Source organism: Hypanus sabinus, chromosome 15 (genome assembly GCF_030144855.1).
Source record: "Hypanus sabinus isolate sHypSab1 chromosome 15, sHypSab1.hap1, whole genome shotgun sequence".
NCBI classification, from domain to species: Eukaryota; Metazoa; Chordata; class Chondrichthyes; order Myliobatiformes; family Dasyatidae; genus Hypanus; species Hypanus sabinus.
Genome location: NC_082720.1, coordinates 56,781,438 through 57,358,153, shown reverse-complemented (window position 1 = coordinate 57,358,153; position 576,716 = coordinate 56,781,438). Strand labels below are relative to the sequence as shown.

At 40.6% G+C, this 576,716-nt stretch overlaps 6 protein-coding genes and 1 long non-coding RNA gene across 8 annotated transcripts; 1 reads left to right on the top strand and 6 right to left on the bottom strand.

Moving 5' to 3' along the window:
* Positions 1–96,106: 96,106 nt before the first annotated feature.
* LOC132405171 (protocadherin-10-like) lies at positions 96,107–98,680 on the bottom strand. Its single transcript, XM_059989868.1, has one exon. The coding sequence runs from the start codon at positions 98,678–98,680 to the stop codon at positions 96,107–96,109; it is 2,574 nt and encodes an 857-aa protein (XP_059845851.1).
* Positions 98,681–122,289: 23,609 nt separating this feature from the next.
* Positions 122,290–400,906, bottom strand: LOC132405245 (protocadherin gamma-A10-like). Its single transcript, XM_059989929.1, has 6 exons — positions 398,300–400,906; positions 387,780–387,828; positions 381,875–384,333; positions 268,737–268,795; positions 256,908–256,993; positions 122,290–123,697 (listed from the first exon to the last, which is right to left on the bottom strand). Exons 1-6 carry the CDS (start codon positions 400,808–400,810, stop codon positions 123,420–123,422), a joined length of 5,442 nt encoding a protein of 1,813 aa, XP_059845912.1. The 5' UTR covers positions 400,811–400,906; the 3' UTR covers positions 122,290–123,419.
* Positions 288,118–333,694, top strand: LOC132405555 (uncharacterized). Of its 2 annotated transcripts, XR_009515913.1 has the most exons (5): positions 307,854–308,001; positions 309,287–309,372; positions 315,503–315,604; positions 315,856–315,968; positions 332,288–333,694. It is a non-coding gene; the product is annotated as an uncharacterized LOC132405555 (long non-coding RNA). The 2 variants fall into 2 exon arrangements; XR_009515914.1 differs by lacking the exons at positions 307,854–308,001; positions 309,287–309,372 and adding an exon at positions 288,118–288,694.
* On the bottom strand, positions 346,054–348,552 carry LOC132405722 (protocadherin alpha-C2-like). Its single transcript, XM_059990758.1, has one exon. The coding sequence runs from the start codon at positions 348,541–348,543 to the stop codon at positions 346,054–346,056; it is 2,490 nt and encodes an 829-aa protein (XP_059846741.1). The 5' UTR covers positions 348,544–348,552.
* On the bottom strand, positions 367,899–370,376 carry LOC132405721 (protocadherin alpha-C2-like). The gene has a single exon (XM_059990757.1). It carries the CDS (start codon positions 370,374–370,376, stop codon positions 367,899–367,901), a length of 2,478 nt encoding a protein of 825 aa, XP_059846740.1.
* Positions 400,907–430,200: 29,294 nt separating the features above from the next.
* Positions 430,201–432,579, bottom strand: LOC132405244 (protocadherin-10-like; the record flags this gene model as incomplete). The annotated part of the gene is made up of 1 exon (XM_059989928.1): positions 430,201–432,579. A coding segment is annotated over exon 1 (2,379 nt), but the record flags the coding sequence as incomplete, so codon positions are not given.
* A 5,310-nt stretch (positions 432,580–437,889) lies between these two features.
* LOC132405243 (uncharacterized) lies at positions 437,890–575,939 on the bottom strand. The gene is given in 19 exon segments (XM_059989927.1): positions 437,890–437,952; positions 440,192–442,613; positions 448,272–448,437; positions 448,953–449,199; positions 449,248–449,526; positions 491,125–491,805; positions 491,807–493,459; positions 496,122–496,230; positions 497,134–497,176; positions 516,721–519,104; positions 525,833–526,065; positions 533,534–535,969; positions 540,602–540,721; positions 545,284–545,466; positions 546,307–546,437; positions 549,983–550,169; positions 559,761–559,950; positions 561,198–561,342; positions 573,557–575,939. Coding segments are annotated over 19 exon segments (14,055 nt in total).
* Between the last annotated feature and the right edge of the window lie 777 nt (positions 575,940–576,716).

The window sequence follows — 576,716 nt, the reverse complement described above, 5'->3', positions numbered from 1 at the left end:
TGCTACTTCTCAGCTCAGTCTTGCATCCTATCAATGCCCAGCTGTAACCTCTGACAGCCCACCAGACTATCCACAACACTCCAACATTTGTGTCATGAGCAAATTTACTAACCCATCCCTCCACTTCCTCATCCAGTTCATTTATCAAAATCACGAATAGTAGGTGTCCCAGAACAGATTCCTGAGGCACAGCACTTATCACCGACCTCTCATTCAAAATATGACCCGTCAACAAATACCCTTTCCCTTCTGTCGGCAAGCCAGCTCTGGATCTACAAAGAAAATGTCCCCTTGGATCCCATGTCTTCTTACCTTCTCAATAAGCCTTGCATGGGGTACCTTATCAAATGCCTTGCTGAAATCCATATACACTACATCTACTGCTCTACCATCATCAATGTGTTTAGTCACGTTCTCAAAAAATCACTCAGGCTTGTAAGGCACGACTTGCCCTTGACAAAGCCATGCTGACTATCCCTAATCATATCCTGCCTCTCAGGATCTTCTCCATCAACTTACCAACCACTGAAGTAAGACTAACTGGTCTATAATTTCCTGAGCTATTTCTACTCCCTTTCGTGAATAAAGAAACAACATATGCAACCCTCCGATCCTCTGGAACCTCTCCGGTCCCCATTGATGATGCAAAGATCATCGCCAGAGGCTCAGCAATTTCTTCCCTAGCCTCCCACAGTACCCTGGTGTATACCTCGTCCGGTCCCGGTGACTTATCCAACTTGATGGTTTCCTAAAGCTCCAGGACATCCTGTTCCTTAATATCTACATGCTCAACCTTTTCAGTCCGCTGTAAATCATCCCTACAATCACCAAGATCCTTTTCCATAGTGAATACTGAAACAACGTATTCATTAAGTACCACTGCTATCTCCTCCGGATCCTTACACACTTTTCCACTGTCACACATGATTAGTCCTATTCTTTCACGTCTTGTTCTCTTACTCTTCACAAGGATTCAATGAGATCACCTCTCATCCTTCTAAATACCCGCGAGTACAGACCCAGAGCCATCAAACGTTCCTTCTATGATAACCGTTTCATTCCTGGAATCATCCTTGTGAACCTCCTCTGGACCCTTTCCAATGCCAGCACATCTTTTCGAAGATGAGGGGCCCAGAACCTCACAATACTCAAGATGAGAGCTCACCAGTGTCCTTTAAAGCCTCAGCATCACATCTTTTTTCTTGTATTCAAGACCTCTTGAAATGAGTGCTAACATCGTATTTGCCTTCCTTACCACCGACTCAACCTGCAAGTTAACCTTCAGGATGTTCTTCACAAGGACTTCCAAGTCCCTCTGCATCTGAGATTGCTGGATTTTCTCCCTGTTTAGAAAATAGTCCACATATTTATTTCTACTACCAAAGCGCATGATTTTGCATTTTCCAAGATTATATTTCATTTGCCAGTTCCTTGCCCCTTATTGCAGACAATTGTTGGGTGTTGAACTGTGGCAGTACAAACCAGCATGTAGGACTTACTCAGTGATGAGTAGGGCACTGTGGTGTGCGTTACAACAGACTGATTTGGGAATAAAGTTACATAATATCTTCAAAGTGCCATTACAAGTAGATAGAATCGGAAAGAGAGCTTTTGGCATATTGGCCTTCGTAAATCAGAGAACTGAATAAAGCTGATTGGACATTATATCGAAATTATTTAAGACGTTGGTGAGGCCGAATTTGGAATATGGTCTGCAATTCTGGTCACTTAGCTACACGAAAAAAGTCAATAAGCTTGAAGGAATACAGACAAATTTAGAAAGATGTTCTGGAACTTGAGGACCTGAATTATAGGGGACGTTTGAAGAGATTAGGGCTATTTCCTGGAGCCTATGAGAATCAGGGGAGATCTTATTCAGGGAAAAAGCATTATGAAGGATATGGATTAGATAAATAGATGCAAATTATTCTCTCCTGAGGTCGGATGAGTCTAGAAATAGAGGTCAAAGTGTTTAGCTGAATGGTGAAATATTTAAGGGGAACTTGAGGGGGAGCTTCTTCGCTCATAGGATTGTGCTAGTGTGGAGCGAGATGTAACATGAAAGCAAAATTTAGATCAGTACAGTACATGCAAGCGGTGGGTGTGGAGAGCTATGGTGTTAGTGCGCGTTGATGCAACTAGGCAATAAGGAACAGATTTGTAAGGATTAAATGGGCTGAAGAGCCGGTATTTGTGTTCTGGAGCTCTCGGATCCTATAAGTGTAAATTGGTGAAACTGCAGAATTTGGCACAACGCTGGTCAAGTATGGAATATTAACATCACGCATGTAATCCCACAAATTCTTAACCCCTTCACTAATTTACTGAGGCATTTGTATATACCGCTGGCAACACGCCACAATTCTTCAACATCACGCCGTCTAAGAAAGCCAATTGCAAGTTGGATCTCATGAACAGATGTCACTAAAGTTCAATTTCAATTCCGGCATACCTCTTCTAGGAAATATCGTCTCAGTTGTACCCCATGATTATACTGGATTACTTCTAATCCTCCAGTTGTGCAAATACGAATTCGCTAATTTTGCAGCAGTAGTTCAAAGGGACGGGTTGCCAGCAAGGCTTAATATAAATGGGGAAGTATGCTGAACTTCTTGTTAACGTCCTCGACTCATAGATAAACAAAAAAGGATGTGAGAAGTACAAAAATAGCACGAAAGATACATCTATTTAATTCAGCAGTCAAGACTTTCCGGTTTAAGATTATTCAACAGCAGATTATTCTTTCTCAGGTAACATGATCAATAGATTTCATAATAAAACTCAAACGTTAATATTTTTTATCCTTCATTGCAATCTAGATCATTGATATTTTCTCGCTGTTGCCTGAAACATGTTCCCCACGCGGGAGCGTGAGTTTCCTCTGGGTGCTTCAGTTTCCTTCGATAGTCTAAAGACGTACCGGTTGGTAGATTAATTAGTCAGTGTAAATTGCCCCGTGATCAAGCTAGAATTAGATCGTGTTTATTACGTGGGAGGCCTATTAAGGCAGCACTTAATTGAAAACCTTACTGAAAGGCCAGTCTTCGTATCGAAAAGGCGCACCATTCGGGCATTATTTTAGCTTTGTAAGCAAAATAAAAGATGGTGAATATCATGGAACGACAAATTGTAAGAAAATGACTTAAAAAACAAAAGTAGATTTTGCACAAAAAGCCTTCTCGATAATGTTACGTTACTATGTTAAATCATGGCTACCAACTTATGCTATTTTACCGTCCCATAGGTTTTGATCTCCCCAATGATGCAAAGAAAGATATAATAATCCTATATTTATTTACTTATATACATCAGCAGAAAATGGAGGAAGTGCTAAACGTGTCAGTGAGCAAATGTAAAGGAAAAAGTAACAATTAAGCTGTCCGCTCGTAGACCTTTTGTCAAAAAGTTAGGGAAAAAAGGCTTGGTTTACATTGGGGAGAATAGTAACACTAGAGAGCAGAAAAGGAATATCTATGACAAAATGGAGGATAACAAATATAACGACTAAAATACCGATGGGGACAGGAGGGAGAGGATAGAGAATGCTCTATTTTCTATCAGCCTATAAACCTCCCCACCCCCTGCCTCTCCTCACCTTTTACCACCTACTGCTTACTTGCTGTTGCTCTATCCATTCCCTTCACCTATTATACCGGCTATTTGTCCTCTAACTTTCAGTAATCTTGGCGTGACCGGATTCAAAACGTTTGCCATCTATTTCTTTTCGAGGTGCTGCTTCGTCCGCTCAGACCACCCAGCACATTTTGTTTGCACCAGTGAGCTGACAGTGTTCAGGAACACGAACATTTCATTTTTGAACGTATCATCTTTCACAATTCACACCCGGACAAATCGTATCCATTCTCCTCTCCGTTTGCCCCACCTTCATCTTCTATGGACTAGAGCAATTTCAATGTGGCAACATTATCAGACAAATGTTCCTCTCTCCGCCCCTTTCATCATTCTAATTGAAGCATGAATCTCGTGTTTGTTTATTCTATGAATATCCTCAGTACTTAGTGTAATAGTTTGGAATGCCACTGCAGAAGTAATAACAACAACCCTGTTAAGTTTGTTCCTTCCGGCATCAAATGACCTAGATACCGCTTTCAGGTTATGGAAAAGATACAGCTATATTTCTTCAGATCTCATGCATAGTGTTCAATGGTCCTAGTGGAGATTCCCCAATGTTGGAGTCAATAAAAAGCGATTGATATATTTTGTAAACATCTCTATTTGGGTTGTAAATGATCCCACATGACACTTAAATTAACCCTTCCTCTCTCTTCCAGTTTCACTTCTGCCTTTATCCTTTTTACTGTGCTAATAAATCAAAGGGAAAATGAACTCAGGTTTAACCATTTATATTACAACTCAACCCAGAAAGTAAGCCTCGGGTATTATGCAGTTGACACTCTTTGTCTCTGTACAGATGTTGCATGATCTGCTGCTGGATGTATTCATAACACATAGGCAGTTCTAGCATAAGAGAGACTGGATGAACACCAACAGCTGGCTCGTTTTTGGTTGGTAAGTATGTGTTCCTCCGTGATGAAAAGCAACAAGTTTATGTAACTTATTCCTACTTTGGAACTTCACACATCTGTCCCCAAGAATGGCTTTGGAATTCAAACACCGAACAAACTGGCAGAATCCCACCTTCCACCCAAAAAAAAAAACACTTTTGCTAATCTGACCTGGTGCTGTACGTTGAGTGAAACAGCGTGAAGGACAAATCTCATTAACTTCTTTTACAGATGCATTTTCCATGAACATGTCGGCAAAAGTGAATGGTGCAGAGTTCTGTGGAGGCCAAACACTCTCTTTCGTGTTATGAGGTGGCAAAGCTGTGCTAAATGGCACAAATTAACAACTGTTATTCCATCATATTCTTAGACCACCATCTGCAAAGGAAAATTGTACTGCTACGAGATATACATAGTGCCCTGAAGTAGTTGTCACTCTACCAATTCCACCAGACCTGGAAGTCAGCATTGGTTTAGCATATAGTGAAGAAAGGAATAACTGCAATGGTACTGGAGGCACATAAAAAGAAAAAAAGGTGCTCATTTAGTAAAGGTACAAAGCAAGACAACATGAAAATATGAGATATTCCGTGGACAGATGTTATTTGCAGCATAAGAAATTCATTGGGTAATAACTTCCTGTTCCTATCATACATAAACATGTTAACAGCTCGATAAGGTCGACGTTCAACCTTTCCCGTTCCCGGAAAAAAGAAGAATAAAAGCTAATTTAGTCTCTCAATATAATAGAAACTTTGCATCATGGTCGATATCCCGGATAATCTGCTCAGAAATCTCTCCAGTCCGATCACATACATCCTGCCGCATGCCTAACATAACTTGACAAAGTACACTAAACGTAACCTAAGCATTTTTTGATCAAATTGCACTGAAATCTCCGAAGATTATATTCTGTGCCCGGAGTAATTAAAGCAAGAATTCCCTCTCCGTTCTGCAATTCATATTTGCGGATCATTGACGTTTTTCCAGAAAGATCCTTCAAATCTGGAATAAACTCCGTGATACCTTCATTCATGGGGCATGCCGTACCCATATTACTCCTCACAAATTGAGACACCTCTAACTTTCCATTATTAACTTTCATGCTTACTGCTCTGCCTATCTCATCAATAGATGAATGCCTTCATTTACCGTTTAACTATCTTCCAGCTGTCAACAATAGCACCAATTTGGTGTCAATATAACGTAGTGGTAAGTGCGAGGCTATTACAGCTCAAGGTGTTGAATTCAATTCTGGCGTCCTCTGGAAGGAGTTTGTACGACCTCCCCGTGAGTGCGTGAGTTTTTGCTGGATGTTTTGGTTTCCTCCAATAGTCCAAAGACGCACCGGTTAGTAGGTTAATTGGACGTTGGATCATATGGCTGTTGGGCCAGAAGGGTTTGTTCCGCGTTGTATCTCGAAATAACATATAAAGGCCTGGTAATATCTGCAAATCTAAATTGGGGCAAGGAAGACTACAAGAACTATCAAGCAGAATCTAGGGAGGGTTAATAGGGATCAGCTGTTTTGGGCCAAGTTTATACCAGACAAATTTTGGTCATATAAGGATGAACGACACAAATAAAATATATTCCATAAGTATGAAGGACAATAATGGGATGTTTAATGATGTTGGCACAATCTTAGTTGATGACGTGAAAGAGCACAGGTTTGCGATAGATCGGATGGGTGGTATCATAAGAACAACCGTGCACTCAACGTCAGTAAGAGGAAGGAATTGATTGTGGAGAACATGAAGAGAAGGTCTAGGGAAGCCACACCAGTCCTGATTGAAGGATCAGCAGTGGAAAGGGTAAGTAGTTTCCACATCTCTGAAGATCTGCCAGGAAAGAACATACTGATGCAATTGCAACAAAAAAAGCATATCAGCTCTGTGTTTCATTTGGAGTTTGAGAAGATTTGGTATGTCACCAAAGGCTCCAGGAAAGTATTCTAACTAGTAGCATCACCTCCTGGTATGGAGGGGCCATTGTACAGGATCGGAAAAAAAAACTACCGAGTGCTTATAAACTTGACTAGTTCCTTCATGGGTATTATCCTCCCCAGCAGCGGTAACCATCATTAAAGACATCCATCACCCTGTGCATGTGCATGGAAAGTGTTCATGGAAACGGAGGAAATAGCAGAGGTACTTAATGAATACTTTACTTCAGTATTCACGATGGAAAAGTATCTTAGTGATCGTAGTGATGACTTCCAGCGGTCTGAAAAGCTTGATCATGTGTATATTTAGAACGAGGATGAGCTGGAGTTTTTGGAACACATCAAATTGGATAAGTCGCTGGGACCGGATGAGATGTACCCCAAGCTAATGTGGAGGCGAGGGGGGAGATTACTGAGCCTTTGGCGATGATCTTTGCATCATCACTGGAGATGAGAGAGGTTCCGAAGGATTGGACGTCTGCGGAAGTTGTTCCCTTATTCAAGAAAGTGAGTAGGGATAGCCCAGAAAATTATAGACCAGTGAGTCTGACTTCAGTGGCAGGTAAATTGATTGAGAAGATCCTGAGAGACAGGAATTATGAACACTTAGAGAGGTTTAATATGATGAGGAATAGTAAGCATGGCTTTGTCAAGGGCAGGTCGTACCTTACGAGCCTGATTGATTATTTTTTTGAAGATGTGACTAAACACATTAATGAAGGAACAGCGGTAGATGTCGTATATATTGATTTCAGCAAGGAATTTGTTAAGGTACCCCACGTAAGGCTTATTGAGAAAGTAAAGATGCGTGGGATTAAATGGGACTTTGCTTCATGGATCGAGAACTGGTTTGCCAGCAGAAGGCAAAGAGTGGTTGTAGACTGGTCATATTCTGCATGTAGGTCGGTGACCAGTGGTGTGCCTCAGGGATCTGTTCTGGGACCTATGCTGCTCGTGATTTTTATAAATGACCTCGATGAGCACGTGGAGGGATGGGTTAGTAAGTTTGCAGATGTCACAAAGGTTGGGGTTGTTGTGGACAGTGTGGAGGGTTGTCAGAGGTTGCAGTGGGACATTGATAGGATGCAAAACTAGGCTGAGAAGTGGCAGATGGAATTCAACCCAAATAGGTGTGAGGTGGTTCATTTTGGTAGGTCAAATATGATTGCAAAATATAGAATTAATGGTAAGACTCTTGGCAGTGTGGAGGATCAGGGGGATCTTGTGGTCCGAGTCCATAGGACGCTCAAAGCAGCTGCGCAGGTTGACTCTGTGGTTAAGAAGTCATACGGTGTATTGGCCTTCATCAATCGTGGAATTGAATTTAGGAGACGAGAGGTAATGTTGCAGCTCTATAGGACCCTGGTCAGACCCCACTTGGAGTACTGTGCTCGGATCCCGTCGCCTCACTGCAGGAAGGACGTGGAAACCATAGAAAGGTTGCAAAGGAGTTTTACAAGGATGTTGCCTGTATTGGGGAGCACGCCTCATGAAGGCAGGTTGAGTGAACCAGATGATGAGAGGAGTTGGTCGTGTGTATAGTCAGAGGGGTTTTCCCAGGGCTGAGATGGCTAGCTCAAGAGGACTCAGGTTTAAGGTGTTGGGGAGTAGGTACAGAGAATATGTCAGGGGTATGTTTTTTTTATGCAGCGGCTGGTGAGTGCGTGGACTGAGCTGCTGGCAACGTTGGTGGAGTCGAATACGATAGGGTCTTTTAAGAGACTTTTGGATAGGTACATGGAGCTTAGAAAAATAGAGGACTATGGGTAAGCCTAGTAATTTCATTTTTTGTAATTTATTTTTTATTGAAATTCATCAGGAAAACATTTCCATAAGTTGTATTCAGATATTGTACATATATATCATATATTCATATTTGCCAGAAATCTGCACATAATATTTAGCTGAGGTATACACTTGTAGAAAAGAGAGGACAGAAAGAACAAGCAAAAGGAGAAAACTATGTACAAGTAAGGAGTGATCCTTGTTTTATACAACATATTCATTGATTTGTGAGAATAAAATCAGGTCTCTGAGGTGTTATGTAGTTAAACCATTTTTAACAGTATGAATCAAATTGTTACAACTTATGGTTAACAGATGATGTTATCTTCATTTTGTAAATGCCCATTGTAATTTCCATTCCTTCATTTAAGGTTGATCTCTCCTGTGATAACTATTTCCTGGTAAGAGTCTTCTTACCAGCCACCAGCAATATATTCATTAAATATTAATCTCTTTTCAGCCATTCTTGAGGAATATACCAAAAATATATGGTCTTATTTTCTAAGGGTATTTCACATTTAAAAATGTCTAGTAGGGCATTATGTATCCCACTCCAATGGTCTTTGATAATGGGGCAATCCCAGAAAATATGGTGATGGTTTGCTTTTGATTTGCACAATTTCTCCAGCAAACAGGGAGGTTACTATCATAATGGAATTTCTAAGAGGGTGTTATAAAATATTTTATCATGTTTTTCCATCCAAACTCCATCCATTTCTATGAACTGGTACACTTCCATTGAGACCTCCATATTATTGTCCATTCTTCCTCAGATATAATTATCCCTGCTTCCTTCTCCCATTTTTTAATGTATGAAGTCGAAAGTGTTATAAGATTTGACAAACCCTTATACACCCTTCAAATGATTCTTACTACCAATTTCTGAATTATATGATTTTCTAAATAGCTCTATCAAGCATGTACTTGCCTTGGTTACATTTTAACCCTCCTACTAACATCTGCAAATGCCGATAAAAATCTTGTTTCTTCTGTTAAGCGTTTCAAAACTGAACAGTGTTCCCTCTTTCATTATATTGCAAAGAATTGTTATTCCTTTAGTAGTCCAGTCCTTAAAAGTAGCACCCAGTTTATTCGGCGTAACATCTGAGTCATATGCATACCATTTAAGTATTGCAATATCTCCCTCTAATTCATGTTCTATTATAATAGCTTTCCATATTTAAAGAATCCATTTCACCCATGGGTTTTCAATAGTACTTATGTAACATTGTAGGTTGCTATCCGCCGAAATTACCTGTATGTAGATGAAATGAATCCTATGCTCAATGTTTGTCCATTGAGCGTCATTTGATGGGTTGCACCAGCATATCACAGCTCTCAACTGTGCTGCAAAATGGTAATCTCTAAGAGAAGGTACCCACCCCCCCTTTCCTTGGCTAATTGCAAAGACTGGAGACGAACTCCAGGCCTTTTCACTTGCCATATATATTTTGATAACATCTTGTTCCATTCACTGAATTGATTTTGGTTAATCTCTATTGGTAAGATCTGAAAGAGATATAATAGTCTGGGCAATATATTCATTTTAATGGATTCAAACCTTGACCTGAGACTAAAAAAAAAACGAATTAGGTTCCATCATAAACAGCTGACTATATTACTATTACTATTAAACTGTTTGTTTTTCAATTATCATAATAATATGTATTATATGTGCTGAGTGTTATGTGTGACTGCTGGTTCTGAGTATTGCACTTTAGCCCCAAAGGAAAACTGCTTCCTTTGCCTGCATTGACGTATATGGTTGAATGTCAATTAAAAGTAAACTTGGACTTGAACTTGAAGGAGTGAAACAGGGATAATTCTGGGACACGTGAATCAGACATCAGTGACAGGGAAGATACTGGAAGATTCTTGGGGACAGGATATGAGTGCAATAGACAAAGCTTAATCTACTTATGGACATTCGGAATGGTTTTATGCAGGCCGTGCCTACTAACGTGCTTCAGTTCTTGGAGAAAATAAGCAAAGTGATCAATTGGGATAGAGAAGAGGATGCTGTTTTCATGTATTTTAGTGAAGCTCTTGACTAGGTCCCTCATGTTAACTCTCCCAGAAAATTAAGATGTCTGAACTCCATTGCAACTTGGCGGGCTGAATTCAGCATTGGATGCCCATGGAAGAGGTATGGTAGTGGTCGATTGGCCTCATTCGTACTGCATTATTCTGCAGCGAGCAGTTTTCCTTTGGGATGTTTGAACTGCTGACGTGGATGTGTGGGTTAATACAAATGTCTGCCCTTCTCACAAAGGGTTGTGACGTTGTTGATAGTGCAGGAGTTTGCTAATAGACACGACGAGATATAAATCAATTGCAGATATGGGTGTAAAATGACCACTGAAATTCAATCCGAACAAGTATGAGATGCTGAACTTAGGAGATCAAATATAAAGGGACGGTACGCAGTTAATGCTGGAACCTTAACCGTGTGAATGTGCCCAAAGGGTCTGCGGTCCAAATCTATGAAACCATAATATGGTTATTAGGACTTGCTTGTATTTATTCATAAGAAAGTTCATTTAAGAGCTAGAACGTTACTTTGCAGGTTTATAGAACTCTAGCTAAGCTGCATCTGGAGAATTCCATTTAATTCCGGTAGCCTCATCAAAAGGAGTAAGTGGAAGTTCACGAGAGGGCGCAGAAGAGGCTAGCCAGGAGGCTACCTGGATTAGAAGCCATTTGCTATAAGGGAATTTGGACTAAGTTGCTCTGAGCTCTCTGGGCCGGCAGCGAGTGGATTGTTATATTAAATTATCAACTGCATAGATATCGTTTTTGTGTATCTATACATAGGACAAGAACCTAATCCTAGAAGGCGTCGACTAACACAATCCCCTTTGTGAAGGGAAAAACAGTTGTATCTCAGTCTACAGAATAGAACAAAACCCTGTAAAGGGATGGATAGAGAATGAGCCAAGTGACAGGAAAGTGAGTGGCAAGAACACTTCATCAAATACACTTTCTGTGCGCAGGTATTTGAGCGAGGCCATTACGATTCACATAGGGTTATGGCTTGAGCATGGGTGTGCTGGATGTATCTTCCAAATTTTAAAAGTAGCCAAAATCTATATGCGTGTGAACTGTGTCGACATTGATAGTTTCTTTAGCAGTTGTAGGAGGGTCTGTGCAATAGTTAATTATGGAGCACGGCGGTAAACGTAACGCTTTAAAATGCCAGCTGAAAGATTGGGATTCGACTGCCGCCAGTGTCTGTAAGAACTTTGTTCGTTATCGCCGCATCTTGGGAGGTTTCTTCCTGATGCTCCGGTTTTTTTCCTCATTTCATAGACGTGCGGGCTGGGATTAGTAAGTTGTGGCTATGCTATATAAGCAATGGAAGCTTGTCGAAGTTTGTAGTCTTCATCCAACAGTTCTTCGACTCAAACGTCACGCCATGTTTCGATGTATAGAAGTACGTGATCAATGAGCATATTTTTTTCAATTATGGATGATTATTGTCTTTAACCACAAGCAGGGGAGATATTATTCTATTTTCAGAAGGCCAGATTGAGTAGAACCTAAATATTGTATCCTTTTCATGATAGCAAACATTAGAAAAAAAAGGGCATTCTCTGAAAATTCCATGTGAAACGGATATATCTGGTTTTTTTCCCTTATTAGGGAGAGAGGTGTCCGTGGTATGTCGAATTACTGAATGAACGAGTAGTTTTGGGGATACAGCAAGTCAATGTCTTTATTCATGCTTACTGCTCTTTTTGGTGGTGGGGTTGGGGGTCGTTGTCTTGCCAGCGGTGCGTGGGAGGTGGGATCTGGGGAGCTTTGGGGTTCTAACGTTTTAATTGTTATTCATTTTTTGTGGCACTCCTCTGTTTTCGTGGATGTTTGTGAAGAAAAATAATTTCAGGATGTATTGTATGCATTTCTCTGACATTAAATGTACCTTTTGAACCCTATTGAAATATGTGGAGACAGCGAGGTCTTTTTTTATGAAAGGGAATGGAAATAACCTGAAGGTTATTAAAATTATGAAGAATCTGGAAAGACCAAACGATAGTCAAACCAAGAAATGGAAAGCAATGTGTGAAAGAGATGAGCAAGTGAACCAAAAGATACAAAAGTAATAACTTTTCTTCATTTAGTATGATTGGAATTAACCCGGATTCAGGGGCAGAGGCACTAATTAATGGAGGCTGACTCAATCATAGTATTTAAAAGAAAACTGAATAAAGATTCAAAATGAAACAATGCATGATTGCGGATATGGGTTTCTTCGTTGTCTTCAACCCATCACCTCTCCTGTGGATTAGGCCACGGACACCAGCTCGCCCAAGTCTTCTATCGTCAAACAGTCTTTCAGCTTGTCTGCAGATGTAGCACATCATAGAAGATCCCTCCTCGCCCAGGGTCAAGGTCATTGAAACTCCTGTTGGCGCTTCTGTAGCTCTGGGTTTATACGGAGTGAGCTTGCTAGCCCCATGCCCAACCATCCTCCTTTCGCAGCGTAGCTTGGGACTGTTCATGGCAGAGTTTGGATAGGAGATGGGTAAAGGTAAATGAATCACTTGTTACTGAGACCAAACATAAGCTTGCTCAGCTAAATAACCTCCATTTTTGTGGCTATCATCAGTGAATAGATTGTCTTATAATTCTATCCGACTGTGATGGATAAAAACAAAATCTAAATCGAGAACTTTCCTGCGGTTCCACGCGTCAGTTGTTGCTAATGTGTGCTGCTGGACGGCTGACAGCAAAATGGTACAACTACTTCGAGCTCCAGCATTTGAGGATCCCCCAAGTTATATTTTCCTCCCACGCTTACTACGGGAATGTGGTGCTTGCTCAAAACTGGACCCGGAATAGTTCTTGACGCAGGAAATAGGGTTCGTTATTGAAAAACTATTCAATATTATAGTAAACCATAAACAGCTCTCTGTGTTAGCGTGAAACCTCGGTACTGGCGGGGTATTCCTTCGTCTCACAGCCTGAGGGAAGAAGCTGTTACCCAGTTTACCAATCGTTGTTCTGATGCTCGTGGGTCAAGGAGATAGTGGGATGGGTATCAGGGATCCTCACATACAAGTATCCAGACTGCTACTTCGGCTCCTATTGAGATTTCAACATTGCCTTCATATATTCATAGAAATATAGAAACACAAAAAAAACATACAGGACAATACAGGCTCTTCGCCCACAAAATTGTGTCGCACATGCCCCGAACTTAGAAATTACTATGCATACACATAGCCCGCTATTTTTCTAAGCTCCATGTACCTATCCAAAAGTCTCTTAAAAGACACTATCATAATCGATTCCACCACCGTTGCCGGCAGCCCATTCCACATACTCAGCACTTCCTGCGTAACAAACTTACCCCTGACATCTCCTCTGTACCTACTCCCCAACACCTTAAACCTGTGTCCTCTTGTGGCAACCATTTCAGCCCTGGGAAAAAGCCTCTGACTATCCACATGATCAATGCCTCTCATCATCTTATACACCTCTATCAGGTCACCTTTCATCCTTCGTCGTTCAGAGGAGAAAAGGGCATGTTCACTCAACCTGTCTTCATAAGGCATGCTCCCCAATCCAGGCAACATTCTTGTAAATCTCCTTTGCACCCTTTCTATGCTTTCTACATTTTTCTTGTGAGGCGACCGGAACTGAGCACAGTACTCCAAGTGGGATCTGACCAGGGTCCTATATAGCTGCAACATTACCTCGTCTCCTAAGTTCAATTCTACGATTGAGTAAGGCCAACAGACCGTATGCCTTCTTAACCACACAGTCTACCTGCGCACCTGCTTTGAGTGTCCTATGGATTTGGACCGCAGGATCCCTCTGATCCTCCACACTGCCAATAGTTTTACCATTAATACTATATTCTGCCATCATATTTGACCTATCAGGATCTTCTCCATCAATTTACCAACCACTGAAGTAAGAGTCACTGGTCTATAATTTCCTGGAATATCTCTGCTCCCTTTGTTGAATAAAGGAACAACATCCGCAACCCTCCAATTGTCCAGAACCACTCCCGTCCCCATTATTAATACAAAGACCATCGCCAGAGGCTCAGCAATCTCCTCCCTTGTATCCAACAGCAGCCTGGGATACATCTCATCTGGTCCCGGCGACTTATCCAACTTGATGTTTTCCAAAATCTCCAGCACATTGACTTCCTTAATATCTACGTGCTCAAGCTTTTCGGTCTGCTGCAGGTCATCACTACAATCACCAATGTCCCTTTCCATAGTGAATACTGAATTACAGTATTCATTAGGTACCTCTGCTATTTCCTCCGTTTCTATGCACACTTTCCCACTGTCATACTTGATAGGTCCTACCTTGCACGTCTTATCCTCTTGCTGTTCATATACTTGTAGAATGCTTTGGGGTTTCCCTTAATTCTGCCCGCCAAGGCCTTCTCATGGCCGTTTCTGGCTCTGCTAATTTCTTTCTTGAGCTCCTTCCTGCTAGCCTTATAATTTTCTGGATCTCTAACGTTATCTACCTCTCTGAACCTTTTGTAAGCTTTTCTTTTCTTATTGAGTGGATTTATTACAGCCATTGTACATCATGGTTCCCGTACCCTGCCATAACTTCCCTGTCTCATTAGACGTACCTATACAGAACTCCACACAATTAACCCCTGAACGTTTGACACTTTTCTTCCCTACTTTTCCCTGGGAACATCTATTCCCAATTTAAGCTTCCAATTTCCTGCCTGATAACTTCATAATTCCCCTTACTCCAATTAAACGCGTTTCTAAATTGTATGTTCTTGTCTTTCTCTAATGCTATTGTAAAGGACTTAGAATTATGACCACTATCTCCAAAATGCTCTCCAGCTGAGAGATCCGACACCTGACCAGGTTCATTTCCCAGTACCAAATCAAGTACAGCCTCTATTATTGTAGGCTTATCTACATATTGTATTAAGAAATCTGCCTGAACACACCTGACAAACTTCACCCCGTCTAAATCCCTCGCTCTAGTGAGATGCCAATCGATATTTGGGAAATTAAAATCTCCCATCACGCCAACCCTGTAATTATTACACATTTCCAGGATCTGCTTCCCTATCTGCTCTTCGATATCCCTGTTACTATTGGGCGGCCAAAAATATTACCCAGTAAACATTGACCCCTTCTTGTTCCTAACCCCCACCCACAGAGACTCCGTAGAAAATTCCTCCATGACGTCCACCTTTTCTGTAGCCGAGACGCTATCTCTGATCAACAGTGCCACGCCCCCACCTCTTTTGCCTCCCTCCCTGTCATTTCTGAAACATCGAAAACCCAGCACTTGAAGTAACCATTCTCGTTCCTGAGCCATCCAAGTCTCTGTAATGGCCGCCACATCATAGCTCCAAGTACTGATCCACGCTTTAAGCTCATCCGTTTTGTTCGCAATTCTCCTTGCATTAAAATAGAGACATCTCAAACCGTCCAGCTCAGCGCGTCCTTTCGCTATCACCTGTCTATCCTCTCTCTCACACTGTCGCCAAGCCTTCTCTATTTGTGAGCCAACCGCCTCTTCCCCGGTTTAAGCTCTCTCCAGTAGCCTTAGCAAACCTTCCCGCCAGGATATTGGTCCCCTGGGATTCCAGTGCCACCCGTCCTTTTTACACAGGTCACACCTGCCCCAAAAGAGGTCCCAATGATCCAGAAATCTGAATTACTGCCCCCTGCTCCAATCCCTCAGCCACGCATTTGTCCTCCGCCTCATTCTGTTCCCATACTCACTGTCGCGTGGCACAGGCAGTAATCCCGAGATTACTACCTTTGCGGTCCCGATTCTCAACTTCCTTCCTAAATCCCTCTAGTCTTTTTCAAGGACCTCTTCCCTTTTCCCACCTATGTCACTGGTACCAATATGTACCACGACCTCTGGCTGGTCTCCCTCCCACTGCAGCATATCTTGGACGCGATCTGAAACATCCCAGGCTTCGGCACCTGGGAGGCAAACTAACATCCGACATTCTTTCCTGCGCCGTGTCTGACCCCCTAATTATAGAGTCCCGTATCACTACTGCCTCTCTGTTTCTTTCCCTATCCTTCTGAGCCACAGAACCGGACTCTGTGCCAGAGGAACCGCCACTGTTGCTTCCCCAGGTGGTCCCCCCCCCCCCCGCCCAACAGTACTCAAGCAGGAGTACTTATTGTCAAGTGGTATAGCCACAGGGGTACTCTCTAGTAACTGACTCTTCCCCTTCCCTCTCCTGACTTGTCTGTCTCCCGTGGTCCCGGTGTGACCACCTGCCTATAACTCCTTTCTATTATTTCCTCGCTCTCCCTTACCAGACGAAGGCCATCGAACTGCATCTCCAGTCCCATAACGCGGTCCCTATGGAACTGCAGCTCGACACACCATGTGCAGATATGGCATTCTGGGAGGCTGGGAGACTCCGGGACCTCCCACATCTGATATCGAGCACAGAAAACCGGCCTCACACACTGTTTCCTTTTCGAAATTAACACAGGTAAACCTACCTCGTCCTGTTACCGCTTAAGCCCGTTGAGCCAAAGCCTTATCACTCTGATACCTCTCACTCCGCTGCTCGCTCCGAACGCTGCCCGCTGGATATGACTAGATATACAACATATGTATAAGTTATTTGGGGTTGTCATTTTTTTCTTTAATCAATGCCATGTTCTGCCTTCCTCTTCGATTTCTGATTACATTTCAAGAATTTACCATACTGTGTATGCATAGAAAGGGTTTATTTTCTGGTTTATGTGATCCATACGTTCAGAAACTACTTTGCTTGTTTCAATCATTTAGTGTTCTTTATTTGCTTAGGATTAAATTACCTTCCTAAGGGGGGGGGAGAGAGAGAGAGAGAGGAGAGAGAGAGAGAGAGAGAGAGAGAGAGAGAGAGAGAGAGAGAGAGAGAGAGAGAGAGAGAGATAGAGAGAGAGAGAGAGAGAGAGAGCGAGAGAGAGAGAGAGTGAGAGAGAGAGAGAGAGAGAGAGAGAGAGAGAGAGAGAGAGAGAGAGAGAGAGGGGAGGGAGAGAGAGAGAGAGAGAGAGAGAGAGAGAGAGAGAGGGAGAGAGAGAAGCTGAGGAGTAGATTTGCAAGGTGTGGGGAGCGGAAAGAGAAACGTCAGACGATAGGTGAAACTTGGAGAGGAAAGGATGATGAAGAGAGCAAGAAAGTTGATTGGTGAAAGAGACAGAAGGAAAAAAGAAGGAAGGGAGGCGGGGAGGAGCACCAGAGGGAGGCGACGGGCGGGCAAGAAGAGAACACGAGCATGTAAGATCTCCCAATGGCCACCCCATTTTAATTCCGCTTTGCATTCACATTCCAGTGAGTCCATCTATGGCCTTCCCTGCTGTCGTGATGAGACCACACTTAGGTTGGAGGAACAACACCTCATATTCCGTTTGGGTAGTCTCTAACCTGATGACATGAATATCGATTTCTTAAACTTCCGGCAATGCCCTTTTCCCTTCCTTCTTGCCCACCAACACCTTCCTCTGGTGCTCCTTCCCCCCCCCTTTTTCTTTCTTCATTGGCCTGCTGTCTCTTTCAGCAATCGACTTCCCAGCTCTTCACTTTATCCATCAACTGGTGGTTCTCTCTCTCTTCCTCCCATGTAATTGGTCCATAGCTTTACTTCTCTCCAGTACCGCCGAAGGATTTCGGCCAGAAACACCGAGAGTAATTTTTTCCATAGATACTGCCTGGCCTGCTGAGTTTCTGCATCATTTTGTGTGCGTTGCTCGGATTTCCAGCATCTGCAAATTTTCTCTTGCTTACGACGGACGCTGTTTTCTTGATTACAGGAGGCTGTGTGAAAGCGCTGCTCTTAACATGATGAGATTATGAAAGATGCGAAGGATATTGTTAGATCGGATAGCAAGAAAATTTTCCCTTTGAGAATTATGATAAACAGTGGTTCCCTACCTTTTTTATGCCATGTACCAATAGCATTAAACAAGTGGTCCGTGGGCCGTATGCTGGTAAACCCTGATCTAAAAGTAGACGACATAGATTGAAAGTAAGTAACACACGCTTTGAAGGAAATTGGAACGCACTGTATAAGTGAGTGATGCAGGCACAAATTCTTGGGGGACTTATTAATGATCGAGACCAGGGGCTCCCAACCTGCAGTCCACAAAGCCCTTGCGTAATAGTGATAATGATAATGATATTGGTCCAGGGCATAAAACAATTAGGAAACCCTGATACTGACGAACTTTTGAATCGCCAAAGCATAAAAGGCTGTACCGCAAATGCGTCATGGAGTCAAAGCTATACGGCAGGGAATGAGCCCCTTGGAATCAACTCTTCCACACATCAAGTGATCCATCTGAGTTAGTCGCACCTCTGCGTTTAGACCATGTGCCTCTTATATTTCCTATCCATGTGTCTGTAAAAAATATTTTGCCTTTTTAGCACCGCGAATCTTTCCGTTAGGCCATAATTCCATAAGAAATGCCATTCGGTCCATCGAATCTACCTTACCATTCCCTCATGACTGGTTTATTACCCCTTTCACCCATTCTGCTGCCTTCTCCAATAGCCTTTGGCGCCCCCATTAATCAAGGACCTATCAACCTCCGTCTTACATATACCCAGTGACATGGTCTGCACAGCCGTCTGTGGCAATTAACCACTGTCTGGCTAAAGAAATTTTTGCTTAACTCTGTTCTAAACGGACGTGCCCTCTAGTCCTAGACTTCCCCATCTATTGGAAACATGCTTTCCACATCCTCTCTGTTCCGCGGAAAACTTCAGTCACTGAGAGATGCTCGACAGCTGAGACAGGGCTTGAATGCTATCACCTCTTACAAGGTGAAACTAATTGACATTGCTGACAACAAGGCTTTGCTCCTTGATTAACTCAATGGCTTCTATGTTCCCTGTGAACAATTGCAAAGTCCCACCGCGTCCAATGAACCTGAGTTCAGACTCTGCCGACGTGAGAGCATCCTTCAGGGAAATGAACCCATGGAAAGCATTCGGCCCAGATGGAGTTCCTGGCCGAAAGCTGACTGCCTACGCTGAACAACTGACTGGACTGTTCACCGATATCTTTACCCGCTCGCTTCTGAAGTGTAAGGTATACACCGGCTTCAAGCAGGCTTCAATTATGTCGGTACCTAAGAAGAACTTGGTGACCTGCCTCAGTGTCTATCGTTCCACTATGGTAAACTGATTTGAGAGGTTGGTGCTGAAGCATATCATCTCCTCCTGAGAAGCGTCCTAGATCTGCTCCAATATGTCTATCGGAACAAGTCCACAGCAGATACCATTTCATTGGCTCTTCACTCATCCCTGGAACATTTGGGCAGAAAGAATGCATACATTAGGATGTTCTTTATCCACTCCTGCACGGCAGTCTATACTATCACCCACTTAAAACTAATGAACAAGCTTCAAGGCCTTAGCCTAAATTCCTCTATGTTCAGTGGAATACTCGAGTTCCTCTCTTGTAGACCGCAGACAGCTCGGATTGGCAACATCTCGTCCACCAGCACAGGTGCAAAACAAAACTGCGTTTTAGCTCCATGCTCGTATTTATTTTAAACATACGAGTGTGAGGATAGTAACAGCTCCAATATCATATTTAAATTTGATGACGACAGCCCTGTTCTGACCGAATCTAAGGTAGTGACGAATCAGCATATAGAAGAGAGATTGAAAATCGGGATGAGTGGTGCAATAGCAATAATCTCTCACTCAATGTCAAAAAGACCAAGAAGCAGATTATCAACCTCAGCAGGAGTACACCGAAGCAGGATCTTTGGCCGAACCAGTGCATGCCGAAACGATTTAAACGACCTACTCCCATGTACCATCCATGTACCTATCCAAGCTTCTCTCAAACGTTTACCTCGAGCTCCCGTGCACCACTCTCCCATGCACAATGCAACATTCTCACAGCCCTCTGAGTGCAAAAGTTTCCCTTCATGTTCCCCTTAACTTCTCACCTTTCACCCTCATCCTATGACCTCTGGTTGTAGTCCCACCCAACCTCAGTGTAAGATGCCTGCTTGCATTTACCCTAACTATACCCTTCAAAATTTAGATACCTCTATCAAATCTCTTCTCAATCTTCTACGTCTTAAAGAATACAGCCCTAACCTATTCAATCTTTCCTCTTTACTCAGTTCCTGCAGATCCAGCATCATCCTTGTAAATTTTCTCTTAACTATTTCAACCTTGTTTACATCCTTCCTGTAGGTAGGTAGCCAAACAGCACCCCATAATAGGCCTCACCAATGTCTTATAGAACTTCAACATAACATCTCATATCCTGTGTTCAATGCTTTGATACGTGAAGGCTAATGTGTAAAAAAACATTCTTTACGACCCTACTGGTGACACTGCTTTCCACGAATTATGGACCTTTATTCCCAGGTCCCTTTGATCTTACTACACTCCTCAGTGCCCTACCTTTCATTGTGTAGGCCCTACCCTGGTTGGTCCTACGAAAGTACAAAACCTCGCACTTGTCTGCATTGAATACAATCTGCCATTTTTCAGCCTTCCTCTCTGCCCACTAAACTCTTAATCTTGGTGCCATCTATTTATTTGCTGATCCAGTTAACCACATTACCATTCAGATCATTGATATAGGTGACAAGCAACAAAGGACACAGCATTTGTCAAATGCCTTACTAAAGTCCATGTAGACAACAACATCTGCCTTTCCTACATCCACTTTCCTGGAAACTACCTCGACAAACTATAAGATTGGTGAGACATGACTGAACACGCACGAAGCCATGCTGACCATCTCTAATCAGTCCATGTCCATCCAAATATTATATATCCAGTTCTTTAGAATACATTCCAATAACTTTCCCACAACTGATGTCAGACTCACTGGCCTATTATTTCTTGGATTAAGTTTAGAGCTATTTTTAAACAGCGGAACAATATTATCTATCCTCCAATCTTTTGGTACCTCTTCTGTCGCTAATGATGATTCACATATTTCTAATAAGGCCCCGGCAATTTCTGCACTTGCTTCCCTTAGGGTCCGAGGAAACACCTTTTCGGCCCTGGAGTTTTATCCACCTCAGGATAGCAGGATAACAAACACCAACTCCTTTCAATCTGTATAGGGTACATGAATTTGATGAATTTTACCTCATTCCATAGAGTCTGTGACCTTCTCCAGAGTAAAATCACCTCTGACATCTTCTCTGTACCTGCTTCCAAGCACCTTGAAATTGTGCCCTTTCGTGCTAGCAATTTCAGCCCTGGTAAAAAAGACTCTGACTATCCACACGACCAATGCCTCTCATTATATTGTTCGCCACTCATCCTCTGTCGCTCTGAGGGGCAAAGGCCGAGTTCACTCAAACTATACTCATAAGGCATGCTCCCCAATCCAGACAACATCCTTGTAAATCTTCTCTGCGCTCTTTCTATGGTTTCCACGTCCTTCCTATAGTGAGGCGACCAGAATTGAGTACAGTACTCCAAGTGGGGTCTGACCAGGATCTTATATAGCTGCAACATTACCTCTCTGCTCCTAAATTCAATTCCACGATTGTTGAAGACCAATACACCATACGCCTTCTTAACCACAGAGTCAACCTGTGTAGTAGCTTTGAGTGTCCTATGGACTCTGACCCCACGGTCCCTCTGATCCTCCACATTGCCAAGAGTCTTACCATTAATACAATATTCTTCCATCATATTTGACCTACCAAAATGAACCACCTCACACTTATCTGGGTGGAACTCCATCTGTCACTTCTCAGCCCAGTTTTGCATCCTATTAATGTCCCGCTGTAACCTCTGACAGCCCTCCACAACACCCCCAACCTTTGTGTCCTCAGCAAAATCACTAACCCATTCCTACGTTCCTCATCCTGGTCATTTATAAAAATCACAAAGATTAGGGGCCGCAGAACAGATCCCCGAGGCACACCACTGCTAACCGACCTCCATGCAGAATATGGCCTGTCTACAACCACACTTTGCCTTCTGTGGGCAAGCCAGTTCTGGATCCACAAAGCTATGTTCTTTTGGATCCCATGCCTCCTTACTTTCTCAATAAGCCTTGCATGGAGAACCTTATCAAATGTCTTGCTGAAATCCATATACACAACATATACGGTTCTACCTTCATCAATGTGTTTAGTCACATCCTCAAAAGATTCAATAAGGCTCTTAAGGTACGACCTGCCTTTGACAAACTCATGCTGACTATTCCTAATCACATTATGCCTCTCCAAATGTTCATAAATCCTGCTTCTCAGGATCTTCTCCATCGACTTACAAACCACTGAAGTATGACTCACTGGTCTATAATTTTCTAAGCTATCTTTAATGCCTTTCTTGAATAAGGGAAAAACATCCGCAACCCTCCAGTCCACTGGAACTTCACCCGTCCTCATCGATGATGCAAAGTTCATCGCCAGAGGCTCAGCAATCTCTTCCCTCGCAAAGTATTATTAAGTACCTTTGCCGTGCCCTCTGGTTCCATACACATTTTCCACATATATATGATCTCCCCCATCTGTTATTCGGTCCAGGGATAAATTACAATTCTGGTGTTCCAGAGTACAATTTTGTCCCTTGCAATACTTTTGCTCTTAACACAACTGTAGAAGTTCTTGTGATTGTCTTTTACTTTGTCCGTTAGAACCACTTCATGCCTTTTTTAGACCTCGTGATTTCTTTCTTGTGTCCGCTTGCGTTTTTTACACTCCATAGGCACCTCATTTGTTCCTACCTGCTATGCACCCCCTTTTTTTCTCTCTTAATCCTTTTTTTCCCTCTCTTCCTCAGGGCCTCAATATCTCTAGAAAACCAAAGTTTCCTATCCTTGCTAACTTTACCGTTTATTCTGAAAAGCATATAACCATATAACAATCACAGCACGGAAACAGGCCATCTCGGCCCTCCTAGTCCGTGCCGAAATCTTAATCTCACCTAGTCCCACCTACCCGCACTCACCCCTTAACCCTCCGCTCCTTTCATGTCCATATACCTATCCAATTTTACCATAAATGACACAACTGAACTGGCCTCTACTACTTCTACAGGAAGCTCATTCCACACAGCTATCACTGGCTGAGTAAAGAAATACCCCCTCGTGTTTCCCTTAAACTTCTGCCCTCTAACTCTCAAATCATGTCCTCTTGTTTGAATCTCCCCTACTCTCAATGGAAACAGCCTATTCACGTCAAATCTATCTATCCCTCTCAAAATTTTAAATACCTCTATCAAATCTCCCCTCAACCTTCTACGCTCCAATGAATAGAGACCTAACTTGTTGAACCTTTCTCTGTAACTTAAGTGCTGAAACCCAGGTAACATCCTAGTAAATCGTCTCTGCACTCTCTCTAATTTATTGATATCTTTCCTATAATTCGGTGACCAGAACTGCGCACAATATTCCAAATTTGGCCTTACCAATGCCTTGTACAATTTTAACATTACATCCCAACTTCTGTGCTCAGTGCTTTGATTTATAAAGGCCAGCGTTCCAAAAGCCTTCTTCACCACCCTATCTACATGAGACTCCACCTTCAGGGAACTATGCACTGTTATTCCTAGATCTCTCTGTTCCTCTGCATTCCTCAATTCCCTACCATTTACCTTGTATGTTCTATTTGGATTATTCCTGCCAAAATGTAGAACCTCACACTTCTCAGCATTAAACTCCATCTGCCAACGTTCAGCCCATTCTTCTAACCGGCTTAAATCTCCCTGCAAGCTTTGAAAACCCACTTCATTATCCACAATACCTCCTACCTTAGTATCATCGGCATACTTCCTAATCCAATTTACCACCCCATCATCCAGATCATTTATGTATATTACAAACAACATTGGGCCCAAAACAGATCCCTGAGGCACCCCGCTAGTCACCGGCCTCCATCCCGATAAACAATTATCCACCACTACTCTCTGGCATCTCCCATCTAGCCACTGTTGAATCCATTTTATTACTCTAGCATTAATACCTAACGACTGAACCTTCTTAACTAACCTTCCATGTGGAACTTTGTCAAAGGCTTAGGTGAAGTCCATATAGACTACATCCACTGCCTTACCCTCGTCAACATTCCTCGTAACTTCTTCAAAAAATTCAATAAGGTTTGTCAAACATGATCTTCCACGCACAACTCCACGCTGGCTACTCCTAATCAGATCCTGTCTATCCAGATAATTATTAATACTATCTCTAAGAATACCTTTCATTAATTTACCCACCACTGATGTCAAACTGACAGGTCTATAATTGCTAGGCTTACTTCTAGAATCCTTTTTAAACAATGGAACCACATGAGCAATACACCAATCCTCCGGCACAATCCCCGTTTCTAATGACATCTTAAAGATCTCCGTCAGAGCTCCTGCTATTTCTACACAAACTTCCCTCAAGGTCCTGGGGAATATCCTGTCAGGACCCGGAGATTTATCCACTTTTAAATTTTTTAAAAGCGCCAGTACTTCCACCTCTTTAATTGTCATAGGTTCCATAACTTCCTTACTTGTTTCCCACACCTTACACAATTCAATATCCTTCTCCTTAGTGAGGACCGAAGAGAAGAAATTGTTCAAAATCTCTCCCATCTCCCTCGGCTCCACACATAGCTGACCACTCTGATTCTCTAAGGGGCCAATTTTATCCCTCACTATCCTCTTGCTTTTAATATAACTGTAGAAACCTTTCGTATTTACTTTCACCTTATTTGCCAAACCAACCTCGTATCTTCTTTTAGCTTTTCTAATCTCTTTCTTAAGATTCCTTTTACATTCTTTATATTCCTCGAGCAATTCCTTTACTCCATGCTGCCTATATCTATTGTAGACATCCCTCTTTTTCCGAACCAAATTTCTAATATCCCTTGAAAGCCATGGTGCTTTCAAACCTTTAACCTTTCCTTTCCACCTAACAGGAACATAAAGATTCTGTACCCTCATAATTTCACCCTTAAATGACCTCTATTTCTCTATTACATCCTTCCCATAAAACAACTTGACCCAATCCACTCTCTCTAAATCCCTTCGCATCTCCTCAAAGTTAGCCTTTCTCCAATCAAAAATCTCAACTCTAGGTCCTGTCCTGTCCTTCTCCATAGTTATATTGAAGCTAATGCTATTGTGATCACTGGACCCGAATGCTCCCCAACACATACATCTGTCAGCTGACCTATCGCATTCCCTAACAGGAGATCCAACACTGCCCCATCTCTTGTCGGCACTTCTATGTATTGTTGTAAAAAACTATCCTGCACACATTTCACAAACTCTAAACCATCCAGCCCTTTTAGAGAATGAGCTTCCCAGTCTACGTGTGGAAAATTAAAATCTCCCACAATCACCACCTTGTGTTTACTACAAATATCTGCTATCTCCTTACATATTTGCTCTTCCAACTCACGCTCCCCATTAGGTGGCCTATAATACACTCCTATCAGTGTTACTACACCTTTCCCATTCCACAATTCCACCCAAATAGTCTCCCTAGAGGAGCTCTCTAATCTATCCTTCCAAAGAACCGCCATAAGATTTTCTCGGACAAGCAATGCAACATAGACGCTTTGTACTGTTAAGTGTCGCTATTGAAGTGCACCGTTGCCAGAAAATAGCCTGTCCCAATCCACACTTGCCAGGTTATTTCTGAAACCATCAAAATTGACCTTTCGCCAAGTTAGCCCATGGTTCAGACCTTTTTTTTCATATTTACGTTGAACAAAATGACATTGTTGTCACTAGATGCAAATAATTCCCCTACACTAACTTCTGTCACTTGCCCTGTCTCATTCCCTAATGGCATCCAGTAGCACACGCTGTTACATTGAGACTTCTTTGTACTGATAACGGAAACTTTCCTGAATACATTTGACAAACTCTGTCCCATCTAACCATTTTACAGTATGGCAATCTCAGTGAATATGCGGAAGTCAAAATCATGTACGAAAACAGCCTTATGTTTCTTCCAACAGTCCAACATCTCTTCACAAATGTGGTCCTCTAAATCCATAGGACTGTTGGGTTGTCTGTAATATAGCCCCATTAAAGTGTTTACGCCTTGCTTATTTCTCAGTTCCACTCCTCCTCCTTTAATCTCTTCCATTCTGTCGTGTCGAAAACAACAGACCCCGAAATATTGAGCTTTCAGTCATGCCCCTGCTGCAACCAATTCTCATTAATGACTGCAAAGTCATATGACAGATGTTGATCCCTGTTCCTATATTGAAATAAGCGCGGCTCAGAATACTAATCGCAATGTTCGTTTTGATTCCAGACTTTCTCTGAGGTCTCATCATGATCTGCCTCTACATTGTCACAAATAACTCTTCTGGCACTATGGTCGTTACCTCCCTGCAACTCTATTTTAATACCCACCCTGCAGCATTAGCGAACCTTCCCGCTAGGATATTAGCCCCGTGCAGTTCAGGTCTAAATCTTCCGTTCCTCAGTGGTTCCCTCCTTCCCTGAAAGAGAGCCCAATGATTCAAATTTCGTATGACCTCCCTCATACACCAACTCCTTAGCCACGTGTTAAAATGTATAATCTTCCTAGTTATGGTCTCACTCGCACGTGGCACCGGTAGCAATCCTGAGATCATAATCCTGGAGGTCGTGCCCTTTAACTTATCACCTAACGCCCTGAACTCCCTGTGCAGAACCTCGTAACTCGTCCTATTCATGTCATTGCTATCTACATGTGCCACGAGCACTGGCGGTTCTCCGGTCCAAATGAGAATGCTGAGGGATGCCGAGATAACCAGAACACTGGCGCCCGTGAGGCAGCGTATCATCCTGGAATCTCGTCCTCGCCCACAATACTTCTTTTCTGCTCCCCTAACGAACGAATCCCGGATCACCACAGTGCGTCTCTTCGCCACACACACCTCCCCACCCCACCTCCCTCTGAGTCACAGAGCCAGCCTCAATGCCAGAGATCCGACTGCTGTGAGTTTCCTCGGTTGTCATCCCGCACCGTCAGTATCGAAAGTGATTCCGTTACGATTCCATTACGATTATTATTCTACTACGGATTTATTGAGTAAGAAAACGAATCTTGGGGTTGTATATGGTGCCATATATGTACTTTGATTACAAATTTGCTTTTGAACTTTTTCTACATATTTCCTCACGTGATTCAGGATTAATTGGATTTTCACAATCTACCTGCTTATTGAGTTCCACCATGACTATCGTAATATCACCTTTTTAACATGGCATTTCTATCTCCATTTGTAATTCGTAATCCAGATTCTGGCTATTGCTCGGAAGTCTGTCTACAACACCCATCAGGGTCTTCGTAATCTCTTCTTAAACTTCACCCACAAGAATTCTACATCTATGCCATCTCTTTCTAAGGATTTGATTCTAGCTTATACCAACAGAGCCACCCCGCCTCCACTGCGTACCAACGCATTCTATCGATACAATGAGTACCCTTGGATGTTAAGCACCCAAATGTGATGTCCTTTCAGCCGCGACTCAGCGATACCCACAACGTCACAATTAATAATCTCTACTTGTGCAAGCCAAACATTTACCTTATTCCGTATACTGCTTTCATTCAAATCAACACCTCTCTCCCTGTATTCATCACGGTATCGATTTTTCCAACTCCTACCACCCCCCACCCCACCCCCCGCCGTAACACTTTAATCCCACTGACTACAGCTCTACGCTATCAGCTGTCTGGCCTTCTTCAGTCTCACACGTTGAGTACCAACTGTTCCATCCACAGCCATTTCATTCTAGTTGAAATCTCACAGGCAAAACATGTTAAACCCTCCACAAAAGATCTAGCATATCCGTCTCCAAGGATATTAGATCCCCTCGTGTTCAGGTGTGAACCGCGTTTTGTACCTGACATACCTTCCTGAAAAGAGATCCCAATGACCCGCAAATCTGAAACACTGCCTTTAATTCTTCAGCCGCACATTCACCTCTTGAAGCACACTGCATATACCCAACGCCTTCTGTGTGGAAAATATTTCACCCCTTCCTGTGGAAGAAGACTTACTCTCTACCTTATCAGTTATATCTGAATATAACTGTTTAATATACAGTTGAATTCAGAAGTTTACATAAACCTTAGCCAAATACATTTCAACTCAGTTTTTCTCAATTCCTGACATTTAATCCCAGAAAATATTCCCTGTTTTAGGTCAGTTAGGATCACTACTTTATTTTGACAATGGGAAATGTCAGAATAATAGTAGAGAGAATGATTTATTTCAGCTTTTATTTCTTTCATCACATTCCCAGTGGGTTATAAGTTTACATACACTTTGTTAGTATTTAGCAGCATTGCCTTTAAATTGTTTAACTGGGGTCAAACGATTTGCATAGCCTTCCACAAGGTTCTCACAATAAGTTGCTGGAATTTTGTTCCATTCCTCCAGACAGAACTGGTGTAACTGAATCAGGTGTGTAGGCCTCCTTGCTCGCACACGCTTTTTCAGATCTGCCCACAAATTTTCTATCAGATTGAGGTCAGGTCTTTGTGATGCCCACTCCAATACCTTGACTTTGTTGTCCTTAAGCAATTTTGTTACAACTCTGGAGGTATGCTTGGGGTCGTTGTCCATTTGGAAGACCCATTTGAGATCGAGCTTTAACTTCCTGGCTAATGTCTTGTGATTTTGCTTCAATATACCCACATAATTTTCCTTCCTCATTATGCCATCTATTTTGTGAAGTGCACCTGTCCCTCCTGCAGCAAAGCACCCCCACGACGTGATGCTGCCACCCCTATCCTTCACTGTTGGGATGGTGTTCTTCGGCTTGCAAGCCTCACCCTTTTTCCTCCAAACATAACATTATGGCCAAGCAGTTCAAATTTAGTTTCATCAGACCAGAGGACGTTTCTCCAAAAAGTAAGATCTTTGTCCCCATATGCACTTGCAAACTGTAGTCTGACTTTTTATCGTGGTTTTGGAGCAGTGGCTTCTTCCTTGCTGAGCAGCCTTTCAGGTTACGTCGATATAGGAATCGTTTTTCTGTGGATATAGATAAGAGTCTACCTGTTTTCTCCAGCATCTTCACAAGGTCTTTTGCTGTTGTTCTGGGATTGATTTGCACTTTTTGCGCCAAAGTACGTTCATCTCCAGGACACAGAATGCGTCTCCTTCCTGAGCAGTATGACGGCTGTGTGGTCACATGGTGTTTATGTAATAGTACATGGTTCCCATGTACTATTGTTTGTACAGATGAACGTGTTACCTTCAGACGTTTGGAAATTGCTCCCAAGGATGTACCAGACTTGTGTAGGTCCACGATTTTTTTTCTGAGGTCTTGGCTGATTTCTTTTGATTTTGCTTGTAAACTGGAGTTGTGGTATAGTCAATTAAAAGTAAAATAATCTGACTGTAAACAATTGTTGGAAAAATTACTCGTGTCATGCACGAAGTAGATGTCCTCAACGTCTTGCCAAAACTATAGTTTGCTAATATGAAGTCTGTGGAGTGGTTAAACAATGAGTTTTAATGACTTCAACCTAAGCTTCAATTGTACCTCGATAAGATAACCTATCACTGCCTGGTGCACCAGTTAAAAGAACAGGTCGCAGCCACTGCATCATCTCCAACACAATCGATGCAATTCCGATTACATCCTCATTAGTCTTTTGCGCACCCTGACCTGCGTAATTATGTTCCTCCTCCAGGTGGGCCGCCAGAACTGTACACAATATTCCACTTGGCTGACCGACGGCTTGAAGGGTTGTAACCGAATATACCACCTTCTGGACTCAGTGTCTGGCCATTAAAACGTGACAAATGCGTTCTTAACCATTCGGCTAAAAGGCGTCTGGACTCTGGGGAAATGTTCAGGATATCTGTACCCTATGACAAACAAGAGAATATCTGCAGATGCTGGAAATCCGAGCAACACGCACAAAATGCTGGCTGGCCTGCTGAGTTCCTCCAGCATTTAGTGTATGCTACTCTGTACCCCATTCGTCTCTTTGTTGTTGAGCACTTACTAGGGCCGTGTCATTTACTCTGCAAGTCTCGCTCTTCTTCAGCCAACAAAAATGCATCAAATCGTCATGTGGTTAAAAGTGCTGGCTGTAATGACGTGAAAGACGAAGGGTCTATATCTCTGCCAATTTTATGACTGTATTAAAATTATAGTGTGATGTAAAAGTACAACACAGAAAAGTCCCTTCAGTCTAAAAGTTCCATCTAGTCTGTGCCGAACCATTTGAACTAACTTGTCCCATCGACCTGCACTAGAACGATAGCCACACATTCCCCTACTATCCATGTACCTATGCAAACTTATCTTAAAAGTTTAAAACTAGTTCTCGTGCGCCACTTGCACCAGCTGTTCGTTCCACACTCTCACGACTCTCTGGTTGGAGATGTGTCCCATCATGTTCCCCTTAAACATTTTACCCTTCACCGTTAACCCATGATCTCTAGTTGTCGTTGAACCCAACCTTGCTGGAAACAGACTACTTGCATTTACCCTATTTATTCACCTCATATCTTTGTTTACCTCTATCAAATTTTTCCTCATCTTCTACGTTCTGAAGAATAAATTCCTAACTTCTTCAATCTGTCCATCTAACTCAGTTCTTCCAGTCCCTGTAACATCTTGTAAAGTTGTTCTATACTCTTTCAACCTTATTACATTTTCCGGTAGGTACGTGATCAAAACTACCCACAATACTCCAGATTAGACCTCACCATCGCCCTAAATAACTTTAACGTATCCTGTACTCCATACCTTTTTTTTTATTGTTGGCCAATGTGCCAAAAGCTTTCTTTACGACCCCATCTACGTACCTGTGCCATCATCTTCAATGAATTACGGATCCCCGATCCCTTTGTCCTGCTACAATCCTTAGTGTGCTGCCGTGCACTGTGTAAGACCTACTTGGATGGTCTCACCCAAGTTCAACACCTCACATTTGTCTGCATTCAATTCTATCTGCCGTTTTCCGGCATTCCAGATTCCGCAGCAAGCTTTGATAGCCTTTATCGCTGTCTACTACACCCTCGTCTTGGTGTCATCCGCACATTTGCTTTTCCACATTATTATGCAGATCATTGATATCGATGACAAACGATAAAGGACCCAACACTGATCCCTGCAGTACTCCACTAGTCACATTTCTCCATCTACTACCACTATCTAGGTTCTCCCATAAAGCCAAAGCCTACTCCAATTTACGACCTAATCCTGAATGCCAAACGACGGAACCTTCCTGAGCAACCTTCCATGCGGTACCATGTTAAACACCATGCTAAAGTCCATACAGACAGCATCCACTCTCTTGCATTCATTAACTTTCCTGGTAATTTTCTCGAAACACGCTGGGAGATTGGTTTGACCGCGTGACTATGCTGACAATTCCTGTACAGTTCAGATCTATCCCAATGCTCATATATCTAGTCCCTTTGAATACATTCCAATCACTTTTCCACTTCTAATGTCAGGCTCTCTGGGCAATAATTTCCTGGCTTACATTTAGGGTTTCATAAACAGAGGATCATCATTAGATATCCTTCAATCGTCTGATACCTCATCTGCTACTAAGCATGAGGTATAAATATGAGGACTAAGCTATAAATATTGCTATTTTGTATATTTACGCAATAAATCAATAAGTATTTCCACGTTGTATCTTAACATTGTGCGCTCGCATTTATGAGTTCAAAGCAAATCATTATCAATCTATTTATATGTCGTCATATACAGCCTTGAGATTTGTTTTCATACAGGCATTTACAGGGAAAATTAAAAATAGAAAAGTAACTGTACGATAAGTAGACACATATAAACACTCAGAAACTGATAAAAAATCCTTTAAAAAAAGTCAAACAGTACAAATTAAACAATGCTTATAACATCTGTCAGGACAGATTTTGTGCTTACGGACATCTGCAATCACACTCGTTATAACGTTATTGGCTTGCCCCCGACTATAAAATCGTATGCATTTGATCTCAGAATCGACGGCAGTATGACTTTGCATCCGATTGTCGGTGTGCGCTGCACTTTCGCTGCAACTGTAGCGCTTTATACTGCACTGAGTTATTATTTTCCGTTGCGTTGCCTCGATGCACCGTTTCAGTCAAATGATCTGTGGGGATCTGTGGCAGATCGGGAGTCTCGGATGGTATGTTGCCTCCCTGGTGCCAGGGTCCGGGACATCTCAGATCGGGTGCAGGCTATTCTTGAGAACGAGGGCATGAACCCAGATGTAGTGGTCCATGTAGGGACCAACGATGTAGGTAAGGTGAGTGAGGGGGTCCTGCTTAGAGAGTTCAGGGAGTTAGGAGTGAAGCTGAAAGGCAGGACCTCCAGGGTGACAATCTCGGGATTGCTACCTGTGCCACGTGCGAGTGAGGCGAAGAATAGAATGATTATGCACATTAATACGAGGCTGAGAGCATGGTGCAGGAAGGAAGGGTTCAGGTTTTTGGATAATTGGTCTTTGTTCCAGGGACATTGGGATCTGTTTCGAAGGGACGGTCTACATCTGAACCGGAGGCGTACTAACATTCTTGCAGGAGTGTTTGCCAGTGCTGCTCGGGGGGGGGGGGGGGGTTAAACTAGATGTGCAGGGGGCAGGGATCCAGATCCAGAGGGTTGGTCAGAAGGAGCATGGGGTTAAATGTGTAGAAGGTTTGGGTGATCTTGAGAAGGTCATCAAAATTCAGGGTGCAATTAGCCCGATGGAAGTTCAAGGAGCTGGGTTAGGTACAGTAGACAGTGTTTTAAGCAAAAAGAGGAGGAATGGGCTAAGAATTCTATACTTGAATGCGCGTAGTGTCAGAAGTAAGACAGATGAGCTTGAAGCTCAGATGAAAATGTGGAACTATGATATTGTTGGGACAACGGAGACATGGCTGCAAGGGGATCAGGCCTGGGAATTGAGTGTACCAGGGTATACGTGCTATCGTAGAGTAGAAATATGGGAAGAGGGGGTGGGGTGGCCCTGTTGGTGAGGAATGAAATTCAGTCCTTAGCAAGAGGTGATTTGGGAACAGGGGAAGTAGAGTCTGTGTGGATTGAGCTGAGGAACAGTAAGGGTAAAAAGACTCTAATGGGTGTGGTGTACAGGCCCCCAAACAGTAGCCTGGATATTGGGTACAAGTTGATTAGGGAGTTAACATTGGCATCTGCTAAAGGTAATGTAGTCGTTATGGGAGATTTCAACATGCAGGTGAACTGGGAGAATCAGGTAGGTGCTGGACCCCAGGATAGGGAGTTTGTGGAGTGTCTAAGGGATGTATTTTTGGAACAGCTTGTGCTTGAGCCAACCAGGAACGAGGCTATTTAGAACTAGGTGATGTGTAATGAACAGGAATTGATAAGTGATCTTGAAGTAAAGGAGCCATTAGGAAGTAGTGATCATAACATGATAAGTTTTTATTTACAATTTGAGAGGGATAAGGGCAGATCAGAGGTGTCAGTGTTGCAATTAAATAAAGGAGACTACGGAGCCATGAGGGAAGAACTGGCCAAAGTTAAATGGGCGGATGCCCTGGCAGGAAAGACAGTGGATCAGCAGTGGCAGATATTCTTGGGCATAATACAAAAGATGCATAAGCAGTTCAATCCAATGAGAAGGAAGGGTTCAAAGAGGGGGAAGGGGCCACAGTGATTGACAAAGGAAGTCAGAGATTGTATAGAATTAAAGAAAAAGAAGTATGACAGGGCTAAGATGAGTGGGAATACAGATGATTGGGAAAGTTTTAAGGAATAGCAGATCTTAACTAAAAAAGCAATACGGAGAGAAAAAAATCAGGTATGAGCTCAGTCTAGCCAGGAAGATAAAAGGGGATAGCAAAAGCTTTTTTAGCTAAGTGAAGAGAAAGAAGATAGTTAAGAACAATGTTGGCCCCTTGAAGAATGAATTGTGAGAAATTGTTATGGGAAACAGGGAAATGGCAACAGAATTTAATGCATACTTTAGATCAGTCTTCACCAGGGAGGACACAAGCAATCTCCCAGATGTATGGATGGGCCAGGGTCATAAGATATCAGAGGAATTGGGACAGATTGACATTAGGAAAGAAACTATGATGAGTAGACTGGTAGGACTGAAGGCTAATAAATCCCCGGGTCCAGATGGTCTGCATCCGAGGGTTCTAAAAGAGGTGGCTCAGGAAATTGCGGATGCATTGATATTCATTTTCCAATGTTCCTTAGATTCAGGATCAGTTCCTGAAGATTGGAGAGTGGCTAATGTTGTCCCACTTTTCAAGAAGGGAGGGAAGGAGAAAACGGAGAACTATCGCCCTGTTAGCCTAACGTCCGTCGTGGGGAAGATGCTTGAGTCCATTATTAAGGATGAAATAGTGGCACATCTAGATGGCAGAAATAGGATTAGGCCGAGCCAGCATGGATTTACCAAGGGCAAATCATGCTTGACTAATCTGTTGGAGTTTTTTGAGGGTGTAACAAGGATGTTAGACGAGGGCAAGCCAGTAGATGTTGTATACCTAGATTTTCAGAAGGCATTCGATAAGGTGCCACATAGGAGATTGGTGAGTAAAATCAGAGCTCCTGGCATTGGGGGCAGGGTTTCAACATGGATAGAAAACTGGTTGGCAGATAGAAAGCAAAGGGTAGCATTGAATGGGTGTTTCTCGGACTGGCTGGAGGTGACTAGTGGGGTACCACAGGGCTCTGTATTGGGACCACAGCTCTTTACGATTTATGTCAATGATTTAGATGAGGGCATTGAAAACTATATCAGCAAGTTTGCTGACGATACTAAACTGGGTGGCAGTGTGACATGTGAAGAGGACGTTAGGAGAATACAGGGAGACTTGGATAGGCTGGGTGAGTGTGCAGATACTTGGCAGATGTCATTCAATGTGAATAAATGTGAAGTTATCCATTGTGGAAGCAGGAACAAGAGGGCAGAGTATTGTCTGAACGGTGTAGAGTTAGGTAAGGGAGAAATGCAAAGAGACCTAGGAGTCCTAGTTCACCAGTCAATGAAGGTGAATGAGCAAGTGCAACAGGCAGTGAAGAGGGCAAATGGAATGTTGGCCTTTGTTACAAGGGGAATTGAATACAAGAGCAAGGATGTCCTTTTGCATTTGTACAGGGCCCTGGTGAGACCACACCTGGAATATTGTGTACAGTTTTGGTCTCCAGGTTTAAGGGAGGACATTCTGGCAATTGAGGAAATGCAGCGTCGATTCACTAGGTTGATTTCTGGTATGGCAGGGCTGTCTTACGCAGAGAGATTGGAGAGATTGGGCTTGTACACGCTGGAATTGAGGAGATTGAGAGGGGATCCGATTGAAACGTTTAAGATAACTAAAGGATTTGATAGGATTGAGGCAGGAAATATGTTCCAGATGTTGGGAGAGTCCAGTACCAGAGGGCATGGATTGAGAATAAGAGGTCAGTTATTTAAAACAGAGTTGAGGAAGAGCTTCTTCTCCCAGAGAGTTGTGGAGGTGTGGAATGCACTGCCTCGGAAGACGGTGGAGGCCAATTCTCTGGATGCTTTCAAGAAGGAGCTAGATAGATATCTGATGGATAGGGGAATCAAGGGATATGGGGACAAGGCAGGGACTGGGTATTGATAGGGAATGATCAGCCATGATCTCAGAATGGCGGTGCAGACTCGAGGGGCCGAATGGTCTACTTCTGCACCTATTGTCTATTGTCTATTGATAACATGCAAAGTAACACTTTCTCTGTGCCTCAGTGCAAGTGACAATAATAAAGCGTTTACCAACTTCTTTGCAGAGTTCAACTGTGTATTGCAGTGCATGAAAGATTTACTGTGACGCTGACTCGTTCTGGCGATAAGAACTTGGCATGTCGTTCTATAAAAATGGAGATGACCTGCGCCAGCTTTTTGTCACTTTTTAGATTGTTCATAAACTACCGCCAAGGTCATATGGCAATTAAATTCGTACATCTGCTCGCAGTGTCCGCGTGAGCGTTAAGACACTCACGATAAAAGAACGGCCCCCACCCACCCACCACCCACAGTAGGTCGCAAATGCTTTGGTCGGTCAACTGCCGAAGTTTCCTGAAGATTCTAATTTACAATGTCAGTTTTTCTCGCTGTTATTCCACCCTCTGCTGGTGGTTGCGGAGCATACCAATCTCATTTCAGTCGGTTGGTTTAAATTTAATAGTAAAGGAAGTCACTGCACTCGGAACAACATTACTGCTCTGCGCTATTTTGATATTGATATGTCTAATACTGTCAGAATCAGAGTCGGGTTTATTATCACTGACATGTGTCGTGAAATGTGTTGTTTTTCGAACAGTTGTACAGTGCAATACGTGTTTCAATGAGAAATATATAATAAATGATAAGTAAACAAAGCTGTTCATGGCCGTTGAGACATCTGATGGTGGCGAGGAAAAAGCTATTTTTGAAACATCCCGTAACTCCTCCATGATGGTTGCAATAAAAAGGCACATGTCCCGAAAATCGTGAGGGTTCTTAAGAACCCTTCTTGAGACACCGCCTTTTGAAAATGTTCACGATGGTAGGTAGGGAGGCTAGTGCCAATGATGTGGCAAGCTGAGTCAACTTACATTACAAAATAAGTGGAAAGTAAAACATTCCTTTTACAAAATAAGGAGACATAGCTGTGAATTCTACTGTCATTTTGCCAGCCAGCTCTACAAATTGACATCCAATTCAAAGGAGCGGCCATCGACTCAACGGTCTGAGGCAGAATGGTAGGGCTTTGGCTCATTCGGGCTTTGGAGAGGTAAGTGAGTAGTTGGACATAGTTTTTGTTTTGGAGGAATAGAGAGAATGTCTGTAGGGTTAGTACTTTGCTCTGGGTGTCATATGAGGGAATCCTGGAAATTTTCCAGTCTCCCAGATGGCCACATCTGCGCCAGGTGCACCAAGATGCAGCTTCTGAGAGACCATGTTAGGGATCTGTAGGTGTGGCTTGATGACCTAAAGTTTATTATGGAAAGTGAGCAGGAGATTGATCGGAGCTACAGGGAGTTACTCACCCCGAGGCTGCAGGAGTTAGGCAAGTATGTGACTATCAGGGAAGGGGTGGGAAGAGCTCATATCTGGTCATCCCCTCAGTAATCGTTATCTCATTTTGGATGCTGTTCAGGGTGGCGACCTGACAGAGGACGAAAATGGCAATCAGGCCTCTGGTACTGGGCCATGGCTCCGTGGTACAGAAGGGAGAGAAGATGAAGAATATGAAGTCATAGGGAATTGGATAATGAGGGGGCAGACTGAAGGTTCTGTCAGCCTGATAGAGTAACCGGCATGGTCTGTTGTCTCCCAAGTGTAGAGTATTCTGAAAGGAGAGTGTGAACAGAAGTCTTGGTACACGTTGGGACCAATGACACAGGTAAAAAAAAGTGGGAAGGTCTTTAAGAAAGTATTCAAGGAGTTGGGTAAGAAGCTGAAAAGCATAACTTCCAGGGTAGTAATCTTAGGATTGCTGCCTATGCCACGCGCTAAGGAGTGCAAGAATAGCATGATCAGGCATATTAATGAGTGGTTGACAGACCAGTGTAGGGGGCAGGGCTTCGGGTTCCTGGATCATTGAGGCCTCTTCTGGAGGATGGGTTACACCTGAACCCAAAGCAGCCAATATCCTAGCAGGCAGGTTTAATAGAGCTGTTCGGGAGGGTTTAAACTAATTTGGCAGTGGGTTGGGAGCTGGGGTGATAGGGCTGAGGAAGGGGGAAAGAGAAATAAAACATAGCATTGAACAGGCAGGGGAAAAGGCATAATCACAGCCAGTGGGATAAATTACAGGGCAATAAAGACGTGGTGCAGTGAAAACAGAAAGCAACAAATACTGGACTGAAAATGTTATGTTTGAATGCATGCAGCATAAGAAATAAAATGGACAATATTGAAATTCAGCAACAGATTGGCAAGTATAACATTGTGGTCATCTCCGAACCTTAAGGATGTCTGCCATTGGGAGCAGAACATACAAGGATATAAAGTGTATTAGAAATTTAGGTTAGTAGGCAGAGGGTGTGGTGTTGCACGGGTATAATAAATAATATGAATTCATTAGAAAGCGGTGACATAAGATAGAAAGATGCAAAGTCTCTATAGGTTGAGGTAAAAGGACCATCATTGCAGTTATATACAAGTCTCCAAACAGCAGCTGGGATGTGGATTAAAAATTACAGCAGGAGATGGAAAAGGCATGTCAGAATGGTATGTCATGGTAATCGTTGGGGATTATAACATGAAAGTAGATTGGAAAAACCAGGCCAGTACTGGAACTCTAGATAATGAATTTATAGTATGTCTAAGAGATGGCTTTTTAGAACAGCTTGGAGAGCGGCTGTGCTGGATTAGGTCTGTGCAATGATACAGAGGTGATGAGGGCTTAAGGTTAAGGAACCATTGGGGAACAGTGATCACAATATGATCGAGTTCACTTTGAAATTTGAGAAGAAGAAACTAAGTCTTAATGTGTCAGTTTCAGTGGAATAAAGGAAATTACAATGGCATGAGAGAGGAACTGGCCAAGATTGACTGGAAAGAGACAATAGCAGGAAGGGCAGCAGAGCAGCAATGGCTGCGAAATATGAGGGAAGTGCAAGACAGATATATTCCAAATAAGAAGAAATTTTCAAATGGAAGTAGGACACTACTGTGACTGACAAGAGAAGTCAGAGCCAAAGTAAAAAGCAAAAGAGAGGGCATACAAGAAAGCCAAAGCCAGAGGGAAGACAGAGGATTGGGAAACTTACAAAAACTTGCAGAAGGAAACTAAGGAAGTCATTAGGAAGGAAAAGATGAATTATGAAAGGAAGCTGGTGACTAATATCAAACAAGATACTAAAAGCTTTTTTAAGTATATAAAGGATAAAAGAGAGTTGAGGGTAGGTATACAACCAATTGAAAATGATGCTGGAGATATTGTAATGAGAGATGCAGAGATGGTGGAGGAAATGAATGCATATTTTGCATCAGTCTTCACAGTGGAAAAGATCTGCAGTATACTGGACATTCAAAACTGTCCGGGCAGTGAAAATCACGACTGAGAAGATGCTTAGGGAGCTTCATAGTCTGAGGCTGGATAAATCTCCTGGACCTGATGGAATGCACACTTAGGTTCTGACGGAAGTAGCAGGAGAGATTGTGAAGGCATTGGCAATGGCCTTTCAAGAATCAACAGATTTTGGTATTGTACTGGATGATTGGAAAATTGCAAATGTCACTATGCTATTTAAGTAGGGTGGGAGGAAGCAGAAAGGAAATTATTGGTGGCTAAATTTAATGATGATAGAAAGAGGGTTGGAGGAGCAGGTAGTGTTGAGAAAGTAGAGAGCCTGCAGAGACATTTAGATAGTTTAGGAGAATGGACAAATGAGTGACAAATGAAATATAATGTTGGAAAATATATGGTCATGCATTTTGGTGGAAAAAATCAAATGGGCAGTCTTATTTAGATGGGGAGAGAATTCAAAATGCAGAGATGCAAAGGGACTTGGGAGTCCTTGTGCAGGATATAAAATATAACATATAACCATATAACAATTACAACATGGAAACAGGCCATCTCGGCCCTTCTAGTCCATGCTGAATTCTTACTTTCACCTAGACCAACCTATCTGCACTCAGCCTATAACCCTTCATTCCTTTCCTGTCCATATACCTGTTCCATTTTATAAAAATCAAAAAATTGAACCTGCCTCTACCACTTCTACTGGAAGCTCGTTCCACACAGCTACCACTCTCCGAATAAAGAAGTTCCCCCTTGTGTTACGCATAAACTTTTTCCTCTTAACTCTCAACTTATGTCCTTTTGTTTGAATCTCCGCTATTCTCAATGGAAAAGCCTATCCATGTCAACTCTATCTATCTCCCTCATAATTTTAAATACCTCTATCAAGTCCCCCCTCAAACTTCTATGCTCCAAAGAATAAAGACCTAACTTGTTCAACCTTTCTCTGTAACTTAGGTGCTGAAACCCAGGTAACATTCTAGTAAATCTCCTCTGTATTTTCTAATTTGTTGACATCTTTCCTATAATTTGGTGAGCAGAGCTGTACACAATACTCCAAATTTGTCTTTCCCAATGCCTTGTACAATTTTAACATTACATCCCAATTCCTATACTCAATGCTCTGATTTATAAAGGCCAGCTTACCAAAAGCTTTCTTCACCATCCTATCCACATGAGATTCCACCTTCAGGGATCTATGCACCATTATTCCTAGATAACTCTGTTCTACTGCATTCCTCAATGCTCTACCACTTACCATATATGTCCTATTTTGATTAATCCTACCAAAATGTAGCACCTCACTTTTATCAGCATTAAACTCCAGCTGCTATCTTTCAGTCCACTCTACTAACTGGACTAAATCTCTCTGCAAGCTTTGAAAACCTACTTCATTATTCCCAATGCCACCTATCTTAGCATCATCTGCATACTTACTAATCCAATTTACCACCCCAACATCCAGATCATTAATGTATACGACAAACAACATTGGACCCAGTACAGATCCCTGAGGCACACCACTAGTCACCGGCCTCCAACCTGCCAAATAGTTATCCACCACTACTCTCTGGCATCTCCCATCCAGCCACTGTTGAATCCAATTTACTACTTCAATATTAATACCTAACGATTGAACTTTCCTAACTAAGCTTCCTTGCGGCACATTGTCAAAGGCCTTACTGAAGTCCATATAGACAACATCCACTGCTTTACCTTCGTCAACTTTCCCCGTAACCACTTCAAAAATTTCATTAAGATTTGTCAAACATGACGTTCCACGCACAAATCCATGTTCATTGTTCCTAATCAGACCATATCTACCCAGTTAATTATATATACCATCTATAAGAATAACTTTCCATTAATTTATCCACCACTGACGTCAAACTTACAGGCTTATAATTGCTAGGTTTACTCTTAGAACCCTTTTTAAACAATGGAACCACATGAGCAATATACCAGTCCTCCAGCACCATCCCTCTTTCTAATGACATTTGAAATATTTCTGTCAGAGCCCCTGCTATTTCTACACTAACTTCCCTCAAAGTCCTAGTGAATATCCTGTCAGGATCTGGAGACATATCCAGTTTAATATTCTTTAAAAGCTTGAGTATTTCCTCTTCTTTAATCATCATAGTTTCCATAACTACCCTACTTGTTTCAATTCAATATCTTTCTCCTTAGTGAATACCGATGAAAAGAAGTTGTTCAAAATCTCTCCCATCTCTTTTGGCTCCACACATAGCTGTCCACTCTGATTCTCTAAGATGCCAGTTTTGTCCCTCACTATACTTTTGCTATTAATATAACTGCAGAAACCCTTTGGATTTATTTTCCCCTTACTTGCCAAAGCAACCTCATATCTTCTTTTAGCTTTTCTAATTTCTTTCTTAAGATTCTTTTTTGCATTCTGTGTATTCCTTGAGCTCCTCACTTACTACATGCTGCCTATATTTATTGTAGGTCTCTTTCTTTTTCTGAAGCAACTTCCCAATATCCCTTGAAAACCATGGCTCTCTCAAACTTTTAACCTTTCCTTTCAACATAACAGGAACATAAAGATTCTGTACCCTCAAAATTTCATCTTTAAAGACCTCCATTTCTCTATTACATCCTTCCCATAAAACAAATTGTCCGAATTCACTCCTTCTAAATCCTTTCACATTTCCTCAAAGTTAGCCTTTCTCCAATCAAAAATCATGTCCCTGGGTCCAGTCGTATCCTTCTCCATAATCATATTGTACCTAATGGTATTGTCATCACTGGACCTGAAGTGCTCCCCAACACATACCTCCATCATCTGACCTATCTGATTCCCTAACAGGAGATCCAATACTGCCCCTTCTCTCGTTGGTACATCTATGTATTGCTGCAAAAAAACTATCCTGCACACATTTTACAAACTCCAAACCACCCAGCCCTTTTACAGAATGGGCTTTCCAGTCTATGTGTGGAAAATTAAAATCTCCCACAATCACAACCTTTTGTACTTACTACAAATATTTGCTATATCCTCACAAATTTGCTCCTCTAATGCTCGCTCCCCATTAGGCGGTCTATAATACACCCCTATAAGTGTTACTACACCTTTCCCATTCCTCAATTCCAACCAAATCGCCTTCCTAGACGAGCCCTCTAATCCATCCTACCAAAGCACCACTGTAATATTTTCTCGGACAAGCAATGCAACACCTCCCCCTCTTGCCCCTCTGATTCTTTCACACCTGAAGCAACAAAATCCAGGAATATTTAGTCGCCAATCACACCCCTCCTGCAACCATTTTTCACTAATAGCTACAACATCATTTGGAGAAGGAAGTCGGGGGATCAGAACAAGAGTGTGGCATGAACCAATTTGATTTTTTCTTCTCATCGGAGTTAAGAGAGGCAGGACTGCGCAGGTGTGTGACATTGGGCAGAGAAGCGGGGAACATTTACAAAGGGCAGAAATCCTAAATCAGGTTTCTTTTGGAGAAGGAAGTCGGAGGATCAGAACGGGAGTGCGGCGGGAGCCATTTTCATTTTTTCTTCTTCTCATCGGAGTTAAGAGAAGTAGGACTGCGAAGATGTGTGACGTCGGGCCGTAAAGCGGAGAAGATTTAAAAAGGGCACAGCCTTATACAGTGGGCAGCAGAGTGAGCTGGGAGTAGAGTGAAGGCTTAAGGGCTTGTGCTGAATGGGCTTAGGTGGAGACGGGCGAGGCAATGTAGGTTTAGCTTTTTCATTTTTCCTGTTATTTGAGGAAAGGGGGAAGTATGAGTATGAGGGCAGCATGTTGTTCTCTGTGTCGGATGTGGGAGGTCCTGGAGGGTCCTAGCCTCCCGGACGTTCACATCTGTGCCAGGTGCACCGAGCTGCAGCTCCTAAGGGCCGTGTTAGGGAACTGGAGCTGCAGCTCGATGACCTTCGTCTGGTCAGGGAGAGTGAGCAGTTAATAGAGAGGAGTTACAGTGCCGGGGCCAGGGGAGGTATATAGAGAGGTAACGGTTAGGAGGGGGAAGTGTAAAAGTCAGGTACTAGAGAATACCCCAGTTGCTGTACACCATGACAATAAGTACTCCTGTTTGAGTACTGTTGGGGCGACAGCCTACCTGGGGGAAGCAACAGTGGCCGTTTCTGTGGCACAGTCCTATAGCTCAAAAGGGTAGGGAAAGGAATAGGAAGGCAGTAGTAATAGGGGACTCGATAGTTAGGGGATCAGATAGGCGATTCTGTGGACGCTGTCAGTAGACCCAGATGGTTGTTTGCCTCCCTGGTGCCAGGGTCCCTGATGTTTCTGATCGCATCCAAGATATCCTGAAGTGGGAGGGTGAGGAGCCAGAAGTCGTGGTAGATATAGGTACCAATGTCACAGGTAGGAAAAGAGAAGAGGTCCTGAAAGGAGAATATAGGGAATTAGGAAGGCAGTTGAGAAGAAGGACTGCAAAGCTAGTAATCTCGGGATTACTTGCTCTGCCACGCGACAGTGAGTAGGAAAGGAATGAGGTAGAGGAAAATGTGTGGCTGAGTGATTGGAGCAGGGGGCAGGGATTCAAGTTTCTGTATCATTGGAACCTGTTTTGTGACAGGTGTGACCTGTATAAAAAGGATGGGTTGCACTTGAATCCTAGGGGGACCAATATCCTGGCGGGGAGATTTGCTAAGGCTACTGGGGAGACTTTAAACTAGAATGGTTGGGGGGTGGGAATCAATTTGAAGAGATCAGGGGAGAGGAGGTTAGTTCAGAAATAGAGAAAACTAGTAGACAGTGTATGAAGGAGGATAGGCATGTGATAGAGAAGGGGAGCGCTCAGAATGTAGATGTAGAGGAGAAGGAAGAAAAAGATAATAAAGTTGTTTGCATCATGAGGGATAAACAGAGAGTAAGAGGTGGAGAGTTTCTTAAATGCATCTATTTTAATTCTAGGAGCATTGTAAGAAAGGTGGATGAGCTTAGAGCATGGACTGATATCTTAAAGGTTAACGTCCAGGTTGGGTCGATGATGAAGAAGGCATATGCAATGGTGGCATTCATTTCGAGAGGTATAGAATATAAGAGCAGGGATTGTGTGTCATTTTGGGATCCTTATTTTAGAAAGGGTATACTGACATTGGAGAGGGTTCAGAGAAGATTCACGAGAATGATTCCAGGAATAAAAGGGATACCATTTGAGGAATGTTTGGCAGCTCTTGGGCTGTATTCCCTGGAGTTCAGGAGAATGAGGGGGGATCTCATAGAAACATTCCTAATATTAAAAGGCCTGAACAGATTAGATATTGTGAAGTTATTTCCCATGGTAGGGGAGTGCAGGACAAGAGGGCATGATTTCAGGATTGAAGGACGTCCAATTTGAACCATAGAACCATAGATCACTACAGCCCTCCATGTTGTGCCGACCGATATAATCTTTAAAAAATAGTAGTAAACCCACACTACCCCATAACCCTCCAATTTTATTTCATCCGTGTGCCTGTTCAAGAGGCTCTTAAATACCCCTAATGTTTTAGCCTCCACCACCATCCCTGGCAAGTCATTCCAGGCACTGGATTGTCACAGGTAGGAAAAGGGAAGATGTACTGAAAGGAGAATATAGGGAGTTAGGAAGGCAGTAATACTGCCTGTGCCACGTGACAGTGAGAGTAGGAATGGAATGTGGTGGAGGATAATGCGTGGCTGAGGGAAATTCCATTGCCCTGGGAAACAGGTACTGACTATATACCCTATCTATGGCTCTCATAATCTTGTAGACCTCTATCAAGTCCCCTCTCTTTCTTCTATGCTCCAAAGTGAAAAGTCCCAGCTCTGCTAACCTTGCTTCATATGACTTGTTCTCCAATCCCGGCAACATCCTGGTAAATCTCCTCTGCACCTTCTCCATAGCTTCCACATCCTTTCTATAGTGAGGTGACCAGAATTGAACACAATACTCTGAATGCGGTCTCACCAGAGATTTGTAGAGTTGCAACATGACCTCTCTACTCTTGAACTCAATCCCCCTGTTTATGAAGCCTAGCATCCCATGGGCCTTCTTAATTACACTAACAACCTGCACAGCGACCTTGAGGAATGTATGGATGTGAACTCCAAGGTCCCTTTGTTCATCCACACTCTTTAGTAACTGAGCATTAATCCTGTACTCAGTCTTCTGGTTTGTCCTTCCAAAATGCATCACCTCACACTAGTCCGGATTGAACTCCATCTGCCATTTTTCAACCAAACCCTGTGGCCTGCCTGTATCCTCTTGTAACCTTCAACAACCTACAGCTCCATCCACAACTCCTCCAATCTTCGTGTCATCCGCACACTTATTCACCCATTCTTCCGCCTCTACATCCAGATCATTTATAAAAATCACAAATAGCAGGGCTCCAAGGACAGATCCCTGTGGCACTCTACTAGTCACTGACCTCCAGGCAGAATACTTTCTTTCCAAAATTACCCTCTGCTTTCTTCCTTTAAGCCAATTTTTTATCGAAACAAACAAGTTTCCACTTATCCCATGCCTCATGACTTTCTGGATGAGTCTCTCATGAGGGACCTTGTCAAATGCTTTGCTAAAGTCCATGTAAACCACATTCACTGCCCTACCCTCATCAATTTCTTTTGCTACCTCTTCAAAAAAAAAACAATCAGGCTCGCGCGGCACGATCTTCCCTTCACAAAGACATGTTGACTATTCATGAGTAGACTGTACTTCTCCAAATGCTCGTAGATCCTATCCCTAAGAATCGTTTCCAGTAGTTTGCATACCACTGACGTAAGAGTCACTGATCTATAGTTCCCAGGTTTCTCCCTATTACCTTTTTTAAACAATGGAACTACATTTGCCATTCTCCAGTCCTCTGGCACTTCCCCTGCAGCCAAAGAGGATTTAGAACAGAGATGCAGCAAAATTACTTTTAGTCAGAGGGTGGTAAATCTGTGGAATTTGTTGCCATGTGTGGCTGTGGAAGCCAAGTCATTGCGTGCATTTAAGGCAGAGATAGATGGCTCCTTGATTAGCCAGCATGACAGACAGGCACACAGAAGGCGCAGAAGAAATAGACACTGGATGAGCTTTTGAGTGCCCACAGAAGGGTGGGTTTTGCTTACAGTGTGGAAAAGGGGTGACCGGGGGAAGGCTGTCGGTGTGAGTAACCCTTGCCTGGATTGATAGCTTTACCACATGAAGACTGTGATCTTTTTTGTAGTCACAGTCAGTGACTTTAATGGGACTTTGGAGGACAACGAGGGAGAATCTGAGGCATCAGCTTACTTGAAAAACAAATCATATCTCTCTCTCTCTCTCTCTCTCTCTCTCTCTGCTCAATTCTATTCAACTCAATATCACAAACTGAACTGACTTCATTCTTATACCATCATAAGACTGTATCATTTACCACCAAACTTGAGGAAGTTTGGGGTTTGATATTTACACACTTACATATGCCTAAACTCTGCCAGCCTGTTTGATTTATCTAGTTTTATATTACTATATTATGTAGATACTAATAAATAGTGTTTTGTTTGTAGAAAAACTAGACCCCAGGTGTGTTCTATTTCTGATGGGTCTTTTGACCCTTTATGGAGTACTTAAAAAATTGGGGGCTCGTCCGGTATAAATTAAACCTCATGGGTAAAGCAAACTAGTTTGCTGACTTAGCAGACTCTGAAAGTGTCTCAGCCTCTTTCTCAACCTTCCTCTTTAATTTTTCTAACCGGAGGTGAACCTCAGCTTCAGTAGGTTTACTTTCAACAAACATTTCCCACACATCCTATTCAATTGTTCCTTTGGATATATAATGCACCTCTATTAACGCCTGTACTGACGCCTTCCACATACTAGTGGTAACCTTAAGTTTTAACTTATGAGCAATTCCCAACAACATATCCCTATTAGTATCATCTAATGCATCAGGGGATGGTTTCTCCAGAAACCTGTCAATACTAACATCCATTGCTGCTGATCTTCCACTCAAGAAAATCAAAAGGGATTTCCCCAATCAAATCGACCATTAATCACTCAGTTAAGCCCCCCAAAATTTAAAATGGCTCCCAATATTTTGTTGTTATCCTGGACGCAGTCCCAATTTTGTATGTTGCAGCATGTAAATCTCTGGTTTGGCATCAGGAGCATTACATGCAGTTCTGGTTGCTCCACTATATGAAGGATGTTCAGTCTTTGGAGAGGATGGAGAGGAGGTTTACCAGGATGCTGCCTGGGTTATAAGATATGCTATCATGAGCGGCAGGAGAAATTTGGGGTGTTCCCTTTGGAATGGAGGAGGGAGAGGGGAGATCTGATGGAGGTTTATCTGATATAAGTTTACCAGGGCAAAAATATCTAATACCAGATGACATGTATTGAAGGATAGAGAGGATAGGTTCAGAGGAGATGGAAGCGGTATATTTTTGGTACTCAGAGAGTGGTGGATTCCTGAAAGGCACTGCTTGTTATGGTTGTAGAGGCACATACATTTGAGGATTATAAGAGACGTTTGGATAGGTACATGAATATGAGGAAGATGGAGAGCTACAGACATTGAGTAGGTAGGGGGAATTAGCTTTGGGTTTTTTAAAGTTTACTCTTCAGCTGGTTTAGCACAACATTGTGGGCCTCTTCTCGCCAAAGCCTTCCTGAGCCAAAGCCTCATCTGCCTGGAACTTACTCAATGGCCTCTTCCACAAAGACCACTACACTTAAACCTAACACTATTTTATTGGCCCTTACCAAATGTCTACTAAAGTTTCCAAGAGAGCTGAGATGCGCAGAATGTCCTGAATGATCAGGAAGCGATCAACTTCTGCCTTAAGTATATGCAATGTCATGTACCCGTGACCTGGTTAAAGAAACAGCAGAAATGGAAAACACATTGGAGTCTCTCATTGCTAATAACTAATAATGTTTATTAGTAAACTACGTAATACAGTACTATAATTGCAGATACATCAAACAAGTTAGCAATGATATATATATATATATATATATATAAGTGTGGAAATAGGAACAAAACTAGGCTCTTTCAAACCTAGGGGTGAATGGATATCATCTTATGATGTTGCAGAGAGTTCAGTTCAGTTTGAGGTAGTTTGGAGAGAGAGAGAGAGAGAGAGAGAGAGAGAGAGAGAGAGAGAGAGAGAGAGAGAGAGAGAGATGAGAGGTGAGCTGATGCCGTTGATCTTCCCGTTGTCTTCTGAAATCCCCCTCGTCCTTCAAAATCCTGTTGAAGTCACTGATTGTGACCATAACACGTATGACCATTCTTCAGTGATGGAATTATCACCCAGGCAAGGGTGGACACATAAATAAATCCCCAATGGTCGCACCTTTTCACACTGTGTGCCACTGATCGATTTCCCCTAATCAATCCTCCAAAACCCTACCCTCATGTGGGTGCAACAAAGCTTGTTCAGTGTCCGAAACAGTGTGTCTGTCTGTGTCCTCGCGGACCTGGATTTATCTCCATGTGTTGTGCACCAGCTGTCTGTCAACCTGCTCCGCCCTCCTCTCCGCCCTCCTCTCCCTGTAAGAACTTTACAAGCAGGCAAGTGTCCTTGTGGAAAGGTAAACAAGCTTGTAGAGAAACCATAACATCAATCTTTTGAGCAGTCTCTTTCTCTCTCTCTCTCTCTCTCTCTCTCTCTCTCTCTCTCTCTCTCTCTCAATAATAGGGTCTTATTGGACACCTCCCTCTCTCTCTTTGTAACAGCTCAAACACTGTCCAAAATCCAGTCTCATTCTCCCAACATTTTAAAGTGATTTCCCACAGAAACTATGAACTCTAGGAGTACATAACAGCATTGACTTGGCCTTCACCAAAATCTGTAGGAGAGCATTCCACAGATTTACTACTTTCTGGCTGAAACAATTCCACCTAGCCTTTGTTCTAAAGGCTTGCTCATCAATTTTGAGGCTGTGCTCTCTAGTTCTGGATACCCGCATCATAGGAAACATCCTTTCTGCATCCATGCTATCTAGCCACTTCAACATTCAGTAGGTGTCATGGTCAGTGCCCCACATTCTTCTAAATTTCAGGGAGGACAGGCCCAAGGCTGACAAATGCACCACATATGTTAATTGCTTCATTCCCAGAATCAGCCTCAAGAACCTCCTCTGGACTCTCACCAATGAAAACACATCCTTTCCAGTCCCAAATCTGTTGACAATATTCCAAGTGCAGCCTGACTAGTGTCTTATAAACTCTCAGCATTACCTCCTTGCTTTTGCATTCTATTTCCCTTGAATTCAATGCCAACATTGGGATTGTCTTATTTACCACAGGCACAACCTGTAAATTATCCTTCTGGGAGTCTTGCATGAATACTCCTAAGTCCCTCTGCAGCTCTGATGTTTCAAGCTTCTCCCTATTTAGATAATTGTTCCTTTTAACAAAATGCATTATCATACATTTCCCAATACTCTTCCATCTGCCACTTTTTTGTTCATTCTTCCCATTTGTCTGTGACCTGTTGAAATCACACTACCAACCCCTCCACTTATCTTGGTATCATCTGTAAACTTTGCCTCAAAGCCATCAATTTCATTATCTAAGTCATTGACAATCAATGTGAAAAGTAATGGTCCCAATACTGATCCCTGAAGAACACCTGTAGTCACTGGCAGCCAAACAATAAATGCCCCAGTTATTCCAACTCACCTGTCTCCTCCTGTCAGCACTTCTGCTATCCACGCTTGCATCTTTCCTGTAACACCATCGGATTTTATCTTGTTAAGCAGGCTCATGTGTGGCACCTTCTCAAACGCCTGAAAATCTAAGTAAATAACATCCACTTTCCCGCATTTGTCCACCCTGCTTGCTACTTCCTCGAAGAACTCTAACAGATTTGTTAAGCAAGATTTTCCTTTGAAAAAACGCAAGGTGGCTTTGACTTTTATATCATTAGTCTCCAAATGCCACGAAAACTCCTCTTTAATAATAGACCAACAATTTTCCAACCACTGAAGTTGGGCTAAAGGGCCTGTAATTTCCGTTCTGTTTCCCTCCTCCTTTCTTAAAGAGTTAAATTCCATTTGCAATATTCCAATCCTCCAGGACCATAGCAAAATCAAGTCAATCTTGAAAGACCATTACCAATGCATCCATTCAGCAACCTCTCTCAGAACTCTGGGATGTAGTCCATCAGGCCCAGGAGATTTATTCACCTTAAGACCCTTGACCTTGCTAAGCACTTTTTCCTTTGCAATAACACTAGCACTCCATAAGACCACAAGACATGGGAGCAGAATTAGGCCATCGGGTCTGCTCCGCCATTCAATCATGGCTGATCCTATTTTTCCCTCCTTCTCAATCCCAGTTCCTGGCCTTCTCTCTGTAATTTACGATGCCATATCCAATCAAGAAGCCTTAATCTCTGCCTATTTACACCCAACAACCTGACCTCCACAGCTGCACGTGGCAACAAATTCCACAAAGTCACCACCCCTTGGTGCAAGAAATTCCTCCTCTCTTTTGAAAGAATGCCCTTTTATCCTGAGGCTGTGCCTTCTTGTTCCAAACACTCCCATCTTTCCACATCTACTCTGTCTAGGTCTTTCAACATTCAAGAGTTTTCAATGAGATCCCCCCCCCCCCATCCTTCTGAATTCCAGCGAGTACAGACCCAGAGCCATCAAACTTTCCTTGTATGATAACCCTTTCATTCTTGGAATTTTCCTTGTGAACCTCCTCTGGACCCTCTCCAATGTCAGATGAGGGATCTAAAACTGTTCATGATACTCAAGGTGAGGCTTCACCAATGCCTTATGAAGCCTCAGCATTACATCCCTACAATTGTATTCTAGACCTCTTGAAATGAATGCCAACATGGCATTTGCCTTCCTCACCACCAACTCACCCTGCAAGTTAACTTTTAGGGTGTTCTGCACAAGGACTCCCAAGTCTATTTACATCTCATATTTTGGATTTTCTCCTCTTTTAGAGAATAGTTCACACATTTATTTCTACTGACTGCTGCTCCCTGACACTCACTGTCCTCTGGCACACTGCTAGTGTTACAGTGAAGACAGATGCAAAGTACGCATTAAGTTCATCTGCCATTTCTTTGTACCCATTACTACCTTACCAGCATCATTTTCATGGTCCAATATCGGCTCTCACCACCTTTTTCCTTCTTGTACAACTGAAAAATCTTTTGGTATCTGGCTTTATATTATTGGCCAGTCTGCTGTCATTGTCATCTTTTCCCAAAACAAGTCCCAGCTGCTCCTCTTGAGCTTTTAAAATTGCTTTCCTGCTCTTCACGATCCAACGCAGACGCAAGGGAACAGTGGCGCACAGGATGTCCCGAATGTCCCAGCTCTCTTACTTTGAAATCTCTCTTCCGCTACATGCAATCCAATGTCTCGTCAGGATCGGTGGAAGGGAGAATGCGACCATTATGAAAGTTTCCCCCTCCTGGTAACAACAGGCAAATGCACGCACTTATACTTGTTCACTGTCTTCTTGACTGAAAAAGTACTCCTTGAGGTATTGCAGACATGATCTTCACAACACGCCAATTACAGGGAAAATGCCTTTTATAAAGGCATCTCTGGTACCTGGCATTTACAGATTTGACAAAGGTATTTGATACAGTAAATTGCCAAGCTCTCAGCCAAATATTATCAAGACATTACTTCATGATAATTACTTTTCAATAGAGAGGCGACTCCAGGATGATATGTCAGTCACAGTACTCAGCAATAGTGGTGCTGAATCTGAACACTTCTCTTTCAAGACAGGAGTTAAACCAGCTGCATCATTGTGCACACCTTATTTGCCATGTCACCATTCACGTCATTGACTAAGACCACCCTCAGAGAATCCCAAGACTGTATGGAATGGGCAGCACGTTTTTCAATCACAACTGATTCAAGTCATGAACAAAGCTGACATGTGTGCTGATGACAATGCCATTGCAGAACACTCTGAAGAATCCTGAATGCTTTTAACAAGGCGTGTAGGGAACTGGGTTTTACATAGAATAGTACAGCACAGTACACGCCCTTCAGCCCACAATGTAGTGCTGACATTTAAACCCTGCCTCCCATGTAACCCCCATGTTAAATTCCTCCATATACCTGTCTAGTAATCTCTTAAATTTCAATTGTGTATCTGCCTGCACCATTGGCTCGGGCAGTGCATTCCACACACCAACCACTCTCTGAGTAAAAAAACCTTCCTTTAATATCCGCTTTGAACTTCCCACCCCTTACCTTAAAGCCATGTCCTCTTGTATTGTTCAGTGGTGCCTTAGGGAAGAGGCGTTGGTTGTCCACTCTATCATGTCTCCTCTCATCCGCCTTCTCTCCAAAGACTAAAGCCCTAGCTCCATTAATCTCTAATCATAATTCATACACTCTGAACCAGGTAGCACCCTGGTAAATCTCCCCTGTACCCTTTCCAATGCTTCCACATCCTTCCTATAGTGAAGCGACCAGAACTGGACACAGTACTCCAAGTGTGGCTTAACCAGAGTTTTATAGAGCTGCATCATTGCCTCACAATTCTTAAACTCTATCCCTTGACTTATGAAAGCTAACACCCTGTAAGCTTTCTTAACAACTCTATCTACCAGTGAGGGAAATTTCAGGGATCTGTGGACGTGTACCCTCAGATCCCTCTGCTCCTCCACACTTCCAAGTATCCTGCCATGTACTTTGTACTCCACCTTGGAGCTTGTCCTTCCAAAGTGTACCACCTCACACTTCTCCAGGTTGAACTCCATCTGCCATTTCTCAGCCCACTTCAGCATCCTGTTAATGTCTTTCTGCAATCTTCGACAATCCTCTAAACTATCCACAACACCACCAACCTTTGTGTCTTCTGCAAACTTGCCAACCCACCCTTCTACCCACTCACCCAGGTCGTTAATAAAAATCATGAAAAGCAGAGGTCCCAGAAACGATCCTTGCGGGACACCATTAGTCACAACCCTCCAATCTGAATGTACTTCCTCCACCATGACCCTCTGCTTTCTGCAGGCAAGCCAGTTCTGAATCCACCTGGCCAAACATCCCTGGATCTGATACCTCCTGACTTTCTGAATAAGCCTACTGTGTGGAACCTTATCATATGCCTTACTAAAATCAATGTAGATCACATCCACTGCACTACTCTCATCTATATGCCTGGTCACTTTGTCAAAAAATCTGTCAGGCTTGTTAGACACAATCTTCCCTTCACAAAGCCATGCTGACTGTCCCTGATCAGACCATGATTTTCTAAATGCCCATAGATCCTGTTACATACCCCGTGGGTATCCTGTGACTGTCACATGGCTGTGATGTAATTGAGGCTCTGCTGGGCATGATGTAATGGTCTTGTGATGGTGGAGTGATGTAATTTTCCCACCAGTGAGAGGTCATGTGATGGTTTTTTCAACAGGGTATAAAAGGAGCACGCATCCCTGTGACACAGGTCAGTTCGTGGTTCAGTTCATTGGTGACTCCGTTCTGCTGTGTATTTGATTTTATAATGCAGTTTCATTTTAAAAAAGAGTTTTAATTTCTACTAACAACACACACAAAATGCTGGTGGAACACAACAGGCCAGGCACCATCTATAGGAGAAGCACAGTCGACGTTTCGGACTGAGACCCTTTGTCAGGACTAACCGAAAGGAAAGATAGTAAGAGATTTGAAAGTAGTGGGGGGAGGGGGAAATGTGAAATGATAGGAGAAGACCGGAAGGGTGGGATGAAGGTAAGAGCTGGAAAGATGATTGGCGAAAGTGATTCAAAGCTGGAGTGTTTGCTCTTTTAATTTCTACTGTAAGAATTGTTGTGCCGGCAGTTCTGAAAATCACTGCCAGTTAAAGACTAGTGAAGAATTATCAAATTCCTGAAAACCCAAAGGATCAAGAAAAGTTGGTGTTGTCAGTGGTGAAACAGGTTCGACCTTATTTGATCCTCATTCGGAAGGAATTAGTAACCTGCAATCCAAGATAGCTCCTGCATTGTTAAAAGAGCAGAAAGAGCTGGATGCAGCATTTCACCAAGGAAAGGTCAATCCTTTAAGCCGTTTTATTTCCTTCATCCTAAATCCTTCTGGCAAGGCATACTTCAACTAGGATCAGCAGTAACATCACGTTAGAGAATTTATTACTTCAAGGAAAGTTTCTCCTAACTGACTGTGTAAATCATTGGACTTTTGCATCTGCTACTTTAAAGAACTGTGTTCGTATTTCTCATTTAAGGAATGTTCGAGCTGCCGTATAGCAGCTGACTTCCGGTTAAGTTTGTCATTTGTTTACTTTTGGGTTTTCTTTAACAGTGTTTAATAATTGTTTTACTTGTTATAAAAAACCTGTCTCAATTTTATATTCATTGTTGCTGGATTGTAACAATTGGGGGCTTGTGTGAGTTGAGTCCATTTTTGAGTTTAAATGCTTGTTTAATTATCGATCGGTGTTTTGGAAAAGGGGAATACCCGATTCTTTTATTTGATTGGTTTGTGATTGATTTGGCAACAATGAATATTGACAACTTCCTGGCATCGCCAGATCCAGAGTTATTTGTGAAGGCGAAAAAGAGTGATGTATTTGAGATTGCTAGCAGGTTGGAACTTAAAGGTATTTCAAAGGTTACAACAAAGCCTGTAATTCAGAGGAAAATCATGGAACACTATATAGATTCGGGTGTGTTTTATGAAACAATTTTAGATAATTTCCCTGAGAGTAAAGCAGCGATTCAGTTACACTTGGAACAAGTAGCATTAGAAAAGCTTAGAATAGAAGCTGAATTGAAACAGAAAAATTGGAAGCTAACTTGGAACTAAGTCAATTAGAAGCTGAAAATTAAAAGAGGGAATTTGAACTTGTGATGGCAGAATTAAGGTCCAAGAATTAGTCCTCTGGTTCTAGAAGAATGTTTGTTGTTAGTCAGGAAAGTAAATCGGTCCCTCCATTTAATGAAACATGAGTAGAGAAATATTTTCAACATTTTGAAACTGTTGCTCTGATTTGAGAGTGGCCGAAGGAGAAATGGCCAGTGTTGTTACAGAGTGTAATAAAAGGCAAAGCACAACAAGTTTATAAAGCTTTAACTGCTGAGCAAGCACTTAATTATGGTACTGTGAAACTGCACATATTAAATGTGTATGAGCTAGTTCTGGAAGCATATAGAGAAAACTTCAGAAATTGGAAGAAATATCTGTGGAAAAAACTTATGTGGAGTTTGCCTATGATAAAGCTATGTGTTTTGAGAGATGAGTTTCCTCTAAAAGTGTGAATGGGGACTATAATAAATTGAAAGATCTGATTTTAATTGAGGAATTTAAAAGGAGCATTCCTGTTGAAATAAAGACATACTTAAATGAGAGAGACATAGCTATATTGCAGGACTCTGCTAAATTAGTTGATGAATATGCTTTAATCCATAAGAATAAATTTCCTCAGGGCAGAAATTTTAAAAGTAAAAATAACAGAGAATCAAGGTAAAACAGAAATTATATCAGAAGTTAGTGAGAAAGGTAAGGAGGAAGGAAAACCTGTGAAGGAAAGACAGTTTGGTCCCATTTGTAATTATTGTAAGAAACCTGGTCACATAATAGCCAACTGTTTCTGATTGAAAAAGAAGGAGAAGGAAGCAGTCCCAGATGCTTGTGTGCAACATACTGAAATGCCTGTAAATTCCCGGGGTTCGATGAACACAAATTAAGATTTGTTAGAGTCTTACCAAGTTAAGAAGGGATGTGATCATTTTATAACTGAAGGATTTGTATCCTTGAAAGAAGGATCCACTCCGGTGCAGATAATAATCCTTAGGGATATTGGAGCTTCTCAATCACTGATGTTAAAGTTTAATGATGAGTCTGACACTGGTGAGGTAAACTATAAACGTGGTGTTGGGAGTGCATTTATGCTTGCACATTTACATAAAATAAATTTAAGGTCAGGGTTAGTTACAGGACTTGTTAAAGTAGGACTACAACCTAGATTGTCTGTGAAGGATGTTTCTTTATTGTTAGGCAATGACTTGGCATGTGGACAAGTTTTTCCTGAAGTGCATTTGACAATAAAGTCAGAGGAACCACGGATGGATTCTAACACAGATTCCTCCTGTGTTGTAACTCGAGCTATGGCTAAAAAGCTTGATGTACAGAATGAGGTTGTTATCCATGATTGGTCAACTCAGGATTCGAGTTTTGAGGATGTGTCAGAAACTTTCTTACCTTCATTATTTGAACAAGGTTCTTGGAGTAAGTCTGACCATGAAAATTTGTCTCTGTCTCAGAAGGAGATGATTGCAGAACAGAGTAGAGATCCTGAGATTATCAAATTAAAAGTATAAGCTCTTCCTGATAGTGAAATTGATAAGGTGTCAGTGGGATATTATTTTGAGAAAGGAGTATTGATGGAGGAAGTCGAGATTCCTTACAATTCCTGCAAGTGATGTATGGAATATTGTTCACCAGGTAGTTGTTCCTAAAGTTTATCAAAATGAGTTTTTAACTTTAGCCCATCGTGTGCCCTTGGGTGAACATCAAGGGGTAAAGAAAACTGTGGACAAGATTTTAAAAAAATTTTACCGGCCTGGTTTGAGAAAAGATGTGGTGACATTTTGCAGAATGTGTCATACTTGCCAAATTGTGGGTAAAGCTAATCAAGTTACTCCAGTAGTCCCACTGCAACCTATTCCCGCATTTGGTTAACCATTTTCCAAACTTATTATCAATTGTGTAGGCCCATTACCAAAAACAAAAACTGGCTATCAGTATTTGTTGACTATCATGTGCACTGCGTTTAGGTTTCCAGAGGCAGTACCACTTAGGAATATAACAACCTAAACTGTAACAAAGGCTCTTATAATATTTTTTACATATTTTGGGTTGTCTCAGGAAATAAAATCTGATCAAGGCAGTAATTTTATGTCTGGATTGTTTCAACAGATACTTTATAAATTGGGAGGGAGCTAAGCAGATTACTTAATCTGCATACCATCCAGAGTTGCAAGGAGCCTTGGAGAGGTTTCATTCTACCCTGAAGACTATGATTAGGATGTATTGTGTGGAAAATGAAAATGATTGGGATGAGGGTATATACTTACTTCCATTTGCAGTAAGGGAGTCGGTACAAGAATCATTAAGTTTCATCCATTTGAACTTGTATTTGGGCATAGAGTTAGAGGACTTTTGGCCTTATTAAAAGAACAATGGATTAATAAAGTGATACATACTAACTTGCTGGACAATGTTTTAAAATTTAAAGACAGATTAAAGCTTGTAGTTCAGCCAGGGAATTTTTTAAATTGGGTCAGGAGGAAATGAAAACCTGGTACTATAAAGAAGTTAGGATGAGACATTTTAAGCCTGGAGATAAGATACTGGTTCTTTTCCCAGTGCAAATGAATCCTTTACAAGCTAACTTTCTTGGTCCTTATGAAATTATGTCTAAAATTAAAGATGTGGATTACATGATAAAAACTCCAGATCATTATGGCCAACATAACTTTGTCACATAAATATGATGAATCTAAGTTATGAGAAACAGTCTGCTACTATGACTGTTGTGGTCAATAATAATGAGTCTGATCTCTTTAGGAACATAATGGATGATTCATCTGAAACTCATTCTAAACCCAACATTGTTTCTGTCAGATTACCAAACTCAACCATTCTGGAAAATATTCATGAGAAATTAGCACATTTACAGCCAGGGCAGAAGCAGCGGATGAGGCAATTAATTTTTAAATATAGAGATTTATTTCCGGATGTTCCTGGAAGAACCACAGTAGCTTCACATGATGTAGATGTTGGAGATGCCAACCCCATAAAACAACATCCATATAGGATGAACATGGAAAAAATGTGAACTTGCTGAGAATTAAATTAATTATACGTTAGAGAATAATATTATTAGACCTTCTAACTCAAATTGGAGTTCACTTTGTGTTACGGTGCCTAAGTCAGATGGTAGTATTAGTTTTTGTACAGACTACAGGAAGGTGAATGCTGTGACAAAAACAGATGCATATCCAATTCCTAGAGTAGATGGTTGTGTAGATAAAGTTGGAAAAGCAAAGTTCCATACAAATATTGATTTATTGAAAGGTTACTGGTGTGTTCCATTAATGGATAGATGTAGAGAGATTTCTGCATTTGTAACTCCATCTGGGATATATGAATATAATGTTCTTCCATTTGGGATGAGTATGCCCCAAGTACTTTACAACGGATTATTAACTTTGTGATTCAGGGGTTAAAAGATACAGATGTTTATATTGACAATTTAGTTACAGGAAATGATACTTGGGAAGCCCACATTACTGCAGTGGAGAAACTAATTGAAAGACTTTCAAAAGCTAGCTAAACTATTAATTTAGTTAAAAGTGAATTCTGAAATGCCACTGTGACTTGCCTTAGTTATGTTGTAGGTCTGGGCTTGGCTAAGGAAAATGGTTAGCAAAATACATAAAAAACTCCAATTTAGTGACAAAGGTTTAATGTTACAGGAGTACATTATTTTGATAATTCATATTAAAGTCAAAGATAATGTGATTGCTGATTGTCTATCTCAATGTTGAATATACAATGTAATTTTTTTACGGAGTGATTTTTTTAATATTTGTAACACTCCTACTGTATAGTAAGTTGTAAGATTGTGTATGATAATACTATGTATACTGTGTATGTTGTAAATTTTATACATTTGTATTTTTCTTTTGTAAATAGTTAATTCTTAAAATTTTGTTCATGATAGACCAAAATTTTTTCTTTGGAGCGAGGTATCCATGGGTATCCTGTGACTGTCACATGACCATGATGTAATTGAGACTCTGCTGTGCATGATGTAATGGCCTTGTAATGGTGGAGTGATGTAATTTTCCCACCAGTGAGGGGTCATGTGATGGTTTTTTCAACAGGGTATAAAAGGAGCACGCATCCCTGTGATAAAGGTCAGTTCACAGTTTAATTGTCAGTGACTCCGTTCTGCTGCGTATTTGATTTTATGACACTGTTGCATTTTAAAAGTGGAGTTTTAATTTCTTCTGCAAGAATTGTTGTGCCGGCAGTTCTGAAAATCGCTATCAGTTAAAGTCCAGTCAGAGAGTGCAGAATTATCAAAGTTCAGACAACCCTAAAGATCAAGAAAAGTTGGTGTTGTCAGCGGAAAACAGGTACAACCTGATTTGATCCTCATTCAGAAGGAATTAGTGACCTGCAATCCAAGATAGCTCCTGCATTGCTAAAAAAGCAGAAAGAGCTGCATGCAGTGTTTCACCAAGGAAAGGTCAATGCCTTTAACCCATTTTATTTCCTTCATCCTAAATTCTTCGGGCAAGACATACTTCGGCTGGGATCAGCAGTAACGTCACATTAGAGAATTTATTACTTCAAGGAAAGTCTCTCCTAACTGACTGTGTAAATCAAAAGACTTTTGCATCTACTACTTTAAAGAACTGTGTTCGTATTTCTCATTTAAGGACTGTTTGAACTGCCGTATAGCAGCCGACTTCCAGTTAAGTTAGTTGTTTGTTTACTTTGGGTTTTTTTTTAGCAGTGTTTAATAAATGTTTACTTGTTATAAAAACCTGTCTCAATTCTATATTCATTGCTGCTGGATCATAACAATCCTATCTCTAAGAATCTTTTCCAACAGCTTTCCCAACACAGATGTAAGGCTCACTGGTCTATAATTACCCGGACTATCCCTACTAACTTCTTTGAACAAGGGGACAACATTCATCTCCTCCAATCCTCCAGTACCATTACTGTGGACAACGAGGGCATAAAGATCCTAGCCAGAGGCTCAGCAATCTCTTCCCTTGCCTCTCGGAGCAGCCTGGTGAATATTCCATCAGGCCGCAGGGACTTACCCGTCTTAATGTATTTTACTAAATCCAACACCTCTTCTCCCTTAATATCAACATGCTCCAGAACTTCAACATCACTCATATTGTCCTCACAATCATCAAGTTCCTCATCTTCCCACCTTTATCTCTATTCAGTTCTACCTTCACTCCTGTCATCCTTTTGTTCTTCACATAATTGAAGAATGCCTTGGGGTTTTACTTTACCCTACTTTAACTTCCTCAGAGGCTGTACTCGATTTGCTACGGAGAAGTGAACCTGGTCAGGTGTCAGATCTCTCAGTGGAAGAGCATTTTGGAGATAGTGATCATAATTCTATCTCCTTTACAATAGCATTGGAGAGAGATAGGAACAGACAAGTTAGAAAAGTGTTTAGTTGGAGTAAGTGGAATTATGAGGCTATCAGGCAGGAAATTTGGGGCTTAAATTTGAAACCATTGTTCTCAGGGAATAGAGAAGAAATGTGGCAAATCTTCAGGAGATATTTGTGTAGAGTTCTGCATAGATATATTCCAATGAGACAGGGAAGTTATGGTAGGGTACACAAACCGTGGTGTACAAAGGCTGTAATAAATCTAGTCAAGAAGAAAAGAAATTCTTACAAAAGGTTCAGAGAGCTAGGTAATGTTAGAGATCTAGATGATTACAAGGCTACTAGGAAGGAGCTTAAGAAGGAAATTAGGAGAGTCAGAAGGGACCATGAGAAGGCCTTGGTGGGCAGAATTAAGGAAAGCCCCAAGTCATTCCACAAGTGTGTGAAGAGCAAGAGGATAAGACGTGAAAGAATTGGACCTATCAAATGAGACAGTGGTAAAGTGTGTAGGAAACAGGGGAAATAGCAGAGGTACTTAATGAATACTTTACTACAGTATTGAGTATGGAAAAGGATCTTAATGATTGTAGTGATGACTTGCAGCAGAATGAAAAGCTTGAGCATATAGATATTAAGATAGAGGATGTGCTGGAGCTTTTGGAAAGCATCAAGTTGGATAAGTTGCCGGGACCGGATGAAATGTACTCCAGGCTATTGTGGGAGGCAAGGGTGGAGATTGTTGAGCCTCTGGCAATATTCTATGCATCATCAATGGGGATGGGAGAGGTTTCTGAGGATTGGAGGTTTGTGGATGTTGTTCCTTTATTCAAGAAAGGGAGTAAATATAGCCCAGGAAATTATAGACCAGTGAGTCTTACTTCAGTGATGAGTAAGCTGATGGAAAAGATCCTGAGAGGCAGGATTTATGAACATTTGGAGAGGCATAATATGATTAGGAATAGGTCAGCACGACTTTGTAAAGGGTAAGTTGTGCCTTATGAGCCTGATTGAATTTTCTGAGGATGTGACGAAACCATTGATGAATGTTGAGCAGGAGATGTAGTGTATATGGATTTCAGCAAGGCATTTGATAAGGTACCCCATGCAAGGCTTATTGAGAAAGTAAGGAGGCATGGGATCCAAGGGGACATTGCTTTGTGGATCCAGAACTGGCTTGCCCACAAAAGGGATAGGATGGTTGTAGACGGGTCATATTCTGCATGGAGGTCAGTTGCCAGTGGAGTTCCTCAGGTATCTGTTCTGGGACCCTTACTCATCGTGAGTTTTTATAAATGATCTGGATGAGGAAGTGGAGGGATGGGTTAGTAGGTTTGCTGATGACACTAAGGTTGGAAGTGTTGTGAATAGTGTGGGGGCTGTCAGAGGTTACAGCGGGAAATTGATAGGATGCAAAACTGGGCTGAGAAGTGGCAGATGGAGTTCAACCCAGATAAGTGTGAAGTGGTGCATTTTGGTAGGTCAAGTATGATGGCAGAATATAGTATTAATAGTAAGACTCTTGGCAGTGTGGAGGATCAGAGGGATCTTATTGTCCAAGACCATAGGACGTTCAAAGCAGCTGCGCAGGTTGACTCTGTGATTAATAATGTATATTGGCCTTCATCAATTGTGGAATTGAATTTAGGAGCTGAGAGGTAATGTTGCAGCTATATTGGACCCTGGTCAGAACCCACTTGGAGTACTGTGCTCAGTTCTGGTCACCTCACTACAGGAAGGGTGTGGAAGCCATGGAAAGAGTGCAGAGGATATTTACAAGGCTGTTGCCTGAATTGGGGAGCATGACCTATGAGAATAGGTTGAGTGAACTCATAGAAGTGAAGGAGGATGAGAGGTGACCTGAATGAAGAGTATAAAATGATGAGAGGCATTGATCATATGGATAGTCAGAGGCTTTTTCCCAGGGCTGAAATGGTTGCCGCAAGAACTCAGGTTTAAGGTGCTGGGTAATAGGTACAGAGGGGATGTCAGGGGTAAGTTTTTTACTCAGAGAGTGGTAAATGCATGGAATGGGCTGCCGGCAACAGTGCTGGAGGCAGATACAATAGAATATTTTAAGATGTTTTTAGTTAGGTACATGGAGCTTAGCAAAATAGAGGGCTATAGGTAAGCCTAGTAATTTCTAAAGTAGGGATGTGTTCGGCACAACTTTGTGAGCCAAAGGGCCTGTATTGTGCTCTAGGTTTTCTATGTTTCTATGTTTCTATACTCGCAAGGACATCTAATGCCCCTTTCTTCCTCTCCTCAGCCCCTTCTTAAGCTTCTTTCTTGCTACCCTATATTCCTTAAAAGACACATCTGATCCTTACTTCCTAAACCCCATGTCTGCTGCCTTCTTCCACCTGACTAGACTCTTCAGCTCACTTGTCACCCACGGTTCTTTCACCCTACCATTCTTTATCTTCCTCACCAGAACAAATTTATCCCTAACATCCTGCAAGAGATCCCAAAACATCGACCACATGTCCACAGTACATTTCCATACAAAAAACATCATCCCTACAAAAAACAAGTTCTAGCCTTACAGCTTCATAATTTGTCCTACCCGAATTAAAAATTTTCTCATGCTCTCTGATTCTATTCTTTTCCATGATAATGCTGAAGGCCAGGGAGTGGTGGTCACTGTCCACCAGATGCTCACCCACTGAGAGATCTGTGACCTGACCCAGTTTGTTACCTAATAATAGATCTAGTATGGCATTCCCCCTAGTCGGCCTCTCAACATACTGTTACAGGAATCCATCCTGGACACCCTTATCAATCTCTGCCCCATCTAAACCACTGGAACTAATCAACTGCCAATCAATATTAAGGAAGTTAAAGTCACCCATGGTAACAACCCTGTTATTTTTTCACCTTTCCAAAATCTGCCTCCCAATTTTCTCCTCAGCATCTCTGTTGCTACCAGGGGGACCCATAGAATACTCCCAATAGAGTAACTGCTCCCTTCCTGTTCCTGACTTACACCCATTCTGACTCAAAAGAGGATCCTGCTGCATTACCCACCCTTTCTGTAGTTGTAATAGTATCCCTGACCAGTAATGGCACCCCTCCTCCCTTTTCTCCCTCCACCATCCTTTTAAAACACTGAAATCCAGGAATATTGAGAGTTCATTCCTGCCCCGATGCCAGCCAAGTCTCTGTAATGGCCACTACATCATAATTCCATGTACGTATCCAAACTCTCAGTTCATCACCTTTGTTCCTGATGCTTCTTGCATTGAAGTACGCATACTGTCCCCTTCTACCTTGCTCCCTTTACACCATTTATTCTCTTTCTCTTTTCTCAAAGCCTTTTTATATGATAGATCTGGCTTTACTCCATGCACTATACTTGCAGTTCTCGCATGACCTTTATCCTCCTCCAGCTCACTATCTGCTCTAACACACTGGTTCCCCTCCCACTGAAAGTCTAGTTTAAACCCCCCAGAGCAGCACTAGCAAACCTTCCTGCAAGGATGTTAGTCACCCTCCAGTTCAGGTGCAACTGGTCCCACCTTCCCTGGAACAAGGCCCAATTGTCCAGAAACATGAAGCCCTCACTCCTGCACCAACTCCTTAGCCACGTATTTAGACCATAAGACCATAAGACAAAGGAGCAGAAGTAGGCCATTTGTCCAATCGTGTCTGCTCAGCCATTTTATAATGAGCTGATCCATTCTCCCATTTAGTCCCACTCCCCCGTCTTCTCGTCATAACCTTTGATGCCCTGGCTACTCAGATACCTATCAATCTCTGCCTTAAGTACACCCAATGACTTGGCCTCCACTGCCACCCATGGCAACAAATTCCACAGATTCACCACCCTCTGGCTAAAAATTTTTTAGCTGTATTTAGCTGCATGATCTTTCTATTTCTAGCCTCACTAGCATGTGGCATGGGTAGCAATCCTGAGATTACAACCCTGGAGGTCCTGTCCTTCAACATTGCACCTAACTCCCTAAGCTCTCTTTGCAGGGCCTCCTTCTTCCTGTCCATGTCATTGGTCTCTACATAGACCATGACAACTGGCTGCTCACCCTCCGTCCTGAGAATATGGAGAACTCGATCTGAGATATCATGGACCCTGGCACCAGGATGCAACAGACCATCCCAGATTCTCCATCACTCACACAGAACCTCTTATCTGTCTCCCTAACTATTAAATTCCCTATCTCTTTTCCCTCCTTCCCTTCTGAGCTGCGTGTCCAGTCTCGGTGCCAGAGACGTGAACACTGCAACTTGTCCCTGGTAGGTCATCCCCACCAACAGTATCCAAAACAGTATACTTATTATTGAAGGGAATGGCCACAGGGGTGCTTTGCTCTTCCTGTCTATTCCCCTTCCCTCTCCTGACAGTCACCCAGCTATCTGTCTCCTGACTTTTAGGAGTGACTATCTCCCTGAAACTCCTGTCTATTTCTGCCTCTGCCTTATGAATGATCCGAAGTTCATCCAGCTCCAGCTCCAGTTCCCTAACCCGGTTTGTCAGGAGCTGCAGCTGGATGCACCTTTTACAGGTGTAATCATCAGGGACAATTGTGCTCACCCTGACTTCCCACATACTGCAAACAGAGCACTTGACTGCCCTAATTACCTACTGCCTCCATTACCAACTCCTGTTAATTAGATTAATTAAAGGGGCTTACCCGGCCTGACCTCACTGGGAGCAAGCTCATTCTCAGCCCCTGCTCGCCAAAGCATCTTGAGCCAAAGCCTTCCTGCTCTGTCTCCCACTACTCCATTACCTGCTCTGTTAAGCTGCTTGCTCTTTAAACTATCCCACTGTTCTCACACTGCTCTCAACCTTCACATGCTTGCGCAGTTGTGCCCTGTTCAAACTGCCGAACAAATGACCTGGTTTTGTCGAGAGTATATAAAGAAAGACACTGCTCCTTTATCAGCCACTTTCCAAGCAGATATTCATCTATCCCTCTATAAATGTGAACAGTTTTGTCATAAAAATGCAGACTGATTCCCCTTCCTTGGCAGCATTCTCTCCTCAAAATCAGTCATCAACTCACAGATCAACCACTGCCTTCATAAGCTAATGAAGCCTATGCAAGGTTAAGGTTGGGGGAGGGGGGCAGGGGGAGTCTTTGGAAGTTGTGACCTACAGATCCAAACTAAACTTGTGGTCTATTGTGTATTTGTCCTTTCTACATTTTTGCATGGAGGTGAACCATAGATCACCTCCATAGGCCATTAAAGGCCTGGAATAATGCCACCAAAGATCTTTACAAAATATTTTGAGGATCAGATGCATTAACACCGGCGTATTGGAGGCGGCCAACATGAATAGCATCTCCACCAAGATAAAGCAATATCAACTCGAAAGGATAGGTCTTCTTACCCAACAACCTAACTCACGTCTCTTCAAACAGATCCATTACTCCCATCTGAGTAAGTTCTGATGAGCAAAAAAGAAACTGTTTCAAAAATAACTTCAACATCAGCTAGAAGAAGTGCAACATGATATATAGAAACAGTGAAGACATACATTCAATAGATTCACCTGGGGGAAATGAGGAAATTTGTTAAAGAGGGAGCTGTGATACATGAGAACGACTCTGCTGTGCTGCAGAGAACATGCAGCAGCTGCGAAAAGAGAGACAGAACAACCAAAAGATCTAAAGATTAACCACAACCATCAATTTCTCATGCCCTAACTGCACCAGGATATGTGGAGCATTGCTGGCCTCTACAGCCACCTCAGAACCCACCAATAAACAATCCCTTGTGAAAACATCATACCGACTCCAGTGACCGCAATGTTACTATAGAGCAAAACAAACATTTGAGGTTTTGAGCCGATGTTTCAGGCCGAACATCCAAATCTAGCCACTGAAAAATCGCCTAAAAGTGAAAATGTACCAAGAGCACCAGTGACTTCGAATACCAGGGACACTTTGCACACACATATTCAACGACAAAGGGGACATTTTGCCAGGATGGTCACAAGTCTCCAAGGTACTCCAAAACTGAAATGCCAAAAGCTGTGCCTGCATGATTGCTGCATTTGTCAGATAATTTGCGATGTGAACCTTGCATGGTAAAAGTTGAGGTTGAGTTCCAGAGTGTTAGAACATTAGGACATCCAAAGGTTTTGCCAAGAACAGACCATTTGGCCGAAGATATCTTGCCAAATTCCTGTTCACATTGGTATTGAAATAGCTCTCATGTTTAGATTTGGAAGTCTCTAGGGTACTATTCTCAAATACACAACTAGATAGTTTGTTCCATGTGTCCATAACTCGCTGTGTAAGGAAATGCTTCCTGTTGTTAATTTTATATCTCCACTTAACCGGTCTCCACCTATGGCCCCATGTCCTTGATAATGGATTAATATTGAAGTAACAGCTGGTGTAAACTAATACTATTAATGATTTTGAACACTTCTACCACGTCTCTTCACATTATACATCTACTTCGACTTAAAAGATTTCATTGCTTCAATATTTCTTCATAGCTCATACCTTGCAGACCTGGAATGAGGCTAGTTGCCCTTCGCTGGACTCTGTCCAGTACCTTCACATCACTCACAATATGGACACCAAAACTGCACACAGTATTCAAGGTGTGACCTCACAAGTGCATTATAAGCTGAGGGAGAGCATCTCTTGAGTTAAACTCCACTGACAGCATTACATAGTCCAACATTCTATTAGCCTTCGGAATCATTTCTGTTCACTGTCCAAATGTTGATAGTGATGAGTCTACCAGAATACACAAATCCTTCTCACTCAGTGTACTTCTTAACTGCAGAACATCCCCCCATTGTGTATTTATATCTAATATTTATATTTCCCATATGAAATACTTTACATTTTTGTACATTAAATTTAATCTGCCATTTATCTGCCCACCTCTGGATTTTGTTTACATCTAACTGTATTAATTCTGCTTCCTAAATGTAATCAGCTTATCTGTCCCCCTATCTTTGTGTCATTAGCAAACTTTACTAGCTTATTTGCTGTGTGCTTATTCAAATCATTAATGTAATTTTTAAAAAATAGCAACGGCCCCAGAACTGCTCCCCGTGAAAACCCAATTTTAACATCTTCTAAGTGTGAAAAAGATCATCTCACCAAAACTCGTTATTTTGAGCCAAATCTAACCCCAAACGCACACCTTACCCTAAATCCCAAACTCCTGTCATTTTTATTATTAACCTCAAGTTGGGTACCTTGTCAAAAGCCTGCTGAATGTTATCAGAAATATTAGTTGCCTAGTTGTAGAACTCCAGGATATTACTAAAACATGATTTCTCTTTTCTGAACTCATCTGGCTTTCTGCAAATGTGCCTGTCCTTATAAGCTGTTTTTCTGTCTCATTTTTTAAATTATTGTTTCTATTGTCTTGCCTATGATACACGTTAAGCTTACTGGTCTATAGTTACCAGGATCAGCGTGGTCACCTTTCTTATATACTGGAACAACATTAGCCCAAAGCCAGTCCATAAGACCATAAGACCATAATACATAGGAGTAGAAGTAGGCTATTTGGCTATAAGACCATAAGAGCATAAGACATAGGAAAAGAATTAGGCCATCTAGTCCATCGAGTCTGCTATGCCATTCAATCATCCTGATCCTATTTTTCTCCTCCTCAAGCCCAGTTCCCGGCCTTCTTACCATAACCTTTGATGCCACATCCAATCAAGAACCTATCAGTCTCTGCCTTAAATACTCCCAACAAACTGGCCTTCACAGCTTCATATGTCAATGGATTCCACAAGTGTGCCAACCTTTGGCTAAAAAATTTCTCTGCATCCTTTTTGAAAGGGCTTCCCTTTATTCTGAGGCTGTTCCCTCTTGTCCCAGGTTCCCCCACCATGGATACACCCTGTCCACATCTACTCTGTCTAGGCCTTTCAACATTCGAAAAGTTTTAATGAGATCCTCCCTCTTCCTTCCAAATTCCAGCGAGTATAGACCCAGAGCCATCAAACGTTCCTCGTATGATAACCCTTTCATTCTTGGAATCATCAAGCCGCCCATGGATCCACTCAAATGCCAGCACATCTTTTCTAAAATGAGGGGCCCAAAACAGTTTACAATACTCAAGATGAGGTCTCACCTGTGCCTTATAAATCCTCAGCATCACATCCTTGCTCTTCTGGCCCATCGAGTCTGCTCTACTATTCAATCAAGACTGATCTTTTAACTCTTCATCAACTCCACTCCCTTGCCTTCTCTCTATAACCTTTAATGTTGTGTCCAATCAATAACCTATCAAACTCTACCTTAAATATACCCAACGACCTGGCCTCTACAGTTAATGGTAACTAATTCTATACATTCAACACCCTTTGGCTCGAGAAATTTCTCTGCATCTCTGTTTTAAATGAACCCCTAGACTCCCCCACCATGGAAAAAAATGCTTTTCCTCAGCCTTTCAACATTCAAAAGGTTTCAGTGAGTATTCACCCCCCCCCCCCACTACCATCCTTCTAAATTGCAGTGAGTATAGACCCAGAGCTATCAAATGGTCCTTGTCTGATCATGCTTTCATTACTGGAATCATACCTGCAAACCTCCTCTGAAACTTCTCCAATGTCAGCACATGTTTTCTTAAATGTGGAGCCCAAAACTGTTCACAATACTCAAGATGAAGCCTCAACAGGGCCTTATAAAGCCTTAGCATCACATCCCTGTTCTTGTATTCTGGACCTCTTGAAATGAATGCTGACATTACATTTGCCTTCTTCACCACTGACTCAACCTACAGTCTCCAGGGACTTTACCAGTATTCATATGACTTTTGAAAATATATTTTAGGGGGTTGTATTGTATATATGATCACAGGCCTCTTTAAGTACCCCTGGATATATTTTTTTCTGGCCCTGGTGATGTATTAACAGCCTTTTCAGCTGAACATTGACCTCACATTCTAAGTCTCTAAATCACTTTAAATTACCTTATTTTTCTCTACACATACTGACATATTGTTAACATCATGCTAAAGGTGAATACTTTAACAAAATATGAGCTAAGGGTATCCACTTAGTCCTTCTCTGTAGAATCTAACACCACCACCCCCCCCCCCTTCTATTCCAAATACACTTTGCTTCCTCATTGAAATTTCATATACTACTAAAATATTGAAAAAATTTCTGGGAGTCAGTCTTAGCATTTTGAGCAATATCCTTCTCAACCTGCCTTTTGGCAATCTGAATTTCCCTCTTGACTATAGCTCTCATAATTTTATGTGCGCGCCAGTTACCATCGTTACTATTTTTTCTGTATTTCTTATATAGCTGTCTTTTCTTCAATATTTTTATGTATAACTTTATTCGGCCATGTAATTGATCTATTGTTTTATTGCTTAGGCCACCGCCTAAGAATACAATCTTATTAGGAATAGATTACCTTCAAGACCTTTAGGAGATTTTGGTCACTTGGAATGCAACCTCTTCTCCGAGACATAGAAACCGGGCGTTCAACTGTATCATCGCCAAGTAGAGAAAATGGAAAGGCAAAAAGGGTAAGAAAAGTCAATGCCAGTTCAGAAGCTGTAACAAAATTATTTCTGATCAGTGAGCACCCCAAAAGTCAGTAAAATCCTTTTGCTGAACACAGAACTTAGATTTCCAACTATCGGCCCTTCAGCCCACAATGTTGAGCTGACCCTTAAACACTGCCTCCCATATATCCCCCCACCTTAAATTCCTCCATATACCTGTCTAGTAGTCTCTTAAATTTCACTAGAGTATCTGCCTCCACCACAGACACAGGCAGTGTATTCCATGCACCAACCACTCACTGAGTAAAAAAATCTTCCTCTAAAATGTTCCTTGAACTTCCTACCACTTACCTTAAAGCCATGTCCTCTTGTATCGAGCAATGGTGCCCTGGGGAAGAGGTATTCCTCTTCCTATCTACCTATTCCTCTTAATATCTTGTACACCTCTATCATGTCTCCTCTCCAAAGAGTAAAGCCCTAGCTCCCTTAATCACTGATCATAATGCATACTCTCTAAACCAGGCAGCATCCTGGTAAATCTCCTCTGTACCCTTTCCAATGTTTCCACATCCTTCCTATAGTGAGGCAACCAGAACTGGACACAATATTCCAAGTGTGGCCTAACCACAGTTTTAAACAGCTGTATCATTACATCACAACTCTTAAACGCTATCCCTCGACTTATGAAAGCTAGCACACCATAAGCTTTCTTGACTACCCTATCTACCTGTGAGGCAACTTGCAGGGATCTGTGGATATGTACCCCCAGATCCCTCTGCTCCTCCACACTACTAAGTATCCTGCCATTTATTCTGTACTCTGCCTTGGAGATTGTCCTTCCAAAGTGTACCACCTCACAGATCTCCGGGTTGAACTCCATCTGCCACTTCTCAGCTCACTTCTGTATCCTATCAATGTCTCTCTGCAATCTTTGACAATCCTCTACACTATCCACAATACCACGAACCTTTGTGTCATCTGCAAACTTGCGAACCGATCATTCTACCCCCCACATCCAGGTCGATAATAAAAATCATGTAAATTAGGGGTCCCGGAACTGACCCTTGTGGGACACCACTAGTCACAATCCTCCTATCTGAATGTAATCCCTCCACCACGACCCTCTGCTTTCTGCAGGCAAGTCAATGCTGAATCCATCTGGCCAAACTTCCCTGGATCCCATACCTTCTGACTTTCTGAATAAGCCTACCATGTGGAACCTTATCAAATGCCTTACTAAAATCCACGTACATCACATCCACTGCACTACCCTCACCTATATGCCTGGTCACCAACTCAAAAAACTTTATCAGGCTTGTTAGACATGATCTTCCCTTCAGAAAGCCATACTGACTATCCCTGATCTGACCATGATTCTCTAAATGTCCATAGATCCTATCTCTAAGAATCTTTTCCAATAGATTTCCCACCACAGATGTAAGGCTTACTGGTCTATAATTACCTGTACTATCCCTACTACCCTTTTTGAACAAGGGGACAGCATTCACCTCCCTCTGATCCTCCGGTACCATTTCCATGGGCAATGAGGACATAAAGATCCTAGCTAGAGGCTCAGCAATCTCTTCCCTTGTTTTGTAGAGTAGCCTGGGGAATATTCCTCAGGCTCCGGGGACTTATCCATCCTAAAGTATTTTTGCAACTCCAACACCTCCTCTCCCTTAATATTAACATGCTCCAGAACTTCAACCTCACTCATATTGTCCTCTCCGTCATCAAATTCCCTCTCATTGGTGAATACTGAACAGAACTATTCATCGAGGACCTCGCTTACTTCCATAGCTTCCAGGCACATCGTCCCACCTTTATCTCTAATCGGTCCTACCTTCACTCCTGTCATCCTTTTGTTCTTCACGTAATCAAAGAATGCCTTGGGGTTTTCCTTTACCCTACTTGCCAGATTTGATAGAGATGCTCTGCCCTGGTGTCAGAGGTCCAACTGTGTGGGTGAAATGTGGGAAAGTGCTTCTGCCTGTTCTATGTTGGTTGCATGTTTTCTTCTGAACATTGAGGGAAAGTTATGTTGGCAGTTGAATGTGTAGCAACAAGTGCATCCTCAGATTTGTAGAGAGCGAACACAGGTGATGCATTTCACTGTATGTTTGATAACTTTATAGGTAAATTATATAGAGTGGACACCCAGCACCCTTTTCTAGGGTAGCAATGGCTAATAGGAGACGACACACATTTATAGTGATCAGGAGAAAGAATTTGTGGGATATCTGAGGTAAATTCTGTTATGTATTTAATATTTCAGTAACAATTAAGTAATATTATAAACATATTATTTAGAAACATAGAGAGTCACAGAGTCATAGAAAAATACAGCACCAAAACTGGCCGCATCTTATGCATGCCAAATCATTAAAATTGCCTACTCCCAATGATCAGGACTGGGACCATAGCCTTGCATACACCTACCATCCAGTACCTCTGCACACTTCTGTTAAACATTGAAATCAAGCTTGAATGCACCACTTATGTTGCTAGCTGATTCCACGCTCTCACCACACTCTGACTGAAGAGGTTTCCCCTCATGTTCCACTTTAAACCTTTCAGCTTTCTCTCATAACAACAGCCTCTGGTTGTAGTCCCTGCCAACCTCAAAGGAAAAAGGCTGCCGCATTTACTCGATCTATACCCGTCATAATTCTGTATACATCTATTAAATCACCTCTCAATCATTTACGTTCCGTGGAATAAAGTTCTAACTTATTGAACCTTTCCTTATGACAGGTTCTTCAGACTTGGCAACATCATTAGAAATTTTATCTGTACTATCAAACTTATTTACGTCTTACTTGTAGTTAGGTGATCAACACAGCATACGATACTTCAAATTAGGCCTCAACAATGTCCTATACAACTTCAACATAACATCCCGCCTCCTGCACTCAAAATATTGAATTCTGAAAACCAACCTGCCAATTGCTTTCTTTGCAACTGCACCCATCTGTGATGACACTTTCAATGAATTATGTACCTTAGTAACCCCAAGGTTACTTTATCCTACCACACTGCTCAGTGCCCTACCATTCACTGTGTAAGACCTAACCTGGTTGGTCCTACTGAAGTGCAACACCTTGCCCTTGTCTGCATTAAATTTCATCTGCAATTTTTCACAAACGAGAAAATCTGCAGTTGCTGGGTGTATTGCTATTTCGCATCCCAGTTTCTTGCTGTCCCGATCCCACTGAGGTCCTGATAGCCATCCTCACTGTCCACTACACCCCAAATCTTCATGTCGTCTGCAAATTTTCTGATCCAGTTAACCACATTATCATCCAGATTGTTGATATAGATTAAAAATAAAGGTGCATCCCACTGCAGCACACCAATCATCACAGTCTTCCAATCAGAGAGCCAACCATCCACTATCACTCCCTGGGTTCTCCCACAAAGCCAATGTCTAATCCAATTTAATACCTCATCTTGAATGCCAAGTGACCTAACCTTCTTGACCAACCTTCCATGTGGGAATGTCAAATGCCTTACTGAATTACATATAGATAACATGCACTGCCTTATCGTCATCAACTTTCTTGGTAAAACACTATAAGATTGGTCGGACATCAGCTATCACGCACAAAGCCATGCTGACTATACTTGATTAACCCATGTCTGTCTAAATACTTATACATCCGGTCCATCAGAATAACTTCCAACAACTTTCCCATTATGTGTACTTATATCAGGTTCACTGGACTATAATTTCCTGCTTTATATTTAGAGACTTTCTTGAACACCAGAACAACAATGGCTATCCTTCAATCCACGGGAACTCACCTGGCACTAAAGATGATTTAAATATCTATGCTAGCGCCCCTGAAATTTCTGCACTTGCTTACCAGAGTCTGCGTGCAACACCTTGTCAGGCCCTAGAAATTTATCGACGCTAATTTGCCTCAGGACAGCAAAAAACTCCTCTGTAATCTGTATAGAGACCATCTCTTTTGATCTCCCACATCTCATAACATCAAAGGATATACTCCGTATCAAAGGTACAAGCAGGAAAGCATAGGCAATGGTGTGGTTCTGTTGGTAAGAGATGGAATTACATCTTTAGAAAGAGATGATATGGGTCAGAGAATGTTGACTCTTTGTGGGTGGAGTTAAAACATTGTAAGAGTGAAAAAAACATTATGGGAATCATGTATATGCCTCTGAATAATAGCTAAGAGTTGGGTTGAAATTGCAAAGGCAGCTGGAAAATGCATGTAATAAGGAGAATGACACAATTGCAATAGGGGACTTCAATATGCAAGGGGAATGGGAAAATCAGGTTGGTGTCGGATTGCAAGACGGGGAATTTCTTGACTGCCTACGAGATGGCTTTATAGGGCAGCTTGTGCTTCAGTTTAATCTAGAAAAAATAGAAACATAGAAAACCTACAGCACAGTATAGGCTCCTTGGCCCACAAATTTGTGCTGAACGTGTCTGTACCATAGAAATTACTAGGCTTTCCATAGCCCTCTATTTTACTATGATCCATGTACCTATCTAAAAGTCTCTTAAAAGACCCTATCGCATCCACCTCCACCACCATTGCCGGCTGCCCATTCCATGCACTCACCACTCTCTGTGTAAAAAAAATTACCCCTGACATCCCCTCTGTACCTACTCCCTAGCACCTTAAACCTGTGTCCTCTTGTGGCATCCATTTCAGTCCTGGGAAAAACCTCTGACTATCCACACGATCAATGCCTCTCATCATCTTATACACCTCTATCAGGTCACCTCTCATCCTCTGTCACTCCAAGGAGAAAAGGCCAAGTTCAGTTAACCGGTTTTCATAAGGCATGCTCCCAAAACCAGGCAACATCCTTGTAAATCTCCTCTGCACCCTTTCTATGGCTTCCACATCCTTCTTGAAGTGAGGTGACCAGAAATGAGCAGAGAACTCCAAGTGGGTTTTGACCAGGGTCCTACATAGCTGCAACATTACCTCTTGGCTCCTAAATTGAATTCCACGATTGATGAAGGCCAATACACTATATGCCTTCTTAACCACAGAGTCAACCTGCACAGCTGTTTTGAGCGTCCTATGGACTCAGACACCAAGATCCCTCTGATGCTCCACGCTGCCAAGAGTCTTACAATTAATTCTATATTCTGCCATCATATTTGACCTACCAAAATCAACCACTTCACACTTATCTGCTTTGAACTCCATCTGCCACTTCTCAGCCCAGTTTTGCATCCTATCAATGTTTCGCTGCAACCTCTGACAGCCCACCACACTACCCACAACACCCTAACCTTTGTGTCATCAGTAAACAAACTAACACTTCCCACCACTTCCTCACCCAGGTCATTTATTAAGATCACAAAGAGTAAGGATCCCAGAACAGAACCCTGAGGTACACCACAGGTAAGACTTCAATGCAGAGTATGACCCGTCTACAACCACTCTTTGCCTTCTGTGGGCAAGCGAGTTTTGGATCCACAAAGCAATGTCCCCTTGGATCCCATGCTTTCTCAATAAGCCATGCATGGGGTACCTTATCAAATGCCTTGCTGAAATTCAGATACACTACATCTACTGCTCTTTGTTCATCAATGTGTTTAGTCACATCCTCAAAGTATTCAATCAGGCTCGTAAGGCACAACCTGTCCTTGACAAAGCCATGTTGACTATTCCTAATCATACCATGCCACTCTAAATGTTCCTAAATCTTGTCTCTCAGGATCTTCTCCATCAACTTACCAACCACTGAAGTAAGACTCACTGGTCTATAATTTCCTGGGCTATCTCTACTCCCTTTCTTGAATAAGGAAACAGAACCCGCAACCCTCCAGAGCCTCTCCTGTCACCGTTGATGATGCAAAGATCATCGCCAGATGCTCAGCAGCCACCTCCCTCACCGCCCATAATAGCCTAGGGTACAGCTCACCTAGTCTCAGCAATTTATCCAACTTGATAAACACAAAGTACACTGCAGATACTGGGGTCAAAGCAACACGTACAACAAGCTGGAGGAACTCAGCAGGTCGGGCAGCATCCATTGAAATGAGCAGTCTACGTTTCGGGTTGAGCTCCAAAAATTCCAGCAGATCCTCTTTCTTAATATCTACATGCTCAAGCCTTTCAGTCCACTGCAAGTCATCACTACAATCACTAAGAACCTTTTCCATAGAGAATACTGAAATAAAGTATTCATTAAGTACCTTTGCTACTTCCCACTGCCACACTTGATAGGTCCTATTCTTTCACATCTCTTCCTCTTGCTCTTCACATACTTGTAGAATGCCTTGGGGTTTTCCTAATCCTACCCAGCAAGGCCTTCTCATGGCCCCTTCTGGCTCACCTAACTTCATTCTTTAACTCCATGCTGCTAGTCTTATAATTCCCTAGATCTACCATTAGCTAGTTTTTTGAAGCTTTTCTTTTCTTCTTGACTAGATTTTCAACAGCCTTTGTACACCCCACTTCCTATATCCTACCATCCATTCCATCTCATTGGAATGTACCTATGCAGAACGTCATGCAAATATCCCCATAACATTTGCCACATTTCTTCTGTACTTTTCTCTGAGAACATCTGTTTCCAATTTAAGCTTTGGGGAAAGGCTATATTAGATTGTGTGTTGTGTAATAACCCAGATCTTATTAGGGGGCTGAACACAAAGGAACCCTTAGGAGGTGGTGACCATGATATAATTGAATTCATACTGCAATTTGAAAGGGAGAAGCATACCTCACATGTAACTGTATCGTAATGGAATAAATGGAATTACAGAGGCATGAGAGAGGAGCTTTCCCAGGTTGATTGGAGGAGGATATTGGTGGGATTGACAGCAGAGCCGAAACTGCAGAGGTTTCTGGAAATAGTTCACAAAGTATAGGATAGATATGTCCCACAGAGGAAGAAGTTCTCAAATGGCTGATAAAGGAAGTTAAGGATTGCATATAAACCAAGGAATGGGCATACAAGATTGAAATGTGATTGGGAAGTTGGATGATTGGGAAGCTTTTAAAATCCAACAAAACATAACTAAAAAAGCTATAAGAAAGAGAAAAAGATAAATATGAAGGCAGACTAGCCAATAATATAAAGTAGGATACCAATTTTTTCCCAGTTATATAAAGAGTTAAAAGGAGGGGACAGTTGATATTGGACCACTGCAAAATGATGCTGGTAAGGTAGTAATGGGCGATAAAAAAATGGCAGATGAATTTAATGGGTAATTTGAATCTGTCTTCACTGTGGAAGACACTAGCAGTTGCCAGAAGTCCGTAACTTTCAGGGAGCAGGATTGAGTGCCATTGCTATTATAAAGGAAAACGTGTTAGGCAAACTCTAAGGTCTTAAGGTGGATAAGTCACCTGGGCCAGACGGACTACATTGCAAAGTCCTGAGAGAGGTTTCTGAAGAGATAATTTCTGCATTGGTCATGATCTTTCAAGAATCACTTGATTCTGAGATGGTCTCAGAGGACTGGAAGATTGTGAATGTAATTTTATTATTTAAGAAGGAAGGAAGGCAAAAGAAAGGAAATTTGTTTCAAGGGGAATAGAATAGAAAAAGCAAGGAGATAAGGGTGGATGTGGAGAGGATGTTTCCTATGGTAAAGGTATCCAGAGATAGAGGGCACAGACACAAAATAAAAGGGCAGCCCTTTAGAACAACAGTAAGAAGGATTTTCTTTAGCTAGAGAGTAGTAAATCTGTGGAATGCTCTGCCACAGACTGTGGTGGAGGCCAAGTCTGTGCATGTATTTAAGGTGGAAGTTAATTGTTTCCTGATTGGTCATGGCATCAAAGGATGTGGTAAGCAGGTAGGTGTATGAGGTTGAGTGAGATTCAGGATTGGCCATGATAGAATGGTGGAGCAGACTCGATGGGCTGAATAGCCTGATTCCACTCCAGTCTCTTATGGTCTTCTGGCCTTATGGTCTTTTGGCTCCGCACATGGATTGCCATTCTGTTCTTCCAGTGGACGAATTTTGTCCATTGCAATCCTTTTACTCTCAATAAGTCCCTACAACCACTCAAGATTTTTCTTCACCTTGTCTGCTAGGGTAATATTCTACAGACAGACAGACAGACATATTTTATTGATCCCGAGGGAAATTGGGTTTCATTACTGCCGCACCAACCAAGAATAGTGAAGAAATATAGCAATATAAAACCATAAATAATTAAATAATAATAAGCTAATCATGCCAAGTGGAAATAAGTTCAGGACAAGCCTACTGGCTCAGGGTGTCTGATACTCCAAGGGAGGAGTTGTAAAGTTTGATGGCCACAGGCAGGAATGACTTCCTATGTCGCTCAGTGTTACATCTTGGTGGAATGAGTCTCTGGCTGAATGTACTCCTGTGCCTAACCAATACATTATGGAGTGGATGGGAGTCATTGTCCAAAATGGCATGCAATTTGGACAGCATCCTCTTTTCAGACTCCACCGTCAGAGAACTCAGCTCCACCCCAGCAACATCACTGGCCTTACTAATGAGTTTGTTGATTCTGTTGGTGTCTGCTACCCTCAGCTTGCTGCCGCAGCACACAACAGCAAACATGATAGCATTGGACACCACAGACTCGTAGAACATCTTCAGCATCATCCGGCAGATGTTAAAGGACCTCAGTCCCCTCAGGACATAGAGACGGTTCTGATCTTTCTTGTAGACATCCTCAGTGTTCTTTGACCAGTCCAGTTTATTGTCAATTCGTATCCCCAGGTATTTGTAATCCTCCAACATGTCCACACTGACTCTTTGGATGGAAACAGGGGTCATCGGTGCCTTAGCCCTCCTCAGGTCCACCACCAGCTCCTTAGTCTTTTTCACATTAACCTGCAGATGATTCTGCTTGCACCATGTGACAAGGTTTCCCACCGTAGCCCTGTACTCAGCCTCATCTCCCTTGCTGATGCATCGAACTATGGCAGAGTCATCAGAAGACTTCTGAAGATGGCAAGACTCTGTGCAATAGTTGAAGTCTGACGTATAGATGGTGAAGAGAAAGGGAGACAGGACAGTCCCCTGTGGAGTCCCAGTGCTGCTGACCACTCTGTCTGATACACAGTGTTGCAAGCGCACGTACTGTGGTCTGCCAGTCACGTAATCAATAATCCATGACACCAGGGAAGCATCCACCTGCATCATTGTCAGCTTCTCACCCAGCAGAGCAGGGCAGATGGTGTTGAACGCAGTGGAGAAGTCAAAAAACATGACCCTCACAGTGCTCGCTGGCTTGTCCAGGTGGGTGTAGACATGGTTCAGCAGGTAGACGATGGCATTCTCAATTCTTTTTTGGGGCTGATAGGCGAACTGAAGGGGGCTTCTCTTAGACCTCTTGATCTTTTTCTTAAGTGTTCTCTTGCATTTCTGATACACCATAAGCACCCCAATTCTTCCTATCTGCCTATCCCTGTTATGCACCTTAATTTTTCATAGCCAGGGCCTCAATATTTTTTGAAAACCTAGGATTCCTGCAACTGCTATCTTTTCCTTTCATTCTGACGGGTACATAGAAGCTTTCCAATTTTCTCACATTTGAAGGCCTCCCACTTATCAAGTATACTTTTGCCAGGAAACAGCCCATCTGCATCTACCTTTGCCAGGTTCTTTCTGATACCAGCAAAATTGGCTTTTCTCCAATTTAGAATCTCAACCCACAGGACAGGCCCAAGCTTTTGCATAATTACTTTGGAACTAATGGCATTATGATCTCCACATTATGATTTATTTTATTATTACACACATTACACTCCACATTATTATTATTTTATTATTTATGATTTTATATTGCTATATTTCTACACCATTCTTGGTTGGTGTCGCCCAATTGTAATGAAGCCCAATTTCACTCGGGGTCAATAAGGTATGACTGTCTGTCTGTCTAGATGCAAAGTGATCACATACACAAACTTTTGTCAGCTGCCCTGACTCATTCCTTAATTTCAAATCAAGTATCGCAAACTCTCTCATTGGGAATTCTATGCTCTAAACAAGGAAATTTTCCTGAACACATTTGACAACTCCATCCCATATGGTCCTTTTATAGTTTGGGAGTACCAGTCAATATGTGGAAAGTTCAAATTACCTTTACCAACAACATTATGTTTGTTGCAACTGTTTGTGATCTCTCTGCAAATTTGCTATTCTAACTTCCTCAGACTGCTGTGCTGTCTGTAATGTCCCCCCACTAACATTGTCATACCTTTCCTATTTCCCACTTCCACCTGTAACATTTTACTAGAAGAGTTCTCCAGTCTGTCCTGACTGAGCACTGTCATGACATTTTTTCTGACTAGTACATATGTCCTCCTTTAATCCCTCCTGCTCTGTCATGTCTAAAACAACAGAACACCTGAATATTATGCTGCCAGTCCTCCATCACCTGCAATCAAGTCTCGCTTATGGCTACAGTATCAAAATTCCAGGCGTTGATTCATGCCCTATACTTCTTGACTTGAGTTATACACAGCTCCATGATCAACCTTTTTATTGCTGACTTTGTCTGAGGTCTTAACAACATCTATCTGCACAACCTCTCCAGTAACTGTTTTGGCACTCTGGTTCCCATTCCCCTGCAACTCTAGTTTAAACACCACTGTGCAGCATTAGCAAATCTTCCCACAAGGATATGACTCCCCTTCCAGTAGACGTGCAAACCATCTCTTCTCTCCTTCCCAGGAAGAGAGTCCAATGAACCAAAAATCCCAGGCTCTCGCCCTTAAACCAAATCCATGTGTTAAACTGTATAACCTTCCTTTCTCTGGACATGGCACAGTTAGAAATCTTGAGTTCACAACCCTGGATGTCTTGCCTTTTAACTTAGTATTGAACTCCCTGAAGTCCCTTTGCAGAGTTTCTTTACTCTTCCTACCAATATCATTAGTACCTACATGGATCATGACCTCTGGTTGTTCACCCTCCCATTAAAGAATGCCAGGATTCAATCCCATATTTCCTGAACCCTTGCTTCAGGAAAGCAATGTACCATCCAGGAATCTCATTCTCATCCACAGAACCTCCTTTCAGTTCCCGTAACTAACAATTCCTGTCACTGCAGCTTGCCTCTTATACCCACTTCCCTTCTGAGCTGCAGTGTCAGACTCAGTGCCAGAGAGTATTCTTGATTAAACATTTTTTCATTTAAGTAGTTCACTACAGGTTACCTGTAAAGAACATGATTGCCTTCATCATTCTGTAGCCTCTCTACTTGCTCAATACTAACTGCCCCTCCACGTGTCTTTTACCTCAGCAACAAAACCATCAATTTCATCATCCAAATCATTGACATAGGGTATAAAAGGAATCAGTTCCGACACTGACCTCTGTGGAACACCACTAGTTTTCAGCAGCCAAACAGAAAAGGCCCCCTTTATTCCCACTCTTTGCCTCCCTCAAATCAGCCACTGCTTTATCCATGCTAGGATCTTTCCTCTAATACCATGTGCTTGTAACTTGTTAAGCAGACTCATGTGCTCATGTCTTCATACTTCCGCAGTGAAGGGTGATACAAAATAGTTATTCAGTTCATCAGCCATTTCATTCTCCCCATTATTACCTCAGCAGCATCATTTTCTAGCCATTGAATATCCACTTTCGCCTCTCTTTTACATGTTATATTTATGAAGAAACCTTTGGTATCCTGCTTAATATCATTGACAGCATACCTTTGTATTGCAGCTTTACCTTCTTAAGGACTTTTTTAGTTGCCTTCTGCTGGCACTTAAATACTTCCCAATCCTCTAAATGTCCTCTATTTTTGCTCTATTATGTAACCATATAACAATTACAGAAATTACAGAAGCATAGAAACAGGCCATCTCGGCCCTTCTAGTCAATGCCAAACACTAACTCTCACCTAGTCCCACCAACCTGCACTCAGCCCATAACCCTCCATTCCTTTCCTGTCCACATACCTATCCAATTCATTTTTAAATTATAATAATGAACCTGCCTCAATCACTTCTACTGGAAGCTCGCTCCACACAGCTACCACTCTCTGAGTAAAGAAGTTCCCCCTTGTGTTACCCATAAACTTTTGCCCCCTAACTCTCAACTCATGTCCTCATGTTTGAATCTCCCCTACACTCAATGGAAAAAGCCTATCCACGTCAACTCTATCTATCTCCCTCATAACTTTAAATACCTCTATCAAGACCCCCCTCAACCTTCTACGCTCCAAAGAATGAAGACCTAACTTGTTCAACCTTTCTCTGTAACTTAGGTCCTGAAACCCAGGTAACATTCTAGTAAATCTATTCTGTACTCTCTCTATCTTGTTGACATTTTTCCTATAATTTGGTGACCAGAACTGTACACAATATTCCAAATTTGGCCTCACCAATGCCTTGTACAATTTTAACATTACATTCCATTATGTGCCCTCTCTTTGGTTTTGTGTTGGCTTTGATTTCTTTTGTTAGCAATGATTGTGTTATTATGCCATTAGGATACTTCTTCCTCTTTGGGATATATCCTGCTCCTTCCGAATTGCTTCTGGAAATTCCAGCTGTTGCTGCTCTGCCATCATAGCTGCCAGTGTTCTTTCCCAATCAATTATGTTCAACTCTTCTCTAATGCCTCTGTAATTCTCTTTACTCCAGACATCTCTTTACTCTGACATCATTTTCTCCTTCTCAAATTTCAGTGTGAATTCAATCATAATATGGTCACTTGTCCCTTAGTGTTCTTTTATCTTAACCTCAAGAAAATTGGGAACAGTTGTTCTCGGAAATATACAGCAGAAATGTGACAAATGTTCAGGGGATATTTGCTTGACATTCTGCATAGGTATGTTCCAATGAGACAGAAAGGATGGTAGGATATAGGAACCATGGTGTACAAAGGCTGTTGAAAATCTAGTCAAGAAGAAAAGAAAAGCTTATAAAAGGTTCAAAAAACTAGCTAATGATAGAGATCTAGGAAATTATAAGGCTAGCAGCAAGGAGATTAAGAATGAAGTTATGAGAGCCTGAAGGGACCATGAAAATGCCTTGGTGAACAGGATTAACGAAAACCCCAAGGCATTCTACAAGTGTGTAAAGAACAAGAGCATAAGGTGTGAGCGAATGGACCAACAAGTGTGACACTGAAAAAGTGTTTATGGAACCGGAGGAGATAGTGGAGATGCTTAATGAATGCTTTGCCTCAGTATTCACTATGGAAAAGGACCGTGGTGATTTTAGGGTTGACTTACACTGGACTGAAAAATTTGAGTATATAGACATTAAGAAAGAGGATGTGCTGGAGCTTTTGGAAAGCATCAAGTTGGATAAGCCACCAGAACTGGATGAGATCTACCCCAGGTTACTGTGGGACAATAAGATGGAGAGATTGCTGATCCTTTGCATCATCAATGGGGACAGGAGATGTTCCGGAGGATTGGAAGGTTACAGATGTTGTTCCCTTATTCAAGAAAGGGAGTACAGATAGCCCAGGAAATTATAGACCAGTAAGTCTTACTTCAGTAGTTGGTAAGTTGATGGAGAAGATCCTGAGAGTGGGATTTAGGTACATTTTGGAGAGACATAATATGATTAGGAATAGTCAGCATGGCTTTGTCAAAAGCAGGTCATGCCTTATGAGCCTGATTGAATTTTCTGAGGATGTGACGAAACCATTGATGAATGTAGAGCAGGAGATGTAGTGTATATGGATTTCAGCAAGGCATTTAATAAGGTACCCCATGTAAGGCTTATTGAGAAAGTAAGGAGGCATGGGATCCAAGGGGACCTTGCTTTGTGGATCCAGAATTGGCTTGCCCACAGCAGGCAAAGAGTGGTTGTAGATGGGTCATTTTCTGCATGGAGGTCGGTGACCAGTGGTGTGTGTGCCTCTTTATTCAATTCTGGTTCATTGCACAACATCCAATCCAGAATAGCTGATCCTCTAGTGGGCTTAACCATGAGCTGCTCTAAAAAGCCATCTCATAGGCATTCTAGAAATTCCTTCTCTTGGAATCCAGCAGGAATCTGATTTTTCAAAGGTGTCCAGAGCTGTTTCACATTGTCTCATATCTGGTCAACTCCTATAAACACCATGGAGAAGAGGCCCCAGACCTCAATTTGTTTTCACAGCCACAATATATTCACCTGCCAAGCAGGGGGACCCACCTTGTCAGGAAAGATGATATCCTGCAAGCATAAGAAAACCTCCATAGAGTGTAAATCTTTTGGCCTAGATTGAAGTATTTAAAGTTCACTATTCTGTGGATGTCTGTATATAGTAGTGTATTATATTATAGATTTTGTACATGTTTGAGTTGCATTCTGTATTGAGTTGGAATTTACAGCTAAACAAGGGGGAGTGTTGTGTATTTAATACTGTATTTCAGTAATGATTTAGAGGAGGGAATTAAATGCAGCATCTCCAAGTTTGCAGATGAGACGAAGCTGGGCAGTGGTGTTAGCTGTGAGGAGGATGCTAAGAGGATCCAGGATGACTTGGATAGGTTAGGTCAGTAGGCAAATTCATGGCAGATGCAATTTAATGTGGATAAATGTGAGGTTATCCACTTTGGTTGCAAGAACAGGAAAACAGATTATTATCTGAATGGTGGCCGATTAGGAAAAGGGGAGGTGCAAGGAGACCTGGGTGTTATTGCACACCAGTCATTGAAGGTGGGCATGCAGATACAGCAGGTGGTGAAAAAGGCAAATGGTATGTTGGCATTCATAGCAAAAGGATTTGAGTACAGGAGCAGGGATGTTCTACTGCAGTTGTACAAGGCCTTGATGAGACTGCACCTAGAGTATTGTGTGCAGTTTTGGTCCCCTAGTCTGAGGAAAGACATTCTTGCCATAGAGGGAGTACAAAGAAGGTTCACCAGATTGATTCCTGGGATGGCAGGACTTCCATATGAAGAAAGACTGGATCGACTAGGCTTATACTCACTAGAATTTAGAAGATTGAGGGGCAATCTTATTGAAACGTATAAAATTCTAAAGGGATTGGACAGACTAGATGCCGGAAGATTGTTTCTGATGTTGTGGAAGTCCAGAATGAGGGGTCACAGTTTAAGGATAAAGGGAAAGCCTTTTACGACCGAGATGAGGAAAAACTTCTTCACACTGAGAGTGGTGAATCTGTGGAATTCTCTGCCACAGGAGACATTTGCGGCTGGTTCATTGGCTATATTTAAGAGAAAGTTAGATATGGCTCTTGTGGCTAAAGGAATCAGGGGGTATGGAGAGAAAGCAGGTATAGAGTTTTGAGTTGGATGATCAGCCATGATCATACTGAATGGCGGTGCAGGCTCGAAGGGCCGAATGGCCTACTCCCGCACCTATTTGCTATGTTTCTGTCTTTCCTCAAATGATAACCCTTTCATTCCCAGAATAATTCTTGTGAACTACCTCTGAACCCTCTCCAATGTCAGCACATCCTTTCTTAAAATATGGGCCTAAAACTGCTCACAATACTCCATTTGTGGTCTCACTAGTGCCTTGTAATTCCTTAGCATTACATCCTGTATTTGACCCCTCTTGAAAAGTCCCTTTGCTTCTCATATTTTTGAATTCTTTTTCCATTTTAAAAGATAGTCTATGCTTTTATTCCTTCCACGATGATACACTTTCCAACACTGTGTTCCACCTGCCACTCCTTTGCCCAATACCCTACTCTGTTGAAATCCTTCAGCAGCATCCCTGTTTCCTCAGAACTACGTGTCCTTGCACCTATCTTCGTATTGTCTGCAGAACCATCAATTCCGTCATCCAAATTAGTGATATACAAGGTAAACAGAAATGGTCCCAACATCAGCATCTGTGGAATTCCACTACTCACTGGCAGCTAATCAGTAAAGGCTCCCTTTATTCCCAGTCTTTGTCTCCTGCCAATGTCCTATCTATGCTAGTATCTTTCCTGTAATATCACGGGCTCTCACCTTGTTATGCAGCCTCATGCATAGCACTTGGTCAAATCAAAGGCCTTCTGAAAATCCAGGTATACAACATCCTCTTTTCTCTGTCCTGCTTGTAATTTCCTCAAAGAATACTAAAATCTGTCAGGTAAAATTTTCCTTGATGGACACCATGACGACTTTGGGCTATTTTACCATGTGCCTGCAAGTACCCTGAAACCACATCCTTCTCAATTGAATCCAACATCTTCCCAACTACTGAGGACAGGCTAACTGGCCTATAATTCCCTTTCTTCTCTCTTCCTTCTTTAAGAGTGACATTTGCAGTTTTCTAGTATTCCAGAAGCATGCCAGAATCCATTGATTCTTTAAAGATCATTATTAATGTCTTCACAATCTCTTCAGTTACCTCCTTCAAAACACTGGGCTGTACTCCTTCAAAACTAACTTCTGATCTTTCATTTTTCCAAGCAATTGCTCCATAGTTATAGCAACTCACTCACTTCTCCTCTGATGCTCTCAGGCTTCAGGCATACTGCCAGTGTCTTTGACAGTTTCAAGTGATGCAAAATACTTAGTTAGATCGTTCACCATTTCCCTGTCCCACATTACTACCGCTTCAACATCATTTTCCACAAGTCCAATGTCTACTCTTACATCTCTTTTATATTTTATATATCTGAAAATAAAAACTTTTGGTATCCTCGTTGATATTATTGACTGTGCTGTCTTTACGACAGTTCATATTACAGTTCATATCTTACGTTCATATTATGTCTTTTGGTTTCCCAATACTCTGATTTCCCATTAATGTTTGCTCTATTATATGCCCTCTCTTTGGATTTATGTTGGATTTGCCTTTTCTTTTCAGCCATGATGGCATCTTCTTCTTTGGGAAATATCTATCCTGTGCCTTCTGACTTGCTCTCAGAAACTCCAATCATGCTGCTCTGCTGTCATCCCTGCTGGTGTCCCCTTCCATTCAACTATAGCCAACTCTTCTCTCATGCTTCTGTAATTCCTTTGTAACTCCATTGTAATACTGATATATTTACTTCAAATTGTGGTGTGAATTCTATCATATTATGATCATTGCCATCGAAGATTTCCTTTACCTATGCTCCCTAATTAAATCCCATTCATTACGCAACACCAAATCCAGAATAACCTTTTCCCTGGTAGGTTCAATGACAAGCTACTCTATGTAGCCATCCAATAGGCATTCTACAAATTCTGTCTCTTGGGACCCACTACAAACCCTAATTTCCTCAATCTATTTGTATATTGAAGTCCCCCATGACTATCACAATATTGCCTTTTTGACGTGCCTTTTTCATCTCCCGTTGTAATATGTAGCCCACATCTTGCCTACTATTTGGAGGCCTGTATATAACTCCCATCAGGGTCTTTTTACCTTTGCAGTCTCATAACTCTGTCTTCACAGATTCCAGATCTTCTGATCCTATGTCACCTCTTTCTACGTATTTGTTTTCATCTTTATCAACAGAGCCACACCAGCCACTCTGCTTACCTGCATGGCCTTCTGATATATTGTGTTTCCTTACATGTTAAGCTCCCAGCTACAGTAGTATTTTTTTCAACCATGACTCAATAATGCCCAGAACGTCATACCTGCCAATCTTGAACTATGTAACAAGATCATCTACCTTATTCTGTCAACTGTATACATTCATATTTTACACCTTCAGTTCTGTATTTGTCACCATTTTTGATTTTGTAACCTTTTATATTGCAACTTATTCCACTGTCTACAATTTTGCCCCATCATCTGCCTGCCCTCCTGACAATCTCACTACATGCTGCCTCTGCTTGTAAATTAATACCCAGCCCCCTGCCAAGTTAATTCAAACCCTTCCCAAAAGCTCTGGCAAACTTGACCACAAGGATATTGGTCTCCCTCAGGTTCATGTTTAACTGCTTCCTTTTGTACTGGTCACATTTCCCCAGAAATCAGAAACCCTGCCCCCTGCAACAGATCCTCAACTGTGCATTCATTGCCAGATCATCCTATTCTTACCCTCACTGTTGCATGGCACAGGTTGCAATCCAAAGCTTGCTCTCCTGGAAGACCTGCTTTAAGCTTTCTAGGTCTGCTTTTTAGCTCATCCTAGATCCTCTCTTCAGGACCTCCATGCTTTTCCTATCTGTGTCATTGGTGCCAATATGTACCAAGACCTCTGGCTGCTCACCCTCCTCCTTTAGAATGTCGTGGACATGATCCAAGTCTTCCCTGACTCTGGCACCTTGGAGGCAACATTTATCCGGGTGTCTCTATCGTGTCCACAGGATCTTGTGACTGCTCCTTTCACTATGGAACCCTCTATCACTACTGCAGTCGTCTTCTTCTCAGCTTTCCTTCTGAGCCACAGCACCAGGCTCAGTGCTAGAGAAGTTGTCACTGTGCCCCCCCCCCCCCAACTGGTCAGTCATCTCCCTCAACAGTATCCAAGATAGTATACTTATTATTGAGGGGAACATCTATAGGGATACTCTGTATGGCACATTTCCTTTCCCTCTTCTAACAGTCACCTAGTTACCTGCCTTCCTGCAACTTTGGAGTGACTGCACCCATGTCGCCTATTTCTCTCATCTCCTCAGTTTCCCATGTGAGTCAAGTTGAAGCACCAGATTCTCAGCACATTCTCTGACCTATAGTTCGGTGCACCTGATGCAGATGTGGTTATCTGGGAGGCTAGATGCCTCTCAGAATTCACACATCTCACACAGAGGTGTGATTAATATTGATCTTGGAATAACTTAAAAGGTCTGCACACAATCATGAACCAAGGAGCTCTGCTGAACTATGTCTTTTTCAATGCTCTAAAATGTAATTAAGCATAAGGTAAATTCAGAATTATACAGAATATGAAGCAATTTCTGGAGGGGAAAGTGCAGACAAGGGAATATATTCAAATTGTACAGCATTTCTTGAGAGTTTATTGCTACTGCATCCTGAAACCTGTGCTTAATTCTGTGTCAGGAGATGCCTACACAAGACATGCCTCTGCATAATCACCTCTGTGTAGAAAGTGTTGAGCTCCATTTAAATTGTCCCCTCTCACATTTAATCTATGTCTTCTAGTATTAGCCACCCATACTCTGTAAAAAAGACTGGGACCATACATTTTATCTATGCCACTTAAGAGTTTATAAACCTCCATATGGTCACCTCTCAGCCTTTGTTCCCTCAGGTAAACAATCCCAGTCTATTGAGTCTCTCATTTTTACTCAACCCCACCTGTTCCAACAACATCATTGGGAATCACAGTATTTTCCATGCTCTCTTGTTTAATTACATTCTTTCTACACAACGGAAATAGGCACAATATTTTAGGTGAACTCTCACCTGCGTTTTATATCCTTGTACCATTGCATGCCAACTCTTGTATTCAATATGCCTTCTACACCAATTTGTCTGCTTGTATCGCCACTTTCAAGAAACAATACACTGGTATACTCCAAGGTCTCTCAGCTCCATAACACTTCCCTGGACCCTATCATTATTGTGTAAGTACTACCCTGATTTAGCCTCCTAAAATACATCATGTCACATTTACACTTTACCGAGTTAAATTCTATCTTCAGTTCATTAGCTTGGTTTCCTTTTTGATCAAGAAACTTGTAAATTTAGACAAATTTGTTCACTGTGCATGACACTGCCAATACTGATATCATCCACAAACTTTCTAATTAAATAGTACTCTTGAATTTATGATAAACAACAGAAAAAGTAGCAATGATCCTTGCTGTACAGTCCTAGACAAATGCCTCCAATCTGAAAAACAATCCTCCACCAAGCCAATTCTGTATCCATTTGGCTAGGTCACATTGGGCTGCTTATGATCTCACCTTCTGAACCCATTCTCAATCAAGTCCTTGTCAAATTCCAATAATATTTACCAACATGTCCTCATGAATCCTCTTGTCACTTCGTCAATAAATTCATATTCATGAGGTACAATTTTTCACGTACACTGACATGCTGAAAATTTTCTGCCTCTCCAAATGCTGATAAATCCTATCTCTTGCAATCTGCTTCAGTACCAATAGTCAATAGACAATAGACAAGAGTAGGTGCAAGAGTAGGCCATTTGGCCCTTTGAGCCAGCACCACAATTCAATGTGATCATGGCTGATCATCCACAATCAGTACCCCATTCCTGCCTTCTCCCCATATCACTTGACTCCACTATCTTTAATAGCTCTATCTAACTCTTTCTTGAAAGCATCCAGAGAATAGGCTTCCACTGCCTTCTGAGGCAGAGCATTCCATAGATCCACAACTCTCTGAGTGAAAAGTTTTTTCCTGAACTCTGTTCTAAATGGCCTACCCCTTATTCTTAAACTGTGGCCTCTAGTTCTGGACTCCATCAACATCGGGAACATGTTTCCTGCCTCTAGTGTGTCCAATCCCTTAATAATCTTATATGTTTCAATCAGATCCCCTCTCATCCTTCTAAATTCCAGTGTATACAAGACCAGTCGCTCCAATCTTTCAACATATGACAGTCATGCCATCCTGGGAATTAACCTCGTGAACCTACACTGCACTCCGTCAATAACAAGAATGTCCTTCCTCAAATTTGGAGATCAAAACTGAACACAATATTCCAGATGTGGTCTCACCAGGGCCCTATACAACTACAGAAGGACCTCTTTGCCCCTATACTCAAATCCCCTTGTTATGAAGGCTAACATGCTATTAGCTTTCTTCGCTGCCTGCTGCACCTGCATGCTTACTTTCAGTAACTGATGTACAAGAACACCTAGATCTCGCTGTACTTCCCCTTTTCCTAACTTTTTTCTAACTCAGATAGTACTCTGCCTTCCTGTTCTTGCCACCAAAGTGGATAACCTCACATTTATCCACATTAAACTGCATCTACCATGCATCTGCCCACTCACACAACCTGTCCAAGCCACCCTGCATTTTCCTAACATCCTCCTCATGTTTCACACTACCACACAGCTTTGTGTCATCTGCAAATTTGCTACTGTTACTTTTAATCCTTTCATCTAGATCATTAATGTATATTGTAAATAGCTGCGGTCCCAGCACCGAGCCTTGTGGTACCCCACTAGTTAATGCCTGCCATTCTGAAATGGACCCGTTAATCCTTACTCTTTATTTCCTGTCTCCCAACCAATTTTCTATACATGCTAGTGCCCTACTCCCAATACCAAGTGCTCTAATTTTGCCCACTAATCTCCTATGTGGGACCTTATCAAAGGCTTTCTGAAAGTCCAGGTACACTACATCCACTGACTCTCCCTTATCCATTTTCATAGTTACATCGTCAAGAAATCCCAGAAGATTAGTCAAGCATGATTTCCCCTTTGTAAATCCATGCTGACTCAGACTGATCCTGTTACTGCTACCCAAATGTGCTGCTATTTCATCTTTTATAATTGATTCCAGCATCTTCCCCACCACTGATGTCAGGCGACCTGGTCTATAATTCCTTGTTTTCTCTCTCCCTCCTTTCTTAAAAAGTGAGATAACATTAGCTATTCTCCAATCCTCAGGAACTGGTCGTGAATCTGTAGAACATTGGAAAATGATTACCAATGCATCCTCAATTTCTAGAGCCACCTCCTTAAGTACCCTGGGATGCAGACCATCAGGCCCTGGGGATTTATTAGCCTTCAGTCCCATCAATCAACCCAACATCATTTTCTGCCTAATGTGAATTTCCTTTAGTTCCTCCATTACCTAAGGTCCTCTGACCACTATTACATCTGGATTGTCTGTGTCTTCCCTAGTGAAGACAGATCCAAAGTACCTGTTCAACTCGTCTGCCATTTCCTTGTTCCCTATAATAGATTCACCCGTTTCTGCCTTCAAGGGTTCAACTTTGCTCTTAACTAATTTTTTCCTCTTCACATACCTAAAGAAGCTTTTACTATCCTCCTTTATATTCTTGGCTAGCTTACATTTTTACCTCATCTTTTCTTACCTTACTATTAATGATGTTAAACTTAATGGCCTGCAGTTCCTGACTTATCCTTGTAGCCTTCTTAAGTAAAGGCACATCATTAGCCAGACTATAGTTTCTCTCTCTCTTCCAGAATTCTCCTTCCATTTAGATCCCTCCCTCTGAAATCTTATTCATTGACTCATCATCCATACTTTCTGCCACCTTGAATGAGATTCCAGAAGGAGATCCCCACTATCTCTCTTCCTGTCTTTTAACATTCTGAAGAGATTGTTCCCATTTCAAATTGTTAACCTGCCTCTTCCATCTCAAAAAAAAACGTTTCTTTTTTTTCTTTTCATTACACTGCACCCATAACACTACAGGAGATACCAAAACCTTGTTCTCCACCATCTCAGTACCTAAATTGTGCTTTCAGATGAAGCAGTTATTCCCTGGCCCTTCTTCCATTCTAGTGCACTGAACCACATACTTATGATGTGGTGATTTTGTTTCTGAGAAAGTAAGTGTGGACTGAACAACTGTTTTGGTGACCCTGTATTTTTTTCATTTCTCTGATATTTAAATTCCAACACACTAACTCAACTGTCTGCATCTTTCTGCATTATTTGGGTAAGGACCAACATAACTTGAAAAATAGCATGTCATCTTCCATCTTGGCATAAAGCAGCCTTATGGACTAGTTATTAAACTCAACAGTTTTCTGGACCTTTTTCTCTATCTGTTTCAAAATAATAATCTGCAGATCATAGTTTCATATCTTTGAGAACTTTTTTGTTCATATGAATTTATCTTTATAACTTTCCTCAAGATTTTCAGGGTTACTAACAGCAAATGATAATGCAATAGTACAACAGGCAGACAAGGTATAACAGCCTCATGCTTTCATGGTGTAACAGGCAGATCATCTCCCACACCCCTGCAACTTAAAAAAAAAATCCTGTTTCCTCTCTTTCCTGATTCAAGTGATCCCTCTCAATAATATACTGTTTTGCTCCTTCTACAGATGCTATTCAGCCAGCTGAGTAGTAAAAGTCCTTCAGCTTTCAATTTAGATTTTTCATAATAGCTGTTCTTTTCATCTTCAGTAAGTGTGTATGGCTTCCTGTCTAGCTACATGAGAGGCCATGGTCTAGGAATAAGGAAAGTATCTGTTAGTCATTGGCGTGGGTAAAATGACAGCAGAAAAAAAGGGAATGAAAAGGTTTTACTCAATGGTTCTGGCAATGATATCCCCCAAAATGGAAATGGCTTGTCAAGAAAGGAAAGGAAAGAGAAAGAGTCAGACCATGCAATGGTGTAAACAGCTTGGAAAGTCCGCAAAAATATTGCTTTGAAACAATGGTCTAAATTTTATATCTTTGAGATGTTCCTCAGAGTGACTGAGATCAGTTCCCTTTTGCATACCCCAAATTCATTCTTGCCTGGTTGAACTTTAAGAACACATAAATTGCCATCATCCCAAAGTGGCTACCACAGAAACTTCTGCTGAATTGTAAAATCAGAAGCAATGGATACATCTAAATTGCCTCATAGTCAATTCATCAAATCAAAAAAAAAATCAATCAGGAATATACAAATTTGAATGCAATAGACAAATAAATATCTATGTGTAGGGTAATCTCTAAATTAATTACCATGCTGACAAAAGGGGATCCCAGCATGTATATAACAGAAAATTATCGAGTGTGTAGAAAATTTGCTCAGCCAGAACTGCCATGTGGACCCGTTATGGATTCCTGTTGAGTTACCCATTATCACACAAGATGGCCTTTCACCATTATGATTCATACTTTATCACATCAAATATCTGCAAATATTGCAAAAGTTATGAGGCCAGTTAGAGCTGAAGGTTTGTAATCAATTTATTGTTGCATCATTATAAAAGACTGACAACAAAGACTAAGGTACAAAATATATTCTCAATTGAAAGCAAAACAAATCAAACCCAGATAGTTTCTATACTTTTTTTTTACTCAGTTGCTGGTGGGAAGTGGTAGCAACGGTAATAACGTGATACTTACAGTAATGTATTCAATGCTTCTGCATCTAGCTTTAGCCAGAGTCTCTGGCTCCAAATCCTGTTGAAGTTTTGATCTACAGAAAGCCAAAGCAGCAGAATTCCAGTGGTGCAGAGGTAGCATCAGCAACTTACATTACATACATTTTAAAATATGCATCATCAAAGGTGTTAGTGAAAACTGAGATCAATGAATCTTCTTCTTTGTTTAGAATCTTGTCATACTTAGGACAAATAGATGCTTGGAAGAGCTGCACATTAGTCATCTGACCACCAGGACATGACAGCATGACAAAGGTCTAAAGCAAAATAATATTCTATGGTTTCTCTATTGGTCTCATCTAATGTGATAAAATGAATAGGTTGTTCATTATTGCACAGTTTGCAATCGCCATGTGTTCTGCCAAAATTATTCAATCTATAAATTATGCACCTAAACCTACACATTTTTATTTGACCAAAAGTCATGAGTGTGATAGATCATAGTTGACTTGTCCATCCAGGCAGCAATATTTAAGAGACTTTTATACAGTTCAGCTAAAATAAGCCCACTTACCTGGGACCTTATCTATTGGCCAAAATCAGGGGTTCCCAACCTGGGGTCCCTGGGGCCCCTTGCTTAATAGTATTGATCCATGACAAAAAAGGGTTGGGAAACCTTGTCTTAATTAGTCACTTCTTCCAATGCTTTTTTGTTGCTATTCCACTATGCTGATATATTTTTTTCTGAGGCAAGGATAACAGCACTTCTTAAATCCATGATTGCTGCCACTGTCGACTTCAGAAAGTTCTCTATGTTAAACATTACTGAGACATGGAAACATATCTCCATGGCTTAAATCCTGCTATACCCTCCTTAATAATACTGTGTAAGATATTCTTTGTTGGATGGGCAATCTTGTTGTGGGTGATGAGGAGCATATAGTTAAAGACGGCATTGTAAATGACGCATTTGTCTTATAAAAGATTTAAGGAAAATTTTCCTTGTATCTTAACAGCAGCTTGAATTTTTTTCATTGAAATGTACAAATGCTTAGACTTCCAGTGCCTTCCTCTGTGCTCTGTATGTACATCAACACTCTGTGACTTGTTTCATACAGAACTAGTGAATGGTTAAACAGATTTTAGTTAACATGAGTTAACGTGAAACTCATGTTGGATAAACAAAATGAATGTTGTTTTTAATTGAGTGAGGTCATCAAGATTCCAATGGCAATAAAAATTAGATTAGCACTAATTTTCTGAAGGGAACTGAACTTGGGCATTTTGCAAGCCAATACTGAAGAAGTTCGAGAGGAACCATCAACCACTGTAGTGCTTGCACATAGGGGAATACATCCTTACTTGGCTGGATCTCGGAGAAGGAGTGGTGACAATACTGTGTTGCATTATTTTTTATTCTTTCAAAATTAGGTCCATAATTGATTGAGGCTTCTTCAATTTGGCTTCACATTGTTCTTTATGGAGAAGATCAATCTTTGTGACACTACCCCTGCAGCTGATCTCAGAAGTCTTGCATACATGTCTCAGTAGGCATAAAAATGCTGCTATATTCTTTCAATACTACTAAGCAGAAACCAATTAAAATTCGCAAAGAGTTGCTTATGGATAGCTTTATTGTAATACTGATTGAATTTACCCTTCAGCAACTGACAGTGCCCGTGTGGAAGATTTTCCAACCGAATTATAAATGAAGGCTTCAGTAAAGATGTGAAAAACACACATTCAATCAAAGCATGTTTTTTTCCCCTCAACCTTAGGCGTCTGGCTGACCTGTAATTCATTATTACTGTTGTTTTCCAATCAGTCAAAAGTTGTTCTGATAATGAGAAACTGACTGCTACTCTGCAGATCATTTCAATAAGGGCTGTTTGATCCAAAGGATTAGGACAGGATTATGTCTTTGAGGATCTGCGTTTCTGTCAACATCGTGTGTGCAGTTTTACACTTTCTCAGGATAAACTCTCTGCTTTACGATCATATACTAATCAATTTATAAAACATTGATTAAACCAGACTTTTAATCCACCATAGTCCTTTTGACTGTTGATGAAAAGCAATTGTATTGCTCGCTCAAACATCAGAGCGTTGTGTTGCAAACTGTCTGACGCCATTACTAAATTATCTAAAATCCAAACTAGATGGCAAAGTTTTAATCAGTATTTCTAAATTAAGTTGCAAAGAAATGAGTTATGGCATACGGTATCACACATAAATGCACATGCTCCAACATATGAGCACCATGTTACAGAACTTCTGAACGACCAGATAATTTAAGTAGATTTTTTTTGTGCTACGTTTCCTTTCATTCGATGTTTCTATTGCTAGGCACAACTAACAGGAGATAATTTTAACTGCTCTTTTAAATGAGGACACATAAATTTTCAGTTCAACCCAGTAACCCAACTATTATTTAATGAATAATGTACCTGATCGAGTAACAGCTACTGAAGCCAGATTCGTTTGCTCAACTGAGAATTGGGTGATATTATAAAGAGAACGGGTCACACGAATAAATAAATAGATTAAAATAAACGTGGTTAAAATGAAAATGTAACAATAAGTAAAGAGTTCTTAACATTGGTCATGGCTAAGTAATTAGATAAACCAACTTCCCACCTGATTGGCTGGATTTTCATCCCACTGACGATACTTAGTGGCTTTGGCTTTGCAATTTGATTCTGACACGTCGTTGTTTAAAGTTTTTGGCGCATTCCATTCCACTCCAATTGTGTCTGCTTTAGTAACTCCGACTTTGGATTTTGCTGGACTGTATGGTTTGAGGAAAGTAAAATCACTCTTAGCAGATTCCGGAGTCAAACAGACCTTGTAATAATACAACTGTGAGGCGGGCTCACTTCCCCCCACTTCCAAAAAATCAGATGGTACTTTGGAACTCGCTGTAACTTGGAGATTTATATTTGATGTTTTCAATATATCTGGCGAATTAAGATGCTGAAGGCAGCAGCAATTCCAAAAAGCTGTGCTGTGATCACGGACATTATTTATATACTGGTGGCATTTGATGGCAGAAATAATAACTATTGCCACGATGAACAGAAGTGAAAAGGACCCCAGGCTGATTATTAGGTAAAATGTTAAGTTGTAATTTTGTTGTGTCTGTTCGGACAAGTTGCTGATTTCAGGTAGAATTTCTGTAATGATATCTATTATTGAAAATATGACGGTGGCTGTTGCCGAAAGTGGCGCTTGGCCATTATCCTTCACAAGGATGAGAAGCCTTTGCTTAGACGCGTCCTTCTCGCCGAAACGCCGTGTTGTCCTTATTTCTCCTGTATGGACAGCTATGTTGAACAGCGTTGGATCAGTGGCGTGTAGCAGTTGATAGGAGAGCTTAGCATTCTTCCCCGAATCAGCATCAGTGGCAATTATTTTGGTTACCAATTGGCCTGGATCAACAGTTCGCGGGACAGTCTGAAAAGCAGCAGAACCGTTGTTTGGCCGCGGGGACAGAATAACGGGCGCGTTATCATTCTGATCCAAGATAATTATATTGACTTTGACAGTGCTACTGAGCGGTGGAAACCCAGCATCCTGAGCTTGGATTTGGATTTGAAAATCCTTAAGTTGCTCATAGTCGAATGAACGTAGTGCGTAAACTTTTCCATTATCCGAGTTGATTGAAACATAGGTTCTCGAAGGTAATCCTTGAATCATCCGGTCCAGGATGGAATAAGACAGATAAGCGTTTTGATTCGAATCTGGATCAAATGCTGTCACCGAGCAAACTGTGGCGCCGGGTGGATTATTCTCAGTGACATAAATTGTATAGGCTGACTTCGAAAATCTTGGCGCGTTGTCATTCACATCTGAAACCTTCAGTAATATGGACTTGTAGGTAGAAAGGGAAGGATATCCAGAATCAGTGGCAGTAATGGTGATATTGTACTCTGATACCTTTTCGCGGTCGAGTGGCTCAGCTGTCATCAGTGTGTAGTGGTTATTAAAGGACGACTGAATTTTAAATGGAATGTCCGGAGAAATCAAGCAATTGATTTGGCCATTCTTTCCCGAATCTGGATCGGTGACACTGATAAGAGCGATTACTGTGCCGATCGTCGCGTCTTCCATCACTGGGCTGGACAGCGAAGTTAGAATCACTTCGGGAGCATTATCGTTTACATCTATAATATCAACCAGAACTTTGCAGTGCGCAGGTATTGCATATGGACCACCTTTATCCTTAGCTTGTATGTAGAATTCATAATTATTCACTTCTTCGTGATCGATAACACTTTTAACTCTAATTTCACCTGTCTGGGAATCAACATTAAACAGTTCCTGTACTCTAGGGGGAGTATGTCGACTGAAGGAATACACTATCGCACCATTGGAGCCTTCATCCAAGTCGCTGGCATTCAGTTTTAGCACCAATGTTCCCTTTGTTGCATTTTCTTCCAAGGAAACTTTGTAAGTTGTCTGTTGAAAGACAGGTTGATTATCATTGGCATCTAGTACAATAATGGAAAGTAGCGCGCTGCCCGATCGGACTGGAATCCCGCCGTCAACTGCAGTCAGAATGAGTTGATGGATTTGTTGTTGTTCTCGGTCCAGCGCTTTCTCCAGCACTAACTCAGCATATTTGCTGTGATCGCTTCGCGTCTCTATATCCAAGATAAAATGCTCATTTGGACTTAGCCTGTAGGTCCGGATGGAATTTGTACCCACGTCGGGATCGTGAGCGCTCTCGAGAGGGAATCGTGTGCCCGGCAAAGCTGATTCTATAATTTCCAAAGAGAGATCCTTTCTCAAGAAACTTGGGGAGTTATCATTTATATCCATAATTTCCACTTCGATACGATATAGTTCAAGAGGATTTTCAATAACGATTTCCAGATGCAGAAAACAGTTGAAGCTAGGACCACAGAGCTGCTCCCTATCTATCTTTTCATTCACGAATAGGATGCCATTTCCCAAATTTACTTCCAAATATTGCTTTGAAGCGTCGGTAACTATCCGCAGCCTCCTGGCTGATAGCTTACCAACGTCTAATCCCAAATCGTCAGCTACGTTCCCCACAAAAGCTCCGTGTTTTAGTTCTTCGGGAATTGTGTAGCGAATCTGTCCAGAAATTAAATCAGTAACACTGGACACCGTAATAAAGCACAACACTTGCCTTGTTAGTATCCACGATCTCTTTCCAGTCAACATTTCCAAGCTTTCGGATATATATTCCAGTCTTCCGATTAAATATTTAGAAATTAGTGTAAGATTATCACAGGCGTAACTTCTTGGTTTGGTAACTTATATAATTTGCAAATAAATCAACAATTTCAGTTAAAGCAATTCCTCTTTCAGAAATGTTACCTTCTGTTGAAGCGTCGTTCCCATCTTCTTCAAACGTGCACGATCGTTCTGCAATGATACCCGTTACTCTGATGTTGTATCTCAGTTAGCACAGCGGGCTCTGTGTGTCTGTGTATGTGTATGTACGTGGAGGTGGCTCCTTTGTCTGGAGGGTGTGAAGACTCTGCGCTCACATTTCAGTACTCTGTGGCGGACAGCACCAGCGCTCAATCCAGCGGGTAACGCTTGGTGTGTCTTAAAGACACAGTCCATGCAGAATGCGATTGGTATTCAATATAAAGATTTTTAGCTTTCCTCGATGTCTGATAGTCCATGTCGCCAAATGACTTGAAAATGCTTTTCCATTTGGTTTCAAATACTTGAATTCTTACTTTCCATATAAAATGCTAATTGAGATTATATTTTCTCTGATGAAAGCAAATCATTTTGGTAATGAATGATTTCTTTCGGTATAATTAAGTGTATAATGTGCTCTCAAATCAAAATTGACAATCAGATGATACGCACAAAATCGGGTGGAAGCTTGCTCCTAATAATTTACAAATCTTCTGTGTATTCGGCAGCATTCTGGTTCACTTTGAGTTAACTTATTAAACTCATTACAGTGCACTCACGCGAAAACTGGCTCGCCTGTTTCCCATTGAATGTCCAAACTCAATGAGCCTTGACATATTCTTCATTGGACCCTTGGCAAAAATCCCTAAAGGGACTAGAATTAATTCTGCACTGAACACCAGATAATCACTTTAGCGTTTGGTGGTTATATATTTTGGGAGCCTAACGTAGTCACATTTACTGAAATACATCATAAATATCCGCTGTATTCAGGGATAAAGTACAAATATGAGGAGAAAGAATGATGGATGCATGTTAACGAGAGAGAGATTTAGAGTGCCATAGTGATAGATGAACTGGCATGTGGACCAAGTAGTGAGGATGCTCAATATGTAAATGTAGTCATCTTCTTGGTAATGATGGTCATCAAAGCTGAAAATGTCAGCCAGCTCTGCAACACAATATGAATGATATAGATATGCAAAGCAATTAAAGCATTCACCTTCCTCTCAGAAGAAAATGCATAGAATTTTAATTGAAATCATGCACATGATGTGAGCAGATCAGTCCTGTGATGCAAGCAGGGTCCAATTTCTAATGCATCCTAAAAGATCAAAAAGAAATAAACAATGAATCATGGTAAATTATTAGTTGTTACTCTCTCTTTTGACATCCTATCCATAGATATCCTATGTTAATTGATTGCCTTCAGATATCAGTAGAAGACTCAACAGACAAAGAAACAGCTGAAAATGATTACCAAGATGCACAGCATCAATGAAGAAAGAAATAGTCAACTCTTCTATTTGGTTAAACATTTATTAACACAAAATATATCAGACCCTTCTCCTTTTGACTTTCTATTGATGCAAGTCTCGGAAGAGTTAATTTTGGAAATATACTGAAATTGATGGTAATATGATACAATGAATCAGTGCTTATTGATATTCATCATTCACCGAGTCATTTCCTGTTAAGAACGGGTTAAATGGGCCACATCTATAAAACAATATATTATTGAGCAAAGTTTCTTTTTAGTATTGAAGGCTTTAGGCAACAAGTCCTTGGCAACATTTGCGAAATGAGTTCCCATGGAAACAAAATCACCGGGGCCGTTTTTTTTTGTTGTCCTGAGATGTTGTATAAGATATAAAGAAAGTTGATGCTATGGGAGAAATTAACTTGAAGCAGAAAGAATATCAAGGGACCAAGAAGCAAGTCACAATGTTTTGAAGAAAGTCTGCAGATTTAACATTAAACCATCCAGGCAAAGTATTTCTCTACTAATTGAATGGTAGAAGCAGCTGAAGTTGTGCCTCTTGGTGCTACAATTGATCCAGAATGCCACTAGCAAGAACAATAATTCCCTGACACACCAAAGGAATTGGTTACAATAGATGCATAAAATACTAACAGTTGATCCGAATGGAATATGTTGCAATACAGGCTTGAATAAAGAATACTGAAATCCTTTTGAGTTAGAACCTGAGCTGGCTTAAAGAGGAGAACTTAGCCCTAGGGTAAGGATCTGAAATATGCTTGGCTGAGCCAAGGGATTAGAGTGCGGCTGAGAGTTTTCCTCTCAGCTTGTAAAATACATCTTTCTGAAAATGCCTGACAGGATTCATGAATTCATTGTGCAAAAGTTGAACACATTTTCTATTACTACATACCCTTCAAACACATAAAATCGATACAACGTTTTGCTACCTCTATGGCACTCAATGATTTCTCTTCCCTGCATCAAACAGCACAGATTAGCTAAGTTTCTGTTCTGTGACCCTCTTGGTAAACTCAGCTGTACTGTATAGTCAAAGAGTTAGAGAGTGATCCAGTACATTAGCAAGGGGAATATATTATATCATAGCTAATATTTAGCAGTTCATACATTGGGGAGGTATTTCCTCTCTGTGAGGCCAAGATCAATGATAATGCTCACAAATTTGCAGCAGCCATTGGAATTTCTTTCAAAAGATAAGTCATCAGTGAGAAGGCTCAAATTTATTTCCCATCCTTCATCACCTTTGAGCTGGTGAAGGTGACTTGGCTTCTTGTTGATTGACTGTCTAATTGAACCATTTCAGGGTCAGGTTAAGAATTGGAAACATAGCTATAAGAAAGTAATGGTAAACCAATAGTTTCAAAAACACCAGTGTTATTGTTACACTTCCAACAAAATTTTAAGGCTCACTCAGCCTCAATATACTTAAAGTATGATATAAAATACAAAAAAGTACCTACTGAAGCATAACTCCATCAGATGTGAATGTACTCAGAAAGCAATATGGTCTGGATGAGTGGGGGGAGGGTTGTTCAGTCTGTACTGAATCCCACACAACAACCTCCTCATCTAACCAAAATAGATTACAACAAAATATGAAATAAAAGTTCAAAGAGGGTATTGCAAAATATTGGGAGATCTGTTGGATCTACTTTGTTTCTAGCATATTTCTAGCATATTTCTAGCATCCACATTCTTTTTTTTCATCCTGTATGGTGATTGCTTGTTTTGTGAAAGCTTCTCATTATAAAAGTCTCTTTGCAGTTTGACCTGCACTGATGATAATTTGCATCTCAAGTGGCTTATTTTTAAAATATAAAAGAAGAAAAGTGAAAATAAATTGCTACTGAAATTTACAAAAAGGTCCTGAATTTTATCTTGTCAACATAATACTTTGATGATTTACTTACCAATCAAATAAATTAATTTCTTTTACCAAAGATGTGAAATGTTAATCTAATGAAGACAACATTTTAATTATCTTGCAAGTAAACATTAGCCAGTTCAGCAGCGGCACTGCCACAGAAGAGCCATTGAATTACATTTTTCATGCTGCTGATGAGGAAGCAGGCAGGGTATGAGCAATAAGGTGTAAGAAGGAAGCTTCAGTCTCATAAACACAAGAGATTCTGCAGATGCAGATCAGTCTCATGATGTATTTTCTCTGCAGAGGATGTGGAATATGAAAAAGAAAATCCCTAGCGATGTCCCTTCCTGATCAAGATGAATTTGCAGGTGAGTAATTCAAGTAGCAGTCTACAAAAAGACAGATTTACTGTCGGTACATTTAAACAAATGTCAGGTACCATGCAATGCACTTTCCTTTTGTTTGTCACAGTTATGCAAAGTATATTTTGTGACTAGTTTCCTCATTTTAATTAATCACATGAAACAAATTATTCATAAGAACTTCCTATTGAAAGTCTGGGAATTGCAGCAGCTTCTGACATGTATCATTTTTGTTTTTGCATTCCTTCATTGTTTTGTTTAATATCCCTGTTATGAATTTCTATCCCAAAGTTGATAACAAACACTGCTGATGTGAACTTAGACAGTGCAACTTTCAATCTTTGATTAGTTAGGGTATCATGGCCACCTGAAAATTTCCTGAAATGAAAATTGCAAAGCCATACATTTGGAATTTCCACATGCGTTATCCCAATGTTGTGACATAAGTTAAGGTCAGAAACAAACATAACTGTGGGAATATGATGCAATACATCTGCCAAAGCACATAGTGAGGTTTAGACCAGGTAAGGGGGAAAGTTGATTGGTGGGAGGAGGTAGAGAAGCTGCAATGTGATAGGTGGAAAAGTTAAAGGGCTGAAAAATAAGGGACCTTCCCATCACATTGTATCACATATCACTTGTCAACTTGTAATCCTTCCTCTCTCCCACATTATTATTTTGGCTTCTTCTCTCTCCCTTTTCCTATCCTGATGAAGTGCCTCAGCCTGAAAAGATGACTGATTATTTTCCCCAATGGATGCTGCCTTACTAACTGAGTTCCTCCAACATTTTGGTTTTATTAATCTGCAGAATGTGTTGTATTTATAACTAGGAAGTAACAACAACGATTGGAACAGCAGATACTATGGCAGAATCCTTTCCAATTTAGTTGAACAAAAAACCTTGTTGCAATTATCAATACCACCCTTAGAGCATTGTGAAGTACTATATTCTTCATATCACTCAAAAGTCATACTTAATTGAAAATTGGTAGAACATTAATTGCTGAAATAAGGTGCCTAGTGCCCAAGACTTCCAACACTCACTGGAGTTTATACTAACGAAGGATAATCACTTTGTATTCTGAGAAAGTGGTTTAGATGCTAATAGACTATTTGACAAAATGGAATGTCTAGATTTGGGGAGTTTTTCAAGGCATACCGCCAACTAATTGGAAACTGAAATGACCAGATATGTCTTTACTCAGAGCACAGAAGGTACTGAATGGTATGCCACTGAGCTTACATCAGAGCATATTTGATAGATATTTTATCGGAAATGAAAAGGCTGAGGAAAAGTGGATCAATTGTAGGATTAGCTGAACCTTTCTGAATGGTGAAGAAGCTCAGTAAAGCTGCATGAATAATCCTTATATGCCTTGATGAATTTTGCAGACTTTTACCTAGACTTCTGGAACTGTCTGAGAAAAGTTTATTGTCTCAGTAAGCCTGCTATATTATCTGGTGTTTGAGTTATACGACCAGTCAAATGCATTGGCTTTCTTATTTTGCTTCACATAATGATTGCTCTTGCTTTTTGCTTCCATTTTAATATGCCAGAGGAAATGATCGGTCTCTGAAAGCAACATGTAACTCTAAAATAGATAGAAGCTTATTGTGTTTGTTGCTCGGATTACTAGCATATGCAGGCATTCTCTTGTTTATGACTGGATTTAATTTTGTTTGATTTCGATCTTTTTCTTAGCTGAGCACATTTAATGTTTGAGATGACTTGAGAACAGTGAAATTACTGTCTGGTTTTGTTTTGAATACCAAAATAGGCCTACACATGCTGCAACAAAGACTGCAATGAAATTATCCCCTCTCTTTACTAATAGGTTTCATCTCAGTTTGAATGAGTATTATTTTTCAAAATATCAATACTACTCAACTGAGAAACAGGGATTTGAATGAAGGTATCATTGGGGCTAGTTCTATTGCAAAGCTTTGCCACATCCATGGTTTTTGATCAGATAATCATCAACCCATCAGTTACCCTTGGTTGATTTGAAAACTGTAGTTTATGAATGAAAGATTCTTGTTTACTTGCAACAACCATCCAACATTCAGGTATTTTTGATTAATATCATGCTTGCAGCATTCCAAAATTATTCTTCAATGATTTTACTTTTTTCTGACTCAAAAACAGAAGAATTATCTTATGGGATTGCATGATTGATTATTCTGGTCTATTCTGTTCCATTGTACCTTCAAAACCCATCAGCTCTGGTGAAATCGGTACCTAGAAAGTGTTGTTATTGCTTAAAATTGCTTTGTGCATTCACTGGTCCCTCAGAAACTGCATAGGCACCAAAGCCTTTGACACAGCACATGATTTAAAATAATGCTAGTATGTTTCTCTCAAGACTCTTTTTTATTGGTGTATGAGGTCCCACATTTGATTTTACCCAGTGAATGGAAGATTCATGATGGAACATCCAAAGGAAACAGGGAAGAGATTTAACATCTTATTTCATGTTACAAGTTGTTGCATATTACATCAGAAATAAATTAATAGTAATATGTACTTAAAACATGTCAAAATGCAAAACCTGCTCTTGACAAAATCATCCTTTAAGTTTATTTTCTGGTATTTCCTTCTTTGTGAATTTTACCTTTTTTGCTATAACAATGCACCTTTATAAATGTATATTTCCAATTGTAAATCAAGCAAGTCCAATGTTTCAGGGACATTATTTATGGTAAGCATATATAAGTAAATATAGTTTTTGTTCTTAAAATATGTAAAAGTGTGCATACCGAAAGCATTCCTTACAATTATACACATCTATATAAAGCCAAGGTTGACAAGATCTTCATTAATAATGGTGTCAAAGGTTATAAGGAGAAGGTAGAATGACGATGCAGACAGAATGGTCCAAATGGCCTAGTTCTGTTCCTATATCTCATGATCTTATGGTCTTATTGACATAAGTGAAATGGCAAGAAATACATTTTGCATACCAATTTTTTAAGAGAGCCACACTCACCTGTTTCTATTTCTGTAGTGTTCAAAGGATTCCCCCTTGGTAATAATGATCAATTAGGCAAAGAGAAAATCCGTGTTTACTGACAAGTACCTTTATTGTGAACTTACACAAGCAAGTACCTGTGTGCACGCCTACTAAGTTTCCCTGAACCTCCATGAATAAAAAAATGAAAAGGTAATACCTGGGAAAGAAGTCTATGCTGGCCAGGTATTGCTCGTGGTCCTGATCTAATCTCTACATGGCTGATGTGGGGTTATTAACTTCAGCAATCTGTAATGGTTCATCCTCAGAGAGTTGTCACAGCTCAACATTCAAAGCTCCTTACTTTTAAACAATTCTTATCAGTTCAAATATTCCACTTCAATCTTGTTGTCTCAAGGTTATCTGACTGACCTGTGCCACATTCTTATTTCCCCTGGTCCTAGCCAGCATCAATTTATTGCCCTCTTCCACAAGCAACAAATACTGATTTATGGCTTTTTGTTTTGAATGAGTTACAAAACCAGTAACCAGCTTGAATTACTCAAGGCAGATACAGACCTCACCATTCACAAACCTGCATGTTGTATAATATCAAAGAACACCTCAAAAATAACTTCTTACCTGGAAATTATCTCTAATCTAGCATATACCAGGGGTATCTTGTGTTTACGTTTAAACACTTAATTAATAGGTTTCAATAGATAAATTTCATGTCAGAGAAATGTATACAACATACATCCTGAAATTCTTTTTCTTTGCAAACATCCACAAAAACAAAGGAATGCTCTAAAAATGAATAACAGTTGTTAGAACCCCAAAGCCCACCTGGGCTCCCCCTCCCATTCATAAGCAGCAACAAAGCAACAAACCCCCTCCCCCACCAACAAAAAAACATCTACCCCCTCCACCAAGCACTCAAGTAAAACATCAGTAAAAACACAGACTTGCAGTATCCCAAAGACTACTTGTTCACCCTGTAATTCGACATATCACAGGCTGGTTTTCTCGCTAATAAGGAAAAAGGAGGAGTCTCCATTTCACTGAGCACAGAAATTCATTTAGCTGAGCAAAACCAATTCACAAAATAGAGGATACAGAGCAGCCTCACAGAATGGCAGCCTCCAATCCTTTGACCTCATGACAAAAACAAAGACAATTGTTTTATTTACTTCCACTGTCCTTGACTCATTCAAATTCACTGACTTGTATACTGTAGTTCTTTCTGGCCAACAGTAGCTTTTCTTTAATTCAGATCATGAGCAAATAAGTGTGTGTGTGTGTGTGTGTGTGTGTGTGTGTGTGTGTGTGTGTGTGTGTGTGTGTGTGTGTGTGTGTGTGTGTGTGTGTGTGTGTGTGTGTGTGTGTGTGTGTGTGTGTGTGGTGAATTAAACTGACTTTATTTCTTACATCCTTTACATATATGAGGAGCAAAAATCTTTACAATACATCTCTATCTAAATGTGCAATGTGCAATCATAGTAATTTATAATAAATAAAACAGTCAACGTAATATAGACTACACTCAAATCAGCGTAAATTAATCAGTCTGATGGCCTGGTGGAAGGAGCCTGTTGGTCCTGCCTTTTATGCTGTGGTACCATTTCCTGGATGGTAAAAGCTAGAACAGTTTCTGGTTGGGGTGACTCAGGTCCCCAAGGATCCTACGGGCCCTTTTTACACACCTGTTCTTGTAAATGTCCTGAATCATGGGAAGTTCATGACTACAGGTGCACTGGGTTGTCCACACCACTCTCTTTGCTCTGCAGTGTGCGTGTATGTGTGTGTGTGTGTGTGTGTGTGTGTGTGTGTGTGCGTGTGTGTGTGTGTGTGTGTGTGTGTTACTCTAGAGCATGCAAATGATCTATATTTAGGCTATTTGTTAATATTAAGAGCTTGAATTTTTATTGTATATATTTCATTTTATAAACAACTGATCTTGTGCTTCAAATTCTGGCAGTAAGCCAGTTATCACCAATAATTCAACTAGTTTCCCTCCACCAAAGCTCTCCTTTACTTGGCAGAACTTGCTCTTGGGCTGAACAACTTAGATGTTCTAACTTCCTTGAAATCAAAGATATAGCCACAGGCCTATGCAGTGACTCGATATACCTGTCTTTTCATTGCCTATATGAACAGTCCTGTTACAAGGATGCTATGCTAGAATTCCCCAATACTTTCTCTGATCACTGCATTGGTACTAGATACAGAACCCATGTGGAACTTGTCAATTTTATCACCTTCACTACTAACTTCATCATTCCTTTAAATTTACTTGGACAGTTTTCCACACCTCCCTCCCTTTTCTGTATTTCTTTGTGTCCATTTTAGAGAGACAAACTGCATTTACTCTAAATGAATCTCACAGCTATCTAGAATAAACCGCTTCTAACCTGCCTTTTGTAAAGCAGCCAAATCTCTGTCATATTTCATTCCCTCTGCCATATCCGCTCTGAAGATCGGCTTTCCACCGAATGAATGGTTCTCCTTTGTCAGGAACTGGAGCTTTCTTTCCACAGTGGTTGATGGAGCCATCTCTGATATTGCTTCTATTTCTCTGACTTCTGCTTGCACACCTCCCACCAAGCAGAACAGATATTGATTTCCCTGGTGCTCACCTTTCTGATGATTAGGCTCTGCATGCAGCACATTATCCTTTGTCATTTCCATGAGCTGATACTGGATCCACTGGCTGCCAGATTTTACCAACTTACCTTTCTCCATGTTCTACAGTGACCATTCTCTACATTACTCCCTCTTCCACTTATCCCTCTCCTACTTTTCCATGACATGTGACACTTGTTCCTATGCCACCTCTGTCACCACAGTCCAAACATGTTACTGTCTCTTATAGGTGGAGAAAGATTCATGTGCATCTCCTCCGACCTTGTCTACTGCATTTGGCGCTCTTGAAGTGGCCTCATCTACATCAGCAACACCATGTTTAATGTAGCCAACAGGATTATAGAGGATCCATGCTCAGTCCACAGTGGATATCCTGAACTCCTGTCTACATGTCATTTCAGACCCTTCTTCCCATTCCCACACTGACCTATCCATCATCTTCTCGGGTATCAGACCTAAACACAAACTGAAAGATCACACAACTGAATAGCTTGCAATCCAATCAGTATTGTATATTTTGAAGTTCAGTTACATCATCTTCTATATTTCCTCGTCTCTCTCCTCTTGATCCACTTCCTTCACTTTCTAAATCCCTTTCAAATCCCCTATCACACATTTTCATCTCTCTCCCTTCCATCCATCTAAACACATCACTCAGCATATCCTCACTCTCCAATGATTACCATTATTACCCTAGTTACTTATCATATTACAACACATGTGGCCTCTGTATACACCCGTATCCCTGTCCAGCCTCTATCTCCATGTTCACACCCTATTCCCCCACATTACTCCATCTGTCATTTCTTTTATTTTCCCTGTTTGCTACCTTTGATCACCCACCTGTTTGTCTGCCAGATGTTCCCTTCCTTCTTCCCCACATGGTTTTATCTCCCTATTTCATACTAGTCAAATTATAGGATAATGTACAATTTACTGGTTAACTTGCTAACCGGTACATTTTGAATAAGAAAGAGCAGGATATATTTTTAACCAAATAATTATTGGGAGAAAACTGGAACACCTGAAGGAAACCCACAAAATCATGAGAAGAACATACAAACTCCTTACAGACAGCACCAGAATTGAACTCCAAACTCCAATACCTCAAGCTGTAATAGCATCATGCTAACCACCAGGCTACCATGGCATATCAATCCTTTACCTCCCTCCTTAATACTGACTGTCTCCCCTCTCCACTCTCAGTATTGATGTAGGAAACTTAACCTGAAACTTACGCAATTCTGACTTCAGTGCTAGGCAAGCTGGTTGGACAAGATCCTGAGAGGCAGGATTTATGAGCTCTTGGAGAGACATAATCTGATTAGGGATAGTCAGCATTGCTTTGTCAAGGGCAGGTTGTGACTGATGACTCTGATTGCATTCTTTGAGGATGTAACAAAACACATCGATGTACACAGTATGTGTAGTGTATATGGATTTCAGTAAGACATTTGATAAGGTTCTCCATGCAAGGCTCCTTCAGAAAGTAAGGAGGCATAGGACCCAATGAGACCTTGCTTTGTAGATCCAGAATTAGCTTGCCCACAGAAGGCAAAGGGTAATTCTGGATGGTTTGTTTTCTACATGGAGGTTGGTGACCAGTGGTGTTATGCAAGAATCTGTTCTGGGACCCCTCCTCTTTGTGATTTATATAAATGACCTGGATGAAGAAGTAGAAGAGTGGGTTAGTAAGTCAGTTGATGTCACAAAAGTTAGGGTGTTGTGGATAGTCTGGAGGGTTGTCAAAGGTTATAGCGGGACACCGATAGGTTGCAGAACTAGGATGAGAAGTGGTAGGTGGACTTCAACCAGGATAAGTGTGAAGTGATTCATTTTGGTATATCCAATCTGAAGACAGAATATAATATAAATGTTAAAGACTCTTGGCAGTGTGGAGGAGCTGAGAGATCTTGGGGTCCGTGTCGATAGGACACACAAAGCTGCTGTGCAGTTTGATGGTGTTGTTAAGAAGGTGTATGGTGTGTTTGTATTCATCAATCATAGGATTGAGTTCAAGAGCCGTGAGGTAATGTTACAGCTATAAAAGACCTTGGTCAGACCCCAGTTGGAGTACTATGTTCAGTTCTGGTCACCTCACTACAGGAAGGATGTGGATTCTATAGACAGAGTGCAGAGGAGGTATACAAGGATGTTGCCTGGATTGGAGGGCACACCTTGTGCGAATAGGTTGAGTGTACTTAGCTTTTCTCTTTGGAACGATGAAGGACGAGAGGCAACCTGATAGATGTTTATAAGATGATGATGGGCATAGATCATGTGGATAGCCAGAGGCTTTTCCCAGGGCTAAAATGGCTAACATGAGGGGGCATAGTTTTAAGGTGCTTGGAAATAGGTACCAAGGGGATGTCAGGGGTACGTTTTTCAGACAGAGAGTGGTGAGTGTGTAGAATGAACTCCCAGCAGCAGTGGTGGAAGCATATACAATAAGGTCTTTAAAGAGCTGCTTAGATAGGTACATGGAGCTTAGAAAATAGAGGGCTATACGTAAAGGAAATTCTAGAGTAGGTACCTGGTCTGCACAACATTGTGGGACGAAGGGCCTGTAATGTGCTGTAAATGTCTATGTTCTGTGTTAATTCCTTTCCCTCCATGAATGCTGCTTGACTCATTGAAATCCTCCTGCAGTTTGTTTTTGATCCTGACTGCAGCATCTGCAAAACCTTGTGTCTCCATTCTAATTCCAATTCTATTCTTTTAATACACTTAATCACTATAAACAAATATTATATGATTTTCACAAAGGTCTATTCTCATGCTTGTTGTTTTTTCAGGTGTATTTACTAATATAGTTGTAGATCATTCATTTCACCAAGCTTGCAGGTTATTGTACCTGCAAAAAATGCACTTTGTAGTTACATCTTGGCATTTCATTACCAAATTTCCTTTACTGAAATACTGCCATTTTCTAAATGGCGAGAAAATCCAAAAAATCTGAGATGTAAAGGGACTTGGAAGTCATTGTGCAGAACATCCTAAAGGTTAGCTTGCAGATAGAGTCAGTGGTGAGGAATGTAATGCAATGTTAGCAATCATTTCAAGAGGTCTAAAATACAAGAGCAGGGATGTGATTCTGAGGCTTTTTAAGACACTGGTGAGGCCTTAACTTGAATATTGTGAACAGTTCTGAGCTTCTCATCTAAGAAAAGATGTGCTGGGATTGTTGAGGGTTCTGAGGAAATTCACAAGGATGATTCCAGGAATGAAAAGGTTATCATACGAGATACATTTGATAGCTTTGGGTCTGTACCCACTGGAATTTAGAAGGATGAGGGGGATCTCACTGAAACCTTTCAAATTTTGAAGGGCCTAGGTATAGTTGATCTGGAAAGGATGTTTCCCATGGTGGGGAAGTCCAGGACAAGAGAGCATAGTCTCAGGATTGATAGGCATCAATTTAAAACAGAGATGGAGAGACATTTATTTAGCCAGAGGATGATGAATTTGTGGAATTTATTACCACAGGCAGCTGTGAATGCCAGGTCATTGGGTGCATTTAAGACAGAGCTTGATAGGTTCTTGTTTGGATATGGCATCAAAGGTTATGTGGAGAAGGCCTGGGAGTGAGGCCGAGGTGGGAAAAAGGAGAACAACCATTATTGAATGGTGGAGCAGACTCAATAGGCCAGATGGCCTACTTCTACACCTCTGTCTTATGGTCTTATTTCACTAATGAGAAATCAGTGAATTTGATTTATTTCTGCAACAGTGAATAGCAATTCAACCATGAAGTCTTCAAGTTCTTTACCAGATACATTGTCCAGTTTAAATTTCCCTGACAGAGAAGTTTTTCAGCATTATGCAAAAGCTAACCATTGGTGTTCTGCACCACAAAGTCATTTGCATTGCTACTACAAGCACAATAGGAAAATGTTGAAAATGATCACTTCTGAGGTAAAACTATAAATATCTGATGCTCTTTTGCAATTAAACTAGTGTCAATAATTATCCGGTTTAAAAAATTCCCACTCTTTACTATTCAAGCAAATGTCAAGTGAAGCTACTTTACTCAGTTTTGTAGCTTAAACTTCTCAATCAAATTTGTAGATACAGATTTTTGTTTGCTTAAACCAGGGAACAATAAGCATGCTCTCTTCTCAAATATCTTCTGTGTTCATGCAACTTTAAAAACATAAGTCATAGTTTTTTCTGCTCTTTCCTGTGAATTTTGGTTATGATCGGGAAGAAACAGATGCAATACACACATGCAATAAAACAGTACAAATAAATCAAAGTGTTGTGATCTGCAGTCATTTTGAATAGCAAAGCCAAAAGATTTACTTATCAGACAGTAGTAATAACAATCATAATGAGGAGCAGGGCCTTCATTGGTCAGTGTTGATCGTGGTTATTGTGCAGTAGCTGTCTAGATACACAAGCCTGGAGCAAACGATATGGAAAGCAAGCTACTACCCATGTTGCAAACTCCCCCTCTCCACGCATCAGATGAATTTAAAGAAACAGCAGATACCAATACAGTTTGGTACCAGCAGAGTTGCAGGAGTTGCCAGTTAGCTTTCAACTCAATGTAGGACTGCCTTAGGAACTCCAGCTCCAGATTTTCCCTCAGGGTTTACTCCTGAAGCCTTCCGCATAAGTGGGTATAGCAGCAAGGCAGCAGAGGTTTGCAATAAGAGAGTTTCTTCCCCAAGATGAGCTGCCAAACATAGCTGACAAGCCCCATCTGCCTAAAGCTACTGGTTTTAAGGCATCAGTAGCCCTACTTTGCCCCATCTCCTGTCAGTAAAATGGTTCCACTGTGTTTAGTATCTAAGCCACACGCGAAGGCCAGCAACTGGGCTTGGTTGTCAGAGGTTATTTGAAGCACGCCATTGGGAGCATTTAACAGGTAGTGGGAGCTTGACACCATTACCACCCCATCTATAAAAACCTTCAGGAATCATAATATTAATAATAATAATGCACAGTCAACCAATCATTAGAACTTTATGAAGGAAAGCCACTTCACTTGCAAAATTAGTCTGCCATTTATATTGTTTAGAAAGTGTAAATAAGTACACACTTTTAATCTCAAATAAATAAAATATGGTCAAGAAATGTATTGGATCAATGTGTTGAATATTCCATTTGTGCTAATTCATACATTATTGCAACGTCACAAATAAAGGTTTAGTACAATTATATAGTGATGAAATGTAAACATTATTCTACAACATAACCAGACATTTAAATCCTGTGACATTGGAGTATGTGTTTTTGTTCTGACTGGAATCTAAAGGCTGAATATCTTATGCATTGATGAACATGTTTATGCATAAACTATAAACAACTGTGAGCTTTTGAAATCCAGGAATTACACTAAAGCAATTAACCACAAAAAATATCTGAGGTATATATTTCAGGTTTCACTTATTTTCTTGTTACAAAGAAATGAAAATCTCAGGAAGAGGGTCAAGGGATACTTAAAATAGCTGGAAATTAGCTGAAGGATCAGTAGATAATTACTGTATTCCGCATGATTGAACATGCTGCTTGGTTCATTGGAGGAGAATCTATCCTTATTTGCATACTTAAAACGTTAAATGTAGTTAAGCAACACCCACACACGTGAAATTAGACTTGGTTACAGATCATTTTGCTCTTGATTTCATACAGAAAATTGTTTAACTATTTAGTCACAGAAGTGATTTTTCAAAAAATTTACTTAAAATCTGTCTGATTTGTTTCAGATTTTTTACTCCTTTTGATTTTAGGAGGGACAGTATTGTAAAATTGATAAATATATTTGTGTGTTGTTACAGTGAAAATTTATTTTCCTGTCTCATTTGCTTGTCATATTAAGAAAATACCATTATCAATTGATCATTGAAAAGAGTCAACTAACTTCCATCTTATTGCAAAAACTGGTGAATTTGGAAAAAAAGTAATAAATTTGGTCACAGCAACAACACAGCTAATACTTTATTTTTCCATAACAAACTCCAAAATCGCAAATTGTTTAGTTGAACAACCTATTTTAAATAAATAGCTGGACTTTTTTTTTGGAAAGCAGATTTAGAACAGCAAGAATTCATTAAGTGTCCATTCTGAATTTTTATTTTGAAAAAGATTTTGCACATCTTACTGGCGAGAGGCAAATGTTTTGTGACAGCCATCTCTTCAACAGGCATGGATTATTTTGACACTACTGGCTGTTTCATCATTGCTTTGAAGTCTATGACATGGTTCTGAGGAAGTTGGAAGAGTTGTTTTGGACTGGAGGTAAGTATAACCTTTTTAAATGAGACGTTTTAAGTACTTGTTGGTGTTACATGCTGCTAAGGAATTATAACAAAGTAGTAGAAGAATAATACCATTGAAACAACTATTTAGATGCTTGGCAACATGAGTGAATCTGCAGATGCTGGAAATAAATAAAACACAAAATGCTGGCAGAACCCTGATGAAGGTTTTCAGCCCGAAACATCATCACTACCTCCTCCCATAGATGCTGTCTTCCCTGCTGAGTTCTACCAGCATTTTGTGTTTTTATTTAGATGCTTGAACTATTCTGTAAATCAGCTGCCACTTCATCACTGCCTATTGTATTCTGTATGTTCTGCATAAAACGCAAGATTAGACATTGCCTAATTTATCTCAAAACATAGAATAAAGACATGAATAGATTGTAAAATAACAGGATAAAGGTTAAAGATAGGATGAAGTTATGACAGACCTGCTGTAGATTTGACCAATCAAAATTCTTGTGCATTGTTATTGTTAGAATATATGGGTATTAGACATGTACCTAAAACATCATCTTCAATCATCTGTATGCCCTGCTGGATGTTGTTTCTGTTAAGATTGCCCCGCAAAGGGCCACCATGTTCTTCTTCATGCCACTGAACCTATAGATATGTCAATCATTATGTCCAGTCTGTTTTCATAAGCAGCCAATTTCTCCTGAAAGACAAAAGAAGCTGTCCGAGTACAATGTTGTTATGTGCCCAGAGGTGTATTTGCCATGGTAAAATGGCTGCCTGTACCTATTTGTGAGATATGAAAGTGCACATAAAAGTGCATGACTATAGTTATTGCTTATTTTTTTATTCATTATTAATATTTTGTTCTCTTTGTATTTGCAGTTTATTCTCTTTTGCACACTTGGTCAATGCCCAGTTTAGTATGATCTTCCATTGATTCTATTATGGTTATTATTCTTTTATGGATTTATTGAATTCCTGCAAGACAATGAATCTTAGGGCTGTATATGGTGACATATATGTACTCAAACAATAAATTTACTTTGAACTTTGTAAAGTAGGGTAAACTTGCAAAGCCATTGTGGGGCACAAGAATGTTAAGCAGGAACATGATTGATTATGCATTTTTGCAAAGTGCGAAAGAGGTGTAGGACACTGAGCAGAGTTAAAAACAAATGCTCTACTGTAAATGCTCCGTATATTGAACATGACCACGTAAATATGGTCAATATTTTCTGTTTTCCGCCAACATTGATATTAGTTGCCGACTTCAACTTGTGGTGTTTCACAGTATTTCAGTGGGTCCCCGTGTTTAATAGAAGAGGAGAACTTCTCCTTTCTCTATTATCAAAGACAGTGCAACTTCAAAGCTGCTTTTGTCCTTTCTCTGTTACCGCTGCTCAGTACAGCACAAGTGGAAAAAAAGAAACACATCTGCTTGGTAGAAAAATGTCAGGATTTCAGTCAGTACCACGTGCTTCAGATGGAACAAATAGTTCCCAAAATTGCAACTAAGACCTGCCATACCAAAATCCAGTGAAGCTCCAATAATCTGGTACCTGAGAAATGGGTATTGGCTCACATATCCATCCTGAATCTGATCCAGGAGTCCAGAATGCAAGTCTGACTTGTAGTCAGACCTGGGATTGAGGTCAAGAATACCAGCATTCATAAACATGGGTGGATTTGAAAGTAGAACCAAGGTTTGAACTGCTTGTACATGTCTTGCTTTTTCTGAACTCAATGTATAATTGGACAATACACTCAAAATACCTCCTGTACCTAATAAAATGGCCGCTGTGTGTATTGTCATTGTATTCTGAAGCTGTTGCCCATGCTCTTCTGCATACACAATGGTAGTGCATATTTATTTGAGTTACTGTAGGCTTCCTGTTTGAACCAGTCTTGTCATTCTCTGACATTCCCCATTACTAAGGCATTTTCACACACATAAGTGCTGCACCATTCTTGGCAAACTCCTGAGACTATTGAGTGTGAAAATCCCAAGAGATCAGGGATCTCAGAGATCTGGCATCAGTCACCAGTCAAAGTTAGATCATATTAGATCATATTTCTTCCCCATTCTGATGTTTGGTCTAAATATCAATTGAACCTCTTGAACAGTAGATGCATTTACTTGGATTTTCAGAAGGTGCTATACATGAGGCTGCTTAACAAGATAAATCTCAAGGTATTGCAGGGCAGATAATGGGATGGATAGAGGAATGGCTGACAGACAGGAGGCAGTGACTGGGAATAAAGGGAGCCTTTTCTGGTTGTCTGCCAATGACTACTGGTGTTCCTCAGGGTTCAGTGTTGGGACCACTACCCTTCACATTGTTTGTTAATGAATTAGATAATGGAATCGTTGGCTTGGTGACTAAATTTACAGATGAAGTGAAGATAGCTGGAGGGGTAGGTACTGCTGAGGAAGCAATACGATTGCAGAAGGTCTTAAACAAATTGGAAGAATGGACAAAAAATTGGCAGGTGGAATACTATGTTGAGAAAAGTATTTGATTAAAAGTATTTTAATAAAAGAAACAGAAGTGCAGATTTTTATCAAAATGGGAAGAAAATTCAAACATGAGAGGTGCAAATGGACTTAGGAATCCTTGTGTAAGATTCCCAGAATGTTAATTTACATTTTGAATCTGTGGTAAAGAATGAAAATGCAATGTTGGCATTTATTTCAAATAGAATAGAATATAAAAGCAAAAAGATAATGCTGAGGTTCTATACAATACTGGTCAGACTGCACTTAGAGTATTGTCAACAGTTTTTGGACACTTATCTCAGAAAGGATGTTTTGTCATTGGAGGGATTCCAGGGGCCGATTCCAGGAGAGAAGAGGTTAACATATGGGGACCATTCGGACTGTTCTCACTGGAATTTAGACGAATGGGGGGGGGGGGGGGGTGGAATATTATTGAATCCTACTGAATGTTGCAAGGATTAGACATGGTGGCTGTGGAGAGAATGTTTCCGATGGAGGATGTGTTCTTAAATAGAGGACACAGCCTCAACATTGAGGGGTGACCTTTTAGAACAGAGGTAAGTAGAATTTTTGTTAGTCAAAGTGTAGTGAATCTGCAGAATTCTGTGCCACACACAGCTGTGGAGGCCAAGACCATGGGTATTTTTAAGCAAAATTGATGTTTCCCGATTGGTTGGAGTATCAAAGGTTATGGCAAGAAGGCAGGTGTCTATGGTTGAATGGGATAATTCTGCTTCGTTGTCCTATGGTCTATTGTCCATAAGCTTTAATGCATTAAGTTGCTGCTGTATGATTAGTTGATTAGATATATACATTAATGTTCAGGTGTACTGATGTACGTAATAAAGTAACCATTACTACAGAGTATTTTTTTATAAAAGTGAAATAAATGCTTTCAGTGTTAATCGATGGCACCCTATATAAGGAAAATCTGCTATTCCAACATTACTAAAATCCAAGGATGCAGGATTATTGAAGCTTTACTGTACTCTAATCCTGTACTAGACACTGGATTGACCAGTATCATGAGGTGCTTTTGTGAGCTAAATGTGCTTAAATTGGTTTAGGACAAGCACATATGCAATTCTATTCCATGCTTTACAGTACGGTGCAATTTCTCCCAAAGGTTCTCCTCTGCAGATAGTCATATTTTGACAATATTTGTCTCGTCTTTAAGCATTACAATGATTCAACATTTAAAATGTATTCACAAGGAATGTCCATTGAGGATAATTTTCAATCCACTAGTGAAGTTCAAAATGGTGGCAACCAACCAACTTTGAAGCTGTCTTTATTTATTAGATGAGAATATCAAAGTCGGGTCTATTATGATAGCTGTTGTCTTCTTCACTGTCAGTCAACTGAGATTGTTGATATGTAGTTTGTGCGGTTCCCACTTTCTTGGTTGTTCTTAAATTGAAACTGTCTGTGATGTTGTCATTTCTAAACCAGTTAAAATTCCCATAAATGTCAATCAGGGACAATTGTTAAACAAAACTCTGTTGGTCTAGAACTCAGTCTTGTACTATTTTATTGGTGACTCAAGAGCAATTTATTTTAAAACATTTCCAAAAAAATATCAGAGCAGGGAATTTGAAATGAATAGGTATTATCATACACAGAGACTTAATGTTCAGAAATTTACTTCACATTGTCATTACAGTATCAAGTATTCTTCTTTGACATAGCGCACAAAATTAGCCAGCATCCAAACACAAATAAATTTGAATTGTTTCTCTCCTTTTCTGAATGAACAGACTTACACCAAATCACATCAGCTGCCAAAAGTGCTAGTTCAAATTATAATTTCTAGATATGTGATAATGAACTAATGGTAAAATCCACTGTATATGCGCCAAAGATTATACAAATATTATTCAGTGGTGAATATTGTATTAAGTTGAACTTTAGACAAGTTTGCCACATTGAAAGTGAGTATTGAAATTGGATGTTGTCCACAATGAAAAGGAAACATAAACAAAGGAATGATCGATGAAACTTGATGGTTTCACATGAATTTATGACTTGTTACATTATGATCCAAGTAGCATCAGCAATTTTTGAAGGAAAAAATGGTTTTAAAGAAAGACAACATGCCTATTTAGTCTATAACTGACGAAAAATTTAGTTCACTGACTTGAAGTTGGTGTCATTGCGTTATGTCTTATTTTATGAGCATCATTACTATTGATTAGTTGTCAAATGTCAGAAGGCACTCCCAAAGGAACTATACAAAAAGATTTTATCCCCTCCTAAATACACAGCTATGAATTACAACTAGCCCTTTCCTTAAGTTGAGTTGCTTTGAATACAAATAGAAAACCCCTTTTTTTGTGTTTTTGCTTTGAAAGCTGTGGTCTAAGTCACAAAACAGTAATTCCATAATTCCATTCAAAGAAGCAAGGCCATCTGAAGATTTCATCCACATCCTTGTCACTGCTCACTTTGATAATTTTAGTATAACCACCCAGTTTTCACCAATTATAAACTTGAGCTAATTCTAACCTTGGTAATTTCTATCCTAATTGCATTTCCTCATTCATTGATTAAACTTAAACTCACTGAACTTGGCACTGCAATAAATAATTTAAAATTCTTAGTTGTTGGAAAGTCCCTCCACATCCTTACTCCTTCATCCTCTAATGGCCTGAAATCAGCTACATCACCAAATGAGTGACTGAGTCATAGAGAGATATAACACAGAAGCAGGCCACAAAAACAACCAACAAAAGGGTCTCAGCCCAAAGCATCGACTGTATTTTTTCCATAGATGCTGCCTGGCTTGCTGGGCTCCTCCAGCATTTTGTGTGTGTTGCTTGATCTTCCAGCATCTGCTGATTTTCTCCAGTTTATAATTGATATAAATCCAATTTTAATCCCATTTTTGTTCTCCCTGTATTCCCATCAATTCTCCACTCAGCTATGTATACACTGGGAATGTTTATAAAGGTGGAATAACCTAGCAACCTGCACATTTTTCCAATGAGTGAGACAACTGGAGTACACAGAAGAAATCCATGAAGTCACAGGGATGCCAGAAATGAATCCGGGTCTTTATGTTGTTCAGCTGTGCCGATGCACTGTCATTGATTTCCGTTTCTTTCACTTTTGGTAATCTGCACATCTATGCTTTTCCACAATTCTTCATTCAAAGTTTAAAGTGATTTTATTATCAAAGTACATATATGTCACCAGATACAATCCAGAGATTCATTTTCTTGCAGGCATACTCCACTACTCCAGTAACCATAATAGAATTAACAAAGGACCACCCAGTAGGGCAGACAGTGAGTGCACATAAGATAATAAAATGTGTAAATACAGAAAGAAAGAAAAAAATTATAATAGCAACAATATTAATAAATTAATAAATAATCAATAAGTAGCAAAAACATGAGATAAAGAGTCCAAAGTTTGTAGGAACTGTTCAGTGATGGGGCAATAATCATTCCTGAACCTGGTGGTGTGGGTCCTGAGGCTCCTGCAGCTTCTTCTTGATGGCAACAAGAAGCGAGTATTGAATATCATTAATTCAGGGGCTCAACTTTAAACACGGAAGCATCAAGTTCGGGGAAAAACCATTGCACTTGCCTGCCTGCCTTTTCCTTTCACTAATCTTCTGGCCCCTGGCTATCATATGCATTTCAATTTGCTGACAATGATTTACTTTAATTACTCTCCTGTAAATTATCTTGGAATGTTCAATTATGATGAAATATTATTGTGAATCCAAGCTGTTCACTACTTCCTGATAAAGCTCACAGCAAAACTATGAGTGTACAAGGACTGTTTCATTTCTTCTTCTGGAAATTCTGTGTTATGTGCCACCAGTGAGCTTAAAGAAAATATCAAGATCACCGTCATTACTAAGTTCATTGATGCAGACATGTTACATTAGTTATAATTATTTTGCACTGGTAATATGTATCACACAGACCAGTGGTAATTTCAGACTCTGAATGCTTTTAAGAAGCGATTTACCCTGAAATAAATGTATGAGAGAAAACTGCCTTGATAAGAGAAATATATATCAGTTCTCTAGTGAAAAGGTGCTATCGGTCAATTCATAGAGTTGCTTGGGAACTTACATTTTCCCAGTTAAGGACTCGATGTTCTCATTATTAATTATCATTATTTTGTTTTCTGTTTGGATTTGCACAAGCTGTTGCCTTTTGCACATTGATTGTTTGTCATTATGCATAGTTTTCATTGATTCTATTATGTTTCCTTGCATCTAATGTTGATGCGTGCAAAGAAATGAATCTCAGGCTGACAAATGGTGACGTTTACTGTATGTACTTGGACAATAAATTTTACTTTAAATTTTGTACTTTGAACGGACTTGCGCATGGAAACAAGAAGAGATTATGTGATCAAAATTTGTGCAAAAATTACATTATGTAGCTGAGTGCAATTAGACTTGCATGCAATTTTACTTTGAAGATGCGACTACAAAAATTTTGGCACATTTTGTTTTATGCATGTTGTTCACTTATTTTTGGAAGCAATCCAAGTGTTCAGAGGGAACCACCATATTAAACCTGAATACTAGTGGTTATTGAGCTCACCTAAAACTTTCATGTCATGTCTAACCTAAAGCTGTTTAACTGCCATTCTAGAAAATGTGGACCTTTGCATATCATTTCATTTATATCCCAGTTTCAATATTTAGCCTTTGCATTAAAAGCCCCATCCTTTAGATCCTTCCTCTGCCCAAAACACACTGAGTTCTCTTTGATATTTGCATCTATCACTCCCAGTAGATGGTCATTGGCTGGTAAGCTTTCAAGAGCCCAATGATCTGTGGGTCTCACTCTAATAGTCTCTGCTTCTTTACAGTTAGCACTTTAAAATCCACCTTTAATAATTCATCTTGATATTTCCTCCTTTGGCTCAGAGCCAAATAATTTTCAGAGGTTTGAAATCATCAACAAAAATAGGAAACTGGAGATTTGTTAAGAATGAAATATAAATATAAAGTATAGGAAATACTCAGCAGATCAGGTAGTGTATGGGTAAAGTAAAATGCAGCAAGGTGGAAAAGACAAAACGGTTTGCTTGTGGAGAGGGTCAGGGATGGATAGCAGAGAGGGTATATTTCTGATAGGATGAGGTCAGGCTCTATCGATCAAATAGGTTACTTCATCAAAGCATCCCAGTCAGTCTTGACTTCACCTGATCAGAGATATTCCTTTTGTTCTATCAATTATTCTGTCACACTCTGCAGTTTAAAACTAACTTGTGTTTTCCCTTTCCAAGTTCTAATGAAAAGTATTTCATTTGAAACAGTATCTTTGTTACTCTGTCCACAGATGTTGCTTGAACAGCTGACTGTTTTCAGTACTTTAAGCTCTTTTTTAATTCAGTGACTGTCTGGCAATGTTCCCTAGTATTGACGAAACTACCAACTGCAACTGAACTAATGCATTCAATTTACTTTTTCACATAATTGTTAACAGTAGATAAAAGAGAAAATGTTTACTCATCGAGCAATGAATAAAGAGTGATTATCTGTGTGAAGAAAGCTGCACAGTAAGTAATGAAAAGTTTAGACATTAATAACCACATCCATAATAAAGATTGTCCTGGTCACGTTTACTTAAACATGCAAAAAACAGAATACATCTGAAAATAGACTAAGCATAAAAGATTACATTAGATGTCATTGAGAAGGAAAGCCACCTTTGGTACAAATTTAACAAAAATGCATAGTTGCCGCAGGTGATTGGAGAAAATTACGTATCTCTGTTATTACTGATCTCACAAATGCACAACATGATTCAGACAAATATTAAGCAGTAACAATCTGACTTAGTCCAGATGAGCAGCTGAAGCCGGTTTATTGTTTCATCCACATTTTGTTAGATGCACAGTGATGTACTTTGCTCTGCTTACAAATTTAAAGAAAATTATTTCACTAATCTTTCCACATGATGTAAAATCTGTTTAGTTACATTATTTTCTTCAATTTTGAACAGAGAGAAAAATATACCCCATTGTCAGCTGTTTATATACCATAAAAATAATGGTGTGTACATGCTGTTCTTCAATATTAATTCCCAATTTGTTGGGACATGAAGAAACTGCAACTGTTAGTTTGGCATGACATGCATTAATTCAAGAATTGCTACATTCAAATTCCCGTGGAATAAAACTGCTTCTGTTGGCACTGGAAGTAATCACTGCTTAATACAGATTACAGTTTTTGTGCACATTTGTTTTCACCCAGTTCTAGTCAATCTAGATTGCATCTCCAGGTGATCAATGATCAATATCCATTAATGATGTGTATAATTTATCATCTTAATATGGTTAATCTGTTCTGTAGTCAGACCCTAAGTTATGACACGAAGGGCATGTAAACTGAAAATACATTTTCATTATGGGCATTGTCTTAGTTTCACATATTAGCAAAATGCTACTTTTTATAGATCATTTGTAACTTGTTTTTGCGATCGACTTTCCGTGCATTTACAGTTGAACATACAAGTGAATGTTGCCTGACAGAAGAAATAAAGCCAAGCTAAATAAAAGCATTGAACTAAAATTATTATAAAACATCCAAGACAACAAGTTAGCATTTGAGTACACACAACAATATCTCTTCCAAATGTGACTTTAGATTTAATTTACAGAATGCTTGTGTCTACTCTGCTGATCTGACTTGGATACTGAGAGTACTCAGATTAATGTAACAAGAGGCATTACTCGTTTTGAGGCTCCTCGGTGGTACTTTTACTTTCCCGTTTTTCTGAGCGTTTAGTGCGCTTCTTCTTCTTTTTTGTTGAAGAGGCGGAATGTTGCCGGTCCTGCTTGACATCTTTGTCCTGCATTCTGGAGAGCATGACCGGGCTACCGCCCATGTAGATGTTAGACTGATACTCATCAGGTTCCATGGTTTCAACATTCTGTGATGCATACCTGGGAGCCCAACTTGGTATACCGTCTTCAAGATCTGGAGATGTTTTAATGTAATCCATATCTGTTGAATGAACAATGCATGGATATAATTATTATTTAATATCTTTATATCTGGTTTCTAAATGTGGGTAGAATGTATTTATAGATATGCATCTGGAAGATGAGCATATATTTACTATCACCAACCATGGACAAATCTCTATTCAGTATTTTCATTTCTGTTGCCTATTCATCTACCAACCATTATCCTTGACTTTTCCAATATATGCACTGCTGCATTTACTGATAGTTTTGTCCTTTCGATCTCCTGTACTTGATGTTCTCTTTTCTGTCATTTCTCATCCTTTCAAAAATTCCTGTCAATGCCCCATTACAGCTACTATTATCTATGCTTCATGAATTAATATTGTCCATTAGCATGCATATAACATAAATTAACTATGCAAAGCAATGAAACATCCAAGTTATGCTTCACTTCTAATTTCCTACAGTTTAATTGTAAAGATGCAGATGTTCTTGTGTGGTAGATTAATTGTACCTTTATGCCACATTTATGGTCTCTTTAAAAGTTTGGAGATAAGAAAATCTCAACTTAGTTCATGTTTGAACTTAATTTTATTTATCTGAACCAATTATTCCCTGCCATTTTCGATTTTCCATTTGTGCCTAGTCATGCCTTATCTTGACATAATCAAGGCCTTGGCCTACAGCTACATTCATTATTTTCTTCTCAGATTTAAAAATGTGTCATCCATAGAAAACTCACTTCAGGCATTTTTTTCTGCACTAATTTTTCTGTTGCATGCCTATTTTTAATTAGGAAGGAAATGAATTGCATTTGTATGGCATTTTTGATTTCTCCAGAATGCCCTACAGGATCCTTACTATCAAATAATTACCGTAGAATAAATTCATTGCTGTATTTTAGGAAAATACAATATATAATTTGTGCACCATGCCATCCCTCAAACAAGAATGATCAACTAAATTGCTTTGTAGTTTCTGTTCATTTGTTTTATGGGGTGTTGGTATTGCTGACAAGTACAGAAATTATCGAATAAAGGACAAAAGGATAGGGTGATGAATGCATAAAATGTTGACTGAACAGAGCTCTTTCATCGTTTTGGAGTCTTGTGCAATGACCAATCAGTTCCTCATTTTATTGTAAAAACAGAAATTGCTGGAACTGCTCAGCTGGTTAGGCAACATCTCTGGAAAGAGAAAGATACTTTCAGATGCTAGACGATTTCTCAGAACCCAAGGCCTGAAACATTGACGATTTTTCGATTCACAGATGCTACCTGATGTGCTGAGTGTTTCCACCATCTTCAGCTTTTCATTTTCAGAAGTCCAGCAGCCACAATTTTTGCTTACTTTTCAATTTGTTGCCAAAAGAAAAGTGGTAGAGGAAATGAGGAGCATGAATAAGCAGAGGGAAGCAACATACATGAGAGGGAGAGGGACAGAAAAGGGGAGTAGAGAGAGCAACTATCATAGGAAAATGTTGGACAACACAATAAAGACACAGGGACGTAATTTATTGTACAAAAGCCTGAAAACATGCACCAACCTTAAAGACAGCATTCATTATTTTAAGATTAATGAGCAGTCCTCAATTGCATGTTGGCCTTCATAACAAGGGGAGTTGAGAATAGTAGCAAAGAGGTCCTTCTGCTGTTGTACAGGGCCCTGGTGAACCACACCTAGAGTATTGTGTTCAGTTTTGGTCTCCAAATTTGAGGAACAACATTCTTGCTATTGAGGGAGTGCAGTCTAGTTCATGAGGTGAATTCCTGGAATGGCGGGACTGTCACATTTTGAAAGATTGAAGCAACTGGACTTGTATACACTGGAATTTAGAAGGATGAGAGGGGATCTGATTGAAACATATAAGATTATTAAGGGATTGGACACACTAGAGACAGGAAACATGTTCCCAATGTTGGGAGAGTCCAGAACCAGAGGCCACAGTTTGAGAATAAGGGGTAGGCCATTTGGAACAGAGTTGAGGAAAAAATTTTTCACCCAGAGAATTGTGGATCTATGGAATGCTCTGCCTCAGAAGGCAGTGGAAGCCAATTCTCTGAATGTTTTCAAGAAAGAGTTAGATAGAGCTCTTAAAGATAGCAGAGTCAAGGGATATGGGGAGAAGACTGGAACGGGGTACTGATTGTAGATGATCAGCCATGACCATTGAATGGCAGTGCTGGCTCGAAGGGCCGAATGGCCTATTCCTGCACCTATTGTCTATTGCAATAAAATGGACTCTTGACCTCACAATCCTTCTCCTTATGTTCTCGTGACTTATTGTCCTATGGAACTACATTTTCTCTAAAACTGTAACAATGTATTCTGTATTCTGTTTTTGCTTTTCCTTGTACTACATCAATGCAATGCTGTGATGAAATGATTGTAGAGATGGCATATAACACAAAGTCTTTACTGTAACTCAGTGTTGTGCTAATAAACCAATTTACCGATCAGAATCAGAATCAAGTTTATTATCACCGGCATGCGTTGTGAAATGTGCTAACTTAGCAGCAGCAGTTCAATGCAATATATAACATAAAAGAAAAAAAGTTCAAAAAAAAAAGTAAATCCATTACAGTATCCGTATTTTGAATAAATTAAAATTCGTGCAAAAACAGAAATAATATATAATTAAAAAATGAGGTTCAATAGACATTCAAAAACTGAGCAAAATTTACTCTGAACGTAACTATGCCAGCCACTGATGGGCAATTTGAATCTTATCCCTTCCTCCACACCCTCTGACAAAACTTGACTTCATCTGCACAGACAACTGATATTTAGACAGATCCAGCATACTTTGTATCATGGTTTAGTGCAATTTTTGGAGCACCAAAGTAACTGATTTCAGTTTCCAGTACTGGATATGAACTGGTGTAAATAACCCTTATGCTGAATCTGCCTTCCAATATCATGAGTGTCATGTAAATTAGTCATTTTCCCATAACACAAACAGCACGATAAAAAAAAACCTCCAGCACACTTTTACCTCTTTTGTTCTTCCACCAAAGTCAAATCTTTCAATTGAAATATACGATACAAAGCTTGTGAGTTAACCTTGGCAAAGGCACAGACTATATATGAGCAAATTTCTGCAAAAGAGAGCATTTTAACTGGTTGCATCAGTTTTTGGTAAGGAGGGGCTATGGAACAGGATGAGAAAAAATGGCAGATGGTTGTGAACGCAGTAAGATCCATCATGGACACTAGACTCCCCAGCAATAAGGAAATCTTCAAAAAGGTGGCATCCATTATTAAGGACCTCCACTGCCCAGGCCACGCCCTCTTCTCATTATTACCATGATAAAGGAGATACAGAAACCAGAAGATATGCACTCAATGCTTTACGAACAACTGCTTCCCCTTCACCATTAGATTTCTGAATGGTCTACTAACACTACCTCAATATTTTTGTTCTCTTTTTGCACTCTTCCTATATTGTATTAAGTAATACATATAATATCATGTTGTATAATATTGTACTATATTGCAAGGAATATTATTTATCGTAATCTATGTTAAACTTTACTACTGCCAAAAAACAATAAATTTCACATCATATGTTAATGATACTAAACCTGGCCCTGATTCTAAATCTGGCCTCTCCACCAGTTTTCAGCAAACAGAAAAATGGTTGCATGAAATTTCTTTTGCCACAACTGGCAATTTTATGTATTGACACATAGGTCTGTTTCAACATCTCAGTTCTTTACAGAGGCAGCTTAGGGCATTCCAGTTTCTCCATTCTCCCCCAACCCACAGAAGAGGCTGCCATTCAGTTTAATTAAAGCCCATGCTGATCCAAGTACAATTCACTCCTTCTGCTACTCCTGGCTTTGGTGATAGTGCTGTGCTAGCTACCAGTGTTGTCAGGACTTTTAAGCATTTAACAATAGCAGCACACCCACAGAGAAGGAGTATCTGGCATCCTATCTTTACCATCTCTTTTTTATGCTGCTGTTCTAATGAGGGTGAATACAGCTTCCAGTAAGAATATGACATGCTCAGTCCCTGAGAAATGCTGTTTTGTTTGGCTGTATTCATGGGTATTCATGTATGGTTGAACGGCAATTAAACTTGAACTTGAACATGCTGGTGACTCTTAGTGAATAAACAGCCAGTGATAATACCATGAAACCATTTTACATTGGATTATTTCTTCAGGAACAGCAAAGCAGATTGTTTCTCTAAATTACACTCAGCGGCCACTTTATTGGGTGCACCTGTACACCTGCTTGATAATGTCAGTATCTAATTGGCCCATCCTACAGCAGCAGAGATGGTCAAGAGGGTCAGTTGTTGTTCATACCAAACATCAGAATGGGGAAGAAATGTGATCTAAGTGACTTTTATTGTGGAATAATTTTTGATGCCAGATGGGATGGTTTGAGTATCTCAGAAGCTTCTGATTTCCTGGAGTTTTCATGCACAACAGTCCCTAGAGTTTACAGAGAATGGAGCAAAAAACAAAACAAAAAAATCCAGCGAATGGCAGTTCTGTGAGTGAGAATACCTTATTAATGAGAGAGCTCAGACAGAATGGCCAAACTTATTCAAGTTGACAGCAAGGTGACTGCAACAGTGCTGTAACCACAGTGTGCAGAAGAACATCTCTGAGCGCACAACACGTTGAACCTTGAAGTGGATGGGCTGCAGCAGAAGACCATGAACAGTGGCCACATTATAAGATACATGAATGCCTATTTCTAATGAAAAATCTTCATCGTGAACCTTTAAGTCCATTTCTCACTGCATAGATGCTCTCTGACCTGCCGAGTATTTCCAGCATTTCTATTATTATTTCAGATTTCCAGCACTTGCTTCAGTATTGGCATTGTTCGACCATTGTTCTGGATGTCTACTGATGATTAGTTTCCCTCCTCCTTTGTTATTTTAAATTTTATACTGCTGCCTCAGCTAATTCCACACAGAGATTATAACATTCTTATCTGCATGGCAAGGTTTTGTACACTTAATATTAGATTGCTTTTACTAACTATGCCTCTGGGAAAGTTTCATAATTTCCAACTTAGCTATTGCTACTTATGGGACTGGCTACCTCTGCCATGATAGATATTGTTTTTAATTTTTACTTTTTCCCTGTAGTATTTAAAATATGTACAATTGCTTTATATATTCATGTTTTTTTTTAATCTTAAACACCTAATCAACAAATGGATAATTATGGTACTATTGTTTTAACTTGACACATGAAAACAAATTTGATGGAAATCTGTTGGCACTAATCCCAAGATGTTAAAGATTGGCTACAGGCACAATGCACCAGAAAGTCTCAAGCTGGTCAGTTGAGAAATAATTAACTTCAAAACTAATTTCAGTGATGGAGCAATGAATTGTGAATGCTTTAAGTATACCAGGATTAAATCTGATGGTAGAACAGATTTATGCTCTGCAGCCATCTTTATACTGTTAAGAATCAGGCATTGCCTGCATCACAGAAGTATGAACATCACATTGATCAGATTGTGCTGTTTCAGTGGTGCTAAATAATCTTTCATGGAAGAACTGAAGTGGGTGGACATCACAGTATAAAAAAGATTCTGCCTAGCATAGAGTAAAAAGCCAGAAATGTTGGAATCCAATGACCATACATTAATCAGTCATAGATCCTATATCTAACCTGTGACCTGACCCTAATAAAGTGTCCATTGCATACATGTTCTGTCCTCAAAGTATCCATTGAGTACATAGTCTTTTGTGCTGTTGCCCATCCACCTCAATGTTCAATGTGTTGTGCATTCAGAGGTGATCTTCTGCACATGGTTATGGTAACATATGGTTATTTGAGTTACTGCTGCCTTCTTGTCAGCTTGAAGTAGCCTGGTCATTCCCCCTGACCTCTCTCATTAACAAGGCAGTTTCACACTCAGAAATGTTGCTCATTGGATGTTTTTTGTTTCTTGCACTATTCTCTGATAACTCTAGAGACTGCTGTGAGTGAAAATCCCAGGCAATCAAGAGTATCTGAAATACTCAAACCACTCCGTACTGTACCAGGAAACATTCCATGGTCAAAGTCTCTCAGATCACATTTTTTCCCCATTCTGATATCTGGTCGGAATAACAGAACCTCTTTCCCAAGTCTGTTTGCCTCAATGCACTGAGTTGTTGCCACAAAAAACACAGAATGTAAAATCTATAAGACGGAAAAAGAGACTATAGTCCAAAGTCCAAACCCAAAACACAGAAAAAACATGGACAACACAGTCTGCAGTGGCAGGCTCTACCCTATCTGGTCAACCAATCAACCAATCAAAAAGCAAGCAGCTGGCGCTCAACCTCTGCACTCACTATGATGCTTCAATTTCCCTTATCACTTTAATTGGCGAACAATGGGGGCTTTGATCAGTGAAATGGAGCCAAACATCGGCTTGCACCCTGTCCTGCAATCTACCCATTACAAGGTTTATGTATGCTATCTCTGCCTCTTTGAATTCTCTCGTAATCCTGTCTGTTCACATTCTTACGCATTTGTACAACCATTTTCTTCAGGCAGATTGTGAATTTTTCAGAAGTATTGAGTATTTCAGTAACACACTGCTCAATATTGTTGTAGCAATCATTGCTCACAGCCTGGTCTTTACAATTTTTGTCTGCTCTCTGGAAACTTTGTACGGAAGTACAATAGTGTTTTTTTACTAGAGACCTCCATGCTTATTTCCTAATCTATTGTTATTATCACTCATTTGTGAATATACAATTACAAGGTGCAAACATGTCAGAAAAAATAGCAAATGTTAACAAAGAATTTGAATGAACAACATATAACTTTTCTAAACACGTACATGAATATTTACATTATTTAGACATAATAAAACAATTACTTTGCTAATACTTGACAATTCAAACGCAGATCTCACAGTATGTTTCGAAGCTCCCTGCTGGTAAAATGTAACTAGCCAACCAGTCGTATATTGAAGTTGGATTTACAAGTTTCACATTCAATTAAACCGTTGTGGCTGTTCCTTCTCAGAATTAATCGATTAGATACCTTTTAATTCTTTCTGCTCTTCAGCAAGACTACTAGCAAGTAATTGTTTTCCTACTAAATTGGATAGATAGTGCCAGAATTTGTTCTACCTTAACCCAAAACAACAGAGAGACTGGGCAGTGAGCATAAATGTACTCAGTGGCCACTTTATCCGGTGACTCATATACCCAATAAAGTGGCCACAGGATGTATGTTCATGGTCTCCTGCTACTGTAGCCCATCCACTTCAAGGTTCAACATGTTGCATGTACACAGATGCTCTTCTGCACAGTGAGTTACTTGAGTTACTGTTCCCTGAACCGCTTTGGCCAATCTTATCTGACCACTCTTATTCACAAGACATTTTCAGACACAGAACTGCTGCTCACTGGATTTTTTTTGGGGGGGGGGGGGGGTGGGGGTTGCACAATTTTCTCTAAACACCTGCATGAAAATCCCAGGTGATTAGCAGTTTTAGAGATACACAACAATCATCTGGCACCAACAATTATTCCACAGTCAAAATTGCTTAGGTAACATTTCTTCCCCATTCTGATGTTTCATCTGAGCAACAACTGAACCTCTTAACCATGTTTGCTTGCTTTTGTGAATGGAGTTGCAACCACATGATTGGTTAAGTAGATAAATGCATTAATAAGCATGTGTACAGGTGTACGAACAGAATGGCTACTGTGCAAATGAAGCCTTCTAACAAGACAAGGAGGATTGAAGAATATGCCATCCCCAGTAACATTGGAATTGTTATCATGCACATGCTTAAGACAAGTCAAAGTATTTACAAACATTTTCAGATGGAAGTGCCATCACAACATTTCACTGAAAATTTCCCCAATCATATAAACCAACCCTTAACCAATCAATTAGGTCTATGTTCTGTCAAGAAATGCTGACAACAATGTATCCAGCAAAAGCTGTAGGGCCAGACAGCATCCTGCCTGAAGTTCTGAAGACAACTTCCATAACTAATCACTTCTCTTCGTGATTTTTATAAAGGACCTGGATGAAGAAGTGGAGGGACAGGTTAGTAAATTCGCTGATGACACAAAGGTTGTGATGTTGTGGATAGTGTGGGCGGCTGTCAGAGATTACAGCGGGACATCGATAGGATGCAGAACTGGGCTGAGAAGTGCCAGTCGGAGTTCAACCCAGATAAATGTGAGGTGGATCATTTTGGTAGATCAAATAAATGGTAGACTCTTGGTGGTGTGGAGGATCAGAGGGATCTTGGGGTTTGAGTCCATAGGATACTCAAATCTGCTGTGCAGGTTGACTGTGTGGTTAAGAAGGCATTAGGTGTATTGGCCTTCACCAACCATGGGATTGAGTCAAGTGCTGAGAGGTAATGTTACAGCTATATAGGACCCTGGCCAGACCCCACTTGGAGTACTGTGCTCAATTCTGGTCACCTCACTAAAGGAAGGATGTGAAAACTATAGAAAGGGTGCAGAGGAGCCTGAATTGGGAAGCATGCCTTATGAGAATAGGTTGAGTGAACTTGGCATTTGCTCCTTGGAGTGACGGAGGATGAGAAGTAGCCTGATACAGGTGTATAAGATGATGAGAAGCATTGATTGTGTGGACAGTCAGAAGCTTTTTCCCAGGGCTAAAATGGTTATCAAGAGAGGGCATAGTTTTAAGGTGCTTGGAAGTAGGTACAGAAGAGATGTCATAGAACCATAGAACCATGTCAGGCGTTAATTTTTATTGCAGAGAGTGATGAGTGCGTGGAATGGACTGCCAGTGACAGTGGTGGAGGCAGGTACAATAAGGTCTTTTAAGAGGCTCCTGGATAGGTACATGGAGCTTAGAGAAACAGAGGGCAATGGGTAACCCTAGGTAATTTCTAAAGTAAGTACATGTTCGGCACAGCATTGTGAGCCAAAGGGCCTGTATTGTGCTGTAGGCTTTTTATGTTTCTAACTAGTTGAGTCTCTAGCCCTCCAGACTGATACATCATTGATAGATAACTGGCAATGTTGAATATTCCCCAAGATTCACAAAAGAAAATGCAGCTCTATAGTAGCATAGTGTTCAGTGCAACACTATTACGGCTCAGGACGTTCCGGAATTCAATTTCGGAACTTTCCTATAAGGAGTTTCTATACATCCTCCATAAGTCATATGAACACAATTAGTCTATTTGGTCCACCAAGTCTGCTCCGCCATTCAATCATTGCTGATCCTGTCTTTTCTCCTCCTCAACCCCAGTTCGCTGCCTTTTCCTGGTAACCTTTATTGCCATGTCGAATGAAGAACCTATCAATCTTTGCCTTACATACACCCAATGACCTGGCCTCCACTGCTGCAGGTAGCAACAAGTACCACAAATTCACCACTCTTTGGCTAAAGAAATTTCTCCGCATCTCTGTTAAAGTGTGCCCCTAGGTCCTGAAACTGAGCTCTCTTGTCGTACACTCTCTCACCATGGGAAACATCTTCTCCATCTAGGCCTTTTAATATTCAAAAAGGTTTCAATGAGATCCTTCCTCATCCTTCTGAAGTCCAGTGAGTACAGACCCAGAGTCATCAAAAGTTTCTCGTACGGTAAGCCTTTTATTCCTGGAATCACCCTTGTGAACATCCTCTGGATTCTCTCCAATGCCAGCACATCTTTTCTCAGATGAGGGGCCCAAAACTGTTCACAATACTCAAGGTGAGGCCTCACCAGTGCCTTATAAATCCTCAGCATCACATCCTTGCTCTTGTATCCTTGACCTCTTGAAAGGAATTCTAACATGGCATTTGTCTTCCTCACCACTGACTCAACCTGCAAATTAACCTTGAGGGTGTTCTGCACAAGGCCTCCCAAGCCCCTCTGCCTCTCAGATTCCTGGATTTTCTTCCCGTTTAGAAAATAGTCCGCATGTTTATTTCTACTATGAAAGTACATGACCATGCATTTTCCACCATTGTATTTAATTTGCCACTTTCTTGCCCATTCTCCTAATCTGTCTAAGGGTGGAAGGGTGGATTTTCAGTGGGTGCTCCAGATTCCTACACCATCCAAAGACGTACCAGATAGGTTAATTGGTCATTGTGAATTGTCTCATGATTAGGTCAGGGTTAATTGGGGTTGTGGGGTTGCTGGCCCAGCATGGCTTGAGGTTCCAGAAGGGACTATTCCACACTCTATCACTAAGTAAATAAAAATAACTGCTGAGAAGACAAAATGGTGTATTTTATGAAAACTATTGAGCCATGAACTATCTGACAATTACTATTATGCAATCAAATACTGCACCCGGTCCACTTTCAATTCTTTATAATTATGAATTTAACAAAAATTACCAGTCACCAAAAGCTAAAGAATTCTGAAGTATGAGGAGCCTGATACTGCAACATCTTATGGAAGGCAGATGTTGATATGTTCCCATTAGTGGAAGAATTGTGACCAAGGAAGCATTTTTACGAGAGCTGAGCTGTTCATTTAAATCTGATCTGCACAGGGAACTTCTTCTCACAGAAGGTGGTGAACATCTGGAATTCTCTGTGCTGCAGTGTTCTGGGAGAAGACAGGCATAAATATTTGAAAGATCATGGAATTGAGAACACTTTACACAAACAAGATAAAACTTGTGCAGATGCACTGTGAGCATATGGAATTATGGCCAAATTAAGTGGCCAAATGCCCTACTCCTGATCCTGTTTTCCTACTTATGCGTTATATAGGTTCATTGGGCATGACAGCATAGAAACAGGCCTTTTGGCCAATCTGTGCCAACTGTTATTCTGCCTATTTGCATCAACTGTACCTTGAACATACCCTTCCCACTCATGTACTTATCTAAATTTCTTATGCCTTCACCCATTTCAAAACAGGAGGTGGGACAAAATGGTCAATGGCTTTTACATCTGTTTGATCTAAATATTTAGAATGCCTAGAGGGAACTGGAATGATTTTGCACTAAGAAAGTGACATAGCAGCATTTTCCCATTTGAAGTTGCTTCTGAAATTGAACTTAATTGCTTCTTCCTTTCATTTGGAAGATCAACATCCAAACTATCAGATGGCGAAGGTAGGTTTCATCTGAGCTAGCTTGCCATGGACCTAGCAGGAGACCACTAGAGCAGCAAATACCCTTAAATATGCAATTTGATCACAGTTTACAATATTGAAGCAAAGTTAATTATTTCTTAGCGATCACTAATGAATTTGATTTGGTACTTCTATAAGTGTACTACAAATGGGATTAGCAACTAATAATGAAAATGTGCAATTCAAGTGATCCAGCCCTTCCTTTGGCCAAACTCTAAATTAAACCATAATTACTGGTGTTACCAGTATCGCTTATGATGACTACGTGGTTATAAAAACATACCATGATTTTTTATAGTTGTTCTTCATTGTTTAATGAAGAAGAGGTTTTGTTGATAAAATCAATTCTTAATGGCATACTCAATAATATTCTCTCCAATGAAGGCATGCCTTAGTGAATCGATCAATTAGACTAAGCTTATGTTATTTGGAAACGTAGAACTGATATTGGGAACTTGACCTCTAAACAAACTGAGGTGAATAGTATCAGCATCAAGAAATGTAGTGTTGCTAGGCAAACGCGAGGAAATCTGCAGATGCTGGAAATTCAAGCAACACGCACAAAATGCTGGTGGAACGCAGCAGGCCAGGCAGCATCTATAGGGAGAAGCGCTGTCGATGTTTCGGGCCGAGACCCTTCATCAGGACTACGTTTTAGAAGGGTAAACTCAGCAGATGCTTGGAAAGTATTCTGGTTTTCCTCAAGACTTCACGCTTGCCAAAATTGCTTCTGGGTATGTACAGATTTCTATTATGAATGCAAATTATGTACTCTGTGTGGGAAATTTCAGACACTGGACAGCCAAGTAACTTTTGCAGCAGACTGATACTGGAGAACTTCAAGCATAATGATGGATTGTCAGCCATATCATGGACTGAAGAAAAGAAAATCAGTACAGTCCATTTTACAGAATACAATAAAATGAACCCTCTGAGCTGGAAGAAACTCAAGCAGTTATAAATACTCCAGTATGAAATTAAATCTTCATAGATTTAATGAAAAAAAATATAACTGCCTGACTGGAAACTCTAAGGTTGAAACATGGTCATTATTTGCACTGTTCTGAAAAGTGATATTGGAGCTGATCCTCCTCACCGCCTACATTGAAAATGATGTAGATTTTCTTTAAGCCAGAAAGTAAGGAAAATATATCAGTTTTGTGTTATTTGCTTAGAAAGGTAAGCCACCACATATTCCATTCAACTCTCCAGTGGACTGTCCCAAGCCCAGCTCCAAAAGGAGGAGGCTTGGGCATGGGGTTAACAACCTCATCCCATAAAAACCCATGAGGGCATAAGGGGTTTAGGGAGCCAAAGTTCTTGCTGCATCTTTGTAGTCTTTTGGTGCATGGAGAGGGTGATTTGGGAGCAGATTTTCTTGTTGAGTTTCATGCAGGGGGAGGGGAGATTGATGATCATGTTGCTACTTGTTCTTTGTGCGGGCGGGTGGAGTGTGTTTGCTGTTTCTCTTTGATTAACTTTCATGGTTTTCTTTGTTTTTTGGCTAGCTGGAGAAGAGGAATCACAGAGTTGTATACTACATTCATACTTAGGTAATAAACGGACCTTTGAGGGACAGAAATGCCAACAGAAGCTCCAAAGACCTCATCCCTGGGTGAGGAGGGATCTTCACGTAGGAGATGTATGAAGTTATATGGTTAAACCTGCCAGTCTGTGGAAGTCACAGGTCCAATCATCCTGCTACAGGCCGAGGACAGAGCTGCTTTTGGTGACCTATGCCCTAGTTGTAAACATGCCTGAATAGCAAGTAAAGCCTGAGGCATCCAATCAAACCTTCAACAGACAATCCAGTGTTAATATTGTTCTTCACTGAGCTCTATAGGACCAAGCTGACTGAAAAGATGTATCTGAGGATGTTGCTGTAGTAGCACAAGTAGCAACAGATAAAAGGCATCAAGCAAAGCCAACTGATTGGGTCAATTAGGGATGGTAGTGAAAGCTGGATAAAAGTTACTTAACAAGTAAAATTGATGATCATTTGGCAGATCTGTTGTCTGGAAGGCAGAGCTTAGTCATGATGGCGCTAAATGGCTTTGCTTGCATCTTCGGAAAGAGGTCTCTTTCCACCTTTAATATCTCCATTTTTTCCTTTCAGGGTTCTTTTGAAAACCCTGACCTGGAGTTACACGCCAACTTCAGTTCTTTGTGGGAATAGGACCTGCTCTCAGGGTTTCACGACTGGCCGTTATTTGACATGCCAAGGACACGACCTAAGAGCCTAGCTCGCCTTTGGGGACTTGAGATCTCCTGGCTCTGGAGACAGGTGGATCGAAGGTCAGTGTCCCATCAGAAGACCAGTGTGTTGTGGGAGTCAGAGGACCAACATGTCATGGGAGTCAGAAGGTCCATGGCTGTGTGCCCAGAGACCTGAGATCTTTGGGCATACAGCTCAGAAAAAGCAATGTCACAGACTTTTAACATCGTAAACTGATGAGCTGTTTGTTCTGTCTTCCCTCTCGCTGTGAAACAGAGACACCCCTTTTTCCCTTATTAGGGAGAGAGAGAGAGCCCATGGTATGTCGAGTATCAGATGAACTAGTAGTTTTTGGGGTATTACAAGTCTGTGTCTTTGCTGCTGTTTTGCTGCACACTTGAGTGGTGGGTGCTGATGCTTTTTTTTTGCTGGTGGGGGAGGGGGATCGTTACTTACTGTTGCTCATGCGCAGGAAGGGGGAGCTGGGGGGGGGACTGGGGTTCTAACACTTAACTGTCATTCATTCATTGGGGGAGCTCCTCTGTTTTCATGGATGGTTACAAAGAATAAGCATTTCAGGAAGTATATTATACATTTCTCTGACATTAAATGTGCTTTAGAAACCTTTGAAAATGATCAAGGATCAACTTTATTTGCCATATAAATTAAAGGAATTTGCTGTTGTGTGTTGGTGTGACATGCAACAAAATGCAATAAAGTTCAATAATTATAAAGAATTATATAAAAGGTAAGTTAGAGATTAAGTATGGATATGGAATAAAACGTGCCTTACATAAATACTAGCATGTATTTATAGTATAAACAGCACTATGTAAAGTGGTTTAATGTGCTAACAGTTCAGTGCTGCGTCTGGGGTAACAGATGGGCAAAGGAACAGTGTGTGATTTTAAAAAAAAATCATCAGTACATGTAGGAGTGGTTTTATTAGTCATTCTGTTTGGTCTCCTATTTCATATAGTGTTACTCTCTCCAATGCTTTCTGATGTCTGACATTAATATGCTTCCTCATTAATATCATTTGTCAAAGCATTAGATTTACTCAATGTGAATTTACAACATTTCTTATTTTCAGTCTGACTTTCATACTGCTGTGGATGGGCTTCCATTCAAGCAAGGACCACAATGTTCTCTTTTTCAAAAGACTAGCAATACGTCCAAAATACAGAAAAGGCTTCCTTGATTCTGTGTAAATCCTACTACTCTGTCCATCTACTCTTACTGATCCTCACCAGGTACTCTTGGAAACTCAAAATACCTTGTGACATTTCATATACCATCACACATAATAGTGATGAATTCCTACACCAATATTTTGATCTAACTTAGTTTTAATGGGATATTGTTGCCTAACCCTATACCAGGAGAACCAGGATATTTCTTTTATCTATCCCTTACCATGTCACTCCACAATTTCAAGATCCTGAGCATCAACATCTCAAAGTATCTATCCTGGGCGCAAAATGCTGAAGCAATCAACCACATTAGTGATTATATTTCATTTGGAAATTTGAGTAGATTCGGTATGACACAAAAGACTCTTGCAAGTTCTGTGAGATGTACCATGGAGAGCATTTGAACTGGTTGCATCGCCACCTTGTCTGAAGGTTTTGAAATCACGGCATTGAAAGAGGCTGCAGAGAGTTGTAGACTCAATCACCCCATCATAGGTGCAAGCCACCGCACATCAAGGACATCTTCAAAAGGTGGTTTCTCAAGAAGGCAGCATCCATTATTGAGGAACTTCACCATCAGGGACATGTTTTCTTGTTACTACCATCTACACTTATCCCATTTTCCTGTATTAGGCTTATATCCCTCTGTGCCTTTCTTATCGACATACTTGTCCTGCATTTCATTCTCATAATTGTTATAGTAATTCACTCTACAACCTCCTGTGACTACTTATTAGATACCCAATTATGTGGAAACATCTTTCAGATCTCCTTTATAATCCTTCTCTCTCACCTTCAACTTGTGCATCTGGTTCTAAATTCCCTTCTACTTATCTTATCAACACTCAGTGGTCATTTTATAAAAAACCGAGCATAGAATGCAATGTGGTCAGCAGTTTTTGAGATACTCAAACCTCCCTGCATGGCATCAACAATCACTCCACAGTTAAGGTCACTTAGATCACATTTCTTCCCCATTCTTCTGTTTGCTCTGTTCTCTTGACATTGTCTGCATGCTTCATGCATTGGGGTGCTGCCACTTGATTGGCTAATTAAATATTTGCAATAATGCATAGGTGTACAGGTGTACCTAATAACTTGGCCACTGATTGTATTCCCATCTTTATTTTATAACCCTTTCTAGGGTCACTGCTCAACCTCCAACCATCCAGTGAAAAGAAACACAGTCTATCCAAACTCTACTTTTAAATGCAGCCCTGCATTCCTGGCAATGTCTTGGAGAGCCTTTTCTGCAGTCTCTATATTGTTAGAATATCTACCCTGTAGTGTAGTGATCAAAACAGTACATGATACTCTATGTACAGTCTAAATTATGTTTTGTACAGCTGTAACATGGCTTCTGATCTCTTAAACTCATTTCCTCAGGTGATGAATGCACACATACCAAAGGCATTTTTCATCATCCTATCCACCTGTGTTGCAACTTTGAGGGAGCTATGGACTTGCACTCTAAGGTTTCTACGTATGTAAACAATACTGCCACTCACTCTCTATGAACTACCAGAATCTGACGTTCCGACATCTGACATCATCCCATTGCACCTATCAAAACTGAATTTCATTTAATCCATTCCATGCAATTTTCCCGCTTATCTATTTCTTGCTGTGTTTTAATATGATCTTCCTTTTAATCTACAACACCATTTTTTGTTATCTTCAAACTTACCACTTATACCAGTTACAATCTCATCCAGGTTAATTATATATACAACAAAGGTGCAAGCAATAGTCTCTCTGATACACCATTTGTTACAGACTTCTACAGAAACCCACTCATCTACCATTACTCTCTGCACCTATCACCCACCCAGCTCTGTTCAAAATTGACACTGGAGTTTTAGACTTTGTAGTCAAAAACTCAATTCCTAAATCTGTGGATGTAACCAAATTGAACTTTGGTTGGAATGTGTTGAAAGTCAAAATGCAGAAGGATTGAAAAGTATTGTAGCAAGCCAATAAATAGATGGCAGGTTGGGCATATAATGGGCATGTGAAATTCAATACAGGTAAATGATTTGAACCTAACATATTACTTGGATATTGGAATGTATATGTGGTGAAGGAACAATGGGATCTCAGAATATGAGCATTAATAACCAGAAGTTGAACCATAGGTTGACAAGTATAATAAAACACAAACTGAGCAATATAGTTTATTTCTGAAGAATTGAAAAGTCATAAAATTATGTTTCACTTATATTCAATATTTGTTCACACTTAAAAGATAATTCTGGTTGTCATATTCTACAAATAATATAGACGTACTTCAGAGGGTATAGTGATTATATGGATATGAAATTTGGTGGTATTCACATCAGGAAAAGAAATATAATCCATGTAACTTTCCTATTGAGTAAATATTGTGGAGGGGTGATATAATGGAGGTCTTTAAAAACAACCGAAGCATTTAATTATTACAAGTAAGACTCATGGAGGAACCTATTATGAACATTTTCTTCCTTGACATCCTGAGAAATTAACGAAGGCTTTCAGGAATTGTACAGAATGAGTAAGCAGTTTCAAGTTCCTGATTGTCAACGTTTCTGAAGATCTATCCTAGACCCAACAAAGAGTGCGCAAAAGTGGTTATATTTCATCAGGATTTTGAGGAAAATTAGTATGAAACAAAAGGCGCTCATAAATTCCTACAGATGTATCATGTAGAGCACTCTAACTGGTTGCAACCCAACTGGTATGGAGAGGCCACTGCACAGGTTTTGAAAAAGCTGTAGAAAGATGCAAGCCCAGCCATCTCCATCATAGGCCCTACCCACTGCACCATCAAGGGAATCTTCAAAAGGCGAAGCCTCAAAAAGGAGGAATTCATCATTAAGCACCCCATCATTAATGATCATTACCCAGACATGTCATCTACTCATTGCTCCGATCAAGGAAGTGGTTCAGACGCCTGAAGACACACACTCAACATTTTAGGAACAGCTTTTTCCCCTCCACCATAAGATTTCTGAATGGACCATGAACCCACGTTGTTGATATTGAGTGCCTTTGAGTTGTTGTTGACTCATGGCAATCCCATGGATAGTGTAATTGTCCATTGAGTTTCTGTGGCAAGGTACTGAAGTAGATTGCCAGGCCTTTCTTCTGCACAGATACTGCTGCTGCCCAGGTTGGGACTCGGCAGGATTCTTACTCAGGACCTTCCACCTCAAAGCCCATTGGTGATGTCATAACACCACTAGCTGGCCCCATGTACACAACCTCATTTATTTTTTTTCTCTCTCTTTTTGCACTACTTATTTAATTTTCTTTATTTTATATACTCATTGTAACTTATAGGGTTTTTATTATTATGCATTTCAATGTACTGCTGACACAAAATAAATTTCACGATATATGCCAATGATATTAAAACTGATTGATTCTGAAAAGGAGATTTTCGCATGTGTAGATGAATATAAAATAGTCACCAAGAGAGAATTTAGAAGAATCTTCTTGACCAAAGCAATGCCAAGAATGTGATAGCTGTTATGATAGGGAGCCATTGATGTTAACATTGTGCATGTTTTTAAGGAAAGGCTGGACAGCTATTTAATAAAAAGAAAATAGAAAGTTATGCAGTAGATTTAGATGAGGAAAGCTGAGAGGGTGCATGGATGAAGCATAAGTGCTACACACCTTGAAAAGGATGAATGCCAAATACTTGGTATAATACTGTGAGTATTGGCTGTTGGCAAGCTCATAACATTACTTAGGGTGTGGACAGGTGGTGTGATGTTTATGATCAGTGGGAATGCATGATGCCAATTATCAATCTTATACATACTTTAGATGTAACTAACATGCATTAGGCTTCTCTGCTTGCTGCTCCAGCACATTAACCATTACCTAACCACCACTAGAATGTTAAACAATCTAACCTACAGACAAAATTGGAATAATTTACTGCTATTTTAAACACATGAACGTGATTTTAATTAACAACTCTTTACTAGTTACAGTAGTCATAATGATTCATTACATTGTGTTCAGTTATATTCAACAGATGACAACATTTATCTGTTCATGCCCTACACTTAAAGAACCACTTTTAATTTATAGCTTCCTCAAAGGTCTGTCAAGGAGGAAAATTGGAAGAAACTCCCAAAGCTGATAAATTTGGTCTAGAGGCATGTTTTAAAATTTCAACTATTTTTTAAGTATATATAATGTGATAGTTATAAGCTAGTGCAAAGACAGTAGAATCTCAATTTGTACTGAACATTCCATGATTCAGTATGGTTTTTTTTTTGCCGATTTCAGGTGAATTGCATCGATTAAACTACCCCAATCATGTGAAGCTCCAGGCTTGACATTTCAACATGAAAACTCCTCACTTTAATCATGTGGGTATCTACATTATAAAGGCTAGGCAGAAAAAAATGAGCCAGAGGCTGAATGGCTGTATTGAATAATTCTATTTGTAATGCAGTGCTATGACATATGGAGCTATAACATCTGTGCCTCCCAATAGCATTCTCCATGCCTTATTTTGCTGAGGAGCTGAAAGCAGGAACAGAACAGCCATAAGTCTTACAGCAAAATGATTTCTATATTTTATATTCAGTCAGCTTGTCTTTGTGCAGAGCTTGCTGATCTAATAATCATATCCCCAACTTCAACCATCAGGTCTATCCCCTCTCCCTGCTCTTCCGTGTAAATCACTGGAACAGCAAACATAATGTGCACATTTATAAAGAAATTGTTAGATATCTCTGTAATAACTTCACTGGGAACAAAAATCACATAAACCTGAAGAAAGAAAAAAAACAAAACTAATATTCTGCTGTTCAGAGAAATTATGCTAAATATCTTGCTTGGCCACTATTAGAGTCATCAATCTAGGACTGCTTCTTATATGTTATTTCCTTATGAGATTCATCACATAATAGTGATGAATAGTGACTTGGCCCTTGAAGTCACGCCGTCCAGCAATCCCCCGATTTAATCCTTTCCTGTCACAGGATGTATTTACATTAGCCAATCAACCTACCAACCGGTAAGTCTTTGGACTGTGGGAGGAAACTGAAGCACACAGAGGATACTCACATGGTCACGGGGCAAACGCACAAACTTCTTTCAGGCAGCGGTGGGAATTGAACATAGGTCGCTGACATTGTACAGTGTTGTGCTAACCACTACGCTACCATGCCATGGAAAATTATGAGAATGAAAATAATTGAGAATGTGCAAAAACATTCCAAACTAATTACAGGAATAAGAGATTCTACAGCCACGAGGAAATCTGCAGATGCTGGAAATTTAAACAACACACACGAGGGTCCTGACGAAGGGTCTTGGCCCGAAATGTCGACAGTGCTTCTCCTTATAGATGCTGCCTGACCTGCTGTGTTTCACCAGCATTTAGTGTGTGTTGTTTAGAGATTCTACAATGATAGGTTGAGCTACCTGGAATTGTTCACCTTGGACATTGGGTTAAGTGGAACAAAGGAGATTGGGAACGATGGAGACAGCTTTGAACAAAATAGAGAAAGGAGCTCTGTTCCCATTAGCTGTAGGTTCAAATAGCAGTAAAACAGCTGTTTGACAAGGGATACAGAGGATGTGGTGATAATCTGTAATCAGTGAGTTGTAATGTTAATAGGCTGCCTATAAGAGTGATGGAGATCAATGAGTAAAAAAGGAAATTGGATAGGGACTTGCAAGAAATAAGTTTAAGGGCTGCAAGACACAAAGCCTGGAATATGGATATACTGTATTGCTCACCAGAAAGCTAGCATAAACTTGATCTGATGAATATTTTCCGATATGGCAAATGTCTGGTATTTCTATACCAATGATTATTTTTAATATTCACATATTTATGTGGCTATTTTTGCTGTTGATGTTTTGCTTTTTTCTACCACTTCAAGAGATGTTCCCCCTCTTCCTATATCATAACATTACATTTAACCCTGCCTCCATCTTAAAGCTCTCTTACCTCAGGTTTCAGTTGTACATTGTCAGAGTAGGACACTATATTGTGCATGAGAATAAATCATTTTGAGTTTAAAGATAAAACAGCAAGAATCTAAAAAACAAAATGCAGCATTCATTCATTCCCTTTACTGTTTAGAATTATAGTAGTCATGGTGACATATACTTGTTTCTTTTATCACTAATATATCTGTACCATCCATTTGATCACATCTTAAAAAAAACAGGAAATCAAAGTGAAATTCATTACCAAACTACATACTTTGTATGTTACCATATATAATGGTAGCATGGCAGAGCGTCACTATTAAAGCTAGGGGTATAAGAGTTTGGAATTCATTTTGTATACTTTCTGTAAGGAGTTTCTACTTTCTCCCCATGATGCGTCGGGGTTTCCTCTGGGTGCTCCAATTTCCTCCCACAACCAAAAATGTACCAGTTAGTAGGTTCTCAGCCATTGTAAAATGCTTTGGTTAAATAGATGGGTTGCTGGCATGGCTCATTGGGCTGGAAGGACGTATACCACAGTGTATCTCTAAATAAATAAACCTTAAAGTTCATTTTATTGCAGGCATTTATGGCGGAATAAAGAAATTCAAAACAATTTATTAAAAGCATACACAAAGACAGACAAACAAACAAATCACATGCAAAAAAAGACAATTTGTGCAAAAATAAAACAGAGAACATGAATTGTACAGAATTGGGACTGGTGAAATCCAACAGCATACTTAGGCTGATTTTTAGTGCCCACAACATTGCAACAAAGTACATTTTAGCACAACACTTACATCAAAATCCATTTCTGTCCTCATTTAATGCTGATAACTGAAATGGACTGCGTTCACAAATTAGAAAATATTACTAAGAACAAGGCATTTAAATTTCCTATAATGGAGGAGCCAAGGACCAGATGGCACAAGAGTACAAGGATGCCCCTTTGAAACAGAGATGAGGAGGAATTTCGTTCACATGATGTTGGTGAATCTGTGGAATTCATTGCCACAGATAGCAGTAGCGCCAAGTTATTGGGTATATTTAAAGTGGAGGTTGATAGGTTCCTGATTAGTAAGGGTGCAAAAGGTTACGGGGTGAAAGCAGGAGAATCTAGATGAGACTGATAATTGATCAGACATGATGGAATTGTGGAACATACTCAATGGGCCAAATGGCCTAGTTCTGCACCTATTTCTTATGGTTTTACTGTCTTATTCAGCATCTGGACTTCCAAGTGCTGGAAATTCTTGGTGGGTCAGAAAGCATCAATGGACTAACAACAAAGGTCAGCTATTTGGCTCAGCAATTTTTCATCAAAACTGCAAGGTAAGAAATGAAATATAAAGTCATACAATGATACAGATCTTTTGGCTCATGAAGTTCATGTAGACCATCAGGTACCCATTTTTAACACCAAAGTTTTATTCTTCCCACACTCCCATCATTTTGACACAGATTCCATCATTCACCACAATTATCGGAGCGTTTTACAGTGCCCATATAATCTACCAATCGGCATGCCTTGCTGCTGTGAGTGTAACCAAGAACGTCAAAAAAAAACTCACACAGTCCCAAAGGAAACTCAACACTAATAGCAACAGGGACCAAGATTATTCCAGCTCTTTAATTGTTTTTCCTCCTCTTGTAGAGCAGACTCGATGGGCTGATTGGCCCAGTTCTGCTTCCGTTTCTTATGGTCGACCTGTTATAGTCTCTTCATTGCACTCATGCACTTCACTCTGTATATCCACTAATAAATCAGCTGTAATTAACAAGCATCCATAATTTTCTCTCGGTTGGTGGGAGTTTTGGATCATTATCTTTCCAGGCACTTCTTCACATCAGATTTGTGTATTAATGAAATAAAACATTTGTGGTAAACAGAAATTGATGGTGATTAACTTTTCTGAGAGACAGCGAGGCAGTTGAAATGGATGGATGTATGGCAAATGAAATTTAGTACTGAGAGGAAATAAGTGACAAATTTCAGGGGATGAATGAGGAAAGGAAGCACTGAACAAATTATAATGCAAAAAAAAACCTTCAGTTCTAAAAGGTGCATGTGGGAGACATGGGAGTATGCTTGCACATGTCCTTCAGGGTTTCAGCGGGGCAGAGAAAACATTTACAATGTTCAAAGCAGGTCACTTGAGTTTAGAAGGAGAGAATGGATACAAATTTAAATAAGATATAGTAAGCATCCATAAAAAGTCAATCATCCAATTCTAAATGCTACTTTTCAGAAGGATCTGAAGCCCAGAGAAACAACAGAGATAACATTAAAAAGATTGGTACAAAAGTATCAAGGGATTTGAGTTATTTGGATGGAAAAGATAAACTGGTTGATAGATGGTTTTTAACAAACTTTTCAGATGATGAAAGTTTTGTCAAAATGAATATGCAGAAAATCTTCCCACTAGGAATGAATTAGAGAATGTGGAACTAATATGATAAAACTGAAGATGACACTAATCATTGACTGAAATATTAGTAGGTAGAGATTAGAATGTTGCTGTTGAAAAGGAATTAGGTGCGTACTTGAATGAAGACATTTTTGCATTAGAATAGACAAGGAAATTGGGCTGATTTTTTTTTAGATCTGCAGATGCTGGAGCCCTGAAATAAAAACAGAAAATTTCGGGGAAAGCTTAGGAAATCAGGCACCATTTGTACAGAGAATAACAGTTAATGTACCACCTCTAGAACTATTCTGAGAAATGGCCCAAGACCTGAAATGTTAACTGTTTCCTCTTCAACAGATTCTTCGTAATGCGCTGAGTTTTTCAACATGTTTTATATTTCAAGAAATTCATAGTTCTTTCAAAATACAGCACTAAATCAATGGGGCAAATGACCGGCATTGGGTGAACAAGATTCAATTATTTTACCCTTTCATTATTCAGGCATTTTAAATGTAGACATCCTTCGTGACAATGTGGGTATATCACAAGAATGTGGCAGATGGAACCCACTTTACCACAAGCAAAAAAAAATAAAAATCATAAGGAACTGAATAATAACAGAACACCTAGTGAGTGACCTCAAGCACTTCTACACAATCACAAAATGCTCCGTGCAGGTGTAACAAATAATTGTTACAAGAGGATTTGAATACATCAATTAGTAAGTCTTTTCCCAGGCTTCATTGAGAATGTAACTGGAATGCTTTATACTGGGTTACTCTCCCTACCAAAGAAATGATGTACCAAAGAGCATGGAGTGAATATTCACAAGACTGGTTGCAGGGATGAAAGGTTTTCTAAATGAAGAGAAATTGTCTTGGTTGAGATGGTATTCTTTAAAGTTTTGGAAAAAAGATAAAATATCTCATCAAAACTTACAAAACCCTTAAAGGCTAGAAACACAGAGATTCTTTATTCTGATTGAAAAGTCAGTGATCAGGGAGCACAATTTGAAAATTAAACATAAGTTATGGAGGACTGAAATGAGGAGAGCTATCTTCACTTAGCTGGTGGTGAACTTTTTGAGGAGTGTATAGAGGAATCTGAAGACAGTGTGGGAAGTGGGTATAGGTTTGCATCGGAGGGTTAGCCTGAGGGGTCAATCAAAATAGAGGTTGATAAGATTCCTAAATGCAAAGGAAATCAAGGGACATGGATATAGCACCAGAAATGGCACAGAGGTGGAAGATCAGCCTAATCTAGATGCAGAGCAGCTTGAATAACAAGATTCCTTATTGTTCTCTTATTTCTTATATAGTCATCATCTGATATTCTGATTCTAATTCCAGAGATGGCCAATGTTTATCCCATTGCACTGCTGTTCGAGTTCCATATTGATAGTTATTCTGTTTTCTCCCACAACTCTGGGCTGAAGTCCTTTCCACTCTCTCAAATTATGAAATGCTAATATTTCAAAAAGATGAACCACTCTGCAAAAATTGCCATATTGCTGACAGTAACTTCATTTCAAAACTATTTAATTACATGTAAACTGCTTGGTTTGTCCTGTGGTCATAAAGTGCACTATTCAAATACAATTCTCCAATATTAATAGTAATATTAGTCACTGGACACAGATGATGTATATCGCTTTCATTACCTGCAAACTTAAGAGGTTGAAATTTTTTCTGAAACCATTTAATCATTTGAACACAGAACTCATATAAAGAGCTGAAGATTAATTCAGTGTCTCAAATTAGTTGCTGACTCACAACTTTAAACAGTGCTGATTGTCAATGGATAGATTTCAGAGTACCTGAAGTCAGACTATCTTCAAAGCTACATCAAGCTAAAGTGATTCGGCAATATAAATGGAACATTAGCCTGATGCAGTGTACTGGTAAATTAAATACAGTGCAAATGCAGCGATATGCAGTCTTGGCACATTTTAGAAAAGTCACTATGCTAATCAAAAGTGACAGTTTATGAAAGAAAAAATATGGAAATACAAAGGATCACTGAGCAGGGCCAATGGTGAGATTAAAATGACTCAAACAATTAAGTATACAATATATTGCAATCTGAAATTTATACCTCACAAGAAATAGAAAAAGGATGATCATCCATGATATGAGGTGTATGAGAAGTTAGAAAATTGCAATATATTGCTAAATGACTCCATAGAAAGAAATAAAATAAATGACTTCAAAATCAAGCAATTTAATAGCTGCATAATTTTTCAACATATTCAATTAAAATCTGTTGAAGAGATGCCAATTCACCATATTTTTGAGTGGTGATATTGCCATTTGCCTCACAAATTCACCATTTCCATGAAAAGGCTGGTGATGAATTTCAGTGCTTTATCATTCTAACAATCTACAGTATAACATAAAAGCCTCTATGTCTTTATTTGCTTTTGACAATGTTCATTGTGTCCAATTGTCAATAACTTTATGTGTAATTTAACTTCTTGTTTTTTTTTACAACTACCCATACCTTTGCTAGGATTAAGGAAAAAAAGCTAGACAGATTTCTCTGAAATCCAAACATCTCAGTGGTATTATTTTTACTTTTTGTGCATCTATGTCAGTTCTTGAAGATAACTGTTTAAAAAGTAATGATATCCCACTGACTATACATCAGTAGATTTAACTGGTGTTACAGCAATGTATGAAAAAGCTGTTGTCTACCAAAGAATCATTTCTAAGCAGTATCACAAAACAAAATGCAGCTTTTTCTGCTGGACTGTAATTTTGTTTATTCAAATTAACTCACAAGCTGACAAGCTAACATCAAATTATTTATGTTCAAATGCCACTGTATGCTCAGGTGAGGAAAGATGCACAATTAAATGCAGTATTTAAAACATTGGGATGGAAAATGCACCATTACCTTCATAAAAATAGCATCTTGCTGTCAGCTAACTTTGAATAAAAGGCTTAAGGGCTGTAAAACTACTTCCTCAACTCCACTCCTACAGCGTACCTAGTTATCTATCCAATCCTTTGTCCTTTCCATCCCTGCCATTTATCTTTCCTGGCTCTAATGCAGAATCTGTGTTAACTGGTATGACAATACAAAACCTTTAAAGGCCAGTCAGCCTAATATCTGTGTTGGACATATTATTAAAAAAACATTCTAAATATGAATTTTAATTTCATTTTTAATCAAATGCAACCATCATGCATTTGTTCAAGAGAAGGTCATTCCTAAGTAATTTGATTGAATTATTTGAGGAGGTATCGAAGTATGTCATAGAGGTTTGTTAAATCAGCTAATATAATAAGGATTTTAGGACTGCCTTTATAAAGGTCCACTAAGCAGACTGATCAGAAAAGCAAAAGGCAAAGGAAACAATGAAAAAAATCCCAACATGGATTCAAAATTGACGGAATCAAAGTGTAAGTAACTGTCAGCAGGATTTTGAGTGGGACTCTAATGTTGTTAGGAGACTGCAATGTTGTCATGCAGAGTTTTATACCAAAATATTGACAATTCCCAGCAAAGATGCTGCTTGATTCACTGAGTTCTTCCAGCTTGTCATTTCTGTTTCGTAAGGTTTATTTCTTTTTGCATCTGTATTAATGGTTTGGATTTAAACAGAGTGCAGTAATCATTATAAAGTGGTTTATAGATAGTGCCAAAATTATCAGTGTACCTGATATTGGGGAAGAAATGGTGTTCTGGAGGAGAATACTGACAGACTGGACAAATAATTACAAATGGAATTCAATCCAGTGATAAATAAGATACAGGCAAATAAAGTAATACACAATCAGTGTTAGGTTATTGAGAAATGTACAGAAACAAAAGCTTATTGAACTTTATTTCATAAATACTTACAGATAGCCAGAAAGTGAAACCAATGAGGCACAGGGTATTCCTGCCCTTTTGTTCCTGAGAGGCCATTTCAGAACCATGGTAAAACTAATTAAGAATACATTTTGAGTATTCTATTCATTCTGCTTACTATTTTTCCAGAAGAATTTGACAGCTTGAGGAAGGACATATGGGAAACTCACTTAAGTCATATGAATAGGAAGATTTGCTAGGCTAGGATGACATTCTTTGGAAAGAAGTTGCGTCAAGATTTAATCAAGATGTTAAAAATTTATAAGGGGTGAACTGGAATAGTACAGCGGTGAATAAGTGAAAGACAGAGATTTATAGTAATTAGTGGAAGGATCAGAAAAACAAACAAGGAAAATGACAAGAGTATTCAACTCATTGCCAAAAAGGGTGGGAGCTGAAAAACACATTGCATTTGAGAGGAACCTAAAAATACATGTGAAACAATGCAAGGTATTGTTGTATCCTATAGAGTTTGGACAGAAAATAGTTAAGAAGGAGAATTCCAAATAGCCCTTTTATGAGATGGTCACAACAGGATTACTAGCCTTCCTACGTGCCAATAATTTACAAATTATTTTTGACACGGGCTCAAATTAAGTCTTCAGAACCACAACTCATTTCTTCAGACAGGGTAAGACAAGGGAACACACACCAGTCCTCATAGAGGGATCAGAAGTAGAAACTGAGCAATTTCAAGTTCCTGATTGTCAACATATCTGAGGATTTATGCTGGGCATCAATTATATTGATGCAAATATAAAGAATAGATGACAGCAGCTGTATATCATTAGGAGTTTGAAGAGATATGGTATGTCACTAAAGACACTAGCCAATTTCCACATATGTACCATGGAGAGTATTCTTACTGGCTGCATCACCATCTGCTGTCAGGGTGGGCACTGCACAGAATCAAAATAAGTTGCAGAAGATTGTGAACTCAGTCCTTCCATCATGGGCAATATCTTCCCCAGCATCTAAGACATCTTCAAGAAGTGATCTCTCAAACAGCCAGCATCCATCCTTAAGGACCCCCATTATTGAAAACATGCTCTCTATTCATTGCTATCATTGGGGAGGAGAAAATTCATTGCTATCATTGGGGAGGAGATACAGGAGCCTGATGGAAAAGACTGAATGATTCAGGACAACTTCTTCCCCTCTGCCATCAAATTTCTGAATGGACATTGACCCATGAACACAACCTCACTACTTTTTTTGCACTACTTATTGAATTTAACTTTTTACAGTAATTCAGATTTTATTATGTATTGTAATGTACTGTTGCTGCATAATAACAAATTTCATAACATATGCTGTTCATATTACATGTGATTCTCATTCTGATTCTTAACTCTACCAGTTCTATGGCTTTTATTATGTTCCTTCTAAATTTCACTTTCCAACTCTTGGACTACTCTGACCATCATTATAAACCTCTGCTCTACACAGTAAGACTGGATGACCCAATTTCCCTCAGTCTGTCTGTCTGACTGTGGTTTGTTGCAAGGGATTAAGTGAGGATTGGACACTTCCTGTTATTATATCAGATGGCATTGTATCATTGTTCTCCTGAATAATTACAGTCATTTTCAACTGATTTTGAATCTGCTTTTAGGTACCAATAATTATTATACAAAAGATCTGCCTGCAATATTTGAATTCATGCATTCAGATCTTTCTCATATCTTACAAAGCATTTCTCCTTCAATGTAAGAAACAAAATTATCTAGCTACTTATTGTTTTCCTATTTTCAGAATTTTGCTGTATGCCAATTAGTTGTCACGTTTGTTTGTGGTGAACTATGTGCCTGACTGGACACGCCCCCTTCTGACTGTTCCTGTGGCTCCTCCCACAGGCCCCTGTATAAAGGCGATCGAGGTCTGATCCTCTGCCTCATTCTCCAGGATGTAATATGATGGTCACTCACTGCTGGTTCCTTCTTCAGTCAATAAAATTGATGTACCATCAATAACTCACTCTTATTGTGTTAATGAGTAAGGCGACTTACTGGCCGTGTTGCGAGTCCGCAGCGTTGCACTGTGTCCGGGTGAATGAAACTCTTAGTGCTGCCCGTGTCAAACAGGCATCTGGTCCTGTGCCCCTCCACCCGGATGTCCATCATGGACCTTGCAAGCTGATGTGGGGCGCTTTGGTCGAGGGTCACAGTGGCCAGAGTTGAATTGCCGTCGGGGTAACCGGTCAGCATCGGAGGGTTGTGGGCGGGGACACTGTCTCCATCCGCGACCTGGCGCCCGCAGGTGCAGCAGACCACTACCCTGAACACTCTTCGTTAACTATGAACCCTGTACCCGAGGTGACCCCGCACTCACCAGGCCCTACATGGACTCCTCATGACACTTATATACCAGGTGCCTCGCACATGCATGAGCTGGAACCAGCACAACCTCCGTCTCCTGTGCAATCACCAATGTTGCCGGCATCGGTGCAATCACAGCCGGTGCTACGTAGATCGCAGCGACAGATTCGACAACCTGATAGACTTGACCTGTAAGAAACTTTGCCACATGGGGACTCTTTCAAACAAAGGGGGGGTGAATGTGGTGAACTATGTGCCTGTCTGGACACGCCCCCTTCTGACTGCTCCTGTGGCTCCTCCCACAGGCTCCTGTATAAAGGCGATCAAGGTCTGATCCTCTGCCTCATTCTCCAGGATGTAATATGATGGTCACTCACTGCTGGTTCCTTCTTCAGTCAATAAAAGCCAATATCTCGCCTTATGTCTCAGAGTGAGTTATTGATGGTGCATCATTGTTTAATGTTAGTAACTGTATTTCAAAAGCAAAGCAGCTTATGTTACCCCAAGGAAATGGTAAATTGGTGCAGAAATGCAAATCCTTGCTATTTAGAGCAGAGCACAAAACAAAAGAACACAGGAAACATTCGAAGTAAGTTGTCATAAGGACACAAGCTGCTCTGGCTTTCAAAATGTTCACAACTGAATTTCTTGGCTTGACAAATTTCCTGCCCAATTTCAATACCCCTTGATTGGATTAATACTTAAATGTCTCCCAATATCAGCCTTGAGCACACATCCATTGCTCCCTCCCCTGTAGAATTCTGAAGATTCATAATCCTCTGAGTAAAGAAATCTCTCTCTATTTCAGTGCACCATCATGGAGCAACGGGGATACTCAAAACCAGTTTAAGAACCAGTTTGTGCATCATGCCAAATCAAGAGAAAAATTCCAAAACCTTTCAACAATTTACTAAAAAGAAAAAAAACAAAATTGTAATTGCAATGCTAACTTTCCATAGGACAATACTGTATATCGATTTATCAATTCACCCAATTTATTGATGTAGAAAATTGGAGGATCCACTATTGATGCTGCCCTCACACATCTCTTCAGTTTCCCGGACATCTCCGATCACCACATTTCCTGTAGCCTTAGCAATGATAGACTTCCTCTTGTCTTTACCTATAACTCAATGAGCCTCTGCATCATTCTTCATTCTTCACAAACTGCATCATCTCCAAAGGGATCCTACCACCTAACATATCTTTTCCTCCCCCACCCACTCTCTACTTTCCATCGTGATTGCTCCTTTACATCTCACACCCACTTGCTTCACCCATCGACCTCCAGCTGTCCTTCTTTCCACCCACCCCCAACTTTTTTATTCTGGCATCTTCTCTTCCTCTTCACAGTGGAAGACATCTGCAGTATAGTGGACAGTCAAGAGTGTCAGGCAGCTGATGTATGTGCAGTGAAAATGATGACTGAGAAAATGCTCAGGAAGCTTAATGGTCTGAGGGTGGATAAATCTTCTGGACCTGATGGAATGCACTCTCACGTTCTGAAGGAAATAGCTGGAGAGATTGTGGAGGCATTAACAACAATCGATAGATTCTGGCATTGTACCGGATGACTGGAAAACTGAAAGTGTTAATTTGCTATTTAAGAAGGGTGGGAGGCAGCAAAAAGGAAACTATAGACCTGTTAGCCTAACATTGGTGGTTGGGAAATGATGGTTAGGAATGAGATTACATTGTACCTGGAGGCACATGACAAGATAGGCCTAAGCCAGCATGGTTTCGTGAAAGGAAAATCCAGCCTGACAAACCTACTGTACTTTTTGAGGAAATTACAAGCAGGGTAGACAAAGGAGATGCAGTAGGTATGGTGTACTTGGATTTTCAGAAGAGTTTTGACAAGGTGCCGAACATGAGGCTGCTTAGCAAGATAAGAACCCATGCAGTGACATGGAAGTTACTAGCATGGGTAGAGCATTGGCTGGTCAGCAGAAAATTGAGAGTGGGAATAAAGGGATTCTATTCTGGCTGGTTACCAGTTACCATGGAGATCCACAGGGGTCAGTGTTGGGACCGTTGCTTTTTACGATGTATGTCACTGATTTGTACGATAGTATTAATGGATTTGTGGTTAAACTTAACGATGAATCAAAGATAGGTGGAGGAGTGGGTAGTCTTGAGATAACAGAGCAACTCAAACAGTTCAGGAGAATAGGCAAAGAGGTGGCAAATGAAATACAATGTTGGAAAGTGTATGGTCATGCACTTTGGTGGAAGAAATAAACAAGCAAACTATAATTTAGATGGGAAGAGAATTCAAAATGCAGAGGTGCAAAAGGACTTGAGAGTCCTTGTGTAGGATACTCTAAAGGTTAACCTCCAGGTTGAGTCGGTTGTGAAGAAGGCGAATGCAATGTTGGCATTCATTTCTAGAGAGATAGAATATAAGAGCAGGGCTGTGATGTTGAGGTTCTATAAGGCACTTGTGAGACCACACTTGGAGTATTGTGTGCAGTTTTGTGCTCCTTATTTTAGAAAGGACATACTGACATTGGAGAGGGTTCAGGGAGGATTCACAAGAATGTTTCCAGGAATGAAAGTGTTACCATATGAGGAACGCCTGGCAACGTTCTTGGGCTGTATTCCCTGGCATTCAGGAGAATGAGGGGGAATCTCATAGAATCGTTCTGAATGTTAAAAGGCCTGAACAGATTAGATACGGCAAAGTTATTTCCCATGGTAGGATAGTCTAAGACGAGGGCTCAACTTCCAGGTTGAAGGACATCCATATGGAACAGAGATGCTGAGATATTATTTTAGTCAGAGGGTGGCAAATCTGTGGAATTTGTTGCCACGAGCAGCTGTGGAGGCCAAATCATGGGGTATATTTAAGGCAGAGATCGATAGGTTCTTGATTGGCCAGGGCATTAAAGGGTATGATGGGGGGGGAAGGCAGGGGAGTGAGGATGACTGGAAGAATTCGATCAGCTCATGACTGAATGGCGGAGCAGCCTCGATGGGCCGAATGGCCTACTTCTGCTCCTATATCTTTTCGTTTTCCTGTCTCATCCTTAGAAAGGGTCTCTGCCCAAAACATTGACCGTTTGTTCATTTCTGTAGATGCTGCCTGGCCTGCTGTTCCTCCAGCAATGCATGTTGTACTAAATTGGAGAATTACCTGTGTTCAATTAATTTATGAGAACAAATACTTCTTCTCTCTGTAAGGCCCAACTGTTTGGTAGATTTTCAACAGACCAAGCCAGATTGAAGACAGAAAAGGCAAATTAGGGAACTGATAATAGAGAAGCACAAATCTGGGCAGGGTACAAGACCATCTCAAAGGCACTGAGCTTACCTCGAAGCTCAGTGTACTCCATCATGAAAATGTGGAACCAGAGCCACACTGCTTCAGTCAGGCGGCGCTGGAAAAGAATGATACTTGTAAGAGAGGCAACTGTGATGCCAACAATCACTCTGTGTGAGCTGCAGAGATCAGTGGCTCCAAATGGAGATGAAATTCATGGCTCCACAATCTATAAGGCCTTGCATAAAAAGATTATTTATGGAAGATTGACAAGGAAGAAGCCCCCACATAAAAAAAGCATATTTTCGTGTATAAAGACTTTCCAAAGCATGAATCAGAAGATGCTGTAAAGACGTGGTTGAAGGTCTTATGGTCGGATGAGAGTGAAGTCAAACTTCTTGGCCTCAACACTAAACAATACACGTGGCATAAATCTCACACTGCGCATCAACAAGGTAACACAATCCCTACTGTAAAGAATGGTGGAGGCAGTTAATCAGGATAGCGAATAAGATGAATGCTGCTAAATAAAGAGAGATCATGGATAAAAGTCCTGCTAGCCTCTGCTAGAAAGGTTTAACTTGGGCAGAAATTTGTCTTTCAGCAGGACAGCAACCCAAGGCATACTGCAGAGCAACCATAGAATGGCTTCAACGAAGAAAATTTATATGCTTGAGTGACTCAGAGTTCCAACCATAACACTATTAAACATTGATGGCAAGACCTCAAGATAGCTGTCCACCACCACTCCCCAATTAACCTAGCACAGCTTGAGCAATTTTGCAAGGAGGAATGGACAAACCTTGCTCCAACACATTGCGCAAAGCTAATAGAGACTTATCGAAGAGGCCGATTAGTTGTAGTAGCTGTGAGAGGTGGTTTAACTAAACACTGAGCAAAGGGGAGTGAATAATTTTGAACTGGTGGCATTTCAGTTTTTGAATTTTTAGTTTTACATACTTTACAATTTTCCCTGTTTTTAGGCTCTACTGCAAAATAAAAGGAGCATCAGTTAAGTTGATCAATATTTCTGGTTGCAATATCATTTATGTGAACATTCTTGGGGCTGAACACTTTTACAAGGCATGGTATATTACTTTATGTCTCCTCCTGGGAAGCTTTCTTCATCTCAGTAATCAATAAAAAAAATCTATGTCTCAGTAACTCCAAAGCAAATATATTCTTTCTTATGAAATTTTCCTCCAGATCGTGACAATGCTACATTAATTCTACATTTGCTGGGCAAGTTTACACAAACTGGTGACAACAACTGTGTTTAATTAGAAAGACAAAATAAACTAAATAAGCTTAAACTCCCAAAATGTTCCCCAATTTAAGTGAGAATTTTAATTCTGGTTGTCAGTAATGAAAAATATTCCAATTAGATTAATTTTGTGTGATAGTCTCTGTTCTGTTTAATACATAAACCAATACCAGTCACTCCCCTCTAAAACTGATCAAGGTATTTGCAGAGTATTTCTTGATTTGTTTATCGTTTTTCTCAAGATATGCCTGCATTTAAGTTGCATACATAGTTGTACTGCAAAGTTATGTCATTTTTTGATGTGATTAATGGTATGCCTGCTCAGAGGCGGTTAAAATTCAACTCCCTGTATAAACCAACAAGATGAGGTGGTTATTGACCTTCCTGGATGGTACTAGTGATCTGTTGATCCAGTTCTGATGAAGTGTTTTTGACCTGAAAGTTAACTTTCTTTCTCCTCCAACGGATGTGGACTGACCTGCTGAGTATTTGCAGTACTCTCTATTTCTGTTATAGTGTTCTATTAGAATCTGGCTGAAGAACTATAATGGGGAAGGAATGCAAGGACATCTACATTTTTAAATGGTGAGTGCTTGGGTAGTATCATTGTGAAAAAGGACATTAGTACTATACATACAAGTCACTGAAAGCCAATCTGCACATATAACCAATATGGAACAAACAGGTTATGAGGATTTCTACACAGGTGTAAGGCTTACTTTAATATTTGTTGTGCATTTCACTTGGTTCCAGGCTTGGTTGGTTTGCCATGTGATGAGAGATTGAGCAAACTACCGCTTATACTCCAGAGACTAGAAGAATGATAGGACAAGTTTGTAAAGGTACATGGATATGGACTATGGTCCCGGTGCAGGTTAATGGGAGCAGGCAATTCAAATAGTTCAGCATGGACTAGATGGACCAAAGGGCCTGTTTCTGTTCTGTACTGTACTGTACTGTTCTATGACTCTCTGAAATTGAACGTTAAAAAAATTCTTGTATAATTAGACAGGATTGTTGTGGCAAGGATGCCTTCCTTGCTGAGAACACAAGATCTAAGTGTCAAAGGATTTAAAGGTTCAAAGTTTCATTTTATTGTCAAAGAATGCATGTACAATACAACTCTGATATTTGCCTTCTCTAGGTAGCCATGAAATAGAGAAAAGCAGCAATTATTAAAATAATCTACGTCAACTCCCCCACCCCACACAAAAAGGAAAAAAGTAACAAAAGTGACACTGCAACCCCCCCCCCCCCCCACCACCCTCACAAAATATTCAGGGACAATATCATTAAACACCCAACCTACTTCCTTACAAAAAAGGAACAGCAACAGCAACCCCCGCTCAAATCGCTCATGCAAAATCTAACAGATCGCCCACAGAGAAAAACAAACAAGAACATCAGACCCCAAATCTCCAACTGTCCCTCATGCAAAAACTAACATAGTCCCAGAATAAACGATAAGCCATTCAGGATTGAAAGGATGAGAAATCTCTTCACTCAGATGGTGGTAATTGTTGGTGTTCTCTATCCTAAAGGGCTCTGGGGTTTCAGTTTTTGATAACTAAGATCAATCAATATCTGAATATTAAGGGAAACCAAGAATAAGAGGATAGTACAGAAAAATGGTGTTGAAATAGATCATTTATGAGTTACTATAGATGAATGATGGAGCTTGCAGTTCTGGTCTGCTCATGATATTTCATATATCTTTATGCTAAGCTATCCTTTCAATAGTTGAACAATAATTAAATCAGGAATTTAACTTCACTTGTTATAATGTAATCATAAATTATCAATTATTACACTTCCATTAGTGTTAGCAGTGGCTTCAGAAACAACCCATGCATCATCACATGAATATTACTCATCACTGCCAGAGGCAAATGTACAGAAAATGTTTTTCATTTTAATTAATATTTATGCTGCCTGTTTAAAACTGGCAGAAAGTATTCTGTACCAACAGGGATGCAGATCACCTAACACAGCATGCATGGACATGAACGCTAATTAACTTAGTGCAAGAAAATGTAGGATTAACTTGGGCAAGTAAAGCAACAGCCTTGGTAAATTTCTAAACATAATACAGTTATTGAGTCTTGCTCCCAGATTAGTGAATCATCAAAAGGCACTTGGCTCTTTTGCTCTGATTGCAAGACACTTCTTTTATTTATTCATTTACAGGACCTGTACACCAGTGGCAAGGCCAGCAATTTTTGGCCTAAATAGTGCCAAAAATGGCAATTGAAAGTCAAGCATTTCAGTGTGTCTGGCATCACAAATAGTCCTGATTTTGTAAGGACATTTTTGTCTGAATTATATGAGTAATTAAGATAGACTTTTACATTCCTCTACCTTCAAGTTCTCTAATAATAATATTACACTTTTACCTTAAATCAGCGTAACTTTTAATTCTAAATTTCAAGGGGACATTTAAACTAATCTCCCAATTAATGGGTTGGGCCGCCAGACACTGGCCTCTGGATAGAAGCACAAAATTTTGGTCACAGAGGTAGGAAAAAAGTTTAACATGTGAGGGATGTTTGATGGCTTTGGGTCTGTGCTCACTGGATTTGAGGGGATATCTCATTGAAACCTATGAAATATTGAAAGGTCTACATAGAGAGGGTGTGCAGGGGATGTTTCCAATAGTGGGGGACCAAAGGCCACAACCTCAGAATAGGCAGATTTCCCATTAGAACATAGATGAGGAGGAATTTCTTTAGCCAGAAGTTGGTGAATTCATTAAGGCAGACAGCTGTGGAGGCAAAGCCATTTAGTATATTTAAAATGGAGGTTAATAGGTTCTTAATTAGTAAGGGCATCAAAAGTTATGGGAAAAAGGTCAATGGCAGACTCAAAAGGCCTAATGGCCTAATCTGCTTCTTTGTCTTATGGAATAAATGATTATCTTATTGCTCTGAGTGAGAATTCCTAACTGTACACTGCAAGGCAACTGAATGCAGGGCTATACATGGTGGAACAATTAATACTGAGCACGTGCCAGGTTCACGGTCTGGAGAATTTGAGGGGTTATAAAAGCTGGACAGAGATGAAACAATAAAAAATGGCTCTTTTTAAAATAGCTGTGATTTTGGACTGGTAGCCAAATTAGGTCAGCAAGCATAGAGGTCATGGTCAAATGAGATTGCAAATTAAAGTCATAGAGCAAATACAGGCCCATCAGCCCAAAAAAATCCATCCTACCTATGGTAACCACCCTTTAGTACTAAACTATAAGTAGATAAGTCATCAGATACATGGAGAGTGTTTAAAAATCAATTGCGCAGAGCACAGGAAAAGCATGTTCCTATTGGAAGGGAGAAGTAGGATGGAAAGATAAATGGACCTTCGATGTCCAGAAAGGTGATGAATTTAGTCAAAGAAAAGGGAAAGTATGTAAAGCTTTGGAAGTTAGGATCAAACAGAACACATGAAGATTATAAAGAAGCCAGAAAAGCAGGTAATTTTGGAAACTGGGGATGGAGGGGCATGAAAAGTCCTAGACAAGTAGGGTTAAGGTGAATCCCAAGGCATTATATATATACATCAAGAGTAAGAGGATAACTAGGGAGAGGGTGGGATCATTGAAGGATAAAGAGGGAAACATTTGCTTGGATATGGAGAATGTGAGTGAGGTAATTAATGAGTACTTTGCTACAGTATTTACTAAGGACAAGGACATGGAGGACTGGGAGGTCTGTGCTGAATGCTTAATTATGTTAGAGGTGAAGGAAGAGGAAGTGTAGGGTCTCCTAGTGGGTATTAAGGTGCAGAAGTCCCCAGGGCCTGATGGGATTTACCCCAGGTTATAAGAGGAGGCAAGAGACAAGAGATAAGATTTCTGGGGCCTTGATCAGTATCTTCAAGCTGTCTTCAGCCATAATTGGGGTCTTGGAGGATTGCCATGTGGCTAATGTTGCACCACTATTTAAGTAGAGAACAAGGGAAAATCATTGGAACTATAGACCAGTGAGTCTCACATCAGTTGAAGGGAATTTGCTGGAGAAAATTCTCAGGGATAGGATTTATAAGCATTTGGAAACCCTTAGCTGAATTACAGAGAGCCAGCATGGCTTTGTGCAGGGTAAGTTATGTCTTATCAACTTAATCGAATTTTTTGACAAGGTGATGAGAGAAATTGATGTGGATGCATGGGGTATCTGGTAAATCGGCTGTTTGGGTTCAGAAGTGCCTTGCACATAGAAGTCAGAGGATAGTGGTCGAACGGACCTTCTCAAGCTGGATATCTGTAATTAGTGGTGTTCTGCAGGGATCTGTACTAGGATCTCTATGGTTTGTGATGTATATAAATGACCTGGATGAAACGTAGATGGGTGGGATAGAAAGTTTTCAGATGATACCAAGATTGGTGGAGTTGTGGATAGTGTAGAAGACTGGCAAAGAATATAGCTGCACCTTGATAGGGCAAATGCAAGGAGACAGTACATTGTTAAAGGCAAGATCCTTAACAGTGTTGCTGAGCAGAGAAATATTGGGGTCCAAGTCCATACCCCCTTGGAAGTGGCGACACAGGTTGATTGGGTGGTTAAGAAGCCTTATGGAATGCTTGCTTGTATTATTCAAGGCACTGAGTTCAAAAATCTAGAGGGTATGTTACAGCTTTATAAAACTCTGGTTAGGCCACATATGGAGTATTGCACAGAGTTCTGGTCATCCCACTATAGGAAGGATGTCGAGGTTTTGATGAGGCTACAGAAGTGGTTTACCAGGATGGTGACTGGTTTGGAGAGTATCTGCTGTCATGAGAGGTTGACAAACTTGGCTGTTTTCTTTGGAGTGATGGAGGCTGAGGGAAGATCTGATAAGAGGTTTATAAGATTATGAGAGGCACAGACAGAGTACATAGGGAATACTTTTATTTCCCATGGTAGAAATATCTAATACCAGAGGGCATTCATTAAAGATGACAGCGGGTATGTACACACTGGATGTAGGGGTAAGTTTTTTACTTAGAGAGTGGTGGATGCCTGGAATGTGCTGCCTGGTGTGGTGGTAGGGGTAAATACATTAGAGGCTTTTAAGAAATGTTCAGATAGGCACAGGAATATGGGTAAGATGGAGGGATATGGACATTGTGTAGGTATGAGGGATTAGTTTTTGTTTTTTTAAATTTTTTTTTGCTGGTTCAGCACAACATTGTCAGCTGAAAGGCCTGTTCCCATTATATACTGTTCTATGTTCTATGAAAATCACAATGGGCAGGATGAAGGGGGAATAGGCAAATAATTTGTGCAGTGCAAGAACAAGTAGACAGATTAGAAGCTATGAAATCTTTTGGAATAGTCTAGCGGCTAGAAATGGATAGATGAGAACTTCAGCTAAAGAAGAAAGAACAACAGTCAGACATAAGATTTATTTGCAAAAATATATTATTCAGTGGTAGCTATACTTCAGAGAATAAAAGAAAATCTCCTGCTGCCAGACTTTCACTAAAGTAACTTGCCAACAGCTAGTTCCACATCAAACAAATTCTGCTGCCAGATTCACATTCAAAAGGAATGTTTCAGCTCAGATTCACATAATAAAAGTCACTAAACATCTAAACTCAACTTTTTTTTTATATAATTCTACTTTTCTGATTCTGTGTTCAACCCAGAAGAAAATAATCTTTTTGACCATTAATTCCTTCCAGATTAAATGCTGGGAAAATATAGCTACTGAAGAATAAGAATGAAAATTAGAAATATTTGTTTTATTTGTCACATGTACAATACATCAAAACATACGGTGAAATATGTTGTTTGTGTCGGGGATGCATTGGGGATAGTCCGCAAAGATCGCCATGCTTCCAGATCAACATAGCATGTCCACAACTTACTAACCCTAACCTCACTTCATTGGAGTGTCAGAGGAAATCAGAGCACCCATGGAAGAAACCGATGCATTTACAGGGAATGCATACAAACTCCTTTCAGAAAGCAGCAGGAATTGAAACCTCTTCTTACAGCTGGTGTACTGGAAAAGGTTGTGCTAACCATTATGCCATCCCCAGAGATATTGAGTTGAGACCACTGATGCTGCTTATATAATTAGCCTGAAATACCAAGATAGCTTTGACCATAAGACATAAACTTGCTTAGTGGTAGATTTTCAAATGATAGTACTGAATAAGAAGTATTCTCATTTAAATGTATAAAATACAGAAAGCATTGAAGGAATGGATACTGAGTGGTTTACAGTATTTCCTTGTCTGAAGCCCCTGGATTTAACAGTTTAATCTCAGGATGAAGAGAAGGGATAAGTTTATTTACTTCAACTGTAAACATTCTCTGAATTATGGTTGTGGATGCACAAGGCTGAAATCAGAAGATGGTTGGATTACAGAAGATTCAAGAAGTGTGATGCTCACTTGGGAAAATAGAACTGAGGTAGAAGATTCCCAAGAAGTTTGCTGAACAGTGGAACAGACTTAAGGGCAATTTTATATACTTTTGTTCCTGATGTTTATGCTCTCACAACATGCAAGAAAACTGTTTGCTCCACCATGATTGCTCTATAAGACCTATCCAATAAATCCGATAACGAAGTCAAATTACCAATGCCTTTTGAAAGCTATTGATGATTTTAATTCCATTACTCTTACAGACGGTACATTCTGGAACCTAATAATTACAATGATTAACACCATCTGTTGTACTGCCCTTTATTAATTCCATTTTTCCCTTTGATGGAGTAGATCACTCCAAAATGAACTTCCATTTCAACCAATTTCTCTCTTATGCTCTATTAAATCCTCTGTAAGCTCAACCTCTCTAAAGTCTTGTTTTATGTTATTAAAAATATCAATGGCTATTTCAAATCTCCCTTGCAAATTGGGATTGGCATTCACAATTTTCTTTCGCACAGAGTCCCAAAGCATGTTTCTATCTTTTCAATCAATGCACATCTTTCTCACAACTTGTGATTGAGGATCGTTCCAGGACTTGAGGGCCTAAGCTACAGGGTGAGGTTGGTCAGGCTCAGAAATGATTCCAAACACACACACACACACACACATTCCCCCCCCCCCCCCCACCCCCAGCTCCAATTCTGGGACAGGCTGCTTCTGGGCACCCAGCCTCTGGACCGCCTTGTGGAGGTGTATAAAATTCTGAGGAATGCAACTTAGAGTGGCTGCATGGTCTTTTAATATGGGAATGTGTGTCAAATACTAGAAGATATGGGTTTAGGATGAGAGTGGAACGGTTTAAAATAGGCTTAAGGGTCAACTTCATGCAGAGGTTAATATTACTGGAATGATCTGCCAGAGGAAGTGGTTGAGGAAGGTCAAATACAAGTACATTTTCCCCCTTCGTTTTCAGTTCTGAGGAAATTTCTTGGCCCGAAACTTCAACTGTGAACCCCTGCTCAATGGCATCTTAATTGGTATGGACTATTTTGGCAAAAGGGTCTGTTTCTGTGCTGTATTTCTCCATGACTCTAAGGCTGTGTGCTTGAGTGGTCCTGTGTTTCTGAAACTTGGTCTATTAACTGCTGGCATCTGAAGATATGTAAAATTACCACCAATGTTGTCTGTGACAAGTTCTCCATATTCACCAGAAATCTTCTGGAAAACCAACATAGGATTTTTTTCCTAGTTGATATTCTCAATATTGAGGCCTTATCCAGAATCCAGGGTACACCAAACAGCAGTCTCCCAAAATATTCATTGAGTCATACTGCACCAAAACTGGTGCTTCAGCCTAACTTGTCCAGAAAACCTGACTGAGTTAGTCTCACCTGCCAGACTTTGTCCCATATCCTTCTCAGCACTTCCTATCCATATAGCCATCTGAATTTCTTTTAAAGATTGTAATTCTACCTGTGTTTACTATTTCCTCTGATAACATGTTCCATCCTCCATTTGAGAAATTTGAACAACACAAGCAACAACAAAAATAGGAAGCAAAGAAACAGCAATAACATACCAATTCCTTTCCTCCCTCCCACCAAAGTTTGACAATTCACCTTACCTAGACCATCATGATATTAAATTCATCTATTATGTCACACCTCAGCTACCTATACTTGAACCAGAAAAAAGCCAGTCTGTCCTGTCATGACATTTCTGTTGTGCAAAGAGATTATCAGTCAGGTAGAGAAAAGGGATTCAAGGATATATTGAAAGCTTTCTTGTAGAGCAACATCCCCACTGACTCCAGAGATTATCTGTGCGAAGATCACTTGGAGCAGACATGGAAGCATTCAGGTAGGTATTGAGAACTTAAGTCTTTTTAGTAATAGGAACACACAGAAACCCTCCATAAGCTGCATCAGAAAGCAGTACTAAGTACTTATGTATCTCCATCTCCATTGCTGGAGGAGTTTGCAGTCCCCACACTGACAACATTACCCACCTCAGAAACCACAACACCAAAGTAGATACCCGTCTATTTTTGAATCTTAAAGACTGCCTAAGAGATCACCCGACAGCCCTAACCTCAACCTATCAGAGATTTTCCTTTTGTCTTGCCTCTCCCTTCCCTTGTCCTCTTTGCAACTGAAAGTAACTTGGTTTCTCCCTTCACTATTTAAGTTGGGAGAGTTTACTAGCTGTGGTGAAAGGTCTTGGAATGGAGATGCTAATTCTTAGAATGGTAGAGCACAATAGAACAGAACCAGGCTCTTCAGACCACCTAGTCCATGCTGAACTGTTATTCTGCCTAGTCCTGTTGACCCACACCTGGACCATAGCCCTCCATACTCCTCCCTCTCAGCTACTTAGCCAAACCTCTCCTAAATGATGTAATTGTGCCCCTACTCATCACTTCTGATGATAGCTCATTCCACACTTGCATCATCCTCTGAACAAGGAAGTTCACTATTAGTCTCCCCTTAAGTATTTCACGTTTTACCCTTAACCACTGACCTCTAGCTTTAGTTTCATTCAACCTCAATGGAAAAAGTCTGCTTGCATTTACCCTGTTGATACCCGTCATAATTTTGCATATTTCTATCAAATCTCCCACATTATTTTTTTCTCTTTCCAAAGATGTTGGCTAACCTGCTCAGCATTACAATGTTTCCAGAATTTCCTGTTTTTTTAAAAATTTCACATTTCTATTATCAGAAGGCTTATTTTTATTATTTTTCAAGGGACTGATTGAATTGTTTTGCAAAGTGAGAAGAAATAATTTTCTTTGTGATAATGATTCTGTGATAATTTAAAAATGTCCAAAGTGAATGCTTAATCCTAGCATGATAATCGAAAAGAGACTTGAAATTCTAGGTGGCTTACTCCTGCTCATATTTTCGTACATTCCTGTGAAGTGTCCAGCAGTGATTGCCAGACAATACAAAAATTGGATGAATAATTTGCTTCTATCAGCTGCTGCTAGAGCTCGAAACCTAGGCAGTTTTTACAGGATAATCATAATAATATCTGCTCTCTCAGTTGGGTCTTCGCTTTATTGAGATGCAATCTCAGCCATAATATTGTATGAAACTACTGTATGTCAAGAACAACTGAGTTCTTGTCAATATTTATACATCAACCAAGATAGTTAACTCTAGTTATAATTGTTCTTTGCATTGTTGTTTTGAGGTAACTTGCTGTGCAGAAACTGGCTGTTTACCAGAACACTTTATAAATGATTGTGATAATCATCTTGTGAGATGTGTTCCATTAATACAATTCTTTGCATTCTTATTAATTATATTGTCTTAGGGAGCCATTCACTTAATTTGCTTAATGGCAATTAAATGTCAAGTCTATTGTGGTTAATAATGCTAAAAATGTCTTTGCTTTGTCATGACAGAAGCAATGAGAACAAAAATAAATACCAGTATAAATTCTGCTTTTTTTTTGAGCTGTGGGAAGGAATTTCCTACAAATCTTGCAGAATAATTCATGGCTACTGACAAAATTATATGGATGCATGTTTTCATTATTGGGAAATAGTTTCAATATAGGAAGAACAGAGTTTTTAAAAAATTAAAAACAGAAAAATATTGGAAAAACTCAACCAGCCAGTCAGCACCTCTAGAGAGAAAACAGAGTAAATGTTTCAGGTTAATGGCATTTCACTGTATGTTTAAAAGGTGTGCAAAATTGATAGAGGGCTCCTTGGTGGTTTGCTGAATGATAACAGCCCATAATTGGACTGTATGGAGAATGGGATTGCCTTTCTTTAGCTAATGGGAAATGATTTTCAATTTTAATTGGAAATATAAACTTGCATAGTTTTCTATTGCATGAACAGATCTGTTTGATTAGGCTGAAAATGTACACTGTAACAGTATCAATAATCAGTATCCCTTCCTATTCTGTTGCAAGTTATTGAGATGGAACAATAGGACTGAGGATGGACTCAGGGATCACATTTGAAGTCATGACATCACTGTTGATATGCACCCCCTGTTTCAACTGTAAACAAATGTCAACCAGGATTAATCCTGCATTGACCTCTGCTGGAAAAATAGTGAACACACTGATGATGTGTGGATGGAATATACATCACAAGTGTAGAAACACAATTAACATTTCAGATCAATCACCATTCCTCAAGACCAACCTGCAGCTGCCTGATGCTGGAAATCCATTGCATTATTTTAAAACTTCGAGCATCATTTTGCAGTCATGTGTGTAACATTGAATAACTCTGTGTTGGAGTGTTAAACATCAAGTTTATGATGCCCATCAGAGCTTAGGTTGAGTGCCACTGCTGAGAGATTAGAAGGCCTAAGGCAACATAGTCTGCTGAACGGGGCATGCAGATTACTTCCTCTACAATGGCAGTATACAAAAAGAAAAATTGGTGTGTGGTTATGGAAGGAGAGCACTGGCCAGGGTCATTTCATCAACCTTCTGATACCCAATTATCTTTCTTATTGGACTTTCTTCTTATTCAGAAGGGACTATAAAATGATCAGTCACTGCCAGAGCCAGTATCACAATAAATGGAGCAAAGTTTGGTAGACAGATTGGAGAATGGGTTATGAGAAAGGTGGAATCAGTTATCAGGGTTTGTGGCTGGGAGGGGGAGTGCTGAGCGGGATCTATAAAAGGGGATCGTAAATCCCATGGGCCATCAATGGTAGCTAGTTGGCCATTGAATGGCTGGAAGAAACTAAACCTGAGACTTCAAGGAAGGTGGTGGGAGTGGCGGGCGGCAGTGCACATGCTCCTTTCTTTGTTATTGATGCTGACATTCAGAGGGTGGTAATCACTGAGAGTGAACACCACCAATATCCTGTCCTGGTCCAACCACGAAGGCATCATGGTCAAGAAAGCTCACTTCCTCAGGAGGCGAAATAAATTTGTCATGTCCCCATTGACATTCCCCATTATTGCGATGTAACACAGAAAGCTTCCTATCCAAATCACAGCTAGGTAAGCTACCTGCTCTGCCATGACTCAAGAAAAGGCAGTTATGGAGAGAGTTCATCAGCACATCATGGAAGCCAAGTCTTCCTTGCACTCTGAATATGCTTCTCACTCCCTCATTAAAGCAACCGACATAATCGAAGACCCCACCCCATCCACCCTCTCCTCTCCCATCAGGTGGGAGAGGCAAGTCTGAAAATAGATACAACAGGCTTAAGGACAGCTTTGACCATGCTATTATATGCCACTGTATGTTTCCCTGGAATGACAACATGGACTCTTGACCTCACGATGTACTTTATCCTGAGCTTGTGAACCTGCACCATACTTTATCTGTAGCCTTTGTACTTTGTCCTGCATTCTGTTATTGTTTTACCTTGTAAAACCACAATGCACTGTTGTAATCTGTATGAACAGTATGCAAGATAAGTTTTTCATTGTACCTCAGTACATGTGAGAATTATAAACCAATTCCAACTCCAGAGCTGGGTGATATTACCAGTGGTGTGGGAAGCGTTAAAAACCTGGAAAAGCACAGCTAATGCTTTTGCATCTTCTGAAAATTTATTTTCTTTTCAACTATCTGTAAACTAAGAGGAAAATTGTGGAGCATTATCAATAAATATCCATACTTTCATTGCCTTTCATCTTTCATTGAAATTGAGTCATACTATGCATAAAAATGTGATGCTTCGCAGTATAATTCTCCAACTGAAAAGCAAAAAATAGGATGCTGAAAATATTCTGGCAGCATTTGCAAAGAGAGAGGAAATTAATATTTCAAGACCATGACCTTTAATCAGAATGCCTATCGATGTTTATAATTTTAAAATAAATGTGTATTTTTTTCTAATAGTGCAGAATGTCTGGAGAGAACTGCCATTCACTCTTAAGAAACAGAAGGATGGAACGGTAAGTGCAATCAAAAGAAGAAGAAAACAAATTTTTTTTTCTCAAAAATAAAATTTGCAATTCAGATTTCTGATGATCATTATTATCTCTCAAATAAGTAATAAATCAGACTGCTTTGGGAGAAAATTGTAATTATATGTATGCACTTTTCTCTCGGAAGGGTGAGCATGCATTTTAACAAAGGCTTGTTAAGAAGCTTAACAATTAATTGTGTTGATCATGGGCTTTTCTTATACTGTTCTACACACTTGCCGGTTAACAGATTGTTGTCTCTACTGAGCACGTATAAAGTGTCAGGTGTATAATACATCAGATGGATAGTTAGTTATCAAAATTTTGGTAAGGCTTTGCACACAAATTATATCCCTGGTAATAATTTTGGGTTAATGTTCCAGTTTAAGGTTAGTTTCATTAATAATCTTGGTTGACACTCCTTTGTAAATTGAATCAGGGTTAAGTTGTGCTAATCACCTACAACCCCACAGATGTTTAGATGATCTAATTAAGCATTCAGCTCTGGGAATAGTTGTCATGACAATGACATGGACCTTCCAGAGAGGCTAAGCTACTAGGGTTTCAGGGAAGTTCTGGCTTTGTTCAATGCAGTTAAGATAATGAAGAGGATTTCTGTCAGGAGAAAACACCTTATTTATTAAAAAAGTAGAATATCTGGATGTACTCAAATTTAAATTGTCCAAGTCATAAAGCTTGTCATCTCTCATGTTCAGCCGTGGAATATTGTAACCATGTGGATATTATTGAGGCACAGTTGTTAGGATATACCATATTCCTCAACTTATAAATGATCATCCTTTGTTGGGAGCAGAAAACATTGGAGCAGAACTAGGCCATTTGGCCCATCAAGTCTGCTCCACCATTGCATCATGCCTGATGAAAAGTCTCGGCCTAAAACAAAAAAGCCCTACCTGCTGAGTTCTCCCTGTATTTTGTATGTGTTACTCGGCATTTCCAGCATTTGCAGAATCTTTTGTGTTTATGGCTGATTTGTGATCCCTCTCAACACCATTCTTCTCCCTTCTCACTGTAACTTTTAACACTGTTACTAATCAAGAACATATCAACCTTGGCTTCAAATATATTCACTGACTTGACCTCCACAACTATGTGCAGCAATGAATTCCACAGATTTATCACCCTGTGGCTTGCAAGTATTACATGGTTCATGTAATAATATGTCTGCATCAGCTGCCATCTCATTGGCTCTTCACTGAATCCTGAACATCATGGATATCAAATATGCATACATCAGGATGCTGTTTATTGACGACAGCTTGGTATTCAATAATATCATCCCCTCAAAACTAATCAATAAGTTTTAAGACCTTGGCCTCAATACCTCATTGTGCAATTGGATTCTTAATCTCCTCATTTGCAGACCTCACTCAGTTCCGATTGGCACCAGCATCTGCTCCAAAATCTCATTCAGCACAGGCGCACCACAAGGCTGTGCACTTAGTTCTCTGCTCTCCATGCTTTATGCTTATGTGTGGCTAAGCACAACTCAAATGCCATATTCAAGTTTGCTGATGACACCAAAGTCTAATCAAATCAAAGGTGGTGACAAATCAACATGTGACAGGGAGACTGAAAATCTTGCTGAGTGGTGCCACAAGAACATCTTACTCAATGTCAGTAATTTCCAAAGAAGCTGAATATTGACTGCAGGAGGAGGAAACCAGAGGTCCATGAACCAGTTGTCATCAGGGGATCAGAAATTGAGAGTGTCAGCAACTGAAAATTTCCCACTTCCAGAAGCAGCACCTCTACTTCCTTAGAAGTTTGCAGAGATTTGGCATGACATCTAAAACTTTGACAAACTGCTATAGATGTGTCATGGAGAGTATATTGACTGGCTGCATTACAGTCGGATATGGAAACACTAATGTCCTTTAACTGAAAATCCTACAAAACGTAGTGAATACGGCCCAGTACCTGATGGGTAAAGCCCTCCCCACCATTGAGCTCATCTACACAGAGTACTGTTGCAGGAATTCACCATTCCTCATCTGTGTTATGCTCTCTTCTTACAGCTGCTATCAAGAAAAAAAAAGTACTGGAGCCTCAGGACTCACACCACCAGGTTTACGAATAGTTATCCTTCAGCCTTCAAGTTCCTGAACCAGAGGGATAACTTCACTCAACTTTAATGAAATGTTCCCAAACCTTTGGACTTGCCTTCAAGGACTCTTCACCTCTTGTTCTTGATATTTATTGCTTATTTATTATTATTATTGTTGTTGTTGTTGTTATGATTTCTTTCTTTTTGTATTTGCACATCTTCTTGTGTTTTATAGTCTGGTTGTACACCTAGTCGATTTAGTCTTTCATTGATTCTATTATGATATTGAAGTTATTTAGTATGCCCACAAGTACAAATATGTACTTTGATAGTAAATTTCTTTGGACTTTGTAAAACAAAAGGTGGTCTAAAAATCTGAAATTAAAACCAAAAATTTGAAACAAGAAGCATTTCCGGGATTTTCTAATTTTGCTATGCAGAATGATTATGGTCAAATTTACTTAGCTTATAATTTCCCACTTTCCTTTTTGTTAGAGAGCACACAAAATGCTCAAGAAACTCAATTGTTCAGGCAACACTTAAGAAGGAGAATAAACAGTCCACAATTTGAGCCAAGACGAGAGTCCAGATTAAGGGACCACATTAAAACGCTCTTGACACCATAACACATCTACTGGATTAGCAGAAGTGACTCAGCATGCTCGTGCAGTCAACTTGTTTAGATAAAACTGCCATAAAATACGTTTTGAGTAGTGACACAAAATGTACAATGGAAAAGAAAGTCTGGCTGAAGGGAAAATGGGAAACATCACCTGTTTTGTGAATGCAACCTGAGACTTACTTCACCCATTCTTATACAGAATCTGACATGGGAACTGATGTACAGAAACACAGCACTGCATTGCTCAGTGACAGCATGCCTACTCTGCATCTCCATTCTACTGTCATATGGTCTCTTATATCCTCACTAACAAAGATCTATCAGTCACGCATCTAAAACTCTGCTGGGGTCTATACTGCACTCAACGCTTTGTGTAATGTATTTATCATAGAACAGTACAGACCATAAGACCATGGAACCATAAGATATAGAGCAGAATTAGGCCATTTAACCCATCAAGTCTGTTCCGACAGTTCATCATGGCTGATCCATTTTTCCTCTCAGCACCAGTCTCCTGCATTCTCCCCGTATCCCTTCATGCCCTGACCAATCAAGAATCTATCAACTTCTATCTTAAATATATATAAAGACTTGGCCTTCACAGCTGCCTGAGGCAAAGAATTCCACAGATTCACCTTCCTCATCTCCATTATAAAAAGATGCCCCTCCATCCCTCTATTCTCAGGCTGTGTCCTCTGGTCTTAGACTCTTCCATCATAGGAAACATCCTTTCCACATCCACTCTTTCAAGCCCTTTCACCATTTGACTGGTTTCATTGAGGTCCCCCACATTTTACTGAATTCCAGCAAATACAAGCCGAGAGCCATCAAATGCTCTTCATATAACAAGCCATTCGGTCCTGGAATCATTTTTCTGAAACTCATTTGAGTCATCTCCAGTTTCAGCAAAACCTTTCTAAGATAATAAACACAAAACTGCTCATAATACTCCGAAAGAGGCCTCATCAGTGCTTTATTAAGTCTCAACATTACATCCTTGCTTTTATGTACACTAGTCCTCTTGAAATGAATGCTAACATTACATTTGCCTTCCTCAACATAAACTCAACCTCCAAATTAACCTTTAGGGAGTCCTGCACAAGAACTCCCAGGTCCCTCTGTGCCTCATTTTTTTTGTACTTTCTCTCCATTTAGAAAATAGTCAACTCTTTCATTTCTTTACCAAAGTGCATGACCACAAACTTCTGAACACTGTATTTCATTTGCCATTTCTTCACCCATTCTCCTAATGTGCCTGTCCTCTCTAGCCTCTCTACTTCCTCAAAACTACCTGCCCCTCCATCTTCCTTCATATCGTCTGCAAACTTTGCAAGAAAGCCATCAATTCCATCATCCAAATCATTGACATAACGGACAAAGAATAAGTCGCAACACAGGTCCATTTGGAACACCACTAGTCATCAACAACCAAACAGAAAAGGCTTCCCTTTACTCCCACTCTTTGCCTCCTGTTAATCGGTCACTGCTTTATCCATGCTAGAATCTTTCCTTTAATATCTTGGGCTTGTAGCTTGTGAAGCAGCCTCATGTGTGGCACCTCGACAAAGGCCTTCTGAAAATCCAAGTACATCACATTAACCAATTCTTCTTCATCTATCCTGCTTGGTGTTTTGCCTCAACTACGTTGAGACCTCATCCTTAATAATTCATTCCAACACCTTACCTATCAATGAGGTCATACTAACTGGCCTATAGTTTCCTTTCTTCTGCCTCTCTCCCTTCTTGAAGAGTGGAGTGACATTTAAAATTTTCCAGTCTTTTGGAACCATTCCAGAATCTAGTGATTCTTGAAAGATCATTACTAATGCCTCCACAATCTCTTCAGCCTCCTCTTTCAGAACCCTGGGGTGTACACCATCTGGTCCAGGTGACTTATCTACCTTCAGGCCTTTCAGTTTCAAAAGAACCTTCTCTTTAATAATGGTAACTTCATACACTTCATGACTCCTGACATCTGGAATTTCCACCATGCTGTTTATGTCTTCCACAGTGAAGACAGATGCAAAATACTTATTCAGTTTCTCCACCATTTCCTTGTCCCCCGTTACTACCTCTCCAGCATCATTTTCCAGCAGTTCGATATCTAATCTTGCCTCTCTTTTACACTTTATGAATCTGCAGAATCTTTTGTTATCCTCTTTAATCTAACTAGTTAGCTTAATTTCATATTCAATCTTTTCCTTCTTTATTACTTTTTAAGTTGTCTTCTTTTGGATTTGAAAAGCTTCCAGTCCTCAAACTTTTCCTCTATTCTATGCCCTTTCTTTGGCTTTTATGTTGTCTTTGACTTCTCTTGTTAGCCACGGTTGTTTCACCTTGCCTTCAGAATATTTCTTCCTCTTTGGGATGTATATATCCTGTGCCTTCCAAATTGCTTCCAGGAATTCCAACCATGGCTAGTCTGCCGTTATCCCTGCCAGTGTTCTTTTCCAATCAATTTTGCCCAGCTCCTTTCACATGCCTCTGTAATTCCCTTAATCCACTGCAATACTGATACATTTGATTTGAGCTTCCCCTTCTCAAATTTTAGGGTGAATTCAATCATATTATGATCATTTGCCCCTCAGGAATAGTTTACCTTAAGCTCTCTAATCAACTCTGGTTCACTGCACAACACACAATCCAAAATACACATCCCCTCTTGGGCTCAACTACAAGCTGTTCTAAGAAGCCACTTCGTAGGCACTTAGAAATATCCTATCCTGGAATCCAGCACCAACCTGATTGTCCCAATCTATCTGCATTTTGAAATTCTCCATGACTATTGTAACATTACCCTTTAGGCATGTATTTTCAATTTCCCATTTTAATTTGTAGAATACATCCTTACTACTGTTTTGGGATCTATATACAACTCCCATCAGGGTCTTTTTACCCTTGCAGTTCTTTGGCTATATCCACAATGATTCAACAACTTCCAGCCCTATGTCATCTCTTTCTAATGACTTTATTTTATTTTTTTTACCATCAGAGCAATGCCACGTCCTCTGCCTTCCTGCCTGTTCTTTCAATACAATGTGTGTCCTTTGACATTAAACTCCCAGCTATAATCTTCTTTCAACCATGAGTCACTGATGTCTACAACATCATAGTTGCCAATCTGCATCTGTGCTACACATTCATCTACTTTCAGAATTAGGTTTTATATCACTGGCATATGTCATGAAATCTGTTAACTTAGTGCCATCAGCTCAATGGAATACATGCATTAGGCCCACAATATTGTGTCAAACCAATTTCTTTATATTTTTCCCAAAAGACCTGGCTCTGATATTAAAATTGGCCCTTTGTTTTAAACTCAAGTATGAAAATGATCTATCTGCCCAACAAATACATTTAAAAATTTTCAAAACTCAATTAAATTCCTACACTTTTTTTTGGGAGTCATTCTTTAAAACATAACCACTGGAGTGAAGAATGTGAACTTTCCATCATTTAATATCTCTAAAATTGAATTCATAACAAACAGATTTTCATCTGTTATGACAGAGAATTCATGTCTTGATTATTTTAATTTCTTGTTGAAGATGAAGTTCCTGCAAAGTACAGTGTAATCATAGTACAGGGTTATATCCCGAATGATTAAAATAACTCCTTTGCTTCCATAGTTGCTGTTTATTCTGCTGAGTTCCAGTAGCAGATTGTTTGTTGCTTTTATGCAATTATACTCTTTACTTATAATAAGACTGAGCGGAAATTATATCAGAACAGAGGAAATTAAAATGAAATTCATATCATAGTGTGAGTGAGCCAAGTCTGTTGTCTTTGGAGTGAAGCAGGATGACAGGTGACTTGATGGATAGGAATAAGATGATAAGAGTCATAGCTCAAGGAGATAGCCAGACACTTTTTTGCCTGGGCAGAAATGGCTAATATGAGGAGACATAAATTTAAGCTGTTTGGCAGAAAGTATGGAGGGGATCTTAGCAGTACTCATTTTTACAGAGTGGTAGGTGTATGGAACGTGCTGCCAGGAGTGATATTGGAGGCAGATATATTAAGCACATTTAAAGGACTCTTAGATAGGTGCATGGATGAAAGGAAAATGGAGGGCTATGTGGGACAGAGGTTTAGATGGATCGTGGAGTAGGTGAAAGGGTCAGCATAACACTGTGGGCTGAAGGGCCAGTACAATGTTGTAGTGTTCTATGTTCTATAAGCTCTTCATAATCAGAGGACCTCAGCACAGAAACAGACCCTTCAGCCCATCTAGTCAATGCTTAATTATTCAGAGAGTGGTAGCTGTGTGGAACGAGCTTCCAGTAGAAGCGGTAGAGGCAGGTTCAATTTTGTCATTTAAAAAAAAATCGGACAGGTATATGGACAGGAAAGGAATGGAGGGTTATGGGATGAGTGCAGGTCGGTGGGACTAGGTGAGAGTAAGCGTACGGCACGGACTAGAAGGGCCGAGATGGCCTGTTTCCATGCTGTAATTGTTATATAGTTATTAATCTGCCTTTTCCCATTGACCTGCACCTAGACCATACCTGTCCCATTGATGTACTTATCCAAACTTCTCTTAAAAATTGAAACTGAACCCAGATCCACCACTGGAAGCTTATTCCAGAGTTTCAACACACTCTGAGCAAAGAGGTTGTCCCTCATGCTCCCCTTAACCATATTCACCTTTCACTCTTAATCCATGACTTCAAAAATTATGTATTGATCGGGTAAATGCAAGCAGGGTTTTTCTCTGCCTCTTTCCTTACTTGATAAATTCAGTGGACACTATTAGTTTAATCAAGCTTTTGACCAACTGTTTTATATCTCCTTATGTAGCTTACTGTCAAATTTTGACTGATACTTCTACCCTGCTAAAGTCTGTTGGGAAATTTCATGATGTTAACCTTGTTATATAAATGCTGTACTGAAAATATAATTATAGCATTTAAAATGACAGATTAATTAATTTAGCAGTTGTAGTTCTTAACATCTGGCTCAATAACTTCTGCTTAATGGCACATTAAATCTTTTTGGATTGTTTCTATTTAATGCTCTGCTTTTATATTCTTTCTAAGGTATTTTCCTCTTAATATTTTCCCCCAACTTCTTTATCAAAAGAAACCTATTATGTTCAATCTATATCATTTATCACATGCTAATTAATCTAAATCCTACAACAAAAGCTAAGAAAATCGTTCCCAAATTCTGAGAAGTCTGCAATGTCATATTTCACTGCAATTGAATGGATTGCTTTCCCAACAAAGCAATTAAGGCTATACAACTGTCAAAAGCTTGTTTTTCTAATCTTTTCAAAGCACTTTGTTCCTTTAAGTAAAAGGTAAGAACTTCCCACCGGTCTTTCATTGGTGCCAAATACTTGAAATGGTAGATGTCTTCAAATACCTAACATGCAAGGGATAGACAAAAAACCCTCCCCATCATTGAGCACATTTACAAGGAAGAAAGCAGCTACCATCATCAAGGACCCCATGATCCAGGACATGCACTCTTCTCATTACTACCACCAGCAGGAAGTACAGAAGTCTTAAGTTCCACACTACCCCATTCAAGAACAACTATTACTCTACAATCACCAGGCTCCTAAACCAGTGTGGGTAACTTTCACTGGCAATAAATATGAACAGGTTCCACAGCCAACAGTCTCACTTTCTCACTTCCAGTATTCTCAGTATTTTTCTTATTTTGATTTACACAGTTTGTACTCGTTTGCACATTGCTTGTTTGTCAATCTTTGTTTATGTTTTGCTTTTCATAATTTCTATTGACTGTCTTTATTTTCCTGAAAATGCCAGCAAGAAGATGATTCTTAAGTAGTATATGATGGCATATATGTAATTTTTTTTATATATAAGTCTCCAGGAGTGATGGGCAGTGACGTCACCTGACAGCTGTGGCGCCCTCTAATGGCCGGCTAATGCCATATGTAATTTGATAATAAATTTAACTTTGAAATAAATCTGTTTCTTTTGGACAGCAAATATAGTGCGACAACTTTCCACATGGAAAATTGCTAGGATTCAATGACTTGGCAGGCATTCTTTTTAAATACTCTTTTCTGACAAAAAACATGTGAGGAACAGCAAATGTATCACAGTATCATGATCCCACTGGACTTCCAAAACCCCCTGATATTTGAAACACACAGACACTGGAATCTGGAGCAAAACACACTCTGCTGGACAAACTCAGTGGGTCGAGCAGAATCTGTGGATGGAAAGGAATTAAGGATAGTTCAGACTGAAACCCTGCATCAGAATTGAGAGTGGAGAGATCAATATAAGGAGAAGAGATGTAGTGAGAAAAAAGTCAAAGATGATTGGTAAACCGAGGAAGGGTCTGAGATGACAGGCAGGGTTGTGCCAGATAACAGAGGTGAGCAGAGCGACAGTGGTTGGTTAACGATAGATGGAGGTAGACAGAGAAAGAGAAAGATCTTTCTGGTATTACTATTGATTTGCAAAGGTGAGAAATTGACAGAATACAGTTATTTTCTTAAAGCCAGGACTCCATAATGCCATAGTGATCTAGTTGTAGTGTTAGTCCAAAGTGTAAATCTGTGTTGTGACTCTTTCCTGACTTGTTAAGACCGGCCAGAAAATGGAATGCAAGCAAATGGCATCCCCAATTTCATGTGACACTTACCCCTGCGATCCCCCACACCCCACTCTCATTTCAATCTACCTCTGCTCCTCCATTTTGTTTTCTGTCCTATACCACTCCCTCCCATCTCCACCCTATCTAAACACCCATACAGTTCACAGACTATATTGGCTCCAATGCCTGCTGAATGAATATCAGGGTTGCATATGCTGACACACAGTATATAGACAGCAATGTACAAAAATCTTCAGCACATACATATACCGTACCCAAGATGCCTAAGAATTTTGCACCGTATTTTAGTAATTTTATGTATTGCACTGTACTGATGCCACACTAAAAAAAACAAATTTCATGACACAGTACTGTGCAAAAGTCTTAGGCACCCAATCTCTATATATGTGCCTAGCATAATAAAGTTACTTTGAGCTGCCCATAAGTGTTCCAGTTCATGGGAGGTGTTGCTCAACTTGCTGAGTTCCTCCAGCAGTTTTTTACTAGATTCCATCATCTGCAATCCCATTTGTCTCCAGATATGGCACATTATTGTTTTCTTGTGGTTAAGGCACAGCCAAGTGCCAACAGTCATTACAAAAACATCTTTGCATTTCCTTGCCAGGCATTCCTTTCCATTTCCCATTTCTGATTTCAGACTACCTTCAGATAACTTTATCTTGGACGTGGCTTTGATTCTGATGAAAGATATTTTAATTGCACTCTGTTTCTGTAACTCTGGTGTGAGTCTGTAACTCACTCTTTCCATAGGATTTGCCTGACGTGCTAAGAATTTCCATCATTTTCCACCCTTATAATTCTGTTAATAGATCTAATTCAAAGTTCAAAGTTCAAGGTAAAATTATTATCAAATATCTCCATATACTACCCTGAGATTCATTTTCTTGTGTGTATTCACAGTGGACCAATTAATCAATGATAAACTACAAACAAGGACTGACAAATAACCAATGTGTAAAAGAAGACAAGCTGGAAAAACAAACAAACAAATAAATAAATAGTAAATGAATAATAATGAAAACATGGGGAGTACTTGGAAGTTAATCGGTATGTTATGGAACCGGTTCAGTATTGCTGTGTCTGAAATTATCCACTCTGGTTCAACCACTCAGTTATCCCAATGGTTGAAGGGGAGTAACTGGTCCTGAACCCAGTGGTGTGGGATCTCAGGTTCCTGTAACTCTTTCCCGATAGCAGCAGTGTGAAGAGAGCCTGGGTATTGGGTGTCCTTGATTAATTTGTTGCTGCTTTCTGTGGTAGCATGCCTTGTAAATGTGCAAAATGTAACCTTGTGTTGGTGGTGGGAAGGCCTTAACACAATATTTGTTAACACAACAATGGTTGGATGTAGACATTTTTAGTTGAAGGCTATGTCAAAAAAAAATTTCCAACAGTTGTAATGTGCAGCCTATTTGAGAGATGTGCATATTATTTCCACAACCACCTAATAGAATTTAAACTAGTTACATTGTACAAATATCTCTATATTTTGTCTCTTCTAATTTCTCATGTCCATTTTATGATTTGTCTTGATGCTTTCAGTTGCCTAGACATTGAAACTATACCTCCAAACTCATCTGCTTTGAAATCCTTCCCACTAGCAGGAAGCACTTGAAATATAACATATGATCAAGAATTATATCACCTGTCCTATTGTGAGTTCACATGACTCACTAACAATTGCAGTTGTTAACACTTCTTTGATGTGCCTTGGAATGTATTAATTCCTTAAAGATGCTGTATAAATGCATGTCATTGTTGCTGTAATTGCATCCACAATTTCCAGTGCTTATCAGAAGATTGGCTGCACACAAGCTTCAATTTTCAATTTGCGTGATAGGGAACCCTTGCAAGAGATTGATCTAAATGTGCTTTGTGCAATTCACATGCAAATTCTGCGATTTCATGTTGCAAGAAATAGCATTAAAGAATGGTGAAATATTTTCAATGAAGAAGTCAATTAACATATACCGGATGAACTTTCTTATTAAAGAATTGCTGATGCAATAAAACAGCAATGATTGCTAACATTAAACCAAGAATTGTAAATCAAATATAACTTATATTTTTATTAAAGTTGTTCAAGATCAAGAAGCAAACTTACATCAAATATAAAACTAACAAAACTAGATGTACTGAAACACAATTAGGCCATAGATCATTACAGGCTCAAAGGCCCACAATGTTGTGCAAACCTTTTAACCGATTCAGTTGAAATCTTCAGTCCCACAGAGCACATTTCTTTTCTCTAAATGCCTTTTTAATTACCTCTCAAATTTGTAAAATATCGACCTTCAGGTACTAACTGAAATTGTGAAACTGTGGTGTTATATTTGAACAGTGATGTAGCCTGAGATATGATAAGGAGATTAAGTCTGCTAGGAATGAACTATCTAAGTACTGTCCTTGAATGAAGTAACGTAAGGCCAGAATGCTGATTAAGAGAGAGGGGGGAAGAAAAAAACAAAGCAAGGGTTGATGAAATATCCAGAGCCATTTTACTGAAGCAAGCAACACTTGTGACAGAATTCTGGACAATTAGTAAAATGGAACCATTCAAAGAGTGGCTCAGTCTGCAAGACAGTAAACAAAGTCAATAAGGAATAATTCACTCTACAAAAGAAGACACGGGGCTCATGAGAGATGAAGCATAAAGTGTCTTTCTGTGAATCAAGAATAGGTTAGATCAAGAAATTGCTGTTTAGAAATGAAGTTCAAAGGAAATAAAAGCATATAAAGTGTGGGATTAGAGTGAAAGAGGGCATACGTGACTAGAGCAAAGAGAATGTGCAATAACATAACAACATAATTCGAGGAGCAGAGACATCTATCATTATGAGCTTATTCACGTTTTATGAAGCAGACCCAAGTATCACATTTATATCACAATGAAAGCAACTTAAGGAATAAATCTGGTGTGACAATATCCAATAAGCCATTGTGCACAGTTAATTGTTGTAGTTATCAACAAACCTTTTGAATTAGTTTAATGAAATTAATTCATTGAAGGAAAATCAGATGTAAAATGACATATCCTGCATTGTCCCACAAGTATCTGAAATAAGTCTGGATTTTCCTTGCAGATACTATGGTAAAAGAAAATGAGCAGCATATCAAGATAAAACCTTAAGACATAGGAGCACAATTAGGCCATTCGGCCAATCAAGTCTGCTCCAGCATTCCATCAAGGCTGATTTGTTTTGCCTCTCAATCTTATTCTCCTGCCTTCTAACCATCACTTTTCACATCCTGACTAATCAGGAACCTATCAACCTCTGTATTCAGTGACTTGACCTCCACAACCGTCTTTGGCAATGAATGCCACAGGATCACTGCCCTCCGGCTAAAGTAATTCCTCCTCATCTCTATTCTAAATGGAAGTCCCTCTATTCTGAGTCCTCTGATTCTAAACTCACCAACTATAGGAAATATCTTCTCAACATTCACTCTATCTAGGCCTTTCAATATTCAATAGGTATTAATTAGATACTCCTCATTCTTCTAAACTCTAGCAAGTACAGGCCCATGTATGAGGTCCATCAACTGGACCTCATAAGTTGACCCTTTCATCCCTGGAATTATTATCATAAATCATCTCTGGACCCTCTCTAATGCTAGCACACCTTTTCCTAGATAAAACACTCAAAACTGCTCACAATAATCCAAGTCTGACCAATACTTTACAGAGCTTCGGTATTATATCATTGCTTTTATTTTCTAGACCTCACAAAATGAATACTAAGATTGTATTTGCCTTCCATGCTACTGATTCAACCTGCAAGCTAACATTAAGGGAATCCTGCACAAGGGCTTTCAAGTCTCTTTGCACCTCTAATTTTTGAATTTTCTCCCCATTTAGAAAATAGTCTATGCCTTCTTTCCTTCTAGTAATGTGCATGATAATACATTTCCCTACACTATATTCCATCTGTCACTTCTTTACCCATTCTCCTGATCTGTCTGATTTCTTCTGTGGGCCTTGCTTCCTCAGCATTACCTGTTTCTCCACCTATCTTTGAATTGTCAGCAATCTTGGCCACAAAGCAATCCATTTCAGCATCAACATCATTGATATATAACATGAAAAAAGTGGTCCCAACCCGATCCCTGAGGAACATCACTATCACTAGCAGCCAATCAGAAAAGGCTCCGTTTATCCCCACTCTTTGCCCCCTGCCAGTTAGCCAGACTTCCATCTATGCTAGTATCTTTCCTGTAGTACCATGGACTCTTACTTTATTCAGCAGCCTAACCTGCGGCATATTATCAAAGGTCTTCTGAAAATCCATGTAAGCAACAACCCCTGACTTGCCTTTGTTTATCCTGCCTATTATTTGCACAAAAAATTCCAACAGGAAACATGCCAAACATGGTCTACTTTATCATGTGCCTCAAAGTATGCCAAAACCTTATTTTTAATCATGGACATCTTCCCAACTACTGAAGTGAAGGTAACTAGCCTATGGTGTCCTTTCTTCTGTCTCCTTCTCTTCTGTCAAGTCCCTTTCAGCTTCCCACATACCTCTTACTGAGTAATAGCAGTACATTCACTTGTCTCATGCCTCTGTAATTCCTTCTGTCTTTACATTTGACTTTATCTTCTCCCCCTCAAACTGCATGGTGAATTATATCATCTTATGTCAGGATGGGCTGTGGACATATTCCTCTACAGTAATGTTTCTCTCTTCATCCTTTAATAAGAGAACTTCACCCTTGCCTATAATACTATATATGGAGGTGACCTTATATTGTCTTACGTTTTAGTCTTGCCCATACAATCTGTTGTGTTGTGGTAAAGACAGATGACTAAACCCTCAGGCTAGAGCCAAGCTAAAGTAAAATGCCAAGTAGTATCTGGACATTGCTGAAACTTGAAATGAATGACAAAATCCTTAAGATATGAAGGTTGGTAGCTCCATTGGCTACTGTAAATTGCCTCTTGTGTATGTGTATGAGCGGCAGAATCTTGGTGAGTTGATAGGAATGTAGAGATTATACGTAACTGTGAAAATTCATTGACAAATGGGATATTTTTGCCATGAACTGGCATTACCGATGGTCCAAAATCTCAGTGTTGCAAAGTAATATAAGCAATGGCAAGATACAGTACATCAAAGATAATGTTGGAAATAAGTATGCTGAAGGAGGAAATGTATTGGCTTGGAGAAAAGTTAAAGGAAACATAGAGCAGTTAAAAACTCATCCTTCTCTGGCTAGAAAACTGTAATGAGTAGGGTGTCACAGAGATTGGTGTTGGGGTCTCAGATTGTTATGTAGTAGACTTGAATGAAGGTAACAAAAATTATGGTCTCTAAGTTTTCCGATTACTTAAATTGTAACAAATATAGGAAGACTAAAAAGGGATACAGATAAGCTACGTGAGAAGGGAAAGAGCTGCCAAATGAGTAGTTCTGAATGAAAATCGCCCATTTTGTATATTTTTAAACTTGTTTCTCAGATTTCCTTATGACATGGCAACACATTTGGTGCATTGAATCCATATTAGATCTCAGAGCAGTTCCATCAATCGCAACAGCTCACTTATATATTTCTTAATAAACTATTTTCCTGCACATGCCCATCAACTCCTGCTGATTCTCCGGTGCTCCACATACATAAGTCAGAAGATTATGCTTCAGTGATATAGATCTTTCGTAAGTGTCAGAAACTGTAGAGTTGATGTAGAGCTCATCACATCACAGGAACCAACCTTCCCACCAGGAACACACACAAAATGGTGGAGGAACTGAGTAGGCCAGGCTGCATCTATGGAAAAGATTACAGTCAATGTTTCAGACCAAGACCCTTCAGCAGGACTCAACCTAAAATGTCAACTCTATTCTTTTCCATTGATAATACCTGTCCTGCTGAGATCCTCCAGCATTCTGTGTGTATTGCTTAGATTTTCAGCATCTGCAGATTTTTTCTTGTTTGTGATTGGATCCCCACAATGGACTCTACATTTCTCACTGCCTCAGTAAAGCTGCCAACATAATCAAAGACCTCAAATATCTTGAAACCCACCTTTCTGCCTCCTCATCTAAGTCATTTATAAAAAATCACAAAGTGTAGGTGTTCTAGAACAGATCCCTGTGTAACACATGTGTTGGTGTGTGGCCAAGTGGTGAAGGCTTTGGGCTGGCGATTTGAAGCTCATTAGTTCGAGCCTCAGCTGAGGAAGCGTGTGTGTCCTTGAGCACGGCACTTAACCACACAGTGCTCTTGTACGTTTTTAGCCCAGTGGTGGTAGTTGGTTCAGTATGGGCAAGACAAGATACAGCTTGTTACAGATCTCTAGGTAGAGTATCTTTTATCTACAACACATTCTACCTTTTATAGGCAAGCCAATTCTGAATCTATGCAGCCAAGTTTCAATGGTTCCCGTGCCTAATGACTTTCTAAATCAGCATACCATGGGGAGACTAACATCCATATATACCAAATCACAGGTGAACTCATAGAAAGCATCACAAAGCCATGCTGATTAACCCTATTCAGACGATACTCCTTCAAATGCTCATAAGTTCTGAGATGTTTCATAAATATTGAGGAATACATTAAGTAGCTAGAGGAACTCAGTGGGTCAGGAAGCATCTGTGGAGGGAAATGCATATTCGATATTTGGAGTTGGGATCATTCATTTGGACAAGAAGTGCTGGTGTTGACTGCAATCATCCTTTAACGAACTTCATCAAAAAGGAGAATGTTTTTCAAGCTGTTTCAAAAGAGCAGGCTAAATGGAAATAGAGATGAAAGAATGTTTAGGCCACGGAGGCAAAAGAATTTTGGTTCATTATGAGAGTTGCATTTCCAGTAGATGTGATGCACAGAGAGAGGAATTTTTTCAATTATCCATGGTAAATACCACGACAAATTGTTCAACCAGTTTTCCCTTTGAGAATGGAAGTTTCCAGTGTGCTTTACTTATCTTCTGACTTTTGAGCTATTCACAAATAAATTAAGCTTAGAAATATACAGTATATTCTTACTAAATTGTAGAAACACCACAATATTTTATACATCCAGTAAACTCTGTTTAAGCTGCAATTATATTGACGTGTGTGTGTGTGTGTGTGTGTGTGTGTGTGTGTGTGTGTGTGTGTGTGTGTGTGTGTGTGTGTGCGCGCGCGCGCGTGTGTGAAGGAAGTGGGAATCCTAATGTAACTAATAGTACCCATAGTGCCTTACCTACAAAAATACAATCTGCTGAAATGCTCACACATGCTGTATAATAAACTTCATTTATGTGAAATTTCAGATTACTTCAAAGCTAGTGATACATGAAAGGGTTGTGGTCTTCTTCAAAGCCGACACTGCAGTTATTAAAAATTGCTGTTGCCTTCTGGGAATGGTAGCCTGTCTTCAATGGCTTTGCTTTACTCCATGGGGGCAAACAATTGTAATTTGCTTTCTGAATCTCTCTGCTTGTATCCAACCAAGCAGCAATAGTTTTCAGAGAGTGTTATTTTCTGCAACAAAATTAGATCACAAAGTGTTTCTAATCTGACTGGCAAAGAAATAATTGCTGCAAGTCAGATATTTATTAAATGACATTTAATCTTCAAAACCCTTCACGAAATTTCTGGGACATTACTCCTGGAGGCACCTTTGTTTTATTTTATTTATTTTATTTAGAGATACTGCATGGAACAGGTCCTTTCAGCCCAATGAGATGTGCGACCCAGCTACCCACCTATTTAACCATAGCGTCATCATTGGAAATTTACAATGACCAATTAACTTACTAATTGGCACGCCTTTGGACTTTGGGAGGAAAATGAAGCACAGAGGAAACTCATGTTGTTCACAAGGGGAATTACTGTATCATCTCTTTACGGATGTCACCGGAATTGAACCCCAAACTGTAATAGTATCATGCTAACTGGTACACTGCCATAAAGGCTTATGATATTTACAACACATTAGGAAATTAGGAAAAGAAATAATCTTTTTCTGTATAGAATAAATATCCATGTGTAATGCTGGAATCAATGTAGTTCACTCTTAAGCACCTTGCTAAATGGATGTACCAAAAATAAACTGAGGGACAACACTCTTCACACAAAAGGAAATCACAACATTGTGGGAAAAAAACTGCTTTTAAAAATCATCTGGGTGGTTTTCATTTTTAATTGCTGCGTTAAAACATTTTTGATAGTAAATGCCTGCAGAAATTATAGCTGCCATGTCTTTGCTGCTGGAAGTCATGGGAACATAATCTCAGACTTCTCAAACTCTCTCAATGTCAGCCACCATACAAGGCAGTCACAAAGGTGGGGCAATTCAGCGGAGGTCAAGTCAAGTATTTCTGATCTTCATAAAGGCAAAACATACTGTGAAATCCAGCAAGGATATACAAAATACATGGAGCCTTAAAAGTGGAGGCAGACAGATATAGGCAACATTGGGGATTACTTAGTTCACGTATCTTTGCACATTTGTTTCCCGTTTCACTGGGAAGAATGGAGAATGTTCATAGGTTGCATGTCACCTCTTCCAATTAGTAAGACAAAAATGAAAATTGCTCATGTTCTAATATCATTGTATGCACAAATAACATGCAAAAATATTCAACTTACGCTAAACTGAATCACAGCTCAAAGCGCGTGGTCCAATAGCAAGAGTTCCTCAGGACATTACTGTTCCTCTCTGTGCTGGACAAATATCATGTGTGATTTTTTGCAGAAGAAATATTGGAGCAAGTGGATTCTCGATGAAGGGCCTCAGCCCAAAATGTCACTGTTTATACCACTCCACAGATGCTGCCTATCCTAATAATTTTGCAGTAGGCTGGGAAGCAGAGCCCCAGGTCAGTGAGGGAAGGCTCAGATGAGAAAGTAGATGTCAGGGAAAGCATTGAAAGGCAAAAGAAAAATAACAGGTATGATGGGTCAGATAGTTTGCAGTGTGCATATTTTACTGATAGAAGTATTATGGGTAACATTCCTAAGATTGTCATAACCAGGGGTAACAGTGGGGATAGACTCCCACTAACTATAAAGTACTCCAAATGGAGTGCATCTCTCGTAGCCTCTGACAACCAAGTCCAACTCTTGGTCTTCACTTGTGGCTTAGCTACTCGGCTCGTCAGAACTGTTTCTATGGACAAGAGAAGGGGCAAAGGCGGACTACTGGCACCTCAAACTGAACTGCTTAGGGTAGGTGGGGCTCGTCAGCCTTGGACGGCAGCCGCCTTGGAGAAGGAGTACTCTGAATTTAAACTTCTGCTACCTTGCAGCCATATCCACCCATGGGAAAGGCTTCGGGAGTAAACCCAGAGGAAGAAATCTGGAGTTGGGGTCCCTAAGGCAGTTTAATGTTGTTTACAACTTTACTCTGGCAACCTCTGTGACGACACTGATGCTAAGCTGCTAAGATGCCAAGGGCGCTTGCCCTTCCCTTGGACTACATCAGTGAAGTGCAGAGGGGGTACACACTGCATGGGCAACAGCTGGTTCTTCAAATCTTCCCACCCAGACTTGCACCCTGGAGAAGATACAGTCCACCAGAGGTGCAAACCACGATATCCTGGGATCGACAGCTGCCTGCTACTATAATGGGTAAGGGTGATGAATTTCGAGCATGGATCAGTACATGGAACTACAATGTTGTAGCCGTTATTGAAACTTGCTTGACAGAGGAGCAGGAATGTTTAATTGATACACCCGGTGTTCAAAGTTTCAGAAAAGATTGAAGAGAAGATAAAGGAACTGGGAGGAGTTGCAATTCTAAACAGGGACACTATCACAGCTATGCTCAGGGGAGACATGGAGAGGTCAGACACTGAGTCCATTTGGGTAGAACTCAGGAATAGGAAGGGTGTATTCTCATTGATGGGATTGTACTAGAGACTCTCCAATACCCACTGGGTCATTGAGGAACTGATACTGTATGTAATCATGGGAGATTTCAACTTCCCTCATATAAACACAGACCTTCTGAGTGTAAGGGGATTAGATAGGGGAGAATTTATTGACTGTATCCAGGATAGTTTCTTAAATCAGTATGTGGATGGTTCCATGGGGAGAGGCTGTACTGCACCTCGTGTTAAGTAATGAGTCTGGGCAGATAACTGACCTTTCAGTGGGTGAATAGTTAGCGAACAGTGATCACAATTCCTTAACTTTCATGATAGCTAAATATAAGAATAGATATGGCCCTTTTGGGAGAGTTTTACATTGGGGTAGGGCAACTAATGAGGGCATTAGGCAGGAACTATGAAGAGTTAACTGGTAACACCTTTTCTCTGGCAAATCCACATCAGACATGTGGAAGGTGTTTGAACATCAGTTGCACAGAGAACAGGAAATGTCTGCTCCTGTTGGAAGAAAGGATAGCAGTGGAAAGATAAGAGAACTTTGGATGTCCAGGGGGTGATGAACTTAATCAAGAAGAAAAAGGAGAAGTATGTAAATCTTCAGAAGTTGGGATCAAATGAACCACATGAGAAGTGTAAAGAAGCCACAAGGAACTAAAGACTGGAATTAGGAAAGTCAGGAGTGAGACATGAAAAGCCCTTCATAAACAGGATTAAGATGAATCCCAAAGCATTCCATACATACATCAAAAACAAGGGGATAAGTAGGGAGAATAAGAACACTCAAAGATAAAGGGGGGAACATTTCCTTGGATGTGGAGAATATGAATGAGTAAATAATGAGTACTTCATTTCAGTTTTTACAACACAAAGGCACGGAGGACCAGGAGATCAATGTTGAGTGCATAAATATGTTGGAGCATTTAGAGTTCAAGGAAGTGTTGGGTCTCCAAATGAGTATTAAAACAGATAAATCCCCAGGGCCAATGGGATTTACTCCAGGTTATTGCAGGAGGCAAGAGGTGAGATTGCTAGAACCTTGACCTGTACCTTTGTGTCTTCTCTAGCCACAGGTGAGGCCGCGGAGGAATGACGAGAATGACGAACCCACATAATTACCCATAATCCATATTACCTTTTCTCTGCATATTCATGTGCCCATCCAAAAGCCTTTTACATCTACTCACATCCCTAACCCTGGCAACCACTCCAGAATTAAAACTCATTGTGTAAAACAAAACTTCTCCATCTCATCTTAAACTTCTGTTCTCTGTGCTTGACATTCCTATTCAGGGAAAAAACATTCTGAATGCCTCTCCTATCAGTGAGTTTTATCATACCTCCTCTCAGCCTTCTATGCTCTGTAGAATTCAACCCAAGTTGTTCTATCTTTGTTTATAGCTCATGCGCAAGCCCAGGCAGCATCTTAATAAACCTCTTGTGTAGTAGGAGTAAGTATTCAGATGCTGGAAATTCAATGCAACACACACAAAATGCTAGAGGAGCTCAAAGGACACTCAAAGCTGCTACGTAGGTTAACTCTGTGGTTAAGAAGGCATATGATGCATTAGCATTCGTCAATCGTGGGATTGAGTTTAAGGGCTGAGGGGTAATGTTGCAGCTATATAGGACCTTGGTCAGACCTACTTGGAGTACTATGTTCAATTCTGGTTGCCTCACTACAGGAAGGACGTGGAAACCATAAAAAGGGTGCCGAAGAGACTTACAAGGATGTTGCCTGGATTGGGGAGCATAAGAATTAGATTAAGTGAACTCGGCCCTTTCTCCTTGGAGTGACGGAAGATGAGAGATGACCTGATAGAGCTGTACAAGATAATGAGAGGCATTGATCATGTGGCTAGTCAGAGGCTTTTTCCCAGGGCTGAAATGGCTAGCATGAGAGGGCATAGTTTTAAGGTGCTTGGATGTAGGTACAGAGGAGATGTCAGGAGTAAGTTTTATATGCACAGTGATAAGTGCGTGGAATGGGCTGCCAGTGGTGGTTGTGGAGGAGGAAACAATAGGGTCTTTTAAGAGACTCCGGATGGATACATGGAGCTTATAAAAATAGAGGGCCATGGGTAAAGCCCAGGTAGTTCTAAGATAAGGACATGTTCGGCACAGCTTTGTGGGCTGAAGGGCCTGTGTTGTGCTGTAGGTTTTCTCTGTTTCTTTTTCTATGTCAGGCAACATCCATGGAAATGAATAATCAGTTGAAATTTCAGGTTGAGACCTTTCTTTAGGTCTGGAAAGGAGAAGATGCCAGAATAAAAAGGTGGGGAAAGGGAAGGAGAATACCTAAGTGTTCAGAGATGAAGCCATGTGGGTGGGAAAGGGAAAGGGCTGGACAGGAAGGGATCTGATAAGAGAGGAGAGTGGACCATGGGAGAAAGGGAAGGGGGAAGGGCCCCAGGGAAAAGTGATAGGCAGGTGAGAGGAGGTAAGAGGCCAGAGTGGGGAACGGAAGAGGGAAGGGGAAGGGAATTTTTTATTTACTAGAAGGAGAAATAGATATTCATGCCATCAGGTTGGAAGTTACCCAGATGGAATACAAGATTTTGTTCCTCCACCCTGAGTGTGTGAGTGTGGCATCATCTTAGCACAAGAGGGAGCCAAGGACTGACATGATGGAATGGGAATGGGGACAGGAATTAAAAGGTTTGGTCACCAAGAACGTTTTCTGTGCCCTTTCAAAAGCTTCCCCATCCTCATTTCTTTAAAAGATTATTGGCCTGCTCTACGTCTCATAGTTTTGTTTTCAGCCATGAAAATCCAGTTGTCAGATTGGCAAGATGGGTAATATTACAATGTGGAAAGGAACAGGACTGAACTCACCAGATATAAGAATGGCAAACAATGTTGTATCACCTGCCTTATTTAACCTTTTCAGTGTTTTGTTTTCTTTTAATACTGCTGGGCCAGAAAAGTGAAACTTTAGAAAGTGCAAATCAATAACTTTTCGATTAATGAGATGGCTGTTACAACTAAATTTGTTTTCATTGGAAGCGTGTTCAGTTAATTGTCATCAGATTGGTGGACAAATGGTGAGCACAGAAAGTACTGTTCTGGTGCCTGCTCATTTCCTCGTTTATTCAACCACAATCTAAGCCAATGACATCCTTCACAATCAATCCTTATAATTTTTATTTTCTACTATATTTTAAATAAATGTACTTGTTGATCCTAAGCTGAACAAACAGATTGAATTGTAATCGTTCTCTTACAGCCATGTTTATAAGATTTTGAAGTTGATGCTGGACTTACTGTGCTAGTCTCACAGTGAATTCTCCATGTTTTTGAACTACAACAGGTGAGGTATCTAGGCTTTGGAAAAAATTCATCAGATTTATCCTCGGGAATGAAACACTTTTGTAGTTGACATGATGACATTATTCATTATAAAACAGATACTCATAAAGTGAGTACTTACTAACTACCTGAAGACCATACACAGTCTAAATGGGGACAAATTGTTACCAGTGTCACAATTATTTGTGAAATATTAAAAATACAAGGGAATTAAACCAGAGACTTTGTGTGCAATTCATGAAAGTGTTGTAGAAACAAATGCTCTGATGAAAAGAAATTAGATGAAATCTTGATTTCAAAAGGAACAAATTGCAGCATTTTGAGTAGATTAGTACTGGGATCAATTGAGAACTGCAATATGCTCTTGTTTTGGGATGCAAATTTCTACATTTTTCATTTTAAAAACTACTCTGTTCATTTTCCAAACTAAATTGAAAGACAAAAAAAGTCCAGAATTGGCAAGCAATATCAAAATAACAGAATATGTCCCAATCCACGAGTATGAAGCGTTTCTTTACAGTCACAGCAGGTGTCTGGCTAAGCACACAGTAGGCCTTCATAAAATATGCAAAATTGTACGTGTACAATTTATAAACAAGCCCAATTTGTATCACTAAAATGAAAGTCTCACACAAAATCCTGAGTCTCATCTTCAGTTAACCCACCACGTGTTGGAAAATATGCCTTAACATATTCATTCTGTGCCAGTATAAAAATACAACCAGAAAGAAATATGAATAATTTTGCAAGGAAATTTTCTGTGCTTGAGAAAAACTGTTTTAAACTGCTTAGATAGATCACTTTGTTCAAGTTTCCCTGCATGTAAAGTCAAATGCAATTATAAGCCAGAAGGAAGTAGCAATTATCTTCCAGAAGTACAAAGAATCACTATTTCCAAAAGTAGAGTAGCTATTGTTTAAATCTGATTATCCCTTTATTGGAGAGAGAGAAATAAATTCTGCAAGAACTGGCTACATCTTTTCATTGCCCTCATTCACAAGTTTAAATTATTTGCAGTAGTTTTTTTTGGCATTTATTGGGTTTCCTGGAAAATGCTGATATGCATAAGGCAGGAACAATGGGCTGTTTGTATTTCTACTGATCTGAATGAATCTAGAATCTGTACGCACAGACAACATTTTCTTTACAGAATATTCCTCTTCCTTTAGAGGTCCCAGTGATATTTGGCCAGATGCTTTTGCTGGATACCTACTGAATGAAGCACCAGAGATGTGGAGGGGAGGAAGTACCGTGTATTATTGATTGCAAATATGAAATTATATGATGCTATTTACCTAATGCTATATGTGTACTTTGCAGTTAGAAGCATTTTGTGTGTTGTTTTGTGTAAATTCATTATTTTGGCTAATGGTTTCCAATTCTGGATTTAGATTTGTTCCCTTTCTTACAATAGAACCACTGTTAGAATTACTGCTTTAGAGTTTTAGAGACCTACATTTTACACTGATTGCTGGTTCTATCTCTGTGGGGTCTTCATGTTATTTTTTAAATCATTCAGTTTCCTCTGGCTGTTCTAGTTTCCTCCTATATCCCAAAGGCATGTGAGTTGGTCAGTAATTTGTTTACTGTAAATGTCCTTAGTGCACATCTAAGTGTCGCATGGTATGGCAGTTAATACAATGCTTTAAGGTTGGGGTTCATTTCCTGCCACTGTCTATAAAGAACTTATACATTCTCCCTGTGACGGAGTGGAATTTCTCTGGGTACTCTGGCTTCCTCCCACAATGATGTACGGTTATGGTTAGTGAGTTCTGGACATGCTATAATTGTGGTGATACTTGTGGGCTGTCCCCCAGCACATCCTCTCTAATCCGATTTGATGTAAACAATGCACTTCCCTGTATGTTTTGCTGTACATTTGATAAATAAAGGCTAATATTTATCTTTATCTTAATAAGTGTCAGAATCCGTGGATAGTTGAGGAGATTGTGAAGAGAATAAAATGAGACTAGCGTAAATGGATATTTAAAGGGTTGTGAGATCTACTGGAAGAGGTCTAGAGGGAATTTATGCATATATTGATAGAAGACATTTTCAAATAATTCATTCAAATGGTGGTCTACACAATTACTATAAAGCTGTTCAGAGTATTATTATTATTATTATTACTACTACTACTCTGTCAGCTCAAATAACATTCCCTCAGCCAGCTTAATATTTTTATTTCTCACAAGGTCAATCAAAATTCTCTAGTCTATATCCTAATTTTCCTCTTTCTCCACTACTAATTTACTCAAGCTTCATCAGCATCTTGGCTCAAGAAATTCTCTGTGGATGGACGCTCTTCATTTAGTAATTTTTAATGTCCCACAACTACTGTGAATCTCTGAGGCTCATTAATTATAGACAACTACATATTCCAAACTGATGGCAGGAACATCAATTTCTCTAGCATCTGATAACCACTCTGCTCTACCTTTCCTTATTATTCCCTTATGTCCACCCAGCCTCCATCACCCTTTCTCTCCCCACACCTGCTCATCACCCACATGTGTCTCTCACTGATTCTCCTCCCCTCCTCCTTCCTTTTATTCCATAATCCACTGTCTTTTCCTTTCAGGTTCCATCTTCTTCAGCCCTTTGACATGTCCACCTCCCAGCTTCTCACAACATTCCCACTTTCCTCACCCCCTCACCTGCCTACTGCCATGCTCACCTGGCTCCACCTGTCATCTGCCAGTTCTCACTGCACCACTTCTCACCACCTTATTATACTGCTCATCTCTCCTCTTTCCTTCCACTCCTGATTAATGGTCTTGAACCAAAGTATCAAATGTCCATTGATGCTGCCTGACCTGCTGAGCTCCTCCAGCTTTTACTGACCTGCCCCAATTTCCTGATTTAGGGTTTTTCCGGAAATGTCAGCAATACTTCCCTCATCCCCTCCCCCCAACCATAGACGCTGTGACACATTGAGTTCTTCCACTCAAATTCCTTTTTGCTCCAGATTCCAGCATCTGTCATCTCTGTGTTTACAAATTGTTATGACTAATAATTGTGTTTGCAATTTGCTTGCCTGGATGGAAAGAGTTAAGGGGCAATCCCCAGTACAAAGGTGTAAAGTGGAGGTGTAGGACAAGAGCTGGCAAGTAATTGGTGGACTAGATGAGAAGGGCTTGATTGGCGGATCCTGTGCAATCCCCTTTCAAAAACTGTCTCTGTGCCCCATTCTTTCATTAAATCATCCATAAAGTAAACCTCTGAAAAACTGTTCGTAACCTATTCTACTCTGATGTTGTCTGGTACAATAGTGTCAATGTCCTTTGTCTGATTGCGCATTTAGTTTACTAACTCACAAAACCATATAAATGGAAATTGGTGTTGCTGTTGAAACTCAGACCACCACATGAACGCACCATGCTCATGGATTAACACAGAAACAAAACTGCATTGAGTTTGAAAAGGTAACGAGGAGCAAATGGAATGATAGTCTTACTGGGCGAGTCCCATAATCTATTTTGCATTTAAAAATGGGAACCCCTGTTCTTAACATGGTACGATTTAGCATTCTTATCATCACTGTTTTGAGTTTCCCTAAAATACAAGTTTCTGTGTTTTAAGATTAAGAATGTTATTTCTGGTGAACATTTTATTTAGATAGGCAGTGCAGAGTAGGCCCTTCTGGCTCTTTAAGCCACAATGCCCAGCTACACCCCCCCCCCCCCGACAAACCCAATCACTGAACTAATTTATCTGAAAGGTATTTGGACTGTGGGAGAAAATTGGAGGACCTGGAGAAAACCCACACATTCCACGGGTGGACGTATAGAGACTCCATAGAGAGGATGCCGGGAATGTACTCAAAACTCCAATGCCCCAACAGTAATAGCATTGCACTAACCACTACTCCACCATGGTGTTTCATTCCCTGAGGAATCAGAGCATCAGAGAACTTAATAAGCATGCATGCAATTTAAATTAAATGATTTGAATGAAAACTAAATTGACTGTTAACAAACTGATCTCAATCGTGGTGGAACAGGGAAACATTTTCCTGATTGTTATAATTAGACTTGCAAGGATTTTCCCTGCCAAGTATTTGGAGAAAAACCATAGGTGGCACAAAAAAATGCTTCCTTCAGTTGGCAGGACAACATATTCATCTATAGTACTAATACTATATTCAGTAAATATATTCAGTTTTCCTGGTTTCCTTGCATCTGCGGCTCGAGTTCCTCCACAATAATTAAATGTCATCATCCTCATATAGGTGCTGAGAAATCAGAAATAAAGACATAGTTTATATGGTCTCAGTATAAGGCCATATGACCTAAGAGCCATTCAGCCCATTGAGTCTACTGCACCATTCCACCATGGCTGATTTATATCTCTCTCATGTTTCTGATGTTTTTATGAAGTTCCACAAGGCCACCTCTCATCCACCTCTACTCCAAGAAAAAAAGGCCCCTGCCCATCCAGGATAGGCTGGGATTTCTTTCTCTGGAGTGAAGTGAACTCATAGAAGTTTATAAAATCATGAAGGACATAGCTAAACATTTTCAAAGATATAGTAGTGTAGAATTAGAAAGAACAAGTATAATGTGGGAGGGGGATATATAAACAGACAGACATATTTGATTGATCCCAAGGGAAATTGGGTTTCATTACAGTCGCACTAACCAAGAATAGTGTAGAGGTATAGCGGTACAAAAACATAAATAATTTAATAATAATAATAAGTAAATAATGACTAGTGGAAATAAGTCCAGGACCAGCTTGTAGGCTCAGGGTGTCTGACCCTCCGAGGGAGGAGTTGTAAAGTTTGGTGGCCACAGGCAGGAATGACTTCCCATGACGCTGTATTCTATCTCGGTGAAATGAGTCTCTGCCTGAATGTACTCCTGTGCCTAACCGGTACATTATTGAGTGGATGGGAGTTATTGTCCAAGATGGCTTGCAAGAAGGCATAAAGAGGATTTGAAGAACACTTTTCACACAGAGAATAGTTGACAGAGAAAGTGGTAGTACCTGGTATAATTATAATGTGTAAAAGACAATCACACAAGTTTATAGATTGGAAAGGTTTGTCATAGGGCTTAGGAACAGAATTAGGCCACTTGGCCCATTGAGTCTGCTCTGACATCCAATCATGGCTGATTTATTTTCCCTCTCAATGGCGATATCAGCTAAATGTAGGCAAATGGACAAGCCGAAAAACTAGTGTGTCTTCAGGGTGCTGGATTTTCGTGGCTCTGCTTGATGTGTCGTGGGAGTACAGTCGGCCCTCCTTATCCACGGGGGATTTGTTCTGGGACCCCTTGCAGATACCAAAATTCATGAATGCTCAAGTCACTGATTCAACCTGTCTCAATGCGTTGGATCTTAGGACCCAGTGGAACCCCAGACCTTATTTAACCTGTCTCAGTGCGGTGAACATTAGGACCCTGTGGCAAGAGATCTGAATTCGCAGTATTTCTGTTCATGAAAATAATCGCAATCATGATTGAAAATAAAGTGGAAATAATAGAGCGATCAGAAAGAGTTGAAATGCCATCAGTCATTGGAAAAGCGTTAGGCTACGTCAGTCAATGATCAGAACAATTTTAAAGGATAAAGTGAGAAAGACTCTGCCCCGATGAAAGCTACGATTATTACTAAGCAACGCAGTGGTTTAATTATTGGGTTTTGGGGTTTTGGGTTTTTGATCCTCCACATCAACCCGGCACGGTGGAGAGCGCACTTGGGAGTGATCTGTCCCGAGTCCTGAGAACTTCCGTTCCCGAGCCCGGCGCTAAAACATACATTCTTAAGTGTTTTATATGTATAGAAAGGTAAAATATATACTATATACTAAGACAAACGTTTGACTAACTGACACTAAATAATACTGGATGTACCTGTTCTGACTTACTAAGAGAACTTCTGATCTTTTTCAATCTTGATCCACGATAACTCACGCACGTCCTCCCATATACTTTAAATCATTTCTAGATTACTTATAATATCTAATATAATGTAAATGCTATGTAAAATGGTTGTTATGCTGCATTGTTTAGGGAATAATGACAAGAAAGAAAGGTCTGTACATATTTGAACAACAAGTGCTGGAAGAGCACTTCCGGGTTTTCATGATTTGTGGTTGGTTGAACTCGCATATGCAGAATCCGCGGATAAGGAGGGCCGACAGGGAAGATCAAAAGCAGCAAGCTGGCTGCTAGCTGTGTCGGCACAGGGCTCGGAAAAAGCGATGCAACAGACTTTTATTAGCATAAATCAATGAGTTATTTTATTATGTCTCCAGTTTTGCTGTGAAATGGAGACACCTCTTTTTCCCTTATTAGGGAGAGAGGGTGCCTGCGGTATGTCGAGTTACTGGTTGAATGAGTAGTCATTGGGGTACTGCGTCTGTGTCTTTATTGAAGCTTTGCTGCATGCTTGAGGGTGCAGTTGCTTTTTTACTGGTGGGGAGGGGGGCCGTTGCTCTGCTGCCGCTTGTGCGTGGGAGGGGGGACTGTGGGGGCTTTGGGGTTCTAACACCTAACTGTCATTCATTCTTTGGGGCACTCCTCTGTTTTCATGGATGTTTGCGAAGAAAAAGAATTTCAGGATGTAGATTGTGTGCATTTCTCTGACATTAAGTGTACCTTTGAAACCCATTGAAGCTCAGGAAGGCACCAGGGTTGGTATGGACAAGTTGGCTGAAGGGCCTGTTTCCAGGGTGGATAGGTCTTAGATTCTAGCACTTGGATGTCCATGAGTTTTAGATCATCCTAATTCTGTTGCACATATTGTGGGTTTAGTTACTAACCAACATAAGCAAACAAAAGATTTTCATTTACTTGACAGAACCTATGGTCTTGCCAGACTCCAAAGCAGGGCAATGGTTTTGACGTGTCAAAACTAGGACAAGTTTAAGTCACACTGAACAACATTTCACCACTTTCCTCTCCATACTCCTTTAGAATTCCAAACAGACTCTTCATCTTGCAACACTTTGACCCACACTGTTGTCTCCACCAAATGTCTACCTTCACATATTGTAGGCCACTGTTAGTCTCAATAGACCATGGATTTGCGCTTTGGAAAGTTTCCAGGGCGCAAGCCTGGGCAAAGTTTTTTTTAAATGGAAGACCGGCAGTTGCCCAAGCTGCAAGTCTACCCTCTCCACACCACTGATGTTGTCCAATGGAAGGGCATTAGCTTCTCATAATACTTTTTCATGCAACCTCAAGAGAAGTAAATGAAAATCTGTTTATCTCTTGGCTTTCCACCATACAGGGACTCAGGCAGTCTTTCCATCTGAAAAAATGACTTCTTGCATTCTAACTACATTTGGTGCTCAATAATGTGGTCTACTCTGCACTGGTGATACCAAATGCAGACAGGGCAATCACTTTGTGAAGCACTTACATTCAGTCTACCAAGTCAACCCTGAGCATCTTGTGAATTTGTAGGAATACTCCATTGGACTTCCACTTTATCCTAGATGTCTTTGGCCTCCTGCAGTATTAGAAAAGGGCCAAGAGTAAATGTTATGAATACTTTACCTTTCTCTGGGTACATGGCAGCTTCTCGGCCTGAGTATTGAATTTGACATAATCAAGTAGTTTGGTTTCTCTGCACCATAACTAACCAGTTCGCCACATGTCATCTGGCAGGCAGTATTGTATATGCCTCATGCTTCTCTGCGTTATTCGGTATCCCTAAAACTTTAGCACTCTCCATAGTCCATCAATACTTTGCACATTCCTCAGTTACATGCTTCCAGTATTGATTACTGTGCCTTGGCCATAAGTTCTGAAATTTCCTCTACGAACCAACCTGCTCTCCGACTTCTCTAACAACTTTTAAAACTATTCCTAAAAATCTAACTTTGACTGAAATATTGGCAATCCGCCCTCATATTGTCTACCTGGCTGAGAGCCCAAGTACTGAAAATCTCTTTGAAGTGTGTTATTAACTTACAGATATAGGATAAAATTAGTTGAAAAGTCACTATTTTTAGAGAGTAGGTGGAGTCAAAAACTACAGCATAGATATAAGGTGAGAGGAAGAAACTTGAAGGAGTCCTGAGGAGAAACTTCTACAAACAGGGGGTGATGGTTAGAAGAAATGGTAGAAATAATTATGACATTTAATAGACATTCAGATAAGTAAATGGATAAGAAAGCATGTTTAGGTACATAGGCTAAAAGAGAAAATGAGTTTGCACTGGCAGACAAGGTGAAAGAGAATCCCAGGAGGCTCTATAGCTATGAACATTAAGAGCAAAAGAAGAGCAAGAGACAAATTTCTTGGCAATGAGGAAAAACAGAAGTGAGGTGATGAAGCATATCCAGATTATAGAAGAAAAGGTTCTTTCTGTCATGAGGTGAATTAGGGTGGATAAATCCACAGGCCTAATGAGGTTTCCCCTTGGACCTTGAGGGAGTCTAGTGCAGAAATTGCAGGGGCCTGGCAGGTGTATTTCAAATGTCCTGAATCATGGACGAGATGCCAGAGGACTAGAGGGTCACTACCTTTGTTCTGTTGTTTAAGAAAGGCTCCAAGGATAAACCAGGAAATTATAAGCCAGTGAGTCTGATATCAGTTATGAGTAAATCATTGTGAAGTCTTCCAAGGGACAGGATATATCCGTATTTAGATTGACAGGGCCTGATATGGGGAGATAATACAGCTTCATTCTTTGCAGATCATATCTAACCACTCTTATGGAGTTTTTCAGGGAGGCTACCAAGAAGTTTGATGAAGGTAAGGACTCAGGCTGATTTGACTTAAAGAGGAGATTGAATGGGTACATGGATGAAAGAGATAAGGGGGACTATGGTTCATGTGCAGCTGGATGGGATCAGTTGAATTGAATTGCATTTAACTGAATTTGAATTGAATTGAATTTATATTTTACATTCTTCACATACATGAAGAGTAAAAATCTTTACATTACTTTTACATTTGAATGTGCAATTTATAGTAATTTGCAATAAACAGTATGTTCAATAGGACAGTCAATATAACATAGAAATACAATTATATAAGCATGAGTTAATTAGTCTGATGACCTGGTGGGAGAAGCTGTCCCGAGTGCCTGTCGGTCCTGGCTTTTATGCTGCAGTACCATTTCCCAGATGGTAGCAATTTGTAGTTGGGGTGTCTCAGGTCCCCAATGATCCTTCAGGCCCTTTTTACACACCTGTCTTTGTAAATGTCCTGAATAGTGGGAAATTCATATCTACAAATGTGCTGGGCTGTCTGCACCACTCTCTGCAGAGTCCTGCGATTGAGGGAAGTACAGTGATGAAACCAGTCAGGATGCTCTCAATTGTGCCCCCATAGAAAGTTCTTTGGATTTGGTGACCCATAACAAACTTCTTCATCTGTCTGAGGTGAAAGAGGCGCTGTTGTGCTTTTTTCACAACACAGCCAGTATACAGACCATGTGAGATCCTCGATGATGTGTATACTGAGCAACTTAAAGGTAGGACCAGGCTAGCATAGACTAGATGGGCTGAAGGCTCCATTTTTGTGCTGTAGTGTTCTAGGACTCTATGCAGAAACTGCAAGAAATTGGCCTCTTCTTGGAGTCCAGTAGGAGCATGTAATCAGAATGCAGTCATCACAAAATCTCAGAAAGCTCATGAGTTTAGCATGCCTGAATGAGTGTAGGCCCTGAACCTGCTCCTGAGGAAAAACTGGCATGCAGGTGTGGTGAACTACATATACCTGTCTGGACATGCCCCCCCCCCCCCCCGCTGACTGCTCCTGTGGCTCCTCCCACATACCCCTGTATAAAGGGGATTGGAGGCACTGCTCCTTCCTCAGTCTCCAGGTGTGGTGGTCACTTGCTGCTTGTGCGTTCCTCCAGCCAATAAAAGCCTACCTTAACTCACGTCTCTGTGAGTTATTGATGCTGCATCAGCAGGTATGTAAATCACTCCAAGGCAAGGGTTAAACATAATGTCCCAGCAAGGTTAGATTGCAGATAGAGTGCAGACAGCCCAGGCAAGAGAGATATTTGAAGAGCAAAGCTTCATTTTGCACAGCAGGAAACTGGAGCCATTTAGCTTACTGAAGCATCATAATGATATAAAAGAAGAATTCAAGGAACACACAGCAATGAAGGGTTAATTAATTACTTTACTAATTTCAAAATATCATCAGTTGTTAGCATGTGATTTCTATTGACTTCAGCAATGGCGATTGAGCTTGCAAGCAAGGAATTTGAACACACAGTCTACCAAATAGTCAATACCTATAACTGCTAGTCAAATCCATATAACATTTCTTTGTACAACCTCAAAACAATGCAGTGACAAGTAAATATTGTGTAATTGAAGAACGAGTGTGAATTTTCAGTCCAGTTAATTGGACACAACGCTGGACTTCTGACATTTCCCAGGAAAATCTGGGCCATTAAGTCAGATGAGTAACACAACGGCAGTGTGCAAATTGACTGCCACATTCCAAGAGCACCTCATTGGCGAGAAAGCATGTGGACATATCCTGAAAAGGAGTAAAGTGCAGGATTTTTGTATACTTTTTAAATAAAAATTCTATAGTTTATATGAACATCTCATTGACTACTTAGGATATCAGCTTGCATCACCTTGAAGTAACAAATGTTATTAGAATTGTTTAAAATTCACAGTACATTTTTATTCTGTAAAAATCCATTGAAAATATATTCTCACAACACTTTTACAACATACCCGACTTTCTTCTCTCCTATCCTGAACAGATGGGTATAATTCAGAAATGATAAATAGATGGTAATGTATCATCCAGCTGTTAAACATGAAGAAATGAAAGGAATAATGGAGATGATGTGTAACATGCATGCTTGCCAACACCAAACCCAAATATCCTTAATGGCTCTAAGTCAGAGGTTGATGCTAGATTTATTACCATAGGTCTATTGAATTTGCAGTGGTTACTTGAAAACAAACCAAAGTCACCCAGAGACTGAACACAGGGTTTAATACTGTAAGACACGCTAGCTAAAATAACAAATTTCCAAAGTTCAAAAGAGTACAGTCAATCCTTTATTGAGGATCAATCTTATAATGATAAAAATATAATGAAACTAAAAGTAATGATATAGTGATACTAAGCCTTATAATAATGACAAAATAAGCAAAATTAGTTATCTTAAGCATTCCAATTAGCAGTCAACAAAAAAAAAAAATCATTACGGCTGCCTCGCTGGCTCTAACCTATACTAAAATGACCCAAGACAGAGCATGAATGTGTACCTATACTCTTTGCTTCTACCACTCTCCAACCCATGTGACAAATTACCCATAATAAACACCCAACCTAAAATAAAATACAGACAGATAGAAAATAGATACATGGCTCCTACAGAATTGTTCATGGTAGCAAACTATATTGCTCCGCATATCAGACATTGGCTGTCTGCAGCAAATCGTTCCTCCACAACGAAGAACAAGCTTAAGAAAAATCTGCATACTGGGATCCAAAGCAAAGCCTTTTCTTCCCAGTTTGGACTGTGCAGTACTTTTATGATTTTGAAACAATGTGAGAAGTAGAAGTACCTTTTTTGCCTGCATTAATTAATGTTATAAGACAACCAGCCATGTAACCTGACAATTAATAACATTTGTCATATCTTTAAAAAAATATCTTCTAAATGCATAGCTAACAGTACTAAACAGAAATGCTTCATCAGAAGCTATCACCTTATGGATTTCATATCCAAGAAGCCCACATAAAAACATCATGCTCTGCTTACATCTGTTATTAATGCAATATATTTCCTGCATAAAACAATGAGACATGCCTGCAGCTCAATTCCAGCCACATTTCTCATGAGCTTTTGCCCTGTGTCACCAAATACACGGTTATGCACAAAAATGGCTATTTTTACTTCCTCTGTGTTTTGTTTAGTAACAATTCTGTTCTCAATGAACACATTCTAAAAGCAAGTATTCCTAGAACATGTGTGACACTTAATGTGATATTTACTTGTTCAGATTTCTCCTTTATTTAGTTAGAAACAAATCCAATCCTTTTCAAAGATTCCTTAACTGCACTGAAAGGAAGCTGTACTTCAGAGTAATAGCTCATTGAATGATACAATTAACCAAATGCACCATAGATAAGAATAATTTGGAGAGAGCTCAAATTCTGCAGTTTTATTAATGGAGCTCAGGCAGTAACATGCAAATGGCTACTGTACACTCAGATTAACCTCTCAATCAAGGAATGATGTTGATGATTATAGGTTATGTTCAACCCAGATTGTTCTTTGCTTTCACTTGCTGGGAAAATTGGCTTGTACAAATGCATGTTTAGCAATACGATATAGAACTTGTGAGGCTATATAGGTACTCTTGGCCACAGTCTTCCATCTTCTTGTGTTCATTAGCATAAGAGGTACCTTGTTTATGTGACTTTAAGGTAGTTCTGAACTTACATCTGCTTCAAATGAACTAGGATTTTTTCTGGCACTGAAAGTTAATGGTCAGCTTGAACAAAGCACTTACTGTATCCCATGCCTCCAGAACAAATTGAATGGAACAATGTTTTTGATGCAGTCTAATTCTGTTCCATTAACTGGTACATCGTATTTTAACAAGATAGTAATCTAAAGCTGTCTGTCCCGTATAGTAAGTGAGGAGGAATAGAAATGGTTAGTACGGTTCTATTTGTAGGCAATCAAATTTTCCCCTTTGAAACTGGATAAAACTTTCCTACTGCAAAGCTTGACTTATTTCATGTTGTTATTTTTAACTCGGTGCAAATGGTCTGGCCAAAAGTGAATAAAGAGCAACATGGAGGTGACAGTGGACAAATAAAATCACTACACTAATCTATTAAAGATGAAGCAGTAGCATTTATAATATACAGTAATGTGGTAATATACAAGATGCCATTCTTTCAGATGAGCCAAATGAGCTGAAACACGTTGCAGACACAGGTCTTGGAGTAATGCCTAAAAAGACTCTGGGCCAATTTCACAGCCAAGTGAAGCCAGGAAAAATTAGGCTCCATCAGTGCAGATGCATAATGTTACATACAATGCACTCATCAATATCCCAATCCCTTTTCAATTTTAATCCACTCATATCTGGTAAGATAGTCTTCACTTGATAACCATTAAAGGTTAACAGCAACCTCTTAAACATGTGGAAAATGTACAAAGTGCTGGAGAAACTAAGCAGGTCAGGCAGCATCTATGAAGAAGAAAAAAATAATCAACTGTTCAGACTGAGACCATTCGTCAGGACCCCTCATCAGGCTCTGAGCCCAAAACATCAACCGATTATTCTGCTTTATAGGCACTGCCTGTCCTACTGATGTTTCTCCATCATTTTGTGTGTGCTCCTCAAGATTTCCAGCAGCTGCAGGATCTCTTGAGTTTATCACTTAAGCATATGGTACTTAAGGAAGGAATTTTTTTTTATATTCTTTTGCACTTTCTCCACTCCTTTTGCAAAATAGGTGAACCTTAAAGCACCTCGGCACAGTACAGATCCACATTGAGTGAATATTTAAAACTGAATCACTCTTATCTCCATCTAATACATTGTTTTATCTGTTTTTTATGTTATTATGACATCATAATTTACCCTGCCCTGAAACCCAGAAAAAAGGAAAATTGTACAAAACCAAGACATATTCCCAGCATAGATCTGCACCTAGCCTCTCTGTGCAAAGCAGAACCTCAGTGGAATTTCCATGTTTGACAAGCAGATGAAGCATTTAATAAAGACTTGCATGAGGACTCCTGCTCTCCAGAAAGTGCAGATCTGATTGACACTTGGATAAATGAATTTTGTAGGCAGCAGGAATAAGATTTATAGGTGGTGAAATATGTTTTGTGTAGTAGTGCAAAACAGGCGAATCATCAGTCTCTTTTTTATTTACAGTGTAAAATGAACTGCCACTTCTCGATTGACTACTTTCCAGTATCACCGAAGCTAATTTCAAACTCATAATTTCAGTGAGGTGCTAAGGTTTTGTTGCTGCAGTACTCTGAAATAAATGCAATAGCTACTTTATTATATACACCTGCTTGATAATGCAAATATCTAATAAGCCAATCATGAGGCAGCAACTCAATACCTAACAGCATACGGATATGGCAAGCACCTAACTATAGCTCAGCATTTAACACCATCATTCCCACAATCCTGATTGATGTTACAAAACCTGTACCTCTGTACCTCCCTCTGCAATTTGATCCTCGACTTCCTACCCAGAAGACCAGACTGTGCAGACTGCTGATAAAATCTCTTCCTCGCTGATGATCAACACTGGTGCATTTCAGGGGTGTTTGCTTAGCCCACTGCTCTTTGTATGCACATGACTGTGTGGCTAAGCATAGCTCAAATACCATCTATAAATTTACTGATGATACATCCATTGTTGGTAGAATCTCAGATGGAGATGAGAGGGTGTACAGAAGCAAGATAAGCCAACTAGTGGAGTGGTATTGCAGCAACAACCTTGCACTCAACATCAGCAAGATGAAAGAGCTAATTGTGGTCTTCAGGAAGGATAAGATGAAGGGACACATACCAATCCTCATAGAGGGATCAGAAGTGGAGAGAGAAAGCAGTTTCAAGTTCCTGGGTGACAAGTTAGGACCTAGCCTGCTCCCAACATATCAATGCAGCTATAAAGAAGGCGAGACAGTGACTATACTTCATTAAGAGATTGATGAGATTATGAGATTTGTTATGTCAAGAAATACATACCAAAAACTTCTATAGATGTACCATGGAGAGCATTCTGATAGGCTGCATTACTATCTAGTATGGGGGGGGGGGGGGGAGGGGAAGCCTACTTCATAGGACTGAAAGAAGCTGCAGAGGGTGGTAAATTTAATTGGCTCCATCTTGGATACTAGCCTATAAAGCACCCAGGTCATCTTCAAGGACTGGTGTCTCAGAAAGTCAGCGTCCATTACTAAGGATGCCCAGCACACAGGACATACCCTTTTCTCTTTGCTACCATCAGGTAGGAGGTACAGAAGCCTGAAGGCACACTCTCAGTGATTCAGGAACAGCTTTTTCCCCTCTGCCATCCAATTTCTAAATGAACATTTTACCTGTGAACACTACCTCACTTTTTCAATATATATTATTTCTGTTTTGGATGGTTTTTAATCAATTCAATATACATATACTGTTTATTTATTTAAATCCTATACTATGGCATTGAACTGCTGTTGATAAGTTAACAAATTTCACGATATATACCGATGATACTATACCTGTTTCCGACTGTGATCCTGCTCATGTGGTTCAGTTGTTATTCAGACCAAACAGCAGAAAGGAAAAAAAAAGATCTTTGACTCAGAGGAGAATGGCCATACTAGTTCAACCTGACATGAAGTTAACTCTAGCTCCAAATAATGACACGTGACAGAAGTGGTGTGCAGAGGGGCATCTCTGAATGCCTAATATGTTAAACCTTGAAGTGGATGGGCTACAACAGCAGAAGACCATGAATGTACAGAAATACAATTATTGGCCACAGAATTAGCTCCCTCCTGAGTGTAATTTGAAAAACTAATACAAATGTTTCCCTGCCTGGACAGAGACAATATCATCTTGTAGAAAGTGTACTTTCTCCTCCTGACATTCACCTTACCCAGGTTTTGCCCAGGCTGGAGATTATTAGCAAGGAGAGGATGGACAAATATGAACTACTTTTCTTCTGGAGCATCAGAACAGAAGGGTAACTAGATAGAGGCATATAAATTTAAGAAACGCATAAATATAACCAGGTGAGTCTTCTTCACACAATTGAAAAGCCAAATACTAGAAGGCATACTTCTGAAGTGAGAACAGAAAAGTTTAAATGAAAATAGCCAGTTGATTCTCACAGAGACTGGCAAGTGCCTCAGACGTTCTGCTGGGATACAGTGGAATCAATCATTATAGCAACTTAGACAGACGCAAGAGCAGACACAATGGTGAGTCAGAGGGCTTGTACCTGTTTTTCACTGGTTATGTTCTAAATAATTATTTCTACATGAATGTTGCTAAAAAAAAAACCCAATGTAATTCTAAAATTCAATTCGCATAAATGAAATTTACAAATAGTTTTAAAAGTTGCATCTGCTTTCAGATGTTCATGCAAGCCATCTTCTCCCCTTCTCTTATAAATGAATTGCTGTCCTTGCATCGGATTTAACCCAGCACAAGTACAATGGGCTGGTTTACCAGGGTGAGAGTTGGAAAGTCTATAGAAGATCATGCTCCTCCATTGGATGGCTTGAGAAGTGTTCTGGAACAACTTAGAATGCATGGTCAGGAGGTGGGAAAGCAGACATGAACAGCATTCAAGAGGCATTTAGGCAGACACAGGTAGATTATTAACAAATACAAAAAAATCTACAGATGCTGGAAATCCAAAGCAACACAGACAAAATGCTGGAAGAATGCAGAGTTCTTCCAGGATTTTGCGTATGCTGCGCAGGTAGATTATTTGTCATAATTGAATCCGCATCAGAGACCATTTGACACAATTAACTAACCCTTTGTAAGAGCAAACTAGATATTCCTGTTCTGGCTCTTTCATCATGTCAGTAATTATACTCTCTCTAGTCTCCATGTATTCCCTTTTGAAAGCCACCATTGAATCAGCTTCCACTGTTCTGTCAAGCACTTAGTACCAGATGACGACTGCTCAGTTTGTTGACAAAGATTTCCGCAGATCACTTAAGCTTTTCCCATTTGCCTTTATCTGTGCCCTTGGGTTCTTTACAATATTGCCCATGACAAAACAATACTCTTCATTTTCTTTATTTGTTTTGCTTGATTGATGATTCTAATTGGTTATTGGAACACAGCGTTCTGTCACAGTCACAGAGTCATACAGCGTGGAAATAGTCGCTTCAGTCCAACTCGTCCATACCAACCGCGAATCTGAATCTGGTTTATTGATTGATTTCAAATCTGGAAGTTACAAAAACAAATAACTAACAAAAAATTGCAAGGCAGTGTTAATGGGTTCATGGACCGTTCAAAAATCTGGTGGTGAAGAGGAAGAAGCTGTACCTAAAATATTGAGTCTTCAGGCTCTTGTACCAATGGTGGTAACAAAAAAAATGGTGTGTGTTGGATGGTAAGAGTCTTTAAAGATGGATATCACCTTCTTGAGGCAACATTTCTTGAAGCCATTCTCGATGGCAGGGAAGGTTGTACCTATGATGGAATTGGCTGAATTTACAATGCTCTGCAGCCTCTCATCTGCATAAATTTGGCCAGTAGCCCTCTACACCTCTTAGCCATTTAATTATCATACTTTTGACTTCTGCCCCACCTTCCAGTCATGATAAAGGGTCTGTGCCTGAAATGTAAACTGTTTATTCCACTCCATAGATGCTCCCAGACTTGCTGAGTTCCTCCAGAATTTTATATGTATTGCTCAAGATTTTCAGCATCTGCAGAATCTCTTGTGTTTATCCATATACTTATCAAAATTTTAAATATTGGTAATGTGCTTGCCTCAACCGCTGTCTTTGACATCTCTTTCCAAACATCCACTGCCTCTGATATTCCTTTAAATTCTCTTGTACTCTTGTTTTCAGAACACCAATCCCTGGGAATAAGACTATGTGATTTCACCTTGTTTATCCCTCTCTGGCAGGTTCACCGAGCGTTATTATTCTTTAGATGCCCTTTAACATATAAATCTCATAATAATGTTACAAATCATTCAACTTTAAACATTGGTTTATATGAGAATGACCATGATATTAGTATTTTTGGGCAACTATTGGCAACACTGTTACAATATTGCTCAAGTATTCAAAAGTTCATTCAATTAACAAATACATTTTCTTGTTTTTGAGAGAAAGATTCTGTCTCAATTGTTTTAGCAATAGCAGATGCACAAGTAGATATTTAGCTATTTACAGCAAAAATAGTCTAGGACCAGTGGACACAGCATCAGAATAGAAGAACATCACTTTAGAACACAAATGAGGAAGAGTATTTTTAGCCGGAGGTGGTTAAAGTATTGCATTCATTGCCACCAAATTCATTGGGGATACTTAGGGATACAACTGGAGGTTGATAGGTCTCTGATTAGTAAGGGTGTCAAAGGTTACAGGGAGAAAGGGGCTAAGTGAGATAATAAATCAGCCATGGCAGAACAGAGTGATGGGTCAAATGGCCTAACTCTGCTTCTATGTGCTAGGCTAATATATAAACTCATCCCCAAAAAAAAGTTTTGTTAAGGTTTTGAGAAGGTTTTCACAATCTGTTCACAGAATAATAGAATCAGCAGAATTCCTTCATCAATGTCAGCCATAGTCATATTGCTGCCACTACTCCTTCATGTCTGTGAAAGACCTTATTAGTCACACTCCTGTTTTGTTTTCCATAGCCTAGCTTTATTTTTCCAAATATATTTCTAACTCCCAATTGAAAATTATTATTGAATCTGATTCTACCCATCTTTCTGACAGTCCATTTCAGATAATAACCACAGACAAAACAAAGTCCATCTTGTTTCACTCCCAGGTAATACAGAGCTGGCAGTACAATTTGCCTTTTGTTTTTTTGCTGTAAACAGGTACTGGTTCAAATCTATAGTTTAAATTGACAGCAGAAGTGCAAAATCAGCTCTACAGAATTAATGGTAATAACATGCATGGTATCTCTGGTTGCTCAGAAGCAAGAAAAGATTAGCATTTACACAGTTGACTACATATTCTATGATGCATCACATATCCTTGCTGCATGTAGTCATTCTGAATCTTCAATGTTCATTTTACTTTCTTCCATTCATTTTGGTTCTGACATTTAGTTGGTAACTGTCTGCAGAATGGAAGGAGGTAGAGGCACTATGTGCTAATGACTGCATTGAATACAGCAGATTCAGTTAATTGGGACACATGGAGACCACAGATTTTTGTCCAATTAAGTGGCTACCCCAATTAGTCAAAGTTTCATGGAAATAGTTAAAAATGTATAAAAAAAGATAAGCTACCATTTAACTAAGTAACAAATCATGTATTAAAATGATATGCAGAAAAAAATCAGCACTCTACCAATACTATTACGGTACTCTAAAATCATGTATTAGTTCCTAATAGTTATCAACAGAGGAAATCATCCAGTGTATGCTGCTGTATTCTTTTGAATGAATGGGCAAAATCAGCACAGGCATGTAGTGCAGATAATTTACTGTCTTCATGCAATGCTTTCCATAAGATTTTAAAAAAGGGGGCAGAAACCCACTTTACTGCCTTCTCCCTGTAACTTTCCATGCACTGACTAATTAAGAACCTATCAACCTCCGCTTAAATACACCCAATGATGTGGCCTCCACAGCTGATTGTGGCAACGAATTCCATAGATTCACCACCATCTAGCTCAAGAGATTCCTTCTCACCTCTGTTCTAAATTAGTGCCCCTCTATTTTGAGACTGTGCCCCCTGGTGCTTGACTCCACCACCAAAAGAAACATTCTCTTCATTTCCACTCTAACTAAACTTTTCAACTTCCAATAGGATTCAATAAGACCCTCCCGGCCATTCTTCTAAAATTTCAGCGAGTAAAGACCCAGAGCCATCAAACAGTGCTCATGTGTTCAGAAGTGGGTAGAGTGAGCAATTCTGTACTGGGTATCAATATCTCAGGAGGACCTAACCTGATCATAACATTTTGATGCAGCTACTATGGTGCTAGAAAGTTTGTGAAGTTTTCTCCATTACTGCATAAATATGACCCAAAATGTGATCAGATCTTCACAAGTCCTAAAACTAGATAACAAGAACACAATTAAATAAATATCACAAAAAGAAATCATTATCCTTGTTCATTTATTTATTGAGGAAAATGATCCAATATTACATGTATTTGTTGGAAAAACTATGTGAACCTTTGCTTTCAGACACTGGTGTGGCACTGTTGTATAGTAATAACTTCAACTAAATGCTTCCAAAAACTGTTGATCAGTCATGCACATTGGTTGAAGGAATTGTAGGCTATTCTTCCTTACAAAATTCATTCAACTCTGGGGTGTTGGTGGGCTTTCTTCCGTGAAATGCTTGCTTCAGATCCCTCCACAACATTTCTATAGGATTAACGCCAGGACTTGACTCAGTCATTCCAAAACACAAATGTTCTTCTTTTTAAACATTTGGTTGTTGGTTTACTCTTGTGATTCGGATCACTGTCTTGTTGCATCATTCAACTTCTATTAAGCTTCATGTGATGGACCACTACCCTGACATTCTCCTGTAAAATGTATTTATACAATTTTGAATTCATTTTTCCCTTAATGACTGCAAGCTGTCCAATTCCCTGAGGCAGCAAAGCAGTCCCAAACCATGATGCTCCTTCGACCATGCTTCACATTTGGGGTGAGGTTTATGTGTTGGTATGCAGTATCTTTTTTACTCCAAATATAGCAATGTGCATTTCTGCCAATATGTTCTAATTTTTGTCTCATCTAACTACAGAATTCTTCTTCTAAGGTCCTCTGGAGTTGTTTCCATTGAGACAAGCTGCACATAAGCAGACCTTTCTTGATAAGAGCAGGCTCTGTCAGTTAACTGATTTTCTGTGTCCTTTTATTGGGCAGGGCACCTCCACAACCCACACCTCCATTTTCATCTCATGGTTTGGAACACCTGACTCCAAACAGCTTTTGTAGAAGGCGTTACCCTAGAGGTTCATATACTATTTCCAACAAATACATGTAATATTGGACCATTTTTATCAATAAATAGATGAATAAATACTATGTTTCTGTGTTATTAATTGGGTTCTCTGCATCTAATTTTATGACTTACCTGAAGATTTGATCACATTGTAGGTTATATTTTGCAGAAATAGAGAAAATTCTACAGAATTCATGAACTTTCCAAAACCACTGTATAAAGAAGGCAAGACAGTGGCTATACTTCATTAGGAGTTTGAGGAGATTCAGTTTGTCAGAGGGAATCCCAGCTATTTTCTTGATTCACTTTTGTTCTTTAAGAGTCATCCCAAATAAGTGATTGCTCTGATTAACCAATATCCCAGTTAACCAGAATTCATTGTATTTAGCAAATTTAGAACAGAAATTGTTGATGGTTTGTATTTATCATGGTGGGAGGTTTTAAGATGAATGGATGGAATATATTTAATTTTGGGTCCCATGGAGATATAGGTAGGTAATAGATAAGTAAAGATGAACGGATTAAAATTTTACTTAAATATTTTTGTATTCACTGTATTTACATGTTATTTTCAAACAATAATTTTGTTTTGCAGTTGAACTGCACTTTTCCATTTCCTGAGGAATTGCCAATTTCGCTTTCTGTGTGAGATGTGACCTTTATGTAAATCTATGGGTACTTTCATGCAAGGAGTAGAAAAAAATTGAAATAAAACTGCTCAAATGTATTTAATTTAGGATCTTGCAGGTCCAATACAAAGGAAACGGTTGTCTCATTAATCAAAGCTGCAACTGAACCTGTCCCCCAAGGATAAAATATTAATGCATAACCCATTCCAGGCTCAAATCATAATGATTCATATTCACAATCATCACTCTTCACTGAAGTACAAAGTAAAACTGAATATGCACTTTTTCAAATTTGTGTATAAATCTAAATTAAAGTTAATCTCTTTATGGCTTATGAATATTTTTAGTCCCTATCCGATTAATATTTAACTCTGTTTCATCTAATGCTGATCTTCTTCTGAAATTGAATCCACATCTTTTAGAGTTACTTAACCTTTTAATCATTTGGGAGATCCTTGGGAAAATACTTCTGGCAAACCCAATATCAAAAACAATCAATAAGCAAGTTTTAAAACTAGTTATTGAATATTTTAATAAATGTTTCTAAATCTTTGTTTCAAACGAAATATGCGTTATGAATATATTAAAAGAATCAGAAGGGAGTTGAGAAGTATTTTTCAGATAATAAGTTGTTCTGACCTAGAAGGCACGGCTTGAATGAGAAACACACAAAATGAGGGAGAAACTCAGGAGGTCAAGCAGCATCTATTGAGAACAATAAAGGGCTGATGATTTGGGCCAAGACCCTTCATCTCAACTCGCCGACATTTCAGAGTGAGACCTTTCATCAGGGCTCATCTCGGCCCAAAAGGTTGGCTCTTTATTCCTCTCTATAGATGCTGTCTGAGCTGCTGAATTCCTTCAGCGTTGTGTGTGTTACTCTTGTTGTCCAGAATTTGCAGAATCTCTTGCATTTATGCTTGAACGAGTACTGGAATCAGTTTCCATAGCAACTTTCAAAATGAATCAACAAAGCAAGGACTTGCATTTAAAGAAACAATTCAAAGAGGGTCTTGAATTTATATTGCAACCATCATGATCTTAGGATATCCCAAGTGAAATATATGAAGTATAGTCATGCTTGTCATACATGGCTTCCGCAAACCAAGCACAATACAGGCCCTTTGGCCCACAAAGCTGTGATGAACATGTCCTTACCTTAGAAATTACCTTGTGTTACCCTTTACCCTTTGTTTCTCTAAGCTCCATGTACTATCCAGGAGTCTCTTAAAAGACTATCGTAGCCAGCTCCACCAGTGTCGCTGGCAGCCCATTCCATGCACTCACTACTCTTTGTGTATAAAAAACTTGCCCCTGACATCTCCATTATACCTATTTCTGTGCCCTCTCGTGCTAGCCATTTCAGCCCTGGGGAAAAGCCTCTGACTATCCACATGATCAATACCTCTCATCATCTTATACACCTCTATCAGGTCACCTCCCATTCTCCATCACTTCAAGGAGAAAAGGTTGAGTTCACTCAACCTGTTCTCATAAATGATGCTCCCCAACACAGGCAACATCCTTGTAAAAGGTTCATCTGAGACAATGGTCAGGTCTTGAATCTTGATCTTAACTGAAAAAGGGAACACATCCAATAGTTCATCACTCAACTTAGTACTGACTGATGAAAGGTCCTCATAGAGGGTCTCAGCCCGAAATGTTGGCTCTTTATCCTTCTCCATAAGTGTTGCCTGACCTGCTGAGTTCCTCCAGCATTTTCTGTGTGTTACTCAGTACTGACTAGTTGTGCCAACCTATATTTTTGTCCTCAAATTCTTGAAGTATGATTGAGATCATAATCTCCTAATTACTAGAAACACAAAATTGAAAAACTGTGTAGGGTGGGGATGACTAATTGCATACTTCCTGCAGAGGCTTGGCTAAGTATGATGGTCCAAAATAGATTATCTATGATATATGATTATTATTCTGTTCCAGATGCTGTTAACAGAGAATGAATGATACATACATTATGCACTCATATTTGACAAGCTCCTGAAACAATCTAATCTATCATTTCTGAAAACGCCAGCACTTGTCTCTATCCCGCTCTCAGAACTGGGGCTGCATTCTGTTCACCACTTCCTTCATTGAGAGATGAAGCTACACAATTGCCAAGATTTCCAAAGTTATGCAATGTCTAGGCATTTCATTTCCCTTGCTCTTTCAAAATCCCAAATGGACTGTTCATTCTGGGATTTCCTCCATCCTCCTGTCTGCCCTTAACCTTCCAATCATTTCCACATAACTGCATGTGAAACCTGAATATGTACCTCCTTCTTTCCTACTCTCCAAGGCTCCATATATTCTTTCCATGTAAAGCAGGAATTTATGCATTTTCCCAACATTTTCTGTTTTTATTTCAGCTTTCCAGCATCTGCATTGTTTTTTTTTAATTTTTGTTTCATCCCCGATATTTCCTTTCTATTTCTGGCATCATAATCTATTGAACTTTTGTGATAGAGATTAAAGAACAATACACAATTTCCAACCAGTCATTCTTGAAGCATTTTAGGTTTAAGATTGTGTTTATCAATTTCAGATTAAGAAATTCTACTAATAATAAGCACAAGAAGATCATGGAAATCTGGAGCACCACACAAAGTGCTGCTGCAGGACTGTCCAGTCCAAATGAAGAATCTGCTTTTTTATTCCTTTCCATAAATGCTGCTTGACCTGCTGAGTTACTCATAGTTCGTATGTTTTGTTTCCCAATCAACAGACACAAAATGCGGGAGAAACTCAGCATGCCTGCTGAAGGGTTTCAGCCCAAAACATTGACTGTACTCTTTTCCGAGATGCTGCCTGGCCTGCTGAGTTCTTCCAGTACTTAATTTGCGTTGCTCAGTAATTTCCAGCATCTACAGATTTTCTTTTTTCCCCAATTTTTTACACACTCACACCATTCTCCTTGCTAATCTCAAGTAATTGTTCTTCATTTACACCTTTTCTACTGATGTTTCAATTCTTTGTTTCCTTGCTTGTCCCATTCTCACCACTTAACCTCATTAGACATTTTATCCTATCACAGGCAGCTCCTTTTGTTTTCTTTTCCCTTACCTACTCTCTGCATTTTAAAATCTGTTCATCTCTAATATGATAAAAAGCCACTAACTGGATCGTTAATTAAGTAACCTCATTGTCCACTTCTGTTTCAGCTAAATGTCTTCAATTGATATTCATGATCATTACCATAATACAGTATTTACTAAACAGAGAACAAATGTAGCTTTAACATCACATTTGTTTTGATCATATGTTAATTAATTCTGAAATAGTTATGAAATTTAATGGCAATAATTGTAGCCATCTTGCTCAATGGAAAGCTGCATTGTGCTGATGTGGGAATAGACACAACCGTTTCCTTCTCCAGCAGGGAGGAACTCAATTTGGTCAGGGTGCATCTATGATGTGAAATGAGCAGTCAATATTTTGGCTCGAAGCCCTTCACAGAAGTGGTATGGTAACTCTGCAAGAAACTGCAGCAAATTGTGGACACAGCTCAGCAGATCACTGTAACATGGAATTTATCTATACTTCTTTCTGCCTTGGTAAAGTAGAATATAATCAAAGATCGCACCCACCCACCTCTTCTACCCCCTCAACTCATGAATAAAATACAAAAAACTTAACAGATAGACTAAAGGACAGCTTCCATACTGCTGAGGTAAGATTGCTAAATGGTTCACTTATACGATAAAATAGACTCTTCACTTCACTATCTACCTCTGTATGGATAGTATGCTGTTTTTTTTGCTGTCACCTTGGTACATGTGGCAATAGTAAACCAAATATTAAAGAGGAATTGAAGGTAAACAGTTCTGCACAGAGGCTGGTTGGTATATGGAATGAACTGCCCGAGGAATCTATAGAGGCTGTATGACTACAAAGCTTAAGATATTTTGAAAGCTACATGGATAGAAGACATTTAGGAGGTATATGGGCTAAACACGGGCAAATAGGACTAGCTTGGTTACTACTGACAGATTGGGCCCAAGGGTCTGTTACTGTGCTGTGCAGCACTATAGCTATTATTGAAAAGCCAGATACACAGAAGAACCTCCCTTCCTGAAGTAGCTGTGTTATTTTTAAATAAACCACTATAAGCTGTGGCTGTCCCTGTGATGTTCCAACAGACTCATGTCATCCAACGAATAGCATGATCTTTTGCAGACTTCCCAGCCCTCATACTGGAAAATTTACCTATTATGCCTTTGTCAGGTTAAAACAAGTGCGGGTTTCAAAATTCACATTTAAATGAAATTCAAAAAATGTCTCCCAGGACAGCAGTTACCATTTTTATGTTATATAATTTTTAATAACAATAAACCTATTTTTAGAAGTGTACGTCTCTTAAAAACACAAATACTAAAACAAAACTTTTTTTGGCTATGTTTTTGTTTCATCAACATGACCAGAATGTCTGTTAATGTCAAAATTATTCTTTGGCATTGTCAAACCACATTAGAGCATCATCAGCCGTTTTGGGCCCCGTATATTAAAAAAAGTCCTCATTGCTTTGACAGTTGAACAGTCTAAGATAGGCAGGACTTTCATATCCATCAGACTTCTGTGACAGTCTGCATCCTACCTTGGCCAAGCCAAAGAGCTGGGACAACATTGGAGATAGCATTGTAAAATCTGCCAGGTATAGGTGCAAGTGTACCAGTAGTAAGAAAGTTTGTTAACCCTTTGCAGTTACCTGGTTTTCTGCATTAATTACTCATAAAATTTGGGCTGATCTTCATCTAAGTCAGAATAATAGACAAACACAATCTGCCTAAACTAATAACACACAAGCAATTGTACTTCTTCTCATGAATACAGAGTACACCATTTAATCGATCACAGTCTGGGTTCAAACAAGTATGTGAACCTCTGGAGTAATGCCTCCTACAAAAGCTATTTGGAGTCAGGTGTTCCGATCAATGAGATGAGAGTGGAGGTGTGGGTTGGAGAGGTGCCTAGCCCTATAAAAAAGACACACAAATTCTGGTTACTGGCAGAGCTTGCTCCTCTTAAGAAACTGTTAATGTGCACCATTCCTCAACTGAAACAACTTTCAGAGGACCTCAGAAGAAAAACTGTAGAGATGCATGAAGCTGGAAAAAGGGTACAAAAGCATTTCTAAAGACTTGAATGTTCATCAGTGAGAGAATGGTCTACAAATGGAGGGAATTCAGTACTGTTGCTACTCTCCATAGGAGTCGGCATCCTGCAAAGACCACACCAAGAGCAGAATGTGCAATGCTGAAGGAGGTGAAAAAGAAGACAAGGGCAACAACAAAAGACCTGCGGAAAACTCTAGAACTTGCTAAAGTCTCTGTTCATGTATCCACTACAAGAAAATCACTGAACAAGAAAGGTGTTCATGGATGGACAACACAGAAAAAAAAACACTGCTCTCCAAACAAAATATTGCTGCATGTCTCAAGCTTACAAAAGACCAGCTGGATGTTTTATAGCCTTTCTGGGATAATGGTCTGTGGTTGAAAGAGACAAATGTTGAGATTGTTGGCAGAAATACATACCACTATATTTGGAGGAAACGGGGCTCTGCACACCAACATCAAAGCCTCATCCTAACTGTGAAACATTGTGAAAGGAGCATCATGGTTTGTGGCTGTCTTGCTGCCTCACAGCCTGGAGAGCACACAATCATTGAAGGAACAATGATTTCAAAATTGTATCAAGACATTTTACAAGAGAACGTCAGGATAGCAATCCATCACATAAAGCGCAACAGAAGTTGGATGATGTAACGATGATGCAATGATCCAAAACACAAGAGTCCTGTAAATCAACAACAGAATGGCTTAAAAAAGAAGAAAATTCCGGTTTTGGACCTTAACCCAATTCTGATGTTGTGGCATGACCTGAAAAAGGCTGTTCATGCAAGGTATACCATAAATATTGATGAATTGAAACAGTTTTGCATGAAGGAATGGTCTGAAATTCCTCCTCTCCTTTGTGCAAGTCTGATTGGCAGCTACAAGAAATATTTGGTAGAGTTTATTGCAGCTGAAGAACTTTCTGCCAGTTAATAAATACAAGGATTCACATACTTTTTCCAGCCTGGACTGTGAATAATGAACAATGTGCTCAACAAAGAAGTTAAAAGTACAATTGTTTGTGTGTTATTAGTTCGGACAGATTGTGTTTGTCTATTACTTAGATGAAGATCAGACCACATTTTACGCGTAATTAATGCAGAAAACCAGCTAATTCCAAAGGATTCACAACTTTTTCTTGGAGTTATGTAGTTTTCAAACAGCAGTTTTCTCCCTTGGATAAAGAACTGCATGGAAAATACATTTTAGGCAACCAGCACACCACATACCAATCACACATGTTCAGTAATACTATGTTAATCCCAATGTTAAGGCATCGGTCAGATCGCACCTTGAATACAGTACCGTGAGCAGTTTTGGGCCTCATAAATAAGGAAGGATGTGCCGGTGTTGGAGAGGGTTCAGCAGATGTTTACGAAAATCATCCCAGGAATGAAAGGGTTACTATATGAAAAGTGCTTGAGGGCTTTGGGATTGGACTTAGAGGAATGAGGAGGGATGTCATTACAAATGACTAAATGCAGAAAGGTTTAGATAGAATGGACATGAAGAGGATACTTCCAAGAGTAAGAGAGTCTCGGACTAGAGGGTATAGCTTTAGAATAGAGGATACCATGCTATTTCCTTCCTGTACTTCAAGTCTTCATCATTAAGACAATTAGACATAGGATCAATGCCAACACTTCCCTTCTAAGCTAAGGGGTCCAAAACCTGCTCACAGTGATGGCTACACTAAAAGGCATTTCATAAATTATTTTGTAGTTCTGAGAATCATATTTGTCATTATATACATCCTGAGTAAATACCTGATTAAATGCTACAACTAACATTCAATACAGAATAAATGTAGTCATCAGTACAAGATAATCACCAAGTAATTAAATTAGGATTTCAGCAGAGATGTGAAAAAATTAGAGAATTATTTTGTTTGAATAAATGGCTAGTTTCCACGCAGTCTCTTTTAATTGTTTCACTGATAATGATATAAAACAATTGTAGAAGTATCTGAAAAATACAAATGCTGCTGCAGATTTATATCCATAAGTCAGGGGTTGAAATTGTTCAAGCTATATATTTGAAATTAAAGGCAGACTCGTGCTTCAGTGATGCAGCCAGCATTATTAATTGCTTTTTGCCTGGTGTATGAAGTCTACATCAAGGTCTAATACCCTACTGCATATGTAGAACCTTGCCTGCTGAATGATGAATTTGTTGGAGAGTTCAGTTTTTGGCAGGAAAATTTCAATTTGTTAGGCAATGTGTTTTTTCAAGGATTGTTTTTCAAAAGTTAGAAAAAAATTTACCAAAGCTACAGATTCCATGATAAATGTAGTCCAATATTCTTTACTGGATTCTGAAGACAATGACAACTGAATGACACTATGTATTTATTGTGTGGCATAAATTACACAATGTACTTTCAATGCAGATTTAATGCTAAATGCACAAACTGATCTCATTTAGCATTTCTCTGCATTATAAAAATATACGTGATTCAGCATACATAAATCTGTCTGTTATGTTTGAGCTGCAAGGACTTTAGAATGATAACCAATATTTTCAATCCTGCAGTTAAATATCAGAAGCCTTTAATTCTTTTTCAGTTTAATTGAACTTAGAGATACAGCGTGGTATTAGGCCCAAACATTCCAATGAGCTTGCACTGCCCAATTACACACATGTGACCAATTAACCTACTCAGCCATATGTCTTTGGAAAATGGGAAGAAACCTATACAGTCATGGGATGAATGTACAAATTCCTTGCACACTGCAGCGGGTATTGAACCCTTGTCACTGGTGCTGTAAAGCGATGCACTAACTGCTACGGTACCATGCCACCCTAAGATTATATCATGTTATTTACTTTAGTTATGGGGAGAGATTGGATAGGCTGTTAATTATCCATAGCTTGGAAGAGTACAGAGAAAACTTACAAGGATGCTTTTGGGACTTGAGGACTTAAATTGAGCATAAAGATTGAATAGGTGGAGACTTAATTCCCAGTAGAATGAAGGGAGATCTTATAGAGGTATATAAAAATTATGCATATAAATTAAATACATGCAGGCTTTTTCACAAGGCTGGGTGAGACGAAAAATAGAGGACACAAATTTAAGATGAAAAGTAAAAGTTTAAGGGGAATTCTGAGGGGGAATTTCTTTACACAGAGGGCGGTGGAATGAGCTACCATCAGAAATTAGATGTGGGTTCAATTGTAACATTTTAAGAGTTAAGGATGAGCGTAGTATGGAGGGCCATGTCTGGGTGCTGTTAGATGGATGAAGCATAAGACCAAGTCAGCATGGAATAGATGCTTTAAATGATCTACTCCTCTGCTGTAGCTCTCTATGACTAAATAATACTTACCTTGTGCAATAATGTCTTAAGACCATAAGACATAGGAGAAAAATTATGTTATTCAGCCCATGAGTTTACTCAGCCATTTGATCATGAATGATCCATTTCCCTCTCAACACCATTTCCCTCCCTTCTTCCCTTAACTGCTTTTGAAACCTCTCCAATGTCAGCACATCCTTTCTTAGATAATTGGCCCAAAACTGCTCATAATATTCCAAGTGAGCCATGCAGTGCCTTATAAAGCATGGGTATTACATCCTTGTTTTTATATTCCAGTCTTCTCAAAATGAATGCAAACTTGCCTTCCTCACTACCAACTCAACCTGCAAGTTAATCTTTAAGGAAGACTGCATGAAAACTCCCAAGTCGCATTGCACCTCAGGTTTTTGAACCTTTTCCCCTGTAACTCCTTGGGTCGCCTCAGGCTCGCTCAGCTCGTTCCCGTCTAGGGGGAGCAGCCTTCAGCCCCGCCAAACTGGGTAATCAGCTGGTGTGGATGCTGTGTGATGTCCCCGCCTCGCCCAAAAACAGACAGCACACCATATGCGATTAAATGAGTACAATTTATAAAGGTTACTATAACTAAGTGATTAATAACGATACAGTATATATGAAGAGAAAATTAAAGAAAAGGCGCCAAACTTATCAAAGTCCAAACCACTTCGTGCACAGCCGTTGGAGCTCAATTTCTGAAGTCTTCTGGCCACCATTCGATCCCCTCCGAACTCCTCGACTCGCAGCTCAGGACCCTCCGAACTCCTCGACTCTCCAAACAGCTCAGGACCCTCCGAGTGGTCAACCAAGCACATCTAGCTTCAACCCCCCCCTCCTCGGAGAATCTCCCGGCCTCGGACCCCCCTTTGGGGTCCGATCCTCGCCCAGCTTAGAGCATTGCGTCCTCTCTCTCGACCCCCTCGCGCCGATCTGCCCAAAAGCCCGTCAACAAAAGCTTACAGACTCAGAAGAAAGAAAATTAATCCCCATTTGGTTTACAAAGGAATACCATTCTCGTTATCAGTAAATTAGCATTCCTGCTAGTTAACAAAAAGAAGAAACCCTCTTTACACTCTCCCTCCACCAAATAAAAGTCATGTCCTCATGACTACTAAATAACTCGCCACCTTTCCTGCCAACACACCGTAACCCAAGCACAAACAGGGACATCTCCTCCCCACACAGTAAACCTCACGCCCTGTTTTTCAGGCGCTACTTAGGCCAACTATCTGGGAGTTCCCTAACCCTTCTGAGACCTCCGTACCCCCTCACCTAAACCCTTCAGGCTCGGACACAACTGGGGATACCTTGGGCCCACTACCACCTCCTCTCTCAACCTCTCACTCATGCACACAGCTAACCCTCCCCGCTACACCTGACTCAATGGGAGAAGGGCCAAAGGTCTCTTCCTCAATCGAGGGAAAGTCAGCAAAAGGCAGCATGTACCACACATCCAGCACATCATCCATCGAATCTGTATTCTTCCTCATTCCTGTGATCGGTAGCTGCTGTTTGATCTTCTCCAAACGGAAACACGTGGCCTGCACTGCTCCCGCAGTCTCTTCAGCCTCCTGTTCAGTATTCACTGCACTTCTCTCCAGCTTTTTCTTCCTCATGACTTCTTCCAGATCAACTTTCAGGTTTTGCACTTCATTTGAACTGTCGATGGTCATCTTCAGGTTCCCTTCAAGTTTCCGCTTCTCTCTTCTGAGATTCATCTGTAATTTCTTCACCTCCGCAAACTCCCCTCTCCGGGTTCTCAGTTTGCTATTACCCTCAGTCAGACAACTTTCTTCATTCTCTCCAACTTGTAAGTCTTCCGAATGGTTCCAGATCACTTTCTCCAGTCTCTCCGTCTTCATTTCAAACTTGATTCCGTAGAGACAGTCTCTCACGAGCTGCGACCTTCGCCAGCCCTGGCACGTGTCCCGAAAACACTTTAACTCGGTAGTTCTCAGCTGCTCCTGCAACGACCTCACTTCATATTCTCCTGAGGCAAATCCAAATACCAAGAGATCATCCACATACACCAAAACTCCAAACGCCTCCACATCCCCTATGGTCTTCCACCTGCCCTGCAGGAAGGTTGCAAGGGCTCCAGATATGCCCTGTGGCATCTTTTCAGACCCGAAGACTCCTAGGGAACTTATAACGGCCGTCTTCTCCTTGTTGGCCCCACTCATCGGGATCTGGCAACATCCACTCCTCAGATCCAGCACCTTAAACCACTTCACACCACTCAGACAGGCCATCGCCTCTCTGGCCCTCAGGGCCATATTCTGGTCACTGACAGTGCGCCTCTTCAACGCAATATAATCCATACACACGCTGCCTACGTCTTCCACGGCTGTAGGGGCCAGTCGCCGCAACCTCTCTCTCTCCGAGGTGTCTTCAGCAGTCAACTCCCCTCCCTTGTGGTATTTCGCAGCGTCCACGAAGAGGGTCTCACCATCAGATACTTCCCCCAGGCCGTACCACCACTGGCTCTTGTTTGAATTCGTTATCAGCCCAATGCTGCTACACACGTCCGCACAAGCAGCTCGAAACCCTGGGTGCATCGACAATGCCTCCAAACAGCGCTCACCCGCCTCCTCCGGGCAGGCTCCCAAGCGCACCAGCAGGATTTTGGTTCTCTCTAGAACAGAAACGCTGCCCGTCTCAACAGGGTCCGGACACATCAGCATTAACGATTCATGAACCTCAGTCTCCTCCACATTTGCCTCTAAGAACTCCATTTTCACTGACCAACAACCGTTGTCTGGATAATCACCGACACTGGTACCCCGAATCTCCAGTGTCCTCAATGTTGTCCAGGGTAAATGCTTCCAATAACGGTTATGAAACAAACTGTACAGCAACTTCACCGGCGCCCCGGTGCTGAGGATGGCTTTAACTTGACTTCCATCCATCCGTAACAACACCTGTGCGCATGGCCCCTCTAAGCCTTCAGGAATAGGGTCTGCTCCTTTCGGGAGTTCCTTGGTACATTGCTGGGAACGTGCTCCCCCAGAGACCCCAAGCCGTTCCCCCACTGGGCCTCCTCTAAGTTTCCCGACACCTCTCGAATCAACGGAACAACTGATCCCCTTGACAGATCCCCTTGGCACCACAAGCAATTTATCTGCCCCCCTAGGCAAAAAAGGATACCCTAAAAACTTCCCACCAATCTCCTGCCACGGATATGATAAGCCCCCCAGCTGCGGCATTTGACTTCCAGTCGAACCACACGCATTTTCCCACACTTTCCCAGAACTGGCAGCGGTCACTTCGAGGTAATTGCGCCCGACAGTTCTAACAAAGTCACCAGCCCGCCTACTCAAACTTTCAACCCGTCCCTGTCGCTTTTCCTCAGCCAAGTACTGCCACTCACCCAACAACTGAGGGGTCCGCTCCGCCCACGCTTCCGCCCCTTTAGGGCTGGACATTATTCCAATAACCGGGCGGAGCTCACCACTGCTGAACCATCCCAACCTGTCACTCCTCAATCTCCAAACAGTACGGACAACCCATGGTCCCACCACCATTTCGTCAGCCAACAGAAACCACCCCACCCAACACACACACCGCGATAACCAGCAATCGCACACCCACAAAGGCACACCAGCTCTTCGCCGCAGACACAATTTAAAGAGGGTGATCACACAGCTTCCACAGAAATCAACCCCGGACGAGCACCCCACAATGTAACTCCTTGGGTCGCCTCAGGCTCGCTCAGCTCGTTCCCGTCTAGGGGGAGCAGCCTTCAGCCCCGCCAAACTGGGTAATCAGCTGGTGTGGATGCTGTGTGATGTCCCCGCCTCGCCCAAAAACAGACAGCACACCATATGCGATTAAATGAGTACAATTTATAAAGGTTACTATAACTAAGTGATTAATAACGATACAGTATATATGAAGAGAAAATTAAAGAAAAGGCGCCAAACTTATCAAAGTCCAAACCACTTCGTGCACAGCCGTTGGAGCTCAATTTCTGAAGTCTTCTGGCCACCATTCGATCCCCTCCGAACTCCTCGACTCGCAGCTCAGGACCCTCCGAACTCCTCGACTCTCCAAACAGCTCAGGACCCTCCGAGTGGTCAACCAAGCACATCTAGCTTCAACCCCCCCCCTCCTCGGAGAATCTCCCGGCCTCGGACCCCCCTTTGGGGTCCGATCCTCGCCCAGCTTAGAGCATTGCGTCCTCTCTCTCGACCCCCTCGCGCCGATCTGCCCAAAAGCCCGTCAACAAAAGCTTACAGACTCAGAAGAAAGAAAATTAATCCCCATTTGGTTTACAAAGGAATACCATTCTCGTTATCAGTAAATTAGCATTCCTGCTAGTTAACAAAAAGAAGAAACCCTCTTTACACCCCCATTTAGAAAATAGTGTATTGTTTTGTTCCTTCCACCAATGAGCATAACCATACATATTATTCCATCTGCCACATCTTTGCCCATTCTCCTAATCTGCCTAAGTCCCTTTGTAGCCTCCTCAACACTATCTGCATCACCACTAATCTATGTATCATCTGCAAACTTGGCCACAACGCCATCAATTCTGTTATTCATGTCGTTGACATAAAATGTGTAATGAAATGGTCCCAACACTGACCCCCAACGGAATACCACTAGTTACCAGCAGTCGATGAGAAAAGGCTCCCTTTATTCCCACTCTTTGTCTCCTGCCAATCAGCCAATGCTCTATGCATGCTAGTATCTTTCCTGTAATACCATAGGCTCTTATCTTACTTTGCAACCTCATCTGTGGCACCTTGTCAAAGACATTAAGAAAATCCAACTACACAACATCCACCAATTCTCCTTTGTCCTGCTTGGTATTTCCTCAAAGAATTCCAAAAGATTTGCCAAAACAAGATTTTCCCTTGAGGAAACAGTTCAGGCTTTGGCCTATTTTACCATGTGCCTCCAAATGCCCCAAAAGCTCACCCTTAACAATTGACACCAACATCTTCCCAACCACTGATGTTAGGATAACTGGCCTCTAACTTCCCACTGCCTCTGTCCCTTCTTGAATAGTAGGGTGACATTTGCAATTTTCCAGTTCTCCAGAATCATGTCAGAATCTAGTGATTCGTGAAAGATCATTAATAATGCCACCACAATCACTTCAGCTACCTCTTTCAGAATCCTTGGGTGTAGTACATCTGGTCTAGTTGACTTATTTACCTTCTGACCTTTCAGCTTCCTAACACCATCTTGCTAGTCATAGCAAATACACTCACTTCTGTCCCCTGACTCTTGTGAACATCCATTATACTGCTAGTGTCTCCCACTGTGAACACTGATGGAAAATATTTATTCAATTCATCTGCCATTTCCTTGACCCCACTACTACCTCTCCAGCAATATCTACTCTTGATTCTCATTTACTCTTAATATATCTGAAGAAGTGTTTGACATCCTCTTTGATATTATTGGCTGGCTTATCTTCATATTTTATCTTTTTCCCCCTTATGGCAATTTTAGTTGCATTCTGTTAGTATTTAACTTCCCACTAACTTTTGCTCCTTTATATACCCTCTATTTTGCTTTTGCATATGTTGGCTTTGATTTCCCTTGTCAGCCATGGTTGTGTCATCCTGCCTTTAGAATACTTTTTTTTTCAAATACGCCTCTCCTGTTATTCTGAATTGCTTCTAAATACTCTGGCCATTGCTCCTCTACCGTCATCCCTGCCGGTGTCTCCTTCCAATCAACTCTGGCCAGTTCCTCTGTCATGCTTCTATAATAATGATACATTTGGCTTATGATCACTGTCTCCTAAGGGTTCCTTTACATTAGACTCCCTAATCAAATCTGGTTCATTACACAACATGCAATCCAGAATAGCTGATCCTCTAGTGGATTCAACCACAAGCTTCTCTAAAAAGCTATCTTGTAGACATTCTATAATTTCTTTCCTTTGCGATCCAAAATCAGCACCAACCCAATTTTTCCAATCTACACGCATTTTAAAATCCCCCCATGGCTATCATAACATTCCCCTTTTGACATGCATTTTCTATCTTGCATTGTAATTGGAAGTCCACATCGTGGTTACTGTTCAGAGGCCTATATAACTCCAATCAAGGTCTTTTTTTGCCCTTGCAGTTCCTAAACTTTAGCCGCAATGATTCTACGTTTTCTGATCCTATGTCACCTCTTTGTATGAATTTGATTTAACTTTTTACCAGTAGAGCCACACCACCCCCTCTGCCTACCTACTTCTCCTTTTGATACCATCTGCATCCTTAGATGTTAAGTTCCCAACTATAATTTTCTTTCTGATGCAACTCGATGATTTAGAGGCAACTATATTCAAAGCACTATTTTGACAACTGTGAGAAACAATTTGAATCCTATTTTCTCAATGCATCCCCCCATCCTGAAGGCACAGGTGCTGGGGATGGAGTGAGGAGGTTGAATTGTTGTTGGAGCATGAAATGCCTCCAAGAATATGAAAATTGAATAACATGCCACCAAAATCATGAAAGGTAGCCAAATTGCTTGAAAGCAGCATGCAAAGTATATAATCATCATTGTTCTTATATTGGTGGTAAGCACTCATAAGATTTATACAGCAAACTGCAGTCCTCAGTTAACTTTACATTAAGTTATGGGAAAATATATCCAACATTAAGACCTGTTCCAAGTGTACCAGTGGCTGTTTGGTGCCCTCTCACAGTATGCATTGTTTATCTGTGAGGTTCAGTAGTAAAGGACAACACTATTTGTCAATGAGTTTACTCTGGTACTCACTCAAATATTCTCACTTGAATTGAATGCAAAGCTCAACCAAATTCCTGCTGGTACTGTTTGTGTTTCATGCCATTCATAGACCCATGGAGTTACAGAGTCGTATTGCACAGAAAGAGGCCCTTTGGTCCATTACTTCCATACTGAAGTTTTTCTCCATTTATACTCAGGCCATTTACCTGTGTAAGGATTGAATGCTTCTATGCCTTGTCTAAAGCATCTGTGAAAATGCCTCTTAAGGATGGGAATTTTATCTGATTTTTCCATCAGCAGCAAAATTGTGAAAACCAGACTGAAATAGAAACATAGAATTATATTGAGTCATTTCTATGCTTCCTGAATGTGTTATGTCTGCAGCCCCCTCCTTTGTGAGAATCGCAAGAGCACTAGTTGAGGGGGGGGTCAGTAGACCCAGGAAGTGGGAGAGAGAGAGAGACGTGCCGAATACCGTGTTCCACCGGGATGCAAAATAAGGTGACATTGACTATTGTCTCATGGAGACCACGTGTAAAACCCTCAGGCAAAGTGGGCTGGTTGAGAGAGAGATTGCATCATCCCAACCTGATTGACACCTGTGACCCCGTGAGGAAGTATAAAGGAGGGTCTGGGGGGGGGGGGGGCACACAACCCCTTCAGACGCACCAAGAAGACATGATAGCTATCCCGTCATAGCGGGAAGCCATTTTGAAGGAAGCCACATGCGTTAGATTCTGGGCCTGGAATCTGTGGCTGGAATCACGGAAAACCGCTTTTAGCTAACAACGGGGAAGCCCGCTCCCCTGATTCAACGGATTTGTTTCATAAAGTCCTGGGCAAGTTTTTCTTTTCTCACCAATCTCTCTCTCTCTCCAACAAGTGGAAACCTAGCAACCCCCCCCCCCCCCCGAAAGCCTGAAGCCTGCAGGAATTTGAGTGACTTTTATATTTCCATCGGACACTAATTTATCCCCTAGACAAACGATCGAGCTGTTTCTTATTGATCATCATTATTAGACCCATGCTTTTAGATTAAGTAGTGACTACGTATATTTGAGTGTTTGTATTAATCTTACGTCTGTGCCCCTTCCATAAATAAAGACTTTTAAAAATAGTACCTTCAGACTTCAACGGACCTCTCTATCTTTGCTGGTAAGTGATCCTGTTACGGGATTTTATAACAAATGAATCAAATGACAAACTCCACCTCCTGCATCCAGAGCTTTTATAGAGCACTGGTTTCTATAAGCTATGTGGGTGCATAGCTGTGCAGTAACTGAAATGCTCCAGTGAACCTAGCCTTTGTTATAGCACAGTAGGAATTTTCTTTCGTATACTGTTAATATAATGTGCTACACAGTTTTCAGGCCATGTAAAAATTTCCTGCTCTGAGCACTGGTTCATCTGTGCAGCAGTAAATAAAAAACAGAGGGATTGCTGCTATAGAGAGCAATACACTTTAACCAACCTATCGCCATGAGAGACCTGAATGTCAAGATGGACAGACTACCAGCAGTGTTTATGGTATGTTGGTCTGTGACAGACTAATGTAAATAAATGGGCACCATGGAAGGGTAGCGTTTAGCGCAACACTATTACAGCTCAGGGCTTTGGAGTTCGGAGTTCAATCCCAGTGTGCTTTGTAAGGAGGCTGTGCGTCCTCCGCATGGAATGCACTGAAACACATAAACTCTTCATTCAATAGTAAAGAACCATTATGTGTAGACTATGATGAAGAATTGACAACCCATAAGATCAACAAAAAAAAAAAAACAAAGTTGTAACAATCTAGAAACAGAATTGGAACGCCTGTTGTACTTTATGGAAGAGAAGAGATTATTCCTATTATATAGAACAGCAGAGAAATCAGATGAACCCTTAGAGTCATGTTTCATATCATTGACATATGTCATGAAATCAGTTGTTATGCAGTAGCAGTACATTGGAATACATAATAAAAGAACAGTAAATTACAGTAAGTGTTCGCACGTGGCCAAGTGGTTAAGGCATTGGTCTAGTGATCTGAAGGTCGCTAGTTCAAGCCTCAGCTAAGGCAAGGTGTTGTGTCCTTGAGCAAGGCACCTAAGCACACATTGCTCTGCAATGACACCATTGCCAAGCCGAATCAGCCTTTGCACTTCCCTTGCTCAACATCGGTGGCTTGGAGAGGGGAGACTTGCAGCATGGGCAACTGCTGGTCTCCCATACAATCCTGCCCAGGCCTGCGCATCCATGGTCTCTCTAATGGATGCCTATAAATGCCTATGTTTACAGTAAGTAAATATATTTTAATACAGTTAAATTAAATTAATAGTGTAAAAAGAAAAAAAAATACAGTGAGACCATCTGATGACAGATGGGAAGAAATTATTTAGAGTGTGCCTTTAGGCTCCTGTACCTCCTTCCTGATAGTAGGAATGAACTTGCATATGTTGATAGAAAACTCTCAGTACATCTCTCAACAGTGGCTGTTTGATAGTCAGCTTGAGCATGTGGGGGAGTGATGGTGTTGATGACCCAATTTTTGGGTCAATTTTTGTAAATCTACAACTCTGGTTAATGAATAAATACCATAAGGTGAATTTGGAGGAGAAACATCTGGTAAAGCAAAAGTTGACACTGCATTGAGTGACAGTAAAACAATACAACAGAATGTGGTTGAGGATGGTAAACATTTATGAAATGACAAAGCTGTTAAGTGGTAAAAAACAGGCAATCATAAATTCATACAGATAAATAAGGGTATCTACTGACAACTGCAAGATCAAAAAATTCACAAACAATTATTGAACAATGAATCACATAAAATTGCAGCAAATATATGGGAATTGGAAGATACTGATAACAGCTAAAATGTCTCTACAAAGCAAAAGATCCTTCAAGATATCTCCTCTAAAAAGAAACTAAACAAGATTTGTCAGAGCTATATACATTCAATTCTTCAGTGCAGAATTATGATATGTTCAACTTGTCTCTATTCCAGACAAAATGTCATAGAAAATTACCCCGTATTGTTTGACAGCAAAGCAAATCTCAAGACTTATAAAGTGCAGGAGGTGTTGGACATGAGTGGGCCATGTGGCTGTAGATAGAAGCCAATTCCATTACCAGAATAGCAGTGTTGGACATCTGAAGAGAGTGAAAATCAAATTACCTGAAAAGAACTGGGCAAAGAACCAGCCCTAACAAAGTTGGTTTTCAGCCGGGGAAACCTTTAAAATATTTGCCAGAAACAGAGAGCAGTGGGAGAGATTCATCATTGCTTTAAACTTGAGAGATGTATTGGTTAGCAAGTACACAAAAACATGACTGAAACAAGGATGGTGCCCATTTTAAATATAAAGTGTCAGTTACTTAAGTAAGTGATGTGATGAAAAGTTTTTCTCTCAGACGGTTGTGAGTCTTTCAATCTATCTTCTTCAAAAAACAGGGGATGTAGATTATAAGATTATCGTTGAGCAAGAAATTAATGGCTTCTTAGTAGGCAAGAAGATGAAAGGTTAATATGGATAAACAAGAATGTGGATTTGAGCATACAATCAAATGAGCTATAAACGTATTAAATAGTAGGGTAGGTAGGTCTTGAGTAGCCTATTTCTGCTTCCAACAGTAATAAGGTCGAATGCTTAAATTTATTTATTTCACTGACCTGGACTGTCCACCATAATGTAAAACTGAAGCGTAAACACAAGAGATTCTGCCAATACTAAAAATCATGAGCAAGGCAAACAGAATGTGTCCCAATCAAGGGCCTCAGCCTAAAATGTCAACTGTCAAACCCCCACAGATGCTGTCTGACTTGCTGAGTTCCTTTAGTATTCTGTGTGTGTTGCTAAAAATCACATATGTAAACTCATGGCTCTTTTTGTACTTGGTTGTGTGTTATTAGTATCAGAGGCCAGGCCAGAATTTACTGACCTCCTCTAACTGCTCCGGGACTAACCAGACTACAACACAATTTCAGAAAGCAATTATACGGGTGTGCGTCAAGAGTCATACGAAGAGTTCTGATGACTCTCTGGAGGAGAATTTCAGCTTTCCTTTCCAAAAGGATATTGATGAACTTAAATAGATTTTGGTAATACTTCAGTACTTTCATATTACTACTATCAGCATTTTTTTGTAAATCCTGGAGATTGATTTATTTATTTGAACTTCAGCTCTTTATTTGCTAAATTATGCCTGAAGATTATATAACCCAGGTATAATCCACATTTCTTGACTTTACTCAGTAACAAAAACACCACTATGTTTGTTAATCTGAATGTAGCACAACCTCCTATCACAACTGATCATAAAACAACAATTTTCTATACTTTAAAAGGAGAACAAATGATAAAAAGTTAATACTTGCAGAACCTACATTAAAAATATCCTGCGGATCTGCTCATTGTGTGATACACTTCTTCAGTCATCTTGTTGCAATTTCATCCAATTATATTTGGAGCTAATTAATTCTTTTAATCCACCACAAGGGCCATATGGTAAAAGTTTGAAGTAATCAGAAATTATCCCTTATTAGTGACAAAGTTTCAGAATTGAACTCAAAAATCATTAAATCTCATTATCTGAATAATATTTGTATTTTCTGATAACTCATTAAATTAACTAATCCCTCATGACCAAAAGCAGTTAAAATGAACTTCATCTGGAGGAAGTTGGTGCTGAATTAAATGAGCAGCTAAATAACTCCATGTGTGGGCTTGGAACAAACTGAAAAGGGACAAATGATATTGTAAATATATTAGAATATCAGAATTTGATTAGGGTGACACAATTTGATCTAAAAATAGGGACACAAATTGCTTACTTTAAGTTTAGAATGGTTCCTTCACATTTTATTCAATTTCCTTTACTTCCATAAAGACACATCTTTATTTCATCAGTGAGACATAGGATTTTATTTTTGTTTATTTAGAGATATGGCACAATAACAATTACACCCTTGTACCCAACTAATTTGCAAACCTCCATATGCCTTTAGGATGTGGGAAGAAACCAGTCCACCTGGAGGAAACCCCATGGTCATGGGAAGAACATACAAACTCTTTACAGACTGCACTGGAAATTGAACCTGGGTCACCAGTGCTATAAAGCATTACACAAACTTTAATGCTACTTTGCCACCCTTAAGTGTTTGGCCAAACAGTGAAGTTTTTTGGAATCCATCTGGTCTGTTAACCTTCCATATGGTCGGTAGGGTATTGTGTATTCTAGAAGGAGGAAAGAGAGGCCTCCAGGACCCAAGGCTGAGAAAGGCATTAGGTTATCTTGATAATCAAATTGGTTTGACTTGTATTCAGTACAATCAAAAATTATGCTTCTCTCCAAACTCGGTTGAACATTTTTTATAGTTATTTGAATTTGAAGGCCAGTGAATGATTAATGCTCTTTTATGAAGTTACTCAGCACTACTTTGAACTTTCAAATCCATTACCATATCACTTGGTCATTCCTTTCCAGTTATTATAGTTCTTAGATACCATCCATTGTCTCCCTATCGCCCTAAGTTCTCACTGGCATCACAACTTTGAGAGCTACTTTAAACTGTTCATGGCCGAATAACCATGAATTGCATTCTTAGCCACACTAAGGAACTGAATACTGCCTTATTCCTCAAAAGACAATGTGCATAAACCTTATGTATCAACTACAGCCCCACAGCTATGGTGCTGCAGCATTAAAACCAGGACCAACAGGTTATAACCATTATAACCAGGTTATGGGACAATTTCTTCCACCAGGCCATCTGACTGATTAATTAATGCTGATACAATCATAATTCAATGCTATATTGACTGTCCTGTTGTACATACTATTTATTACAAATTAATATAAATTGCACATTGCACATTCAGATGGAGATGTGACAAAAAAATTTTTACTCCTCGTGTATGTGAAGGATGTAAGAAATAAATCAAATTCAATTCAAACCTAAATTTTCAATCCAAGTATTAAGTACAGAAGAGAATGAAGGAGTTGCTGATGGAAATATATGATGGGCACAGATAGGGTAAATATTGAGAAATTTTTCTCCATTGGAGAATCGTCTAAAAGTTGAAACCATAGGTTTAAGATGATTAATGTTATTGGGAAATAAGGTTTTATCTTTTCACCCAGAGAGTGATTACAATCTGTTTGAGCAAGTGGTGGAAGCAGGTACTTACAAAGTTATCTGTGAGAGCACTTGAATCACCAAGGAATAAAAGGCTATGAACCAATTGTTGGTAAACAGGATTAGAATAGATGAGTTCTTGACCGGTGACATGGACATGAAAGAGTGAAGGCCTGAGTGACAGGCCTGTTTCTACTCTGTGTGATCCTGAAGTTCAAACTTCAAAGCAAATTTATTAGCAAACTATTCAGTATATATGTCACCACATATAACCCCGAGATCAATTTCCTTGTGGGTGTGACAAAGTTGAAATTTGTTCAATACAGTTGCAAATAATTTTTTTAAAAGAGTTTAAATGTTTATTTAATGTGAATATCATTTCATATTGAAAAACAAAAGGAAGATTTATTTAAAACATGCAAATGTATTTAGTTGAAAATTCTGAGTGCAAGGAATTCTTTTATAGTGTTCGGCACTAAATCTGCCATTAACTTGTAAGGGCTTGCATTCAATTTTCAGCATGTGATTGTTTACTCATGTCTGCCAGAATGCCTGGGGAAGTAACCAGTGCATGAACAGTACCACTTTTACCACGTATAACCTTGAGATTAATTTCCTTTTGGGCATACTCAATAAATCCATAATAGAAACAATGAAAGACCACACCGACTGGGTGTTTAACTAGTGTGCAAAAAACAAAAAAACTATGCAAATACAAAAAGAAAGAAATAATAAATAAATAAAAACAAACAAACATGATACGATATGATGTAGTAGTTGAAAGTTAGTCCGTAGGTTGTGTGAACATTTTCATGATGGAGCAAATGAAGTTAAGTGAAGTTATTCCATTTGGTTCAAGATCCTGATGATTGAGGGGTAATAACTGTTCCTGAACATGGTGGTGTGAGTCCTGCTGTTCCCGTATCTTCTTCCTGCTGGCAGGAGCAAGAAAAGACCATGTCCTGGGTCGTGGGTGCCTCTGATGATGGGTGCTGCTTTCCTGCAACAACGTTCTGTGTAGATGTGCTTAACAGTGGGAAGGGTATTACCCATGACGTATCCACAACTTTTTGTAAGATTTTCCTAAAAGGTCTGAGACGGTTGGTTAATAAGCTCTAATATATAGATTGGGTGGTGGGTGAAAATTACAATAAAACTCAACTAATCTGTAATCCTATTGTTTGGAAATTCCAATGGTTTGAATGATCCAGTTCCAATGATCAGCCTCCCTGGATCCCTTGTTCACTCATACATCAGACTGCGTTCCCTTCAACATCACTGGTTCTCTGTTTTCTGTGCTCTTTTTAATCCTTTTTAAAAAAATATTAAGTCATTATGCCAAAAGTAAATGAATTAAAATCATGTTAGTGTATTAACAGTTGTCCAGAAAAATCTACCAGCCAGGCACCACCCAAGTCCCAAAGGTACCTCGTTATTAGAGGGAAAATGGTGGGAAATGCAACTGCTCTATGAGCCAGTATAGACATGACTGACTAAAATAATTTCTTTATCTGTCAATGAAATATGAAAATGTTGAATATTATGAAGAATTGTGAACAAAGTTTTGGAACTGGTGTTGTTATTCTTCCTTGAATTAATTGCAAAAGCAACAGTGACAATATAATAAAAGTTGTATGAAGCACCCAGTTCTCTTATAACACTTGATGTCTAGATTTATAAAGCATGACAGAGTAAAATAATAGTATTTGCATCAGAACACTTCTTTCAGTACTCACATCAATACAGGTGACAGAGACGGCAAAACCCTTGTCTCAGTGCTGCACTTCATGAAATGGTACAAGAAATTCTGAAGACATAGTTGCTATGGTAACTGGTAAGGTTGTGTGAACTATTACCTAAAGGATGCAAATCCCTTAGGTCCTTCTCAATACAATACACCCACTCTTAATAACATTCTGTCAGCAGTGGCATGATTTATTTCCAGCAGTATTTTCTGTAGATTTAACAGAATCAAGAATGTTCTAGTCTTATTCTTAGGCATTTCAAAGTGTGAAATTTCACAGCAAATCCACGTTTAGTGACCTTAAAAAAATCATGCAAGGTTTTTATTACCTTTCTGAGAAATGGAGCCATTCTTCATTTGGCTGCATCATTTTCGGCTAAGTTCCCTCCTTCCTTTGGTTGTGTAATTTTCGGCTTAAGTTCCCCAGGCATTTACAGCCAATCTCATACTTTGTCAAAGTTTATATCAAGAAAACAGCAATGAATTTAGCTACCAGGTACAGTAGAACCAGAGATTTGATAATATGTCCATAAAAGTGCCTTACAATTTTTTTGCTATTATATTTTTCGTGCTTTCTTAAAAATGGAATACATTTTCAATTTTGCTCTCTTCTGCAAATCAGAGAATTTGTCTGTATTCACACAGAGGACCTTCAACCTGAAATATTAGCTCTGTTTCTCTTTTCACAGACTTGCTGAGTGTCACCAATATTTTCTATTTTGATTTAGCAGCACATGCCGGTTGTAATTTGCTACTGAAATTTGTTTCCATTTGAGTACAATTTGCTATCGTTATTGTACTGTATGTAACTGAGAATGGTTTGACCTTGATGTCAGCAAGAATTTCTTCAATTCTTGGAGTATATTCAATTTCAATTTAATTGCAATTCATCCTAATATATATTTACTCAGAAATATTAAGTAATTTATAAAGCATTACAGTGCCTCATGAATGTTTTGGAACTGTCATAAAGATTATTTTTCAATTACAAAAAGAGCAATATAATAAACATACTTTCTTAGTAAAACAAACAAAGTTCTGAAGGAATTCAGAAGGTCAGGTAAGTGTTGACGTTGCAGGCTGATGAAATGTTGCGGCCCAAAATGTTGTATTCCTTTCCATAGATGCTACCTGACCTGCTGAGCTCCTCTAGAATTTTGAGTGGGTTACTAGGGATTTCCAGCATCTGCAAAACCTCTTGTGTTTAAAATACATTTTCTTTATAGTGAGACAGCAAACTCAAATTTTGTAATAGTGATCGCAGTACTGGATAGGTTTATTGAGATTGTCATAGCCGGGGGAGTGGGGTGTTAGTTGAGATAACCTCCCACTGCCTATTAAATGCTTGCAATGGCTTGTGTCTCAAATTGCCTCTGACAACCAAGTCCACTATGTCTTGGCATTCACAGTGGCTTAGTTATTAAGCCCAACAAAACGGTTTTTACTGACAAGAGTAGGGGTAAAGGTGAGTTATATGTGCCTGAAAACAAATCAGTTTGGGCAGATGGGGCTAGCTAGTCATGGTTGGCAGCTCTTCCAGGAGAAGGAAAAATCTGATCTCAAACCTCCATTGCCTTGTGGTCATATCAACTCATGGGGAAGGCTTTGGGAGTAAATTCCAAGGAAAAGTCCAGAGCTGGAGTCCCTAAGGCAGTTCTATTCTGACTGGCAACTTCTGTGATGCTGCTAGTGCAAAGTTGTATTGGTCTCTGCTGTTCAATTGGATTCACTGTCTGCATGGAGATGTTGCACCTGCAACATGAGCAACAGCTGGCTTTCCATATCATACTGCCTTGGCTTGCATATCTCGAGATACAGAATGCAACATCTATGGTTAACCCCGACCAGTGGAGGTCAAGTACTTCACACTTATCTTTCACAGATAGACTTGTGTTTCTAGGTGGGAGAAAGAGTCTCTGGTAGAGCAGAAACTGGAATACCATAGAAGCCATCACTTAGATCCAGCTGTTCCCAACTTTTTTTTATGCCATGTTTCAATGCCATTAAGCAGAGGGTTTGTGGACCGCAGATTGGAAACTCCTGCCTTGATGGTATCTTCACTCACCTTCTGTAGCCAATCAGCACACCGCCATTTGAAACAGAAGCATGTTTAATATTAGTAAATTGGGCTTACAAATACTAAATAAGCTCAAACTCTAAATTGTGGTTACAAACAAACGGCAAACGCAAAGTGCACTGCAGATGCTGCGGTCAAAGCAACACGTACAACACGCTGGAGGAACTCAGCAGGTCGGGCAACATCCATGGAAACGAACAGTCAATATTTCGGGCTGAGACCCTTCGTCAGGACTGAAGAGGGAGGGGACAGGGGCACTACAAAGAAGGTGGGTGGGGGGAAAGGTGGGAAGCAGAAGGCTGGAAGGTTCCAGGTGAAAAACCAGGAAGAGGAAAGATCAAGGGGTGGAGGAGGGGAAACAGGGAGGGGATAGCCAGGAAAGGGGAAGAAGGAATGTAAGGGGAAAGCACTATGGGTAGTAGAAGAAGGCAGAATCATGAGAGAGGTGATAGGCAGCTGGAGGAGGCGGCAGAGTGAAACTGGGATGGGGGAAGGAAGGGGGAGGTAATTACCAGAAGTTGGAGAATTCAATCTTCAAATGAAGATAAATGGCATATCTGCTGTTCAGTCGTTGGCTCTTTGTCTGGTAAACAAACAGCCTATTCTGTCACTTGATCACAAGACAAAAGTGATATGAGCAGTGAGGCCATTCAGCCCATTGAATCTGCTCCACCATTGCATCATGGCTAATTTATTATCTCTTTCAATCCCATTCTCCTGCCTCCTCCCTGTAACCTTTGATACCTGAGTAACCAAGAACTGATCAACTTCTGCTTTAGATACACTCAATGACTTGGCATCCACAGCTGTCAGAGAAATGAATTGCAGATTCTCAATTCTCTGGCAAAATAAACTTGTCCTCATCTCTGTTCTAGATGGATGCTCCTCTATTCTGAGACTGTGCCCACTGGTCCTAGACTCATTCACTACAGGAAGCATCCTGCCCACATCCACTCCATCTGGGCCTTTCAATATTCGATAGATTTCAATGAGATCTCCTTTCATTCTTCTAAACTTCAGTGAACACAGGCCAAAGTTATCAAATGCTCCTCATATGTTAACCCTTTCATTCCCAGAAACATTTTCCCAAACTTTTCTGTATGCTCTCCAATTCCAGCACATTCTTTCTTTTATAAGGGGACCAAAATTGCTCACAATAGTCCAAATGATGCCTTGACAGTGCCTTATGAAGTCTCAGTATTACATCTTTGCTCTTATTTGAGTCCTCTTGAAATGAATGCTAACATTGTATTTGCCTTCTTTATCACTGATTCAACCTAGAAGTTAACCTTTAGGGAATCCTGCACAAGGACTCCCAAGTCCCTCTGCATATCTGATTTTTAAAATTTTCTCACTGTTTAGAAAACAGTCTGTTCCTTTATCCTTTCTTTAGAGTACTCCTTTAGTAGGCAATTATAAATACAGTTCTGTGGTGATATAGTTCTGATTAACTTTTTTCTGTATGATAAGGTTGGCTTGGAGTTGGGTTGTGGGAGGGTGGGGTGGTAGCTAACTTAATATGATTCTACTATGGGTGCTTTTCTTAATTCTTATGAACTATACTTTTGATAAGTTTGTTTTTCACTGTAAAAACCTCTTTTTTAAATTGTTTTGTTGCATTGTAAAAACGCATAAAAAATAAAATTATCTCTGGGATGTCTCCATCCTGCACCTTCTAAATGTCCCCCAGAAATGCCAGCCATTTGGGTTCTGCCGTCACCCCTGCTAGCGTTTCTTGCTATCCACTTTGACCAGCTCCTCTCTCATTCCCCTCGAATTCCCTTTACTCCACTGTAATACTGATACATCCGACTTTATCCTCTCCTTCTCAAAATGCAAGACGAATTCTATCATAATGTGATCACTGTCTCCTAAGGGTTTCTTTACCTTAAGCTCCCTAATCCAATCTGGGTCATTACACAACACCCAGTCCAGAATGCCAACCACAAGCTGCTCTAAAAAGCCGTGTCATAGGCCTTCTACAATTTCCCTTCACTGGGACCCAGCAGAAACCTGATTTTCCCAATCTACCTGCATATTGAAATCTCCCATCATGGTATGAAAATGGCCGCTAAGAATTTGTGAGGAATTTTTGGAGGTAAGAAGAAGCAGGAATTTCTACACAGCAAAATACAAATAGGGCAGCTGTCAGCAGAAGGTCCTTTGCTGATGAGCCCCCTCACTTTGTTTATCAATGTTGACTCTGGCAGCTGACTAGAAACCAGTTTACTCATCTGTCTACCATCATACTCTATCATTGATAAGCTAAGAACATTGCATAATTAGGAGGCCATCATAAACCAGGTGACTACAGATGAATTTCCCCTAATATTCTTCAGTGATACACTCTCCCATGAAAGACCAAGTGGATTCCTATCTTTGGATGTCTGGTATGTGTGCATGAGTGGTTCACAGATAAGAGAAGGAATAGTTTGAGATAATTGAATGAAATGTAATTTAGAGGGATATGGTAGCATAACAGTTAAGCTACTTGACCTTTGGTAGATGTGAAGTATAAATTCACATAACAAAATAAATCTGGCCATTATCAATGTTGACCAGAAAATGCAAGAAATATTGGAAAAAATATAACTGATTCCTCATTTTGCTAAGGGAAAGAAATGTGCTATTTAATGATATTGAGTTAATTACTCCAAAGCCTCTGCAATTGTACTTCATAATTACTATTACCCAAGGCAAAATGAATCAGCACAACTCAATGTTCCAGGTATAGCCGGAGAAGAAACCTATATTATTGGCAAGGAAGTCATGATATAAAAAGGCAGCTAAGTAAAGAGTTAAAGTCAGTAACCTATATTCCATATTTTTAATTCATTTTCTCATTCACTTGTTCCTATAAAGTGATTCATAACTCAAATCAGGATTCTGATTGGGACGGAGCTATGTAGTTCCATCTTATTAAAATCTCACATTAATAGTCAATCTTTTACCTAAGTCCACACTTCGTGCTATTTCATCTCAAAAAAAGTTACAAGTAGTTATTTCTATTCTCTTACCCAAATTTTCTCATTGGCATTACCTCTACACGTGTGAATGGACAGTGTTTGACCAACAAGCACTATCTATTGACACATGATATTGACATGAAACGTGGCTGTTCATTAGGTATATGAATTTGTCTTGCTGTTCAGATATGAATTGTGAACATATTATAACTATTGCAAGTATGAAGAAAAGCACTTTACCTTGCACCAGGCTTGTTGCAGCTTTCTGGACTCAATACTGACTTCTGCAACTTAAGGCAATTTGATTTTCCTGTCTATATCCATCTGAGCCATGGCCAGGTTGTTTAATTTCTTTTCCTGTGGTCGTGGAGATGTCAAGCTTGACCTGCCAGGCTTGTCTTCCAGTTGTTCAATTTGCAAATTATACATTGATTTTTTTTTCTTTGTTTATGTAGAGATACAGCACAGCAATAGGCCCTTTGGCTTAATCAGTCTGTGTCACCCAATTACACCCATGTGACCAATTAACTCACAATTCTGTATGACTGCAATGTGGAAGGAAACTAAAGCACCCAATGAAAGCCATGTGGTGTAATGAAATTGTATAAAATCATTACAGACAGGGTGTGAATTGAACATGTATCACTGGTGCTTTCCTTTTTTCTTTATTCTCAGTCTCTGGAAGCTCCCATTCATTCATCAGAAAGGTAAACTTTGTTTTTCCTGGTTTAACTCTGTTGGAGGCATCCCCCTTGCCACACTTTCTCTAACTTAAAATGCTTCTCTTGTCTCCTTCCCAGTTCTGAGGGTGTTCAACCTGAAATTTTAACTCTTTCACCTCCCAGTGATGTGGCCTGAAATGCAGATTATTTTCAGTATTTTTCTGTCAGAAAACCAGCATTTGCACTTCTTTTCTGATGCTCAAGAACATGCAGCTGCATTGATTTTCTCACGACATGTTATGAAGGAATCTAGAATTATTACAATGTTAACACGGCTCCTGTTTCTCCTGCAGGGACTATTGGTTAATTTGTAATTGGCTTATTATGATCACATGTGCAGTGAAACATTCATTTGCATGCCATCCAGGCAGATCATGCCATACATAAGAACATTGATGTAGTACAAAATCAAAATAATAAGAGAATGCCAAAAAATATTTTCTTTGAATGAACACCCCCATTCCAATATTTATTATTGTGTGCAGAACAGCTATGATCGTCAACAAATGTTTTAGTGAGATTTTGACAGTCAATGTGGTACACAGCCTTCAGCTTCACAAAGCAGGCTTTCATGGATTTGTTAGTCATGCTGGCAAGATGAAACCATTTCTTTTCCAAACTGTAGCAGGCTGTGTTAGAAGATCTGACAGACAGGATGCAGCACTGCAGCCCAAGCACATTGCATGCAGTGAGCAGGCAATGTATGTTCTCTGACAGCCCTTTTTATATATTTCTGCAGCACTCTTGCGTCACTGGCAGACTGGTGATCTCTCTCTTCCATGAGGTTGTCACAAAATTTGAGGACAAATCACCTCTTTCCTTATTTTACTGCACTTATTAGGTGACTCCTACCATTATTACTTATTGCTCTAGGGCAGTTCGGTAAAATCACCTCATAAATTAGAACAGTCCAAGATTTTTTTGTACTTTGATGAGAATTCTAAGCAAGCTAATACAAATCTGATTTCAAGAAAACACATTTGTAGTTTCCTTGGGTCTTCAGGGTAAAACAGGACTTGATATCAAAGATAAACGAGAATAATAAGGGAATTGCAGGCAAAGAATATTTTCAATATATTTTTTTAATTTTACTTTGAAACTGACTTATTGCTATCATTATTAAGACCATAGTAGATAGAAGTTATTTGGTGGCACCTTGAAATGATAAAACTTGTTATGTGACCCAGAGCTTTGCTCAGCCCTGTGAGCAATTTCCTCTGTCTGGCAGTATGCTGGTTCTATCTATAACAGCAAAATTAAATTCTGGTTACTGCTTTTATTTATACAAAGCAACCATAGTTGGTGGTGAATTTGAACCCATGCAGTTCAAGTAATTTTAAACATGGTTTCCAAATTTTCCAACATTCATACTGTCATTGTGTTTACAATACTGAAAAGGCCATTCAACCCACCATGTGCATGCTGATCTTTTGTTCATCTGCCCATATTCAATCTGATTGCATTAGGTCCATATCCTTCTATGTAATGCTTTTTCATGTCTGCTAAATGTCTCTTAAATAAAGTGATTTTACATCAGTCTATCACAGTCTCTAGCTGCAAGTTCCAAATCTCCAGTGCATTCAGTATGGAAAAAGATCCTTAAAATCCCAAACACAAGAGATTTGTCAGATGCTGGAAATTGAGACTAACACACACATGAAATGCGGATCAGGCAGCATCAGTGCTGGCAAGAATTAAAGAATCAACATTCTGGGCTGATAAATCAGGGCTGCAAAGGAAGGGGAAGAAGCCAGAATAAGTAGCTGAGGGCTGGGTGGGGGGAGGTGAGGGAAAGAGTACAAGGTAGTATATGATAGGTGAAGCCAGGTAATGGGGAAGGGTAGGGAGGTGAGGGGAAGGGAATTGAATAAAAAGCTGGAAGGTGGTAAGCAGAAAAGGTAAAGGGCTGAAGAAGAAGGAACCTGAGAAGAGAGTGGACCATGGGAGAAAGGAAAGGAGGAAATCCCCTTCTTAAAATCCCCTTTAACTTTTTTTCCTCTTACCTTCAACCTATGACCCCACCCCTGAGAAAATTATTCTGTCAATGCTTCTTATAATTTGACTCCATCAGGTCACCACTTCGTCTTCAACTCTTCGGGAATGGTTGTCAGACATTATTTCTGATACAGTCTGATTCAGTGCAATGCCCTTTAAAGCCAGCTTATTAAAGCGAGCAATGCATCATAACTTATTAGTATTGAAGTTAATATTGTTAATTGAATTGGCTTCCTCCACCCCTGCAGCTGTGTGCTAAATGTGCAACTGTGATGTTTGCTGTCGACTTTCATGCATGTATATTTTGTACGAATCTTAATTCATGTTGTCTTTCATTTAGTTGCATCATTCTCACCTCGGGATCAGATTGATATTAATTCAATGCTATTTGAGAGATTTGAGCACATAATCTGGACTGACAACTCATAAAACTGAGAGGGAAATTAAGGCAGCCATTTATTGGATCCAGGTTTAAATGCATCCTTCTCTGACAGACATAAATGGTGCCAAGGGACTGTTCATAAAATGATAAAAAAAATTCTCACAATTCTCTTTATTGACAGCACTGGAGGATAAAAACATCTTGTTATTTATCATCTTGCTCACTTCCATCTCGCTGCACATTGACTGAATGCTCCATTTCATAACATTATAAAGATACACAGTGGTCACTTAATTAGTTACCTTTCAAAAGTAGCCATTGATTGTATGGTTGTGTCTTCTGCTACTGTAGCCCATCCACTTCGAACTGTTGTGCATTGAGAGCTGTTTGGTGAGTTTGAATGCTGGCTCAGATAGACTGAAAGGACAGGGATCCAGGATAAGAGCTGATTTTGCTCGTTCTCCTCAACGGTCACTCCTCTCTCTATGGCACTGAGGCTATGAAGACTGCCCTGGCAGCTGTGTTCCTTGCCTGCTAATATAATGAACTGATAAGGGAGGCTTTGGGCCTACTTTGGGTTGCTCCTAGGTTCGGATTTGAGGACCGAATTTTGATTTGTAATGTCGTTCACTTCAATTGTTTCATTTGTATTTTTTTTTCTTTCTCCTACACATCGACAGCTGGTCTTTCATTTTCTTTTCTTTAACTGGGCTCTTTTAGGTTTCTTGCTTTGTGGCTACCTGTGAGTAAGCAAATCTCAAGGTTGTATCATTTATACAGTAAATGTACTTAAATCTTATTCACACCACTGTTGTAATGCGAGGATATACTGTCGCCTTCCTGTCAGCTTGAACCAGTCTGGCAATTCTCCTCTGACTTCTCTCACTAGCAAGGCATTTTTGCCCACAGAACTGCATGCAGCTCCCTGTATAGTTTTTTTTGTACCATTCCCTGTAAACTCTGGAGACTAATGTATGTGAAAACCCCAAGATGTCAGCAGTTTCTGAGGTCCTCAAACCATCCCATCTGGCATCATCAATCATTTCATGGTCAAAGCCACTTAGATCAGATTTCTTCCCAGTTGTGGTCTGAACAACAACTAAATATCTTGACCATGGCTGCATGGTATTATGTACTGAATTGCTCCCACATGATTGGCTGATTAAATATTTGCATTAACGAGATGTACAGGAATGCCTAATAAATTGGCCACTCCGTACATTCTAAAATATTGGGCGACATTTTAATTTGGAGCTATACAAATAATCCGGTAGCAAGCAGGATATCAGAATTTCAGTTGATGATTAGAATTTTCTCAACTCATTAATTACATTATTATTGCAATAGGGGAATCCCAGTCAACTGTTTCATGGGAATTATGACAACATGCAAGTTAATTTCAGAGAACATTTACCTCTAAGAAGGAGGCTGGGGAATTAAGAGAGGACTATGCAGATAATCTGAAGCATGTCAGTCTCAGGAACGTGGAAATGCAAGATATATTAGTCTATATTAGAATGAATAAGTTCCCAAGTCGTGATGAAATCTATACTAGAAAGATTGCTGGGACTTCAAAAAAGAATTTTACATCTGTTTGAAACATTTTAGAGGTAACAGAATATGGGAGGATAACAAATCTCAAAACTTAGTAGAGATGAGCCTGGTTACCACAGGCTGAGGAGTCTCACTCAATCAAAGTCTGAATTTCAATCTCAAAGTAGCATATGGTGACATATCTGTACTGTAATAAATTTACATAATTTGCTTTAAGTATATTCTTGAATCAACAGTCTTTTTATCTGTTGTCTGGATATTATTAGATCATAAACCATAAGACATATTGTATGAGCAAAATTGGGCCATCCGTATATTGAGTCTGAACCATCAAATGCCTCCTGTTAATCAGCTAATCGTCTATTCATGATGATATCTTTCCTGTAATACCACAGGCTCTTCTCTTGACAAGCAGCCTCATGAGCACACCTTTTCAAAGGCCTTCGGAAAATCCACGTTTACAACATCCACTGACTTCCCTTTGTCAATCCTGCCTCTTACTTCCTCAAAGAATTCCAACAAATTTGTCAGGTAAGATTTCCCCTTAAGAAAATCATGTGGACTGTGGCCTATTTTATTGTGTGCCTTCAAGTACCCCAAAACCTCACCCTTAAAAATGGACTCCAACAGCTTCCTAACACTGAAGTCAGGATAAGTGGCCTATCATTTCCTTTCTTCTGCATCCGTCCCTTCTTAAAGAGTGGTGTGACATTTACAAATTTCCAGTCCTCTGCAACCACTCCAGAATCTAGTGATTCTTAAAAGATCAATCTCTTTAGCTACCTCTTTCAGAACCCTGTGATGTAGACCATCTGGACCTGGTTACTAATCTACCAACAGATATTTTAGCTTCCCAAGTGCCTTCTCCTTAGAAAAATCAACTAAACTCACATCTGCCCCCGGCACTCTCAAACTTCTGTCATACTGCTCATGTCTTCCACAATGAAGACTGATGCAAAATATTTATTAAGATTATCCTCCATTACTTTGTCCCTCATTACTACCTTTCCAGCATCATTTCCCAGTGATCCAGTATCTACTCTCATCTCTCTTTTACTCTTTTTATATCTGAAACCGCTGTTGGTATCCACTTTTATATTATTGGCTAGCTTACTCTCATTGCTGAAGATTCTGATGAGCAGGATTTATGTTCATTTGAAAAGGCAGGGACTTCAGAAGGAGGCATTGTTCGATGCATCAGAAAAACATTTCTCACAAATCTAGTCACAAGAGTTTTCCAAGGAAATGAATCCTTCAAATCAACTAGGCTGATTGTGATGCTCCCCAGTGACAATCACATTTGCTTATAGAACATAGAAACATAGAAAAACTACAGCACAATACAGGGCCTTCAGCCCACAAAGCTGTGCCGAACATATCCTTACCTTAGAAATTACCTAGGATTACCCATAGCCATCTATTTTTCTAAGCTCCATGTACCAGTCCAGGAGTCTCTTGAAAGATCCTATCATTATCGCCTCCATCACTAGACGCCAATTCCACACTCTCACCATTCTCTGCGTAAGAAAAAAAAGCTTACCCCTGACATTTCCTCTGTACCTGCTTCCAAGCACCTTAAACCTGTGCACTCTCGTGTTAGCCATTTCAGCCCTGGGAAAAAGCCTCTGACTATCAACACGATCAATGCCTCTCATCATCTTGTACACCTCTAACAGGTCACCTTTTGTCTTCTGTCGCTCCAAGGAGAAAAGGCCGAGTTCACGCAACCTATTCTCATAACATATGCTCCCCAAACCAGGCAACATCCTTGTAAATCTTATCTGCACCCTTTCTATGGTTTCCACATCCTTCCTGTAGTGAGGCGACTAGAACTGAGCACAGTACTCCAAGTGGGGTCTAACCAGGGTCCTATGTAGCTGTAACATTACTTCTCAGCTCTTAAACTCAATCCCACAATTGATGAAGGGGAGTGCACCTTATGCTTCCTTAACCACAGAGTCAACCTGCACAGCAACTTTGAGTGTCTTATGGACTCGGACCCCAAGATCCCTCTGATCTTCCACACTGCCAAGAGTCTTACCATTAATACTATATTCTGCCATCAAATTTGATGAACCACCTCACACCTATCTGGGTTGAACTCCATCTGCCACTTCTCAGCCCAGCTTTGCATTCTGCCAATGTCCCGCTGTAATCTCTGACAGCACTCCACACTATCCACACCCCTAACCATTGTGACATCAACAAATTTACTAACCTATCCTTCCACTTTCTCCTCCAGGTCATTTATAAAAATCAAGAAGCGTAGGGGGTCCCAGAACAGATCCCTTAGGCACAACACTGGTCACTGACCTTGATGCAGAATATGATCCATCTACAACCACTCTTTGCATTCTGTAGGCAAGCCAGTTCTAGATCCACAAAGCAATGTCCCCTTGAATCCCATGCCTCCTTACTTTTGTCAATAAACCTTATATGGGGTACCTTATCAAAAGCTTTGCTGAAATCTATATACACTACATCTAGTGCTCTACCTTCATCAATGTGTTTAGTAACATCCTCAAAAAATTCAGTCAGGCTTGTAAGGCACGACCTGCCTTTCACAAAGCCATGCTGACTCTTCCTAATCATATTATGCCTATCTAAATGTTGCCTCACAGGATCTTCTCCATCAACTTACCAACCACTGAAGTAAGACGCTCTGGCCTATAATTTCCTGGGCTATCTCTACTCCCTTTCTTGAATAAGGGAACAACATCCGTAACCCTCCAATCCTCCGGAACCTCTCCCGTCCCCATTGATGATGCAAAGCTGATTGCCAGAGGCTCAGCAATCTCCTCCCTTGCCTCCCACAGTAGCCTGGGGTACATCTCATCTGGTCCCGGTGACTTATCCAACTTGATACTTTCCAAAAGCTCCAGCAGATCCTCTTCCTTAATATCTACATGCTCAAGTTTTTCAGTCCACTGTAAGGTGCATTATATTAGGTGCATATCACTCTACTCGTAGAACATAGAACACATCAATTTACAGGCCTTTCAGCTCACAATGTTGTGCTGATATATATGTAAACGTACTCTATGGTCAATCCATCCCCATCCTCCTATATAGCCCATAACTCTCCTTTTCCTTATATCCATGTGCCTAACTAAGAGCCTTTTTAATGTCTGTTTTGTATTGGACTCCACCAATATGTTGCAGGCACCCACCACTATCTATGTAAAGAAAAATCTATCTCTGACATCCTCCCTCAACTTTTCTCCACTCACTTTAAATGGATGTCCTCTTATATTGTTTTGCTATTCTTGGAAAAAGGTGCCAGCTGTCCAGTTCACCTACGTCTCTCATAATCTTATACAGCCCTATCAAATCACCTGTCATCCTCTGTTACTCCAAAGAAAAAGCACTCAGTCAAGGAACTTTTCCTCTCTGGATGTTTCCTAATCCAGACAGCATCTTGGTAACTCTGTCTCCTCTGTACCTTCTTTTCTTGTGATCACAAGACCCTGTTAGATATGGTAATGTATAATACTGCAAGACAATTTCACTAGTTCATTGGTGAGATGGATGGCAGGGGAAACACTTGGCCTTGTTGTGCTGGTGAGATGCCCATGTCACGGGGTTTCCTGTTGCAGGAGGTGTGCAAGAGTCTATCCTGGGTTGGGGGTTGGCCCATTCTGTTGGTACTGCTCTCCAGTACTCACTCAGTGGAACACAAGCGTTCATCTGCAACTGCAGTAACATGTGATAAAGAACTGCTGTGTGCTTGTTGGTGTAGAAACATGGCTCCAAGACAACATCCCATGCACCATCAATCCACTGGCAATGCCACTTAAGCACTTGGGCTATATTCTGTTTCTCTGATGTTTTTCTGCAATCATAACTCATGAGCTATGTGTGTAACATGCTGTATGTGACTGTGAGTACTGAGTTTTGCAACTTGGTCCTGGAAGAATGCTATTAAAACATTAAGGCTTCCACATCCTTTCTATAATGAACTGAACACAATTCTCCATGATCACCTGGTAAAAGTCCTGCACAGCTGCAACATGACATCAAGTCTTATACACAATGACTTGCATGCTGTGTGCCTTATTCACAACATACTTCTATAACTATTTTCTGGGAGTTATTAATATGTACTCCAATGCCTTTCTGTACATCATCTCTCCTGAGGGCACAAATTAAAGATGAGTGGACTCAAACCTAAAGGAGATCTGGAGAGAAGGTTTTTCACACAGGAGGAGTTGAATATCTAGAACAAGTTTTGAGAGGAGACAAATATGATGTTTAAAAGACATTTGGATATGAAATGTACAAAGGTAAATGAACTGAACGTGGGTAAATGGGATTATTGCAGATAGATGGCACAGAAAAGGTGGACCTTAAGGATCCAAATCTCTGCTATACAATTCTATGATTGTATGATAAAAGCTGAATAATCTGGAGATGTTAAGAGCCACAAAGAGAAATTAAAATGACAAAAGGATTGGAGTATCTTTTTGAATTTCTGTTGTTCCCTAAAGGCATTATGGGGATTTTCAATGAGTTGGTTTACTGATCTTGTTAATGCCACTTGGGAATTAAAGTGCCAAAAAGTAAAAAGTAATTTTAATCTTATGAGATGAATCAAAAGCTTTTGCAATGTTACTAATGCTAAGTTTTTCTTAGAATTAGTTTCTATAATATACAGAAATTGTGAAATGTTAAAATAACAAGATTAATATGGATTTTTGTGGAATAGGTAAAACTGGATTAACAATAGTTTGGATTTTATTGGGAAATATCAACAGTTCTATATCAAACTGCTTGTATTTCTTGGAAGAATATCTGTGATTTTTGGATTTGCATATAAATGTTTCTATTCCAGGCAACAGGTGAGCTCTACCAGCCATTTTCCACATGCACTCTTCCTCTGAACTCTCCAGGGAGCTCATAACCAATGTGACCGTTTATACTGCTACTATACTTGGGAAACTGCCCTTGGATTCAGTGGTAGGTGAGGTATGTGAGCTGTAAGCAACTGATATCATTCTGGAATGTACAGTTGTAAGGAAGAAGTTGAATAATTTCATTAAAAACTATTTACAATTTTAATAATTACATTGTATGTGTTTTAAGTGTGGCTTTACTTTTAAATCATTCCTAAAATGTTTTAATCCTTTTTATTTACTTTCAACATTAAAAAAAATAGCATTAGAGATTAACACGAGATCTAAAATCCTGCAGTGTTTTACATCCAGCAAGGCAGGGATTGGATCTTGCTTACTGTCAAGGACGTCAGAGATACTTCATAAATAAGGATTGTTTTGCAGTCTAATTATGCCAATCTATTGCAACATTGGAAGTTCTAACACTCGTAGGGTCTTTCCAAGGCCTCTTTTCATCAGCAATATTGCAATGTTGAATTTGACTTCAGTAAAATCAATCTATTGGTGATTGTGAATAAGGAGTACTAAATAAAGGGCCTATCACTGTAAAATATGGGCTCGTATATTTGGATATACATCCTGAGTTTTTACCTCTCAATCTTCTTCAAATCAAATTATAATATATTTTAAAATATTTGTCTATATTAATGTATTGCTACCAGCATTCTTGTATTTGCCATACACACAGAGTTGTTAAATTATTATAATTTTACACCAGCCATTCTGTTCAAAAGTAAGCAGGTTTATACTGAGTTGTAATTAGTCAGAGTAAAAATAAGTGGAGGACCTGGATTTATTTGGCATTTTTCTGAAAGTTGCAAGCCACATTCTAACCAAAGATATTCCTTTGAAGCATTATCTTTGTTGTACAATAGGAAACAATGCGAAAACTGGCAATGAGACAATGCTCAGATTCTGTGTTTTAGTTGTACCTCTATTGTACAGAACATCAAATCTTCTCTTACCCACTAAAATCTTGCCTGATGAATTTTATAACCAGTAGACAGGGTCTTAAAAACAGCACTTCAAACAAAGAATTTCATGGATTATCAACTAAGGATTTGGCTCCCACAATTTTAGAATGGCACTGGAACACAAAACATTCTACACAAAGAGGAAGAGAACTACTAACAGAGCCAAACTGGAATGTCTAATTTTAGATTGTAGCTGCAGCTGTTTTGTAGATACATACAGATATTACCAATGTAGTAGGTTGTAAATGAAGGCTAGTCTCACTGATGAAGAGATATCATGATGAATTATTATCCAGAAAAAATAAAAATATAAATGTTATTAATATTTGCTGTACAATAGCAAAACTGTGTTTTCTGCTTCTGTATGATGTAGTATCCAAAACTGCTACATTGTTAATAGCCTTTACGTTTATCATTTTATGACAGCAGTAAGTAATTTCATACTTGCCTTGCATAAATTGAAAAGTGCAGACTTCAATTCAAAGTCCAAAAGCTCGAAATTCAAAGTGAATTTGTTATCAATCTACATGTATGTCACTATATGCAGCCCTGAGATTCATTTTCTTGCGGACATACCCAGTAAATTCAAGAACCATTATAGAATCAATGGAACACAACAAACTGCAATTACAAAAAGAAGGAAATAATAATAAAAAAATAAATAAACAATAAATATCCAAAACAAGATGGAGAGTCCTTGAAAGTGAGTCCAGAGATTGTGGGAACAGTTCAGTGATGGGAAGAGTGAAGTTATCCCCATCGGTTCAAGAGCCTGATAGTTCAGGAATAATAACTGCTTGTAATCCTATCAGCTCCTCCATTAACACCCTCTCACCCAGTTCCTCTGCCCATGACCTTGTAAAATATACTGAACATTATTGTGAGAGAGCCCGCCCGCTCCTGCCTGCGTGCAGTTGCAGGCTTGCATCACTATGTGTCACTGCAGAGTGACACTTGGTGACGTGAGGACACCTAAATGTCTAGCACACCAGTAAAGGTAGATTCCAGACCTTTGGAGGAGCACTTTAAGCATGCATGCAGGACTGGTGTGAGTTCTGAGGCTCTAGTACTTTCTTCCTGATGGCAGCAGTGAGCAGAGACCATGTCCTGGGTGGTGGGGTCCTTGATGATTGATGCTACTTTCCTGCAACAGTGCTCCATTTAGGTGTGCTGAATGGCGGGAAGGGCTTTACCTACGATGGTCTGGGCTGTAGCCATCCCTTTTTGTAGGATTTTCTTTTCAAGGGCATTGGTGTTTGCATACTAGGCTATGATTCAACTAGTCTCTATATTTTCTACTACACATCAGAATAAGTTTGAATAGGTTTTAGATGTCATGCCAAATTTTTCACAAACTTTGAAGGAAGTAGATTCACTGCTGTGCTTTTTCCTGATTGCACTTATGTGCTGGCCCCAGGACAGGTCTTCTGAAAGGATAACACTGAGGAATTTTAAATTGCTGACCCTCTCCACCTCTAATCCTCTGATAAGTACTGGTTCATGGACCTCCAGCTTCTTCCTCCTGAAGCCAATAATCAGCTCCTTGGTCTTGCTGACACTGAGTGAGAGGTTGTTGTTGTGGCACCACTCAGCCAGATTTTCAACCTCCCTCCTATCTGCTGATTCATCTCCATCTTTGATTCAGCCTCCAACAGTGGTTTCATCAACAAACTTGAATATGTCATTGGAGCTGTGCTTAGCCACACAGTCAATGACATAAGGCACAGAGTTTAACAAAACCTCAGGCGAATCATTAGCAATGTGTATTATTTATATGCTGGGAGTGGTTTTTTTTTAAATACAGGTTTATTAAAACTTGAAGGAATGCATAAATCGTTTCCAACTGACTCATGACGGAGAATATTTATACCCTGTGCTTATTCATAATATTTAGATCATCATTATCCCAGAGACACGCCTGTTTTCCATGTGTGGCCTTGGTATTTACTGTGGTGTACACATAGTCTGAGAGAGTAAACCACACCCACTGCACTGGTAAAAGATCCCATTAAAGAGTGCTTGTGCTTGAAAGATATTGTTCCATTGTGAGTAACTGACTTGACAGACTGAATGGGCCAAATAGCCTTATTCTGCTCCAATACTTTACGGTTTAACAGCACCTCAAATGATGTGCATCTTTACTGACTTTGACAGTGATCTGAACAATGTACAAATTTCTCAGGTGCCTCTCAAGTAAACCAAAATCTCCCTTCCAAGCAGTAAATTCTGAAGTGCGTGACATGGAATTTTCCAGATAAATCCTTAAACTTGCACCCACCACTCCAGTTCCTACTGAATTTCTTCTCCCCATTTCTGACTATGTTGGTTCAGTCAGCACTGGGGCATGAAAGAATTTTATCCTCAGGGATGTTCAGTGAAGAAGATTTGTTTTGTTTCATGCTGCTTTCGTTAGATATACAGAACTCAAACTACACAGGAATCAGGCCTCATTCAGGAAGTACCATATTTATGGTCATATAACAATGCAGCAAGGATATAGGCCCTTCAGCCCAAATTGTCCATGCTGTCAAAATTCTCAGCCAAGTTAGTCTATATTTCCTGTATTTGGTCAAAATCCCTCTAAGCCAGGGGGTCCCAACCTGAGGTCCGTGGCTTTAAAAGAAGTTTGGGAACCCCTGATATAAGCCATATACTCATCCAAGTGCTTCTTAAACAATACTATTGTATCTGCCTCAACCACTTCCGCAAGCAGCTCATTCCATATACTCGCCAGCATCTGGGTGGAAAAGTTGCCCCTCAGGTCGTTTAAAATCTTTCTTCTCTCACCATGAATCTATGGTCCATAGATTGGATTCCCCTACGCTGGGTAAAAACCATTTCTATATACCTAATCCATGTGTCCTTCGTTTGTAAACATGTCTATGGGGTCACTTCTCTGTTCCACATTCCAAGGAATAAAACCTATACTGGCCAGCCTCCCTGTAATTCAGGCTACCTAGTGTTGCCAAATATTTTAAATCTGTCCTGACTCTGCAAATTTAACTACATCTTTTCTATAACAGGGTGAACAAACCAGCATGCCATCCTCAGGTGCAGCCTTATCAATGCACTCTAAAACTACAACATTATGTCACATCTCCTATATTGACTGACCTGAAGGCCAGCATGCTGAATGCCTTACTCACTACTCCGTCTATCTGTGATGTTGCTTTCATGCACTTGTACTCCAAGGTCCATTACAATCTGTAGTGCTCTTCCATTCTTCATATAAGTGTTGTGCAGGCTTAGCTTGCATCACCTCACACTTAACTGACTTGAAATCCATTTACTGCTCCTCAGTCCACTTCCCTATTAGTTCATTTTATTCTCAGTTGTACCTTTAACATTTTTTGTTACATTTTCTAGCACAACATCGACTTCCATTTGTGACAAGTAGTTTCCCAGTAAATTGATCATGAACACATTATACACCTGAGGACAATTTTGCTCTGAGAGAAAACAATGACCATAAACAATGTGTTGTTGATACAGGGATTCAAATAATTGGATGTGTTTAAATGCACACATACGTACATGGAGAATCCACTCAAGGAAGTAAAATCATTCATAGACGTACCTTTAATGTGCATTAATATAAAATTCCATTCAAGAAGAATGAATGCAAGAAAAAAATGATAGTGCACAGGAATGAAAGAACAATGAAAGAGAAATAAAAAAAGCAATGAAAGATGGTAGCTCTATTACATTAAAACGTTCAATCTCTTTTATCAAATAGTGCCATGGGAACTTTTACTTCAATAGGTAGACATTGGTTTCAAGTTTCATCTGAAAGGTGTTAATTCATTCCTTTAAAAAAGTTCATAGATACTTTAACATACAAAAAAGTCAGAGCCAAACAATAACATCATGAACAATTTTTGTACTTAGTAATCAGTGGAGATTTAGTGGATCACAGTGATCCTAGACTATTAAAAATCAATAGATTGAAAAGAGGGCATTTATGTGGGGTTAACCACAGCAATTAGGAATATTAATACACAATCAAACCCATAGTTAACCGTTGATTGGATATGAAGCAAAGGCGTATTATATATTTCCAGACGGCCATATATAAGTGTTTGATTTTTATTTTGTGCTGCAAGTATAAAGCTGGTAACCAGAGAAAAGAATCAGAATTTAAGCCCTTATGAAAGTAATATAACTTGCCTTCTCCATGAAACACTGTACTTAACATAACATGATGAAAATGCATTTTTACATTGTTAGATAAATCTACATTCTTCACTTGCAGGACAGGATTTGGAGTCAGAGCTCTGGTTTGAGAATCTAAATCTCTCATTTAGCCATAGCACCACCACCATACTTAAGTTCTGATACAATTAAACTTTTTAATATAACCCTAACTCATAGAATTACTAAATGCTTGACACCTTGCATGCTCCTTTTGTAATAACAGTTAACACCGAAACAGGTAAAATGAGAAAAGGTTGTAGGAAAATGTAAAATTACTAAAAGAAAAGCATTATAGCACAAGAAAAAGTATTACTGTCGCACTTGTTCTTTCTTATTAATGGCATGTTACTTGATATGTCTTTGCACCATTTACCTCTTTAAATCTTGAATTTGCTCTATTTCCAACATTTATCATTTACAATACTTAAAAACATTCCAATAAAAAATGCTGAGATCCATTTGATGAGTATATTGATGATGAATAAGCTCTTCTTGTGCTTCCAGCTGGGCACAGGTACCTATTTTAGCTGACATTTCGATGACAAACTCTGCCATCATCATCCCTGATGAAGATGGCAGAGTTTGTCACTGAAACCTCAGTTAAACTCGATACCTGTACCCAGCTAGAAGCATGATAAGTGTTTATTCATCATATACAATGGGAAAGCACCAGATCCTTATTTAGTATATCATCAAATTACATATGTTTAATGTATCAATAAAATTAACATGATTTAATGTTACTGTGCATCATTGTCATAGCAAATAATAACAAGGTGTCCTTTATTTGGGTCACTTTAATTTTAACTTTCAAAGTACATCTAATTTATCACTTTGCTAAATCTGTACTTAAATACTGTAAGAGACTAATTTGTAATTTGAGATAAAATTTATTCTCGTTTTAATCTTTCTGCTCCATTGAAGCTTTATACTTTAGTAACACATAAACTGACATAAACTGCCATTATGTTCTAACTAACCTACCCACCCTGATTTTGATTGATGAGTGATGTGCATTTATACACACAAATCTCCCACCCAATTTAACTCCCAACGGTTTGACTCTGACCTGCTCCTGATGTGATTGCTGTGTGCCGTCTGTTGAATTCTCGTTTAATTTCATCATGGGTTAGATTTTCTTCCAAGCACTGGGAACTGAAATGAAAATGTGAATTACAGACTGTAACTTGAAGGACCCTCAAAAGCATAACACCACTTAACACCAACGTCATCATTTAACATTCTAACAGTGTTTCTATAATGTAGTTACGCCCCATGAAATGTTGCCACACTTCAAAGAACAGCTAATGTTGATACATTGATTGTTACAAAAGTCAAAATCAAAACATGGTTTGTACATTTTAAAGTCCATAATGTTCTCCTATATTTTCACTTATCATGTTATATGTAGATGTAACTCATTTGCACCAGTTCTAATTCTGAATGCAAGGAATTAGAATCATTAATGTGCATTGGAAAGGGTACAGAGGAGATTTACCAGGATGCTGCCTGGTTTAGAGAGTATGGATTATGATCAGAGATTAAGGGAGCTAGGGCTTTACTGTTTGGAGAGAAGGAGGATGAGAGGACACATGATAGAGGTGTACAAGATATTAAGAGGAATAGACAGAGTGGACAGCCAGCGCCTCTTCCCCAGGGCACCACTGCTCAGTACAAGAGGACATGGCTTTAAAGTAAGAGGAGGGAAGTTCAATGGCAATATTAGAGGAATATTTTTTACTTAGAGAGTGGTCAGTGCGTGGATTGCACTGCCTGAGTCAGTGGTGGAGGCAGATACACTAGTGAAGTTTAAGAGACTACTAGACAGTTATATGGAGGAATTTAAAGTGGGGGTTTGAGGGTCAGCACAACATTGTGGGCCAAAGGGCCTGTAATGTGCTGTACTATTCTATGTTCTATGTTAATTCAGAAACATTTTACTCTCCGTGACTACTTTATTAGGACTTCCTGTGCCAAATAAAGTGGCCACTGATTGTATGTTTGTGCTCTTACGCTGCAGTAGCCCATTTACTTCAAGGTTTTACATGCTGTGTGTTCAGAGATGCTCTTCTGCACACCTCTGTTGTAATATGTGGTTATTTGAGCTACAGTCACCTTCCTGTCAGCTTGAAACAATCTGGCTATTTTCCATTGACTTCTCTCATTAACAAGGCACATTCACCCAGAGAATTGCAGTTTTTTTGTTTTTTGCACCATTTGCTGTAAATTCCAGATACTCTTGTGCATGAAAATCCCAGGAGATCAGCAGTTTCTGAGATAATTCAAACCACCCTGTCCGGCATCACAACCATTCACAGTCACATGGATCACGTTTCTTCCCAATATGATTTTTTGGTCTGAACCACAACCAAACTTCTTGACCAACTCTATAAGCTGAGTTGCTCCCACATGTTTGGCTGATTCGATACTTGTAAGCAAGCATCCATGTGTACTTAGTAAAGTGGCCAATGAGTGTATCGTAAATATATAAAAAACTATGGGCAAAGAACCTTATTTTACACATAAGGCTCATTATCTGTAAGTACCTTGGACAACTTATTGCATCATCTTACCCAATCTTATAAAGATTATAAGTAAAATCATGCAAACAGCCGACAGGAGAAAAATTGGTGTTGCTATTATGCAAGCGATGAAAGGGAAAATGCTTAATATATTCCCGTGAAATCCTTTTTTAAATTTCCTCATTGTAGTCCCTAATTCTTTGAAAATAAAGGCATAATACTTTCATTCAAATAGTACAGGAGGATTTAAAACACATTAAAGATCCATATCTATTATCTCAAACCTCAACTTCAATATGTGTCTAATTGCCAAACTCCCCAAGATAATTCAAACTAGAGAATTTTAATTGAACATTATATTCCATGCATAAAATTCAGATTACTTTTCATTCTAGGTGAGCCCTTCATTATATTTGAGAGTATATTTAATATATTTTGATCATGTACCCTTCAATCTCTGTTACCTTCTCAAATGCAGTCAAGTATGAGCATTAAATACAAACCTCAGCATTAGCTACACCCGTGGAATGTGTAATTAAACAAAAGTATGGTCAAGATTTTCTGATTAAAATGTGAATAGTGTTTGGTTTGCTGCCTTGTTATAATAGTATGTGCTGTTTACAGCTTTCTCTGCCACAACCAATGGAATGCATGTGAATTTAAGCTGCTGACAAATGACTCACCCATATGACATACTAATTTTTGTTTTTGCTTTGGATAGGATGGCTAAAAGATATTTTTTAAAAGCCATAACTATACTTATCATGCTATCTAACCATAGTCTAATTTTGGAAGTATGCAATGCAATTCATTCAAATGACTGTTTCAACACTAAGGGAATTTAGAAAACATTAAAACATAATGTTTTTTGTGATATTTCAGCTTCTGCTTTAGCAAATAATCAAGTGTCAATCATTCTCAACTTTGTATAAAGACTGAAAAGGTACACAGTCTTCTTCTGGGCATGCACTTCTGTATTGCTGTTATTGCTGAGTATTGCTGTTCTGTCACTGACTGTAAAAGTCTGGGGAAATATTTAAGATACTTAACACTAACTGTTTTCTCATTTGTCATTGTATTGCAAATGTTGGTCCAAGACTTTTAATTGTAGTGTGTAATACTGAACCTTGGGTGACAAGGTGAAAATGCATCTCTACCAAAGGATGTAGAGGGGTGGAGTTTCAAGATGGCGACGTAAGCATCTGCCTTTTAGGCGCTCTTTATTTTTTTAACTATAATCACCCTTTAATTAGATCTTTTCGAAATCATATGAGTTGCTACCTTTGATTGACCCTTTTTTCCTAAAATAATAGTTGATCTAATCTTGTCAAACCTAAAATGGCTACAAGTAAGAAATCGGCTAAGGATCCTGTATCCATCGACACAATTTCTGGTCTTTTGGACATTAAACTGGATGTTAAATTTGCGGGTATGGAAAGTAAATTGGACAATAAACTGGACGCTAAATTTGCGGCTCTGGAAGGCAGACTAGAAGGTAAATTGGACAGTAAACTGTTAAGTTTGGAAAGGAGGATTACTTCGAAAATATCCGATCTTGAAGGAGTTGTTAAATCGCTTGAAACTAAGTTTCAGTCGCAGGCGTTAGAGGTTCAACAGCATGGAAATAAGATCACGACTCTTGAACAATCAATTTGTGAAAAAGCACGTACAATTGAAGTGTTAGAGAAGAAGATAGAGTCGACTGCTAAAACTTTAGATCAGTACAAGTTTAAAATTACTGATCTTGAAAATCGTTCTCGCAGACAGAATTTGCGCATCATCGGAATTCCCGAAAAAGTTGAGTCCGGTGATTTAACTGAATTTTTCTCTAAATTACTGTGGGAAATTTTCGATGGTGAAGGTTTGAAAAATGAACCTGTTATTGACCGCGCTCAAAGAGTTGCGAGGTTTTCGTCTGTGTCTGATAAACCACGAGCGGTGATTGTTCGCCTTCATTATCCTCGTGAGAAAGAGCTTCTAATTCGATTAGCTCGTAAAAAAGGTATGATCTCCTACAGAAATTATTCATTTCGAATAGTTGAGGACTACTCGTATGAAGTAATGAAAGCCAGGATCGCTTTTAAACCAGTGATGGCAGAGATTCATTCGATTGGATTTAAACAAGCTTTAATGTATCCAGCGAAGCTTAGAATGGTGCTGCCCGACAACAGTCTACACTTTTTTAACACTCCTGAAGAAGCGAAGAAATTTGTTGAAGAATATCGATCCTCTAGTGCAACTTGAACTATGAGTTACATTGAAGATTTTTTTTTTTGGAGAGAGGATGTCATTTCATTTTAAGTTTTAACCCTGGAAGTTGGGTTATAACTTTTTATTTTGAACTATGGGTCTGGGTCTTTTTTTTTTACTACTATTATTATTGCTTATAGATGCTGTTTTAATTTTTATAATATCCTTTTTTATACACGTTTGTATTTTGTAATAATGAATTATTTTTTCAAAATGTCGTTTCTTCTTCCCATAAGTCTTTACTTTTTATAAGCGTTTATTTGCTTGCCTGTATTTAGAAATGGAACAAAGGTTTTGAATTCTTTTTCTTTAGTTTTTTTTTATATATGTTGTAGTGTCTATTAAATCTTTTTTTTTAAAAAAAATTCTATTTTGATAACTTTTTTACTATATTTTCTTATTAGATTGCTGAATTTATATTCATATTTTGTAATATGGCTTTCTCAAAATGTCGTTTCTTCTTCCCATAAGTCTTGGCTTGTGAAACGTCATCTTTGTATCTGAATATGGAATTTCTTTTTTAAAAGTGTATCACATTTTTAAACTTTAATGTGCATTTTTTTTATTAATGATTTTTCTGGTTTTACTATTTTAGTTTTTTTTTGATTTGTCTGATATGGGTGTGTATGTGTATGTGTATATATATATATATGTAGGTATATATATATATATATATATATTTTTTTTTTGCAACTCTATATTTTAATTGGGGTGTTATATAGTTTTTTCTTAAAAAATTTTCTTATGGAGCTGCCATCTTGAAATGGGGGTAATATTAGTATTAGTTTATGCGCCTGCCGCTTGGCTTTCTTTCAAAGGGTGGGGGGAGGGGGGAGGGATCGTTTTTCATGCTTTTGCTTTTTATTTTTTTGCTTTTAGTTTATGGGCTGACTTTAAATTGTTAATATTGTTGAGGTGTCAGGATCCCCGGTTGCTCCTGAATCAATTTTCCTTCTTCCTAAATTGTGGGTTATGTGTCTTTTTAACCTTTTATGATACACACAATTAATATTGGTATGATGGATAAATCTATTAACTTTATCTCGTGGAATACTAATGGTTTAAATCATCCGATTAAACGTAAAAAAATATTTAAAGTATTCCATAGATTGAACGCTAATATTATTTTTGCACAGGAGACCCACATTAGGAGGGAGGATAATCAACGTTTTTTTAGGTTCTGGAAAGGTCAACAATTTCACTCAAATTGTACCGCTAAAATTAGGGGTGTGTCTATTTTTATAGACGCCTCAATTTCGTTTACACATTATGAAATTATTTCTGATCCACAGGATAGATTTTTGTTGATAACTGGTTCACTTTTTAATCGGAAAGTTGTTTTAGTTAATATTTATGCTCCAAACTTTGATTGTCCTGAATTTTTTAAACGTTTATTTACTTCTCTTCCTAATTTGAATGAATATATGTTGATTATGGGTGGAGACTTTAATTGTTGTTTGAATCCTTCGATGGATAGATCTAAACCTATTCGAACTCTTCCGAATAGATCAGCTTTACTTATTAATTCTTTTATGGTTGATTCTGGAATTACTGAAATATGGCGGTTTTTGAACCCTAAAGATAAAGAATTTTCATTTTTTTCACATGTATATCATAGTTATTCTAGAATTGATTACTTTCTTATTGATCATCGTTTATTAACAGATGTTATTGATTGTAAATACGATTCTATTGCTATTTCGGATCATGCGCCTTTGAAGTTATCTATCAAGATTTCGGATTCTTCTATCAATACTAGATCTTGGAGACTTAATGCTACTTTACTTCAAGATCCAGAATTTATTACCTTCATAAAACAACAAATTGACTTATTTTTTTCAACAAACTATAATGAAGAGATTGATAAAGGAATACTTTGGGACTCTTTCAAGGCTTTTATTCGTGGACAAATTATTTCATATTCCGCTGGTAAAAGAAAACAAAGATATTCAGATATAGCTTTATTGGTGGATAAAATTAAAGAAATTGATAAGATTTATTCCGTTACTCCTACCAAAGAACTTTATAAGAAGAGAGTTGAGCTTCAAATGGAACATAGTTTATTATTATCTTCTTCAATTGAGAATCAATTAATTAAGACTAGGGCTCAATTTTATATTCATAGTGATCGAACTGGTAAATTGTTAGCTAATCAATTAAAAGCTATTTCGACTAAGCGACAAATTATTAAAATTCGTAAACAAGACGGTAATTTAACTACTGATTATAAAGAAATCAGTAACACTTTTCAAGATTTTTATAAATCTTTATATCAATCAGAATTTGACGGTGACCGGTTTACGATGGATAATTTTTTTAATAATTTGAATATTCCTAAACTGATAGATGAAGATTGTAGCTTGCTTGATGCTCCTATTTCTATGGATGAAATAAGAGAGGCTATCTCATCAATGAATTCAGGGAAAGCTCCTGGTCCTGATGGTTTTATTGTAGAATTTTTTAAAACTTTTTCTTTATTGCTTTCTCCTTGGCTATGTGAAATCTTTAATGATGCGTTTGTTAAGAAGAGACTACCTCAATCGTTTTATGAAGCTACTATCTCTTTAATTCTTAAAAAAGATAAAGATCCTACCTTATGTGCATCTTATCGCCCTATATCATTATTAAATGTAGACTCTAAGATTCTTACAAAAATTTTAGCCATTAGATTAGAAAAGGTATTACCACAGATTATTTCAGAAGATCAAACTGGTTTTATTAGGAATCGATATTCCTTTTTTAATATTAGAAAATTGATTAACATAATTTATACTTCATCACCTACAACCCCAGAATGTGTTATCTCATTAGATGCTGAAAAAGCCTTTGATAGAGTTGAATGGACATATTTATTTAATGCATTGAGAAACTTTAATTTTAGTCCTAATTTTATATCATGGATTAAATTAATATATTATAAACCTGTTGCTTCTGTTCTTACAAATAATTATAGATCCTCTTTTTTTCAATTATCTCGTGGTACGAGACAAGGTTGTCCTTTAAGTCCTTTATTATTTAATATTGCATTAGAACCTTTAGCTATTGCTATTCGTGAGTCTCCTAATATTTTTGGTATTACCCGTAATGAGAAGTTATACAAATTATCGCTTTATGCTGATGATTTGTTGTTATATATTTCTAATCCTAGTAGGTCTATTCCTGCTATTTTATCCTTGTTGGCTCAATTTGGTAGTTTTTCTGGTTATAAGTTAAACTTAGATAAGAGTGAGTTATTCCCTTTAAACGCGCAAACTTTATTGAGTGATAGGATGCCATTTAAAGTTGTTACTGATAACTTTATCTATTTAGGTATAAAAATCACCAAGAAATATAAAGATTTATTTGGACTGAATTTTTTACCTATGCTTCATCAAATTCAGCAACTTACTACTAGATGGTCTCCCTTATTTTTATCATTAGTTGGTCGGATTAATGCTATTAAAATGATGATTTTACCGAAATTTTTATATTTATTCCAAGCTTTACCAATTTTTATTCCTAAATCTTTTTTTGATAATATTGATTCAAAAATTTCCTCATTTGTGTGGCAAAATAAAAATCCTAGGTTAAGCAAAAGGCAATTACAAAAGTCTAAAAAAGATGGTGGTCTAGCTTTACCTAACTTTAGATTTTATTATTGGGCGAATAATATTCGTAACCTAATGTACTGGAAACTAGATTTGGATTCACCTGTGTGCCCACAGTGGGTAAATTTGGAATGTAGTGAGGTTAAGGGATATTCTATATTTTCCGTTCTTGGTTCTTTTCTTCCTATTGATTTAGCCAAATTCAATAAACAGATATCTAACCCTGTTGTTAAACATACACTACGAATTTGGTTTCAATTTCGCAAATTCTTTAATCTGAAAAACTTTGCTCTGGACAGCCCTATTTTATGTAATTTTTTTTTTAAACCTTCATTGACAGATCAAGCTTTTAGTATATGGAAAAGGAAAGGTATAAAATGTTTTCGTGATCTTTTTTTTGAAGGTACTTTGATGTCTTTTGATCAACTATCCAACAAATTTGAATTACCTAAATCTAATTTTTTTAGATACTTACAAATTAGAAATTTCTTACATAAAATTCTTCCATCTTTTCCTAACTCAACTCCATCGGATTTTTCAGATTTGATTTTTACTTTTAATCCTTGTCAGAAGGGATTAGTAGCTTTTATTTATAACATGATTATGAAGATACAGCCAGAAATATCGGATAGAATTAGACAAGAATGGGAAAAAGAACTTCGATGTAATATATCAACAGATAAATGGGAAACAATTTTACAAATGGTTAATTCCTCCTCTATTTGTGCTAAACGTGCTTTAATACAATTTAAAATTGTACATAGAGCTTATATGTCTAAAGATAAACTTGCCCGATTTTATTCGCATATTAATCCTCAATGTGACAGATGTCACTTAGAAGTGGCTTCATTGACTCACATGTTTTGGACATGTCCCACTTTACATAACTATTGGAAGGACATTTTTGATGTCATTTCCTCAGTATGGAATATCGATTTACAACCCCATTTTATTACTGCAATTTTCGGTATACTAAATGAAGATGGCAATCAGCTTTCCCCTTCAATCAGACGAATGATTGCCTTTGTAACATTAATTGCCAGAAGGTCTATATTACAAAACTGGAAAGAAGTAAATCCTCCTACTACATTTCAGTGGTTCTCCCAAACTATTTCTTATCTGAGTTTGGAAAAAATCAGAAGCACTATCTTTGATTCTTCAATTAAATTTGAAGAAACCTGGGGACCATTTATTCGACACTTTCATATGAATTAATTTGGCTTATTTTAGATCCTTTTCTCTACTTATACTTGTTCAGGTATGGAGTTCTGGAGTTCTTTTCTTGACACCTTTATATATTTATAAAGTGCTATTATTGCCCATGTTAGTTTTAGTTTAGTATTTTTTTTCAATATATATTTTTTCTCATATATAATTTCAATTTTTTTTTCTTCTTTTTTCAACGATTATTTTTGTTTTTTTTTCATATATATTTATATAGACTTGATTGATTTATGTACCTTTTGTTGATGGATGTTTTAATAGGATATTATTATCCTATTACTAATGTAATCTCAAGTTTATTGAATCTGTAATCTATTCATTATTTTGTGTTGTTTTTTTTTATATATGAAATTTAATAAAAAGATTGAAAAAGAAAGAAAGAAAGGATGTAGAGGGCGCTGTTCCCTCCACATGTTTGCAGGTCACACCTTAAATAAGGTGCAGCACTTGAATAGCCCTGAACTCAGGGTCATGTGAAACCATGAAACCAGGAGGTGGATGGTCATGTGAGCAGCTGGTATACGTCACAATTCCTGGTTATGCAACCACTGATGCAGGGAGACAATCTCAGAAGAGTATTGATAATAGTTGGGGTCACACATCTTGTAAAGTATGTCCCAGAAGAAGGCAAAGGCAAACCACTTCTCTAGAAAAGTTTTCAAGAATTATCATGATCAAAACCATGACTGCCAGTGTCATAAGACATGGCAGATGACGATGCTGATGATTAATGCTGATCCAATAAACAAAGAAGACTGCTGCAAAATGGGGAAATGACCATGATAAAGTGGGTTGATATTCTACTTTGAGGGATGGAGCATATCTCCACAACATTTCTTGAAACTGATCTATTCCAGCCAATCTATTACTAAAACCCTCAAGCATTAACACAAAGCATTCCTCTATTGGACCTATGGTAGGTCTTACTTCCATCTCTGTAACTATATTATTTATCTCCTATATGCACAGCCCCATGAATGTGCTTGACTACTGATTTTACCTACTTGTATAAATTTACTTTGAACTTTGTTTATAAATCCTTCTATGACATTGATCTCTGAAAATGCTTCCAGCCCATGACCTTTTGAGATACATGTATTCCTCTAATTCTGATTGAAACTTAGAGAATTTTAAGTGAATGATGTAATCCATGCATGGAATTCTGCCGACTTTTTATTCCAGGTGATGTTTTCATTATATTTTTGATCATGTCCTGTTTAAGTTCAGTAATCTTCTCAAATTCAGTCAAGTATAACCATAACAAGCAAAATGGTGGTGGTGGAGGTTGATACAATAATGGGCTGTATGGAAGGGAAGGGTTTGAATGATTATGGAGGGAGCTTATTTTAGGTCAAAAAAGTATTGTGGGCAGAAGGGCCTTGATTTTTTTGTATTGCTCTATGATCCATATTCGATGTTCTGAGTTCAAATCTTTGTTACAGCCATATGGGTGAAATGAGTAATTAAGATCAATTTGCGATTAACAATTTATGTTAATAAAGAGAGTAATATTATCTGGTCTGTAGTCACTGCAACAACAGTGTCCTGTATGTAGATTATCCACATTGGTAAATTTGTAAATTGGATTATTATTGTCACATGTAACAAGATTTTGATTGTATGTTCAAAATCTCCAATACACTCTACCAACAGTGAAAATTAACAATTGTAGCTGAGAGCTTGTTTGGGTACCAGTTGGAATGACTTCTTTCCTATTCTTTCTTTACCTTTGTTTACTCATGCTGCCTCAATATGACAGTGAATCCAATTTAAACTAAATTTATTATTCAGTCTCATTTGATTTATTTATATCCCAATCAAAAATAGTTGTGGAGGTAGGTAATTACATTCTTTGTTGTTTCAGATGGACCTGTTCTGATATTTACATCAATCTCTATTGCTCTTCTAGCCACTTACCCGCCAAAAAGATTTAAAAATCAAAACATTGTCAAATTCCAGTGAATGTTTAGAAATCTTGAGAGATCCATGTCTGCCTCACTTAGTGATATTCTCCCATGTTGGACTGAAATTCATCATAAGCCAATTTACCCATTCCTATGACAGTCACAGATTTCACTGGAATATTTATGATGCTCCTTTGTGACAGCCAAAAAATGTTAATTAAATGTGTGTTATGTTAAAATAACATCTAATAGTCCAGAAAATCTACCACTCCAACATCATCAAAGTTTCATGATGCTAGATCTACAGATTTACCGATTAAAAGCGAGGAACCTGATGCAAAGTGAACCCAGTCTAACTTTTTCAGCACATCAATACTGCATTTAATGGTGAGCATATCCTGACTGGATGCATCATGGTCAGTAGGTAAACACCTATGTACAAGAATGGAAAACCCTACAAAAAATGGGTGGATACAACCCAGTCCATCACAGGAAAAGCCCTCCACACCATTAATCCCTGAAACAAGAAGGCAGCATTCATCATCAAGGACCACTACCATCCACACCATGCTCTCTTCTCTGCTGCCAACAGGAAGGAGGTACAGGAGTTTCAGAAACAGTTATTACACATCAGCCATCAGGCTCCTGAACTAGTGTGGATAACTTTACTTACTTCAACTCTGAACTGATGCCACAAACTGTACAATTCATTATCTCAATATTATTTATTCACCGATTTATTTGCTATTATTTATTGTACTTGCACAATTTGTCATTTGCACATTTGCTGTTCAGTCTTTGTGCTTTTTTCATTGAATGTATTGTATTTCTTTGATCGACTGTGAATGACTGCAAGAGAATGAATCTCAGGGTGATATATGTTAACATAAATGTTTAGATAATCAACTTACTTTGAGTCCACCAATGGACTGGGTAGTGAGATGTTAAATGTTTGCCAAAAGGCTACATCTTGCATTTCTACTTCGCATCTTGCAGATTTATTTATTTAATATGAGACCTACTAGAGGACTGATAACCTAACAGCAGGCAGTTACAAAAACAACTGCCAATTATCTATGTTTTGACTTTAACCAAATACACTCTACAAAATGTAATTGTGATGAAACCACAAATGAACGTAAAACAGTGTGATATTTCAACCTGCATATGAAGCCAATGTTTATAAATGTAACAGGAATGAAAAAGAGCTCCAAACTAGGTGTTCTGCTTCATAGTGCTACAAACCAAAAACGTTTGATAGAAAATTATAATCACAAAGAACACTAATTAGTTTAGCACAGCTTAAATTATAAGTCAGCCATTTGAAGTACAATATATCTTCATTTTTGTTAAAACCAATTGTTTCAGAAATAAATTTAGAGGAATTAAATAGAAATTTAAAATAAAATACCTGATCTTTCCGACTATATGAGGCTCTGAGGAATGCCAGTCTGTATTCAGTTGCCCCACCTGTAAAATATACAGTGTACATGGATATCAACATAGTTGCATTAATATACTTTTCTATAATTACATCAAGAATATAAACAATTAAAAGCACAAAAGTAGTAATTTTCACTGTAGCTCCACAATTATTCTGGTGATGTTAAAACATTGATCCCAGATTTAAGACACTTAAATTTACTTATAAACCCACCGTCTGCATAAGTTTTGCAGATACAGAGCATAGCCATAAATCTGTACATCAGTGGAGTGGTCCCATTATGAATACATCAACCTTCTTTATCCATCTACACTCTTCCCATTCTTTTGCATTAGATCCTTATCCTTCTTTACCTTGCCTATATATCTGCCTATCTGAAATTCTTCAACAGAGTGATTATACCTGTTTCCACCACCACCTCCTCCAACAGTATTTTCCAAGTAACAAACACTCTCCATGTAAAAAAAAGTCCACTTAATTTTTCTTCACTATTCTTTCCTCCTATTTTACCTATTATCTCCTATTTTTGATATTCCTAGCATGGGGAAAAAACCCTGGCTGTCTGTCTCATCTATGCTTCTTATTATTTTATAAACCTCCATTAGGATATACCTCAGCTTCCTTCACCTCAAGGAAAACAAATGCATCCTGTACAATTATTAAAGTCCTCCACCTCAAACAACATCCTGGTGTATCAGAATAGAATAGGCATTTGTTAGTCTCATGAGACTATGGATTTGCACCTTGGAATGTTTTTCCAGGGCGCAGGACTGGGCAGGGTTGTATGGGAGACCGGCAGTTGCCGAAGCTGCAAGCCTTCCCCTCTCCACGCCACTGATGTTGTCCAAGGGAAGGGCACTAGGACCCAAGCAGCTTGGCACCGGTGTTGTCGCAGAGCAATGTGTTGTTAAGCGCCTTGCTCAAGGACACAAACACGCTGCCTCAGCTGAGGCTCGAACCAGTGACCTTCAGGTTATTAGTCTGATGCCTTATCCACTAGGCCTGGTGTATGTATTATCAACATTTTGGCCATTTCTCTTACTGTGTGGTGACCAGAAATGCACATCATACTCTAAGTTTGGTCTACCTAGGGTGGTAACTAATGACCCAAACTTTTTATTCTATGCCCCAACCTAAGGATACCATGTGCCTTCCTCACTCAAAAACTTCTACAGACGTGCTGTGGGGAGATTATGACAGGCTGTATCACTGTCTGGTGCGGGGGTAGTGTGGGAGGTGGGGCTACTGCATAGGATTGAAAGAAGCTACAGAAAGTTGTAAAATTAGTTAGCTCCATCATGGGTACTAACCTCTGGAGTATCCAAGGTATTTTCAAAAAGCGGTGCCTCAAAAAGGCGGCACCCTTTATTAAGGACCCCCATCACCCAGGACGTGCACTCTTCTCATTGTTACAGAAATTAACATGGTCAGGAAGGAGGTAGAGAAGCCCAAAGGCACACACTCAGTGATTCAAGTACAGTTTCTTCCACTCCGCCAACTGATTTTTAAATGGACATTAAACCTATGAACACGACCTCACTTTTTTATTTTTTCTGTTTTTGCACTACTATTTTTCTTTGATTAGTTAATTATACATATATACTTACTGTAATTATTTTTTCAATATTTGTCATGGATTTTATTGCACTGTTGCTGTAAGTTAACAAACTTCACAGCATATCCTGCTGATATTAAACCTGATTTTGTTCACCCTATCTTTTTTTCTGTATCCCCCCTCCGGAGAACTATGGGTTTCAACCCCAATGTTTCTCCATTCAGAACTATCCATTGTTGACCTCCCATTTTACTGTGACCGTCATACCACAATTTGACTTCCCAAACAGTGTAGCATTGCAATTGGAATGTGTTCATTATTTGGACTATATCAGGATAAGTCCATCTGCCTATGCATTGCTTGACTTTCCATCTGATCTATATCCTGCTTCAACCTTAGACAACTTTCATTGGTGTTATCAGCAACTTTCTAATCATTCATCCCGCATTCAGACCCAACTTTGATGTATCACAAACACCAAGGGCCCCAGGACAGTACCTTGCAGTACACCACTGCTCTCAGAAATTATCCACCATTATCCTCTGCTTCCTATCGTTGAGTTAATTTTAGATCCAATTCGCTAAATGGACTTGGATCCCCTAAACACTACTGTGCAGAAGTCTGGGCACATATACTGAATATAGCTAGTTTACATAACACTTTTGCACAGTGTATTTTTATGTATTGCGCTGTACTGCTGCCACACAAAAAAAAATCATGACTTATGTGAATATTGAGAAACCTGTTTCTTATGTGGGCCTTTACGGTAGACTGAGAGTCAGAAGGGGCAGGGAGAGGGGAATCACGGTTGCAAAAAGGGGGAAGGGAGAGGGATGTGACCTTCCCTAGTGTCTCAAGGCTGGATGTGTCTGCATCTGCATCACACACTCACAAGTTCCGGCATTCCTTTTCTGCTACGTGTCCCACATCCTTCCCACAATGCTCCACCGCTGCTATTCCCAACATGCTTGCTGCTGCCAGATTTACCAACTTGCTCTTCGCTCCAAATGGTCAAGTACAGTATTGTGCAAGTCTTCTGCACCCGTGCTACATACGTATGCTTCGGATTTTGTACAGTACTATACCTTAGCGGACAGGACTGATTGCTAAATAGCTGCAGAGAAATTTTGAGGATTGTGCATGGCTTTTAAAAAAAATAATAAATTCAATCATACAAACCACATGTCCAACCATTCATGGATAAATGTGTGTAACAGCTGTGGCTCAATGATATAATGCTCAACTCTCCAAGAATGGAAAAAATTATAAAAGTAGTGGAAGTAGTCCAGTCCATTACAGGAAAAGCCTTCTTCACCATAGAGCACATGTGCAGGAACATTCACTTTAAACATTTACACAACTCAAGTTCTCAATATTATGTAACTATGTTTTTTTAATTTTTCCATCTATCTATCTATCTATCTATCTATCTATCTATCTATCTATCTATCTATCTATCTATCTATTCTGGTTGTTTGATTGTAGTTACACAACTTGCATTGGTTCTCTTTGTGTGTAGCTTTTCATTGTTTTTATTGCATTTTTTTGTGTTCTGTGAATGCATACTAGAAAGTAAATCTCAGGGTGGTACTGTAAACGGTGACGTACACAAACTTTGATAATAAATTTGCTTTGACTGTCATGGTAGCATAGTGGTTAACATGAAGTTGTTACAGCTTGGGTGTTCAAATCCGGCACGATTCTGCAAGAAGACTCTATGTCCTCCGCATGGAAAGCATAGGTTTTTGCCAGGACCTCAGATTTCCTCTTATAGTCTGTTGACCTACCAAGGAGTTTGGTTGGTCATTGTAAATTGTCCCTTAATTATGTTGGGGTTAATCAGGGTTGAGGGATTGTTGGGGTGGCACAGCTTGAAGGGCCTGAAAGGCCAACTCTGCACTGTATCTCTAAATAAAATAAAAGTAAGTAAATAAAACTTGAAAGTTAGTGCCTTTATGTTCCAGTTCAGAAATTTGCACAGAAATGCTGAACTGATGGATAAGCTGCTAATGAAATAAAATGTTAAACCAATTTGTCTTCTCAGCTTGATGTAAAAAATCGCATGGTACCTTTACACAGACTAGAGGACATCTCCTTCATGCTGTGGTCAATAATTATCCCACATCCAACTTTTTATAAAGTACATTGCATATCATTCTTATTTTGAACTTTTTTTTGCAAGTTGATTGCTTACTTCCTGGAATACACTAGCAAGCTCCTTTCAACAGTTCTACCTATAAACCATTTTCAGATGTCAAGAAGGAACTATGTAAATGAAAGACTAATTATAAATGGTAATACTTCCCCTTTATGTTTATTGCAGAAAGATTACTTTCTACTTTCAGAATGCAAATGAAGTTTTACTGCCAGTTAATAGCAAAATGCACTTTCTGATGATAATATTGAAGCTTTAAGGATCCTTCATCAGGCTGCATGCAAACATCTGAAGCCTTAATTTTAAAGTTTAAGAAGTTCCTTTTCTGACATGTATCATTATACTATAGACAGTTTCCAGCTGTTGCAGAATAGGATGACTTGCTTTAGGCTGTCTTTCATCACAGAACAAAACATTTCCTTTTTCCCCAAAACTTAAAATAAGTCTGGTTTGGCTCCAGTTGTGCTGCATTTTTTTCATTATGAAGAAAATTAAACTATATATGTTATAATTTCTATTTTTATACTGAACTGATGGTCAAAGGTGTTGTTATGTATGTCTTGTTATATACAGCTAAAACATTTGACAACAGTAGTATGGTTTTACCTATTAGAAATACATTCATGCTTCATAATCTCAACCATGAACAGATATCCAAATACATGTAAAGTACTGTGCAAAAGTCTTTGGCACATATTTCACTAGGATGCCAAATCTTTTGCATGGTACTGTATTTGTTAACATGCTGCAAAGACAGAGTTTATAGATTTGGCAAAAGCAAAGAGTGTAGGGAATGGCAAGGGTGGTGTGCTGTGGGAGGGGTATGACACAAGTGGCAGTGAGGGAATGCCAGGGGCAGGTGTGGTGAGGGTGCAGACCCACTCAGCCCTAATACAACAGGCACAGTAATTTGATTTCAAACAACTGGTTTGCTCATCATTACAAAATGTCTGCTTCCCATCCCTTCTCCTCTTCCTCCCATTTTCCCAACCATGATTCCCCTCTCCCTGCCCTCTTCCCACTCTTCCACAATAGAGACTCATATCAGAATCAGATTTACCATTACTCACATATATTACAATATTTTTTGTGAGAGCAGTACAGTTGAATACATAACATTACTACAGTATTAAGGAAAAGTCAATGGCACCCTCGTTATACACATGTGTGCATAAGACATTTTGCACAGCACTGTATTTAATACATAGAATATAGAACATTATAGCAAACGACAGGGCCTTCAGCATACAATGTTGTTCCAACCCTTTAAAATACTAAAAATACTAAAAGATTAATCTAACAACCCTCCCCCAAAGGGCCCTCCATTTTTCTATCATCCATGTGTCTTAGTGTCTGTTAAATGTCACTAATATACATTACTCTCCACCATCTGCCATCATTCCTGGCAGTATGTGCCATGATCCACCAAACGCTGTGGAAAAAACTTAACTCCAACTTCCCTCCTATACTTTCATCCAATCACCTTAAAATTATGCCCTTTTTTTAGTGGATTTTAAAATAGAACAGAAGGTTCGAAAATGCAAATGAGTGTAAGAATTTTACAAGATACTGTATGTGAAAAGAAATTGCCTTAGCTTCTCAAAAAAAAATTAGAGCGAATTTCTAATTTGGCCTGAGTTCAGAGCAGTATAAACTTCCATAATGTGTCTATATCCTGGCATTTTGATTAGACACCACATGCACACAAATCTGAGGCAATGCTTTACCAGACATTCAGGAGCTTGGAGCTCTTGACCAGATCATACACCTTTTTACTCTTTGTTTCAGACAACTTAGATTTCATAAGATGATCCTCTAAAAATAAGATTTCTTAACTTCAGAGAAAATGTGGTCATGAATGATGCTGAGATTTCTTGAGACCGTAAGTATATATTTTCACCAAGAAGAAGTTAAGAGTTCTGCTTACATGGAATCCTGGACATATTGCCTTATACAGTCTGTAATATTTGCGTAGTCTTAGGTAGCAGCATCGAGCAGAAATGTGTATCAGCGATCTAGGCACCGAACCTCAGTTAATAATTTCTCTGTTCTAGCACATCTGCCTTGAACAAATACATTATTAATTCAATTTTAAAGCTGAGATATGACTGTGCAATCCAGACAGACACCACAGCATTAGTGTTATTATCATCTGATTAGTAGTCATAAAGGATTAGTTGTTCAGACTCAGAGCTGCACATTCTCCTGCTGTCCTGGCAAAAACTGTGTCATTAACCAACATCAAACAGACTGACATTGATTTTTTTTTTAACTTTTGATGGAACCTTATTTATGTGTAAACTAGCCACTATCTTTAATAACATAACAACGATTGTATTCCTGGAATAATTTTCTGGCTGTAATATCTTTTCAAACACCCTGAGATTGCAATAAGATCCTACTAAACTACAACTTATTTCCTGTTTATTTCCATCAATGTTGGCTGTAACGGTTTTGGAAGAAAATGGGCTTTGGCAGTCATAACGTACTTCATGGTTGGCATAAATTTAGAACAGAAAATAATCTATAATTTAACAGTAATTAAACTGGAGCACAGCCACAATGTTCACTAGTTGCAGTAAATCTGAAAATGTCACATTGCTTCAGTCTGAGGGGGATTGTCTGAAGCTGAAATTAAGCATAATGGCTAGTGCAATGAAAATAATTTTATACCATGAATAGCCCTCAATTACAGACAGCAGCACTTGTTCCTGAAACTCATTTTTTTTTTATCACAGCTGGACTGAACATAGCCTTGAATTAAAAACAATATTTAATCTCACATTGATCAATACATGGTTCATTTTTTCTTGCACCTTATACTTAAACAAAAACTAAATGGATTTTTATTCATGATTTAAAATGCTCAAAGGTTGTATTACTATGTGCAAATTAATTATGTGTAAAACAAAAGCATCTACAAAAAAAGAGGTAAAAAGAGTACCACTGGCTTTTTTGCCAGCGAAAACCATCATGTTGGTACCATTGCCATTTTTTACCCTTAATTCCACACACTGATAAGTGCCTGCCGAAGTCATATTAAAAATGATTTATAACCCCGCTTCAATATTCTTCATCCAGTCATCCTTGCCATAAGACTGAGGAACCATATGCAAAAGAATTAATTCCTTTTTTTCAATGCAATGCAGTATTGCTGCACTCAAACATGAATGCAATGGTGTCTCAGACAACAACTATCTGAGTAAAAGCTTTTCATTTCCCCTCCACTGTTATGTGGTTAACCTTTTGACTAAAACAATTTAAAATCATGTGCAAAGTAATAACTAACAATAAGCTAAGTTGGTTGTCTATAACTTGATACTAATCAAGAAAAATCTTTCATGATGTAACGTATTCATTTTATATTACTAATTAGCATCTACTGCTCTAGGCAAAACTTTTTCAAGCTCTCCTCTTAACAGCATCAACTTTGAATCCTCAAAAAACTTGAAGGGTTGTACCAGAAACTATCCACAATATCCAATGTCAGGCCTTTCTGGGAATTTGTAAAATGGAGACAAAAGACTACAGATGCTGGAATTTGGCGCGACAAACAAGAGGTTGGTGACCGAAGAGAAATGGATAGCTGACAGATGAAGCATCTCAATCTGAAATATCACCTGTCCTTTTCTCTCCTCCCATTGGGTCACACTGACTTCCTCTAGCAGCTTGTTTGTTGTTCGGAAGTTGTAAAATTCCAGGACAATTTTTAAACATGTACACAAGGAATACTGTACATATTTCTTCATAAACATCTTCTCAATTTGCTCTCCCACCTTATAGAACTTGTAAATTTGACCATGATAGTTTGTCTGCTCACTTATATTATTAAAATTACATATTCTGTGTTATTTTACCCACTTCAACTTCCTAAGGACTCTACAATTCATGTGCTCAGTTATTTGTTTATTTATTCCTATTTTAATTAGTTTGCCATCTTTTGCTTTGTTTGTCCATCCTTATTTGTGTGTAGTTTTTCATGGACTCTATTGCATGTCTTTGTACTACTTTGAATGCCTGCAAAATAATGAATTAAGGTGGTATGTATTTTGATAAAAATTTACTTTGTACTTTGCTCCTCCTAAAATACACCTCTTCATGCTAACTTTGCATGGAACTCCATTTACACCATACCTGTACTCATTTAAATTATCCTGAAATCCACAATTATCTTCATTTATCCCAACTGTGTTGGTAGTGATAAGACTAACACCAAACCTGATGCCTGGAGAACACCTTTCTGAATTACAATATTGCTAGATAAAAAACATTATCTACTGCCATTCTCTGCAGCCTCTGAGCAAACATTACATCCTCAATGTCGTTATGTCCTTTACAAGGGGTGATTGATAAGAATGTGGCCTAATGTAGAACAGACAGACAGACATACTTTATTGATCCCAAGGTTTTGTTACAGCCTCACCAACTAAGAATAGTGAAGAAATATAGCAATACAAAACCATAAATAATTAAATAATGAGTTAATCATGCCCAGTGGAAATAAGTCCAGGACCAGCCTATTGGCTCAGAGTGTCTGACACTCCGAAGCAGGAGTCAGGAGTTTGATGGCCACAGGTAGGAATGACTTCCTATGAAGGAGTCAATTTTAGAAAACCTAGCACATTTATTTTTCAACATAGTCTCCTCCTACATGTACACACTTAGTCGCATACGGATCCCTTCTTTGTAAAAGTGGTCCACAGCAGGGGTGATTGATAAGTTTGTGGCCTAAGGTAGGATTTGAGTTATTAACTTCAAACTTTCTGCATTATCACTCAAAGAGTTGAACTGCACATGCATGTAACAAGAGTGCCTTGGACATTCAGGTGGTTCACAGCAGGGGTGATTGATAAATTCATGGCTTAAGGTAGAAGGAGATGAGTTATACAGCTCTCATAACATGCACATACAGTTCAACTCTATGAGTGAAAATGCAGAAAGTTTGAAGTTAATAACTTATCGCCTTCTACCTTAGAGCACAAACTTATCAATCACCCCTGCTGTGGACCACTTCTGGAGGTCCAAGACGCCGATTTCTAGAAAGAAGGGATCTGTATGCTCCACGACTGCTGGACTAAGTGTGTAAATATAGGAAAAATAAATGTGCCAGGTTTTCTAAAATTTACTCCTTTACCTTAGGCCGCAAACTTATCAATCTCATATATGATGAGCCGTTCTAATAATATTCTCTCTGCCAGAGCCCAGGTCTCATATCATGTAAAGTGCTAGTAGCATTATATTATTTACTTTTTAACTTGTATCATAAATGTACCTTATGCTAAATGTCACTATTTATTGATTTATTTGGCTACAGCATGGAATAGGCCCTTCTTGCCCTCTGAGCTGCACCACCCAGCATCCCCAATATCAAGGCAAATCAAGTCACTTTTTATTGTTATTTTGACCATAACTACTGGTACAGTACACAGTAAAAATGAGACAACATTTTTCAGGACCATGGTCTTATAATGCTAGCCTACGCACGGGACAAGTTACAATAACTAATTAATCTACCAGTAGTCATTGGAGTGGGAGGAAACTGGAGCATCCACAGAAAACCGAAGCATTCCACGGGATGGATGTACAAACCCCTTGTAGATGAAGTCGGAATTTAAATCCAAACTGCAATGCCCCATGCACTGACCACTACACTACAATGGCACCTTTGTTCTGGAATGTATTTTGTTAATTTATTTGCAGTAGCATATGTGGTGTATGTGATTTGTGTGTACTGTGTTGTTTCATTTGCTGGTATAATTGAAAGCTGATATACTTGAACTGCCCACTGAGAGTTAGGAATTTTGTATTTCAACAGAAAGCAAATGCAACATCCATGAACATCTGAACTTGGAAAAGCAAATATTTTCTATTCTTCTAGTCTCTTTTCATTGCAACTGTTGACCTGTGTTACAGGAACTGAATGATCCCACGATAAGTTGCAAGTTGTAAGAGCCTGACACATCAGTGCCTGAGACTATACAAGATGTTTGGTATGGCGGCAATGAGATCTGGAGTAATAAATTGAGATAGAATGAAAGAAGCATAAACCACAAACATTTTATTGTGCTTTTGCATAACTAGGTTACCAATGCAGCATACCAGTTTGCATGACACTATTGCAGCTTATGGTAATGGTGTGCAGAGTTCAATTCTGAAGCCAACTTAAGGAGTTTGTACATCCTCCCCGTGAACATATGAGTTTTCCCTGGGTGCTCCAATTTCCTATCACATTCCCACATTCATTGTAAATTGTCCTGTGATTAGGCTAGGATTAAATAGATGGGTTGTTAGCCAGTGCAGCTCTTTAAGCCGGAAGGGCCTGTTCCATGCTGTATCTCTAAATAAATAAGTAGGTGAATCATTCCATTATTCAAATTAATGATATACTAACCATTTACTCATGTTAGCATTATTATCAAGGTCTCACTGTGGTGAACTACATATACCTGTCTGGACACGCCCCCCTCCTGTGGCTCCTCCCACGGACCCCGGTATAAAGGCGATTGGAGACACCGCCCCGGCCTCAGTCTCCAGGATATAGTATGGTGGTCAATTGTTGCTTGTTCTTTCTTCCAGCCAATAAAAGCCTATATCTCGCCTCACATCTCGGAGAGTTATTGATAGTGCATCACCCACAATACAGAGGATCTTAATATTAATTTACGAGTACCTTGTGTGAAAGAGATGGTCTTATTGCTGAGCCATGTATGCACAAGCCCAGCAGAATAATATTGTAGACAAGCCTTCCAAAAATATAGGAAATAGAAGACCCCTGCATCTACTTTTCTTTATTAGCTGTCCATTTATTTGAAGGTAAACAAGACAGCAGCAGTTGAAGATGATATCATAACCACACATATCATTCTGAGTGATCTATTAGGGTGAATTTACATTGATTCCAAGATTACAACAGATTCAGAGACCTGAAGCTATGGTATTGATTGCAGCGCCGCAATAACTTATTTTTACTGCCTGGCTTAAAATTGAATTTGAAGGTTAGAAGAGAGACCTCTGCTCCAACATGGTCATAAGATGAATTCGATATGTTTTGGCAGTGTGATTGTAAGGTCCACATTCTGAATTTATCTCTCAACATATGGGCAGTTTCATATAGTGACTGTGAACACAAAAATCATTAAAAATATCATAGATTTGGTGCCGATCTGGACTGTCAAAGCAAGGTACTTTGACATGATCTTATCATATCTCTACACCTCTATGTAGCACCTCACATCGACTAATCACAAAAAATAATAGCATAGAGGAAAATCATTGGGTTGACACACCCTCCCTCTAGATATCTGCAGCATTCTTATAATATTAATTTTCTAGTCCTCTGCCCATTACTGACCTTCAATAGAATTTAGAAAATGGATATCATAATTTAAATTGTGATGCCAACTGTTTATCTGTCACACAAAAGGGAGTTTTTAATTTTCTAGTAACTTCACTGTAATTATAGTTTTATATTGTCAAAACAGATTGCTTGGAAAAAAGGTAGAAACGTCCTAAACACTTGGTGAATTGGACCAATTAAGATCCCAGTGTGCATTGAACAGTAAAAGAACATTCCCTTTTGCCCATGATACCTGTGCTAAATATGATGCTAAATTAAACTAAATCTCTTCAGTTTTTACATGATCCATTCCCTTCCACTTCCTGTATATTTATGTGCTTGTCTAAGCTGCTTAAACAGCACTATGGAATCTGCTTCCAGCACATTTCAGGCAGATAACACTCTATGGGAAAAATACTTCCCTGCACAGCTTCTCTAAACTTTCTCACACTCACCTTAAATGCATGTCTTCCAGTACATAGTACAGTGCCAGACACTGGCCCATGTTGCGTTGCCATATTTAAACCTACTCAATGACTGATCCTGCCCTTTCCTCTTGCACATCCCAAAATTCAGTTGTATTTCCATACATGCGCCTGCCTAAGAGTCCCTTAAAATGTCCCTACTGCATCAGTGACCTTCCCTGTCATTGCATTCCAGGCTCCTATCACTCTCTGTGTAGAAATCCAACCTTTGACATCTTCCTAATCTTTTACTTCACTCACCCTTAAATGGAAGTCCTCTGGTGTTGGCCACTGATTCCCTGGGAAAAGGATACTGGCTGGCCTCTCTATCTATGTCTCTCATAATCTTATACATCTCTATCAAGTCAGCTCTGATCCTCTTTGCTCCAAAGGAAAAAAAAACCCGAGCTCACTCAACCTTTCCAGAGATTAAATATAATTGACATTTAAACACAGAGAAAAAATTCCAACTGTCTACTTTATCTTTGCTTAACATAATTTTATAAAATTCTATCTGCTTTCCCTTCAGCCTCTGATGCTCCAAAGAAAACTATCCAAGTTTTTCCACTCTCCTGATAGCTCATATCCTCTAAACGAAGCTGATTCATGGTACGTATCTTCTGCACCCTTTCCAAAGCCTCCACATTCATTCATTAAGTGCTATGTCATATGATTAGACAATCATTGTCTTTCCATGACCATGATGGTTCTTGACAAATTTTTCTACAGTAGTAGTTTGCCATTGCCTTCTTTTGGGCAATGTCTTTTCAAGATGGCCATTATCAATACTCTTCAGAGATTGTCTGACTGGCATCTGTGGTCACTTAACCAGGACTTGTGATATGTACCAGCTGCTCATACTGCCATCCACCACCTGCTCCCATGGCTTCACATGAGTCTGATTAGTGGGGGGGGGGGGGGGGGGATTATGTAGGTGCTACACCTTGTCCTAGGGTGACCAGCAGGCTAGTGGAGGGAAGAAGCACCTTACATCTCCTTTGGTAGAGGCGTATCTCCACCTCACCACCCCAAACCCTTCACCTCCTTTCCATAAGGGAGCAAGCAAAATGTAAATACAAATTAGAAAGAAGTTTTTGTGCAAAAAAGTATTTCCACCACTCTTAATGTCATAGTTCTTCGTGCAATGCCAATCCAGCATCAGCCATGGAATAACAAGAATACTCTCCCTTGAAACAGAATTCCTTTGGCATTCCATTTATAGTCCAATACTGTAACTATCTTTCTTAGCTGCTTGTATTGGAAGACCATAAGATATAGGAGGGGAACTAGCACACTTACTCATAGAGTCTGCTCCACCATCTGATCATGGCAGATCAATCTCCCTCTCAACCCTATTCCCCTACTTCTTCTCATAGTAAACTTTTACATTCTGACCAATTAAGAACCTGTCAAATCTGCCTTAATACACCCAACGATCTGGCCTCCAGAGGCCTGCAGCAATGAATTCCACAGATTCACCAAACTCTGGCTAAAGAAATTCCTCCTCATCCCCATTCTAAATGGACGTCCCTATATTCTGAGGAGGTGCCCTTTGGTCCTAGACTCCCCCACTAGAGGAAACATCTTCTTCATATCCACTCTAACAAGGCCTTCCACATTCAAAAGTTTCAATGGGATCCCCCTCATTCTTCTAAGTTATAGCAAGATAAGCCTTTCATTCCAGGAATCATTTTTGTGAACCTACTTTGAACCCTCCCCAAAATCAGCATATCCTTCCTTTGATACGGAGCCCAAAACTGCTCCTAATACTCTAAGTGAAGCCTCATCAATGCCTTATAAAGCATCAACATTACATCCTTGTTTTTATCTCTAGTCCTCTCGAACTGAATGGGAACATTGCATTTTCCTTCCTCACCACCAACATAAAATATAAGTTAACCTTTAGGGAATCCTGCATAAGGACTCCCCAGTCCCTTTGCACCTGATTGTTTTAATTTTATAGTCTTTCAGAAAATAGTCTACAGTTTTATTCCTTCTTTGTTGTTGTTGTTCAGTTGTTGAGTCCGACTCATTGTGATCTCATGGACTCTTGCACACTAAGCCTTCTTATTGGAAACTGCCTCTCTAAGATCCCTCAAGGTCGTACGCATTGTCTGAGTAATATAATCTATCTACTATAGCCTCTGTCATCCTCTTCTTCTTTTACCTTCTGTTTTATCTAACATGAGAGTCTTCTCCAAGGAATCCTGTCTTCTCATGATGTGGCCAAAATATTTGAGTTTTTGTCTCATAATCACACCTTCTGCTGAGCAGACTGGCTGCATTTCTTCAAGTATTGACTTGTTGGATCTTCTTGCTATCCAATGGGCTCTTAACACTTTCCTCCAGCATCCAAGTTTGAAGTCATTGATTCTTTTGTATTCAGCCTGTAGTCCACTCTCACAGCCATACATTGCAACTGGAAATACCAGACGTCTCTATACAGATCTTTGTGGACAATGTTATGTCATTGCTCTTCAGTATTTTAACAAAATTTGCCATTGCTGCCCTCTCCAGAAGTAAGCGCCGTTTAATTTTATTGCTGCAGTTACCATCTATAGAAATCTCTAAACCGAAGAAGACAAAATCTGTCACTGCTTCTACTTCCTTTCCATTTATTATCACAGAGTTAATAGGGCTGGCTGACATAATCTTGGTTTTCTTATTCCTTCTACCAAAGTGCATAACCATACACTTCCTGATACTGTATTCCATCTGCTACTTCTTTGTCCATTCCCCAATCTAAGTCTTTCTGCAGCCTTCCTGCTTCCTCAACACAAACTGCCCTCCAGCTCTCTTCATATCATCTGCAAGCCTACCCACAAAGTCATCCATTCTGTTAACCAAATCATTGAAATGCAGTATAAACAGAAACAGTCCCAACACCACCTTCTGTGGAACACCACCAGTCCCTGGCAGCCAATCAGAAAACACTGCCTTTATTGCCTCTCTTCATTGACAATCAGCCAATGCTCTGTCCATGCTAGTATACCTCCTATAATACCATTGGCTCTTTACTTGCTCAGATTTGTCAGGCTTAATTTTCCCATAAGGAAACCATGTTGACTTTGGCCTAGTTAATCATGTGTCTCCAAGTCCCCTGAAGCCTCATCCTGAACAATCAACTCCAACACCTTCCCAGCCACAGAGGTCCGGCTAACTTGCCTATAATTTCCTTTCTTCCTTTGAGAAAAAAGGACATTTTTTCCCTGAAAGCAGCATTTTCAGTCCTCTAGAATCATGCCAGTATTCAGTGATTCTTGAAAGATCATTACTAATGCCTTCACAATCTCTACACTACCTCTTTCAGAACCCTGATGTGTGGTCCATCTGTTCCAGGTGACTTACCTATATTCCGACCTTTCAACTTCCCAAGCATCTTCTCCCTAGTAAGAGCAAGTGCACTCACTTCTGCCCGCTGAAACCTTCAAATCTCCATCATACTGCTGGTCTTCCACAGTGAAGACTGATGCAAAATGCTTTTTCAGTTTATCTGCTATTTCTTTGTCCCCTGTCACTTCCTCGCCAGCATAATTTTCCCATGGTCTGATGTCTACTCTTTTACTTTTTATATATCTGGGGATAAAACATTTGAGATCCTCTTTGATATTATTGTCTAGCTTACATTCATATTTCATTGCTTCCCTCCTTTTGGCTTTTTGTTGCCTTCTGTTGGTTTTTAAAAGCTTCCAAATCCTCTAACTTCCCACTAATTTTTGCTCTATTAATGTGCCCTTTTGCTTTTACATGGGGTTTGATTTCCCTTGCCTGGCATGGATGTCATCCTGCCATTAGAATACTCTTTTTTCTTTGAGATGTATCTATCCTGCACCTTTTAAATTACTCACAGATTCTCCAGTCATTGCATTTCTGGCATCATCCCTGATAGTACCCTATTCCAATACATTTTGTCAAGCTCGTCTCTAATGCCTCTGTAATTCCCTTTACTCCACTGCAATACAGATGCATTTAACTTTAACTTCCCCCCTCTCAAATTGCAGGGTGAATTCCATCAGATTATGATACTGGCTCCGAATGGTTTCTTTACCTTAAACTCCCTAATCAAATCCAGTTTGTTCCACAACACCCAAACCAGAATAGTAGACCCCCCAGTGAGCTCAAGCACAAGCTGCACTAAAAAGCCATCTCATAGATGTTCTAAAAGTTCTCTCCCTTGTGATCCAAAATCAGCACTAACCTGGTTTCCCTGATCTACCTGCATATTGAAATCCCCTAAAACTATCATAACAATGCCCTTTAGTACTTACATGTATTTTCTATCTCTCATTGTAATTTGTCACTTACATCGTGGTTACTGTTTGGAGGACTGGATATAACTTCCATCAGTGTCATTTTTTTCCTTTAAGTTCTTTAACTCGAACCATAATGATACTTCTGATCCTATGTCACCTCTTTCTGATTTGATTTCATCTCTTACCAACATATCCATACCTTCCCCTTTGCCTACCTGCCTAAACTTTCAATACAATGCGTATCCTTGGAAGTTAATCTCCAAACTATAATCTTTCATCCACACCTCAGTGATGCCCACAATGTCATACATGCCAATGTCTAACTGTGCTGCAAGATTCTGTATACTATGTGCACTCAAGTATGACATATTGTATTCATTACTGTTTTAAATTTTCCCCCCTGTTCAAGCAATGATTCATCCCACTGACTGCAATTTTGCCTTGTCACTTGTTTCCTCCCCGTCAGTTTCAATTCACACTGCCTCTGTGTGTATATCAACTGCTCATACTCAACCCTATAACTCATGCACCTGCCAAATTAGTTTAAACCACCCCTCCCAAAGAGTTCTAGCAAACTTGCTCACATGAATATTGGTCCTCCACGGGTTCACCACAATTGTGTAGGTCATACTTTACCCTGAAGATATGCCAATTATCCAGAAATCCAGAACCCTGTCCCTGCACCAGTTCCTCAGCCACACATTCACCTACCAAATCATCTTATTCTTACTCTTCCTGGAGAGAGGCACTAGCACAGTCCAGTGATTTCTACCATGGAAGTCTTTCTTTTCTGCTTTCTACCTGGCTCTCTAAATGTTCCTTTCAGGTCCTTGACCCTGTCTCTACCTATGTAATTGGTGCCAAAATGTACCAAGACTTCTGGCTGCTCACTCTTCTTTAGAATGCCGTGGACTCAAACCAAAATGCAGTGGCATCTGGGAGGCAACACACATTCAGGTATTTCTATTACATTCACTGTATTTTATATCTTTTCCTCCAACTCTGGAATCCCCTATCACTACTGAGTCAGAGTGCCAGAGTAGACTTGTAGTCTTTGAAAATGCTCCCGAAATAAATCCAGAAATCATTTCATGTAAAGTAGCAAAGGAAAGTATAATATGATATAATGCTTCTGCCACTCACCTCACTTGACAGGTTTTTCCAATCACTGGTTAGCTCTGTCTGCCATTCTGCTGGAAGTGTGTCAGTATTCCGGACATCATTTTGCAATGTTGCTACATTATATGGGGCTAAAAAGAGAAAGTCACCCTTGTTGGATAACTGATCTGGACGAACCTTATAAGAGTATGTTCGAGAGAGTGAGCCATTTCCAACCAACTCCACGAAGTGAGGGCTCCCTTTATAATCAGGTACAGTTTGAAGATATAGGTGGGAGTTTGGGTAACTGTCACCCCTGTCCCATCGGCTTAAGCTGCAGCATGAAGAAGGAGATTCACAACAGGAAGATCTATTTCTATCAGAATGGCACATTGTCACAATGAGGATGATTAGGACCACAAGAAGAATGGAGGAGGTTGACGCCAAGGTTATGATTAAATAAAAAGCTAAATTTGAACCATGCGGGATGTCCTGGGGTTGTGTAGTTTGGTCTCTTAGAGTATCCATAGCATCATCTATAATCAATAAATTGATGGTGACAGTGGTGGAAAGGGAAGGATGGCCGTTATCTTTCACCATAACAACTAATGTATGAATATAATCGTCTTTTTCCGCCACAGGACGGGATGTCCTGATTTCACCGGAACCTGGTGCTACAGTGAATAAGCTGGAATCAGTAGCCTGAAGCAAATGGTAAGACAGCCGAGCATTCTGCCCGGAATCTGCATCTACAGCCATCACTTTGGTCACAAGGTAACCCGGGTCAGCAGAGCGAGGTAACCTTATTTCAGAATTGTTCTTATTCAAGGGAGATATGAGTTGGGGAGCATTATCGTTCTGATCCAGGATGATAACATTCACAGTCACATTGCTATCCAGTGGGGGAAATCCAGCATCCCGGGCTTGGACGTGGAACTGAAAGTTCTTAATTTCCTCGTAGTCAAAAGAGCGTTGGGAATAGATCGCCCCCGTGTCTGGGTTTATTGAAACATAGGTGGAGACTGGCAAATCATGAATTCGACTATTCACGATGGAATACGTCACGTGTGAATTCTTATACTGATCCGGATCCAACGCGGAGACAGAACCTATAGAAGAACCAGGCGGGTTGTTCTCAGCCACATAGACTCTATATGAATCTTCCACAAAATGTGGGGCATTATCATTAACATCAGATATTTGAACCAGGATGGATTTGTTGGTGGAGAGTGAGGGAGTACCCCTATCGCTGCAGACAATATCAACCACGTACTGAGCGGTCACCTCTCGGTCCAGTGTCCGACTGGTGACAAGCGTGTAGGTGTTCTTTTTGGATGTTTTCAGATTAAATGGTACACCTTTCGCAATGTGACACTGAATCTGGCCGTTCTCTGCGGAATCCCGATCTGTTACTCGCATCAGGGCTACGAACGTTGCAATTGGTTCATTCTCCCTTATCGGGCTTGTTACAGACATTAATGTTAATTCCGGTGCATTATCATTCACGTCACTAATCTCCACTGTAACTTTGCAAAGTGAAAAGTGAATACTGTCCTTCGCCTCTACGTTGATCTCGTAAAAGCTGTTCTCCTCAAAATCCAGTTTTCCTTTTATTCTCATTTCTCCCGTTTTCGCGCCCAGACTAAAGAGATCGCGCACTCTAGCCGGGGTACTGCTGCTAAAGGAGTAAGTTATGTCGCCATTGGGACCCTCGTCCAAATCAGTGGCGTTGAGTTTTATAACTAAGGTACCTATTGCAACGTTTTCAGGTAACTTTACTTCATATTTCGCCTGGTCGAATACCGGCCAGTTATCGTCCACGTCAAGGACATTGATGGAGATTTTAGCCGTGCCTGACTTCACGGGGTGTCCGCCGTCAATGGCTGTCAAAAGCAATCGATGGATTGCTTGTTCCTCCCTGTCCAAAGACTTAGTCAGCACTAAGACCGCAGTTACACTGCCGTCACTGCTATTCTTGACCTCTACAGCGAAATGTTCATTGGTGCTCAGACGGTAAGTGCTGATGGAGTTGATGCCCACGTCGGGGTCGTGCGCGCTCGGGAGCAGGAAGCTCGTTCCCGGTGCCACTGACTCCACGATTTCCAAACGAAACTCCTCATTCGAGAAACTGGGGGAATTGTCATTTACATCCAATATCTCGATTTCGGCGCTATGTAACTCCACGGGATTATCAATTATAATCTCATTACTCAGAACGCACTTACTGTTCTGTCCACAGAGTTTCTCTCTGTCTAATTTAACATTCACAAACAGATTACCGTTATCTAAATTTACCTTAAAATACTGCTCATTGGCATCGGACATTATCCGGGGTTTGCGATGAGCTAAATCCTTCACGTCTAATGCTAAATCCTTGGCGACATTCCCAACAAAGGCCCCGCGCTCCAACTCCTCAAGAATTGAGTAACGGATCTGTCCAGAGACATATTCGCAGACACAAAGCAGGGAAATAAAAGACCACGTTAGCATTCTCTGTCCGAATTAGTCCTCTCATTCGGAGTGCGGTGGGGAACGAGACGGGGAGATTGCGGCAACCACCTGTATGCTGAGAAAGATCGAAATTTTTTTGATGAACACTTGATATCCTCTTCTAACAGTTGAGAAAGATTGTGTGGTAAAACATGGCTGTTAGATGTGAATGTAAACACTAAATCTCTGCTTTTCTCTCTTTCCGGTTCTTCGCCGTGCGCGGTATAAGGGGAGGGGTGATGGGTCTGTGGCAGCATATGAGTACCTCATTGGTACACAGCGACACAAAGAGTCTCGGCCAATAATTGCACGATACAATCGTTAAAGCTGGTTGCGTCAACAGTGCAGAAGGAAGTAGTCATTTGGCAAGCAGTTTCATTCAGGGTAAAATGTTTCCTTTAAGAATGTGCACGTATTGTTACAAACTCCCATCGCCCGTCTGCATTACTTTATTGTTTACAATTTTCCAAAAGTCAGAATTCATTTCATCTTTACACTGAAAATCATTTCTACAACTGTTGTTCGTCAGTTCCCGAATAACAATGGCGAAGATACAACTCTCCAAAATGTTATTGTGAGTGGAGCACTCTTCCGACCACTTTTATTTCATTGATTAGTTAAACTAACGATTCTCAAGTTTAACAATACAGTGTTTCTTACCAACTTTTGTCTGTTTATATAATGACTGCTCATTTTCTCCCGAAGAAAATATGACTCGCTTAACGTTACGCAGGTTTCGGTGTGCTTACGTGCCTTGACTGATATTTAATATATCAGTGCATGCTATAGCCTGTGCAGTTTAAAATACGGTTAATTAGTTCTAGTGCAATCGTAACTACCCCAAATGTCCACTGTAATTTTACAAATAATCGGATCCATTTTGCTGCTGATATTTAAAGGTTAACGCGGATTTCTGATGAATGCCAGGAAATCGGAATGCACAGTTAATCCACACTGCCCTTTTAATATTCCGGACACAGTCAACAGCAAGGACAATAAGTTAAAGACCGCCAGCAAAGAGCACGATTTTAATTTTATTTGTGCTATAGTAATGATACTATCCGTATTATATTCAGTCATTGAAGTGTTTCAGCACATGTTTACTGTAGCCATTCTATCAGTGCATGCTTCAGACAATGAATTGACAATGATAATCGATGTAGGATTGCAAGCCTGTGAATAGGACAGCTCATCAGACCAGTTAGTTTTAGTACTCCCCAGTGTAAATGAATTTGCCATATTGAGAACAGTAACACATACCATGTGCCAGCTTAATTTTGATCAAATTAATTAGCAGGAAGGGCAAACACTGCAAAAGGTTATTCTATTGCGTTTGTTTACAGTCTGCTGATTAGATAACACACAACAAACAGCTGTTCAGCTAATTACTGGTAAACTGCAGAACAGTAACAGATCAGTAAGAAACTCAACCACTGCGTTTTGTCAAGGCTGAGATTAAACACAAACAAGCGAAATCAAGAGCACTTTTGAATATCGAGGAAAATGTTTGGATTCCGGGTTCAGTAGGATTATATTGCATGTGATCATGTGACTGTAGGATTAAATTATTAAGATCTTTCAAATCCAGTTTAACTGTTTAGACATGCAAGAAATTTTGCAGATGCTAGAATCCTGAATAGCACACAGAAAATCCTGGAGGAACTCAGCAGACCAGGCAGCATCTATAGAAAGAAATAAACAGTCGCCGTTTTGGGAATGAACCCAAAACATCGACTGAGGTGCTGTCTGACCTGCTGATTTCCTCCAGCATTTTCTGTGTGTTACTCCAGCTGAGCTCTTTCTTTTGTTAACTTGCCTTTTCATAATTCCATATTCACCTTTTACTCACTTATTCTGACAGCTATTTTTCCTCCTATCCCCAGTACCCTCAGTTATTCTCTTCAAGATATTCTATCTCGAATGACGCTACTGTTGTCAGCTTCTCAACCAATGCTTCAGATCTGCTTTGTTGTTTCCTCAAAGGTTCCTCTTTGATCACATGCCTGATCTGTTACATACCCCTGCAAGTTGGTTTTAAGCCATTTTTTTACTTGGTAGAACCACAATAATTTCAGATAAAGACCATCAACTAGCAATGTTGACTCAGTTTCTCTTTCCAAAGACATTGCCTGCTTCCAGCAATATCTACTTTTGGGCCAGACTTCCAGTATCTGCAGTTTATTTATAAGATTTCCCTTGTCCTCAGCTTCCAATCATTCATCCCCTACAGTCCATAAATCTTTATGTAATCATCATAATTACTACCATGGCTTGCAGTTAAATTGGACTCTTTCCATCTTGGCTTGTGATTCATTTCTTAATTATTTCTAGTACACTTGCCTCTCAATAAACACAATGTCAAGCTGAGTTCCTCCAGCATTTTGTATGTGTTACTCCTCTCCATAATATCATCAAGAAAAAAAACCATCTTCTATTTTGGTTGTGGAGCAATGCAGTACCAATACAAATCGTATGACCCAAAAAGTCCATGCCAATTATGGTGCCCATTCAGCTAACTCCTATTTTCTGCATTTGGCCCATTATCACTCTAAGCCTGGGGTCCCAACCTTTTTATGCTAGGGACCCCTACCATTAAGCAAGGTGTACCTGAATACCAGTTGGGATCCCCTGCCCCTTCACGCATTTTTCCAAGCATTTTTTAAATAACAAACCCAGGAGATTATGCAGCTGCTGTAAACCCAGAGTAAACTGATAATGTATCTCGGCTTAGAATGACAACTCTTGTATTCCTCTCCATAGTTGATTCCTAACCTGCTAATTTGCTCCAGCATTTTGTGTGAAATTACAACAAAATTGCCGTATTATCTTAAAAGACAGTCTGCAGTTTGCACAATAATACAAACCATAGAGATTGGGACGTTATGTTGCAGTTGCATAAGTTGATGGTGAGACCTCACTTGGAGTACTGTGTAGTTTTGGGAAAAAGTGACTAAACTGGAATTATTAGACAAAACATTCATGAGGATGTTGCCAGGACTAGGAAGAAGTTACCCAGGTTGGTTCTTGTAGAAGAACGAGGGACAATCTTATAGGAATATTTTAAATTATGCAAGGCATAGATAAGATTTTAATAGAGCTGAAACATTGGCCCACGTTGTCAGAGTTGCCCTGGATTTCCCGCATCTGCAGAATCTCTTGTAATTATGCTTGTTCTTTTAGTTTGCTATCCTGTAATGATTTGGGAATATGAATGCTGCTTAAATTGTCAGACAGAGCTGAGAATGACTTACTTCAGTACTGCGGAAGGTTACTGAAGTAAACGTGGGATCTGCAGATAGGCCTGGTGGTGGCTGGATGTCTAGTTGGTGATAGAGCTCACTGCTTACACAGTTTCATTCTCAAAAACTACCCATATGCTCTTTTCCCATTGTGGGCACTTATAGGGATGTTCCCAATAATCATTGGGGTATTCTTTTATTTACAAATTAAATTATTTTTTTGCAGATTTCTCTATAAGCTTTGCAATAATGACTCAAAATATTTGCATGATTATTTTAATTCTTCTAACTCAACTTTTGACCCCACTGTCCTCAGACCTGTTTTATTTAAACATTTCATTTAAATTGAAGAAACAGTGGCTCATTATTTGTGCAGACATCCATAAGTCTGAAGATTCAGCATGGAGTACAACAATTTCAATATCAATTGCTATTCATGATGCAACAGCCTCAGGGTTGGAATCATGCAAATTATATTGATGAGATGGAGTTGATGACAAAGTGGCTCTTCAAAATTCTGGGAAAATTGAATAATGGTCTAATGGGTGTTTTCTTCTTCTATACTCCTTTGTGTTATTCAAAAAAGTTATGTGAAAATTCTGGTGATTCCTACAATGTATTCTACTATATTGCTCAAATTCTTCTCTTTTGTTTCTTTACATACCATTATCATCTTTTCTCTTTGCTGTATTCTACTATTGTTATTTAAATATAAACACAAGGAAATCTGCAGATGCTGGAAATTCAAACAACACAACACACAAACTGCTGGTAGAACACAGCAGGCTAGGCAGCATCTAACGGGAGAAGCAATGTCCATGTTTCGGGCCGAGACCCTTCGTCAGGACTAACCGAAAGGAAAGATAGTAAGAGATTTGAAAGTAGAGGGCCTCCTGTCCCATGGTCCTTTCCCTTCTCCAGCTCGGTATCACTTTCGCCAATCTCCTTTCCAGCTCTTAGCTTCATCCCACCCCCTCCGGTCTACTCCTATCATTTTGCATTTCCCCCTCCACCCTCTACTTTCAAATCTCTTACTATCTTTCCTTTTGGTTAGTCCAGATGAAGGGTCTCGGCCCGAAACATCGACAGTGCTTCTCCTTATAGATGCTGCCTAGCCTGCTGTGTTCTACCAGCATTTTGTGTGTGTTGTTATTTAAATATATCTGTTTTGCACCCTGTCACTGACATTCTCAATGATACATTCCACCCAACCCACTTTTCATTCCCCTGAATTTGATTGGTTTGCATCATTGACATTGTCTTAATACTGCTGGAATTTCAGCAACCCGAAGTGTTAAATGCTTCATTGTGCAAATATGCCTTGTGAATGCAATGTCATGAGAAATAGTGAATCACATACAAGAGAAAATCTGCAGATGCTGGAAACCCAAAGCAACACACAAAATGCTGGAGGAAGACCACAAGACCCTAAGACATAGGAAAGACATTTCTTTCATTTAGTCCTGACGAAGGGTCTCGGCCCAAAATGTTGACAGTGCTTCTTCCTATAGATGCTGCCTGGCCTGCTGCGTTCCACCAGCATTTTGTGTTTGTTTCTCATACGTTAACTGTTTCATTCCCTGAATCATCTGCTGGACCCTCTCCAATGACAACACATCCTTTCCGAGATACGGGGCTTAAAAAGGTTGACAATACTCCAAGTGCGGCCTGACTGGATTCTTATAAAGGCTCAGCATTATCTCCTTGCTTGTATATTCTACTCACCTTGAAATAAATGCCAACATCGCAATTGCCTTTTTTTACCACAAGCTCAAGCTGTAAATTAACCTTCTGGGGATCTTGCACGAGGACTCCTAGATCCCCTGCAACTCTGATGTTTGAACTTTCTCCCCATTCAGGTAATATTCAGCACTATTGTTCCTGTTACCAAAATGCATTATCATACATTTACCAACACTGTACATCTGTCACTTTTTTACCCATTCTTTCAATTTGTCCTGCTGCAATCGCATTGCTTCCTCGGCACTTCCTACCCCTCCAGTTATCTTCATATCATCCACAAACTTTGCCACAAAGCCATCAATTCCATTATCTAAATCATTTGCAAACAATGTGAAAACCAGCGGTCCCAATACTGATGCTAGAGGAACACTACTAGTCATTGAGAGCCAGCAGGAACTCAGCAGGCTAGGCAACAGCTATGGAAAAGAGTAAACAGTCGATGTTTTGGGTCATGTTTTTTCATCACGGTCTTTGTCCAGCTTAGTATACTGCATTGTAGTTTATTGTTCACTGGGAGAACTAAAAGCAGTAAGGATGATCAAATTACAGAATTTCTCCAGTCAGTTCTCAGATATGGCCTGCCACTTTAGTTCTACATGCTACTCCCAATTCATCCGCTCTTTCTTTCACCTTCTGTACTGTTCCACTGAAGTTCTGTGTAAATTCCAGTAACTACACTATATTATCTTAAACTGAAAATATTTGGCCCTCCATACTCAATACTACACTTAGGTATTATAGATAATCAGCTATTCAAGTCTTGCATATTGGTAGTGAAGTGGTTGAGTTATTAGAGTAATAACTCTGTTTTAGCAACTCAGAAATATAATGAAATCTCATAACGGAAGTTGTGGATTTTAAATACAGTTAAATGTAATGCGAAATTTAAAAAAAACACCTTTGTGATGTTGACCATGAAAGGACCAGATTATGATAGAAATCTTGAGCAACATGAAGTTTGAGACCGTAAGACCATAGGACATAGGAGCAAATTTGGGACATTTAACCTATCGAGTCTGCTCCACCATTCCATGGTGTCTGATTTAATATCCCTCTCAGCCCCATTCTTCAACCTTCAGCCTGTAACCTTTGATGTCCTTATTAATCAATTTACCAACGTCTGCTTTAAATATACCCAATGATTCAGGCTCCTCCACCACCTGTGGCAGTAAAGATCACAGATTCACTACCCTCTGGCTAAATAAATTCCCTTCTTCTCTGTTTCTTGTACACTGAGTCTATGCTGTCTGCTCCTAGACTTCCCCACTATAGGAAACACCCTCTCCATTTCAGCTCCATCAAGGACTTTCAATATTCAACAGGTTTCAATGCAATCCCTCTCATTCTTTCCCAGGATCACTCTTGTAAACCTTATCTGGTCTGACTCCAATATCAGCATATTCATTCTTAGATAAAGGGCCCAGAACAGCTCACTATACTCCAAGTGCAGTCTGATCAATGTTTTATAAAGCCGCAGTGTTAGAAGGGAACTCAACCAATGAGGCAGCATCTAATGCAAGGGAATAAGCATTTGATGTTTCAGATAGAAACTATTCATTAAGACTCTGTTGAGGACCGTTTTTTGTGTGTCACTCAAGAGTTCCACATTTGCAGAATCTCTTGTGTTAATGATAAAGATCTATCTGGCCCCCAAATAATAGTTCATGGTAAAAAATTTGCCATATTCACTTCTTGTGGACTATACCTGATCCTACAGGCACAACAATATAATTGACTGTTAACTGTTCTCTGAACAGTTTAGCAAGCCATTCAATCATCACCAATGAGCTTTCAAGAACCTGCTCAAACATTACAAGGAAACCCACATGTGCTTATCACCTACCACCCTCCTTCTGATGAATATTCAGTACTTCACCAGAACAATGTTTGAAAGAAGCATTGATGAAGGGTGTTAGCCCAAAACATGGAAGGTTTATTCATTTCTATAGATGTGCTTGGCCTGGTGACTTCCTCTAGCATTTTGTATGTGCTGCTCTGCACTTTCAGCTTCTGCAGCATTTCTTGTGTTTATATTGTTGCATGCAATTGACGATAAACTGGACTGGTCACAGAACACTGAGGCTGTCTACAAGAAGGGGCAGAGCCGTCTCTATTTCCTGAGGAGACTGAGGTCCTTTAACATCTGCTGGATGATGCTGAGGATGTTCTATGATTCTGTGGTGGCCAGTGCTATCACGTTTGCTGTTGTGTGCTGGGGCAACAGGCTGAGGGTAGCAGACACCAACAGAATCAACAAACTCATTCGTAAGGCCAGTGATGTTGTGGGTGTGGAACTGGTCTCTCTGACGGTGGTGTCTGAAAAGAGGATGCTGTCCAAGTTGCATGTCATCTTGGACAATGACTCCCATCCACTCCATAATGTACTGATTAGTCACAGGAGTACATTCAGCCAGAGACTCATTCCACAAAGATGCAACACTGAGCGTCATAGGAAGTCATTTCTACCTGTGACCATCAAACTTTACAACTCCTCCCTTGGAGTGTCAGACACCCTGAGCCAATAGGCTGGTCCTGGACTTGTTTCCATTTGGCATGATTAACATTATTATTTAATTATTTATGGTTTTATATTGCTATATTTCTTCACTATTCTTGGTGCGGCTGTAATGAAACCCAATTTCTCTTGGGATCAATAAATTATGTCTGTCTGTCTATGTAAAAAGACAACACAATGCACTTTGGCTAGGAAAATTAAATGACCATCACAAAATGTGAATTGGCTGCATCATTTTTCATCTAGCTTGGGAAGTCATGAAGATTGTACAGTACTGTGCAAATGTGTTAGGCATGTATATTAGTTAGGGTGCCTAAGACTTTTGCATAGTACTGTAGTAATGTCATGTATTGCACTGTACAGCTGCCACATAACATATATGAGTGATGATAAACTTGCTTCTGATGTAAGTGCCTATTGTGGAATGAGAGTGGAAAAAGGGCAGGGCTTGCTGAGGGAGCAGGAAACACCAGGGAGACATTCTGTAATGATCAATAACCAGTTGTTTGGAATCAAATGATCTTGCCTGCTGTCTCAGGGAGGGATATGTCTGTACCCGCACCATGACCACCAACCCTTCCAGTACTTCTTCCTTGCCACCTGTCCCACACCATTTCCACGGGACTCCAGACTGTGCCTAAGACTTTTGCACAGTGCTGTAGCAGCAAGACTTTGTCTGTGGCAGGTAAAGAATTAACTAAGATGTGAAATAAACCTGCTTAAACTTTTCCTTCAAAATCCTCAGAGAGTTCTCACTCCATCATCCTCCCCCACCTATCCACCTTCCCCCTTTCCTTGGTGTTACCTATCACTGGCCAGCTTGTACTCCTCCATCCCCAAACCCTTCTCCACCCCTGCCTTCTTATTGTGGCTTCTGCTCCATTCATTTCCAGTCCTGATGAAGGCATGAAATGTTGACTCGACTGATGCTGCCTGACTTGCTGAGTTCCTCCAGCATTTTGTGTGCATTACTCTGGATCGCCAGCATCTCCAGAATCCCTAGTGATTCCTCATAATCTGTCACATGAGCATCTCTCCCTGTTAATCATCATATTGACGATATCTGAAGACTCATCTTCACATTGAGCAGATACTCCCCTTTATTGAAAAGGGAGTATTATTTCTAAATTTATTTATTATTTATTTCTAATTATTTAATTTAGTGATACAGCATGGAGTAGGCCCTTCAAGCTTTATTTGTCATGTACATCAAAACATACTGTGAAATACATTATTTGCATAATTGTCCAATACATACTGAGATGTGTTTGAAGCATCCAGCAAGTATCACCATGCTTCTAGCACCAAGGTGGAGTTCCCACAGCTTATTAACCACAACTCAAATGTCTTTGGAATGTGGGGGAAAGCCAGAGCACCTGTAGATGCTTAGATCATACAGTTACACAGAACATATACCTTCTTACAGACAGGAATGGGATTTACATCTGGCATAGTAAAATATTTCACTCCCACGCTGTCCTGTGTTATGGCAGTGAGTTAAAAGATAAACTCAAATCTGATCTGTGGGCTCAAAAACAGGCATCCATGACACACTTAGAACCAGCAGCAGCTGCAGAAGTATACCCCACCATAATATATAACTTCATGGCGATCATACACCATCAATAGAGTCTAGTGAGGGATTACTCCCAAGCTGCATAGACAAGTATGGTAGAAGCAGCACTGGGTACATCTAAAACTTTGTTGTGACACGATGGACCTGTGACACACTACAATGTGTAAGTGAAAAATATACTGCAGATGACACAATCTAACGAAAAACAGAAACTGCTGGAAATGCTCAGCAGGTCATACTGCATCTGTAGGAAGAGAAAAAGAAACAATGAGACCTTCCATCAGAAGTACAGTAGAGAACACAATGATTGCAGATGACAGAAGTAAGCAATTGATTGAATCAAAGCTGTGCTGTGGTGTTAGAACTCAGATGTTAATTATTATCACTGATTTATATGAAACAAAATGTATTCCTTTGAGGCAGCAATACTCTAAAATCATAAGATTATTACAAATTACAGAATTAAGAAACAAAAACTGCAAATAAATACACAAATAAAATAATTAATAGTCACATAAGTAAATGAATGAATAGATAGAAAGAATTATGAGATGTTGTTCATGAGTTTATGAAGTATTCAGAAATAAGAAGGTGCAGGGGAAGAAATTATTGGGTTGGGCCTACAGGCTCCTATACTTTCACACCCCCACCCAGTGGTAGTAAAGGAAATGGTCACGTCCTGTGTCTTGTATGGTAAAGGTCCACAGAAATGGATGCCACCTTCTTGAGGAACTGCTTCTTGAAGATGTCCTCTGTGGTGAGAACGGTTTCATTCTGGTCCTTTGATCCACACCACTCCAGCAAACCTACAATCACAATTGCCCCTAATCTAATCACATGACATTTACAATGACCTATTAACCTACCCAGAATGTTTTCGACTGTGGGAGGAAACCAGAGCACCTGGGGGAAAACCGATACTTTCCATAGGGTTTACATTCAGAAACTCTTTACAGGACAGTGCTGGAGATGAACTCCAAACTCCAGAATGCCTGAGCTGTGATAACATCCAGCTGACCACTATGTTACTGTGGCACCCGAATATAGTTGTACCCATAATGCAGCTGGCTGAGTCTACAAAACTCTGTAGCCTTTTGTGATCCTGTGCATTGGAGCCTCCATACCAGGCTATAATACAACCAATCAGAATGGTTTCCACAGTACACTTGTAGAAGTATGTATGTTCTGTCAGTGTCTTTGGTGACATACTGAATTTCCTCAGTCTCCTAATGAAGTAGAGCTACTGGCATGTCTTCTTCATGATTGTATCCATGTGGCCAAACTTAGACCCTCCCAAGGTGTTGACACACAGGACCTTAAAGTTTTACTCTTTCCACCGCTGATCCCTCGATAAGGATTGGTGTATGTTACTGATTTTCATCTAATTCTTCAATGACTTTTCTTCCAATATAAGGTGATAATAGGTAAACTTGGGTAATGATTGAAGTTCAATTTCACTTTTAACTCCTCAGCAAGTAGAGTTAACCTGCCTGTCTGTAGTAAGACAGTCTCAACACTGGTACAGCTGGTAGAGACACTGTCTCAGAGCATCATTAACTCAGGTTCAACCCTGACCTCTTGTGCTGTCTGCTTTGAGTTTGCATGTCTTCATGGTGAGGGTGTGGGTTTACTATGGGAGTTTGGTTTCTTTTTAACACTGGATTGGTAGGTTACATAAACACTGTAATATACTTCTGGTGTGTAGGTAAGTTGTACCATCTCTTTTATTTAGAGTTCCAGCATAGAACAGGCCCCTCCACCCCAATGAGCCATGCTGTTCTGCAACCCACCTATTTAATCCTTGACTAATCACAGGGCGACTTACAATGATCAATTAACCTACTAACTGATAAATCTTTGGACGGTGGGAGGAAATTGGAGCAGCCAGAGTAAACCACATGCTTATGGGAAGGACATACAAATTTCTTACAGAGAATGCAGGAAATGAACTCCAAATTCTGACTACCTGAGTGGTACCATGGTGCCCTTGGGGGAAGGTGCTTGGGGAGAGGGAGGCAGAGATGGAAATGTGAGGAAAATAAAATGGGTTAGGGTCGGCCAATTATGAACAAGAAAAAATCTTCAGATGCTAGGAATCCAAGCAACACTCACAAAATGCTGGAGCAACTCAGTAGGCCCGGCAGCATCTATGGAAAAGAGTACAATTGGTGTTTTGGGCCGAGACCCTTCACTAGCCTACTAAGTACCCAGGACACCTTCAGGGAGTGGTGTCTCAGAAAAGCAGCATCCTTTATTAACGACCTCCAGCACCTAGGGCGTACCCTTTTTTCCTTGTTACCATCAGGTAGGAGGTACAGAAGCCTGAAGGCACACACTCAGCAATTCAGGAACAGCTTCTCCCCCTCTGCTATCCGATTCCTAAATAGACATTGAACTGTTGGACACTACCTAATTTTCTTTAATATCAGTAATTACAGTAATTCTTTTTTTTTGCACATTCTTTAATCTATTCAATATATGTATACATATCAATCTTATTGTATTAGGGAACTATTTAATAATCTCATCTGAACAGGACAGAAGTTGTCCTTGAGCCTAGTGGTATTTTCTAATTGATGGGAGGGGAGACAAAAAAGAATGTCCAGGATAGGTGGCATTTTTGATTATGCTGTTTGCCTTACCAACACAGAGGGATGTGTGTACAGAGACTGTGGAGGGGTGGCTGGCATTCACAATGTGCTGAGCAGTTTCCTCCAGTCTTTGTAGTTTCTTGCAATCATGGGCAGAGTGATTTCCATACCATTCCATACCAAAATGTGATGCATTAAATAGGCTGTTTTCTATGGTGTACATATAAAAATTGGCTAGGATCAAAAAGGACATGCCAAATTTCTTTAGCCACCATAACAAAAAAAGAACACAGAGAAATTTTGTTTGCAGTAGATACCAAGTGACATGGAAGAAAAATGGTTCAATTAGACTATCACTTATTCTATTTCCACAGGTCATGAAGAAGCTTTCTGTCTTCAATTTGATTACAGCAGTTTAATTTCCTCTGAGAATTTTGTACACATCAGAAGTAACCAAATAGTGCACTACAATGATTCATTAATACAGTCACTTGCTTACTGTCACCAGTGACATCATAGTCTACCCAGTTACTTTTACAATGACAATAGTCTGGAATTCCTCCATGCGCCATGCGCAAGGCTCGGGATACCTCCACTTCCGCTATAGCACCTACCCTCATGTATCCGAGCTTTCAGGGCCCGGATTGGCCTCACCAGTCACCCTTGGACCCACAGTCACAAACCCTCCACCTGACAGAAGTCGTGGTCGTCTTCAACTCCGAAGGACGAACAACAATGTAAAAATCTGGAATATGCAGTAAGATATTCAGCTCTTCCTGTACCTGTCCATCGTTCAATTGTACGATGACTAACCTCTACCTCAACATAAATTTTCCAATTTCTGAATTGTACCTTCTGACATGCATTTTAAACAAAAATAATCTGTTCAAGGGATAGAGTTTAAGAGATGCGATGTAATGATGCAGCTATATAAAACTCTAGTTAGGCCACACTTGGAGTACTGTGTCCAGTTCTGGTTGCCTCACTATAGAAAGGATGTGGAAGCATTGGAAAGGGTATAGAGGAGATTTAACAGGATGCTGCCTGGTTTAGAGAGTATGGATTATGATCAGAGATTAAGGGAGCTAGGGCTTTACTCTTTGGAGAGAAGGAGGATGATAGGAGACATGATAGAGGTATACAAGATATTAAGAGGAATAGACAGAGTGGACAGCCAGCGCCTCTTCCCCAGGGCATCACTGCTCAGTACAAGAGGACATGGCTTTACTTAAAGGGGAGGGAAGTTCAAGGGGGATATTAGAGGATGGTTTTTCACTCAGAGAGTGGTTGGTGCATGGAATGCACTGCCTGAGTCAGTGGTGGAGGCAGACACACTAGTGAAGTTTAAGAGAATACTAGACAGGTATATGGAGGAATTTAAGGTGGGGGGGTTATATGTGAAGCAGGGTTTGAGGGTCAGCTCAACAATGTGGGCCGAAGGGCCTGTAATGTGCTGTACTATTCTATGTTCTATTCTATGTTAAACTACAATTTTTAACTGATATTTTATTAGTATTGTTGATGGGAGTTGCCGATATTGAAGTTTTTTTTCTGAAGAAAAGTTTCAGGTTGGAACCCTTCAGTGAATAACATACTTTAGTATCTTCCATTATTTTAATTGATTGTTCTTTAATGTTAAACCCACAGCATTATCAGTTCATATCCTGCACTAAGTGCTAATAGAAAGAAAGCATAGCAATGTCTCTACTTTCTTAGAAGTTTACAATAATTTGGCTTGCTTGTGAAAACTTTGACAAACTTCTACAGATGTACGGTGGAGAGTGTATTGAGAGATTGCATGGAAAAAACTACAAAACATAGTGGATAAAGCTCAATCCATCACTGGTCAAGCCCTCTCCACTACTGAACACGTCGACATGGAGCGCTGATGCAAAAAAGCAGCATCCGTCATATGGGACTCCCAACATCCAGGCCTTGCTCCCTTTTCACTGCTGCCATCAGGAAGGAGGTACAGGAGACTCCAGACCCACACTACCAAGTTTAGGGACAATTATGAACTCTTAACCATCAGGCTCTTGAATTGGGGGCATAACTTCACTCAACTTCGCTCACCCCATCACTGAACTGTTTCCACAAGCTATGGACTGATTTTCAAGGGCTCATCATCTCATGTTCTATTTTTGCTTATTTATTATTATATTTTTATTTTTCCTTAGCTCAAGCTGATAAAACCTGAGGTATAGGCAAAGCCAAGTACACTCATTTCTCAATTGCTAGGAACTTTCAGACTCTCCCAATGGTGTTTAGTATTGTGGCTTTCCAGAGATTTACATAAATATTGCTGTGCAGGCCTTTTTGTTTAATGCTACGTTGTAGTGACTTTGAGATGATACCAGTTGTAGATATTACTATTGGGACAATGTATACCCTGTTCCTGTTTAATTGTCTTTCAGTTTCAGTTCAGCATATTTCTGGTGTTTTTCACTTTTTGATTTCTGTATGTAATGAGTGTTTGGAATGGCTGTATCTATTAAGTAAGTAGTTGTTGCCTATTTATCCTGTAATATTAAATCCAGACTGTTATTATGGATTGTCCTATCCATAATAATGGACCAGTCGTAACATAATTTGCAGGACTTTGAGTCTAAAACTGGATCAAACTTGTAACTGGATCAAACTAAGCTATGGTATCTTTTATGATTTTGTATTTTAAAGCAAGATTTTGGTGAGTGATGTTTGCCACTTGATTGTGCCTGTGTAAGTAATCAGATTGAGTTAAAGCTCTGCAGGGTCCAGTAAACTGTTGGATCATTTCTGGTTTCTCTTGGCATCTTCTGCATTTATTGTCTTGAATTTGTTACTCTTTTATTAAGTATTTTTCATATTTTTGTGTTAACAAATTGGTCCTGTATTGCTACACAGAACCCCTCCGTTTCTTCCTTTTATTATTATTACTATTATAACCATATAACCATTTAACAATTACAGCACAGAAACAGGCCATCTTCACCCTTCTAGTCTGTGCTGAATGCTTACTCTTACCTAGTCGCACTGACCCGCACTCAGCCCATAACCCTCCATTCCTTTCCTGTCCATATACCTATCCAATTTTACTTTAAATGACAATATTGAACCTGCCTCTACCACTTCCACTGGAAGCTTGTTCCACATAGTTACCACTCTCTGAGTAAAGAAATTCCACCTCGTATTACCCTTAAACTTTTGCCCCCTAACTCTCAACTCATGTCCTCTTGTTTGCATCTCCCTTACTCTCAATGGAAAAAGCCTATGCACGTCAACTCTATCTATCCCCCTCATAATTTTAAATACCTCTATCAAGTCCCCCCTCAACCTCCTACGCTCCAAAGAATACAGACCTAACTTGTTCAACCTTTCCCTGTAATTTCGGTGCTGAAACCCAGGTAACATTCTAGTAAATCTTCTCTGTACTCTGTCTATTTTGTTGACATCCTTCCTATAATTCAGTGACCAGAACTGTACACAGTACTCCAAATTCGGCCTTACCAATGCCTTGTACAATTTTAACATTACATCCCAACTCCTATACTCAATGCTCTGATTTATAAAGGCCAGCATACCAAAAGCTTTCTTCACTACCCTATCCACATGAGATTCCACCTTCAGGGAAGTATGCAACATTATTCCTAGATCATTCTGATCTACTGCATTCTTCAATGCCCTACCATTCACCATGTATGTCCTATTTGGATTATAAGCATTATAAGCATTATAAGCACTCACACTTATAAGCATTAAACTCCATCTGCCATCTTTCAGCCCACTCTCCTAACTGGCCTAAATCTCTCTGCAAACTTTGAAAACCTACTTCATTATCCACAACACCACCTACCTTAGTATCATCTGCATACTTAATAATCCAATTTACCAGCCCATCATCCAGATCATTAACGTATATGACAAGCAACATTGGACCCAGTACAGATCCCTGAGGTACACCACTAGTCACCGGCCTCCAACCTGACAAACAATTATCCACCACTGCTCTCTGGCATCTCTCATCCAGCCACTGTTGAATCCATTTTACTACTTCGATATTAATACCTAACAATTGAACCTTCCTAACTAACCTTCCGTGTGGAACCTTGTCAAAGGCCTTAAGGAAATCCATATAGACAACATCCACTGCTTTACCCTCGTCAATTTTCTTCATAACCTCTTCAAAAAACTCAATGATTTCTCAAACATGACCTTCCATGCACAAATCCATGTTGACTGTTCCTAATCAGACCCCGTATATCCAGATAATTATATATACCATTCCTAAGCATACTTTCCATTAGTTTACCCACCACTGATGTCAAACTGACAGGCCTATAATTGCTAGGTTTACTCTTAGAACCCTTTTTAAACAATGGAGCCACATAAACAATATGCCAATCCTCCGGCACCATCCCCGTTTCTAATGACATTTTAAATATTTCTGTCAGAGCTCCTGCTCTAACCTCCCTCAGGGTCCTAAGGGATATCCTGTCAGGATCCGGAGATTTATCCACTTTTATATTCCTTAAAAGTGCCAGTACTTCCTCCTCTTTAATTGTCATAGTTTCCATAACTTCCCTACACATTTCCCTTACCTTACACAATTCAATATCCTTCTCCTTGGTGAATACCGAAGAAAGGAAATCGTTCAAAATATACCCATCTCTTTCGGCTCCACACATAGCTGTCCACTTTGATTCTCTAAAGGACCAATTTTATCCCTCACTATCCTGTTGCTATTAAAATAACTGTAGAAACCCTTTGGATTTATTTTCACCTTACTTGCCAAAGCAACCTCGTATCTTCTTTTAGGTTTTCTAATTTCTTTCTTAAGATTCTTCTTACATTCTTTATATTCCTCAAGCACCTCATTTACTCCATGCTGCCTATATTTATTGTAGATATTATTATAATCTTAAATTTTTGTATTTGCACAGTTTGTTGTCCTTTGCACATAAGGGTCTGTCCGTTTTGTTGGCTCTGGTCTTTCATTGATTCTATTTTGTATGTTTGTATTTACTATGAAAGTCTGCAAAAAGATGAATTTCAGCATTGTGTATGTTGATATACTGTGTATGTACTATGTTGATGAATTTACTGTGAAGCTTTAAAGCTTCTCTCTCTCTTTGAGAGAAAGGCTCTTTTACTATAACTTCATTCTCTCCAACTTGCAAAGAAGTCTTTTCAGTATGGGACCATGAATGAGGGAATTTAGTCATTGTGGAAGACTAGAGAATGAGGGATTCATGATTGCAGGATAAAAAGAGGTAAGCAGAGATTTAAAAAGATGTTCAGATGACCAATACAATGCTAAGGTAATACAGACAGTGAGGCTGCCTCATTACATGAGACCCAGATAAAATCCTGACAAACACAAGGAAATCTGCAGATGCTGGAAATTCAAACAACAATACACAGAAAATGCTGGTAGAACACAGCAGGCTAGGCAGCATCTATAGGGAGAAGCGCTGTCAACGTTTCAAGCCAAGACCCTTCATCAGGACTAACCGAACGGAAAGATAGTAAGAGATTTGAAAGTAGTGGGGGGAGGGGGAAAAGCGAAATGATAGGAGAAGACTGGAGGGGATGGGATGAAGCTAAAAGCTGGAAAGGTGATTGGCGAAAGTGATACAGAGCTGGAGAAGGGAAAGGATCATGGGACGGATCCATGATCCGTGAAGGTGGGGGGGAGCACCAGAGGGAGATGGAAAACAGGCAGACAACTAGATATGTCAGGAATGGGGTAAGAAGGGGAGGAGGGGCATTAATAGAAGTTAGAGAAGTCAATGTTCATGCCATCAGGTTGGAAGCTACCCAGCCGGTATATAAGGTGTTGTTCCTCCAACCTGAGTTTGGATTCATTTTGACAATAGAGGAGGCCATGGATAGACATATCAGAATGGGAATGGGACGTGGAATTAAAATGTGTGGCCACTGGGAGATCCTGCTTTTTCAGGTGTACCGAGCGTAGGTGTTCTGTGAAACAGTCTCCCAGTCTGCGTCGGGTCTCAACAATATATAAAAGGCCACACCTGGAGCATCGGACGCAATATACCACACCAGCCCACTCACAAGTGAAGTGTCGCCTCACCTGGAAGGACTGTCTGGGGCCCTGAATGGTGGTGAGGGAGGAAGTGTAAGGGCAGGTGTAGCACTTGTTCCGTTTACAAGGATAAGTGCCAGGAGGGAGATCGGTGGGAAGGGATGGGGGGGTGGGATGAGTGGACAAGGGAGTCGCATAGGGAGCGATCCCTGCCAAAAGCAGAAAGAGGGGGGGAGGGAAAATGTGTTTGGTGGTGGGATCCCGTTGGAGGTGGCGGAAGTTATGGAGAATTATATGTTGGACCTGGAGGCTGGTGGGGTGGTAGGTAAGGACAAGGGGAACCCTAACCCGAGCGGAGTGGCGGGTGGATGGGGTGAGGGCAGATGTGCGGGAAATGAGAGAGATGCATTTGAGAGCAGAGTTGATGGTGGATGAAGGGAAGCCCCTTTGTTTAAAAAAGGAAGACATCTCCTTCGTCCTGGAAAGAAAAGCCTCATCCTGAGAGCAGATGCGGCAGAGACAGAGGAATTGTGAGAAGGGGATAGCCTTCTTGCAAGAGACAGGGTGGGAAGAGGAATAGTCCAGGTAGCTGTGAGAGTTTGTAGGCTTATAGTAGATATCAGTAGATAGGCCGTCCCCTGAGATGGAGACAGAAAGATCAAGAAAGGGGAGGGAGGTGTCGGAAATGGACCAGGTAAATTTGAGGGCAGGGTGAAAGTTGGAGGCAAAGTTAATGAAGTCGCCGAGGTCAGCATGCGTGCAAGAGGCAGCGCCAATGCAGTCATCAATGTAGCGAAGGAAAAGACGGGGATGGATACTGATATAGCCTTGGAACATGGACTGTTCCACAAAGCCAACAAAAAGGCAGGCATAACTGGGACCCATATGGGTAAAATCCTGACCTCTGGTTTCGTTCTGTAACCACATAGGTTCCCTAAAGGTAATTAATTTTTTTTCATGCAGGAGGTTCTGTAGATGCTGGAATTCTTGAGCCACATGCACAAAATGCTGGAGAAACTCAGCAAATCGGGCAGCAACTATCGTCCCTTTTGAAGAAGGGTCTCGGTCTGAAATGTTGACTGTTTACTCCTCTCCATAGATACTGCTTAAATTGCTGAGTTCTGAATTCAATAATCTTCCTCATTGCAAAGATGTGTTGATGGATAAGTTGGCAGTCTACTGTAAATTATCCCTAGTGTAGGTGCTCATTAAACTGACAGGCAATTGATACAGTATAGGTATACAAGGAAATGAGTGGGAAACTGGCATAATGCGATGAATGGTTTTCCATTTTTGTAACACAATTTAAAAATCAGAAAGGGACTAAAGTTTTGTTGGGACAGATTGAGAGGAAATGGTCTAACTGACATTTCATAATCACAGGATATGGTTTTGAAGTAATTATAATAGATAAGGATTGCTTTATTTTCATGTAACATTAATTGTTTCAGTTTGTCTGAAAGGAAGATGGCAGCAGATTTAAGTGTAATAACAGTATTGATTGAACATGAAAAGCCAAGAAAATTAGTGTTTTGAAGAAAGAGCTGAAGAATGAACAGATTTTGTTCATCAGCAGACTGAGAATCCTGTTTCAATATCAGAATCAGGTTTAAAATAATTGACATATATTGTGAAATCTGTCATTCCTCTGCACAGTACAGTGCAGTGCAATACATAAAAAACTATAAATCACATCTATCTATATATAGACATAGATACATATATTGTTGTGATTTATAGTTTTGTTTCATGGTTTGGTTCACTGCTTGTTCAGAAATTTGATGGTGGACTGGAAGAAGCTGTTCCTAAAATGTGTCACTGTTTTTAGGAGCCATTTTCCACATGGGACAGGAGGGAGTGAAGTGCAGAGGCTATGGTATCACCAGTAGACCGATTTAATTGATAAGTGTGGAAAATCAGTTTTAAGCAGTCCATGCCATAGTATAAGTCAGGTAAGATTGTATCCTCTCTAAAGCCAACATTGTTTTCTAGATAGGTGATGTATAATGCCTGATGTTATATCTTATCAGGCATTCTTGGTTGAACAAAGAAATACAACAGAGTCACCGAAGATCTACACACAAGTGCTGACAAACAACCAATATGAAAAAGAAGCCAAATTATGGAAGTACAAAATCAATCAATCAATAAATAAACAAATAAAATAATGCTGAATTGTAGAATCCTAGAAGGTGAGTCCATAGATTGTAGAAACTGTCCGGTGTTGAGGGGAGTGAAATTACCATATTGGTTCAGGAGTGTGATGGTTGAATGGTAACAACTGTTCCTGAAACAGGTGCACTCAGTAGTATTCTCCAAATGACAGTCTGAACAGATACTTTCTTCTCACTATATATTAGTATTATTAAATACTTAACTTTATCTGTTTAGTTTTGCTAACTGATTGGTTCCTTGATTATACTTCTTGCTTTACATTTAGAAATTGGATTTTTTGATCAAAATATAAGCATTTTATTCACTGAAGTTTATTCTTTACTACATAGATAGGCAGGTAATATTGGAAAGTTTCATAAGCACAAAATAATGGGAATAATGAAGATGAGCGTAGAGAGTAGGTCTTTCAGTGTCACTGAAAATGGGCCCACATGAACAATAGCTATTTTGCTAACAGAAGAAAGGGAGAGATTAGTGAAGGTGCTGTTCCTCATTTTCCAGTACGTCTTCACTATAAAACTGTTGCCGAATAACTGGAATACTGGTAATATAGTTTATTAGGTTGAAACACTAACAGTGACATGGTAGTGTTGCTATTAGCATGATGCTATTATAGCTTGAGGCATTCCAGGGTTGAGGGTAAATTTCCCAGCCATTCTGTAAGGAGTTGTTTTCCCCGAGGAATTCATGGGTTTTCACCAGATGCTCCAGTTTCCTCCCACAGGTTAAAGACATACTAGGTAGGTTAATTGGTCATTGTATATTGTCCCTTGATCAGATTAGGGATAATCGGGGTTGGGGGGGATGCTGAGATGGAGCGGCTCAGAGGGGTGGAAGGGCCTACTCTGCAGTGTATCACTGAATAAATAAATAAAAAGGTAGAAATGAGTCAATCGTCACAAATTGCTGAAAACCTTAGTTTCAACAGTTAGCTTCAGCTTGTGAAAGAATGTTTATATCTCAATATCCCATTTAAGTTTTATATAGTCATAATTAGGAGGGTCAAAGGAGATGACACATTTCCTGTAGCCTATATGGATTTTAAAATATATTTAACGTAGATCCACATGGAAAACTCATTTTTAAAGTTTAATCATCTGATCAAAAGGCTATTGTTGGTGAGTGTGATTGAGTGTCTTGTGGGTATCACAGGACTCCATACTAGGATTGTATTTCATAATGTCAATAACTTGCAATTACGTGTAAGGCAGCAGATTAAGAGGTTTTGAAGTTCAAAGTAAATAGTACTATCAAATTATGTATGTGTCACCAAATGCTACCATGGGATTCATTTTCTTACAGGCATTCACAGTAAAACAAAGAAGTGCAATTGAATCAATAAAAAAACTGTATATAAAGACAGACAAATTGTGCAAATACAAAAAGAAGTAAGTAATAATGAAAATAAACAAATAAGTAAATAAATAAAACTAAGAACATGGGTTGTAGAGTACTTGAATGTGAGTCCATAGGTTGGGTTCAATGATCAGTTCAATGCTGTGGTGAGTGAAAGTGTTCTCTCTGGTTCAGAAGCCTGATGGTTGAAGGGTAATAACTGTCCCTGAACTTGGTGGTGTGAGACCCTAGGTTCCTGTAGCTCCTTTATTGTTAGCAGCGAGAAAGGAGCATGGACTGGATCATGGGGCGTCCTCAATGATCGATGCTGTTTTTTTTTTATGGGAAGCTCTTTGCAGATGTGCTCATTGGTGGTGAGGACTTTTTCTTTAATGCACTGGGCTGTATCTACCACTTTTTTGCAGACTTTTCTAGTTTTCAAATGACAAAAGCATTCACCATTTGTTGTGTAGTCTGGAGAAAAATATCAATGGACTAGTCAGGAGTGCAGAAAATATCATTCAGCCTGGTGAAGTGTGAAATTATATTTAGAAATTAAATTTAGGATGGACAAGCAAAGCAATTCAATACCTTTTAAGATGTTAAGAAATGTGGGGAAACAAGGGTACATTTGATTGCATGTCCTTAGATCCCCGATGGCATGTGAGCATGTACGTAAACTGGTTAAAAAACTAGGATTTTTCATGTATTGGAAGAAGAAAATTAGAAAATATATAGAATTTCTCTCTCACTAATTAGTTACAGTGAAAAGATTACACAAAATTCCATCATTGCAATGCAGGTAGAATGTAGTCTCACTAACAGTAGTACATAAAGCTTCATAGAAACACAGAAAACCTACCACACAATACAGACCTTTCAGCCCATAAAGCTGTGCAGAACATGACTTTACCTTAGAAATTACCTAGGGTTGCCCATAGCCCTCTATATTTGTGAACTGTTTGTACCTGTCCAGGAGTCTCTCCAAAGACCTTACCATATCCGCCTCCACCACTGTCACTGGCAGTCCATTCCATGCACTCACCACTCTCTGCATGAAAAACTTACCCCTGACATCTCCTCTGTACCTACTTCCATGCACCTTAAAACTGTGCCCCCTCGTGTTAGTCAGTTCAGCCCTGAGAAAAAGCCTCTGACTATCCACATGATCAATGCCTCTCATCATCTTATACATCTCTATCAGGTTAGCTCTCATACTCCGTTGCTCCAAGGAAAAATAGCTGAGTTCACTCAATCTATTCTCATAAGACGTGCTCCTCAATCCAGGCAACATCCTTGTAAATCTCCTCTGCATTCTTTCTATGGTTTCCACTTCCTTCCTATAGTGAGACGACCAGAACTGAGCACAGTACTCCAAGTGGGGTCTGATCAGGGTCCTATATAGCTGCAACGTTATCTCTTGGCTCTTAAACTCAATCCCATGGTGGATGAATGGAAATGCACCGCATGCTGTCTTAACCACAGAGTCTACCTGCACAGCAGCTTTGAGTGTCCTATGCACTCGGACCCCAAGCTCTCTCCGATCCTCCACACTGCCAATAGTCTTACCATTAATATTATATTCTACCATCATATTTGTCCTACCAAAATGAACAACCTCGCACTTATCTGGGTTGAACTCCATCTGCCACTTCTCAGCCCAGTTTTGCATCCAATCAATGTCCCACTGTAACATTTGGCAACCCTCCAAACTATCCAGAACAACCCCAACCTTTGTGTTATCAGCAAATTTACTAACCCATTCCTCCACTTGTTCAGTAACATGTTTTCTCAAATTGTTGGATATTTGTTATTATGTAGTTTTTTAATATGGAGGATGGGCTGTAGAATGATTTAGTTGAAATATGTAAAATGATGAATTGGGGGCTACTACCTATTTTACTGAGGTGCAGTTACTCAAAATCAGTGTTAAGAAAATAATTTGTTGAAGAGTTCCAGCTGAGTTGAAAAGAAAACAGGCACTTCAGGAGATCTGAGCTAATTGAGAATGAATTTGTAAAAGCAGATGATGTTCGACCACATCAAAAATTTTTTTGAACATTTAAGAGAGGGTGTAGATGAACAGAATGCAGCAAGTTCTGTCAAAGTAGATCTTAAAAAAGAGTTTTTAAAATTAGCACATAAAATGTTTATTGACATAATTGACCTCTTCAGTGACCGCTTGGATAAAAACCAACAGGATGTAACATGCTTTATTTTGTTGTATAATTTCACATTGCAGTGCTCCTACCTGCAGTGTTGGGATCACAATTTGTTTCTACGAGCGCATAAGCACATTCTACAAAGTGTAAATGTGTAAAATATAATGTGCAAATGTATTCATAAAATTTATGTGCATAATGGACCTTGGAATACAGAGTAAAATTTCAAAACATGTAAGTGAGATCAAACCTGGGATGTGGCAAACAGTGGGGAAAGTTTTCAATTAATTGCAGTAATACATAGATGGGCTCACAGTGCATTTATTTATTTATTTTTGTTTATTTTGTGATACAGTGTAGAATAGGCCCTTCTGATCTTCAAGCAATGTTGCCAAAGCAATCCCAGCAACCCCGCAGCCCCGATTAACTGCAGCCGAAACAGGAGAGAATTTACAATGACAAATTAATCTAGGAAGCTCAGAGACCTCAGCCTTGACGCTGCCTTTTAGCAGCTGGATTCTGGCCTTCCTATCAGATCACTGGCAAGTGGTAAGAGTGGGCTCCCTCACCTCCACCCCTCTGACTCTCAATACAGGAGCCCCTCAGGGCTCTGTATGTAGTCCCCTGGTTTACTCCCTGTGTACTGATGACTGGCTCGCCACCCACAACTCTACTCTGCTAAATAAATTTGCCAATGACACTACACTGATTGCCCTAATCTCAAACAATAACTAAGGGAAGAAGTCATCTTTCTGACACAGTGGTGTCAAGAAAACAATCTATACCTCAATGTAGTGAAAACAAGGGAGCTGGTTGTGGGTTACAGGAGGAATGCAGACAAGCTAACCCCTATAGACATCAATGGATCTGAGGTTGGGAGGGTAAACAGCTTTAAATTCCTTGGCATACACATCACCGAGGACGTCATGTCAACTGTACACACCAGCTGTGTGGTGAAAAAAGCACAATAGTGTCTCCTTCAGTTCAGACATTTGAGGAAGTTTGGTACAGACCCCAAATCCTAAGAAATTTCTATAGCGGCACAATTGAGAACATCCTGACTGGCTGCATCACTGCCAAGTATGGGAACGTAACCTCCCTTAAACGCAGTATTCTGCAGAGAATGGTGCGGACGGCCCAGCACATCTGTAGCTTCCATTGTGAACTTGCATTTGAATTTGTGAACTTCCATTGATTCAGGATATTTACAAAGACAGGTGTAAGATAAAGGCCTGAAGCATCATTGGGGACCCGAGTCACCCAACCACAATGTACTCCACCTGCTACCATCCAGGAAACGGTACCACAGCATAAAAGCCAGGATCAACAAGCTCTGGGACAGCTTCTTCCACCAGGCCATCAGAGCGATTAACTCACGCTGATTTGAGTGTATTTCTATGTTACATTGACTGTTCTATTTATTATAAATTATATGATTGCACATTGCACGTTTAGACCGATAAGTAACATAAAGATTTTTACTCCTCATGTATGTGAAGGATGTAAGAAATAAAGTCAATTCAGTTCAGTTCAATTCAATTTTAGCACCTCTTTGGGAGGAAACTGGAGAGCCCAGGGAAAACTTAAACAATCTACGAGGAGAAAGCACAGAGACTCCTTCTAGAATTAAACTCTGGAACGGCCTGACCTGTAACAGTGTCACACTAATTGCTACATTACTGGGGCGCCCAGTCAAGGAGGAGATGGAATTTAACATGAAGAAGTGGAATGTGATGTCCATAAGTGAAGAGCTATACAGAATTTTTGATGCAGTTCTAAAGAATGTGCAGAAAGAGAGGGACATGAAGTTTCAAGGTGGTGGTGAAGGGAAATGACTAGAGATATTGCAAAGACTCATAGATAGGTATATGGATGAAAGAAAAATCAAGGGTTCTGTTGAATGGAAGCAATATATTGAATCTTCAAATAGTTTAAAAGGTTGGTATAACATCATGGACGGAAGGGCCTTTAATGTGGTGTACTGTTCTAAGTTTTATTCATAGGCTGGCAGGGTTGAGATTTGTCTCTGCCAAAGAAGATGTCAGGCACTCTTTCTCTCCACTAGCCTGCAGGTCACTTTTGGGAAGGTGCAGCACCTGCTCCTGCCCCAAATCATAGGTCACATGAAGCCACGCGAGCAGGTGGTGGATTGTCATTGAGCAGCTGCTGCATATCACAAGTTCTCGTTATGCGGCACTGATGCCAGGCAAACAATTTCTGAAGGGTATTGATAATGGCTGGGGTTTACCTGTCTTGAAAAGACACTCTCCAGAAGAAGGCTATTGCAAACCACTTGTAAAAAAAAATTGCCAAGAGCAATCATGGTCATGGGTAGAGCAACAGAGTTAAGGGCACCTTCCCCATAGGCAATGATCCCTTGCTTGGCAGACGGATTAAAGACAGATGGAAAACCATTATCATCCACATCATACAACACAGCACATAATGATGATAATCTTCAATTCATGTCCATTTTAATCGCTGTTAATGTATCTGCCTCAACTACTTCCTCTTTCAGCTCTTTCACACCCTGAGTGAGAAAAGTTGACCTTCAGGTTCCTATTCTGACTTCTCACCTTAAACCTATACCTTCTGGTTCATGATTTTCTAATGCTGGGAAAAAGACCGTGCACGTTGAACCTATCCCTCTGTGTTTTTGTACACCAGCAGAAGATCAACATGGAGTGGAATCTGCAGGTGATTAAGGTCCTATGCTTGTAGAGGTCTCATGTTTGGGAGGTACTTTTGGAGAATTCTAGGCAAATAACTACTGCAAATATTTTACATGGTACATACTTGAGCAATGTGTGCCATTGCTGTAAAGAGTTGATATTGAGAGGATATTTCCAATAGTGGAGGAGTCTAAAACCAGAGGACACAGCCTCAGAATAGGTCATCTCTTTACAGCAGAGATGAGAAGGTATTCCCTTAGCCAGAGGGTGGTGAATCTGTGAAATTCATTGCACAGATGGCTGTAGAGATGAAAGATTTTGGTACATTTCAAGCAGAATTTGATAGATTCTTGATTACAGTGTCTACAGTTACAGAAAGAAGGCAGGAGAATATGGTTAAGAGAGCTAATGAATCACTGTGATTTATGAAGTTGCAGACCTGCTGGCTGAATGGCCTAATTTGCTGCTATATCTTATGGTCCTATTGTCTTAATGGTTTGCCTGTTTACTGGAATATCACCTGATTGGGTTGCTTTTTCCAGGATAATGTTCAGGTTATCTGAAAGCAGTTTGCTGCTTTTCTGGGCTCATAGATATTATTCCATTATGCTTCAGCTTTGTGCTCGGCAGGTAGTTGGAGTATTCTGGGTTGTCAGGTAGTGAGCCACTTGCTGCAAGATACACAGACTCTTGAATGATGCTTTTCACTGTATGTTTTGATGTTCATGTGACAATCTTTAAAAAAATTCTTTATCTCTTTAGTCACTCTGGAAATTGATGGTGAGAGATACAGTAATAGTAATTACATTGAATGCCAAGGGGACATTATTGATACTATTTTATTGGGGAAGGCCATTTTCTGACAGTTTTGTGGCAAGAATATAATTTGCTATTTGTTAGCCCATGCCTGAACATTGTCTAGGTGTTACAGCATGTAGCCATCTGCTGCTTCACTTGCAGAAGAGTTGCAAATGGAATAAAATATAGTGCATTAATAATTTAATTTCTCTACTTCGAACATGATCTGCAGCTGGAGATGGTTTGCTCTTGCACACTGCCATGAGGAACATCTGCAGAGATGTCCTGAGGCTATTTCCTTTGACAGAGATGATCATAGATCAAATGTCTTGGTCTAGGAATACATTGGAGATAATAATTTTTTACATAATCAGTGGCAGTCATCTGGAGCCTATGCTAGAAATGGGCATAATCAGCATTTGATGGAAATAGCTTACATGACTACAGGGATGGAATGAGGGAAGGAGACGGACTGGCTTACTGTAGCATAGACTTCATGTTCCCAGTGCCTCACTTTGCGCATTAATAATTCTATGATTTTATCTCTCTAGATTAGTGACAGAGCCATGGATGGAGCAATGTGGGAACATTGCAAATCACTGGTTGAATTTATGAAGCAGGCAGAAATCCTCATGCAATTTTAAAGCATTTGGGTAAGTATTTGAATGATCATAACCTGATTTTAATTATATACTGGCTTAATATGTATTTTTTTACTGGAAACTGTTTCAGAATTGTATTCATCTGTGTACAATCAGATCTGCATTTTAGTTTCAATTAATTCTTCTCCATTGTGACATCTAAGCACACTATCTCATTTTCCAGGTCAACAATGGATTTATATCCAGTTTTCTCTGCCTTTCAAAATTACAATATGAATAATATTTGGAACCTTTTTTTACAGCACGGATGGTCCTCACAACCCAATCTTAATACCTGGAACAGTCATAATATAGTGCATTATGGAAACCTGCCTTTTTATCCAATGCATCCATGCTGAACATGCTCTCCACCAAGGTAGTCTCGTGTTCCTGCATTTTGTCCACATCTTGTTAAAGCTTTCCTGTCCATGTATTTATCCAAATAACTTTTAAATGTTGTTATTGTATCTGCCACAACAATTTCCTCTGGCAGCACCTTCCATATGCACAGCAAAGTCTCTGTGAAGAAGATGTCCCTGATGTTCTTCATAAATCATTCAGCTTGACATTAAACCTATACCATCAAGTTTTTAGCTCCCCCTTCCATGGGGAAAGGACTGTCTGCATTCACCCTATCCATATCCCTCATTATTTCATATAGCTCTATAAGGTAGCTCCCCTCTTAATTACCTATATCTCACGGAATAAGGTTCTAACCTGCCCAAAATCTCTCAATAAATCAAGCCCTCAAGTCCTGACAGCATCCTTATCAATCTTCTTTATACTCTTTCCATTCCAATTATATCTTTAAGTCCTGTTTCAATTATCAATTAGTTAATGCTACTCTGGAGCAGCTTAGACTAGTATTGCAGGGGTCTGGGATCTGGGGCACCAGGTCAGTAAGTGAAGGATCGGACAAGAAGGTAAATGTCTGGCTAAGTATTGAAAGGCAAAATTGAAATAACAGGTATGATGGGTCGGATGGTTTAGAATGTGTATTCTAATGGTAGGAGTATTATGGGTAATGGTGATCGATAGAGCATGGATCTGTGCATGGAACTATATTGTGGCCATTAGAGAGACTTGGTTGTGAGAGGGGCAGGAATGGGTGATTAATGTACCAGGTTTTTGAATTTTTAGAAAGGATAGAGAAAGAGGTAAAAAGTTGGGGGCGGGGGGAGAGTTGCACTATTAATCAGGGATAGTATTATGGCAACACTCGGGAGACGTAATGGGTTCAAACACTTAGACTATTGGGTAGAACTCAATAATATGTGTGATCAGACTGATGGGATGATACGACAGGGCCCCTAACAGCCTCCAGGACCTTGAGGAACAGGTATGTAAACAGATTACAGAAATAAAAGGATATTGTCATGGGGGATTTCAACTTTACTGATATAAACTGGAACCGTCCTAGTGCTAGGGATTTAGATGGGGCAGAATTTGTTAAGTGTCTCCAGGCGGGTTTCTTAAATTAATATGTAGATGGTCCAATGAGAGGAGGGGCTATACTAGATCTCATGTTAGGTAGTGAACCTGGCCAGATGACTGACTATTTAGTGGGTGAGCAGTTAATGACCATTAACTTTCAGGATAGCTGTAGATAACGCCACGTATGGTCCTTACAGGAGAGTTTCAAATTGGAGTAGGGCAAATTATAAGGGAAGTAACCATGAAATAAAAAGAGTTATTTGGAAAAAAAAAATTCCAGCAAGCCCACATCAGACATCTGGAGAATGTTTAAAGATCAAATGCACAGAGAACAGGAAAGGTATGCTCTTGTTAGAGGAAATGACAAGGAAAAAGGAAAAGTAGACCAGAAGACCTTAAGACTATAAGATATAGGAACAGAAGTAGGCCTTTTGATCTATTGAATCTGCTCTGCCATTTAATCATAGGCTGATCCACTTCTTCCTGTCATCCCTACTCCCCTACTTTCTTCCCAAACCCTTTGATGCCCTGACTAATCAAGAACATATCTATCTCTGCCTTAAATGCACCCAATGACTTGGTCTCCAGCCGCTTGTAGCAACAAGTTCCACAGATTTACCACGCTCTGACTAAAGCAATTTCTCTGCATCTCTGTTTTATATTCACATCCTTCAATCCTGAAGTCAGGCCCTATTGTCCTAGAATCCCCTATCATGGGAAATAACTTCGCCATATTTAATCTGTTCGGGCCTTTTAACATTCAGAATGTTTCTATGAGATTCCCCCTCTTTCTTCTCAACTCCAAGGAATACAGCTCAAGAGCTGCCAGACATTCCTCATACTGTAACCCTTTCATTCCTGGAATCATTCTCATGAATCTTCTCTGAACCCTCTCCAACGTCAGTACATCCTTTCTAAAATAAGCAGCCCAAAACTGCACACAATACTCCAAGTGTGGTCTCACAGGTGCCTCATAGAGCCTCAACATCACATCCCTGCTCTCATGTTCTATACCTCTAGAAATGAAAGCCGGCATTGCATTTGCATGCTTCGCCACAAACTAAACCTGGAGGTTAACCTTTTGGGTATCCTGCACAAGGACTCCAAAGTCCCTCTGCATTTTGAATTCTCTCCCCATCTAAATTATAGTCTGCCCATTTATTTCTTCCACCAAAGTGCATGACCATACACTTTCCAACATTGTATTTCATTTGCCACTTCTTTGTCCATTCCCCTAAACTATATAAGTCTCTTTGCAGGCTCTCTGTTTCATCAACACTACTGACTACTCCACCTATCTTTATATAATCGGCAAATTTAGCCACAAATCTATTAATCCCATAGTCCAAATCATTGATGTACATTGTAAAAAGCAGCGGTCCCAACATTGACCCCCCTGGAACGCCACTGGTAACTGGCAGCCAGCCAGATAAGAATCCCTTTATTTCCACTCTCTGTTTTCTGCTGATCATCCAATGCTCCAACAATGCTGGTAACTTCCCTGTAATTCCATGGGCTCTTATCTTGCTAAGAAGCCTCGTGCAGCACCTTGTCAAAGGTCTTCTGAAAATCCAAGTAAACCACATCTACTGCATCTCCTTTGTCTACCCTGCTTGTAATTTCCTCAAAAAAATGCAGTAAATTAGGCAGGATTTTCCTTTCAGGAAACCATGCTGGCTTTGGCCTTTCTTGTCATGTGCCTCCAGGTACTTGAAAATCCCATCCCTAACAATTGATTCCAACAACTTCCCAACCACTGATGTCAAGCTAACAGGTCTATAGTTTCCTTTCTGCAGCCTGCCACACTTCCTTAAATAGCAGAGTAGCATTTCCAATTTTCCAGTCATCTGGTACAATGCCAGAATCTATCAATTCTTGAAAGCTCATTGCTAGTGCCTCCGCAATCTCTTCAGCTACTTCTTTCAGAACCCAAGGGTACGTTCCATCAGGTCCAGGAGATTTATCCACCCTCAGAAAATTAAGCTTCCTCAGCACCTTCTCTGTCATAATTTTCCCTGCACGTACTTCACTTCCCTGACACTCTTGAATATCTGGTATACTGCAGATGTCTTCCACTGTGAAGACTGATGCAAAATATGCATTCAGTTCCTCTGCCATCTCTGCGTCTCTCATTACAATATCTCCAGTGTCTTTTTCTATTGGTCCTTTATCTACCCTCAACTCTCTTTTACCCTTTATATAATTAAAACAGCTTTTAGTATCTTCTTTGATATTAGTTGCAAGCTTCCTTTCATAATGCATCTTTTCCTTCCTAATGACCTCCTTAGTTTCCTTCTGCAAGTTTTTAAAAGCTTCCCAATCCTCTGTCTTCCCACTGGCTTTGGCTTCCTTGTATGCCCTCTCTTTTGCTTCTACTTTGGCTCTGACTTATCAGCCACGGTAGTGTCCTTCTTCTATTCAAAAGCTTCAGAAGTTAGGACCAAATGGAGCACATAAGGATTATAAAGAAGCCAGAAAGGAACTAAAGAAGGGAATTTGGAAAGCCAGGAGGGGCAATGAAAAGTCCTTGGCAAGTAGGATTAAAGTGAATCCCAAGGCATTCTATGCATAAATCAAGAGGAAGAAGATAACTAGGGGGAGGGTAGGATCACTCCATTTCCTTGGATGTGGAAAATGTGAATAAGTTAGGTAATGAGTACTTTGCTTCACTATTGCCAAGGAAAAGGACATGGAGAACCTAGAGGTCAGTGCTTAGTGCATAAATGTGCTAGGGCATTCAGAGATGGAAGATAAGGAAGTGTTGGGTATCTTAATGAGTACTAAGGCAGATATTCCCCAGGGCATAATAGGATTTGCAGCAGGTTATTGAGGGAGGCAACAGATGTGATTGCTGGGGCCTTGATCATTATCTTCTTTCCTTCTCTAGGCACAGGCAAGGTATCAGGTGACTGGTGAGTGGCTAATGTTGTACCTCTGTTTAAAAAGAGAACAAAGGAAAGTGCTGGAAACTATAGACCAGTGACTCTGACATCAGTTGTAGGGAAATAGTTGGAGAAAATTCTCAGGGATAAGATACATGAGCATTTAGAAACCCATGGCCTAATTAGGGAGAATCAGCATGACTTTGTGTGGGCATGTTGTGTCTTACTAACTTGATTGAGTTTTTTGACAAGGTGACAAGAGAGATTAAAGTGTTTGACAATGTCCCTCATAGAGACTAATCCAGAAGATTAGGATACATGGGGTCCATGGTGAATTGGCTGTTTGGTTTCAGAACTAGCTTGCACATAGAAGCCAGGGGCAAGTGTTTGAAGGGACTTATTTAATCTGGACTTCTGTAATTAGTGGTGTTCTGCAGGGATTTGTGTTGGTACCTCTGCTGTTTGTGATGCATTTAAATAACTTGGATGAAAATATAGATGGGTAGGTTAGTAAGTTTGCAGATGATACCAAAATTGATGGAGTTGTGGATAGTGACAAAGAAGACAGTGTGATATAGATCAGTTGCACGTATGAGTAGAGAAATGGCTGATTACAATGGCAAGTGCTGCTGAGCAGCCCAATGTTGGGATCCAAGTTCATAGCTCCATGAAAGCGGCTACAGATTGATAGGGTGATTAGAAGGCTTATGGAATTCTTGCTTGCCTTGGTCAATTCAAAAGTTCAGAGGTTATGTTGCAACTTTATAGATCTCTGGATAGGTCACATCTGGAGTATTGCATACAGTTCTGGTTGTTCCACTATAGGAAGGATGTTACAGCTTTAGAGAGGAAGCAGAAGAGGTTCACCAAGATGCTGCCTGGTTTAGAGGGCATGTGTTATCAAGAGAGGCAGGGCAAACTTGGGTTGTGTTTGCTGGAGCGGTGGAGGCTGAATGGAGATCTGATATTGTTTTATAAAATTACGAGAGTTATATGATAGACAGGGAGTAACTTTTTCCCATAAGACAAAGGAGCAGAATTAGGCCATTCAGCCCATCGAGTCTGCTCCACCATTCCATCATGTCTGATCCTGGATCCCACTCAACCCCATACACCTACCATCTCGCCATATCCTTTGATCCCCTGACTGATCAGGAAACAATCAACTCTCACCTTAAATAGACCCATGGACTTGGCCTCTACCGCAGTCTGTGACAAAGCGTTCCACAGATTCACTACTCTCTGGCTGAAAAAAATACTCCTTACCTCTGTTCAAAAAGGGCACCCCTCAGTTTTGAGGCTGTGCCTACTAGTCCTGGATATCCCCTCCATTGGAAATATCCTCTCCACATCTACCCTTTCTAGTCCATTCAACATTCGGTAGGTTTCATAGAAACATAGAAACGTGGAAATATAGAAAAGCTACAGCATAATACAGGCCATTCAGCACACAATGGTGTGCCGAACATGTACTTACTTTAGAAATTACCTAGGGCTACCCATAACCCTCTATTTTTCTAAGCTCCATGTACCTGTCCAAGAGTCTCTTAAAAGACCCTGTTGTATCCACCTCCACCACCGTTGCCAGCAGCCAGTTCCACGCACTCAGTGAGATCACCACACATTCTTCTAAATTTCAGTATGTACAGGTCCAATGCAGACAAATCCTCCTCATAGGTTAGCTCCTTTGATCCTGGAATCATCCTTGTGAACTTGCTCTGGTCCCTCTCCAATGACAACATATCAAGTGACAATATTCCAAGTGTGGCCTGACTAATGTCTTATAAAGAATCAGCATTATCTCCTTGAAATAAATGTCAACATTGCATCTGCCTTCTTTACCACAGGCTCAATCTGTGAATTAACCTTCTGGGAGTCTTGCACGAGGACTCCTAAGTCCCTCTGCATCTCCGATGTTTGAACCTTCTCCCCATTAGATAATAGTCCGTACTATTGTTCATTTTACCAATGTGTTTCCCAACATTGTATTCCATCTACCACTTTTTTTTACCCATTCTTCCAGTTTGTCTAAGTTTTGCGACAATCGCTTTGCATCCTCAGCACGACCTACCCCTCCACCTTCCTTTTCATCTTCCGCAAACTTTGCCACAAAGCCATCAATTCCATTATCCAATTCATTGCAAGCAATTTGAAAAGCAGAGGTCCCAGTTATTACCCCTGTGGAACACCAGTAGTTACTGGCAGCCAACCAGAAAAGGCTCCTTTTATTCCCACTCGCTGCCGTTCCTCAATCCATGCAAGAATATTTCCTGAAGCACTATAGGATGTTATCCTACCAAGCAGCCCCATGTGAGGCACCTTATCAAATGGCTTTTGAAAAAACAAGTAATTGACATTCACTGCCTCTCCTTTGTCCACAATGTTTGTTACTCCATCGACGGATTCTAAGACCATTGTCAGGCAAGACTTGCCATTGCAGAAACCATGCTGACTTTGACTTATTTTATCATTAGTCTCCAGGTACCCCAAAACCTCATCCTTAATAATAGACTGCAACACTTTCCTGACCACTGAGGTTAGGCTAACTGGACTATAATTTCTTTTTATTTTGCCTTCCTCTCTTCTTAAAGAGTGGAGTGACATTTGCAATATTCCAGTCCTTCAGGGTAGAAATATCTAATACCAGAGGGCATGCATTGATGGTCAGAGGGGTATAGATTCAAAGCAAATGTGAAGGGCAAGTTTATTACTCAGAGTGTGGTGTATGCCTTGAACATGTTGCCTAGTCTGGTGGTAGAGCCAAATACATTAGAGACCTTTAAAATAAGTTTAGATATGAGGAAGATGGAATGATATGGACCTTGTGTAGGTAGGAGGGATTAGTTTTTGGGGGGTTTTTGATTTACTTTTTAGCTGGCTCTACGCAACGTTGTGGGCTGAAGGGTCTCTTCTTGTGCTGTACTTTTCTATGTTGTAACCACAACTATCCTTCTAATGATTTTCTCGTTGCATAGAACAACTCTTAAGTTTGCCAGAATAACTGCAGCCATTCAAGATGGTGGATCATTGTTATCTTAAGGATAACTAAGATTGCACATTAAATGTTAGCCTTCAACTGTGCTAACATGCCAAGATAAATTATCCAGATTGAAAACAATGGTTCCAGCTGGAATCACTGTTTTTCAGTCATTGAATTATCAGTATTGCTCATGGTATTGATTTGTCTGGCACTATGTTCTTTACTGGACTTGAAATAAATAACCTGCTGTTTTCTACTAATGTCACATCAAAACCTTGCAAAGGATCAGAGTCTTCATTCATTTGGTACAAAGAGTAAAAAGTGTTGATTTTTTTTAAACCTATTTAATTTGTTTTTAACTACGTAATTTTCTATCTTTCCAAATGCTTCAAGTTCATTTAATACATTTTATGTTTTTGGTAATTTATAAACATTTTAATAATTTTCAGATATCTGCAAATATCTGCGATATATAAAATTGATAATATTACAAGCTTAGAATGACAGAAAGTGGAATTTCATAACCAGAAATTATTTCTGCCTGAGGTCTCTGGACAGTCTGTGTCAGTGTGGGAGCAGGGAGCTAGCACTATATTAACTGAGGACTGCTCACTGTTGAAGGCAAACTAAGTCATCTCACACAATTTCTTCATGCAAAAGGGTGACTAATATCTCTGTTCACATGTAGATCAGGTGAGTGGGCAACGGAGCCTACATAGAGCAAACTTGACACTTGATAAGTAAATTCTGATACAATGACATTAAATGTAGGTAATTCTCATAGAATGTAATCTAAGTAAAATATTCATCATCAGATAAAAAAAATTAAAGGATGTTGATGGTCTAAGTATAGGTTCCATTAAAATAGATTCACATCATAACTTTCAAACAGATATGGACTACTATACAGGTTGACCATCACGAATCCGGCACCACTGGGACCTGCAGAGTGCTGGATTAGTGAAAATGCTGAATTACAGAAGGATCACATTAAGCAATAGCTAACCGCCTCATCATAACTTTAAAATAGCATGCACATCAGTGCAAGTTAGATAATAATGAAACAGAAATATTAAATGAGTAACAAGTGAAATTTTAATAAAGTAATATACTGCACAGGCACAGATAAAACAAAAGGGTACATGTAAACGTACAGGAATTAACATACAGTACAGTTGAGCACTTCCGCTTCTAAAGTAAGCCGTTTAATGTACCTTCAGGCAAAGTTACATGTTTTCAAGTGTGGAGTTGACAGGATCATCAACATCTTCATCTTGAAAAATGAGTGAAGCATCAGGAACTAGTGCTGAAACTGGCATAATGGTTTCTTCAAAAACTGTTGATGTTGGTGGCAGCAAAAGTCGGAGAAAGGAGTTCTTCGATACACCACATTTCACATTACCACCAGGCGGCCAGGGATTTGACACTGGGGTCTTTCCTCTTCATTTGCAGTTAATGAGGGAATCCTTGTTAGTTTATTTTCCTCTGCTTAGTAACATGCTTAAATTCAGCAGGTCGCCATGTCTGATCTGAGGTTGTAGGTAGAAGAGAAAGGAGCGCCGGCCTGGCAACGGCGGAAGGCAGTGCACGACTGCCAGCAGGCGGGGCGAGAAGGTGGACTGTCGCAGCATGCTCCAGCTCCCCCACCGCAGGGAGGGTGAGACGGGCAGATGCCAGGCGGCCTCACCTCACGCAAATGATATTAATAAATGCAGGAAAACAAGCAGGGATCGCCTGTCTGTGCTTATAAGAGTGCGCCAACATGTGTACAGATCTAGCGCAACCAAAATAATGCACAGCAAATTGGTACAGTGGCCAAGGAAATTTGAAATTCCAGTGTGCGAAAAATTTGAAGTCAGTGCTGGATTATCGAAGGAATCGGATTACAGGTAGTCGGATTAGTGAAGGTCGACTGAATGATGAAATCGGAGTGCAAATTCTTTGCTATACAGGATACTTTTCTAGAGCTAAAGCAAAACATATCTTGTGACAAAATTACTTGTAACATTCCCTCTGTAACTAGCTTGCCTGGTGTTCAGCTCAGGAGAGATCATCATTGGCATTAGTTTTTAATTCATATTGCAATTAAAATCTGCAAGCAAAAGGAAAAAAAATAACTCTTACAAATGTAACAGGAAATTGCAATGCCAAAACAGAAAATGCTTGAAACTCTTGGCAAGTCAAGCAATGTCAGTGAGAAGAGAAACAGAACTGACTTTTCAGATCTAGCACCCATCATCTGAACTGAGGATGTGAGAAATCAAGCAGTTTTAAACTGAGATGGAAGGCCCAGAGAGAGAAGAATTCTGTGATATATAAAGACAATAACTCCATTCACTCCTCTTCCCACAACCCTTTCCAATTTATCCATAAGAAAAACAACTGCTGTCCTTTTACCTAAGCCTTTCCCAACATGATTCCAGGATTGAATGGCTTGTCATATGAAAAGCATATAATGGCTCTCAGCCTGTATTCACTGCTGTTCAGAAGAATGAGTGGTGACCTAATTGAGACCTATCAAATGCGAAAAGGCCTCGATTGGGTGGATGTGGAGAGGATGTTTCTTATGATGGAAGAGTTTAAGACAAGAGGGCATAGCCTCAGAATAGAGGGGCGTTCTTTTAGAACAGAGATGAGGAGAAATTTCTTTAGTCAGAGTGTGGAGAATGTGTGGAATCCATTACAACAGGCAGCTGTGGAGGCTGTCTTTAAAAACCCTCACTAATTTTTATAGATGCACCGTAGAAAGCATTCTTCTAGGGTGCATCACAACCTGGTATGTGAGTTGTCCTGTCCAAGACCAGAAGAAGCTGCAGAAGATCGTGAACACAGGACAGCACATCACAAACCAATCTTCCATCCTTGGACTCACTTTACGCTGTTGGAGCAGTGCTGCCAGGATAATCAAGGACATGACCCACCCAGCCAACACACTTTTTGTCCCACTTCCCTCTGGCAGAAGGTTCAGGAGCTTGAAGACTTGTACGGACAGATTTGGGAACAGCTTCTTTCCAACTGCTGAACGGATCCTGACCTGGATCTGGGCCGTACTTTCCAAATATCTGGACCTGTCTCTTGTTTTTTTTTTGCACTACCTTACTTTCTCTTTTCTATTTTCTATTTATGATTTATAATTAAATTTTTTATTATATTTACTATCGATTTGTACTCCAGGGAGCACGAAGCACAGAATCAAATATCACTGTGATGATTGTATGCTCTAGTATCAATTGTTTGGTGATAATAAAGTAATAATAATAATAATAATAATAATAATAATATAACACAAAGGTTGATGTTGTATATTCTTGATTAATCAGGACACAAAGGGGTACGGAGAGAAGGCAGGAGATTGTGGCTGAGGGGGAAAGAGGATCAGTCATGATGAAATGACTCAATGGGCCAAATGGCCTAACTCATCTCCTATATTTTATGGTCTTATATCTGAATACAACATTGTAGATGCAGCCACTACGTAACTTAAATCGATTTCTTGCATTCAGTGCTACCAATATGATCTCCTATTCATTTGAGAAACAAAATGATGGATGACTGAATATCCTACTTTGTAGAACACCTCTGTTCAGTATCTAAAAATGATCCTGAACTGGGTGACAGTTTAGAGAGGAAAGGGGTTAAAGAGCCAGTGCAGAGTACCCCTGAGGCCAACTCCCTTAACAACAAGTATATCACTTTGGATACTGTCAGGGGGATGACCTAACACAGTAAAGTCACAGTGGTCAGATCTCTGGCACTAAGTCAGCCTCTGTGACTCAGGAGGGAAGGAGGGAGAAGAGGGCACACTGTGGTGATAGGGGATGTGTTTGTTAGGGGAATGGACGGGAAAATCTGTGGGTGAGAACTAGATTCCCGGATGGTATGTTGCTTCCCAGGTGCCAGCATCCAGGATATCTTGGATCAGTTGCTCAGCGTTCTTAAATGGGACAGCCAGAAGTCACGGTCCATATAGGTACCAATGACATGGATGAGATGAATGATGAGGTTCTGCAATAGGAAGTTCAGAGAGTTAGGTGATAAGTTAAAGTGCAAGACCTGCACGGTTGTGATCTCAGGATTGCTACCCATGACATGTGCTAGTGAGGCCAGAACTAGGAAGATTATACAGTTTAATACATGGCTAAGCAGTTGGTGAAGGAGGGAGGGAATAAGATTTTTGGAACATTTGGCTCCCTTCTAGGGAAGGTGGGACTTGTACAGAAGGGATGGTTTGTACCTGAACAGGAGGGGAGCTAATATTCTTGCAGGAAGTTTGTTAATGCTGCATGGTGGGGTTTAGAGATACAGGGGGATGGGAACTGGAGTGCCAGAACAGTTACTGGAGAGATTGTGGAGGTAGATGATGGTAAGACCTCAGACAAAGTTAGGAATCAAAAGGTTGAGCATGGTGTGACTAGTATCCTGAACTGCGTATATTTCAATGTAACAAGTATTGTAGGAAAGGTGGAAAATCATGTTGAAGATGAGGTAGCTGGTTTACAAACAGAGGCAATGTGAGGTGAGAAGAAGCTGTTGAAATGGCAAAATTGCAGTGAACAGGATGAGTAGCAATGTAAAGGCAGGCAAAATTGAAAAGGGTGAATACTGCACTGAAGGTGTTATAATGTTTGAATGTGTGCTGTACACAGAATAAGGTAGATGAACTTACAGCACAGTTACAGATTGGCAGGTATGATGTTGTACGCATTACTGAATTATGGCTGAAAGAAAGATTATAGCAGGGAGCTTAATGTCCAAGGATACATATTGTCTCCAAAGGACAGGTGGGTGTTGCTCTGTTGGTTAAAAATATAATCAAATCCCTATAAAGAAGTGACATAGGGTTGAAAGGTGATGAACTATTGTGGATGGAGCAAAGGAACTGCAAAGGTATAAAGACCCTAATGGGATTTGTACATAGACTCCAAACTGTAGTAAGGATGTGCCCTAGAAATTACGACAGAAAGTAGAAAATGCAGGGCAAAAGGACAATGTTGCAATCATTGTAAGGGATTTCAATATACAGGTGGATTGGGGAAATCAGGTTGGAGCTGGATTCCAGGAGGGAGGATTTTTTGAGTGCCTCTGAGATGGTTTTTAAGAGCATTTCATGACTGATCCTCTCAAGGATCAGCTGTTCTGGATAGAGTGTTGTGCAATGAACCGGAATTGATTGGAGGTAGACAGATAGATGATACTTTATTGGTCCCAAAGGAACACTCTAACAGGAAGGGGGTCATCACTTCCCTGGCTAAAGGTTGACTCATGAGAGCCTAATGGCCGAGGGTAAGAATAACCTCATATAGCATTCGTTGGAGCATTGCAGTTGTCTTAGCCTTTTACTAAACATGCTCCTCTGTTTAGCCAAGGAGGCATGCAGAGAATGAGAAACATTGTCCAGATTTGCCAGGATTTTCTGTCATGTCGTTTGTTCTACAAAAGCCTCCATTGTGTCCCGTTTGATTCCTATAACAGGGCCTGCCTTTCTAATCAATTTATTGAGCCTGCTGGCATCACCTGTGTTGATGCCATTGCCCCAGAACACCACATTGTAGAAGATTGCACTGGTTACCATCGTGGCTGATTGGTAGTACTGGTAAAATAACTCTTATGGGAAAGTGATCATAATATGATTGAATTCACCCGAAAGTTTGAGAGGTAGAAGCTAAAGTCCCTTGTAATGGTATGGCAGTAGAGTAAAGGGAATTACTGAGGCATGAGAGAGGATTTGACCAGAATTGATTGGCAAAGAACACTAGTAAGGATGATAGCAGTGCAGCAATGGCTGAAATTCCAAGAAGCAATTCAGAAGGCACAGGATATATACATCACAAAGAGGAAGAAGTATTCAAAAGGAAAGATGGCATAACCATGGCAAACAAGAGAAGTCAAAACCGACATAAAAATCAAAAGGGGCATACAATAGAGCAACAGTTAATGGGAAATGAAAGGATTGGGAAGCCTTTAAAAACCAACAGAAAGCAACTAAAAAGTCATTAAGAAGGTAAAGATGCAATATGGAAGTAAGCTGGCCAATAATATTAGAGAACACCAGAAGTCTCTTTAGATACATAAAAAGTAAAAGAGAGGCCAGAGTAGATTTTAGACAGCTGGAGAATGATGCTGGAGAGGTAGTAATAAGGGATAGTTGCATCAGTCTTCACTGTGGAAGATGTTAGCAGTAAGGTGGAAGTTCCAGGTGTCTGGAGCCACGAAGTGTCTTAAGTTTTCATAACTAGAGAGAAGATGGTTAGGAAACTGAAAGGTCTGAAGTTAGATAAGTCACCTGGAACAGATGGTGTAGATACCAGGGCTCTGAAGAGCTCGTGGAGGTACTAGATTCTGGAATGGTTCCTGAGGACTGGAAAATTAAAATGTCACTCCACTCCTCAAGAAGGGAGAGAGACTGAAGAAAGGGAAATATAGGCCAGTTAGTCTGACTTCAGTGGTTGGGAAGATGCTGGAGCTGATTATTAAGGATCAGATCTCAGGGTAACTGAAGGCACATGATAAAGTAGGTCATAGTCAGCATGGTTTTGTCAATGGAAAATCTTGCCTGACAAATCTGTTGAAATAACAAGCAGGATAAACAAAGTAGAATTGGCTGATGTTGTGTACTTGGACTTTCAAGTAGCCTTTGACAAGTTGCCACATGAGGCTGTTTAACAAGTTAGAAGCCCATGGTATTGTAGGAAATAATCCAGGATCGATAAAGCAGTGGCTGATTGGTAGTAGGCAAAGAGGGGAAATAAAGAGAGCCTTTCCTGGTGAGCTGCTGATGACTAGTGATATTCCACAGGGGTTTGTGTTGGGATCAATTCATTTTACATTATATGTCAATAGTTTGAATGATAGAATTGATGGCTTTGTTGCCAAGTTTGCAGACAATATGAAGATAGTTTTGAGGAAGTAGAGAAGCTATAGGTCAGACAGATTTGGAGAATGGACATAGAAATGGCGGTTGGAATTTAATGTTAGGAATTGTATGTTCATGCACTTTGTTAGAAGAAATGAAATGGTTGATTATTTTCTAAATGGAGAGAAAAATACAAAAAACTGAGATGCAAAGGGACTTGGTAGTCCTTGTGCAGTGTTCCTGAAAGGTTAATGTGCAGGTTGAGTCTGTGGTGAGGAAGGCAAATACAATGTTGACATTCATTTCTAGAGGACTAGAATATAAAAGCAAGGATATAATGTTGAGATTTTATAAAGCACTGTTGAGAATACACTTAGAGAATTGTGAGCAGTTTTGGTCCCCTTATCTTCGAAAGGATGTGCTGAAACTGGAGAGGGTTCAAAGGAGGCTCACAAAAATGATTCCAGGATGAATTGCCTATCATATGAAGAGTGTTTGATAGCTGTAAGCCTGTATTCACTAGAATTCAGAAGAAAGAGGGGTGACTCTATTGCAACCTATCAAGTGGTGACATGCCTTGATAGAGTGGAATTGGAGAGGATGTTTCCTATGGTGGGAGAATTTAAAACCCAAGGACACAGCCACATTATAGAGGGGCATCCTTTTAGAATGGAGTTGTATTTCTTTAGCCAGAGAGTGGTAAATCTGTGGAATTTATTGCCACAGGTATATGTGTAGGCTGTCTTTATGTATATTTAAGGCAAAGTTTGATTGATTCTTGATTGGTCAGAACATGAAAGAATATGGGGAGAACGCAGGAGATTGGGGCTGAAAAAAAATTGGATCAGTAATGTTGAAATGTAGAGCAGACTTAAAGGGCCAAATGGCCCAATTCTGCTCTTATTACTTGAGGTCTTATAGTCTTATATGATTTCTTTACCACCTGATCAGCTTGTGTTATCACATTCAGGTTGCTATTGTTACGCCTGTGCCCAACTCTGAGGGGCCGAAGGGTCCAAAGTAGCCCCCTCCTTTTGAGAATCGCAAGATCGCTATTAATTCAGGTCAGGAGACCCAGGAAATGAGAGAGAGACGTTTGGAATGTCCTGGCCCTTGGCGATACAAAGCCACGGAAAACGGCCATTGTCTCTTGGAGACGGAATTGTGTATTGAGTACTGTACTTCATGGAAGCCCTCAGGGAATGATCAGAGGGAGTTGGTTGAGGAATTGCATCATCCCAACCTGATTGACATCTGAGACCCTGTGACTCAAGATAAAAGAGGGTCTGGGGAACAGCCCTTTTAGAAGCACCAGAAGAAACGCTAGAAATCCTGTAACAGCGTAATAGCGACAGCCGGTAGAAAGCCCACGTGTGTCCTTTTCCATTTGCCTTGGAATTGGAATTGCCTTGGAAGGTTCTACCACGGAAGAACAGCTTTAGCTAAAACAAAGGAGAAATCAGCCCCAACGGCTCTCGAAGGATTGACATCATAAAAGGAATGGGCAAGTTTTAAACTCTCTCTCTTGACTACAACCAAAGGCTGCAGCCTGCATGAACTTGAGTGACTTTTATATTTCCATCGGTCAATACATTATCCCCTAGACAACAACAGAGCTATTTCTTAGTGATTATTATTATACCCGTGCTTTTAGACTTAGTATTGACAACGTATATTATCTGTATGTTTGCATTGATATTATTTCTGTGTATTTTTATCAATAAATACTATCAAAAATAGTATGATCAGACTTCAATGGACCTCTCTATCTTTGCTGGTAAGTGACCCAGTTACGGGGTACGTACCACTATCCCCCTGTACATAAATAATCTTAAAGGACCTACCATGTACTATATATTTTTCTCTTGCAATGACTTCCCAATTTGCAATACCTCAGACATGTATCATATCTTTATCCCAGCCACCCTGCTCATGGACTGTTTGTTCCACTCCCATCAGAAAGTTTATGGTCTACCATCCATGCCAGGACCACCAAACAAAACAGTTACTTTCCCCAAACAGTATGGCTGATCAACCTCACCACTTACTAACCGATTATTCCATACCTCTCCACTACCACTACTTTATCATTTCCTGCCAGAGCCACATTATGTACTGAAACTTCCGCATCTAGTGTCTCCTTATGTACATACTTTCGATGTATATAAGCTATTTTATGCATTTATATTTATGTTGTGTTTTTTTTAGAATCACATTCTTCATCTTAGTTTTTATTTTTTCAGCACTGGATCTGAAATATCAATTATTTTGCTCTCCTTTACACTTGGGTACTGGAAATGACATGAAACAATCTTGAATCCTTATTTTTATAAAGTGTATTAATTCATGTAATATGAATATTGCTGTTGTGCTGGCGTTTATGTTAAAAGAACCAACCATATGTCCGACTGAACTTAACAATGCTCTGGGCAATATTGTGCCTCTTCCAGATAATCAGAATTAACAATAGAAAACCTATGCAACCTACATTGATCTACTTACTGAGAATTGTCTACTGCATCACTTTTTTTTAACCCTACGTTTAGGAGAAAACAGCAGGGGATGGCAAAGAAACAGAGGAAGCCCTCCCAGCCTATCTGCTGAATGCTTAGCCCTGGATAGAAGTGGGAGGCCCGAAGGCATGTCAATTAGAGAAGATGGAAGTCAATCCTTAACACAAGAGATTCTGCAGATACTGGAAATCCAGAGCAGCAGACGTAAAATGCTGAAGGAATTCAGCAGGTCAAGTTGCATTTGTAGAAGGCAGTAAACAGTTATGTCAAATCTAAAGTGAATCTTCGCTTGTGAGTATGTTGAGATCATCTATTGTATCCAATGCTCTCAGTGTGACCTCCCCTACAATGGTGAGACCTGACGTAGTTTGGGAGGAATACATTGTCGAGCATCTGTGCTCCTAATGGCACAAAAGACAAGATCTCCAAGTGGCCACCCATTTCACTTCAAAATTATGAGCACTTTCAGTTTCATAGATCCAAAGGGGATTACCCTTAGGATATCTTGACAACTGGATCAAGTATCTAAGTATCCTGTGTTCACCTTTGCTGACCCATGTGTTACAAAAGAGAGGATCTATTGGAAGAAAATTCCATGTTCAAAGTTGCTCGATGATAAGCTCATGAATATTTAATACAACAGGAGTTTTGTATTATCATTAGTTGTTTACTTGATAATAAATTTCTCAATTTGCTAATTATATTTCAGGAATAGCAGATGTTCTGCAAGTGTATGAAACCGAGTGCCTATTAGATACAAATAGTGGGAAATCCTGTGTTGCAAGACTACACAGATCTTCCAGTACCTATGGTGCTAACTCTGACTTCCTGAGATAGTGGAAAATTTGTGCACAGCAGATGGTTTAGTATTTTTGTCCTGTACATCTCTCTGATCAAGGATCAGCCATGATCAGACGCTGGAGCAGACTCAATAGGACAAATGGCCTAATTCTGCTCCAATATCTGATGTCCATATGGTCTTATTCATCATTTTCAGGTATGTCAAGAGCAGGTTGCTATCCTCTAGCTTCTGGAGTTGTCAATCCTGTTCTGAGTCCTGCAATATGCTGCACGAGCAGCCATCTTTATTGGTTCCTGCTAAATGCAGAAAGCAATTGTATAATTCCTTTTCTGTTGAAAGTGAACAAGGATTTGTGTTGACAAAATTAACTTAATACTTTCATAATATATAAAGTTTTGTAAGCAATTCAACACAGCTCCAGAAAAGGTAATCTTTTGTAGAGATAACTAATACACCTTCTATTAAACAAATTTGTTCTCAGCTTTGTTTGTCAAATTCTTTGTCTGTCCAACGCCATGCCACTAGTGGCAAGCTCCATAGAGTAGGGGGAACCGATACAAACCTAAATTCAGAACCTATTATATTTTACAAACTGCTGTTAAATCATTCTTATGAAATATATAATATTTTAAACAACAATTCACCCCTCTTTGATTCTCAAATACTTCTTATTTTGCTTGTGTTGGGAGCAGAATTCAATGATTTCAACCTGAAAATATATTTTTTCTGTATATTTACTTCTGTTATCTACTTCAAGAAATATCTGAGATTCTAGGATCTAATTTCCCTAGCTACTCTATTCTGCATGATAAGTATTTGAAATTTTACCTATGAATATAAAAGTGTTGAGGATAAAAAATGATTTCATCACCAATATGCCTTCATTTTCCATTCTGAGATTAATGGATATGTTGTAGTGCAAATGGCTATCAGTTTTGTTGCTCACATTTAATACTCTCTGCATGAGGTACTCTCCAAATTCATATTAGTTTATTCTTACTATATTTGTTTCTAGTAGACAATAATTTTCCTGTAACATGTAAGATGGTTCTAAACTAAATCAGTTAATTTTTATGGTTGGTTGAAACATTCTGTCATAAGCAATGCATCTTACATTTATAAGAACTATTGTGTCACCTCGAAAACTCACCAAATCTTGAATATTTGACAAGACATGTTAGATAGTTCTGTTCATTATGTGTGATCTCCCTAAATCTCAACATAACCTTAACACAGTTCTGTGTATTGCATTATTTTTATGTTTATATTTCTTCACTGTATTGGCTAATTATTTCAAGAAGTTAGTGCACTGTTACTATTTGATATGCATGTGAATGGTTGAAATTGTGACCGATTGATTTCTGGACAAGTATGTGGGAGGAAAATGCATTTGGATAGAAAGGGAAAAATCCAAGTAATAATTTTATGGCTGAAACCTAGGCGCATTGGAGATGCAGATAGGTTTCAGAATCCATGTAGACTAAAAGCGAAAGTACAGAATCCATTTACAGTGACATTAATATTAAATGGCTATCCTGGTAACTAGAGGATAGGATAAATGGAATGGAAATTCTGCCACAGTTATACTGTATAAATAATTTATCAGCTCACATTTGTGTTACCACATGTTTATTATGAAACTACACCCTCATAAGCTAAGGGGACTTCTGTTGGAAGAAATGGATTATAGGTTCTCTGCTTATGAGGTAAAATGATTGCACAATACAGTGAAACTTTACAGTGTTTACATAGAACACAAACAGTCAAGTGTTGATTGTTGTGATTTTAGAAAAGAATTATCTGTAAGTATCAGGGGAATTTCATGGTTCTGGGCCTACACTTGCTGGAGTTCAGAAGAAAGGAGGGGGGATCGCATTCAAATCTATCAAATATTGAAAGACATATGTTAGAATGTACATGGGAAAAATGTTTCCTATATCGAGGGGGGTGTAGTCTAAGACCAAAGGGCTCAGCCTTAGAATGCAAGGGTGTCCCTTTAGAACAGAAATGAAGAGGAATTTATTTAACCAGAGCGTTGTGACTGTGGAATTCATTGCTACAGGTGGCTGTAGAGATCAAGTCATAGGGTATATTTAAGGTGGAGGTTGATCTGTTCTTGATTAATAAGGATGTCAAATGTTACATGGAGAAGGCAGGAGAATGGGGTTGAGAAGAATAATAAATCAGGCATGGCTGAATGGCAGACTGGACTCGATGAGATGAATGACCCAATTGTGCATCTACAGTAGGTTGTATGCTATTATTGTATTCATAGAATTACATTGCATGCAGGTGGAACAATTTAAGATAAAGACATCTAATGATAAATGCAGAGCTATGATTTTCAGGGGAGTAGTTAGCAGGAACTCCTTAAGCAAAAGCAATAAATGCCATCTCAGCTAACTCTCATTTAGAGACTGATAGATCATACTAAGCATAGTAACTAAAAGATCTGGAACCAAACTGGTATTTGATAACAAGACAACTATGGTTAATGGTTTTCTTACTTACTGCCAGTTATATCTAACATCTGACAGCCCTCCACACTATCCATAACACCCACAGCTATTTACAACATCCACGAGTATTTACTAACACATCCCTCCACATCCTTATCCAGGTCATTTATAAAAATCATGAAGAGAAGGGGCCCCAGAACAGATCCCTGAGTCACAGTACTGGTCACCAAACTCCATGCAGAAATGCTCCCATCGACAACTACTCTTTGCCTTCTGTGGGTAAGCTAATTCTGGCTGCACAAATCAATGTTCCCTTGGATCCCATGCCTCCTTACTTTCTCAATATGCCTTGCATGCAGTACCTTATCAAATGCCTTGATGAAATCAATATACACTACATCTACTGTTCTACTTTCATCAATGTGTTTAGTCACATCATCAAAAACTTCAAACAGGCTTAAAAGATATGACCTGCCTTTCCCAAAGCCGTGCTGACTATTCCAAATCATATCATGCCTCTTCAAACGTTCATAGATCCTGACTCTCAAGATCATTACCAACCACTGAAGTAAGACTTACTGATGTATAATTTCGGGGGCTATCTCTACTCCCTTTCTTGAATAACCCTCCAATCCTCCAGAACCTCTCCTGTCCGCATTGATGATACAACGATGATCACCAGAGGCTCAGCAATCTCCCCCCTCACCTCCCACAGCAGCCTAGGGTACAACTCGTCCAGTCCCAGAGACTTATCCAGTTTGATGCTTTGCAAAAGTTCCAGCAAATCTTTTTTCTTACTATCTATATGCTCAAGCTTTTCAGTCAGCTGTAAGTCATCCTTACAGTCACCAAGGTCCTTTTCCGTAGGGAATGCTGAAGCAAAATATTCATTAAGTATCTCTGCTCTCTTGTCTGGTTCCATATACACTTTTCAACTGTCACATTTGATCGGTCCTATTCTCTCATGTCTTATCCTCTTGCTTTTCACATCCTTTAGAATGCTTTGGGGGTTTTCCTTAATCCTGCTCATCAAGGCCTTCTCATGGCCCCTTCTGGCTCTCCTAATTTGATTCTTAAGCTCCTTCCTGCTAGCCTTATAATCCTCTAGATCTCTATCATTACCTAGCTTTTGGAACCTTTCGTAAGCTCTTCTTTATGTCTTGACTAAATTTTTAACAGCCTTAGTACACCAGGGTTCTTGTACCCTACCATCCTTTCCCTGTCTCATTGGAACATACCTATGCAGATTGCCACTCAAATATCCCATGAATAGTTGCACATATCTGCCATACATTTCCCTGAGAACATCTGTTCCCAATTTATGCTTCCACGTCCTTGCCTAATAGCCTCATATTTCCCCTTACTACAATTAAACACTTACCTAACTCATCCCTCTCCAATGCTATAGTAAAGGAGATAGAATTTTGATAACTATCTTCAAAATGCTCTCCCACTGACATACCTGACACCTGACCAGGTTAACTTCCTAATACCAGATCAAGTATAGCCTCTTCTCTTGTAAGCTTATCTACATATTCCGTCAGGAAGCCTTCCTGAACACACCTTACAAACTCCACCCCATCTAAACCCCTTGCTGTAGGCAGATGTTAATCAATATTTGGGAAATTAAAATCTCCCACCACAACTACCCTGATATTATTACACCTTTCCAGAATCTGTCTCCCTATCTGCTCCTCAATGTCCCTGTTAATATTGGCTGGTCTATAAAAAACACCGGGTAGAGTTATTGACCCCCTTCCTGTTTCTGACTTCCAGCCACAGAGACTGTGTAGACAATTCCTCCGTGACTTCCTCCTTTTCTGCAGCCATGACGTTATCTCTGATCAGCAGTACCACACACCCACCTCTTTTGCCTCCCTCCCTGTCCTTTCTGAAACATCTATAGCTTGGCACTCTAAGTAACCTTTCTTGCCCCTGAGCCATCCAAGTCTCTGAAATGGCCACAAAATCACAGCTCTAAGTACTGATTCATGCCTTAAGCTCAGTCACTTTATTCATGATGCTGCTTGCATTAAAATAGACACATCTTAAGCAATCAGTCTGAGTTATCCCTTCTCTATTACCTGCTTATCCACCCTCTTGCACTGTCTCCAAGCTTTCTCTATTTGTGAGCCAACCACAACTCTTCAGTTCAGTTCCCACCCCCCAGTAATTCTAGTTTAAACTCTCCCCAATAGCCTTAGCAAATCTCCCTGCCAGGACATTGGTCCCCCTCGGATTCCAGTGCAACCCATCCTTTTTGTACAGGTCGCACCTGCCTCAGAAGAGGTTCCTATGAATTAATCTACTTTGTGTAGTAATGTGTCAATTTTGGCAGTGGCTATTATTGGTGGGTTAATAGTACATTGCTTTCACAACAATGACCAAAAATCACTGACACTTCTATTGTTCGAGAATGTCAAATTAAATATGCTATGTACATGAGCTAGAGGCACACAGCACTGAAGAAGGCCATTTGTCTTTCAATGATGAACTACCTATCTACATTACCTCACCATGATCAGCTACTGCTTTACGTTAATCTTATTTGCCAAAACTTGGTCCACCACCTTCTATGAATCGTCATATTATGACTCACCTAAAATTTTCCTGAATATACGATAGTACCATTTCCATAACCCACTGAGGTAATGTGTACTTGATCTAACCATACTGTGTATTGAGTGAATAAATTCTTCCTCAGAGTGCTTTTAAACTTCCTGCCCCAACTCTAAACCAATGAATTTTGTAAGCAGTCTACATTCAATTTTCAATCTTCAGCTAACATTCTTCTTGCTGAAGATGTGGCTTTCTTCTTTTAATGATGTATTCATGAAATTGACAATGGGACAGTTACAAGGTCTCTGTTGTTGCAAGGATTCGGTCTCAAGCTGTGGTGTTGATTGATTGCAGCTGTCCAGGAGAGATGTTTCAGAGTCAGTACCAGAGGTCGTGTGGCTTGGCATCCATGCTGGCATTGGTGTTGCCCTTCAATGTTTGCTTGGTGGAAGATAAGCCGTATTGTGTTCGAGTGCTAGTTCTGTTAAGTTCATGGACTCGGGCGTATACTACAGTTTTTTGTTCGACTGTACTTTGCTGCTGTCTTATAAGTATTATTAGTGCCATGCACTGTGCATGATTGTTGATATTTTGTTTTGCACTTTGGCTGCATCATAACATTGTTTGGTTTGGCTGTACTCATGGTTTTCATGTATGGTTGAATGACAATTAAACTTGAACTTGAAATTGAACTTAATAGCTGCAAAGTCTTTTTTGTCTGTTATAAGCATAGTATTCTATTTGCCATCAATTCTTCTCCAAGGAGCATCACCTTGTCGTGGTAGAGAGCTTGTGAATTATTGAGATCTCAAGAACAATACAGTCGACAGTTTAGTCATCTAGCATCTGGTAAGGTTATCTATGGCAGTAATGTCAAGGGGAGTTTCTAGACAAAGAATGATCCAACTAAGACCTCACAGATGGAGCTGGCAGAGGATAATGACACATCATAATGGCAGTGAAGGGTCCCCAGTCTTCTTGAATTCCATGCCACTGATCCTTGACTCCAAACTGTCAAGGGCCACTTGTGGCAGCTCGTGTATCAGCCTCCCTATTTGAAACAAAGTCACACACAGGCATTCTTCATTAAGAGGATCAATAGGAAGCTGAATATTTGGATCCCAGATTGGCCTCTGCAGGCAACTGAGGACCCATTAATGGATAATCATTTAAGAGAACATCAACTTCAGATTTCACACTACTATTTGTCATTGAAGCCTCAAAATTGTACAGTTAACACATCCCAACAATTGATTTATTCAAATAATGTTCTTGTACTTTATGATTTTGCCTTAACTTATTGCAAATCAAAAACTGGTCACAAATTATAAAACGTGTATATTCAATTTGCTCATATCTCTATTTCTGAACATGTGGAGATGAACACAACTGATAACTGCACAGCTATTTTGCTCTGCTGGCCTATATCTCTATATTCTTCAGAAGAAAATGAATTTGCATAGCTGATTAATTTAAATGTAAATTGCTTTTGATGGTATTTACCTTCATTTAAACTATAACTGCAGTTTAGTTTGATAAATTTGAGATTTACTTTCCTATTCATAATTAAATACATCTTGCTTAAATATGCTAGTAAGAAATGTTCTTTTGTTTTGTAATTATCCTCTCATTTGAAGTTGTACTGTCTGCTTAGTAATTTTCTTGAAACTAGTTGATCCAGTCTGGCTGATTAAAATTGTATCCCTCCATCCTCTTGATGAATATTTAATTTAGATTTTACTAACATAATTGTTTGTGTGTTCCCATCATCTTCACCTCTAATTATTAGGATGGCTTGATTTGGTGTAACATAATCCCATCCAGATCCATGTTTGCTAAATTGCATTATACTGGAAAATGAGCATTTCGTTTCAGAGGTTAATCCACTGAGTGTGGGATCCACCTAAATTTTATACTGCAACCATACTAACAAAGAAGCAATAAGCAACCAGTATTGGGGGCTGTGTTGTGGAGCTTTTATCCAAACCACAGGATTTAATTTTTAGAGTAGTCAGCATAATTTTCAATTTTTTTAAGAAATTAAAGGTGAGTTGAAGCCTGTAATGGAATGCCTTTCAACAACTGAAAGAATAACTGTAGGGAATAAAGGATCTGAAGTTCCCAACTACTCTAAGAAGAATACTTAGCACTTTGGCACCTACTGTAAGAAGCACAAGGTAAAATCTTGTAATAGTGCTAACATCTACCACCATGAAGAGATTGAGAGGCTGACTATGACACATAGTTACTCCTGCCTTCCAGATAATCTCAACCCACTGCGAGTTGCCTACCCCTAATACAGGTCCAAGGCAGGCACTTTCTCCCTAGCCCTAGACACATCCCAGGAGAATCTGGATAGAATGGTACACATCTATGACTATTGACGTTGAATAAAACTCCATCTTTAAGACTATAATTGCAGGCACATTCAACTCCAAACTCCTAGACATGGGACTGAACACTTCCCTTAACAAGTGGATCTGTGACTGACTGATATACAGACCACACTCTGTAAGATTAGGCAGCAACTCCACTACCACAATCATTCTCAACATCCAGATCCCTTCTTGAAAGTTTAAGCACATGACTGCACAGTGAGATTCTGCTCGAACACAATCTACAAATTTACAGATGATAGCAACATAGTGTGCAACAGCTCAGATAACAATGAATTGGAGTACAGGAAGGAGATAGAGAGCCTAGAGACATAGAGTTATGATAACAATCTTTCCCTCAGTGTCAACAAACAGCTAGTCACTTACTTCCGGAAGGAGGCAATGCATAATCTCCTGTTTATGTCAACAGTTCTGTGTTTGAGCATATTGGGAGCCACAAGTGCCTAGGAGTCACCATCACCTGTAAATACCCTGTTCTGGTTCATACATATTGATGCCCTGAACAAGAAAACTCACCTTTATCTCTATATTCAGTTCAGGCAGAAAAACGCCTGCAAGGAAAGTATTCTACCCATGACCAGGAAAAAAATAAAGCTTGTAACAAGTCAAAGAAAGAAGTCTATAATGTTACCAGAAATCTCTGTAGTCCTGCAGATTGGGAATATTTTAGAACTCAGTGAAGACTCATTAAAGGAGAAACAAAGAACTGATAAAGAAAGGGAAGATAGAATATGAAAACTAACTGTTAAGAAAGAGTAAAATCAAATGGATGTACAGTAAATGATCTTATGGGAATACAAGTGCAAGAAGAACAGTGAGTGAAACTCTGGTTTTAATAGGAGCTGGAGAATCAAAATAGGGAATGAAGAAGTAGCAGCCCAATTAAACAAGAAGACTTTGTCTTGAAGGAAGTGGACATGACTCAAGAAACATGCCTGAAATACTGAAGAACCAAAGGTCGGTGAGAATGTGGAAGGAAAGACTATTAGTGAAAGTAAAGCTAAAATATACTAAGACAGTATTTTCCCTTTCCCCCCACCCAGGATATATCCTTTTCTCATTGCTACCAATGGAGGTATAGGAGCCTAAAGACACCCAAACAGTGTTTAAGGAACAACTTCTTCTTTCCCTCCTGCTATCAGATTTCTGAAAGGACAATGAATGCATGGACACTACCTCAGTATTATTTTCATTTTTTTCACTACTTATTTAACTTAATTATACTGCATGTACAGAGTACAATTTTTAATTCTACTTCAATGTATTGCTGCCACAAAATAACAAATTTCACAACATGCAAGACTGTGCAAAAGTCTAAGGCACATTTATATAGCTGGGGTGCCTAAGACTTCGGCGAAACGTTGAACATGAATGAGTAAGTTATGTCAATAATCTTCAGTTTGGAGACACTTGGCTGAAATCCCTCACCTGTGTGACATTTAAGGCTGCCCTTAACAGAAATGAACAAAGGTACATATAATTTGTTAATAGTTTGAATCAATGTAAGTACAGAGGGATCTTGCAGTATAAGTCCAGAGCTCGCTGAAAGTAGCAATGCAAATGGATAGATTTAAGCGACGGGCATTGTTTGCTTTAATTGGTCATGCTGTTGAATGTAAAACAAAGAAGTCATGTTACAGCTGTATAAAACTTTTGTTAGGCTACATTTCGATTATGGTCTGCATTCTGGTCACCATTTTTCAAGAATGATGTAGGGGTTTTGGAGATGGTTCAGAATAGGTTCACGAGGATGTTGCTGGGATTAGAAAGTATTAGGTATAAGGAGAGTTAGGACAAAATTTTATTGTTCAATCTAGATCATTGGTGGGGGGTGGGGTGGCGAGGTGTGACCTGACAGAAGAATATAAAATTATGAGAGGTATAAATAAGGTAGATAGTCAGAAACCTTTCCTCACGGTACAAGTTTCACATATTAAGAAACATGTATTGAAGGGGAGAGGGAAAAGTTTAAAGTAGATTAGTGGAAAGTACCAGTGAATGGTCTTGGCCTGAAACGTTCACTCTTTATTTCTTTCCACAGACCCTGCCTGAGTTCCTCCAGTATCTTGAGTGTTTTGCTCTGGATTTCTAGTATCTGCAGAATCTCTTGTGTTTGACGCAATTTGTTTTATTTATACAGGAAGCACTAAGCACCTGGAAAGCACTACCAAGGGAAGTGGTGGATGGAATATAGTAACAAAGTTTAAGAGGCATTTAGATGCAGGATCAGGCAGAAAATGGAAGGATATAAACTACATGAAGGCAGATAGGTAATTTGAATTGAAACAGACATGATGGGCTAAAGGTCCATTTCCTGCACTGCTCTCATCGATGTTCTACTGTACGTTAGATGTTATCATCCTTTTAAGATACTTCAATATAAAACAGAGTTCAGAAGAAGATAGCACCAGTGAACAATGTGACCAACGGTGTCTTCCTCCAGTTGGTTCACAAAACTACTTCTTTCATTCCTTTTAAGATTTCTTTTTCTTTCATATATTGTTCTGTTGTTGTTGGAGCCTATGATCTACATGTTGTGGTGTGTTTTTGGGCTGACGAGGGATCTGGTGTTTTAGGCTGATTGAGGGATCAAGGTGTTTGTTCAGGTGTCAGACAAATTCTGTGGCCTGAAGCCAAGATGTCAGGAGATGAAGCATGAACCAATGAGCAACTCAATTTCTCACTGATCTTGCTGATTAAAGTGTGGAGGAAGACTTAAATCATTGAGGTGAGTGCGGAATGTGAATGGCTGTATAAAGATTAGACTTGCAAGCAACATTCCTATTGCATCTCCTTTTACATTTCAGTTTGACTTCTTTTCTCTTAACTCAATTTGCAAGTAGGCTAAAAAATTGTAATGCTAATCACTTAGTTTATTGCATGGTATATTTTATTGTACAAGTGTAGACAGATAGGCATGTCTTTCAGTCTTTCATTTATAAATATATTTATTTTCTGTTTTTTATACAAAAAAACAGGTTTCTCATATTATTCTATATTACATCTGTGTGCTGTATATATCCTGAAGTCCCTGTACATCCACCACACAGTTAGAACCCAGATGTCTATGAGGAAGCTAAAATATTCTGTTTTTCATGGGACTCTGAAGTATGAATAGAAAATGGGAGATATCTTAACATGAAAGGCATTTATGCAGAAGCACACAGTTAGTATTTCATGGCAATGATCTTCCATCAAAATAAAATAAAGTGGGAAAGCATGTAAGAAGATAGAGTTTGAAAGAACAAAGAATGACAGAAAATGAATGAAGATAGATGCTGATCCAATAGTCCTGGTGCCAGATGGCAAAACGAAACAGTGAGCGGTTGTTAACTGCAGAAGACTTATTTGGAAAAGTGTAAATATGGGATGAATGAGGACAAAGGGGAGAGCAGAAACCAGTGTTGGAACTGTTAGATGCAGGGCAATGCATTTCCCAGAAAGCAAAAATAAGAGTTTCAAAATGCTCTGTAGATCTGGTCATATTTATGGAGAAAGGAAGGCTGAGTTAACAATATAGATTAATGTATTTTTGTAGGATTATTTGATTTTGATCTATTTAATGAAGTCCAAGGGTTCGAATATATAATCATTTGTAAATGCGCAATCAATCTACCATTCTGTCTGTAGGAGCAATTCCAGTATCTATTGAATATCGTAAGAAGCAGACCATAGAGGGATTGGAGGAAGACTTAACTCTTCTGCATTTGAGCATACAATGCAATCCTATACAATTTTGGCTGTTTCTCTATATTAATAGGACCCAGCTGCTCTCACATCTTAAACCCTTTTATGTCCAGCATCATGACTATCTGACTAAAGTATAGGGATAAATCTGTTCATCTAAATGGGTAAATAAATTGATTTATTATTGTCACATGCATTGAGGTACAGCATGCAACTTTGTCTTGGTTGGTATCCATTCAGATAATTTTAGTATATCAGTGTACTGGAATATTACAAGGGAAGGCAATAATAAAAAAGTGTTAAAAGAGAAAATGCAGTGCAGGCAGTCAGTAAGTTGCAAGACCATAACTATGTAGATTTTGATATAATAGTCAATTTAATCATATTGCAGCACCATTCCAAAGTCTTATAACAGGAGGAGAGAGGTTGTGCTTGAGCCTGACCGCAAATGTTTCCATGCTTTTGTATCTTCTGCATTCTGGGAGGGCAGAGAAGAAAGAATGTGGGTTCATTGGATATTTTGGCTGTTTTATGTAGACAGCTGGATATGTAGACAGAGTCCATGGGGAAGAGGCTCTTTCTGTGATGTGCTGATCTGTGTCTCCAACTCTCTGCAGCTTCAAGCGCAGTTGCCATACCATGCCAAGGTGCATCTGTTTGCTTTCCCTGGTGTATCAATAAACATCGGTGAGAGTCAATGGAGACAAGCCAATTTTATTTAGCCTCCTGGTGAAGTAGAGGTGCTAGTGTGAGTGTTCCTTCTTTCCCATGGCATCTACGTTGATTGACTAGGAAAGGCTATTAAGGATATTCACTCTTTGAAACTTAAAGCTTTCTCTATATCAAACACAATCAAAAGATTGGGTTGTAATTGACTGGATGTATGATATATATCAGAATCAGAATTGGAATCAGGTTTAATATTACTGGCAAACAGTACTGTGCAAATGTCTTATAGAGAATATATATATATATATATATATATATATAACTAGATGTGCCTTAGAATTTTGCACAGTACTCTAGATGTTGCCAATTAAGCAAAATCAGAAAAAAATAGAATAGCAGCATTCATCACCAAAGCTCTTCACCACCCAAGCCATGCCCTTTTCTCACTGCTGCCATCGAGTAGAAGGTACAAGTGCCACAGGACTCACAACACCAGGCTCAAGAACAGATACTACCCTTCACCCATCAGGCTCTTGAACAAAAGTTGTTAACTACACTCATTTAAGGATTCTTTTATCCTATTATTTCATGATCCTTATTTATTGCAACATTTTATATCCTCATTTGCACAGTTTGTTGGCCATTGATCCTGATTAAAGTGACTGCTCTAAATATTTGTTAAGTATTGCCACAGTAAAAGAATGTCAGAGTTGTATGTGATGATATGCATATATTCTCATAATAACTTTTCCTTTGAACATTGAAATTTGAAAATACTCTGACTGATAATTCACCATGAAGAATTGACAAGTGGATGAGTTACCACCAATTACTGAAAATTAATGGATTACACAACTCTGCCATGGATGGCCCCAAGCCCAGCTGAAAAAGGAAAAGCTTTGGCATGGGGATAGCAACCCCATCCCATAAAAACATAGTTCTATAGAAGCTCCAAAGACCTCATCCCTGGGAGAGAAAGGACCTTCAATATCTGGGGACAACTTGGACGGATTCTGTATTTGGGACTCTGGTGAGCTCCTATAGGCCGTCTATGCCCCTTAATGGGTGATGAGCTTAAGTAGAAGAAAAAGAATACTTACACAGCATTCCAAAGAAGTGCAGGGAAGGAAATACATTTGGAAATATATAATCACTTTTTCAACTTTAATTCCTGGTACTCATTGATTGCTTTGCATTGCACAATATAATGCTTTCCCCACAAGTTCATTAATAAAGAAGGATATAAAAATATAAGGACGTGAAGTCAACATTCTCAGCACTTACCTCACTGGCTAGAATTGTGTTGTTCCTATCTTTTGCCTTCCATTTTGAAAAACAACTATTCACAGCTTCGGGTGGGTACCTTATTCGGTTTGCACTTGAGGGTGGAAGAATCTTGGAATCGTTTTGAACTGACTCCTGACCTGGTCGAAGTGTATAGCAGTAGGTTTGAGCGAGGGAACCCGACCCACGCACTTCAATAACATTTTTTATTAAACTAGAGTCTGGTACTGTTTGGAAATTGAGATTAGAATTTCGGTATATAGTATCTGTGTCATTGTGTTCAACACACCAACACCAATCCTCGTCATCATTTGAACTGCGGCAGACTGTAAAAACAAGTGCAATCAAGGCAAGCATTAGTGTTAATGTAATGGCACCTAATGATATTATTATATAAAGGGCTGCACTAGAGGGGTACTCGGGGATTCTAGGCATAAATGTAACAGCGTGAATAGCGTCCTCAACACTGTCTACTATAGAAAGTGTGATGGTAGTGGTAGTTGATAATGGTGGATGTCCACTGTCTTTCACCATTATAACTATCACTTGTGTTGCGAGATCTCGATCCTCAATTTGGCGGGTCGTCCTCACTTCTCCTGAGTTAGTCCTCATGGCAAAGAGACTTTGATCTGTAGCTCGGACAAGCTCATAAAACAGGCGTCCATTTTGTCCAGAATCCGCGTCAACAGCTATGACCTTGACCACCAAATAATCCCGATCTGCGATTCGCGGAATGGTTACTTCCGAACCATTTCTTGTTAACGGGAAGACGATTACAGGAGCGTTGTCATTTTGGTCCAGAATGACTACGTTCACCGTGTGGTTGGAGTTTAGTGGAGGTAATCCGGCATCCTGCGCTTGAACATGGATCTGAAAATTTTTGAGTTGTTCATAATCAAATGAGCGCTGTGAAAAGATGATCCCATTCTCCGAATTAATGGAGACGTATGAAGTGATAGGCAAGCCTTGAATCTGGCTATCCAGAATAGAATAGGAAATATGCGAATTTGGACCCAAGTCGGGGTCAAAAGCAGAGACTGAGCAGATGGAAGCCCCAAACGCGTTGTTCTCCGTTACGTATGCCGTGTGAAAATTATCTGCAAAACGTGGGGGGTTGTCGTTTACGTCGGTAACTTGTACCTGGATAGTTTTGTTGGTGTATAAAGGAGGCAACCCGGAGTCTCGACAGGAGATCTCAATTTGGTATTCAGATGTGATTTCCCTGTCAAGAGCATGTTTGATAATGACCGTGTAGGAATTTACAAATGTCGATTTGAGTTCAAACGGTAGGTTGGAATGTATCACGCAACTAATTAGCCCATTGTCCCCAGAATCTTGGTCGGTAACACTAATTAGAGCCAACACGGTTCCAACATGTACATCCTCAGGGACAGAATTAGATACTGACATCAAAGTCATTTCAGGAGCATTGTCGTTGACATCACTGACGTCAATGAAGACAGTGCAGTGCACAGGAAGTGCAAATGGACCCTTATCCTTGGCTTCCACTAGAAGTTCATAAGTTTTGGCTTCTTCAAAGTCTATAGTCCCCTTTACTGTAATTTTCCCCGTCTGGGTGTCAATACGAAACAGTTTACGGACCTTGCTTGGTGAAAGGTCACTGAGAGAGTACATTATCTGCGCATTTGTGCTCTCGTCCATATCGGTGGCATTTAATTTGATAACTGTTGTGCCTATTGGTACATTCTCCATTAAACTGATTTTATAGAACGATTGGCCAAACACCGGAGAGTTGTCATTGACATCGAGGACAGTAACGATAACTTGGGCTGTGCCAGTTCGTTCAGGTGTACCTCCATCCACAGCAGTCAGAAGTAAATGATGAATGGGCTGCTGTTCTCTGTCCAGATACTTCTCCAACATTAAGTGCACAAACCTGCTATCATCCCCGCTGTTCTGCACTTCCAATGCAAAATATTCATTCGGGTTGAGATAATAGAATCGAACAGAATTAATGTCCAGGTCTGGATCGTGGGCACTCTGAAGAAGGAATCTAGTTCTTGGCGGCGCTGACTCGAGGACTTCCAAGCGGATCTCGGCATTCGGAAAACTGGGAGAATTGTCATTTACGTCTAAAATCTCTACTTCAATCCGATAGAGTTCCAATGGGTTTTCAACAACAACCTCCAAATTCATAAAACAAGTCGGACTCTGTACGCACGCGAGCTCCCTATCTATCACTTCATTCACAAACAAAACGCCATTCTCTAAATTAACCTCGAAATACCTTTTCTTTACTGCAGACATAATGCGGAGTCTGCGACTAGACAGCTCTCTAAGGTCCAGTCCCAGATCTTGAGCAATGTTCCCAACGAAGGCACCATGCATCAATTCTTCATAAATAGCGTAGCGGATTTGACCATAAACGATATTCCAGATATAAAGCAGGAAAACTACAAACAATGCTTGCATTATCTGTCCGAAATCGTCCCTGCATTCGCAGTGATGTGAAAATAATTTACACTTCAAAAAAAACAGTTACTATCGTCTCGAATATACCAGGCAAAAAGATGACCAATATTCAATTCACACAAAACAATCAGAGGACCAGAAACGACAGTTCCGATGTACAATTACAAACAGTAAGAGTCTTTTTCCTCTCTGTTTCTGCATTATGCGTAGTATTGGGGGAGGGGGTTTGATAACTAGCAGCATTTTAGCGCCTCATTGGTAGACAGCGACACAGAGAGTCTTTGCCAATAATTACACTGACGCTTATTAGAGCTTATGCAAAGTGTGAAAGTTACGCATATGCTTGAGCTTGCAGTGGGCAACAAAAGTAGGTAACTTACTGATTGTTCCAATGGTTCCAACTCAACAGTTGGAACAGGAAAATGTAGTCAAACGTTATTCATTACATATGCATAAATATAAGTACATCTCAAGGAAATGTTAGATGTTAATGAATAAATGAGGTATTATACATTTCTTCCTGTGCTGGAACAGAACATCCCACGTATTCTCACTGAGACCTCAAATAAGCACATTCTTCCAATATGAACACAAGATTGCATTTATAATAACTCCAACGCACAAAAGAGAAATAAAACGCAGCTTCACAAAGGAATTCATCTTCATAATTCAGTTTGTTCATAATAGGCATTTAATCATCATTTGTTAGGTACACGCCGTATTTAAAATGGATATGATCTGGTTTGGATGAGGCGGCATCTTTAGTCGTTAAAGGAGTGGCAGAATTGTGCAGATAATGACGGCCACCTTCTGAACCTGCTCATTTAATGCAAGAGTATTGGTAGATTGGAAGATAATTTTTAGAGGCATTGTAAGTGCTGTTACTTCGATGTATCAGTGTTATTATTATTATTATTATTATTATTAATATTTGAAAAGGTAAATTGCAAGTATCCAAAAACAGAGAAATGAGAACTTTGGCAAGCACAGGCTTGGAGTTTAAACGTCTCTGATGAAGAACGTTTTAAAAAAAGATAATCTCGGAGTGAAGTTGCCAGCGGGAATCGAAAGAAAAGATTCCCAAGACTTCAAAGTGCCCCTTCCCCTTTCTCTTCCCACTACTCAAACCAAGAACGAATAAATGACATGGAAAAATAAATCACTTGTCTCAGTTGAGACACCAACTGAGCCTTTGCTTTTTTGAGGTTTTGAAGTTTAAACCATGAAGTTCAATTTTGCTCGCAGGAAGCATAGTCATGAAAAAGGCACAGTATTCTAAATCTGGAGCCTTCAAACAAACGTAGACTTAAAGATGCCGATTTTAAGACCAGCAGCAAAATATTTCAGACAATAGGCAAGAAAGATCAACATCTCAAATATATTAAACTGTGGGAAAATGCGAACAAGGTCCATGAGGCAATAGGAGGATGTGCGGAGCAAATCCATATTATGTACACCTGTGTGCAAGGTAAAGGTGCATACATAGAAGGAATAACATCAATAATGATATTCCACGCAGTTATAGAAGTACGTTCAGTATTCAACAAGCCTGCTATTCATTAACATCCGAGAGTCCGATTAGGCGTGCGATGGCGTTTTCTTAAAAAAACACACATGAAGTATATATTCCATTTGCGCACCTCATGGAGAATAGGCTGAGGTTGTCAGATTTTAAACACAACTTTTTTTCGCACAATTGTTTAAAAATAACTAATATATATAAGGATTGACTTTTTTTGTTAGCACAGTTGGAGGAAGCTGTTTGTTTTCTTCATTATTGAAGTATGACAGGTCCTCAAGTTTATCATTTTGCTGGTGTTTAGGTAAGGTTTATGTCCAAATCTGAAAACACTTGGTAATAGGCAGTGCTGTATCATAGCCAATGGCGTTTTTCTTTTATTCTTCTTCAGTAAACCTGGAAATGGTAAACGAGCGTACAAACCAAAAATACATTACTTTGGTTAAAGGCTGGTAAATCACCGTTTGGGAAATCAAACTCAAGTCTGTTAAGAGTAGATTATTTCGGCCGGATTCTGCTGCAACTTTATAAACTGATGAAAGAGGAAAACGCAAAAGGTTATAATCGTTCAAGGCATTGAAGTGATGTTTCACAGGAATTTGTGAAACGCACGGCACCTTTTGGGTCGAAAATGTATTTTTTTCTTTTTGATATCATTATAATTATGTCATTTTGGAACTTTTGAACGATACTATTCTGATGCATCGTGCATCCAGATTACTCAGTTCCTTACACAAGGAGTAGAGCCGGGTGTAACGTAGAAGCATAGTCTTTACAGAATGCGAGAAATACAGACAATGGTTGCAATTATTGTCCATATCGTACTGGTTTTGAAAGATGGAGGCTGAACGGACCCTCCACGATGGAGGGCTTGAGGCATATTATGGACAGGGTCTGTAAGAGCAGATTTCATTTCCTATGAATCTATACGAAACACAAGTATGACAATCTAATAGCTTCATAGTAACGGATGCCTTTTACTAACATTTCGAATTGACTTTTGATTTTGACTTGTCAATCCTGCCGTTGCACTGATGAGGATTGAACTAGTGTATTTGGGTATACGGTTGATAGCTTCAGATACTAAACCGTAATGTCCACACTCAACACCAGTGGAGTTTTTACTGGTACTTAATGTTATTATTGCTGGCCTCTAAGTTAACAAAATCCCATCCCACTATACCTTGCATTCCATCATAACTTTGTAATGACTAAGCAGGTGGCAACAAATTGGCTTCGAGACTGCCTGAGTGGAATTTTCACTTTCTTTTTGTGAACACGGAACAATCATCTGGTTTCCCCCTGAATTCCAGCGACTCACTGGTAGGTTAGATTGCACATGAATATTGCCCTGATGAAAAGTATTTGGCCAAAACATCGGCAGTTCATTCCCCTGTACAAACGCATAGATGCTGCCTGACCTACTGAGTTCCTTCAGCATTTTGTGTGTGTCATTTTGAATTTGCAGAGTGTTTTATGCTTGTAAATGTTTAATGTTGAAAGGGAGCGGAAGAAAGGTGTGATGGTTTTGGAACATTTGAAACAACAGGAGAACAAAACAACGGCAATGGTCTTACATCAGATATAGTTTCAATTGGCGGAGTAACCTCCATCAATATTGTTCATAATTTGATACCTAAATACTTACATTAGCATTTGAAGTGTCACCCACTGATTTAGTCCACTAGAAGTCCAAACTGTTATTCACATTTTTACATCCAGACTGTAATTTCGCATAAATGTTTACAAAAACTTACTGCAAACTATTCCAAGAATGCTGGTATAGTCCCTTTAACAACTGTAGCCATACTATTTGTATTTAACACGGTAGTACTCAACACAATCAAACAAGCAAGCAAAAAATAAAAAAAAAATGAAAGATGTGAAGGGAGGAAGAAAGGTGGGAAGAATGGGAGAAAAGGAAGAGGAACTTGTATTTATATAATCATTTGCTGTACCTCATTACTAAAATAGGCAAGTATAATATTGTGTCAGTTGTAGTATTGTTCAATATGTGCAAGGCAGTGTTCCAGGAATACAAATTACATTCTTATCTTCAGATAAAATAAAATCATACCACCAATTAAATGTCTGATCTACATGTGGATTTCAACCAACACAGAGGCAAGTGTGCTGCCATCCAGTCACAGTTTAATTAATCACCCCCTCCCCATCTTCATAAGCAAAGGCCTTCTATCGCTCCTAACTTATTCTGCAATATCAATATAGGTGCAGCCAATCACATATAAAAAAATATCCTGGATGAACATTCTTTTCTAGTAATATCACAAGAACTCTATCTAAAGTAAGATGGCTGAAATAATTAATTGAAAATAAATACAATTCAGTTCAAGCTGTTTGCATGAGGATGTGATATGGATCTCAGACACAGAGCAATCAGCTATCAGTTTGGTTGTTTAGGGTGGCTTTCAGATATGTTTTAAACTCTCAACTTTTTAAAATGCAGTCAAATGAACACAGATGCAAGGACAAACGTTTAACAGCAATATTACACAGAGAAAAACATACACATGAGATTTAATCAAAGAATAATCTTTTAAAAGGAAGGGTTAAAACATGCTTAATCAAGGAAAAAATCACCACAGGGAACACACATTCATAAGAACATAAGAACATAAGAGATAGGAGCAGGAGTAGGCCAATCGGCCCCTCAAGCCTGCTCCGCCATTCAACAAGATCATGGCTGATCCAATCTTAACTCTAGTTTTCACCGAATCCCACAAGGCAACAGTGCCAACCAACAGGGCACCATGCCGCCCATTTTATTTTATTATTCATCCCGCCCAAACCCATGTGATCACCCAGTGGAAAAAAAACTATTTGCCAAATGAGGAGAAAAAATCTGGAAAATTCCTCTCCGACCCATCTAGGCTATCGAAAACTGGTCCAGGAGATCACATGGCTGATCTAAACCTAGCCTCATGTCCACTTACTTGCTCGCTCACCGTATCCCCTAATGCCATTTTTATCCAGGAAAATGTCTATCTCCGTTTTGAATTTATTGAGTGTAGTAGCTTCCACAGCTCTCTGGGGCAGTAAATTCCACAGCTCCACTACCCTCTGAGTGAAGAAATTTCTCCTCATCTCAGTCCTGGAACGGCATCCCCTTATTTTAAGATTATGCCGCCTAGTCCTAGTTTCACCCATCATTGGGAACATTCTCCCCGCATCCACCCGATCAAGCCCCTTCACAATCTTATATGTTTCAATAAGATCGCCTCTCATTCTTCAGAACTCCAATGAGTAGAGTCCCAATCTACTCAACCTCTCATAATACATCAACCCATCCATCCCAGGAATTAACCTAGTGAACCTTCTCTGCACTGCCTCAAGAGCCAGTATGTCCTTTCTTAAATGTGGACACCAGAACTGCACGCAGTACTCCAAGTGTGGTCTCACCAATACCCGGTACAACTGCAGTAAGACCTCCCTGTTCTTATACTCCATCCCCCTAGCAATAAAAGCCAACATTCCATTGGCCTTCTTGACCACCTGCTGCACTTGCATACTAACTTTTTGTGTTTCCTGCACCAGGACCCCCAGATCCCTTTGGACAGAAGCACTTTCCAGATTCTCTCCATTTAGATAATAACTTGCTCTATTATTTTTTCTGACAAAGTGCAAGACCTCACACCTGTCAGTATTATATTTCATCTGCCAAATATCTGCCCAATCACTCAGCCTATCTATGTCCCCCTGCAGGGTTTCAATGTCCTCCGCACTCACTACACTCCCTCCCATCTTTATGTCATCAGCAAACTTTGATACGTTGCACTTAGTCCCTTTCTCCAAATCATTAATATAGATTGTAAAGAGTTGGGGTCCCAACACCGACCCCTGCAGAACACCACTATTCACCAACTGCCAGTCTGAGAATAAACCATTTATCCCAACTCTCTATTTTCTGTTAGAAAGCCAATCTTCCACCCATGCCAGAATATTATCCCCAATCACATGATTTTTTACTGTAAGTAATAATCTTTGGTGTGGCACCTTGTCAAATGCCTTTTGGAAGTCCAAATACACATCATCCACTGGTCCCCCTTTATCTACCCTATATGTTATGTCCTCAAAGAACTCCAACAAATTTGTCAAACATGACTTCCCTTTTGTAAAGCCATGCTGATTTTGTCCTATTAAGCTATGTTTATCCAAATGCCCTGTTACTGTTACCTTAATTATCGATTCCAACATTTTGCCAACCACAGATGTCAGGCTAACTGGCCTATAATTCCCAGCCTTCTGGCTATTGCCCTTTTTAAATAAAAGATTTAAATTTAAAGGATTTAAATTCCAGCTAACCCAACAGATGTGACCTGGATTTGATGATTCTAATTCAATACAAAAGACCATTAAATACGTATGTAAGATAAAAATCCTCATACATGTCCAAATTTCTCAAGTTAGTAGAATACCCGCTTACGTGAAAGCGACTTGGTTCACTTCATATAATCATATAATATTCATTTAATGAAAACTACTGATGACTTTGGTGGAATAAATAGATACATATTTAATTTGATGGACCGAGGGCAGTGTTATCCAGAAAACAAAGCATGCGGGCATGGTACAACCTGACACATTGCTAATTTTTTTTACTGCTGCCAAATCACTACAATAAAATGTGATGTTATAATTGCACACTATATTTGGAGGTTGATCTTGCTGCTAAAATATATAGATATGAACATTCTCTGTGTCATATACTCACATGCATGTTTGCATTAGAGCTAGCAATTTCTGCTCCCTATCAGTAATATTAATGAATATTTTTATATTTATCTTTCAGGAGACTCTGCTTGATCCGTTGTACATTTCCAGACTTATTCTTATGTTTTGAGGTCTCAGCAACAGTTTTGACCATCATTTCACATATGTGAAATTTCACATGATATCCTGTTGCCCACTTCTTCCTCTAAATGTGTTTGATAAACTACTAACCAGAGAACTCTTTAAAAAAAACATTGGAATCATATGGGAACTTTTGCTTTATATCTAACTCCACTGCACTCTTTCTTCAATTTAGGATTACCTTTCTTTTTGTTCTTTTTGTTAACTCTGCTGAAGGGTCTACAAGATAGCTAATATCAAAGTTAAAAGAGCAAAGGAATAAAATAAATAAATGATCAAAGAATCACCCTGAGATTCACTTTCTTGCAACCATTCACAGTAAAACTAAGAAATATATTAAAATCAATGTAAAAGTACACACAAACAAAGACTAGCAAAGAACATCCTGCTATTATCTTGAAGCAAATCGTTAGATACATGACGTCCAGTCTTATGCCTGAATTGCTGACTATTTCTCTTTCTATAGATGCTGCTTATCATGCTGTGATTTTCAAGCTTTATATTAGTTAACGAGTGTACCTGTTATATCATAGGAATAACTGATTCCAGTCCTTTTAGCATATCTGGGAAAGGTCTGGAATGATATTCATTTTTTTAAGTGATCCACTTTCTTTGCATTTAATTGTCGACTGTGTCTTAGATTGCCTATGCACTGAACTGTAGAACACTTTGAACCAAACATACTTGATTAGTCAGCAGTACTTGCTTTATGTTGGCTTATGTTCTAACATGTGGCTGTAAAATAAAATATCCACTAGAATCACTGCTCATTTAGTACCCGTCTGTGCAAACTTAACTTGAATTGACAGTGTGCACTCAGGGAGAATTTTGAGACATAATGAGCTACATGATCAGCCATTTACTTTCGGTCATTTTCTGCTGAAGTACATTCTTTGGAATGCCCCGACAAGCTATAATGAAAGGTAAATATGGGAGTGTAATTTCCCACCTTATCAGAACAGATAAGCCTTTGAAGCAGTTTATAGTTAATAAAATTGGTGCTTGTAAATATGCTCACTCAAAAATACACATTAAGACACGCCATATTATTATAAAGCCACATACATACAAACAACCAAACAAATAAACAAACCATAGAAATGTCCTTCTAATTTTCATGACAAGATCAACATTCATATGGACAAGCATGGCAGTACTACACCAGATCTGAGTACTGTATGCCTACATTTGGAGAGCAGTAAGTCACTCGTTCATTCCACATTTTCCTGCCATTCAATAAGACGGTTGCTTTGATCCCAACATCCACTTTGTACACTCATTTGTCTTGATAAACCTTTGCTCTCATCATCAAGAACGAACCTATGTAAAGTAATGGAATCATCCAGCATGGAAATGGGCCCACAGTCCCAACTATATATGCGGATAAGAATTCCCATCTAAGGTAGGCTGATTTGTCTGCATTTGGTTCATGTCCTTCTAAACGTTTCCTATCCATGTACCTGTCCAAATGCATTTACATTTTCTTTATACACCTGCCACAACTAGTTCCTCTGGCAGTTCATTTGACTTACTGGTTTAAAACGTGCCATTCGGTATTCTATTAAATTTCTTTCCTCTCTGCTTCAGCCTATCAATATCCCTCAGTTCATGATTCTCCAACCCGAGAGAAAAACAGACTGCATTGTCATTCTATCCATGCCCCTCATGCCCCGGTGACTAGTGGTGCTCCTCAAGGGTCAGTCTTGGGACCCCAGTTATTCACAGTGTTTGTGAATGATTTAGATAATGGAATGAGTTGTTCTGTGGCAAAGTTTGCGGATGATATGAAGATAGGTTGAGGGGGCAGTGCAGGTAGTCCTGAAGAAGCAATGCGATTGCAGCAGGACTTAGACAGATTGAAAGAATGGGCAAAAAAGTGGCAGATGGAATACTGTGCTGGAAAATGTATGATAATGCATTTTGGTAAAAAGAACAATAGTCCGGACTATTGAAATTGGGAGAATGTTCAAACATCAAAGGCCCAGAGGGACTTTGAAGTCCTCGTGCAGGACTCCTCGAAGGTTAATTTACTGGTTGAGTCTGTGGTAAAGAAGGCAGATGCAATGTTGGCATTTATTTCAAGAGGAATGGAATATAAAAGCAAGGACATAATGCTGACCCTTTATAAGGCACTAGTCAGGCCACACTTAGAGTATTGTCAACAGTTTTGGGCATGCTATCTCGGAAAGAATAGAAATGTAGAAACATAGAAAATAGGTGCAGGAGTAGGCCATTTGGCCCTTTGAGCCTGATTCAGTATGATTATGGCTGATCATCCAACTCATAACCCTGTACCTGCTTTCTCTCCATACCCCTTGATCCCTTTAGCCACACGGGCCATATCCTAACTTCCTCTTAAATATAGCCAATGAACTGGCCTCAACTGTTTCCTGTTGCAGAGAATTCCACAGATTCACCACTTTCTGTGTGAAGAAAGTTTTCCTCATCTCGGTCCTAAAAGGCTTCCCCTTTATCCTTAAACTGTGACTCCTCGTTCTGGACTCCCCCAATATTGGAAACAATCTTCCTACACCTAGCCTGTCCAATCCCTTTAGAATTTTATATGTTTCAATATGATCCCCCCTCAATCTTCTAAATGCTAGTGAGTATAAGCCTAGTCAATCCAGTCTTTCTTCATATGAAAGTCCTGCCATCCCAGGAATCAATCTGGTGAACCTTCTTTGTACTATAGAGCAAGAATGTCTTTCCTCAGATTAGGGGACCAAAACTGCACACAATACTCTAGGTGCAGTCTCACCAAGGCCTTGTACAATTGAAGTAGAACCTCCCTGCTCCTGTACTCAAATCCTTTTGCTATGAATGCCAACATACCATTTGCCTTTTTCACTGCCTGCTGTATCTGCATGCCCACCTTCAATGACTGGGGTACAATGACACCCAGGTCTCGTTGCACCTCCCCTTTTCCTAATCGGCCACCATTCAGATAATAATCTGTTTTCCTGTTCTTGCAACCAAAGTGGATAACCTCACATTTATCCACATTAAATTGCATCTGCCATGAATTTGCCCACTCACCTAACCTATCCAAGTCAACCTGCGTCCTCCTAGCATCCTCCTCACAGCTAACACCGCCGCCTAGCTTCATGTCATCCACAAACTTGGAGATGCTGCATTTAATTCCCTCGTCTAAATCATTAATATAAATTGTAACCAACTGGGGTCCCAGCACTGAGCCTTGCGGTACCCCACTAGTCACTGCCGGGCATTCTGAAATCTCCCGTTTACTCCCACTCTTTGCTTCCTGTCTGCCAACCAATTCTCTATTCACATCAATACCATACTCCCAATGCCATGTGCTTTAAGTTTGCACACTAATCTCCTGTGTGGGATCTTGTCAAAAGCCTTTTGAAAGTCTAAATATACCACATCCACTGGCTCCCCCCATCCACTCTACTAGTTACATCTTCAAAAAATTCTATAAGATTCGTCAGACATGATTTTCCTTTCACAAGTCCATGCTGACTTTGTCCGATGATTTCACCTCTTTCCAAATGTGCTGTTATAACATCTTTGATAACCGACTCTAGCATTTTCCTCACCATCGATGTCAGGCTCACCGGTCTATAATTCCCTGCTTTTTCTCTCCCTCCTTTTTTAAGAAATGGTGTTACATCAGTCACTCTCCAATCCTCAGGAACTAATCCAGAATCTAAGGTGTTTTGAAAAATTATCACTAATGCATCCACTATTTCTTGGGCTACTTCCTTAAGCACTCTGGGATGCAGCCCATCTGGCCCTGGGAATTTATCAGTCTTTAATCCCTTCAATTTACCTAACACCACTTCCCTACTAACATGTATTTCCCTCAGTTCCTCCATCTCACTAGACCCTCAGTCCCTTACTATTTCCAGAAGATTTTTTATGTTTTCTTTAGTGAAGACAGAACCAAAGTAGTTATTCAATTAGTCAGCCATGTCTTTGTTCCCTATGATCAATTCACCTGTTTCTGACTGTAAGGTACCTACATTTGTCTTGACCAATCTTTTTCTTTTCACAAATCTATAAAAGCTTTTACAGTCAGTTTTTATGTTCCCTGCCAGCTTTCTCTCATAATCTTTTTTCCCTTTCCTAATTAAGCCCTTTGTCCTCCTCTGCTGGTCTCTGAATTTCTCCCAGTCCACAGGTATGCCGTTTTTTTCTGCTAATTTATGTTTCTTCTTTGGACTTGATACTATCCCTAATTTCCCTTGTCAGCCATGGGTGCACTACCTTCCCTGGTTTATTTTTTGCCAAGCTGGAATGAACAATTGTTGTAGTTCATCCATGCGATCTTTAAATGCTTGCCATTGCATATCCACCATCAACCCTTTAAGTATCAATTTGCCAGTCTATCTTAGCTAATTCACGTCTCATACCTTCAAAGTCACCCTTCTTTAAGTTCAGAACCTTTGTTTCTGAATTAACTATATCATTCTCCATCTTAATGAAGAATTCCACCATATTATGGTCACTCTTACCCAAGGGGCCTCGCATGACAGGATTGTTAACTAACGCTTCCTCATTGTTCAATACCCAATCTAGAATGGCCTGCTCTCTAGTTGGTTCCTCGATATGTTGGTTCAGAAAACCATCCGGCATACATTCCAAGAAATCCTCTTCCTCAACACACTTACCAATTTGGTTCACCCAAAGTCACCTATTATAACTACTGTTCCTTTATTGCACATATTTCTAATTTCCTGTTTAATGCCATCCCTAACCCCACTACTACTGTTAGGTGGCCTGTACACAACTCCCACCAGTGTTTTCTGCCTCTTAGTGTTATGCAGCTCTACCCATATCGATTCCACATCCTCCAGGCTAATGTCCTTCCTTTCTATTGTGTTAATCTCCTCTCTAACCAGCTACCCCACCTCCTTTTCTTTCCTGTCTATCCCTCCTGAATATTGAATATCCCTGGATGTTCAGCTCCCATCCTTGGTCACCCTGGAGTCATGTCTCTGTGATCCCAACTATAGCATATTCATTAATAACTATCTGCACATTCAATTCATCCACCTTGTTACGAATGCTCCTCGCATTAACACACAAAGCTTTCAGGCTTGTTTTTACAACACTCTTAGTCCTTATACAATTATGTTGAAAAGTGGCTCTTTTTGTTTTTTGACCTGGATTTGCCTGCCTGTCACTTTTACTTGTTACCTTACTACTTTTTGCTTCTACCCTCATTTTACACCCCTCTGTCTCTCTGCACTTGTTCCCAACACCCTGCCACATTAGTTTAAATCCTCCTGAACAGCAGTAGCAAACGCTCCCCACTGGACATTGGTTCCAGTCCAGCCCAGGTGCAGACCGTCCTGTTTATACTGGTCCCACCTCCCCCAGAACTGGTTCCAATGCCCCAGAAATTTGAATCCCTACCCCTTGCACCATTTTTCAAGCCACGTATTCATCTGAAATATCCTCTTATTTCAACTCTGACTATCACGTGGCACTGGTAGTAATTCAGAGATTATTACCTTTGTGGTCCTACTGGTTAGTTTATCTCCTAACTCCCTAAATTCACCTTGTAGGACCTCATCCCGTTTTTGACCTATATCGTTGGTACCTACGTGCACCATGACCACTGGCTGTTCACCCTCCCATTCCAGAATGTCCTGCAGCCGCTCATAGACATCCTTGACCCTTGCACCAGGGAGGCAACATACCATCCTGGAGTCTCGTTTTTTGGCCGCAGAAATGCCTATCTATTCCCCTTACAATTGAATCCCCTATCACTATAGCTCTCCCACTTCTGCTTCTTCTCTCCTGTGCTGCAGAGCCACCCATGGTGCAATGAACTCTGCTGTTGCTGCCTTCTCCTGATCAGGCATCTCCCCCAATAGTATCCAACACAGTATATCTGTTTAGGAGGGAGATGACCTCAGGGGACTCCTGCACTACCTGCCTACTGCTATGCTGTCTAGTGGCCACCCCTTCCCTTTCTACCTGTGTAGTCTTTACCTGCGGTGTGGCCAACTCACTAAACATGCAATTCACGACTTTCTCAGCATCGCGGATGCTCCACTATGAATCCAATTACAGCTCCAGATGCTCAGTGCAGTCTGCCAGAAGCTGCAGCTGGACACACTTCCTGCACACATGTGTTGTCATTGGAGAGAGTCCAGAGGAGATTCAGGAAGATGGTTCCAGAAATGAAGGGGTTAGCATATAGGGCAGCTTTGGGCCTGTACTCACTGGAATTTAGAGGAATGTGGGGTGACCTCATTGCAACCTACTGAATGTGGAAAGGATTAGATCAGGCGGACATTGAGAGGATGTATCCTATGATGTGGGTATCCAGAACTAGAGGGTGCAGCCTCAAAGTTGAAGGGTGACCTTTTAGAAGCAAGGAGGAATTTTTTTTTAGCCCGAGTGTAGTAAGTCTGTGGAATGTTCTCCGAGAGACTGCAGGGAAGATCAAATCCGTGGGTATATATTGGGTGAAATTTGAACGTTTCCTGATTGGCCAGGAGATCAAAGGATATGGTGAGATGGTGGGTGTATAGGGTTGAGTAGGATCTGGGATCAGCCATGATGGAATGGTGGAGCAGACTTGATGGGTTGAATGACCTAATTACGCTCCTATGTCTTATTGACTTATGGCCTCATTATATGATACACCTCATTAAGCTGACACATTCTCCTATTGTCCAATGTTTAAATTCCCATTCTGCTCTACCTCTCTCTATAATTCCACTCCTCGAAACCCAGGAAGATCCAATTAAATTTCCTCTGACAATTTGCAGACTAATAGTATCTTTCTTACTGCAGACTGACCAGAACTGAAAACAATATTCCGAATGAAACTTTACCAAAGTCTTGAACAAGTATAATGCAGCATCTCCACTTCAATGCATGATACATTGACTGTTGTGGTTCAGGGCCCCAAAAGTAGTCTTCAGCACACTTTCTACCTGTGGTGCAACTTTCAAAGAACTATGTACTTTTGCTCTTAGGTCCCTTTATTCTACAGCACACCAATTAACTTTTACAGTGACCGTCCTGCCACATTTATTTTACCTAAAATAAAACACTTCTCATTTATCCAAATCAATTTCCATTTAACAATCTTCGGCTCAATAACCCAGCTGCTTAAGATACCTCTTAAAACATTGATAACCATCTGCACTGTCTACAACATCAACAATATTGGTGTAATTTGCAAAATTATTAACCACAGTTTGTGCATTTTCATCAAATTGATTGATACAGATGACAAATAGTAATGGCCCAGTACGAACACAAAGCTATAGCTATAGCTATAGCTTTCCTTCTACCATTATTCTCTGCATCTTACCAGCAAGACAATTGTGTATTCAGTTAGCTAGCTCTTTTTGGATTCGGTGGAATCTAAAATTCTTTGTCAGCCTACCAGGTGGAATATTATCAAATTATATATAAAACATAATATAGTCTAATAACCTATATCACTGTGGGTGAGGAAGTGATTAATTGAGGCTCGGAAGGCTGGTGGTGGCATCCGTTAGTCTCACAGGATCATGGATCTGTGCCTGGAAGGTTTCCAGGGTGCAGACCTGGGCAGGGTTGTATGGAAGACTGGCAATTGTCCATGCAGCGAGTCTCTCCTCTCCATGCCATTGATGTTGTCCAAGGTAAGGGCAGGGGCCGATACAACTTGGCACTGGTGTCATTGCAGGAGTTGCCAGAACATGGTTTAGGCCAGGGGTCGGCAACGTTTACCACTAAAAGAGCCAATATGGACCCATTTCCCACAGAAAAGAAAACACTGGGAGCCACAAAATGAAATAACACTGCATACAACGGGTTTTTTTTGCCTTTATGCTATGTATAAACAAACTATAATGTGTTGCATTTTTGAAATTGATGAACTCCTGCAGAGAAAACGAAATTACATTTCTGCATGCAACAAAAACATTTTGAACTCCGAAAAAAAGACGTTGGGTTGAAGGTTACTACATAGGTAGCCTACCTTGGATCGAAGAATTAAAAGAAAGCGCGCACTGGCGGGTGTCAGGCATTGGCAGTGGTGATGTATATTAATAGCGATAAAAAACACGTTGTAGCGGTGTAGCGCTACACGCAGCGCTAAAATAAAGACTGCAGTCAAAGGTAACTTTATTCGAACTAAACAGCCTTGCTTTTAAGCCTCCCTCAACCCAGCCCCCATGGACGCAGATGCTGCAAAAGACGCGTACTCACAAACCCGCGTAGGCTATCTCCCTTAGCCGGAATGCTGGCTAATTGTGAGGAAATGTGTCGCCACACTTAGATCGTACAAGATCACCATAATCTTCAAATTTAGAATTACATTTCAAAAGCTAACAAACTAACATAAAATACATTTTAATTAAATACTGACCAATTATTTCCCAAAGCCACAGGGAGCCGCAGCACAGAGGTGAAAGAGCCACAAATGGCTCGGGAGCCGCAGGTTGCCGACCCCTGGTTTAGGCAATGTCAGACTGCCTTAGGGTCTCCAGCTCCGGATTTGCCCTCAGGGTTTACCCCTGAAGCCTTTCCCATGAATGGGTATGGTCGTAAGGCAGCGGAGGTTTGAAATCAGAGTTTTCCCTCTCTTAGATGGACTGCCTTCCCTGGCTGACAAGCTCCAACTACCCAAAGCACGGGTTTGAAGGAGCCAAGATCCACCTTCACCCCTTCTCCTGTCAGTAGAAACAGTTCTGCTGGGCTTAGAGGCTAACCCACACGAGAAGGCAAAGCTATATCTCACCAATTTTATATTGTGCTTACAGAAATTTAAGAAAGGCTCATTTGGAATCCAAGTGTAGTCGAGTTACAAGTGATGAGGAGATGACCTGGAGTTGGTTACATATTGTGTCAAAGTTAGAATGATTTGCTACATTGATACTGTCCTGAGATTTATAAAAAAGACTTAATATTCTGGTTGAGGAAAGAGTCTTTGATCACTTCTCAGTTAATCCCCATCACTGAATGAGGACAACTTTTCCTTCGTATTTATTTATAAGACAATCACCTTATCCCAGAAATTTATCTAGTTAGTCTCCATTGTATTGACTACAAAAAAACATAAATTTATTTCAGAACAGAGACAAAAACTTCACACAGTGTCATCAAAGGGTCACAGCACAGAAAGCACACTGTTAGGCCTATCTCCTCCATACCCACGAAGATGTTTGTCCTAGCTAGCCCACTTGCCTGCATTTGGGCTATACCCTCCGTCTAACTGTCTTTTTGGCTTTGGACCCATCTCTGCAGCTTTTTCCACAGGTTGTTGCACCAAGCTCTGTGTGAGAAAACTTCTATTCTGATGCCTATTCAATGTTTTGTTTATCATCTCCAATCTCTGTCCTGCAGTTTTGGACTTTGATAGCCCAAGAAGAAAAGACAACCATGATGAGACTATATGTTTCACAGAATCACTCATCATCAGTCAATGACACTCCGAGGAAATAAAGCAAAGGGACTTAGCAGTCCTCATGTAGGAGTCCCTGAAGGTTAATTTACCAGTTGAGTCAGCAGAAAGGAAAGCAAATGCGAGGTCTTCATTTATTTTTAAAGGACTAGAATATAAAAGCAAATATGTAAAGCACTGGTGAGGCCTCACTTGGAGTACTGTGAGAAGTCCTGGGCCCCTTCTCTAAAAAAGTGATGTGCTGACGTCGAAGAGATTTCGAAGGAGTATCAAGAAAATGATCACGGGATTGAACAGCTCAGCATATGAGGTGCGTTTGATCGCTCTCGGTCTGCACTCGCAGGAATTCAGATGAATGAGAGGGGATAGCATTGAAATCTATCGAATGTTGAAAGGCATTGATAGAAGCGATATGAAGAGGATGTTTCCTACAGTTTGGGACTCTATGATCAGAAGATACAGACTCAGAATAGAGGGGCATCCATTTAGAATGGAGACGAGGAGGAATTTCTTTAGGTAGAGAGTGGTGAATCTGTGGGATTCATTGTCACAGGCAGCTATGGAGGCTGTCAACATGTATAATTAAGTCAGAGGGTGATAGATTTTTGATTAGTCAGAGCATAAAGGGATACGTGGAGAAAGCAGGTGACTGGGGCTGAGAGGGAAATGGATCAGACACGATGAAATGGCAGAGCAAACTCCAATGTGCACAATGACCTAATTTTGCTCCTACATCTTTTGGTCTTATGGTCTTATAACTCTTTATAACTACAGGCGATCCTTGTGAATATTTCATGCACTCTTTCCTGCTGAATGACATCTTTCTTATATCTGGGCGACCAGAATTATAGTATTACTGTGGTTTCCCAAACAACTTATATTTTCATGAAACAGATGGCACAACTTCTGTTTTTCAGTGCCCTGATTGACAAAGGTAATGATGCTAAATGCCTTCTTCACCATCCTGATGAGAATGGTCTCTTTTGAGGACCTGTTCTGTGTTCCAAGTGCTCTTCACAACTCCATCATGCACCAATTCCGTCCCGCCCTGCTTAAGCTTATCAAGTTTATCTTGTCTGAATAAAACTCCTTCTGACAAATGTTTGCCCACTTCCTGGGTTTACATGGATCCTATTGTAAATAATAAGACATGTAGATGACAGGCAATGATAAAACATGGATTGTTCCATTTTTGATTTTATGAAGCACATTGACATCAATTAATTGCAATTCAAAGCTGCCAAGCACAAATATGTGGGGTAATTGATAAGTTTGTGGCCTAAGGTAGAAGGAGTCAATTTTAGAAAGCCTAGCACATTTATTTTTCAACATAGTCCCCCCCTACATTTACACACTTAGTCCAGCATATAGATGTTGGACCTCCAGGAAGTGTCCACAGCAGGGCTGATAGATAAGTTTGTGGCCTATGGTAGCAACAGATGAGTTATACAGATCTCCTTACATGCACATGCAGCAGAACTCTTCGAGTGATTATGCAGAAAGTTTGAAGACAATCACTCATCAGTTAATAACTCATCAGGGGTGATTGATACGTTCGTGGCCCAAGGTAGGATAAGATGAGTTATTAACTTCAAACTTCTCGGTAATCACTCAAAGAATTGACCTGCATGTGCATGTAACAAGAGCAGTATAACTCATCTCCTGCTACCCTAGTCCACGGATCTATCACCCCTTACTTTCCTTTACCCAAACCGTGGAAACTTGAGGGTAAAATACAAATATGCAGAATAAAACATAGGAAAACCCTAATAACAGATGAAATATGAGCAAAATAGGTCACTCAGCCCTACAAACCTTTTCTGATATTTGGTATAGTCATGGTTGATCTGTCCCAATCCCCACTTCCTCCTCTGTGCCAGTCAAATCTATTTCCCTTTTATGTACTCAAAAAGCTCCAGAATCCATAGCTTTGAATTTTCTTGGGAAAAAAATCCAGGAATTTCTGGAAAATGTTTGACACCAGGTGCCTAGTGTTATTCCACAAATGATTGTGTTGGGACCTCTTCATTTTACATGACATGTCAATGATTTGGATGATGGAATTGATGGGTTTGTTGCAAGCTCTGAAGATGATATGAAGACAGGTGGAGGGCCAGGCAATTTTGAGGAAGTAGAGAGGCTATACATGGATAGGAATATTAGGAGAATGACCACATATGTGGTAGATAGTAGACAGTGCCTGGAAGTGTATGGTCATGTACTTTGGTAGAGTTGAAGGTTTCACCGTTTTCTAAATGGAGAGAAAGGACAATAACTGAGGCACAGCAGGACTTGTGAGTCCTTGTGCTGGATTCTTGTAGGGTTAATTTTTTGTCTGAGTCTGTGGTGAGGAAGGCAAATGCAAGGATAGTATTCATTTCAAGAGCACTAGAAATATAAAAGCAAGGATGTAATGTTGAGACTTTATAAAGCACTGGTGAGGGTCATTTGTAGTACTGTATTGTGAGTAGTTTTGAGCTTATCTTAGAAAAGATGTGCTGAAACTGGAGGGGTTTCAAAGGAGGTTCACGGAGATAACTGAAGGATTAAATTGCTTGCCATATCAAGAGCGTTTGATGGCTCTGGTTCTGTATTCACTGGAATTCAGAAGTATGAGGAGAGACCTCATTGAAATCTGTCCAATATTGAAAGGCCTTGATAGAGTGGATATGGAGACAATGCTTTATATGGTGGGAGAGTCAAAGACCAGAGGACCTTGCCTCAGAATAGTGGTCCATACTTTTAGAATGGAGATGAGAAGAAACTTCTTTAGCTAGAGCATGGTGAATCTGTGGAAATCTTTGACACGTGCAGCTTTGGAGGCCAAGTATTTATGTACATTTAAGGCATAGGTTCTTGATTGGTCAGGGCATGAAGGGATACGTGGAGAAGCAGAGTCTGCAGCTAAGAAGGAAAATTGGATCAACCATGATGAAATGGCGGAGCAGACTCGATGGGGCAAGTGACCAAATTCTGCTCCTATGTCTTATAGAGATGGTATCTTATATTTGCTATGTTTCACAGATATCCTTTTCTACACCTTACAAAGTCAACTGATCACTCCTCGTTACCCCCCTTTCAAGTCAAAGTTGAATTCCTAGTTCAGTTTATTTTCATTCTACTGTGCACAAATGTGCCGCCAACCTGAACAAAGTTCCTCTGGACAAAAGTGCACCACGCTGTACATGTAACGCACACATAACCCAGAAGATAATATAATCACGAGAAAATTAACAAATAATAAGGTGCATTTACGATGCAGGTTAGAAAGTAGATAGTATAACGCTACTAGTTCTTCATGCGTGATGAGACCTGGGTGGTGGCAGGGAGTTCAGCAGTCTTATGACACGGGGATAAAGCTTTATCTTATTCTAATAGTACTTATCATAATGCTGCGGTACCTCCTGTCTGCAGGTTGGGGGTCAGAGAGATTGTTGGACGGATGGGAGGAATCGCTGGCAATGCAAATAGCCCTGCGTACGCAGTGTTCTTGACAATTATCGTTGATTCGTTTTCCCCCAATAGCGGCGAATGGTGTATCAGAACTGAGAAAAATTTGCAATCTCCCGCAAGTTATTTCACGCATTAGTGGGTATATCGCTGGCTTGAGTCCTTATTAATTTCACTCACCTCTTTGGAAGTTCGAGGGCTTCGTTTCGTCCGCTGATTATAATCTGATAAAAATATCTCGGCGTTCTTTATATCGCTTCTGCGCGCCATAGAACTGGAAGGGGAATGAAAGAAGCAGGCGTTTCTTTCCTGTTCAGTTGCTGGGCGAACTTGATAGCAGTGTGTTCCAGACAGTGATCCATTTGCACTTACTTCCAAAACCCGAGGAGCTGACTTTAATTGAACATCGGTGTCGATTTGAAAACGTGCTTTAGATTTTGGTGCATGGTTCGAAATCTCACGTCCAAGGTAGTGGTCATTCAAGGAATAATTATGACCGCTTTCATCGCTGTTGAGGCATATACTTGTAACAAGGAAAATGATTATTAACAGAAGGATGAACGACGTTGACCCTAACGATATAATGATGTACATGGCCAAATTGGAGGAATGCTCAATGTTTTCAGACAGATTATGAAATTCTGAAGTAATCTCAGCATTGCTATCTACTAATAGCACTGTGATTGTGGCAGTGCTAGATAGGGACGGGTGCCCATTGTCTTTTACCAAGACCACACAGACCTGAGTAGTAGAGTCACGGCTGTCAATGAAGCGTTTCGTTTTGATTTCTCCCGAATTTATAATAAAAAGACTCATATCAGTCGCGTGGATCAAATAGTAAGAGAGTCTTGCATTCTGTCCAGAATCTGCATCCGTTGCAACCACTTTTGTCACAAGGTACCCTGGATACGCAGACCGAGGCACAGTTTCATTTTCTGTCCGAGTAGACTCGATTACTGGAGAATTGTCGTTTTGGTCGAGTATGACAACATTTACCATAACACTACTGCTGAGGGAGGGGACTCCAGCATCTCGAGCTTGTACGTGGATTTGAAAGTTTTTAAACTGTTCGTAATCAAAGGAACGCTGCGAGAAAATTATACCATTTGCTGAATTAATGGATACAATAGATGTGGCCGGCAATCCTTGAGTTTGACTCTCCATAATCGAATAAGAAACATCTGAATTTTGACCGCGATCTGAATCAAAGGCGGTCACGGAGCAGATTGATGCTCCTGGTGTGTTATTTTCCATTACGTATGCTGTGTTTGATGACGTCAGGAAATGTGGAGCATTGTCATTAATGTCAGAAATCTCCAGCGGTATGACTTTATTAACCGAGAGCTGAGGAGAACCAGCATCGAAGCAAGTAACGTTAATTTTGTACTGGGGAACAGTTTCTCTGTCCAACTGACCGGAAGTGACAATCAGATAAGTGTTCTTGAAAGCTGATTTGAGCTCGAACGGGAGATGTTTCGGAATGAGACAATGAGTGTTGCCGTTCGCTCCAGATTCGGGGTCGGTTACGCTAAGCACAGCAATCATTGTTCCAGTTGTGGCGTTTTCAGGTAACGCTTCAAGCACAGACATCAACGCTATCTCCGGTTGGATGTCATTCACATCCTGAATCTCCACAATAACTTTACAATATACAGGTAAAAAAGTAGGGCTTTTGTCTCTAGCTACTATGCTCACCTCGTACACATTGCTTTCCTCATAATCCAGCACCCCTTTAACCCTGATCTCTCCTGTAAGCTGCTCAACGCTAAACAGTTCACGTACTCTCTGAGGAGTGGAGCTGCTGAAAGAATAGATTATATCAGCATTTGTACCTTCGTCCAAATCCGTAGCGTTCAGCTTAATAACTAATGTGTTGATGATTTCATTTTCAATCACTTTCACTCGGTAAACTGGCTTATCAAATACAGGCACGTTGTCGTTGACATCAAGCACGGTGACAATAATTCGGACGGTACCTGATCGCTCAGGAATTCCACCATCCAGGGCAGTGAGAACTAAGTTATGAGTCACCTGCTTTTCTCTGTCCAAGTAATTATTAAGTAAGAGATATACAGTTTTCGTTCCATCGCTGACGTTCTGAACGTCCAACTTGAAGTGGTCATTCGGACTGAGCACATAAGCGCGAATAGAATTTGTACCCACATCGAGATCTTGCGCACTCTGAAGCGGTAGGCGAATACCCGGAGGCGTTGACTCAACAATCTCCAGCCGCACCTCACTTTGCGGAAAAGTGGGAGAATTATCATTGATATCTTGTATTTCAACCTCAGCACGGTACAAATTCAAAGGGTTTTCTATGACAACCTCGACATTTTGAGAACAAGTCAGACTTTGACTGCACAGCTGCTCCCTGTCAATCTTGTCATTAACAAATAAAACGCCATCGTCTGAATTTACTTCGAAATACCGCTTCTTTGTTGCTGTCATGATCCGGAATTTGCGCCGGGACAATTCACTTACTTCCAATCCAACATCCTTCGCGATATTACCGACAAACGCGCCTTTTTCTAATTCTTCTGGAATCGAGTAATGAATCTGGCCAGATACGAATTCCCAGGCATGAAGCAGTACAGCTACAAACCACGTTTGCATTATCTGTGTGAAAATGTCCTTTCATTGATAGTGTTGTCTAAATGCATACAGGAGATAACGCTCGAGCCACCTGTCTCGGTGAAAACTCCGAATGAAAACGATGTAAAAAATATCACAACCTCCTCCAGCAGTATATCTTTCCGCAACGAGGAATAAAGATGGCTGAGAGACGACTGCAATCTGGGTGACTGGTTTCCCCGTCTTCCTTCCTCCCTGTGTATACACTGCTGGAGGAGGTTGATGGATCTCACTTCATTTTTCATCTCCTTATTGGTAGATAGCGACACAAAGAGTCTAATCCAAAAACTACAGATAACACTTCTTAAAGACATAACGCATATCAGTGAAATGCAAACAATGTATAGTGAATCTGGTCTGGTAGCAACGCCTTTGACATAAATCCAAACTTGGGCAACCCCCAAAATACATGATCTAATACGCTAATACGAAATCAGCTGTACTATAACTTCTTTTCCGAAACTTTATATTCTATTCTATGAAGAGAAATCACACATTTTCCGATAACGTGGATGACACTCATTAATCTGGCCGCACAGTTTTAAAGAAGTTTGTTTAATGCTTGTTACAAGGCTAAGAAAGAGGAAAAAGCGGACATCTTACATCAAAACAAAGGAATGTGGAAAATACTCAGCACTGGTAAACATATCAAAGAAAAAAAAACAGAGTTAACGCCTGAGTATTGTTGAACATTGAGTAGAAAACGGAATCTGGATAAAAGGTCATCTACTTGAAACGTTAATCGTGTTTCTGTCTCCACCTGCTGAGAAGTTGCAGCATATCCCCCTTTTATTTGCATGAAATACATAGGCATACTGCGTTAGACTAACGATGATCCTAGTTTTTCTTTCAGTGTTATGTGTGTTGCTTCATGATCCTGCAGGTCGTAGTTTATTAGTTTGAAAGTTACTTCCGACCATGGATTTGTCCTTGTTGAGACAATAGCACCATTATTTAAGTAACCAGCGCGTTAGATGTTCTCATAGGCACACGATTATCTGCAGGAATTCCAAACAACACACAAATGTTGGAGGAACTGAGCAGGCCAGGCAGCATCTTTTAAAAAGAACAAACAATCGACGTTTCGGGACGAGACCCTTCATCAGGACTGGAAAAAAGAGGGATGAGAAGTCAGTGCAAGAAGATGGGAAGAGGGGTGGAAGAGGTACAAGGTGGTAGATGATAGGTGAGACGGGGTGGGGAGGGTATTGACATCGGTTGGGAAGCTGAATGGTGCAAAAGATAAAGGGCTGGAGAAGGAAGAATCTGATCGGAGAGGATAGAAGACCACAGAAGAAAAGGAAGAAGTGAGGAGCACCAGAGGAAGGTGATGCGCGAGTAAAGTTATCGGGTGAGAGAGGGAAATGGGAATGGGGAATAGCGATGGGGAGGAGCAACTACCGGGATTGAGAAATCGATGTTCATGCCGTCAGGTTGGGAATATAAGGTGTTGTTCCTCCAACTTCAGTGACCTCATCTCTGCAGTAAATGAGGCCTTGGACTGAATGTCGGAATGGGATGGGAATAGGAATTGAATCGAATGGCTACCGGGAAATCACGCTTTTTCTGGCGGACTGCAAGTGCTTACCGATATAATAAAGTAGGACACACCGGGAGCACTGGCCCCAACGTAGATGACTCCCATCAGACTCACGGGTGAAGTGTCGCCTCACCTGGACGGACTACTTGGAGCCTGAATGGTAGTGAGCTAGTTGCTGTAGGTACAGATGTGGCACTTGTTCCACTTGCAAGGATAAGTACCAGGAGGTACTACCTTTACCAGATATTCTACTTTTCCGAGATATTACCCGAAGGAGAGCTCGGGAACTATGCGTTAAGTATGAAAAAGGCCTTAAGCAGTCACTCAGCTTTCCCCTTACACTGTGAAACGACAAAGTTGAGACTGAATCTACAAAATATAGCATATTTTTCTTCCTAGATCATTTAGCATATTATTTTCATCAATGTTTCCCGATTCGAGAGTAATGAGATTTAGTACGTTGTAACTCCTCAGTCAAAATTCAAACTAATATTTGCAGTACCCAGCACTTCAAGCATCTGCAATATCTGTTATGTTTATAATATCCATTGTTGTCTCTTGCGCGCAGTTCCATACCACGTAGTAGCAGCAACTGCACTAGCGCCATCCAAGTGCTCAGCTCCATCCTATGTACATACACACTACGATCCTATAATACTGCAACCACGTTACTTGTACGTCCCTGCAGGTACATTTCCCCGTGGTGGAGATCACGGCGCCGGAGTACTCATTTCATAGAAAAAAGAAATTAAGCCCTTCTGTTGCATAATTATGAAATGAGTTTTATAAAATGTTTTATAACTTCAGAAGCTAATAGAAAGAAAAATAACACAGGAGCCTGAATATATTTTATCTATTACGTTTTTCTTTTCCTTATTTTAGTAAGGCGCCCACATCTGACGTGACGCCGTAATGACCTGTCATTCAGGTACTTCTTACCTATAACCCACAATGAATTACTTAAACATACTATAGATACACACAAACACACACACACACACACACACACACACTCTCGTGTGTGTATATATATTCATGCACACATTATACTATATAATGCAACTACTACATAGGCATACAGAGCATGGTAAATTTTATTTTGTCCCAGTTAGTCCTCTTTGGAGAATTTCTTATGCTTGTAAGAAATCCTGACAAGGAGGTCACTCTGGTTGGCTGTTGTCATTGTGGCTGTGAAACAATCTTAGGTTCTGAGGCCTTCTCCTTCTGGTTGTAAAACTTTACTCTGAGATTGCAGGAAGTGGTTCTATCATTTCTGGACACCTTAATTCTCTAACAATTGACTTTGTTCTCCTTATCAGATCGCTACCCTTGTCTCCAGATGACATCAGATGCAATCTAATTGTGTAAGAGACAGACAAACAGACATACATACTTTATTGATCCCGAGGGAAATTGGGTTTCGTCACAGCCGCACCAACCAAGAATAGTGTAGAAATATAGCAATATAAAACCATAAACAATTAAATAACAATAAGTTAATCATGCCAAGTGGAAATAAGTCCAGGACCAGCCTATTGGCTCAGGGTGTTTGACACTCCAAGGGAGGAGTTGTAAATTCTGATGGCCACAGGCAGGAATGACTTCGTATGATGCTTAGTGTTACATCTTGGTGGAATGAGTCTCTGGCTGAATGTACTCCTGTGCCTAACCAGTACATTAAGGAGTGGATGGGAGTCATTGTCCAAGATGGCATGCAACTTGGAGAGTGGTCCAGTTGTTTCCTTAATCTCTTCATGTATCAGCTTTTGATAATCTCCGTTATCCCATCAGGACTGTTTTATCAGGAGTGAAAAAAATGGAACTGCTTATTTGAGGAAAACTCTCCAAAATGAACTTCCTGTTTGGCCTGCATCCTTCTTTTGAGAATGGGTTTGTGGCGATCCAAACGTGAAAGCAAGGGAGAACCCAAGAACAGCAAAGCTGGTGAGTCCTGCTGACATTGCATTCAATGCGCTATTTAGATTCCAGACAAACTTTTCAACCAAGCTCTTTGTAGCTGAGCAGTATTGATTTAATTCCCTTACTGGCTTAATGTTGACCGCAGATCCTGACAGACTCATCCTTCTTGGCTACTGGAACCACTAGATTTGTACATGGACTCCACTCTACCTGTAAATAATTCTTTCAGCCGCCATTCGATCCACCTCAAATTTTGCTTTGTCACCGATGGTCTAAGGAACAAGGCGGGATTTGTAAAATGTGGCATTTTCATTTAACACTGTTTTTTCCAGTGATACGTTTGAGTTTTCCAATGCCATCTATGTGCACTGCTGTGGCATCGCTCAGTGCTTTTCTGAATTCGCTTTCACCTGACTCTGTTGCAGATGACGCAGAATGCAAACGGTGGATGGATCGCAAATCAAGTTGTAGTTGTTACATCCCTAGATGCTGGTCCTCCAGTTTGTAACACATACAAGCCCAATGTGGCTTGTTGGTTGTTGTGTTTTATTGTTACCAATGTCATGCCACTGTAGTTATCCTTTCTCCAGTGTAAGTTGAGGAGCAATGCCTTCTATTTCATTTGGCTAGACTCAGACCTTAACATCGATTTTCTAACTGAAGGTAACAAATCCCTTCTGTTTCACACTCTCGTCTGTTTTCACCCATTCTGGTGGCCTGTTGATCCTTCTCGTTTCTCTCCCCGCTCTTATGAACTCACTCTGGTTCCACAACTCAATCCATTTATTCCAGAATCCACCATCCTTTCCAACGAGATTCGTTCTCTCCAGCACATTACTTCTTTCATCCATCACCTCCCAGCTGCATATATTATTCCTTTTCACCCCTGCTTCAACATGCACTAACCTTCCCCACTTAGGTGCTAAATTAAAGGGCAGGGCCTCCGGTGTTGTGACCTCGGGAGTGCTACCCTTAAGACCATAAGACCAATAGACATAGGAGCACAATTGGGCCATTTAGCGCAACAAGTATGCTCAGCATTCAATCATGGCTAATTGTTTTTTGTTCTCCTCCTCAAACCCACATCTCGGCCTTCTCTCCGTAACTTTTGGTGTCATGTCCAATCAAGAACCTTTCAACCTCTGCCTTAAATAGACCCAACGACCTGGCCTCCACAGCTGCATGTGGCAACAAATTCCATAAATTCATCACCCTTTGGCTAAAGAAATTTCTCTGCATCTCTATTTCAAAAGGGTGCCCTCTATCCTGAGGATGTGCCCTCTTTTCCTAGGCTTTCTCACTATGGGAAACATCCTTTTCTCATCTACTCTGTCTAGGTCTTTCAACGTTCGAAAGATTTCAATGAGATCCTCCCCCCACCCCCCCCCCCCTTCTGAATTCCAGCGGATACAGACCCAGAGCGATCAAACTTTCCTCATATGATAACTGTTTCATCGCTGGAATCATCCTTGCAAACCTCCTCTGGAATCTCTGCAATGTCAGCACATCTTTTCTAAGATGAGGGCCCCAAACTCTTCACAATATTCAGGGCAAGGCCTCACCAGTGCCTTATAAAGCCTCAGCATCACATCCATTCTAAAGCTCCTGAAATGAATGCTGACATGGCATTTGCCTTCCTCACCACTGACTCATCCTTCAAGTTAACCTTTTAGGTGTTCTGCACAAGGATGCCTAAATCTATTTGCATCTCAGATTTTTGGATTTTCTCCCCATTTAGCAAATAGTCCACACATTTATTTCTACTACCAAAGTGTATGACCACTCATTTTCCAACATTGTATTTTATTTGCCACTTTTTTGCCCATTCTCATTCTTTGTCTATGTTCTTCTGCATTCTACCTGTTTCCTCAACACTACCAGTTCCACTGCCAATCATCATATCATTTGTAAACTTGGCAACAAAAACATTTATTCCATAATCTAAATCAGAATCAGAATCAGATTTATTATCACTGGCATGTGACGTGTAATTTGTTAACTTAGCAGCAGCAGTTCAATGCAATACAGCAGAGAGTGAAAAAAATAACAACAAATAAAATAAAACAATAATAAATAAACAAGTAAATCAATTACGTATATTGAATAGATTATTTTAAAATGTGCTAAAACAGAACTATTGTATATTTTAAAAAGTGAGGTAGTGTCCAAAGCTTCATATTCCATTCAGGAATCAGATGGCAGAGGGGAAAAAGCTGTTTCTGAATCACAGAGTGTGTGCTTTTTCATTTATATACAGCATAAAAAAGAAGTGGTTCCAACACTGACCCCTGCAGAACAGCACTAGTCACTGACAACCAACGAGAAAAGGATCCTTTTATTCTGGCTCACTGCCTCCTACCAATCAGTCAATACTCTAACCATGTTAATAACTTTCCTGTAATACCCTGGGCTCTTAACTATGTAAGCAGCCTCATGTATGACCCTTGGTCAAAAACCCTCTGAAAGTCCAAATATACAGCATCAACAGCATCCTTGTTATCTATCATACTTGTAATTTCCTCAAAGAATTTCAACAGGTTTGTCAGGCAGGATTTTCCCTGAAGCATTTCATGCTGACTTTGTACTATCTTTTCATGTGTCATCAAGTACTCCATCATCTCATTCTTAACAATTGACTCTAATCCACCTTATTCTGAATGCTATGTGCATTTAAATAAAACAATCATAGAACCATAGAAACTTACAGCACAAAAGCAGGCCTTTTGGCACTTCTTGGCTGTGCTGAACCATTTTTCTGTCTAGTCCCACTGACCTGCACCTAGACCATAACCCTCCATACCCGTCTCATCCATGTATCTGTCCAAGTTTTTCTTAAATGTAAAAAGTAAGCCTGTATTCACCACTTCAACTGGCAGCTCATTCCACACTCCTACTACTCTCTGTGTGAAGAAGCTCCCTCTAATGTTCCCTTAAACTTTACCCTTTTCACCCTTAACCCATGTATTCTGTTTTTTTTTCTCCTCTAGCCTCAGTGGAAAAAGCCTGCTTGCATTCGCTCTATGTGTACCCATCATAATTTTATACACCTCTATCAAATCTCCCTCATTCTTCTCACTCCAGGGAATAAAGTCTTAACCTATTCAACCTTTCTCTATAACTCAGTTTCTCAAGACCCGGCAACATCCTTGTAAACCTTCTCTTCACTCTTTCAAACTTATTAATATCCTTCCTGTAATTAGGTGACCAAAACTGCACACAATTCTCAAAATTCCACATCACCTATGTCTTATACAACCTCACCATAACATTTCAACTCTTATACTCAATTCTTTGGTTTATAAAGGCCAATGTGCCAAAAGCTCTCTTTATGACCCTATCTACTTGTGACACCACTTTTAGGGAATTATGCATCTACATTCCTAGATCCCTCTGTTCTACTATACTCCTCAATGTCCTACCATTTACCTTGTATGTTCTACCTTGGTTTTTTCTTCACCCTTTTGATTTTTTGCCCTTTTGAAGCCTGTGCCACATGCTAGTGATGCCAGAACTAGGAAGATTATACAGGTTAATATGTGGTTAAGGAGTTGGTGTAGGAGGGAGTTGATGTGATTTTTGGATCATTGGCCAATGTTCCGTGGAAGGTAGGACCTGTATAGAGGTGTGTCTTGCACCTGAATTGGAGAGGTACTGATATCCTAGCCGGAGGGTTGTTAATGCTGCATGGTGGGGTTTAAACCAGAGTTGCAGCGGTACGGGAACCAGTGTGCCAGTTCAGTTAGTGAGGAGGCTGTGGACCAGATGTTTGTAAGGCCTCAGATAAAGTTAGGAATGAAAAGGATGTGCACGGTGCAACTGGTGTCCTAAGCTGCGTATATTTCAATGTGAGTAGTATCGCAAGAAAGTCAGATAATAGTGCTGAAGATGAGGTAGCTGGTTAACAAATGGAGGTCATGTGTAATGAGGAGGGACGGTCAACAAGATGAGTTGCAAAGTAAATGGCGGACAAAGTCGAAACAGTGAATACAGGACTGAATGTCTTGTATTTGAATGCGCTGATTATATGGAATAAGGAAGATGAACTTGCAGCATTGTTTCAGATCGGTAAGGATGATGTTGTAGGCATCACTGAGTAATGGCTGAATGATTATAGCTTGGAGATTAATGTCCAAGAACATAGGTTGCATCAAAAGCACAGGCAGGAAGGTGAAGGGAGGGGCACTGCTCTGTTGATAAAACATGGAATCAATCATTAGAAAGAGGTGACACAGAGTTAGAAGGCGTTGAATCATTGTGGATAGAGCTAAAGGTCTGCAAGGGGAAAAGAGCTGATGAGAGCTGCATCCAGACCCTCTGATAGTATAAGGGTGTGGCCTACAAATTATAACAGGAGATAGAAAATACATGCGAAAAGAGCAATATTACAATATTCATGGGGGGCTTCAATCTGCTGGTAGATAGCGTGGTTAACAATCGACACAAAACCATCATAAAAGCCAAAGAAATGGCATATAATAGAGCAAACATTTCTTGTGAAGAGGATTAGGAAAGCATCAGAAAGCAACATAAAAAGTCATTAAGAAGGTAAAGATGGAACGCGAAAGCAAGCCTGTCAATAATATTAAAGAGGATACCAAACATTTCTTCTGATGCATAAAGTATAAAAGAGAGGTGAGAGTGGATATTGGACCGCTGGAGGTACTTAGAGGCTGATGATTAAAAAGGGCGTAGTTGGCATGCTTTCCTCAAGGGAAAATCTTGTCTGACAAATCTGTTGGAATTCTTTGAAGAAATAGCATGCAGGATAAATAAAGGATAATCCTTTGATGTTCTGTACATGGATTTTCAGAAGGCCTCTGACAAGGCGCCATACATGAGGCTAATTAACAATTTACAAGCCCGAGATATTACAAGAATGATTCTAGCATGTGCCCAATTGGCAGGAGACAAATGCTGGGACCCTTTGCTGACTGACTGCTGATGACTACTAATGTTCAACAGGCGTCTGTGTTGGGACCAATCTTTTTTGCTTTATATGTCAATGATTTGATGATGAAATTCATGGTTTGCTGCAAAGTTTGTGGACGATATGAAGATAACTATAGGAGCAGGTAATTTTGATGAAGCAGAGAGGCGATCGAAGGACTGAGATAGATTTGGAGCATATTCAGAGAAATGACAGATGGAATACAGTGTTAGCAAGTGTATGGTCATGCACTTTTGTCGAAGAAATGAAAAAGTTGACTATTTTCTAAATGAAGAAAAAATACAAAATCTGAGGTGCAAAGCTTCTTCCCAGGGCTGAAATGGTTGCCACAAGAGAACACAGGTGCTGGGGAGTAGGTACAGAGGAGGTATCAGGGGTAAGTTTTTTACTCAGAGAGTGCTGAGTGTGTGCAATGGGCTGCCGGCAACGGTGGTGGAGGCAGATACAATAGGGTCTTTTAAGAGGCTTTTAGATGGATACATGGAGCTTAGTAAAATAGAGGGCTCAAAGTAAGTCCAGTAATTTCTAACGTAGAGACGTGTTTGGCAGAACTTTGTGGGCTGAAGTGCCTGTATTGTGCTGTAGGTTTTCTATGTTTCAAGGGGACTTGGGAGTCATTGTGCAGGATTCCCGTAAGGTTAATTTACAGTTTGAGACTTTGGTGAAGAAGTGAAGTGCAACGTTAGCATTCATTTCGATCAGAATGGAATATAAAAACAAAAATGTAATGTTGAAACTTTATAAAGCATTGGGGAGTACTTAGTTGGAATATTGTGAGTAGTTTTAGAGCCCTTATCTAGTATATGTGAAACAGGAGAGGGTTCAAAGTAGGTTCATGAAAGCGATTCAAGGATTGAATTATTTGTCATATGAAGAGCGTTTGATGGCCCTGGACATGTATTTACTGGAATTCAGAAGAATGAGGGGTGACCACATTTACACATATCAAATGGTGATAGAGTGGACGTGGAGAGGATGTTTCCAATGGTCTAAGAGCAGAGGACACATCTTAGAATAGAAGGGATTCTTTTTAGAATGGAGATGAGGAGGAATTTCTTTAGCCAGAGGGTCCTACATCAGTGGAATTCTTCACCACAGGCAGCTGTGGAGGCTAACATTTTAGGTGTATTTAAGGCAGAGGTTGATAGATTCTTGATTGGTCAGGGCATGTAGGGATATGGGGAAAGCTAGAGATTGTGTCTGTCATAATGAAATGGTGGAGCAGACAAGTCGTGCAAAATAGCCTTATATCTTATAGTCTTATTGTCTTATATCTATCACCTACCATCTTCTGCTGCCCCCACCACCTCCTCCATTTTCTCATTTTGCTTTTTGTCCTCTTCCTTGACAGTCCCGAGGAAGGTTTGTCTGTTTATTTCCCTCTGCGGATGCTGCCTGACTTGCTGAGTTCCTTTGGGATTTTCTATATGCTAGGTACCTCAGTCAGCATGATTCTCAATCAATCAAATCACATGTTAGCGCGTTTAAAAGCAAATGCAGTTTGTCTGCCAATACTGTAAATATCATCTTCCAAAACTTGGTTTCAAAATTCTCATTGGATTCGTAAAATGAAAGCATCTTAAATATTTCCAAAGCTACAAATTGCAACATTATGAAAAGAAATACACTGCAAAGGTTCTAAATTAAATTCTGTGTTTCGCTGTCTGAGATCCAGTTGACAGAACATGGACCAAATTCTGATATATGATAGTGTTTACAAATTATAGGAAGAGTATTTAAAAGGTGCTAATGAAATCCACAATTTTCAGATTAAGAGCACACAGGTAGATTTCACTGGTTCTAGCCCATGGATAAACCGAATATGATAGGTCATTATGGCAATGGACTGACCAATATAAAGTGTTGGGTGTGCAATGAGGGAAAGTATAGCATAGTCTCTACAGGGAAAATATTCACTTCCTAATACGGCCTCTCTGGCTCTCTGGATTCTGATATGGCTCATATGAGTAATGCGGGACCTGTAGAATATGTTGTGGGTGAGATTGATGGTGTCTGATGGGGAATGTGAAATGGTGAAGTGCTTTCCTCCCTTTGGTCCTGGACTTCTATCTTTTTTCAGACGAAGGGTCTCAAAGTACTTAGCTACACTATAAATCATGGCAACACCATTGTGACTTTGTATTGTAAAGAGTGAAGAATATGAAGTGAGTGGATGAATGAGCATCATAATTTGACATAGAGGAAAGTTGAAAAGTATGAACAAGGTTTCAACGTAAGGACAGAAAATGCCGAAATCTTTCAATCGATAGGAGATTTTTCTTCAGGAAGACGCAATGGAAATTAGCTTCCAGTTTCAGTTTTTGTTCCTGTTATAAACCGATTTGGTACCGCCCTATCAAACCAATTCTTTTTTTTCTTTGTATTTACCACTACTCGCCATATTTCCCAGTTTTACCGAAAAAAAACATTTGCTTCTCCTTCTACAGTTGTTAGCTTCCCTGTCAGTATTTTCCCTGTTTCATTTTCTGTCATCTGCACCTTTTAAAAACAAAACCTTTTAAATTTTAATATACCATTTTACAACCAGGGCCAAGTCGGGACGATGCGTAAACATTCAGAAATGAACTGGATAAGTTGAGCACCATCTTAATGTACATACTTCTGCATTCCCGAAGTTTACCTCCACGGAACCAGACGTCGACTGTGTTATTATTTTCGCATAGGAGCTAAAATAAACTGTTCCCTCCAAAGAAGAAATTAGAATGCAGCGTTATTTCTTTCCTAGGCTTCACATAAGATAATTATATTGCTTGAGTTATATTAGACATGAAAATAGTGTCAGCTTCTCAGGTAGAGTGGAAGCGTTTGGAAACATTATCAGTCGGTTAAAACTTGCCACCTTCTGCATTCGGGGGCATTTTTTTAAATGACAGTCAATTTGAAATAAAATATAATTGTATTTAAAGTTAAAAACTTAAAATAACCTCGCTAACATATATAGAGTATTTGAATCAGAACTGAAAGTTAGATTAGCACCTTCTGTTGCTGTTAAGAGGCTTGTTTCATCATTTAAGTAAGGAATAGGATTAAACTGAAATGTGTAATACTCACTTCACCTGTGCATGTCCAGTTGTTCTGCAGGCCTGTGTTTGCCTTTGACGCATAGGGTCCAACATTTCTACCTAGAGATCTACGAGTTGTTGGACTAGCTGGAGAAAAATATATCACTTCCATTTTTCCTGCCTCTGGTGCCGATCGAACTTGGTGACGATACGTATCTGAAAGAGATCCATTTCCCCGAATTTCAACGTTGGCTATTAATTTGGTGTCTGGCAAAAACTGCAAATTGACGTGCGATTTGTGCGCACCGACTTTGGAATCCAGTTCATTTGTACAACAACAATTTGCAGTATAACAACTTGAAGTGTGAGGTGGGTGTTTGTCGACTGGGCAAATAGCAATAATTAAGGCTATGATAATAACAAGAAGTAAAAATGTTACCGCTCCCAGAGAAATTATTATGTAAAATGCCAAGTCAGAACTATCTTGTAAATCGCCAGTAGTGTCACCGGACTCTGACTTAAGTTGCTCGGTTTGTTCAGTTATGGAGATATTAATCGTGCTGGTGGCCGAGAGAGCTGGATGCCCATTGTCCTTTACCAAGATGATCAACTTCTGTGTGGTGGCGTCTCCGTCTTTAAATCGGCGAATGGTTCTTATTTCTCCTGAACTATGTGATATTTTAAAAAGACTTGGGTCAGTAGCGTGCAACAGTTCATAAGAAATCCGTGCATTTTGCCCAGAATCAGCATCTGAAGCGACCACTCGGGTTACTAGAAATCCTGGTTGAGCGGATCGAGGCATAGTTGTCTTGCTGTGATTGGTGAAGCTTGGTGATATCACAGGAGGGTTGTCATTCTGATCAAGAATAATCACATTTACAGTAACATTACCGTAAAGCGAGGGAGATCCTGCATCCCGAGCTTGCACTGGGATTTTAAAACTCTTCAGCTGCTCGTAGTCAAATGACCTCTGCGAATATATGATGCCATTGTCGGAGCTGATAGAAACGTAGGAAGACATCGGCTCTCCCTGCACGCTGCCCTCCAGAATTCTGTAAGAAATCTTAGAATTTTGTTCCGCATCTGGATCGAACGCTGTTACTGAACCAATAGAGTTACCAGGTGAATTATTCTCACTCACGTAGATGGCGTGAGAAGGCTGCAAGAATTTGGGAGCATTATCATTTATATCCGAAATATAAACAATCACTGTTCTATTTGTAGATAGTGGAGGTGTTCCGTCATCTTTACAGGCCACAACCAATGCGTATTCGGGAGCCTTTTCACGGTCAAGCTTATCACTTACAACGAGCTCATATGAATTTGCAAGAGAACGCTTCAAATCGAAAGGGGCAGCTCGTGAGACCTGACAATCAGTAAACCCATTTCTTTTGGAATCTCGATCTGTAACAGTAACCAATGCAATTTGTGTTCCAACAGGCGTGCCCTCACTGACTGTACTTGAAGTTAATTTTAGAATCACTTCCGGTGCATTATCATTAACATCCTCGACATGCACCCGAACAATACAGTACGCAGATAATGACTGTGCCCCCATGTCCTTAGCTTCTACGTGAATTTCATGCATATTCGTTTCTTCAAAATCCAATTTTCCCTTTAATCTGATCTCTCCAGATTTTGGGTTAATACTAAACATTTCAAGTATTCTTTCTTCATTGTAGCTGCCCAGAGAATAAACAATGTCACTATTCGATCCTTCGTCCAAATCCGTTGCATTGACTTTAATCACTAAAGTACCCAAAGGAACATCTTCCATTAAATTAACAGAGTCCAAATGCTTTTGAAAAGTAGGCGCATTATCATTTGTGTCAGAAACAGTGATAATTATTTGACAAGTGCCCGACCTCCCAGGTATCGCACCGTCAATGGCGGTGAGGATTAAACGGTGCATAGACTGCTTTTCACGGTCGAGTGACTGCTTCACCACCAATTCAGGTATTTTCCACTTTCCAAGAGTCTGCACATCTAAAACAAAATGCTCATTTGGTGTGATTTGGTACGTCTGAACCGAATTAGTTCCAATGTCAGGGTCTTGTGCGGCCTTTAAAATGAAACGTGTCCCAGGCATTATCAGCTCTGAAATTTCCAAACGGACCTCTGCGTCACTGAACTTGGGATCATTATCATTTACATCCAGAATTTCGACCTCTGCCCGATAGCGTACCACCGGATTTTCAGTTTCCAGTTCCAAAGGCAATATACAGTTAAGACTCTTACCGCAGATCAGCTCCCTATCTATCCTTTTATTCACAAACAAAACTCCATTCTGGGGGTTTATATTCAAAACTTGTGACGGTACCTGTGAAATGATCCTGAATTTACGGGTTGATAATTCCTCCAGAAATAATCCCAAATCTTTTGCGATTTCACCCACCACTGTGCCGTGTTTCAATTCTTCTGGGATGGAGTAACGAATCTGTCCAGAAACTAGCTTCCATGCACAAAGCAGCAAGATGGACGGTACAGCTTTCTCTCTCAACAGGAACACTGCGAATATCCGTGCCATATCTTCCATGGCGACGTTATTTTCGACTCTCCCGGTTTTGTCTGTGTTCAGATATTAATTATTCCACTTTGGTTAAGTCATTATCATGCTGGACAGAGGATGAAAATGATAAAAAACAAAACCTTCTCAAGAGATAAATATCCGTCAATAAGCTGACTGGTTTCATCCCTCGTTGTTGGAGGATGGGTGGTGGATCTCCAGATAAATTTCTCTCCCTTATTGGTAGACAGCGACACAAAGAGTCCTTACCTATAACTACACTGATTTTAGGATAAAGCCAGTCTCTGGTTTTCCAGGGTCTCAGTTTCTGGCTATTGAAAAAGAATGCGTGCCGTGTACAAAAAAGTTGTGTGATTAATGAAGTCTATTTCATAACTGAGTGAATGAAAGTTAATTTACTTAATCGCAATTGTTTATAAGATAAAAGTCACTTTTGAGCTCGGATTGAAGAATCTTTGATGATCCCTACACATTTTTTAAACGAGAGCAGCTGCAATGTTCCCTTGATATCAACATATTCAATGACAAAAAATAAAAGCATATCCAACAGAGCATGGACTTTATGAGTGTGAAAATGCTCAAATAACACGATACCTTTTTCATATAATAAAACACCAATTCTTTAATTTGATGAAAGGCTACTTTTGGAAATAAAAAGAATTCTAACAGCCACATTAACTTTAATTATATATACTTTTTCAATATTATCATCATTGTGAATTTTCGATCTAATTTTGTTACAATTAAACTTTTGTTGATCATTTAAAATTTCTTCATCCACGGTATGAATCCATCCACTGGCGTACCAATCCGTATTACATTTGAATATAGATGTGGAAGGCCGAAGGGGTGGCTAACCTTGGATGCAGGAATAACTAATATCTCCCAAAGGACAGTAGTTCACTCGCTGTTTCACTTTAGCTTGCAAGAGCTAGGCTCTGGGAACTGTGGACTATGAACCTTATCTTCCAAAGAAATCACTGCATAAATCATATCGAACGAACAACACTATTATTGCAATCAGTTATTACAAAGAATAACGGCTTTCGAATCCATTTATAAATTATAATTGTTGTTTTCAAAGGTAAACTGAATACTTAAGAGGCTTGGAAGACGTGACCTCAATCAGTATTTTGTTGTTCATCAAATGTAGATTGAACACTGAATTTGTCAGAACATTACCTTAACACATGGCTAAGCAGGCAGTTGCAGCTTGCACTGAAGAGGAATTTTAAAACAGTATGTTCAGACTTATGTACGCAACGTGCGAGCAGCAGAGCTAACAGAAGATAACAAATGACACTTTTTTTTTCAGAATAAAGCGTAGGAGTAAATGCTATGTAGCTAAATGGCAACATACACGATAAAAAACGGCTAAAGGAACACAGCAGGTCAGGAAGCTTCAATGGAGAGGAATAAACAGTCGACGTTTCAGGCCGAGACCTTTCATCAAGACAGGAAAGGAAGGAATAAGATACCAAAGTATGAAGTTCAGGGGAGGGGAAGGCAGATGATTTGAGAAGCCAAGTGAAGGGTGGTTTTGTGTGGGAAGGGAAGTGAAGTGAGAAGTTTGGAGCTGATAGGTTGTAAAAGTAAAGGGCTAAGGAAGGAATCCCAAATACGAGAAAATCTGCAGATGCTGGACATCAAAAGCAACGCAGGATCTCTGCAAAAAACTAAACAGTTGATGTTTCGGGCTAGTAACCCATATCCGTGCCGAAGTCCTGAAGTAAGGTCTCGGCCTAAAATGTCGACTGCTTACACTTTTCCACAGGCATACCTGGCCTGCTGAGTTCCTGCAACAGTTTTTTTTGTGTGTTTTGCTTAAGAGGTAATCTGATAGGAGAGGAAGGGGGACACTGGAAAAACGGAAACAGGACGAGCACCCGAGGGAGGCGCAAAACATGTGAAGAAAGGGGAAGGATAGTAGGGAGCTAGGATGGAAAAAGCGAGAAGGGTAAGAGGAGTTATAAAAATCGATGTTATTGCTGTCATGTTGGAAGCTCTTGTGGGTAACGGAAAGGAGGAGCTCGAAGAAGCGGTCCCCCAATCTATGACGGCACTCAGCGATATAGAGGAGGTCGTACCTGGAGCACCAGATACAATTGATGACACCGACAAGACTTGGACGTAAAATGTTCCCTCCATTGTCTTTAGCTAAAGTGCATTACTTTTCCAATATATTGTACAATAGGCATTATTCGAAATAGTATATACAAGCCTATTTCATAAAATCCTTCTCAGAACGCACAGTTAACGAGATATCTCGGCCCAGATTGTGATTTTGGGAAACCATTACACGGACTGAACTTTAAAAGAAAATATGTTTGCCGTTACAATTAAGTATTAGAATATCATAAAAAAGCTGAAAGTGCAATTTAAAGTTCTTTTTCCTTCACTGGGCAACAAACAAACTTCTCAACGCTTTTGTGTTTGATCTAATGGGACCACTTACGACACTGTGACAGTTTTAATGTTACAGCGTTTCGTCAAATTGTGTTCTGGGCAGTTGCGTATTATCTTGTTTTGTGCACGGTAAGATTATAACTCGGGAAAGAAAGGCAACCAGCAAATATGGCAAAGATCACATAATGCTGGATTTTACCGCGCTACGTAAAAGAGGGAGTAGCTAAATTACAAGTTTTCTATTTTGAAGAGTGACTCTGCAGATATCAATCACGGGAAACAAAGCAAAGGATCATAACTAAATTTGTGTATATCCAGAGACCTATAGAAACGGCAGCACATGCAGGTAGGGTAGTGAAGAAGTCACATAATATGTTTATTTTCATTAGATGTGTCATACAGTATTAGAGAATAAAAGTCACTGCGCAACTTGAAAACAAAATCAATAGCAACACGCACAAAACGTTGGAGGAACTCAGCAGGTCAGGTAGCATCTATGGAGACGACGTACAAGCCGTGTTCTTTTGTCAGAACTGGGAAGGAATGGTGAAGGGGAAGCTAGAATAAGGACGTGTGCGATGGCAAGGAATACAAGCTGACAGGTGATAATTGAGACCAGCTGAGGGGAAAGATGTGTAGGCGGGGACAGTGGATGAATTGAGAAGTTGTAGTGTGATAGGTGGAAGAGAAAAAGGGCTGCTGATGAAGGAACCTAATCAGAGAGGAAGGTGGAGCAGAGAAGAAAAGCAAAAAGGAGAACGCCAGAAGGAAAAGATGGGCATATGTGGAGAAGAGAATGTTTAAGTGGGGTGCCGGAATGGAAAGCGAGAAAGAGAGAGAAAGGGGAATGGGGAGAATCTACCGGAGGTCAGAGAAATCGATATTCTTGCCTTCAGATTGGAAGCTACCGAGAAGAAATATGAGCCCATATTAAAATCTGTGGGTCATACCTGCAACATTGTGCGTAGTTCTGGTTGTCATCCTATTGGAAAGAACAAGGTTATATTGGAGAGAATGGAACATTTTCCAGAATGTTGCATGGTGAGAAGTATTTCTGTTATGATGAGACTCTGGATACAATAGTGTTACATTCCTTAGAGGAAAGAGACTGAGAGATGGTCTGATAGCGGTATGTTATTCTTTGAGGTATAGAAGGAAGAATAGGGTGAAATTTCCCGATAACAGAAACGGCTAAATTCAGACAGCGTAGGTCAGAGTTAGGAATGAGGATTACAGGAATTCTGAGGAATTTTATGCTTTCACCCAGAGGGTAAGTGAATCCGGACTCACAGTGCTCGACGAAGAGGCAGAAGCAGTTGTTCACATCATATCGTTAAAACAATATCCAGTCAAGCTCTTTAACACAGCATGGCCACAAAGGCCACTGTCCAGTGTTGGTTAATAGAACAGGTATCGTATTGTCAGAATGGATACTTTGAGCTGAAGGACCCGTTTTTCTGCTGAATGTTACTACAGGGCACATAGATATGAAAGTGCTGTGCTGTAATGGATAGAACGGCAGAATAAAATAGATTCCAAGAGAAAAGAAAAAGTAGGGAAAGATATTTTTTTGTGCAATTTGTGGCATGTCTCAGAGATAGGCTTGGGGAGCAGATAGACGTCAAAATTTTATGTAAAATCTGTGAAGGGTTCGAGTTTACGTTCGCTAAATGGACTGAATGGACAATTGTATGCAGGTTATCAAGTTTCGAGGAAAAAGCAGAAGATATGAAAAGGGATGTGCTCGAAGTGCAGAAGGAGACGGCAAATGTGCGTGATGTGTGAAAATGTGTCGTAATGCATTTTTTAGAGGAAAAAACATCGGTTATATTACAGAAAGAGTTGAAGCTGCTGTGGTGCAATGGGAACTGAGGAAATAGGGGAAAATAACAAATGCAGGTGCAGGTACTAAAGGTAATGACGAATGTTCATGAGACATCGAATGACACTACAGGGTACGTGGAATATATGAGACACTCTATGCAAACGTTATGAAGTTCTGCTGATACAATACGTTGAGAATTGCATACACCACTTCCACTTTCTTCCTATTCCTGTTCTAGATATGTATGCCTAGTAAGAAAGATTGGTTCAAAATTATTGCAATTTCAGTAATTTTCTCCTTCCTCAGTTAGACCATGACACCTCCAAGTGAGTATGTTCTCAAGTGTACACCAGCATTTCATTGTGATTTTTAACCGATTTAACACAATAATTTATGTTTAAATGAATCATTTTACACTTTCATTAAGTCAAGTCAAGTCGCTTTTTATTATCATTTCGACCATAATCTGCTGGTATACAGTATACAGTATACAGTATACTGCAGTATACAGTAAAAACGAAACAACGTTGCTCCAGGACCATGGTGCTACATGAAACAACACAAAACTACAGTAGACTACGTGAGACAACTCAAGGCTACACTAGACTACGTAAAACAACACAAAAACTACACTAGATTACAGACCTACACAGGACTACATAAAGTGCACAAAACAATACAAAGCAAATGATACAATAATAAATGAATAAACAAACAAACAAACAAGGCAGTAAGCACAGTGGAGGACAAACTTCAATATAATAATTAATGAGGTAGATGTCAGTCTAGACTCTGGGTATCGAGGAGTCCGATGGCTTGGGGGAAGTAACTGTTGCACAGTCTGGTCGTGAGAGCCTGAATGCTTCTGTACCTTTTGCCAGAAAGTGCATTCGATAAACATAGAGTCGTGTGTCAAATGATCCAAAGGATTTAATGTGTGCGGATATCCCGGTAAAGTATTACATATGAAATGAAATAGAGGTAAAATGAAATAGAGGTAAAAAATATATAACAAAAATAGTAATATACTGGTGCAGAAAATTAAAAAAAAGAACTACATATATACAGCATTATCAGCGGCCTGACGTGCTATGGGTTTAAGACTTGACAAGATATTTAGGATAGTGGACTATTTTATATTAGTCAATTGTTTTCGTTAATTTCGATGTTTGCACGTAAAAGTCTGATGGTGTTCTTCAGCACGCGAAAGCTGCTGGTAAAAAGTTACAGATGATTTATTACATGGAATATGCCAAGGATTGGCAACAGGTGATTAAGAACCACTTGATGCAGACTGAAGTGTAGAACAGAAGACAAAGTCAATGCAACATTATTTGACAACGCTTAAAATTTGAGAAAGAGTGCAAATCTCAGAAAGAATCCTCATAAGTTCATCAATAAGCACAACTGACCTTAATATCCACATGTGAATGTTCTTGAATTGGTACACCAAATAATTGGGGTATAGATTTGCTATTGCCTGTGGAAAATTACAATTTCTGTTGGCATCGCTACTGCTCCATACAGGCTATTATCTTTAACTTAAACGTAATTCTTAAACTTGTAAGTGCCCAGGAACTTCAAAGAAAGCATTATGATTTCAGATAAACATTGTCAATGACCTTCGAAATCAAATGTTTAAGACTTCTATCGAACCATTCTATAGAGGTTTTTGATATCAGTATTCACAAGGTCCAAATGCTGTGCCACAGTTTGAACTCTCCAGGATTTCAGCTTTTAGAAAATAAAAATAATTGCTTTATCAGAACAGAACACGTTTAATTCTGAACGTGACGTCGACCTTGGTTATCAGAATGCTCCTTCAATGGAAGTACATATCGTTCATTTCTAGTTGTTGCAGAAAAAGTGTGTTGAACCATATTCTCGGACAACCAGACTCCATGCCGTGAAGCTACATCACAATTTGGACGAAGGCGGGCGAGAGTATTAGTCAGTAATATCTAAGCCAGTATATTTGCCTTCAAGGGTGGTGAATGAATCAAGAGTCATGCTTCGTTCCAGACCGATATTATGATCACTGGAAGCCAAATATTCCAATCACACCCGTCTCAGTAGTTCCTCATGGCAATTCCTAAGTCCAACCAACGCCAATAATTTCAAAAATGAGCAATACTTCAGTGTAATCCAGACGCATAAATGCAGTTTCATTTGTATTCAATATATCTTGCAGTTATTGCGTGCAGATGGTGAAACAATAACCTAGATAAAGGCTGGGATAAATTTGATCTGCTTTTTTTCCTGATTGTTATTCAGCTTCTCTTCCACTTCTATTTCCCTGGCCTCGTTTTCTAGCGGTTGTATATCCACTTGCATTTCTTGTATTTTTTTGTATACTGGAAAAAACCTTTTCTATCCACCTTGATATTGTTTGCTACCTTGGTTTCATATTTTATCTTTTTCCAATAATTCTTTTAGTTGTTTTCTGTGGGTTAAAATAAAGCTTCACAATCTTCCATCTTCCCGTTAATTATTGCTTTGTTGTATGGTCTCTAATTTGCTTTTACGTTAGCTTTGACTTCCATTGTCAGCTACGGTTGTACTACATTGCCATTTGAGTATTTCTTTGATTTTGGCATGCATCTATCTTACACCTTCCTCATTTTGTTCCATAAAATCAAACCACTGCTGCTCTGCTGTCAGCCCTGCCAGGGTCTCCTTCCAATTTACTTTGGCCTGTCTCATACCACTAGAATTTCCTTTACTCCAACGAAATAATGCTAAGTCAGACTTTACTTTCTCCCTATCAAATTTCAAGTTGAACTCAATTATAGTGTGATCATTGGCTCCTCAGGATTCCTTTACCTTACGCTCCCTAACTGGCTCCAGTTTATTATATATTACCCAATCCTGTATAGCCAATCCATAGTAGGCTCAGCGACAAGCTGCTCTAAAATGCCATCTAGTAGGTATTCAACAAATTCGCACACTTAAGACCCATTACCTGTCTGATTTTCTTAATCTGTCTGCAAGTTAATGTCTTCCTTGACTTTCATAACATTACCCTTTTGAGATAGCTTTTCTAATTTTCCGTTGTAATCTGTAGTTTGCTTCCAACCTACTGTTTGGGGGTCTCTATATAGCTACCATCAGGATCGTTTTATACTTGCAGTTTCTTAATTCAACCCAAAAAGGATTCAACATCTTCCATTGTTATTGATTAGATGCCATTCTTTATCAGCAGAGTCACGCCACCCCTGCTGCCTACCTTCCTATCCCTTCGATACAATGTGTAACCTTGGACATTCAGCTCCCAAGTGCAAAGATCCTTCAGCCAAGACTTAGTGACGGCCAGAACATTATACCCGACAGTTATGCCAAAGTGCAACAAGGTCATCCACCTTATTTCTTATTCTCTGTTCATTAAGATTTAAAACTTTGAGTATTATTCTATACACCTTTTATATGCTGTTATGAATTCATTTTAAGAGGAGTAGAATCTGAGAGACTGGAGCGGGGTTCAAAGGAGGTTCATAAAAATGATACCAATTTCACAAAAATATTCCAAGCTTGTAATATGAAGGAAGTCTGATGGCTCTGGGAGTGTATTCACTATAATTCAGAAGAATGAGAGGTAATCGCTTTTAAAACCATCGACTGGTGAAAGGACTTGATAGAGCAGATGTGAAGAGGACTTTTCCTATAGTGGGAGAGTCCAAGACCAGAGGACATTACTTCAGAATTGAGGGCTGTCTTTTTAGAATGGAGACGAGGAGAAATTTCTTCAGACAGACGGTGGTGAATCTGTGGAATCGTTTGCTGTAGGGAGCTGTGAATGCCAAATATTTTTTCCATATTTAAGGCAGAGGTTCATAGATTCTTGATTAGTCATGCCATGAAGAAATATGGGAAGAAGGCAGGATGTTGAGGCTGAAAAGAGTTTGGATTAGCCATGATGAAATGGTTGAGCAAGCTCGATGGGGCAACTGGTTTAATTCTGCTCCTATACCTTATGGTCTTATGTTTAAACGATTGGCACAACATCATGTGCCAAAGGTCATATGCTGTTCGATTTTCTATGTTTTATACTCTATTTAGAAGTTTGATTTTTGGGGCTGAGAGGAAAATTGGATTTTTCCCTATAAGGGATTTTTCCCTTTTCCCTATAACCCTTAACTCCTCTGCTATACAAAAATCTATCCAACCATGTCTTAAGTATATTTATCGAGGCAGCCTCCATTGCTTCATTTGGCAGAGAATGCCACAGAATCACCACTATCTGGGAAAAGCAGTTCTTCCTCCTCTCTGTCCAAAATCTACTTCCCGAATCTCGAGGCCATGTTCCCTAGTTCTAGTTCAACCGACCAGTGGAAACAATTTTCCTGCTTCTCTTATCTATCCCTTTCATAACTGCATATGTTTCTATCATATCTCCTCTCATTCTTCAGAATTCTAGCGAATTCTAGCGAGTACAGTCCCAAGAAGTCCATCTCTTCTCATAGTCTGACCCCCTCATCTCTGGAATCACCCTGGTGAACCTCCTCTAATCGGCCTCCAAAGCCAGTATATCCTTCGCCAAGTAATGAGACCAGGACTGCACGCAGTAATCCAGGCGAGGCCTCACTAATACCCTGTACAATTACAGCATTAGTTCCTTGCTCAAATCCAATCCCTCTAGTAATGACAGCCAACATATTATTTGCCTTCCTGATAGCCTGCTGCACCTGCAAACCACCTTTTGTGACTCATACACCAGTAATCTGAAGTCCCTCTGCACAGCAGCAATTTTTGCCATTTAAATAATAATCTGATCTTCCATTTTTTCTTGCAAACTAGATGACCTCGCTGTACTCCATCTGCCAGACCCACAGCCAGACCCGTGCCAACTCACAACCTATTATTGCTCTCTGCAGATTGTGCTTATCTTCTGCACAATTTGATTTTCCACTCAATTTAGTGTCACCTGCAAACTTAGATACACTATACTCAGTCCCATCTTCAAAGTCATTAATGCATATTATGAACAGTTGCGGGCTCAGCACCTGCCTCAAAGAACCCCAGTAAGTTTGTTAAACAGGACCTGGCTTTGCTGAATTCACATCGCGTCTGCCTGATAGATCCTTTTCTTTCCAGATTATTAACTATTTCTTCTTTAACGATAGCTTCAAGCATCTTTCCAACTACAGGCCTTCAGTTACTTTTTTTATGCCTACATCGTTTTTTTTTTTGAACAGTGGCGTGACATATGCCGTCTTCCAGTCCGCCGGAATTACCCAGAGTCCACAGATTTTAGGTAAATTTTCAGCAAAGCTACTAAAGCTTTTGCCATTTTTTCTCAGTATTCTGGGATGCATTCCATCAGGATCTGGGAACTTATCTATATCAGGCCCAGGTTTGCACAGAACTACCTCTTTAGAAATAGCTATTGTATTGAGGTCCGCACCTCCCATCGCACCATAACTTCTATCTTTCGCACGTCAGATAAGCCTGCCACCATGAAGAGCGACGCAAAATAGTAATTCAAAGCTCGGACATTTCCTCATTACCCAATGTCAACTCCCCCTTCTCGTCCTCCAAGGGACCAACATGTTCTGCTTTATATAATTATAAAAACTTTTAGTATCCGTTTTCATATTTTGTGCTAGTTTATTATCATAAAATTTTGTCCTTTTGCATTTGTACAGGGCCCTGGTGAGACCACACCTGGAATATTGTGTACAGTTTTGGTCTCCAGGTTTAAGGAAGGACATTCTGGCAGTTGAGGAAGTGCAGCGTAGATTCACTAGGTTGATTCCTGTGATGGTAGGGCTGTCTTACGCAGAGAGCTTGGAGAGACTGGGCTTGTACACACTGGAAATGAGGAGATTGAGAGGAGATCTGATTGAAACGTTTAAGATAATTAAAGGATTTGATAGGATTAAGGCAGGAAATATGTTCCAGATGTTGGGAGAGTCCAGTACCAGAGGGCATGGATTGAGAATAAGAGGTCAGTTATTTAAAACAGAGTTGAGGAAGAACTTCTTCTCCCAGTGAGTTGTGGAGGTGTGGCATGCACTGCCTCGGAAGACGGTGGAGGCCAATTCTCTGGCTGCTTTCAAGAAGGAGCTAGATAGATATCTGATGGATAGGGGTATCAAGGGATATGGGGACAAGGCAGGGACTGGGTATTGATAGGGAATGATCAGCCATGATCTCAGAATGGCGGTGCAGACTCGAGGGGCCGAATGGTCTACTTCTGCACCTATTGTCTATTATCTATTGTCTAATCTATGGTCCCTTTCTTTATTGCTCGCTCAGTGTTTCATTGTTGCTTTTTAAAGTTTTCCTAATCTTCCAGATTCACAGAACTCCTGGTGACTTTCTACACACGAGAACTTTGCTGCTTACTTTTATTTCCTTAGTTATCCAAGGCTGGCTTTCCCCACCCTTACAGTCATTGCTTTTAACTGGAATATACTTCTGTAGAGTACCGCAAAAAACCTCTTTCCATGTCTTCCACTGTTTATCAACTATCCCACCATATAGCTTCTGTTCATAGTTTACACTAGCCAAATCCTCCCTTGTCCCATTGTAGTTTCCATTGTTTATGCATAATACAGCGGTTTTCGATCGAACTATTGCACGCTCCATTTGTATGGGAAACTCATTCATACTGTGATCAATCTTTACAAGAGAATCGCTAATTACAAGATCACTAATTTTACCTGTCTCATTGCCAAGAACCAGATCTAAGGTAAGATCACCTTCTGTTCAAGAAAGCTATCAAGGATGCATTCCATGACGTCCTCCTGAAGACTGCCTCGATTACTATGATTCACTCAATCTATGTGCGAGTTGAAGTTCCCTGCGATACTGCTGTTCTGTTCTTATACGCCTCGGGTATTTCTCTGTTTATTGCTTGTGCCACTTGCAATGTTATTATACGGTGACCAGTGATTTTTTTTCCCTTAACTATTCCTATTTCCAGATGGATTCAACTTCCTGCTCTTTAGATCAGATATTGTGTCTCACTGTCGCCCTGATCTCATCTTTAATCAACAGCGCTATCCCACCTCCTTTACATTCCTCCCAATCCTTCCGTACTACATGATATCCGTGGATATTTACTTCTCAATCCTCTCCACCCTGCAACCACGTTTCTGTAACAGCTATCAGATATACCCCGTTTTACTGATTTGTGCCACAAGTTCACTGACCTTGTTTTGAATACTCCGGACATTCAGATAAACTGTTTTTATGCTCATTGTGCTTTTAAAGTCTTGGATTCTTTTAATATTTTGTACTTGATTTTTCTTTGCTCCACTCTTACTTTTCTCTTTTTTTTGTTTTTAATTTGCCTTATCCACACTTACCTCTTTTACTTTATACATACTTCTCCAGTCTGTTGAACCCACCACCACCACACTATTTAGCTTAACGACTTATCCGCAGCCCTATTGCGATTCACTAATATCCATGACCCATCACGGTTCAGGCGGAGCCGTCCCGTTGGAACAACTCACACAAAATGCTGCAGGAATTTAGCAGGTCCGGCTGTTATTATAGGAAAAAAGGACAGTCGACATTTCGGGTCGAAACCCTTGTAGATTTTCTCTTTTTTTTGTCATTCCAACCTACCTTTCCTACATCAATCCTTGAGCCACGGATTTACCTCTCTAATCTTCTTGATCCTATGCTAATTTGTACGTGGCTCAGGCGTAAATCCAAAGATGATCACCTTTTTGGTTGTGCTTTTTAAGTTAGCCCCTCGCTGATCAAATTCCCTCAGCAGAATGTCTTCCCTTGTTCTACCTAAGTCGTTAGTACCCACATGGACCACGATAACTGAATCTTACCCCGCCTACTGCAAATTTCTCTGCAGGTCCGGTAAGATGCCCCGAAACTGGGAACTAGGCAGCCAACACAACCGTTGAGGCACTCTACCCTCGCGACAGAGAACCCTGTCTATTCCCCTGACAATATTACATTTCTCTTCTCCCTCCCCCACCCTTGCATGATTCCCTGAACTTTGGTGCCACAGTCAGGTTATTCATCCTTCCCACAGCGCTCCACTCTCATCCACACAGGGAGCCAGAATCTCAGACCTGTAGGACTAGCTCAAGTGCTGAGGGTCCTCCATGATTATCTCTTGAATCCATTAGCCGCCTCACTTGCAGTGACACCCCCTTGCTCCTGACGACAGACCGAATTTGAGGCAGCCATGATATAATAATAAATCAGCCAGGATGGAATATGGAGCAGATTCCATAAGCGAAATTGTCTAATTCCGCTCCTACAGTACTGTGCAAATATCTTAGGCACATTTCGTTATATATAATTAAACACGCTCAAGGTGCATAAGAACTTTGCACAGTACTGTATGAATTTTATGTATTGCACTTCACTGCTGCGCAAAAAATGAGATATGTCAGCGATGATAAACCTGAACTACTCAAGTAGAGATTATCCGAATTTCGCTGATTTATTTTTATCTCGTTTATCCTAGAAAGACTACTTGTCAATAGGTGAATCACTCTCAACGGCATATCCTGTCATTGATATAACTTTAAAACCATGTCATAAAGTTATTTGTTTGGCTGATCCAGCTTTTATGTTTAAAAGTGAACATCAGGTTGTGGCAAAAGTGTTAACTCTTCAACAGTCATCAAATGGCCTTTTTCATTAAAAAGACTGCCTTTTATTAAGCAGTCATGGATGATTAGAATTGTCGTGAGAAACTCCCAAAGTGATGTCTTGTTGTTGGATTATTTGTATACGAACTTCCAAGAACATTTTACTTGAACGAGATATGACTCCTAAAATTAGATTCACTTCATCTTCGTGCTAATTAACTTCAATTTTTCCGGAGGTCTTTGTAAAATGCTAAAATAAATCTGTGTGGTAAATGCTAAAATAAATCAGCATTTGTTGAGCTGGTTTTTCATGTGTAAGTGATATTTGCCACGAATGTGAACAACAGATTATTAACAACTGAGTGTAGGTTGGGTGACAACCTACAGGAGTATTTTTTTTGTCAGCAGCATAGACAGAAATAATTTTCTGCAATGTCGTGCTGATGCCAGCATTTCAGCAGCATTGCAAGATCCCAGATGGTGCTGCAGCTCAGCAATACCATAGGTTTACAGAATAGCTCTTAGATCAGAGATTGAGGATTACAATAGATTTGGTTATGGGATTTTAGAGAATAAATTATTTTGATAGGAATTGGAGAAGTCGGAATAGAGCATTTTGCAAGCAGAAGTAAGACTAAACTGATGTGAATAATACCTCGAGACATGGGAGGACACGTACCGTGCAACTACAAGGCATTCACTGAACGTTGATTAAATCAGTAGATGTTGGAGATCCAAAGCAACCCACACAAAATGCTGGAGGAAGAGAGCAGGCCAGGCAGTATATATGGAAAAGAATAAACAGTCAACATTTCGGGCCGACAGCCTTCTTCAGGGCCGGTCTTGTATAAGGGTCTGGTCCCGAACGCCGACTCTTTTCCATAGATGCTGCCAAGCTTGTTGAGTTCTTCCAGCATTTTGTGTGTGTTGCTTATAAGTTCTATTGCTTGGTTAGATCAGGTGCAAGAAATACGTTTGAGAAATCGAGAAGTAACATTGTCATGAGATCGACTTAAATATAAGTTAACAATATATGAAACAAAAACATAAGGAATTGAATCACAAATAAAAGTTATTTTGTACTTGGAATTGAGGGCAGAATTTTGATATAACATTGTAATTTACTATCAATTCTATTACACTCACCCCATCCGACCGACTGTTCCTGGTTTTTGTATTTTCTGCCGGCACATATTTAGAGCGCATTTCAATAGTTCCATGCAGTTGCGGATCGAATGGTGTGAAAATTATTTCCGCTGGTTCCTTCGCGGAACGAATTTTATATGAGTGTGTTCCTGAAAGAGATCCATTTCCCTGAATCTCAAGGATACTGGGAAGGAAGTGGGAATCTGGCACAATATGCATGTTAGCTGCCGAATTCTTGTATTCCAAATCTCTCCTGCTGCAACACTTAGTAGCACAGGCACGTCTGGAAGCAGGATTGGTGCCCGTGGGGCAAATAGCCACAACAAGGAAAATTATGACAATTAAAAGAATAAAAGATGTTGCTCCCAAAGAAATTATTATATAAAAGGACAACCTCTGCGTGTCTTCCAAATCGTCACTCGCTTCATTGACGTCAACCAGACCCTCCGACTGTTCCTCAACTATTGTCAATGTAAAAGTGGTCGTGGTAGAGAGTGCGGGATAACCGTTATCTTTCACCTGGACAACGAGTCTCTGAGCAGTTGCGTCGCTATCCTTAAATTGCCGGATATTTCTTATTTCCCCTGAACTATATGAAACTACAAAGAGACCCGGATCGCTGGACTGTAGAAGTTCATAAGAAAGTTTTCCATTTTTACCGGAGTCTGCATCAAAGGCAATGATCTTTGTTATCAAATATCCAGGATCTGCAGATCGTGGGACACGCAAACTGGTGTTGCCTTCGGTTGGACTTGATAGTACGACAGGTGGATTGTCATTTTGATCCAAGACTATCACGTTCACTGCAACGTCGCTTGAGAGTGATGGTAAGCCGGAATCCTGAGCTCGAACATGAAACTGAAAACTTCTAAATTGCTCGTAATCAAATGGTCGTATTGAATAGATGCTTCCATTGTTTGAGTTAATGTAGAGATAGGATGATATGGGGACTGATTCAATCTGGCTTTCCAGAATTGTGTAAAACAGCTGTGAATTTCGATCAGTGTCAAGATCCAGAGCTGTCACTGATCCGATGTAACTGCCAGGTTCATTGTTTTCCGCCACATAGGCCGTGTAGGACGGCTGCGTAAAGCGTGGTGTATTATCATTTATATCTGAGATATTTACCACAATTGTCTGGATGGTCGATAACGGCGGGATCCCACGGTCTTTGCAAGTTACAGTTATTTTATGTTGAGGAGCGGTTTCTCTATCCAGTTTTGCATTTGTGACGAGTCTGTAAGAATTACTAAAGGAAGATTCCAGGTTAAAGGGTAAGGTGGGTGAAACAGAACAATCGATATATCCATTTTTATTGGAATCTCGGTCAGTTACGCCAATCAAAGCGATTAAAGTTCCCATCGCAACATCCTCACTGATTGTTTCAGCTCCAGAATTAATTGTTAACTCAGGAGTATTGTCATTGACGTCTGTAATCTCCACCCGCACACTACAATGTGTAGATAATGACTGCATACTCCTGTCTCTAGCTTCTACATGAATCTGATAAACATCAGTTTCTTCAAAATCCAACATTTCTTTTGTACGGATCTCCCCAGTTTCGGGTTCAATCGTAAATATTTCAGTTATTCTTGGCTCATTGTAACTGCTGAAAGAATAAATGACTTCGCCATTTGTACCTTCGTCTAAATCAGTCGCGTTAAGCTTAATCACCAAAGAATTTAGCAGCACATTCTCCATTAGATTAACACTATACATCGATTTTTCAAAAACTGGTACATTATCATTAACATCCATGATATCAATTGTTATACGAGCAGTACCCGACCTTTCTGGTGCACCGCCGTCAATAGCAGTCAGTAACAAATTGTAAGCTGATTGTTTTTCCCGGTCGAGGTTGCCCTGTAGCACTAATTCGGGTAACTTCCACTTCCCAAGACTTTGTACATCTAATGTAAAATGGTCATTTTTAGTGAGCTGGTACGTACGAATAGAATTATTTCTTCCATCCGGATCGTTCGCGCCCTCCAACAGAAAACGTGCTCCGGGTATCGTAGATTCTGATATTTTCAAACGTATTTCATTTTTCTGAAAAATCGGGGAATTATCGTTTACATCCAGTATTTCAACCTCCACTCGGTACTGTTCCACAGGATTTTCAATCACGGCTTCCATGAGCAATGCACAGTTATCACTTTGTCCACATAACTGCTCTCTGTCAATTCTTGCACTCACAAATAAGATTCCATTTATGCTATTTACATCCAAATATTGTTTGGAAGCGGAGGAAACAATTCTAAATTTACGGCTCGGCAGGTCTTTAATACTCAAACCCAGATCTTTTCCGAGTTCTCCGACAAAGGCACCGAGTTCTTGCTCTTCTGGAATGGAGTATCGAATCTGTCCGGAAACCAGACTGCACACACAAAGCAAAAAGATGGATGATATCACCGACTTTCCGTGCAGACAGTGCATGTTTTTTGTGCTATTCCTTCTGTGTGATAGATTGTAAATACCTGAGAAAAGATTTTTGTTTACATCATCCTCCATCAGATCCAAACCAATACCCTTATTGCGGTAAATAAACTGAAATATTACGATCGGTTGAACAGTTGGTTCGCTGCGTTCGCACACACACCGCCATTATTTTGCTTCCTTTCCTGGTTAATAGGGGGATGGGTGGTGGATCACTGGCTGCATTTCACCTCCTTATTGGTAGACAGCGACACAAAGAGTCTCAGCCTATAACTACACTGAGAATATTGTCAAAACTGTACTCCAGTTAGTCTTAAACTAAAAACTTTTTTAGAAACCGTAAAATAATTTGAAATGACATTGCAAAGGAGAACAGTTTATAGATATTTGAACAAAACACGTTATCTAAGCGATGATAAATATATAAAAGAGTTATTCTGTCGCTCATATATATAAAGATAATTATTGCGCAATTAGAATAAAATTTATGTCCTATTTGAGGGAATTTGTTGCAATCTCAGCTGCATTTCTAAACAAGGCAAAATATGTTTTCGTTTACATATCGCTCAAATCCATAATCACCATTATGCAGAATCCATAACCTCTCACTTAGATTTCAGCGTTTTCTTCATCTTTAACTGTGGCGAATTTACACTTTCTTTATGTTTGTGATATACTCAATTATTTTACTGACATTGGCAACATTTTCCTCTGGTTGGGTTTGTAATAATAAGTTTTTGCATCTCTTCCGTTAGACCGTAATCAAAACTCACTTATGTATACCATGAACTAACTGCAACAATGGTTTAAAATGATAGCGAGCTGGTTGCAGGTCCAGGTGAAGAAAAGACGCGCGAATGGGAATAGCAGAACTAATGTTAAAACTTACTGGCTGAAAGCAGAGAAACAAAAATACAAAAGATATAAAGAATGAAAATCTATCACGAATAAATAAAATATTAATAAAGCTAGACCTAAATATGAATTATTTAATTTTGTACTTGAATTTGTAAAATGCAGAATTTTTGATACTACAATACATCCTAGGATGTAGTTCTGTTGCTCCTTAAAAATTTCCCAATCATCTGTCCTCCCACTCACCTTAGCTCTGTCATACTTCCTTTTTTTTATGCTATGCAATCTCTGACTTCCATTGTCAACCACTGTGGCCCCTTTCCCCCCTTTGAATCCTTCCTTCTCTGGGGGATGAACTGATTTTGCACCTTGTGCATTATTCCCAAGAATACCTGCCATTGCTGTTCCACTGTCTTTTCTGCTAGGATATCCGTCCAGTTAACTTTGGCCAGCTCCTCCCTTATGGCACCATAGTCTCCTTTGTTCAACTGCAGCACTGACACCTCCAAGCTGCCCTTATCCTTCTCAAATTGCAGATAAAAACTTATCATATTATGATCACTACCTCCTAATGGCTCCTTTACTTCAAGATCGCTTATCAAATCCTGTTCATTACATAACACTAAATCCAGAATAGCCTTGTCCCTGGTCGGCTCTGGTACAAGCTGTTCCAAGAATGCATCCCGTAGGCACTCTACAATCTCCCTATCCTGTGGTCCAGCACCAAGCTGATTCTCCCAGTTCACCTGCATGTTGAAATCTCCCATAACTACTGCGACATTACGTTTGCCGCATACCAATGTTAACTCCCTATTCAACTTGCATCCAATATCCATGCTACTGTTTGGTGGCCTATAGAGAACACCCATTAGGGTCCTTTGCCCTTACTGTTCCTCAATTCTATCCACACAAACTCCACTTCTCCTGATCCTATGTCCCCCCTTGCAAAGGACTGAATCTCATTCCTCATCAACAGGGCCACCCCATCCTCTCTGCCCACATTTCTGTCCCTATGATAGCACTTATACCCTTTTACATTCATTTCCCAGGTCTGATCCCCCTGCAGCCATGTCTCCATTATCCCAACGACATCATAGTTATCCATTCGCACCTGAGCTTTAAGCTCATCCGCCTTATTCCTGACACATCGTGCATTCAGATATAGAATTTTTAGCCCATTTCTCCTCTCTCTGTTTGAATCTCTGCCTATTGTGCTTAACCCAGCTCCCCAAACACCCATCGGGCTATACGCCCCTAGAATTTTGCTGTCCTTCCAAAAATCTACCTATTCTTTCTGCACATTTAACTCCATGTTCCGTCAGACCATCCCTTCGTACATGTGTCCTCCTTATCACTTGTTTCGCCTCTCCTTTCTCTACTACACACTTAATATTCCGGAACCGTGTAGTCCCTACCTGTCCTTTATTCTTCATGTCGCTATCCTCTCTCTCACTCTGGATCCCCGCCCCCTGCAAATTTTGTTTAAACCCCCCCCCCCCCCAAGAAGCACTAGCAAACTTCCCTGCAAGAATGTTAGTACCACTCCAGTTCAGGTATAAACTGTCCCTTCGGAACAGAAGTTCCACCTTCTGTCCACCTTCCCTGGAACAAAGCCCAATTATCTAAAAACCTGAAGCCCTCCCTCCTGCACCATCCTTTTAGCCACGTATTAATCTGTATAATCTTTCTGTTCCTTGTCTCACTCGCACGTGGCACAGGTAGCAATCCTGAGATTGTTACCCTGGTGGTCCTGGTCTGCAGCTTCGCACCTAACTCCTACACAGGACCCCCTCACTCATCCTACCCACGTCGTTGGTCCACACATGGACCACAACATCTGGATTCTTGCCCTGCCTCTCGAGAATAACCGGCACCCGATCTGAGATGTCTCAGACCCCGGCACCAGGGAAGCAACATACCATCCGAGACTCCCGATCTTCCCCACAAAATCTCCTATCCGCCCCCTTGACTATAGAATACCCTATCACTACCGCTCTCTTCTCTTCCCTCCTCTCTTCCTAGTCGAGGGTCCAACCTCAGTGCCAGAGACAGGACCACTGCAGCTTGTTCCTGGCAGGTCATCCTCACCAACAGTATCCAAAACGGTATACTTATTGTTGATAGGAACGGCCACAGGGGTGCTCTGCTGTCTCTGTTCTACCATGACTACCGGTTTCCAGGTTTCACCCTGCAGGCTGCAATTATTTCCTATTATCTGCCTGTCCTTCCTGATAGTCTGACTGCACGCTATCTTTGCTTTTGTTTCATCCGTCCTATCATGAGTCCCTTCAATCTAGTTCTCACACTTCTACCACATTAGCTTAAACCCTCTCCATCAGTTCTAACGAATCTACCCGCGAAAATATTAGTCCCAGTCGGGTTCAGCTGCAACTCGTTCCTTTTGTACAGGACATCCCTCTCCCAGAAGAGATCCCAATGATGTAAGAACCTGAAGCTTGGCCCCATACATAAGCTTCTCAGCCATACATTAACCTGCCAAGTCTTCCTGCTTCCACCTTCGCTGGCGTGTGGCACAGTCTGCAATTCAGAAATTACTGCCAGGGAGGTCCTGCTTCTCAGCGTTCTACCTTGCTCTCTAAATTCTCCTTTCAGGACCTCATTGCCTTTTCTTCCTATGTAATTTGTACCAATATGTAGCAAGACATCTGTGTGCACTCCGTCCCAACCCAAAATGTTGTGGATGCTATCCGAGACGTCCCGACCCACGCACCTGGGAGGCAATATACCATTTGAGTGTCCCATTCGCCTCCACGGAATACCCTGTCTGTTCACTTGACTATTGAGTCCTCTATCACTACTGCTCCCCTATTCTCCCTCCTTCCCTTCTACAACACGGACTTATGCTCAGTGCCAGTATCCCGCTCTCCGTGGAATTCCTCTGGGAGGTCACCCTCCACAGCAGTCTCCAAAAGGATCTCCTTATTATTGAGGAAAATGACCACAGGTGTGCTCTGTGCTGCTGCCTATTCACATTTCCATTCCTTCTGGCAGTCACACAGGTACTGGCCTCATGCAATTTCGGGGAGGCTACTTTCCTGTAACTCTGGTCAATTATCTTCTCACTCTCCCATACAAGCCGAAGGTCATCCAGCTCTAGCTCCAGATCTCTAAGATGGTCTTCAAGGAGCTGCAGCCTGATACACTTCACGCGGAGTAGTTCCCTGGAAGAATTTGGGTATCTCAGGACTCCAACATCCGGCATGAAGAATAGATAAGAGCAATTTACTACACTAAGTACGGTAAGAGAGACTAAAAAGGGAACCTTAACAGAAAAATCAGCCAATCACTCGCAGCCTTTTTAACTCGGAGCAAGAAGGCTGCCAGTGGACGACTGATTTTTCGGAGTTTTTTACTACTCGGGGTTTAAGGGCGAAACTTTTAAAAAGAAGGCAGCCATATCCAGCGGGCATCCGACGGAGAGGCAGCAGAGTGGTAGGGCTTTGGCTAAACGGGCTTAGGTGGTAATGGGACGAGGCAAGGTAGGTTTAACTGTGTTAATTGCGGAAAGGAGGTAGTATGTGTGTGAGGCTAGTTTTCTATGCTCGGTGTCAGATGTGGGGGCTCCTGGAGTTTCCCAGCCTCCCGGACGGCCATATCTGCGTCAGGTGTGTCGAACCGCAGCTCCTGAGGGGCCGAGTTAGGGAAATGGAGATGCAGCTCGATGACCTTCGCCTGGTCAGGGAGAGCGGGGAGGTGATAGGGAGGACATATAGGCAGATGGTTACTCCAGGGCCACGGGAGACAGACAACTGGGTCACAGTCAGGAAGCTGAAAGGGAAGAGTCAGGTACTAGAGAGTGCCCCTGTGGCTGTACCCCTTGACAAAAGTACTCCTGTTTGAGTACTTTTAGGGGTTGGGGGGAACAACGTACCTGTGGGAAGCAGCAGTGGCCGTGCCCCTGGCCTTGTGTTTGGCCCTGTGGCTCAGAAGGGTGGGGAACGTAAGAGAAAGGCAGTAGTGATAGGGAACTCTATAGTTAAGGGGTCAGATAGGCGATTCTGTGGGCGCAGCAAAGAAACTCGGATGGTAGTTTGTCTCCCAGGTGCCAGGGTCCGGGATGTTTCAGATCGCGTCCAAGATATCCTGCAGTGGGAGGGATAACAGCCAGAGGTTGTGGTACATATTGGTACCAATGACATAGGTAGGAAAAGGGAAGAGGTCCTGAAAAAAAGACTATAGGGAGCTAGGAAAGAAGTTGAGAAACAGGACCGCAAAGTTAGTAATCTCCGGATTACTGGCTGTGCCACTTGACAGTGAGAAAAGGAATAGGATGAGGTGGAGGATAAATGAGTGGCTGAGGGATTGGAGCAGCGGCAGGGTTTTATATTTCTGGATCATTGGAACCTCTTTTGGGGCAGGTGTGACCTGCATAAAAAGGATGGGTTTCACTTGAATCTCGGGGGAACAATATCCTGGCGGGGAGGCTTGCAAAGGCTACTGGGGAGAGGTTAAACTAGAATTGTTGGTGGGGGTGGGGGGGGGGTGGGAACAGAACTGAAGAGAGTGCGGTAGAGGAGATTGGCTGACAAAGAGAGAAAGCTTGTAGACAGTGCAAGAGAAAGGATAGGCAGGTGACAGAGAAGGGACGCGCTCATACTGAAGATTTGAGATGCGTCTATTTTAATGCAAGGAGTGTTGTGAACAAAGCAGATGGGCTTAGAGCGTGGATCAGTACTTGGAGATATTATGTGGTGGCCATTACAGAGACTTGGATGGCTCAGGGACAAGAATGGTTCCTTCAAGTGCTGGGTTTTAGATGTTTCAGAATGGACAGGGAGAGAGGAAAAAGAGGTAGGGGTGTGGCGCTTTTGATCAGAGATAGTGTCACGGCTGCAGAAAAGGAGGACGCCATGGAGGTATTCTCTACAGAGTCTCTGTAGGTGGAGGTTAGGAACAGGAAGGTTTCAATAACTTTACCGGGTGCATTTTTATAGGCCGCCCAATAGTAACTGGGATATTGCAGAGCAGATAGGGAAAAAGATCCCGGAAAGGTGTAATAATAATAGAGTTGTCGTGATGGGAGATTTTAATTTCCCAAACATCGATTGACATCTCCCTGGAGGAAGGGGTTTAGATGGGGTGGAGTTTGCTGGGTGTGTTTAGGAAGGTTGCTTGACACAAAATGTAGCTAAGCCTACAAGAGGAGAAACGGTACTTGATTTGGTATTGGGAAATGAACCTGGTCTGGTGTCTGATCTCTCAGAGGGAGAGCATTTTGGAGATAGTGATCCTAATTCTATCTCCTTTACAATAGCATTGGAGAGAGATGGGAACAGACAAGTTAGAAAAAACATTTAATTGGAGTAAGTAGAATTATACGGCTATCAGGCAGGAAATTGGAGGCTTAAATTGGAAACAGATGTTCTCAGAGAAAAGTACGGAAGAAATGTGGCCAATATTCAGGGGATATTTGTGTAGAGTTCTGTCTAGGTACGTTCTGATGAGAGAGAATTTACGGTAGGGTACAGGAACCATGGTGCACAAAGTCTGTAATAATTCTAGGCAAGAAGAAAAAGATAGCTTTCAAAAGTTTCAGAGAGGTAGGTAATGTTAGAGATCTAAAAGATTATAAGGTTACTAGGAAGGAGCTTAAGAAGGAAATTAGGAGAGCCAGCAGGGATCATGAGAAGACCGTGGCGTGCAGAATTAAGGAAAACACCAAGGCATTCTACAAGTATGTGAAGAGCATGAGGAGAAGACGGGAAAGAATAGGACCTATCAAGTCTGACAGTGGGAAAGTATGTATGGAAACGGATGAAATAGCAGAAGTACTTAATGAATACTATATTCCAATATTCACGACGGAAAACGATCTTAGTAATTGCAGTAATGACTTGTAGCAGACTGAAATGCTTGAACATTAGATATTAAGAAAGAGGATGTGTTGGAGCTTTTGGAGAGCATCAAGTTGTATATGTCGCCGGGACCAGACGAAATATACCCCAGGCTACTGTGGGAGGCGAGCGAGGAGATTGCTGAGCCTCTGTCGATGATCTTTGCATCATCAATGGGCACGGGAGAGGTTCTGGAGGATTGGAGGGTTGTGGATGTTTTTCCTTTATTTAGTGAAGGGAGCAGAGATACCACGGGAAATTATAGACGATTGAGCCTTAACTCAGTGGTTGGTAAGTTAATGGAGAAGGTCCTGAAAGGCAGGATTAATGTAGATTTGGAGAAATATAATATGATTAGTATTCAGCATTGCTTTGTAAAGGGCAGGTTGTGTTTTACGAACCTGATTGATTTTTTTTTGACGATGTAACTAAACACATTGATGAAGGAAGAGCAGTAGATGTGGTATATATGGACTTCTGCAAGGCATTTGATAAGGTATCCCCTGCAAGGCTTATTGAGAAGGTAAAGTGGCATGGGATCCAATGGGACATTGCTTTGTCGATCCACAACTGGCTTGCCCATTGAAGGCAAAGTGTGGTAGTAGACGGATCATATTCTGCATGGTGGTCTGTGACCAGTGGAGAGCCTCAGGGATCTGTTCTGGGACCCCTACTCTTATGAATTTTATAAATGATCTGAATGAGGAAGTGGAGGGATGGGTTAGTAACTGTGCAGATGACACAAAGTTTGGAGGTGTTGTGGATAGTGTGTAGGGCTGTCAGAGGTTACAGCGGGACACTGATAGGATGCAAAACTGGGCTGAGAAGTGGCAGATGGAGTTCAACCCAGAGAAGTGTAAACTGGTTCATTTTGGTAGGTCAAGTATGATGGATGAATATAGTATTAATGATAGGACTCTTGGCAGTGTGGAGGATTAGAGGGATCCTGGGGTTCGAGTCAATTGGACGTTCAAAGCAGCTGCGCAGGTTGACTCTATGGTTGAGAAGGCGTATGGCGTATTGGCCTTCATCAATCGTGCAATCGAATTTAGGAGCCGAGAGGTAATGCTGCAGCTATGTAGGACCCTGGGCAGACCCCACTTGCAGTGCTTTACTCAGTTCTGGTTGACTCACTACAGGAAGAGTACGAAAGCCATCGAATAGGTGCAGAGGATATTTACAAGGATATTGACTGGATTGGGGAGGATGCCGTATGAGAATGGGTTGAGTGAACTCGGCCTTTTCTCCATGGAGCGAAGGAGGATAATAGATTTGTATAAGATGATGAGAAGCATTGATTATGTGGATAGTCAGAGGCTTTTTCCCAAGGTTGACATGGTTGCCACAAGAGGACACAGGTTTAAGGTGCTGGGGAGTATGTTAAGAGGAGAAGTCAGTGGTAAGATTTTTTACTCAGAGTGGTGAGTGCATGGAATGGGGTACCATCAACGGTGGTGGAGGCGGATACGATGGGGTCTTTTAAGAGACTTTTAGATAGGTACATGGAGCTTAGTAAAATAGAGGGCTACAGGTAAGCTTAGTAATTTCTAAGGTAGGGACATGTTCGGCACAACTTTGTGGCCGAAGGGCCTGTATTGTGCTGTGGCTTTTCTACGTTTCTCTGAAACTCAACCAAACCCAACGTTTCTTCCGAAATGTAGCTTCCTTTCAGCTAAAGCCTGACACTTCTCACCACTGGCCTACTCCGTACAATGGCCGCCGCGCTTGTACGTTCTGTATTTTTAATCAAGCTTCGCAGCCCTGCGAGAAACCTCGTCCCCGTGGCTTGCCCCTGTCGCTGATCGGGCCTTCGAAATTAAGTAAGATTATCGTTGGTAAAGCAGTTTTGGAGTATTGCAACACATTCCTCTCATGCCAGTACATTCTTGCTGAATATTCTCAGGTAATGGCTTCTTAATTTTATTTTTATTAATTGTTATTCATTCCTTCAAGGTCAGAAATGAAGACACTGCTTGATATATTCTCAGTTTGGAACTCTTTCAATCATGGAAAGACCCATTTAAACAAGATGGGTCACGTTATGATAATCGTCTTTTTTAACCATCATGTAAAAGTAGTGTTGTCCAACGTCCAGCTGGGAAGAATAGAATCATAGAAACTACAGCACAGAAACAGGCCGTTTGGCCCATTTAATTCGTGCTGAACTATTAACCTGCAGCAGGGACATAGCAATTCATACCCCTCCTTTCTATGCATCTATCCAAATTTCTTTTAAATGTTGAAACCGAGCCCAACTACACCTCTTCTGCTGGCAACTCGTTTCGCACGATCACCACCCTCTAAGTGAAGATCCCCTTTTTCCTTCCCTGAAACAGTTAACCTATTCATCCTAAATTCATGACTTCTTGTTCGACTGTCACACATTCTCTTACTCTCCAGAGAATAGAGCCTAATCATCCTGATTCTTAACACAGATCGTCACTTGCTGGCAAGATCCCTGTAAATTTTCTCTGCACTCTTTCAATCATTGATATTATCGCAATAGGGTCGTGACCAGAGCTGCACACAATACTGCAAATCATTCCTCACGAATTTCTTATACGACATAAACACAATATCCCAACTCCTGTACTCAGTACCTCGATTTCGAAAGCTTCTTTAATTGTGATGTCAACTTCAAGGAAATATGAGTCTGTATTCCGAGATATCTCTGTTCCACTGCACCCCTCAGTGCCCTAATGCTAACCGCCCAAGTCCAATCCTGGTTTGTCTTCCCAAAGTGTAACACCTTACACTTAAATTCAAAGGATCATGTTCAGCTTATTTTTACAGCTCGTTCAGATCCTGCTGAAAGCTTTGATAATCATCCTGGTTGTCTATTTCGCCCACAATCTTGGCATATTCCCTCAAATTTCCTAATCTTGTTCACTAAACTATCATATAGATTCTTGATATGGTTGACGAATTACAACGTAACAATCAGCGATCCCCAAGGCACACCACTTGGCTCAGGCCTCCAGTCAGAGAGGTGACCATCCACTACCACTCCCTGGCTTCTCCCGAGAGCCAGTGTCTAATCTCACTTACTACTTCATCCTGAGTGCCAATCGACTGAACATTCTTGACAAACATCACATGCGGGATCTTGTGAAAGGCCTTGCTAAAGTCCATGTAGACAATATCCACTGCCTTGCCTTCATCAGCCTTCCTGGTATCTTCCTCGAAACGTTTTATAAGATTGGTTAGACACAACCTACCACGACCACGAAATGTTGACTATCCCTAATCACTCCCTTACCATCTAAATATTTATATATCCAAAAACATATACATTCTTTTGTATACTGTATATTGTATACTGTGCAATAACTTACCTTCCACTGATCTCAAGTTACTGATATATAATTTTCCGGCTTATTTTAGTGCCTTTCTAATACTCCAGTCATCGGCACCTCACCCGTTGCTAAGGACATTTTAGCTATCTCTGTTCGGTCCCCTGCAACTTCTGCACTGGACTCCAAAAAGGTCCGAAGGAATACCTTGTTACACCGTGAGGTTTTTGTTCACTCTAATTTGCCACAAGACAGCAAGTGCCTCCTTCCTGTAATCTCTATACCGCCCATGACCTTACTGCTGCTTTGCCTCATTTCTTCTCCCGAGTAAATAAAGATGCAAATAAAAATTCCATTTAAGATCTCCTCCAACTCTTTCGTCTTCATACACAGCTGAAAATTCTGAACGTCCAGAGGACCATTTTTGATCATTGCAGTCCTTTTTGCACTTAATATATCTGTGGATGTCCCTGGACATCTGCATCACCTTGCCTGCTAGAGCAATCTCAAGCCTTGTTTGTTTTGTTCCAGTCATGCAAACATGAGGAGCTGGATGGAAAAGCTACAAAATCAGTAAAATTATGCTTGTTAAAACACGGAAAATTGAAATAAAATCAGCCAGTTCTCTAAATACTCAGTAACCCATTCTGGATAATGGAGAGAGAAACATCCATCGCAAATACTCCTGTGGTGGTCTCTATTAGAGGTTGACTATCGTTTCTCGTTGTGAGTAGGGAGAGAGGGGCAGACAGACAGACAGATAGACAGACAGAGAGATAGACAAGTAGGTAGATAGACAACGAGACATAGATAAATAGACTGATAGATAGATAGATAGACAGACAGACAGACAGACAAATAGATAGTGAAAGGGACAAGCGAATAGACATGTAGATAAATAGAGAACTTAGATGGCAGAAATCTGAAACAGAATGGAGCACTGGAGGTACCGGGCAAGTCAGAAAACATTTGAAAAGATAACAATAGGATTAATATTGCTAAATATTTATCAGGGATATACTTTGATAGGAACACCAAGAAGGGCGGAAAGATTGGGACTGATATTTTTCCTCTTTTAAAGACAGAATTGTTACAATCGCCTCGGCATTGACGGCTGCGCGCTTCGTGCTGGAAGTTTGCATTAAAAACGATTGGTGTCTAGGAGTGTGCGGCGATGCGTTAGCCGAATGGCTCATTTACGTGCTCTGTGACTCTATCATTCAACTTTCATATTCGCTATTGATTCGTCTGGACAATTAGCATTATTATTCTACGTCAAACAATAATTATTTGCAAAACACTGCAATTATTGTTGTGAATACTTCTATCGGGATTAATTACACCTTCTGTCCAAATAATTTTGCAAAGTTAAAGATCATACATTTTTGATTTATCTTATCATTTTAAATCACGTAATGACTCTGAAAATTATTTTCCGCCTGCTGCGCAGGTTGACTCAGTGGTTACGAAGGCGTATCGTGCATCAATCGTGGAATTGAATTAGGAGCCGAGAGGCAATGTTGCAGCTATATAGGACCTTGGTCAGACCCCATTTGGAGTACTGTGCTCAGTTCTGGTCATCTCACTACAGGAAGGATGTGCAAGCCATACAACGAGTGCAGAGGAGATTTACAACGATGTTGCCGGATTGGGGAGCATGCCTTATGAGAAAAAGTTGAGTGAACTCGGCCTTTTCTCCTTGAAGCGAAGGAGGATGAGAGGTGACCTGATAGAGCTGTACGTGATGATGAGAGGCATTGATCATATAGATAGACAGAGGCTTTTTTCCAGGGCTGAAATGGTACATGGAGATTAGTAAAATAGAGGGCTATAGGTAAGCCTAGTAATTTCTCTGGTAGGGACATGTTCGGTACATGTATTGTGCTGTAGGTTTTCTAAATTTTCTAAAATGATCAGGAGAAGGACTTCTGTTATGTTCCGCTGGAAATTACTTCAAACAGAAATAGGATTCTGCGACAGCGAATCAACATAATTAATCGATCACAGCACGTTCTGTTAAGGTATAAATATTCCTCTGTACGTCTTTAACCGAATGTTTGAGCCATCATTTTGGTACTAGATTAGTACCAGATGCAGCTTATAGAAATTGTAAGTTGCAAAGCTTATCTGATAATAATTCAATACCTAAATGATGTATTTTGTCTTGTAATGTTGTACAACAGAAAAGTGGCAACCAGTTTAGTTTCCACAAGTTTATATAGTTCAGCTCGCCTTATAAATTGCAAAACACCATAAGTGACATTATGTTATTAATGCAACACTGTTAATCTTAAGAATTACTCTATAAAGCTGCACAAGTAATGAAAACTGCAGTGAGAAAATGCCAATCAATGTAAGAGTAGGCTGGTATTTCAGACCAAGTAATGTCTCACCTCTTAGAGGAATAACTTCGTAAAATTTTCATGTTCCATTTTATACACACCACTCACCACATTTGAACAGCTATACATCGCCTTTCTATGGTACTGTTGCGTAAATCTGCCGTCCTTTCCAATGGTTCCTGCCATCTGCAGATCGAATGGTGTGAAACAAACTTCAGCTGGTTCAGGTGCCGACCGTATTTTATAGCGATACGTTTCCGAAAGGGACCCATTGCCGCGAACCTCAAGTATATTTGGAATCAGGTGGGAATCACGAGCAGACTGAAGTTTGACATTCGCATTCGGATATTCCGGCTTCCTGGTGCGGCAGCACAGTACGAAAGGGCAGACGTTGATTGAAGCTGCACTACTGCCCATTGGGCACATTAAAACGACAAGCACAATGATAATCACAAGCAGAATTAAAGATGTTGTTCCCAAAATAATTACTATATAGAAACTTAATTGCTGTGTTTTCCTCAGATCCTGACGCGGCTCACCAATGTCCGGCTGATACGTTGCATCTTCATCAATTACTGTCACGGTTAAGGTTGTTGTAGCAGAAAGAGATGGATATCCATTATCCTTCACCTGAACAGTTAGTTTTTGTATAGTGGCGTCACTATCTTTGAACCGCCGAACACTCCTTATTTCTCCTGAATTATGTGAAACCATAAAAAGACCCGGAACGGTGGCCTGTTTCAGATTATAGAAAAGTTGTCCATTCTTCCCAGAATCTGCGTCGGATGCAATAATCTTTGTTATCAAATATCCTGGATGTGCAGATCGGAGGACAGGAAAACTGGCATTGCCTTTTGTTCCCGTTGATATTATAGTAGGCGTATTGTCGTTTTGGTCCAGGACAATTACATGCACAGTAACGTCGCTGGAAAGTGATGGTAGTCCGCCATCCTGAGCTCGAACTCGAAAATGAAAAGTCTTAAGATGCTCATAATCAAATGATATTTTGGAATAGATACTGCCGGTGGTTGAGTGGATATAGAAGTAAGAAGATACCGGCATTGACTGAATCTGTTGCTCCAAAATAGCGTAAGATATTTGTGAATTTCGATCAATATCAAGATCCAATGTTGTCACTCTTCCAACGTAACTTTCACGTTTATTGTTTTCGGTCACGTAGAACGTGTACGAAGGCTGCGTAAATTGTGGCGCATTATCATTTACATCCGTAACATTAACAATGATTGTTCTGTTGGAGAATAATGGAGGGGAACCATGGTCTTTACAAGTCACCGTTATTATATGTTGAGCAACTCTTTCTCTGTCCAGTAACGCACTAGTTACAAGCCTGTAAGAATTTGAAAAGGAAGATTTCAACTCGAAGGGGAGGTTCGGAAAAATGGAACAGTCGATGTCTCCATTTTGATTGGAATCACGGTCTGTGACACTCAGCAACGCTATCAAAGTTCCAGTCGGAATATCTTCGCTGATTGTACCAGAAATAGAACTTATTGTCAAATCCGGAGAGTTGTCATTGACGTCTGCAATCTCCACGCGCACGACACAGTGCGAAGACAGCGGGTGCGCGCTTCTGTCCTTAGCTTCCACATGAATCTGATAAATATTGGATTGCTCAAAGTCCAAAATTCCTTTTGTACGAATCTCCCCTGAGTGTGGATTAATTGTAAATATTTCGGTTAATACTGGCTCATTATTACGGCTGAAAGTATACACAATTTCGCCATTCGTACCCTCATCTAAGTCAGTTGCGTGAAGGTTAATCACTAAAGAATCAGGCAGCATATTTTCCCTCAGATTAACAATATGCAGCGATTTATGAAACACCGGAGCATTATCATTTGCATCCAAGATTACAATAGTTAAATGCGCGGTACCTGACCTTTCTGGAGAACCGCCGTCAAGAGCGGTCAGTAATAGACTGTATTCGGATTGATTTTCTCGGTCAAGAAATGTCTCCAGTACTAATTCGGGTAATTTCCACTTCCCAGTACTCTGTACATCTAAAGTGAAATGTTCATTTGAATTAAGCTGATACGTTCGAATGGAATTATTTCGTCCGTCCATATCATGTGCGCGCTCTAACAGAAAATGTGCTCCAGGCATTGCAGTTTCTAGAATCTCCAAACGAACTTCCGTTTTAGGAAAAGTCGGAGAGTTATCATTGATATCCAGAATCTCAACTTCCACCCGGTATTGTTCGACGGGGTTTTCAACCACCGCTTCCAAAAGTAGTACACAGTTATCACTCTGGCCACAAAGCAGTTCCCTGTCAATTCTTGCATTCACGCATAAATTTCCGTTCGACCGGTTCAGATCCAAATATTGTATTGACGTGACTGATACAATTCTAAATTTACGACTTGCCAGGTCTTCTATGCTCAAACCCAAATCTTTTCCGATTTTCCCGACAAACGCACCACGTTCCAGTTCCTCAGGAATGGAGTAACAAATCTGCCCGCAAACCAGATTCCACACACAAAGCAGAAAGATGGAGGTTATCGCTGACTTTCTCAGCTCGAAAAGAACACTCCTATGTGCCATTTCATTTGAAGGTTAGTTGACTGAAACCTTAAACAAATATTTACGGTTGATCACATTCTGCTCGATATCCAAAGCAATCCAAAGAAATAAGTCGAGGAGTGATCGTCTGAAGAAAAGGTTCGCTTTGTTTCTGCGCACACCGCCATTACTTCCCTTCCTTTCTCCGGTACTGGGGGATGGGTGGTGGATCACTAGCTGCATTTCACCTCCTTATTGGTAGACAGCGACACAAAGAGTCTCAGCCTATAACTGCACTGAGAGTGTTGTTAAAATTGAACTCCAGTTAAAAATTAAAATTAAAATGTTTTTTTTACAAATCGTTCAAATAACTTGAAATGAAACTAACAGAAAATAATGTTTTATTGACATTTTAATGACAGGCACGTTACCTAAGGGATTACATGCATATAAAAATGTCATTCTGTCACTGAGATATATATTAGAAATGCTAAATTTATTACGCAATTAAAAGTGGAATTTAAATTCTATTTGAGATAGAATTTCTTGCAATCTCTGTAATATTTCTAAACAAAGCAAGAATATGTTTTCATTTATATTTCGATAAAATATAGAACTTTTTTTTGTATACGGTCCATAACCACTCGTTTGCATATCAGCGGTGTTCTTCACATTTAATTGTGGTGACATTGCAGTTACTTTATATTTGGAATAGACTCAATGATCTTGCTGTAAATTTCAACATTTAATCTTGCCGAAGGCTACCGCCAGAGTGTAAACAATTCTTATTGATGCATGCCATGAATGAAATAAAAAAATACGCTGATACTTTCACGTTTTTCACGTTTCTGTTATGAAGATGGTTGCTATTATAAAGAGGTTATCAGTGGTTACATTCAGTTACTTTTGCATTGCAATAGGACTTCAGTTGACACAGATGACAAAGATCTTCCTTGCTAAAAAAAATCCAAAATTCCTATCAGTTTTTTCATTTTTCTGAGCACAGTAAAAAGCGTTTTATACGCCCATGCAGAATGTATATCTTTGACATAAATGCATAATTGTACCTGATGTAATTGAGGCACAATATTTATTGAAAACTTACACAAGAACATTTTAAACCCAAGTACCATAGGGATCCATCAGTTAAGTATTATAATTTACCGAGTTAAGAATAATATATATGCTTAGAGAAACAGTTTACACATATAGTCTTTTTGTTTTAAATAAAACACAAATAACAGGAGAAAGTATCTGAGATGCTGTTTGAAGAGGTACAAGTACAAAATAACATTTCAACTTTGATTCGAAATGAAAGGAAGGTTACGTTATTGAGACAGTGAAATTAGAAAGGGGAGCAATAACGAAAACGATAGAATGCAAAACAAAAGATTAAATGGTAGCTGTTGTTGGCAGGTATTTGCGGAGCACAGAGGCAAGAGACGACGTAAGAATGTTAATAGCAGAGATAATACCAATAATTGCTGGTAGAAGGCAGAGATACAAAACAGAATTAAGACAAAACAAAAAAGAAAAATCAGATGTGTATAAATAAAAGAATGGAAAATGCTGCAAAATCAGCAAGTCATGTACTATTTGTGGACATATAAAACTAATATTGTGTTATTTTCAAAATCAAACACTCAATGCTGGAATTAAATATGATTTATTTTCATTCCAGTGATGCTCATCTATTATCTAATGATATCGAATACATTTTAAATTCGAAAGAGTCTTTGAAGTCATTAATGGACGGATAAGGTGCCGTTTACAAAATGCATGCATTTATTCATTCTTATAAATATCAGGAAGTTATTGGCTAGTGGATAAAACTAATCGTTTATCAGAGGTTTTCAGTGTCGGGGATGTTAGATCAAAGCGATTACGCTATCGCATATGCTAGATCGAAGTCTCAAAATGCAGAAGTTAAAACAATAGTACAATAAATATTGGTGAGAACCATGACGCCATCAACAACTGGACGGACAGCACACGCGTAAAAGTGCAAACTAAAGTTTTGCAGTCTCCATCAGCCTATTTGATTGATCTATCTCCATTTGGAGTGAAACTATCCTGCTGGACACTGGGAATGGCTGAATGTATTGCGGGCTACAAGTACAGTTTCGTCAAAATATTCAAGCCACTATGCTTATGTCCGGTGCGTTGGACAATTCAGCCAAACCTTAGCTGCTTAACATTCGAGCAATCATTAAAAAAATCGAGCTGCATCACATGCTGAAACTGCATTTTGCTTGATTCATTTTCCCGATTACGCAGTTTTAAACTTTGAGATAAATACATATGATTGCTTCCACGTTTGACCACAGTGCTGAAAGTTTGTGTTATAGGAGTATATTCGCTGAGGTAGTTTAAATATGTGTCCACTCAGGCTCAGCCAGCTTGTGTTCGCCTTGGGGAAAACAACCTCTGGCCTCGCCAAACTGAGAAATCACGTTTGTGTGGATGCTGTGTAATGTACCGCCCAGTTACAAACCCACAACGTAAAATATCAGACAGTATACCATATCAAATTAAATGATTGAATTTTATGACTCTGAATCTGAATATGGGGTTAGTAATGAAAAAAAGACCTATTTCAAGGAAAAGTCAAAAGTACACGTTGGAGCTCACGAAATCGCCATTCTTCTACCGATCTTCGCCGACCTTCAGACCCTCAGATTCGAGTCCACTCCGCCCGGTGGTCTACCAGCTCTCTCCACACGTGTCTTTCCTCTTCATCTCTCCTCCACCAAAGACCGCGAGAAGTCTCCTTCCGAATTCACAAGACCGAGCAAAAATATCCCGATTGGCTAATGTGCATACCACAGTCCTGTTATCTCCAGCCATAAACCAAACGTTGCTGCGAAAGGGAAACTGTTACCTCAGCAGTGAACATCACAGAGAAGCTATTTCATTAGCCTTAGCAGTGAAACATTATAGAGAAGTCATTACATTAGCAGTGAATCCTTACAGCACGTTACATTTGTTTTTATGACTCTTAATCTGAATATGGGGCTAGTGATGAAAAATAGACCCATTTCAAGGAAAAGTCAAAAGTACACGTTGGAGCTCCCCGCTGAACATCCTCGGTAGAGGTCGTAATGAGCACCAAATCTCTTGGTGTTCACTTGGCGGAGAATCTCACCTGGTCCCTCAACACCAGCTTCATACAAAAGAAAGTCTAGCAGCGTCTCTGCTTTCTGCGAAGGCCGAGGAAAGTCCATCTACCATCCCCATCCTCATCACATTATACAGGGGTTGTATTGAGAGCATCCTGAGCAGCTGCATCACTGCTTGGTTCAGAAATTGCACCATCTCGGATCGCAAGACCCTGCAGCGGATAGTGAGGTCAGCTGAGAAGATCATCGGGGTCTCTCTCCCGCCATCACGGACATTTACTCTACACGCTGCATCCGCAAAGGAAACAGCATTATGAAGGACCCCATGCACCCCTCATACAATCTCTTCTCAGTCCTGCCGTCTGCGAAACGGCTCCGAAGCATTCGGACTCTCACGACTAGACTATGTAACAGTTTCTTCCCCCAAGCTATCATTCTCCCCAATGCCCAGAGCGTGAACTGACATCTTGCCTTATTGTCCTGTTTATTATTTATTGTAATGTCTGCACTGTTTTTTGTGCACTTTACACCGTCCTGTGTTGGTCTGTAGTCTAGTGTAGCTTTCACCGTGTTGTTTTTTACCTAGTTCGGTCTAGTTTTTGTTCTATGTCATGTAACACCATGGTCCTGAACAACACTGTCTCATTTTTACTATGTACTGTACCAGCAGTTATGGTCGAAATGACAATAAGGTGAGTTGACTTGAATTGATTTGACTTGACTTATGTAGAACTGGAAAGCAGTCTATGTATGTGTTGTTTCAGAAAAAAAAAGACTTATTAAATCTAACTAAATCTAGCCCAGTGGTTGCGTTGACAGAATCAGTACTGATTTCAATACAGATTGTAATCGGTTGCAGGAGTTGAGCCAGGATCACTCAGCTTCAGGTTTCATTACTATCGTTGTCGAAACATTGGGAAGAGGGTAGCTTCATAATGCTACCAAAGTGATTTACCTTTACTTTCTAGCTTAGATTAACTAACCGTGAGAAAATGTATATCAGTGAAAATAAATCAAGTCTTACAGAACCAGGGAGACACCATCCATTCAAAATAAGTTATCTGAAGTAAAGCAGTGTAGGAAAGACTGCAGCGCATTCTTCTCATTCCAGTTCATTCTTGCTGCATTTTCACAGTTAATGTCAAGGTAACTTTATCTCTTTGATCAAAATCCTTTCTGACAAGATCAGAAATGAAGATACAGTCTGATATTTTCTTAGTGTAGGACTCTATTCATGGCTCTTACAATAACAGAAAACCTTACATAAACAAGGCGGATCTCATTCAGGCAATCGTCTCTCTTAACAGTAACGTATTTCTAAATACAAGCACCCTCACCATCTACATTTTTGACATGTTTCATAACAGTATAAATATTCTGTCTCGAAGTAAAGCACCAGTCAGGAAGTATAGAAAAGCTACAGTACAATACAGACCCTTAGAGCCACAAAGCTGTACCAAACATGAAATTACCTGGGGCTATACATAGCCCTCTATTTTTTCTGAGCTCCATACACCTGTCTCTTAATAGACTCTATCGTATCCGTCTCCACCACCATCGTTGGCAGCCCATTCCACGCACTTATCAATCTCTGCTTAAAAAACTTACCCTTGACATCTCGTCTGTACCTACTTCCAAGCACCTTAAAACTGTGTCTTCTCGTGCTAGACATTTCAGCTCTGGGAAAAAGCCTCTGAATATCGACACGATCAGTGCCTCTCATCATCTTTTACACCTCTATCAGGTCACCTCACATCCTCTGTCGTTCCAAGGAGAAAAGGCCGAGTACACTCAACCTATTCTCATAAGGAATGCTCCCCAATCCAGGAAACGTCCTTGCAAATCTCCTCTGCACCCTTTCTATGGTTTCCACATTCTTCCTATAGTGAGGACAGTTCTCCAAGGACTGAGCAGAGTTCTTCAAGTGGGGTCTGACCAGAGTCCTACATAGCTGCAACATTACCTCCCGGCTCCCAAACCCAGTCCCACGATTGATGAAGGCCAATGCACCGTATGCTTTCATAACTATAGGGTCAACCTGTGTAGCAGCTTTGAGTGTCCTGTTAACTCGGACCCCACGATCCCTTTGATTTTCCACACTTCCAAGAGTCTTACCATTGATACTATATTCTGACATTATATTTGACCTACCTAAATGAACCACGTCACACTTATTTGGGTTGAACTCCATCTACCACTTTACATCCCAGTTTTGCATCATATCAATGTTCTTCTTTAAACTCTGACAGACCTCCACTCTATCCACAACACCTTTAACCTTTGTGTCATCAGCAAATTTACTAACCCATCCCTCCACTTCTTCATCCAGGTCATTTATAAAGATCACCAAGAGTAGGGGTCCTAGAACACATCCCCAAGGCACAGCACTGGTAACCAACCTCCATGTGGAATATGACCCATCTACAACCACACTTTGCCTTCTGAGGTCAAGCCAGTTCTGGATCTACAAAGCAATGTCCCCTTCGAACCCGTGCCTCCTTACTTTCTCAATATGCCTTGCATGACGTACCTGATAAAATACCTTGCGTAGGGTCCCTTGTCAAATGCCTTGCTGAAACCCATATATACTAGATCTACAGCTCTACCATCATCAATGTGTTTAGTCATATCCTTGTAAAACCTCAATGAGGCCCGTAAGGCACGACCTGTCCTTGTCAAAGCCATGCTGACAATTCCTAATCATATTCTGCCTCTCCAAATGTTCATAAATCCAGCATCTCAGGATCTTCTCCATTAACTTACCAACCACTGAAGTAAGACTGACTGATCTTACTGGGCTAACTCTACTTCCTTTCTTGAATAATGGAACAACATCCACAACCCTCCAATCCTCTGGAACAACTTCTGTCCCCATTGATGATGCAAAGATCATCACCAGCGGCTCAGGAATCTCCGTCCTCGCCTCCCACAGTTGCCTTGAGTGCATCTAGTCCGGTGTCGGTGACTTATCAAACTTGATGCTTTCCAAAAGCTCCTGAACATCCTCTTCCTTATTATCTACATGCTCAAGCTATTTAGTCCGCTGCAAATCTTCCCTACATTCGGCAGGATCATTTTCCGTCGTGAAATCTGAAGCAAAGTACTCATTAAATACCTCTGCTATCTCTTCCATACACACTTTTCCACTGTCACATTTGATTGGTCCTATTCTCTCACGTCTCATTCTCTTTCTCTTCAGATACGTGTAGAATGCCTTGGGGGTTTTCTTAATCCTGTCCATCAAGGCCTTCTAATGGTCCCTTCTGGTTCTCATAATTTCTTTCTTAAACTCCTTTCTGTTAGCCTTATCATCTTCTGGACCTCTAGCTTTTTGAACTTATAACATTTATTCGCTAATCTTTAAGTGCATCAATCCGATCTGCTGCCGGGGACAATTCTGCAATGCCTATACTTAGATGTGAAAATACATCATCAATGATCATGGATGGACACGTTATTTTCGAGTAACACCGTGAAACAGAGCAGGATGCAAGGAGTGATTAGATACCACCTGGGAACACCTAACTAAAGGCCAACAAAGCCAACTAGAACGATTTGCGGCTTTTAGTTGCTGAACATTCCTTATCATATCGGTGATAGCCTCTGCTCTGTTAATTTTAAATTAAAATAGAATGAATGAATACAATTGTTTTTATTAGTATCAAAAAATATAAAAAAATAGATTTTAATTAAAACGTCCGAAAAATAGGAAGGAATCAATAACATGCTGGGCGCAAAGTTTAGGAGCTGGAGGTGAAGGCCATGCCTTAGAGACAGGAAAATCGAAATAAAATTTGTCAATGTTCTAAGTTCAATGTTGTAAACCTTACAACGATTTCGAGGATGAAACCGAGATGGCAAATTGTGATCTGGTCTTCTCTAGTAGAGAGTGAAGTTCATCTGTCTTTTTGAGTCAGGTGAACTGACAGACGCATAGACAGACAGACAGACGGACAGATAGATAGATTGATAGATTGATAGATAGCTACAGGTGAACATGTCTATTTAAGTGGATGAATGTAACTCAGCATAATTATGTTATTTCAGCACCTTATTTTAACTTTTAATTATTTCGCCCTACGATTTTAAACCAAGGTCTGCAGTATTTCTATGCAAAATAGCAGTTTTCATCTACGTATGTTGTGCTCACCATAGAATTTGTAACATTTATCTGGTACTAATACAGTACCGAAATGATGGCCATTGTCCTTTAAGGTTGTGTATCACAAAGGTAGCAACAAGTTCAGCTTGCATAAGTCTATATTGACTATGCAAGTTAATTGCAAACCAGCTTGGGTGACAATTATATCATTAAATACACAAAATCAGTAATTTTCCACGGAATTATAAAGCGCCAGGCGTAATAATTATAAAGCGCCAGTCAGAAAATAGTGATCAACGTAAGAGTTGACCGTATATAAAGGTCACGTTACCTCACACTATTAGGGATTAATGACTTTGTAAAATTCATATGTTCTAAGTTGTTCACAGCACTTACCTCGTTTGACCAGCTCATGTCCGCCTTTACGTTGTATTGAAGTATACATCTGCCGTTCTTTCCAATGATTCCTTCCATCGGCGGTCTAAATGGCGTGGAACAGATTTCATCCGGTTCAGGTGCCGACCGAATTTTATAGCGATTCATTTCTCTAAGGGATCCATTGCCGCGAATCTCAAGTACATTTGGAAGAAGGTGGGAATCCCGATCAAACTGATGATCGACATTTGTATTCGGATATTCCAAATCTCTGGTGCAGCAGCAGGTTTCCAAAGTCCAGAAATTTCTGGAAGCAATGCTTCTGCTCATTGGGCACATTACAACAAAAAGCACAATTATAATCACCAGCAGGATTAAAGAAGTTGCTCCCAAAGTAATTACTATATAGAAACTTAATTGCTGCGTGTTTATTATATCCTGACGATGCTCACTAACGTCCGGCAGATACGTTGTATCTTCATCAATTAGCGTAACAGTTAAGGTTGCCGTAGTCGAAAGGGATGGGTATCCATTGTCTTTCACATGAACGGTCAGCTTTTGTGTAGTGGCATCGCTATCTTTGAACCGCCGAACACTTCTTATTTGTCCTGAATTATGTGAAACCATAAAAAGACCCGGGAAGGTGGCCTGTTTCAGCTGATAGGTAAGTTGTCCATTCTTACCAGAATCTGCGTCGGATGCAACGATCTTTGTTATCAAATATCCTGGATACGCAGACCGGAGAACATGAAAACTGGCATTGCCTTTTGTTCCGGTTGATAGTATAGTAGGTGTATTGTCATTCTGATCCAAGACGATCACTTGCACAGACACATCGTTAGAAAGGGATGGAAATCCGGCATCTTGAGCGCGAACGTGAAACCGAAAAGTCTTAAGCTGCTCATAGTCAAATGATATTTTGGAGTAGATACTGCCGTTGGTTAAGTTGATATAGAGATAAGAAGATACTGGAAATGACAGTGGTTGCACAATAGCGTAAGATATCTGTGAATTTTGATTAATATCAAGATCCAAAGCCGTCACTCTTCCAATGTAGCTGCCAGCTTCATTGTTTTCGGTCACATAGACGGTGTATGAAGGCTGCGTAAATTGTGGAGCATTATCGTTTACATCCGAAACATTGACAATGATTGTTTTATTGGAATACAACGAAGGCGAACCATGGTCTTTACAAGTCACCGTTATAATGTATTCAGGAACTGTTTCTCTGTCCAGTAGCGCACTAGTTACGAGTCTGTAAGAATTTGTAAAGGAAGACTGTAGCTCAAAAGGGAGGTTAGGTGAAATTGAACAGTCGATGTCTCCATTTTGATTGGAATCGCGATCTTTGACACTGAGTAACGCTACCAGATTTCCAATGGAGACATCTTCGCTGACTGTCCCGGAAATAGAATTTATGGTCAATTCAGGTGAGTTGTCATTGATGTCTGTAATTTCCACCCGCACGCTGCAGTGTGCAGACAACGGTTGCGCACTTCTGTCCTTTGCTTCCACGTGAATTTGATAAGCATTGGTTTGCTCAAAGTCTAAAATTCCTACTGTACCAATCTCCCCTGAGTTGGGATTAATGGCAAATATTTCATTTAATCTTGGTTCATTAATACTGCTGAAAGAATAAAGGATCTCACCATTGGTACCCTCGTCTAAGTCAGTCGCGTTAAGCTGAATCACCAAAGAATTCACAGGGACGTTCTCCCTCAGACTAACGCTGTACAGCGATTTCTGGAAAACCGGAATATTATCATTTACATCCAGTATAATAATATTTATATGAGCAGTACCTGACCTTTGTGGAGTTCCGCCATCAAGAGCGGTCAGTAGTAAACTGTACTTCATTTCTTTTTCTCGGTCGAGAATCTTCTGCAGTACTAATTCGGGTAACTTCCACTTTCCTGTACTTTGTATATTTAAAGTGAAAAGGTCATTTCCATAAAGCCGATACATGCGGATAGAATTATTTCTTCCGTCCAGATCATGTGCACGCTCCAAGGGGATATGTGTTCCAGGCATTACTGATTCTGAAATCTCCAACCGAATTTCCCTGTTCGGAAAAATCGGTGAGTTATCATTTATATCCAGAATCTCAACTTCCACCCGGTATTGTTCGACGGGATTTTCAACCACCGCTTCCATGAACAGTACACAGTTATCACTTTGACCACATAGCTGCTCCCTGTCAATTCTTGCATTCACGAATAAAATCCCATTCTCTCGGTTCACATTTAAATATTGCATTGATGAGTCTGGCAAAATTCTGAATCTCCGACTTGCAAGTTCTTGTATACTCAAACCCAAATCCTTGCTGATTTTTCCGACAAAGGCACCAGGTTTTAATTCTTCAGGAATGGAGTAACGAATCTGCCCGCTAACCAGATTCCACAGACAAAGCAGAAAGATGGATGATATCGCTGATTTCCAAAGCACGCGGGGGACACTTGTTTGTGTCATTGCTTTTGCAGCATAGGTATTCTAAAACCACAAAAATGTTCACGGTTGATTACATTCTGTTCGATATCCGAAGCAATCCATACAATGGTGGAAATAAGTCGAGGAATAGTGATCGCCTGTGGAGAAGATTCGCTTTGTTCCTGCGCACACCGCCATTACTCTGCTTCTTTTCTCGGGTATTGGGGGATGGTGGTGGATCACCAGCTGTATTTCACCTCCTTATTGGTAGACAGCGACACAAAGAGTCTCAGCCTATAACTGCACTGAGAATGTTAATAAAACTGAACTCCAGTTAAAATGGTAAAGATACACATTAAATATCCAAATGAATAAGGTAATCTTCAAATGGCATTCCAATGACCTTCGCATATATTTATTCGTAAATAATTTTTTTTTGTCTCTCAGCGGGATATAGTTTGCAAAAAAACTTTCAGCATGGTGGCAGGTTTCAAATCCAAAACGCGTTTTCTTAAACACAGAATACTGAAAGTTATTTACCATATTTTAAAACAAGGCAAGAGTGAGCTCCCATCTAAATTTCGGACAGGAACATCGTCATTATTAAGGAAGTCCAATAATAGCCATATAAATTGCAACTTTATTGTTGAATTATTGTTGAAATTACCCTTACAGTTTTTTAAATTTAAGTCTTAATTCTTTTGCAGAAAATTTAGACACTCTGTTTCCTGTTGAGTTAAGGGAACTGCGAGACTCATAATTCAGTAACAAATTATATCAATCTACTGCCTCCCCTAAGTTACGTTTCACAATTAATTTCTTCGATTTTTACCAAGGGTATTCAAAAAGAAACACGTTAATGTTCTGAATGAAATGTTGCTTATATAAATTTGCCACAAGAACTTACAGGCTATTACAACTAGATTTGCTGGAGTAATTCAGTTCAGTCAGGAAGTTAGCATCACGTATTGCAATCATCTTCTCAGTTACTTTCAATTTTGGTTTTAGTTTGATTATGGTAAAACAATGGAACATATAAAATTGCACAGTGCAGCAGAGGGACAAGCCTTTCGGCCCAAAATATTATTCCAAAGTAAGTGAACGATTCATCGAATGCCCAGCTAAACTCATTCCTTCTGCCTCCATAATTACCATGTTATTCCATATTCTGCGCATTCATATACCTATCTAACAGACAGTTGAATGCCTCTATTATATTTGCTCCCAGCGCCATTCCACGCAGCATATTCCAGGCACCCACTAATCTCAGTGCACATGCTTATTCCACCACTCTCAGTGTACAGAATTATTCCTCACATCTCCTTTGATGCCACCCGCTGTCACTTTACATGCATACATTCTGGATGTCCCCAATTTCGGCTGCAAAAGGAGAAGGGTTGACTACAGCGGATAGTATCCAATCCCGTAATAAATTAGAACAACAGAAAAGCCAAACAGAAGCTCCAATGTCCTCGTCCCTGGGAGAGCAATGACCTTCGAATATAGGTCATACTTGGATCTAAATTGAAAGACTGACCCAGGACAGAGGACTGACGAGCAGCGGCCGGCGTCCTATGCCCCAGTACTGTCGATGGGGCTATGTAAATAGTAAGTCCAGAATTGGACATTTCATTCAGAGGAGAAAGATGGTGCATTTCTCCTCTATCTATGGCTTTCCATTTGTTAAAGCATAATATCATCATTAAAATATTATTATGTCATTAAGTCATTCTCTCATTTTAATTCCTAAAATATGTGCGACTGATCGTACTTTGAAAATCGGTGTATTTATTTTTTTTTGCTGGTGGAATAGCTCTATAGCCAATAAGAGAAGAGCCCCCCAAATAATTGAATCCACCTGATGGAGAGAAATGTGTTGATAGTGACAACATTCCGACTATGGTACTGCAAGTTTGTATTCAGGGTATCGTAATGCCTCTGTTCAAGCTGGTTTTATATGTCAGCAATCATGGCATTTACTGAGAAACAAGGTAAAATATACTTCCAGATATGGTGTGTTTCAAAATATTAGATCTAATTTTTGTAGACGCTGTCTGCTCAATCATTCTGGCCTCCATCCTCAGCAAACAGGCTGAAGTGGAATTTATAGCGCATGCCATTGCTTGATTGGACTGTGTCAGTTGCAATCAGCTCCAGTTTTTGTAGTACTTTAGAGTAAACTTCGCTAAAAGGGATAGATTTCAAAATGGAAATTATAGAATAGAAAGTATAGAAGGCAACAATTAGCCATTGAATATTTATTAGTGAAGCCCGAGGCGCAGCAGCGACACTCGCAGGATTCAATATAGCATGTATCTGAACTGTGGAAAAATGATGAAATGGACGTAGTGTAGAAATTTTATTTCTGTAATCCCAAAAATGGTTTGAATTTTGCGTAAAACAGGATTAGCTGTTAGAAAATCAGATAAGACAAATATGATAAAGTACTGCAATAATCATTTCAATAAACAGCGCCGTCTATTCCACTGAGGAAAGAAATTTGAGTCGAAAAGGACATTTAAGTATCAAGCAATTGAATATGGAGTTTACGACCTGGATGTTGAGAACAATGTGAAATCCATCCTTCATCTAAGTGTGTGAGATCTGCCGAGAGCTGACGTCCTGAAAGCCCCATTAACGACATTACGTGGGGAAACTAGGATTGAGGGAAAATAGATAATTTTTTGGAGTTATGCTAATTTGAGAACAAATGGGACAGAGCAACCGGTACTGAGGCAATCAAACGAGCTCTTTTTAGGAAGCAGAACGGGAGTACACGAATTCTAGATTGTTGCATATGTAGGTTTGCAATTATCATTGCATTACTCCATTGGAAGCTTTAGAGTGAGAGGTTAGACACCCTCGATTCTGACCTCTAATGGGTCTCTTCCTAGTGTTAGACAATGAGCAGGCATAGCATTAAAACGGAGGGGTGGCATCAATAGATAGTTGACTACAATTCTCCACACTGTCTGCTGTGAGAGGCGAGTACTCGCTTGTTAAAGATCCGCATAGATTTATGCGAAGTGATTCACCGATGAAAAGTTAGTTCTATTTGAAATGTCGAAACAAAGAGCCAGTGCATAACTAGATTAATGCAGCTCTACCAATGTTCTATATGTTGATGCTATCCTGGAATGCGTGATCTTCAATTAATACCAACAGCTCAATGTAAAATTTCGTTTTCTTTGGCCTCACGCATATCGAAAAAAGCAATCAAATGCGTTACAATGCATAGGGATTATCATCATATATAGAAGCTTCTCAACTCTGTGAGGTAGGGATTGTTCCGGAAGTTCACAGGAGCTGTAACACCAGCATGATTTCTCTTGACATCATGATTTTCTTTCATGAGTTTCTCCTATTTAGTATGCATTCTGCTTTCAAATTATCTAGAAGTTTATTTGTCTTGCTAAATCAAAATACAAAAATTCCATATAGTACGTTGAAGGTATTTTCAAAACGTATTGCAGAATGGGGATGATTGTCGTTATTAGTGGATAATGCACTATGGAACTTAAACGTTAACTTCGCTTTTGAATCCTCATTATATGCAAAAATACGCAATAAAGGAAGAACACGTTACATTGTATGCTTGCACAGAAAGGCAGGTCACCACTTACGTTTGTAAGATCAAACCCATCTCACTGAATATCATAAATAAATCTGCAGGAAATCTGCTCACTCCTGCCAAACAGCCCCTCCCTTTTTAATCACGTAACGCCACATGATATCACAGTTTATGATGGGCCATTTTAATATGAATATAATGTCAACACTATACTTAAGTCTTCACATTCCAGCTTTTTATTTTATAGTACAAATTGAGAGTTATTTCAAAAACTATTGCACAAATGTGTTGGCAATATGTCCTAAAGAATCATTGCACCTCCTGGTGAAATAACTTGCCAACCTAAATCTATATATTCATAGTTTATCTTTGTTTATTCATTTCCCCGTTAGTTTATAAAATGTCAATTACAATGAGCAGATGGAAGGCTATTGCAGAATGTTCTAAATTGCTTCAGATGGAAAACGAATACCTAAGACAAAAAGTAGAAACGACTAATCTGTGACAAAATGATTTGCGGAAATCGCAACTATTACATAGTTCGCGGTCCATTGCTGCTGTTAAGTGTTAAATAATTAATTTCAGCAATGTCTATACTTTACTGCCAGGCTCCTCTATTACATTCCTCGGTGGTACTAATAGCACGGTGACAATCAGATCTGTTCAGGCTACATCAAAGAGTCGGGATCAGTAACGATACTACCTCTATTGCTGTTTATTTTACTCAGCGGATAATCACAAAGATGTGCAATCATTATATCAGGTAATTATAGTTTCGCTTAATAATTGTAATATTTTACAAATATGAAACTAATAAAATGCTGCGGATGCGCAAAGTAATCGGACCATTAGTAGAAGCTGATCTGCTTCTTTGGCTTCGGGACATGTTTCTCCATATTAATACTGAGGCTATCTCTCTGATTGCAGTACTCACCTGATCTAAGCAGAACTTCCTCTCCAGTGGATGCTCCTGCAGCAGCAATCCGGGTTTATTTCCAGCAATACTTGCCATTTCTGGACTGTTTGGGGTGAAGAAGTCGGATGATTCAGGGGCTGACCGAATTTTATAACGGTATGTGTCGGTAAGGGAGACTTTGCTGTGAACCTCAAGCACACTCGGAAGGACTTGGAAATCCGTTATAACGTGAGGGTTAACATTCGAATGCTGACGTTCCAATTCTCTGGTGCAGCAAAAATCAGCAAAGGACCAAACACCGCCGAGAGCAGCGCTGCTGCCCAGTGGGCAAACTGCAATAACCAAGACGATGATAACCAGTAACAGAATAAAAGATATTGTTCCCAAAGAAATTATTAAATAAAAACTTAATTTTTGAGTTTCTTTTAAATCTTGGCGTGGTTCCTTAAAATCGGGTTGATAGGTTATCCCTTGTTCAATTGCTGTCAAAGTTAAGGTAGTAGAGGCAGATAGAGCGGGGTAACCATTGTCTTTCACCTGGACAATTAATTCTTGAGTGGAGGCGTCGCTATCTTTGAATCTCCGAACACTCTTTATTTCTCCTGAACTTTGTGAAATTATAAAAAGACCTGGATTACTGGTCTGTTTCAGTTGAAAGGAAAGTTGAGCATTCTTACCAGAATCTGCATCGGAAGCAATGATCTTTGTTACCAGATATCCTGGGTCTGCAGATCGGGGCACATGTAAAGTACCATGACGTGTCGCTTTCCAGGACGTTATGGTCGGCGGATTATCGTTCTGATCCAAGACAATCACTTGAACAACAGCGGTGCTGGAAAGTGATGGCAATCCAGCATCCTGCACTCGAACTTGAAATTGAATACTTTTGATTTGCTCATAATCAAATGGCCTTTCCGAGTAAATGCTGCCATTGTTTGAGTTGATATAGAGAAATGAAGATGCCGGCATTGATTGAAGGTCGTTCTCTACAATGCAGTAAGACATCTGAGCATTTCGGCCAATATCTAGATCCAGAGCTGTTACTGAACCAATATAACTGCCAGGTACATTGTTTTCCGTCACATAGGCCGTGTAGGTAGGCTGCGTAAAGCGTGGTGCATTATCATTTATATCTGATATATTTACCACAATTGTCCGGTTGGTAAATAATGGTGGGATTCCCCGGTCTTTGCAAGTCACTATTACTTTGTGCTGAGGTGCAATTTCACGGTCTAGTGCAGTATTTGTAATGAGTTTATAAGAATTACGAAAAGAGAATTTTAGTTCAAAAGGGACAGCAGGTGAAATAGAACAGTCAACATACCCATTGTCGTTGGAATCCTTGTCTGTCACGCTGATCAACGCGATCAAAGTTCCACTCGAAACATCTTCATTGACTGTACTGGAAACCGAAGTTAAAGTCAAATTGGGAGCATTGTCATTGACGTCTGTGATATCCACCTGCACGCTGCAATGTGTCATTAGTGGTGGTACATTTCCATCCTTAGCCTCAACATGAAACTCATATACATTTGCTTCCTCGAAATCCAAACCTTCTTTCAGTTGTATCACTCCGGTTGTTGGATTAATCGCAAATATTTCAGTTACTCTTGGTTCATTATAATTGCTGAAAGAATAAATGATTTCTGCATTTTTCCCCTCGTCCAAATCAGTTGCTTTTAGTTCAATCAGTGAAGTATTCGGTGGCACGTCTTCCTTTACACTAACTGTGTACAATAAATTGTCGAAAACGGGAGGATTGTCATTCGTGTCCAAGATAATAATAGTTACATGTGCGGTACCTGATCTCTCTGGTGATCCGCCGTCCAGAGCAGTAAGTAACAAATTGTGCCTCGATTGCGTTTCTCGGTCAAGAATGTTGTCCACTACTAGTTCGGGAACTTTCCATTTTCCACGATTTCGTATATCTAAAACAAAATGCTTATTTGGCGTTAGATGATATGTGGAGACTGAATTATTTACCGCATCTGCGTCATGCGCACGCTCCAGCAGAAAGCGAACTCCACGAGTGGCGGTTTCGGTAATTTCTAAGTGAATTTCTTTGCTCGGAAAGATTGGAGAATTATCATTTATGTCTAAAATTTCGATCTCCACACGATACAGTTCCACTGGATTTTCAGTTAGAGCCTCCATGAGTAATGTACAACTATCACGCTGTCCACATAGCTGTTCCCTGTCAATTCTTGCATTCACAAATAAAATCCCATTCATAGGATTTACATCCAAATACCGTTTTGTACTGACTGATACGATTGTAAACTTACGTCTTGATAGCTCCTCTATGCTCAGTCCCAGATCTTTTCCAATTTTTCCCACGAAAGCACCGCGTTCCAGTTCTTCAGGAATGGAGTAACGAATCTGCCCGAAAATCATATTCCACAAACAAAGCAGAAAGATGGATGATGTCGCTGAATGTCTAAGCACATTAAGAATGCCTGTCCCTGCCATTTCAATTCCAGGGTGTATTTTCAAACCTCAGATCCTGTTCTATTTGATGAAATTCTGGTGCACTTCCGAAATGCAATAGTCAGTGTAAGAAATAAGCTGAAAATTAAAAATAATTTGCAACGCTGGTTTTCTGCGTTCGTGCACTCTCCGCCATTATTCAGCTTCTTTTCCCGAGCATTGGGGGATGGGCGGTGGATCACCAGCTGCATTTCTCCTCCTTATTGGTAGACAGCGACACAAAGAGTCTCAACCCATAACTGCACTGAGAATATCAACAAAGTGGAACCCAAGTTCCAACATTAAAATTGGAAAATAAAGGTGAAATAAGTCATGCAAATCTGTTAAAACTCTGTACGAGTTATAGAAGTAATTCTTGAATTTGTCTTTCACTCTGATCTGCATTTATCTGACTGACAAGGGATAAGTAAAATTCAAAATGATATTATACTTACTGTAATTTTCAAATACCAATTAAAATGATGTTTTAATTCTTTTGTAGATCAAATAGAAGGTCCCTTAATTTTGTAATTAAAATGTCTCGTTTTACCTCTAGAGTCATTGTTGCACAGTTTTTTGTTGAGTATTTTTACTCTCATTTGCTCTGATCTTCGATTTGTTTATTCTTGTCACTATATTTGCTGCTTTTACGCTTCATCTGAATGGATACTTATAACCATATAACCATATAACAATCACAGCACGGAAACAGGCCATCTTGGCCCTCCTAGTCCGTGCCGAACCCTTAATCTCACCTAGTCCCACCTACCCGCACTCAGCCCATAACCCTCCACTCCTTTCCTGTCCATATACCTATCCAATTTTACCTTAAATTACACAACTGAACTGGCCTCTACTACTTCTACAGGAAGCTCATTCCACACATCTATCACTCTTTGAGTAAAGAAATACCCCCTCGTGTTTCCCTTAAACTTCTGTCCCCTAACTCTCAAATCATGTCCTCTCGTTTGAATCTCCCCTACTCTCAATGGAAACAGCCTGTTCACGTAAACTCTATCTATCCCTCTCAAAATTTTAAATACCTCGATCAAATCCCCCCTCAACCTTCTACGCTCCAATGAATAGAGACCTAACTTGTTCAACCTTTCTCTGTAACTTAATTGCTGAAACCCAGGTAACATCCTAGTAAATCGTCTCTGCACTCTCTCTAATTTATTGATATCTTTCCTATAATTCGGTGACCAGAACTGCACACAATATTCCAAATTTGGCCTTACCAATGCCTTGTAGAACTTTAGCATTACATCCCAACTTCTGTACTCAATGCTTTGATTTATAAAGGCCAGCGTTCCAAAAGCCCTCTTCACCACCCTATCTACATGAGACTCCACTTTCAGGGAACTATGCACAGTTATTCCTAGATCTCTCTGTTCCTCTGCATTCCTCAATGCCCTACCATTTACTCTGTATGTTCTATTTGGATTATTCCTGCCAAAATGTAGAACCTCACACTTCTCAGCATTAAACTCCATCTGCCAACGTTCAGCCCATTCTTCTAACCGGCATAAATCTCCCTGCAAGCTTTGAAAATCCACTTCATTATCCACAACACCTCCTACCTTAGTATCATCGGCATACTTACTAATCCAATTTACCACCCCATCATCCAGATCATTTATGTATATTACAAACAACATTGGGCCCAAAACAGATCCCCGAGGCACCCCGCTAGTCACCGGCCTCCATCCCGATAAACAATTATCCACCACTACTCTCTGGCATCTCCCATCTAGCCACTATTGAATCCATTTTATTACTCCAGCATTAATACGTAACGACTGAACCTTCTTAACTAACCTTCCATGTGGAACTTTGTCAAAGGCTTTGCTGAAGTCCATATAGACTACATCCACTGCCTTACCCTCGTCAACATTCCTCGTAACTTCTTCAAAAAATTCAATAAGGTTTGTCAAACATGACCTTCCACGCACAAATCCATGCTGGCTACTTCTAATCAGATCCCGTCTATCCAGATAATTATAAATACTATCTCTAAGAGTACTTTCCATTAATTTACCCACCACTGATGTCAAACTGACAGGTCTATAATTGCTAGGCTTCCTTCTAGAACCCTTTTTAAACAATGGAACCACATGAGCAATACGCCAATCCTCCGGCACAATCCCCGTTTCTAATGACATATTAAAGATCTCCGTCAGAGCTCCTGCTATTTCTACACAAACTTCCCTCAAGGTCCTGGGGAATATCCTGTCAGGATCCGGAGATTTATCCACTTTTAAATTTCTTAAAAGCGCCAGTACCTCCACCTCTTTAATTGTCATAGGTTCCATAACTTCCTTACTTGTTTCCCACACCTTAGACAATTCAATATCCTTCTCCTTAGTGAATACCGAAGAGAAGAAATCATTCAAAATCTCTTCCATCTCCTTCGGTTCCACACATAGCTGACCACTCTGATTCTCTAAGGGGCCAATTTTATCCCTCACTATCCTCTTGCTTTTAATATAACTGTAGAAACCTTTCGGATTTACTTTCAGCTTATTTGCCAAACCAACCTCGTATCTTCTTTTAGCTTTTCTAAACTCTTTCTTAAGATTCCTTTTACATTCTTTATATTCCTCGAGCAATTCCTTTACTCCATGCTGCCTATACCTATTGTAGACATCCCTCTTTTTCTGAACCAAATTTCTAACATCCCTTGAAAACCATGGTGCTCTCAAACCTTTAACCTTTCCTTTCACTCTAACAGGAACATAAAAATTCTGTACCCTCATAATTTCACCCTTAAATGACCTCCATTTCTCTATTACATCCTTCCCATAAAACAACTTGACCCAATCCACTTTCTCTAAATCCCTTCACATCCCCTCAAAGTTAGCCTTAAAGCAATGATGCAACGTTTACAGTGATTACTAGCTTTGTTGAATTTTGTATCGTACAAGAATATGAAACAAAGAAATTTACGTGATATTCCATCGCAGTATAGAGACATAAGAGATGGCAAATCCTTGAGACGACAATTGATGACGGAATAGCAGATTGTCTTTCACTTTTAAGGTCAGTCAGCTAATCAGTGATGGTTATTAATTGGATCGAAATAACAGAAATATTGTTGTGTTGTCCCTCTTCTATTTTATTCCTAATATAGTTCCCCCTTTGATTCTGTTATGGATTAATTTGGTAACTATCCCTGGGCTATTGCAGCCTTTTCAATATTGCATTAATTTCATTAAGGTGAGATACAAGCATGAGGCAATTGCAAGAAAGTAATTACAGAATCATTTCTAAGTGACAGTATTGGGTATTAACTGTAGGTAGAATAATTTAAAAGAAAATGCCAGGGAAACTCAGTGTTTCAAGCAGCATCCGTGAGAAAAAATAAATTATGGAGGTTCTGGGTTGATATCCTATATCAAGGTTTTAAAAATAGCCCTGTTACAAGTGATAAAGAAACTTACACGGATGTTTGAGGGCAGTGTATATTTAAATTAAGAAGCAGACCTTATATAAATGCTTCAATTCTCCTTCTTAGGATGCATAAAATAGAATTCAAAATGTAAAATTCTTGCGTTATTTACTAACCACTATCACATTGATCTGCACAATATCTTACTTTTCTGCAAAACATATGCACCTCATTGGAAAATTTGTATTTGAAATCTGTTCGATGCCTTACGAATTGATATTGTATCCCACAGATGTAAGATATTTGTCTAAATTCCTGTCTGTGAATTAGACAATACGTTGAAAACAAAATGAAAGCTTATACTTGCATTTCCTTGTTCACATGAACAATAAACATACGGATATAAATACTTCCAGCAACTTCAGTCAATGTTCATTCTGAACAAGGAGGCAGGTATTTCCCTAGTTTGCAAGAATAGTCGAAATCTAGATTTTTAAAGGACATTTAATTCTGTCATTAATTGCAACATATGTTACCATATTTAAGTGCCTCATTGAATGATGCAATGCTGAACACGACAATCATTGACAAAATAAAACTGGACGTAAAGGAAGCAAAAGACACCCTACCTTACGAATAAAAACGGTAGGGGGTTAGTAATAGATAATATTTCTGTAATTAAATTCTGATTAACTGCTGGCAGGATTGATTGCAATGTCGCTCATAGCTATTAGTGAAAGTCAATCTGCTCTCTGCTGTCTATAGTCTACAGCAGTTCTTACTTATGTCATTTGTTATCTGCTCTTTGAGAACTATACATTTCAGAGATGTTAGGAAAGCATCGTTTATTGCTTGCCTGACAACCAAATTCTGTTAAAATTTGCTATATTGATACACCTGTTGCTACAGGTTCCGGTTCAGAGGCACCATAACTTTGTTGGCACTGTAGTATAAATTAAACTAGACACTCGATTTCAAGGTTCAAAATATAAGATTTAAGATTGTTGATAACCATTCCTCAGTCCATGAGTGTCAAGGAGAGCGAAGTGATTTTTACTCCGACTCCAGTGCTGTATAAACCAGGCACGGAGAACAAAATGAAAAGAGCAAAAAAAAAAAAACAAAACGAAAAGAACACAATAAATATAACATTAAAAGCAATCTTATAAAGCTCTATACAAAACTGCTTGGGTATGGATGAAGGTATATACATAAGAGCAGCTTATATATACCCTAATGATACGTATGTAAGGTGTCGTTAGGTGCAGGTGTATTTGCACATAAAGCGAATGTGACTTGAAATGAAGAAGTGACAAAGTGTCTTATGGCCAAACAGCTCTCCTAGGTAGCAGAAGGGCATATAAAATTAGAGCAGGACAGTTATTGTCAGTGTGGGTGTGAGGTCTGGACTATACCCGTAAAATAGCAATTCTTAGGGAAATAAAGTGTACTGATGACCTGTGGAGAGGCGTGGCAGGTGCGTATGCTGTGGTGGTGGGTTGGGTTAACGGTGTGCATAGCGCATAGCGATTCGCCTGGCGACTTGGGAGTAGTAACTGTTTTTGAATCTGAAATTCCTGGCGTGGGTGCCACTTAGTCTTTTCGCCGATGGGAGTGGGAAGAACAGACCACAAGCAGGGTTGGCGTGACTCTTCATGTTATCGTTGCCCTTTTACCTGCACCTTTCTGTATAAATGTCGTTTATGTTGGGTAGGCTGCCGGTGCCGTTGATTCGTTTGACAGTTTTAGCTGCCGGCAGTAGAGCCCCCCCCCCCCCCCCCAGTCCGCTGAAATAATTTTCCGTACGGCATAGCAGTGCTGCATGTTAGGATACTCTCAATTACCCATCTGCAGAAAGTCATATAACTGTGCATTGTCCAACTCTTTTAGGTCTCTTCAGAAATTAAAGAAGTTGATCGCTTTCGTCACTCTCCAGCATATGTTATAATGCAGCTTGAGTGAAGAAATGTTACAAATATGCTGCCGATCTAAAAAGAAAAAAAAAGTATGTCGAGAGAAAAGGCAACATTAATGGCAAGTTTCTTCATCGGTATTGTACGAAGTTGTTGTTGGTGTTGAAGCATACATAGACACGCAAAGTATAAAAAAAAGAAAATGAGATGGGATAAAAGGTATATGTGATGAAATGACATCAAGAATATCATTCTTTCATTTAAAAACAATTCTACGGATGATAAAGGAACAGTGATACATTTCCATGTCAGGAATGAACTCCCCGAAGTTGCGTGCTCAGCCCCTAAATCTACTCTTTACATACTTATGACTGTGTGGGCAGATTCTGCTCGAACTGCATTCTATAGGTCTGCAGATGACATGAGCCTCGTGGGCCGCATCTCAGATAACGATCCATCGGAGTAGAAGAAGGAGATAGACAGCTTGATGATATCGTAGCATTACAAAAATCTTCCCTTCAATCCCAACAAAAAATTGAGCTGTTCATTGACTTTATGGGTGGAGGGGGTGGCGGTTACGATCCTGTTAATATCTACGATGTGAAAGAGTTGAGAGCTTCATATTCCCAGGTGGGAACAGCACCGATACTATATCCTGGAACAACCACCAAGATGTCAATGCCAAGAAAAATAGTAAATACTTCTACTTCCTCAGGAGGCTAAAGAAATTTGGTATGTTCCGGAAGACTCCTTTGCGCTGTAGGACAAGAGCGGGAGCCAACAAGAGCTGTGCCATCAGTAAGTTTCCTTTTATTGAATGATCATTCAGTTTGAATCAACTTAGAGGCTTATTTGACTTGTTGAAACAAAACCAAAGAGTCCCCTATAATGAGTACCGTACTAGCAAGTTAACAATATGCTGCAGAATGTGCATCATTACCGTTGTTCCATGCCAATTATTCATGACCTTTAAACGTTAAGTTTCATTTGAATCATCATTATATGAAAGATAACAACAGTAAAAAAACATGATTCATATGTTTTTTCAGCAAAGTACGTCATCATTTAAGATCATACTTTTGAATATTTAAATAATTCTGTTGGAAAGCTCGCAATGAAAGAGTGCATTATGAAAACATGAAATGTATCAAGAGAACATCTGCAGATCCTGGATATTGAAGCAACACACACAAAATGCTGGAGGAAAGCAGGCAAGGCAATATCTATGGAAAAGAGTTCAGTCGACAAATCCGGCCAAGACCCTTCATCAAGACCTCCTCCAGGGATGCCTACCCTGAAGAAGTTTAAATTTTTCAGTCCCGATGAAGTCTTTTGAACCTATATTAAACCTATCTATGTATTCATAATTTTGTATACATCTCTAGTCTTCCCTCAGTAATCTACTTCCCAAGGAATAAAGTCTTAACCTATTCAATCATTCTTTATAACTCAGATCTTCCAGTTCCATCGACATCAATGTCAATTTAATAGGTTCTTTTTCAACCTTATTTATATCTTTATACAGGTGACTAAAACTTTACACCATACTCCAAGATTTCCAGCATCTGCAGAGTCTCCTCGGTTTGTGACACAATACCCCAAAGCAGGTTTCACCATCTTATGAAATTTCAACATAACACCCCATCCCTGCACCCAATGCTTTGCTTTATGAATGGCAATATACCATATGTTTATTGCACCTCTTGGCGAATACTTTTGCCAAACTATAAGCATCTATTCCTTGCATGTCTCTGATTATTCTTTTACCACGTTGATGTACAAAACTGTCAGTTACCGTGAACGCAGGGAAAACTATTGCAGAAAGTTCTAAGTTGGTTCGAATTTAAAATGAACAAGAATGAAAAGTCCAAACAATTACTCAATGAGGAAATATACTAAAAAAAATCGAAAAAATTGCCTGTTTTACTGCAGCATTTCGGTTGATGCTTTTAAATACTAAATCAGTAACTTCAGCCATATTATACTTCACTGCCATGATCGACTACTGCATTCCACTAAAACCGTGATGAACAAAAACATTTTCTGTCAAGTCTATATTAAACAGGAGGGATCAGTAACGATATCATCTTCTGCTCGTGCATTTGTTTAATCAACGGATCATAACAGCCTGGAAAGACTGTTATTTAGGGATTCGCTTTAGAATTCTTAAATGCGACAAATTTGTAAAATAATACAAAAATGACGGATGTACAAGGCAGTGGCTCAATATGTGGAAGCTCAACTGCCTGCCTGCATCATGGACTTTTTTTTTTGATTTAACATTGATATTTTACGTCATGTTGACATTACTTACCTGATCTGAACAGACCCTCCTCGCCAATGGATATTCCTGCGACATGTAAGCAGTTTCCTTTCCAGCAATTCTTGCCATTTCTGAACTGTGTGGTGCGAAGTACAAGTCGGATGATTCCGGTGCTGATCGAATTTTATAACGGTAGGTTTCTGTAAAGGATCCTTTTCCGTGAACATCGAGCATACTGGGAAATATGTGGGAATCTGGTGTACCGTGAAGATGGACAGTAGAATGTTGACATTCCAATTCTTTGGTGCAGCAAAAATCAGCGAAGCAGCAAAGAACTCCGGAAGCAGCCCTACTGCCCAGTGGGCAAATTACGATAACCAACACGATGATAACCAGAAGCAGAATAAAAGATGTTGTACCCAAAGATATTATTAAATAAAAACTTAATTTCTGAGTTTCTTTTAAATCTTGACGTGGTTCCTTGAAATCGGGCTGATAGGTTATCTCTTGTTCAATTGCGGTCAAAGTTAAGGTAGTCGAGGCAGAAAGAGCGGGGTAACCTTTGTCTTTCACTTGGATAATTAGTTCTTGCTTGGTGGCGTCGCTGTCTTTGAATCTCCGAGCACTCTTTATTTCTCCTGAACTTTGCGAAATTACAAAAAGACCTGGAATACTGGTTTGTTTCAGTTGAAAGGAAAGTTGAGCATTCTTACCAGAATCTGCATCGGAAGCAATGATCCTTGTTACCAGATAACCTGGGTCTGCTGATCGAGGCATATTTAATGTTCCATTGCTCGTCGTTTTCCAGGACATTATGGTCGGCGGATTATCGTTCTGATCCAAGACAATCACTTGAACAACAGCGGTGCTGGAAAGAGATGGCAATCCAGCATCCTGCACTCGAACTTGAAATCGAACACTTTTGCTTTGCTCATAATCAAATGACCTTTCCGAGTAAATACTGCCATTGTTTGAGTTGATATAGAGATATGAAGATGCCGGCACTGATTGAAGGTCATTCTCTACAATGGAGTAAGACAATTGAGCATTTCGGCCAATATCTAGATCCACAGCTGTTACTGATCCAATATAACTGCCAGGTATATTGTTTTCCGTCACATAGGCCGTGTAGGTAGGCTGCGTAAAGCGTGGTGCATTATCATTTATATCTGATATATTTACCACAATTGTTCGGTTGGTAAATAATGGTGGGAACCCCCGGTCTTTGCAAGTCACTATTACTTTGTGCTGAGGTGCATTTTCACGGTCTAGTGCAGTATTAGTAATGAGTCTATAAGAATTAGTGAAGGAGGATTTGAGGTCAAACGGAAGGTTGGGTAATATAGAGCAGTCAGTATATCCATTTTCGTTGGAATCCTTGTCTGTCACGCTGATCAACGCGATTAAAGTTCCACTCGGAACATTTTCACTGACTATACTGGAAACCGAATTTATAGTTAAGTCGGGAGCATTGTCGTTGACATCTCTGATTTCCACTCGCACGTTGCAGTGTGACATTAGTGGCGGTATATACCCATCTTTAGCCTCAACATCAATATCATACACATTCGCTTCCTCGAAATCTAAACTTTCCTTTGTATGTATCGCTCCGGTTTTGGAATTAATCGCAAATTTTTCAGTTATGCTTGGCTCATTGTAACTGCTGAATGAATAACTGATCTCTGCATTCTTATCCACGTCCAAATCAGTTGCGTTTAGCTTAATCAGTAAAGTACCCGATGGCACGTTTTCCTTTATGCTAACAATGTACAAGGACTTGTCGAAAATAGGAGGATTGTCATTGGTGTCCAGGATAAATATAGTTATCTGAGCGGTACCTGATCTTTCGGGGAATCCGCCGTCCAGAGCCGTGAGTAACAAATGGTGCCTCGATTGGGTTTCTCTGTCGAGTATGCTATTCACTACTAATTCTGGTACTTTCCATTTTCCACGATTTTTAACCTCTAAAACGAAATGCTCATTCGGTGTCAGTTGATACGTACGGACCGAGTTATTTACTCCATCTGCATCTTGCGCACGCTCCAACACAAAACGAACTCCACGTGCGGCGGATTCTTTAATTTCTAAGCGGATTTCTTTGTTCGGAAAAATTGGAGAATTATCATTGATATCTAAAATATAGACCTCCACACGGTACTGCTCATTGGGATGTTCTGCCAAAGCTTCCATGAGCAACACACAACTATCACTCTGTCCACATAGCTCTTCCCTGTCAATTCTTGCATTCACAAATAAAATCCCATTCATGCGATTTATATCAAAATACAGTTTTGTGTCATCTGATACAATCCTAAACTTACGTCTTGATATCTCCTCTGTGCTCAATCCCAGATCTTCTCCGATTTTTCCGACGAAAGCACCGCGTTCCGTTTCTTCAGGAATGGAGTAACGAATTTGCCCGGAAACCATATTCCACACACAAAGGAGAAAAATGGATGATGCCGCTGAATGTCTAAGCACACGGAAAATGCTTGTCTCTGTCATTTCAATTCCAGGGTGGATTCTTCAAGCCTCAGAAGTTGTTCTAGTTGATAATTTTCTGGCCCACGTCCGAACTACGATAGCCAGCGTACGAAATAAGATGAAAATTTAAAATGAGTTGCAACGATGGTTTTTCTGCGTTCGGTCACAGTCCGCCATTATTCAGCTTCTTTTCCCGTGCATTGGGGGATGGGTGGTGGATCACCAGCAGCATTTCACCTCCTTATTGGTAGACAGCGACACAAAGAGTCTCAGCCCATAATTGCACTGAGAATATCAATAAAGTGGAACCCTATTTCAAAACATAAAATGTTAAAATGATCACAGAAATTTTTACAAATGTGATTATTAGAAGTTATTATTGAATAGAGTTTCTATTCCAGCCAGCATTTATCTAAGTGACAATGGATAAACAAACATCAAGCTGACATTATTTGCAGCAATATTATAGCAACATTACTCGCTGTAATTTTGAAATTGTAATTAAAATTATGCCTTACAGCTTTTGCAGTGCTAATGAAAAATATTAGAATATTCTATAAATCATAATTAAAATGGCTAGTATTTTTTTGCGTATATGAATACATTTTAAAGGTTTTGTGCTGTTTAATCACAAATTTGCTTTGATCATCGAGTTCCTTATTCATATAGCTGTTTTGTTGCTTTGCATCGTAAAATAATATGAAACTGAAATATTTTCCGTGGTTTCCTTTCGTAGAGACACAGAAGACTGGAAATCTGTGAATCGACAATAGATGATAGACTAGCAGATTGTCTTTAACCGATATCAGATTGGAACAATTCAGATGTCATTAATGGTCCTTAAGTGGATTTGAATTTCAGAAATTTTAATACTTAATGTCGTATATTTTATTGCTAAGATAGATAAAGACTGTGATTCCATTACACCGAGTTTTAATTTGTGTTGCTATTGCAACTTGTTCGGTATTGCATTAAGTTCACTAAGGCATAAGGCAATTGCGAAGCAAATATTATACAATCATTTTTAAGTCACATTATTTGCAAGTAACAAAAGGGGAAATAAGCCAGATCTACAAGGGAATCTCAGCGAGTGGAGCAGCATCTATGGGACAAAGGAAGAATCGACTTTTAGAGTCGAAAGCCTACATTAGGATTGAAGGAATATTCCTTTAAAAAGCCATAAAAACATTCACGCAGGAGTTCGAGGCCCATATTTATCTAAATTAATCACCAGCCCTATAATAAATGCTACAGCTCTCTCTCTTAGATACACAAAATGGAATTCAAAATATAAAATTCTCACTAATTCTCATTAATAAATAGATTTGCATTGCATCACATCATATTGCTTTTGCAAAACACGGGTATCTTAATGAAAACAAACTGTATTAGAAACCCGTTCTACGATTTAATAATGGATTTTAAATCGGCGAGGTGTTAAATATTTCAGTAAACTTTCATTAATGAGTTGAAAATACGCTGAAAGCAATATGATCATGATATTCCATCTAGGTAGCACCTACACTGATGGCACGAAATAATTTCTTTAACCCGGTTATTTCTCCCCCTCCATATTTTCTGTTTTCATTTCCCTCTTAACCCTTCTCTTCTCCTCATCTTCTCATCACCACCCTCTGGTGACCAGCCTCTTTCTGTTTCTTCCATGATCCACTGAACTCTCCTATTAAATTCCTTCTTCTGCAGCCCTTTACCTTTGCCACGTATTACCTCTGACCTTCTCCGTTCTCGCCACCCTTCAGCCATATGGTTTCAGCTACAATTTACCAGCGTGCATTACTTCCACTCTCCGCACCTTCTCATTCTGGTTTCGCCCCCTTCCTTCCCAGCCGTGACGAAGGGCCTCGGCCATAATCATCGACTGTTTATTGTTGTTCAATGATACTGCAGGACCTTCTGAGCTCCTTCAGTGTGCGTTGCTCTGCATAATCTCTTGCTTTTGTGATAATCTTGAAATTGCATGAACCTTACATTCATCAACAAGAAGAATTACCGATGTTAGCGTTTCTAGGAACGTCACTCAGTAGTCGTTCTGTACAAGCGCAGATATTTTCACATTTTGCAAGTATAGTCGCGACCTCGATTTTTGAATGTATGTTTAATTTTGACATTAAATTGAATATATATTAAATTTATCCATAGTTTAGAGCAAAAAAATTGATTTAAATTGATAACATAGTAACACTTTTTTTTAGACAGATAGCAGTGGGTTCACTGCCAGCGAAAGTGGTAGAGCCGGATACAACAGGGTATTCTAAGAAACTCTTAGATAGGTACACTGAGCTTAGAAGAATAGACGGCTATGATCTAGAGCAATTCTAAGCAGCTTCTAGAGTAGGGTGCATGCTCGGTAGAACATTGTGGGCTGAAGGGCATGTAATCTCCTGTAGATTTCTATGATTATATGATTCAATGAGTTTGTCATTTGTCTCTGTCTTCTATGTTGACTTCACTAAATAACGCAGGACTCAACAGCTTAGAATGGTACCTCGATTGCTGAAAACTAAACCCGGACGTAAATAAAACAAACGAGAGCCTATCTCGCAAATAAACCAGAAGAGAGACGAAATAATGATGTGCCTGTCATTCAAATCCGATAAGTGACGGCCAATGATTACCGGATTGTTCCTAACTTCCATCAATGAGCGTCAATTAATTGTTGTCGATATGACAATATATCGCCTTGGTAGTGACGAACGAATCCTGTAAAAACTGAATGTCCATTTACTGCTGCTTTTTTTTTTTGTTCAAAGGCATCGTAATATAGTCATTCTGCACTGCAATTTAACCAGGATACAGAGTTGTCCAATTTTAGTGAAGAAATGTGACAAACTCAAGATACTTTGTTGAAATGATAAAAAGCAGACAAAATCAGTTGAAGTAGAAAAACAGGCAACATTCAATGCGAAGTTGTTGATCAGAATATTACCAAGTTATTGTTACTGGAGTTGAGGGAAGCATAGACATGGAAAATTAAGGAATTATATACTGTCTTGCTATTGGTTTAATTAGTTCTACCTCAAAACGTGTAATGATTTTGATTAGTATGTGCAAGCTTATCGCTTTATCTTGTTACATGAGACAATAATAAACTAATAAACCAGAAGGCTTCACTCTACCTTAGTAAAGCGGTGAACATAATCAAAGACCCCCCTCCCTCAAACATTCTTGATTCTGCCCTCTCCCAACCACAATAGTTTGAACGCTCCTAACAGTAGGCTTATTTCAGCTTCATTCCGCTGTTATAAGACCATCGAACCGTCCACTGGTATGATTAACTCTTGGCCTCACAATTTTTCTAGTAGTAGGCTTAGCCTTATTGTCTGTCTGAACTAGATTTTATCTGTAACTACGGTATTATAGTCTTCGATGTACGGATATGATGAATACATGCAAAACAAAACTTTTCCCTATACCGCTGTTTATGTGACAATAATAAACCAATTAATTACTGACCCACTTACTATTTTCTAGTTAGTGGCGACCCAGCCTTCGTTCCGTTCTCACCACCATTGCAACCACCCGTTGCCACGCAGTGTGATGATGGTGGTGGCTCAGAAATTGTAATGCTATTCAGTATTAAGTGGTTTTATCTTTTCATGTTTCTTATAATCTCTATCTGCCATAATCGTGGAGTCAATGTTATCTTTTGTTTTACATACGCTTTAATGTATTTTTAATGTTTTGCTGTAAAAAGCAGTGAATTATAAGCTTGGGGCACTTCATGTTCGATTATTGCGAACAGATTTGAATCAAGTGCTGAAGTAGGAGGAAAAGTCCTCCACTTACCGGATGAGAGCACATCCAACAATATTCATGAAGCTTGAGACATCTGAGGTAAATTCAAACTGTAAACCGACACCCAAAATGCATCCCTTTAAAGCTCTCCAATTCATCAGCAATTCAACCTGTACCTTACTGAATACCATCAGTAGTCTGTGTAGCAAACGTTTATCGGCTTTCCATCGCCGTTTCCCATTCCTGCCTTTAGGTCAAGGGCACAGAGGTCATGGAAATTCCACGACCAGCGTGATTCCCAGTAATTTCCCAATTATTCTGATAAGCACCTATCACACGGTTCATTTGCCGTTGCTCGGTCAAAATCATTGTCCACAGCAAAAGGACTACCTTGTGTACATGAATTTCATCTGTTGTGTGATATGCTTTATGAAAACTGACAAGGATAATTAGCAACGAAAATAAATGTTTTTTCGGGGAAAATTACGGCAAACAAAACAATATCGATTTGAACTATTCAGCAGAATAAATCAGCTGTTGAATGAAAAACATTGCCAGATCACAGAGGATAACAAGGATGGCGCTAATTCTATTTTTACCATTTCATTTCAATATTAGAATGACTAAAATACAACTTTACATTTTCAGTTGTACTTAATCATAACTGAAATACGTAACTCAATATGATGAAAGGAATATGTTAAATATCGCAGAATAATATTAATTATTACATATTCTTATATCTGAAAACCTAATTCCATTTCACATTAAAATATCAGGATAACAAAATGGAGTAAACTATTTCTTAAGGTCATTGGAACGTGATTTATTTTTCAAATATTCATTATAGTTTTATTGATGTAAACAGATGTTACTGCAATTTACTTCTTTAAATTGCCTCAAATGAAAATCGGATTCATATGTTTGACAAAGATGTTGCCCTTTGCAGCTGTGTATTCACACAATACGTATTTATTTTATGGTGTTTACTCAAGTGCGCTACTTACTTCGCCGATTTTGCCAATGTGGTCAATGTGGCGTTTTTGTAACGTTGGGACAAAGACTTTCTGGTATTCATCTCATTATACTGAATCGATACTGGAATGTAGGTTCCCAAAAATGCACTTACAGATGGTTGTGCTGCCGAGTGAATCCTGCGGTGGTACGTGTCAAGGGAAACAGCTCTTCCGACCACCAGTACATTCCAGTCATTTTTGGGTCGGATGTTAATTGCATACTAACTCGTGGATTTCGGAATTGCGACTTAAAGTGCAATTATAACGATCGGAATTAAGAGTGACAGCAATCCTAAAGAAATAAGAATATTAAATGGTATATAATAACGATACTGTAAAATCTTGCGTGGTTGGTCAACGTCTGAGCGTATTCCTGTGCTTTGTTCACCAAATGATCGAGTAAAAGTCGCCTTAGCTGAAAGCATTGGATGGTCACTGTCTCTCGTACGTATAATTATCTTTTGCATGATGGCGTCCGCGTCCTGAAAATAGTGAGCAGCTCGAACCTCTCCAGAATTATGTGAGATTATCAACAGACTAGTATCTATACTACTCAGAATTTGATAGAAAAACATACATTCTGACCAGAATCTGCATCGAATGCAATAGCCTTGTCGCTAGGTGTCCTGGGCTTGCAGATCGAGGAATATCTGTTATGCTGTGGTTCAATGATTCAAGCTTATTTTTATTATAGGAGGATTGGCATTATGTTCAATAATAATACGACTCACTGTAACATCGCCGGAGTGCATTGGAGCTCTATTATCTTGCGCTTGAATTTCAAACTGAAAGCGCTTAAGATACTCGTAATCAAATGCCCGTTGCAAATAGATAACGCCGGTTGAGAATCAATTGAGACATAGGAAGATAATTACGTCCTTTGAACGCCTTTCTGCAGAATAGTGTAAGAGAGCTGGGAGTTCAGGTTGATATCAGAATCGGTGGCAGCCACTTTACCGATTGAACTGCCGGGCGCATTGTTTTCCTTGACAGGAATGGTGTATGAAGATATTAGGAAGCTTGGTGCGTTGTCGGTAATATCTGCAATATGTATAATGAAAGATTATTTGGTGGTTAGCGGAGGATATTCGCGGTCCTTGCAATTAACCAAGACATTATATTCGGCAATCTGCTCTCGGTGCAATGTATCATTTGTCACCAATCTATATGAATTTTTAAAGGGTGATTTTAGAGCAAATGGAAGAGCTGGCGATAGGGTCTTTTAAGAGACTTTTGGATAGGTGCAGGGAGTTTAGCAAAATAGAGGGCTATGGGTAACCCTAGCAATTTCTAAGTAGAGGCATTTTCGGCACAACGTTGTGGGCCGAAAGGCCTGTATTGTGCAGTATTTTTTCTATGTTTCTATGTGACAATCAACGCGCCCGTTTTCGTGGGAATCCTTGTGTCTCTTACACTGATTAAAGCCTACAATGTTCCAAAGATCGCATTCTCACGCACTATCTTAGGAACAGGATATAAAGCGAAATCTAGAGACTTATCGTTCACATCGCTGAGGCTTACTTGGGCAGTAAATTGTGCAGATAGAGGGGGCAAACCCATATCCTTAGTTTCCACATCAATTTCGTAATTATTTATTTTTTCAAAGCCCGAAATTCCCTTTAATATTTGTTCGCCTGACAGAGGATCAATGGTAAATATTTCTAATACCCTTATTTTATTATAGCCGCTGAGAGAATGAATAATCTCACTATTGGATCCCTTGTCCAACTCTGTTGCATTACGTTTGATCACCAGAGTGCCCGTTGGCACTTTATCCATTAAACAGTCAACATACAAATCCTGCTAGAATACCGGCGCATTATCATTAGAGTCCAAAATAATGATATTTACATTGGTGGTGCCCGTCCTTTGTGGATAGCCACCGTTCAGGGCTGCCAATAACAACCGATACAGTGATTGTTTCTCCCGATCGATTGCTTTCGCTAACGTCAGTTCTGGGATTTTCGCTTCCTGGCGGATCTGTACATCTAACACAAAATCGTCGTTTGGAGTCAGCTGGTAGGTGCGAATGGAATTTTTTTTACCGACGTCAGGGTCGTGTGCATCAGGTAATGTAAGCCGCGTCACGGCAATCGCGAGTTCAGCAATTTCCAAACGTATTTCACTAACCTGAAATTTGGGAGAATTATCCTTTACATCCCCGTGAAGGGCCAGCAATGCGCTTGCACCTTGTCCAGTCGAGGGAGGATGGGTGGTGGCTCTCTAGCTATAGTAAATCTCTTTATTTGTTGACAACGACACGAAGTGTCTCACCCTATAACTACAATGATATCACAATAAATATTCACTTACACGAAAATATTAATCGAATTAGAGGACAGTAAATAAATTTTAGTTCCTTTAAGTTCCTGGATACTTATCAACTTTACATACTGAAAAGTTACAAAAGCTCTCTTTTTCCAATTATGACAAAGGATTTTGGGCAACAGAGTGTAAAATATGCACTGCTCGTCCAACCCGAAATTCCATTAAATGGTTAAGCTGAACATCAGCAGCCGTTTCTAACCATATTAATACTTCTAATATAAGTTTGTATAGAACACATATTTAAAGAGCTCATAGAAGACATATTATTTCTAATTCTCCCTCGCAACACTGAAAAACTTGTCCATGTATTAAGCATCACGAAAAACGTTTTCAATTAGCACATTAATTTTATATACTTATCTAGTTTTGTTAAATGTTGGCTTTTTTTCTTGCCAATAGCGCAATCCGTTGAAGGAATGATAATATCTTTTAAAGTTGTGTCTTAAACCGATAAAACAATAAACAGTCTAGTGTTTAATCGTGCTTGGTCTAGTTCAATTTGACATTTATGCAATGCCAAGTCTCAGGTTTACGAGATAATAACATTAGTACAAATATGTTGAAGGAACAACAATTTGAGATCACAATATAATATGCCACATTAATGTATCTGCAGTACTAACAACCGGTTAGTAAAATCCAAGATAATTGGATAGAAGGAGCAATATAAAACGATGTATTGAACGACGATGGACTGCCCTGATTATCATCTATTATGTACTGTATTCACTTCCATTTAATTGTATTTTTTAAATTGCATTTCCCTTCCATCTGGATATTTTACTGTACCTTCGGCGAGCAAAAAATATTTAAGTTTAATCTTAGTATTCTCTCTTACCTTCTTCCTGATGCCAGCCGCGAGAAGGAAGCATATCCCAGGTGATGGGGGTCCCTGATGTTGGATGCAGCTTTTCTGTGACGACGTTCTCTGCAGATCTGCTCGTGCGACAGATGTTTTTTTGCCGGAAAATCCAGAAGCCATTCCTGTTCTTGTGACAGACAAGTCTCTGGAATAGCCACGATGTAACGGTTCACCTGAACTGATCCTTTGCAAGTTCATCACTCTTGTTCATGATACTACTTGCATTAAAGTAAAAACATTTCTTCATAGGCAAATGACTGTGATCATGCCCTATCCATTGCCCATCCTTCCCTCCTACTGGCTGTATCCATCTTTACACCAACTGCTTTATCCACTAACTTGCCACTCTGTTTCCCATCCCACTGCCAACATACTTAGTTCTCAACCTCCCCAGGAAACACGCCCGCAAGGATATCTGTTTCCCTACCAGAAGCACCCCCTTCCTCGAGTTCAGTACAACGAGGGAGACCAGTGATTGTCCCTTTTGTACATGTCATCCTTTCCCCAGAAAAGTTCCCAGATTTGACACCCTGAACGTCCCATCCCCGTACACACACCCGAGATATTCAGCCATATATTTAACTGCCATATTATCTTAATCTTGCCATTGTGGGATTTTTATAGATATTTTGAATCACTCTGACCGTGCCCTACTTAACTAACAGCTCAGCCCGAGCAAACTTCACCTTACGTATATATAGCTGCAGTAGGTACACTTTTTAATCAAAGAGAAATATGATTGTTTTATTATCTTCGGAAGGAGGTGTATCTGGGCCATTGAAGTGTCACTTTCTTTAACAGCCCATTCTTTGTAACTCCGCCCAGTGAACTTCAATTTTCCAAGATAAGAAGATCGAAAATACGAAAAGAAGCATATAGATTATAAACACATGAGATTCTGGAGATGTGCGGAACTTCCGTCTGTTGCGGCGGAGGGATCCAAGCGCTACTTTAACTTGCTTCCGGTCTCACCGTTGCTGTGGAGGCCACACAAGGAGAATCGGGTGCAGCAGATAACCTCGACAGATTCTCAGCTGAAGTGAAAATTTTGCTTTGGTCCTTGAATGGTGGTCATAATATAGACTATAAAATGGTGGAGGAACTCAACAGCCAAGCAGCATGTAGGGAAAGAAAGTATAGTCAACGTTTCGGACCGAAACCTTTCGGCAGGACCAGAGATAAAAAAAAAACTGAGGAGTAGACTTCAAGGGTTGGAGGAGGCGATAGGTGAATCTTGCAGAGGGAATGGATGAAACAAAGAGTTAGGAAGTTGATTAATGAAGAGACAGAAGTCCATGGAAGAAAGAAGAAAGGTGGGGGTGCAGAGAGTGGGTGCAGCACCAGAAGGAAGCGATGGTCGGGCAAGCAGATAACATGAGAGACGGACAAGGGGAAAATGGTGAAGGCGGTGGGGGGGGGGGCGAAGATGGTGGAGGCATCACTGGAAGTTTGAGAAATCGATTTTCATGCCATCGAGCTGGAGGCTACCCAAATGGAGTTTGAGGTGTTGTTCCTCCAAGCTCAGTGTGGCCTTATCCTGGCAGTGGACAAGGCCATGAATGGACCTATCGGAATGGGAATGGGAAGTGGAATTAGAAGGAGTGGCGACTGGGTGTTCCCGCTTGCTCTGGCGGACGAAGCGTAGATGTTCAGCGCAGGGGTCTCCCAATCTACGTCGAGTCTCACCAATATCCAATATGCCACACCGGGAGCACCAAACACAGTAGATGACCCCAAAAGACACAAGTAAAGTGTCACCTCAGCTGGAAGGACTGTTTGGACCCTGAATGGTATTGAGGGAGGACGTACATGAGACAGGTGAAGCACTTGTTCCGCTTGCAAGGATACGTGTCAGGAAGGAGTTGTCTCTACTGGCTCTATCCACACTGATATTATGATGCAACATCAACGCGCCTTCTAATAATGTGAGCAAAAGCAAAGGTGAAATGCAAGAGATATCAAAAATACTGAAAATTGTCAGAAGGACCGTATACCCAAGTCGTCAACCTTTATATTAATATATACAGTTTATTTTTCAGATCATACTTTCTTTTATAGGCAATTGAACAAAAAAGTAGAAATGCGGAAGAATGTAAACAGAAAGGTCAATGACGAAGCGAGCTTAAAATGTGTATCGCTGGTGAGATGTATACCGTTCTTCATTTCTACTTCTTTCGCACCGCAAACGTGCTTCGTTCATTAATCCATCCTGTTTCTGGCTGTACTTGTGTCAGTCGTGTTGGCTGCCATGTGACAGGGTCAGGGATGTCTCTGATCGTAACCTGAGTAGTTTGGAGAGGGAGCGAGAGTAGCCAGATGTCTTTGTACATATTGGTACCAATGGCACAGGAAGGAAACGGAATAAGGTCCTGAAGAGAAATGCCAATTAAAATGCTAAGAAGCTGGACCTCCAGGGTAGTAATTTTTGGATTATTAATTGTGACATGTGCTACAGAAGGCAGAAACATAGGGATTTGGCATATAAGTATATGGCTGAGAAGATGGTGCAGGGGCAGGGCTTTGCATGGCCTCCTTGCTTCTTTAGAATCTCTTCTGGAGGAAGCATTATCTGTACAACAGGAACAGGTTGCATCTGAACACGACGGGGACCAATATTCTCGCGAGCAGATTTGTTAGAGCAGTTGCGGAGGGTTTAAACTAATTTGGCAGTGGGATGGGAACCGGAGAGAAGGGGCTCAGGAGAGTACTGATGATAAAGGAACAATAATAGCGTGCAGACAGACTGTCAAGAACGACAGGCAGGTGACAGGACAAAATGGACGCAAGCAGGATGAATATCAGTGCATTAAAATGCTGAGTCAAATAAGGTAATACATGCTGTACTGAAAGTGTAATATAGCAATGCACGGATTATAAGACATAACGTCGATCGTCTTTTTGCACGCTTACAGACGGTTGGGTATGATGTTGTGGCCATCACTGAATCGTTACTGAAGGATGGTTGTAGTTATGAGTAGAATGTCCAAGGTTTACATTGTACTCGAGGGATAGGAAGGTAGGCAGATGGCGTGTGTGGCTCTGCTGCGAAAGAATGAGGTCAAATCATTAGAAAGATGTGTTATCCTACGTGAAGAAACAGAATCGTTCTGGATTGAGTTAAGAAAATACGATGGTAAAACGACCGTGCAGGCCTCCAAACAGCAGCTGAAATGTGGATGACAGGTAACAACGGGAAATAGTAAAGGAGTGTCAAAAGGGCAATGTTACAATAGTCATGTGAAATTTTAACATATAGATAGATTGGGAAAATCAGGTTGGTAATGGATCCCAAGAGAGTGAGTTTGTTGAATCCCTGCGAGATGGCTTTTCGAGCGATTTGTCGTTGATCCTACTTGGGTATCAACTATGCTTCTTTAGGTGTTATGTAGTGAACCAGAGACGATTAGGGAGCGTAAGATGAAGGAACTCTTCGGATCACAATATGATTGGATTCAACTTGAAATTTGTCAGGGAGAAAGTAAAGTCTGACCAAGCAGTATTTCAGTGGATTAAAGGAATAATAGTGGCTTAAGAAAGGGTGTGGCTAATATAATTGGAAGGAGATGTTGGCAGGGATGACGACAGAGCAGCAATGACTTGAGTTTCTGGGGAAAGTGAGGTAGGAGCATGTCAGATGTATCCAAAAAACAAAGAAATACTGAAAAGGTAAAATAGTTCAGCCGTGGTTAACAAGGTAAGTCAAACCGAATGTAAAAGCAAAAGTGAAGACATAACAAAACTAACAATTGTGGGAAGATAACAAATTGGGAAACTTTTGCAAACCTACAGAAAGCAACTAAAAACGTCATTACAGAAAAAAGATGAATTATGAAAGTAAACTAGGAAACAACATCAAATTGAACAAAAATATTTTTCAAGTATATGAAAAATAATAGGGAGACGCGAGTGGATATAATAAAGCTAGAAAATGAGGCTGGAGAGATAATAACCGTGGACAAGGGGATGACAGATGAACTAAATAAGTATTTTGCATCAGTATTCACTGTGGACGGCACTAACTATGTGTCAGGTATTGAAGGGTGTGTGGGAAGAGGAGTGGGTACAGGGAGAATGTGCTCAAAAAGCTGAAAGACGGAACCCTACATAAGTCACCTGGACCAGATGAACTCTACGCTAGGGTTCTGAAAGAGTCAGCGGTACAGATTGAGGAGGCAGTACTAATGATCTTTCTAGAATTATTGGGCACTGGCATGGTTTCGGGGGATAGGAAAATTGCAAATGTCACTCCTCTTCGGGAAAGGAGCGAGGCAGCAGAAAGGAAGTTATAAACGAGTTAGCCTGATCTCAGTGGTTGGGAAGATGGTGGAGTTAACTGCTACGGATGAGGTTATGGAGTACTTGGTGACACGGGACAAGTTAGGGCAAAATCAGTATGGTTTCCGACCAGTAAATTGTTGCCTGACGAACTTGTTGGAATTTTTTGAGGGGATTAGAAACAGGGTAGATAAAGGGAATGCAGCGAATATTATATTTTTGAATTTTCACAAGGCCTTTGACAAGGTGCCTCAGATGAGTTTGCTTATCAAGTTAAGAGCCCATGGTAATTCAGGAAAGTTACTTACATGGCTAGAACATTGGCTGATTGCTAGGAGGCAATGAGTGAGAATAAAAGTATCGTTTTCTGGTTGTCTGCCAGTGTCTGGTGTCGTTCAGCAGGGATTGATTTTGGGACCACTCCTTTTTTGCTGTATATAATTGATTTAGATGATAGAATAGATGGCGCTGTTGCTGAGTTTGCAGATTATCCTTAGATTGATGGAGGGACAGGTAGCGTTGCGGAACCAGGATGTCTGCAGGACAGACAGATCAGGAGAATTGGCAAGAGAGCCGTAAATGAAATACAATTTTGGAAAATGCATGGTCTTCTCCGTTGGTAGAAGAAACAAATGTGCAGGCTATTTTTCTTTAATAGGGAGAAAATCCAAAAATTCGAGATGCAAAGGGACTTGCGAGTCCTTTTGCCGAACACTCTAAACGTCAGTTTGCAGATAGAGTCATGAGGAGGAAGGCCAATACAATGTTCGTATTCAATTCAAGAAGTGGAGAATAGAAGGGCAAGAATGTGATGCTGAGGCTTTGTAAGGCACGAGTGAGGCCTCAACTTGAGTATTCAGAACAGTTTTGTTCTCCTTATCTCATAATCGATGTTCTGGCATTGGGGAGAGTACAAATGAGGTTCATAATGATGTTTCCCAGAATGGAAGGTTAATCATACAAATAAGCTTTGATCGCGCTGGAATATAGAAAGATGAGGGAGGATCTCAATGAAACCTTCCGAATTTTGAAGGCTGAGACAGAGTAGACGTGGAAAGGATGTTTCCCATGGTGGGGGATCCAAGGAGAAAACGGCAAAGCCTCAGGACAGTGAGGCGTCCATTTAAAACAGAGATTCAGAAAAACAATCTTTAACCAGAGTGTGGTGAATTTGTGGAATTTGTTACGCAGGGCAGTTGTGGAGGACACGTCGTTGGGTGTATTTAATGTGGAGATTGATAGGTTCTTGATTGGCCATGGCTTCAAAGTTAATGAGAGAAGGCTGGTGAGTGGGGCTGTGCAGGGGGCGAAAACGGGATCAGCCATTATTGGATGCAGGGAAAGAATCTACAGGCCAAATGGCCTAATTGTACTCCGATATCTTATGGCCATAATGATTATGCTCTTATTGCGTTGAAGTGTACTTTCTGTTTTTGCTTAGTCACGCGAATTAGTAACGTTATACTTAGCTACATAGATATGGCTTAAAATAATAAGTATTTCGGAGGTTTTCTTTCTCCCAATGCTGCAAGTAAAATCCTCGAAGAAGACATGGTCATTGTCCTCACGAAGAAACGCTGGAGAAGATTTGGGCAACTGATGTGATGAGAGGGCAACTCCATCATCAAGCCAGCACTTCATAGTACTCCTGAAGGGCGGTGGAAATGCGAGAGACCAAAGCCAATTTGGCACCATACCATAGTTGACGAAATTAGGACCCGGAACCACACCTGGAACACAACAGAGAAGATGGCCAAGGACAGACAGAGATGGAGGACCTTCACTACTGCTCAAAACATCCGCAATGTACCAGGTGATATCTAACAAGACAACCTAATTCAATGACCTCTCTCAATAACTATCGTCCAGTAGCATTTACATCTACAGTGATTAAGTGTTTTCAGAGTATGGTGATGAAACATATCAACATGCTTAAGAAGCGACTTAGATCAGCTCCAGTTTATCTACCAGCACAACAGGTCGAAAGCAAATGCCATCTCAGTGGCTCTTCACTCAACTCTACAACACTTGTACAACAAAAATACATATATCAGGATGCTCTTTATCAACTGCAGCTCAGCATTCAATACCATCAACTCCTCGAAACTAATCAACTAAGTTCTAGGACCTTGGCCTGAATATCTCCTTGTGCAATTGGCTCCTGGATTTCATCACTTGTAGACAACAGTCAGTTTGAAATGGCAACAACATCTCCCTACAACCTCCATCAGCACAGGTTCAGCACAAGGCTGTGCGCTTTGCCACCAGATCCAGTAGCTTTAGACTTATGACAATGCAATTCAGCACAACTCCACAATATTCAAGTTTGATGATAGCAACACTATCATAGGCCGAATCAAAGGTAGTGATGAATCAGCATTTAGGAGGTAGTTTGAAAATCTGGCTGAGTGTTGCCTGAACAACAACCTGTCTTTCAATGTCAGCAACACCATGGAGCTGGTTATTGACTTCAGGAGTAGGATACAAGAGGTCTATGAACCAGTCCTCATCGGAGGATCAGAGACGGAGACGTCAGTAAATTTACATTCCTCGGGACTGTAAATTCGGAGGACCTGCCCTGGGTCCAGAACGTAATTGCAATAACAAAGAAAGCAGAGCAGCACCTTTACTTACTTAGGAGTTTCTGCAGATAGGGCATGACATCTAAAACTTTGCCAAACTTCTATGGGGATGTAGTAGAGAATATATTGTCTGGCTGCATCACAGCCTAGCATATATCCGCCAATACCCTTGAATGGAAAATCCAACAAAAAATATTGAATTCGGCCAAGACCATCACCGGTAAAGCCCTCCACGCTATTGAACATATCTACACGAAACTCTGTCATAGGAAAGCAACATCTAACATCAGGAACCTCGCCGCCCAGGACATGCTCTCTTCCCATTACTGCCATCAGAAAGAAGGCACTGGAGCGTCAGAGCTCACATTCCCTGGTTCAAGATCAGGGATTGCGCCTCTGTCATCAGGCTCTTACATAACATACGAACATAAGAAATAGGAGCAGATGTGGACCATCTAGTCCGTTGAGCCTGCTCTGCCATTCAATACGATCATGCCTGATCTGGCCATGGACTCATCTCCACCTACTTGCCTTTTCCCCATAACCCTTAAATCATCTATTATGAAAAAATCCATCCAACCTTGTCTTAAATATATTTATTGAAGGAGCCTGCACTACTACATTTAGCGAGAGAATTCGACATATTCACCACCTTTGGGAAAAACATATCCTCCTCTTCTCTGTCCTAAATCTATTTCCGGGAATCTTGAGGCTATCTCCGCCAGTGCTCATCTCACAAATCAGTGGAAACAGCTTTCTTGCCTCTATGTTATGAATCCATGTCATAATTTTAGATGTTTCTATAAGGTCTTCTCTCATTCTTCTGAATTCCAGCGAGTATAGTCCCAGGCGACTCAATCTCTCCTCATAATCTAACCCCCTCATTTCTGGAATCAACCTGGTGAACCTACTCTGCACCGCTGCCAAAGCCAGTCTATGTTTCCTCAACTAAGAAGACAAGGACTGTACGCAGTACTCCAGGTGCGGCCTCAGTAGTGCACTTTACATTTGCAGCTTAACCTCCCTATTCTTAAATTTAATTACTCTCGCAGTGGAGGCCAACACTACATTTGCCTTCTGGATAGATTGCTGCATTTGCAAACCAACGTTCTGTGATTCATGCACAAGCACTCCCAAGTCCCTCTGCACAGGAGAATGCTGCATTTTTTTATCATTTTAGTAAGAATATGCTTTTCCATTTATCATTCCAAAGTGAATGACCTATCGTTTCCCGTCATTGTATTTCATCTGCCAGACCCTTGACTACTCACTTAACCTATCTATATCTCTCTGCAGACTCCCCGTATCTTCTGCAAAATTTGCTTTTCCACTCTATCTAGTATCAACAGAAAACTTAAATACACTACACTCTCACCCCTCTTCCAGATCATTTAATGTATATCGTGAACAGCTGTGGGCCATGTACTGACCCCTGCGGCATACTACTCACCACTGATTGCCAACCAGAGAAACACCCATGTATCCCAGCTCTCTGCTTTCTATCTGTTAACTAATCGTCTATCCATGCTAATACATGACCTCCAGCTCTATGTATCCTTATCTTATAGATAAGTCTTTATGTGGCACCTTATCGTACGAAAGGGTTAAGTTCACTGAACTTCACTTGTCCTATCTTTGAAGTGTTCCCCATTAATTCACTTTTCTGGTTACTTAATCTCATGTTCTCTATAATTATTGATTATTTATATAGAGTTTTCATTATTGCTTTCTTTTTGTATTTGCACAGTTTGTTTTCTTTAGCACACTGGTTCAAATGTCAAGTCGTTTACTATTCTATTGTGGATTTAGTGAGTAATCCCGCAGGAAATTGAATCTAAAGCTGTATATGGTGACATATACGTACGTTTACAATAAATTTACCTTGAACTTTGAAAAAAAAAAGATAAGGAGGAGAAGATGCGTGGAAGTGTCAATGCTAATCAGGAATAGTATCACAACTGCAGAAAAGGACGAATGCGTGGAGAGATCGTCATCTGAGTCAATGTGGGCGAAAATCGAAACAGCAACAAGCAATCACTGTACGAGGACTATAATTCTGACCCCGAATATTTCATGTTCAAGTTCAGCTTATTGGCATTCAGCCAAAAGAATCAACGTTGCTTCGGGCCAAGATGCACAACACAGTACAAATACAGAACCTATAAAAAGTTTTTCACCCTCCCTAAGAAGTTCTTATGTTTTATTTTTTTTTTGCAACATTGAATGCCACTGTACTTAATTTGGCTTTTTTTTGACACTGATCAACAGAATGATACCATTGCATGTCACAGTAAAAATAAATATTTACAAAGTGGCCATATATGATTACAAATTGAATGCTCAAAATAATTAATTACATTAGTATTCAGCCCCTCTGGTATGAGACTCCAAATTATCACTGGTGCAGCCAATTGATTCTAAAAGTCGTATAATTAGTTAAATGGAGATATGCGTGTGTAGTAAAGGTATTTGAAGTCATTGTACTGCTTGTGGCTGGTAAGTCAGTATCCTGGTAAAAACCACACCATGAAGACAAAATAACATTTAAAACAACTCTGCGAAAAGGTTATTGAAACGTATGTCAGAATATGGATACCAGGAAATTTCCACGTTACTGAATATTCCTTGAATTACAGTCAAGTGAATCATTAAGAAATGCAAAGAACACAATGTAAATCTCACAAGAGCAGGCCATCCTCGAAAACTGAGTGACCGTGCAAGAAGGGGACTAGTGAGAGGCTATAAAGAGAACTGTGACAAATCTGGAAGAGTTACATGCTTCAGTGGCTGAGAAGGAAGAGACTCCTTACACAATACATGTTGCCACAATGCTGAACCAGTCGTTGTTTATGAGACACGGGCAAAGGGAAAGCCACTGTTGAAAAAAAAACTCACATGAAATCTCGGCTAGAGTTTGCCAGAAGGCATGTGGGTGACTCTGAAGTTAACTGCAAGAAGGGTCTATGGTCTGATGAAACCAACATTGAGCTTTTGGCCATCAGACTACACGCTAGGTTTGGCGTACGTCAAACATCACACATCATAAAAACACACCATCCCTATCCTGAAGCATAGTGGCGTTTGCCTCATGCTGTAGGGATGCTACACTGCAGCAGGCCCTGAAAAGCTTGTGAAGATGAAATGAATGCAGCAAAATACAGAGAAATCCTGGAGGTAATCCTGAACTGCGACTTTGGAGAAGATTTGTTTTCCAGCAATACAATTATCCTAAGCATTAAGCCAAAGCTACACAGGAATGGCTTAAAAACAACAAAGTTAAACTCCTGCAGTGGCCAAAACAGTGTCCAGACCTGAATCCCATTGAGAGCTTGTGGCTGGACTTGAAAAGGGCTTGTAACCTGAGAGAGCTTGAACAGTTTTGCAAAGAAGAATGGGGATGAATTGCAGGGTCCAGACGTGCAAAGGTGAAAGAGACTTATACACATAGCTGTAATTGCTGCCAAAGGTTCATCTACTAGCATCGATAAAATACTGTCTTTTTTTTTGGGCGGGGGGGGGGGGTGAGTAATCATGCAACCAATTATGTTCCTTGATAATAGAAATAATTTTAGACCAATTTGTAGAAATCTGTCCTCACTTTGACACAAAAGAGTCCTTCGGGGCGATCAGTGTCTAAAAAGTCAAATTAATTCCATCATGAATCAGTATTGTAAAAGAATATAATTTAAAATCTTCCAAGAGGGGTTGAATATTTTTTATAGGCACTGTAACACACACATAACACATAAACTAATATTACCACAAATAAAGTAAAAATAATGAAGTGCATTTATGACACAAGTTAAAAGAAAAAGCTATTGGCACATTATGGCAATCGATACATAGAGAAGGCAAATTTTGGAAAGTGTAAATATAATAGTATTATTGTCATGGATGGCATCAACTTCGTCATGATTGATTTGCAGAGTCTTAGTCCAAGAGTTTTAAATGGAACAGAATTTGTCAGGTGTGTTCAGAAACGATCCCTGACACTATATGTGGGCAGACCGACTGGACGAACGACCCTGGTCAGCTGACAGATCTCTCGATGGGTAAGCATGTCGAAGACAGTGATCACAACCTTGACTTTTGCCATTGCCTTTGACAAGGATAGGAGCAGTTAATATGGGAAAGTACCTGGGGAAGGGTTAATTATGATGCTATTACGGTTAATAAGTGTAACTTGAAAATAGATGTTCTCAGCGAAATGTACAACGAAAATGTTTAGGTAGCATAAGGAGCATTTCCATGGGATTCAGAACAGGCCTGCCCCATGAGTCAGGGTAAGACCGTTGGCTGAAGGTCGCATGGTTGACAAGCAATATGCAACATGTAGTTAAGTGGAAAAAAGAAGCTTGCTTACATTTTAAGCAGCAAAATGCAGGCATTTTTATCCATAATTATAAAGTATCGAGAAAGAAGCTTAAGAAGGGGACACGAGGCCTTGGCAAGTGAGATTAAGGAAAAACCCAAAGCGTTCTAGATGATTGAAATTCGTAAAGTATCGGACAGCGAGAGAAAGTGAAGGAGAAATTGTAGGATTTGTGGGCAAAATGTAGTTGTTCACAGAAATTATCCCAGTAATGAAATGGTTAACATATGAGGAGCATTTAATATCTCTGAGCTTTTCTCTTCATCCTCCCCTCCCACATCCATCGAGCTGTCACCTCACATGGCTTCCACTATTACCTTTGAGCAAACAAAAACTCCCAAACATCCCACTATGTTTTAATTCTGGCTACTAACCCCTTACTTTCCATCCATAAACAAAGTTTTCTGACCGGAATATCGAACTTCCTATTATTTTGCAAACATGCCGCTAGACATGCTGAATTCCTCCAACATTCAGTATGTGTTACTCTGGAGTTCCCTCAGCTTCTAAATCGGTTCTGTGCATAGAATGCTGAGATGCCAAGATAGAAGCGACATCTATCGCCCTTTTCCCAGGGAGGAAATAGATAATACATGGTGAAATAATTTTATTTTCTTTGGGAGGTGTCTCGAGGTTGAGCCGGTGGATGTCAGGGAAAATGATAGGTTTGTTGAACGCGTTTCGAAAGGTAATGGTAGAAGCAGGTACTCAAGAGATTCTTAGATAGGCAGAAGGATGAAAATCATGGAGGTCTATGAGGGGAAATGGGTTTGATTGATCCCGGAGTAACTTAAATGTTCGGGACAAAATCATGATCTAATTGGCTTCTGTTGTGCTATACTCTTTTATGTTGTATTAGTTCTCTGTCAATCTTTTTTTTCGGAACAAAATCCCCTTCTAGAGATTTGCTTCGATGCATTGCAGACGCATACCCGAGATGATCCAGATTCGACGTCTGGACAACTTATTACGCTTCCAGACCGAAATGGTTAGCCAAACGAACAAATGACGGAATCGAATAACAACCTTTGAAGTACGGTCGTACGAGCTTAGAAAAAAAAAGACAAAATATGCCAACCTTAAAAAAAAGGACTTCAGAAGGACACAAAAGATACTCTTGCAGCAGGGTGAGCTGCCTCAACGACTATTGCCCAGTGGGATTCAAATAGATAGTGATAGATTGCCCTGAGAGGTTTGTTATGTCTAGAATCAGTTCCCGAACAAGCAAAGGTTCAGAGTTCAAAGGATTAAACATACAGTTATTATTAAAGTATGTAGGTAGCATACAACCTTGAAATTCATTTTCGGTATAGGCAGCCACGAAACAAAGGAAACCAGGGAATCCTGAAACCATACCGACTTTGTTCTATCTTGTCCAGTGTCACCAAGTGCTCCATAACTTCATCCTTAACAATTGACTTCAACCTCTACTCACCCACTGAGGTCAGGCTAGCTGGTCTATAGTTTCCGTTCTGCTGCCCCTTCCTCCGTTCCTAAAATGTGGCATGACATTTGCACATTTCCAGTCCTCTGGCACCATGCTAGAGTCCAACGATTTCAGCAAGATCATTGGGCTGAAGGGGCCACGGCACAGGCTCTGAAGAAGCTGCAAAAACGTTCTAACTCAGTGAGCTCCACGATGGACAATAACGTTGTCAGCACCGAAGACAACTTCAGAAGGCGATACCTCAAAAAGGCAGCATCCATCAATAAGAACCCCTATCAGGTAGGCGTGGCCTCACGCCTCTCATCGCTACTTTAAAGCAGCAGGTGCAGAAGATTAATGATTCATCTTTCAGGAAGAGCTTCTTTCCCTCCGCCATTATATTTCTCAATTCATACTGAACCCATGTACACTACTTGACTATTTTTTCCTTTGTTCTTCAGTTTTGCGCTACCAAGTTAATTCATATATAATATATATATTTGCTATTTCGTTATATAACTTAAAATATGTTGTATTGCAATGTACTACTGCCTCAAAACACGAAATTTCACGAAATTGCACGTCGCGAACAGGGAACCGGTATCCAGGAGAGTCTTTCCAAAGACAAGACAGTCCTAAGAATCAGGGAACGAGGTTTGCTCACACTAGAGTGGACCAACGAACCGGCACAGCATCGCTGTGACGCCCGAGTTTTATCCTATGTTCGGTAAGAGGAACCGGGTGTGTGGTAATTAATAGGACTAGCAATCATTGGGAATCAGCCGACAGGAATTAAGGCACAATCAATGAGATAATGGCAAGATGGGGAATTGTTCATTCGGGACCATGACAGTACCCTTCCCTCATCGGGAGCTCTAGACGAATCTTCAGGCTTGTCTGGATGGTCCCGATAGAAATCTTGGATGTGGGAAGGGTACAGGATGAAGGAGCTCGGAACACAGGAACGCTCCTCCGGGCCGTACCCTTCCCAATCGACCAAGTATTCGAGGCTACTGCTCCGACGGCGCACATCCAGTAGCCATCGGACTGTGATTGCCGGATTGTCGTTGCTGAATCGGGCGGGTGTAGGGGTTTCGGTCGGAGGTCACAAGGGGCTGACGGAAGCGGGTTTTATTTGGGCAACATGAAATGTAGGGTGGATGCGCATAGACTTAGGCAGTTTAAGTCGGACTGCTGTGCGTTTGATGGTACTTTCGGCCTCGAGAGGTCCCAGAAGGCGAGGGGCGAGTTTTTGAGTGGGATGTCTTTGGATGACAGCCACACCTTCTGTCCAGGTCACTACTCAGGTGACGGAGTCCGACGGCGACCAACAATGCTCCGGTTGCGATCGGTTGATCGGAGCAGGGCCGTACGTGCGACTTCACAAACCTTGCGCACCAATCAATATGGGCCTGAACCGAAGGCACCGCAGTCTCCTCTTCTTGAACGTTAAACAGCGGGGGTTGGTACCCAAGGGAACATTCAAAAGGCGATCTTCTGGTGTCAGTACTAATCAGAGAGTTGTGGCGTACTCCACCCACTGGAGGTGGTCACTCCAGGTAGACGGGTTGTAGACTGTAATGCAGCGCAGCGTCGCCTCCAAATCCTGGTTGACCCGTTCCGTTTGTCCGTGCGTCTGAGGATGGAAGCCGGGCGATAGGCTAACGGAGGCACACAGGGCTTTGCAGATGGTCTTCCATACCTGCGAAACGAATTGGGAAACCCGATTGGAGACGATATCCGCAAGAATTCTGTGGAAGCGGAGGACGTGGTGGACTAGAGGTTCTCCGGTCTCTCGTGCCGCAGGGAATTTAGGGAGGGCTACAAAATGCACCATCTTGGAGAAGCGATCTACCACAGTGCGTACGCTGATGTTTCCATGTGAGGGGGTAGACCGGTGACGAAATCTAGGCCGATGTGCGACCAAGGACGACCCAGAATTGATAGCGGACGAAGTAATCCGCGGCACAGACGGAACATGCCACATAGAAGGCCACCAGAAGTGTCTTTTCAGGAGAGACAGTATCCGAACACTCCCGGGGTGGCAGGCGAACCGAGACGTGTGCTCTCACTGGACAACCTGAGACATGATGGAATCGGGCACAAAAAGGCGATTGGCGAGCCCTTTGCCGGGGTCAGGGTCATCACGTTGGGCCTCATTTAAAATAGACTTGATTTCCCAAGTGAGGGCTGCCACCACAGGGTATGGTGGGAGGATGGTCTCCGGGCTGGAAAAGTCCTTGGAAAAGTCTTTGGAATTGTACTGGCGGGACAGCGCGTCAGGCTTCTCGTTCTTGGACCCCAGACGGTAGGTGAGTGTAAACTTGAATCGTCCAAAAAAAAACAATGCCCAACGGGGTTGGCAAGTGTTCAAGCGTTTGGCGTTCTGGATAAGTCCAAGGTTTTTATGATCAGTCGAAACAATAAACAGGTGTTCCGTTCCATCCGGCCAGTGCCTCTATTCTTCTAATGCCAGCTTAACCACTAGTAGTTCACGGGTCCCCACGTCGTAATTTCGTTCAGCGGGGGATAGCCGGTGAGAAAAGCAGGCACAGGGATGAAGCCTCTGGTCTGGACTTGATCGTTGGGACAGAACTGCTCCAATCCCGGTGTCAGAGGCGTCAATCTCTACAATGAATTGACAGGAGCGGTCAGGGGTCAGGTTGGACCAGGATGGGAGCAGTCGTGAAATGCCTCTTCAGGTCAGTGAATGCCGAATCAGCCTCGGAGTCCCAACCAAAAGGAGTTGTAAGCGAGGTAAGTCGGATAAGGGGCGCCGCCACCCGACTATAGTTCCACATAAAACGGCGATTGATGTTAGCAAACCCCAGGAACCGCTGAAGTTGCTTGCGGGCCGTGGGCCTAAGCCACGGATCTTCTCGGTGTTTGCTCTCACTTGCCCGCTCTCGATAATGTTGCCCAGGAATCTGACCGAGGGGACGTGGAATTCACATTTTTTCACGTTCACAAATAATCTGTTCTGTCACAGCCTGCAGGACTTGTCGGACATGCTGAATGTGTGTTTCTGGATTGTGGTGGAGAATATCAAGATGCCATCTCGGTAAACGAACATAAAGCGGTTGATAAAGTCCTTCAGCACATGACTGATTAGGGCTTCAAAAACAGCGGGGGCATTGGTGAGGCCAAATGTCATGACCAAGTATTAGAAATGTCTTAATGGTGTATTAAATATCGTCTTTCACTCGTCTCCCTCTCTTTTCCTGACTAGATGGCAGGCGCTACGAAGATCTAACTTTGAGAGGATGGTGGCTCCATGAAGTGGTTCAAATGCCGAGTTAATGAAGGGCAGAGGGTACTTGTTTCTGACAGCTATGCTGTTTAGGCCTCGGTATTCAATACAGGGACGAGGCGACCAATCCTTTTTCTCTACAAAGAGGAAACCGGCGCTCACTGGCGAAGATGGGGGTTGAATAATGTCCGCCGCGAGAGATTCACTAATGTATTTCTCCTGTCTCTCAGGTCGGGACAACTTACAGAATGGAAGAATACTGTTCGCGAAACGTGCGGGCGTGAGTCTCCATGCTCCTATACCTCTCCCTTGATGGTAGCAAGGAGAAGAGGCATGTCCTGCTTGATGGGGGTCATTAATGATCGATGTTGCCTTAATAAGGCATCACGTTTTGAAGGTGTTTGGATTCTGCGGAGACAAATGCCCATGATGGAGCTGAATGAGTTTTCAACAATCTGCGACTTTTTATGATCTTGTGCAGTGGCCCATCCTTAACAGAAGGCGATCCAACTAGTTAGAATGCTCATCATGGTAAATTCTCTCAATACAGCTACACGTCCTCCTTTGTAACCTGCAGACTGTTCATCACCTAACTACTGTTTTGCATCAGTTCTACAATTCGTGCGTTCGTCTCTACAGTAAATACAGAAGAGAAAAAGTGCAATATCTGCACCTTTTCCGGCCGATGCATAGATTACCACGCTGACCATAAAGTAGATCAACCTTTGTCCCTGGTTATCCCTCAGTTTTGAATATACCTATTGAAGACGTTTCAGTTGTCTTCTCGCCTGTTACAGCAAACTCATTCTTTCTTTTAGCCCTCCGAATACCCCTCTTCCTGGCCTCTTTCATTTTCTATACCTCTCAAGCGTCTCATTTTGCTGCTACCTGCCTAATGCTGTTGTAAAAGTCCTTCATCTGCTTCACCAGGGCCTCAATACACTTCTAAAACAAAAGCTCTTTAAACCTCTCAGCCTACTCTTTTATTCTAACAGGAAGGTATAAACGTTGTGCTCTCAATAGTTCACGTTTGCAAGTCTCCTACTTACCAACCATCCTTGGCCGGAAGACAATCCTGTCCTAATTCACACCTGTTACAATTTGTGATGCGATTGAAATTCGACGCTCTCCAATCTAGAATCTCCATAAATATTTAAAATTGTCGTGATCCCGACCGAACAGCGGCAGGCCTCTAGGTTACGGCGCTCCAATTCTCCGCAACATGGTTAGTTCCCCCTCTTCCTTTAAGACTCAAACTTCAATTATTCCTTCATTGAAAGTTTGCACTTAAAGGCCTCGTGCTGAGCACACAGTGCTCAATTGCAGGAGTTCCATTTCTAGTACTGCTGCTTCTGATTTTGCCTTTCGATTTCTTTTATGTATTCGTGTTTCTTTCACATCTAGACCTGACACTGCGCTTGAGCTCACCAAAAGCCGTAGCTCTCTCGTTTGCAGCACAATTGAATTATCATTAAGCCAAAAGAATGTACGCGAACCGCATTGGCATAGGAGGAAGCAAGTGTAGGCTGATACGACCACATCCTTCAGGAGATCCTTATCTCTTTCCAGAAACTCTCTGACTCCAGTAGGTCGCACCCGAGTTCGACCAGATCATTTGCCAGATCCGGGAGTGTTCAAGTTGGTGAATCCGACAAGTCTAGTGAGAAATCGCTGCACGTCACGGCACCCGAGCAGTGTGACGGTAACCTCGAAGTATGCAAAGCATTCATGGTACTATGATCCTTGGCTTTCGAGGTACAGCCATCCAAGTTCCCTTCAGAACGCAGTAAGGAGAGCGATGTCATCGCTCTCCTTACTGCAAGAACTCTTACCTGGGCCACAACACTACTGAAGAACGGTTCACCCGTTAGTGCAAAACTCTGTTTAGAGACTTCGAGGAGGATGTTCTATAACCCCACCGGAGGACCTGGGTCTGTAATAAAGCTTCGCAATTTGCGCTGGGGGAATTGAGCTAGGACTCCTCCTTGACCACCGCCTATCCCAACCTCCGAGGGACCAATGCAAATTGACCGTCCACGCACTCTCGAGACGAAAGAGAGAAAAGAAAGGAGTTGTGCTGGATTTCATGTGGAGAGTGTGTGCACTTTCGGACTTCACATTCCTACCTGCGGGCAATTCTCGGGACAATCCAGAGTAGGGAGATCTGTTTCGGTTGCTAACCTCAAAGTTCAAATTTCTCCGGAGGGGTGCTCCCTTGGCGTTTTCATGATGAGACCAAAAGTATTCCATAGACACCTTTATTGACTTAGGTGCAGTTGGAGTTGTCTGGATCTTGGACTAGCCAGAAGATTAAAACTCCCATTTTCGCTTCTCAACCAGCGACTCGTTGTCCCGGCCGTGTACAGACTTTTGGTGTCGAGGAGATATCCACAAGACATCCCCGCTCAGAATCAGAATCAGAATCAGTTTGATTATCACCGGCATGTGACGCGAAATTTGTTAACTTAGCAGCAGCTGTTCAATGCAATATATAATCTAGCAGAGAGTGACAAAATAATAAGAAATAAAATAAAACAATAAATAAACAAGTAAAACAGTTACATATATTGATTTTTTTAATATGCAGAAACAGAAATACTGTATATTAAAAAAAGTGAGGTAGTATCCAAAGCTTCAATGTCTATTTACGAATCGGATGGCAGAGGGGAAGAAGCTGTTCCTGAATCACTGAGTGTGTGCCTTCAGGATTCTTTATCTCCTACCGGATGGCAACAATGTGAAAAGGGCATGCCCTAAGTGCTGGAGGTCCATGATAATGGATGCTGCCTTTCAGAGACACAGCTCCCTAGAGATGTTCTGGGTACTCTGTAGGCTAATGCCCAAGATGGAACTGACTAGACTTACAAACCTTCTGCAGCTTCTTTTGGTCCTGTGCAGCAGCCCATGCATGCCAAATAGTGATGCAGTCAGTCAGACTGCTCTCCACGGGCAACTATAGAAGTTTTTGAGTGTATTTGTTAACATGCTAGATCTCTTCAAACTCTTGATATAGTATAGCCACTGTCGTGCTTTCTTAATGACCACATCAATATAGTTGGACCAGGCTACATCCTCAGAGAGCTTGACGCCCAGGGACTTGAAGCTGCTCACTCTCTCCACTTCTGATCCCTCTATGAGGATTGGAATGCGCTCCTTCCTCTTACGCTTCCTGAAGCCCACAATCAGCTATTTCGTCTTACCAACGTTGAGTGTCAGGTTGTCGATGTGGTAGCATTCCACTAGTTGCCATATCTCACACCTGCAAGCCCTGTCGTCACCACCGGAAGTTCCTCCATCTATGGTTGCATCGTCAGCAAATTTGTAGATGGTATTTGAGCTATGCCTAGCCAGTGTGGAAACAATCTAGCTCCATGTCATTCCAGGTCGTCCCCGGCTGTCATCCCACAACCGGACAGTCAACTGTACTATTGGAGCTCGTCTAGGCTGCACAAACACGAAAAATACCACCAAAAGGGGCCCAAGACTCTTTACGAGTTATCCATTGAAATACCCATTGAGTTTACTTCTGCAACGATTTCAGTGATGACTTCCGACACGCCTTCCATGAATTCTTCTGAAAAAAAAAACACTTCCCGGAATATCTCCGACCCGCCTCCCGGATTAGTTAGCAAACACGAGGAAATCTGCAGATGCTGGAAATTCAATCAACACACACAAAGTGCTGGTGGAACACAGCAGGCCAGGCAGCATCTATAAGGAGAAACACTATCGAAGCTTCGGGCCGAGATCCTTCGTCAGGACTAACTGAAAGGAAAGAAGATTTCCTTTCAGTTAGTCTTGACGAAGTGTCTCGGACCAAAACGTCGATAGTGCTTCTCCTTATAGGTGCTGCCTGGCCTGCTGTGTTCCACCAGCATTTTGTGTGTGTTGTCCCGGATTAGTTGTTGAATTTCCACCTATAGCCCAGATTCATCTGATTTGCCTTGAGTACAGTACCTCGAAAATATTCAGATCTCTGGCTGTCTTCAGCAAGAAAAAGACCACCAGTGTACAAACTCTCAAGGACTATGACTGTGCTACGGATCTGCTGTTGTGTATTTGTCCTCCTCGGGGATCGCTTTACTCTATATCAGCCTCAGAGGGAAAAGGCCATGGAGGACTACGTCCCTCTGGAGTTCTGTGCTGTGGATATTTTCAACCACCCTCATTTCACACTGCTTTTCTTCATCGCCAAGAAGGATAGTGGACTAAGGCCCCACATTGTCTATGGGGTGCTAAATAAGATAACTGAGAAAAAACTGGTACCGCTTCCCTCTCATGAACATGGCTATTGAGTTATCCAGGGAGCTACAACATTTACCAAATTGGACCTCTGTACCGTCTAAACCTAATTTTCATTCGTGAGGGCGACGAATGGAAAACAGCATTCAACACAGCTGCAGGGCTCTAGGAATACTGGTCATGCATTTTGGGTTGTCAGACGCTCCAGCGGTTTGTCAATCCTTCACCAATGACATGCCCCAGAAGATGCTATGCCGTTAGCTTTGTCTGGCTAGACCAGGGGTTAACAACTTGCGGTCCACCGACAACTTGCTTAATGTTATTGTTACATGATATAGAAAAGCTTGGGAACTCCTGACGTAGACTACATGCTCATTTTCTTCCGCTCCATTCAAGAATACATCCATTATGTTCTGCAGATTCTACAAAAGCTTCTCGGGAATCAACCAATCGACAAACACCAGAAAAGCAAATTCCATGTATCAACAATTAGCTTTCTTTTCTGTTGTCTACTAACAGGTAAAGCCTGAAGCCGCAAATAGAGCCACAACCTACCTCCGTGAAACAACTCCAGCGGTTTCTAGGTTTTGCCAACATTTACAAGTGGTTCATCTTCAGTTCAGTGGTGGATATTGATGCGTCACTGTTACGTACCCGTGGGTATCTGGTACTTGTCACGTGACAGTGGTGTTGAAGGAATACTGGACTTAAGGTAGTGGTCTTGTGATGGTGGAGTGACGTCATTTCCCCGCCAGTAGAGGTCATGTGACTGTTTTTTTTTACAGGGTATTAAAGGAGGACCCCTCCCTGTGAGGAGGGGCAGTTCGAGGCTGGATTTGCCAGTTTGACTCCATGCCACTGAGTGGTCCAATATTATGACGCAGTTTGGTTGAAAGGTGAAGTTTTATTTAACGCCTAAAGTTTAAAAGGTCATTGCCGATAGTTTCTTTATAATACTGCCAGTTAAAAATCAGTGGAGAGTGAAGAACGGAGTTCGGGAGCTAAAAGATCGAAGAAAGTCGCTTTTGACGGTGAAACAGGTTCGACCTTGTTTGATCCTCATTCTGAAGGAATTCGTTGGCTGTGCTCGTGTTAACCCCTGTGAAGAGCAGGAAGGGTTGGGTACAGTTTTGTAAAGAAAAGGTCAGTGCCTTGAAGCAATTTCATTTTCATCTTCGTAAATTCTCTGGGAAAAGTATAGTTCGACTTGGAACCGCAACAACACGACGTGAAAAAGAATTTAAATCGTCTAAAAAGTCTCTCCTTTAATGGACTGTAAGCATTTTGAACTTTTGCAGTACTACTTTGAAGAACTGTTCTTGCAGCATCGCTCTAAGAACTGTTTTCGCATTATTCCTTTAAGAACTCTTTAAGGTGCGGCACAGCAGCTGATTTCCGGTTACGTTAGTGGTTTGTTTACTTTTGGGGATTTGTTTTTCAGTGCTTAATAAATGTTCTATTTGTTATAAAAAAGAACCCTGCCTCACTTATATATTTATTGTTGCTGAATCCTTAACATCACACATGGGTGTGGTAGGGACCATCGTGTCACAACGATCTGCCGCAGAAAACAACTTGCCCTGAAGCTGGAGGAGTGAGGCACTGGTTAGACAGAACGCCATCTCTCGGCAGTTCGAAGCATATAACAGGAACGCAGATTCCTCAGCTATAATTCCAGCTCGAGAGAGGTAGCGCCCATCTGCTGGTACATAGTGTCGATAGTGCACCGAGTGAAATTGTAACACAGAGCAGATCCACGAAATGGTCCTCCCTGATGTATCATTTTTCGCGAACGTGTTCTTTCGGTGGTGCTCAACCGAGGCAAGATTCGAACATGGTTAGACATCTAAGGGTCGCACGCACCCATGAATTCGTCAGGAGATGTTACTGGTGACTAGGCGTGACTAAAGATGTTCCGGAATATATCTTACCTTGTGATACCTGCACACGAAATAAAGAACCCGGAGCACAACCTCAAGGTCTGCTTCTGGAACCTCCACCACACTCTCCCATTGATGCTCGTCCTTGGTCATACATCTCTCTGGACTTTGGAGCTGGTCTTACGGAATTTCAGGCTAACACAATAATCATTCGCCAAGGTCTACCGCTTTGCCCAACTTCCTAAAGTCCCATGGGTTTTCGACACCGCCGAGCTCATGTTACAGCATGTTTTCAGGATTAATGGTTTTCCGCAGGACATCCTCTCCTGGCAAGCTGCTCAGGCTTCTTTATTTCGTGCTGCTGGATCAGACAGCATTCCTGGCAGAGTGCTCAAAGGGTGTTCAGACCAGCTGGCAGATGTTCTCACTGACATCTTCAACATCTCCCTGAGCAGGGCCGTCGTTCCAACGTGCTTCAAGGCAGCCGCCATCGCTCACGTGCCGAAGAAGTCTTCAGTGTCCTGCCTCAACGACTACTGTCCAGTTACACTCACATCCATCAACATGAAGTGCTTTGAAAGGCACGTCATGAGGCACATGAAGGTCCTGCTACCCCACCTCACTGGACCACCTGCAGTTCGCATATCTTCCCAACCGGTCAACAGACGACGCCACTTCCACCACCCTCCACCTGGCCCACACCCATCTGGACAAAAATGGCACGTACGCTTGAATGTTGTTTATAGACTCTAGTTCAGCATTCAACACAATCATTCCTCAGCACCTGATTGGAAAGCTGAAACAGCTGGGCCTGAACACCCCCCTCTGCAACTGGATCCTAGTCTTCCTGACCGGGAGTCCTCAGTCAGTCCGGATCGGGAGCAGTATTTCCAACACCATTACACTGAGCACGCCCCACCCCCTCGGATCTGTGTGCTCAGTCCACTGCTGTCCACTCTGCTGACCCACGACTGTGAAGCAATACACAGCTCGGATCACATCATCAAGTTCGCCGTTGACACGACCGTAGTGGGTCTCATCGGCAAGAACGATGAGTCAGCATACAGAGAGGAAGTGCAGCCGCTAACGGATTGGTGCAGAGCCGACATCCGGTCTCTGAATGTGAACTAAACAAAAGAGATGTGTTGTTGACTTCAGGAGAGCACGAAGTGACCACTCTCCGCTGAATACCGACGGCTCCACTGATGAGATCATTAAGTCTAATCTCAGTGCTTAAGAAGATCTCGGAGTTGATTGTTGTGGGTGTGGTTGTGGAGGCATGTGATAAAAGAAGCCGTAGTTAGCATGGTTTCCTCAAGAGAAATCTTGCCTAACATGTCTGTTGCAGTTCTTTAAAGAAATAATAGGCACGATAATCAAAGGAAATTTGGTTGATGTTGTGTACTTCGGTTTTTTTGAAGCCGATTGACAAGATGCCATACATGAGAGTGCCTAACAAGTTAGGAGCCCATGGTATTACAGGGAAGATTCCAGCGTGGATAAATCAGTGGTTGATTCAAAGGAGGCGAAGAGTGTGATAAAGGGAACCTTTTTTCGATGGCTGCCGATCACTTACACTCGTTACACCTCACACGGTCCTGATCTTTCAAGAATTTCAGGTTCCATGGCCACCATCATTTTATTTTTACCTTGTGTATCCAACCCATATACACCTCCATCCCCCACCAGGAAGGACACAAAGCTCTCCGATTTTCTTTCTGGACAACAGACCAAACCAGTTCCCCTCCGTCTAGCGGAGCTTTTCCTCACTCAATATAATCTCTCCTTTGGCTCCTCCCACTTTTTCAACAAAAGGGGTAGCCATGGGTACTCGCATGGCTCCCAGCAATCTCTGCCTGTTTGTCATCTACGTGGAACAGTCTATGCTCCAAGCCTACACTGATGACCTTCACGCACTTTTCCTACGCTACATCGACGACTGCATTGGTGATGCTTCCCGTGCACTTTATCTCCAACCTTCTGCCTCTCGATCTCACTGCCTTTATCTCCCGAGATAGCTTATCTACAGATAGCTATTACAAAGGAACGGACTCTCACAGCTACCTAGACGACACCTCGTCTTACCCTTCTACTTGAAAAAACGTTACTCCGTTCTCTCAATTCCTCTGTCTCCACCGCACCTGCTCTCAGGATGTGGCTTTTCATTCTAGAATGAAGTATATGCCCTGGTCTTTCCCCATCCGCCCGCCACCTTAGCAGGGATAGGGGTCTTCTTGTCCTCACCTACCACCCCACTCGACTCCGCGTCCAGCACAAAATTCTCCGAAACTTTCGTCACCTGTAACAGGATCCCACAGCCAAACATTTCTTTCCTCACACGATTTTTTTGTTTGCTTTCTGCCGGGTTCGTTCCCGACAAGACTCCCTTGTCCATTCATCCCTCCGCACTGATCTCCCTTCTGACACTTATCCTTGCAAGTGGAAGAAGTGTAGCATCCGTTCCTACTCTTTCTCACTCACTACCATCATGGCCCTAAGCAGTCATTCCAGGAAAGACAACACTTCACCTGTGAGTTTGTTGGGGTTATATACAATGTTTGGTCCTCCTGGTGTGTCCTCCTGAATATCGGTGAGATCAAAAGTAGATTGGGAGACTGCTTCGCCGTGTAACTACGCTCTGTCCGCCAGTAAAAGCGGGATCTCCCAGTAGCCATCCATTTTAATTCCACTTCCTATTCCCATATGTCCATCCATGGCCTCATCACCTGTTGTGGAGAGGCTACTCTTAGGCTGAAGGAAAACCACCTAATATTCCCTTTAGTTAGCCTCCAACAACGATTTCTCAAACGCTTGGTAATGTGTCGCACCGTCCCTTCACCATTTCCCTTCCTTTTTCGCTCACTTCATTTCCTTGTCCACCCATTGCCCAACTCCTCCCTCTTTTTCTTTCCTCCATGGCCGTCTGCCTCTTTCACCAGCCAACCTCCCAGCTCTTTACTTCACTACCACCTCCCCCCCCAAGATTCACCAAACACCTGCTGTTTCTCTTTCCCCACCCTCCACATTATAAATCTACTCCTCAGCTTATTTTCTACAGTCCTGCCGAAGGGTTTCGAACTGAAACATCGACTGTACTTGTTTTTTCCTTAGATGCCGCTTGACCTGCTGAGTTTCTCCAGCAATTTTTGTGTACTGCTTGGATTTCCAGCATCTGCAGATTTTCTCTTGTTTGCAAAAAGAAGCTAGAATCAGAATCACAATCAGCTTTACTATCACTGAAATGCAATATGTCGTGGAGCAGGAGTGCCTTTTGGTGATTTTTCTTTGCAGCCCCTTCATCTGATTTCGGATTGTCCTGTTGCCTTATGTTATGTGGGAGATGTATATTATATAGATGCATGGATGAATGAACTTAGCCAAGCATGTCTTTAACACCTTCAACTAAACTGCTCAGCAAATCTATTGGATGATGTTTGCTTTCCTCATCAATATGCCTCCAAGATGTCGTTATTTGTTTTTTTTTTAGGCTCATTTAACGTCTTTTCTTGCATACATTGCTGTGGATGATGAACTAGCACTTTGACCAAAGATCAAACAATGTGCTGTACTCCTCTCCGTCATCACAGCTATTTTAATGTGATATTTATTTTGCAAAAAAAAAAAACTGTTCGTACATTTGTTCATATTGAAACCATTTATATCAGGATCTCTACTGCATACTTATTAATGAAGCCTCTTCTTTCCCCGTCTCTGGAAATGCCGCTCGTTAACTCCTCGCTAAGAACCTTTGGATTCCAAGGCGAGAAACCCAACTTTCTTAGGATTGGTACATCTCGGGTGTACAGGACTTTGGTCCCCCCCCCTCATAAATCCCTGAGGTTCTGATGTTTCGCCAACCCAAACCCTGGTTTGTGTGAATACTATGTGATTTCACTCGGGCGATTGCACACCGGATACAATTATAAAGAAGTGTATTTAAGAATGTTACCTTAAGGAAAAAATAATTAAAGGAAAGAAAGGGAAAACATCCAAAAAACACCTTGTGCAACAGGCATGGACGCCACAGCTATCTTCACTCCTGAATTCTTCCAGCTCCACGCAAATAAAGCTCCCCATACCACTGTTAGAAACAGAAACAGAAAGACCTATAGTAAAATACAGCTCATTTGGCCCACAATGATCTGCCGAACATGTACTTACTTTTGAAATTATCTAGTGTTACCCATGGCCCTCTATTTTTCTAAGCACTATATACCTATCCAGGAGTCTCTTAAAAGACCCTATCTTATCTGCCTCCACCACCATTGCTGGCAGCCCATTCCACGCGCTCAATACTGTCTGCTTAAAAAACTGGCCCCCTGACATCTGCTCTGTACCAACCTCCAAGCATCTTAAAACTGTGCCCTCTCTTGTTCGCCTTTTCAGCCCTGGGAAAAAGCCTCTGACTACCTTCACGATCATTTCCTCTAATCATCTTATACATCACTATCAGATCACCAGTTATCCTCCGCCGCCTCAAGAAGAAAAGGCCAAGTTCATTCAACCTTTTTTCATAAGGCATGCTCTCTAATCCTGTCAGGAGGGGTCGGTTGCGGTAGGACTCAAGTGCAGACCAATAAATGTTCTTTTACCAGGATTTTATTAGCGACCACAAGGGCAACAGTCTTTTCACACCAGGAGGCAGGCACGAAGCCGGAATGGTAGGCGGAGGTCTTACCCGGGAAAGGCTGTACGGCGAGGGCAGACGATTACGGGTGCTTCAGGCTAGAATCAGGTTCCAAAAAGGCAGAATCCGTAAACACAGAATTCAACAATTTCCGTTGGCAGTAGTCACTACAGCAGGCTGGAACGACTCAGTTCAGGACTGGGACGAACAGGCAGAGAGTGTGAGTCGAGGCAGGGTTTAAATGGACCGGGTAATGAGCGAGAACAGAAACAGGTAGGTGCTATTGAGGAGATAAGTGGGTAATTGGTGAGAGTCCAATTAGGGAAGGCGTTGGCTCAAAGCCCACATGGCCAGGTGAAAGAAGGTAGAATTTAAGGGCTGACGTGGTCCAGAGCTATCAGCAGAGCCCCTTTGACCCAGTGTTCAGGCCGGATCCTTAACAAATCCAGGGTCTAGCCTTGTAAATCGCCTGTGCACCCTTTCTATGGTTTTTGCATCGTTCTTCTCGTGAGGTAACCAGAACTGAGTGCAGTGCTCCAAGTGGGGTTTGACTAGGCTCCTATAGCTGTGTATTACCTCTTGGCACTTAAACTGAATCCCAGGTTTGATGATGGTCACTGCACCGTATGCCTTGTTAACCACAGGGTCAACCTGCGCTGCAGCTTTGATTGTCCCATGGATTCGGAACCGAAGATCCCTCTGATCCTCCACAATGCCAAGTGTCTTACTATTAATACTATATTCTGCAATAATATTTGACCTGCCAAAATAAACTACCCCACACTTACCTGGGTTGGACTCCGTCTGCCACTTTTCAGCCCAGTTTTGCATCGTATCAATGTTCTGCTGGAACTTCTGATAGCCATCCACACTATCCACAACAGCCTCAGCCTTTGTGCTCTCCAGAACCTTCTCCCTTCCTGATTGGCTAATACCACATTCCTAAATTGAACTGAGATCAAACCCAAATAGGCTGAAAGCAGACTTCTCTTACAGAACTGCTAAAATGAAATGCCTATAGCATAACAATTAACAATGTTTACCAGGGCGTTACATGAACAACATTACCTGTCCTTCTCGATTCTCCTCCGTGAATAAAGTAGACGCAAAGATATGTCCTAAAACACAAATATTTCCTCGGTGCTTCTGTTAGGACACAACATAAGAACGTATGGAATAGGAGCAACAAAAGTTCTCCTGGCCCGTTGAGCCAGCTCCGCCATTCAATTTAATTTGTCTGATATGGCCGTGGACTCATCTCAATCCACCTGCATTCTCCTGTTAACTCCTCTGCAATAGAACCATAGAACATTACAGCACAGTACAGGCTCTTCAGCCCTCCATATTGTGCCGACGCATATAATCCTTAACAAAACGTACTAAACCCACACCTTCCCATAACCCTCCATTTTTCTTTCATCCATGTGCCTGCCCAAGTGGCTCTTAAATACCCCTAATGTTTTAGCCTCCACCATCATCCCTGGCAAGTCATTCCACACACTCACAACCGTCTGTATAAAAAACTTACCCCTGATGTCTCCTCTAAACTTCCCTCCCATAATTTTGTACATATGCCCTCGGGTGTTTGCTATTGGTGCCCTGGGAAGCAGGTACTGCCTATCCACCCTATCTATGCCTCTCATAATCATGTAGACCTCTATCAAGTCCAATCTCATTCTTCTACGCTCCAAAAAGAAAAGTCCCAGTTCTGCTAACCTTGCTTCAAATTAATTGTTCTCCAAACCAGGCAACATCCTGGTAAATCTCCTATGCACCCTCTCCATAGCTTCCACATCCTTCCTATAATGTGGTGACCAGAATTGAACACAATACTTTAAGTGTGGTCTCACCAGTGATTTGTAGAGTTGGAACATGACCTCTCTATTCTTGAACTCAATCCCCCTGTTAATGAAGCCTAGCATCCCATAGGCCTTCTTAACTACGCTATCAACCTGCGCAGCGACCTTGAGGGATGAATAGATTTGAACCCCAAGGACGCTTTGTTCATCCACACTCTTAAGCAACTGACCGATAATCCTGTACTCGGTCTTCTGGTTTGTCCTTCCAAAATGCATCACCTCACACTTATCCGGATTGAACTCCATCTGCTATTTTTCTGCCCAACTCTGCAGCCGGTCTATATACTTTTATAACCTTCGACGACCTGCAGCTCCTTCCACAACTCCTCCAATCTTCATGTCATCCGCAAACTTCTTCACCCATCCTTCCACCTCTACATCCAGGTCATTTGCAAAAATCGCAAAGAGCAGGGGTCCCAGGACAGATCCCTGCGGCACTCCACTAGTCACCAACCTCGAGGCAGAATACTTTCCTTTCACAAACACCCTCTGCTTTCTTCCTTTAAGCCAATTTTTTATCCAAGCAGCAAAGGTTCCACTTATCGCATGCCTCACGACTCTCTGGATGAGTCTCTCCTGAGGGACCTTGCCAAATGCCTTGCTAAAGTCTATGTAGACCACATCCATGGCCCTACCCTCATCAATATCTTTTGTTACCTTTTCGAAAAACTCAATCAGGCTCTTGAGGCAGATCTTCCCTTCACAAATCCATGTTGACTATCCATGAGTAGACTGTACTTCTCCAAATGTTCGTAGATCCTATCCTTAAGAATACTTTCCAGTAGTTTGCAGACCACCGACTTAAGAATCACCGGCCTATAGTTGCCAGGTTTCTCCCAATTACCTTTTTTAAACAAAGGAACTACATTTGCCAATCTCCAATCCTTCGGCATTTCCTCTGTAGCCAAAGAGGATTCAAAGATCATAGCTAATGCTCCAGCGATCTCATCTCTCAATTCCCACAATGACCTGGGATGTATCATATCCGGCCCTGGGGATTTATCAATTTTGATGTTTTTAAGAAGATCCAGCACTTCTTCTTCCGTAATCTCCACATTGTCCCGCAAACCGGCTAGCTCTATTTCGACCTCACCCTGATCAAGATCCTTTTCACTTGTGAGTACTGAAGCAAAGTATTCATTTCGGACCTCCCGAACCTTCTCCGCCTCCAGGCACATGGTGCGTTCTTTATCCTTTAGCGATCCCACCTTCGTTCTCGTCATCCTCCTTTTCTTGGGGTTCTCATCAATCCTACATGTCAAGGCCTTCTAATGTCCCCATTAGAACTCTCCTAAGTCTTTTCTTTAGCTCCATCCTGGCTACAGTATATTTCTCATAAGCCCCTCCTACTTCCTGCTTCTTATATCAAACATATGCTTCCTTTTCCCTCTTGACGAGTTGCCGCACGTGTTTCGTTAGCCACGGTTCCCTTTTCCTACCATTTTTTCCTTGCGTCACTGGGACAAACCTATTCTGAGCCCAGCTCAAGTGGTCCCTAAACTTCTTCCACATTATTTCTGTGCTTTCCCCTTGACTATCTGTTTCCTATTTACTCTCGCTAGTTCCTGCCTCATCCTTTCAAAGTTAGCCCTTCCCCAGTTAAGCACTTTAGCATTTCGTCTGATTTTATCCCTTTCCATAGCTATGCTGAAGCTAACGGTGTTGTGGTCACTCTGCCAAAATGCACCCCCACCAAGAGGTCTGTCACCTGACCAGGTTCATTACCCAGAACTAGATCCAGTATAGACTCTCCTCTCGTCGGCCGGTCCACATACTGTCTCAGGAATCCTTCTTGAGCACAACTGACAAATACAACACCGTCTATCCCCCTTGCCCTCAGGAGATGCCAATCAATATGAGAGAAGTTGTTTGCTATACAAACATTTATGTGAATGGCTCCTTAATATATCTAGCCTAAACTGTTTCCTTTGACAGAGAATTCCACTGAGAATTCACTATTCTCTATGAAAAAGCAGTTTCTCCTACTTCTCGCCCCCAAGCTATATTCCTTCGAATATTAAGGCTATGTAGCTCAGTTCTATTCTCACTTAGCAGTGAAGAAAAAAGGATAACGACGCTCCCTGAGGACTCTGTTGTAAAGTTATTTCATGCTCATTATTTAACACAATTTATTTATATCTGCAGTTGACAGTTCCTGATATTTAGAGTGTACCAGCACTGCTCTTTAGATTTGCTGAATGTAACTGCAGAAAAAAAGAATGTCAGGGTTATATGTGGTGACACATATGCACTCTGATAATAAATTTACTTTGGACTTTGAGTGCAATCAACTTTCCTGTTTTATCTATCCTTTCATAGTTGTACTTGTTTCTATAAGATCCCCTTTTGTTGCTTTAACTTCCAAGTGGTGTAGTCCCAGGAAACTCAATCACTTCTCAAAAGGAAACACCTTCATCTCAGGAAGCAACCTGCTGAAGATCTTCTACAACATACTACAAATGCAGTATATCTATCCTCAAGTAAGATTGGAACTGGTTCACTCCTCGAGGTGCGGATTCTATAATACTCTGTACAGCCTCAGCATAAGTCCCTTGCTCTTAAATTGAATTCCTCTAGCAATGAAATCCAACATCGCACTTAACTGTTGTACCCGCAAAACAACCACGAGCCTTTCATCCATAAGCCCTCCCAAGTCTCTCTGCAGTCTTTCAACATTGACCATGGTGCTACGGTATCGTAGCAATTAGACCGAGGCAATTAGAGCTAGAGGCGTCGGAGCTCCGACTTCAGTCTCTGCGTTCTTTGTTCGTCCTTACGTGCAACCCATTTCCTCTGGATCTCTTACACAATCCAAAGACGTACGGCGTAACTGAATTGGTCAATGTAAATTGTCCTGTTATTACTATAGTGTTAAATCAGTGTTGTCGGGGCTTGCTGGATAGTGCGGTCAGAAAAGCCGGAAGGCCTTATTCCTCGCTGTATCCCTAAAAGAATAAATACATAAATTGTCATAATAATCTAATCGCATTTACAGATGAGATAATTTGTTCCTGCTCCTAATTCATATGTTCTTATTTTCTGTAAGGCCCCGGGGGGGGGGGATGCTTGTAAACCCATCACAATATACTTTGAAAATGAGACAGCATATTGGCATATGGATATACCGCAATTCGGAAAATGTGTAATTTCGGTGGTTGAAGGTTGGATTGAATTATTCTTCGACATTGGCAATTTAATTAAAAACGTTTCGTCACCATACGAGGAGGCACAATGATTGGACTGTTAATTGTGATGCGTTCTCCGAATTCTTGACATTTATATACTTATCAATCAGCTGATTGGCCTACGGTTCGAAAGCTCAGCTTTGATGTGTGGAGAAAATCTGATGGCTGATTGGTTGTGCGGCGCACTTCGCGCGTTGTGGTGCCCCCATAGGTTCATAAAGGTGATCAGGGTCCAGATGATTGTTTACAGAATTGTTCGCGGAATATCTCACTTCTAAGAATTCTCTTGCATGCCGTGTGTTTGTTTGCTCCATGACTCAATTCATGGAGTTCAGCTCAAAGGGACTCAAATGGGTTCGCCCATCTAAGGGTTTAGAGCGAGGTAATTATGCAAAAGTTAGAATAGACGATGATGCATAAAATTTGGGTCAGTTACGTTGATGATACCTATATGAACCTATAGAATAATCAACGAAATCAAAATCTGCGGATGCTGGAAATCCAAGCAACATATCCAAAGTGCCGGAGGAACTCAGCTGGCCAGGCAGGATCTATAAAAACGATCATAGTCGATGTCTCGGGGCGAGACTCTTCATCAGGATTAGAACAAAAAAACGATGAGGAGTCAGAGTTAGAAGGTGCACCGCGCAGGAAGAAACTCAAACTAATCAACAATGTGTTCGACGATACTAAGCTCACAATGGAAACAGAACCTGAAGGGAAACTAACCTTCCTGGATTTGCTCGTCAGCAGAAACACGAACAGCAGTTTGGAATCTTCCATTTATCGTCAGGGGAAACACGAAATCAGATCCTAAATTGCCACAACAACCACGGAAGTGTACATGAACATTCACTTCAAAACTTTGTTCTGTAGAGCAGGGCCACAATGCATCGCGGCGGAAGTAGAGGTGTGAGAGGATATTTGTGTTTTACAGAATGGATAGTATTCGTTCGAAACGGATTTCCGAGGAACTGCATAAGAAGATGCCTACCAGGTCGACAATGTAGCAACCAACAAGTGTCCAAACGGGTTTTCCTGTCATATATATGAAATATCTCCAAGCTTGTGAAGCTCGAAGAACATAGAATTTCGGTCGCGCGTAATTCAACCCCGAAGTTGAGGTAAGAACTTTCCTGAACAAGAGAACGATCCAGCTATTAGACAAGATGAGTGACAGCAATGGCTAATGTAATGGTTTCTCAGTAGCAGAAATATTTGGGTTATGATTAGAGATAACGCGCCTTTGCAAGGTGGGCTTATCCAATGAGGGGATGTTGTTCTTTCTTGTGGGTGTGGGAACAGGAATTTCGCGGTCTTTTGCCTGGGAGAGAAGAGGAGCGAAGACGCAAATGGACGGAGTTGGTAGAGTTGGTAGTCCGTTGAATGGAGAGGACTTGGAGCAAGGGTACAAAGGTCAGCGAAGGTCAGACCTATCAGCTCCAACGTTGCGCATTAAACTATTTCATGAGAATGGGTTATTTTCTGTTTTTGGTTTTTTTTGCTGATCATATAGTCAAGTTAAGAATTATAAAGCTCAATCTTTTAATCGAATATTGTGTACTGTTTGTTATTTCATGGTACTGGTTTGTAACAGGGGATGTTTCGCGCAGCATCCACGCAAACAAGTTCTTATAAGTTTGGCCGGGCCGTGGACTGTCTTCTCAGATTCAGCCACTAGCTGAATCATGAGTTACAAATGTGGGGGCTTGTCCAAGATTGATTTCTTTGGATGCTGTGTGATTACCCTGAGCATTGATCCAGTGGGGTAGATATTCGTACTCCGGATTAATTGTTAATTCGCCTGTTAAGTATTGTTAAAGTTGCGATTTTCGGCGGAGGTTTGATAAAATGTCGGGCACCACTCTCATTTAATGCAGACCAGCACAGACACAGCGGTAGCTGGGGGCGGAGCTTTCAAACAGTGTTCTATCGTTTCTCAGGAATCAGGGAAAGGAGTAGACCGATTTGGAAGTCTAATTCGTCGATGGCCCCCAGTGAAGAGTGAGAATTCTGAGTTAGTATCCGCCTTTACCTCTCTGGCGTTAAAATGGGTGGTGTTGGATAAGCTGAGTGACTACCTCTACGGGGCCAAAATTGAGGTGAGAACGGACAGCAACCCCGTAACTTACATACAGATTTCGGCGAAACTGCATGCAACAGGCCATCGATGGTTGGCGGCTATGATTTCATCCTGAAGTACTGGCCGGGAATCAGGAACATGGATGCTGATGCTTTGTCCCGACGGGCGCATGAGGGACTGGACAGGGTCGAAGATTGCGTGAGCATTTCTGCCACGGTGGTGAAGGTATGTCAGTTTGCATCACCGTGAAGGCAGAGGGAAAGGAAGGGAAGGGTCGAGCGGTGGATCGATTTGGAGCTTCCGATTACGCCATGCCCCAGGGTTACTGTAACCTGATTATTTTGAAGACAAATCAACTGCCGGAATTGATTTCTGGGGACGTGGCAGCTGCTCACTTCCCAGGCATCCGTATCATTTATTTAGCGGTTAAAACGGGATACATGGCTCGGGCAGAGAAGACGAAACAGGCGACAGTGCCTCCATTACTGAGAGCATGGCCTCGGTTTGAGTTGCGGAACCAGTTCGTATAGCGGATCACGTCACACCCGGACGGACCTCGACGTTGCCAACTGGTTCTGCCTGAGAAGTATCGGAGGGTTGCATTGAAGAAACTCCATGATGATTCTGGACATTTGGGCACTGAAAAGACCAAGGGTTTGCTCAGAGAGCGGTTTTACTGGACCCGAAGGAAGTCGGAGGTCGAAGAATACTGCAAGTTGTGCAAGTCAGCTCCCTTGTCCCACTTGTAGAGTGCGGGGCCATGGACCCGGTGTGTATGGATGTCCTGTATGTATTTGCTAGCAACGCGGTGAATGTTTTAGTCATCACGGGCAACTGCACCAGATATACACAGGTTTTTCCTACCAAAGAGTAGAGGACGTCCACTGTGGTCAAAGAGTTATGTGAGAAATATTTCATTTATTATGGACCTTCCAGGCGGATACATTGTAATAAAGGACGGGATTTCGAGAGCAGACACATTCATGAGTTTCTGGAAATGCGTGGAGTCGAGATTTCGATGACCACGCCCTATCATCCGCATGGCGATCCACACCCCGAGAATTTTAATCGGACAGTGCTAGACATGTTCGTGACCTTGGAGATAAGCAAAAAAAGAAAAAAAAACACGTGGAGTCAACAGTTTGGACATCTGGTCCACAGTTATAACTGCACCGTAAATGAAGCTACCGGGTACTCTCCATACTATCTGATGTGTGGGCGCTAACCGAGGTTGTTTTGGAACAGACTAGGGTGACTTACCACCGAAGACTTATCTGAAGTATGTGTCTCACATGAGAGGAGAGCTGAAAAAAGGCTTATAAATTAGTTGGGGTCGTGGCTGCTAAGCAGAATAATGGAAATAAGAGAGGCTACGATCAAAATGTATGGCTTTTCAAATTCCTTCCGTGAGACTGAATCCTCATTTGTGGCACCCTGCAGAACGTAATTTGGCGGAGTGGTGGGCGGCTAAACCAGATGTGGCGGAGAGTAAATGCCAGTTTTCCGGGTGAAACCAAAGGATGGGAATAGGCCTGTCAAGATTCTCCATTGGAATCACCCGCTGCCCTGGGCCATGAGGTGCCCCTGGGATCCAGTGACCGACTTGGAGACGATACCTAATAAGAGGTATCTGTGAGAACGCGGGCTGACTGCAGGGCCCACAGCAGGAGAGGTTAGACCGGCCCCCACACCGAGGGGGATACAGATTCGGAGGATGTGGACCTGAATATGTCATATATGCTGAATAATGCTAATTCCCCATTGATGGAGGAAGATTGGGGTGGAGGTGGTATCTGTGGACAGCCTGGATTGCAACGGGACCCTGCAAGTGATGAAGCAGTGTTTGGCTACGGGACCGAGGGGCCCAAGCTGCAGGTGGGCATGAGTCCGGGGAGGACTTGCCCGTTAGACCGGAAGTATCGCCAGTAGTATCTGAACATGAAGATTTAGGTGAGGTGGTACAAAGGTTTTAGAAAATTAGGAGGCCACCGGAAAGGCTGGCCTACGTAGCACCGGGGGCAGACTGTGACACCTACCGTTTTGGGGAGCAATGCCACTGCATTTTACAGCTGGATTTGACTTTGTGTTTTGTAGGAAGTGTTGGCAAATTATCTCAACGTCATGAGGACATAACTAAATGTAACGCTTTGTCAGGTTTTCCTGCTAATGTAACGGTTTCTCTGTAGCAACAATAATTGGGTTATGACTCGAGATAACAGGGCTTTGGGATATGGGACTATCCAATGAGAGGGATGTTATTCTTTCTTGTGGCTATGGCAGCAGGGATTTTGTGGTCTTTTGCCGAGGAGAGAAGACACAAATGGGTAGTGTTGGTAGACTGCTGGACGGAGTAGATTGGGAGTGAGGGTCTGAAGGACAGCAATGCTCGGAGGAGGTCAGTGGTGGACAAACGGACTTACCAGTGAGCTCAAACGTTGCGCATTAGACTGTTTCATGAGAATGAGCCTTTTTCTGTTTTTGTTACTTTACTAACAATATAGTCAATTTAAGAATTATAAAGCTCAATCATTTAATAGCATGTTGTGTATTATTTGTTATTTCGTGGTATTGATTTGTAACAGGGGACATATTGCGCAGCATCCATTCAAACAAAATTTCTTCAGTTTGGCTGGACCGAGTACTGCTCTAAATTGAGCCGTTAGCCGAGCCGAAATTTACACACTCTACAGCTTTTGCCTCGTTATTCAGAATAGTAAACACATTTTAATGAGAAGGTTTCCGAATTAAATTTGATTGAAGAGCTAGTAGCAAATTATCTACACTGTTTTACAGCAAACCTTGCTTGAAGGAAAAAAAAATCCTTTTTTCGAAGAAATCTCGTCAGACAAGAACAGTTCCAGGAAAATTTGACCGTTTCATTGTCACCTTTAAAAATACCAGCGATTTATTACAGATTGATGTTAATCCTTAAAATTATCCATCCATCCTTGTAAAGATCAAGCTGATTTTGCTAATCATAATCTACATTCTTAACACGTTTCTAGCAACTTAAGCAGCATTTCCACAAAGGTGGTTATAGCTGGGTGGGGGAGGTGTAGGTTGGTTATAGCACTGTACTCAACAGTGGTAGGTAAAGTTTCCGTTTAAGGAATTGAAGGAACATAGCTGACGTCAGGAATTTACTGAGCAAAAAGACTAATCCAGAATAATTCCGAGAACTTTATATTCTGATGTTAGCTGTTTACTATACTAACGATTTGATAAAAAGCTGGATGTTGAAATATCATTGATATTAGATGCTAGAAAACAATTAAAAATGTACAACTGTGCTATCATAAAATAAAAACGAATTGCAATGCTAAAACGAATAACCTTGTTTTTAAAGGGAAATGCAAAGACTTGGACAATGACAATAGGCTCAACATTACTGTTTACATTGTAGAGGGTGAATATGCAGAGGGATGCTAGCACGTTTCACTGGTTATGCAACATCTTGAACATGAACATTTAACAGCTTGCTTTAACAAATTTCTCTATATAAAGTTTTTCTTTCCTACCTACAGGTATATATTTTTTCTCATATGAATAGATTCAGTTCGAGCACCGAACACAGAATACGGAATAGTACAGCACAGTACAGATCACATGACCGACGATGTTGTGTCGAACTATATAAACCTTCTTACTGCACTTTTCTCCAATGCTGCTCATAGCCCTCAAGTTTACGCACAGAGGAAAGGAGATGTCAGGGGTAAGGTTTTTACTCAGAGAGTGGTGAGTGCGTGGAATGGGCTGACGGCAACGGTGATGTAGGCGGATACGATAGGGTATTTTAAAAGACATTTAGAGAGGTACATGGAGCTTAGTAAAATAGAGGGCTGTAGGTAAGCCTAGTAATTTCTAAGGTAGGTGCATGTTTGGCGCAATCCTGTGGGCCGAAGGGCTTGTATTGTGCTGTAGGTTTTAAATGTTTCTATGTGTCTACATCCATGTGCTTCAGAGTACTTTTAATGTCTCTGTTGTATTAGCCACACCACCACCCCAGCAGTGCGTCCCATGAATTTACAACTATGTAAAAGTAAATAGTGATATTCCATCCACACTTTATTCCAATGACCTTGAAAGTATACCTTCTTCTATTAGACGTCGCCCCGGGTGGGTGGTGGGGGCACGTGCATTTCTTTTCCTCGTTGCTCGGGCTTGTGGAATTGCTTACTGGGAATAATTATACCTGAGTTACTTTCTAGTTTGGAAATGTTTCTACATTCACAAAATAACATGAAATGTCGTTATGACATCAAGTGCAACGGATGGATTCAATGTTGTTATTAGCTGCTACTGATTTTCCAACTTGCTTTATTTTTGACAAACATTTAACTCTTTACTTTTGAGTTAAAATTTGTCTCAGCTAATGGGTTATGTCAGGGTTATGCGCATTGTCGTAATCCGCCAATTCACACTGAAGCCAAGATAACCGTTGGCATGCAGTACTTATATGGTAGTCTTCTGAAGAATTTAGTGATGTTCTATAATCAAGTCAGGAGATACATACATTTCGCATTTGACGGCGGCAAGCAGTGCTACAGATGACGAGTATGATGTAACTCCATCTACTACCATGTGGTCAACAATCTATATTAAAATGGTAACTATAAGAATCTAGAAATAGGAATAAGGTATAGGCTACTACCATTATTTCGATATCCCTCTCAAAGTCAAATTCTTAAGAATTTATAACATGTTAGCTGAGTTACTTCTGTCCACCATCTCCTTGCACATAGTTGCACTTGTCTAGAGTAGTCCCATTCATACACATTTCTTTTGTGGTGTTCTATTCCTTGACAAATTAGTCACATGCCCAGATGCCTCTTAAATGCTGTGAGGGTATCCACCCTCATCTTCTCTAAGGGCAGCGCTTTTCGCATTCCATTCATCCTCATGTATTTCTTTCTGAGGGCATGAAGCTAATACCTATCAGATTACTTCTAATCTCCTATCTCTCACTTTTTCCCTTAAATATTCATTTCTTGGACTTTTCTAACAAGCACAACGAAAATCTTAACATTCTCTAACATGTCTATCATCATCAGTCGTTATATACACATTGGTCAAGTGGCGTCGCAGCCTCTTTTGTCCTAGGAAAGACAAAGGCAACACATTCAAAATGCACTTATAAAATAAATTCCCTTTCCAAGTGAAGTCTTACGCAGCCTCCCCGCAGAGATGTTATGTCCTTCTTTAGAGTAATCATAATTAAAGGCCTGTTATATTTCTATTGTCTCATTTTCCCCCAAACTGACGCTTATGTTACTGTTTTCCACGCTTCATGATTTATTTCTAGCCAATTTTGAAACTACATTTCAAAATACTACTTGATCTAGTTTTTTTTTAAATTGCAGAATGGGCCAAACGATTTTCTAGCATTGTCTCCAGAATTACCTGAGCCATTCCGCTCAGTATACATGTTGATTCTAGAGAGTGACTATAGTAGTAAAGAATGAAGCCACCTTTTACTTTCAGACTTGTGGTCTAACTTATCTTCATTATTTATTCAGTTATTGCTGATGTACAGCAGGAATCATTTTACTGAATCTAACAATTTGTTACTTAAAAACAAAACAAATGCCCTCCATATCTTTTCTGAATCTTCGGGAACTCAAAATAAATCACAGAGTTTCTAGTAAACATACTTTTATATTTCTCTGCTTTGACCTTTGTACTATTTTCTTCTTACTTGGTCTAAGCAAATAGCTCTTATGATATGTCATTATATGCTACTTCAGGTAGGTCTAAATAAATGACTTAACATTGAACATCCAAGAACAATTACTGAAACGTTTTTTTTTTCTTTGCCGCTTTTTATTTCAGCTTCATTCAAAAAACTACTCACAAAATTATCTATTTTCAACAGTTTTTACTTTTTAAGGGAAAGTGCAATGGAGCATACTTCAAAACAACAAAATCACGTATACATAAGAACTTAATGCATAAGAAACTCAATTAATTACCCCAAAATAGGCTTTGGTCATTTTCCCCTCTCAGCTCGTCACAGGAAGTCGAATTAGGTACTTCAAAAAAAAGGGATTATCTGTGTAAGTTATCGCTGTAAGCTTACTTAAACATCCCTCAGCAGTCTTTCTTTAGAAAGCAGAAGTTGTGGTTAGGCATTTCAGAAAAACAGTGAGAAATATTTTTATTCATATGGCAGGGATCTTACATATTTCGGTATGATAGTTGTGGAGGCCAAGTCGTTCAATATACTTAATAAGGAGGCAAATTTCATGCCACTGAGGTCATTAAGAAGTAAGGTGGTAAAGTGGAAATATAATATTGAGGCTGTTCCATGACAAAAGCGAACTGGCTTGAAGGTGAGAATAGACCACTATGTTCATATTCACTTCGTTTCCACCATTCTAACAAAATCACTCGAAAAACCTTCTCTGGCTCGTCTGAAGCACAACAGCAACGCTGCTGTACGTTATATTGGAGACATTTTTCTTGGTGTTCATGCTTTAAAGCAAAGTTTCGTCCATGATGAAATATAAACTTTGCTACTATGAATAAAAGTTTTGGAATTACAACTCGATCATTGTTCTAGATGCAAGAGATATAGTCTGGAAGCCACGTAGGTATCATCCTTTTTCGGAAGGAAATTAATGGATGGCAAATGGACCAATGGAAAATCAATCTGAAGAATGTCTGTAGCAAGACAGGACCTCTTCTGAACAACATTACATACTGTTGATCACTCGTTAAACATAGAGCAAAACTGCATTCCAATGCTCTATTTAACAACTAGATCATCAGCACTGATGTCATTCAATGGTAGTGTAGGCTGACATGTCGACAGAAATAGAAAATCACTCTTGGATGAGGCCGGTGATAAACGAACCGTATAATGACAAGGATCAAAATTAGCCAGCATACGGCCAGCTTTATAATAATTTTGTGATTCATTTCCAACAGATCTTCTACTAAAGACAACGTTGGAATCCCTCTGCGTACAGCAACAACACGCTGCAGAATTCTGATAAATAGAATTACTTCGATCTTGTTTACATTTGAAGACAACCAATAAAATATTTATAAGAAGAAAAATGAGGCTTGTTGATCCAAATAAAAATATTAAATATATATTAAGATCTGAAAAATATGTTACATTTTTCTGATTTTTTGCAGGCTCTGAAGGGCTTCCACTGCTGTTCGCTGTGATCGATAAGCATATTGTAACTGAGCTTGAGAGACTTGGTTGACCACTGTCTTTCACCAGGACTACCAAGTTTTGTATAGCGCTGTCGTCAGTGACAAAAGATTGGATTGTTCTGATTTCTCCAGTGTGACGGCCCATGATGAAAAGACTAAGATCGGTAGCTTCAATTATCTCAAAGGAGAGCCGCGCATTTTGTCCAGAATCCTTGTCATTTGCGATTACCTTCGTCACCAAGGAATTTGGGAATATTGAATGTGGGACTATTGAGAATGCTGCTAGAACTTTTCCACGCGGGTGGAGAAATTATTATTGGAGGATTGTCGTTTTGATCCAAGATTATAATCTTAACAATAGCAGTGTTGCTCAGTGGCGGGGATCCAGCATCACGGGCTAAAATTGTGATTTGAAAATTCTTTACTTGTTCATAGTCAAAGGAACGCAGAGCGAATATGCTCCCGCTTTTCGAACTTACCGCAAAGGAAGAAGGCTCAGACAATGGTTGTGGCTTGTTTTCCAGTATAGAGTAGAAGACATCACCATTGTTTTCCAAATCAGGCTCCAACGCGGTAACTGAGAAAATAGATCGGCCTGGAACATTGTTCTCCATCAGATAGACATCGTATGAGGACTGCACAAAATGTGGAGCATTGTCATTTATATCGGAAACTGAAACGCTGATGGTTTCAATTATAGTAAGAGAGGGCGATCCAGCATCCCATGCTGTAATTGATATGTTATAATGTGAAATTGCTTCACGATCAAGTTTCTTTCCGGTCATAATTTTATAGTGATTCGGCAAAATCGTATCAATCGTAAATGGACTATTTTCTGAAATCTGACAGTGAACGAGCCCGTTTTCCCCAGAGTCTCTATCTGTTACTTCAAATACAGCAATTACACTACCCACTGTCGCATTCTCTGAAATCAGATTCTTTACTGAAGTCAGTTTTATTTCGGGAGCATTATCATTCGCATTAACAACAGTAACCAAAACCTTAGCATGTCCCACATTTGGCAGGTTGTCCACAGCTTGTACATCAAGCTCGTAATCAAATGTTGTTTCAAAATCTAGTAAGCCGTTAACTTTGATCTCTCCCGTTTCTCCGTCCAAAATGAACAACTCACGTACGTTTGGGGATGCATAGTTAGTAAAAGAATATTTAAACTCAGCGTTCAGGCCTTCATCCAAATCGCTTGCATGCAGTTTTATTAGCAAGGTGCCCACGGGTGAGTTTTCTAACACCCTGGTCTTATATATGTCTTGAGCGAAGGCAGGTGCGTTATCATTTATGTCTGTAACAGCAATATCAATCTGAGTTGTACCTGACCTATGTGGGTTCCCACCATCTACAGCCGTTAAAACCAATTGAAAATATGGATTTGTTTCGCGGTCTAAATGTTTCTGCAGAACCTTTTCAGCGATCTTCCTCCCGCCTTTCCTTGTCTGAATCTTAAGGCTGAAAAAATCATTAAGGCTAAGGTGGTAATTAGCGACTGAGTTTAAACCAACGTCCGGGTAATGCGCGCTCTCAAGAGGAAAGCGCGCTCCTGGTGTGAGTAACTCAGAGAGCTGCAGAGCAATTACGTCCGTTGGGAAAATCGGCGAATGGTCGTTTTTATCTAATATCGTCACCTCAACGGGAAATAGTTCGTCCGGATTTACCATCGCGATTTCAATTCGAATAGAACAAGTTGAAACTTCCTTGCAGAGCTGTTACTTGTCGATTCGTTCATTGACAAATAAAAGTCCGCTTTGTCTATTTACCTCGAAATATTGTCCCCCCCCCCCGCGAAGAATCAGCTGTGGTTTTCGGTGTAATAATTCACGAACGTCCATCACCAGATCATTAGCAATATTTCCGACCACGGCACCAATCTCTAATTCTTCCGAAATAGAGTAATTAATTTGTCCGAAAGCCACCTTGATAAGATTAAGTAAAACTATCAAATATGCCCCTGTACCATAAGCAGTAGCCATTGCCTGAATATTGAGTGTGTTTTTATTTCTATCGAATCTCAAGCACTTGAATCTTTCTCCCAGAGGAAGATCTTCCACAGAAGTATCAACGTGGAGCTCCTCGAAACAAACCTCATTAATATTTCTTATAACAGCTGCATGCTGTAAACGCAGACAACTGTCTATCTGCCGGATGTTCTAGTGCGTGCTTGATAATTATGGTGGGGGTAGATCACTTGCTACGTCATGGGCTCTCATTGGCCGAGAGCAAAAAAAAAGAGGGCAGCAGCGGTTTCTTAAAGCAGACTTGTTTGCATTTTATTTCGTCAGTATTTAAAACTGTTCAACGAAAAATCACAATCACGCGTGGTGATCCGATTTTTATAACTACGTTTCCCACATGCATGTTAATTAAATATAGTGTAATTCTTCCTTTAGGAACGGACAGTGTGTAGTTTCTGCATATAAATTTCAACGCATTTTCTTTTAATTCCGACTATTGTTCGCACCATTATAACATTATTTATTTAAGGTAAGACTTTCAAAATGCTTGAACAATTCAAACTGAACACTACCTCGTCGTTTGATTATAATTACATGTTACACTCACAGGTATAAAATATCTGTTTCTTTTTATCTGAAGGTACAGATTAATTGTAAGCTTATAAATGAAGGAATGGCCTATAATTTGGGAAAGATCTTATTAATTACACTGAAGGTGAAGAGAGTACCTCTTATTTTTTTTAAGTGTGGTATTTCCTCAATTTAATACCTACATTTCCATGATTTTTATTGTTTGTTCAAAATATTCAGTGCTGCAATCAGAAATCTGCAAAAGGATTCACTATTCTTTCGTCTTTGGTTAAGATTGAAACACAGTTCGAATTTAGCAGCGTGGGCAGTGTGTGTGTGTGTGTGTGTGTGTGTGTGTGTGTGTGCGTGCGTGCGCGCCCGCGCGCAAAAGCTAGAATGTATAAATATTACGACTGCGCCTTCATGCTACATAGAAACCACATTGACAATCAGTGTTTGAAATAGGATTCAGTGAATTGCTAATTACCGATAGCACCGGGGACAGAAATACTGACTGGATTGAATGGAAATAGCAATAACACATTTTGATTTAGAACTATGATGGCAGTGCGTAGTTTTAGAAATTTTCGGTTTGACGGCTTTGTTTCGCAGTAACATTTGTTTTCAGTGCTTTGTACTGAAGAAAAATTGGCTCGGGGAAATCACAAATCTATGCAGACGGAGCTGCCCTCTGCTGGAAATGCAGATGTCACGTTACTTTTTGTCTTTAAATGTCAATATTGGCCCGAAAAAGGACTTTTCCAAAAATAAAAGAAAATAAATGCAGGACCTAACCTTTAAACATATTTATTCTTAACTTCAGAACTGGTCTATATATATTTTGGTAAATTAATGTCACATTTCAATTACTTCAAGCTTTACTAAGTATTCTTCGCTTCTTTCTAAAGGGCTCTGTCCAAACAACGAATCAGGCCAATGGGAAGCACGCTGTATTTATCTTATATCAAATAGTATCTTCTTAAAATAAGGAGTAGTATCCACGAAGCTAACACGTTTAGATTCTTGTTTAAATTCGCTTTCATAGGAAGCAACCATTACAAAGATGGGACATATGATTCGGCCATCTCAACTAAAGTTAATTTAATAATGGTTATAATCAAATAAGCTCTGTACATTATTTAAATATTATGGCAATATGTGCTCATATCCTTCAAGTATATTGAACTCATCCAATCATTGTATTATCATCTACTGCTACAGCTGCACCATCTTCTGTTTCTTTCCCCGATTTCTTGCTTCGAGTACAAATTGTACGGCATTTTCCTTGCTCGCCGCAGTGCGCCCTTTTGGCCTCATTCAGTCGTGTTATGCACTCAAGTGGACTTATCTATCTTGGGTTATCTTGACTTACATTGTTCATCGTGGAATTTCCAATATTTTGGTTTGAATCATCGTGTCCACATTTCTTTTGTTAGCCAAAACAGTCCACCATAAATTTCAAGAATTAGAATACAGGACAAAATGACTAGTTCAACACCCGCCAACATAATTTTTACGCACGGAGACTACTTAGGACGGTGGCGCAGACGTTGCACTTGCAGTAATGTTGAAATCAGAGACAAAACAGTATTCAAATACCAGATGAATTCTGGAAGTCAAATTCAGGGGCTTATATAAACTCTGAGACTTTTCATTCTTATAAATTTAACGAACCTCTTCAGTTCTAAATGCCAAACTCCAGTTCGTATTTTTGCGAATGTTCCTCTCAAAGGAAGGCCTTCACCCCTAAATGTGCGATCTATATGTGAATTCAAACCAAACCGTTTAATTCTTGAACACGATCCATAGACTTGAAGCTAATTCTGTCGCAGCAGAATCGCAAAATAATTGTATAATAACAATTATACAGATTGGCTGGCCAATTACTTTGTGCCAAAACTCTCCCAGTCCAACGACATATTGAAAGGCGTCATTGCATAGCGGGGAAATGGGGACGATATCTAGTTGGGAGAACTGTCGCATATGGTAAAGGTCAGGCATGGTTACATTCGTAGAAATAAATGGTTTAGCAAACATCCCGAAGCTTTCTTACAAACATGGATTCCACAAGAGGTACCGTCCCATTGTCAATGGAGTTAATTGATACGCGGTTGGTAAGATTTGCCTGTGTGATCACTTCTCGGCACATAAACCTAAGAGCTCTTAAACATACGCAGAATTTTTTGCTAACATGGAAGGTCTGCATGTCGCTCATTCGTTAAAGAAGAAAGATGGTTGGTTTGTAGAATTCATAAAAAACAAGAAGTGTAACAATCTCCTAAGGTAGTAAAGAAAATCTATGTCATATTTGCCTTTACTGGGTGGAGTTGTTTGCATAAAATCGGGAAGTAATGTTGAAGTAGTATAAATCTTTAGCTGGACAATATTTTGGGGATTGTGTGAAGTTCTGCTCTCCATATTACAGGGAGGAAATGAAGGCTTTGGACAAGATGTACGATACGTGCACATGGATTCTTTATCTAAATATGAGAATATTAGCAAAAATGAGATGCTGAACCAAATTGTTCTGGTTTTTCGGTAGCATTAGAGACTGAGTGATAACCCGATGGAAATACATCAAATCAAGAGACACATGGTTGGAGTAAGTGAACAGAATGTTAATCTCCGGGTGGAAATATCAAACAACTTTCAGCTAAGGGTGGAATTTAAAGGAGATGTACGAGGCAATTAAGTACATAGATAATCGTACCAATAGCACCTGAAAGCCGCTGCCAGAGAAAGAGATGGAAACAGGTAGAACCGTTGAAGAGGCATCTCGTCAGGGGCTTGAACAGACAGGGAAGGAACACACAGAGAATTTACCGTTTCCGTAGTTTTCCAGTGTGACCAAGCACAATGCTTGCATTTTTTGTTAAAACATTTCTCAAGTATTTTTGAACTCGCAGGTGATACAACACTGATGAAGTTGAATGCAAAATGAAAAGACTATTGTGAATACAGATCTGATTGTTAATTGCTAATTAACAGGGAAATCCCTGCTTGCGCTTTTTATCAAAATGGCATCTAGTTATCAGCCATAAAATATGAATATCATAATACATTACCTGTTATCTTCACGTCTTTCAGATTTCGGAGGAAACCGAAAATCTGCAGGAATCATGAAGAACACTAGTTTGAGAAATTCCAATGAATACCTGCAGTAGATACATTCCCTTTTGGTCGCCATTCTAGGCATTCTACGAATTTTCAAGAAGATTTTTGTTTACCTGGCCAGGCTATTCACTACAGCTAAATGTAAAACTTATTTATCCATGCTTCCAAACTCAGGATTCATAATGCAATATTGTTTAATGTCATATCCAGTACTCAAGTGTAAAGGAGAACAAAATACTTGTTACCCTGGATCCGATGCAGTGCAGAAAACACAATAAGATAAAGAGCATAATAATTACAAATAAAACACAATAAATTTCAACGCATAAGATAGATTATAAACATAGACTGGTTGCATGTCCGCAAAATGGAGATACATTAAGTTACTGACAAGAGATGATAAAGTGTTGGTGGTAGGGTCATATGAAGGGGTGGGGAGTAGCTGGCGTCGTTGTGCAGCCATACTGTTTAGTGACTATAAATATTTTTAAGTCTGATTCTGGCGTGGATGCTTCGTAGCCTTATCCCTCATGGGACTGGGATAAACAGTTCATGGGTGGGATACTTCATGGTGTTAGTGGCAGTTTCCAGCATCTTTCTGTACATACTGTATGCCGTTGATCGTGGGTAAGCTGGTGCCGGTGATTAACGTGAGACCACATTGCATTTTCCGTATCCTTGATTGATGAAGCATGTTACGATGCTCTGTATTGTGTATCTTTAGAAGGACCCGCGTATAGATGTGTATAGTGGAGCTCGCTTTAGCCTTATCAAAAAGTAGATGCGTTGGAGAGCTTTCATGATTGTGTATGATGTGTTCTGGGACCATCAGTGGCTGTTCGAGGTGTGCACTCCAGGGAACTTGAAATCACGAGCAGTTTCCATTGCTGTGCCGACGATGCAAAGTGGAATGTGAGAGGTGCGAGTTCTTCTGAAGTCGGTAGCCATCTCTGCAACGTATGTAACTCGAAAGTATTAAAATCATTGAAAGGAAACAGGGAGCTGGCCAAACTCGAGTAGTTTGTTTATTATTTTTAGCGAGGAACGCACTTCTGACGTGTGACTTGATAACTTATGCCATTCACGTATTTTGAAAACTTTTTTTGTAATCAACTGACCTTACCTGTTCTCTCAGGGCAAGGTGCGTCTGCACACGCGCCACCCCCGCCCGGGTAGTTTTTGTCTGTCACTTAACCCCCAACGCTCCCGCGGCAATCCACCCTCGTCTTTTCCAGCATCGTTTGCTTCTGCCAAATTTTCAGCTCCACGTTGGCAGATAAAGCATGCGCAAAAAATTGTGGGCACTTTAGTATAGGACATTTTAAAGTGTCCCATTCGGGCTTAAAGATTTAATCGTTGTGGGTGATTTCTTTCTCTTATGGGATAGCGCCTTTCCTGGCAAGGGGAGGATGATCACTCTCCTTGGCAATTGAGAATTGCGGCTGTGAAACAATTTCAGGTTCTGGGGGCTCCTTCGCGGTTGTTGGATGAGTTGACTGTGGGACTGCAGCAAATGGTTCCGACAGCTCTGGACACCTTTGTTCTGGCCGCGTTGTCATCCCTATTAAAGCATGGCAAGCTTCTCCGGACAATATGGATTATAAAGTGTGATTACGGCGCCTGACGTCATCATTTCCTTAAACCAACTCGAAAGTAACCTCCCGCTGCTTTGCCCATTGCCATTCCTTCACGATCTATATTCATGCATTCAAAGGATGAGTACAGTTGTTAAGTTTTGTGATATTGACAAATCATAAAAACGACCGGAACTGCGACATGCTGGCTTTCATCACTGCTTGAATATCCTCAGCACCATTGTATACTGAATATACATCTATGGTTTGACCACAGTAAGTAATGCTTGGTTTAAAGAACTCACACTTGATGTCTCGTACCCTGAGTCCATAAGCTTCTAATCATTTTAACACATTTTTGAGATATGGGAGATGTCTTTTGTCATCGTTACCGGCAACAATGATGTCATCTAAGTAACACTTAGTCCAACTTGCTGAACTGTTTTCCTCTAGAACAGCTTGCAACGATATACTCTATCCTGGGCAGAGGTTATCATCTACTTTCAGTACTGGATTGATGGAAACATTTAAATAATCACAAATCATGACAGACTCATTAGGCTTGGTTACTGGGGCTCTTGGCGTTGACCATGGGGTGCAGTCAATCTTGGACAGAATTCCTTTAGACTCCACGTGATCTCGCACATTGTCTTCTTTATTACTGACGATCTAAGAACCCAGAAGGGGTTTTGTAAAACTTGGGTGTGATATTTTCATTTTACACTATTTTATCCTTGATATGTTTGCGTTTTCCGGTACCATTCTTGAATAATGCTGAGGCATTATCTAGTACCTTTCTCAATGACACTCCATTTAACCCTTTTCCGGGGCTTGGGACGTGAAGATGGTGGATGGATCTCCAATCAAGTTGTAGTTATCCTAGCCAATTACGCCCCGAAATGCTGGTTCACCCGTTTTTACAAGCCAAAGTGATTTGCTGCTTGTTGTACTTCACTATATCGAATATTATTCTCAGAGAAGTTATCGTTTCTGCAGTATAATTTCTGCAGGCTTCATTTTAGTATCTTTAAATTGTCGCTAAAATTTATTTCGTGAAATGATTGAAACACCCAAGCCAGTGTCATATTTCATTATATTTAATCTGCAGCTCGATTCTGGCGTGAGCCATATTGCTTGTACCTTGTTAAATTTGCCTTTAAAGCTCAAGGCTACTCAATCCTGTGTCGCTTTCATCATTTTTGATCTTCATCAATAGCATGTAAATCAGTCCTCTCTTTGAAAACACAAAATGATTTGTGTCCTTATCTCTTCCCTGTGCAGTCTATTTTTGCCTGCCCGACATGGTCATTGTGTGTGGCCCACTTATATTATATTTTCTGTATGTTATATTTTGTTATATTTTCTGTAAGTTTCACCTTTAAATCTGTACTGGTCAAGTGTACGTAAGCCCCAGCGACAATATTAACACAATTTGCCTGTTTCTGTTTCGATTTTTAAATTTTGTTCACGCTCCTATTTCTCAGAGCTGCCTGCCAGTCAGGTCTGAGTTCAAGATTAAAAAGGCCAAGCTTCGCAGCAATTTTCTCTGAGTTGTACAATCGATATCAAGGTGGACGGAAACATAGTTACCTTCCAATCAGGATATCAGTCCAGGGGCAAAGCTTCATATCAGTTTCTCTGAGTTGAGGAGCAGCAAATCAACAAGAGTGGTTCGTTGGAAAGGATCATTAAAAATAACACGTGCAAGCCGAACGGGCGTTCTTGTGAGTGTGCGAATTTTCCAGTGGCTTTCCTCTAGAACAGTTTCGAGATTAGGCATGGGCGAGGTAAAGTGTCTGGTAGGATACTCTCCACTGTTCTTATTTGCCTGTTTCTCATCTGTTAAGACCTAAGTGTTTACTGAGAATGGCTCCAGGCGCCGTGCTTTGTAGTGTGTTGGATGTGGAACATCTGGGAGACATCCAATCCCCTAAATAAACACCTGTATACCAGGTGCACCGAGCTTCCTCTCTTGAGTTAAGGTATTAAGGAAATGGAGCTGAAGCTCGATGACCTTCGACCCATACGGGGAAACGAAAGGATGATAAACATAAGTTACAGGGAGGTAGTCACCCCTAGACTGCAGGAGACGGTAAGTGGGTGATGATCAGGAGAATGAGTGGAAACGCACAAGCGGTGCAGGCCTCACCTGTGGCCGTTCCCTTCACTAATATGTGTTCAACTTCACATAATATGGGGTTGAGGGTCGGTCTACAGGCGTAGGTGGTCTGAGTTAAATGCGTGGCTCAAGGATTGCTTTGGGGGTAGTGGGTTTGAATGGTAAATTGACACCAGTAATGAGGAAGAAGGGAGCTGTACCAATGGAATGGACTCCGCCTGAACCGTGATGGGACCTGGATCCTAGTGAATCGCACATTTAGGGCTGTGGAAAAGGCTTTAAACTAAATAGTAGGAGGTGGGTTCAACAGATTGGAGAAGCATGGATAATGTAAAGAAAAGGAAAGTGTGGCAAAAGAAGAAAAGTGAGAGTGGTGTGAAGAAAAGTCAAGTGAAAAAGTGTAAAAGATTACAAGATTTTAAAAGCACAATGCGTGTAAGAACACTTTATTTGCATGTCCGTAGTAGCCGAAACAAAGCCAGTGCACACGTAGTACAAATCAATACAAAGGGGTATGATTTAGTGGCAATTACAGGAATGGGGTTGCAGGGTGGAGACGATTGGGATCATAATTTTATACATCTGTATCAAGTCCCTCTTCATTCTCCTACTCTCCAGGGAATAAAGTCCTAACCTATTCAACCTTTCACTGTAACTCAGTTTCTGAAGTCCCGGCAACATCCTTGTAAAAGAGCACCTTTCAAAGTTATTTTACACGGTGCTGAACAAAAATATATTCCAGTAAAAAGCAAGGACAGTAAGGGTGGACAAAGCCATTCTTGGGTAGGTAAGGAAATAAAAGAAGGCATCAAACTTAAAGCTCGTGCATACTAAGTCGCCGAGAGTAGTACGAAACGAGAACAATGCGAATAGTTTAAAAAGCAACAAAGTGCTACTAAGCGATCAACAAAATAAAGGAAGCTAGGTTATGAAAAGAAACTAGCACAAACTATAAAAACGGATAGGATAGAAAAAGTTTTTATAATTATATAAAGTGGAAAAGGGTGACTAAAGTGAACGTAGGTCCCTTGGAGGAAATAATATTTGGTAATAAGAAAATAGCCAAGACTTTGAATGACTTTTGTGTCGGTCTTCACAGCGGAGGACACATCTAAGATGCCAAAGATAGATGTTAGAATTGCAAGGGAAGGTGAGGACCTCCATACAATAGCGATCACTAAAGAGGTAGTGACAATATACAATAGGTGCAGAAGTAGACCATTCGGCCATTCGAGCCTGCGCCGCCATTCTGAGATCATGGCTGATCATCCACCATCATAACCCGGTTCCTGCCTTGACCCAGATCCCTTGATTCCCCTATCCATAAGATACCTATCTAGCTTCTTCTTGAAAGCATCCAAAGAAATGGCCTCCACTGCCTTCCGAGGCAGTGCATTCTGGACCCCCACAACTCTCTGGGAGAAGAAGTTTTTCCTTAACACTGTCCTAAATGAACTACCCCTTATTCTCAAACCATGCCCTCTGGTACTGGACTCTCCTAGCAGCTGGAACATATTTCCTGCCTCTATCTTGTCCAATCCCTTAATAATCTAATATGTTGCAATGAGATTCCCTCTCAGTCTCCTTAATTCCAGCGTGTACAAGCCCAGTCTCTCTAACCTCTCTGTGTAAGTCATTCCGGACGTCCCAGGAATTAACCTCGTGAATCTACGCTGCACTTCCTCTATAGCCAGGATGTCCTTCCTTAACCATGGAGACCAATACTGTACACAATACTCCAGGTGTGGTCTCACCAGGGCCCTGTACAAATGCAAAAGGGTTTCCTTGCTCTTGTACTCAATTCCCTGTGTAATCAAGGCCAACATTGCATTAGCCTTCTTCACTGCCTGCTGCACTTGCTCATTCACCTTCAGTGACTGATGAACAAGGACTCCTAGATCTCTTTCTATTTCTCCCTTACTTAACTCTATACCGTTCAGATAATAATATTCCCAAAGTGGATAGCTTCACACTTATTCACATTAAACGTTATCTGCCAAGTATTTGCCCACTCACTCAGCCTATCCTAGTCACCCTGAATTCTCCTAACATTCTCATCACATGACACACTGCCACCCAGCTTAGTATCATCAGCAAACATGCTGATGTTATTCTCAATGCCTTCATCTAAATCGTTGACGTAAATCGTAAACAGCTGTGGTCCCAATACCGAGCCCTGTGGCACACCACTAGTCACCACCTGCCATTCCGAGAAACACCCATTCACCGTTACCCTTTACTTTCTATCTGCCAACCAGTTTTCTATCCATGTCAATATCTTCCCCCCAATGCCATGAGCTCTTATTTTACCCACAAATATCCTATGTGGGATCTTATCAAATGCCTTTTGAAAATCGAGGTACACTACATCCACTGGATCTCCTTTGTCTAACTTTCTGGTTACATCCTTGAAAAACTCCAATAGGTTAGTCAAGTATGATTTGCCCTTGGTAAATCCATGCTGGCTTGGCCCAATCCTATCACTGCTAGCTAGATATGCCACTATTTCATCCTTAATAATGGACTCTAGCATCTTCCCTATTACTGATGTTAGGCTGACAGGACGATAGTTCTCTGTTTTCTCTCCTTTCTTAAAAAGTGGAATAACATTAGCCATTCTCCAATCCTCAGGAACTGATCCTGAATCTAAGGAACTTTGGAAAATGATTACCAATGCATCCGCAATTTCCAGGGACACCTCCTTTAGTACTCTAGGATGCACACCATCTGGACCTGGGGATTTGTCAGCCTTCAGTCCCATCAGTCGACTCATCACCGTTTACTTCCTAATGTCAATCTGTTTCATTTCCTCTATTACCCTATGTCCTTGGCCCATCCATACATTTGGGAGATTGCTTGTGTCTTCCTTAGTGAAGACAGATCTAAAGTACTTATTGAATACTTCTGTCATTTCTCTGTTTCCCATAACAATTTCATCCAATTCATTCTTCAAGGGCCCAACATTGTTCTTAACTATTTCTCTTCACATACCTAAAATAGCTTTTGCTATCCTCCTTTATACTCCTGGCTAGCTTGCGTTCGTACCTCATTTTTTTCTGCACGCATTGCCTTTTTAGTTAAGTTCTGTTGTTCCTTAAAAAAATCCCAATCATCTGTCCTCCCACTCACCTTAGCTCTGTCATACTTCCTTTTTTTATGCTATGCAATCTCTGATTTCCTTTGTCAACCACTGTAGCCCCTTTCCCCCCTTTGAATCCTTCCTTCTCCAGGGGATAAACTGATTTTGCACGTTGTGCATTATTCCCAAGAATACCTGCCATTGCTTTTCCATTGTCTTTTTTGCTAGGATATCCGTCCAGTTTACTTTGGCCAGCTCCTCCGTCATGGCTCCATAGTTTCCCCTGTTCAACTGCAACACTGACACCTCCGATCTACCCTTATCCTTCTCAAATTGCAGATAAAAACTTATCATATTATGGTCACTACCTCCTAATGGCTCCTTTACTTCAAGATCGTTTGTCAAATCCTGTTAATTACACAAGACTAAATCCAGAATAGTCTTGTCCCTGGTCGGCTCTGATACAAGCTGTTCCAAGAATGCATCCCGTAGGCACTCTACAAACTCCGTATCCTGGGGTCCAGCACCAACCTGATTCTCCCAGTTCACCTGCATGTTGAAATCCCGCATAACTACTGCGTCATTACCTTTGCCACATGCCAATGTTAACTCCCTATTCAACTTGCATCCAACATCCATGCTACTGTTTGGTGGCATTTATTAACGTATTTTTGCCCTTACTTTTCCGCAGTTCTATCCACACAGACTCTACTTCTCCAGATCGTATGTCCCCCCTTGCAAAGGACTGAATCTCATTCCTCACCAATAGTGGCACCCCACCCACTCTGCCCACATTTCTGTCCCTACGATAGCACGTATACCCTTGTACATTCATTTCCTAGGTTTGATCTCCTTGCAGCCATGTCTCCGTTATCCCAACAACATCATAGTTACCCATTCACACCTGAGCTTCAAGCTCATCCGCCTTATTTCTGACACTTCGTGCATTCAGATATAGAATTTTTAGCCCATTTCTTCTCTCTCTGTTTGAATCGCTGCCTTTTGTGCTTAACGCAGCTCCCCGAACTCCCGTCGGGCTATAAGACACTTGAATTTTGTTGTCTTTCCTAACTTTACTTATTCTTTCTGCACATTTAACTCCATGTTCTGTCAGACCATCCCTCTGTACATGTGTCCTCCTTATCACTTGTTCCGCCTCACCTTTCTCTACTACACACTTAATATTCCAGAACCATGTAGTCCCCACCTGTCCTTTATTTTTTATCTCGTCATCCTCTCTCGCATTCTGGATCCCTGCTCCCTGCAAATCTAGTTTAAACCCCCCAGAGAAGCACTAACAAACTTTTCCTGCAAGAATGTTAGTACCGCTCCAGTTCTGGTGTAAACCGTCCCGTCGGAACAGATCCCACCTTCCCTGGAACAAAGCCCAATTATCTAAAAGCTGAAGCACTCCCTCCTGCACCATCCTCTCAGCCACGTATTAATCTGTATAATCCTTCTGTTCCTTGCCTCACTCGCACGTGACACAGGTAGCAATCCTGAGATTGTCACCCTGGAGGTCCTGCTCTTCAGCTTCGCACCTAACTCCCTGAACTCCCTAGGCAGGACCTCCTCACTCATCCTACCCACGTCGTTGGTCCCTACATGGACCACAACATCTGGGTTCTTGCCCTCCTTCTCGAGAATAACTTGCACCCGATCTGAGATGACCCTGACTCCGGCACCAGGGAGGCAACATACCACCCGAGACTCTCGATCTTCCCCACAAAATCTCCTATCCGCCCCCCTTACTATAGAATCCCCTATTACTACCGCTCTCTGCACTACCCTCCTCCCCTTCCTAGTCGAGGGTCCAACCTCAGTGCCAGAGACAGGACCACTGCAACTTGTTCCTGGTAGGTCATCCCCACCAACAGTATCCAAAACGGTATACATATTGTTGATGGGAACGGCCACAGCGGTGCTCTGCTCTATCTGTCTGCTCCCCCTGCCTCTCTTGATTGTCACCCATTTGTCTACCTCCTGTCTTTTCGGTGTGACTACCTCCCGATAACTCTTACCTATCGCTGCCTCTGCCTCCCGAATGATGCGTAGTTCATCCAGCTCCTGCTCCAATTCCCTAACTCAGTGAGGGAACTCGGTGAATGCTGAGCAAACTCGTGGTCCTGACGATAGATAAGTCTCCCGGTTCTGATGGAATGAATTCCAGGGTACTGGAAGAAATGGCAAAAGTTATAGTCGAAGCTTTGTTGGCAATTTACCAAAATTGTCTGAACTATGGGCAGGTCCCGTCGAATTGGAAGTCGATAAATGCTGTGCCATTGTTCAAAAAATGACATAAACAAAAGCCACGTATACACCAATTAGTTTAACATCAGTAGTTGGGAAAATGCTGGAAGATATCAAGAAAGAATTAATAGCGAGGCATCTGGAAAGAAATCGATCCATTCGGGAGAAGTAGCGTAGAATCAGGTCCTGTTTGACAAACGTAATGGAGTTCTTTCAGGATATAACGAGCGCAGTGGACAGAGGGGAACGGATGGACTTTATTTACTGTACTTGAATTTGTAGAAGGCATTCCATACAGTGCAACAGAGAAACACAGAAACATAGAAAACTTACAACACAATACAGGCCCTTCGACCCACAATGTTGTGCCGAATATGCCCCTACCTTGGAAATTACTAGGCTTACCATAGCCCTCTATTTTTCTAAGCTCCATGTACCTATCCAAAAGTCTCTTAAAATACCTTACCGTATCAACTTCCACCACTCATGCTGGCAGCCCATTCCACGCACTCACCACTCTCTGAGTAAAACACCTAGCCCTGACATCTCCCCTGTACTTACTTCCCTGCACCTTAAACCTGTGTCCTCTTGTGGCAACGATTTAAGCCCTGGGAAAAAGCCTCTGACTATCGACACGATCAATGCCTCTTATCAATTTATATACCTCTGTCAGATCTCCTCTCATCCTCCGTCACGCCAAAGAGTACAGGCTGAGTTATCTCAATCTGTTCTTATTAAGGCATGCTCCCCACTCGAAGCAGCATCCTTGTAAATCTTCTCTCTGGCTTCCACATCCGTCCTGTAGTGAGGAGACCAGAACTGAGCAGAGTACTCCAAATGGGGTATGACCAGGGTCCTATATAGCTGCAACATTCACCTCTGGGCTCCTAAATTCAATTCCAAGATTGCCAATACACTGTATGCCTTCCTAACTACAGAGTTAACCTGTGCAGCTGCTTTGAGCGCTCTATGGACTCTGACCCCTAGATTCCTCTGATCATCCACACTGGTAAGAGTCTTACCATTAATACTATAGTCTGCCATCGTATTTGACCTACCACTACACACCTATCTGGGTTTAACTCCATCTGTCACTTCTCAGCTCAGTTTTCCACCCTATCAATGTCCCACTGTAACCTGTGACAGCCTTGAACACTATCCACAACACTTCCAACCTTTCTGTCATCAGCAAACTTACTTACTCATCCCACCACTTCCTCATCCAGGTCATTTATAAAAATCTGTAGGGTCCCAGAACAGATTCTTGAGGCATACCACTGGTCACCTACCTCCATGCAGAATATGACCTGTCTACAACCACTCATTGTCTTCTGTGGCAAGCCAGTTTTGGATCCACAGAGCAATGTCCCCTTGGATCCCATGCCTCCTTACTTTCTCAATAAGCTTTGTATGGGGTATCTTATCAAATGCCTTGCTGAAATCCATATACACTAGATCTACTGCTCTTTCTTCATCAATGTGTTTAGCCACATCCGCAAAAAAAAAAAATCAATCAGTCTCGTAAGGCACAACCTGCCCTTGACAAAGCCACTTTGACTATTCCTAATCCTCAACATAAAAGACTTATCCTTAAGATAAGGATGCATCGAGTTGGAGGTGATGTATTACCATGGGTAACAGAGAGTTGGAATACCTGGGTGTTACTCTGATTGACAAAAGGTACTGAGCGCTGTGTCGCAGTGTTCGGTGCTAGGCCCGTAACTGTTCACGATATACATTAACGATATGGAAGAAGGGACTGAGTGTGATCTATCTAAGGTTGGTGATATTAAATTGATTGCAAAATCAAATTGTGTAGAAGATACGGAGAGTGTGCAGAGAGTCATAGATAAGTAAAGTGAGTGGGCAAAGGTCTGCTATATGGAGTACAGTGTCGGTAAATGCGAGGTCTTCCGCTTTGGAAGGCAAAATGAAACAACATATTACTATTTAAATGGTAAAAAAACTGTAAGTCTGCTGCTGTGCAGAGGTACTTGTGAATGCTTTTACATGAATCACATAAGGGTGGTTTGCAGGTGCTGCAGGTTATCAAGAAGCCAAATGGAATGCTCGCCTTTGTTGCTAGAGGGTTTGAATTTAAGAGCTTGGAGGTTTTTCTGCAGATATACTGCGTACTATCGAGACGGCATCTGGAGTACTGCTTGCAGTTCTGGTCTCCCTACTTTAGGAAGGATCTACTAGATTTGGAAGCGGTGCAAATGAGGTTCACCAGTTTGATTCCAGAGATGAGTTTCCTGGGACAGTACTCGCTGAAATTCAGAAGATGAGAGGAGATCTTACGGAAACATATACAATGATGAAAAGGATAGATAAGATAGAGGCAGGAAATTTGTTTCCACTGGTGTGATGATGTGAAGGAACTCCTTTTCCCAGAGAGTGGTGAATCTGTGAAATTCTCTTACCAATGAAGCAATGGAGGCTACCACCATAAATATATTTAAGACAAGGTTGGATAGATATTTGATTAGAAAGGGAATTAAGGGTTATGGTGAAAAGGCAGGTAAGTTGAGATTTGTCCACAGCCTGAACTGCCATGATCTTACTGAATGGGGGAGCAGGTTCAACTGGCCAGATGACTACTCCTGCTCCCATTTCTTATGTTCTTATGTCATTTTTACGCACTGCCTTCTGTAGGCTATTGACATCGCACAGACTTCAAATGATCCTGAAATCCCGCATTCTGAAGGACAAACTTTAAAAATGTGACTTCTGGTTCTGTAAGCGTACACCTAAATTCCGGAGCTGCTTTTGATCTCACTGTGAATCCCTGATCTGGAGAAATACGACAGAAGGTACTGTTAATGATGGGAAAGCAGCAAGTAACGAAGAGAAAAAAAAATAGAAATAACCAGGACGCAAAATAAAGGTAGTCACGTGCTGTTAGAATGGACTGCGGCCATTCGTCATTCAAACGCTATATAATTTTGGATAATATTGTGGAGATGGTCTATCAGGGGATAGCAGCAACCTAGTTTATCCTACCATGTTTAATGAAAAAGAGACCAAAGAAACCTCCTTCTCTGCTACTAGTATGGGATTCTATTGAGAGGAACAAACCAATATTTCTATGGTCTAGGGTCAGAATCCAAAATGGTCTGTTGCCTTCCCAGTGGCAGAGTAATGGGTGGCTACGGTTAGTTATAGAAGTTGCTTGAACCAGGGCAAAACAGCTGGAGTTTGGTATGCACAAATCACGTAGACCTAGAGATGAAGTCCTGTAGTGTAAATTTGCGGTGTTAAGCATACGGTTAAAGAGCCTGCTCTTCAATGCTGTATGTTTTATGCTAGCAAGGGTATAGAAAGTTGATTAGCGAGACAGTTCATAGACAATGAGCATGCGCATAAGATAGAAAATTAATTACATCGTTGATGGGCATGAATTCTGGGGCAAGTGAGACTTACACAACAATCGTGCAATCGAAACTGTAACAATGTACGCAATTCAGGAAAGTTTGAATTAACTCTGCATAAGAATGAAATTGTCAAGTGCATTGTGATCGGTGGAGAGGTTGACATAATCTTAAAGTACATAAGTATATCTTGTTGGCAATGCATATAGCAGTAATTCGACACAGGTGGGGGGGGGGTAGGGTGGGGTGAGTGTAGCGCCTGTGCGAAAGCAACTGGAGAGCTCAACAGCTTTCATACACGATTGCTCACAAATAAACAAGATGATCGGAGAGAAATGGATTGGCGCATCTAATTATTGAAATCACAGACCCAAGTTTGAGTGAAGCAAATTACGACAATGTTCCAGGGTACAAAACTCATAGTGGAATGTAAAAATGTACCGAGAGTAACAAAGCTGGATAGGGTGAGCTCCTGAGCTCAACTGCATTCGAATCCAAATTTTCAAAAATCGCACCGCAGGAAACAGAATCGATCAAGTGTAGCAAATGTTGGTTAAGATACATGTGGAGACAATGGCCACCGCTACACGATATTTGTTGTAATGGGTAATATTAAGCGTCATTTTAAAATCCGGCATTGCGGTAAAGCTGATATCAAAAGTGCAAAAACGGAAATGGCATGGTAGATTGTGGGTAGATGTCTATGGTTAAAAATAAATTTGAGAAGTTGGATTCGAATGCAGTTAAGCTCGGGAGCAGCATTTTATGATAAGGGTAAGAATAAAAGATGGAAAGATGGTGAATTTGGACAAGTGCTGTTGAAAGACTTACCTGATAGAAACAAGACTGGCATGATATGTCGCAACAACAGCAATGAACGAATGTTATTACTGAAAGGAATAAAACCTATGCAGGAAAGGACCTGAAGTAAAGGGATGTTGTGGGTAAGAGTGGACCTTTTTAGGGACCAAAGAGATATTTTATGTGTAGACATATAACAAGCGGGGTGAGAATCTAATTTTATATTTATCCTCTGTATTCACTGAGGAATAAGACATGCCGTATAGTGACTTTAGATATGGATATACTGATCGTCTACACCAAGTAGATATTAGCGAATTAAAGATGTAGGTGTTCGGGAGATTTCCAATCGTTATGGTGGACGTCCTAAAGGCCATGTGAGGTCTAACCCTGAATAATACAGGAAAAAACGGATAATGTTGGCGGGGCACGGGGAAAGAACAGACATTTCGGAGTGGGGATAGAACGCTGAAATGCAGTGGCTGGCCACTAAAAGATTATAGTTGCTTTGGAAGCTGGCGTGAAGATGATCGATAAAATAATCTTGCAGTCTGCGTCGAGTATCACCAATGTTGAAGAGGCCGCTGAAGAAGCACCAGATGTAATAAATCCGGTATCCTCGACAGCCTCAGGAGAAGAACGGACTTAGTGGAAGGATTGTTTACTTCTCAGAATGGTGGTGATGGAGCTGGTGAAGGGCAGGCGTATTAACTCTTAGTACGTTTGCAATGACAACGAGGGAAAGACCATAGTCAAGACAACTGTAAGTGAGTTGGTTTTGAAAAGATGTCGGTAGATAATTTGTCACTAGAGATGGAGACAGAGGTGAAAAAAATTGTAAGAGTTGTCAGAAATTGACCATCTAAAATTCAAGGCAGTGTTAAAGTTGGACAGAGGTTGATGAAGTTGACCAGCTAAGCATTGTTGCAGGGTCTATCAAAAATATATAATCAATGTAGTGGGGAAGGCTTTTTGGAGCGTTACTGTTTAGTCTTGAAACTTGGAGAGTTCCATGTAGCCAGCAGAATGGTAGGCAGCACTGGGGCCCATTCGAGTGTCTATAGTTACACCACTGGCTTAGAGGGCTGGGAGCTGCTGAAAGAAAACAAAAACAACATTGAAGCTAATTACCATTTCTGCTAACCGGAGGAGTGTGGCTGTGGAGGGAAGCTGATTATGTCTGTTGTGAATAAACTAGTAGAGAATATGAATCCTTTTCTGACGTGTGAAATAAAACGGCATTGGTCATGAAAATGAAAGGGAATAGAGAGCGTGTGAAGATAAAAGGATATAGTTGGGAGGGGCAGAAACAAGAGCCGAGATATGTGGACCTGAGGTCAGCAGAATGCATAAAATACTGGTCTACTGTGGCCATCGGTTACTGCAGGCGGCGAGGTCGCATCCTCGAGGTGGCTGGGGCCGAGGTCAGAGCTGAGGCGTGGAAAAGACCTAGAGCGTCGTACGTTTCTAATTAAACTGCTAAATATTTATATGGTATTTTGCGAGGCGATTGAAAACGTACAACATGGTAAAATCGCCCGGAAATTTCAGGCACCTAGGTTACAAGCTGAGTTAACTAACTGGTCCGAAAAAAGGTAGAGAACAATTGTGAATCATTCTTTTTTTTTCCTGAATAGACGGTTGTTTTTACTGCTGTAAGGAACTGCTGGGAAATTTGCTTCAGTGATATATGTGAAGGATTTAACATAGAAACATAGAAAACATACAGCACAATACAAACCCTTCAGCTCACAATGCTGTGCCGAACATGTACTTACTTTAGATATTACCTCGGGTTACCCACAGCCTTCCATTTTTCTAAGCTTCATGTACCTACCCAGGCGTCTCTTAAAAGGCCCTATTGTATCTGCCTTCACTACCATCGCCGGCAGCCCATTCCAGGCACCCACCACTCTGCGTAATAAACTTACCCCTGACCTCTCCTCAGTACCAACGTCCAAGCACCTTAAAACTGTGTCCTTTCGTGTTAGCCATTTCAGTCCTGGGAAAGGTCTCTGACTATCCATACGATCAATGCCTCTTATCATTTTATACACCTCTATCAGGAGTTTCAAGGAGAAAAGGCCAAGTTCACTCAACGTATTTTCATATGGCATGCTCCTCAATCCGGGCAACATCCTTGTAAAACTCCTTTATACCTTTTCTATGGTTTCCATATCCTGCCTGTAGTGAGGTGATCAAAACTGAGCACAGTTCTCTAAGTGGAATCTGACCAGGGTCCTATATAGCGATAACTTTATCTCTCGGCTCTTGAACTTAATCCCATGTTAGATGAAGGACAATACACCGTATGCTTTCTTAATCACAGAGTCAACCTACGCAGTAGCTTTGGACTCGGACCCTAAGATCCCTTTGAACCTCTATGCCGCCAAGATTCTTACCATTAATATCATATTCTGCCATGATATTTGACCTACCAAAATTAACTACCTCACACATATTTGGGTTGAACTCTATCTGTCACTTCTCAGCCCAGTTTTTCATCCTATCGATGTCCCACTGTAAAATCCGACAGCTCTCCACACTATCCACAACACCCCAACATTTGTTTCATCAGTTAATTTACTAATCTATCCCTCCACTTCTTCAGCCAGGTAATTTAAAAACATCACGAAGAGAAGGGGTACCAGAACAGAGTTCCAAGGCACGCCACTGGTGACAAACCTCCATGCAGAATATGACGCGTTTACAACCACTCTTTGCCTTCTGTGTGCAAGCCAGTTCTTGACTCACAAAGCAAGCTCTCTTTGGATGCCATGCTTGCTTACTCTCTCAATAGGCCTTGCTTGGGTTACCTTATCAAATGCCTTGCTGAAATCCATATACACTATATCTTCTGCTCTACTTTCATCAATATGTTTAGTCACATCTTCAAAATTTTCAAACAGGCTCATAAGACACGACCTGCTTTTGAGCAAGCCATACCGACCCTTCCTACTCATATTGTGCCTCTCCAAATGTTCATAAATTCTGCCTTTCAGGATCTGAAGAAAGTGTCAGTGGTTTCTAAATTCCTAGGCTATCTCTATTCCCTTTGATGAATATGGGAAAAATATGCAATCCTTTAATCCTCCGGAAGCTCTCACAGCCCCATTGAAGATGCAAATATCATTGCCAGAAGCTCAACAAATTCCTCCCTCGTTTCGCACAGTAGCCTGGAGTATATCCCTTACGATCCCGGTGACTTATCCAATTTGATACTTTCCAAGAGCCCCAGCACATCCTCTTTCTTAATGTCTATGTGCTCAAGCTTTTCAGTCTGTTGTAAAAAATCCGTACAATCACCAAGGTGTATTCCCGTAGTGAACACAGGAGCAAAATGTTAATTAAGTACCTCAGCTACCTCCTCCGGTTCCATATACACCTTTTCACTGTCACACTTGATTGGTCCTTTTCACTCACATCTTCTCCTCTTGTTCTCCACATACTTGTAGAATGCATTGGGGTTTTCCATAATCAAGTTCGCCAAGTCCGTCTCATGGCACCTTCTGGCTCTCCCAATTTCATTCGTCAGCTCCTTCCTGCTAGCCTTGTAATTTTCTAGATCTCTATCATTATCTAGTTTTTTGATTTCGTAAGCTTTTCTTTTCTTCTTGACTTGATATTCAACTGCCTTTGCACACCGCGGTTCCTGTACCCTACCATCCTTACCCCGCCTCATTGGAACGTACCTATGCAGGACGCCATGCAAATATCCCCTGAACATTTGCTGCAGATTTCCCTGAGAACATCCGCTCCCAATTTACGCTTCCAAGTTTCCACCTGATAGCTTTTTTTCCCCCTTTTCTCCAATTAAACGCTTTTCTAACTTGTCTGTTCCTATCCCTCTCCAATGCTATGCAAAGGAGATAGAAGTATGATCACTATCTCCAAAATGCTCTCCTACTGAGAGACCTGACACCTGACCAGGTTCATTTCACCATACAAGATCAAATACAGCCTCTCCTCTTGTAGGCTTATCCACATACAGTGTCATGAACCCTTACTGAACACACCTAACAATCTCCACCCTATCTAGGGAGGTACCAATTACTATTGGGGAAATTAAAATCTCCCATCACTACAACCTAGTTATTACTGCATGTTCTAGAGTCTGTCTCTCTATCTGCTCCTCGGTGTCCCCGTTACTCTTGGGTGGTCTATAAAGCATCCAGTAGATTTATTGACCTCTTCCTATTTGTAGCTTTCACCGAATGAAACTCAGAAGTCAATTCCTCCATGACTTCCTCCTTTTCTGCAGCCGTGACGATAGCCCTGATCAGCAGTGCCACGCCCCCACCACTTTTGTCTCCCTGCCTCCCCTTTCGGAAACATCTAAAGCCGAGCACTCTGGGTAGCCATTCCTGCCCCTGAACCATGCAAGTCTCTGTAACGGCCACAACATCGTAGCTCCAAGTATTGATCCACGCTCTAAGTTCGTCCGCTTTGTTCATAATACCCCCTGCATTAAAATGATTTAATGGTATTTATGTGCATGTTGGATTTTTGATTAAGTTTACAAATAAAGCGAAATTGATGGAGTTGTGGATAGGGAGGAAGCATTTCTAAGTCTGCAGCAAGATGCAGATTTGTTGGAAAATTGTGCAGAGTACATCCAAGTGGGTTTAATCCACAAGGGTAAGTTGGCATACATTTGAAGGCAAGGAAGTGACGAATAAATGCAGTAAATTATAAGACACGAAGAAATACCGATGAACAGAGAGACGGCGGAATAAGTCCAAATTTCTATGATGGGATAATAAGAAACATAACATGCTCGGGTTTATATCCTGGCCAAAATATATTTTTTTCGATGATTTGTCAACTTCAGAAAATATTGATTTTGACGAGTTTGGAGTATTTTGTGTTCTTCTGGCCGCCACACTATAGGAAAAGTGTGATCTTGTTGGAAAGGGTGCAAAATTATTCGTAAGGATATTGCTGATTTCGAGACTTTAGTTCTGAAGAATTACTAACGTTGTGGAGAAACAAAAGGTAAGGGTGACACCAACTAAACATGTAATATTATGATCGCAGAGGTAATAAACATGCTTAGGCGATAGGCTTATCAAAAACAGGAGGGTGTTGTTTTAAAGTGAGAGTTGAGTTTTAAAGTGGATAAGGGGATATTAAATTTACCTTTACATGTAAAGCGATTGATACTTGGAATACCGACCAGATGAAATCATAGAATCAGATACTTTTACTATACTTACTGGTATATCGGCAGACTCAACAGACAAGGCACAGCGAAATTCAATTGTAATCCAGGAGAAAGAGATTAATGTAGAAGGGGAGAAAGTTTGGTTTTTATTTGGTGGTCCGATTGGTCCTTTCCTACATTGTTTAAGTCTATGAACTTGTGACAATATAATAGCATGTATTTGACAAGATCTCAGATCCTCATAGCCAATCTACCCTGCTAAGAATCACCCATATCCTGAAATGCTTCATGACTAAGTTCTATGTCCCAATTCCGAAAGGACACCGGATATCAGCAATAGATTCTGGCTTTGATATGGGCGACTTTATATACAAAATATTTATTCCTTGTTGTTTCCAAAGAATGGAATACTGGGCGCATCCCAGGGACGCCACGTAAAGCAGCGATGTTGATAGTATTCAAAATTGAGGCATAGAGATTATTCAGCCAATTGCGTTCGCGCTGACCATCAAGCACTCTACCACACAAACTAATATTTCCTGCTTGCATGACGGACAAAACATCCACGGTCACCTGAATGCGGGGGATTTTAGAGTGGCTGCAAACCCCTAGTTACGGGTTTGAGAATGGAAGCCAGAGCAGCCGGGCAACAGCATTAATCACTTGGACAACCTGGGGACACCAGACCGTAAAGGCGAAGACTGAATTACGAGTTTGGACCTGTGCTACAACTTTATTAACTGCTGCGTCATTATACGGCCGAACGCGTTCTCGTGAGAACCTGAACAAATTGATATATCAAACATTGGAATTAAAGAGAAATTAGTTTAAGTATTAAATATTTTATTAGAAAGAACATGGAAATCAGGAAATAAAATGTAGTAATAATTGCTACGAGCAAAGAAAATTGAATTGCAATCGTATTGCTGATATATTGCTATTGGATAGAATACTTTATGTCAATTAACTAAAAGAAAAGTATCCTTTTCAGCTTTCATTATCACAGAACATCCAACTTATATGAACAGCACAACTGTATGCGTCAAGCAAAATAATTTCACAAGCATTAACAAATGTATCAATGTATCGTTACTCTGAACTTACTGTGCCACAGGTTCGATTGATCTTACATATAAACTGAAGGAAAACGGCTTTCGAATTATTTTTCCGAATCAAGAACGTTGAAATTCCTCAAGAGGCAATGTAGGCTGATGTGGTTTTAAGAACAAGAAATCGCTATTCGATGAATCAGGTGACAGTGTAACGGTGTAGTTATACGATTCCCCAATGGGCAACGTCTGTCCAGCACCGGCATAATTCAGAACTGCTTTCGACACTGCTCTGCGATTAGAGTCATCATTAGAATTTACACAGCTGTGACAGCAGATTCTACAACTGTAATCGTAAATATTTTTATCCTGATTACATTTGATAAATACCAGCAAAACTATTATGAGAAGAAATGTGCAGGAAGTTGACCCTAACCCAATTATCAATATCAAATTTAAGTCGGAGAAAAGCAGCTGATCTTTTGGCTTATTTGTTAGTTCCGAGAAGTTTTCAGTAGCGTTGCTCAAGAATGAAAACACAACTGTAACTGTACTGGAAAGACTCGGTTGTCCATTGTCTTTCACCAAGATTACTAGTCTATGCTTACGACGATCATCATTCTGAAACCTTCGGGACGTCCTGATTTCCCCAGAGAGAAGTCCTACAGTGAACAACGTGCGATCTGTTGCTTCCAAAAGTTGGTAGCAAAGACGTGAGTTCTGCCCGGAATCTGCATCAGTTGCTGTTATCTTTGAAACAATCATTCCTGGATATGGGGAGTGGGGCACAATCTGAGTCGCCGCTGAATTGTTCGGTTTGGAAGGAGAAACTATCACTGGAGCATTGTCATTTTGGTCTAAAATCACTACCTTCACTGTGGCGGTGCTGGTCATTGCAGGAGATCCAGAATCAGACGCTTGAACTTTGAATTGGAAATTCTTCAGCTTTTCGTAGTCAAAAGAGCGCAGAGCGTAAATGCAACCACTTTCTGAGTTAACGGATACTGCGTCTGATAGAAAAGCATCACCAATGGTACTCCCCACAAGAGTATATGATACCTTGCCATTTTTGTCAAAATCTGGGTCCAAAGCTGTAACAGTAAATATAGATCCACCCGGTGGGTTGTTTTCCATGACAAACACCTGGTACGAAGATTGTGTAAACTTCGGTACGTTATCGTTAATATCTGAGACTGAAATGAATAAGGTTTTGTTTGCAGAAAGCGAGGGTAGCCCTGCATCCCAGGCTGTAATAGGGATGTTATACAGCGGAATGCTTTCGCGGTCCATAGCATTGTTAACGATCAACTTGAACTGGTTATTCAGAGACTTCTGTAGTTTAAAGGGGACATTAGTGGGAATCTGACAACGTATTTGCCCATTCTCGCCAGAATCGCGATCTGTAACACTGATTATAGCGACGACAGTCCCGAGGGCATCATCTTCCCGCACATTGCTGGATATTGATGTCACCCGTATTTCCGGAGCGTTATCATTAACATCAGTTAAATGAACGATAATTTTAGCGCGGCCACTTAATGCCGGTACACCCTTGTCCACAGCCTGTACTTCAATTTCATAAACGTTTTCTGCTTCGTAGTCCAGTGTTCCATTCACATAAATCTGCCCAGTTTCTGTGTCCAAAGTAAATAACTCTCGAACACTTTGAGAAACGTGTGCACTGAAAGAATAATTTATTTCACCATTTGCTCCTTCATCTAAATCAGCAGCCTTTATTTTGGTCACCATGGTACCAGTTGGTGCGTTCTCCGTAATACTAACACGATATGTATGGCGTTCGAATACAGGAGCATTATCATTGGCATCCACGATAGATATAATGATTTCTGCTGTGCCAGATCTCGGAGGAATCCCACAGTCAATGGCCGTCAGTATTACATGGAATTCTGACTTCTGTTCCCGGTCGAGAGGTTTTTGCAATATTAGTTCTGTAATTTTACTTCCATCGTCTACTTCCTTTTCATTCAGTCCGAAGTGCTTATTTGAGTTGATTTTGTATGAAATAACTGCATTCACTCCCACGTCGGCATCCTGCGCTCTATCGAGTGGAAAGAGTGCGCCTATTGCGGTCAATTCAGAGATACGTATATTGTACTTGTTTTCCCTAAACCTTGGCGCATTATCATTTATATCTACTATCTCCACGTCAACGCGATGCAGTTCTAAAGGATTTTCTAAAGCTGCATCATATGAAATAGAGCAGGTAGACATTTGCTTGCAGAGGGCATCCCTGTCTATTCGCTCTTTAACAACTAAAATACCATTGTGCATGTTTACCTTCAGTAGCTGAAGCTTTTCATCGGAGAGAAGTCTGAGTTTTCGGTCAGTTATTTCTGTAATGCTTAGGCTTAAATCCTCAGCAATGTTCCCAACGAATGCTCCGAGCTCTTGTTCTTCGGGAATCGAGTACCGAATTTCACCACAAACGAGATGCAAAGCGCACACAAGGTGAATGAAAGACAATCCGTGGCTGAGTTCTGTCGCCATGTTTTCCCTAGATTGGATTAACGAAATTGTCTTGAATTTGTATCAATCGATTAGCTGAAGTCGATCTCACTAAACCAGCAAAATAGGACACAACATTGTCAGTATAATCTTATGAAAGTGAAAACTCATACCTAGAGCTTCTTTTGAAGGAGATACGGGAATTAAGTCCCGAGAGCGTTTGCTTTCCCTATGCTTGTTTCCACCGTAGCAATGCCGAAAAAGGGAGAGGTAGATCTTTCTCCCTCGCTCTCTGCGTCTCTATTGGTAGACAGCGACACAAAGAGTCCTTACCCATTACTGCATCAAATGTTTCTTAAAGCCGCACTGCCTTCAGTCAAATATCTAGATTTAACGGTGCGCAGTTAAAATTCCCCGGATTTCTGGAAGGTATTTCTATTCCATGTACCGGCTTATGTGAAAACGCTGATCTGTGTAAACTATCATGCATAAAATAACCATAGGCTAATTTATAAATAAATTGACCCTTGGGTGATTTACCAGAAGTATTGCATTGCATGCTGGACTTCTACATAATTCAAGTTCAAAACGATTCAGGAATCATAAACAATACACATCAAATGTGGCAGAAACTCAGCCAGTCCGGTGGTATCTAAGCAAATGAATAAACATTCGACTTTTCCGGCGAAACCCTTCCTCAGCATAAGTGGAAAGACGCCAGAATATAAGGGCGAGGGAGGGTAATTAGGCGAGATTGAAAGTAATTGAATTCTGTGAGAATGTAACAAAACACACTGATGAAGGTAGAGCAGTGGAAGAGATATATATGGATTTCAGTAAGGCATTTAATAATGTTCCCAATGCAAGGCTCCTTAATGAGTAAGGAGGCATAGGTTCCAAGGAGACTTTGCTTTGTGGATCCAGAATTGGATTGCCAAAAGAAGGCAAACGGTGGTTCTAGATGGTTGGCATTCTGCATGGAGGTCGGTGACTAATGGATCTCTGCAGGAATATGTTCTGGGACCCCTCGTCTTTATGACTTTTATAAATGACCTGGATGAAGAAGTAGATGGGTGACTTAGTACTTTTGTTGATGACACGAAGGTTGGGGTGTGATGGATAGTCTAGAGGGTTTTCAGAGGTTACAGAGGAACATCGATAGGATGCAGAACTTAACTGAGACCTGTCAGATAGGCTTGAACACAGATAAGTGTGAAGTGGTTCATTTTGGTAGGTCGAATTTGAAGTCCTAATATAACCTAAATGGTAAGATTCCTGGCAGTGTGGACGTTCTGAGAAATCTTGGGGTCGGTGTCGATAGGACATTCAAAGATGCTGCGCAGTTTGACAGTGTTGTTATGAAAGCGTATGCTGTGCTGGCATTCATCAATCGCGGGACTGAATTCAGGAGCTGTGCTGTAATGTAACAGCTAGATTGGTCAGAGCCCACTTGGGGTACTCTGTTCATTTCTGGTCACCACACTACTGGAAGGATGTGAATACGTACGATAGAGAGAGTGCAGAGAAATTTACAAGGTTTTACCTGTATTGGAGGGAGTAAGGTACGAAAATAGGTTGAGTGTACTTGGCTTTTTCTCCTCGGAGCGATGGAGGATGAGAGGTGACCCATAGAGGTGAATAAGATAATGAGGGGAATTGATCGCGTGGATATCCAGAGACCTTGTTATTCCCCAGGGCTGATATGGCTAACACATTTTAGTTTTAAGGTGTTTGGAAATAGGTACCAGCTGATGTCAGGGCTAAGCTTCTTACAAAGAGAGCGGTGGGTGTCTGGAATGCACTGTCAGCGGCGGTGCTGCAGTGTATACAATGGGGTCTTTTAAGAGCCTCTTAGATCGGTACCTGGAGCTTAGCAAAATAGAGAGCTAAGCGCTTTGGAAATTCTAGGCAGTTTCTTGGGTAAGTTAAATGGTCGTCAGATAATTGTGGGCTGAAGGGCCTGTAACGTGCTGTAAATTTATCTGTTCTATGGTAAGTGAAGCAAAGTTGGGTGGGAAAGGTCAAGGGCTGGAGAAGAAGGAAGCTGATAGGAGAGGAGAGTGGACTACAGGATAAAGGGATGTAGGAGGTGACCCAGCGGGAAGTGATAGCTCGGTGAGAAGAGATGAAAACTCACAACGGGGAAATAGGAAAAGAGGGGAGGGCTGGGATCTTTTCTTCCCACGGGAAGAAAAAAATCGATATTAATGCCATGGGTTTCGAGGCGAGTTGTTATTTATAACCAATATCTTATACATTACAGTTGACAACGCATTAGCTCTCAAAAAATTTCTTCGACGAGCTTCACGAAGGATTGAATAAATCGAGAATAAGCTGACTATTCCTTATACCTTCAACACGACGATAAGGTACTTCTCCTCTAGTCTGAGGATGGTCTCATCTTGACACACAGCAGTCAGTGAACCTGCATATCTGAACGGGAATGGGAATCTGAATTAAACGGTTTGGCCGCCGGGTAATTGGCTTGTTGCGGTTGCAACAAAGATGAATGAGGAAGATGTCCACTATTAGAAATCATACTGTGTGAAAGACTCACAAGTATACCAATTACACTATGGCTAGAAACCTACTTCCATAACGGAATCAGACTTTTTTATTTACAATGCTCTTCTCCGAATCTGCACGCCGATCTGTAGTTGACTTCCTTCAGGTTTCTAACCGTTGGGTTATTCGAGATGTTGGAGAGTTAATCTGCGTGATCTGACTAATAACATCTTTTAACAAGTGGCGTGCAGTCTGAAAAGTTAACTGCTTTTCTTTAGACAGACTCGAATTGACACGTAAGCACTAAGGTAATTACATTGTCTTCCTTTTATTTCATGTGACGTAAAGTGCGGAACTCACCAAAAGTCGATACTTGGACAGATCATTAACAAGGACAGATGCAAGCAAAAAATAGAATTCTATCTAATGCACCTAAGAAGATTGTTGTTTACAATGCGGATTACCATTGTTTTTATGGGAAAATTATCGTTACTAAATGAAATGTCATGGCGATGTAATAGCCATCACATACATGCGAATGGTCATACGATCTTATGTCTCGTTAATGAGAAAACGGAATTTAATTTAGGTTGAATTTTTAAGGTGACACGAACTGTGTTTTCTGTTTTCACCAAAATTGCAACCCAGAACATTTACTGTGGCAACAAAAATTGGAAAATTAACACCTATTTGCATTTTATAAACACAGGAGATTCTGCAGATGGTTGTAGATGGGGCATATTCTGCATGGAGGTCGGTGACCAGTAGTGTGCATCAAGGATCTGTTCTGGAAATCCTTCTCTTCGTGATATTTATAAAAGAGCTGAATGAGAAAGAGGAGGGATGGGTTAGTAAATTTGCTGATGGCACAACGGTTGTGTTTTGTGGAGGGTGTGAAGGGCTGTCAGAGTTTACAGCGGGACATTGATAGGATGCAAAACTGGACTGAAAGGTGGCAGATGGAGTTCAACCCAGATAGCGGTGAGGTGGTTCATTTTGATAGGACAAATACGATGACAGAATACAGTACTAATGGTAAGACTCTTGGCAGTGTGGAGGATCAGATGGATCTTCGGGTCAGAGTCCACAGGACACTCAAAGCTTCTGTGGTTAAGAAGGCATACGGTGCATTGGCCTTCATCAATCGTGGGATAGCATTTAAGAGCCGAGAGATAATGTTGCAGCTCTCTAGGACCCTCGTCAAACTCTACTTGGAGTACTGTGCTCAGTTCTGGTCGCCTCACTTCAGGAAGGACAAAGAAACTACAGAAATGGGAGATTTACAAGGATGTTGCCAGGATAGGGGGGGGGGGGGGATGTTTTATGAGAATAGATTGAGTGAACTAGGCATTTTTTCCTTTGGAACGTGGAGGATGATAGATGACCTAAGAGAGGTGTATAAAATGAAGAGAGGCATTGATTGTGTGGATAATCGGAGGCTTTTTGCCAAGGCTGAAATGGCTAGCACGAGAGGGCACAGTTTTAAGTGCTTGGTAATAGGTACAGAGGAGATGGCAGGATATGTTTTTTTTCTTAAACAGAGAGTGGTAAGTGCGTGAAATGGGCTGCCGGCGACGGTGGTGGAGCCGGATACGATAGGGTCATTTAAAAGATTCCTGGACAGATACATGGAGTTCCGGAAAAACAGAGGATTATGGGTAACCCGAGGTAATTTCTAAGGTAAGGACATGTTCGGCACAGCTTTGTGGGGCGAAGGGCCTGTATTCTTTGGTAAGAGTTCTATTTTTCTCTATGTTTCCATGTAGGTAATCGAAAGCAAAGCACAGAAAATGCTCTAGAAACTCAGCTGGTCAAGCACATCCTTTCTATTCACTTCCATAAATGCCGTCCGACCTGATGATTTGTTACAGCATTTTGGGATTGCAAACATTGCATTGCTCAGTGCAGAGTTATCATTGTCATCATTCATTGTTCCAGAAACTATATTGACACCTACAACTAAGTAAAGAACTGCATTACCCAATCTACGTCACTCTAATTCATAAGCAATCCTTCGAAACAGTATGACCTCTGAACTCCCCATGACCTTTTTTTTAAAAAATCCAGTATATATTATATAAATGCAATCCTAGAAATTTGTATTTACTCCTACCGCTTCCCATGTATGTTCTTCGAAAGTGTTCATAGTAAAGCGAGCACTTGAGTTCAGTTCATAGTGGAAATGTGTATTGTGATATCCCTCTCAATTTTGCGTTTGGCAAGGAGAAATCTGCTACGAAAGGAAGAGATCAGATAATACATGAACATTGGCGAGTTGTCATTTACATCCAACATCTTGAACCATATAGTTGCCAGCTATCTACCATACACTTGTGAGTGCCTGAAAAAGATGGAAAAATCGAGAATAAATTGGCTCTTCCTTATACTTTCCTCACGGCTGCCACTCACAGACATTCAGCAATCATGTTTTCGCAAAAGAAAGCAGACAGTCTTTGCGAATGACAATTTCTATACCAAATTGGTCTTCCTATTGCACCCTCTGACCGAGCTCGTATACAGACTTGGCTCGTTAGCTAACTCCGCTAACAGCCACGTGACTCAGCAGTGATAAAGCCTCCTTTCATAAACAGTATACGTCTAGGGTCTGTGTCATTTGACAGATTCAACCAAACAGGAATGTCATGATGTTGTGATGAAATTGATCTTGAATCGAGCGAATGTTGTGTAAGTATTGCTATCCACGATTATCAGTCGGCAAGAAATAACAGACCGCACACCATACAAAATGATAAAGAATGCATATTTACCAATTTTAGTATTATCGAACGGTTACTAAAAGTAAGCAAGGAATGGAAGAAAGAAATAAAAGTGTCCATTACAGTTCAGCTAATCTAATTGAGTACATGACCGTTGTAACTCGTCTCTTCCAAAGCCGTGTGCAACGATCACTCACGACTCCAAACTTACCGTCTGCGTGAAAGCACCTGTCACAATTTCAACTTCCCTCGAAGTCCACCTCGAACAAACTGGTTCTCTTTCAGGGGTATTCCTCCGCCCCCTTGGAGCTATCCATCAGCACAAAACACTTCTTGATTTCTAACCCATGACATCCAGCCGCATCCTCCCATCGATCCCGCCCCGCAGCTCCCGTCAAAAATATACCAAACTTTCGTCACAGATCTTCCTCCGCCCCGCTCTCTCTAGAACTTTCTCTCAGATCCAAATATCTTCATGGCTGACACAACATTCCTAAGCTGAACTGCAGGGCTCTATACTATTCAGCCGAAGCCAAAGCATTCTACCAGCATGAGACACTGCTTTTGTAGAAAGCTGCTCAATAAAATACCTACAGCGTAGCAATAGAATTCTTAACCAGGGTAGTTTACATTTTTGGATGTATTCCTGTGGAAAACACTGCACGGATATATTCTAGATTCTTGTCAGCCCACACTAAGAATGGCACCTTTGCTCCCTCCAGCCAATGCCGCCACTCCTCCAGAGCTAGCTTCACATCCAGCAGCTCCCGGTTTCCGACATCGTAATTCTGCTCCGTGGGAGTGAGGCAGTGAGCGCAGAAGGCGCAGGGCTATACCTTTTCATCCTTGGCTGAGCGCTGAGAGAGAACAGCTCCTAAGATAACGTCAGAAGCATCCACTTCCACAATGAACTGCCGGTTGGTATCGGGTTGAAACAAGATGGGGACGGAGTAGGAACGTTCCTTCAGTCAGAGAATGCTCTTTCAGCAGAAGTGAACCAGGTGAATCTGACATCAGATGAGCTAAGAACAGTAAGTGGTGCAGCCAGTGCCCTAAAATTTCTGATGAAGCGGCGGCAGAAGCTAGCAAACCCCAAGAAGCGTTGCAACTTCCGACGAGTCGAAGGTCAGGGCCATTTGACTAGCGCCTTGACTTTCTGTTGGTCCATCTGAATGGAACCGCCCGAAATTACATACTCCAGGACGGAGACGGTAATGTGATGAAATTAACATTTCATAGCCTTCACAAAGAGTCGGTTCTCTAGAAGGCACTGAAAAACTCTGTGGACGTGATCGGTGTGTTCAGATGAACTTAGAAAAAGATCGAAATGTCGTCGAGATACGCCAAAAAAAAAAAGGTTCATCTAGTCCCTCAGAATGTGATTTACTAGGGTTTGGAATTTGGCAGGAACATTTGTGAGACCTAATGCCATGACCAGGCACTCGTAATAGCCTGAGGTGATGTTGTTGGCCTTCTTTCACTCGTCCCCTTTGCCAATGCGAATAAAATGCTAGGCGTTATGGATATCAAACATAGTGAAAACTGAGGCTCCTACAGTAGGTCAAATACCGAGATCATGAACGGAAGAGGGTAACGGTTCTTAACAGTGACTTCATTCAGTCCCCGGTAATCAATGCATGCATGTAAGGAGCCGTATTTCTTTTCAACAACGATAAAACCGGTAACAGCGGGGGAGGAAGACGGACAGATGATGCCTGCAGCCAGATACTCTTGATTGTACTTACTCAAGGCATCTGTTTCACGCACGGACAGGGAATACAGGCGCCCCTTGGGGGAGATGTGTCAGGCAAGAGATCAATAACGCAATCACATGGACGATGAGACGGTAGGGAAGTGGCCCGGGAATTGCTAAGCACAGCCTCGAAGTCTATGTATTCAGAAGGGATGGCACTGAGCTCCGGAAATTCCTCCTGGGAGATCACGGCATGGAGGCAAGGGGATCTGAGCATGGCGGATGAAGTCGGAGTAACAGAATGGGCCCCATCCTACAATCTTGCGACGGAGCTAGTCAATATGGGAGTTGTGTTTAACCAACCAGGGATGGCCAACGACAATGGGAGCTAGAAGAGAGTCATTAACATAAACCATATAACCACATAACAATTACAGCACGGAAACAGGCCATCTCGGCCCTTCTAGTCCGTGCCGAACGCTTACTTTCACCTAGTCCCAACGACCTGCACTAAGCCCATAACCCTCCATTCCTTTCCTGTCCATATACCTATGCAATTTTATTTTAAATGACAATATCGAACCTGCCTCTTCCACTTCTACTGGAAGCTCGTTCCACACAGCTGCCGCTCTTTGAGGAAAGAAGTTCCCCCTCGGTTTACCCCTAAACTTTTGCCCCCTAACTCTCAACTCTCGTCCTCTTGTTTGAATCCCCCCCCTACTCTCAAAGGAAAAAAGCCTATCCACGTCAAATCTATCCTGCTCATAATTTTAAATACCTCTGTCAAGTCCCCCCTTAACCTTCCACGCTCCAAAGAATAAAAATCTAACTTGTTCAACCTTTCTCTGCAAGTGAGGTGCTGAATCCCAGGTAACATTCTTGTAAATCTCCTCAGTACTCTCTCTATTTTGTCGACATATTTCCTATTATTTGGTGACTAGCTCTGTATGCAATACTCCAAATTTGGCCTCACCAATGCCTTGTACAATTTTAACATTACACCTCAACTCCTATACTCAATGCTTTGATTTATAAAGGCCAGCATACCAAAAACTTTCTTCACCACCCTATCCAAATGGGATTCCACGTTCAGTGAACTATGCCCCATTATTGCGAGACCACTCTGTTCTACTGCATTCCTCAGTGCTCTACCATTTATCATGTATGTCCTATTTTGATTAGTCCTTCCAAAATGTAGCACCTCACACTTATTAGCATTAAACTCCATCTGCCATCGTTCAGCCCACTCTACTAACTGGCCTAAATCTCTCTGAAAACTTTGAAAACCTACTTCATTATCCACAACGCCACCTATCTCAGTAACATCTGCATACTTACTAATCCAATTTACCACCCCATCATACAGATCATTAATGTATATGACAAACAACATTGGACCCAGTACAGATCGCTGAGGCACACCACTAGTCACCGGTCTCCAACCTGACAAAAAGGGTTAACTGTTCATGATGGCTGCTGGTTAAACATAGACTCACCGGGGCCATGACATGCGTGATGTTAGCCAGTCTCTGATCGTTCAAGCCTTTGGTCACCAGTGGTGACTGGAGAGCGGACGTGGATAATCCCCATTGGGCAGCCAATCTGGAATCCAGAAAAAAAAAACCTTCGCACCAGAATAGACCAAGACGAAGAGTGCTCGCCTTTGGACGCCACAATCCAGAGAAGCAGGTAGGAGAGTGAGTGGCATCGTGGAGGGCCGGACAGGGGTCACGCTCAGCAGTACTCCTCTTCCTACCGGTTGGCGCTTGGCTTTTACCGGGCAGGTAGGGGTGAAACGGTTTGGTTTGCCACAGGAACGGGTGCTAATTCTCCATTGTCTTTCAGTCGGTGTCAGTAGGTTTCTGTCAACCTTCAAGCTTTGGGTTCTGCAACGGGAATTGTAGATGGAGATGGGTGTAAACGGCAGGGCAATGTAGAATGAATGGACCTTGGATGTCACCTAGTGCCCCCAGGGCCTCTCTGGAACCTCTCCCTCTGCGGCGCTGCTGAAGGTAAACATCAATATGGAAGGACAAATCCACCAGAGTTTCAAAGGTGGGAAGGAAGGTTCTGGGTTACCAGTTCATTTTTGATGCCTACGAAGAGGCCGTTCAGGAAGGTGTTGTTCTGTGCCTCCGAGTACCAGTCGCTGGAGTTGGCTAGGGTCCGGAATTCTATGGCGTAATCTGACACAGATTTGCGCCCCTGTGCATGTGTAACATTCCACGGGCAGCCTCTCTTCCATGTTTGGAGCGATCAAACACATTACTCATCTCCTCAGAAAATAACTGAAGACTACTGCAGAATGGGGAGCCTGCCTCCCAGACGGCTGTTTCCAATTCTCTCTTCTGACCGGACTGTTGGATGATGATGTAGACCACCTTGGCTCGATCAGTCGGAATGTTTCCCGTGACAACTGAAAATGAGGGTACTGTGGGAAAGAAAAGAGCGGCAGGTACCGAGCTCACCTGAGTACTTTTCTGAAGGAAGCAGACGGGCTCTTGGACAGGAGGAGCATGCGAGAACGCGGAGGGCAGGGCGGAAGATGCAGTAACAGACTGTTAATGGGCGCTCTGGGAGAGCTGGAGTGACTGAGTCTGGGCCACAAGTTCGGCTACATTTGCAGAAAGCTACTCCATTGCCCTGAACACGGTTCTGGTGTCTCCCCAGCATCACTCCCTGTTGTTCCTAGGCAGCTCTCAGAGGATCGGGGTCTTCTGAATCATTTCTGGTCAGACGGTACTGTCACGACACTACAGCAGGGATCCAACTGCAGACCCATTGCTGTGCAACACAGTGATATTAATTGAATACGAAATCCCAAGATGCAGACAAAGTCGGCGTCGAAGTTCGGGCAAAGATCAAAACATCCAGAAAAATCTAAAAAAGAGAATCTAGATACAGGCAGAGCCGATATTGTGGTGGGTAGAGCACAGATACGAATGCCTGAAAGGCTGAAGAAAATTCACCGGCACAATCTGGCAACAAACAGGTGAAAACACAAGACTAAAATACACTGAGCGGTAAACAAAGGGGCAGATGATAGGTGGAGCACAATGAGACACAGGTGGCAGCTATACAGGTAATAATGAGAAACTGATGAGAGAAGGAGTGTTCAGTAATACATGAGCTGGAGTAGAGCAGGAGCGGGGACAGGAGTACATAGCAATGCAGATTAACAGTTGGGGGAAACACACAAAAACGCAGAGTTCAGTTGGAGGTACTGACAAAAAGAATGATCAGGAATGAGATCCTTACTTCCTCGCTGAAAAGTAGTGAGTATTTGGTCGTCACAGGATCTCGGTATTTTACATTCCATAATTATTAATATGTAGGAGGCAGGTCCCTGGAATATGTAAACGGGATATTGGCACTAGTATGGGGAAAGAGGAAGCTGATCCATTGGGACGGGCTCCACCTGAACCGTGATGGGGCCTGGATCCTGGCGAATGGTATAACTGGGGTTGTGGATACGGCATTAAACTAAATAGCAGGAAGATGGGTTCAAGGATAGAAGAAGTATGGATAAAGGGAACAATAAAATTGTGTATAAAGGGAAAATAAAAGCAAAAGTAAAAAAAAAAGCAAAAGAAAAGTAAGGGCGGAGCACAGAAAAGCCAAGCACATCAGAGGCAAACATTACTAGATTTTAAGGGCATAATGAGTGTACAGGCACTTTATCTAAATGGTCAGGGCATTCGTAATAAGGTCAGTAAACTTGTGTCACAAATCAATATAAATGGGTATGATTTAGTGGACATTGCATAAACATGGTGGCATGGTGGAAAGGATTGGGAATTGAACATCCAGGGATAGCAAGTAATACGGAAGGATAGACAGGAAAGTAAGGGAGATAGTGTAACTCTCAGGGCGATAGCGAGTGACGTTATAATATCCAAGAAGCAGAATGTTGAATCCATCTGTTTAGAGATTAGGAAAAAATAAAGAGAAACATCATCGGTGGGAGTTGTCTATAGGCAACCAAATAACAACGTTACAGTGGCACAGACAATTAACCGAGGAAATATCTAAAGGCATGTAAGGATGGAACAGCAGTTATTGTGGTGGAATTAAACTTGCACACAGATTGTGTGAATCAAGTTAGTCGAGGCAGTCTTGAATGTATACATGGTACCGTTCCTGAAGAGCATGTTAGCGAACCTTCAAGGGAACATGTTGTCTTGTGTCTGGTCCTGTGCAATAAGACAGGTAAAATTAGCTATGTTGCAGTTAGGGATAATTTGGGAAAGAGTGATCACAGAATGACTGAGTTTTTCATACAAATGGAGAGTGCAATAGTTCAATCTACAAGCAGTGTATTATGCCCAAACAATGGAAACTACAATTGGATGGAGGGAAGCATTGAATGGGATAGGCTGGAAACACAGGCTATATGGTGGGATGATCGGGGAACAGTGGAAGACTTTCAAAGATATTTTTCACGGTGCTCGACAAAGATATATTCTAGTTAAAAGCAAAGGCAGTAAGGATATGAAAAGCCAGCCATGGATAACAATGAAAGGAAACAAAGTCATTAAAATAAAAGCTCATGCAAACAACGTCGCCGTGAGTAGTGGGAAACTGGGAGATTAGGGAAACTTTAAAAAGCAACAGGAACCACTAAGCGAACAATATAGAAAGGGAAGATAGATTATGAAAATAAATGAACTCAAAATATATTTAAAAAAACGAATAGTAAAAGGTTTTATCATTATATAAAACGGAAAAGGATGGACAAAGTGAACATAGGATACTTGACAGGCGAGAGGAGGGTATTGCTTTTGGTAATAAGGAAATGGCCGAGTCTTTGAAGGACTCTTTGTGTCGGTCTTCACGGTGGTGGACACGTCTAACTTACCGAGGAGAGATAATATGGATGTGATAGGAGGTGAGGACCTCGAAACCAAGACATCTCGAAAGAGCTAGTGCTGAGCCAACTTGTTAGCCTAAAGATAGACAAGTGCCTGGACCTGATAAAATGCAGCCCATGGTATGAAAATGCCAGAGGTTATAGCTGAGCTTTTGGTGATAATTTACCAAACTTCTCTGACCATGGCTACACCACTGGCTGAGAGGGCTGGGACGTGCTGAGAGAAAACAAAAACAACATTGATGCTAATTACAATTTCTGCTAACCGGAGGAGGGTGGCCGTGGAGGGAATCTGATTAGGTCTGTTGTGAATAAACTAGCAAAGAATCTGAAGTCATTTATAACGTGTGAAAATAAAACAGACTGGGTCATGAAACAGAAATTAAATAGAGAACATCTGAATATTGAAGGATATAGGTGGGTAGGGACAGAACCAAGAGTCGGGATATGTGAAGCCGAAGTCAGCAGAAAGCATAAAAGACTGGCCTACAGGGGCAACTGGTTACTGCAGGCGGCGAGGGCCGCATGATCGAGGGGGCTGGGCCAAGATGAGAGCTGAGGCGGGGAAGAGGCCCAGGGCTTCGTACGTTTCCAATTAAAGTGGTAAACATTTATATGGTCCTGAGCGAGGCATTTGTAAAGTTCCAACATGGTAGAATCTTCCAGCAAGTTTAGGCATCTGAGTTAACTAACTGGTCCGAAATTTGCAGAGAACCATTGTGGAACATTCTTTTTTTTACTGAATGAAAGTTCCTATGTACTATGACAGGCAAGTGATGGAAACTTTGCTTTGGTGATACTGTATATGCCAAGGATTTAAGGATATTAATGTGTATGTTTTATTTGTGATTTAGTTCATAGATGACACGAAAATGATGGCGTAATGGATAGGAAGGAAGCACTTCTAAGTCTGCTGCAGGATGTAGATTTGTTGGAAAATTGTGGCGAGTAGCGCCAAGTGGGTTTAATTCACGAAGTGTAAGATGGTACTGAAAACACCTGAAGGCAAAGAGGTGACGAATGTATGCAGTAAATGACAAGACTCTACGAAACACGGATGAAGAGAGAGAGAGAGAGAGAGAGAGAGAGAGAGAGAGAGAGAGAGAGAGACGCCGTAATCAGTCTGAATTTCTATGAAGTGATGATAAAGAAGGAATCGAGAATGCTTGGCTTTATATTTTCGGCAAAAGATAAGATTTAGGATGTTTCGTCTCAACTTTACAAAATATTTTTGACAGACTTGGAGTATTTTTTTGGGCGCCACAATATAAGAAAAGTGTAATCGTGTTGAAAAAAGTGCAAAAATTATTCGTAAGTATAGCACTGGTTTCGATTCTTTAGTTATGAAGAGGTACTAAGGCTGCGCCTGTTATCTGTGGATTAACGAAGGCTCAGGGTGACACAACAAAATAGATAGTATTATGAGCGCGGAGGTAATAAACAGATTTTCATGATAGACATCAAAAACAGAAGGGCGTCGTTTTAAAGTAAGGTTTAAGTTTTAAGGGAGATAAAGGGATTTTGAAGTTACCTTTACAAATAAAGTGAAGGTTACATTGAATACAGACCAGAGGAGATGATGGAGTTAGATACTGTTACTATATTTAGAAATATTCAGGCAGACACAACAGAAAAAGAATAGAAAACTATAATTGTAATTCAGGAGAAAGAGATTAGTGTAGGAGGGAGAAAGTTCCGTTTGTAGGTGGTGGCCCTATATTTTTAAGTCTCTGAACTTATGACAATGCGTGTGCTGGGCAAGATCTCAGATCCACCCACGTCCTGACGTGCGTCATGAATAAATTCTATGTCCCATTTCCGAAAGGTAACCTGTTATCAGGAACTGATTCTGGCTTAGATATGGGCAGCAATATATGCAGTTTTTAAATTCCTTGATATTTCTACAGAACGAAATAGTGGACGCATCGCAGGGACGCCACGAAAAGCAGCAATGTTGACAGTATTCAAAATTGAGGCATAGAGACTATCTGGCCTATTACGTTCGCACCTACCATCAAACACACTTCTACACAAATCAGTATTTCCTCCTTTCATGACGGGCAAAATATCTATTATCATCTTAATTCGGAGGATTTTAGAGTGGCTGCAAACCACCTAGTTACTGGCATGCGAATAGAAGCCAGAGCAGCAGGGCAACAAGATGAATCACTTGGACAATCTGGAGACACCAGATGAACAGATCGTTAAAGGGAAGACTGAATTAATCGTCTGGAGGTGTGCTACAACTTTGTTAACTGCTGCGCCATTATACGGTTGAACACGTTCTCGTGAGAAACTGAACAAGCTGAATATATCAAGCATCAGAATGAAAGAGAAATTAGCTTAACTATTAAACAATTTATTACAAGGAACATGGATATCAGGAAATGTAGTAGTAACCTCGCTACGAGTAACAAAAATTGAATTGCAAATGTACTACTGATATATTGATGTTAGATAGATTACTTTATGTCGATTAACTAAAATAAAATTGCAAGGTTGTATTTTCAACTTGCACTGTCACAGATGATCCAACTCATATGAACAGTACAACTGCATGCGTCAAGCAAAGCAATTCACCGACATTCACCAATGTATTAATATACTCTTACTCCGAGCTTACTGTGCTATACGCTCGATTCATCTTACATATGAACAGAAGGGAAATGGCTTTGAATTATCATACCGAATCAAGAACGTTGAAATTCATCAAGAGGCAACGTAGGATGATGCGGTTTTAAGAACAAGAAATCGCTATTCGATGTATCAGGTGGCAGTGTAACGCGGTAGTTATACGATTCCCGAATGGGCAACGTCTGTCCAGCACCGGCGTAATTCAGAACTGCTTTCGGCACGGCTCTGCGATTATATTCATCATTAGAATTCACACAACTGTGACAGCAGATTCTACAACTGTAACCGTAAATATTTTTATGCTGATTACACTTCATAATTACCAGCAAAATTATTATGAGAAGAAATATGGAGGAAGTTGACCCTAACACTATTATCAAAATCAAATTTAAGTCGGAAAAAAGCTGCTGATCTTTTGGCTTATTTGTTAGTTCCAAAAGGTTTTCAGTAGCGTTGCTCAAGAATGAAAACACAACTGTAACTGTACTGGAAAGAATCGGTTGTCCATTGTCTTTCACCAAGATTACTAGTCTATGCTTATGACGGTCTTCATTCTGAAACCTTCGGGACGTTCTGATTTCTCCAGAGAGAAGTCCTACAGTGAACAACGTACGATCTGTAACTTCTAAAAGTTGGTAGTAAAGACGTGCGTTCTGCCCGGAATCTGCATCAGTTGCTGTTATCTTTGAAACAATCAATCCTGGATATGGGGAGTATGGCACAATCCGAGTCAACACTGAGTTGTTCATTTTGGAAGGTGAAACTATCACTGGAGCATTGTCATTTTGGTCTAAAATCACTACATTCACTGTTGCGGTGCTGGTCATTGCAGGAGATCCAGAGTCCGACGCTTGAACTTTGAATTGGAAATTCTTCAGCTTTTCGTAGTCAAAAGAGCGCAGAGCGTAAATGCAACCACTTTCTGAGTTAACGGATATAGCGTCTGATAGAAAGGCATCACCAATGGGACTCCCCACCAGAGAATATGATACCTTGCCATTCTTGTCAAAATCTGGGTCCAAAGCTGTAACAGTAAATATAGATCCACCCGGTGGGTTGTTTTCCATGACAAACACCTGGTACGAAGATTGTGCAAACTTCGGCACGTTATCATTAATATCTGAGACTGAAATGAATAAGGTTTTGTTTGCAGAAAGAGAGGGTCGCCCTGCATCCCAGGCAGTAAAAGGGATATTATACAGCGGAATGCTTTCGCGGTCCATAGCATTGTTAACGATCAACTTGAACTGGTTATTTAAAGACTTTTGTAGTTTAAAGGGGACATTAGTGGGAATCTGACAACGTATTTGTCCATTCTCGCCAGAATCGCGATCTGTAACACTGATTATAGCGACGACAGTCCCGAGGGCATCATCTTCCCGCACATTGCTGGATACTGATGTCACCCTTATTTCCGGAGCGTTATCATTAACATCAGTTAAATGAACGATAATTTTGGCGCTTCCACTTAATGCCGGTACACCCTTGTCCACAGCCTGTACTTCAATTTCATAAACATTTTCAGATTCATAATCCAGTGGTCCACTCACATAAATCTGCCCCGACTCTGGGTCCAAAGTAAACAACTCTCGAACACTTTGAGAAACATGTGTACCGAATGAATAATTTACATCGCCGTTTGCTCCTTCATCTAAATCAACAGCCTTTATTTTGGTCACGATGGTACCTGTGGGTGCGTTCTCTGTGATACTAACCCGATATGTATGGCGTTCGAATACGGGAGCATTATCATTGGCATCCACGATAGATATAATGATGTCTGCTGTGCCAGTTCTCGGAGGAATCCCACCGTCAATGGCCGTCAGTATTAAATGGAATTCTGATTGCTGTTCGCGGTCGAGAGGTTTTTGCAATATCAGTTCTGTAATTTTACTTCCATTATCTAATTCCTTTTCATTCAGTCCGAAGGGCTCAATTGAGTTGATTTTGTATGAAATAACTGCATTCGCTCCCATGTCGGCATCCTGCGCTCTAGCGAGAGGAAAGAGTGCCCCTGTTGCGGTGAATTCAGAGATATGTATATTGTACTTATTTTCCCTAAATCTTGGTGCATTATCATTTATATCTACTATCTCCACGTCAACGCGATGCAGTTCCAAAGGATTTTCTAAAGCTGCATCATATGAAATAAAGCAAGTCGATGTTTGCTTGCAGAGGGCATCCCTGTCGATCCGCTCCTTTACTACTAAAATCCCATTGTGCATGTTTACCTTCAATAGCTGAAGCTTTTCATCGGAGAGCAGTCTGAGTTTTCGGTCAGTTATTTCTGTAATGCTTAGGCTTAAATCCTCAGCAATGTTCCCTACGAACGCTCCGAGCTCTTGTTCTTCGGGAACCGAGTACCGAATTTGTCCACAAACAAGATGCAAGGCACACACAAGGTGCGAGAAAGACAATGCGTGGCTGAGCTCTGTCGGCATGATTTTCCTCGATTGGATTAATGATATAGTCTTGAATTTGCAGCAATCGATTTGCTGAACTCGATCTCAGTAAAACAGCATAATAGGACACGACATTGTCAGTACTATCTTATAAAAATTAAAACTCGTTCCAAGATCTTCTTCTGAACGAGAGACGAGAATTGAGTCCCGACAGCGTTCCCTATGCGTCTGTATCGAGCCCAGCAATGCTGAAAAAGGAAGAGGTAGATCTCTCTCTCTCTCTCTCTCTCTCTCTCTCTGCGTCTGGGTTTCTATTGGTAGACAGCGACACAAACAGTCCTTACCCATTATTGCACCGAAAGTTTCTTAAAGCTGCACTGCCATCAGTCAGATCTCTAGATTTAACGGTGCGCATTTGAAATTCTCCAGATTTCTGGCAGGTTATTCCATTCCATGTAACGGCTTTGGTGAACATGTTGATTAATGTAAACTATCGTGCCTAAAATGACCATAGGTTAATTTATAGATAAATTAACCCCTAGGCGACTTAGCAAAACCATTACAAAACAGCTGAATGAATTCAACAGGTCGGGCACCATCCGTTGAAACGTTGACTGCTCGTTTCAACGGATGCTGCCCGACCTGCTGAATTCATCCAGCTTGTTTGTACGTGTTGATTTGACCACAGCATCTGCAGTGTTCTTTGTATTTACCAAAACCATTGTATTACATGCTAGACCTCTCATAATTCATGTTGAAAACAATTTTGGAACAATAAGCATCACACACAAAATGCTCGAGAAACTCATCCAATCATGTAGCATCTATGGAAATGAATTAACTATTGACTTTCTGGACGAGACCCTTCTTCAGTACGGAGACGTAAAGGCGAAGACACCAGAATATAAAGGCGGCGGAGGGGAATGTGGCTAGCTGTAAAGTGAATTCTCTGAGGATGTAACAAGACACACTGATGAAGGCAGAGCAGAGGATGTATATATGGATTTCAGTAAGGCATTTGGTAAGTTTCCCATGTAAGGCCCCTTCAAAAAGTAAAGAGGCATAGGATCCAAGGAGGCTTTGCTTTGTGTATCCAGAATTGACTTACCCACAGAAGGCAAATTGTGTTTGTAGATGTTTGGTATTCTGTATGGAGTTCGGTGACTAACAGGTTTCTATAGGGACCCCACCTTTTTGTGACTTTTATAAACTACCTGGATGAAGAAGTAGAAGGGTGAGTTAGTAAGTTTGTGATGACACAAAGGTTGGAGTGTGGTGGGTAGTCTAGATCGTTCTCAGAAGTTACAGAGGGGCAACGATAGGATGCTGAACCGGGCTGAGAGCTGCCAGTTGGACTTGAACCCGGATACGTGAGATGTGGTTCATTTTGGTAGTTCGAATTTGAAGTCCGAATATAATATAAATGCTAAGACTCTTGGCAGTGTGGAGGATCTGGGAGATCTTGGGGTTGGTGTCGATAGGACACTCAAAGATTCTGCGCAATTCGAGTGTGTAGTTATGAAAGCGTACGGTGTGCTGGCATTCATCAGCTGTGGGATTGAATTCAAGAGCTGTGAGATAACGTAACAGCTACTTTGGTCAGACTCCACTTGGAGTACCGTGTTCATTTCTGGTTAACGCACTACTGGAAAGATGTTGATACTGTAGAGAGAGTGCAGAGAAATTTACAAGAATGTTGCCTGGATTGGACGGAGTACCTTCTGAGAACTGGTTGAGTGTATTTGGCTTTTTCTCCGTGAAGCGATGTAGGATAAGAGGTGACCCATAGAGGTGAATAAGATGATGAGGGCCATTGATCCTGTGGAGAGCCAGAGATATTTTCCAGGGCTGAAATGGCTAACTCGAGGGAGCATCGTTTTAAGGTGTTTGGAAATAGCTACGACCTGATGTCAGGGCTAATCTTTTTACAAAGAGAGTGGTGGGTGTGTAGGGTATTTTAAGAGCCTCATAGGTAGGTACATGGAGCTTAGAAAAAGAGAGGCTATTCACGAGGGAAATTCTAGGCATTTTCCAGAGTAGGTTAGATGGTTGTCAGAAAATTGTGGGCCGAGAGGCCTGTAATGTGCTGTAAATTTCTAAGTTCTATAATAGGTGAAGCAAAGGTGGGTAGGAGATGAGAAGGGCTGGAGAAGAAGGAATCTGATAGGAGAGTAGAGTGGACCATGTGATAAGAGGATGTAGGAGCCGACCCAGGGGAAAGAGATAGTTCGGTGAGAAGAGCTGAAAGGTCACAATGAAGAAATAGGAGAACAGAGTGTGATGTTTTTATATTTCACCTGAAGGAAAAATCGGATTTATTGCTATGAGATTGGAGGCGAGTTGTCATTTACAACCACCATCTTGTACTTTACAATTGACAATGCATTATATTCCCAAAAGATTTATGGACGTGCCTCACGAAATGTTGAATAAATCGAGAATAAGCTGCTATTCCTTATACCTTCCTCACGACCATAAGGTGCTTCTCTCTATTCTGACGTTGACCTCATCTTGGCACAGAGCTTCAATGGACCTAAATGTCTGAAAGGGAAAGGAATCTGAACTAAACTGTTTGGCCGCCGGGTAATTGGCTTGTGGCGGATGGAGCAAAGGTGAATGAGCAAGATGACCCCTATTTGAAATCATACTGTGTTAAAGATGCATTGGTCTACCAATTACACTTACGTTATGACTAAAAACTTAATATCCAGAACTGACTAAGAATCGTCATTTATCATCAGCTTTTTCTGAACCTGAACACTGATCTGCAATTGAGCTCCTTCGGGTTTCTAAGCATTGGGTTAGTCGCGATTATGGAAATTTATTCAGAGTGATGTGACTAATGGCATCTTTTTACCGCGTGGTCTGCAGTCTGAAATGTTAAGTGTTTTGCTTTAGACAGACACGAACTGACACGTGAGTACTACGGTAATTGCAGTTTTTAAATTTTCTTTCATGTAACGTAATATGCGGGACTCGCCAAAAGCCAATACTTGGACACATCATTAACAAATACAGATGCACCCAAAAAAGTACAATTCTGTCTAATCCACCTAAGAAGCTGGCTGTTTAAATGCAGATTATTATTGCTTTTATGGGAAAACTCTAGTTGTTAAATGAAATGTCATGCCGATGCAATAGCCATCTCGTTAACGGGAATAGTTACACGAATCTGTCTCGCTAATGAGAAAACGGGGTTGAATGCACAAATGTACTTAAGTTAATTTGAATTTTTAAGTTGACACGAAATTTGCTTTCTTCTTTTCACCACAGCTGCAATCCATAGCAGTTACTGTAGCGGCAAAAATTGGGAAATGAACAACTATTTGCTTTTCATAACACAGGCCATTCTGCAGATGGTTGTAAGGGGGTTATATTCTGCATCCTGGTCAGTGACCAGTGGTGCGCCTCAAGGGAACCTTATTCCTAGTGAGTTTTATAAATGACCTGGATGAGGAAGTGCAGAGATGGGTTAGTACATTTGCTGATGACACAAAGGTTGGGGTTGCTGTGGATAGCGTGGATTGCTGTCAGACGTTACAACGGTATATCGATGACATGCAAAACTGGGCGGAAAAAGAGGCAGATAGAGTTCAACCCAAATAAGTGTAAGGTGGTTCATTTGGATAGGTCAAATATGATAGCGAATATAGTATTAATTGTAATACTCAGCAGTGTGGAGGATCAGAGGGATCTCGGGGCCCGAGTCAATTGGACTCCAAAGCTGCTAAGCAGGTTGACACTGTGCTTAAGAAGGCATACGGTGCACTGGCCTTCATCAATGGTGGGATTGAGTTTAAGAGCCGAGAGGTAATGTTACAGGTATATAGGACGCTGGTCAGACCGCACTTGGAGTACTGTGCTCAGTTCTGTTCGCTTCACTACAGGAAGGATGTGGAAACCATAAGGGGAGTGCAGAGGAGATTTAGAAGGATGTTGAGGCAACTCAGCCTTTTTTCCTTGGAGCGGGGGAGGGTGACAAGTGACCTGATTGAGGTACATAAGATGATGAGAGGCATTGATCGTGTAGATAATCAAAGGCCTTTTCCAAGGGCAGAAATAGCTAGCACGAGAGGGCGCAGTTTAAAGGTGATTGGGAGTAGTTACAGAAGAGATGTCAGGGGTAAGTTTTTTTTACGCACAGAATGGTGAGTGCATGGAATGGCTTGCCACCGTGGTGGAAGCGGATTACGATAGGGTCTTTTAAGAGACTCCTGGACAGGTACATGGAGCTCAGAGAAATAGAGGGCTATGGGTACACGCAGGTAATTTCAAAGCTAAGGACATGTTTGGCACAGCTTTTTGGGCCGAAGGTCCTGTATTGCGCAGTAGTTTTTCTATATTTCTATATGTTTCTATGAAGGTAATCCAGAGCAACGCATACAAATTGCTGGAAGAACTCAGCTGATCAAGCACATCCATTTTATTCTATTCCATAAATGTTGTCCGACCTGATGAGTTGTTCTGGCACTTTTTGTCTGCAAACATTTGCATATTTATAGTTAACCGTTGCATTGTTCGCTTCAGAGTTATTATAGTCAACATGCATTGTTTCAGAAATTATATTGAAACCTCCAACCAAAGCAGGAACTGCACTGCCCAATGTCCATCCCTCTAATTGATAAGCACTTTTTCGAATCATCAAGATCTTTGAACTCCTCACGACATATTGTTTATTCAGTATATATTAGCTACATAACCTTAGACACTTGTGTTTACTCTTACCACTTCCCTACTACGTTCTTCGAAAGTGTTCATACTAAAGCGAACACTTGAGTTCATTTCATAGTGCCAATATGTATTGGGATATTCCTCTGAATTCTGCGTTCGACAAGGAGAAATCTGCTACGAAAGGAAAGGAACAGAAATTTCACGAGCATTGGCGAGTTGTCATTTACATCCAACAGCTTGTACAATCTAGTTTCCAGCTATCTACCATACACTTGTAAGTGCCTCAAAAAGATGGAATAAAGCGAGAATAAATTAGCTCTTCCTTATATCAGTGTTTACGAGTGACAATTTCTCTAACAAATTCGCCTTCCTTTTGTAACCCTTTCACCGAGCTCGTACACAGACTTGGCTCTTTAGCCAACTCCGCAAACGGCCACATGACTCAGCAGTGAGAAGGCCTCCTGTCATAAACCGTATACGTCTGGGGTTTGTATGTCTTTGGGGATTCAATCAAACAGGAATATTGTGATGTTCTGATTAAAGAAACCTTGATTTGCGCGAATGCACTGTAAGTATTGCCATACATGATTATCAGTCGGCAAGAAATAACAGATGGCACATATAAAATTATGAAGAGGGCATATTTACCGATTTCAGCATTATCAAACGGTTACTAAAATAAATGGTGGAATCGAAAAAAAAACATAAAAGGGACCATTACAGTTAAACTAATCGAAGTGAACTCATGATCGTTGGAGCTCGTCTCTTCCAAAGCCGGGAGCAACCATCACTCACAGCACCAAACGTCTGCATCAAAGCACCTGTGACAATTCGAACATCCCTCGAAGTCGATCTGGAACAAAGTGGTTCTCTTTCAGGAGTATTTCCCCTCTTCCTTGGACCCATTCATCTGTATTTCTTGCTTTCTGACTCATTGTATCCACCCATCTGTTCCGCCCCGCAGCTCCCATTAAAAAGATCCCTAAGTTTCGTCACAGATATCCTCAATCTCTCTAAAACTTTCTCTAGATCCCACCATCTTCATTGGCTAACAGAACATTCCTACGTTGAACTGCAGGGCTTTATTCTTCAGCCGAATCCAAAGCATTCTACCAGCACGACACTTCTCTTCTTCTTCGGCTGCCCATTTTGATGCTGACTGAGGCCTGGGTAAGATTGTATGGAGACCCATGCTGCAGGTCTCCCCTCTCCACGCCACCGATGTTGTCCAAGGGAAGGGCACTAAGCCGATACAGCTTGGCATCGGTTTCGTTGCAGAACAATGTATGGTTAAGTGCCCTGCTGAAGGACACAACACGCTGCCTCAGCTGAGGCTCGAACTAGCGAACTTCAGATCACTAGATCAAAGTATAAAGAAAACGATAAAATTGTGGATAAAGATAAAGTAAAAGCAAAAGTTAAAAAGGAGAGTAACGGTGGAATGCAAAAAAGCCAAGCCCATCGGAGGCAAAGATTACTGGATTTTAAGGGCATAATGAAAGTAAGGGCACTTTATCTGAATGGCTGGAGTATTCGTACTCAGGACAGTGAACTTATCGCTTCTCGGCCTTTTGGCTAAGATCAAGTGTAGGACAGTGAACTTGTGGCACAAATCAATATAAACGGGTATTATTTAGTGGACATCACATAAATGTGGTGGCATGGTGGAGAGGATTGGGAATTGAATATCCAGGGATATCAGGTAATACGGAACGATAGGCAAGAAAGTAAGGGAAGCGGGTTAACTCTCATATTTAAGGAATAAATCAGGACGATAGTGAGAGACGTTATGAGATCTAAGGAGCAGAATGTTTAATCCAACTGTTTACTGATTAGGAATAATAAAGGGAAACACCACTGGTGGGAATTGTCTATAGGCTACCAAATAATCACATTACAGTAGCACAGGCATTTAACCGAGGAAATATCTAAAAGCATGGAAGAATGGAAAAACAGTTAATGTGGTGGACTTAAAGTTGCACACAGATTGGGTGAATCAATCCTGACGAAGGGTCTCGGCCCGAAACGTCGATTGTACTTCTTCCTATAGATGCTGCCTGGCCTGTTGCGTTCCACCAGCATTTTGTGTGCGTTGCTTGAATTACCGGTATCTGCAGATTTCCTCGTGTTTGGGTGAATCAAGTTGGTCGAGACTATCCTGCACAGCCTGTTGTTGGACCTTCAAGAGAACATGCTGTCTTGGGTCTGGTCCTGTGCTATAAGACAGGTAAAAATAGCTACCTTGTAGTTAGTGATCCAGTTGGAAAAGTGATCAGAGTAAGACTGAAGTTTTTATACAACTGGAGAGTGCAATAGTTCGATCTACAACCAGTGTGTTATGCCAAAACAATGGAGACTACAATTTAATTAGTGAGGAATTTGGATAGGATAGACTGGGAACACAGACTATATGGTGGAACATCTAGGGAACAGTGGAAGACATTCAGAGAGATTTTTCCCCGTGCTCGACAGAAGTATATTCTAGTTTAAAGCAAAGGCAGTAAGGATGGGAAGAGCCAGCCATGGATAACTAGTGAACGAAATGAAGGCATAAAAATAAAAACTCACGCGTGCAAAGCCGTCGAGAGTTATAGGAAACTGGGAGATTAGGGAAACTTTAAAAGCAACAAGAACCACTAAGCGAGCAGTACAGAAAGGGAAGATAGATTTTGAAAATAAACTAGCTCAAAATATATAAAAAAAGATAGTGATTTTTGAAATCATTATATAAAGTGGAAAAGCTTGGAGAAAGTGAACATAGGACCCTTGAATGGCGAGGAGATTGCTATTGGTAATGAGGAAATGGCTGACGCTTTGAAGGACTATTTTGAGTCCGTCTTTACGGTGAGAGACACCACTAACATGCTGAAATGAGATAATATGGATGTGATGCGAGGTGCAGACCTCGATACAATAGGCATCACTAAAGAAGTAGTGCTGAGCAAACTTGTGGGTCTAAAAATAGACAATACCCCTGGTCCTGATGGAATAAAGCAAATGGTATTAAAATGCCAGAGGTTACAGCTGAGGCTTTGGTGATAATTTGCCGAACTTCTCTGAACTCTGGAATTTGGGCATGTGAGGGCGGATTGAAAGAAGACGAACGTAACACCACTGTTCAAATACAGATGTAGGTAAAAGGCATGTAACTATCGGCCAGTTAATTTAACATCTGTAGTTGGGAAAGTGCTTGAAACTATCATTGAAGAAGAAATAGCGAGGCATCTCGAAATAAGCGGATCCACCTGGCAGATGCAGCATGGATTCAGTAAAGGCAGGTCATTTTTGACATACTTACGGCAGACTGAGTGATTTAACAAACACAGTCGATAGAAGGGAACGGCTAGAAGTTATTTATCGAATTTCTGAAGGCGTTCTATAAGGTGTCACACAAAATACTTATCCATAACATAAAGATGCATAGACATGAGGTGATGTACTAACATGAATAGACAATCGGTTTATCAATAAAAAGAAGAGAGTTGGGATACATATATGTTTCTCTGGTTGGAAATCAGTGATGAGCAGTATGCTGCAGAGGTTGATGCTGGACCGCAACTATTTAAGATATACAACAATGATCTGGAAGAGGAGACTGGAAGTGTGGTGCATTTAAGTTTGTTGATGACACTAAATACAGTGGAAAAGTAAAGTCTACAGAGGATACAAGGATTGTGCAATGAGATATTCTTAGTTTAAGTGAGTGGGCAACTGTGTAGCACATGGAATACAATGTTCATAAGTGCGAAGTATCCACTTTGGAAGGAATAAAAGATGAAGATCACTTTATCATTAAATGCTGTGCATATGGACCTCGGAGTGCTTGTGCGTGAATCACTAAAGTTTGTTTTGCAGGTGCAACAGTCTGTGAAGGAATCGAATGGAATATTGGTCTTCATTTTTAGGCTTCAGGTCAATGTATCTACAAGGGTCATACTGCTTTCCTTGTGCAGAAATGAAATAAGGGGTGATTGAGTTGCACATATGCCTTTATTCTGGGTCCAGTTATTATATTATCAGCGACGACATGGCTGCAGTTAATATTAGTGTTTCGTACACCAGGAATTACAGGCCCTTTGAACACCAATAGATTTAAATTCCTTACTATTTAAACGACTCTTATTTTCCATATTCCCAATGTGCTGGGATCCCCATGTGTGTTATTTTTCCGCTTAATTTTTTATACGTCGCATTGAAACGTCTTAATGCCATTGTTGCCCCTCAGCTTTGTATGAATTGCCGTAGATTTTACATGAGAGTATAAGAACGTAGGAAATAGGGTTAGGCTATTTGCCCTTTCAAGCCTATTCCGCTATTTAATATGATCATGGCCGATCTGCCAATAGACTCATTTCCTCCTTCCTGCCTTGTCCCCATAACTTTTATTTCCATACTATGCAATACTCTATCCAATCTTGTGGTATATACCTTTGCTGAGTTAGCTTCCACTGCTTCATTGGGCAGAGAATTCTATAGATTCATCGCTCTCTATAGTGACAAAGCAGTTCATCCATATCGCTGTCCTAAATTTACATCCTCGAATGTTGAGGCTTTGTCCCTTAGTTCTCCTCACACCTACGTGTGGAAACAACCTTTCTGCCTCTTTCGTCACCATTCCTTTTATAACTCTATATCGTTCTATAACATCTCCTCTCATTCTTCTGAATTCCAGCAAGTGCAGTCCCAGGCAACACAATATCTCCTCAGAGTCTAACCCCTTAATCTCTAGAACCAACCTGGTGAACCTCCTCTGTATCGCTTCCAAAGCCAAGATATCCTTCCTCAGGGAAAGAGACCGGAACTGCACGCAGTTCTCTAGGTACGGCCTCAGCTTGTACAGATGCAGCATAATCTCCCCGCTCTAAAAATGCAATCTCTCTAGCAATGGCCGGCATTCCATTTGCCTTCTTGATAGCCTGCTGCACATGCAAACCAATTTTTTTTGATTCATGCACAATACCTCCAAGTCCCTCTACACAGCAGCATGCTGTATTTCTTTTTACCATTAAATAATTATCTACTCTTCTATTTTTTTCTTCCAATGTTTGTGACCTCGCATTAATCGACATCATACTTCATCTGCCGGATCCTTGCCCACTCAATTAACCTATCTATATATTTCTGACGACTCCCCGTACCTTCTGCACTATTTTATTTTCCACTTAATTTAGAATCATCAGCAAACTTAGATACACTACATTCGGTTGCCTCTTCCAGATTGTTGAATAATATAGTCAAAGTTTCGGGCACAGCACCAACTCCTGTGGCACACCCAGCAACAATGATTCCCAACTAGAGTAATATGAATCCCAACTTTGCTTTCTATTACTTAGCCAATCATCTGTCTGTGCTAATACATTACCCCCAAATAGTGCCAGGTTGTTGCTGTATCACGTCAATGCCGGTGCTAATAAACCTGGTTCTACATACTACATTTTGCATTCTTTACCTTATGGATAAGTCTTTCATGCGGAACCTTATCAAACGTCTGCTGGAAATCGAAGTAACATCCATCTGTTCCTCTCTATCCGGTGCACTCGTTATATCTTCAGAGAACTCCTGTATGTTCATCAAACAGGACTTGTCTTTGCTGAATCGATGCTATGTCTGCCTAATGGATCAATTTCCTTCCAGATGCTTCGCTATTTTTCCTTTCATGATAGCTTCAATCATTTTCCAATCCACGGATGTTAAACTAACTGGCCTGTTGTTACCTACCTTTTGTGTACATTATTTTTGAAGAGTGAGGTGACACTCACCATCTTCCAATCCGCTGGGACCTGCCTAGATTCCAGAGAATTTTGGTAAATTATCACCAAAGCCTCCCTTATAACTTCTGCCGTTTCTTTCAGTCCACTAGGGTCCATTCCATCGCGACCAGGGGACGTATCTATTTTTAGGCGCACATGTTTACTCAGCACTACCTCTTTAGCGATAACTATGTATCAAGGCCACACCTCCCATCGCATCCGTAACATCTCTCTTCGATATGTTAGACGTGTTCTCCAGGGTGAAAACCGACTTAAAATTGCTATTGAAAGCCTCGGCTATTTCCTGATTACCCAAATTCTAGTTAATTCCCCTTTCTAGTCCTCCAAGGGACCTATGTTCACTTTAGCCACTTTGCTCCGATTATACATAATTATAAAAATTGTTACCATTGTTTGTTATATTTTATGCCTGTTTATTTTCATAATCTATCTTCCTTTCCTTTATTGCTCGTTAAGTGCTACGTTGTTGCTTTTTAAACTTTTCCCAATCTTTAAATTGCCACTCTTCTTGGCGACTTTGTATGTCGACCTTTAAGTTTGATGCCATCTTTTATTACTTTTGTTGAGATGTTTTTGAAACGTCTCTTTGAAAGTCTTCCACTGTTCCTCACCCGTCCAGGCATGTAGCTTATTTACACTCGTAAAATACTCGATCATCCTTTCGTAGTTTCTATTTTTCAGGCATAATATATTGGTTTTAGTTCCAACTATTGAACCCTTCATTTGTATGAGGAACGCAATCATACTGTGTTCACTTTCTCCAAGAGGATCCGTAAGTATATGATAAATAATTTTACCTGTCTCATTGCACAGGACCAGATGTAAGGTAGCACGTTTCTTGTTGTCCAGGCTTCTTAGGAAGTTCCTGTGTTCTCATTAGGTTACCCTTCATTTCCGTCTTCCGAGTAAAGGTTAGTAAAATCTCTCTTACCCTAGTCTATTTCTGCTTGGAGCGTTGAAAGAGACCATCGGCCACAAGAATCCCAACCTCGGCCTCCTTTTCCGGGAAAAGTGGCTCAAATGAATGAGTTGCTGTTGCTCAAATCATCTTACCACAACACGTGATCCGTTCTGTGGACCACAATCTGTGACAATATCCATGGGAAATCTGTGCACAATGAAGACCTGGTACAGAGGAGTTTCGGCCGTTTCTACTCAAACAGATGCTCCTCAACGGCATGTATTTGCAGGCCTTCGAAGAGCGACCGAATATTACCATGATGACAGTCTTCCCCTTGGACAACGGAGGACCTGTAACAAATTCCATAGAAATGTGCTCCCATAGTCTGTCCAAACTATAATAAGGGTTCTTTTCCTCAAGTCAATGAGTAATTATTCCAAAACCAACTTAACTGCGAGTAGCTCCCATTCCCGATGTTATGGATTCTCTCGACCGGAGAATGCCGCCCTGAGAAGAAAGAACACTGGTGTAGTTTACTTTCCGAAGCTGACCATTGTGCCAACACGGCACCCACTCCTATGTCTGTTGAGCCCAGCTCCACGATGAAGAGAAATAACGGTTCAGGTGAAACAAAGAATGGAGCTAATATGAACGATTGTATGATCTCTGCAAAGAAACCTGCGCTTCAGCAGTCCAGACAGAAGGGCATGTATATATTTGATTAGAGCTGAAGGCGGAACCGACACTGTGCTGATGTTCCTGATGAAGCTCCCATAAAAGTTGGCAAATCCCGGGAATCGTTGCATTTGTTTCACATTGGGTGGGGTGACCGTAGTCAGGACGCCTGGGTCTAAGAGGGGTCCATCGAGTTTTCTAATTGAGTTGATAAAACCCACCAATGAAATGTTGGTTACGTGAATTACAGAGTTCCCTAGCTTGGAATAAAGTCAATGGTCTGTAATCCTTGTTAAATTGTCCCCGACATTTGGGAAGTTCTTTTCCATGGACTACGAGTAAATTAGGATGTTACCCAAGTAGACGATAGTAATGCAGAAAAAGTCGTTTATAAAGGCAGAAAAACGGCTGGAGCAGGAAGGGCATAACCAGGTACCCCTTCGGTGCATTGAATGTGGTTTTCCACTCATCGCCATCCTTTATGTGGACCAGATTGTACGCAATCCGTAAAACTAGCTTCGTGAATGTTCTTGCCCCTTGGAGAATCCCGAATGCAGTATTCGTGAGTGGAAAGGGGTAACAATTCTTGGTCGTTATGAGGTTTAACCCTGTATAATCAATTCATTACCGCACGCCCCCATCTTTCATTTGCACAAAGGAGAAACCTGCGACGGATAGCGAAGTGTGAGGCCGAATGAAATCCATGGTAAGAGTTTTCTTCAAATTATCTTCCATTATGCTTACATATATAGACCATAGAGCACAGAACAGTACAGCACAATACAGGTCCTTCGGCCCACAATGTTGTGCCGACCCTTAAACCCTGCCTCCCATATAACCCTCCAACATATATTCCTGCATATACCTGTCTAGTAGTGTCTTAAATTCACTTGAGTATCTGCCTCCACCACTGACTCAGGCAGTAGATTCCACGCACCACCCACTCTCTGAGTAAAAGAACCCTCCTCTAATATCTTCATTGATCTTCCCATTCCTTACCTTAAAGCCATGTCCTCTTGTACTGAGCAGTGGTGCCCTAGGGAAGAGGCGCTCTATCTATTCCTCTTAATATCTTGCATACCTCTATCACGTCTCCTCTCATCCTCCTTCTCTGAAAAGCGTAAAACCCTAGCTCCCTTAATCTCTGATCTTAATCCATACTCTCTAAACCAGGCAGCATCCTGGTAAATCTCCTCTGTACCCTTTCCAATGTTTTCACACCCTTCCTATAATGAGGCAACCAGAAATGGACACAGTGCTACAGGTGTGGCCTAACTAGAGTTTGATAGAGCTGCATCATTACCTCGCGACTCTTAAACTCTATCCTTCGACTTATGAAAGCTAACACTCCTTAGGTTTTCTTAACTACCCTATCTACCTGTGAGGCAACTTTCACAGATCTCTGGATATGTCCCGACAGATCCCCCTGCTCTTCCACATTACCAAGTATCCTGCTATTTACTTTGTATTCTGCCTTCGAGTTTGTCCTCCAATGTGTACCACCTCACACTTCTCTTGATTGAACTCCACCTACCACTTCTCAGCCCACTTCCGCATCCTATCAATGTCTTTCTGCGGTCTTCAACAATCCTCTACACTATCCACAACACCATTAATCTTTGTATTGTCTGAATACTTGCCAACCCACCCTTCTACCCACATCCAGGTCGTTAATAAAAATCACGAGAAGCACAGGTCTCAGAATCGATCCTTGTGGGACACCACTAGTCACAGCACTCCAATACGAATGTATTCCCTCCACCACGACCCTCTGCTTTCTGCAGGCAAGCCAATTCTGAATCCACCTGTCCAAACCTCCCTGGTTCCCATGCCTTCTGACTTTCTGAATAATCCTACCGTGTTGAATCGACCCCGTGGAGGGCAAGCACCAAATAGTATGTCTATAACACAGTCCTAGGGACGGCGAAGTGTATGAGTCAATGCCTTTCCCTCAGTGAAGACCACTTTCCTGTAACGACCGCCCTGGGTGTCTTTCTTTCCTCAGAACATCACTTCAAGGACATCTCCTGAGGCATCTTAGGTGGCAGAAGTGATTCGACAACCTCAGTGTCTCATTAGAAAGTTTACGAGACTCTTTCTTTGAATCAGACGCCGAAACAGAATCCAGATCCTCATCCATATCATCAGGCAATGGCAACGCGGTGTTACGGATGGTCCTTGCGCCTTCCAGAATAGCCTCCAAGTTTCTGCGTTTAGGTGTCTTTTCCTTACGCTTCGCTGCAAGAGTCCCAGACAGCTTGGTCACGTCCTTGGTCTGTGGAGGTATCGAACAACAAGGCTTTCATATTCCAACCTCTTCCTTGGACCAAGTTCCGGAACTCGGTAGCGTAGTCGGTTGCTGACCGACTGCACTGATGCACCTTCATCAGACTGTCCGGGGCTCTGTTTGCTCCCGCTGGATGATGAAGTACCTCTCTCAGGGCGGACATGAATTCTTCCCAATTTGTGCAAATCTCTGACCTTCGTTCACAATGTTTAGTCTCCCAAGCAAGGAGTCTCCTGGTCAGAAGAGAGACCATGAAGTCCACTTTTCTGAGTTCCGAAGGGAACGGGGAAGGCTGTTGTTAAAAACCAATGCACATTGAGTGAGGAAGCCGCTGCAAGAGCCCGAATCTCTCCGGTGTCGGTAGCTGTATTTCCTCCACAGAGCGACAGACAGCCTTCCCGGAGCAACCCTGGGTTCTTCGTTGAACCCAAGTGCTGGAGTATCCGAGACAAGGGTCGAGACAGGAATGGAGACTGAAACTAGAACAGTACAAAGCAAGACACCAGGCGATATTTCAACTGAGTTCACGACTGAGCACTGGTCCTCCGTTAGGACGCTCCTTAAATACTGAAATCCAGACACCAAAACTTGGCAGCCAATCAGCGGGACGATCAGTTATCCATACTTTGGAGAGATGGAGGGTCGGAATTCCGGAAGGAAGCGCGGTTGTGTGCGGATCGTAACGCATAGGAAATGTCTTTACTGCGGATTGCCATAGAGTGTACTTCAGATGCTATTGGATTGATTTGTCTTTGCACCGAACAATCGAGTTAGAATCATGGACTGACACAACATCGAAAACATGAAATATATTCCACAGAACCACCGGTACGTATCGTTTGAATATACTTAGGCAGTACTTGACTTGTCGTCATCTACGAACAAATGAATTAATTTACTTCATTAGCACTGTTTACATGTTTTCAATATCTCTGCTTCCACGGCCCTCTCAGAAGATATATTCCATATATACCGGTATATAAAGGACTTGACCCGATATGCTTTAAATTAATTACCTATGACCCCAAATCGGTGTCCTCAAATTCTACTAAGTATCAACTAATGGAAAAAAAACGCGTTTCCTGCAGTTCTCATATTTTTTTTTTTTTAACATTCAATCATATCCTGTTGTGGACCTCGTATCATATATTGTCACGTTCAGGTAAGATCAGGAGGATTCTTGAACTAGGGAATATTTCGTATCCAGCTCGGTATATATAAATAAATAAATAAATATATATATATAGATAGATAGATATTAGTTGTTGATCGACTGAAGATTTCATTTCAGGTTTATTTATTGAGAGAACTTCTGCCGAAATGCCTTTGATTTGTGGCTTCAGCATAACATTCCAACTAGATGCTTTTGGCACTATAGAAGTCCTGGCGGCAGCTTGCAGTCATGGGGATCTTGTTGCATTGTTTAGCGGAAGTTAAGCTCCGCCGAGGCTTCAAATGTTTGATACCCATTTCAAAAGTAATGGATCGCTGTCTTCTCTCAATCAAGTCGTTGCAGCATTCGTCAATTTTGGAAGCATATTGGTCGGATCTATACGACTTTGAAACAATGAATTATCAAAAGAGAGCAGTGATAAAAGCAGTTTAGTACATCAGTATATTCATCCGCTGGAACAACACAGTTTCACAGCACCGGAGACATGGGTTCAGTCCTGACTCCCAGTTATTTCCGAGTGGAGGTTGTCTGTACTCGTTGTCTCTACTTGCTGCCTCTCGGGGCCGTTGTTTAAAGTGGATTAGTTGGACATTGGACATTCTCCTAGTCTGATAATAGTTATGGAATATGCAGGAAGTTGACGGGAAGCGTGAATTTTTTTTTAAAAATTGAAATGATTTAGAGTCAGCACAAATGAGACGTGTATAGTCTTTTTGGTGGCAGTGGGTCTTATATTCTCTAATTTTTCTTCTGCTGCCTCTTCCTATGCCTTCATGACTTTGAATTCTCAGCTCAGGAAGATCTAGAAATGCTATTAAGTAATGAACATTTGTACTTGTGCATATGATGACAGGTGCAAGAGTAATTACTGTAATCTGTTTAGTCCCATTGGCTAGCACGGTATTAATCAGCGTCAGATATTATTTGTAGAAGAAAATAAACACAAGATTACGGAAGATAAATAACACAGAATGCTCTTTAATGATTATAAAGAGATCGGCAGCAACACTTTTATACAATAAAACCACATACACACACAGACTCCACAGGCAAGATGTGCCCCGAACAACAGACACACAATGCTAGAGGAAATCAAAGGTTAGACAGCATCGAGGGAAATTAATAAACACTCGACCTTTAGAGATAAGGCCCTTCAGAAGGACCACGAGACACATCGGCATCCAAAAGTATCTTTAACTAAAGTACCAACTTTACTACGATAAATATAAACCTGAGTAAGCAAAGGAATGCCAGAAAGAGTGGAATTGAATTGAATTGAATTGAACTGACTTTATTTCTTATATCCTTCATATGCACGAGGAGTAAAAGTCTTTACCTTACATCTCCTTCTAAATGTGCTATGTGCAACATAAAGTAATTTACAATGAATTGAATGTACAACAGGGCAGTCAATATAACATAGAAGTACAATTGTATCAACATAAATTAATCAGTCTGATTGCCTGGTGGAAGAAGTTGCCCTGACTTTTGTGCCGCGGTATCATTTTCCGGAAGGTAACAGCTAGAACGGTTAGTGGTTGGGATGGCTCAGTTTCCCCATGATCCTTCGGGCCCTTTTTTCACACCTGTCTTTGTAAAAGTCCTGAATTTTGCGAAGTCACAACTACAGACACACTGAGCTGTACTTATCACTCTCTTGCAGAATCCTGCGATTAAGAGAGGCAAAATTCCGACACAAGGCAGTGATGCAGCCAGTCAGGATTCTCTCAATTGTGCCCTTGCAGAAAGTTTTTAGTGCAACCCTCAGGCTCGCCTAGCTCGTGTTCGTCTCGGGAAACAGCCTTCGGTCCTGCGTGGATGCTGTGTAATGTACACCCAGTTACAAACCCACAACGGAAAATATCAGCCAGTACGGCTATAGAAAGGGAGGACGCAGCAGAGGGAGTGTCCGCTGAATCGATGTGGGTGGAAGTCAGAAATAGGAAAGGATCAATCGCATTGCTAGGAGTAGTCTATACGCCCCCAAATAGCCCTCGGGACATCGAGGAACGAATAAGAAGGCTGATTTTAGAATGGTGCAGAGTTGTAGTTATGGGTGATTACAGCTTCCCTCATATTGACTGGCACGTCCTGACTGCAAAAGGGATAGATGGGCTGAATTTGTCAGGTGTGTTCAAGAAGGATTCCTGACACAATATTTGGACCGGCCGACGAGAGGAGAGGCCATACTGGATCTAGTTCCGGGTATTGAGCCTGGTCAGGTGGCAGACCTCTTGGTGGGGGAGCATCTTGGTGAGAGGGTCCTCAACTCCCTTAGCTTCAGTATATCTATAGAAAGGGATGAAAACAGACAAAATGGGAAACTGCTTACCTGGGGAAGGGCAAACTGTGAAGGGATGACGCAAGAACTAGCGAGAGTAAATTGGAAACAGATATTCAAGGGTGAAAGCACAGAAGTATTGTGAAGGATGTTTAGGGACCACTTGAACTGGGTTCCGGATAGGTTTGTCCCACTAAGACAAGGAAAAAATGGTAGAAAAAGGCAACTGTGGCTGACGAAACATGTGATGAAGCTCGTCAAGAGGAAGAAGGAAGCATATGTTAGACATAAGAATGAGGAAGCTGGGGGGGCTCATGAGAAATATTCGGGAGCCAGGAAGGAGCTTAAGAAAGGATTTAGGTGAGATCGAAGAGGGCATGAGAAGGCCATGGCATGTAGGATTAAGGAAAACCCCAAGGCATTCTGAGCATATGTGAAGAACAGAATGATGGCAAGAATGAAGGTGGGACTGCTAAAGGATAAAGAAGGCAACATGTACCTCGAGGTGGAGGAGTTTGGGGAGGTCCTAAATAGATAATAAACAATAAGTGCAGGAGCAGGCTGCTCGGGCCATCGGGCGAGAACCGCCATACACCGTGATCATGGCTGACCACCCACAATCAGTACGACGTTTTTGCTTTCTCCACATATCAATTGACTCTGCTATCTTTAAATGCTCTATGTAACGCTTTCTTGAAAGCATCCAGAAAATTGGCATCTACTGTCTTCTGAGGCAAAGCACTCCACAGATCCACAACTCACTGGGTGAAAAAGTTTTCCCTCAACTCCTTTCTAAATAGCCTACCCCTTATTCTTAAACTGTGTCCTCTGTTTCTGGGCTTCCGCAACATCAGGAACATGCTTCCTGCCTCTAGCTTGTCCAATCCCTTAATAATCTTATATGTTTCAATCAGATCCCCTTTCATTCTTCTAAATTACAGTGTATACAAGCTTAGTCGCTCCAATTTTTCAACATATGACAGTCCCGCCATCCGGGGACTTAACCTCGTGAACTTACGCTGCACTTCCTCAATAGCAAGAATGTCCTTCCTCAAATTTGGAGACTAAAACTGAACACAATACTCCAGATGTTGTCTCACCAGGGCCCTGTGCAGCTGTAGAAAGACCTCTTTGCGCCTATGCTCAACTCCCCTTGTTATGAAGGCCAACATGCCATTAGCTCCCTTCACTGCCTGCTGTACCTGCATGTTTACTTTCAGTGGCTGATGAACAAGAACACCTAGATCTCGGTGTACTTCCCCTTTTCCTAACTTGACACCATTCAGATAGTAATCTGCCTTCCTGTTCTTGCCACCAAAGTGGATAAACTCACTTTTATCCACATTAAACTGCATCTGCCATGCATCTGCCCACTCACTCAACAGGTCCAAGTCACCCTGTAATTCTCATAACATCCTCCTCACATTTCACGCTGCCACCCAGCATTGTGTCATATGCAAATTTGCCAATGTTACTTTTAATGCCTTCATCTGAATCATTAATGTGTATTGTATATAGCTGTGGTCCCAGCACTGAGCCTTGCGGTCCCCCACTAGTCACTGCCTGCAATTCTGAAAGGGACCCGTTAATCCCTACTCTTTGCTTCCTGTCTGCAAGCCAATTTTCTATCCGTGTCAGTATCCTACCCCCAATACCATCTACTCTAATTTTGCCCACTAATCTCCTACGTAGGACCTTATCAAAGGCTTTTTGAAAGTCCAGGTACACGACATCCACTGTCTCTCCCTTATCCATTTTCATAGTTACCTCCTCAAAAAAAAAATTGCTTTAGTATTTACAAGTGAAAAAGACGTTGATCAGGTTGAGGTCGAAATAGAACAGGCCTCCGTGCTGGACAATGTGGAGATTAAGGAAGAAGTGTTGGATATTCTTAAAAACATCAAGAGTGGTAAGCCCCAGGACCGGACGTGATACACCCCAGGTTGCTGTGGGAACTGAGAGAAGAGACCACTGGGGCAGTAGCTATGATCTTTGAATCCTCTTTGGCCGTAGGTGAGGTGCCAGAGGACCGGGGAATGGCAAATGCCGTTCCCTTGTTTAAAAAAAAAAGTATTAGTGAGAATCCTGGGAACTATAGACTAGTGAGTCTTACGTCGGTGGTCTGTAAACTATTGGAAAAGATTATTAAGGAGCATTTGAAGAAGTCTACTCAAGGACAGTCAACAATGCTTTGTGAAGGGAAGGTCGTGTCTCACGAGCCTAACTGAGTTTTTTGAAGAGGTAGCAAAAGAAAGTGATGAGGGTAGGGCGGTAGATGTTGTCTACATGGATTTTAGCAAGGCATTTGACAAGGTCCCCGAAAATATCATCCAGAACTCATCCAGAAAATCATGAGATATGGGATCAGTGGAATCATGGCTGTTTGGATTTAAAAATTGGCTTACAGAAAGAAAGCAGAGGGTAATAGTGGAAGGAAAATATTCTGCCTGGAAGTCGGTGACTATTGGAGTGCTGCAAGGATCTGTCCTGGGACCCCTGCTCTTTGTCATTTTTATAAATGACCTGGATGAAGAGGTGGAAGGATGGGTGAGTAAGTTTGCGGGTGACACGAAGATCGGAGGAGTTGTGGATGGAGCTGTAGGTTGTCGAAATATACAAGAGCATATAGACAGGATGCAAAGTTGGGCAGATAAGTTGGCAAAGTTGGCAGATGGAGTTCAATCCGGATAATGTAAGGTGGTGCATTTTGGAAGGACAAACTAGAAGGCTGAGTACAGGGTTAATGGTCGGTTACTTAAGAGTGTGGATGAACAGAGTGACCTTGGGGTTCACATCCATACATTCCTCAAGTTCACTGCATAGGTTCATAGGATAGTTAAGAAGGCCTATGGGATGCTAGACTTCATTAATAGGGGGACTGAGTTCAAGAATAGACAAGTCATGTTGCAACTGTACAAATCTCTGGTGGGACCACAGAGTATAGTGTTCAGTTCTAATCACCTCATTATAGGAAGGATGTGGAAGCTACGGAGAGGGTGCTGAAGTGATTTACCAGGATGTTGCCTGGATGGGAAAACAAGTCTTATGAGGCAAGGTTAGCAGAGCTGGGACTTTTCTCTTTAGAGTGTAAGAGGATGAGAGGGAACTGATAGAGGTCTGCAAGATTATGAGAGACATAGATAGGGTGGATAGCCAGCACCTGTTTTCCAGGGCACGAATAGCAAACACCAGAGAGCATATGTACAATGTTAGGGGAGGGAAGCTTAGGGGAGATATCGCGGTAAGTTTTTTTACACAGATTGTTGTGGGTGCCTGGAATGACATGCCAGGGATGGTGCTGGAGGCTAAAACATTAGGGGTATTTAAGATCCTCTTGGACAGGCACATGGATGAAAGAAAAATAGAGGATTACAAGCTAGTGTGGGTATATTACATTTTTAAAGGAATATATGGGTCGGCACAACGTCGAGGGCAGATGCTGTAGTATTCTAGTGTTCTAGTACAGCATATGCAATTATATGATTGAACTTTATGAATCTTAATCAGAATATATATTTAGTAATGAAAATTTAAAAGAGAACCCACGTCAAGTCAAAGCTACGTTGGAACTCATTTAGTAGTCCTTCCTCCACCATCTGTCTTCTCCAAGCGTCGCTGATCTTCGGACCCTCAGATCCCAGTCCCCTCCGGCCGCTGGTCAACCAGCTCTTTCCACATTCTTCTTCCTTCTTCATCTCTCCTCGACAAAAGACCGCGAAAAACATCTCTCCCGATTCATAAGACACAGCAACAAATATTGGCTAACATGCATCTCCAGCCATAACCCAAACAACGCTGCTACAGGCAAACCGTTAACCCAGCAGTGATCATTACAAAGAAGCCATTAAGTTAGCAGTGAAACCTTACAGCGCGTTACACTCCCCCCTCCCCCCCCCCCGCCCACCAAATTTAGGTATGTCCTCAAAACGTTGAGTTAATTCGCTAACCCTTCCTGCAAAGCACTAAGCCCAATCCAGTTGCAAAAGGCAGTGACATAGCTCCCCAAAACATGAGAAAACACGTCCTGTTCCCCGGGTGCTAGATGGGCCAACCAATTTGGTGGTCTCCTAATTCTCTGAGACTTCCGTACATCCTCACCTAACTCTTCAGGCTCAGACGCTACTGGGGATCTTGCAGGTCTTCTTTGCAAGCCCTTTCTCGATATATCACTCATGTCCCCCTGTAACTCGGAGCCCTCTGTCCCATGACCAAGCCCCGCTTTCTCTCCTTCAGGGTCCAGCTGTAACCCAGGCTTCCCACAGATAGCTCCCCACTCCCACATCAGCTGACTCAGTGGAAGAAGTGCCAGGAGTATCTTCCTCAATCAATAGGGAGTTAGCGAAAGTCAGCATGTACCACACCTCCAGATCACATCCTCTGAATAAGTAGCCCTCTTATGGGCAGGGCCCGGCCCAGCCTCTCCTGCTGTTGGCCCTGCAGTCGCCCCGCGTTTTCCCAGAGTCCTCTTGCTAGGTGCAGGCTCCAATTTCTTCTCTGGGTCCATCGGCACCTCTTGTCACAGGGGCAACAGGTGGTTCCGAAGGTGAATTTTGACAGACCCATTCCTCTCCTCTGGTGTCCTCTGACTCTCTGTCATATAGGTCATGGCCGCCCAGCGGTCAGCCAGCCTGTGCTTTCCAGATAGTCACAAATTCCTTATGAGGCTCGGTCACCCGGCAGGAGGTGGGAAAATCGCATTTTCTGATCCTACCTCCTCTTATTTCCTCGATTTTTCTTGGCGGCGGCGACCCCAGGCAATTCATCAGACCTTTTCAACTCTCTCATCATATCAGACATATACTTCAGATACAGGCTTAGGTGGTAAGTCACCCTCGTCAGTCCTAAAACAAAAGTCAATGGGCAACCTCGCCTTGCGCCCAAACATCAGATAATATGACGAGTACCCAGTAGCTTCATTTCGTGTACAGTTATAACGGTGAACCAGATGCCCAGTACATTAACTCCACCTGATCTTCATGCTGATCCCCAGAGTCAAAAGCATGTCTAGTAAGGCCCGATTAAACCTCTTAGGCTGAGGATCGCTCAGCCGGTGATTGAGCGTGGTCCTCGACTTCACAACACGAAGAATGCTTAGTAACTCACAGATGAGTCTGCTCTCGAAGACCCGTGCTTGGTCACTATGTATCTGCCTGGAATGACCACAATTAACGAAATACTTCTCCCATAACACTTTTGCCCCCGTAGTTGCTCTCTGGTCCTTGGTAGGAAAAGACTGAGCATATCTGGTGTAGTGGTCCGTGATAAATAAGACATTCGCCGTGTTGCTGGTATCGGGTTCTATGGAGAGGAAATCCATACACGCCAGGTTCAGGGGACCTGCACCCTGCAAGTGGGACAAAGTAGCTGCCCGCGTAGGCAGTGTCATCCACCATTGGCAAAGAATGCACGACTTGCAGTATTCTTCAACCTCCGACTTCATTCGTGGCCAGTAAAACCGGTCTCTGAGCAATCCATAGGTCCTTTCCATCCCCAAAGGTCCAGAATCATCATGAAGGGACTTCAGCGCAATCCTACCACACTTCTCGGACAGCACCAACTGGCAACGCTGAGGTCGGCCCGGGGGTGACGTGACCCGGTATAAGAATAAGATCTGGTTCTTCAACTCCAACCGAGGCCATTCTTTCAGTAATGGAGGCATTGAACCATGTTTCGTCTGCTCCGCCTGAACCATGTCTCGCTTTTCAACCGCGGACCAAATATTGCCAAATGCTCGGATCAGCTCACCGAACAGCCGCCATTTCCCCAGAACTCAATTCCGGCAGCTGATTTGTCTTCAGAGCAGTAAGGCTACATTAAACTTATGGTATGGCGTCATTAGATGCCCCCAAATGATCCACGGCTCGATTCTGCCTCTCCTTTTCCTCTGCTTTCGCGCTGATGGCTAACTGATATAAGGCCTTCACCACAGGGGCAGGAACGCTTTCCCACTCCTCGTCCGTGTCCGGTCTCTCATACACAAAGCATTCGCATCAACGTTCCGGCTCCCCGGCTAGTACTTCAGACTGAAATCATAGGCGGACAACGCTGCCAATCACCGATGGCCTGTGGCATCCAGTTTTGCCGAGCTCTGGATATAAGTAAACGAGTTCTTGTCCGCTCTCACCTCAAACTTGGCAACGGAGAGATGGTCACTCAGCTTCTCCACCACCGCCCATTTCAACACCAGGAATTCCAACTTGTGCGTGGATAGTTTCTCTCGGAGGGCGACAAACACCGGCTGACAAACGCCACAGGCCTCAACCCGGTGTTCTAATCCTGATACAGTACGCCATCTAAACCATTTCAGCTGGCATCTGTTTGTAGTACGTAACGGCAATCGGGGGTCCGCAAATGCCAGCACGGGCGCCTGGATCAGCAACTCCTTCAGCGACTGAAAAGCTTCCTCACATTTTACATCCCACGTCGGTCCGAAGGGCTCCGACGGGTTTAGATATCCTCCAACCTCCTATCCATTTCCCCCTGCCTTTTTTCCGTAAGGGATGGTAAACACACAGAAGCTGATTCAAGTGGTGACTCGCTTTGGCGTTGCCCTTCACGAATCTCCGACAGTAACCACAGAACCCAGAGCGCTCACAGTCTGGGGCCTTGGCCAAGTAGACACCGTTTATATCTTACTCCATTCCGTGAGATTATGTGTCCGACATAGCTAACAGACGTTTTGCAGAACTGGCACTTGTCCAGGGGAAGTTATAACCCTTCAGATTTCAGGCGGCCGAGCACTTCAGTAGTCTTGCCTCATGTTCTTCCAAGGTGGATCCAAATACTATGAGTTCATCCAAATAGACCAACACCTCAAGCAAATTCATATTCCCCACCGTCTTCTCCATGACCCGATGGAAGTTTACAGCTGCTCCCGATATACCCGGTGGCATACTTTCGAACTGGAAGAATCCCAGAGGACATATAAATGCCGTTTTCTCTTTGTCGGCCTCACTCATCGGGATCTGGTACTATCCACTCCTGAAATCCAGCACACCAAATCACTGCGCACCACTCAGACAGGCCAGTGCGTCTTCGACGCTCTGGACCGTATACTGGCCAGGGACGGTGCGCCTGATCAGAGTCCTATAGTCCACACACATGCGTACCTTCCCGTTCTCCTCTAATGCATCTAAGTACTCAGCAAGGAGAGCAGTGCATTGCTTAACTGTCACGGCTCTTACTACATCAGCCGCCAACCCCTTCAAACCTTCAACCAATCTCTATCACTTTTCGACATCAGAACACTGCCACTTATCTAACAACTGAGAGGTCTGCCTCACACACGTGTCTTACTCCTATTCCCCCTTAGGGGTGGGCGGTATTCTTGACAATATTCTTAGCTTCTGGCGGGGATCCTCTGCCCGTGCTATGGGCCACTTACTCGCCAGAGGTAAGGGCTGATGCCAACTCAGAACCCTCACTCTTCACTGGGGGACGGGGACTAACTAAACTTTCCAAATCCTACCACTCTTTCTCCTCACTCCTCAGACACGATATAACACTATCTCTGAAATCTCCGTACCCAACTCTCGGCAAGTCAGCTTGTGACCCAGCCTACTGGGCTCCCTTTTCCACCTCACCTAGTGCACCGATAGACGCTGGCAGTCCCACGGCCGTTATGTCAGCGCTGGTCCGAACTATAACAAGGTCTGAACCCACCATTTCATCAAACCTTCGCGCGACGATTTCAACTTTGCCAACAGCTTTAACCATACTCAAAAACTTAATCAACAATTCATCCGGGGTACTAATATTCTCCCCACTCAGCACGCACGCATTAATTATCGCAACCCCAAGGAGGCACACCACTTTTCTACCCCCAGCAGCATCCACACCAACATAGATTTTAACCGAGCAATCGAACGGCATCCAACGGAATCAATCCAGGACGTAGCACCCACAATTGTAACCGGCAGGCTCACCCAGCTCGTGTTCGTCCCGAGCCATTTGTGGCTCTTTCACCTCTGTGCTGCGGCTCCCTGTGGCTTTGGGAAATAATTGGTCAGTATTTAATTAAAATGTATTTTATGTTAGTTTGTTAGCTTTTGAAATGTAATTCTAAATTTGAAGATTATGGTGATCTTGTACAATCTAAGTGTGGCGACATCCGAAACGGCTCACAATTAGCCAGCATTCCGGCTAAGGGAGATAGCCTACGGGGGTTTGTGAGTACGCGTCTTTTGCAGCATCTGCGTCCATGGGGGCTGGGTTGAGAGAGGCTTAAAAGCAAGGCTGTTTAGTTCGAATAAAGCTATCTTTGACTGCAGTTTACTGACACCGCTACAACGTGTTTTTATCGCTGGCTGTCCAGACAGAAGGTGCTGAAACGCTTTGTCGCGTGTCTGGAAGAAGTGAAAACTTTCCTGGGCAGCAAAGGGCTCACCTTTCCTGAGCTGGAACAGCCAGAGTGGCTGGAAAAGCTACACTTCATGGTAGACATGACAGCGCACCTGAACACGCTGAACACAGCTCTTCAGGGGTAAGGACGTACAGCCCTGCACATGTTGGAGGATGTTTTGGCATTCGAGCGCAAGTTGACAGTGCTTGCCAGAGATTTACAGAAAGGCACTTTGTCTCACTTCCCCAATTTGAGAGAGTTCAAACAAGGTCACGACATGATAATTTCGGAGTATTTACATTCTGCAATCATCGCAATGCAAACATCGTTTGGGAAACGCTTCTGTGAGTTCAGAGAGGAAAAAAACACATTATCCTTCCCGGTCACTCCCTTAAGCATCGATCCTTCCCTACTGAATACGACTGCATTGGCAGGTGTGAGTCAACCTGATCTTGAGATGGAACTGGCCGACATAGCCGACAAAGACATATGGGTGTCCAAGTTTAGACGCTTGACAGCAGACCTTGAAGATGTTGCCCGTTCTTGCTCAGAAACACAAATGGAGTGATATTGAAAACCTTCCAAAACCGGACAAACTTGTGTTCGAAACATGGAATGCTATGCCCGACATTTATGTAAACATTAAAAAGTATGCGCTTTGAGTCCTGTCGATCTTTGGATCCACATATGTAAGTGAGCAGGTGTTCTCCAACATGAACTTTATTAAAAACAAACATCGCGCATGCCTCACAGATGACAGCTTGCGATCCTGTGTAAAGATGAAGGTGACGTCATACAGCCCTGATGTGCAGACGCTGTGCGCTGAGGTCCAGGAGCAGAAATCCCATTAACCAAGTATGATAAATATTTTAATTGCCTATTATTTTATGTGTATTCATATTTTTTCATTGTTCAGTGAAATAGTCCTTTTATTTTTCAGGCTGACAGCTGGCTGATGTTATTTTTGGTTTGCTGCTGGCGGAAAATTTAAGTTCGGCGTTTTTCATAAATACAAGAAGGACTCAAATAGAGATTGAGTATTTTACTTAAAAGTAACTTTCAACCCAACGTCTTTTTTTCGGAGTTCAAAATGTTTTTGTTGCATGCAGAAATGTAATTTCGTTTTCTCTGCAGGAGTTCATCAATTTCATAAATGCAACACATTATAGTTTGTTTATACATAGCATAAAGGCAAAAAAAACGTTGTATGCAGTGTTATTTCATTTTAAATGTCAAACGGGTTTTGCGGCTCCCAGTGTTTTCTTTTCTGTGGGAAACGGGTCCAAGTGGCTCTTTCAGTGGTAAAGGTTGCTGACCCCTAGACTCTAGGGAAACAGCCTTTGGCCCCGACAAACTCAGTAATCGTGTTTTTGTGGATGCTGTGTAATGTACTGCGAGTTGTAAACCCTCAACGCAAAGTATCAGACAGTACGCCATATGCAAATAAATGATTTAACTTTATGAAACTTAATGGGAATATAGGGTTAGTTAACAGTTAGTAGCCTTCCATTTATCCATCATTCATGTGCTTATCCAAGAGTTTCATAGAAGTCCCTAATACAACAGACTCTAATACCACAACTGCCAGGTCTTTCCACGCACCTACCGCTCTGTATAAAACGCACTTAAATTATGCTCCCACTTATTAGCCATTTGACGATAGAAAAAAAAAAGCCTCTGGCTGCCTAGTTGATCCATGCATTTTGCACTCCTCTATCAAGTCACCCTCCTTCCAACCAAAGAGAAAAGCCCCAGCTCGCTAAACCTGTGCTCGGAAGATATTCTCTCTAACCCAGTCATCATCCTGACAAATGTCCACTGCACCGTCTTTGAAGCTTCCAGGTCATTTCTACAGTGAGCCATCCAGAACTAAATACAATACACCAAGTGTTGTCTAAACAGAGGTTTATGGAAATGCAACATTATCTGACGGTTTTTTAAAAACAATTCCCCACTTATGAAGGACAAAACCATACACCTTGTTAATAAGACTATCAACCCGCAGCTACATTGATGGAGATTGACTCCAAAATCATATTGCCAAGAACCCTGCGATTAACCCCGTATTCTGCTTTCAAGTTCAATCTTCTAAAGTAAATCAGTTCATGCTTATTCAGGTTGAAATCAACCTGAAACTTTGCAGCCCATTTCTGCATTCTACCAATGCCGTAATGACTCATACAGACTGGCTAGACCACCAACCCATCCAAATCATTTGTAAAACCCGCAAAAAACCGGGTTTTTAGAACCCTGCAGTATACGTTCAATCTAAACCACCCACTTCCTTCTTAGTGCAAGCCGATTCTGAGACCACACAGGCAAGTTTAACTGAATCCTATAGCTCTTGATTTTCTGAATGAGCGTATCATAGGAAACGTTAAACAAATGCCAGACTAAACCCATATATGCCACATGTACTGCTTTACCTGCATAAATATGCTTTGTCATGTTCTTGAGGAATTCAATATGTCTCGTGGTGCATGAGCTGCCCATCATAAAATCATATGGGATATCCCTATTCGGACTGTGCTTCTCCAAATATTCATGAATCAGCTTTCTAAAAATTTTCACCAATAAATTTTTACCACTGAAGACTCATTGCTTTTTATCCTCGGCGTAATCTGTACTCCCATTCGTTAGCAATCATTACCAAACTCTCTCACCCGGTGCTATACGTGTAGAAAGTGAGGACTCAAATATCATCGTCAGAGGTGTAGCAATATGCTACATCAATTCCCGTCGTAACCTGGTACATATGCAGTTTAGACCCGGCGACATCTCATCCGAATGCTGCAACACCTTTTTTTTCTTAACCTTGAAATACTCCAGCATATCACTTTGCCTAACGTCCGACTCACTGGCGTATGCTGAAGGAAAGTATTCATTGATGGCCTTCTCTACTTCCTCCAACTCTTGTCAAATGTTTCCTCTTCTATCCCTGATCGGTTCTACCCTCTAAATCGTCATCCTCCTTTTCTTGACAAACGTGTGGAATGCTTTGGAAGTGGGAGGTAGGTGGAGTTCCTTAACCTTATTCGACAAGACATTTTTATTCGCCGTTTCAGCTCTCCCAAATCTCTTGTACTCTCTGGATTTCTGTCTGATCATTGCTTCACAAATCTTAAGTAGCTTCATTCTTTTTCTCAACTAGATGTTCTAGATCTCTTGTCAACAATTTTCCTTCATTCTATTATCCCTTTCCAGCCTGAATGGCACAAACCGAACTAACACCCCTTGAACTGCTCCATAATCAACGTCCATATTTCTGTTTTGACTTTCCATGAGCACATTTACTCCCAATTTATATTCCCAATTTCCTGCCGAAACGCATCATAATAACCGCCCCCTCAATTAAAAACTATCCGGTGCCAGTCTAATTCGACATTCTCTATCTCTTTCTTCTCAATCAAGCTATATTATGTTAATAAAATCATGGATACAAAGTTGAGTACAGAGATTGCTGTGAGTGATCCAATGTAGAAGGCGAGTGACACTGCTGATTAGAGAAAGCATCACAAAAGTATGTGAGAGTATGCGAGAGGTATCGTCAAAATAGAGTGCATTGGCAGAACATAGGAATTATTGAGAATTTAGGTACACCGGTTTATGTGATGCTTTCCCCACTATTAAGCGTGGATTACAGGAACAGATATATACGCAAAATTAGAATAAACTGATAGCAACGATGATCTTAATTTTCCTTAGTGTAATGGGATTAAAACGATTAAAAGATATACTCTTTGTTATTTGCATCCACGATGGAATTCCTAAACAAAATGTAAACTGTACTTCCAGATAAGGCTCTGTATCTGAGCTTATGTTAAAGAAAGAAACTTGTCAGGTGCTGGAGGTACTAGTTGGAGAACACTTCGGAAACAGCAACTGCAGATTTTAAAGTTTCCAGATATTATGAAAAAGAATGTTGACCAAATTAACGTCCTAACTTGGGGGGAAAGTAGATGTCAGAAGTGAAAAGTGAAAACAGGCCCTTCGGACCACAAAGTTGTGCCGAACATATCCCTACCTCAGAAATTACTACGGTTAACCATAGCCCTCGATTTTTTGTAAGCTCCATGTACCTATCCAAAAGTCTCTTAAAAGACCATATAGTATCAGCGAGCACCACAGTTGCTTGCAGCCCAATCCACTCACCCACCACTCTCTGCGTAAATAACTTACCCCTGGCATCTCCTCTGTACCTCCTTCCAAGCATCCTAAACCTGTACCCTCTTGTGGCAGCCATTTCAGACCTGGACAGAAACCTCTGACTATCCACACGATCAATGACTCTCATTATCTTGAACACCTCTATCAGGTTACCTGTCATCCTCCGTCGCTCCAAGGAAAAATGGCTGAGAAAAGGCCGAAAGACAGGATGAGGCAGAGATCAATTGCGATCAAGTGCCTAAGGGTAAAACTAAAATTGATAAGCGGAAGTGGTATAGAATACAATTATCAAGGATTCAATGCCAGCATGTTCTGGCAAAATTGAAGTGCAGCGGTGGAAATATTAGTGAACTCGTAAGACAAATATTATTGAAGGACTGTTCGTCAAAAAGGAATGATGGAACATGTATAAGACACATCAGTCAAGTGGTTACTTTGTCCAAGATAGTACATGAGAAGAAAATTAGGGGCAAACAAAGGTAACAAAATCCACTTGTCAAGATCACAAAGCCGCCCGAGTAATATTCCAGCGAATAAACACAGCCAAATTCTAAATCAGTAATTTTTTTCCACATAAACCACGGAAAAAGGGCATAGAGGATAGTGAATTTGTGAAAGGACATGCTTATTGTACCATGCAGGTTAAAAAGAGGTGGCGATATTGCATGTGTTGGATCATATAAGGATGAATAATTTCCAGTAGCTAAGTATTATCTACCCCAGAATGCTACGTTAAGGAATCGAAATAAACTTTACGTCCTCATTCGACATAAGTTATGTTTCAGAAGAGCTGAAGAAGCTACTGTTATTCATTTATTTAAAAAGTGAGCAGGGGTAAGTCAGGCTCCACAATAGCAGTGAACCTTACATCATTCTTTGGTAAAGTTTGTGGACAATTCGAATGGACAAGGCATCCTAATTCACAAGGGTAAGAACTGGTTAGGAATGGTCTCCATAGCATTGAAAGAGGATATTCAATCCAATAAAACGTGCTTTGCTTTTGTGAGCATGACCAATAGCATTGATGAATATAAACATTAGGTATTTTCTGTGATAGCCTTTATTTATTTGGCATTTATTTTGTTAGACATATGATGAATAACATAGAACACTATAGCGCAGTATAGACCATTAGGCCCATGATATCATTTCGAATTTTATTTGCCTCTTCTACCCTTTCCCTCCCATATCTGTATTTATTGCCACAGTGGTAATCTCTGTGTAAAAGAACACCTCTGCAATCTACCCATGACTTTCTGCAATCACCTTCAAATTAGATCCCATCGCATTAACCATTTCTGACCTGGGAAAGCCTGTCTATCTGTCCTCTTTATCTATACTTTTCATCATCTTGTACAACTTTAAAGGTCACCTCATGTCCTCCTTCATGCCAAGCTGAAAATCACTAACACGTCTGCTGGCTTTTTCAGTTTTTTAAACGGCCAGCGAATTGGGATCAAAGGAGCTAAAGACGGCCTGTCAGCTAGCGCACTATAAAAGAAGTTTCAACCAGTGAAGCGGCCATCGTTGGAGTGGACTGCGTCTAAGTGGACTGAGTCAGAATGGATTGAGTCAGAGCGGGACGGCTTTGGCTCAGCAGGCTTCGGCATGAACAGGCAGAGGCGAGGGTAGGTTCTGTTAAATTGTTGTTTCTTTTCCTAATTGGATTTCTTTTTTAACTAGTAAGTTTAGAGAGAATGCCAGGCAGGATGTTGGAATGCTCGCCTTGCAGGATGTGAGAAGTCAGGGAGACTTCCAGTGTCCCTGACAATGCCACCTGCAAGAAGAGCTTCCAGCTGCAGCTCCTAACAAGGCGCGTTAGGAAACTGGACCAGGATCTGGATGACCTCCGGATCATTCGGGAGAACGAGGAGTTTATAGATAGTAGTTTCAGGGAGGTAGCTACGGCAAAGGAGCAGGGCACAGGTAATTGGGTTACCGTCAGGCGAGGTAAGGGGAAAGGGCAGGTAGAGCAAGGTTACCCGTGGCCATCCCTTTAACAACATGTACACCGATTTGGATATTGTTGGGGGAATGTCTTACCTGGGACAAGCTGCGGCAGCCGGATCTTTGGCATTGAGTTTGGTTCTGCAGTGTAGAAGGGAGGGTAGTGATAGGGGACTCGATACTTAGAGGTACAGACAGGGGGTTCTGTGGTCGTGACAGAGAATCCCGGATGGTTTGTTGCCTTGCGGGTGCCAGGATCAGGGATTTTTCTGATCGCGTGCACAGCATTCTGAAGTGGAGGGCTCAGCAGCCAGATGTCATGGGGCCCATCGGTACCAAGGACGTAGGAAGAAACAGTGAGGAGGTCCTGACGAATGAGTATAGAGAGCTTGGTAGGAAGTTAAAAAGCAGGACCTTGAGGGCAGAATTCTCAGGATTGCTACTTGTGCCACGTGCCAGTGAGGGTAAGTGTAGGATGCTCTGGAGGATGAACACGTAGCTGTGGAACTGGTGTAAGGGGCAGTGTTTCCAAATTTGTGACTTCTTCTGGGGCAGGTGGGACCTGTACAAAGGAGACGGGTTACATTTGAACTACAGGGGGACCAATATTCTTGCAGGGAGGTTTACTAATGCTGTTGGGGAGGGTTTAAACTGGATTTGCAGGGGGATGGGAACCAGAGAGCCAAAACACATAGTGGAGTCGGGGTGAAAATAAATGATGTTAAACGTTAATGCAAATCATAAGTATAAGGGTTGTGTGTGGTGGTAATAATCTGCTGAGGGGTGTCTATCAATGCGAGGAGTGTTGTGGGGTATGCAGACGAGCTGAGGGCGCGGATTGTCACATGCAATTATGACATTATAGCCATTAGTGAAACCTGGCTACAGGAGTGGCAGAACTGGCATCTTAATGTTCCAGGTTTCCGATGTTTTAGACGTGATAGATGCAGCGGGATTAAGGGTTGTGGTGGGGGGTGGTGGCATTGCTAGTCAGGGAAAATGTTACAGCAGTGCTCAAGCAGGACAGATTAGAGGGCTGGTCTACCGAGGCCATATGAATGGAGCTGAGAAACAGGAAAGGTATGACCACATTAATGGGGTTGTATTATAAACCACCGAATTGTCAGCGAGAATTGGAGGAGCAAATCTGCAGAGATATAGCAGACAACTGCAGGAAACATAAAGTTGTGATTGTAGGGGATTTTAATTTTCCACATATTGATTGGGACTTCCATACTGTTAAAGGTCAAGACGGTTTAAAGGTTGTAAAGTGTGTTCAGGAAAGTTTTCTAAATCAATATATAGAGGTACCGACTAAAGAGCATGCAATATTAGATCTTCTATTAGGAATCGAGTTAGGACAAGTCACGGAAGTGTGTATAAGGGAACAAGTTGGGTCTTATGATCATAACGCCATTAGTTTCAGCTTGGTCATGGATAAAGACAGATCTGGCCTTCTGGTTGAGGTACTAAGCTGGAAAAAGGCCAAATTTGAAGAAACGAGAAAGGATCTAAAAAGCGTTGATTGGGACAGGTTGTTCTCTGGCAAGGATATGATTGGTAAGTGGAAGGCCTTCAAAGGAGACATTTTGTGAGTGCAGAGTTTGTATGTTCCTGTGAGGATTAAACGGAAACTGAACAAGAAAAAGGAACCTTGGTTTTCGAGGGATATTGGAAATCTGATAAAGAAGATGTATGACAGGTATAGGCAACAAGGAGCAAATAAGGTGCTTGAGGTGTATAAAAAGTGTAAGAAAATATTTAAGAAAGAAATCAGGAGGGCTAAAAGAAGATATAAGGTTGCTTTGGCAGTAAAGGTGAAGGATAATCTCAAGAGCTTCAACAGGAATATTAAGAGCAAATGGATAGCAAGGGATAAAATTGGTCCTCTTGAAGATCGGAATGGTCGGCTTATGTATGGAACCAAGAGAAATGGGGGAGATCTTAATTGTTTTTGGCATCTGTATTTACTAATGGAAACTGGCAAGGAGTCTACAGAAATAAGGAATACAAGTAAGGAGGCCACGGAACCTATACAGATTAAAGAGGAGGAGGTGCTTGCTGTCTTGAGGGAAGATAGGTAAATAAATCCACAGGACCAGACAGAGTATTCCCTCGGACCTTGAAGGGGACTAGTGATGAAATTGCAGAGACTCTGGCATAGATATTTAACATGTTGGTATCTACGAGTGAGGTGCTGGAAGATTGGAGGACAGTTCATGTTGTTCTGCTGTTTAAAAAAGGCTCTAAAAGTAATCCGGGAAATTGTAGGCCAGGAAGTTTGAAATCAGTAGTAGGTAAATTATTGGAAGAAGTACTAAGAGATAGAATCTACAGTATTGGTATAGACAGGGACTTAATAGGGAGAGTCAACATGGTTTTGTGCGTGGTAGGTTATGTTTAACCAATCTGTTGGAGTTTTTCGAGGAGGTTACCAGGAAACTGGATGAAGGGAAGGCAGTGGATGTTGTCTACATGGACTTCAGTAAGGCCTTTGACCATGTTCCGCATGGGAGGTTAGTTAGGAAGACTCAGTCGCAAGGTATACATGGTGTGGTAGTAAATCGGATTAGACATTGGCTCATTGGGAGAAGTCAGAGAATGGTAGTGGAGGTTTGCTTTCCTGAGTAGAAGTCTGTCACTTGTGGTGTGCCACGGGGATCTGTGCTGCGTCCATTGTTATTTGTCATCTATATCAATGATCTGAACGATAATGTGCTGAATCGGATCAGCAAATTTGCTGATGATACAAAGATTGTAGGTGTATTGGACAGTGAGGATGGTTTTCAAATCTTGCAGAGGGATTTGAACCAGTTGGAAAAATGGGCTGACAAATGGCAGATAGAGTTTAATGCAGACAAGTATGAAGTTTTGCACCTTGGAAGGACAAACTAAGGTAGACCATTCAAGGTAAATGGTAGGACACTGAGGGAGTGCAGTAAAACAGAGAGATCTGGGAATACAGATACATATTTCCCTAAAAGTGGCATCACACGTAGATAGGGTCGTAAAGAGAGCTTTTGGCACATTGGCAGTTATAAATCAAAGTACTGGGAATAAGAATTGGAATCTTATGCTGAGGTTGTATAAAACATTAGTGAGGTCGAATTTGCAGTATTGCATGCAGTTTTGGTCACCTAATTAAAGGAAGGATATTATTAAGGTTGAAAGAGTGCAGAGAAGGTTTACAAGGACGTTGCCGGGACTTGAGAAACCGAGTTACAGAGAAAGGTTGAATTGGTTAGGACTTTATTCCCTGGAGCGTAGAAGAATGAGGGGAGATTTGATAGAGGTATATAAAATTATGATGTGTATAGATAGAGTGAAAGCAAGCAGGCTTTTTTTCCATTGAGGCTACGGGAGAATAAAAAACAGAGGACACGTGTTAAGGGTGAAAAAGAGAAAAGTGTAAAGTGAACATTGGGAGAGCTTCTTCACAAAGAGAGTAATGACAGTGTGGAATGAGCTGCCAATTGAATTGGGGAATGCAGGATCAGTTTTAACATTTAAGAAAAGCTTGGACAGGTACATGGATGGGAGGGGTATAGAGGGATATTGTCCAGGTACAGGTTAGTGGGACTAGGCAGAAAAATGGTTCATCACAGCCAAGATAGGCCAAACGGTCTGTTTCTGTGCTCTATAGTTCTATGGTTCTACATCGCACATATTTATACGACATTCTCTCTCATCAACCCCGAATCCTGATAAATTTCCTTCACCCGTTCTAAGGCTTCGGCATCCTCCCTGTAACCAGGAGAGCAGAACTGAAGGCAATACCCCAAGTGTAGTCTAATTAGTGTTTTATAGTGTTGTAACATTAACTCGCAGCTCTGAACAACATAGAACTTCTTTATCACCGTTGCAGCTTTCGTGGCACTTTTGAGCGATCTATGGACATGAAAGTGAAGATCCCTCTTTACCCTCAAACCACTAAGAATCCTGCCTTATAATCTGTCTTCAAGTTGTGTCACTTCACATTTGTCCTACATTGACATCCACCTGCGACTTCTCAGTCTGCCTCTGCATCTTATCAATGTTGCGTTGCAATAAATTTAACATATTCCAACATGATAGACCTGTCCAAAGTTTTAAAGTCCATGAAGGACGAAATACGAACTGGACCTTTTCTGAATTTGTATGGGTAATATCATTCAGAGGGTATCTCGAGAGAAATTGTCTGATGGAATTTAATCCATAAAATTGGAGGTTGTTGCACGTCTATATTGCAGATAGGAGAATCACAGAATATAAGATTCAGGAGCATTGAACATATTGGTGATCCAGGCAACTGAGTTTAATTCAATTGGAGTAATCGGTGTGAATTCGGTTGTCCGACGGACCAGATTATTTGCTCTCCAATTCTATAGTCTTTTAACTCCATAATTGCATTTACTGTGAAATACTGCGTTCACGAAATACTTCTGGAATTACCACCCGGATCTTGAACTACAACATTTCAAAAATAATATTAAATGCCTCTTGCTGAATGTTAACGAGACATGAACAATAGGTTTGGTCCTCGCGGTGGCAGAAAAAAAGTCTAAATTGATATCCATTGTTATCTTACAATGAGGAAAATGTTAGTGCCGTTCCACTGACGATAGGTATATGCATAAAAAGAAGCAACTTTGACTATTTTCCAATTAGAGTCGAAGGACAAAAAAGGCGAAATGGACAATTCAGCCTCTGCTTTGATTCTGACATCAAACACACATCTATACGAATCTCATTTCCCACACTAACATCCCGGACACCCCCCCCCCCCCGTCTATACACTAGCCATCAAATAAATTTGAAGCATCCTACAGTAGCAAGCAATCAACTATATATTTATTATTAAATGGAAGTCTTAACAGCCAGGCGAAGTGCCTTAAGCCATACAGAGAGCGCTTATATTCCACACAGAAATGTCTGAAGGAAATAATTGAACTGAACTTGTCAGTATGGGACCGACTTCTGTACCATACCGCCGTAAAGCTACATCTGGACCAACAATTGTTATGGATCTCCCGTCAGAATCTAAATATCTTCAGTATTTAATATTTGGAATTAAACAGAGATAACATTAAATGTCTGACATTTCATTACAAGCAACGTAGACATCCGAAATGATCAAATGCAGTTAAACTACTGCTTGAAAGAAAGGAATTGACAATCAGTAAACCACTCCTGGTGTGTTGCTTTACAGAGTATAGCAGTGACTTTCTTTTGATCAAGTGTCAAGTGAACTAAAATTACAAGATGCGTTTCTTTTCGAGTTTAACTACTGTAAAGAATTATTTTTTTTAAAAATCTCCATTGTATGCATCACTCCATACAAACACCGCGGCAAACACCAACATAAGTACATATCTTAATCAATACTACTTATCTTTATCGTTCTCTGTTGTGTGTTCTATGAAACTTACACTTGGATTTGCGTAAGAACTGCAAGGTAAATAATTTGGAAAATTATCTTCTCGAACCACAAGCGCTCAACTTATCCAGAGGCAACGTGGGATGATGCGGTTTTGAAAACAAGAAATCGCTCCTAGATGAATCAGGTGAGAGTGCAACAGTGTAATTATGCGATTCCCGAATTGGCAAAGTCTGTCCAACACCTACATAATTCAGAAGTTCTTTAGGCACAGCTCTGCGATTAAAGTCGCCAGATGGATGCTCACAACTGCAACAGCACATTCTAGCACTATAACCATAAATATTTCTATCTTGGCTGCATTTTAGAATGACCAGCAAAACGATCACTACTAGAAATAAACAAGATGTTGATCCCAACGTAACAATCAAAATCAAATTTAAGTCTGAAAAATCAACGTTATCATTTGGCTTATTTGTTAGTTCAGAGAAGCTTTCGGTAGCATTGTGCAGCAGTGAAAACAGAGCTGTAGCGGTACTGGAGAGACTCGGTTGTCCATTGTCTTTTACCAAGATTAAAAGCCTATGCTTATGACTATATTCATTCTTAAACTTTCGGGACAGTCTAATTTTTCCAGAAAGAAATCCCACAGTAAACAAAGTACGATCCGTAGCTTCCAAAAGTTGGTACGAAAGGCGGGCGTTCTGTCCTGAATCTGCATCAGTTGCAATTATCCGGGAAACAACCAGTCCTGGATATGCTGACTGGTGTACAATCTGAGTCGCTGCGGAATTGTTCCATTTAGATGGCGATACTATCACTGGAGCATTGTCATTTTGATCTAAAATCACCACAGTTACTGTGGCGGTGCTGCTCATTGCAGGTGATCCACAATCAGATGCTTGAACATTGAACTGGAAATTCTTCAGTATTTCATAGTCCATGGAGCGCAGTGCGTAAATGCTCCCACTTTCTGCGTTAATGGATACCGCGCCAGACAAAGAAACATCGCCAAAGGGCCTCTCCACGAGGGAATACAATACTTCGCCATTCTTGTCAAAATCGGTGTCAAAAGCTGTAACAGTAAGTATAGATCCACCTGGTGTGTTGTTTTCCATGAGAAATACCTGATACGATGACTGAGTAAACCTTGGTATGTTATCATTAACATCTGAGACTGAAATGAACAACGTCTTGTTTGCTGAAAGAGAGGGCGACCCTGCATCCCAAGCTGTAATAGAGATATTATACGACGAAGTGCTTTCCCGATCTAATGCATCGTTAATTACTAACTTGAACTGGTTGTTCAAAGACTTCTGAAGTTTAAAGGGGATATTCAATGGAAGTCGACAACGAACTTCCCCATTCTCACGAGCATCACGATCTATGACATTTATTATAGCGACTACAGTCCCGATGTCGTCATCTTCACGCACATTGTTAGCTACAGATGTTACCTTTATTTCAGGAGCGTTATCATTAACGTCAATTAATTCAACGATGATTGTGGCGCGCCCACTTAATGCTGGTAAACCTTTGTCCACAGCTTGTACCTCAATATAATACACGTTTTCTGTTTCATAGTCTAGAGATCCACTCACATAAATCTGTCCCGTTTCTGAGTCTAAATTGAACAACGCTTGAACACTCTGCGGAACGTGTGGACTGAAAGAGTATTTAACCTCACCATTTTTTCCTTCATCTAAATCAGCAGCGTTTAACGTGGTCACTATAGTACCCACTGGTGCATTCTCTACAACATTAGCCCTATATATTTGATGACTAAAGATGGGGGCGTTATCATTGACATCTTGTACAGAAATAATAATTTTCGCTGTGCCAGATCTTGGAGGAATCCCACCGTCAATGGCCGTCAGTATTAGTTGGAATTCAGACTGCTGTTCGCGGTCCAGCGATTTTTCTAGTATCAGCTCTGCAGTTTTACTTCCATCGGCGGCTTCTTGTTCTTTCAAACGGAAGTGTTCATTTGAGCTGATTTGATATGACATTACTGTATTTGTTCCCACATCCGTGTCCTGCGCTCTCTCCAGAGCAAAGAGCGCACCCGTTGCAGTAAATTCAGAGACTTCTGAATAGTATTCCTTCTCCGTAAATCTGGGCGCATTATCGTTTATATCCAATATTTCCACTTGAATTCCATGCAACTCTAAAGGATTTTCTAAAACTGCATCATAAGAAACAAAACAATGCGGCAGTTGCTTGCAGATATCATCCCTGTCGATTCGCTCGTTCACAACTAAAATGCCATTATTAATGGTTACCTTCAATAAATGAAACGCATCATCGGCGACCAGCTTGAACTTTCGAGTGATGAGTTCTCGAATGCTTAGGCCTAAATCCTCAGCGATGTTGCCAATAAAGGAACCGTGCTCCAATTCCTCAGGAATCGAGTACCGAATTTCTCCGCAAACAAGGTCCAATACGCACAAAAGGTGAAATAAAGACAATATTTGTCTGAGTACTATCGCCATTGTTCCGGTTAAACTATTCAACTTATCCTGGAAATTCTATTAATCCTTTGCAGAACTAAAAACGAAATGCGACAGGAGAAAATAGCGGTCTAAATTTAATAGAAATGAAATTTAGAACAGATGAGTTCTAATGAATCTGGCTCGGCGATAAAACAGGGAGCGTTTGCTTTCCTCTCCCTTGTGTTCCAAGTGCAGCAATGCTGGAGGATGAGGAGGTTAAGAAAGAGTGGGTAGATCTCTCTTAACGCTGAGGTTTCTGATTGGTAGACAGCGACACAAAGAGTCCTTATCCATTACTGCACCAAATATTTCTTAAAGCTGGTCTCCAAGAAATTGAATCACTTATTTAATGGTGCGCAACTAAAATTCTCACGAGCATTTGAAATTTCCCGAAAGAGATTATCCTTTTATGTGCCGGTTTATTTGAAGTTTCTATTACTTGTAAAGTATTATTCTCAAAAAAAAAACCTAAGCTGGTGGTTAAAAAAAAAACACAAACCGTGTGCTATCGAAGTGACCGAGAATATTGATATTGAAACTTAGGCTAATTACGTCTAGGTACGTTCCAATAAGACAGGGAAATTATGGAGGATACGATAGGGTCTTTTAAGAGACAGTTAGATGGGTACATGGAGCTTAGTAAAATAGAGGGCTATAGGTAAGCCTCGTAATTTCTAAAGTAGGGACATGTTTGGCAAGACTTTGTGGATCGAAGGGCCTGTACTGTGTTGTAGGTTTTCCATGTTTCTATGTTTCTGTCTTAATTCCCTTCTCCTT

Bases quoted from the DNA above. Each gene is read 5' to 3' on its own strand.
- LOC132405171 (XM_059989868.1), bottom strand. From the start codon at position 98,680: ATGTTGACTGGAAAGAGATCGTGGATACTAACAAGGCAAGTGTTGTGC.
- LOC132405722 (XM_059990758.1), bottom strand. From the start codon at position 348,543: ATGCAAGCATTGTTTGTAGTTTTCCTGCTTTATATCTGGAATATCGTT.
- LOC132405721 (XM_059990757.1), bottom strand. From the start codon at position 370,376: ATGCAAACGTGGTTTGTAGCTGTACTGCTTCATGCCTGGGAATTCGTA.
- LOC132405245 (XM_059989929.1), bottom strand. From the start codon at position 400,810: ATGGAGGATGATGTAAACAAAAATCTTTTCTCAGGTATTTACAATCTA. The intron at 387,829-398,299 runs GTGAGTGTAATA...TATTGTATCCAG, and splicing joins GGAACAGTCGGTCGGATGGG to AGTCTCATCATAACAGAAAT. The intron at 268,796-381,874 runs GTGAGTATTACA...TATATTTTACAG, and splicing joins ACTGGACATGCACAGGTGAA to GTGGGGCAACTGAATACAGA.